This window comes from Mirounga leonina, unplaced genomic scaffold (genome assembly GCF_011800145.1).
Source record: "Mirounga leonina isolate KUSES-001 unplaced genomic scaffold, KU_Mleo_1.0 Mir_166, whole genome shotgun sequence".
NCBI lineage: Eukaryota > Metazoa > Chordata > Mammalia > Carnivora > Phocidae > Mirounga > Mirounga leonina.
In genome coordinates this window covers 12,028,405-12,604,690 of record NW_023270418.1, presented here as the reverse complement: position 1 = coordinate 12,604,690, position 576,286 = coordinate 12,028,405, and the positions used below count along the sequence as shown (strand labels likewise).

The 576,286-nt window shown below is 38.1% G+C and overlaps 8 protein-coding genes, 1 non-coding gene and 2 pseudogenes across 15 annotated transcripts; 4 read left to right on the top strand and 7 right to left on the bottom strand.

Moving 5' to 3' along the window:
• The first annotated feature begins 12,677 nt into the window (after nucleotides 1-12,677).
• LOC118016373 lies at nucleotides 12,678-12,784 on the top strand. The gene has a single exon (XR_004680794.1). It is a non-coding gene; the product is annotated as a U6 spliceosomal RNA (small nuclear RNA).
• Nucleotides 12,785-41,876: 29,092 nt separating this feature from the next.
• On the bottom strand, nucleotides 41,877-42,305 carry LOC118015558 (annotated as a pseudogene).
• A 14,075-nt stretch (nucleotides 42,306-56,380) lies between these two features.
• Nucleotides 56,381-125,846, top strand: CSTF3 (cleavage stimulation factor subunit 3). Of its 2 annotated transcripts, XM_035012533.1 has the most exons (21): nucleotides 56,382-56,594; nucleotides 71,608-71,709; nucleotides 71,832-71,927; nucleotides 106,395-106,427; nucleotides 106,815-106,912; nucleotides 108,207-108,273; nucleotides 108,358-108,392; nucleotides 108,481-108,607; nucleotides 109,968-110,045; nucleotides 110,807-110,969; nucleotides 113,293-113,402; nucleotides 113,768-113,884; nucleotides 114,143-114,217; nucleotides 116,089-116,232; nucleotides 116,584-116,686; nucleotides 119,731-119,800; nucleotides 121,236-121,431; nucleotides 123,570-123,723; nucleotides 124,387-124,481; nucleotides 124,627-124,687; nucleotides 125,146-125,846. In XM_035012533.1, the coding sequence occupies exons 1-21, from the start codon at nucleotides 56,568-56,570 to the stop codon at nucleotides 125,346-125,348; spliced, it is 2,154 nt and encodes a 717-aa protein (XP_034868424.1). In that variant the 5' UTR covers nucleotides 56,382-56,567; the 3' UTR covers nucleotides 125,349-125,846. The 2 variants fall into 2 exon arrangements, with proteins under 2 accessions (XP_034868425.1, XP_034868424.1); XM_035012534.1 differs by lacking the exons at nucleotides 108,207-108,273; nucleotides 108,358-108,392 and having other exon boundaries at nucleotides 56,381-56,594.
• A 3,159-nt stretch (nucleotides 125,847-129,005) lies between these two features.
• On the bottom strand, nucleotides 129,006-167,113 carry TCP11L1 (t-complex 11 like 1). 3 transcript variants are annotated; one of them, XR_004680692.1, is made up of 11 exons: nucleotides 166,939-167,113; nucleotides 163,827-164,013; nucleotides 151,208-151,340; nucleotides 149,802-149,922; nucleotides 148,316-148,536; nucleotides 143,828-143,964; nucleotides 141,623-141,819; nucleotides 138,207-138,388; nucleotides 136,369-136,541; nucleotides 131,235-132,987; nucleotides 129,006-130,778 (listed from the first exon to the last, which is right to left on the bottom strand). XR_004680692.1 is itself a non-coding variant. In XM_035012530.1 (10 exons), the coding sequence occupies exons 2-10, from the start codon at nucleotides 163,987-163,989 to the stop codon at nucleotides 132,785-132,787; spliced, it is 1,530 nt and encodes a 509-aa protein (XP_034868421.1). In that variant the 5' UTR covers nucleotides 163,990-164,013; nucleotides 166,269-166,482; the 3' UTR covers nucleotides 131,741-132,784. The 3 variants fall into 3 exon arrangements, 2 of the variants coding, with proteins under 2 accessions (XP_034868421.1, XP_034868422.1); XM_035012530.1 differs by lacking the exons at nucleotides 129,006-130,778; nucleotides 166,939-167,113 and adding an exon at nucleotides 166,269-166,482 and having other exon boundaries at nucleotides 131,741-132,987; XM_035012531.1 differs by lacking the exons at nucleotides 129,006-130,778; nucleotides 166,939-167,113 and having other exon boundaries at nucleotides 131,741-132,987; nucleotides 151,208-151,336; nucleotides 163,827-163,919.
• Nucleotides 161,390-161,595, top strand: LOC118015742 (40S ribosomal protein S29-like). The gene has a single exon (XM_035012532.1). The coding sequence runs from the start codon at nucleotides 161,422-161,424 to the stop codon at nucleotides 161,593-161,595; it is 174 nt and encodes a 57-aa protein (XP_034868423.1). The 5' UTR covers nucleotides 161,390-161,421.
• Nucleotides 167,114-172,175: 5,062 nt separating the features above from the next.
• Nucleotides 172,176-192,945, bottom strand: DEPDC7 (DEP domain containing 7). Its single transcript, XM_035012529.1, has 9 exons — nucleotides 192,830-192,945; nucleotides 181,285-181,675; nucleotides 178,871-178,998; nucleotides 177,875-178,064; nucleotides 174,466-174,677; nucleotides 173,362-173,504; nucleotides 173,049-173,174; nucleotides 172,870-172,948; nucleotides 172,176-172,563 (listed from the first exon to the last, which is right to left on the bottom strand). Exons 1-9 carry the CDS (start codon nucleotides 192,900-192,902, stop codon nucleotides 172,370-172,372), a joined length of 1,536 nt encoding a protein of 511 aa, XP_034868420.1. The 5' UTR covers nucleotides 192,903-192,945; the 3' UTR covers nucleotides 172,176-172,369.
• A 23,443-nt stretch (nucleotides 192,946-216,388) lies between these two features.
• On the bottom strand, nucleotides 216,389-294,262 carry QSER1 (glutamine and serine rich 1). 3 transcript variants are annotated; one of them, XM_035012522.1, is made up of 13 exons: nucleotides 294,015-294,260; nucleotides 259,612-259,724; nucleotides 259,076-259,237; nucleotides 251,702-255,388; nucleotides 237,993-238,324; nucleotides 236,728-236,844; nucleotides 236,010-236,143; nucleotides 234,554-234,771; nucleotides 227,386-227,523; nucleotides 224,518-224,615; nucleotides 220,577-220,729; nucleotides 218,402-218,497; nucleotides 216,389-217,377 (listed from the first exon to the last, which is right to left on the bottom strand). In XM_035012522.1, the coding sequence occupies exons 1-13, from the start codon at nucleotides 294,203-294,205 to the stop codon at nucleotides 217,237-217,239; spliced, it is 5,580 nt and encodes a 1,859-aa protein (XP_034868413.1). In that variant the 5' UTR covers nucleotides 294,206-294,260; the 3' UTR covers nucleotides 216,389-217,236. The 3 variants fall into 3 exon arrangements, with proteins under 3 accessions (XP_034868413.1, XP_034868414.1, XP_034868415.1); XM_035012523.1 differs by lacking the exon at nucleotides 294,015-294,260 and adding an exon at nucleotides 292,157-292,219; XM_035012524.1 differs by lacking the exons at nucleotides 216,389-217,377; nucleotides 218,402-218,497; nucleotides 220,577-220,729; ... (1 more) ...; nucleotides 227,386-227,523; nucleotides 234,554-234,771 and adding an exon at nucleotides 235,870-235,908 and having other exon boundaries at nucleotides 294,015-294,262.
• Nucleotides 294,263-294,584: 322 nt separating this feature from the next.
• CCDC73 (coiled-coil domain containing 73) lies at nucleotides 294,585-507,517 on the top strand. Its single transcript, XM_035012528.1, has 16 exons — nucleotides 294,585-295,221; nucleotides 296,077-296,134; nucleotides 309,972-310,263; nucleotides 397,078-397,230; nucleotides 423,001-423,072; nucleotides 452,353-452,488; nucleotides 452,720-452,799; nucleotides 476,131-476,259; nucleotides 476,759-476,818; nucleotides 477,959-478,063; nucleotides 486,259-486,369; nucleotides 491,439-491,573; nucleotides 498,558-498,738; nucleotides 500,262-501,764; nucleotides 503,733-503,866; nucleotides 507,154-507,517. Exons 3-16 carry the CDS (start codon nucleotides 310,138-310,140, stop codon nucleotides 507,373-507,375), a joined length of 3,147 nt encoding a protein of 1,048 aa, XP_034868419.1. The 5' UTR covers nucleotides 294,585-295,221; nucleotides 296,077-296,134; nucleotides 309,972-310,137; the 3' UTR covers nucleotides 507,376-507,517.
• PRRG4 (proline rich and Gla domain 4) lies at nucleotides 318,840-332,793 on the bottom strand. Its single transcript, XM_035013694.1, has 6 exons — nucleotides 332,105-332,793; nucleotides 331,898-332,022; nucleotides 327,209-327,372; nucleotides 325,760-325,808; nucleotides 324,255-324,387; nucleotides 318,840-319,401 (listed from the first exon to the last, which is right to left on the bottom strand). The coding sequence occupies exons 1-6, from the start codon at nucleotides 332,791-332,793 to the stop codon at nucleotides 319,167-319,169; spliced, it is 1,395 nt and encodes a 464-aa protein (XP_034869585.1). The 3' UTR covers nucleotides 318,840-319,166.
• On the bottom strand, nucleotides 440,232-441,115 carry LOC118015738 (annotated as a pseudogene).
• Nucleotides 507,394-531,881, bottom strand: EIF3M (eukaryotic translation initiation factor 3 subunit M). 2 transcript variants are annotated; one of them, XM_035012525.1, is made up of 11 exons: nucleotides 531,735-531,881; nucleotides 529,177-529,309; nucleotides 528,070-528,208; nucleotides 527,670-527,793; nucleotides 527,420-527,514; nucleotides 515,510-515,593; nucleotides 514,458-514,557; nucleotides 513,759-513,840; nucleotides 509,498-509,641; nucleotides 508,379-508,439; nucleotides 507,394-507,921 (listed from the first exon to the last, which is right to left on the bottom strand). In XM_035012525.1, the coding sequence occupies exons 1-11, from the start codon at nucleotides 531,774-531,776 to the stop codon at nucleotides 507,801-507,803; spliced, it is 1,125 nt and encodes a 374-aa protein (XP_034868416.1). In that variant the 5' UTR covers nucleotides 531,777-531,881; the 3' UTR covers nucleotides 507,394-507,800. The 2 variants fall into 2 exon arrangements, with proteins under 2 accessions (XP_034868416.1, XP_034868418.1); XM_035012527.1 differs by having other exon boundaries at nucleotides 508,379-508,436.
• Between the last annotated feature and the right edge of the window lie 44,405 nt (nucleotides 531,882-576,286).

Sequence of the window (576,286 nt, the reverse complement as noted above, 5' to 3'; positions counted from 1 at the left end):
TCTTTCTTTCTTTCTTTCTTTCTTTCTTTCTTTCTTTCTTTCTTTCTTTCTTTCTTTCTTTCTTTCTTCTTTTTCGAAGATTTTATTTATTTATCTGACAGAGCACAAGCTGGTAGAGCAGCCTGCAGAGGGAGAGGGAGAAGCAGACTCCCACTGAGCAGGGAGCCCGACATGGGGCTCGATCCCAGGACCCCAGGATCATGACCTGAGTCAAAGGCAGACACTTAACCGACTGAGACCCCAGGTGCCCCTACATCCATATGTATTTAGATACCTATCTATATTTATTGAAATCCATGAATTTATACTGATACTGCCAATTCCAGAAATTTCATCTTAGTTTTCTCCCTTTCCATATTTGTATTTTCTTTTTCTTTTTTTAAATTTTTTAAGAGAGAGCATGCAACATGTGGCAGGGGGAGGGGCACAGGGAGAAAGACAGAGAGAATCTTTTTTTTTTTTTTTTAAGATTTTATTTATTTATTTGACAGAGAGAGACACAGTACGAGAGGGAACACAAGCAGGGGGAGTGGGAGAGGGAGAAGCAGGCTTCCCGCAGAGGAGAAAGCCCGATGTGGGGCTCGATCCCAGGACCCTGGGACCATGACCTGAGCCGAAGGCAGTTGCTTAACAACTGAGCCACCCAGGCGCCCATAAGACAGAGAGAATCTTAAGCAGGCTCCACACCCAGCACAGAGCCCAACACAGGGCTCCATCTCACGACCCTGAGATCATGACCTGAGTCCAAACTAAGAGTCCAACACTTAACTGACTAAGCCACACAGGCGCCCATGTAATTTCCTTTCTGACACCGAGAAACCTGGCTCACATTATCCTTAATACATTTACTTATCTGATAAAGTTTCCTTTTACACAGCCAATCTTCCATCACTGCTGCTAGCCTTTCCCTGTGTGGATACCCTCCATACCCTACTTTACCCCCCCGAAACCCCCTTCTGGGTCACCCACATGCATGGACGCCCTCTTCACTCAGCTTAATCTCTGACACCTGGGCAGATGTCCTGCTCCTCTTACCTTACTGTTTTCTACTTGTATTTTTTTTTCTTTTTCTGCTTTCTATGGTTCTAATGGAACATTTTATATAATTCCATTTTATCTTCTGTCATAATGTATCAATTTACTCTTCAAAAATAATGTTAGTGGTTGCCCTAAAGATTACAATACACATTTTTAACTAATATAAGTACACTTTCAAATCACCCTACTCACTTTCACATATAGTACAGATACCTTATAACAGAATATTCCCAATTCTTCCCTCTTGTCCCTTGCAATATTTCTGTCATTCATTTCACTTGTCTATATGCTCTAACCACTCAATACATTGTTACTATCATTGTTTTAAACAAATAGTTATCTTTTAGAATCAGTTAAGACTAGGGGTGCCTGGGTGCCTCTGCCTTCGGCTCAGGTCATGATCCCAGGGTCCTAGGATCGAGCTCCGCATTGGGTTCCCTGCTCCATGGGAAGCCTGCTTCTCCCTCTCCCACTCCCCCTGCTTGTGTTCCCTCTCTCACTGTGTGTCTCTCTCTGTCAAATAAATAAACTAAATCTTTTTAAAAAATGTAAAAAAAAAATTTTTTTTAAATCAGTTAAGACTAAGAAATATAGGGATGCCTGGGTCGCTCAGTTGGTTGAATGACCAACTCTTGATTTTGGCTCAGAGATCATAATATCAGAGTCGTGAGATCCAGCCCCAAGTCAGGCTCTGGGCTGGGCATGGAGCCTGCTTAGGATTCTCTCATTCTCCTTCTCCCTCTGCCTCCTGTCCCTCCCCCTTCCTTAAAAAAATTTTTTTTGAAAAGACTACAAAAAAGAAAAGATTTTATTTTACTGTCATGTATTCCTTCTCCGATGCTCTTCCCTTCTTTATGGAAATTAAATTTTTGACCAATATAATTTTCCTTTTGCCTAAAATTTTCTTTTAACATTTCTTGTAAAGTAGTTCTGCTTGCAATGAATTCCCTCGGTTTTTGTTTGTTTGTGAAAAACTTTATGTCTCCATCACTTTTCAAGGATAATTTCACTGGAAATTATCACTATATTATTCACCATATTCATTAGGTTCGTAGGGGTTTTTTTTTTTTCTTTCAACATTTTAAATATTTCACTCCATTCTATTCTTGCTTACATAGTTTCTGATGACATATCCCCTGTAATTTTTTGGTAAGATGGTTTTTTTGCCCTCTGGCTCCTTCAAGATTTTCTTTGTCTTTGGTTTTTGGCAGTTTGTATACAAAATGCCTAGGCATAATTGTTCCTTCTCCTATTTAGCTCTGACGCCCTCCTCTCCTTGTAGAAACTTTGCTTAAGCTCTGACACCTCGGTCTAGGCCCCTCCTAAACACAGAAGCTCTCCTCACCGGTTCAGGCCCTGCCTCCCCACACCCCCTGCATGGACAACCACCTCAGCCCACTTGGGCTCCAAAATCCCCTTTCAGGCCAGTTCTCTCTACTTTTCTTGGGCTCTGATGCCCCAAACCAGGCCACCCCCATAAGACAATGCTCTCCTTGCCCAGTTGGGGCATCGGGCCCTCCTCTGTGGAGATGAATTCTTCACCACACTTGGATTTTGATACTCCCTACCAGGCCTACTTCCATTCATAGGCTCCCCTCCCCTTTTGGCAGGAACATCACAGAGATGATGCTGTTTTTTTCCTACTTCATCTTGTTCAGTGGCACCTGACTTCAATTTGTCTCATTACCAATGATGTTCACTTAATACTTGATTAAAGTGGTGTCTGCCAAGCTTCTCCACTATAAACTTTTCCATTTGTCCAAATAATCAGTAAATATTTTGTGGATACTCTGTAAATGCCCTATTCCTCATCAAACTTTTAGTTTAATCAATGATTTATGTCGTATAGATGTATGATTTTGTATTTTATTTGAGAGACCGTAATCTGTTACTTTCATTGTTTATTTTGATGCTCAAATTCTTCCAGATTTGGTTAATGGGGGCCCCATCAAGCTGGTTCTGCATCTTTTTTTTTTTTTAATTTATTTGTTAGAGAGAGAGAGATAAAGAGGCAGGCAGAGGGAGAAGCAGGATCCCCACTGAGCAAGGAGTCTGATATGGGACTCGATTCCAGGACCCTGGGATCATGACCTGAGCCAAAGGCAGACGCTTAACCAACTGAGCCACTCAGGCATCCCCGGTTCTGCATCTTTTGACTACTTCCAGCATTCTTTGACTACTTCCTTACTTTCTGACACAGTAAGATATCCCGAGATCATCTTGTCCTTTTCTTGTGCCAGACCTAGAAACTACCATTCTTTGAAGCAGTCCTGATTCTTTTTAATAGAGAATATTTAAAAATCAGAATCTTGTCACTGGGCATCCTCATTACTATTGGGGTGTCACTGCTTTGGTTCTTTCAGTGGGCAGAGCTGGGAAATGTGCGTGTATGTATGTATATATGCACACACATTTACATCTATTATTTTTCTCTCTCATTTGCCTAATAATATATACACATGCATTTTTTATTGAGATATAATACATATAACATGAAATTCACCATTTTAAAGTATACAATTCAGTGGCTTTTAGTATATCCATTATGTTGTGCAACCATTACCACTATCTCATCTAATTCTAGAATAGATATGTATATAATAGTATTATTCCATAAAATATATATATAACTGAATAGAATTCATTCCAGTATATAAAATATATACAATATATTGAAAACCGTGAGTTCAACTTGATACTTCCCACTCCAATCCAGGAGCACAGGATTAATTCTAGTTTTCTTCCTTTCTGTATTTGTGCCTCTTTTTTCCAATAGCAACAAGCCATTCTCCCATTACCCTCAATATAATTATTTTATGAACCCTTCTGTATGTAGCCAATCCCCCATCTCTGCCACCTCCCCCTCCCCCATGCAGATGTTCTCTGACCCTACTCAGGTTTTGACTCCTCAATGAGGCCACACCCCAAGCAGACACCTTCTTTACCCTATTCAAGCTCCAGCACTCACCTTGGTCAGAGCCTGCTCTAGCAGCCGGAGCTCCCCCCTACTCAGCCAGACATACATGTTACCTTGCTCAGCCCTACCTAACAGCTTCAGGACCAAATTATTCAGGCAAGGAAGAAAAGGGAAAATCAGAAATGATTGGAGATTTAACCACCGAGTTTTGGTGTGGTTTGTGGCCCAAACAAAGTGATAATACTAGCTTTTACTGCTCCTGCCCTTATAGTGTGATCTTGACGGCATAACCAACCCAGTCTGAACCAGCTTGCCTGGTTTTTACTGCAGTATTCCCCACCTGCTTCTCTTCACCCTTTAAGAGGAAGGGCATTAGCTATTCAGCTAATCACCAAGGCCAGTTAATTCTGCCTCTTAAATGTCTCTGAATAGCTAACCTAAACCAGGGCAGTGGGGGTGGGGCCAGATTAAATCATTGATTATCCCCTGCTGCGTTAAAAGAGCTGGAGTCAGACATAAAACTAGAACATTTAAATAAGGGAGTAAGGATATAAAGAGGAAAATATGAGTCATTAATTATAAAATTATTTTGAAAGTCAATTCTCAGTATAAGTAACAAAAAGATTATATCAGAGCATTCACCATACCTAGCAGCAAGCAAGTCCTAACTCAGGCTAAAATTTAAGTGTAACATAGAGACCAAGGAGGCTAGAAAAATGAGCTGAGGTTGTGTAGCCTGGCTAAAAACATGTATGGGTAGACTTCCGTTAAAATGGAATTAGGAAATCTGTTTTATAAATGACTCTAGTTTCATGTGTTTTATTTTAGTTTCTTTTTTCTTATGAAAGAATTCCAGCCTTTGCCATTTGTAAATTGGGTACAACCCTTTCACAATTTGGCATTATATATTGAGAGTTATAAAAATGTTCATACCCTTTGACCCGGTAATTCCGCTCTTGGCAATATATCCTAGGAGGAAAAAAACTGTAAATGCATGAGATTGCAGCTCTAATTATAAGACTGCTAGATTAACAAACAAACCTGAAGTAACCAGGATACATATGTATATATACACTATGATTCAACTGTTTTAAATTGTTTTCAAAGAGACGAAAGACAAACACATGGAAAAATAACAACAGTATAGTTAGATAGTGAGATTATGAGGCTTTTATTTCTTTTTAAATTTTGTTCTAATGTTGGAGTATTTTGTGCTATAAATAAAAATCAAGATGGAATAGTGGAAAACCCAACTTTATTTCAGCTGAATTAAAGGTATAAGGTGGCTAAGTTGGGAGTCAGCAATGCCCTCAGGGGTGAGTGATGAAAATTATCATTATCATTGTTGTTAACATTATTGAGTATTTACCACTGTCCAGGCATTGAATTAAAGGCTTTGACATACAATGTATCCCAAGTCAAGACCTATCTATAAGACTATAGGATCGGGGCTCCTGGGTGGGCTCAGTTTAAGCGTCTGCCTTTGGCTCGGGTCATGATCCCAGGAGCCTGGGATGGAGCCACGCATCAGGCTCCCTGCTCCGAGGGAAGCAGGGCTTCCTGGAGCCCCAGTCATTTAGTTCCCATGCTGTCCTCCTTCTGAAGTTCTTATTGAATCCAGTTGATTATAAAGATCATAAAAAATGGAAGTGGAGCATGACAAAGTAAGAGAATAAAAAGCACTAAGTCATTGGAACGTTTGTGTTTTCCAGAACAAAATGCAGTACTATGCCTTCATTGGAACATTCGTCTTTTCTTGACTAGAGGACAATCTTTCACTTCAGTTAGATCTGAAGACATTAAAATACAAGTGCCATTCACTATGACCACCAAGGCTGCCCCCTTTTATAAAAGCCCCAGGTACCAGATATCACTCTCCCCTTCTCCTCTCTAGGTAGGGATGACATAGGCAAGTACCCAATCCTGGTTATGGGACTGGCTGGGAAGTCAGAGGGATCTCTGATAAAGATTTATTCTCCTTTTAAAATGGGACCCATGAAAAAAATTGCCCTTTTCTTGCCTATGGACGCAGTTGTTTAAGAGCATTAGTCCTGGAGCTGAGGCAACCATTTGTTACCATGAGAAGCTAGCCTGAGGGCGAGAAATCAACATTGTAGATAGCAGAGTTCAATAAGATGGAAAGATCCTGGGTTCTTCATAACATCTTTGAGCTACTGCATCAACCTTAGAACCACCATGTCTCAAGCTTCTTGCTTAATGACAATAATAAATGTCCTCATCTTTGAAGCTAGCAGTCCTCAGTCAGAAGCTGTACTGCACAAGGATTTGGAAATGTGGGGGTGGCGGTGGGGTGGGCAATTTTGCTTTAATTAATGACTGGGTGGAGGTAGTAGCATTTGGTGCTAGAGATAAAGGGTGCTAAACATCCTCCCATGGGTGGGACAGTCTTGCCCAAATGCCAATAGGGTACTTAGGAGCACTGTTTTAAGTAAACTTTAGTTAGGTTATTTGCAGCTGAAAGTATCCAAACTGATATAAATGCAAACCATTAAAACTTTATCACATTTTTATAGAAGAACATGTATCTTAAGTACTAAATATTAGGTGGCTGATACTTAGTGCCGTCAACTTCATGATCACTAAAAACTTTTGTATGTTGAAATGGCTGAGAAAACAGTGTGGACTGATGAGAATTATAGTAAGTGGATTATTATATTATCAGACTTTTTCGTCTTCAGAACTCTGACTTTAGACAAGATTATTGCTTTAGGGGTACCTGGCTGGCTCCCTCGGAAGAGCGCGCAGCTCTTGATCTCAGGGTCCTGGGTTCCCGCCCCACATTGGGTGTAGAGATTACTTAAATAAATAAATAAATAAATACACTTAAAAAAAAGATTAATTGATTTTAAAAAATCTAATCTTCCCTCCTAAAACCAATTGCTTTCTTTGATTTAAAAAACATCTTTATTACCTAAAATGTTTTTGTCTTTACTTATTGATAAAAATATCTTTCCACAAATATTACATGAACACATTCTCATTGTAAGTGCAAACAATAGAGAAATATACAGAACAAAATACAAAAATCACTCTTCATCTACCTTCAAATCCCTCTTTCCTCTCCAGAGAAAACCTCTTTAAACAGTTTGGTTTGAATGCTATGTATGTACTTGTATACATATACACATTCAAACTTTTTTTCTTTTTAAAGGTTTTTTAAAAATTTATTTATTGGAGAGAGAGCAAGAACAAGAGGGAGAGGCAGACTCCTGGCTGAGCAGGAAGCCCGATGTGGGGCTTGATCCCAGGACCCTGGGATCATGACCTGAGCCAAACGAAGCTGCTTAACTGAGCAACCCAGGTGCCCCAAATATTTTTTTCTTTTATAATGATTTTCTTTCCCTTATGTCTTCAAGATTCTCTGCAGGTTAATACATAGAGACCTAATAGATTCATTTGTAACTACAGGATACTATTACACAGTACAAATTACCATAATTTATTAACTCATTTATAGACATTTAGATTATTTCTAGGTTTTTTGTTATTCCAAAATGCTAAAGTAATGAGTATACACACACACTTCTTTGTGAATATGAGAGCACTTCTTTAGAATGGATTCTTAGAAATAAAACTGTTTGGTCAAAGTACATGTGAATTTTAAAATTTGATACATAAATGCCTCTTTGATTTCCAAAAATGCTTGGCCATTGTGCAGGCCCACCAATAGAGTAGAACAGTATCCTTATTTTTGAATATTCACTAAGAGTTGATGTTATCCATTGTTTTAATTTTTGCCACTCAGATTGATTAAGATATTTTATTGCTATAGTTTATATTTCCTTGGTTGCTAATGACAATAAGCCTCTATTTATACACTGTTTTTACATATTTTCTTCTGTGAATTGATTATTTATAGGCAAAAGGCCTGTATTTCTTTCAGGAAGTTTTTTTTTATTGATTTGTCATAGCCTTTTATATTTTGTGGATATTAATCCTTTCATGAATGTTTCTAATATATTTTCCTTATCTTTACTAGTTTTACCTGTTTAAAAAAGTTACCATGGGTTTTACCAAACAAGTGTTTGATTTTTTAAATTTTATTTTATTATGTTAATCACCATACATTACATCATTAGTTTTTGATGTAGTGTTCCATGATTCATTGTTTGCATATAACACTCAGTGCCCCAAGATCAAGACCTGAGCTCAGATCAAGAGTTGGATGCTTAACCGACTGAGTCACCCAGGTGATCAAGAGTACTATTTCTATTCTTAAATATTTTTCTGATTTAAAAGATATATTGGATATATTCATTGTAAGAAGTTGAAAAATACAGAGCAAGTACGAGGGAAATAGGAATCGTTCTTATTTCAACTGACCCACAGAGAATCACAGCTAAAATTTGGGGTATTTATTTTCATTTTTTTTCCTCTGTATCTCTCTATATAGTAATACATAATATATATGTTCTCTCTATATAGTCATATATTTGTTCATCTATATTTTCACGTATTTTTAAAATGAAATAATTCCATATATATACAATTTATCTTTTCATTTTTTATGTTTAAATTTTCATTAAAAATTTAATTTGGGGCACCTGTGTGGCTCAGAAGTGTAAGCGTCTGCCTGCGGCTCAGGTCAAGGTCCAGGGTCCTGGGATTGAGTCCCGCATTGGGCTCCCTGCTCGGTGGGGAGTCTGCTTCCCCCTCTGCCTCTCTTCTCCCCTACCACCTACCCCCTGTGCTCTCTCTCTCTCACTCACTCTCTCTCAAATAAATAAATAAAATATTTTAAAAATTTTATTTTAATTGTGATAAAATGTTTTATATATATAAAATTTACCATCCTAATTATTTTTGAGTGTATAGTTCAGTAATGATAAGTATATTCACATTACTGTGCAACCAACCTCCAGAACTCTTTTCAAATTGCAAATCTGATTCATTAAACAATAACTTCCCATACTTCTCTCCCCTCAGGCCCTGGCAACCACCATTGTACCCTATGAATTTGACTATTCTGTGTACCTTTATACATGGAATCATACAATATTTGTCCTTTTTGTGACTGACATAGCTCACTTATTACAATGTCCTAAAGAGTCATCCATGTTGTAGCATATGTCAGAATTGTCTTCCTTTTAAGGTTGAATAATATTTCATTGTATGTATATACCACGTTTTCTTTCTTTTTTTTTTTTTTAAGATTTTTAAAATTTATTTGAGAGAGACAGAGAGCATGGGGGCGGGTAGCAGAGGGAGAAGCAGACTCCCCACTGAGCAGGGAGCCCAATGAGGGGCTTGATCCCATGACCTGAGATCATGACCTGAGCCAAAGGCAGATGCTTAACCAACTGAGCCACCCAGGCACCCCCATCATATTGTTTTTTATAGCAGTTGCACCATTTTACATTTCCACCAGCCATGGACAAGTGTTCCAATTTCACCACATCCCACCAGTGCTTGTTTTCTTTCTTTTTTCTTTCTTTCTTTCTTTCTTTCTTTCTTTCTTTCTTTCTTTCTTTCTTTCTTTCTTTCTTTCTTCTTTCTTTCTTTCTTTCTTTCTGCTTTGTAGTAAGTTTTGAAATCAGAAGTGTGAGACCTCCAACTTTGTTCTTTATTCAAATTGCTTTAGCTATTTGGTGTCCCTTGAGATTCTGTATGAATTGTAGGGTGATTTTTCTATTTCTGCAAAAAATGTCACTGACATTTTGATGGGATCATATTAAATCTCTATCAACTTTGGTCGTATTGACATTTTAACAATATTATATGTTCCAATCCATGAACACAAGATGTTTTCCTATTCATTTGTGCCTTTTAAATTTTCTTTCAGCAATGTTTTGTAGCTCCTATATTTTTCATACATTATGGAATCTTTTCCTATGTCATTAAATGTTCTTCAAACATATTATTTTACAATTCTATAATAACCCATTGTGTGGATGTGCTATAATTAATTTAACCAGTACCATATTTTATATACTGTTTCCAAGTTCTCTCATTATAAATAATGATACCATTAACACATTTTTTAACATTTATCTAATCATTTCTCTAGGATAAATTATTGACTCATGAGCATGAAAACGTTATTGGTACATGTTGTCAAACTGCCCCTCAGCAGTGCGGTACAAATGTAGTCTTACTATGAATATCAGCCTGCTGTTCTTTCTCCCAACCCGGGGCTGCTGAGTGCTGTAGAGTGCCTACAGAGTACTGTACCTGGGACACCTGCCTCTACCATACTAATACTGTATTTTTTAAAAATTTTATTTATTTATTTGACAGAGAGAGACACAGTGAGAGAGGGAACACAAGCAGAGGGAGAGGGAGAGGCAGAGGGAGAAGCAGGCTTCCTGCAGAGCAGGGAGCCCGACGCAGTGCTCAATCCCAGGACTCTGGGATCATGACCTGCGCCAAAGGCAGACACTTAAGGACTGAGCCACCCAGGTGCCCTACTAATACTGTATTTTATCCTCTCAAAATTATTTGCCAAACAAAATGGTGGTAGTAGATATCCCTTATTTTAATTTGTGTTTAATTAATGGTAAGGTAGAGCTTTCCATTCCAGACCTCAAAAGAGTGAGAATTTCATTTATTCATTCATTCATACATTTGTTTACCTAATATTTATGGAGCACGTACTAAGTGCCAGCACTGTATTTGATACCGGTATCATATAAATAGGAAATAAGGTCAGACCCCGCCCCGAGGTTCAGAGCAAGTCACCCTAGAATGAGTGGAAAAGCAAGGCATTGTCTGAGAACACATGTTTGGGGTGGGAATGAAGGTTGGGGGAGATCAGTAGATTGTTACCATCAACACCTGATTAACATATAGAAGATGTGCTGCTCTAGCTTTTATCCCTGAAACAGGGAAGTAAATGTACAGTTTTGATAGTCTGAGGATGGGATGGAGAAGGGGAGAGGAAGGGAAAAGGAGAGAGAACATACAGAATACCCAGGAGCTAGGAATCTCTCTAAGTCATGAGCTTTATCCCAAATACTCATGAATATTTTGTATTCTATTCCACATGAGGTTAATATTAGGAAACCATTGCTGAGGTCCCCCTAAGGAGCAGCTGAAAAATGCCCCCCTTTTTAAGTTCCCATACAAACAACTGAAACAAGGGTTCACTTGGAGAGGAAAGCATGGTTGGTATAGGGTAGGGAAGGACATTATTAAGTAAGGGGTGGCAGAGAGCCTTCCAGGCCAGCCCCAAGTGCCCACATCAGACTCCCAGGGAGAGTGGCCTGGAATAAAGACCAAATCAAATCAGTTACTGCCCCCTTGAAACTCTTCAGGAAACTGGAACTGGGCTTTCTGACCTAGTAACAGAAGGTGGGAAAGGGGAGGACCCTTCTGCCACCTCGGCCAGGCTACCCTGGGGAAGACCTGAAGAGAAGCTAGTGGCCGTGGAAATGAGGCAGGGAGGGTGGCGACCGGGGCAGATGCCTTCAGAGAGGGTCTGAGGAAAGGCAAATTGCACCAGCAAGGCAACTCAGTAGAGTCCCGAGAACCAGAACTTACGGGGTTTCCAGGAGATGGAGGTGAGCAATCTCGCTGTTGAGCCCTGGGTCAGAGACCCTACAGTTTCCCAGTGGTAGTGAGCAGGGTTGGGTAAGGCCAACCAGGGACAAGTGGCTTAATCTCTATGAGCTTGTTTCCTCATTTGTAAAATGGTGATACATGGTGTAAAATAATGATTATATTGAAGAAAAAATTTCTGGGAAGTTTTGAGTGCCAGTGCCCTGGTATAATAAAACCATACATAATAATGACATTTTCTTTAAGGCTGTGGTTCTCAAAGCAGGTGGAACTTCTCCGGGGGCATTTTGGCTTCTGAGGGAGAATCTTCACATGTGATAATGATTAGAAGCCCTGCTGGGATTTAAGGGACAGTTGCCAAGGATGCTGTCCACTCCAAAGAATTATTCTGGTCCCTCACAACTTTTGAGGTCTCTCCAGATATATCAGTGAACAACCTGTTCATAATTACCTGCGCCTACAACCTACCTTCATTTTTCATATAAATACAGTGTCCCCTCAATTCTAATACACACTGAACTTTCTAGAAACACACCTTGCAGATAAAGGAAAAGAAGGCTGTATTTTGGTTTGTTTGAAATTTTGCAGCAAATTTTTCATCATTTCAGAAAAAATGAATCACTGATAGTCACAGTTTTCTCAACATTCAAATCACCATTTCAACACAACTCTAGCCGTCTGCGTTTATAGCTACTAATGACATGCATGTTTCTATGCACAGCTGCAAACCTCCAACTGACTCTTGGCCCCATAATGTAGTCATGCCTGAGCACTGATATAGTGAAATATATATATTGTTAAAGATTTTATTTATTAAAAAAAAAGATTTTATTTATTCATTTGAGAGACAGAGAGTGGGGGAGGAGCAGAGGGAAAGGGAGAAGCAGACTGTGCTGAGCACAGAACCTGACATGGGGCTTGATCCTATGACCCTGAGATCATGACCTGAGCTAAAATCAAGAGTCAGATGCTCAACTGACTGAACCACCCAGGTGCCCCTGAAATACACATTTTATTATAAAATACATTCCCTTCATTTCTCTTTTATGTTGAAGTTGGGGCCTTCATTGTTTATTATATGTGTAAACGATTTATTGTACTAATGAATTTTATCTCAGGATAATAAAGGAGATGTTATAAAGTATTTGTATTTGTAAAAGAGGGATAACCCTATTAGAACTACTGCCTTCAAAGAAAAACTGTCGTGCTCGCTTTGGCAGTACACATACTAAAACTGGAACGATATAGAGAAGATTAGCATGGCCCCTGCGCAAGGATGACATGCAAATTCGTGAAGCGTTCCATATTTTTAATAAACCACAAATTAAAAACAACAACAACAAAGAAAAACTGTCTTCCTGATCACATGGTGTTAATGATACCTCAGGCACGAATGAACGGTCCTCCATTTTATGTAATTATGTATGCGGTTGTGTCTACGTATTGAATAACTATGAGATGCAAGGAAATGCCTCTATGGTGTGTACCAGGGCAAATCACAGTGTTCTTTCCATTTGCTGGTCAACACTTTGAGCTTGAGTAAGCAGATTAAAATGAACTCTCAGGAATCAAATTTCCCAGTCTGAATGAGAAGCCAAAGCTGAGGATAAAGCAAGGCAAAGAAAGATGTTAGATCTCCAGAAGCCAGGCAGAAATAATGATAAGGCCAATTAGGGGCGCCTGGGTGGCTCAGTTATTAAGCGTCTGCCTTTGGCTCAGGTCATGGTCCCAGGGTTCTGGGATCGAGCCCCACATCAGGCTCTCTGCTAGGCAGGAAACCTGCTTCTCCTTCTCCCACTGCCCCCTGCTTGTGTTCCCTCTCTTGCTGTCTCTCTCTCTGTCAAATAAATAAATAAAATCTTTAAAAAAAAATGATAAGGCCAGTTAACATTATTGAAGCTTATGTCCTAGGGTTTTATCTTACATATTAAATATTATGTCATTTAATCTTTACATAAACTCCATGAAACAGGTACTATTGTTATTATTCGTAGGTACATGTGAAGAAACCAAAACTCAAAGAATGTGAATGATCTCCTCAATGACACACTGCTGAGAAGTGGCAGAGACTCAGGTCTGTCTGACACCATAGCGTAAGCTCAAAACTACTACATCGGATGGAGAACACAACCTTAACTGGAGAATAGGAAAACCTTTACCCACAACTGGGGAAATGGAAAGAAGGTGAATGAAAAGAGCACTGACTTGGCATTCAGGAAACCCAAGATCAGGCTCCGTTTTTGCCACTGAATTGAACTTGGATATGTCCATTTCTTCCAGATTGCCCAATTTGTTGGCATATACTTTTTCATAATATTCTCTTATAATTGTTTGTATTTCTGTGGTGTTGGTTGTGATCTCTCCTCTTTCATTGTGATTTTATATATTTGGGTCCTTTCTCTTTTCTTTGTGATAAGTCTGGCTAAGGGTTTATCAATTTTATTAATTCTTTCAAAGAACCAGCTCTTAGTTTCATGGGTTTATTCTACTGTTGTTTTGTTGTTATTGTTTGTTTCTATATAATTTATTTCCACTCTAATCTTTATTATTTCCCTTCTTCCATTGGCTTTAGGCTTTATTTGCTGCTTTTCTAACTCCTTTAGGAGTAACATTAGGTTGTATATTTGAGACTTTTCTTGCTTCTTAAGGTTTGCCTTTATTGCTATGTACTTCCCTCTGCATCCCAAAGGTTCTGGACCATTGTGTTTTCATTTTCATTTGCTTCCATGTAATTTTTATTTCTTCTTTAAATTATTTCTTCTTTAATTAACCCATTCATTCTTTAATAGGATGTTCTTTAACCTCCGTGTATTTGTGGTCTTTCCAAATTTTTTCTTGTGGTTGACTTCATAGTGTTACGGTCTGAAAATATGCATGGTATGATCTCAATCTTTTTGTACTTGTTGAGGCCTGATTTGTGACCCAGTATGTGATCTATCCTGGAGAATTTTCCATGTGCACTCGAAAAGAATGTGTATTTTCTGCTTTAGGATGAAATGTTCTGAATATATCTATTAAGTCCATCTGGTCCAGTGTGTCATTCAAAGCCATTGTTTCCTTGTTGATTTTCTGCTTAGATGACCTGTCCTTTGCTAGAAGCGGGGTGTTAAAGTCCCCTACCATTATTGTATTATTATCAGTGAGTTTCTTTATGTTTGTTATTAATTGATTTATATATTTGGGTGCTCCCAAGTTGGGGGCATAAAAATTTACAATTTCTAGATTTTCTTGTTGGATAGACATCTTTATTATGATATAGTGCCTTTTTTTTAATCTCTTGTTACAGTCTTTGTTTTAAAATTTGGTTTGTCTGATATAAGTATGGCTACCCTGGCTTTCTTTTGACATCCATTAGCATAGATAAATGGTTCTCCATCGCTTCATTTTCAATCTACAGGTGAGTTTAGGTCTAAAATGAATCTCTTGTGCGCAGCATATAGATAGGTCTTGTTTTTTTTATCCATTCTGATACCCTATGTCTTTTGATTGGAGCATTTAGTCCACTTACATTCAGGGTGATTACTGTTAGATATGAATTTAGTGATATTGTATTACCTGTAAAGTTGTTATTTTTGGAGATTTTCTCTGTTCCTTTCTAGTCTTTGTTGCTTTTGGCCTTTCTTTCCCACTCAAAGAGCCCCCTTTAATATTTCTTGCAGGCCTGGTTTAGTGGTCATGAGCTCTTTTAGTTTTTGTTAGTCTGGGAAACTCTTTATCTCTCCTATTCTGAATGACAGCCTTGCTTGTTAAAGTATTCTTGGCTACATATTTTTCCCACTGAATAGATATTTTTCCAAAGAATACATGCAGATAGCCAATAGATACATGAAAAGATACTCAACATCACTAATCATCAGGGAAATGCAAATCAAAACCACATGAAATATTACCTTATATATCAGAATAGCTAAAAATCAAAAACACAAGAAATAGCAAGTGTTGGTGAGGATGTGGAGGAAAAGGAATGCTAGTGCACTGGCTGGTGAGAATACAAGTTGGTGCAGCCACTGTGAAAAACAGTATGGAGGCTCCTCAAAAAATTAAAAGTTGGGGTGCCTGGCTGGCTCAGTTGGAGGAGCATGCAACTGTTGATCTTGGGGTTCTGAATTCAAGCCCTTTGTGGGGTAAAGAGATTACATAAATAAAAAAAACCCAGTTTTTAAAAATTAAAAATAAAGGGGCACCTGGGTGGCTCAGTCAGTTAAGCATCCAACTCTTGGTTTTGGCTCAGGTCATGATCTCATAGGTCGTGAGATGGAGCACCAGGTTAGGCTCCATGCTCAGCAGGGAGTCTGCTTGAAGATTCTCTCCCTCTGCCCCTTCCCCCACTCTTGTGCTCTCTCCCTCTCTCAAATGAATAAATAAATCTTTTTAAAAATAATTTTTTAAAAGACTTTATTTATTCATTTGAGAGAGAGAGAGACAGAGAGCGCACAAACGGAAGGAGACGCAGAGGGAGAGGGAGAAGCAGACTCCCTGCTGAGCTGGGAGCCCGACATGGTATTTGATCCCAGGACCCTGAGATCATGACCTGAGCTGAAGGTAGATGCTTAAGTACTGAGCCACCCTGGCACCCCATAAATAAATCTTTAAAAAAAATTAAAAATAAAAATACCATATGATCCAGTAATTCCACTACTGGGTATTTACCCAAAGAAAATGGAGACACTAATTCAAATGCAGCATTTTTACAATAGCCGAGATATGGAAGTGATGCAGACTGGCTGGTTCCAAGGACCCAGAGGGAGGCCTGCAAGACACGCTAAGAGGATTCTTGGCTTTCGGCAAGATAGAAATCAAATGCAAACTGAGAGGAAGTGAGAGCAGAATCTATTGAAGACATAGAGTAAAGATACAGACAGCATCAGGAGACGTGAAAAGGAAAGAAGAGTGAGTCTTCTTCTTGGTTGGAGTCTAGGGTTTTTATTGAGGATTGTGGTCCAGTGCAAGTATCTTCTCAGTCACCCAGGAACAAAGACGAGTGTTTAGCTGTCCTTCATAAGTCACTCATGCAATGAAGCCAGGGGTCTTGGTGAGTCAGTGGTCTTGGAAAATGTTCAGGATCACCCTACCTGGTCACTGCTTAGGTATTACCTATTGTGCTGAAAGAATCCACAGAAATCATTAATTCCAAGGAGGATATACATTATCTGTTCTATAAGGCATGTGTAAGGTGAAGGTGTAGGTCCTAGCAAGAATAGAAGAAAAAAAGCAATTTTTCATGGAGTCCCTTTAGTTTTCTTGTATCAGAAGCCAATATTTACCATAGATCAGTGGATAAAGAAGATGTGGTATATATACACAATGGAATATTACTTAACCATAAAAAAAGAATGAAATCTTGCCATTTGCAACAACATGGACGGATCTAGAGAGTATAATGCTAAGTGAGATTAAGTCAATCAGAGAAAGACTAATATCATATGACTTTACTCATATGTGGAATTTAAGAAACAAAACAAATGAATAAAGGAAAAAGAGACAAACAAAAAAGCCAGACTCTTAAATACAGAAAATAAACTGGTGGTTGCCAGAGGGGAGTTGGGTGGGGGCATGGGTGAAATAGATAAAAAAGATTAAGAGTAGTACATTTATCTTGATGAGCACTAAGTGAAGTATAGAATTGTTGAATCATTATATTGTACACCTGAAATAATATACCACTGTATATTAATTATACTTCAGTTTTTTACACTTGATCTTAACCAAAAGACTGAGAAGCGATATATACTTCAATTTTTTTAAAGGGAAAAATAAGGGGCCTTATAAGGCCAACAATCTCTATCATTAACCCTAGAATGTGATATCTTTTTATTTACTATTTTGGCTGGTAGTTTAAGAGGCATGGCCTCCCCTATTATGATAGTTCTTATCCTTAGGCCAAGGATACCAAATGAGGACATGCTGGGGAGTATTCATGAGATCAACCCCAGGGGGGAGTAGAGGAAGCAGAATTAGGCAGAGGAAAAAGTATAACTGTGATACAGTCACAAAAACCCCAGGGAAGGGGCGCCTAGGTGGCTCAGTTGGTTGAGCGACTGCCTTCGGCTCAGGTCATGATCCTGGAGTCCCTGGATCGAGTCCCGCATCGGGCTCCCTGCTTGGCGGGGAGTCTGCTTCTCCCTCTGACCCTCCCCCCTCTCATGTACTCACTCTCTCTCTCAAATAAATAAATAAAATCTTTAAAAAAAAAAACAAAAAAAACCCCAGGGAAGCTTTGTAGTTGGAATGACTTTTCTGAGTTGTTTCAAATTGGGGCAAGGGGGCTGGTACTCGCCTTGACTCCTGAATTCATTGATTATAAGATGGCTGACCCTAGAAAGACTTTGGTTAAGTTATCTCACCCAAATTCTCACCCAGAATTGCCAAGGGCAATTTCTGGAAAGGGGCTGAGCTAAGGCTGACGTATGCAAATACTGTTAGCAGCTGAGGAAATGAGTGTTTTAGTCCTACAGGAGGGGAATTGAGCAGTATGCCCCAAAACACAGTGGCTTAAATAAATTAGAAGGTTTTTTCTCTCTCTCTTAACAGTCCACAAGTAGGTGGGTCTGGAAGAAAATGGAATGGTGGTTGCCAGGAGCTGGGGGAAGGAGGGAATGGGGAGGTGTGATTTAATGAGTACAGAGTTTCAGTTTTGCAAGATCAAAAGGGTTCTGGGGATGGATGATGATGATGGTTGCACAACAATACAATGTACTTAACACCACCGCACTGTACACTCAAAAATAGTTAAGAGAGTAAATTTTATGTTGTGCATTTTTTTACCACCAAAAAAAGAGGCCAATGGGCGGGGCAGAACATTGGTGGCTTTCAGGGTAGTTCAGTTCCTGACAATCAGGAACCCTGATTCCTTCCGTCTCATGGCTCCACTGTCTTCTAAGTAGTTCTTCCCAGACTTTAATATAAATGTAATCACCTGGGCATCTCATGCAGACTCTGATGAGGGGCCTATTCCAACAAGTTGAGGCTTGATGCTACTAGCCCATGGGCCACACTTAGAGTAATATGATGCTAGGGCGGTGGCTTTGTCTGAATGGTCTGAGTTGTGTCGCTGTCAAGCCTGATTTCTGGCTCAACAGACAGGGAAAGAGAGGAAGGGAAGAACAAGCAAATTCCTTTTTTTTTTTTTTTAAGATTTTATTCATTTATTTGAGAAAGAGAGAGTGAGAGAGAACACAAGAGGGGGGAGGGTCAGAGGAAGAAGCAGACTCCCCGCTGAGCAGGGAGCCCCATCTGGGGCTCGATCCTGGGACTCCGGGATCATGACCCCAGCCAAAGGCAGCCACTTAACCGACTGAGCCACCCAGGTGCCCAGAACAAGCAAATTCCTTTTAAGCAAGTGGTTTGGAAGCTGCACAAGGCAACTCTGTTTCCATTCCATTGGTGACAGTTTAGTCACGAGGCCACGCCAAGCTATAAATCCATCACTATGGATAATGGGCAAACAGATTTTGGATGATAACTAACAATCTTGCATGCATCTTGTTCTAGGTCAGTTTCTTCATCTTTTAAGTTGAGGTCTTTATTCGTCTAATTGTCTGGGGTTCTGTGACACCAAATGTCCTTAATGATATAAATCTGGATTCAATGTTTACTTACGGCTGCTTTCCTGAATTGGAGAGGAAAAGAAATTGTTTTGAGACAAAGAAGATTTAAACATGTTGTTTACTACTTGCTTGCTTCTAATGGAAGTGCATTATTAGCCAAACAGGATTTCAGGTGTGAAGATGCAAAAATGAAGAAACCAGAAACAAGTTGAATTGCTCTCTGGGAGAAAAAAAGAGAGATTTAGGAGTTCAGAGGGAAAATCCCAGGGGCTGTACAGCTAATTGTAACCAGGTGCGGCCTTACAAGTCTGCCTGAGAAAAAAAGGCTAGAAGGGAGAAAAGATAACTGGTGTCTGGCAATGAACTTGGGGAGAGAACAGAGCTGGTTAATGGGGATTTTTATTAAATTTTATTGTGTGCTATATGATGTAATCCTCCAATCCATCTTCTCTACAAAATTTTCCCTCTAGTGCCTTGTAGAATGGATTTTCTTTTGAGATATAATGAGAAGTACTGAGTCCTACCCTAAGGATAGCACGTGGCAGGAACAGTGGCTGGCACTGGGTTATAGAATGCAGTGATACTGTCATTTATCTTCAACAATTGCTTTAAAATAAAAAAGAAGAAAACAAAACACACATGCATGTGCGTGCGCACACACACACGACGAAGAACAGGCAGGCTTCCGCGCATTCCAGGAGGTTAACTGGAAGATGTGTTTGCTCTGATGACATACTATGAGGGACTCAGTGTCTTCATCCAACACCTGAGGAACAGCTGAATACTTTTTAAGTTTCCTTCCAACTTGACTCTTCTGTGACTCAAAATCAAATGTGAAACAGAATTTAAGTAAAAACTGAATCAACCATAATTTATCAGTTTGGTGGTACCAAGAAGGCAGACAAAAGCAATGAAGAATTGAGATAATGTAATTTAGTCCAAACAAAACAAAACAAAACACAGAACTAAAATGCATGGAGGATTAAAGATAAAGTGCCTTTCTTGACTTGGAAATCTTTATAATTACATCAATTCTTCACTTGGCGCCTTGAGTTATACTTTTGCTTTTAAAAAAACAAACATCATTCTTCAGTGTGTTTTTGCTCTGACTTTACAAGAGGAAGCATCTTGGGATGAGATTATTACATATACAGAATAGGTAACACATGCACATGGTACAAAAGTTAAAAGGCAACAGGCGGTATACAGGGAAATGTCTCCCTTCGTATCTCTCTCCTCCGGCCCTTCCATCCCCTGGAGGCAAGCACCTGTTTCTTGGGTATCCTTGAAGAGATGTTCTCCGGATACATAATAAATAGGAGGCTATAATGAGATCCTTTCTGTCTTAGTTTCAGCTGTATCCTCAAAGGTTAAGAGAAAACAGTAGCTTATCACATACACTCACATTCCAAGGAGAGTGCCTACCTTCCAAACAGGACTTACAAAGGCAAGAATCAAAAACTGGCTTTGCAAACCTTGGCCACTCTTCAGGGTATAAAGTCCTGAAGCTGAAGTGGCCAGAGAGGGGGATTTCCTTGGAAAGGACTGTGTTATTCTTGTGTGTTTTTCCTTATGCCCATGGGGGTCAGGAGGATGGTGTTTTCCCTTACACCAAAAAGAAGCCTTCAGGGGCACCAGGGTGAAGGGTGGCTCAGTCGGTTGAGTGTCTGCCTTTCACTCAGGTCATGGTCTTGGGGTCCTGGGATTGAGCCCCACATCTGGCTCCCTGCTCAGCGGGGAGTCTGTTTCTCCCTCTGCACCCTCCCAACCCCCCCACCCCCGCCTCAAGCTTGCTCACGTGCTCTCTCTCTCTCTAATAAATAAATAAATAAAATCTTAAAAAAAAAAAAGAAGCCTTCAAAGGGACCACTTCTAGGGCTGGGCTAGATAGTATCCCTCAGAGTTTGGGACCTTAATCTATTCCATATGATGGAATGGTATCTGGTGTGTAGCTGGGAGATTTAATGTGAGAAGCTATGGCTGTAGGCCCAAAGAGCCCGAGAATGGAGAGGCTAAGCTTTCCTGGGAGTGAGCTGCATTGACATGAGGATTAAGTGGATTCAGGGGCAAAAAACAGGTTGAAATTGGCTTAAAAACATTGCCCAATTGGGCTGCCTGGAGGGATATGAGACCCCGAGAGAGAGAGACAGACAGAGACAGAGAGAGTGTGTCATCCTCAGCCATCCATGGGCCGAGGGTTAGAGGTTTAAGCGGTGTGGCAGAGAAAAGCATGAACCGCACCTCAGGAACTGCAGTTGGAGGTTGCTAGTTGGGGGATCTCTGAGAAAACCATAGAAGAGATCAAGAATCGGAACCAGAATCTGCTATTCCTAAAAGGCCCCAACTAGAATTACTTTCCCCATCTTTTACTTTTCCCTCTTCAGCTAGAGGAGTTTAGAGAAGCAGGGGAGAGGCAGTGGAAGACCAAGGCTGAGAAACCAAGAAGCTACCCAGCCTGCCTCTTTCCTCAGGCTCAAAGCAGAGCTGAACTCTAATTTACTGAGGCTTGGAATTTCAGTTATTTCACTGGAGTGGCCAACTTAATTACAGAAATGAAACTGTAATGGGAAATTAAAGTGCTCAGGGGACTTTTAATTTTTTTTCCTAAGGATGACCAAAAGGGTTATAACCTTCCATAAGATTTCCTCCAAGTTTATTTTTATTTTTTTAAATATTTTATTTATTTATTTGAGAGAGAAGGAAAGAGAGCACAAGCTGAGGGAAGAGGCAGGGCAGAGGGAGAAGCAGGCTTCCCACTGAGCAGGGAGCCCAACGCGGGGCTCGATCCCAGGACCTTGGGACCGCAACCTGAGCCGAAGGCAGATGCTTAACGACTGAGCCACCCAGGTGCCCCAGATTTCCTCCACGTTTAAAGGGATAGTGAAGGGAAAGAATGAAGTTGCTTTTTATTTGTACCTTATTCTGAGCTAACGTTACAAAACCATGTATGTGCATACCATATGTTCTACGCTTTCCTTTTTTATCAAAATATAGCTGGGTGCCTGTTCCATATTAGTATATACAGATTTACTGCATTCTTCTAAACAGCTGCATAGTAGACCATTTAAAGGATGTACCATGATTTGTTTTAAATCATTCCCTTTTTGGGTGTTGTCAATATATTAGTAAGTCTTAATCCATAAAGAAAAAATGTACAAAAAAATTTAAAACACTTTGTTTTGACTATATTTAAATAAACACACTTTTTAAATATTTTATGTGAAAGATATTTCCATTTTAGAGAAACTTTGTAAAAAAGAAGAAAGACCCTCATTGTTAAGTTTTAGAGCAATACACATCACACTTAGTTATCCACTAGATGATTGTCATTAGTGATTGAAAGCTGAAACTGAAAACATTCAATATTAAGCAAAGCAATTACAATTAAATTCATTCTGGAACTTGGCTGAGCCACATAAAAACATTTTCCACCTGTTCCAACTGATAATATTTCAATACTACCTAGGAGGGTAGAAGTAGATCAATTATTTATTTTAAAAATCTCTTTTTGGGGCGCCTAGGTGGCTCAGTCGGTTAAGTGTCTGCCTTGCGCTCAAGTCATGATCCCAGGGTCCTGGGATCGAGTCCTGCATGGGGCTCCCTGCTCAGGGGGAGCCTGCTTCTCCCTCTGCCTGCTCTGCTTGCCACTCCCCTTGCTTGTGCGTGCTCTCTCTCTCTCTTTGATGAATAAATAAATAAAATCTTTTTTTAAAAATCTCTTTTTGTCTGATTAATAAATAATTTTGTGCTTGGAATGTGTTAGACACTGTTCTAAGTTCATTACTAGTGTTAACTCACTTAATCATCGTAACAACCCTAGGAAGTAAGTATTGTCATTACACCCAGGTTACAGGTGAGGAAACCGAGGCCTAGAGAAGCCAAGTAATTTGGCCAAGGGTACATAGCTAGACAGTGACAGAACAAGGATTTGAATACAGGAAGTCTGGCTCCAGAGTTCTTGATCATGGGCACTACACCATGCTGTCCTCTTGAAGGCTGATTCTAAGTCTATCACATCACTGCAAGGATAAAGACTTATGAAGTGCTCTTTTATTTTTTCACTTTTTAAAAAAATTCAAGTATAAGTAACATACAGTGTTAGGTTAGTTCCAGGTGTACTATATAATGATCCAACAATTCCGTACATTTCTCAGTGCCCATTATATGGAATGCTTTCGTAAAGCAGAACTAGTTATCAAAGCCATAATCTTCCACACTCTCATCATTAAAGAAAATTGATGGGGGCGCCTGGGTGGCTCAGTCATTAAGCAACTGCCTTCGGCTCAGGTCATGGTCCCAGGGTCCTGGGATCGAGTCCCACATCGGGCTCCCTGCTCCGCGGGAAGCCTGCTTCTCCCTCTCCCACTCCCCCCTGCTTGTGTTCCCTCTCTCGCTATATCTCTCTCTGTCAAATAAATAAATAAAATCTTAAAAAAAAAAAAAAAAACTTTCTTAAAAAAAAAAAGAAAATTGATGATGAGTGCACACACTACCCAGAGGACACCATTCTGGCATTGTGGGTAAGAGAGATACAACATGCCCCCTGCTCTTGGAGGGAGTTAATCTAATTCGCCTGTTGGGTCCAAGGAAATTGCCAGAGGCAGGATTCTATGGAGTTAGCAGGTCAGTTCCCAGGAAAAAATTAGGAAACCTGATCATTAAATCCAAATGCAGAAAGATAAGAGAAAGCCAGAAAGCAAATTCAATTAGCTTGGGACTGGAGGAAAGCTAATATGTGAGATGTGCAAAGCAGACTAAAGGAAAGAGATCTTGAATCCTTACCTGAGTGAAGAGTTCAGGTGGTGGCCACAGTTACCAGTGGTCTCTGGTGTGGGTGTGAGTGTGGTGAGAAGAGTCAAAGAGTTGAAAAGTTAAACCCGTGTGGAGAGGGTCATGTTTACCCAACTTATATTTGGGAAATCAAGGCTCCAACCTACTCCAGAGAGTACTTTTTTAAATAGTACACTCTAGAAATTTATAGGCATGACTGGCTGATCTTGATAAGCACGCAGCCAAGAAAAACCTAAGGCGGGAAGGGAAGACTGAGATGCCTAGAGAGGCCAGGCTGGTGACCCTAAATGACTGTAACGGGTCCTGGGCAGCCAAGTGAAGGGTGCTTCTTCCCCTCTGATGCCAGTCACAGCCCCTCTGGGGGCAGCAGTCCATGATTTTGTCGTGGAACTATTTCATGCCAACAGTCCTTGCGTACTCAGAAAGCAGCCCCTGCAGGGAAAAGCGGTACTCGCTGAAAGGCAAAATAGCTGAAAGAGAAGTTACAGAAACACACTGGTTCTTTTCTTTATAGATTCTAAGGGGAAGTCGGCCACGTGAGGGTTGACGGGTCTCCCACAAAGGATGTGTTTATGACAAAGGCAGAGACAGCTGGATTGTAGGTTCCTCCAAGTACTTTGTTCCCTGAGGGTGTAAACAGGCCTCATACTTATTTTCAGAGACAGAAAGGAAGGAGGGTAGCTAAAGAAAGTGGGTCAGACCACAACCAGTTTTAGGTGGGATGGGGTGGGGGAGGAACCCCAGGAAATAGAGCAGGCGGCGACAGCTGTGAGGAGTAGAGGAAGGAGAGCCGAATCCCTAGGGAGCCTGCTGGACGCAGGAAAGAGACTCTGAGGGAGGTGGCCTAGAAATGGGAATGGAGCCTTTTGACAGCCTTGCCCCTGGGCTTCTGGGATAGGGCCCAATGATAACATTTTGAAAGCAACCGCTTGGGAGAAAATGTGAAACTCTGCCTGACCGAATAAAATTAGTTAAATAAAAATCATGATAGTGTAGCTGGTGTGAGTGTTTAGGTTATTTGGTTTGATTTGCCCAAGTTGATTCTCCAAAGGCTGCCACCATTTGGCATGAAATCATATTCCACTTTTCTTCAGCGGGTAATACTTGCAGCCAAGTAAGAAATTGCACTAGAATAGCTTCATTTGTTTTCTCTATTTAAGAGGCAGTTTGTCCTAAATTGATTTTCTTCCTCTGCTATGTATCTAAATTTTGGCCTTCATCTTATTATGCCCAAAATAAGCTTCTAAAAATAAAGTAATGAAAAGTTCTAAAGAGGAAAAGAAAGTGACAAAATGTGTTAGCTCTACAAGTAAGAGATCTTGAGACCTGTAATCTAAAAAGTTTAGACTTTTACATTCAATGCTTTATTCCTACTTCATTGGGTTTTGTCTGTTTCAAAAACTCTATACACAAATTTCAGGAATATAAGAGTATACGCCCACCATAGTGATTTTATTCCATATACAGCAATTTGGAGAAACAACAGTTTTATTATTTCAGAGGCAGCCAAGAAAGAACTCTGGGCAGTGAATGATGTCAGAAACATAGTTCTTGATTTTGGAAATGTATTAATTTCCTCTATCATGCATCTAACAAATGATAGAGGCCCAAACTAGACTAAAAATTTCTAGTAAGAAAGAAGGTATTTGCAGGTTTTATCAGTGAGAAGAATACACTGGACCTCTAGGTAATGATTAATTATATTTAAGAGGTTTGCCTAGTAAATCCTCTGCCTCAGAATTATCCAGAAGGTTTTATCCAAACTCCTTGTTAGGTCACTTCAAGGCACAGTGCAGTTTATTAAGTAATGCTAGTTTTCTAAAAAGAAGTTGAATACATTGTAATGGACTACCAAATTACTTAATATATGTGGAGCTGTCTTTTAAAAATGATCCTGTTGAAAGGGGCCGTGCATTGTTACCAAAAGCCCCTCCAACTATAATTAAAAATAAAACTTTAAAAGATCATTGTTGAAATAAATAATTTGGTAATTCCCTTCTGAAAATAAGTTTAATCAATGCCTTTTTACTTGCTTAGCAAAATCATTATTACAAATAAATTATGCTCAAAATAAGCATATCGTATTAAAATGTAGACTATTTCTTAAGGATCTTTTTTTTTTCTTGGATAAATTTACCCTCTCTGACAAAAAGATTCCAGAATGTGGCAGGTGGGTGGTGCATATAGTCTTACAGCCTAAGCAAAGCAAACTTAGGAACAGATTTTAAAAAATAGATTAAGTGTTTTCTAAGCTACTGCTTGCCTACACTAGCCAGCTGAAGGCTTTAAATAATTTAATCCCTACGACAACTGTGAGCTCCAACTGGAAGCCTTAAACAAGGACTGGATTCACTGAGGACTCCAACAGGTGCAGTCTAATAGTGCTTCCCTAAATCTGCTATTGATCTATGTCTGGGCACGTGCAGGACACTATATTCTTAAATTCTACAGGACACTCATTAAATTAATCCAAATGCCTCTTGTTTTGTCCCATCTTCCACTATCATATTACCTAAGACATTCATCTATTTTTTTTCCAAAGAGATACTTAGCACATGAGTTTGTTTTCAATGTTGCTTTTCTAAGCAAAGACCTCTTAACACAGGGGAAGCAAATTAACTATAAATTACTTTCTTCCTATTATTGTTCTTTCTTTCCAACTAAATTTCTGTATTAGCATTTACTGAGTGCTGTTAGAATTACTCAGATTTTTTCCTTTTACACATTTATAAGATGTATAGTAATGTATTTGTTTCTTATATATTCAAATATATTTACAGAGAAAATTCACACATTCCCTTTATATAATCAAACTGAGATAACTCTTCCTATCAAGTTAAACTGAAAAACCAAAAAAGAAAAGACCACTATCATGCCCTCAGTAAGCGACATATTATGACATTATAATAAGATCTTTGCCAGGCATTCAGTAAAAAGAATTTTAAAAGCCAAGAGTTATCTGGATATCCACGTGCAAAATAATGAAGTTGGATTCTATACCGATACCATATGTAAAAATTAACTCAAAATGGATTCAAGACCTAAATGTAAGACCTGAAACTACAAATCTTCTAGGAGAAAACAAAGGGGAAAAACTTCAGGATATTGGATTTGGCAATGATTTCTTGGATATGATACCAAAGCATAGGCTACAAAGCAAATATAGACAAATGGGACTACATCAAACTGTGCAACTTCCGTGCATCAAAGGAATCAATAAACAGAGTGAAAAGCAACCTATAGAGAGGGAGAAAATATTTGCAAATCATGTATCTTATAAGAGGTTAATATCCAGAATATATAAGGAACTGTTTTGTTTTGTTTTTTTTAGATTTTATTTATTTATTCATAAGAGAGAGAGAGAGGCAGGCTCCCCGCCGAGCAGGGAGCCCGATGCAGGACTCGATCCCAGGACCCTGGGATCATGACCCGAGCCGAAGGCAGACGCCCAACCATCTAAGCCACCCAGGCACCCTATAAGGAACTGTTACAACTCAAAAACCAAAAAAACCCAGATAATCTGATTAAAAATGGGCAAAGGATTTGAATAGAGATTTCTCCAAAAAAGATATACAAATAGCCAGCAAATATTCGAACAGATACTTAACATTACTAATCCTAAGAGTCATGCAAATCAAAACCACAGTGGGATATGGCCACTATCAAAACAAAAAATAACAAGTGTTGGTGAGAATGTGGAGAAATTGGAAGCCTGTGCACTGTTGATTGGAATGTAAAATGGTGTAGTCACAGTATGGAGATTCCTTAATAAATCAAAAATAGAATTACCAAGGGGCGCCTGGGTGGCTCAGTTGCTTAAGCATCCGGCTCTTGATCTCAGCTCAGTTCTTGATCTTGGGGTCGTGAGTTCAAGCCCTGCAGTGGGCTCCACCCTCTGCATTAAGAGGGCCTAAACTCTCTTAAAAAAAAAAAAAAAAAAAGAATTACCATATGACCCAGCAATACCACTTCTGGGAATTCACAAGAATCCAAAGCAGGATCTCAAGGTGATACTTGCACACTCACCTTCAGTGAAGCATTATTCACAGTAGCCAAGAGGTGGAAGCAACCCAAATGTCCATCAATGGATAAATGGATAAAGAAAATGTGATATATACACACAACAGAATATTACACAGCTTTAAATAAGAAGAAGGAAATTCTGTGATATACTACAACGTGGATGAACCTCAAGGACATTATACCAGTGAAATAAGCCAGTCACAAAAGGACAAATGTTTTATGATTCCACTTATAAGAGGTACCTAAGGTATTCAAAATCTAACAGCAGGAAGTAGAACAGTGGTTATCAAGGGCTGGGGAAAAAGAAAGGGAGCAATTAGGGTTTAATGGGTGTCATGTTTCAGTTTTGCAAGATGAAAAGCTGTAGATCTGTTGCATAACAATGTGAATATATTTAACTTAAAATATATATTTTAAATATATATTTAGAATATACACTTAAAAATGGTTGAGGTGGGGGAGGGGGGCGCCTGGCTGTCTCAGTTGGTGGAGCGTGTGACTCTTGGTCTCGGGGTTGTGAGTTCAAGCCCCAATGCTGGGTGTAGAGATTAATTAAAATTAAATCTTTAAAAAATGGTAGAGGTGGTACATTTAATTTACTATATTTTTTGCCACAATAAAATAAATAAATAAATATAAAGGTAGGGAAACCCAATAGCTCAAAATTCTTCCTCTAACACTTTTCTCCTCTCCCACTCCAAGGTTAATAGAATTATTTTTCCCAACTTTTTATTTTGTAAAATTTAAAAACCGGAGGGGTGCCTGGCTGGTTCAGTCAATGGAGCATGTGACTGACTCTTGATCTCGGGGTTGTAAGTTCGAAATCCATGTTGGGTGTAGAGATTACTTAAAAATAAAATCTTTTTAAAAAATTTAAAAACCAGGGGCGCCTGGGTGGCTCAGTCGTTGGGCGTCTGCCTTCGGCTCAGGTCATGATCTCAGGGTCCTGGGATCGAGCCCCGCATCCGGCTCCCTGCTCCGCGGGAAGCCTGCTTCTCCCTCTCCCACTCCCCCTGCTTGTGTTCCCTCTCTCGCTGTGTCTCTCTCTGTCAAATAAATAAATAAAATTAAAAAAAAAAAATTTAAAAACCAGAAAACTTATAAGAATTGTAAATATGAATACTCATCCTAGATTCATTTAATTGTCGACATTTTGCCAAATATGCTCTCTCTCTCTCTGTGTCTCTCTCTTCCCACATATACACATATATATAACACATACACACACATCTATACATACACACATATGCAGATATAAGTATTTGCTAAATTATTTACAGGTTAGTGGCAGACTTCATGACACTTCTAAATATTTCACCCTGTATCTCCTAAGAACAATCTTCTTCATAATCATAATATAATTATTACACTTGTTAAAGAAAAAATTATTCATGGGGCGCCTGGGTGGCTCAGTCAGTTAAGTGGCTGCCTTCCGCTCGGGTCGTGATCTCAGGGTCCTGGGATCGAGCCCCGCATCCGGCTCCCTGCTCAGCGGGAAGCCTGTTTCTCCCTCTGCCTGCTACTTCCCCTGCTTGTGCTCTCTCTCTCTCTCTGTCAAATAAATAAATAAAATATTATTTAAAAAAAGAAAAAATTATTCATGACACCTGTTCAAGATGATAAGGCAGAACTACTACAGTGGGATTTTGTGATATGGGAGAGGGATTGAGCTCAACTCCAACTCCAACAAAGACAAATGGGAATTTATAAGGAAGAATCAGGGTGAATGTCAGTTGATGGAAAATTGTTAAAATGAAACAACAGAGAGATTGTGGCTAAACCCAATGATGGGGGTACCTGACTGGCTCAGCTGGTAGAAAATGCAACCCTTGATCTCAGGGTCATAAGTCTGAGCCCCATGTTGGGTATAGAGATTACTTAATAAAATATAAATAAAATAAATAAACTTAATAATGGGATTCTTGTTGAAGGCAGGCCAGGGTGATAAGATATGGAAAGTAAGGGATGACGAATTTAATCAGAAATCAAGAGTGGCCAGACGGATGGGAGATTTTCCATATACTGACCCAGCAGGACTCTTGCTAAAACTATACGTGATGTGCCAAGGACAGAGCCCAAGGTCAGGGGCATAGTCAGAAAGAGGACTCAGAGGAGCCTGACTCAAGTTCAGTCAAAAGAGAATCTTTGTCATATTTGGGAAATTTAACATGGATGCAATATTATTATCTACCATACAGTCTATATTCAAATGTCCCAAATTGTCCCAATAATGTCTTATATTTTGTTTTGTTTTGATCAAGGGCATCCTAATTAAGGATCACATATTGTATTTAGTTGTGACATCTCTTTGGTCTCTCTTTTTTTTAAGATTTTATCTATTTATTTGAGGTGTGGGGGAGAGAGTGCTTGCCTGAAGGAGAGCACAAGTCGGGGAGGGGGAAGGAGAGGCAGAGGGAGAGGCCGACTCCCCGCTGAGCAGGGAGCCCACTGCTGGGCTCAATCCCAGGATCCCGAGATCATGACCTGAGCCAAAGTCAGACGCTTAACGGCTTAAACAATTGAGCCACCCAAGTGCCCCTCTTTGGTCTCTTTTAATCTAGAATAGCATCCCATCTTTTTTTTTCTTTTCCTTTTTTTGTCTTTCATAACATTGACATTTATTAAGAGTCAGGACAATTGTTTTGTCAAACATCAATCAATCTGGATTTCTTGATGGTTTTCTCACGACCAGATCTAGGTTAAAAATTTGGCAAGATACTACATTGTTGATTTGTGCCCTTTTCCTATCAGGTGGTATGCCATAAAGGGTTAAATCAGCAGGCTTGGTTGCTCAGACTCTGCACATTCCAAAGCAAGGATTGGACCTTGACCAGCTCTGAAGAGATAACCTCTGAGCCCTTGGAATATCCTGCCTGAAAAAAAGTGTTTTTGTATGCCTTGGGCCTTGGGCCATCCTGTATCAGTTTGACCAGATAATTTATGCTAGTAATTTGATTTATGGTGAATACCTGTTTTCATTTGCCTCAGGCCCTGGTCTATGCTGCATCAGTTTGACCTCTGGAATCTGGTGACTAGGTATCTAAGGTCAGTCACATGGTGATACATGCCTCTGTAACTGGAGCCCAATAAAACCCAGAACACCAAGGCATGGGTCAGCTTCTTTGGTTGCCAACATTTCATACATATGGTTACACATGGTTGCTGGGAGAATTGAGTGCTATCCGTGTGACCCCACAGAGAAAGGACAACTAGAAGCTTATTCCTAGTTTTTCCCAGACTTTGCCCCATGCTCCTTTTCACTTTGCTGATGTTAATCTATATCCTTTTGCTATCATAAACTGTACCCGTGAGAATAACAGCTTTTTAAAGTTTTCTGAGTCCTTCCAGTAAATCATCAAATGTTTGCTTCATCACTGGTGTTAACTTGGTTCGTTTTGTTAAGGTCCTCCTGAATTTCTCTGGTAGAAAGATGTCTTTTCCCTTTGTGATTAGGAAGTATTCTGTAGAGTGATACTTTGAGACTGTATGAATATCATGTTCCCCATCAGTCTTTCACATAATAGTCTTATTATTTATTGATGATTCTTTTATGAATCAATTATTACAGGGTCTATAAAATGGTGATTTTTTTTTTCTATAATAACAGGGACTCATAGCTTCCCTTTTGTCAATCAATGAGTTATAACCCATTCCTATTATTATTTACTTTGTTGCTCAAACTCACCAGTATTTGACCTGCGGGATCCCCTTCAAGCTGGTTCCTATGTTCCCCTTAGTTTTTCGGCACTTCCTTACTTTCTGGTACAATAAGATATTCTCAACTCATCTTGTCTTTCCCTGCCCTAGCCTTGGAATCGACCATTTCTCCAAGTAGCCCTTGTTCCTTTTACTTTCCTGGTGCATTAATTCCAGGAAGAGTCATCCATATCCTCCAGGAGTGACAAATTGAAAACAGAGTCAGTCAGATTGCTTAGTAGGAGACTAGGAGAGAAATCCCAATCTACTTACAACCTTAAGAGTCCCTGGTCGTAGACGAATCTTTGGGTACGTCTTCAAGAAAACCTCAAGCATGCACTCTTTCCTCATTCTCTCTTTGGAAAAGTAAGCGTGCTGTACGTTGATACAGTCCCCTCTATATCCTGACACCTAACACTCTGAGAAGGTGGTCCTAATATATCACAGGATTCAAGAGAAGTCAACTGTACTTTTTCTAAGAAGCCAACATCTGACTTTGCAACTGTTACCAAATCTGCTCAGAGCACACTACCAGGTCAGACTGCCCCATATCTGTCCCAAACGTTTCACTTTAGAAGTTGAGGACCTATTGATCTTGCCTCTATATAGTAGTATAGGTAGCCCATGTTTGGAGTTTGGTTTAATTCTGAATTAGATGGGAAGCGATTAAAAGGTTTTGGGCAGTAGAGTGAAATGATCCAGCTATATTTTAGCAGGATCACTCGGACAACTGTATAGAGAATAGACTGAAGGGGATATGGTAGCGACTGGAAAACACTCTCAATGGCTTCCTGCATAATTGACTGAGGGCCACAGCTGTGGCGTTTTAAGGCCATGCTTTGCACTGACTGCTCTCAGCCAATGACTGAGCGTAGCTGGGATACTAAGGCAGGCCCCCTCCCAAGAATCACAGGACTCCTCTGACAGATGACTTTGACACAAGGACTTTTCTTAACTGCACAGCAGCCTAAGACTGTTGCCCCCCTCCCACCTTCCTTCTCTCCATCTGGACCCAAACTTACATCACAGTCTGACAGTTCTTCTACCCCCTCCTAACTCCCTCCTCATTTTCTTCCACATGGGTTTCCCATTTATACATTTAATCATGTCTTGGCATCTGTTTCTCAGAGAACTAACATAGGGGTCAAGGGCAGAAGTGGGGGGACCAGTTAGAAGGCAATCACAGTAACCCAGGTGAGACATGATCATGGCCTGCAGCAAAGTGGGGGCAGTAGAGGTGGAGAAAAGTGCTCAGATTTTATTTTTTCTGTTGTTGTAGTTGTTGTTGTTGTTTGGAAGATAGAATTTACTAGAATTGCTGCTAGGATAGGGTGCAAGAGAAAGAGAGAGGTCAAGGATGACTGAACTGTTTTTGGCCTAAACAATTGGATAGATGCAGTTGCCATTCTCTGACATGGTAAAGCCTAGGAGAAGACAGGGTTTGTGGAATAAAATCAGAAGCTCTGTTTTGGACATGTTAAGTTTGAGGTACTATTAGATTCCCAAGTGGAAATGTCACATAGGCAGTTGATTTAATAAGTCTGGAGGGCAGAACAGAGGTATTGCCTGAATTTGGGAGTTAGCAGATAGCTGGTATTTGAAGCTATGGAACTGAATGTGATCACCAAAGAAAAGACTGTGATAGAAAAGTTCCAGGAACTGAGGCCCAGAGCATTCTAGATTTGGGAGATAAGGAGTATTCAGCAAAAGAGACAGAGAAGGAAGATCGTACAAGTTTCGAATTTTCACAACGGCCTGGTGAAATTAACTGCCAATCACCAATCTGGTCTCCACCCATGTAGTTTTTCCTTTTCCAGAATGTCACCTAAATGCAATTAATCATCATGTGGTCTTTTTGAGTCTGTCTTCTTTCACTAAGCATAATGTATTTGAGATTCTATTCTGTATATCAATCTTTGTTCCTTTTTAGTTGCCGAATAGCATTTCTTTAATATAAATGCACTACAGTTCCTTTATTCCACACCAACTGATGGACATTTGGTTTGTTTCCAGACTTTTGAGATGATGAATAAAGTTGCTATAAACATTTATATGGCTTTGCTCTGAGGGTAATTGTTATTTACCTTGGGGAAAACTCTTCTGAGTGGGATTGTTGGGTCATATGGTAAGTATACATATTTAGCTTTATAAAAGATTGCCAAACTGTTTTAGGAAGTGTCTGGACCATTTTACATTTCCACCAGCCATGTATTAGAGCGCCAGGGGCTTTGCATCCTCATCAGCACTTGGTTATTACCAGGTGCTGTTGTTTTGCTGTTCAGTAGGGTTCGCAGCCATAGCCAATCATGGTTTCAATTTGCCTTTCCTTAATGACTAATGAAATGGAGCGTCTTTCCATGTGTTTATTTGCCATCTGTTTATGCCCTTTGGTCAAGTGGCTGTTCAAATCTTTAGCTCACTTTTTAAATTGGTCAAGAGTTCTTTATACATTCTGGATACAGCTCTTCTGTCGGATATGTGATTTGTAAATATTTCCCCCCAGTTTGTGGTTTGTCTTTTTATTGCCTTAATGGGTGTCTTCCAAAAAGAAAATCTTTTTAATTTTGACAAAGTCCAATTTATCAATATTTTCCTCTATGGATTAAATATGCTTTGGGCATCGTATCTAAAAATTCTTTGCCTAATCCAAGGTAAAAAAAAAAATTCTCTTTTGTTTTTTCGAAAAGTTTTATAGTTTTATTTAGAAGTCTGTGATCCATTCTGAGTTAATTTTGTATAAGGTGTAAAGTATAGGCTGAGATTTAGTTTTCTGCACATAGATGTCCAATTGTTCTAATACCATATGCTGAAAAGTCTATCCTTTCTCCATTGAATTATCTTTGGTCCAAAATTGTATGAATTTATTTCTGGACTCTGTTTTGTTCCATTGGTGTATGTCTGTGTTTTTGTCAATATCAGACTTTTTTTTTTTTTTAAGAATTTATTTATTTATTTGACAGAGAGACACACAGCGAGAGAAGGACCACAAGCAGGGGGAGCGGGAGAGGGCAAGGAGCCCTACGCGGGGCTCAATCCCAGGACCCTGGGATCGTGACCCGAGCTGAAGGCAGATGTTTAACCAACTGAGCCACCCTGGCATCCGTCATAGTTGCATTCTAATGTTTAAATACTTTTATTAAAGTGAAGTCTAGAATTTGTTTATACTTTAAGGGAATTTAGTAATTACACATTTAAATCAATATTGAGTTTCTGGAAGGCAGTGACTATATACTATTTATCTGTGAATCACAGTACACAGAAGATTGAAAGTACAGAAAAATACCTCAATAAAGGTTTGGGGATTAAATACTTAAATATGAGACTTTTAAACAATTCTGATATCTTCAGACATAGTGAGGGATTGAGCATACGGAAATTCCATGATGCAAGAGGAAGAAGGAACCACTTCTCCTTTCTAAAAAGAGCCATAGGATTGGTCCCTGATGCAATAGGAGTAAGAGGACAGAAGAAGCTGTCCCCAAAATGTTCATCCATCGTAAGACTTAGATTCCGAAAATGTCAAGGCGAATTATTTTATAGGTGAGACTCAGATAGTGACACGTTGTACCGAGCTTCTTGTATGTCAATATACAATTACACAAAAATTTGATTCCAAAATGAGAAACTTCTGCTAGAACTGGTTGGGTTTGTTTGTCATTTATAAAAATTGTGCACTTTTTAAATTAGCCCCCATAGTGGATTTCTTTTTTTAGTTAATTAATTTATTTAGAGGAGGGGGAGGGGTAGAGGTAGAAAGAATCCTGAAGCAGACTCCCTGCTGAGCGGAGCCTGAGACAAGCTTGATCACAGGACCCCGAAATCCTGACCTGAGCCAAAACCAAGTCCTATGAGCCACCCAGGTGCCCCAAGGCATTTCTTTTTAAGATTTCACTTTACTGGAGAAAATGTACTGGTATTTCATGAATTCATACTTAATTCATGATCAAGTATCTTACTAACAACCCCACACTTTGGCTTATGGTTGAATAACACTACAGCAATCATTATTAACCCTATTTTCACATAGCTGGAGTTCAACGACAGGTGTAAGGAATATGGCTTGTCCTTTCTGATATTCAGATAGTATCAAATTACTTTACCATTAATTATGTGACTAAGGTAGCCAAAGGAGTGATAATCATCACTTTTTTTTTCTGCTACTGTTGATTTGGTGTGCTTCTAACAAATGATTTCTTTCATAGGGTATAGGGGCTTTTTTTTTTACCATATTTATTTTATTTATTATTATTATTATTTTTTTAAAGATTTTATTTATTTATTTGAGAGAGAGGATGAGAGGAGAGAGAGAGCACATGAGAGGGGGGAGGGTCCGAGGGAGAAGCAGACTCCCCGCCGAGCAGGGAGCCCGATGTGGGACTCGATCCCAGGACTCCAGGATCATGACCTGATCCTAAGGCAGTCGCTTAACCAACTGAGCCACCCAGGCGCCCCTATTATTATTATTTTTTAAGTAATCTTTACACCCAACATGGGACTTGAATTCATGACCCCAAACTCACAACCCCGAGAGCAAGAGTCACGCGCTCTACCGACTGATCCAAACAGGTGCCCCTCAAACAAATGATTCTGATGTAAAACTAGAATGCTCAGATTTTTAATCTTTTAAAACCCTTTGTTTCCTTCATTTTATTAAGACTCTATTGGCAACAAAAGCAAAAATAAGCAATGGGACTACATCAAACTAAAAAGCTTCTAGACAGCAATGGAAACCATCAGCAAAATGAAAAGGCAACCTACAGAATGGGAGAAGATATTTGAAAATGATATATCTGATAAAGGGTTAATATCCAAAATATATAAAGAACTCATACAACTCAATGGCCAAAAACAAACAATCTGCTTTTAAAATGGGCAAAATAGATAAATAAAATAAAATAGGCAGAGGATCCGAACAGACATTTTTCCAAAAAAGGCATACAGATGGCCAATAGGTACATGAAAAGGTGTCCAACATCACTCATTGTTAGGAAAATGCAAATCAAAACCACAATGATATTATCACACCTGTTAGAATGGTTATTATCAAAAAGACAAGAAATAATAAGTTTTGGCAAGGATGTGGAGAAAAGGAAAGTTTTGTACGCTATTGATGGGAATGTAAATTGGTACAGCCACTATGGAAAACAGTATGGAGGTTCCAAAAAAATAGAAAATGGAACTACCATATGATGCAGCAATTCCACTTCTGGGTATTTATTTGAAGCAAACAAAAACACTAATTTGAAAAGATATCTGCAACCCCATGTACATTGTGGCATTATTTACAATAGCCAAAACATGAAAACAACCTAAATGTCCAATGATGGATGAATGGATAAAGAAGATGTGATAGATATAAATATAAAAAACATAGAATAGGGGCGCCTGGGTGGCTCAGTCGTTAAGCGTCTGCCTTCGGCTCAGGTCATGATCCCGGGGTCCTGGGATCGAGCCCCACATCGGGCTCCCTGCTCTGCAGGAGGCCTGCTTCTCCCTCTCCCACTCCCCCTGCTTGTGTTCCCTCTCTCGCTGTCTCTCTCTCTGTCAAAATAAATAAATAAAATCTTTTAAAAAAATAGAATATATAAATGTATATATGTAACTGTAATATATAAATATTTTATATAAATATATTATAAAATATATATAAATGTGGCTAAATTTTATACATACATATAAAATATATAAGTATATATTGTGCATATATATTGTATATATTGTATGTATATATTTATAAAATTCAGCCATATAAAAGAAGGAAATCCTGCCATTTGTGACAACATGAATGGAACTTGAAGGCATATCCTAAATGAAATAAGTCAGACACAGAAAGACAAATGACATATCTCAAGGGTCATAAGTACGAACTTCCAATTATAAAATTTAAAAAGTGATACTCTATCTATACACTGACACACAATGAAACACACTTGGGAAATCCCATCACTATTAAGATGGGATTGTACACTGTTGGTGGGAATGTAAATTGGTACAGTCACTATGGAAAATAGTATGGAGGTTCCAAAAAAATAAAAAATGCAACTACCATATGATGCAGCAATTCCACTTCTGGGTATTATGCAGAATTATATATATTACATTTATTTATATTTATAGTTTGTATATAAATATATAGAAACATTTATATATTCTGTTGTGCAGATTCAATTAATTGTTCATCTAGATCATTTAGGAATTGTTCGTGTATATATAAGCAGTGCCTTTCTATACAACTATTGATGTCTAGATGAAAATGATTAACTATTAATCCATTGTCAGTTGGACAAGAATTTTAAATTATTTCTTCAGTTATAGTGGTGGAGTTGCACAAATTATTTTATTCTCTTAACAGGCCCCCCTTTGGGCCAAGAAGAGACATTGTCAAGCAGTTGGCTGGGGCTACGGGTGCATGTCATGATTAAGGGTGCGAGGAAAGACAAATGAGCCACATTGGGATTAAAACCATGATCTCATTGACCAAGAGTTCCAACTAACCATCACAGAGATAATAAATATATACTTCTTGGAACTTTGCTCTTTTCCACAAGTGTTTTCTCTGTAGTCACTGAAGTATGGAGACATTTTATTCTCTCTAAACTTCCAACAGAACTCTTCATGCCAGGGATAGCACATTCCATCCTTCTGTGTACTATTACCAGTAAACAATGAAATGACCATCATAGAGTTGAAAGTATGTGTTGCCTCATAAAAAGAATTTAGAAGAGTCTTTGGATGAAAAGCAGAGTATAGTGGTAGTATTGTACTATTGTGCAGAATATTATTTCACCAAAGATTATGAGGCATACATATTTTACTGAGAGTCTTTTGTGGGCTAAATTCATGTCCTGAAAACATGGCATTTTAGATAACATAAATTTATGGAGATTGTGGATTTTTCTCCCAGAAAATGAATACATCTTTTATACAATTTTCAGGATCGGGGAAAATAATGAAACTGTGGAAGCAAAGTTCTAAAATATTCTTTATTTTTATGCAATAGCAAGTTGTTTTCAGAGTTGATAAGATCCGTTTTTAAAAATTATTTCTATTTCAAATGAATCATTTGCTGAACAAGCTCCCATGAAAGGCGAGGAAACAGAATAAGAAGGGGAAAGAGGACACGAATCAATAATTTATCAAAATGTGGTTGGGTCATACTCTAGTTTACAAAGAACAGAAGTTCATTCAGTTTTAAGGGAAAAGGGGGTTAGCTGTTAAGGGCATGTGTGGTTTAAAATTATTAAGCCATTTCATAACCGAGACAGTTCAAGGACTGGTTATACCAGAGTCCACATGGTCTTTCTCTCCTGGTATCTCTCTACTTTCTCCAACCTTTCAAGTAGGGTACATGTGATTGGATTTCTTAATTCATTAGTGGAGAGTCTATCTACAGGGTAGATTCTGACTTCGATGCCCATCCCTGACAAAAGTGTTTAGCTTCTCTTAAAAGGCAATTCGAGGGGCGCCTGGGTGGCTCAGTCAGTTGACCATTGCCTTCTGCTCAGGTCATGATCCCAGGGTCCTGGGAATCAGGCCGGCGCTGGGCTCCCTGCTCGGCAGGGAGCCTACTTCTCCCTCTCCCTCTGCCCGCCGCGCCCCCTGCTTGTGCTCTCTCTCTGTGTCAAATGAATAAATAAAATCTTAAGGAAAAAAAAGGCAATTAGAGTCAGTATAAAGTCTATGCCATACTTAGCATCAGCCCCCGATTTTTTTCTTAAAGATTTTATTTTTAAGTATTCTCTATACCCAACGTGGGGCTGGAACCCAAACCCCAAGACCAAGAGTCTCATGCTCCACTGACTAAGCCAGCCAGATACCCTCTGGCCCCACATTTTTAAAAACAAAAAAACAGCTCTTCACAGAAATCAAAATTGTATATATCAAATGTTTTCTACGATGGGAAAAATGTGTACATATGACTGAATACAAAAAGGGACTATGTGAAATAAAAACTGTTTTTCGAAGTAGTGAGATTATAATTGGCTTTTTTTTCTCCTCTCGGTTTTTGCCAATATTGTTGTTCTAGTTCTTGACTAATTTAAGAACGTTTTTTCAATATTTAGAACAATGAATATAATTTTAACAATGCCCAGATGGTTTTTAACTGATTATCTCTCTCTCTCTCTCTCTCTCTATATATATATTTTTTTGCTTTTCAAATCATTTTAAAAGCCAGCAGTAGAGTCAGATTAAATTTAGGAAATATGTAAGAGATGTGTTTAATTAACAATTCAAGATGAGTCAATAGTCTTTCCAGTCTTTTTCATCATGTACATAGAGAATTCATTACTTGGTAGTGTTATTGATACTTTAAAAAATAAAGCCCCATTATATTTGTGTCCTTCTCACACAAGCCTTCAAACTATTTGCCCACCCCTCTGCCTATCTGTGGTCATGCTACTTTCTTATAAAATACATCAAAACATCAAAAGCAGACTCAAACATTAGAAAAACAGCTGTGAGTGTGAGGAGGTGGGGTACGCTTTATGTATTTATAGCAAGTGGGTAAATTATATCAAGTATAACAGGCACCCAGCCCTTTAGGGACAATTTTGACTGACAAGAATTTAAAATTAATAATAATGGTAGAAATCTCTAAAGAATTTAGAGATTTAAAAACCCAGTTAGTTGGCTAACAGAGCTTTTGCTTTATTATCAGTGATGCTTAATTGATTTTTTTCAGATCCTTAAGGACCAGTATTAACTTTCCTACCCAGCAGATACACTTCTAAATGTTTAGGATGGTGGATCAGGTGGATATATATTTACCAAAGTGCCTAATTACAATGATTGCTCAGCAATTTAACAAATGCCATTTATGTTTCTAATGAACTTCTAATGTAAATTATAAGAAATTTGTTCCATAATCATATGGTAAGTATACTTGGCCTGTATTCTAGAATTCTGATTAGTATTTCTAATTGATAATCAATAAGAAAGTAACATTCTTACCATGCCATGTTAGTTTAATCAAGTGGAAATTGTATTTGTCTGCCACCTGGGGGATTCATGGGAACACTGCAAGTGGTGAAATTCATAGTAATAGTAATAAATATATTAAATATTAATATATATTATATATTATAATTATATATATTAAGCATATTAATATATTAAGCATATTGATATACACTAGATATATTAAATAAATATAGTAATAAAATATTATAATATATGTGTTAATAGCATTGGTCTTATGAATGATGTTGGCTGATATGTTATATATATATATGAATAATATATAATATATATTATATAGAGAGACACACATATATATGTGTGTGTATATACGTAATTTTGGCCAATGAGGTATTGGCAAAACCAAGATATGAGTATATATGTATCTTGGAGGTAAAGTGATGAAAATGTTTCCAAAAGAAAGGAGTGATATGCTTTGTCAAATATTACTGGTAGATCAAATAAGACTGACCACAGCCTTAGGTAATTGGGAGTTCATAGATGGCCAGAAAAGGAACTGTTTTGGGATGTTTTATGGTTTTTATTGCTATCATGAGTATATTTTATCATTTATAACATTTTTCGAATCCATTACTGATGGAGTATAGGGAACTCTTAATTTCTGTAAGTTGATCTTCTATTTGACCACCTTACTGGATTTTATTGTTATTTCTAATAGTTCATCAATTGACTTACTTGTACCTTCTAGGTAGAAAATCATATTGCTTGAAAATATTGACAGATCTGTCTCACTTTTCAACATTTATACTTCGTTTGGCATTAACTGGGACCTCCAGTGCAGCATTGAGCAGACGTGAAAGTGACCATTACTGTAATTTAAAATGACCTGCTGTAGATTTCTGGGAAATAGTCTTTATCAAGCAGGGAAGTTTCCTTCTGTTCCTAGTTTTTAAAGATTCCCTTTTCTTTTTTCTTTTCTCTTTTTTTCGCTTTTTAAAAAACTGAAAATCTTTAAAAAAAGATTTTATTCATTTATTTGTCAGAGAGGAAGAGAGAGAGAGAGAGAGCACAAGCAGGGAGAGTGGCAGGCAGAGGGACAAGCAGACTCCCTGCTGAGCAGGGAGCCCGATGTGGGGCTCGATTCTAGGACCCTGGGATCATGACCTGAGCCAAAGGCAGACACTTAACCAACTGAGCCACCCAGGCGCCCTTCTTTTTTCACCTTTTTAAACTGCTTTATGAACTTCACAATATATAATGAGCATCTTGCCATACAATAGGGTAAAACTCCCCCACTGACAGAATCTTACAGATTGGGTCAAAATACAACATTCAATTAGAAGCTGGCCATTGGAAACCCACAAGAGACATCTACCACCGAAAGGTTTACAACAAAGGTACATGGAGAACATGCAAGTTTAGGAAGCAGATGAGTCTTCCTATTAACTTGAGGGAAAATATCAGGATTCAAGTCATAAGGCAAAACACAACATGATGGTCATGGTAAGGAAGGTCAGTGCTAATCACCTGCAGACTATGATTGAATTACTTTTCCCTCAGCTTTTCCATCTGCTGTCTCACCACCTCCCCAATCCTTTCCATATTCTCTTCTCTCATCCTTGCCTGCAGCTCTCCAAGTCTCTGAATCATGTCCCACCTACACTGCAGGATGGGCTGCCTAACATGCATCCACCTATGATTTACTCTAGGCACACAATATTCACCAGCTTCCAAAGGGAGGACCAAGGACTCTCCTTTATTAGCAACTTGCTCCTATTCGTCCTTTTTTCTGTTTTCCTGGCTGGCATTTTCCATGTTGAGATTTTTTTTACTGCTTGCTCCTCTTTGGACGCCATTGCACCTGCACCTATCCTTGAAGGGTCCTACTCTGGATTCTGGCTGAGAGTGCTTAGCAGTGACACTTAGGCCCCTCCCCCCCCCACGCCTCCTACTCTTTGGGGCCATCCCTGGCCCACACACCCTCTGAGACTTCCCTGTTCCTAAATCCTAAATAGGTGTGGAATTTTATCAAATACTTTTAAACAAATATCAAATGATAATGATTTTCTTTTTTGTTATTATGACAATATATTTAATAGATTTCCAAATGTTAATCCATCCTTATGCACATATCTAACTGTCCTGTATTTTATATTTTCTTTTAAGCTCAGCAATATTTTCAATTTGCTAATTTTAACTTCAGATTCTTCCAGTTTTGTTCATAAGTAAAACTGGCCTTGGAATTTGTTAGGAAGGGCCAACCTTGCACAATTTGAGTATTGGAATTATTTTCAGCTCTAAAATGTTGTTAGGAATTAATGAAAAGAATGAACTAAATAAATTCTAAAAAATGTTGAATAGGAGAGTGTCTAAGATGGAGGAGGAGTAGGAGACCTAAATTTCGTCTGGTCCCAGGAATTCAGCTAGATAGTTATCAAACCATTCTGAACACCTGCGAACTCAACCAGAGATCAAAGAAAAGAATAGCAGCAACTCTGAACAGAAAAGCGACCATTTTCTGGAAGGTAGGATATGTGGCGTGATTCTGAGGAGATATTCGGGAGGATAGACGGCGGGGGAGGGGGCCGCTTCTGGCAAGTGACAGCTTTGGAGCACAAAATCGGAAATTTTAGAAGTTGGCTCTGCTGAGGGATGTCTCTCCAGTGGCTAAGCGGGGGTGGAACTCTCGCGGGACAGTGTGGTCTCAGGACCCTCGGGGTCACAGAAAGACCAGGGTGCCTGAGTGCGGCAGAGCTCCCAGGTATCGGAGCGGGGAAGCCGGCTGCAGAGACGGAGCTGAGGTGTGGGCTCTCAGCTCGGGGTTGCCATAAACCGTGATCCGCGGCACAGTTGGGCCACTGCTCCTCCAGCAGGGACCCAAAAAGCGGCAGATCCTGGGGAGACTCCCCTTCCTCCCTCAGGAGGAGCAGCGCGGGAGCGCACCACAGGGATCTGCTGGGTTTGGAGACTCCACCCGGGGTCGGGGGCCAGAGATAGAAATGCTCAGTCACAGGCCGGGTGAGCACGGAGTGCGGCCGGAGACCAGGGAGACGGGAGTGACTGACGGCTTTTCTCTGGGGGCTCACTGAGCAGTGGGGCCCTGAGTTCTCGGCTCCTCCAGGACGGAGATTGGGAGGCCGCCATTTTCACTCTCGGCCTCCAAAGCTGTACGGAAAGCTTGCAGGGAAAAACAGCTCCCAAGAGCAAACTGGAGCAGATTACTCAGCCCGGACCAGGCAAGGGCGGGGCAATTCCGCCTCCAGCAAAGACATTTGGGAACCACGGCAATGGGCCCCTCCCCCAGAAGATCAGTGAGAACAGCCAGCCAAGACCAAGTTTACCGATCAATGAGAATGGCAGAACTCCAGCGCTAGGGGAATAATGCACATAGAATCCATGGCTTTTTCCCCATGATGCTTTAGTCTTTCAAAGTTAATTTTTTTAATTTTCGTTATTTTTTCTTTTTTAAAAAATTTTTCTTCTTTCCTTTTTCAACCAACTTATCAATTCCTTTTTGAAAATCTTTTTTAATTTTCATTTTTACAGTCATATTCTATCCCTTCATTGTATTTAAGCTTATTTTTGTATATATATGTTATTCTTTCTTTAAAATTTTGGGATGCAATTTCTTCTAACAGACCAAAATACACCCAAAATCTAGTGTATGGCTCTGTTCTATTCACCCACCTGATCATATTCTCCCCTCCCCCGCCAAAGTTTCCGGTCTCTTCTTTTTTTTTTTTTTTTAGTTTCCGGTCTCTTCTAAGTTGGTTTAGTATTTATTTCTCTGGGGTCGTTGTTGCCTTTTGTTGTCTTATTCATCTATTCCTCTCTGGACAAAATCACAAAATGGAAAAACTCACCTCAAAAAAGAGAACAAGAGGCAGTACTGACTGCCAGGGACCTAATCAATATGGACATTAGTAAGATGTTGGAATTAGAGTTCAGAATAACAATTATAAAGATACTAGCTGGGCTTGAAAAAAGCATAGAAGGAACTAGAGAATCACTTTCTGGAGAAATAAAAGAACTAAAATCTAACCAAGTCAAAATCAAAAAGGCTATTAATGAGATGCAATAAAAAATGGAGGCTCTAACTGCTAGGATAAATGAGGCAGAAGAGAGAATTAGTGATATAGAAGACCAGATGATGGACATAAAGAAGCTGAGAAAAAGAGAGACAAACAACTACTAGATCATGAGGGGAGAATTCAAGAGATAAGTGATACCATAAAACGGAACAATATTAGAATAATTGGGACCCCAGATGAAGAGGAACGGGGGGGCAGAAGGTATATTGGAGCAAATTATAGTGGAGACCTTCTCTAATTTAGGGAAGGAAACAGGCATCAAAATCCAGGAGGCACAAAGAGCCCCCCTCAAAATCCATAAAAAAGGGCCAACACCCTGACATCTAATAGTAAAACTTACAAGTCTCAGACACAAAGAGAAAATCCTGAAAGTAGCTCGGGACAAGAGGTCTGTAACCTACAGTGGCAATGGTAGAAACATTAGATCGGCAGGAGGCCTATCCACAGAGACCTAGGAGGCCAGAAAGGACTGGCATGATACATTCCAGGTACTAAATGAGAAAAATATGCAGCCAAGAATACTTTAACCAGCTAGGCTGTCATTGAAAACAGGAGTGATAAAAACAGCTTCCAGGACAAACAGAAACTAAAAGAATTTGTGATCACCAAGCCACCCCTGCAAGAAATATTGAAATGGGTCCTTTAAGCAAAGGGAGAGCCCAAAAGTAACTAGATCAGAAAGGAACAGAGACAATATACAGTAACAGTCACCTTATAGGCAATACAATGGCCCTAAATTCATATCTTTCATTAGTTATGCTGAATGTAAATTGGCTAAATGCCGCAATCAAAAGACACAGAGTATCAGATAAAAAAGCAAGACCCATCGATATGCTGTCTGCAAGAGACTCATTTTAGTCCCAAAGACACCCCCAGATTTAAAGTGAGGGGCTGGAAAACCATTTACCATGCTAATGGACATCAAAAGAAAGCTAGGGTGTCAATCCTTATATCAGACAAATTAGATTTTAAACCAAAGACTGTAATAAGAGATGAGGAAGGACACTATATTATAATTAAAGGATCTATCCAACAAGATCTAACAATTGTAAATATCTATGCCCCTAACATGGGAGCAGCCAATTATATAAGCCAATTAATGACAAAATCAAAGAAATGCATTGACAATAATACAATAATAGTAGGGGACTTTAACAACCCCCTCACTAAAATGGACAGATCATCCAAGCAAAAGATCAACAAGGAAATAAAGGCTTTAAATGACACACTGGACCAAATGGACTTCACAGATATATTCAGAACATTCTATCCCAAAGCAACAGAATACACATTCTTCTCTAGTGCCCATGGAACATTCTACAGAATAGATCACATCCTGGGTCACAAATCAGGTCTCAACTGGTACCAAAAGATTGGGATCATTCCCTGCATATTTTCGGACCACAATGCTTTTGACCACTCAATCACAAGAGGAAAGTTGGAAAGAACTCAGATATATGGAGGCTAAAGAGCATCCTACTAAAGAATGAATGGGTCAACCAGGAAATTAAAGAAGAATTTAAAAATTCATGGAAACAAATGAAAATGAAAACACAACTGTTCAAAATCTTTGGGATGCAGCAAAGTCAGTCCTAAGAGGAAAGTATATAGTAATACAAGCCTTTCTCAAGAAACAAGAAAGGTCTCAAATATACAACCTAACCCTACACCTAAAGGAGCTGGAGAAAGAACAGCAAATAAAGCCTAAACCCAGCAGGAGAAGAGAAATAATAAAGATCAGAGCAGAAATCAATGAAATAGAAACCAAAGGAACAGTAGAACAGATCAACGAAACTAGGAGCTAGTTCTTTGAAAGAATTAATAAGATTGATAAACCCTTGGCCAGACTTATCAAAAAGAAAAGAGAAAGAACCCAAATAAATAAAATCATGAATGAAAGAGGAGAGATCACAACCAATACCAAAGAAATACAAACAATAATAAGAACATTTTATGAGCAACTATATGCCAGCAAATTAGATAATCTGGAAGAAATGGATGCATTCCTAGAGATGTATAAACTACCAAAACTGAACCAGGAAGAAATAGAAAACATGAACAGGCCCATAACCAGCAAAGAAACTGAAGCAGTAATCAAATCTCCCAACAAACAAGAGCCCAGGGCCAGATGGCTTCCCAGGGGAATTCTACCAAACATTTAAGAAGAATTAATACCTATTCTTCTGAAACTCTTCCAAAAAATAGAAATGGAATGAAAACTTCCAAACTCTTTTTATGAGGCTAACATTACCTTGATCCCAAAACCATACAAGGACCCCACCAAAAAGAACTACAGACCAATATCCCTGATGAACACAGATGCAAAATTTCTCACCAAAATACTAGCCAATGGGATCTAACAGTACATTAAAAGGATTATTCACCACGACCAAGTGGGATTTATTCCTGGGCTGCATGGTTGGTTCAACATCCACAAATCAATCACTCTGATACAATACATCAATAAAAGAAGGGACAAGAACCATATGATCCTCTCAATAGATGCAGAAAAAGCATTTGACAAAGTGCAGCATCCTTTTTTGATTAAAACTCTTAACAGTGTAGGGATAGAGGATACGTACCTCAATATCATAAAATCCATCTATGAAAAACCTACAGTGAATATCATTCTCAATGGGGAAAAACTGAGAGCTTTCCCCCTACTGAGCCACCCGGGCGCCCTACAAATGGTTAAACATATTAACATATTAAAATTTTCTCAACTTCACTTAGGACAGAAGAAATGCAAAATGAATTTTTATTGTGCTACCACTTCTCACTTATCAGACTGGCAAATATCTGAAAGTTTGACAACATATTCTATGGCAGGCCTGTGGGGAAAGAAGCACTCTCAGACATTGGTGGTAAGAGAGGAAAATGACACAAGCTAACAAAATTAGAAATATCTAATACCTACCAAAATAAGAAATGCATTCACCTTTTAACTCAACAATCCCATTTCTTAGAACCTATCCTGAAGATAGCTCCAGAAATAGAAACAACATATGCATATTGTTATCCATTGTGGTATTATTTGTAATAGCAAAACATTGGAACAACCTACCTATCAATAGGGAAGGAGTTGAAGAAACTATGGTATATCCTTACAATGGAGCCCTATGCAATTGTAAAAATGAATGAAGATCTCTGTGTATGAATGTGGAAAGATCTTTATCTGTGATAAAATTGATAAAACCAAAGTACAGAACCATGAAGGGAGGGATAAGAACAAACGCACAGGGTGCCTGGGTGGCTCAGTTGGTTAAGCGACTGCCTTCGGCTCAGGTCATGATCCTGGAGTCCCGGGATCGAGTCCCGCATCGGGCTCCCTGCTCAGCAGGGAGTCTGCTTCTCCCTCTGACCCTCCCCCCTCTCATGTGCTCTCTCTCTCCTCTCATCCTCTCTCTCAAATAAATAAATAAAATCTTTAAAAAAAAAAAAAAGAACAAACGCACATATACACACTTCTGCTACAATGCAATATACACTTTCCTTGACCTGCAAAATTGCATGCTTAATGTAGGACTTGCATGGGAAAAAATGGGTTAAGAGAAGATCATTAAAAAACCATGCCAGGGCATCTGGGTAGCTCAGTCAGTTAAGCGTCATCTGATTCTTGCTTTTGGCTCAGTTCATGATCTCAGGGTTGTGAGATTGAGCCCCACATTGTCAGGCTCTGGGCTTGGCCTCAGCAAGGAGTCTGCTTGAGACACTCTCTCTCCTTTCCCTTTCCCCCTCACCCCGCTTGTGCTCTCTCTCTAAAATAAATAAATAAAATCTTTTTAAAAAAATAAAAATCTATGCCACTTTGTAATCAAGCACTTATAAAAGTAATAATTCATACTTTGAAAGATAACTTAGACCACTCAGACAGGCAGTCTGAAGTGTTTGGAGGGTGCCAGGATTGATACTTAAAATATGTAAAAATAAGGTAGGGGGATGGTGTAACTGGCTGATGGGCATTAAGGAGGGCACTTGATGTAATGAGCACTGGGTGTTATACGCAACTGATGAATCACTAAATTCTACCCCCGAAACTAATAATACAATATATGTTAACTAAATTGAATTTATTTTTTTTAAAGGTTTTATTTATTTATTTGACAGAGAGAGAGCACAAGCAGGTGAAGCAATAGAGGGACAGGGAGAAGCAGACTCCCCGCCGAGTGGGGAGCCTGATGTGGGGCTCAATCCCAGGACCTCAGGATCATAACCCAAGCTGAAGTCAGATGCCCAACCAACTGAGCCACCCAGGTGCCCCAATTAAATTGAATTTAAAGAAAGAATTGTTTTAAATATGTAAAAACAATATAGTAAAAATACCAGCAACATTTTAATTAAATCAGGGCTGGTGTATACTGAAACTATCCATGTTGGTGGGGAGCTCCAAGTGATTGGGACTTAAATTAAGATAGGCCTAGAAGGTACTATGTCTTGCTGTATGGGACTGTGCAGATCTTTCGAGGTAACCACAAGATCAAAATATATCATAATAATGTTTGTCAGCTTTCACTCTCATTCTCTCATGAGTGTACAGGAGAGTTTTCCAGAGGCTTCATGACATGGGAACATATTGGATGCTGAAGGAGTATGAGAATCCAGCTGTTTCTATTAAACCAGATATTAAAGAGGTTTGTAAAATGCCACTGTTCTCACTAATTATTTTTTGTTTGGGGAAATACAGTTATTTTGTATAAACATATATATGTTAACTTGTAATATTACCATTATTTTTTATTGATTTAATAAATAAATATTTTAACATTTTCTCAGTTTTAATTTCTGTATAGTCCCCAATAATGTTTAAGAGTTTACAATGATCTGAATAGACACTTTTCCAAAGAAGACATCCAGATGGCTAACAGACACATGAAAAGATGCTCAACATCACTCGGCATCAGGGAAATACAAATCAAAACCCCCATGAGATACCACCTCACACCAGTCAGAATGGCTAAAATTAACAACACAAGAAACAACATGTGTTGACAAGGATGCGGAGAAAGGGGAACCCTCCTACACTGTTGGTGGGAATGCAAGCTGGTGCAGCCACTCTGGAAAACAGTATGGGGGTTCCTCAAAAGTTGAAAATAGAGCTACCCTATGACCCAGCAATTGCACTAAGTATTTACCCAAAGGTTACAAAAATACAGGTTTGAAGGGGTACATGCACCCCGATATTTATAGCAACATTATAAACAATAGCCAAACTATGGAGAGAGCCCAAATATCCATTGACTAATGAGACAGATGAATGGATAAAGATGCAGTATATGTATACATAATGGAATGTTACTCATCCATCAAAAAGAATGAAATCTTGCCATTTGTAAAGTCATGGATGGAGCAGAGTGTATTGTGCTAAGTGAATTAAGTCAGTCAGAGAAAGACAAATACCATATGATCTCGCTCATATGTGGAATTTAAGACAGAAAACAGATCAACATATGGGAAAGGGGAAAAGAAAAAAAGGAGAGAGGAAAACAAGCCATAAGAGACTCTTAATGATAGAGAACAAACTGAGGGTTGATGGAGGGAAGTAGAGGGGGGATGGGCTAGATGGGGGATGGGTATTAAAGAGCACACTTGGGATGAGCACTGGATGTTGTGTGTAAGTGATGAATCACTGAATTCTACTCCAGAAACCAATATTACACTGCATGTTAACTAAAATTTAAATTAAAAAAAGGGTTTATAATGATCTTGAGACCAAAAAGTCTAAGAACCTCTGCTACAGAGAAACCTTAGACTTCCTTCATCAGTGTGATTGATGGTAGAATTATTGTTATTAGTATTTGGAAATATTCTCCTTACCTTTCTCAAAGATTTTAGTTCCTGGCTTGTGGTTTCTCCCCTCAGTACTACTCTTCATTCTTGTTAATTTCAGTTTACATCTAGACAAACCCTCAATACCCACATTGTTCAATTTCTTGAATTCACCTCCACTGGTCTTGTCCTCCAACCTACCTCAGCCACTCACCTCTATAGTCATAACCTTGATTTTGTCATTATCGGTAAGTACAGATCCTCTGTGATCTCATCTTTCTGCATTCCATTCTCTAATCTCTACCTCCTATCTTTTCGGCTTATTCCTTCTAGAGATCTTTAATGCCACCATTGGTCCTCAAATCTGGTGACACTACTGTCCCCCACCCTTTGGTGTCCTCATTTCCCCTCCTTACCCAGTTTCAATTCCATGGTCAGTCATTATAAACACTCCCTTCCATACATTTTTTTTTTTTTAAGATTTTATTTATTTATTTGACAGCGAGAGAGGGAACACAAGCAGGGGGAGTGGGAGAGGGAGAAGCAGGCTTCCTGCCTGAGCAGGGAGCCCAACGCGGGGCTCGATCCCAGGACCCTGGGATCATGACCTGAGCCGAAGGCAGATGCTTAACGACTGGAGCCACCCAGGCGCGCCTCCCTTCCATACATTTTGACTCATGTTTCTCCCTTTTGTTTCTTCATGGTCATTTGACAAAACCACACCTCTGGTTAAATGCAGCTGTCTTCCCTTAACCCACATATGTATTTGATTTGTGTGGCTGAACTGTGGCTGGAGCAAAACACAAAAGCAGGCTGGTCCATTCTAAATTCCTGGCCAGACATCTCAGGTGGACCCTATAGATTGCCAGGCAATCTTACTATATGTCCCTAGTCAACTCACCCTCACCCCTCCCGTGTTAGCTTTTCATCTTTCTTTCTTCTGAACCTCCAAATCCTCACTTCCAAAACCTATTCTTAGCTGGTGATCATGCTTCCTACTTCACCAGAAAATGGAAGTAATCACAAGAGAACTTCCAAAGACTCTCACCAACACACCTAACCATGTCTCAGCATCCACACTCACACACTCAACTTTTCCATCTGTTGAGTTATTTATGCTTCTTCTATCTCAAACAGTCCTTCCTCCATTTATGCACAACATTAAAATTCCCTTCACCTCTCTTACTCCAGAACTCTCCTTTTTATCTCTTAGGTTTTACTTGCTGCTGTATCATTCTCACCAGTACCCAATTTTGCTGTTAACTCTCCAACTTTAACAACAGACAAATATTACTCTTGGTATAAACTTCCAGTTATAAGATAAATCCCAGGGAAGTAATGTACAGTATGGCAACTATAGTTAACAATACTATATTGTAGGGCGCCTGGGTGGCTCAGTTGGTTAAGCGACTGCCTTCAGCTCAGGTCATGATCCTGGAGTCCCGGGATCGAGTCCCGCATCGGGCTCCCTGCTCAGCAGGGAGTCTGCTTCTCCCTCTGACCCTCCCCCTCTCATGCTCTCTCTCTCTCTCTCTCTCTCATTCTCTATCTCAAATAAATAAATAAAATCTTTAAAAAAAATACTATATTGTATATTTGAAAGTTGCTAAGAGAGTAGATTTTAAAAGTTCTCATTGCAGGAAAAAAAATTGTAATTATGTGTGTTGATGGATATTAACTAGACTTATTGTGGTAATCATTTCACAATACATACACATAGCCATCATTATGTCTTATGCCTAAAACTAATACAATGTAATCTGTGAATTATATTTCAGTATATTTAAAAAAAAAAAGAAGCATCTGGAAGAAATGCACTTTTGGCAGGGCTTTAAAAGAAGGACAAGTGGTTACTAATGGAACGGCAGTGACAAAGAAAATAAGGTGGCTAGAAGTAGTCTCTTGGGGGGGAAGCCTGTTGAGACTGCTGACAGAAATTGATTTTTTAAAAAATTCGTACGGACTTTTGGGGCACCTGCGTGGCTCGGTCGTAAAGTGTCTGCCTTCCACTCAGCTCATGATCCGGGGTCCGGGATCGAGCCCCGCATCGGGCTCCCTGCTCAGCGGGAACCCTGCTTCTTCCTCTCCCACTCCCCCTGCTTGTGTTCCCTCTCTCACTGTGTCTCTCTCTGTGTCAAATAAATAAAATCTTAAAAAAAAATAAAAATAAATAAATAAATAAATAAAATTGCAGCTAAAAAGAGCAAACAGTAAAATTGAAACCAAATGAAACAGTTGAACTTAACTGTATATCAAGTTGCTCCCATAAACTCAGAGAAACAAGAATTATTTCAAGTGACTTTTGTACTAGGCACCCTGACTGAGCATCCTTACTATGACACAGCCTAAGGACAAAAAGATTTTTAAAGAAGACTTAAACATCACTTGCTTGATGTATTGATACTGGTATTTTAGTATTTGTATTTGAATCTAGAAACTTTTAATTTTTTGTTTTTTAGTGATCAGCAATTTTATATATTACTCAGTGCTCATCAAGATAAGTATACTCTTAATTCCTTTCACCTATTTCATCCATCCCACCATCCACCTCCCCTCTTGTAACCATGTGTTTGTTCTCTATAATTAAGTCTCTTTTTTATGTTGTTTCTTTTTTTTTCCTTTGTTCATTTATTTTCTTTCTTAAATTCCACATGAGTGAAATCATATGGTATTTGTCTTTCTCTGACTATTTTGTTTAGCATTATACTCTCTAGATCCATCCATGTTGTTGCAAATGGCCAGATTTCATTCTTTTTTATGGTTGAGTAATATTCCATAGTGTGTGTGTGTGTGTACCACATCTTCTTTATCCATTCATCTATCAATAAATACTTGGGCTGCTTCCATAATTTGGCCATTGTAAATAATGCTGCAATAAATATGGGGATGCATATATCCTTTAGAATTAGTGTTTTCATAAATACCAAATAGTGGAATTACTAGATCTTATGGTGATTCTGTTTTGAAAATTTCGAGGAACCTCCATACTGTTTTCACAGGTGGCTGCATCAGTTTGCATTCCCACTAACAGTGCATGAAGGTTCCTTTTTCTCTACATCCTCATCAACACTTGTTGTTTCCTGTGTTCTTGATTTTATCCATTCTGACAGGTGTGAGGTGATATCTCATTGTGGTTTTGATAGGCATTTCTTTGATGATGAGGGATGTTGAGCATCTTTTTATGTGTCTGTTGGACATCTGTGTGTCTTTGGAGAAATGTCTGTTCATGTCTTCTGCCCATTTTTTAATTGGATTATTTGTTTTTTTGGTGTTGAGTTGTATAAGTTCTGTATATATTTTGGATACTAACCCTTTATCAGATATGTCATTTGCAAATATCTTCTATTCAGTAGGTTGTCTTTTAGTTTTGTTGATAGTTTGCTGTGCAGAAGCTTTTCATTTTGATGTAATCTAAAAACTTTTTAATATATTTTGAAAGGAGCAAGAGTAAGAGAAATGAGATACAAATGTAGAATCAATACAGAAAAAAGACAATCTGTTAAATTTGAATTGGAAATCAATATATGAACTCATAATTTAAAAAATACATTTCCTATCTCTGAACACTAGAAAGGCCTAGAAACAATGACACCCAGTAGCAAAGAACATCTATTGCCCACATTTTGTTTCTATTACTATTTCCAAACTGAAGGAACCAAGGTACCTTGGAAAAATGAGTGAGTCTAGGTCTGTGACAGGGAGTGTACAATTCTATAAGAGGGAAGATACATAAGTGAGTCTAAGACATTTTGTGCAAGTAAGTCAGGAAGTTTTCCAAAACTAATGGCATCATGTCAAAAAGACATGGGACCCAGTCACCCAGTATAAAGGGGCTTATACTGGATCCAAAAGAATAATGATTACAATTGATTGAAACAACTTAAGTCTTAAAAAACTCATGAAACCACAATGATACTCAAAGAAAAAAAGCCAGAAAAAAACTCATTTTCTACTAATTGAAGGAGATGTTAAATCAAAACCTTTGCTTTGAAAATTTATCATTAAAGGGAAAAAATTAAGCAGTTACCCTGCTTTTAAAAATTAAGCAGTTACCCTGCTTTTATGTATTAATGAGGAAGAGTTCTTTTTCACAGAAGAACTTTCTATTAATGCAGAAGGAATAATAGAATTAAAAAAATTTTATTTAATCACCAAGTATTTCACTATTAATTCAGGAAAGATTTATTGATGGGTGACCAAACTGTGGTGAAAATTTGTTGGGGAACAGGAAATTAGCACTGTGCCAATGCCTTACTCTGCAATTACCTGCTCATTAACTACAAAGGGTAAAATATACCTAAAGGAGAGAATGGATAGTCACCACCCAAACAAGTGATCAAACGCAGCATCAAATTAGTAATTTGATGTATCTCCTGACATAATACAAAATGAAGTACATAGCTATACCTGTGACATATTCTTGCCAAAAAAAAATTTTTTTTAAGATTTTCTTTATTTATTAGAGAGAGAGCACGGAGAGAGGAGAGTGAGAAGCAGACTCCCTGGGGCTCCATCCCAGGATCCTGAGATCATGACCCAAGCCAAAGGCAACCACTTAACCGACTGAGCCACCCAGGCACCCCTTTTTGCCAAAATGTTTAACCTGAATCTTATCACTTCTTTAGAGCACACTTTTGGATATATCCAGAATATGGGACATTCCTGGAGAAAACCAGCCTGCTTCTCCCTCTCCCTCTGCCTACCACTCCTCCGGCTTGTGCTCTTGCTCTCTATCAAATGGATGAATAAAATCTTAAAAAATATATATTAGGAAAAACCAGCATTTGAGTCCAACTTTGAAGAATAGAACATGAATGCTATTCTTTTGTGTGCGAATACTATTCTTAAAGAGTTATTCTTACATTAATCATAGACAAAGAAAACAGATAAAAAGCAAACTATGTGACACCAAATCTGGAGATAACTACTTTTAATCTTTTAATATTTTAAATGTGTGTGTGTGTGTGTATCTCCTATATAATGTGCACTATTTTTGCATTCTTTTTCAGGTAACAGTATCATGGATATCTGTCAGTCATTGTACATTAGCATCAGTTTACTGGCCCCATAACATTCCATTGTAGAGATGTTTTGTAATATATTTAATGTCCTCTATTGTTGGATGGTGCAATAAACATTTACATCTTTGTGTTAACATATGTCTTTTGTTCATGTGTCTGATTACTTGGAAGGGTAAGAATTCAGGCTGTGGAAAGGGTGGTGGAAATAGAAGCAGAGGCACGGAGACTGAAAAGAATAAGGTGTGTACGGGAAAAGTTGAAGTTTACTTTGGCATGTAAGCCGCCATCAGCGAGGATAAAAGGACACACGGTAAGATGATCTTTAACTGGAAATTAGTTTGAGAAGAGACCTGTTCTCACTTAATCTTGGGCTATGACAGACCTGCTCTGAGCACTTTTACAGTTACACCTTATTTAAATTGCGAGTACTACTGTTATGCCTATCTATAGGCAAGGAAACTGAAGCATGTTACCCATCAAGTGAGGGATGAAGCCAGGATTCAAACAAATGGAGTCTGGCTCCAGAGCCTGAGTGCTATTATCTCTCTACTTTGCATACGAGGAATCACGGTGAGATGCTGAGCTTAAACCCGGGCCTTACAGACGTTAAAACCTTAGACAAACAGTAGGAGACAGTGGCGGTATAAATTAATATGGGCTCGATCTGTTCCTCTCATCTCTAAGAAGCATATAAAACCTCGATATATTCCTTATCTCCAAAGTATAGAAGGCATTTAAACTTAGCATTGCTCCCTAAGATGGCCAGTTTGCCTGAACTAAACTGATTGGCAGTCAGGCTTCAACGGTGGAGAACCAGGTTCCACAGCTTGATAATAAAATTCCAAAAGGCGCGCGAGCCTCCGGGCTAAACTGTTTCCCGCCTCCCAGCCGGTCCTAGCCAGCTCATCAACAGCTCCCTTACCCCAGGGTCGTGACGTCAGCACACGCATTGGGCCCACCTCTGGGTTCTCTCTGCATCTGCGCGGCCGAGTAACTGGCGAGTTGGGATCTTAGCTCCGCCCACTGCCCCGGAAGTTAATGCAGAAGCCACACCTCTCTCCTCGTCCGGCAGGGGCGCAGCCATTTTAATTCATATCTGAGTGGGCGGTGGCGATTCGTCTTGGCGGTCTGGCTCCGCTGGGCAGGGGGTAACTTTACTGGTTTGGGTGGTTTTTAGTTTAATTTTTCTTTTCTAGCTTCGCATCGCGGGCCAGTTCTCCCTTTCTAATCAGCTGAGGCCATGTCAGGAGACGGCGCCCCGGAGCAGGTGAGGAAAGAGAGTGGTGGGGCCTCGTGGCGACCTCTTCTCTCCACGTCTGTGTTCGTCCGACTACTCCAGCCATGTTCGCCTGAGGAAGGAATCGGGGTCTAATGGATCCGGAGGACCGGGTATAGAAGAATGGTGGAACGGGGAGCAAGAGCTGAGAGTTGAAATTATTTTTTGGCTTCTCTGTCTTAGGCGTTAATATGAACAAATATTTGATTTAGACAATAGTCAGGAAGCTGCTTCGTCCTGTTTAGGTTCATGAGACTACTCCTGTGGGATGCCTTGCTTTGATACCATATTGTTTTGATATTAGGGTGCGTAGGAATTGATGACTTCAACGTGTAGTCGCTGTTTTAGAAAAACTTGACAGTGTTTCCTCTGCCCCCTGTCCAGTAAACCCAGAAATAGGTTACCAGTTTGAGAAATAATCGGAGATGAAATTCATCTGGAGAAATAGTCTCTTGCCAGTGCGAATGAAGAAGGAAGTAGTGTAGGAGAAGAGCATGGTTATGCCGAGATTTGGGAATTGTGTGGCTTTCTCCTGCTTCCTTTTTCTCTTCTGTCCGCATTCCATTTTCGTTTTTCAAGCGACACAAATATTGCAGAATTTGATAAATCGGAAATGAGAAGTCTGTTTTGGCCACTGTAAATAAAAGCATATGCTTTAGTGCTGGATGTAAGTGACCTATAGATATTTTAAAAATCAGATATTTAGTAAAATGATTTGCTTCTTTTGCTCTTTATTCAGAATTTTGGTAAATACTACCTTTTAGTTTGAAAGAGGAAACATACCTTATGAAAGATGTCATTCAGTTTGTTTTTCGATTTAAGTCCTGGTACTTTTAGGTAAATAGTTTTTAAAATGGAGGCTAGCTAGCTTGCAGAGTCTCAATTTCCTGAAATTTCCCGTTGCCATGGTAACGAACTACACTTAGGTTTTTGTTTTTTAAGTCCCCAGCTTAGAAGGTAGAGGCTGTTCTTGGAGGTTGACAGAGATGAGGCAAAGTTGCGGTTCCTCTTGAATAGTCTGGGTGATTGTAAATGTCATTATGTCGGGAAAGCTTGCTAAACTGAATTTTGTGTTTGCTCGTTGACTGATTTCAGTACTGAAATCTTCTGTTTACGTTTTACATGCTGTCACAATGCCCAAGAATGCAAAGTCTCAAGTCTCAAAATCATATCAAATCTGTTTATGTATAACTACCATTTTTCTGAGATGGGCTCATATTTTGTCACTTGAAAGCTGAGGAGTAGTAATGTCCTAAGGTTTCATTGAAAGTTTCCAGAACTTGTTAATTATTAAATTTATCTAAAATTATAGACACCAAAATGTCATGACCTTGAATACTTCAGAACTGTGATGTTTTAAATGGAAGAGATGGTGGTGAAAATTTACGAGAAAAATTAACCTAAAAGTTTTACCGTGCAAAGTTTAGTACATAGAAAAAAGTTGAAAGAGCATGAACACCTGCAATACAGTTCTTCACCTAGAATCAACAATTGTTAACCGTTTTTCCTTGCTTGTTTTATCTCTGCATACTTATTTATTTGAAAGTAAGTGGACACATATTTCAGCCCCTTATATTTCATCATTCTTTTATATAAGGACATTGATGCAGTTATATAACGAATCCATTTTCTCGCCTAAGAAAATTAATAGTAATACTATCATTTCTGAAGCCCAGTTCCTGTTCACATTTCCCCAGTTGTCCCAAGAGTATGATTCATAGGATTTCTTTCTTTCTTTCTTTTTCTCTTATTTTACTTTATCAGAATCTAATCTGGGTTTACATCATTTAGTTACGTCTCTTGAATAATCCCCCCCCCCCCCCCCCCCCGCCCCTTCTCCTAGGGATACTGTTTGAAGAATCCAAGACAATTTTCTAGTAAAACTCATTTTCTGGGTTGATTTGATGTTTGTGTATGTGTGGTATCATTTAACTTGTCCCTTCATCTTTTGTTATTTCCTGAAAATTTTGTGGTTGGTTAGGTCTAAACTGAGAGCTTTGATAATATTTGGCTTAAATATTTTTGAGTAGAACGGTATAATGTTACATCAAAAGGCACTTCATGCCAGGTTGTTAGGTTATTCCACTATTAGTGATGGTTGTTTGATTATTTGGGTAGGGTGATGACTGCTGGGTTTCTTCATTGTGAAGGATTAGTTTTCTCCTTTGCAGTTAGTAATTTGCGGGTTGATTTTGTGTTCCTCAACCTTTTAACTAGTTATTTGTCAATTGATAATTTTTTATTATGTTTGTCAGTTGATAATTCTTGAATAAATCAGTTATTATTGGAGGTGGCAAATGGTGGTGTTTTAAAAATTCTGTTCTTTCTGACTGGCTCATATTTCTCTATAAAGAATTTTTTTTTCTTTCTCCTTTTTTTTTTTTTTAAGATTTTATTTTGGAGAGAGAGAGCACCTGCAAGCATGCAAGTGGGGGTGGGGGAAGGAGCGGAGAAAGAATCTCAAGCTGACTCTGCCCTGAGCGTGGAGCCCCGTGCGGGGCTCAGTCTCAGGACACTGAGCTGAAACCAAGAGTCAGATGCTTAACCGGCTGAGCCATCCAGGCGCCCCATTTTTCTTTCTCCTTTTTCAAGGATGTTACTGTGTATTCATGGGTTTCTCTGTATTTAGTGTTAAAAAAATAAGCGATAGTTATTTTTCTTTTGGATGCTCAACTTGTCCCAACCTTTATGGTGGCTCCTGTATCTTTCTTCCATCAACCTAAAAGACAATTCTTGACATCTGATTATCAACGTCATCTTCATATAATCTTTTCTTTAACTTTGTAATGATTTCAAACATGCAAAAAAAAGAATAAAAAAAGTATAATGTATGATGTTCCTATCATAGAGCTTTAACTGATGGCTAATCTTGTTTTTCCCATACTTTCACTTGCTCTCCCCATCCTCATTACTTTCCAGCAAATCCCAGATACTGTATTATTCAGCTTTAACTGAAATGAAAAATTATACCTGCAAGAGTCACCTTAAAAATATGAATCAACTAGTTTGCTTTGGGTAGGGTGATGACTGCTGGGTTTCTTCACTGGGAAGGATTATTTTTCCCTTTGCAGTTAGTATTCTTTCGGTTTATGATGTGTTCCTCGATGACCTTTTAACTAGTTGGTGAATATTTAAAGGAAAGAGCACCTAAAATGAGCTGAAATGTTAGACAAGAAAAAGAGGCTAAATAAAACTGAAGAATAGTAAAAAAAAATCAAAGCCATTCTGAATGGTATGTTTGCTTTGGAAAGATGCCGAGGGATGTGATGGACAAAGAATATGGCAAGATAGGTGTAGATTTCTTTTATAGCCTTATAGCATTGAAGCTCAGAAAGAAGTTGGTTGAATAAACCTGATAGTATCTTAAATTTGTTATTCAAAAATATGGGTGGTCATTACTTTCTTGGTACTGAATCTATAGATTTGTGCCCTTTGAAAGGGGGAAGTGATTGTAAACAAGCAGGATCGCTTGCTAAGGTTTATGGTAGTCTTTTTTTTTTAACTGTTGTGAGGAAGTTCCATTTTGCATAGAGACCTATTTTAATTACCTTGGCATTTTTCATCGGTATTTTTGATTACTGTTTTTGCCAGTTCAGTGGTGACAAAACTATGTGCTTGTAGTTTCTCCCCACTTCCCTAATGAAAACACATCTGGTTAGTGTGTGGAATTACAGATATATGTTGTCTTCTGTGTGTGTATATATACATACATACATTAGTGCTTGGTTCAACTTTTGATCTCATTCTTTTTTAGCTCCATTTTACCTTGTGCAGTACCCCTACAGCATTTAGCTGTCGTCTAGAGTTCTTCCCCGGGGTTTGGACCTGAGTTGAAGGGATTGCCTTATTTATTCATCCTTGCATCTAGGAATCTGGGAATCTGTTTTGATACTTAAAGGTGTTCAGTAAATGAATGGATGAATTTTGCATTTAGGCTGTATGTGATACATTACAAATTCCTATAGAATTTAATTTTGGGAGGACAAGTGCATAAATATGAAAAAATAAATTGGGCATAAGAGTGGGGGGGTTGCACCTTTAAATCCCTAAAATTCTGTTTCTGCACTCATCTTTTAGAAATAAGGCTACTTCTTTTTTTTTTTTTTTTTTTTAAAGATTTATTTATTTGACAGAGAGAGCGCGTAAGTAGGCATGGAGGCAGGGAGAGGGAGAAGCAGGCTCCCTGCTAAGCAGGGAGCCTGATGTGGGGCTCGATCCCAGGACCCTGGGATCATGATCCGAGCTGAAGGCAGCCGCTTAACCAACTGAGCCACCCACGTGCCCCAGTAAGACTTCATTTTTAAAACAATCTATAACCTACCTAGGATTAGGAAGGCTTATAATATAAACAAAATGATCCTCACTTTGGAAAATTTACATGACTTGAAGCAGCATAATTATCAGTAGTTCTTAAAGAGGGGAACTTGGGGCCATAAATCATTGTTGTCTTTTGGTGAAAAATAAGTTTGGGACAATATAGAAAATAATGAAAACTGTTCCCTGCTATATGCTTATTAAGATGAAAGATGAAACATACAGTGTTGAAACCTGAAACCTGGCTTACGGTTTTGTTGGGTAACCATTAATACTATCAGTTAAAAGATAATGGTGTTGTCAAAACAATTTTAAAGCCAAAGTGGAGGGGCACCTGGGTGGCTCAGATGATTGTCTGCCTTCAGCTCAGGTCATGATCTCCAGGTCCTGGGATCCAGCCCCATGTCAGGTGGGGAGTCTGCTTCTCCCTCTCCCTCTGCCTCTCCTCCTGCTTGGGCTCTCTCTGTCTCTCTCTCTCAAATGAATAAATAAAATCTTAAAAATAAAGCCAAAGTGGATTGGGGGGGGGGTAGGAGTCTGGAGGGGAAAGGGCCAAGTGTGTATATTAGATGACGTGTTCTTTGGGCCCAGTTAGTTTTATCTGTTTTTAACAATCTTTCTGTAATAGCCTTTCCCACTTTTCCTCCTCCTGTTGTGATACTTGGTATAACAGTTTGGGGCAGCCAGAATTGAGTTCATCTTTGTTGTTAATATTTTGACCAGGTAGAATACTCTAGTTGGCAATAATTGTTCCTAAGAGAGATTGATCTGTATTTATATGTAAGTATTGGTTTTTCTTAGAAATACAATAGAAAGGTGCTGTGTTAAGAGATAATGCATTAAATTGCATTCCTTCAGCATTAAGAATATAGGAGTTCAGGAATCCAGCTTACATCCCAGGTAGACTTTCCAGAATTGCAAAATCTTTGTTGAGATGTTTGTACCTATTAAGTGGATAATTGCCGAAAACAGTTCCTAGTTTTAAGCTTTTCTGCCATTATCTCTAAATCTTTTCTCTTTAGACAAGACCTAGCTGTGAATTTGAGTCGTCTTATTTTGTTTCGTTTTGCTGTGCCGTTGGTAATGGTGTGAGAATTGATGTAAAAAGGGATTTGAGTTAGCAAATTTTTAGATTCATGGATAGTTTAAAATCAGTAAATACTGAATAAAGCCAGGAGGACAAAATTATGTCCTGATGATTTTTAGGTTTTACTTAGTTTATCTAGTGAATTAATAATACCTTGGCTACTTTTGGTCTAAAGCCACATTTTTTGAATTCTAAAAGATTCAAATTTTTATTTGTAGTTTGCAGCTGTTTGTTTCCTGGGGAATGAATAAGCAGATTTAATAAGCAAATATGATAAGTATCATTATTTGGACCAAAAATCTTTAGCCTGTTTTTTCTTAAGTTTTGAATTGTTTACATGTTTAGTAGATTTTTATTTTTATTTTTTATTTTTTTAATTTTAATTTTTTTTTAAAGATTTTATTTATTTATTTGAGAGAGAGAATGAGATAGAGCATGAGAGGGGGAGGGTCAGAGGGAGAAGCAGACTCCCTGCTGAGCAGGGAGCCCGATGCGGGACTCGATCCTGGGACTCCAGGATCGTGACCTGAGCCGAAGGCAGTCGCCCAACCAACTGAGCCACCCAGGCGCCCATGTTTAGTAGATTTTTAGTCTCTGGAAGGGCTGAAGGGATTATATGCAGGATACATACTCAGATTCATTTACCAAAAAAAAATCTGGTAGAGTTCTGTTGCACTGGTAAAGGAACAAACACAGGACTAAGCTGGCATTCAGTCCTAATGTCACCTGGCACATAAACTGCTTTATTCTCTAGGCATATGAATCATCTCAGTTACTACTTGCAGATAGTCTTGCAAAGTGCTACTCTAGTCTATTTTTAATTTTGAATAAAGGTTAACTACCAAGGGAGATTAAAGACTTCACACAGATAGTATAATTTATGCAGCTTTATTAATGTTTTAGGGAAAAAATGGAATGACTTAGATCTGATGCTACTTTATTTTTAAAGAAACAACGTTTGGAAAAATGTATTTTCAGAACAGATAGATTAGGTAGTGTTCCTCCAAATGGTGTCCATGGTCCATTGCATCATAATCACTTTATACTATACTTTATATAAGTATAGGTACATACACCTTAATTTCAGACTTATAACAGATTCTGTGAGACTTGAGAATCTTCATTTGAAACAAGTACCACGGGTGATTTTTATGTAGATGAAAGCTTGCAAACCACATAAGAGTTGAAGATATCTGAACCTTAAAAGTTGTTTTTGAATACATTCTTGATAAAATAAGTGGAGAAAAGACTGCAGATTATTTGAGGATGGTTAGGCTTCTGATAGTATTTTATGGTTTTCCTCCCTGTAGTATATTTAGTCAGTCATTACCCTTAATAGTGGAAAATACTCATTACAAAACCATGTTAGAGACTCATTCTCTAGTTCTGTTCTCCATGGTCAAGAACTATTTATATAGGTTTAAATCTTTTTTTTTTTTTTTAAGATTTTGTCAGAGAGAGAGCACAAGCAGGGAGAGTGGCAGGGAGAGGGAGAAGCAGGCTCCCTGCTGAGCCAGGAGCACGATGTGGGACCCCATCCCAGGACCCTGGGATCATGACCTGAGCCGAAGGCAGGCCCTTAACTGACTGAGCCACCCAGGCGTCCCTAGGTTTAAATCTTTTAACTTACCATCTTCTCCTGTATACTTTTGATGTTTATCCCTTGGGTTAAATTTTCACTGATTTTATTTTAATTTAATTTCGGTATGACCTCTAGCATCACACCCTCCCCATTTACCAAAAAAACAGCTATTTGGAGGAGAACTACTTTTTTTTTCTGTGAAAGTTGTACTTCCCTGGTGGGAATGGGAAAAATAGATTATTTTATTCTTTCAATCATTAATCGTGTTTGTCATTTTCCCCCTACCACCTCCAATTAACCAATCCCTTAATATTAGTTAAGCTGCCATATAGAAACTGGTTTACAGTTTCAGTAAAGCTTAACTTAGAGTTTTTCAGAGGCGACATGAGCTATCTACAATTATATGAAAAGGCTATTAAAAGTGCTTTTCCCTTTCCCAACTACATATGTAGTCATGTATTTCATAACTGTAGTTACATAGTCATACTTCATTCAAAACAATATATTGCAATAGATTGAAAGCTGAAGCAGATAATGTCTTCTATTCAGCCGCACATTAAAGAATCACAAAAACATAAAACTGCTGTTGTTTTCACTAATTATTTTTTCGTTTTGGAAAATATTTTTAAAATTATTTTAAAATGAACTAAAAACTTTCTCAATTTTAATTTCTAGTATGATAATATTCATATAGCCCACATTTTAAAAAAAATTTTGGTTCTTCAGTTTTTAAGAATATAGAATGATTCTTTACAAAAAGTTTGAGAACCGTTGACATAGTGCACAGTGCCTGTGAGGCCCTTGTCAAATTCTGTGTCTCTGGGTTGGCTTCACATAACAAAAGGTTAAACATGGAAAGTGAAAAAACCCTCCTAATGGGAGAAACTTTTTGTAAATCTGATGTCTAATAAGGGACTTGTATCTATAATACAAAAGACTCTTGCAATTCAGCAATAAAAAGATAACCCAATTAAAAATGGGCAAAGAATCTGAAAAGACATTTCTCCAAAGACAAATGGCCTATAAGAACATCAAAAAATGCTGAAGTTCATGAGCGATCAGAGAAATGTAGATCAAAACTACAATGAGTTACCACTTTATACCCAGTAGGATGGTCATAATCATCAAAAGACAAGTGTTGGTGAGGATGTGGAGAAATTGGAACCTTCTTCTTTTTTTTTTTTTTTAAAGATTTTATTTATTTATTTATTTGAGAGAGAGAGACACAGCGAGAGAGGGAACACAAGCAGGGGGAGTGGGAGAGGGAGAAGCAGGCTTCCCGACGAGCAGGGAGCCCGATGCGGGGCTCGATCCCAGGACCCTGGGATCATGACATGAGCCGAAGGCAGACGCTTAACGACTGAGCCACCCAGGCGCCCCAAATTGGAACCTTCTTAACACTGTTAGTTGGAATGTAAACTGGTTCAATCACTTTGGAAATCAGTCTGGCAGTTCTTCAAAATGTTAAAAATAGAATTACCATATGACCTAGCAGTTTCACCTGTAGGGGTGTGTGTGTGTGTGTGTGTGTTTGAAAAAAAACAAAACTCCACTCAAAAACTGGAAACAATCCAAATTGCCATCAACAGATAAATAAAATGTGGAATTTGTGGGATTATCTATACAATGGAACTTTACTTGGTATTAGGAAAATACTGATACATGATGAAACATGAACCTTGGAAACATGCAAAGTAAAAGCTAGAAACAACACATATTGTATGATACCATTTACATGAAATACCTGCACATCTATGGAGACCGAAAGTAGTTGGTGGTTTCCCAGGGCTAGGGGTTTGGGAAAGGTAATGGCTATTAGTATGGTTCTTGTTAGGTGATAAGAGGTTTTTTTGTTTTTAAGATTTTATTTATTTATTTGACAGAGATACAGAGCAAGAGAGGGAACACAAGCAGCGGGAGTGGGAGAGGGAGAAGCAGGCTTCCCGCTGAGCAGGAAGCCCGATGTGGGCTCGATCCCAGGGCCCTGGGATCATGACCTGAGCTGAAGGCAGATGCTTAAAGACTGAGCCACCCAGGCGCCCTGTGTGATAAGATGTTTTTAAAAACTTTGTTGGGAATTGTATACTTTAAATGAGTGACTTGTATATGATTATGCCTAAAAAAAAAAAGCCATTATTAAAAAGAACATTTAAAAAGGTCAGCATGTAATGGATTTACCATTTACCATCCTTCACGCTTTTAGCCAGTTGTACACTTGTTATTATTCACAGAGAAAATAAATTAGTTGTCATGTTAGCAATACCCTACTACTAGAAAAACAATTCATAGAACAGATGCTAGAGAGTTCCTGAGTAACATTTTGTCCCTACCAAAAAAAAAAAAAGTACATTATCTAGTTGACAATTTTTCTTGGTTTTGTACCCATTTGAAATAGTGTATGTTGGTGTGTATCTCTCTATACGCCATACAGTTGTGTTATTTTTCTGGTTTTTAAAATCATGCAAGTCAAAGACATTCCCAAAGTCCTACTGATACCATTGGTAATGCATGCCATGGGAACTAGTCCAGCTTTTGTTCTGCTCATTTGATTTGGGGTTCCATCCTGCTCCCCATTAACATTCCCTAAAGAGTGATAATGGGATTATAGTTTATTCCAAAGGCAAAAGCTGGATTTTTTATAGAATTTCTTATTGAAGGGGTGCCTCAGTCTTTAAGCACCTGTCTTCAGCTCAGGTCATGATCCCAGGTCCTGGGATCAAGCCCCACATTGAGCTCCCTGCTCATCGGGAGTCCTGCTTCTCCCTCTCCCACTCCCCCTGCTTGTGTTCCCTCTCTCTCTGTCTCTTTCTGTCAAATAAATAAATAAAATCTAAAAAAAAAAAAAAAAGAATCTTAATTGTAGTAAGTTTTGGGGACGTGTAACCATGGGACAGCTGTTCTTTCCCTCTACTAAGCAGAGTTCTAACCTCTTTCCATTTCAAATGAGCACTGGAAACTTGTCCTAGATTTTCTTAAACTGACCTATTCCTCTGATCCAGCAGATTTAGGAAATAGTAATACAATTCCATTTCTTATGGAGGTCCAGTCCCCTTGTGTGGAATACTAGAAAACTGTTCAAGTTTCCTTTGCCCTATAAAAATGTGCCCAGGCAAGAGAACAAAAGTGTTATGCTGTTGGCTACCCAACTGGTTCATGATGATAAATGACTTTTTGTTGTAAGAATTAAATGTGGCCATAACTACCAGAGTATATTCTTGGCCATTTCGGTTAGCTTCCTTGTTTATTAATGCACTTGATTGAGGATTATCTATGTAGATTATTTTATGAACATTTAATTACATCTTTGACAAGAGGAAAATATTGGGGAGTATAAGGGATTCTGAAAAGAGCTGAGCCATGATTCTTTGAGATTCTAACTGGACTTTGGATTTATGTAATTTAATTATATTTCTTATTATGAAATGGGATTACTATTTAACAAGGAGTGATTAATGCATTTTTTTAACATCTGCTCTCCCAGCATCCTTTACATGGGTTCTTAAGTCCATTGTAACCCCATCCTCCAGGTGTCTGGTTAGAATTTTAGGGGTTCTGTGAAGTTGGATGGGGAAAATAAAAGTCTTTATTTTTACTAATCTCTAACTGAAATTGAACCTTTCCTTCTATTATGAATGTAGGCAAGAAACCACACTAGTAGTGTTAGCAACAACTGTAACTGGACATAAATATTCCAAATATTGTCCTCATCACTAGACTCATTACTAGATCCTGTTATTTAATGCATTATCTATTACTGCGTAAAACTTTGTTTAAAGATATTTCAGTAATTATATTTCAATATAATTGCTTTACTTTGAAGTCTCTTCATAGTTCATTTTGTGTATTTAAGAACATTATTCTGAGAGGGGTACCTGGCTGGCCCAGTCAGTAGAGCATGTGACTCTTGATCTTGGGATTGTGAGTTCAAGTTCCACATTGGATGTAGAGCCTACTTAAAAAAAAAAAAAAGAACATTATTCTGAGAAAGAGCCCATAGGCTTCAGTAGACTATTGGAAAGTTCTGGGGCACCAAAAAGGGTTAGGAAACCCTTGGAGAGCTATGGTTTTCACCTGAGGCTACACATTAGCACCATCTGGGGAGTTTAAAAAAATAAAAGTGGTGATGGTTCAGGCTTGTTCTCAGAGATTCTGATTTAATCTATACAGTGGGGCTTGAGCATCTATTTTTTTAATTTTATTTTTTTTAAATTTTATTTATTTATTTATTTTTAAAGATTTTATTTATTTGACAGAGAGAGACACAGTGAGAGAGGGAACACAGCAGGGGGAGTGGGAGAGGGAGAAGCAGGCTTCCTGCCAAGCAGGGAGCCCGATGCGGGGCTCGATCCCAGGACCTTGGGATCATGACCTGAGATGAAGGCAGGTGCTTAACGACTGAGCCACTCAGGTGCCCCTTGAGCATCTTTTTTAAAATCCCTTTTCCCCCAGGTGATTCTAATGTGCTGCCAGGGTTGAGAATCACTAAAGGGAATGGCTTATTTAGCAAGGAGACATTTATACTTTTTGCTGTGATTTTTGCTGGTTGAATATTAGACACTATCTTTTGAGTTTTCTCTGTTCTTTTACAGATTATGGTATACGTTATCTAATTTGGTAGGTTAATTTTCAGCAGGTGGATCTTGAGTGAATAGACCTCCCATTAGACTGCTTTGAAACACTAGTTGTTAGCATTGATTAACTAAAGCAATTCAAGTATAGCTTAGCTGTTTTTTTAGTTCCTGATTTAAATTTCCTGTATCACACTTCTTATTTTCTCAGTAACGTTTCATAGTTGGTATCTTATAAACTAAGTTCCTAGTTTTATTTTAAAATATTTTCTTAAGTTTGTTTTTTCAAGAAGTAAGTAAACTCTGAATGGAGAAGTCTTTATTATGTTGTATCCCGAAGTGTCCCTTCAACAATGTGTGGCACATACTAAGCACTGAGCAAATATTTCTCAGGTGAATAGTGAAAATTCAAACAGTAGAAGAGTATATACATTATAAAGTGAGTGTTTCTGCGAGTCTGTCTCTGTCTCTCCCCAGCTCACCTCCCAATTTTTTTTACACCCAGTATTATGGAGATAGTTCCATCTTGCTGTCTATAGATCTGCACTGCTCTGTTCTTTTTAGTGACTACAAATTCCTTCATTAATTTAGTTCTTTTATATGTGATTATTTTAATTATTTTTAGTTTTATGCAACAGCAAACAGCCAAGTAGTTGACTGTTCTTCAGTATACATCTTTGTGCATGTGTACGATAGGAGAAGTTGCCAGAAGTGGAATTCAGGGTCAGACATTCATGTTCAATTTTGATCACATTACTACTTGCCCCCTGCCAACAATGTGAGAATGTCTGTTTTTACATACCCTTGCCAGTGCAATGCTAATTATAAAACACTTTGGATCTCTGTCTTATGGTTTACATTTGTATTTCTTTTTCTGTGAACTGTTGAAATGCATTGCCCATTTTCTTTGTGAGTTGCTGGTCTTTTATTGACTGTACATGAATAAATTTAGATATTTTTAGGTTTGTCTTTTGACTTTGATTATACTACTTGTTCATGCACAATTTAAATGGAATTAAGTGTGCTCTTTTCAAAGCCTTCTGAAAAGCCTTTTCTATGCAAAGGTCCATTTCAGTATGTTTTCCTCTAGTTCTTTTTTGTTGGTGTTTAAATCTTTGATCTATCTGAAATTTACTTTGGTAGAAAGGGTTAAATAGGAATTCAGCTTTATTTTGATAAAGTTGACTGCCATTATTCTAATAGATGATTATACAGTTATTCTAACATCATACATTGAATAAGCCACTATTCTGATTTGAAATAACACCTTTATTTGTTCATTTTCCATATATCATTCTCTTTCTCAACTATCATGGACCAGTGATGCATGAACCATTACCAAACCATTTTGCTGTGTTTTAATTTGTGTTTTAATATGTGGTTGGGCCAGTAGTCCTCCTTTATTAAACTTGTCCAGTTTTAGTTTCTTGAGCTAGCTTATAGAGCTCTTACATATTAGTAAAATATGTTTCATACAAAATTACATAGGTCTTTTAAAACATGTTTTTCTTTCTAAATAAACGTACACTTATCAGTGGTAGACAATAATTTATTCCAAAGAAGAGTGTATTTCTTCCAGGTATATTTTTTTCTCTAAACCCATGACTGAAATTTTTTTCCCAGCTGGAGTTTTGACATTATTTTTCTATGAGATGTGAATTGCCACTGAAAAAAAGAAAGCTGTTAGGGGCAGTGCTTCCCTCTCTATTGCCTGTTGAGTATTGCCATATTATAGATTTCAAGAAGTCCTGGAAAAAAGACAAAACAGAACTTCTATAAATTAACATTTATCTGACTTACTTATCACTTTTTGTGGCACATAGTGGAATTCTGAACAATTTGAGACGTAATACTTGTATTTTTGCTTCAGGTGCTGGCTATTTTAGGCATTACCTTTTTTAAGATTATATTTTTATAATAAAAATAAAACTACCGCCGGGGCACCTGGGTGGCCTTCAGCTCAGGTTATGATCCCAGGGTTCTGGGATTGAGCCCCGCATCGGGCTCCCTGCTCGGCGGGAGGCCTGCTTCTCCCTCTCCCACTCCCCCTGCTTGTGTTGCTGCTCTCCCTATCTCTCTCTGTCAAGTAAATTAATAAAATCTTTAAAAAAAAATAAAATAAAACTACCACCCATTACCCACGGTGACCACTAAACATTTTAGTACAATCTTATAAATCTCTTAATGCAAATTTCTTTTTAATAGTTTTAGTGATGCTGTATATACAATTTGTGAATCATTTTTAAAAGCTTTACATCAAAATACAATTTCCATGTCATTTCATGCTTTCTCTTTTGTGGCTCAGGATGAATGCTCTATAGCAGTGTTTCTCAGAATTGTTCCAGGGACCCTGGAGGTTCCTAAGACAGGATCTGTGAGTTCATAGTTTCAAAATTTAAGACACTTTTTTTTGCCCTTTCACTTTTTTTTTTAAGATTTATTCATTTGAGACAGAGATACAGAGAGAGACAGCGTGAGTAGGGGAAGAGGCAGAGGGAGAGGGAGAAGCAGGCTCTCCCCTGCTGAGCAGGGAGCCCGATGCGGGGCTCGATCCCAGGACCCTGGGATCATGACCTGAGCCGAAGGCAGATGCTTAACCATCTGAGCCACCCAGGCGCCCCTGCCCTTTCACTCTTAATCTCTCATGAGAGTACAGTGGAATTTTTAAATGATGTGTTATCACAGCAGATTGAATGCAGAAGCAGATAGGAAAATCCAGCTACATTTTTTAAAATATCAGACCCATGGGGCGCCTGGGTGGCTCAGTCGTTAAGCGTCTGCCTTCGGCTCAGGTCATGATCCCAGGGTCCTGGGATCGAGCCCCGCATTGGGCTCCCTGCTCCGCCGGAAGCCTGCTTCTCCCTCTCCCACTCCCGCTGCTTGTGTTCCCTCTCTCGCTGTGTCTTTCCCTGTCAAATAAATAAATAAAATCTTAAAAAAAAAAAAAAAAAAACAGACCCTAAACCGATTTGCAAATATATAAAATAAGGATATTCTCACTGAATTTTTAAATTTATTTTGCATAAAAGTATTATGTTAACATAATTTTTTATTGTACGTGGGTAAATATTTAACATTTTTGTCAGTTTTAATTTCTAATGTAAATATTGAAGTAATCACATAGACAAAAGTTCTTTGGCATACTCAATAATTTTTAAGAATATAAAAGGGGTCCTGAGACCACAGAGTTTGAGAATGGCTGCTTTATATTTAATGTAAAAGATGGGTTTGTTTAAATTTAATAATGACTTTTAAAAGTATGTGATCACTAAATTTTGTTTTTATGCAGGTGACTTATGATAGCATAGTATATATAGATTGTAGAAAATGCAGTCCTCTTTTGTAAGAGGACATTTTTATGCTTTGTATTGGGGACAATAACTGTGCTTGGATTAAATTAGGTATGAAACTTTTAAAACAATAACATCAGTTCCTTATTTTTCTTTCCCCCAGGCAGCTGAGTATGTCCCAGAGAAGGTGAAGAAAGCCGAAAAGAAATTAGAAGAGAATCCATATGACCTTGACGCTTGGAGCATTCTCATTCGAGAGGCACAGGTTTAGTGATATAGGATTACATTTCCTTCTCTATGGGTCCAATCACACTACTTGGTTCTGCAGTAAATAATATTTTCATAATCCTAACATTGTAAATGCTGTTTATTGGTTTTCAATTTTAGAATCAACCTATAGACAAAGCACGGAAGACTTATGAACGCCTTGTTGCCCAGTTCCCCAGTTCTGGCAGATTCTGGAAACTATACATTGAAGCAGAGGTTAATATTTTATTTTATTTTTTCTTATATAGCATCTGATGGGAATTGCAGCATACACTAGAGTGATAGAAAACAAGTTAGGAACATAGATAGCACAACTAGGACAAGGAGGATTTAAATGTCTCTTGCCTTTATTTTGTAAAATAGGTTTGAAGGAGTAATTAAAATGAATTTTTGAAATTTGGGTCTTTACAAGCTGATGATTGTTGCATTTTGGAGTTGCAACAACATTAAAACAGTTTCAATGGTATTGGAGTGCTTTAGCCTTTTATTTACTTGTCATGTGTCAATTTATTGCCTCCTGTGTCATTTATTTAGAACTCATTTTCTGTTTATTCCTACTTACAAACTAATATGAATGGTATTATAAGAAAATACAGAAATGTTAACTTAGTTTCATAGGGTATATTGAGTGGTGAAATGAAACATGTTAGGTGAAAAATTATTTCAGGTTTTAATTTTGTGAAAATGCATGGTTTGTCAATAAATGTAAGCATTTTGATAATTTAAAGATAAGGTTTTTAATAGGATAAAGTTTACATTATTCAGGAATAAGCTAATGTGATTCAAATTTGTGTAATCCTAATTTACCCAATGGTACTTTTTTCTTTTTCTTGCTTTCTAACTATCTTGAAATTTTAAGTCAGGCATGTTTATTTTAAAGAGTAAGGGCCTCATTCTTGATTATGATTAGAAGGTAAATGTTCATTTTTGACAACTGGAATTAGCTGTCAAGATGATAATAAAGCGTTAATGTATTGATACCAGTGGCACCAAGTAATCATCTTTCAGGTTATAATTTAATGGGATGGAAGGGGTGAGATGGGAATAAGTGTGCACATTACAGTGAAAATTCTATCCATTTCTTTTTATAACTTATACTATGAGGTATTCTTATTTTGAATGTTAATTTTGTAATATCCATTCTCAACATAATCAAATACACTGCAGCCTCATAACATTTTCCATAATGACTAAAATTTGATAATATATGGGTCTGTTTTGGACCTATTCCGAGGGCTTTAGTCATCAGTAGTACTAAACAGACTTCACAACACAGTGCCACCTGTGATGTGTTTCTCATAACGGATGCAACCAACAGCCAGTTTAAATTGAGGCTACAGTGTACTTAGTGTATTTGTGCTATAGTTTATAGTATATTACTTTGGGAGTGGGAGGGAATTACTGGACAATAACAGGAACATTGTGCGTGCGTGTGTTAAATTTTTTGTGTGTGGTTGTGTATGTGGTATGTGTGTTTGTATGTGTGAGAGATTGTACCTTACATGGAGTTTGGTTGTGGTTTTGGCCCAAGATCATATCCTTAAGGTTTCATCACTTATCCTTTGGGACCATTTCTTTCCTTAATATATTTAATCATCAGAGTAGACTGGCGTGGAATTCACCAGGTGAGTGAGTAGGCCTGTCTGAAGTATGCTGAACCCAGTGCTGCTTTGTAATACTCATTAAAGCGAGGAACCTGGATCACCTGTACTTGGTCTGCATTCCAGTTTGATTTCACAAACACATTAGCTTATATGCAAACTCATCAGAAATGAACATAATTGATACATAATAGTTTTGTGTAATGAAGTAGTACCTTCTTTAGTTTTAGAAATTTCTCAAATATTCAGGTATTTATTCATGCATTTTATTATAGCGTAAGTTGAACTGAAATTGGCAGTTAGATAGTCCATTCTGTGAATATGAACACAGTGAGTCTGTTTCTCCCATTTCCTAGCTATAAATTCCAACTGCATTCTAAAAAAGAATCCTAAGACCAGATGTTATTTCAAGGGGCTGAAAATTGTCTAAATAACAAGCTCATTTCATTTAATATTTCAGAGCTGCTAGCAGTTGCCCAATTTATTTAATTGGTAATATTTGCAGTTATTTCACACACATACAGACACAAATATGAATGTATGTATAAAACATCTTTTGAGAAAAATGGTGAAGATTATATGTGTATTTTGTAAAATTGACATTTTTGGTTTAGGAATTAAAATGTTAAATTGCTGATTCAGAAATGCATATCCTGACCTGTGTTTTTCTCTTTCCTGATTTGCTCTTTATTTTTTTATTTTCACATTTTGTACTTTGTTTAGCCTGTAAGAGGCTAAAGTTTTCTTTGGTCATATCACCCAGTGTGGCCTTTAATGTTTCTGGAGGAGACACATGACCTATTTATAATACATTAAAAAAATGTCTTCACATTAAAGATAATACTAACAGTGTTTACATAACATTTTGTATGCACTCTCAAGAAAATAAAGTTTTTTTAATACATTTGTTGTAACTCAGTACTTCGTGGCGGGAAAAATATGTTTCATTTATTTATGGTCAGCCAAACCAGTGCGTGTGAGTCCAGATATATTTAGTTCTTTTCAAATGAAAATACATACATCATTGATTACAGATAATTTTGCTTCCCCAGAGAAATTTGTAAATCCTACTTCAGAACAAAGTAGCAAAAAGTGGTTTTTGGGGTTTTTTTGCTTTTAAATTTGAAACATCAACATCAGTTGCAAATGAGAGTATAATATAAATAATTTTTATTAAAGAAGTTAGTGACACTAATCTGATATTTTTCATATTTGCCAGTATATCCTTTTCTCGTCAGTGGCATCTGCAGTACCAGCTAGGTAAAATTAAAAGGATAGCTTTATTAAACTATCATCCTTAATTCATTACCCACTTTTAGTTTTTTGCTAAACCATAGAAATTGTTGGAGATAAAATTCTCTGGTTCTAATGAAAGGGCATTTAGGACCAACATCTGTGTATTTATTATAATTATATAAGTTCAGAATTAGACCAGATTACTTTGTGTTGCATATGTTAATTCTATAGAAACATAAGAGTTAAGTGACCCAGTCAGAGCCTCAGTGCTTTTTTAAGAACCACTTTTTAGAGTGGTCAGAAGGGTTACTAAATATCACAAAATTGAGAACATTTATGGTTTTGCCATATTCTTTTTTAAGTTCTTTTTTCCCCTTGTGGTTTCTGTAGCTTTTCTTGTAGCTAGGTAATCAATGTGACAGCACGTAAGCTACAGTATCTTACTGGTAGAAGTAATTTGTTTTGAATTGGGCCACATTCGTAAGAAATTTTCCTACGAAAGGATGATGATTTTTATTGATAGCTGAAGGAGAAATGAAGAAGATAATGCTACTGGTAATAGCAACAATGTATTTTGCCATCTGTGAAAGCTGTAATTCTTTAATAAAAGTATGTAGAGAATTGATTGCTTTTTATTCAAAAAATTTTAAAAACGTGAATCCTTATAAAATGGGTTGTAAAGTATACATCTCAGTTTTTCAAAATAACCTTTCTACTTGGTAAAAATGGCTCTTAAAAAATACCTTTCTTCTTGGAAAATGGAAGTGAACTCAGGATGGAACATGAGTGACCTAAATTGAAATAAACTTCTCCACTGTCAATACTGTTTTAATTCCTCTAAGTAGCAGTTCAAACTACTGTTATAATGCTTTGTATATACTGAGCAATGTGATTTTTTAAAATGCAGATAAAATAATTGCATTATCATATAGATTATAATTTCTATACTTCAGCTTGCAATCTCTTTTTTAAAAAATCTGTACTCTTTTCTTATAGATCTGCTCTTTTCCTGTTTGTAATAAATGTTGGTCCATGTCTGTGTGATTATTCAGATTGTACTCTAAAACACAACATGATCTTTAACCTATAGTTTCTTAAATGCATGTATAAATGTAGTGTAGGGGTATGAAAGAAAACAGGAGTGATTTGCAAACACAGAACTGAGTACTCCTATATCCGAAAGTGCTTTGAATAATTACATACTCTTTCTAAAAACAAAGATATTTGTGTGTTTACTATTAAAAGTAGCAAACTTTTATTTCAGGTTTTATTGAAATATCTTATCCTGTCCATATTCCCTTCCATTATTGTAGCATAGATGTTTAGGTCTTGTCACTGATACTAACTTGATCTATATGTTTTTCTTCTCTTGAGGCCTTTTCTCTTTACCCAGGCAATGTATAATAAAACTATTTTGCAAAAGGACATAGTTAATTTAGATAACATTTTTAAAAATCTTATTTTCTATTGTCTTCTAGATAATTTAGTATTTTATGTGAAATGTAGTGATTTATTTTCAAGCAAAACCTTGTACTAATCAACCTAATTGCTTGTATGTTTCTGTTTCTCCACTTTATAAAGCAAAATTATTATCTTTGCAGTCACTGATAAATATTGAAAAAGCAAGCTCATCTTTTTTCCTCTGCAAAAGACTCGAATTTTTAACCCAGCTTCTTTATATTCTACTTTACTGTGTGTAATAAGATTTATGGTATATTCTGAAAATGTGGAAAAGACATCTCTAACCAGATTTTAATAAAAAATACACATATTCTAAAATTTGTTATGGAACAAAAAGGGCTGTTTGGTCATACAGTTGGTAGTTTCCCTGTGGGTAATGCTGTAGCCTAAATTTCTTGGGCATTTATGGAATAACAATACTTAATATATAATACCTAATAGTGTTTTTTTGTTTTTTTTTTTTTAATTGTGGGGCATCATAACAAGATCGTAGGGGACTATTTTGGTATACAACCCACTTCCCCTCTTCCAAGAGGTTTTAATTAAAATTATGCTGCAGCATGGCATCCATGAATAAACACAAAACACATAAGCCCTTCCTAATATTGTGGAGTAGAACCTCCATAATTGGAAATACAACTAATCCTAACAGAAAAGCCTTTTGAGGGTGCTCTGCATTTTTAGTTCTAACTTGAGTATAAGGGAACCAGGTGGCAATTAATTGACTTTCTCTTAAAAAACAAGCAAAAAGACCTCTTAAAGGCTCAAATATTTTGTAATGGATTTGTTGTTTTTGTTTAGTGTGTGCTTTCAACTTGGAAACAGCTGTTCCTTTTTGAATGAATCTGGTTCAAGGCACTTCCAAGAAATGAAGATGTCTAAAATACACTGGTGATGTCTATTAAAAAGCTGTATTTCGAAATGTGGACAAGAATGCATTTATCTGCTTGTAAATAATTTTACTTTTTAAACTTTAATTTTTATTAAACAGTTGTGCTCTTAGCAACTTTGGAACAGAAAACAGTTGGTTAAATAATGGCATAAATTGAAGTCTGTATAAATTTTTTCCCCCACATATTCAGAATCCACAGCAATTTCAACAAAATTGTGAATATTTGCTTTGAATACAACTTGTTGAGAAACTAAACGGCTTTTCTAAGGCTCAGGGAAGCATAACCTGGGGTAAGTTTTATCATTTTGTATGCTAGGAGACAGACCCACCTGACCCCCATCACCCCCACAAGGAAAAATTTTCAATTTGGTAATGTTAAGTGATAGTTCTAAAAACAAAAATCTAATGTCAAAGACAGGGTTGAAATGTAGTTTTGAAATAATACTTTGAAATGTAATAAGGCCAATAAAATAGTCCCAAAGCTTTTTATAAGCTTTCTAATACTTTTATTTATGTGATAGAACCTGTTCAATTATGACCTTTTCTTTTGATACAAAATTTTAGTTGTAGCATATAGAGGTAACATTATTGTAAGTCTTTACATATTTCTATATGGGAAATAGTCTTTTTTCTCTTCCAGTGGTGTGGAGATATAATTGACATATAACACTGCATAAGTTTAAGGTGTGCAACGTAAAGATTCGATACATACATATATTGTAAAATGATACCCACAATATTTAGTCATCATCCATCACCTCACATAGTGATAAGGGAAAAGCTTTGTTAATGGTGACTTTCTGTAACTTTTTCATGTTGAATTTTAAAAAAGGAGTGTTGACCATTTTGTGATTATGATTTTCTCAAAAAATTTTTTTTTATCCAAACCGAATATGCAAGTATTGTATATTTTAAACCCCAAGAGGACATTAAGTTTAAATCCAAAATTCAGAGCTGGAAGATAAGATGAATTAGTTTAGCCAACTCATATGTGAGTGAAATAAATCAAGATACTATCCTTTAGAATCAAAGTTTAGAAACTACAGTGCTATAGGATCGCCTGGCAATTAGGCATACCATTAATGCTGACTCCATCTCCACTGGATGGGCAGGTGGAACCTCAGGTGTTTCTGGCATCTAGTTTGGGGAATTGAGGCTTAAAAAGGCAGTAATTCAATCTCATTTGCTGTGAGTGTATTTCCTACCTCACAGAATACTACCTGTATTTGGACTATAAAGTAATTAGTCTCCTCGCTTGCTCTTTTGACTATGCTGTGATCGATCACTCAATATGTAATCAATCTAGGAGTAATCTTAGAAATGTCTGTTGTATGCTTGGTAGTATTCCTGACAGTGTGGTGACTGTTTTTTTAGAGGCAATCAGGGTTGTGGTTGTGTTACTGAACTTCGACAGTTTTGTAGTTTCTGACTTTATTCCTGGGTTTGAAACCCAATTTTCTAGCTCTGTAAACTTGTTTTTTTAAACAATATAAGTGACAAATTCTAGGAGTCCCGTGTGTTCAGGGAGGACCACTTAAGCTGGAGAGAGTGGCTTAAAAATCACTGTAGCTTTTTTTGATAAGCCTTAACCCTTGAGAGAGTCTTTAAACTTATGAACACCACCATATATTCATATTTTCAGATTATTAGCCAAAATCTATTCAATTAGTACTTGAGTATATATAAATACTACTCATTTCTTTTGGGGGATGGGAAATGGACTGTTCTAACAACTGGTCGTCATTTCTAGCTCTCTTGTAGTCAGGTTTCTGAATTCTTCACACAGAGGAGTGCATTTTTTCTCAACCATTTTTAACGTTTCCTTATATTAAAAAAATTTTTCCCTTAGTGCCTTTTGGTAACTTTTAAATCAAATAAGACTTATAAACAGTAATTTTATTATTTCCAGTTAATATCTGTCCTTAGGAGAGTTGGCTCTTTCCATCTTACAACTGAGAATTTTTGCATCAGTGATATTTGTAGGAGAACTGGAGTAATATCTAAATTTCATAAAACTTAAATGTCAAAATCTCATTACCTTAACGAAATATGAAAGTGTAAGACAGTATTATTGTAGGAGGGAGCTTAAAAGTATTTGGGGGAAGATTGTCAAACAAAAAACTTCCTGCACTTATCTGTACATTTATTTTGACTCATCTACCATTTTTTAAATTATTCGTTTAACTTTGATAGGTGATTTCTTGGGGTTTTGTGGTTCTCTTAATTAGGATATGTTAGTAGATGAGAAAATGTGTAAAACATCACTATTTAGATTATCATTATTTAGAGTGGAAGATTCAAATTGTATGCCAGTCACTGGGGATTACATGGTTTAATCTGCTTTATTATGGATTGAATAGCAAACAGTTATAAACTGCCATTTTTGCTTTTTTAACTTGTTTTTTGAAAATATTTTAAACTTACAGGAGAGTTGTAAGAACAATTCAAGAACTCTCATATACACTTTGCCCTGATTGGCCAGTTTTTAACATTTAACATATGCTTTATCAATATGTTTTTCTCTGAACCCTATGAGATTGGGTTGCATACATTAGAACCTTTAATACAGTGTATTTTCTTTTTTTTTTTCTTACCCCCCTTCCCCCCCCCCCTTTTTTTTAAGAGGCAGGGAGGGGCAGAAGGAGAGAGAATCTTAAGGAGGCTCCATGCTGGGCCTGATGTGGGGCTTCATCTCAGGACCGTAAGATAATGACCTGAGCCAAAATCAAGAGTTGGATGCTTAACCCACTGAACCACCCAGACGCCCCATTTCAGTGTATTTTCTAATAACAGATCTTCTCATACATAAACACTTAGGAAATTCTGGAAACTTACCATTAATAAAACTTGAATATAGTCCTTGTCTAGTCATGCCCTTTATAGCAATTTTCTAATAAAATCAGCATCTTATTCAAAGTTACTATATATAGTTGTCCTTCCTCTTTAGTCTTTCTTTTTTTTTTTAAAGATTTTATTTACTTATTTGAGACAGAGAGAATGAGAGACAGAGAGCATGAGAGGGAGGAGGGTCAGAGGGAGAAGCAGACTCCCTGCCGAGCAGGGAGCCCGATGCAGGACTCGATCCCGGGACTCCAGGATCATGACCTGAGCCGAAGGCAGTCGCTTAACCAACTGAACCACCCAGGCGCCCCACTCTTTAGTCTCTTGATGTTGAACTGTTCTTCAACTTTAGGTTTGGTATTTTCTCATTAGATTCAGTTTATATATGCTGTAGCTGAGAAGCTGCAGATAATTGTGTGTCCTCACTATCTCATCCAGAGGCACATGATGTTCATTTACCCCTTACTGGTGATGTCCGTGCTGACCATCTTCTCCATTGTGTAGTCACTATTTCTCCTTTTGTAATTAGTAAAATAATGGGGAGATACTTTACAACTGTAAAAATCCTATTTACATTCAGCAACCACCCACTTCATTTTGAAATTGTTAACAGTTTTGTTAGAAATCATTGATGTTTTTCTTCTGATAGATCTAATTTTTTCCCTGTTTATTGTTGAGTGTAAATATGTACTCTATTCATGACTCAAACTTCAAGCTTACTTACATTTGAAAACTATTGGAAAGGACTAGCTTTTCTTCCACATTTTTTTCTTTCCTTTTTAATAGTAACAGGTTTTTTTTTTTTTTAAGATTTTATTTATTATTTATTTGAGAGAGAGACACATGAGCTGGCAGATGGAGAGGAAGAAACAGGCTCCCTACTGAGCAGGGAGCCTGATGCGGGGCTGGATCCCAGGACCCTGGGATCTGAGCCAAAGGCAGACGCTTAACTGACTGAGTCACCCAGGCACCCCTCCACATTTTTTTCTTTTAAACAATAGTGTAGTTAGAAAAGTGATGATTGGGCGCCTGGGTGGCTCAGTTGGTTAAGCGACTGCCTTCAGCTCAGGTCATGATCCTGGAGTCCCGGGATCGAGTCCCACATCGGGCTCCTTGCTCGGCAGGGAGTCTGCTTCTCCCTCTGACCCTCCCCCCTCTCATGCTCTCTGTCTCTCATTCTCTCGCAAATAAATAAAATCTTAAAAAAAAAAAAAAAAGAAAAGTGATGATTTACAGGATTTCAGTGGTTTATGATTGTAGCAAGTTTTCCAAATCATATACTCTTATCAGTAATGCCTTTAAATTCTGTCATAAATCACGTGGGGAAGATAACATTTGCTCCTCGACTCATTAGGTTTATAAAAACTAGTTTTATTTTTTAATGAGAACCACTGTAGGCCACAGAAAATGAGTATCTTACTGATTGTTGGTTGGCCACATGGCAAGTTACTTCAAATAAGAATTTTTTTTTTAATTGTCAGGTCTTTGGCTTTAAAACAGGTAAGAAAGTGAGTAAAAAAATTACCTAATACTTCATTGTGTTTGCAAATGCTGTATTTTTAAAGTACTTATTTAAATAATTTCTTTGCTTGAGGCACAAATTAGAAAACTAACACTTCAAAGGAAATAATTTCTCTGTTAGCAATTAAAGATTGCTTTAATTTTCCTAAAAGCTGGCTGTTTGATTGTAAATTTGAATTTCCTGAGTTCACAGAATAGTGAGATTTACATTTAAAGAACTGACATTCCAAGTTAAAAGAACTGATTTATATACAGGTGTCTGTAATCTAGTCCTTTAATTGTGGGGGTGGTTATTTGCTTTGTGTCTCAACTACAGTAGTAGGATTATCCCTGATTATCTGTTACTGCAACAATGGCATCGTCAACTTTTGGTAGTGCAGAAAAGATGTTTGAAGAATTGGTAGTTTCTTGAAAGAAATGTGGGAAATTTGCAGGTTATAAAGGGTAGTATGGAGGAATAGAAATGGCACAGAATTTGAAATCTGGTGACCTAGGATTTTGTATTTTAAGCTCTTCCATTGAATTCCTGTCATCTTAGGCAAGCCATTTATTTATTTAGTAAGTAAGTAGGTTCCATGCCCAATGTGGGACTCGACCTCCTTGGGACTTGATCCCAAGATCAAGAGTTGACTGAACCAGCCAGGCACCCACCCCTTTTCAGATTTTTATTATGAAAATTCTAAAATAAAGTTGAAAGAATAGCATGAATATTAAATACCTATATACCTTCTACCTTGACTGAATGTTATGTTTTGCCATACACTATCTTTCTCTATATAAAGAATATTTTAGTACATAACCACAATACCATTATCACACTGAAAATGAACAGTGGTGTTCTAATATGACTTAATATGCAGCTCATGTTTAGATTTTTCAACTATCCCAGATTTTGTTTTTTCTAAAATTCCTGGTTCTGTGATGGATGACATTATTTGAATTTTATGCCCTTATATGTAGTGTTCCAGTTTTTAAACTTTTTTTTTTTTCTTAAGGAAGAGCATGTACCTGAGCAGGGGGTGTGGGGACAGAGAGAGAGAGAATCTCAAGCAGGCACCATGCTCATCGTGGAGTTGATGTGGGGCTTGTTCTCACAACCCTTGAGATCATGACCTGAACTGAAATCAAGAGTCGGTTCTTCAACCGACTGAGCCACCCAGCCACCCCCATAATGGTCCTTTTTTCCTGTGTCTTGTGTTTAAGTAAAATTTACCACACAGATTTTCTGTTTCTCACTTTTTCCTTCCCTATCTGAATAGGAAAAACAAATGTGAATTCAAGTGTTGTTTCCAATAATCTGTATAAAAATGGAAAAGTCCCATTAACTATTCTAGACAAGAGTTGCCTTTAGAACTGTTGTAATGCTAGGGAATGAGGTGGGAATTTTTTATATTTTTACTAAGAGGCAACTTTTTTTTTTTTTAAGATTTTATTTGACAGACACAGCGAGAGAGGGAACACAAGTAGGGGGAGTGGGAGAGGGAGAAGCAGGCTTCCCATGGAGCAGGGAACCCAATGCGGGGCTCGATACCAGAACCCTGGACCATGACCTGAGCCGAAGGCAGAGGCTTAACTGAGCCACCCAGGTGCCCCGAGGCAACTTATTTTCTAAATTTAAATACATTGGCAGTAACTTAAAAGTTTTTGTAGTTCTTACCTAAAATATGCATGGAATTGAACTGGAGTTCTTAAATGTAAGCAAATGTTTTTCTATTATATTTTCATCTACAAAACTAGTGAATTTTATGGAAAACAAAAATCTATGTGGACATTACATAAGGGAAAAACATGAGGAAGGTATTTTTGGAGGTGAAAGATTTTTCTACAACAGATTCTTAGAAGTAAAGAGTTCAAGTTACATTTTAAAAATTCATAGTTGATTTTCAGTTGTATCATATGATTTTTCTTTATTCTGATTACTGGTCTCAACAGTAATAGCTCAGATTTATTGGTCCTTTAATCTGGCACTGTGTTTAGTACTTTATATGGGATATCTGATTAATCACAGTTTACCTTTTGAGGTAAAATATGTATTTTATGAGGTAGGTATGTATTCCTCATTTTTTGAGGTAGGTATGATCCCTCTTTTTTTTTCAGATCAGCTTTTCTGAGATTTAGATTATTTAAACAACTTTGTTAGCATCAACAAAACTCCTGTTTAAATAAGTGGGAAAGAGGTTTGTAGTCAAGTGTTCTAATTCCTGGGTCTGGGCATCTAGTCCTTTGAAAAAAAGTAGATTATGTATAGCCACTCACAACCACATACAATTATTAAAAATGTTTTATGAGGCGCCTGGGTGGCTCAGTCATTAAGCGTCTGCCTTCGGCTCAGGTCATGGTCCCAGGGTCCGGGGATCGAGCGCTACATTGGGCTCCCTGCTTGGCGGGAAGCCTGCTTCTCCCTCTCGCACTCCCCTTGCTTGTGTTCCCTCTCTCACTGTCTCTCTGTCAAATAAATAAAATCTTTTAAAAAAAATCTTAAAAAAGTTTTAGAAGTTGGCATGGTACAGTATCTTATGGTTTGTAAAATCTTCTAAAATTTTACTTTGTTATTCTATGTATTTTTACACTTCACAGTTTTAAAAAATTTTAGCCTTATGTATTTCGATTTTAAAAAATAACAGGAATTCTGAACACAAATCTTACTAATTCTGGACTTTTACTTTGTAAGAACTCATTCTTTAAAACTATTCAGCATTAATGTAAGAACAGTACATTTTACCTTCTATTTCTTAATGAACAGTTGTGAGTTTTATTAGGATGGAATTTTCTTAAATCAAGGCCAGAATTCAGGATTTAGTGAAGAATATTAGCCTTTGAATATCTGCTTACTAAACAGTTAACTTTTCTTTCTATAGAAGTGTGGAAGTCTTGCAAAATAAGTCTTTCTGATAGGATAGACTATTTAGTGTGTGTGTGTGTGTGTGTGGTTTTTTTGGAGGGGAAATCTTTAAGATACTTGAAATTATGAAAAAAAAACTTCATGAAAAAGTAAAAACGAAAAATTGAAGTCAGAGGGGCACAGCAATATTTAATGCTCTTTTTAAAAGTTGTGAAAGAGGGTCTTAACTTCTATAGTAAATGGGACAGTCATAGTTACTGGACCGACATTTCCAGTTATTGGTAATTTATAGTTTATCAGACTTAGAAGGTTAAGAAATGTTTTTGTTTTTGTTTTTTTTTATAAAGATTTTATTTATTTGACAGAGCACAAGCAGAGGGAGAGAGAGGGAGAAGCAGGCTCCCTGCTGAGCAGGGCTCCGATGTGGGACTCGATCCCAGGACCCTGGGATCATGACCCGGGCCGAAGGCAGCCGCTTAACCAACTGAGCCACCCAGGCATCCCAGAAGTGTTTTAGAGTGCATCTCCAATCTATGTCACTGAGTACTGAAATATCTTTATTCATCTTCCTGATACTGCTCAATTGATCCTAAATAAACCTTGATGAAATGTAAAAATTCAAATTATTTGCCTATAAAACAGTGTTGCAGTTTTAAGTTTCTCATAATTGAAGAACTGTAGAAATTCACTTCAGTGTATTTAGTGATATTTATTCTAATCCTATTTGAATTGGGAGAAACATAACTGTAGCTTTTAGGAGATTCTGTGCAGATTAAATTATGCAGGATTTTATTAGCAAACCCTTTTGGCAAGTATTTTTATATGTGCAGTTTTTAAAAGTACCCTGGAACAGTGGATGTTAACTAGAATGAAGACCTAACAGATGTCTGTTGATGTATTTGCCTGGGTTATATTCATTAAAATTGCCCAAAGTGTTATACTATATTTCTGTAGTACAACTTACTGTTGAATTTATATAGATTCTCAAAATCATTGGGTACATTTTCAGGCCCTACACCATCTGTATATTTTCATAGGTTTTTATGTGGCTACAGGCAAAATACATGAAAATGTGTTGTTTCAGGTCTTGCTTTCACTTAATATATCAGGAGAAGATGGGGGAATTAACTTTCAAGTATCTACTGAATAAATGCATGCTAGACACCAAGATGCTATGAACATCTCAGGGAACAAGTTTACAGTAGAGAAATTACAATATGGCTGATAGGTGCTATGATAGAGAAAACAGTATAAAACAGTATGTGAGGTTGGTCCAGGGAATCTAGAACAGCAAGACTTCTAAACAGGCCTGAAATTTGTGAATCCCTTGCAAAGGGAACCGCTAGTGCTGAGGCCTCAATGGAGGCAAGAAAAAAAAAAACAGCTTTATTTGAGCAGTTGAAACAGCTTGATAGTTGGTAAGCTGCATTTTGCTTCCCACTATTTCAAACAGATGATTTATGACTATTACATGAAATATTTCTTAGTTACAAAAACATATGACCTCGATAGTTAATAATTGCACCCAAGCTGTTAGAAAATAGAACTGGAGAAAAAGCCTAAATATCTGAAACTTTATAATGACTAAAATAGTAAGGTGAATGTAATTTTGCTGTAGGAAAATAGCAAATTGAGAGAACATAAATCTGGGCTCTTGTTTTAAGTCATGCCTACATAAATCTAGATGTTAACTGAGTGGAAGTTTCCTTTTCACTTTTCAAAGAAAGATACGTGTTGGTTAGAAATTCTCTTTTGGTTTCATTAATTTTTACTTGGCATTTCAGTCTTAAGAAACTTAAGAGAATTAAGAAGCTATGAGACCTTTTATTTCCTAAAATAGTTTTCAAATAGCTTGAGGAAAATGTAACAATTGGCCAGAGTGTTGTTTTGGGGGAGAAAAAAGCCTTTTCAAAGGTAGAAACTAGTTATTTTTTTTATAGGTAGATAAAGCCTGAGCGGTTGCTTTAGACAATTTGGTTCCTAGAAAAGTTTTCACCGTAAGTAATATCTGTTTTTACTAAATGCCAGTCCTAGGACACCACATACAAGTGTCTAGCTTATTTAGTAACATAGAGTTTCCAGATTGACTTATGCACAGAAAAAAAGATTGGTCATTTGTTGTATGAATCCTATTAAAAAAATTTATGGGACTTTACTACCTCAATTTGGTTAAACATAGAGGTTAATGTGCAAGTGTGGCACTAAAAGGGACAGTTGTACCAAAGGGACAATTAACCAAAATTTTTATTTTTTTATTATTATTTTTTAAGATTTTATTTATTTATTTGAGAGAGAGAGAACGAGAGACAGCAGGAGAGGGAGGAGGGTCAGAGGAAGGAGAAGCAGGCTCCCCGCCGAGCAGGGAGCCCGATGCGGGACTCGATCCCGGGACTCCAGGATCATGACCTGAGCCGAAGGCAGACGCTTAACCATCTGAGCCACCCAGGCGCCCCTTAACCAAAATTTTTAAATGTCACTTATACTTTTATTTATTATCAAAGATTGAAACTTAGTTTTGAGGAAAATCCTGGAACTCATGTCCTGATGTCCTGTGAATATTTTTGGAATACATAGACTGGCTAAAATTAAGATAAAAGCACAAGAGCTGGTTTTCAAAAATACTTTTTGGTAAATCTATGCCAGTTTCTAAGTTTTCAAATTTTTGTAAAGTCCAAAAATCTATTAAGATGGGAGTATTGTCTACTTACAGCAGTATGTTAATAAGGGAAGTATTAATAATTAATATTGATGCAATAACGAGGATTTATGTTTTTAGAAAGAATGGTATTACATGAAATAGTGTTTTTATGTAAGTAATTGAGGATTATACTGGAACTTTGATCACTGAATTAGTTCTGGTTCTTGATTGGGTTTGGCTACTTTCTGGAACCTTCAAAACTATTACAGTAACCAGGATTCTCTTCCAAGTGGAAATTGGTATAGTTATAACAAAATTCATACATTTTAACTGAGTTTATATCTGTAAATTTTATATGTTTAAACATCAGTTATTAGTCAAATTCAGATAGGTTGATTAGTTTTTAATTAGTTTATGTGAGGAGTAAATACTGGGATACCAGATTAAGTATAAAAATTTGTGCTTGATATCTGTATGGTAGATAATTCACATAGTAAAGTCTCTTCAGTCACACGGCCTCCTTAAATATTCTAGACGTATTCCCACCTCCAGGCTTTTCTTTACAAATTAGCTCTTTGTCTGCTCTAAAGGTATTTATCCACACAGCTGCTTAAGTAAATCTTTTGCTTTCTTCAAATCTTCAAGAACAAGTGTTGTCTTCACCATGAGATCGGCTATGGCTACTGAATTAAAACTTTGCCACCCCATTCCCAACTCGTCAAAACTCACTCTTTCCTCTATTATTTCACCTGTAATACTTAGTCATCTCCTAATATCCTGAATGGTTTACTTACTATGTTTATTAATTTTGTCTTTTGTACTCTGTTAGTTTTCAGGCACTGAGAACAATGCTTGACATAAAGTGGTACTCTAATATTTGTTGGATGAAAAATTGCAGTGGGAAGTAAAATTGAGATTATCATATTGTTTTACAACTTAAATTTCAATTTTTTAAAAAAGATTTTATTTATTAGAGCGAGAACGAGTTTGGGGGTAGGGGCAGAGAGAGAGGGAGAAGCAGACTCCTGAGCAGGGAGCCCAGCCCAATCCCAGGACTCCGGGATCATGACCTGAGCTGAAGGCAGACCTTTTAACCAACTGAGCCACCCAGGCGCCCCTTGAATTTTAATTTCTGGGAATTAGAGTGTGGTACCAATTTATGAAAAAATGTATTCTTTTTTAATAAAATTAAATGTCTAATAGCTTTAAAAAGAAAGTATTTTTGTCTGATATCCCCAGATGTTTAGGTATCATAGAATAAGCTTCATTGACATTTAGAATTATCTTGATGTATGACACAAAGTGTTTTTAAAGAATTACTCAATTTAAAGGGTATTACTAATTTACCTACCATTTTGAAGTAACTTTTAAAAAAATTGCTTGTGATTCTGAAATAGTTGCAGATAAAACTTCAAAACTTGGTATAAGATAAATGCCTGGCTAGTTATAATAAAGTTTTAGCAGTATTATGTTGGAGTGAAATTTCTGAGACATATGTGTATGTATATATGAGATTAAAACTTGAGTTTTCACATGTTGATTTATCAGATTTCACTTTTGTCAAATTAGTAAAGCATAGACATTCTAATTCTTACCCCACCCCCTTTCACAACTTTGACTAAAGTATATGTACACAGTGCCAACATCTGATTGATGGGTGGGAATTCTTTTGCAAATATTAAAATATTAAATTATATTAAAATATTAAATACTAAAACACACAAATGCCTGTTTTAACCCATAAACTTAACTTTATATAGATTTATTTTTAAAAACAGATATAAAAGGTGAATTACTCTAGCTTTCATCTTTAAAAAAAAAAAACTGTAGAATTCTGTGTTAAATATTATCATTTTACTTTTTGTTCTTATGATTTTCACCCTAGCTTCACTTACTTGGGCATAGCAAACATTAAACTCGAATTGCTGGGTTTGGAAAGTGTTTCAGAGAACTGAATTACACTAACTTGGGAATTCTATAATATAGGAAATATATTTGGTTTAATTCTATATTTTTTTTAACCTTTGGGATTTAGTGTTTCAATGAACATTGGATTTTAAAAGTTTTAAGTTACTTTTCAAGATAGCTTGCATACAATTTTTCCCCAAGTTTTTTGAAAGCTAGTTGGTAATAAAATATATTGGAGAAGATTTGGGTAGTGTGGTGAGCTTGGTTACTCAGATCAACTCTCTCACTGAAAGCAACTAAGACTGCTGGGCTGAATTTGAAAAACATCTTAAAAGCCTGATTGAAGAACTGATAGTAAGGAATTGCCAGGCCAAAAACTAATTGGAAAACAAACAGAAAAGCAAAAATAGGAACACTGGGAGATAAGCAGAGTACCTCAGTTGTTTTTACCTGGAGAGTCTTTGCCACATTGGGAGAATGCAAGCTGCAATTGTTAATGCTTCTAAGAGCTCAGGCAATAAATATCGAAGCCCAAGTCCTGCTGAACGAGACATTCTTCCTCTTTAAAACTGTGTAGGCAATACTCAGAGTGACAGTGAACCAGAAAAAATCTATACTATCTTCCTAACCTTAGGAGACTAAGGACATTTGCTGTGATCCTGAGCAGAGTGGAATGGGGAAGTCCTGGTATGTTACAACACAGTTGGCCCTTGCATGGATTTGTGGTCAAAATAAATAGCACTTGGGTGGTTCAAAAAGAAAACAAAAAACCATGAATGCAAGGTGGATTAAACCTGAGTTTAGGCTCTTTAACCAATAAGCTTACTCAAACTCTGGAAGAATGTACCTTCATCAAAAGCCTTAAAAAAAAAAAAAGCTCCCCAAATATTTTTCCAATGAGAAGGATTTCAATTATTAAAAACTAAGCATGTAAGGAAACCGCATATAGCAGAAACAGATCTGCAGAGACTTCAGTTAAGTTTGAATTGAGTTAAAACATTAGACACAGTGAAGAGAGAATTGAAGAAATCCAGATTAGATCTTAAAGAGACCATGAGATAGAAAATATGAAAGAGGATTAAGAGCCACAAAGCATAGAGTGAAAATGTGTCTAATTGAAGTTTCAGAAGTAGAAGAGAGATTGGCAGAAGCACAATTTGAAGAGCTAAATACTAATTTTCCAGAATTCAGGATGCTCAATGGATCCCAAATAAGATTAAAAAAAAAAAAATTCCCACCTAGATACATGAAAGTGCAACCATAGAAAACAAGACCAAAAAATCATAGAAGCAGCTATATACAAAAAGACGAATGACCAAAGGATTGGCAGGTTGATCAACAACTTCCCAACAGCAGCAATGGAAGCCAGAAGACATTGGAATTGCCACTTCAATTTGCTGAGAGAAAATAGCTGTCAAAGTTTTATATCCAGAAAAGAAATCTTTATGGAGATGAAAAAAAAATTCTAGGCAAGATTAATAAAGCAACTTTGGCATCGTCAAAGATACACATATATTTTTGGACATTTCCAATTATATATAGAGTTTTCTCAAGCTTAAAAAAATATATACGTTAAGGGATCTTAAGTATCCATCAGGTTACCCTGAATATTTGTTTTCATAATAAGTTTTCTCACCCAAATTCATCCTGTTCTAATGAACGTTCTCATAAGTGAGTGGGCCTTTATTAGAATTGTAATTAATGGTATATTTTTAGTTTCATTTTTTAAGAAGAAAGTAATTATGAATTTTATTTTTGTTTATAAAATAAATTTGGTAAATCTTATTTGATTGCTTTAGTGCCAGAAGCTTATAAAGTTTATGTTGAACAGTTTAAGTGTTGACTTTCAGTCATATTTTTACCCATGTATAATCATTTCAATAATAGTTAAGTGTTATTAATACCTTATAAAACACTTTAAATAATCTTGAGTTATACCAGTATTTTAATTTTATTTGAAAATTATCTGAGTTAAATATAAGGTAGTACTTCTATACTTTATCAGTTTGATTTTTTTTTTAAATGCTTAAATTCTTTTAGGTGTTTAGAAGTTGCAAAAGTAATCCTTTGCCTTAGAATATGTTGTTAGTTAAATAGTTTAACAATTCTATACATCTAAAACAATAAAATAAAATAAAAAACAGTATTATACATCTAATTTCTGCCTGGCTGGTTCAGTTGGTAGAGCATCCGACTCATGTTCTCAGGTCATGAGTTCAAGCCCCAATGTTGGGTGTAGAGCTTACTTAAAAAAAAAAAATGAAATAGGGAGATTGTAATTTCTCTGTGCATAATACATATCCCATGTCTTTTGTGCATTTTTAGAGTATTTGGAGGGTTTGTTTAGAGTTTTAAAATACATATTTTTTTAAAATACGGTTCAAAAATCTGAGATACCAAAGAGACCTACAGTGAAGTTTTTCATCTCCTTGTCCTTGAGCCACCCATCTTCTCAGTGACAAATGTTCAGCCTATGTCTTTTTCCTCTACTTTTACATGAATAATTGCCTCTTATGTTTTGCACTTTGCTTTTTTTCTTTATTACTTAAACAAGTGAATTTTAAAAGTCATTATTTTTTCTTACAAGTACTTTATTGTTTAACCTATCTTCTACTGAGGGATATTTAGGTTCTTCCCAGACTTGTAATACAAACATTATTGCATTGAATGTTGAATGTCTTTCTACATGTCATTTCCATTCGTGTGAATATGTTGTAGATTAAGTTTCTAGATGAGGAGGTGTTGGATCAAAATGTATGTGGGATTTTTTGAATTTTCTATATCCAAATTCCCTCCGCAGAGGTGGTAACAATTTAAAATCCCATTGATAATCCTTGAAAAACCTCACTTCCTCATATCCTTGTAATGCAATATGTTATTGCATATTGCATATAAAAACACTTTAAAACTTTTGCCAGTATTTATAGGTAAATAATCTCTATCGTTTTAATTTGCATTTCTCTTATGAATGAGATTGAGCATGTTTGCATGTTTAAAGACTGGATTTATTTTTCTGAGCCCTGATACCACATTTTTCTGTTTTGCTTTTTCTTATTTGCAGAAACGTTATATATTAGGGGAGTTAAGGAATGCTTCACAATTTGCTATTTAGAAGTTGAAGTAATTTTGATATAACATTTAAATAGTATGTTCTCTTTATTGCTTATGTTCTTCTCAGTGTCAGATTGGAAAAAATGATAAATACGCTCTGAGATGAAAAACCAATTATTTTTCTTTGTTATTTTGGTGTTCTTGACTTGCTCTCAATACTTTTCTTTCAAATACATGTTTTGTGCCTAGTTTTTCATTTAGTTGGTCAACCCTATAATTTCCCATTTAAATCTTATATTTGCAACTTATTTTTCTCACATATGTCTTGAACTTTCTTTATTCTTGCAACTCAACATTAGAAAGAAGACTCAAATATCCATATGTAATAATAGTTTTAAGTGGATTTTGTTAAGGGTATACTTCTTTTGCTAGTTACTTACTTTTTTCCCTTAAATTGATTTGACTATAAAATATTTGTGAAGAACAGTCTTGATTCACAGTATAAATTTTCTTGAGCTTTTAATTAAAAATAGGCATGAAAACCATGAAGGCACTTTTAAGAATTATAGAAATCCCTTTGAAGTGGATTTTGCATTATATGGGTTATATTTGTACTCTTGAACATGAAACTTTTATTCATTGATTTATTTAACATTAAACATTTTTAAATTAGTTTTCCCAGTTGTTGAGGTAATTAAACACTTATAAAATCTGGGTTTCCAATATGCATCCCCTCCCATCCAACAGTGTATCTCAAATGTAGCAATTTGGAAGTCCGTTCCCTACATTATTTTATGCCTTGTTTGTGTGCATATTGTTTAATGAGGGGATGGGGTGGGGCAGCACTGGTCTTGTCTCTGGCTTCTGTCCTCTCTTAGGTTTAGGTAGTGGTTAGAGAAGGGCTGTCAGCTCAGCTTCTTAGAGAAACTGGGCAGTAGCAAACTTATTTTCCTATTACTTTTTACATGTCACAGATTTTGATAAACTGACAGTCGCACTAACCTGTTACGTAAAGCCTGGACAAAATTAGACCTGTATATTAGAATCCACTGGGAAAAATGGCCATCTGTTTATTAGAAGACAGGAGCCTCCAGACTTCATATATAAGCTAAAATATTATCTTGATCCAAAGCTTGCTATTCAGCTTTTTTCCCCTTCAGCTTTCTTTACATTTAAGTGAAAGCCCAGTGAGGGTCTGTTTTATATAGCAGGAATACCAGTATAATCCTTTGTTCTTGTCTATTGAAACCTTAATGGCAGTGTTCCATATAGAACTTGAGCTTAATTCTTTACTTTTGGTAGTATCACTTTGGAAAATATCCTCTCAAACATATATTTGGAGGAGATAAAATGTAAAATACAAGCCAAACATTTCAAACTATAAAGATTGCAGAGAAAACAGGGCATGCTTTTGTTAAGCCTTTATAGGCTTGCTTGGAGAAAGGCACTTAGGAACTTATGAAGTAAGGAAAAAAGTTTTTAAATTTAAGTACCTATTATTTTATAAACATTTTGGAGATAATAAATACTTAAAATTTTAAAGTAGGACCTAACTCATAAAAATAGAACCAGAATTTGAATTTGGAACATATCCATCATAGAGGAAGAAGATTCAAGTCTCATTCTTATTTCTTGATAATTTGTTAGCCTCACTTCGGATCCCCAATCACCTCTTTCACATGGTTATTTGAAGCAGTGTTACATGGGAAATAAAAACTTTTAAGAGAATTAAAGAAAAAATTGATTTGGGTATTTGCATGGAATTGTCTAAGCCATGTGAAAATCTACTTTCAAAATCCATATTAGCATTTTAATCAGTCCTTAATCTATTTTATAAAATTATTCTTCTAAATTGACAGTATAATACTCCTTTTTTGGGGGGGGGGATTTTATTTATTTATTTGATACAGGCACAGCGAGAGAGGGAACACAAGCAGGGGGAGTGGGAGAGGGAGAAGCAGGCCTCCCCCTGAGCAGGGAGCCCGATGCGGGGCTCGATCCCAGGACCCTGGGATCATGACCTGAGCCGAAGGCAGATGCTTAATGACTGAGCCACCCAGGTGCCCCAGACAGTATAATACTCTTTCTAAACCATCTTATGGAGGTGGGCTTTTTCAGTTCAAATTTTAACAAGAATTACAGAACTCATAGGTTTTTATAAAAGGTACACTTTTACATTTCCATAGATATTTCAGTTAGTGTAATATTAATTCCCCAAGATTGATTTAGCAACTGTTTATTGAATGTTCTATGTTGGGCACTATTCTAGGTGCTGTGAAATAAACTGATGAAAGTCAGTGCCTTTGTGGGATTTTTTTAATGATATTGACTCACTTGTTTTCAAATGAGCCAATGGAATACTGAAAAAATACAGTTCGTATAGCAGGCTTTCATACACAGTTGTCACAAAAGCTAAATATGTGGGTGAATAAAAATTTTGGAATTAAATGGTTCAATTTTAAAAGGCAAGCATAATGAAGTGGCATCAAATGAATGGAAGTTAGGAGAAAAGACTAAAGGAAAAGTGAGTTTGTCATTATTTAAAAGGGAAAATAAAGCTTATTTTTTTCTTTTTTAAAAGGGTAACACAATACATGTTTATTGCAGAAAAGCTAGAAAAGTTTAAAGGGGGAAAATCGTATTCCCACTACTTTCCACCACTGTTGGGTTCTCTAGGTGTTGCTATCTATAAAATCTTAAGACTTTTTGTAACTTAGGTTTTCCACATGTGTTACTTATACCAAATTGCTTTTAAGCCAAAGTAGTCCATTCTAGATAATGTGCTATTTAACCAGTCCTTTATTGTTGTACATTATATTGTTTCTAATTTTTTGCTTTATAAGAAACTTAACAAATATGATTTTACTTAAATACCTTTACACATTTATAATAATTTCTTCAGATTGACTATTTAGAATCGGTATTTCACTATCAAAGTTTGCTGCCATGATCTTTCAAATGAGCCAGGTAAGGGCCTTTTAAATTGCTTCCAAATTTCAGTAAAAATGGCCACTGTATAGTTTGCCCAGGAATAGAGAGGAAAAGACTAAATAAATGTACAGACTTGGCGGAAAAGATGATTAGGAGATTATTTGGTGAGCATATTTTTAAATGCAACATGGAATTAGGTCATTTTATTAACTGCATGTAGGATTGAGAAAGCTAGAATTGAGTCATAATACCAATGATGATTCTGGATTGGTGTTTTTTTTTTTTTTTTTTGGATAAAATGACAAGGGTATGAAGGGCAGAGTTGCAGAATTATAATTTCTGATCTAAAATTAAGAGTATTTGAATAGAAGCACTGATTTTTAAAGTGTAATATTTTAATCTGAGGCATGCAGTGTAAGTTTTGTAGAATGAGAAAATGGATTTTTTTCCACATTCATGAATCTGTGTTGATAAGGAAATTGAAGAGTAGGCAAGTTGCTCCAAAAGTAGAGAAATGTAATCCACTAAATTTGTATCCACTTCATTATGGAAGCATCTTGTTTTTCCAGAAGTGATTTTAAGTCCAGATGAAGTGTTACTCATGATACTACATATCTAGTATCAATGTTATACTTGATTTAGCAATGTAAAAGTATATATAGAATTAGTGTCAAGGAAATGAATAGAAAAAATTATGATGCCATTGAAAATTGGCAAGCGAAATGGTATTCTGATACGAGTTTATCAAAATGAGAAGGAAATTGATTAGTGAAACTAGAATGATTCACAGTAGAGGAGTGACTAAAATATGGCTTTTGTCCAATATAATTATTAATTTTTAAAATAGCAATTCTCAATTTGTGAAATTGCAGATGTACTGAGAAGTATAGTAAGAGAAGAAACAATTGTAAAGAGTTTTAAGTAAATGATTTCCCACTTCAAAAATTTTCCCCTCCAGGGGCACCTGACTTGGTCGGAAGAGCATGTGATTTTGATCTCTGAGTTTGAGCCCCATGTTGGGTGTAGAGATTACTGGGGGAAAAAAAAACTCCACACGTTTAAAAAAAAGTAGGACTATACTCATGGAAGATTAACTCAGCAAATGAGTAGAGTGAGATACTTTCTAAGGTGATACATAAAGTTTTTGTGATAATCTTAGAGAAATTATATACTGAATAGTATTTTAAGTTTGCCTGAAAGGGTTTTCATTTTTTTAAGAGGACAACTCATAAAAGCTGAAAATTAAGGTAGCATAGAAAACGGTATCAATGGATTGGAAAGAAACTGTTAGACCTTTGAGGGAAGTGAATCAATACATCTGCTTAAGCATTACTCAAGGTGCACATTGGTACTGTTTTGAGATCAGTAGCTTATAAAGCTGTTTTTTTGACATTCCTACTAGCTCAAAGATCTCAAATGATTGTACATATTTCTCATTTCTCATTCTCAATTTTAATGTACAGGGATTTTGGGGGGGTGGGAAGCAAGAGTGAGTAGGGGAGGGCCCGAGGGAAGGGGAGAGAGAGAATCTTAAGCAGGTTTCACACCCAGCATGGAGTCCAACACAGGGCTTAATCTCACAACCCTGAAATCATGACCTGAGCAGAAATCAAGAGTCAATGCTTAATCGACTGAGCCACCCAGGTGCCCCTAATGTAAGAATTTCAGTGCTGCCACAGGGCAATTTTGAGGAAATGATGGGGAGGTGGCATAATAGTGCTAGAGTGGCAAAACCAGTTGAGCCCATTGATGATTGGTGACTTTTGATACTTAAGACCAAATTACTTTTCTCAAAAAGGAAGATATTCTCTATTTTCCTTATCAAAATTTGAAGGATATCCTAGAAAAATAACGTTTGGCATAGTGTTGACAAAATGTTTTTACTGGGAGCAAAGAATTTAGACATTAAGTAAAACAGGCTGTGTCTATAGATGTCAAGTGGTGGTTGTTGACAGATGTCCTGTAAATTGGGGCAGAATCAAATTTAGATGAAAGTTTACCTTAATGGTTTTGGTTGAAATCAATTTTGCCTGATTTACCTATCAATTATTTAACTTTTTTATTTAGCTTTGTAGGCCTGGCTGAGAATTTCAGAGCATTTAAAAATGAATCTAAAATGGAGATGTTTATAACCAGAGAAAAATACCAGTGAATTACTCAGAAGAATTTACTGCCCCAAATCAACTATGATTTTCTCTTTTAAAAAACCCATCTCTCTTTACTGCAATAAAATTTGTTATAGGAAATGTGTTATGGAAATACGTAACTGAGACAAATCTCAATTCTCCCGGTGATAATAGTTTTGGTAGCAGTTTTATGTGCATTTCTCCTTAGTTTATGTCTCTTGCACTCTAGACTGGGGAGGGTGAGGGGGATAAGTAGATGGGTAAACATACCAAATGTGTAGATATTTTTATTTAGTATATAAATCTACATCATTGCGTTTGAAGTTTTATGTATATATGTATACCCTGTTCCATTGTTTAGACAAAGCATAATTTACTTAGTCATTCTGCCTTTGGTCGTTTAAGTTTCCAAATTTCTGTATTAGAAGCAATCTTTCAGTGAACATTCTCATACATATACCTTGCCAAAGAGCAGTATAGAGTGCAGTCGTTAAGAACTCAGTTGTGCAATCATGGGCAAGTTTCTAAACTTCCTATGCCTCAGTTTTCTCATCTTTAAGTAATAAAAATAGTACTTTATTTACTTGAGTGGTGTTCTAGGATTAAATGAGTTAATACATATATATACTCTTATTAGAGTAGTGCTTAACATTAAGTATTTAATAAATGCTGCTAGTATTAACAGTATTTTGTATTGATTTCAACTTCTAGGAAGTTGAATTGTTTCCAACTTTTAAATTTAAATTTGTAGTAGATAAGCTGTAACTTTTATTACCAGACCCACTGATCTTTTTTACTCCCACATTCCTTTTGACCTGTGGCATATCCTACCGTTCACTAGTTCTCTTTCTTACAGTGTTCTTTAACTACTTAGATGTGATTTTGTCCTTTTTCTCTCATCTTATGTACTCATTAGGGTTCTGTTCTTTTTCTCTGCCTGGTAATGCATGTTTTCTTGAAATTAGTCTTTGTGTATATTCTCTGCTTTAGGGAATATACCTAATGTCTTAGGCATTATATACTCTGGTATATATATAAATTCTTTTAAAACAAATGACTAGAATACAGATTCCTTATCCCCAGTCTAATCTGAAAACAAATACCTTATCTCCTAACTTTAAACTGTTTCTAGTTACGTACCATTGTATGGCCATCTCATATAAATCTAATAAAAAGTAAACTTTACAACAACTACCATAACATTTCTAATTTTTGTTCTCATGAAAAAATATGTCTGTTGCTCTTCCCTCTATATTACTGGTTTTCTCTTCCTGTTTCCCCTCCCCCAAGTTCAGGGTACTGTTATCCCACTTAAGGATGACAGCAGCAGCCTCTTAGCTATTATTCTGTCAGCTAGTGCCTACTTGCTTCATCCCATGGTACCAAGGCCACCTCAGTCTTCCTCATCTGCACCTCCCACCCTACTACTGATGAGCCATAGTTTCTGTACATTCGTTATTGGTGACATCCAATTTTTTGTGCATCAGATTTAAACTCTGCTTAGCTTTTTAGGCCCTTTGTAGTGGACCTCTACCACAATTAGCCAACCTGCTTTCCTAATACCTGTTCTCATGTGGATGTTTTCACTGTTCCACAGAAAATTCCAGAAACTCATGTCATTGATTTATTACACAAACCTTTTTTTCTCATTAATGGCCTGGATTCCACCTGCTCAGTGAAACTTCCCTTGGTAACTACAATTTGCATAGAATTCATTTTCCTCCAGATTTTATAGGACATGGAACATATACAAAATAAAGTTAGTCCTGTGTTCTTTCCAATAATTACTTTATGCGTCCAAGTAGATTACAAGTTCCTTAACAGAGTTCAGTTTCATATTCTTATATCCACTTGGTAAATCCTATGCACACACTGGGTACTTTTTTTTTTTTTTTTAAGGTTTTATTTATTTACTTGAGAGAGAAAGTGAGAGAGCGCATGAGCAGGTGAGGGGGAGAGGGAGAAGAAGAAGCAGGCTCCCTGCTGAGCAGATCCCAGGATTCTGGGATCATGACCTGAGCTGAAGGCAGATGCTTAACCGACTGAGCTACCCAGGTGTCCCAAGGATACTGTTCAGAAAAGTGGAAGGTCAATTAATACTAATTTGGTTAGTATGAAGTATTGAAATGAATGTAAACTTAATCTAGAACTGAAGATAATCATATTTTTGCTTAGCATATATATATTTTTAAGATTTTATTCATTTATTTGACAGAGCACAAGCAGCAGAGCTGCAGTCAGAAGGAGAGGGAGAAGCAGGCTCCCCTCTGAGCAGAGAGCCCAATGCGGGGCTCGATCCCAGGACTCTGGGATCATGACCTGAGCCGAAGACAGACGCTTAACCGACTGAGCCACCCAGCTGCCCCTGCTTAGCACATTTTAATTTCAGTCCTAATGAGACTGTAACAGTGGTCTATACGTTCCACTCATATTTAACAATATATTATTTCTGTGACACATTTTAAGTGCTTGGAGAACTGAAATTTATGGGACATAAACACGTTTATCTAAATCTGTATGTGTATATGTAGGCATACATTTGTAACTACATTTACAAGAAAGGTTTATTTACATAGAAATTTACATAGAAAAGTTATGTTATAGAAATAATACCATATAATGTAGGAAAAAATAGGAAGTACAGATGAACAAAAATTTTAAAACTGCCTAGTTTCTTTATTTACCTGACTCCCTCACTAAAATAGAACTCCATGAGTTATAAAACTTAGTTTAACCCACCACTATCTCCAGTGCTAGAAAAGAGCCTACCACATAGGCACGCAATTATTTGTTAAATAAAAATGAATTTGTTTGCAGACAGTCCTTCGCTGATATTGGGACTGGGTGGTGGAAAGGAGAATGTTCTGGAGCTACTCCAGCAACTTGAAAACTGTTGGTCTGTCTTAAAGTGTCATTCTTCAGTATCTCCCAAATTCCTTAAAAACTACTTACATTCTGTAATCTTCCAAGACTTTTTCTCAAGATAGAATATTGGACAGCATTGGGAAAGAATAAAGGAATGGAAGATAGGGTTTATAATTAGGATAACATTTCCTTTCAGCTTTCAAGTTTGGGGCGAAACTTTTTGGATAATTAAGACAAGCAGGATGAGGCAACTTCTGTAGCTCAAACTCAATTTAAATTGTCTTAAGTTCCACAAAAGTGCATGTGCTTTAACTTTGGAAAAGATGTAGGGAACAAATTAGGAATGCAGGTTTACAACTAATTCGTTTATTCATCACATTTACTATAAGCAACCGCTGTGTCAATTCACTTGAGATGCCCCTGCTGGGTAGCTGCGTAGTATCTTCACACACAAGCACTGGGGCGCCCGGCTGGCTTAGGCGCTGGAGCGTGCCACTCTTGATCTGAGGGTTGTAAGTTTGAGCCCCACGTTGGGTGTGGAGATTACTTAAAAAAGTTAAATCTTAAAAAACAAAACCATAAGCACTGACTTCTTAATTGCTTACTATATAAAAACCTAAACAAAGTATATAGAGATGCACTTTTTCTTTTAGATTGTTTTGCTTGTTCATAGTTACCCTGTCATTTGGGTTTATTTGTCAAGTATGTTTTTGAACTATTTAAAATACAATTATTAATGATTATTTTAATTGACAATTTTGCAAATAGTGTTTTTGTTAGAATTCTGATGTTATGGGATCTGTTTTCTTTTCCCAAGGTTTAAGAAAAATAATTGAATTTGAAGAAATAGGCCAAAATGCTGTTGACACATACAGGTTTATTTGATAGGAAAAATGTTAGTTCAGTGAAATATGAAAAATGTTCCAACATCAGAACTAATTTAATTTTGAACAGCTAAATATTGGGGCTCCTTTAGATTTCCATATAAAAATGTTCCAGGTAAGGGCATAGTTAATCTAAACTGTTAAAAATGGATGTTACCACCATTAGTCAAAGGTTTATTAAAACTTTTTTTCTCTTCTGACCCAGTTTATATTTTACAAAATTAAATAATCTGCTGTAAGTCATCATAACTTCCAATAATTACCCAGAGGATAATTTTAGTTCCAGAAGTTGAATGTTCCAACGTTCAATGAGTGCTTGGGAAATAACTGTGGAAATTAAGAAATGACTAGAAATAGGAAATGTTCAAAAGTGTTAGGGATGGGGGCGCCTGAGTGGCATAGTTGGTTGGGCGACTGCCTTTGGCTCAGGTCATGATCCTGGAGTCCCAGGATCAAGTCCCGCATCAGGCTCCCTGGTCAGCAGGGAGTCTGCTTCTCCCTCTGACCCTCCCCCGTCTCGTGTGCTCTTTCTCTCTCTCTCTCATGTTCTCTCTCTCAAATAAATAAAATCTTTAAAAAAAAAAAGTGTTAGGGATAGATCTATGTTTATTCAGTGTTATACTTGTTTTACCCTGCCCCAAATAACCAGTAACCCAAATAACCCCAACTTCAATTAAATTTAAAGTTTAATGAATCTTGATAGTATTCCACGTATCTCCCCCCTTTATAAAATAAAAATAATTCCTAGGAAGTTGATACTTAGAAAATTTTTATTCCTGGGACACCTGGGTGGCTCAGTTGGTTAAGCTTCTGCCTTCGGCTTGGGTCATGATCCCAGAGTCCTGGGATTGAGTCTCACATCGGGCTCCTTGCTCAGCAGGGAGCCTGCTTCACCTTCTGCCTGCCACTTCCCCTGCTTGTGCTTTCTCTTTCTCTGTCAAAATCTTAAAAAAAAAAGAAAGAAAGAAAGAAAATTTTTATTCCTTTCCCTCCACAGCAACTTTTCATGTCTTGATAAACTTCAAATGATTTATCAAAAAAGTAATATTGTAATTGTATGACAAATTCTTATGAAAAACAGAAGAATCAGTATTAAAAATTATCCTTAATTTTTTCTTATAATGATGTTTTAAATTATAATATAACCACATTAGAAATTTTGAAAAAACAGTCATTCCATCGCACTAACACAAGTTATTCATATTTTGGTATAAATCCATCTGCTTTAAAAAAATCTGCATTAGGATAAGTTGGGATTCCTGTTAAAAAAACGTATAAGTCCACACTTCCTTTTTTTTTTTTTTTTTTTTATTTGAGAGATCAAGAGCACATGCAGGGGGTGGGTTAGAGGGAGAGGGAGAAGCAGATTCCCCACTGGGCAGGGAGCCCAGGGAGGGGCTGTATCCCAGGACCCCAGGATCATGATCTGAGTAGAAGGCAGACACTTAACCGACTGAGCCACCCAGGCGCCCGCAGAAGTTCACACTACTCGGGTGATTGCACATTAAAGTTTGAGAGCTGGAGACGAAAGATAATTTTTTTAAAGAGCCCCTGTTATTTTCATTTCAAAATTACATAACGTACTTTTATTATTTATTTTTAAGTAAACTCTACACCCCCAATGTGGGGCTGAAACTCATGACCCCAAGATCAAGAGTTGCATGCTCTACCAACTGAGCCAGCCAGGTGCCCCCATAACATTACTTTTAATAGATTAAGTTATGAGCAAGTTCTAGTAAGCTTTGTAAAATTTATGTGTATGTATATAATGGGCTTATTAAATGGAGGCATTTTCCATTGGTTAATGACAGATCCAGGAATCTCTGATGTCTAAGTTCAAGTTAAATTATTTTAATTTATTTTTTTATTTTTTCTTTTTTTTTCATTATTTAAAAAATTTAAACCAAGCTTTTGTTATCAGGTAGATTCCTGTACAAGCCTATATAACTGCTAAATATTAAGAATATTTAACTTCTAGTAAGATGTTTTCATATAAGTACTAGTCAATAACACCTAGGATAATAACGTTTTAAAGAAGAAAAATGGACCAGTAGGGTGACCAAAAGCAGGATGTTCACATGTTCTTGTGCTGGTTATTCACCAATGTGGAATTTTTCACCAAAATGGAATTTGAGTATGATCTGCAGCATAACTTTTGCTTTTCTCCCAAATGGGGCCAATTATAACAACATTGCTTTTTTTGGTTATTTAGCTCTGTTTAGAGACTATGTAATGAAAAGTTTATACTCCTTTAGTTCATAATTTTGTTAATTGGTATGATTTATACATCCGGAATGTCTAAATGCTTTATTTTCTTTTCAGTCCTTGGAAACTGTTATAGTAAATGTTCTTATCATTCCTGTTTTATAAGTGGGAACACTGATGCTGAGAGAAATTCAGTATATGATACAAGGTGATCAAATTCTTTTCATTTTTATCACACTGCTTTACCAAAGCAGGTTGACATTTTAAAATTTGAATGTTTAAAAAGTAATGAGATGATAGCTGCAATGTTAATGCTATCAGTATAGCCTCTAGAGAGGGGCTGTTGAATATTTATTGGTTGAATTAATGAATAACCATCAGTGACCAGGTATTCAAGACCAGAGAATTCTGTAGTTTTTCTCCATACATGTATTGAATGTAATACCAATTGAAGCAATAAATAATGAATCCAAGATAGAGGACCAATTCATGTAGGAAAAAACCCAGATTTTTTGGTTTCTATTTCTTACACAAAAATAGATTTTTTTAACTTAAATGCATAAATGAAATCATGTATGTACAGTCTCTTTTTTCTTGTCTCTATTCTTCTACCCTTAGAACTCTGCCTGCTATAACTGTATTATCAACTTTGTGTGTATATCATATTTTCTTCATGCTCATAAAATCATCTACAAACATAGATATGTACAAATAAGATTTATTTTTGATTGTTTTATAAAAATGAATTATACACATTTTAATCTTTTTTTCATTCAATAAAATCATGTGAAACTCTCCCAACTTACCCTTTATATATAGCTTTAATTCATTTTATATGGATATATAATATTCCATGATGTGGATGTACCATAATTTATTAAACCATTTCCTTGTTGGTGGACATTTACTTTGTTAACTGTTTTTGCTGCTACAAAGTTAGCAGTAAATAACTTTGTACAACACCTTTGTATCCTGATGCTTTTGTTTCTGTGGAGTAGATCTGAGAGCAGAATTGCTAGGTCAAAAGGCATATTTTTTTATTTGAATAGATTTTGCCAATGGCTTTCCATAAAGGTCATAACAATTCATATTTCCTTGAGCAGTGTATGAACTCCCTTTCCTCATACCACTTCAGTAGTTGTTAATACCTTTTTTAAGCTTTTACCATACTGACTGGTATAAAGTGGTATCTATTATTTTGTTTTTCCCATTTTGGAAGTTCGTATGTATTGCCACATTATTTTTAACCGTTTGCATTCTCTCTTCTGGGAATTGCCTATTCATATTCTTAGCCAGTTTTCTCTATGAGTGTTGGTTTTGCTGGCCAGTTGTGAAAACTGTATATAATTTGTACTCTGCATTTGGGAAGCTGGTGACTTGAACTTACTTCACTCCCACTTTCAACTCAAGCTATTTACCTCTACTGACCAAGCAGGGGAATGCAAGGAAACCTCAGGTTTTATGGCAGCCTCAAAGAAGAGGGCTGGTGGAGAACTTAAGGCAAAAAGTAAGAAACTGACCTATAAAAATACTTGGAACGCCTCAACTGCCTTTCTACCCCTAGAGGAATGTTGACATCAGCGTGGCTTCAGGAAACGAAAAAGGATCAGAACCAGCAGGCTGAATCCTCCCTACTCTTGAGCAAAGATTTCTTTCTGGTTCTATGTCCAAGGACTATGACCAGCCTATTTGCTGTCTACACCTGCTACATAGGTTTGATGGTAGAGAAAGGGTCAACTACCTAGGTCTGCCAACACTGAGCTTCAGTGAATAGACAGAAAAAACAGCTGCATCTCTAAGGATCCAGCAACAAGAAAGGACTGCTAACTAAAACTATCGGGACAGGCCCCTAACAAAATAGAGGAGAGAGACAGTAACTTTAACAAAATAATATGAACCACAGCAATATCGAAAGTACAGTATTTTTAAAAAAACAAGACAAAAACCCATTATTTTTGAACTAACTATAGCAGTAAGTCAAATGAAAGAGAATGGTAACATGGAGACCTAAATTTTTGGCCTGGAAAATCTAGTGGAAGAAATAGTTTTAAACCTGGACCAAAATTCAAAGACAGGGTAAAAATAATAGATTTTGAAGATAGAGCAAGGAGATCTAATGTGCATAATCTGAGTTGTAAAGGAAAAAAAGAACAGGGGCGCCTGGGTGGCTCAGTCGGTTAAGCGTCTGCCTTCGGCTCAGGTCATGATCCTAGGGTGCTGGGATCGAGCCCCGCATCGGGCTCCCTGCTCCGCGGGAAGCCTGCTTCTCCCTCTCCCACTCCCCCTGCTTGTGTTCCCTCTCTCGCTGTCTCTCTCTGTCAAATAAATAAATAAAATCTTTAAAAAAAAAAAAAAAGAAAAGAAAAAAAGAACAGATGGAAGAGAGGCAGTAATTCTTAAAAAAATTCTTGAGCTGAAAGATCCCTGTATCTGTAACTTCAAAGGGCATGCTGAATTTGTGCTAATGGAATAATAAATGGCAATTACTCTGTTCACTTTGCCAGGCAGTGTTCTAGTGGCTTCACATTAACTCGCTGAGTCCTTATTAACAGCCTTAGAAAATAGGTACTATCATCCCCATTATTCAGATAAGGAAAAAAGAGGTTAAGTGGATAGTCCATGTAAACCCAAGAGGTCTGACTCCAGAGCCTGACTGAGCTACCTCAAAGCTGCTGCAAAACTTACATATAGCCTCTTAAAATGTATGAACTCTGAAGATCAAGAGGAAATCTTACAAGTTCCAGAGAGAAAGAGCAAGTTATCAGCAAAAGAAAAAAAAGTCTGTGCTCAAAATTCTCATCTGCATCACCTTAAGCTCATCTGCATTTCTATAAAATAGAAAATTTATATATACTAACTGAGAGAAAAGGACCACAAGCCAAGATTTCTCGAACCAAATTAATCACCTACCATCTGATGAAGATACTCAGAGAAAGGGATATCTAATAACATTTAACCTTGGTCTTCGCACATGTTATTCCTCCTGCTTGGAATAACTCCTCCCTTTCTTTACCAGCCTAACACCTCATCCTTAACATCTTCACTTTTTCCAGGAAATTTTTTGCAAGTCCCCAAGTCTGAGTTTTATGCTCCCCCTAAGTGTACCCATAGCACCCTCTATTTCCCCCATTTTGGCACAACTTTTCCCCATAAAATGTCAAGTCCTCTGAGGACACAGGCAGACACCATGCATGTTTTGTTCGCTGTGGTAGCCACAGTTGCTGCCTAGAATATAGTAGGTTGACTGGGTGACTAAAATGTAATTGTAGTCAAAGTTAGCAAATCTTTTTGCTACCATACTCAGATTGTTCTAGTAGTAGCTATTCTGGGAAAACAAAGCTTTAAGTAAAGTTTGTCTTCAGTAGATACATAAAGCTTTATTCAAGTATGCCTTCTATATATTTCTGTATCTACCTTGTGACTATAATTTTACAAAATTTGAAATTTATAAAATTTCAACATAAATGTATGAAAAGCTGTATGTGTAGAATCAGTTCACATAAGGCACATTTATAATGCATAATTATCTAGGTCATGCTCAAAATTCTGTTATGTGTAAAGCAGAATTAGTTCGAAAGTGTAGGGATGAATTTGCAAGGTTAGTCAAAAAAGTCTGGCATGGTATTTTAATACTCTAAAAACAATAATGTTAATTCTGTATTTTTCTCTGTTTCTCTTCAGATAAAAGCTAAAAATTATGACAAGGTTGAAAAGGTGAGTCCTCATAAACATATTTTGAATTTTATGCTGAAGTTTAACTTAGGACTTAACAAACATAGGCAAATATAGTAAAATGGTAACAAGTGTTGAATCTAGGTAGTGATTATATAGGAGTTCCCTGTACTTATTCATTTTTTTTGTGTGCTTGAAAATGTTCATAATAAAAATTTTGAAAAAGTATTTATACTCCACTGACCAAAATCATCAGAATGATTTTGATTAACCTGAAAATAGGAGGGATTTGTTAAATTTGCCATTTATCTGTAAGAAGATAAATTCATGAAAAGAGCTGACTTTGTTTTTTTTAATATTTCATTTTGCCCATGTACATGTGGAATTTATTTAACTGTGGGTTCTGATAATATTTTCTTGTACTTATAGCTATTTCAGAGATGCCTTATGAAGGTTTTGCACATTGATTTATGGAAGTGTTATCTTTCATATGTTCGAGAAACCAAGGGTAAACTGCCAAGTTACAAGTAAGTTAAAACAAGATCTTAAGAATACAAGTCATCTCCAGGCACACAGTCCATCCCACATAAACTCACACCTTCTCTTAACTCTGGGGAGAAGAGACTTAGGAATTTGGAAATTCAGGGTTACCTGAGAAGTCAGTAAAACTCACAACAAGGGCTTCAAAGAAAGTTATTCTGGAGAATTGAATCACCCACGCCCTTCTGTGTTGAAACATTACATTTGCAACACCAGATCACTTTGTTGGTAGGCTAGTTGTCAAACTTCATAAAAAGCATCTATTACTTGTCCTAGCACTACTCTTGGCAGCTTACAGTGCAGCGTGCTGCCTACATATTCGAAGGCGTCTTTGACAGTTCTCTCGGAGTATAACTCCCCGCTATGGCTTACACCCACCTCTCCATCCTCACAGAAACTCAATAATGGATCTTCTCAAATAGCTATTCTTGTGTATAACAAACAAGCTATTTCTATAACTAGAATTCTGTATTTCCTTTTCTTCATTTCCTTCCTCTTATATTGAAGAGGAAGTTCTTTCTTCTTAAATTTTACTTCAGAGCTAATACATCTTCAGACATAACTTAACTCCTTAATCAGAGAACCAAATATTTCCACATTCGAATCTGCTACATGTAAGATTAGGCAATTTAAAGGATATAAGGATAAGTGAAACATGGGCTTTATCTTTGATGAGCACACAAACAGTAGGTAAAAGAAAGTATATAAATTAATGACCTTGACAAACTAAACACAAAAGAACTATTTTCTCTATGTACTTGCAAAGATATCTTCACATTTTTGCTTATTCAAAGGTTCAAATGCTGTTTTGATCATATGATGAGAAGTTAATAATTGTTTTTTTTTAAAGGTTTTATTTTTAAGTGCTCTCTACATCCAACGTGGGTCTTAAACTCACCATCCCAAGATCAAGGGTCACATGCTCCACCAACTGAGCCAGCCAGGCACCCCATATGTTTTAGCTGTAGATATATTTTAATAACAAATACTTGTTTTTAAAAAAACATGTCTTTCAGGGTGCCTGGCTGGTTCAGTCAGCAGAGCATATGACTCTTGATCTTGGGGTTATAAGTTTGAGATCCGCGATGGATATAGAGATTACTTTAAAATAAAATCTTTAAGAGGGTGGCTGGCTGGCTCAGTGGGTAGAGCATGTGACTTTTGATCTTGGGGTTGTGAGTTCATGCCCCACGTTGAGTGTAGAGATTGCTTAAAAATAAAATCTTAAAAAAATAATAAAATCTTAAAAATAAGCAAACATGTCTTTCATATTTATTTCAGAGAAAAAATGGCTCAAGCATATGACTTTGCACTAGATAAAATTGGAATGGAAATTATGTCTTATCAGGTAGAGTTAAGTTTTTTCCATATATACACTTAATAAATTTGAAAATATAAAGAAAAGATACTGACATTTTATTTTATTTCTTAGATTTGGGTGGATTACATCAATTTCTTAAAAGGCGTGTAAGTTACTTTTATAGTTTTTTTTTCCCATGTGAACAGTTGCTTTAGCTATAATATAATTGATGGCATTTTTTTAATCCAACGCCAGGGAAGCTGTTGGATCTTACGCAGAAAATCAGAGAATAACAGCTGTCCGAAGAGTTTATCAACGAGGTTGTGTTAATCCAATGATCAACATTGAACAACTCTGGAGAGACTATAACAAGTATGAAGAGGTAAATTAGGCTAGAGTAGTTCATTATTATAACTAAGCCATTTTTAATTTTGTTTGTTTTTAATTTTTATGTACTTGGACTTATGGATTCTAACCTCTGTAGTAGCTGCTAGATTCTAGCCTGCTACACAGGTCTGTTTTTATATTGATTGTAATCAGAGAACTACTCCTAATGTTTTTGTAAGGTTTTGAGAGTCTCCTAATATTACTGAGTTATTTTTTAGAGAATACCCTGGGAGAAATTAAAATTCTTACAAAACCACTTATATTCAGTGCTAAACCATATACATACACATTGTCATTCATCTCTTATGAAATGGGACCTTAATTAGCATTGTTTCCAGTAGTATGATCAGTTGCATTACAAGTCTTTCATGTAGTTACGGTGCTGTGATTTATTGGCTTGCAGTGGGGCTGCAGTCCAAGATCTTTGTCTCACTGGCATATTTTTTAACCAGCTGAGCTAATCAGCTCATATATGTAAACATACAGCCACAGCAGCTGTATCGTTAAAAGAAAGTTTCTCATATATCCATTGTGATGGGGAAGAACTATGTAGGGTGTTGAAACTGTTCTCTCGGGATCCCTGGGTGGCTCAGCCCATTGGGCGTCTGCCTTCAGCTTAGGTCGTGATCGCAGGGTCCTGAGACTGAGCCCCATATTGGGGGGGGGGTCCCTGCTCAGCGGGGAGTCTACTTCTCCCTCTCCCTCTGCTTCTCGCCCTCACACATGCTCTCTCTCAAATAAATAAAATCTTAAAAAAAAAAAAAAGTACGGAGACCTAGTTAGAAAAGGGCTTTAAAAGCAAAGTGCTGGTGGGGCTCCTGGGTGGCTCAGTCATTAAGCGTCTGCCTTTGGCTCAGGTCGTGATCCCAGGGTCCTGGGATTGAGCCCCGCATCAGGCTCCCTGCTCCGCGGGAAGCCTGCTTCTCCCTCTCCCATTCCTCCTGCTTGTGTTCCCTCTCTCGCTGTCTCTCTCTGTCAAATAAATAAATAAATAAAATCTTAAAAAAATAAAATAAATAAAGCAAAGTGCTGGCTATTCATGCTGATGAATCTGTATAGCATTTTTTTATTAATAGAATTTTATATGAAATAATAGAACCTTTCCAAATCATTCCTTATCTTTAGAAATTCCTGACATGGAGACTTACTACCAGCTCCTAACAGATATGAGCAGATCCTCCTTGATCCCTGAAGCATGTAATGTGATTGAACTTTATTAACAAAATCTTTTAAAATATAGAATTGAAAATGACTTAGTAAATGCACAAATTAACTGTATTATGCTAATATTAAAACATACTATTAAAACATACTTAATTTTAAAATAATATACATTTCTCTTTGTTTTTTCCTAGGGTATCAATATTCATTTAGCTAAAAAAATGATTGAAGATCGGAGTCGAGATTACATGAATGCTAGGCGTGTAGCAAAGGTATGGAATTCCAGCAGGTCACTTCTTTTGATGAGTATGTTGTTTATATAAGAGCTTTCCCTGTTGGGTGTTCCTCTTGACATTTTCAGTTATTGGCAATCTTAACCAATGACATTTTCATCGTCTGAGCAGATATATTTGAAATGAAATGCCTCTTTACACACGTTGAAGGACAAATATAGAATAAACCATGTTTGGAAGAAATTTTTTGAAATACTTGAGAAGGACATGGAGACAAGTTTCTACCTACGATTGATGAATTAGTTCTTATGCTTTCCTCATATCTGCTCACACATGCTTGAATATCGTACTACTTTGTGGTCTTATAGCTCTCAGGGCCAGATTTTTGTCTTATGTGCATACCTTTCCGTTCGTTGACACTGTTAGAAGTAGGGAAGATAGCCTAGTAATACAAACTATTGAAATTTTAAGACAGTTTCTCCAAAGATGGCAGTAATGATGCCACCAGATCATCAGTCATGTTGATCTGTCAGCTCCTCTGTCCTGGAGAGTGACCTCCTAGATCACTTACAGAGAGGGCCCAGGGGTGTTCTGTTCACTCAGGCCTGGGAACCTGTTTTTGGGTAAGTCATCCTCTGTTATCTTTCTCCCTGCTCTTCAATAGTTTTTAGATTATATTAACAAAGTGGTATTTGGGGAAAATAGGCATTTTGAACAAAGTATTCCAAACTGATCAACTCCGTTCCATATATCTGAGTTGTTTCTAGGCTCACCACGAATTCTAAATGCTTGTTATCTAGGAATATGAGACAGTAATGAAAGGTTTGGACCGCAATGCTCCCTCAGTGCCTCCTCAGAATACTCCCCAAGAAGCCCAGCAGGTGGATATGTGGAAGAAATACATACAGTGGGAAAAGAGCAACCCTCTTCGTACAGAAGATCAGACGCTTATCACAAAAAGAGGTAATAAGATTAACCCTCCTGGAACTCCAGTTACATATATGTTCAGTCACTTGATATTATCCCATAGGCTATTTTTTACCTCCAGTCTTTTTTTCTCTTATGTTCTTCAGATTCAGTAAGTTCTATAGCTCTATCTCCATCCATGTTCACTGACCTTTGTTTAACATATCCAATCTGCTGTTAAACCCATCCAGTGAATTCCAGATATTATACTTTTTGGTTCTATAAATTTCCATTCTGGAAATTTTGGGGAGTGCATGGGTGGCTCAGTAGGTTAAGTGTCCACCTTGATCTCAGCTCAGGTCTTGATCTCAGGGTCATGAGTTCAAACCCCGCATTGGGCTCCATACTGGGCGTGGTGCCTATTTTAAAAAAGGAGGGGGGCCTGGATGGCTCAGTTGGTTAAGCGTCCAGATCTTGATCTCAGGGTCATGAGTTCAAGCCCCGTGTTGGGCTCCACACCCAACATGGAGTCTACTTAAAAAAATATATTGTATCTTTTTATAGTTTCTTTTTTATAGTTTCCATTTCTCTGTTGAGATTCTGTGTTTATTACCATCTTTTTCTTTATATCCTTGAACATATTTATAAGAGTAGTTCCAAAGTCCTCGTATGCTGATTTCCAACATGTGGGCCATTATGGAATTGGTTCCTTTTTCTCTTGACTGTGGGTCACATCTTCCTGTTTTGTCAAGAGTCTAGACATTTAAAATTTTTCTTTTGGGGGCGCCTGGGTGGCTCAGTCATTAAGCATCTGCCTTTGGCTCAGGTCATGATCCCAGGGTCCTGGGATCGAGCCCCGCATCGGGCTCCCTGCTCTGCAGGAAGCCTGCTTTCCCTCTCTCACTCCCCCTGCTTGTGTTCCCTCTCTCACTGTCTCTCTCTCTGTCAAATAAATAAATAAATAAAAGAAAAAAAAATAGTAAAATTTTTCTTTTGGACATTATACAGATGTACAAATGCTACATTGTAAAGACTGGGTTCTGTCATCTTCCTCTGAAAAATGTTGAATTTTATTTTAGCCGGGGGTTAAATTACTGACAGATCACCTGGACCTTGTTAGGATGGATCTGTTTTAGTTTTGCCTTTAATTTCACGGTAAATCTCTTTGTCCTGGGACAAAGTCTTTATTCCTTAAACAGAATGGGAAGTTCAAGGTGTTTGCCCAGACTCTCTAACTTGATGGGACTCAAATTCTAAACTTGGTCTCCATTACAATGGGCAACTGCTGAGAAACCTATTCAGCTCTTTCAGCCTTCCAGCTTTGCTTTCCACTTGAGCTCTTTGTATTCTTCCCTGTGTAAGTATATTTTAGAGGCCAGCTAAAGATTTGAGGGCATTTATGCTCAGATATTCAGGCGCCATCCTCTATGGCTCTCTCTTTGGGGGGGGATTTTCCCCCTTAATTTTCTACCTATTCTCATAGCTCAGAATGCCATGTTACTTTCCTCAAGCCAGTAAGACTTCAGTATTTGACTTGAGATCTAGCTATCCCAGAACTGTACATAAAGGGATGTGTCCCTGAGGGGAAAAGTCGTATTAAATATGGATCTTACCCTGTGTGGTTCTGATTTTTTAAGGTCTCAATGTTCTTTGGTTTCTGTCTTGGCCATTGGTTTCTTTTGATCAGTCTCCCATGCCTTTAGGTTTTTGTTTTTTGGGTTTTTTTTGGTTTATGATTTTTATTTTCAGGAGAGTTAGTCTTATAGAAACAACTCTGCTATTGTCAGAACTAGAATTTGGAACTTGAAACAATTCCTCAGTCTTGTCACTCTTATCTGTAAGCTTTTGCAGATAGTTTTCTTTGACTACACCATGTTCCCTCTTCCTTCCTGAGCTCCACTTACTCTCTCATCTGACCAGATTCTATTACTTCTTCAGGTTTTGCTTTAGATGTTAGTTCCTTAGGGAAGCCTTTCTTGAGTCCCTAAACTATGCTAAGTTCTGCTGCTGCAAGTTCAAGAGTACACGTACTTTCCTCATCATAATAGTTATTACTTTTTATAATTGCCTTTGTAATATCTTCCCAAAACAGGGCAGACTCCTTAAGTATAGGAAGTCTTAGTCACTCATACAGTCAGGAACTCTCACATTCCCTAGCATATAGTTTGTGCTAAATAAATACTAATTTGATAAATGATGGATGGATGGATGGATGGGGCTTGGGTGCATAATGGTGCCAGAAATCACTACAGCTTTTATTTCTAATTATCATTCATTATTGATGGCCCTGTTTTAGCCTACTAAGTTTGTTGTGATGCTTGTACTGATAGTTTCATAAATAATATTTATTTTATTTGAATGTTGTGAATGTCTTCCCTAGTTATGTTTGCTTATGAACAGTGCCTGCTTGTACTGGGCCATCACCCTGATATTTGGTATGAAGCCGCCCAGTATCTTGAACAGTCAAGTAAACTGCTTGCGGAAAAGGGGGTAAGTATTCCTCTCCCCACCTTTGGCCTTTTCATGGTTTTAATAGAGCAATAATTTGATAAAAATAATAATACTGAATTTTGGTAATGAAGTATGGGTGTTGAAATGTTAATTTTATGTCAATATAAAGCTTAGTGACACTGTTATATGTGGCTACCTTAGTCAGAATTAAAATATAGGGGCTGTTTTTTAATCTATTAAAATGATGAACCATTTAGAATACTTGTATGATTCTTCTGTATGTTAAATCTTTGGAATTTTTTTAGAATCCAGAAATGCATATGTGTCCATATGTATATATGTCTATTTCATTCTCTTTCAGCTGTATGAAAATTATTAAAGACTGAACTTTTTTTTTCTCCTAGGATATGAATAATGCCAAATTATTTAGTGATGAAGCTGCTAATATATATGAAAGAGCCATAAGCACTTTATTAAAGAAGAATATGCTTCTTTATTTTGCATATGCAGATTATGAAGAGGTCAGTAACAATATTTAGAACTTTCTTATAATTGGATTTTTTTACTGCAGGACTAAATTTTTTTCTGGCTGCTTCTTTGCCAGGCATACTGCTTTTAGTAGAGATGATACAAAATGAACAGTTATTAGTCCTCAGCTCATTATATATTTATGCTCAAAGCAGGTGCCATTGTGGGGTGCAGCCTCTGGATTCCTCAGAGCTCAAATCCTGCTTGTTTATGAATGTATATTTATATCCACTTCTTCTCTACCACCTTAGAGTCGCATGAAATATGAGAAAGTTCACAGTATATATAACAGACTTCTGGCAATTGAGGATATTGACCCCACCTTGGTGAGTAACATTACGTTTCCTTACCATCTTTGTAGTCAGCTTTAACAAAAATTTTTAATTTACATAAATTAAAATTCACTGGTTGTTTTGGTATAGTTTGAATCTTGACCAATAACATTGAGTCATGGGGCCAGCATCACAATTAAGATACAAAACACTTTAATCACCTCACAGAAATTCCCTCATGTGACCCCTTCGTAGTCAATTACTGATCTGTTCTCGTTTCTTTCTTTTCTTACTATTTTATTTATTTTAAGTAGACTGCACACCCAGTGTGAGGCTTGAACTCACAACCCTGAGATCAAGATTTGCATGCTTTACCAACTGAGCCAGCCAGGCGCCCCCTCAATTTTTTTTTTTAAATACAACAGTATGGGGGCACCGGGGTGGCTCAGATGGTTAAGCGTCTGCCTTCAGCTCAAGTCATGATCTCAGTGTCCTGGGATCGAGCCCCGCGTCAGGCTCCGTGCTCAGCGGAGAGCCTGCTTCTCCCTCTCCCTCTGCCTGCCACTCTGCCTACTTGTGCTCTCTCTGTCTCTCTGTCAAATAAATAAATAAAATCTTAAAAAAATAAAAACAAATAAATAAATAAATGCAGCAGTATGAAGCAGTGGTGCTTTTTTTTTTTTTTAAAGATTTTTATTTATTTATTTATTTATTTGACAGATAGCACAAGTAGGCCACCCAGGCGCCCCGGTTTCTTTTAACATCTTCCTCGTGATCATGGATTAAAGCCATTTATGCCACATAATTGTTGCCTCATAAATATTTCTTTTTAAATAAATGGAAACAAGAGAAGCCAATATTCTGGGAAGGAATTGGATGGGCACTTGCTTTATCCTGAATTCTGCTCCATAATCGTGGTTTTCAAAGCCCTTAGTCTCTACTAAAATGCAATGAAGCTCTCTCATCCAGGGGGGAAGGGGACAGGCGAGTGTCTGCAGCTCTAGAGCCTCTGCTTCAAGTCAAACCTATAGTGCTTTTTTGTTGGTTTGTGTTGGGATTCCACTGTTCTGATTGCTTGCATTTCTTCATCATTTTAAAATTCATTTAGCAAACTTCTCTGTGCACCATGCTAGATTCCAGAAGTATAATGACAAATTAGAGAAAATCCCTTTCCTCAAGGAACTCAGTTCATTCATCCATTCATCCATCCGTCAAAACTGGGTAGCAGTTTGACGTCATCAAAACTGGGCAAATCAGGACTCTACACTTAGTCCAGAAACATTTGTCTATTGAACTAATATTACATGCTTATCATGTATTGCACACTCTGTGATGCTGAGGATAAAATGGCTCATTAATAGTTTATCAGTAAAAGATACATTATATGGTCTTTGGAAAAACAGAGTTAGTGGGCTTTTAAAGCAATAAACCAAGAAAATGTAAAGTTAAACATATATTATTAAATATGCTTGTGTTAGATTAAATCTTGAGTTTCTAGGTGTTAGCATTTATTAATGGAATGTTTTCTAGTAGTTTTACTTTTATTCCCTCCTTAAAACTTAATTGTATATTCTGGAATTAGATAGTGATGATTGTACATCCTCATGCATATACTAAAAACCATTAAATTGTACACTTTAAAGGGTGAATTTTGTGGTATGTGAATTATGTATCAATTTTTAAAAATTTATTTGCATTAAAAAAATTAATTTGCATGCATCTTTACTACCAAAAAAATTTGCTTGTGGAGTTAAATAGAGCACTATCTATAAGCTTACTTTCTGGTATCTTGGGTATTCAAGATTGTTTTCTTATACAGGAAACATACTAGTGTAGGAATAAGGTGAGACTGTTTTGGATGCTACAGGAATCACATTCTACCTAATCTGTAGAGAAGAAATGCTTTTTTTTTTTTTTTTGCATAGGTATATATCCAATATATGAAATTTGCAAGAAGAGCAGAAGGTATCAAATCTGGAAGAATGATATTTAAAAAAGCAAGAGAAGATACCAGAACCCGCCACCATGTCTATGTTACTGCAGCACTCATGGAGTATTACTGTAGTAAGGTAAGTGCTGAAATAAAATATAAAGGTAAAATAGCTTCTTTCATCTGAGATACATTAATTAAAAGAAAGGTAGTCCTAGTTTCTGTCCTTAAGTTTTAATTGCTCTGTATCATAAAAGAAGTCTAAGTGTATCTGTGTAAAATTATATGGCGCATCATCCAAATCCCCACTGCCTGCTAATTTATGCTTTATTAAACACCTTGGTCTTTAACTCAGCAGTTTTTACTTAATATGATTTTAATTTCCATTTTAATACTTAATGTAACTTGCTTAGGTGTCATAGTTTTAGTATTGTTTTGAGTATCTTGTCTGACATTTCATAGAAACCAGTACATTCCTCTCTACTTCTAGGACAAATCTGTTGCCTTTAAGATTTTTGAGCTGGGTCTAAAGAAATATGGAGACATTCCAGAATATGTCTTGGCCTATATTGACTATCTTTCTCACCTCAATGGTAAGTCAATTATAGATCTATAATGGTTATGTTAATACTAAATTAATACTAAACCATCAGTATCATTCTCTGAAAATATGTTGCTGGGTTTCTTTCTTTCTCAGATGTATTCTAATTCTGTTGTCACACTGGAACCAGGCACTTAATAGGCACTCAAGAAATATTTGTGGCCTAACAACCATGAATTTGTATTTGAGTAATAGTAGATGCTTTTGACTCTGCAGGATGGTCTTTAATGCCTCATCAGTGAAGTTCCATCACAAGTAGGATAAAGCCACAAATTCAGACTTGGGAAAAAGAGTTGTTCATGCTCATCTCTGACGACTCTGCGCAAATCATCTCGTTTCCTGGGTGGGGGGTGGAGGAACAGACAACAGATATCTAGCCACCAAAATTCAAAGATGCCCAAGTAGTAAAGTGAAATGCTTGGAGGCTGCTGGGGAAGAGATTTCCAAAAGAAACGGTCTGTTTATTACCATCTTTATTTCTCTATCCTGTTGTAATAATAATGGCCATCCTTTACTAAGATCTGACCTTACACTGGGCACAGAGCTGGGGGATTTATATAATGTATATATATATATATATATATGTCTCATTTAGTCTAGTTACCCACAGTCCAGTACATGTAATTTCTTGACTAGAAATGATCTGGTATAAAAGTTGGTTTAAGAAAGAAATGTACAGGGGCGCCTGGGTGGCTCAGTTGGTTAAGCTACTGCCTTCAACTCAGGTCATGATCCTGGAGTCCCGGGATCGAGTCCCACATCGGGCTCCCTGCTCAGCAGGGGGTCTGCTTCTCCCTCTGCCCTCTTCCCTCTCGTGCTCTCTGTCTCTCAAATAAATAAATAAAATCTTTAAAAAAAAAAAAAAAAGAAAGAAAGAAAGAAAGAAATGTACAGGGGAAATCGGAGGGGTAGATGAACCATGAGAGACGATAGACTCTGAAAAACAAACTGAGGGTTCTAGAGGGGAGGGGGGTGGGAGGATGGGTTAGCCTGGTGATGGGTATTGAGGAGGGCACGTTCTGCATGGAGCACTGGGTGTTATGCACAAACAATGAATCATGGAACACTACATCTAAAACTAATGATGTAATGTATGGGGATTAACATAACAATAAAAAAATTTTTAAAAAAAGAAATGTACAATTATGTGCCATGTAAATGAGTTAGATATCACAGCTATATATCAATGATTTGAATGATATTTTTTAAAAATACAGCATTCTTGGGGCGCCTGGGTGGCTCAGTTGGTTAAGCAGCTGCCTTCGGCTCTGAAATGGGGCTAGGCCAAAATGAGATGTGGTGTAAGTGTAAACTACATACCAGATTTCAAAGAGTCAGTACAAAAAATAAAAAAAATTTAAAAAAAGTAAAATACCCTAATTTTCATATTAATTTTTCATATTAATTACATGCCAAAATAATTTAGATATCTTGAGTTAAATAAAATATATTAAAATTAATTTCACCTGTTTTTACTCTTTTAAATGTGGCTAGCGGAAAATTTAAATTATATATGTAGCTTGCATTATATGTCTGTTGGACAGTGCTGTTCTAGAGGCAACATGAGATGGGTCTTGAAGGATGAACAGTAGTTAGCCAGGAAAAGATAGAGGAAAATGCATTATTCCAGGTAGAGAAGATGGCATGTAAAGCAGTGGGAAAGTTATGTGGAATGGTAGAAAGTGTGTATGCAGCAAGGCCTGGGTTAAAACAAAAAGAATAAAATACAAGATTTACTTATTTTTTGAAGTACAGTATCTTAAGTTTAAGATGAAAGCCATGAATATGGTGCCATCTTCTTAGGTTCAACACATTTAATCTCTTGGTTTTACTTTGTGTATGGACATGTAGTAAACACTGAATAACTACCCTGAGGCAATAAAAACCAACACTCTGCTGGATTTTTAAAAAACTTTATTGAGGTATAGTTCATATACCATAAATGCCCCCATTTAAAATATACAGTTCAATGATTGTTAGTAAATGTATTGCAGGATTCTTAAATTTTAATAGATCCCTTAGGAAGAAGTGTTATTTTCCCACTTCCAGCTACAGGGGAACTCCCAAGACTTAAATTTTAATTGTACCTATACAAGAATTTAAAGTAGTTATATAGAGAGTAGTCCTGGTGCTGCAAAATAAGAAAATCGCCTATATGGGCGCCTGGGTGGCTCAGTTGGTTAAGAAAATCGCCTATATATATATTTGAGCTTGCCATCCATCACATTCCAGGTATTTAAAAAATATCAATTGTGACACAATGTAAGCAGATATATAATTTTTATTATATTTTAAAGGCCAGTGGGGGGCGCCTGGGTGGCTCAGTCGGTTAAGAGACTGCCTTCGGCTCAGGCCATGATCCCGGGGTCCTAGGATCGAGCCCCGCATTGGGCTCCCTGCTCAGTGGGAGTCTGCTTCTCCCTCTGCCCCTCACCCCGCTCATGCTCTCTTTCTCTCTCAAATAAATAAATAAAACCTTAAAAAAAAAAGATCAAAAAGGCCAGTGGATACCTCGCTCAGATATCAGTTATAAATGGCCTTGACATAAATGCAGTATATGTAGGAGGAGGGCTGAACTACAGGTAAAAAAACCTGGCTTCTAGTTCCAGCTGTTACTCAGTAACAGTGAGCCAGATCAACTCAATCATTTTTTGTCTGGTTTTGTTGTTGTTGTTGTTTTGGGTTATTTAAGATTTTATTTATTTGTCAGAGAGATCGAAAGAGCACAAGCAGGGGGAGCAGCAGAGGGAGAGGGAGAAGCAGACTCCCTGCAGAGCAGGGAGCCCCATGCGGGGCTCAATCCCAGGACCCTGGGATCATGACCTGAGCCGAAGGCAGACACTTAATGGACTGAGCCACACAGCGTCCCCAACTCAATTGTTTTGAACCCCAGGTTAACTCATCTATAAAAATTGGGGAAACAGTTACCTTCTTGCAGAGGATTTTTGTGAGAATTAAACGAGATGATACATATGTAAATACAGTTGATTGTAAAATATAATTTTTCAATATTTAAAATCTTTTTATATATCCTAGAGGACAATAATACCCGAGTTTTGTTTGAACGAGTCTTAACTTCTGGAAGCCTTCCTCCTGAGAAGTCTGGGTAAGCTATTGGGAAAACTTGTTGGTTGGGTTCCGATGGCAGCTTTAACACTTGAATTGTGATCTGTGGATGAACGTTTGTTTAGAAGTTTCAGGAGAGGGCGTCTGGGTGGCTCAGTTGGTTAAGCGACTGCCTTCGGCTCAGGTCATGATCCTGGAGTCCCGGGATCGAGTCCCGCATCGGGCTCCCTGCTCGGCGGGGAGCCTGCTTCTCCCTCTGACCCTCCCCCCTCTCATGTGCTCTCTGTCTCTCTCATTCTCTCTGTCTCAAATAAATAAATAAAATCTTTAGAAAAAAAAAAAAAAGTTTCAGAAGAAATTTCCCTTCTCTCTTGAAGCTTAATTTACAAATACCTGCCTGTTTAAGATTTTTTAAAAAAATGTTTGTATACTGAGAATTGTTTTGAGAGATGTTAGGCATTTATTATTAAATATTTTAATATATCTTCCTAGTTTACCATGCCCTAGAAATTGATACGAACAAATACAAGTTCTGAAAATTTTACCTTACTCAAGGGCAAAAACTCTTACATATTCAAAGTTTGTTTGATATATTACATCCCTGGTTTATGCTTTTGGCTCTGTCAGTTTTATCAAACAAAGGAACATGGTATAGTGGTAGAGTGGAAATAGTAAGGCTTTGGAGTCTTGGGTTCAATTTCCAGCTCAGCTGATTATACCCTGGATACATTTCATAACCTTCCCAAACCTTCTCTCATCTACTAATAGTAATATCTGCCAATGTAGGCTTTTTGTGATAGTCCTATTCCTGGTATGCAGTCGGCATTCTGTGTGTTACTTTAATACAAAGGTGTTTAGTGACATTTAAGTAGAGTCTCAGAGAATTAATTCTGGCTGTTACAACAGTTCTGAGGCACAAATATGTCCTAAATAATCCATGTTAATGAGGGGAAAAAAAGCAATCATGTTAGGTTTTAGAATATATTTTTATTCATACATTGAGTGAAGAATGTATTCCACAAAATAATTCATGCCACTAAACAAAATGGTGAAGCCACATTATTCAGGAGAAATTGGAAGTCTGGGTATGTTCCTTTTCAGCTCTTCCACCTAGAGTTTACCTAACTGTGTCTCTTACTGACCACAAGGGGATAGGAAGGTGCGCTGAATAAATAAAATCTCAAAAAGAGGCTTAAATACACAGGAGTGCAGGGTGAAGTGTTATAACTTACTTTCAAATACTTAAGCAAAAGCAAGATGAAGCAAATATGGCAAAATATTAACAATGATTAAATCTAGGTGATGATGATGACCCACAGGTATTTGTTATACTGTCCTGTAGTTTGGAAATCTTAATTAAAAAAAGAGCTTTTTCTAACTAAAAAAAGGGAGGAGGGAACTTCAGGCTTTTTTTTTGTAAATGGACTCCCTCTTCCAAACCCAGAATAATTAAGTACTGATTGTATTTATTACAGAGAAATCTGGGCCCGATTTCTAGCTTTCGAAAGTAACATTGGTGATCTAGCTAGCATACTCAAAGTGGAGAAAAGACGGTTTACAGCATTCAAAGAAGAGTATGAAGGCAAAGAAACAGCTTTACTGGTGGACAGATATAAGTTCATGGACTTATATCCTTGCTCGGCGAGTGAACTAAAAGCGCTTGGTTATAAGGTATGTACTTAGGATCAAGAGGTGTGTAGTGTCCCTACTTTTCCCGTGTTTTAGAATAGTTTATGGAAACACATCCCTCTAAAGGAAATTCTGAAATAGAAATTAGTTTTAGATTTTCAGAAAACAGGAAAAAAGTTCAGGGATTTTCCTTGGGTTTATGAAACACTGAGTATCAAAAGTACTGAACAAAATGCGAGAGTGAGATTTAACACTTTCAGCCTTCCCCTGTAATTGCCAGTGCCCTGTATCTTGTCTGGTGGGCACATGAAGGTATTGTGGAAGGAAGAAAAAATGTCATTTTAGGTGCTGTTTTTTCTAATAGTTCTTAAAACTCATGAACGTGTTTTGACAGATCCTAAACCAAATGTAGCTCCTGTAGGTATAATGAAGAAACCTCACAGCTTGTTAAGAAGTCCATAAAGTTCCTGAAGGGATTTGTATCTTAACACAGTACTTCAGGGGGCTCTTGAGGAAATGAGCTTATCTGGGAATTGAACTCCTCTATATAGACAACTGAGTCCTAAGAAATCTGGCCCCTCAACCTGTTTAGGCCCGGGGGAAAGGTTAATGTTCATGCAGCTCCAGAAATAGCCCTTGCTGAGAAAAACATTGTTCTGTCATTTCTTGATTTTTTTTTTTTCCTGTGTCATGAAAACAAAGACCAAGATAGAAATCCAAAGGGAAGCGATACCCACAAGATCCTAGATTGGGTCCCTTTAAGCCAACCAGCATTAGGATGCTCTTGACCATCATTCTCTTCAGCAGCCTCTTTGGGCCTGTGTCTTGCTCGTCTGGTGTGTGAACCAGATTTACATGTTTGGGGAAAATGACCCATAATTGACCTTCAGACCTTTTCACTGATGGAAGCCCCAGTTCCGTGCCAGTCCCATCTTCCTATTCTGTAACTAGGGGTGACTGCTCAGGGGTCAGGAAGGTCAGCTCCTAGTTTAACTTCTCAAGGAAAAGCAAAAGACCTTTAAGACCACTATGTGAAGTTAGCAAGGACTATTTCAACTTCGTCAAGGTGAAAATGGAAATTAATGAAAATAGAGCTCTTACTATTTCCAAGTTGAACTACTTCTTCAATATGAATTCTCCATCTTCTATTTCTATTTCAACTCTTTCATTTTGGGAGAGAAGGATTAAATATACTCCCATGTGTACATAATGTGGGAGGGGAAGAGAAAAAAGCCGTTCCCAATGGGCCTGCTCACCGAGATCTGCCACCAACTGTGCATATGAGCAAGTGTTGAGAAAGTGAAATGTTCTTCTGCGTCGATGATGGCGAAAGGGGCTCTTTTGGTTCCGGGCAGGCAGGCTGACAGCAGCGCCTGCAGCAGAGGAACTTCTCTGGGGCGGGGCCCCGCTGCTAGGTGGCCATACTGTCCCTTTTAACCGGTCTTGGAGAACTGTTCTCAGCCCTGGTGGGGCACTGCTGATAAACTAAAAAGAGGATGGTGGGTGGGTTTGTGGTCAGAGGCCAGTGCTCCCAGTCCTTTCTCTACTTCTTAGCTCTAAGACCTTGGAAATATTAGAACCTCTTTGAGCTTCAGTTCCTTCTATAAAATGGAGAGGTTACTATTTGCCTCATCAAAGAGGGAATAAATGGTGAAAACTGGACAAAGGGTGGCTGCTCAATATCGGTCCCTTCTTCCCTGTAACTATGTTAGGAATAATTTTTTATTTCATTAACAAAATTGTATTAATTAGTTTAAGTGATTATTTTAGCTTTCATGAAGTAGGGCTTCACTTAAATTGGTATTGTTCAATTCTAGTGGAAGGGAAGGGTCAGAAAAATATCTAAAATTGTAGATTTTTCTCACAAATTGCCCCACTCTCTTCCTGGTGCCCAGTCAGGTGTTTACTCAAAAAAGCTTGCAGATGTCCTACCCAGCAGCACTGAGTCAAACAATTCCTGACCAGGGTTAGGGCAAGGTTATCAAACACCACATCTCTAAAGCCTTGTAGCTTTCCTTGTTGAGTGTTTAATAGTCTTTACCGTCACATTCTAACTTGTCCCTCTCAGTTCTCTGTGGTTTTAACCCAGGTATTCAGTGTATCCTCAAGATTGTAGAATTGCACAATGATACTTCAAGTCCCTTTTTCAGGTTTAGGATTCTTGTGTTCTGCATTTTCAGGATGTCTCCCGTGCTAAGCTAGCAGCTATAATTCCAGACCCAGTTGTAGCTCCTTCCATAGTGCCTGTTCTGAAAGATGAAGTGGATAGAAAACCAGAGTACCCCAAACCAGACACTCAGCAGATGATTCCATTTCAGCCACGACATTTAGCACGTAAGCCATGACTTTAGATCCAGTACTGAGACCTCTGTTTGTTGATTTAAATCCAGAGGTGGGGGGGAGTGATGTGACCTTTCCCTTGCAGGTTAATTATTAGACTCAGGGTCACTATGACAAGTGACTTGGCTGTAATCTTTGAAGCAAGAGGAGTTAAGAATGTCTTTAAAAACGAAAATACCCTCAACGATCCAGATTTTAGTAACCTGTGTGGGCAGAAATGCTGCTCCATACAAATTACCTGCACAACTGCACACTCACTTCGGTGACGCTGTTTGGTGTTATTTACACTTACTAATGGGTAGCGGCCCTTCTAGATCCTATTTGAACAAGGCCCTTATGATTAAACATGCCGTTGAGTAACTGACTTTAAAAAGGATTGCTGAACACATGATTTATGAGGCTTAGAAATGGTCTTTGACAAAAACTGAAGTTCTGCCACTGGGTTGTTTACTCTTCTGCCTCCCAGCGGCCATGGGGGTGAGACGGCCCTGTCTCCTCCACTGTAGTTGCCCGAACACGTATAGCAGTAAAAGCAATTTGAAATGTCCAGAACAAAGCAATACTTAGAACCCTCTATATAAATTACTTCTGATTTATTTTAGCTCTGTCTAGAAATTCTTCCATCCTGTCTGATCCCCCCTTCCCCTTGTGTCACAGCACCCGGCTTACACCCTGTTCCCGGGGGCGTGTTCCCAGTGCCGCCTGCAGCCGTCGTTCTAATGAAACTTCTCCCTCCTCCCATCTGCTTCCAGGTTTGTTTACTCTTATTTTCTTGATAATACTTGCTCTGTGGGTTATAATAATCATGTGCTTTTTCGCCTCTCACGGAAAATGTAAAGTAGTGCGATTTTAACTTGTCAGATTGTTGGAGATTAAAATTTATTTGTGTCAAAATAGGGTCCTTTTGTACAAGTGGATGAACTGATGGAAATTTTCCGAAGATGCAAGATACCAAATAGTAAGTGACGAAAGCCCCGCTTTAGGGCCAAATTCACATGGTCTCCTAGGCAGGCGATTGTTATTCTTTGGCACTGAAGTTCCCAACTCCAGCTAGCCATCTTGCAGTACAGTGAAACCTCAGAGCAGTCAAACCCTCTTCGGTACAGAGAGGCTCGTTCACATTCTAATGCCACTGAGTAAAACATCACAAAAGCAGATCTTTTCTGTCGTGGGAACACGAACTAGGACACTGGGCTTCTGAAAGTCATTTTAAGAGCCACTTTGGTCTTTTCCTTTAATTATTTATGTAGTATCACTCGTGCCCTCCCTTGCTCTGCCAATAGTAGGCTCTGCAGGCAACCATGAAGTGTCCCAAGTAGCGCGTGCAGTCTCTCTCCCCGGGGCGGACTCTGCAGCATCCCCCGCCCAGGCCTCCCCACCCCCCAACAGTCCTTCCTTTCCGGGTGGTTTGCGCAGCTGTTGAGGAAGCTGTTCGGATCATCACGGGCGGCGCCCCGGAGCTGGCCGTCGAGGGGAACGGCCCGGTGGAGAGCAACGCCGTACTCACCAAGGCGGTCAAGAGGCCCAACGAGGATTCCGATGACGATGAAGAAAAGGGAGCTGTCGTCCCCCCTGTTCATGACATCTACCGAGCGCGGCAGCAGAAGCGAATTCGGTGAAGCGGGCCCCAGCCGGGCTCTGCAAGAAAACTCCAGGATTCCGTTCTTGCCTCTTAAGTCGTATGTTTAAAAGAGACAATGCTTTGTTACAAGGTTCTTGGAAACAAAGTCGTATGTCATTGGTGCCTCTATCATATGGTTCTTGGGAAGAAAAACCACCAACCAACCTGTGTGAATTTTAGAACATGGAACAGACCTGTGCTCTAAGCAAAACTAGGTTTTCAAAAATGTGAGAACAGCACAAAATGGCAGAACCACATTTTGTTCCCTCTTCAAGGGGGTCTTGTATGTGCCGCTTGAAGATTTGTGAGTTTTCAACAGTTTTATTTTAAAAACTGGATGGCTTATGATTGTAAAGCATTTTACCACATTTTCTGAAAACAGTTCTCAGTTTGCTTATGTAGAGTCTGCCTTATTGTTTGTTTTTATTTATGGCAGAATGTATGGGATCAGTTTTGTAGTTTAAAATTTTAAAACAATCCTTTAAAAAAAATAAAAGGATCTCAAAAATGTCATGCCTCCTGCTGCTTCCATTCAGAATTTATTTAAAATAGCTACTTACTTTATTCAGCCAATACCATTTAAAAATAAATGCCAATCCAAAGAAAAGTCATCTTGTATTTATGTATACTTACCTACCTGTCCTCTCCTGGTCTCAGTATTAACTGAAAACAGAGGGATCTAATTTTAAGAGGCAAATTAAACATTTTAGAAATCCTCAAATATGAATGTACTTTCCCCCAATTAATCTGAGGCAGATATATTACCTTTCGTGTCTCTTAAAAAGCAAAGTGTGGGAATTCCTTTAACCACCCACTGTCTTGCTCTCACAAATATATTTCAGAAGGTACTCAGTGCTCAAGAGCTACACACAGATAGCATTAAATTATAAGTCCCAAGAATTCGGTTTCGCTCTTCGTTAGCAACATTATGTCCTCTTGACTCATTTCTAGAAAAACTACTAGACAGAAAACTAGTTGAGCCTAAGGGTTGTGATTCAGAATAAAAGCTAAAAGGAAGGTGGGGCGGGGGGGGGGGGGGGGGGAGGAAGTATCACAGTTATAAAGAAACTCTTACATATTGGGTATGCAGTTTAGAGTTTGAATTCAAACGTAACTAAATACATTTTAAAACCAGCTTCAGATATTTCTATAAAACTCTTGCTTGTAATGGAAAAAACGTTATCTTGATATTTACATAATTCACAAACATGTGTCTCCCGTATTTTCCCATTAAAGCTAAAATAGCCTATAAACAAAGTCAGCTGGCTCTAATTCAGATTTTGTTATCCTCTTAAGTATTATTTTTAAGCTGTATAGTTTTTCTTAATATGGTTATCATCAAAACGATCTGAAAGGCACAAGTAGGACTAAATAGCTTCCCGGGCGTTAAAATACAGAGGGGCAGAATCTCTCCTGAACTGCTATCTTTGGGTAGTGTTTGGTTTTTTTCCCCCATTTATTATTAACATATGCTGTATTATCTGCTTCAGGGGTACAGGTCTGTGACTCATCAGTCTTACACAGTTCACAGCGCTCACCGTAGCACGTGCCCTCCCCAGTGTCCCTCACCCAGCCACCTTGGGTAGTGTTTTAAAGACAAATGGCTTCAAATGCCTGTAATGATCTGTAATAACGTCTACGTGGACGACAAAACAAAGCTACGTGAATGCATGAACAATGACTTTTTTAGCCTTGTAATAAAGAGAAAACACGCGGGCGCCTGGGTGGCTCAGATGGTTAAGCGTCTGCCTTCGGCTCAGGTCATGATCTCAGGGTCCTGGGATCGAGTCCCGCGTCAGGCTCCCTGCTCCTTGGGAGCCTGCTTCTCCCTCGGCCTCTCTCTCCCTCTGCCTCTCTCTCTGTCTCTCATGAATAAGTGGATAGAATCTTTAAAAAAAAAAAAAGAAAGAAAACACGCGCGCACCCACCTTGATGAGAAGTGCCACTGAGTAGCCATTGTGTATTGTAACTGTTCCTACTGCATTTATTTCTAAGATGTTTTTCCCCTGAATGTTATTTGATTTTTAAACACAAAAAGGAATGTTAGGAGAAACCATTTTCTAATGTTCTGCTATAGATACTTTATGAATTTTTAGATTTTAACATGATTATTTGATCATTCCTTTTGTAGACACAGTTGATCAAGTCGCATGATGTTAGAAATCCGCACGCACTTTTGGAACTCTAATGTGCAGACGTCTGCTCATACAGCCGGTCCCACTTGTCCAGGAACTCTCCTATATCCGTAGTGCTAGACCCAGAAATTTTCAGAAGATATCCATATTTTTCCTTCTTATAAAAGCAATGACATTTTCTAGAGAACTCTAGAACCAGGTAAGATGTAAGGACTCTAAGTCCTTCCTGAACAACATCAAACTCTAGCCTTTAGCACTGAATTTCAAGTAAGAAGTTTGATCTGTGCTGCCACGTCCAGTAAAGTAAAAGGTTGTAGCGACCTAGTAAATGTAAAACTCAACAACCAAATTTGTACCATTAGAAAAGAATGAAAAAATACACTTTTGTCAGCATATTAACCTTGGTCAATAATTATGAATTTATTTGGTAATTTTATAACCCTCTATTGGCCTACGCTTAGCATGTAAAACCAAGAGTTCATTTATATGACAGTAAAAACGTATTTACCATATTCATAAGTTTGTTTTTTACATTTCAGTTCCCAAAGCAAACTTCATTAATGTCGGTAGTCCTCTCACCTGACACTCAGCAAATGAAGTTCTATTTATTATTATTTTTTTAAGTGAAGTTCTATTTGATAAAAAATTCAGAAGTCCTAACAGATCATTTATATGAAGTAACAAAACAGATAACCATGTTCCTGACCTAAGTAAAATCTTACATATTCAACAAAAGGGTCAGCTTACCAAGCTTTGGGAATAAAAGTCAAGAAAAACAATTCATCCATTTTCTAAATTTTCCTCCCTGAGCCCTGACCAGAGTTCTGCTTTTAGCACAACGAAGACAACTTCAGAAAGCAGAGGCGGCAGGAATGAAAACGACAGAAATGAAGGAGCTTCTTCAATTCTGGGGTTGCTCTTAAAGTCAGAAGTTAATCTTATACCCTTCTCGGTGTTTAGTTCAGATAAAACGTAAAAATGGTGAAATGTGACTAGTGCTACTAACTCCAGACACATGTGATTTCAAACCTAAACCAGGCCTACACATGAGTCCTGGTTCTTAGGTTCTGAAGGCGATATAAACAGAAACCCCCAGCAGGGCCAGGTGCAACGAAATCCTGCCCGTTTAGGCTCCAGACATTTATTTCCGGGGCTCTATTTCAGAAAGGATCAGTGAGCATTTGACAGATTAAAAGAGCTTATTGAGCTTACAGAGTATCTCCTCCGTTCCATGAAGTTGTTTTGAGCGCTACGAACAAAACAGTTACAGAATACAAAATCCAGGGCGCCCGGGTGGCTCAGTCGGTTAAGCGACTGCCTTCGGCTCAGGTCGTGATCCTGGAGTCCCGGGATCGAGTCCCGCATCGGGCTCCCTGCTCAGCGGGGGGGGGGGGGGGGTCTGCTTCTCCCTCTGCCCTCTTCCCTCTCGTGCTCTCTGTCTCTCATTCTCTCTCTCTCAAATAAATAAATAAAATCTTTAAAAAAAAAAAAAGAATACAAAATCCAATATAAAGACACAATTGCAAACATCATTGTGGTTCTTTATTTAGATTATGTTTTCAATGAGATAAGTGCCCTTAAATAGGAGTTTCATAGCCCATCATCTGCCGTCCTTCATTTGTTCACTCATGAATTCATTTGGTTCAAATAATACAGAGGTGAGGTGGGGAGGAATCAGTGGGGTGGCGGTGGAAGCAGGGAGAGGAGCAAAGGGAAGATTGCAGCTTTAGTACAGAAGAGATGACAGAAGAAAGTACGAGTCCCAGGACAGGAGGAAACCCTTCCGTCCAGCCCGCAGAATACGCTGACTGAAGGGAGGCTGGGCACAGACACAGGTACACCTACGGGGAGACGGTTATATGCTCTCCTCCTATTTATAGTCCTTTCCCATGTACAAAGCATTCTAATATCCATTATCAAATGTAATCCTCACAGCAAGTGTCAATGAGTCGTTTCCCCGTTTTACAGATGAAAATGCTGGGGCCCGAGGGACAATGACTGGCCCAATATCACACAGCCAGTAAGAAGGCAAGAGAGGAAGGACTCCAACCCAGGCCGCCCTCTAAATCAGGAGCTCTGTGCACGATCCTACTGCAGTGTACTTACGTTACTCAAATGAGACACATCACAGAATGTCAGGATTGGAAAGCAGTTCAAAGATCCAGTCTAGTCCTTTCATGTTACATGTGCTGGAAATAGGTCCTGATTTGCCCCAGTTAGTACGTAACAGAAATGGGGTCAGAACTCTGGTTTCCTGACAGCTCCCAGTCTTTCCACTCTACCACCCGGCCTCAAAATGAAAATTAATACAAACATTCTACACAGAAACCAGAGCATGCCAAAAGTCACTGGAAATCAAACAGCAAACACCTATTCATTCCCTTTGCAACTCAGCAGGAATGGTGGTGTGGCAACACCTCTTTATTCCCAGGAATCTTAGGGTTTTAGAGAGATGAACATAAGCACCTCCACAAAAACAGAACTGCTAAATAACCCATTAATCGTCAGCCAGCGTGTGCACATTATATCCCTGCTGTGTCAGACTTACTCATAACTTTTCTTCAGAGAAAAAAACTCTGAGGCACCTGCCTACTGCATTTAATCGGTAAGCCGTCCTTACCTGAAGTATATTTATAGTCGGGTTATATGGTTACATAAACAATCGCATGGTACAGCTTGCTTTAAACGTAATGAGATTTTCAAAAAACTTCTAGGCTGAGAATCCATCCACCCCACCGAGAGCTGACAAAGTAGCAGTTCCTGCTCTGGACATTCATTCATTCGTGAGGCCATCAGATAAATCGAACACACCTGCTATGATGGACCCAACTCTCAAGGCGCTCAGTTCTATCCACAGTAAAGTACTACCACCAAATAAACCTAGCACTCCCCTAAAAGACGCTTGTTTCCACAAACCCGTTAGATAGAAAATCATGGCAAATCCAATCAGAATGCATTACATAGAACCAGGTCAATTCTGAAGGATAATTTCTGCTCCAAAGGATACATATCTTGGAGGGAGAACTGCAGGTTGGGGAAGGGGGGAGATTACAAGGAGATGCTCAGCAAACATTTCCTGAGTGACTAAATGAATTTTCCTGGCCTTTAGTGATAATCCTATGAGATTCCAAGAAGAAAGTAGCTCACTTATCTTCAAAGAACAACAACACAATTCAATATGAATATTGTGATTCTGAACTTTGCCTCCTTCATTCTTGGCTTTGCCACTTGGAGAACTCCACCAGTGGACACGGTGGCGGGGGGGGGGGTGGCATGAGAGTCTGTGTGAGTCCCTGTAAAATATGCATCAAGATTTCAGATGGTACAAACTTAACTCTGAATTTAGGACCCCATGAGGGGCAAAAAAAAAAAAAAAAAAGTCAAATCTTGTAAAAAGCTAACCCTTAGAAAAGAAAACAAAAAAAAGAATTAAAATTTAGAAAGAGTGACTACAGGAAGTGCTGATCCACCCTGTGTATTAGGGGGTAAAGCTCTTCCCCTTCATCCTTGGCGGAAGCGGCACTAAACCCCAAACACTTTCGGAGGCTGAGGCAGGCAAAAGAGTGCTTGGGGGGGCGGGGGCAGGTGGCTGGAGGCTGGGTCAGAGAGCATGTGACTCCCGATCCTGGGGTTGTGAGTTCAAGGCCCGTGTTGGGCATGGTGCTCACTTAGAGTGCTCGGGCTTCTCAGCCTGGGGGGAGAGGGGTACCACATGACCAACAAGCACAGCTGCCACAGAGCAACCTTACCTCCAGAAACAATTCCAGAAGTGACCTCATTTGAAGACACTATAAAAGATGTGATTTTGTTCTTTAAAAGTTCTACTTATTGAACTTTTATTCCCTTCCAATGAAACCAGGGAAGATCTGTCCTTGAGTATAAAGTTTAATAATAGGACTTCAGACCACATAATGCAGCATACATTTCTGACTGCAAGTAGAAAACACCATTAGAACACAGTTTGTAGCATGTATTTGGAGAAATCACAGTCCCCCCAACATAAGCGTACCCTCTCCTGAAGCTTGGTATGACTCGATAGTCTACGGAGCGAACGTTCCTCCAGTAGGCTGCCACCACGCCTGCCATCACGCCTGCCTCCCGCCCCACCATAGCCCTCACCGCTTTAAGGGATTCCTTGCATTATTTTGCCTTGTGCTGTTCCCGCACTTGGAGTTCACTCCCAACTTCATGGCTGTGCTTCTAATATAATGTCCCTGTCTGAAACACGCACGCACATACGCACGCAGGCCTTTACTTTTTTTTTTTTAACAGAGTAGGTCATCTGTGAGACTCCAGCTACCCTTTCAGCCACAGGATATGTCAGGAATTCTGGTCACTAAGTTCCTCAAAAAAATACTGCTCTAAAACCAGGGATTTTCTAAGACTTCCTTATCCAAGAAATAAGTGAGCTTACACTATACACTATTTTATCTGAAAACACTTAAATCTATTTCTGAAATTCAAATCCAATCAATACATCTGTGCATTGTATCAGTGAATTTTTCAGTAAAAACTCCAGACATCTGTCTTTTAAATTACACCAACGTATATACTGTTTAAAAAAATATTTCCTCCTTAACTTTCAAAGCTTAAAAGTCAAAGAATTTCCTTTCTCTAGATCCCAGAAGTCATAACTGCTATCATCCAGACTCAGGAATGATTCTGTATAAAAGAATAAGCTTTTTAAAATCAATTAACTCCCCTCTAGAACAAAAGGGCTCTGGCGCTCAGGGGCTCTGGCTAGGCCAGGCAGGGAGAACGCCATCACTGGGGTTGGGGGCAGGCAGTAAGACTAGGGATAGCCCTTCTAACACAAAATAGCTGGAGGGAAGAGTGAGGGTCGGTGCCAGGGAGGGGCATGAGTCTCAACACGGACATGGCTTGGTCACTCTTTCTTGGGTGGCTGGCAGATCCTCTCGGGTGTCTGAAAGGAAAACTACCCAGATGGCAGAAAAGAGGCCCCAGCCCCGTGGGGAAGACAAGGCAGCTCGAATCAGGACAGAGTCAGTGGAGACACACGGCAGTCTACCGTTTAAAAGCGGAGTGCTACCTCAAACTTAAGAGAACAAGAAGCTTCTTGATTTGTAAACTTGCACTCATAAATACAAACCTTCAAACTAGAATTCAGTGCCTTTTTCAACAACTCTTTTCAACAGTGATACACAGTGTTCTTCCTTTTGGAATCAGGGCTGTTATATAGAAATGTACTAAATAGCCATTTTCCAAAGCAGCACTAGAGTTGAGAATAGGTATTCTGTACCAAGAAGCTAATACTACTGCGGCCTAGAGCGCACACGTGTTAGGATCGGACAAGGATCTTACTGAGGATGGCATCGTAGTAGGGACTGAAGACCATCTTGTTATAGTTGACCAGGCGGACAAATTTAATAGCAACTTCTTCCAGCTCTTTCTGAACTGGACCCAATCCCCCAGGGACCGTGAGCAATGGCTTCTGATGACCCGAGGCAAGGTAGCTTTCTAAGAAGATCAGGATTCGGGAATCTGTGATAGGAAAGAAAGCAGTTGTTTCTTGTTCAGGGTGAATCTGCAAACTTCTGATTATGCTTCAGTTTTTAGCTTAAACATCCTTTTTCCCGGGAAGTCCTCCCTGCCCACCCCCTAGACCAGGTACCCACAGCACTGTGCACTTCGAACATTCAGTCCATTTAGAACACTTCCTCTCCAGCTCTAGATGGTTAGTTTCACGAGGGTAGAAGCACGCTTATCCTGTTTGTCATCCCCCCCCGCCCCAGCACTCAGCCCATGGCCTGGCAGGAGACCTGGCCCCAGGAGAAGCTCAAAATACATTTGGAAAGGAAGAATAAATGTGTGAATCAATACAAGGAGACTGAAGTGTTGACAGGTCCTGCTCTGAGGAGAAAGACACACTGAGACCACCATGAACCATTGCTGAAGAGCACATAAAAAACGGGGCCCGGGGTGGGGGGGAGGGGAGATGGGGGGTAAAGCAGGAATTATAAGTTCAGAAATGGAAAAAGAAGATTCTAGCATTGTGAGTCTGTGAGCTTTTCCCACCAAGCCCACATGTAAGCAGCGTGAACATCCTTCTTTAACGCCGCCACGGAGGTGTGGCCACCTGCCAACTTGTACTATTGAGGAATAATTCAGGTTGCGCTGCTTTTTAAGCCATTCCTCTCTAGGACGCTTTTGCATGGTCCTCATCAACCCTTACAGATTTTCTTAACAAAAGCAATAGGGGCATTTATATTCACCGAGTTCTTTCAAACTGCACGCCTGTGGGACCCTCTCGGGTGCAAATGACCTACGCCCTTCAGACCCCAATACACAGTGACAAAGCAACTGCTGACCAGATGGGTCCCATTACCCCTGTTGCCAAGTTAGTTTGGTTTTCTAAGGTTCTCAGAGTTGGAAGCCCCACGCGGAACTGGAGATCCTTGGATCATTCCTACCCCAGGGCTGGGTTTTTAGCTCCAGGTCTATGACCACCTGTTACTCAGCACCCAACATGGCAGGACGTGGAGCAGCTTGTTAGCCGGCAGTCTATTTACGGCACGTTCCTGCATCTCTACCAAAGTCACTAATATTAATCTTGATGGTCCTTCTATCTGCAAGAGGCTCCTCCTGAGTGACCCACAGACAACATCGTGACCAATGCAGGGCTGGGATGAAGTCATTTTGAAAAACTGTCAATCCCTGTAACTTTTTCCATCAAATATTACTTAAGGATAAAAAGGAAGTCATAGTGTTAGAAGCCGGCTCAGGTCACTGGTTCAGCCTCTACTCCAACCGGAAATCTGATAACCACAGGTCATTCAGCTTTTGCTTGAAGCCTGCTAACTATTCATTATTTCTATGTTGAACACCTATTTAGTTTCATAAAGAAGCTAAAGAATGACTTCAAAATTAAATACACTAAAGAGAAATAGAGGAGTTTTAAAAATTAGATGAAAAAATGTTCTAAAGATTTATTTGAGAGAGCGAGTGAGCGAACAAGTCCAAGTTGCGGGGGAGATGCAGAGGGAGAGGAGAGACAGAATCTCAAGCAGACTCCCTGCTAAGTGTGGGGCCCACCTCCGGGCTCGATCCCCCAACCTTCAGATCATGGCCTGAGCCGAAATCAACAGTCGGACGCTTAACCAACTGAGCCACCCAGGAGCCCCTAGATGAAAAAAATTTTTTAAAGATTTTATTTTTAAGTAATCTCTATACCCAACGTGGGGCTTGAACTTACAACCCCGAGATCGAGAGTCACGTGCTCTGACTGAGCCAGCCAGGTGCCCCCAAATTAGATGACCACTGTATTCCTCGATCAACCAGCAACAGCAAACAGAATGTTCCACAGTGCTATGGCTGGGATGATGAAGAGTAACAGCTAACACAGTAATCTTTTTAATAATAGCTCCTCTCTAGCAAGTACTTGCAATGGGCTACGGATATTCTGATAAGCACTTTATGGACCTCATGCCCTGTGGTCTTCCCAGCAACTGTATAGGGTTGTCAGTATTATCCCTTTTATTATTTTTTTTAAAGATTTCATTTATTTATTTGACAGGGAGAGACATAGTGAGAGAGGGAACACAAGCAGGGGGAATGGGAGAGGGAGAAGCAGGCTTCCCGCGGAGCAGGGAGCCTGATGCGGGGCTCGATCCCAGGACCCTGGGATCATGACCTGAGCTGAAAGCAGACGCTTAACGACTGAGCCACGCAGGCGCCCCGGTATTATCCCTTTTAGAAATGAGGAACCTGGAGCATCCGGTCACCTGCTCAAGCCACACAGCAGGTGCTTGTGAAGAAAACCCCGGATCCTCCTTCATTCTCACCACACATCCCAAACACGCCTGTAACAGATGTGGGCGAGGGCAGGGGCTTCCCACACCAAGCGATTCTCTGCAACACCAGCAGGGTGTCCTACTATTGTACTCCATTCTGACACTACCTGGAGGGAGTTTCACATCCCACAGGCCAGGGGCTCAGTCCCACGAGGCTGCCCCCCCACCCCCATTTCAGAAGCCAACTGCAAGTAGTAGGTCCCCAGGACGCCCACAGCTTCCGTCTGATTTGGCTACAAACTGGAGGGTCCCATGACCTCCTCGCCCCTGGATTTTGATTATTGGCTAGAACAGCTCACAGAACTCAGGGAAACACGTATGTTTACTAGCTTATTACATAATAAAGGATTTGGATACAGATGAAAACCAGAACAAAAGACACATAGGGTGAGGTCTGGGAGAGTCCTGAGGGCAGGAGCTTTGGTGGAGTTGGGGCCCATCACCCTCCCATTACATGAATAACCCAGACGCTCCCGGAACCCTGTACTTCTGGAATATTTATGGCGGCTTCATCATAGGCATTTCCAGCCCCCCTCCCCTTTCTTGGGGAATGGGGGGGGGGGGGGCGGGGCTGAAAATTCCAGCCTTCTAATCATGGCCTGGTCTTTCAGAGCCCACCCAGAGTTGCCTCATTAGAACAAAAGACACTCCTATCACCCAGGAAATTCCAAAGGATTTAAGAGCTCTGTGTCAGGATCCAGGTCAAAGACCAATCTTAGAACAAAAGATGCGCTTAGTGCTCTTATCACTTAGGAAATTACAAGAATTTTAGGAGCCCTGTGCTGGGAACAGGGGCAGAGACCAATACTTATATTTTCTATTACCTCACAGTGCTGGAGCAGGGTTCTGAACAAAGCCTGTGATTCCAAAGTCAGAGCCCTCAGAACAATGACAGCTGCCTGGTCACTTGTCCAGACCTTTGGGTCATGCTCATTGGTGGTGATTACTCACTCTCTCCTCACTCATCAGCACTCATAACCTATCAAAGCCTTCTAGATTTCTTCAGAGGGGCTGGTCTGCCAGCCCCTCCAAGGGCACATCCCTGCTGCCCATCTTTCCCCCCAAAACGTACCCATGATCCTGCGGATGGGGTCGTCGGGACTGGCTACAGCCTGGATCTGGCCCTTGAGCACGGCCTCCTTTTCCGTGGTGAAGGGGGTGAGCCCACACAGGGCAAGGCAGCTGCTCACCTCCAGGCAGACTTTCTCCCCAATGGTAGTCAGGGCGTCCTTCAGATGGAAGGAGCTAGAGTACAGAAGGGAAAGGAGAAGGCAGGGAGGAAAGAGCCCATAAGCAAAGTGCACATCCACCCAGCTCAAGCCAAGTTAAGAGCCCAAGCCCTGATAAGAGTCACAATCTGAGTCAGTTCATAGACTGACATGTTCAAAGAGAAAGTCTAGGACTCTCTTCCCTGCCCCCAACCTTCCAGGCTGTGGACACCTGACTCAGGAGACCCTCTCTCTCTCTCTCTCTCTCTCTCCTAGAAAGGACAGTGGGAAGGGAAGGGCTGAGACTATACCAGCGCTAACAACCCCAAACCCAACTTCTTGCTAGCATCTGTGTGCTGAAATAAGCCTGAAATCTTGAATGCCACTGAGTAATACGCAAGAATCCAGAATCAGGGAGCTGTGGGACAGGAGTGGGAGAGAAACTTTTCATTGGATACCCTTCGGTCCCTTTCGATTTGTGAAACATGGGAACATATTAACTACTTTAAAAAAGTAACATTGAAATCCTGAAGTTAAAAAAAATGAGCACCTTGATTTTTCAGAGCGCTCAGGCTCTCCTGGAGTATCGGTGGGGAGCCCTCCTGCTGGTGGGTTTCCTGTAAGGCCTTTGTTCTGGGCCTAAACCCTTGGTACAGCAGGAGTTGTGGGAGCAAACGTGCAAGCCCTGGGACTCCCTGCTAGTACCAACTCTGTGCCAACCCGAGAGCCAGGGTGGATACTGCAGCGCAGGGCGGGACCCCCCCTGAAGAAGTGCCAGACAGGGCCCCTCACCGGTAGCTTTAAGCAGTAGACAACCGGTCTGCCAGGGGGCGGGAGGACCTCGGTGACAGCCCAGGGCTGCCCCCGTGCCAGGGCCTCAGCTCAGCAAACCCCTCCCGGCCTAACCCAGCATGTGCACACACCCCTCACCACACCGAGCACGGGCACGCTTTGTGCAAACTCGGCAGGAAAATGCCCCCGTCTCGTAAGGATGAGAAAGTCTGGGGACATTCTCCTCCAGGAATCCTCTGAACTGGGCCCTGTCAGAGGCCGTGTTTACTTCTGACCAGTAGAGAATATCCTGTAGGCTGGGAACCACACGGACCCGAGCGGACGTCTCCGCAGGGGTGGCCTCGTGCTGCCCGATGAACTGAGGCATTTACACGCAGCACTGGGGGCCGCGAGGAGCAGGCAAGGGCACAGAACTGCTCACGGCCCAGCGACTCGGGGGGGACGCCGCCTGCTTCTTAGAGGACTTTTCCCAGGGCCGTGCCGCCCAAACTGTTAGGGGCTTGTGAGAGCATTTCAGTGGGCAGCAACCAGTATTTTTTTATTTTTTTTTAATGTTATAAGAATTTGTGTTAAGCATGGTTCAGATTAAATTTCACTTTGTGAAGTTTTTATTTCAGTTACATGTGTGCTTGAAGTGTGTACTAGGTCACAGCGGAAAATGAATTTCTTACTGTGGGTCCTGGGCCTAAACATGTGAAAGCCACTCTCCTAGAGCCTTGTGGACCCTAGAATTGACTCTAACGCCGTTTGTATGAACCCGGATCAGTTCTGCTGGGGTGAAAAAACCAGGGAGCAAGGTTTCCTCTCAGTTCCTAGAGAGCGGCCCCGGGGCGTCCCCACACCGGGAGACCCCCCTGCAGCCGCTCTCGGCCACCCGCTGCCTCCCAGCTGTCCCACAGGGGCCACTTACGGCAGATGCGCATCTGTCAGCAGAACCTTCACGATCATCTTGAGTTTCTCAGCAAAGTCGGCCTGGCTGGCAATTCCTGGGGCTGCCATGCTGAACGTGACCAGCAACACGGCTCCCAGAATGGTGAGCTGCTCCAGCTGGAGCTGGAGCTCTTGGAAGCGAGCCTGGTCCATCAAAACGGTCTGTAATGGAGACGACAGAAATCATCCCTGAGCGGGAGATGCAGGCTGGCCAGCAGGGGGCGGTGGGGCTATAGCCCCACACAGGCCTCCACAGGTGCCCTCAGAATTTTCTAGTCATTTCAGAGCTGAGGGAGTCATGCGTGAATCATCCTTCCCCCTCAGAGCCCCTTGCTCCTTAGGAAGACTGCCAGAGAGCACTCTCACTAAGAACAGGAGGCAGATGGCCACGGAAACGCAGTATAACCTCACACCAAGTTCTCCAACCCTCGGAGCCCTGTGCAAAACGGATTCCTGCTTCACGGGGCTGGCCATGGATCTAAAGTGGGCTGGCAGAGCCAACACTCAGTAACTGGGAGTTCTGTCATGAGACAGGAAAAGAGTAATGAGATATGGAGCTAGAGTGACCAACTCATCCCAGTTTGTCCAGGGCTGTCCTCGCTTTAAAACTGGAACTCCCAAGTCCTGCGAACAGCAGCACCCCCCGCCCCCCGTCCAGAGCAAACCGGGCAGCCAGGCTCTCCAGCCAGAGCCCCCAGAGGGAAGGAGAGGAGAAGCTGCTTGAAGGGAGAGCCTACGTGATTCACCTTGGTGTCCCCCTCACTAGCACAAAGGAGGCCCTCAAGAATCGGTGAGTGAATAAAGAAAATGAAAAAGAAACAGTAAGTAGAAAAGAGGGATGACAGAAAACAATCCAAAGCCACCCTGAAAGCAGTGAGTGGATTTCCCTGACTGCATTCCCCCATGCATCCTACCAGGCCAAAGTGCCCTGCGTGGGATGCAGGAAAGAACACTGGAAGGGCTGACGAATACACCTTCCGATGGGAGTTTTTACAGGTGAACCAAATAAATGTTAAGGACTAGTCTTGCTATAAGAGACTGACACACCAAATCAAGACATTTAACAATTTAGGGTCTTAGCCTAGAATTCTTCTCAAGCAGTGAAAACTATCTTTGAAGATTCAGGACCCTCTGTTGTTAAACAGAAATGCTTCCACAGACCCAGCCTCTTCCTTGACTTCACTCGGTGACACAGCAGCATCCCAGCTTTGTACAGGACTTGGGTTTAGGATACAAAAGATTTCCAACAATCAACCCTCAGGATAGACATCGGTGTCCAATGAGAAACACCATCTTCCCCACAGCGGTATTTTTAAAAGAAATGTCAGGCTGCGAACTGCCCTCCGGGAGAGAATGTGCCACTATTCAGAACAGAGCCTCCCCTACCTGTTCACCCTCTTTATTTAGAGCCTCCTTTGGTGCGAAACAGGGAACTCAGAGCCAAGAGTGAATGAAGCCTTAGGCTTACAGCGTCTTGAAAGGAAAAATAGGAACTCAGAGGAGAAAGATTTAGAGAAGTAGCAGGTTCTGAGGCTAGAGATAAAAAGCCTGAGTGCCCTCAAAAATGAGGCAGTCTACACACCAAACCAGCAGGTTACAGACAAAATGGGGGAAATCCTTGTCGGTCTTCTTAAAGGACCACTGCAGTTAGAAGTACTTATTGTGAAAAACTTTTATTTATTTTCTTATGCTCCACATGGAATGGGAAGCAGTATTTTTTAGATAAAACTGAAAAGCAACATCACTGTTACGGTTGTAAGCAGGTTGTGTAAAAACAGGAGAGCGGCTCAGCAGTACACACCGGGAGGCCCACACGCTGCTGGGGGACGGGAAAGGGAGGTGGCTGCTCAGGAAAACAGCCTGGCAGTTCCTCCAAGAGAAACTCCGAGTCACCGTGTGACCCAGCAATTCTCAGCCTAAGTATTCACCCAAGAGAACTGCAAACATGTGCCCCCACCAAAACCTGTACACAAACGTTCAGAGCGGCACAATTCACAATAGCCAAAAAGTGGAAGCAACCCAAATGTCTATCAACTGATGAACGACTCAACAAAATGTGGGACAACCACTGGAATATCGTTCAGCCTTAAAAAGAAAACGCTGACACACACCATGACATGGATGAACCTTGAAGACAAGCCGCTGAGTGAAATAAACCAGACACAAAAGGACAAATACTGTTAAGATTCTATTCAGATGACGCACCTAGAGTCATCAGATCCAGAGACACAAAGGAGAATGGGGGTTGCCAGGGGCAAGGGGGAGGGAGGCATGAGTTGTGTTTAAAGGTATTTTAAGAGTTTGAATTTGTGAAGATGGAAAAGTTCTGGAGAAGGATGGTGGTGATGGTGGCCCAACCATGAGAAAGTTCGTAATGCCCTGAACTGCACACATAAAGACAGTGAATTTTGGGGCACCTGGCTGGCTCAGTCGGTGGACTATGCAACTCCTGATCCAGGGGTTGGGAGTTTGAGCCCCACGCTGGGTGTAGCACTTACTTAAAAAAAATTTTTTTTAAGATTTTTTTTTTTTTTTTGGTATTTAATTTTGTACTATGCATATTCTAGAGTAAAAAAAATACAACTTAAAAAAAAATGAAGTACTGGGGTGTCTGGGTGGCTCAGTTGGTTAAGCGTCTGCCTTCAGCTCAGGTCATGATCTCAGGGTCCTGGGATTGAGCCCGAGTCGGCCTCCCTGCTCAGCGGGGAGTCTGCTTCTCCCTCTCCCTGCCACTCCCCCTGCTTGTGCTGGCAAATGAATAAAATCTTTTTTTTTTTTTTAAAGACTTTATTTATTTATTTGAGAGAAAGAGAGAGAGACAGAGAAACAGCATGAGAGGGGAGAGGGTCAGAGGGAGAAGCAGGCTCCCCGCTGAGCCGGGAGCCCGAAGTGGGACTCGATCCCAGGACTCCGGGATCATGACCTGAGCTGAAGGCAGTCGCTTAACCAACTGAGCCACCCAGGCGCCCCAAATGAATAAAATCTTAAAAAAATAAAATGAAGTACTGGTACATCCTACAACCTGGAGGAACGTTATGCTTAGTCAAAGAAGCCAGACACAAAAGGCCAATATTGCAGGATCCCATTTATACGAAATGTCCAGAATAGGCAAATCATAGAGACAGGAAGTAGATTAGTGGCTGCCTAGGGGTATGGGAGGGGGGAAAGGGTAGTGACCGCTAATGGGCACAGGGTCTTTTTTGGGTGATGAAAATGTTTTGACATGAAATCGTGGTAATGGTCCTCTAACTGTAAATAAACTAAAAACCACCGAATTGTTCAATTTAAAAGGGGAAATTTTCTGGTAAGAGAATTGTATCATCACAAAACTATTATTTTTTAAAAGTTCTGCAGCACAAAAAGAAATGAGCAGTTAGACTGCTCTGGAGCACCTACTTCCGGGAAAGGTCTCTGGAGGTGGTCCCATTTCAGAAGCTTCAGGTATGCATAATTCTGGACAGCCACAGGATTTGGCATGGGACCGTCCCCAGAGCCAGCGGCCCCTCCCCCAGCTGGCAGAGCATTTTTATACTTCTGATTCATAAGGTCATCTGCGGCTTCTTCCAGCCACTGGGTGACAAAGTCCAGGGAATCTGTGAAAAACAAGGCTGCGAACATTACTATGACACTCAGGAAGGATGCTTCTCGGAATGACTTTAGGGAAGATCATCCTGAAGGTGTGGTATATATAGAGTACAGACTTTGGAATCAAATAAAACTCGGTTTAAATCACAGTATTGCAAATTACTAGCTAAGAATGATCAGATTCCTAATATAAAGAGATGGATAATACCACCTTGTAGGCAGTTCCGAGGACTAGACAAGATCGTGCATACAAAGCACATGGTGGGCCTCGCCACCTACAGATGTTCAACAAACACACGGGCTTCACTCCCACCCCGACCACGGCAGGAGACAAGGCTGGGGGCTCTGATCACTCCAGCTCAGTGAGATGCAAAAATTCTTGCCCAGAGACAGGAGGAGACACAGGAGAGAGTTTCCCAGTGTAAAGTATCCTCCACACTGAAAATGAGGCCTTTTCCTTGTCTAGATCTGAGTCTCCCATCAAGCTCGGTTGCTTTCAGCCTCATGGGAGGGGAGCTCTGCCACCCCGAGGACGCTGCTTCTGCTGCATCTGGAACAGGAAGTCCCTCTGACGGCTCCTGGAACGTGCTGTGGCTCTGCCCGGGAAGGTCACCTTCAAGACAAGTGGGCGGCCAAGGACACGGCTGCAGGATGCCCCTGTGCCAACGCCGCAGCCTGCTGCAGGCGGCACACTCCGTAGCCCGGCAGCTTGTACATGTGAGGAGGGAGGGGGAGCCTGGCCGGCTCAGCACCTGCAGCGGTGGCTCCTTCACTGGGCCCTTGGCTGCCGGCACCCGACTCTCACACTAAGACTCTTCGGCCTGGAAGACGGTCAGCCTGGAGGCCTCCCGAGGGGCAGTACAACCCTGGCTGAGAAAGTGAACTGGGTGGTCAATCATTCTGGTCAAAAATTTCTCAAAATTGATGTCCACATTTGTAAAGAGGGGTTAAAAAAAAATAGTGCGCCCCTTGTAGGCTTATGGTGCGAGGATTATACTAATCATGGACCTGCCCTGGGCACACGCCGTGTGTGTGTGCTGGGAACAGCATCCAGTCTTCTCTTGGTATCGTTTCTTCTGCTCTGCTCTTTCCTGACCCCTCCTTCTCTGTCTGCGGCTGGATGGACACCTGCTCCGGGCGCTGCATGAACTATTCTGGTCAGGCGACACAATCTAGCCAGAGACTGCCATTTTCTTCTTTAACCACCCAAGTTAGGGGCTAAATGGAACTCATAATAAATGAGGATTTCGCAGCCATCCAGGGGCGCCTGGGTGGCTGAGTCAGTTGGTTGATCATCTGCCTTCGGCTCAGGTCATTATCTCAGGGTCCTGGGATCGAGCCTCGCATCGGGCTCCCTGCTCCGCGGACAGCCTGCTTCTCCCTCTCCCTCTGCTCCACCCCCCGCTCGTGCTCTCTCTTGCTCTCAAATAAAATCTTAAATAAATAAAAAAATTGGATCTGAAGGCTGTAATTTACCAGGAACATCAGCTGTCGATGCAGAACCCCCACCCCGAAAAAAAGCACCCTAGAAATGCAACACAGTTTTGGATTCTATAGTCCTCTGTTCTCCTGCTATCGTTGGAGAGGCTTATGGAAATGAGACTTTTTCTGGGTATCCAGGAAGAAAATCCAGTAAGATTTTCTGCATATAGAACGGAGGCAAAGTAAAATTTCTTCATGTACCTCCAAGAGAGGGGAAAGTGAGTTAAATAGTCACAAGAAGTCGGTCGTGTTTTAAAAATCAAGGCCAAGCATACAATTTACCCCAAACTGGTGTTCTCATTAAAAACCTATTAATTTAGGACTTCTTTGTTCTTTTAAATTTTTCTTATATTCTACTTCTGTTTCTCTTGCTTGTCAATTGTCAAGTTCAAAGTCTTGTGCTTTTCGGTCTTGAAATCAGAACACTCCCATACAAAATTTTAGTTTTATTTTGTAAACAGTATCATTGTGCAACCTGCTACAGCCCTGAAATGGAAGAACAGAGTGCAGGACACCAGAAAGCATTAGACGTACTTGGCTGCTTCTCCAAAAGCTGTTGAAACTTCTTCCTTTCGTAGTCCACGGACTGCTGCATGAGATGCGGCCTAATGCTAGTGACAGCAAAGTTCGCCATGTCTACTTTCATGAGGTCCAACATGGAAAAAATTGCCCTGAGAGAAGGGGAGAAAAGCATTTAGAACTGGGCATGTGTCAAGGAAGCACGGTCTTAGAGGAAAGAGGGGAGCAGATTTGAGAGAGGCTTTTCATCTCAAAAAGGGCAGCAAGTTGGAAAATCAAGAGCGTGTAGATTAAAAAAAACAGACTTAAGGGGCGCCTGGCTGGCTCAGCTGGTAGAGCATGGGACTCTTGACCCTGGGGTTGTGAGTTTGAGTCCCATATTGGGCATAAAGATTACTTAATAAAAAACCAGTAACAAATAACCATAAAAAAAAAAAAACAAGAAAAATTTAGAAAACACAAAAATTTAAATAACAGATTAAAAAGACTGCAAATTTTTAAGCTGCTTTCTGTCCCTGCTCCTCCACACCCTACCTCCAAGCAAACACAGCTCTCCCACTGCCTGTCTAGGCTAGAACTCGTTCCTTGGCACGGGGTCAGCCCTCCTGGCAGCCACAGAGAAGGACAACCAGGATCCAAGGTCAAGGGCAGAGAGCGGACCACCCGGTCCCCACTCTCCCACAGGCTAATTCACTTTCCTAGGGAAGAAAGAATAAGAACTCTCCTCTCTCCCCTCCTCTTCCCCCAGGCTCTTAGTTTTGGGCCCGTTTTCTGTTCTAGTTTTGTGGCAGAACCGCAAGCTCACACTCCGAATGTGCCCGACGGGCAGACCTGACCCGACGCTCAGGATGCCTTCCAATCCTGCCTGTCACATACCATCACCTCGTCTCCAGAGGCTGGGAGCTGCTAAGTGACCTACTTGCAGGAGGTGGCTGAGAACCCAAGGTACAGGCTTGGGTGTGGCCCCACAGGGAAGGAAGAACAGGGTCAAATGTCCTCTGAGTCCCCTGACGCCCTCTGGGACAGATTGAACGCTGTATGATACAATGACCTTACGTGTGGGTAAGTTTATTATGGAAAAGACACACAGTCTGAGAACAATTCATGGCCTCTCTGCTGACATCCTGTCCACCTCCCAAGTACGTGGGACAGCCCCACTTCTCCAGGGACATTCTGCCTCTCCTCTGAACGCTCCTTAGCAATTCCCCACATCCACCTACTGCAGACCAGTGACTGCTGGAAACTGCCCGCCAACAGCCGCTGACTAGAGTAGCCCACGAATACGTTCGTGCTCACAGAGTGTTTTTCAAGACCTCCATTTCCAGGCTCTCCTGAGAAATCAGAGGGTCTGACAACGTGGGCCATATTCCTTCATCTCCCCTTCAACAATGTCCGTACTCCCACTTCGCTGGGTTCCCCAGGCCCGTCTCCTCCCAGTAGGAATTGAGTTTAGGTTGAGTTTGCTGCAAGCTCTCTCCCCAGGGGACTCACTTCCTAGGAACTCCTCACTTGGCCTTATTAGGAGCTCTTACTATTTCTAACATCTAGCACCATGCCCAGCACATAAGAGATGCTCAGTAAGAGCTTGTTGCATGAATGAACTCCATTTTTAAGAGGTTTGTTTTTGTTTAAGATTTTTTGTTTGTTTAAGATTTTATTTATTTGACAGAGAGAGACACAGCTAAAGAGGAAACACAAGCAGGGGTTGTGGGAGAGGGAGAAGCAGGCTTCCTGCAGAGCAGGGAGCCCAATGCGGGGCTCGATCCCAAGACCCTGGGATCATGACCTGAGCCGAAGGCAGATGCTTAATGACTGAGCCACCCAGGCACCCCTTTTTAAGATTTTTAAGTAATCTCCACACCCAACATGGGGTTTGAACTCATGACCCTAAGCTTAAGAGTAACACGCTCTACGGACTGAACCAGCCAGGTGCCCCTTTTTGGGAGGTCTTTTCTTTTTTTTTTTTTTAAAGATTATTTACTTATTTATTTATTAGAGAGTGAGCAGGAGAGAAACAGCATGAGAGGGGAGAGGGTCAGAGGGAGAAGCAGGCTCCCCGCTGAGCCAGGAGCCCGATGTGGGACTCGATCCCAGGACCCTGGGATCATGACCTGAGCTGAAGGCAGTCGCTTAACCAACTGAGCCACCCAGGCGCCCTGGGAGGTCTTTTCAATGCTTTCTAAACCCGGAGGTTAACTTCACAATGCAGAACATTTTTATATATACCAAATACTTATATAATGATATCAAGAAAGCTGAAAATAAGAGGCACCTGGGTGGCTCAGTCGGTTAAGCATCTGCCTTTGGCTCAGGTCATGATCCCAGTGTCCTGGGATCGAGCCCCGAGTAGGGTTCCCTGCTCAGCGGGGAGCCTGCTTCTCCCTCTACCTCGGTCCCTCCTCCTGCAACTTGTGCCAGCTCTTTCTTGCTCTCAAATAAATAAAATCTTAAAAAAAAAAAAAAAAAGCTGAAAATGAAAGGAGCTTTTGGGAAAGCAACTTGGTAACATGCAATGAGAGTCTTAAAACTGTTCCTATCCTCTGACATAGTAATCCTACTTAAGAACTTATATTTAGGGGTGCCTGTGTGGCTCAGTCGTTAAGTGACTGCCTTTGGCTCAGGTCATGATCCTGGAGTCCTAGGATCGAGTCCCGCATCGGGCTCCCAGCTCAGCGGCGAGCCTGCTTCTCCCTCTGACCCTCCCCCCTCTCATGCTCGCTCTATCTCATTCTCTCTCTCAAATAAATAAATAAAATCTTTAAAAAAAATAAATAAATAATCTAAGTTGGTCATAAAAGGGATCCTATGGGGTTGGTACTGCCCAGGACCTTGAATGTAGTGGTGAATACACAAACTTACATAGGGGATACAATTATATAAAAATTAACATACATACACACAAAACACATTCAAGTAAAACTGGAAATCTAAGTGAGGTCACTGGATTGTATCAATGTCAATATTCTAGTTGCGATACACTACAGGTTTGCAAAATGTTAGCTTTGGGGGAAACTGGATAAAGTGTACTATGTTATTTCTTACAACTCCACATGAATATACAATTATATCAATGACACTTTCAATTAAAAAAAAAAAGTGAAATGATTAAGGGTATAACGTTTCTAGAAAAAGTCAGGCCTGCAATGCCCACCAGGAGGACCTCTTCGAGTCAACTGAACACTTGGGCTCATGAGACAACCGTAAGCCCCGGGTCTGGCATCATCTAGTCACACAGCCGGCCAACAAGGCAGCACTAACCATTCCTCTTCAGCAAGTTCCAGTAACAGCCAAGAGCAGAGAGATGCATGGGAACCACCTGGCTTACAAGCCTCATGTGCTAATATATTTTGTAATAATTCTATGGCACGGCTTCTAGTGTCTCCACTAGGGGCATGACCTGTTATAAAAGCTACTCCCCTAAAGGACATCCAACGTGTGGTGTCCCATCCAGTATTTATAGTTCATTATCATTTCTTTTAGTCCAGATGCAATTTACCAATCCGAGGTCACTTTTCCCATAAGCAATGTTGCATGGTAGCATTTTGAGGCCTAACACCTTTATCTGTTTACAGGAAAAATAGAGCTAAGCAGTTAACCAAAAGTCAAATTATCAGGCAGCATCGTGTCAATCCTTTGTCAATAATATCATAAAAATTATATAAATTTAGGGCACCTGGCTGGCTCAGTCGGTACAGCATGCAACTCTTGATCTTGGGGTCATGAGTACAAGCCCCACGCTAGGTGTGGAGCCTACTTTAAAAAAAAAACTATATAAATTTGATTACGATTAGGTTTAAAAATAAACACCCAAAAGACCAAAGGAAGTTAATATTATTATTAATATGACACCTACTGAAACATTTAAGGCTAAAATGTCATAATGTCTGGAAGCTCCTGGGTGGCTCAGTCAATTAGACATCTGACTCTTGATTTTGGCTCAGGTCATGATCTCAGGGTTGTGAGACTGAGTCCCGCGTTGGGCTCCGAGCTCTCTCCCTCTCCACCACACTCCCTTTCTCTCTTTCAAATAAATAAATCTTTAAAACAAACAAACAAAAAACCTGGGAGAGCTGTATAAAGGACATGAGTGTTCACTGCACGGGTTTTTTGTTTTTGGGTTTTCTTTTTTACAACTTTTTTGTAAGTTTGGAATTTTTCAAAATAAAATGTTGAGGGAGAAAAAATATCAACATGATTAACAGTGATTTTGCCTTTAGATGGTAAAATTATGGGTGATTGTTTTTCCTTCTTTCTACTTTTCTATATTTTACAAAATGTTTGCTTTTTAATTTTTTTTTTTTTTAATTTATGAGTATCTACACTTGAAGTCCAAATCTGAAAATAGGCTCTGATTGAGCCTGGTGTCCACGCTCAGCAGGGAGTCTATTTGAGACTCTCTCCCTCTCCCCCTCCCCCCACTCTAAGATGAATAAATCTAAAAAGAACAAGAGAAAAGGCTCTGTATTTTAAGCACCCTGAAGGTGATTAACATGATTCCCATACCTGAAAAGGGGCACTATTTCCTTAATGTCCTTTAGTTTCCTGACTTCCTCATCTCGAGCAGGTGCACACAGGGTCCCCATCATGCCAATAATGAATTCTGCCAGCTTGGAAATGTCTAAGGCTCCATTCTCTGCTTCTTGCTTTATCAGATCCAGATCCAAGACTTCTGTTATCTGGTTTCTCAGTCTAGTGTGACCAGGCAGCAAGAAAGATAAGAGAGTCTACAAGAGAGCACAGCCAAGTTTAATCAAAGTTTCTTAGTCAGACATCATTTTTTATTATATGCAAAGGAATTTATAATTACCCAAATAAGGGCTTATCCATTGTTACTGTAATACAGTTGCTACTATGATACATATTTTAATCTCTTAACAGTCTATAGAAAACATGCTTACAAATCATTTATTTTTTATTTTTTTAAGATTTTATTTATTTATTTGACAGAGAGAGACACAGCGAGAACGGGAACACAAGCAGGGGGAGTGGGAGGGGGAGAAGCAGGCTTCCCGCAGGGCAGGGAGCCCGATGCGGGGCTCGATCCCAGGACCCTGGGATCATGACCTGAGCCGAAGGCAGACGCTTAATGACTGAGCCACCCAGGCGCCCCTCATTTATTTATTTTTAAAGTAGGCTCTATGCCCCACATGGGGCTCGAACTCATAACCCTGAGATCAAGAGTCGCACACTCTACTGACTGAGCCAGCCAGCTGCCTGTTTGCAAATCATTTAGAGTAGCTATTTAAGCTTCCATTTAAGGTTTATGTAGCAGTCAACCAGATAAAAGATAAACTGTTAAAAGTGAGAAAAAACATAATTAATGTGAGCCTCTGAGCCAACCATAGATGCCAATTTTCACGGATGCATTTCTTCTTTGATACGACCGCTAAAGGCACTTGCAGAAAGAGTCTTAACTTCTACTTAACGCCTTCTCTATCCCACAGACTGAATCACTTTTTGTCCATTATAAATTGAACACATCCACACCTATTAAAATTTTTATAAATCACCTATATTGTAAAATAACCTTTGTTTTCTCTAAATAATTCTGTTTCTAAAAATATAAACCTTCAGGAGCACCTGGGTGGCTCAGTCAGTTAAGTGTCCAACTCCTGGTTTCAGCTCAGGTCACGAATTCAGGGTCATTTGGGTCGTGAGATTGAGCCCCATGTTGGGCTCCACACTCAGTGCAGAGTCTGCCTGGATTCTTTCTTCCCTCCCTCTGACCCTGACCCTGCATGTGTGCTCTCTCTCTCTAAATAAATAAATCTTTAAATATATACCTTCATTTACAAACATAAAACCTTCAGGTTATCATAGCTTGTTTCAAATTTTTAAAAGGGCATTGAGCCAAAAATAGTCTTAATCCACATTTCAGCAAGTACTTTAGCTTATCCTTCTATTTCTTTAGTCTTCTGGTGCAGTAACACAGAGAGGTTAAATACTCCTAACACGCCAGAAAAGCACCACAATTTGCTCTCTGCCTCACCTCTTTGATTTCTCCAACAAGTTTGATGGCATGGTCATATGTCGGGGGCTCTTCACTTAGCTGGATGCTCAAGCAATCCCAAAAAGCTTTATGTACAATCTCCTTTACTCTCTTCTCCAAGCTGGAAACAAATGAAAAAAGAAAAATAAATAAATAAAATATTTGAGCCTCAAATCACTCTCAAAAGCACAAATTCTATAGGTTTAGGGTGAGAAATTTTAAAAATAATTTGGATGAAGAAAAGACTTCCCAGATATACCTTATTTTAAGTTTAGTGATTTATTTCAATAAATACCTCATTGGACAGAATAATTTTCAACTCATTGGACAGATGACATTGGGCCAATTAATAGCATATAACAGTGCCATATGATTAAAAGCATATTGAAAAGTTCAGAGCTGTTTTCTTAATTTTCTTAAGATATTAAGTTTCTTAAGATATTTATGATTAAGTAGTTTAAGATAACAACTCAGCATGTATATAGGCTGAAGGACTTTTTTCCAGAAAATATCCTATTCCTATGTGATCTATGAGACACTTGCTTAATTAGGTACCAAACTGTAAAACTAACATGTAACATCTCACTAAAACCAGTCTTTAGGGGTGCCTGGCTGGCTTCGTCAGTAGAGCATGATATCAGGGTTAAGAGTTTGAGCCCCACGTTGGGTGTAGAAACTACTTACAAATAAAAATCTTAAAAAAAAAAAAAAAAGTATATTGTGAGAGCAAAAAAAGTAGGTCTTCATGATTAATGTGAAAAAGTACTGTCTTTGCAGAACATAGAAGAAATGTCCGTAAAGTCATAGAAGGCTCATGTGGGCGACTCTATAGGTTGGCAACCCAGCAGCCATTCCTCCTCCTTGGCTAACAGACTCCCAGTGTTTATCACGGCACTTTTACAATTGTAACGGGCAATGATTTTTCTTTCTTATGACAATACATTTTAAAAGGTACACTTTACAATCAAGAGTTTTAGATTTAATAGGATATGTGCCAGGTGCTATGGACATAGAAAATAACACATAATCTTCGTTTTTGTAGAGTTTACACTCTGGTGAAGAACATAGTAAACCAACAACCATAGTACGATGTGATAGTTACAAGAAATGAATGAAACAATACAACGAAAACACAAGATAGGACAGCTAAGTCCTATGCAGTAAGGAGAAGCTGACATGAAAGATGTCCACAGGAGACTTCCTAGACCTTTTATTTATGATCAGTGGTCCTGAGATCCATTTCCAAGAGTGATTCCAAGTATAGACGTACTGTGGGGTTTTTCTGAGCACCAACATACAAAAGGAAAAAATACATTTGAATATACTGACATCAAGCGGAGAAGACCTTTCCAGAACTGGTAAATGGCAGAGTTCCACTAAACAAGGTAACTCAGTAACCGCCTTACCTGTCTTCTGGTAATTCAACCGGTTTAATCCGAAAGTCTCCATTTACTACAATTTCATGGGCTAGAGCCATGTTAGTGACTCCTTTCGCTGTCTCTAGAAGTTCTTCTACTGTCACAAATCGAGGAGGACTAGCTGTAACAAAACCCAGGGTAAGAGATTTGCTTCTCTAGATAAAAATTTCCATTAAAGTGAGGAGAAGGCAGTGGTTCTGGTACCAGCTAATGATTTTGGTTATGCCTCTGTTTATGAAAATACTCCAGCAATTTCAAACAACAGAATTGTACTTGTTTCATTTTTATTTTAATCTAGAATCCTAAAAACAGAGACCACTTCCAATATTCAAAATATCTGTTTTTTTACTCAAGGCTGGTCCGTGGAAATGATTAAATTAAACTGAGACTTAGGTAAACTTTTTAAGTCACAGAGTATCAAATTTTCCAAGAAGCAGAGGGTTGTTTTCTAATCTCTTTGCTTTTTGTCTATCCTAAATTTAAGAAAGGAGACCGCAGATTTAGGATTTTCTCATTTGCTCCCATCAGCAGTTTACATTTTGCACCACCATTAATACTGTGCCAGGAATGAATCTCCCCAAATTAAAATCTCATCAAGTAGTTTAGGGCACCAGGTGCTATTCAAAAAACTCTAAAGCTACTACATTGTATATGATACTAAAAATGTTTTGAAACCATAATTTGAAAAGCACTGATCTAGAAGATCATTAAGAAGATATATTAATTTTATGTGAGGGGGATAAGATCTAGGCTTAAAATGAAATAAATAATGTCACTGGTTTGCACGGGTTTAACAGTTATAAAGATCTTCTTAGGTTAGTCAAAAATTATTTACCTTCCTCTTTTACTTTTTTCTTTTGCTCACCAAAAAAGGGAACCAAATCTAAGAGCTGGTCCTATCCTGTCTGGTAAAAATCTTTATTCAGTCACATAAGGGGAAGTTGGAAACAACATAAATTCTTCTCAATGTTTCTACAGAATATTAATGAAAATACTAAATAAATAAATAAATAAATCTTGCTTCATGGATATTAGTAAAATATAATGAACATCCAAAAATCAAAGCCCAGATAAAAATTTTCAATATTATTATTATTATTTTTATTTTTTTAAAGATTTTATTTGACAGAGAGAGACACAGTGAGAGAGGGAACACAAGCGGGGGGAGTGGGAGAGGGAGAAGCAGGCTTCCTGCGGAGCAGGGAGCCCGATGCGGGGCTCGATCCCAGGACCCTGTGATCATGACCTGGGCCGAAGGCAGACGCTTAACGACTGAGCCACCCAGGCGCCCCAAAATTTTCAATATTATTAAGATGTCAATTTCTGCCAAATTAATCTATTGATAAAATGCAATCCCAGTAAAAATTCCAGCAAGCTTTTTTGTTGAAAATGCCAAACTGGGGGTACCTGGGTGGCTCAGTCAGTTGAGTGTCTGCCTTTGGCTCAGGTCATGATCTCGGGGTCCTGGGATCGAGCCCCGCATCGGGCTCCCTGCTCAGCAGGGAGCCTGCTTCTCCTCTCCCTCTGTGTTCTCTCTCTCAAATGAATAAATAAAATCTTTAAAAAAAAAAGTACCAAACTGATTTTAAAATTTACATGGAAATGCACAGGACCTACAGAAATGAAAACTATTGTGGAAGAAAATAAAGTTGAAAGACTTTAACTGATTTCAAGAGTTACTTTAAAGCTACAACAATCAAGACAGTGTATTTTTGGCATGAAGATCGATCAAGTGAACAGAAGAGAGGACCCAGAAACAGACTGATACACACATACATACACATACATGTGGTCAATGAGGCAAGATCAGTTTAACTAAATAGTGCTGGAACAATTGGTTCTCTGTATATAAAAGAATGACCCTCGGGCGCCTGGGTGGCTCAGTTGGTTAAGCGACTGCCTTCGGCTCAGGTCATGATCCTGGAGTCCCAGGATCGAGTCCCGCATGGGGCTCCCTGCTCGGCAGGGAGCCTGCTTCTCCCTCTGACCCTCCCCCCTCTCATGTGCTCTCTGTCTCTCTCATTCTCTCTCTCAAATAAATAAATAAAATCTTAAAAAAAAAAAAAAAAAAAAAAGAATGACCCTCAACCCTTACCTTATATAAATAAAAAGGAACTCAAAATGGACCACAGACCTGGGGCGCCTGGGTGGCTCAGTTGGTTAAGCAACTGCCTTCGGCTCAGGTCATGATCCTGGAGTCCCGGGATCAAGTCCCGCATCGGGCTCCCTGCTCGGCAGGGGGTCTGCTTCTCCCTCTGACCCTCCTCCCTCTCATGCTCTCTGTCTCTCATTCTCTCTCTCTCAAATAAATAAATAAAATCTTTAAAAAAAAAAAAATGGACCACAGACCTAAATATAAGAGCTAAAACTATAGAACTCCTATGAGAAAAGACAGGTGAAATCTTTACCTTGAATTAGGTAAAATTTCTTAGAGTAAGATAAAAAAAAAACTCAACATATAAGAGAAAAAAGATGATAAATTATGCTTTATCAAAATTTAAAACTTTTGGGTGCCTGGGTGGCTCAGTCGTTAAGCGCCTGCCTTCAGCTCAGGTCATTATCCCAGAGTCCTGGGATGGAGCCCTGCATCAGGCTCCCTCCTCAGCAGGAAGCCTGCTTCTCCCTCTCCCCACTCCCCCTGCTTGTGTTTCCTCTCTCGCTGTCTCTCTCTGTCAAATAAAATAAAATCTTAAAAAAAAAAAAAATTAAAACTTTTATTCTGTGAAAGACTCCTATCAAGAAAATGAAAAGGCATGCCAGATAGGACAGAATATATGCAAAACACATATGTGATAAAGGACTTGTCCGGAATTAGAAAGAACTCTTATAACTCAAAAATAGACGACAACCAGTAAAAAACGGGCAAAAGATCTGAACAGACATTTCTCCAAAGTAGATACACAAGTGGCCAGTAGGCCATGAACAGCTACTCAACATCATTAATCATCAGTGTGAAATAACAGAAAATATGTATTTTGGTTTCTGCCCCTCTGTTCCTGGCACAAGACTCCTAAAATCCTTCTAATTTCCTAAGTGATAAGAACATTAGGAGCATCTAGTTTTAATATTTGGTTTTTGACCGGGCTCATTAACACCAGGCTCCTAAAACCCTTGTTAATTCCTAAGTGATAAGCACAAGCAGCATGTTTTGTTCTGTTGTGACTCTGAATGAGCTCCTGGATGGCTTCTGGATGGGGCTGGTCACCAGAAAGACCAAGCCATGATTAGAAGGCTGGATTTTTCAGTCCTGTTCTCCAGAGAGGGTAGAAGGGCTGGAAATGGAGTTAATAATTAATCATGCCTACATGAGGAAGCCTCTGTAAAGTCCCAATAGTAGGGGGTTCAGAGATCTCCCAGGTTGTCCAACACATCCATACTGGGAGGGTGATACACCCCAACTCCATAGGGACAGAAGCTCCTGCACTTAGGACCCTCCCAGACTTCACCCTATGTAGCTCTTCATCTAGCGGTTCATCTGTATTTACCTTTTAATAAACCGGTGAACAGTGTTGCCCTGAGTTCTGTGAGCCACTCTAGCAAATTAATAGAATCCAAGGAGGGGTCACTAGAATCTCCAGTCTATAGCTGACCGGTCAGAAGCAGAGACGACAACCTAGACTTGTGACTGGTGTCCAAATCAGAGGGATGGGGGGAGGGGGGTATTCCTGTGGGACTAAGTCCTTCACCTGTAATATCTGATGCTATCTCTGGGTAAATAGTGTCAGAATTTAGTTGAAGTGTAAATAGTGTCAGTTGAAGTGTAAGACACCCAGCTGGTGTCACAGAAAATTGATTGGGGGTGGGGAGCCCCACACATTTGGTAACTAGAAGAGCTATACTCTGTGTGAGTAGTAAAAGACACCCAGGAGAAAAACAGAGGAGGAAGGACTGGGTTTTGCCCCACGCAGGTAGAAAACTGTAGGTTTTTCCTTTTAGAATCAGGGAAATGCAAATTAAAACCACGCTGAGATACCAATAGATACCTACCGGAATGGCCAAAATGAAAGAGACTGATCATACCAAGTCTTGACATAGATGTGGAGCATCTGGAACTCTCGTACATAAACAATGGGAATGAAAAATGGAACCATCACTTTGGAAAACCAGCTCTTGTAAAAGTAAAACATAAACTTAACCACATGACCCAGCAACCCCACTCCTAGGTCTTTACCCAAGAAAACTGAAAACATATGGCCATGTTAAGACCTGTCTTCAAATGTTAATAGCAGCATTCTTCCTAACAATCAAAACCTAGAACTAATCCAAATGTGGATCATCTGCAGAATGGATAAACAAATTGTAACCATTCAACAGAAGACTACCCAGCAATAACAAAGAAATAAACTGATACATGCAAAGACATAGATGAATCTTAAAAGCATTATCTCAAGTTAAGAGTCAGATACAAAAGACTATATACAGTATGATTCCATTTATTTGAAATCATAAAAAGGGCAAAATTATAGTGACAGAAAGCAAGTAAGTGGTTGCCAAAGGCCAGAATTCATTATATGAGGCCACCATTACCCTGATACCAAAACCAGACACTACAGGGAAAGAAAAGTACAGGTCAACATCCCTGAAGAACATAGATGCAAAGATCCTCGACAAAATATAGCAAACCAGATTGAACAATACATTAAATGGATCATACACGATGATCAAATGGTGGGAAAGATTCACTGTGCAGGGGCATGGGAATTCAGGGAGGTGATGAAAATGTTCTAGCAGCTCATGATTGTGGTAGTAGTGACACAACTGTAAATGCATTTGTCAAAACTCAAATATGTACTTAAAATTCAATTTTATTATGTATAAATTATACCTCAAAATTGATTAAAAATTCAAAGGCACTGAGCAGGAATTTGCTACATGCATACTGATTATTAAATTTATTCAAGCTAATATATATATATATACTTTTTAAAGATTTTTATTTATTTATTTGTCAGAGAGAGAGAGAGAGCATAAGCAGGGGGAGCAGCAGAGGGAGAGGGAGAAGCAGGCTCCCCACTGAGCAGGGAGCCTGATGTGGGACTCGATCACAGGACCCCGGGATCATGACCTGAGCCGAAGGCAGACGCTTAACAACTGAGCCACCCAGGCGTCCCTATATATATATATTTTAAAGATTATATTTATTTATTTGACGGAGAAAGACACAGCGAGAGAGGGAACACAAGCAGGGGGAGTGGGAGAGGGAGAAGCAGGCTTCCCACTGAGCAGGGAGCCCAACGCGGGGCTCGATCCCAGGACCCTGGGATCATGACCCGAGCCAAAGACAGACACTTAACAACTGAGTCACCCAGCTAATATTTTCTGTTGCCATTTATCAGAAAATGGAACTTCCATTGTGGTATATCAATAGTGAGGATCAGAAGTTAAAGTTATTAAATTCCATCGGGCTCTTATCTTTTTTAAGATTTTTTTTTTAAAGTAATCTTGGGGCGCCTGGGTGGCTTAGTCATTAAGCGTCTGCCTTCGGCTCAGGTCATGATCCCAGGGTCCTGGGATCGAGCCCCACATCGGGCTCCCTGCTCGGCAGGAAGCCTGCTTCTCCCTCTCCCACTCCCCCTGCTTGTGTTCCTGCTCTCGCTGTGTCTCTCTGTCAAATAAATAAATAAAATCTTTAACAAAAAAAGAAAAGTAATCTCTACACCCAATGTGGGGCTCAAACTCACAACCCCGAGATCAAGAGCCACACGCTCTAATGACTTAGCCAGACAGGCACGCCAAGTTTTTCTCTCCTAAAGAGATTCAGGATTGTCACCAGGGCTTCCAAGTTATGTTTTAGCCTTGGTTTTGCAAAAATCTTCAAATGTCTAATCATCTTAAACTTCTGAAAATAAAAGAAACACTTTTCACAGTAAATTTACCATTTTTCACCAATTTGGGGCATTTCGGTGATGAGAAATAGACCCTGTTTGCATGCCACCTAGTCATGAAACACAATGGAAAGAGCACGTCAGGAAGAAATTCAGTTCCCTCTAACCAAGACTCTTGAATGTGACCTTCAACAAGTCATTTAAATCTTCCAGGGCCAGAGGCGCCTGGCTGGCTCAGTCAGTTAAGCATCTGACTCTTAGTTTCAGCTTCGGTTGTGATCTCAGGGTCGTGGGGTTGAACCCTTGGAGGAGCCGCTTGGGATTCTCTCTCTCTTCATCTCCCTCTGCCCCTAAATCTTTAAATCTTCCAGGGCTATTATTTCCTAATATGCAAAAAGAAGATAACCGAAAGAATGTTCTATGAAAGAAGAAACTCTTCCAAATTATAGGTAAGTGTGTTCTCAGGGTTTTGGGTACCCTTGGGACAAAACAGTTTGTACCGAGTGCTGAGAACATCAGACACCAGCTTACAGGAGCTGTCCAACTTAGAGACTACTTAAAATCAAACTTATTAATGAAGGGTACCTGAGAAAAAGAGATAAAAGCTATAATTCTAAGATATCAGGATACGTTACAGATCTACACACACAGGAATTGTTCACTGCATACTAATTACAGGGTTGTGGGATGGGATTGTTTTGTATTTGAGAATTCTCAAATGGCAAATGTCACCCAAAACTACTCTAGAGTACAGTGAAGCAAGAGTAAAGTTTATCCACAGAACTTACTGCACTGTGTAGAAATTGCTTGTTGCTTTGTCTTCCTCACTAGACGGCAAGCTCCATGAACAAAGAGATTATGAGGGCCTGCTGGCTCACTACTGGATTCCTGATACACAGTATGCACTTAATAAATATTGGCTGATTGACTGAACACAGAGACACCATAATTCAAAGTCTAGTCATGAGCTTTAAAAGTGTAAGAACTTAGGGGTGCCTGGCTGGCTCAGCTGGAAGAGCTTGCAACTCAATCTCGGGGTTGTGAGTTCAAGCCCCACACTGGGTGTGGAGATTACTGAAATAAATAAACAAATCAAAATGTAAGAATTTAGTGCCATCCATTTATCTAAGGATGCCTGGGATGTACTAATTAAATTCATGGGGTGGGGGGTGCCTGGCTGGCTCAGTCAGTAGAGCATGTGATTCTCATCTCAGGGTTGTAAATTTGAGCCCCATGTTGGGTGTAGGGATTACTTAAAAATAAAATCTTTAGGGGCACCTGGGTGGCTCAGTCGGTTGAGCGTCTGACTCTTGGTTTCAGCTCAGGTCATGATCTCAGGATTTTGAGATGGAGCCCTGTGTTGGGCTCTGTGCTCAGCATGGAGTCTGCTTAAGTCTCTCTCTCTCCTCCCCCTTGTAACCCCCCGTCCCCTGCTCATGTGCACGTGTGCCCCCTCTCTCTCCAAAATAAATAAATCTTTAAAAAAATAAATAAAAATCTTTTTTTAAATGCAAGAACTTAGTGTCATCCATTTATCTAAGGATGACTGGGATCTACTAATTAAACTCACAAAGACCTGATTTAATAAATCAAAATGCTAAATGGAAAATATTAACTGGAATAACAATTGATGTTTTTCATCTGAATACAGCATCTCTTACTGGTCAACAGGTGATTAAACACCAGAACAGAAGGCGCCCTGTGAGCAGAGAAGCATGTGGTAGTAGAGTATCTCAGAGGAGAAGTTATAGCGGACTGATCCTTACTCTGAGGAGCTCTATGTTGAAAGAACAGATCATCTTTTAGAATCAAATCACCACCTCAGATTAGTGCCAACCAATTCTCACAAGCCAGCCATTTTTTCTTTTTCAACATTGTCTGTCACTAACATTCTCTATCATTCTGCACCGAAATTCCAACGTGTGCGGGGGCAAGCAGCTGTCACACACCAGCCATTCAATTTTGACACTATCTACCTGCAGGTAGCATCAGATCTCACAAGTTAGGGGCTGGGTTCTATAAAACGGCCCCAGTCGCAAGTCCACATTGTCACCTGTGCTATAGATCAGAGGTTCCAACGACTCCCGCCTCTTGATTAATTTTTTTTTAAAGATTTTATTTATTTATTTGAGAGAGAGAGAATGAGAGACAGAGAGCACGAGAGGGAAGAGGGTCAGAGGGAGAAGCAGACCGCAGACCCCCGCCCCCCCCCCCCCCCCCCCCCCCCCCCCGCTGAGCAGGGAGCCCGATGCGGGACTCCATCCCCGGACTCCAGGATCATGACCTGAGCCGAAGGCAGTCGCTTAACCAACTGAGCCACCCAGGCGCCCTTGTTTGATTAATTTGCTACAGCGGCCCATAGAACTCAGAGAAACACTTTACTTACCAGATCCCTGGTCTAGTATAAAAGGATGTAACTCCGGAGCAGCCAGATGAGAAGATGCGTGGGGCAAGGTACGGGAAAGGGGGCGGAGCTTCCATGCTCGGAGCACCCACTCTCCCAGCACCACCACGTGTTCACCAACCCGGAAGCTCTCCCGAAACAGTCCTCTTGGATTTTTATGGAGGCTTCATTATATAGGCATGATTGATTAAATCACTGGCCATTGGCCGGGCACCTGGGTCGCTCAGTCCGTTAGGCAGCCAACTCTTGATTTCAGCTCAGGTCATGATCTCAGGGTCCTAGGCTAGAACCCTGGCGCGGCTCCCTACCGGCTCCATGTTTGGTGGGGAGTCTGCTTTAGGATTCTCTCTCCGCCCCTCCCCCCACGTGCCTGTGCATGTGCAGGCACGTGCTCTTTCCCTCTCTCAAATCTTCAAAAAACAAAAAAAGAAAGAAAGAAAGAAATCACTGGCCATTGGCAATTGATTCAACCTCCAGCCCCTCTTCCTACTCTGGAGGTTGGGGGATGGGACTGAAAGTTCCAACCCTCTAATCACATGACTGGGTCCCCTGGCAACCAGCCCCCATCCTTCAGAGACCTAGGTGGTTTCCGGTCGCCTCATTAACATAACAAAAGACACCTTTCTAGGGCTCATCACTTAGGAAATTCCAAAGGAGCTCTTTGCCAGGACTGGACAAAGACCAAATATAGTTCTTATTTTATAAATCACAGTATCACAGGTACCAATAGCAATTCTGCCTTTAAAATACTACTCTATTATAATTTGCAGGGCTAAAGGTTATTTTTTGCTATTTACATTTTAACTTGTAGCATTCCAGAAGTGATTTTAGAGTTACTGTAAACTCAAATGTCTGCAGTTAATTTCATATTTTATAAATTCTTATTTATGATCTATGTGATCAGTGATGCTTCCTGATGTGGTCCTCAGATTACGGGGTCTGAGCTTTACCACAGAGGCCCACTGCCCTGTGCCTACCTACTATTATAAGGAGTGAGAGCAAGGAAGCCAGAGGAATATTTTAGGGCACTGACTTTATACCTCATTTTGGTATAGACTTCTAAAAGAATTTAATGAAATATTCCATGACTTTCTTCCTAAAAAAATGCATATGCACACAAATGTTGATATACTTTTCTGGCTGTTCCTAGGACCCCCTAACACTTAATCATGGGTCCCAGGTAAGTACTCTTGCCTTAAGGATATAACTACACACAATCTCGGATAATATAGTCTAGTGTTGGCATGACATTAATTTGGAGTCATGCCAGTAGACTGACAGGATGCCAAAGGCATGGCCATCAATCAAAGAATGACTAAAGATCTATACCACTGGTCCTCCTTATCAGAAACTGTAGGTGATAAAACCATCATGTTGGCCATATACATCCAAATTACAGCAATCAGTCCTGGTATCTTTATTTATTTATTTTTAAAGGTTTTATTTATTTATTTGACAGAGAGAGACACAGTGAGAGAGGGAACACAAGCAGGGGGAGTGGGAGAGGGAGAAGCAGGCTTCCCACGGAGCAGGGAGCCCGATGCGGGGCTCGATCCCAGGACCCTGGGATCATGACCTGAGCTGAAGGCAGACACTTAACGACTGAGCCACCCAGGCGCCCCTGGTCCTGGTATCTTTAAATGCAACAGATGACATGCCAGTAGTATTAACAATTAATATTTATTGAGCATTTATTAGGTGCCACGCATTACTCTAAATGCTTTACATGAATTCATTTAATCTTTACAACCATCCTAAGAGATAAGTGTATTTTCCTCATTTTAAAAATGAGAAAACAGGGGCGCCTGTCTGGCTCAAGTCGGTAGAGCATATGATTCTTGATCTCGGGGTTGCGACTTCAAGCCCCACATTCGGCATGGAGCCTACTTTAAAAAAAATAAAAATAAAAAAAATAGGGGTGGCTTTTTTTTTTTTTTTTTTTTTTTTTGCCTCGTTGCATCCGAGAGAGCAAGATGGGTCACCAGCAGCTGTACCGGAGCCATCCGAGGAAATTTGGCCAGGGTTCTCGTTCCTGCCGCATCTGCTCAAACTGGCACAGTCTAATCCGGAAATACGGCCTCAATATGTGCCGCCAGTGTTTCCGTCAGTACGCAAAGTATGATATAGGCTTCATTAAATTGGATTAAGTGAACTTCCTTGAATTGGTCATCCAAGATAACCTACCTTAACTGCAGATATCCAAGACACCTACTTTAATGCTAACTCATTGTACATAAAATAAAAATACTCCAATTAAAAAAAAAAAAAAGGGCAGCCTGGCTGTCTCAGTTAGTACAGCATGCGACTCAATCTCAGGGTTGTGAATTCGAGCCCCAGGTTGGGTATAGATTACATAAAATTAAAATCTTAAAAAATAAATAGAAATGAGAAAACAGAAGCTTTCTAACTATACGTATTAGAGATCAATATGACCAAAGTCATATTTGCTTACAGTGAGTTCTTTGTACTCTGGCTGCTGGGAGAACCCTACTTTTTTCTGCAAAAATAATTTTTTCTGCAAGGCCTAACGCATGCATGATAGACTTATCAACAGCATGTTTCCCTGAACTTATTGGTGTACCTATCAAAATCTATGTGATACTAAATCACAATAAAATGGGGCCCATAATGTTCGCTATAAGAATACTATATTGTGGGGCACCTGGGTGGTTAAGCATCGGTTAAGCATCTGCCTTTGGCTCAGGTCCCGATCTTAGGGTCCTGGGATTGGGCCCTGTGTTGGGCTCTCTGCTCATCAGGAAGTCTGCTTCTCCCTCTCCCCTGGCAACCTCCCCACTCCACCCCAAGCTCTCTCTCGCTCTCAAATAAAATCTAAAAAGGAAAAAAAAAAATACTATGTTGAGGGGCGCCTGACTGGCTCAGTCAGTAAAGCATGCAACTCTTCCTCTCAGAGTCCTGAGTTCAAGCCCCACACTGGGCATAAAGCCTCCTTAATTTAAAAAAAAGGGGAGGGGGCGCCTGCGTGGCTCACCCATTAAGCGTCTGCCTTTGGCTCAGGTCATGGTCCCAGGGTCCTGGGATGGAGCCCCACATCGGGTTCCCTGCTTGGCAAGAAGCCTGCTTCTTCCTCCCCACTCCCCCTGCTGTGTTCCCGCTCTCGCTGTGTCTCTGTCAAATAAATAAATAAAATCTTTAAAAAGAAAAGAATACTGTGTGGACTAATAAATTACCTGGGAAGAGCTTTGATCATTTTAAAAGAAACACACCTGAAACCCCAAAAATGTTCATATTTCTTTCAAATATGAAGAACTACTGATCATCTACACTTTAAAGAGATAACATCAGCACCGACATTTTTAGACTATGACACTCCCTCTTAAAACTTTCATTTTTGGACTCACTTCAAAAAGCTTAAGTATTCTTAATAAAAGACATGAGTTGGGGCGACTGCTGGGAATACTTGCGGAAATTACCACCCTTTCATCCTTGAGGCCCTGCTCCCTGCCAGGGAACTGAAATGACTTCACCACACATTCAGCAAACTGAATCCCCTCAACCTTGTGGGAACTAAGCCCCCAGGCAATGGAGTTAGGGTGTGGTGACCTCACTCACATTCAAAACCTATTTCTTTTTTAATCTGCACAAGCACAGTCCTGGCTGGAACCTGCCTCACACTTTTCAGATGTTTTTTAAATTAAAGCTACAATTTGCACTCCACCCTATTTCTCAGAGCACTTCAGAGAAAGTGGAATGCCACAGAGACTGCAGGAAGATAGGAATATTCTGGACATGATCCTAAAATTTTAATTTCTCAAGCAATTGAAAACCCACAAGTGGGGACGCCCGGGGGGCTCAGTCATTTAAGCATCTGCCTTCCGCTCAGGTCAGGATCTCTGGGTCCTGGGATCAGCCCTGCAGGGCTTCCTGCTCAGCAGGGCGTCTCCTCTCTCCCTCTCTCTCTGCCACTCCCCACCATGTGCTTTTTCTCTCTCTCTCTGTCAAATAAATAAAATCTTAAAAACAAAAAAAAAGAAAGTCCACAAGTGAATAGGCTGCCAGTTGAGAAACTTGGCTATTCTTTTTTTTTTTTTTTTTTAATTTTATTTATTTATTTGAGAGAGAGAATGAGAGAGAGCATGAGAGGGGGAGGGTCAGAGGGAGAAGCAGACTCCCTGCCGAGCAGGGGAGTCCGATGCGGGACTCAATCCCGGGACTCCAGGATCATGACCTGAGCCGAAGGCAGTTGCTTAACCAACTGAGCCACCCAGGCACCCGAAACTTGACTATTCTTAAATACTAGTTATCGGCAATGTTATCATATTAGAACCCAGCTCAGGGCCACAGGTACAAGGAAGCCTAATCAAAATATCATCTGAAAACAATAATATGGCTTCTAACCAAAGTCAAATTTGCTTACAGTGAGGTCTTTGCACTCTTTGGGTGCTGGGAGAAACCGACTTTATTGTTTTCTGTAGAGCTTCATCAGAACCTTCCACAGCATCTTCAAGGTCTTGCTCAGAATCATTCGATTTTGATTTTCCGGCTTCATTTATATTGGGCTGGCCAGGGTTTTCGGACATTCTCAATTAAGTTTATTTACTTTCCTAGGAAAGAAAAAAAAAAGTGAACCAAATGTTCTGGCTCTGTCACTAACTAGCAGTAGGACTCTTGGCAAATCATTTATTTTCTTTGGGTTTCAATTTTCTCACCTGTAAGAATGAATGGGCTTGCGAAGATCTTATCCAGCTATCATATTCTACCTCAATGATTAAACAGATACATGTAAAATGACACTTATGATTTATCAAATTTATGGACCTGTACCTCAGAGAGCGACGAGTTTGAATATTTTTGTCCCACTCCTAAGTACCATGTCAAAACAGGACCTTACATTGTCGGAAGATAATACTATCAGCTGCCTGCTTCTATTTTAATCAAAAAGTGATTCAATTCTTCCATTCTTTACTTTCATTCCTGAGAGTGGATATGAAAAGTTGTTGGAAATCATGCTTTTTTAACTTCGCTTCCAAATGAAGACACTGGGCTGAGGAGCTGGTTCTCTGATTCTGTTGTGTGAATAACTAGGGATGACACATAGAAGATAGAATCTTACAAAGCATGTAAGAATATGTGGGGCAAATATTTTTATTAACTTCTTGCCAGTCAGCAGGAAAAGATGGTAAGGAGGACGTTGCAAACAACCACAATGTATGGGGTTGGGTGGGGTTTTAATTTTTTAAGTTGCTGGTTAGAACAGTAATAATACTTAACACATTGGTTTGGGCCAGTTAAAAAAAAGGGGGGGGAACTTGCAATTGTAGCCTCTTTTTACTGTAAAAGTTTTTCTCAAGTTTTTTACCCCCGAGTTTTTTCTAGAGTTCTCTCTTCCTAAGGTGTTTCTAATTAAGGGAGAAGACAGACACAATGTTTCTGCATTCACAATACTGCAAATAATTAGCATTTGTACCATCAGCACTTGGAGATCACAAAACATTGTCATAAATACTAATTAGCTTTTATTATATACCTTGGAGGGTAATCCAGGGATGAAAAGAAATGCTGACTGCTTCCAAAAGGTCTGGCAGACTCTCTTTTGCACATTAGACAGAGACGAATCATTTGATATAATTATCTGAACTTTCAGAATCCTCCATTAAGTAGAATGAAGTTACTGGAATTGACATTTTCAGGCCTGTATTTTTTTTCCAGGGCTGTATTATTTTTTTAAGATTTTATTTATTTATTTGACAGAGAGAGAGAGACAGCGAGAGAGGGAACACAAGCAGGGGGAGTGGGAGAGGGAGAAGCAGGCTCCCCGTTGAGCGGGGAGCCTGATATGGGGCTCAATCCCGGGATCATGACCTGAGCCAAAGGCAGACACTTAATGACTGAGCCACCCAGGCGCCCCTCCAGGCCTGTATTATTAATATGAAGGTTGCTTTAATGCAGTTCCCCTTACCTTCCAACATCCCACTCCAGACACCCATTTCCTCTGTCCTAAATCCTATTAGGCTCTGGATATGCTCCAAGATCCAAAAGGTAACATTGCCAGCATATTCTATGAGAAAGGACAAATACACACTTCTAATTTTATCCTCTTCACATGCTGAGAATGACCTCAGAAAGGATGAAGTAACTCTTAACTGCGCAGTTAGGAGGAAGGCATGCTTTTCTCTAACGCTCAGTTTAATAAACTAACCCCATCTTTTAAGATTCAGCTCGAGTCCTACTCCTCCCAGGACACTTCCCCACAGTGTCTGCACCTTTCTCTGAACTCCGTCGGGCTAGTTACTGCACATCTGGCATGCATCATTGCCTTAGATCCAATTCAACATACACTTATTTAAATAGGCCTGGAGAGGGAAACATGCTCACAAGGAAACGGAGTGAAGCTTAAGCTTTGGTGGCATGATGAAACCACTAAAGGAACATAGTGGAGGGATTAAGGAATTCCGCCTGGAAGGAGGCTGGGATAACCTTCCCGGAAAAGGGGACATTGGAGCCGTTCTTTTGAAAAGAGCAGGATTTCACGCAATTAAAAAATGTCTAGAGTGAGAGAAGAGGTGGAAAGGGGGGCATTTCACCCAGAGGGCACATGAAAATGAGAAAACTAGTGGCAGGTGATGAAGAGGGAAAGGTGGGTTGGGGGAGCCCCTAAAATTGCTAGTTTTATTAAAAATAACTCTTCACCTAGATTTTTAACTTCTTCATGCCCAACACCAACCATATTTCCCACATATGCTCCATCCGTGTAAGTCTATGTTCCAAACAGATGCCCACTAAGTATTTGGTGACAGCGGTGTCATCTCTGTTGATGTCAGCGTGTGGGCAAAGGAGGGGCGTTGGTCTCAGGACGTACCTGGGTTCCAATTTTGGCTCTTTACTAGCTGGGGAACTTCAGTTTCCTCATCTGTAAAATGCAGCTGCCTACTTCTTCGATTTGGGGGTAAGATGAGACGACAGAATGTGCAGCTGGTACACTACAGGCTTTCCACAAAGGGGAGCTATAATTCCTGGAACTGGTAGCTACAGGAACCCCGGATTGCTTACAGCGTGCTCATTCAACAGTCACCAACTCCTCCGCCCGGAAAGGGAACCAGGGGTAGCAGGATCCTCGCACGGGTCCTAAAGACCTTCTACCCGAGCTACACGCCGGGCCCTAAAGCCGCCACCAGAGACTCCCCAGCAGAAAAGGTCTCTGAGCAAAGGAAAGGCGCCCTGTCTACAGTCGCCGGGAGCCGCTCCCTCCTGCACCCAGCGCCACTCAAGCTCAGCGCCCGGATTCCGTTGTAAACAACTGTTCCGGCCGGCGAGGGAGTGGCGGGCCGGCAGCCAGCGATGGCAGAGGGGCGCGCTGGGAGCACGGCCTCGAGGGCTGGGACAAAGGCCACCCCGCCGCCGTCCCTGCCTCCACCCGACAGCACGGGGCCCGACCTGCCCGAGGAGGCGAAGAAATGCCTGTGACTTCCACCTGGCGCCTCCCGTGCGGGCCCCGCAGGGCTGCCAGCCTCTGCGTCCGCTTCCCTCACCTGCCGCGGAGTTCTTCCTCCTGCCGCTCGGGCGGGGAATGAGACGGGCGGCGGAGGCGCGGAGCGACGCGCGGCGAGCACGGGACACTTCAGCCTCTGCCCTTCCGAGGCCGCATCCCTCGCCGCGCTGCGGGCCGTCCTCCCCGCCCGGCTCCGGTGGGTAGCGGCCAGTGCGGCCGCTCCTCAAACGTCGGGAAGGAGGAGGCAGCCCTTTAGCCGGGAGGTGCCCGCCCCTCGTAGGGCGGCGCCATGTTTCCGTACGGAAAGGCGGGAGGCGCGGTCCCGTACGCGCGGAGTTTGCTCAATGGGCGGGAGCTCGAGCCGGGCGGCGCCATGTTTCCGTACGGAGATGCGAGAGGCGGGCTCCGAGTCGGCCGACAAGGCTCAGTGGGCGGTGGCTCGGAGCCCGGTGGTGCCCGCTCCACTCAGGGCGGCGCCATGTTTCCGTACGGAAAGGTGGGCGCTGTTGGGAGAGTGTGAGGCGGGCGAGGAACACGTGGTAGAGCCGGCGCGGAGTCTGTCGAATGAAAGAAAAAGGCCGCTTATTCGCAACCTCATTCAAAGCCTTCCCCGCCCGGGTTTTCGAACTTCAATATTACATGTTTCGTCACCGCACATAGTTTATTATTCTACCTAATCTGGGCGGTTAAAAAAAAAAAAAAGCCATGCTTACCACCTGGATAGCCAAGCCTCACTTTAATGGCACAGATTCATTGTGGTTTGGGGATCCTCTCTTACCTAAGTGGTTGCTACACTTTGTCGATAGAAAGAGCGAGACTTCAGCCCGGAAGAGACGCGGGGCAAGGGGACGAACGGTTCCCATGAGGGTTCAGCTCGGTGTAGGTACGTAAACAACAGTGAGGACTTGGAGCATTTTATGACTGTGTTCTAGAAGGGGAAAATATGCTAAGACAAGCCCGTTTTGGAGCCTCATCTGCTCTATCACAGGAAGTGGGGGCCGTGATGATCTCGGCACTGGACTAGTGGCTGCCCCCAAAACACCATGCTTTTCTCACCTTTTAGCAGTAGGATAGCGAACTACGTGAACAGAGTTTTTGTACCTAATCTTAAAATGTAAAAGCTATCTGAGGCGTCTGGGTGGCTCAGTCGTTAAGCGTCTGCCTTCGGCTCAGGTCATGATCCCAGGGTCCTGGGATCGAGACCCGCATCGGGCTCCCTGCTCTGTGGGGGGCCTGCTTCTCCCTCTCCCCCTCCCCCTGCTTGTGTTCCCTCTCTCGCTGTCCCTCTCTCTGTCAAATAAATAAAATTTTTAGAAAAAAAATTAAAAGCTATGTGATTAACTGTTCATTTTGTAGAGATGCTATAAGACTTAGCATAAGTCATGTATGCCTTAATTAAACAAAATAAGGGAAATAATCTAGTCTCCTACCCGTAGCTTATAAAACTTGTTAAATTTAAATAACTAGAAAAGCAAGATGAAGTGAAACGAGTGCTTTCAAACACTACTAAATAGATCACATTAAGAATCAAACCATTCACTAACTAGCACATTAGGTATTTTTTCTTAAATACACAAGCACATCAAAATCCTCAATGAGGATTCACTTTAGGAGAGAAAAAAACAAAACCCTTAAGATACTCAACCACCTGGAATAGAGATTCACCAAGAAAACATTAAGCTCTCACTGTGGAGTCCAGACTAATATACCATACAGTCTCTAGATTAGTGGTTCTCAAACTACACCCTAAAATTGTCTGGGGTGTGGGCATTCTAAAACGATCATCTGAAACTCTGGGGGTGATGCTGGGGGAAAAACTGTTAAGCTTTCCAGGTGATTCAAATATGCAGCTAGGCAAGAACCACCTCCCCAGAGAGATCCACCCTTGCCCCCGCCACATCTACACCCCTAGTGAGAGTTCACTACCTTCCTTGAAGGATTAATATAAACAATTTTCACTTGTGGAGGGGACACTGTTACAGTATTAAAACCATTGATTTGACTTGTAATGGTTACTTTTTATCTTCTGATATACTTGGAATTGTTTCAAATATTAAAAACATATGGACACCTTGTTTGATTTTTTTGGCTTCAAGCACTGGAAACTCAAACTACTTCAAAATAAAGGGAGTTCACAGCAAGGCTCCCTAGGGTTTGGAAGGAGAAAGCCAGCAGCTGTTCTAGAGAGCAGTACTGTTTTATCATCTCCCCAAGACACACAGGATGGCTCTCATCACATCTCTACTCCTTGCTGCAATCCCCAGCACCCCTCTGAATCACAGACTGGTTTCTCTATTTTCTTAGTTGTTGCTTCCTCCTAATTTGGATTTTTCTATATAGAATTTCCTTGAGCAAGCTGATTTTTGTGCAAAATCAGTCATTTGCCTATAGGTAAGCTGTTCTTGGATCAGTGCTTAGCCCTGGTCTACTTAGCTAGAGTGGTGGCAAGGCTCATAGTCACCTAGGCATCAGGTGTCTAAGTGGGGCCGGGTCCCCAAGGGGATATCATGGATGAGGGCACACAGCAAGCAGCTGGCAGTTTTAGTGATACAGGAGGGGTGCCCACAGCATTCATGGTAGCACAGGACCCGCACTTTAAAACGTTGACCATGCTTGCGGCGCCTGGGTGGCTCAGCCAGTTAAGCAGCTGCCTTCGGCTCAGGTCATGATCCCAGGGTCCTGGGACTGAGCCCAGCATCGGGCTCCCTGCTCAGTGGGGAGCCTGCTTCTCCCTCTCCCTCTGCCTGCCTCTCTGCCTACTTGTTCTCTCCCTCTGTCAAATAAATAAAATCTTAAAAAAAATAAAAAATAAAACTTTGACCATGCTTGCAGTGAACAGGACCAATTTTTCTTAAACTTTATTCTTGCTTAGGAAGTTTGAGGTAAACTGATCTTGCTAGAATTTTCCATGAAATGAATGCCGCTGCTTCTAGGAACATGAATATAATAACTAGGCAGGGGCACCTGGGTGGCTCAATTGGTTGGGCGACTGCCTTGGGCTCAGGTCATGATCCTGGAGTCCCGGGATCGAGTCCCGCATCGGGCTCCCTGCTTGGCAGGGAGTCTGCTTCTCCCTCTGACCCTCCTCCCTCTCATGCTCTCTGTCTCTCATTCTCTCTCTCTCAAATAAATAAATAAAATCTTAAAAAAACAAAACAAAACTAGGCAGTTAGTTTGCTTCCCCTGAAGAAGTGTTAGGTTTTGTTTGCCAAATAATCATTCAATTATGTGCAAAGTAAAGGTCGCAAGTCAGATAGTACACACAGTTGCTCTATACTAATGTATAGTCTCGAGATTAGTGGTTCTCAACCCTAACTACATCTTGGACTCTCCAGGGGCAGGAGGGGGGGCAGGAGTTCTAAAAGGATCATCTGAGACTCCAGGGGTGATGCCAGGGAAGAACTAAGCTTCCCAAGTGTTTCGAGTTTGCAGCCAGGCAAGAACCACCTCCACACCCAAAGTATGGTCTCACCACACTTTCAGTAGTTTCTGAAAACTTCCTCACATTTAAATCACGAACGATCTTGTCTTCTCTTTTTCACACAGTAAAGACAGCTGCCTTCCCTTGTCTATGAAAACAAAACGAAAAACAAAAAACCTGACAAAGTTATTCCCTGCTTTATTAGGAGAACTGGGATCACAGATATATTATAGAGTTCTCAACGTTCTCCCACTGAAAGACTGTTGGTATCAGATGTTAGAAAATAAAAGATTGACATGCTAGCATTTTGGTGCATCTCAGTTTTCCCTACTGCTCTTTTAGGGTTTGTTTGTTTTAAGCAATCTCTATACCCAAACGTGGAACTCAAATTCACAGACCCAAGATCAAGAGTCACATGCTCTACGGACTGAGCGAGCCAGGTGCCCCCTCCCAACCTTTCTTTAAAAGTTTAAGTAGAAAAATTGTTTCCTTTTAATCTTTTGATTATTGGATGAACAGTTTCAAATTGTAATTGTATTATATTGCTTGTCTATTTACCAAATATATCCTGACAGTGCAGTTCCAAAATGATCATGACCTTGGATGAAAAGTTGAAGATTTTAGGGGCACCTGGGTGGCTCAGGTCTTGATCCCGGGACTCCGGGATCAGGATCCAGTCCTGCGTCAGGTTCCCGGCTCAGCGGGGAGTCTGCTTCTCCCTCTGACCCTCCCCCCTCTTATGCTCTGTCTCAAATAAGTAAAATCTTAAAAAAAAAAAAAAAGTTGAAGATTTTAGTGCTAATGACCAGTTCACAAGAAGTACAGGATATGAGAGGAACATGATAAAAGTTAGTACAGGTTTGCAATCAGCAAAATCCAGACTGTGGAGAAACTCAGGAACTAACCAGGTTTATTCAATGACAGAGGCAGAGCGAGAAAAGGAGGAGGAGGAGAAGGAAGGAGGAGTTAAAAGAAGAACATATAGATTAAGAGAGACTTTTTTTAAAAAAAGATTTTACTTGACACAGAGAGAGAGGGAACACAAGCAGCAGGAGCAGGAGAGGGAGAAGCAGGCTTCCGGCGGAGCGAGGAGCCTGATGCGCGGCTCGATCCCAGGACTCTGGGAATCATGACGTGACCCAAAGGCAGATGCTTAACAACTGAGCCACCCAGGCACCCCAGATTAAAAGAGACTTAAGAAGCACATTAACCAATTGTAATTTATGGACCTTAATGGATCCCTATTTGAGTAAACTGTCAAAATCATTTGGGATCAGAAAATGTGACTACTGACTGCATATTTGATGGTATTAAGGAATTGTGGGTTTGTGTGTATGTAATGATGATATTGTGGTTATTTTTTTTATGTCCTTATCTTTTAGCCATGCATTCTGAAATTTAATAGATTAAGTGATATGATGTCTGACGCTTGCTGGGGTGGGAGCAAGGAATGCATGGGGGTATAGATTAAATGAGATTGGCCATGAGTTGCCAATTGTTGAAAGTGGATAATAGGTACATGGAAGTTATTCTTTTATTCTGTTCTCGCTCATTTTTAAATGTTTGAATTTTTCCCCAATAAACTTAAAAGATGTTGAAGTTTTCAAAATCATCAGGACAGTTCAATTTCTGACTTGTCTACTGTTTATGGTAATTAGCAAATTCACTTTATCATAGCCTGAGTTTCTCTCTTGTATCTTTAAGGAGTACCTCTTAAGGTAAAAACCACACTCCTATTAACTTGTAATTATAGACTTCCTTACTATTTAATACTTTGTTATGTAAACACTGCAATGTCATATCATTAAATTTCTATGATGTTCTATAAAGTACTGGGCACAGTACTTATAAATCAGCTCACCCTAAAGAGGTTAATATCTAACAGCAATACACCATCTAATACTCAGTTTCAGACACAGAAGTTTATACAAAAAATGTTTTATTAAGTACAATTTCATATTTAGAACATCTAAGATTACAAATGTGATTAGATATTTAGGATACATAATTTATTATTAAAATACATAAGTTATATACAGACATTAAAAACTCAGTCTCCAAAATACTCAATAAAGATGTCTGGATGACACTTATAGAACTGACCTAGCAATTTTTTCTTCTCTTTGGCAGATAGTTTTGAATCCTCATCAATAGTCTTTAGTAAATTCATTAGTTCATCCTTGGTTGTCTTCTGTGTATGGTCAGAATAATCACTTTGATCAATTCTCTGGCAATATATATATCCTTTATGTTTAAAAGTAAAAAGTTCAGTTAATGAATCTATTCCTCAGATTTAACTAAAAAAAATAAGCAATATTTTTACATTTATATTCTTATTCCCCAGTTTATAAAATGCATTGAAGATGCTAAGCACTGCTGACTGTCTAAATTTGGTCAAGTTACTTTTTGACATAAGGAGGCTCTCTGCTAAGTCTAGATAACCCTGAGGAATTTAAAGTTTAATGGAAATTAAAGTGCAACAAAATACTTTCAAATAAACACTAGGAATTTATCTTTGGAAGATCATGAAAATTATATTTCTCAGATTACCTGTGTCTCTATTTGGATCTCTTCCTTTCTGAATGGCCATGAGCTTAACACTAACAATTTTATGTAGAGTTCCTGGAATCTTAAAAAAAAAAAAAAAAAGAGGGACACAGATTATTCAAATGCATTTTAATCCAGTGATCTATTACATAAGCTCAACTTAACTACTTTCAGAATTTTACCTTAAAAACATCTTTTTGATGATCCATTAAAAAGAGTACGAGAAGATCAGTTTTGCCTTTAGATAAATTTTTATTGTCAACAATCGCTTTTGAGAATATCCTTTTCACAACCATTCGGTTGTCGCTCTATAAAAATAAAACACACCCAATAGTGTATATTTAAAAGAATGAGTTTATATAGAAGGCAATGTTGAATATTAATAGTCATTAGTCATTTCAGCATATTTGATGCCGATGTGAAATAATCTGATTTGTGGGTCCTGTAAGAACTAAGGCTGCTCGAATACAATTCACATTTAGACAAAAGACTTACTTCTTTCTGTAATTTAAATTCAGAAGGATGTGCTGCAACAGCCATGAAATACAGTAGTCTTCTAAATTCTTCTCTATTTTGGGAGTCCAGAAGCTTTAGAAAGAGCTGAGTGGCTTCTAATGCTATTTCAGTCTTCCCGTTCACTTCATCCGAAAGAAAAAACTGCTTTTAATTTTGACCAAATAGGATTATCAAAGGGAACAAAATTCAATGTAAAGCTGAAGCTAAACACTAAACTTACTCAAAACTTTTTTTTTTAAGATTTTATTTATTTGACAGAGAGAGAGAGAGAGATCACAAGTAGGCAGATAGGCAGGCAGGCGGAAGGAGAGGGAGAAGCAGGCTCCCCACTGAGCATGGAACCCGATGCGGGGCTCGATCCCAGGATGCTGGGACCATGACCCGAGCAGAAGGCAGACGCTTAACCGACTGAGCCACTCAGGGGCCTCTCAAAACTATTTTCAAAAGCAAAACAAAACAACTAGGAATTACAATAAATGACCAATACCAACCATCAAGGCAGCCTATTCTCAAATTGGCAACTGATACCCTAAATCCTTGTCATAATCATCTTAGGATGTTAAATTAAACTCTTGGCTTTGTAAATAAATTCTCAGCCTGCTTTTCATTAATTCAACACATTTTAAGGGTACACTATGTGTAAAGTACTGATGTATCCAACTCTACCTGAGAAAAATAGGATTCTCTGAAATCCACAATTTGTTTTCAACAAACCATGTCGAACAGTCTGGCTCATTGGTAGAGGGATTGAGTGTCTGCCATTTTGAAGACAATGAAGCGGGGGAGAGTGGTGGTATTGGTATTGGTGGTATTGTAAAGAAGAGAACTGCCACACTATACCTATTAAACTTACAGTGAATTAGGGCAGCATTCTCCTGTGCCAACCAGAAGTTCCTGCATAACTTTAGAACTTACTAAAGCCTCCTTCCAAATGAACCCTAGAAGTTTGGAATAAACATACTTTCCATGGATTTATCCAGATCCACTTCGAGCCTGAAGCAATTTGGTTCATTCTGAGGATAATTAACTTTTTCCTGTTTCCTCCAAAAGACAAATTCCAGTATCCAGTAAGATCTTACTTACCTAAGAGCTCTGCAATGCCATTATGAACATCAGATAAGTGATTTAACAGAGGTTCCCTACTACTGTAATATTTGCCAATGGCATCAAAGAGAAGTTCTTTCACTAAGTCTATCCTATCTGGTTGCTCAGGAAAGTTTCTGCTTATGTCCACCACCATCTGGTCTGGAAGGTATTCTAAGCAATCAGTTGCTGCAGAGAGCCATTCATCTTCCCTATGGGGGAAAAAAGAATTATTTTCAAAAAAATTTTTTTAAGTATTTTAAAAAGCAAGTAACAAATATACACATAGTACCTAATTTACTACCTCTTTCAAGTTTGCCATGAGGATAAATTTCTATACACTTAGATATAGATATGTGTAATTCTTTTTAAAATATAGCTAGATCATGTATCACAGACAAAAAGTTTGGCTTCATATGTCTTCTTTTTCTTTTCGAAGTGAAAACAGAAGCTATCCACTACAATGTAAACTGAAAAGGATATCAAAATTCAAACTCTAATATTAAATTTACAACAGAGGTCCAGAAACTCTAAGTTACTTGCTCAGGGTCCCAGTTAGGACTAGATCCCAGATCTGACTCCTAGGCCAGTATTTTTCTAATATGATGTTGTGTACTTCAGAGCTCTGTGATCTATCATCTCTCACTCTGGCTAGGAGACAACAGAGGAAGATAAGGTAGGGTTTCAAAAACAATTAAATATTAGTTTCCATTTCTAATAAAATGCCACCTGGGTAAATCAGAAAAATGTTACATTTCAAGAAACAGAATTCTAGAATAACTTTTAATATTCAACTTGCCGGGCGCCTGGGTGGCTCAGTTGGTTAAGCAACTGCCTTCGGCTCAGGTCATGATCCTGGAGTCCCGGGATCGAGTCCCGCATTGGGCTCCCTGCTTGGCAGGGAGTCTGCTTCTCCCTCTGACCCTCCCGACCCTCCGCCCTCTCATGCTCTCTCTCTCTCAGTCTCTCTCTCAAATAAATAAATAAAATCTTTAAAAAAAAAAATATTCAACTTGCTAATATACATGACATATATATTTTTTAAAGATTTTATTTATTTATTTATTTGACAGAGAGAGAGACAGCGAGAGCACACGCAGGGGGAGTGGGAGAGGGAGAAGCAGGCTTCCCGCTGAGCAGGGAGCCCGATGTGGGACTCGATCCCAGGACCCTGGGATCATGACCTGAGCCGAAGGCAGACGCTTAAAGACTGAGCCACCCAGGCGCCCTATACATGATATATTTTATATGTATTTTATATGTAGTTTAAAAAAGAACAACCATGTGCTCTACTGCTATGAACTCAGGACAACTAATTCTGCCACCACCCAAGAGCATTATATCGGGCAGGTCATGCCACCTTTCTGTGCATCAGCTTCATCAAGTTCATAGTAAGATGCAGCAAGATGATCTTCAAGGTCACTTCTAGCACAATTTCTAATTCTGTATTTAAAATGTAAGGTAATTATAAAATGTTTTCATGTTACTTTAGATCGTAGAAATATGGGGCACAGTCGGTGGAGCATGCAACTCTTGATCTTGGGGTTGTGAGTTCAAGCCCCATGATAGGTATAGAGATTACTTAAAAATAAAATCTTAGGGGCGCCTGGGTGGCTCAGTTGGTTGGGCAACTGCCTTCGGCTCAGGTCATGATCCTGGAGTCCCGGGATCGAGTCCCGCATCGGGCTCCCTGCTCGGCAGGGAGTCTGCTTCTCCCTCTGACCCTCCTCCCTCTCATGCTCTCTGTCTCTCATTCTCTCTGTCTCAAATAAATAAATAAAATTAAAAAATAAATAAATAAATAAATAAAATCTTAAAAAAAAACTAGATTATAGAAATAGGATTTAAATTCATTTTTTTTTTAAAGAATTATAGGTGTGTGGGGCACCTGGGAGGCTCAGTCAGTTAAATGTCTGACTCTTGATTTCAGCTAAAGGTCACGATCTCAGGGCCCTGAGATGGAGCCTCACCTTGGGCTCCATACTGGAGGTGGAGCCTGCTTAAGATTCTCTCTAGCCCTCTGCCCCTCCCCCACCTTAAAAAAAAAAGAATTAGAGGTGTGATTTATTCAATTTTATTTATCTTTTTTTCCCTCAGTGCTCATCATAATGATTTAAATTCTTGTTGAATAATAATCGTCCTATTATACACACAGAGTTCAGTTAACTAGTATGTTAGGATTAACTTTTTTTGTGTGTAAGATTTTATTTATTTATTTAAGATTTTATTTATTTATTTGACATAGAGAGAGAGACAGCAAGAGAGGTAACACAAGCAGGGGGAGTGGGAGAGGGAGGAGCAGGCTTCCCGCTGAGCAAGGAGCCCGATGTGGGGCTTAATCCCAGGACCCTGGGATCATGACCTGAGCCGAAGGCACATGCTTAACGACTGAGCCACCCAGGCACCCCTTGCATAAGGTTTTAAACTATCTTTTGGTATTTAACTATTAATAGTTCACTGGACTGTGGAACTTGTGAAGAAGTACTGAGAAATGTAAGTTGCATTCCTTTTAAACATTCCCATCTCCCTAACTACTGAACACGATCTGCTGAGGCAAAGTAATTAAAAATTAAACAAGCTAGAAAATACAAGATTTTAACCTTTAATAATTTTACTTAAGAAAAGAATTTCAAAGTTATAAGGAATATAGAACTCTTCCTTAACGGAAAAAAAAAAAAATCATACTTCCTTTAGCACCTGAAGTTAAGCCTTCACAATTTAAGATTTATATTCAGAAGAATGATAGTCAGATATGAGAGCAAGAGTTACTTTCATTCTCTCTTCAATAACACTAGTTAATTAAAAAATACATATTCAAGGAGCGCCTGGGTGGCTCAGTCGTTAAGCATGTGCCTTCGGCTCAGGTCATGATCCCAGGGTCCTGGGATTAAGCCCCATGTCGGGCTCCCTGCTCAGTGGGAAGCCTGCTCCTCCCTCTCCCACTCCCCCTGCTTGTGTTCCCTCTCTCGCTATGTCTCTCTCTGTCAAATAAATAAATAAAATCTTTAAAAAAAATACATATTCAAGATATTTTGGTGAAGCATAAAAGTATAGGTAGTCAAACGAGTCTAAGAATTTGTCAAATCTGTTAATTTTGTTCCGGGTCCCTTTGAAGACCAGAGAGCCCTACATTTTAACAAAGATAAGAAGAATCATTTTCTTCACTTGATGTGTAAGTAGGTTATGTGAGAAGCAAAAATAAATATAAAAAAATAATGAAAATTATATCTCTTTCTAATTTTGACCAAGGTAATTTTGTTCTTCACTTTCCCAAGTCCTGATAATTATCAACTGCTAATGCATATCTGATCCCGTGGACGGAAGAATTCAGGAGATTATCTTAAAACCATTATCTACGATTTTCCTACAAACACACTCAAATTATTGAGATAGATGTATTTCCACATACTGAGAGTCACTGTAAGCCTTGAGAATCCCTCGATCCAGATAGTTACTGCTGTTGACCAAATCAGGTCGCCTCTTAGGCTGAGGAACTTTAGATACAACCTCTTGCTGTTTGAGTAAGGAGTCAAGAAGTGGAAGGTCTACGAGCTGCAGTAGACGTCCAATTGTTTCTTCTTGCCATACTTCATTAATAACTGCACAGGAAAATGACAAAGTGAAAAGTAAAAATATTTACTAAATACCACGATATTTGTCTAGGCAAGTCTAAGGTATAAATTTTGGCAAAAAAAAAGAGAAAAGAGAAAAAAAAGTCAACCTTATTTATAAAGTGGTTTCTTATGACAAAGTAAAACAATTCAAGATTTGTTTAAAGTGTAGGAGAACAGACTTTAGACAGCAGGAATTCTTTTCATTCTTTTACTGTAAAAGCAATATGGCAGAGATAAGAGATCAAGTCATGTAACATGTTAATAAGGACTTTGAAAGAAAGAATGATTCATTATTCAATCTGAAAACTGGTCTGAAACTATTGGCTGCAGATTATTCCACTCAGGGTTTCCACAACTGGGATGGGGGAGGGAAGGTGGAAATCAGTCATTAATCTGCATTCCATTGCCATAGACAAGGAAGAACATAAGAGTTCTGTTAATGTTCTAATGTAATTTTCAAAATTTTATTTAACCTCATAAGATGTTAGAGAAAAAGATATCTGAGAGCATATTTAAAATAAATAAAAATCTGCACGCAAAACACTGCAGCTTGAACCTCTGCCAGCTGATAGGACAAAAGTCAGTGTTCAAGAATTGCAACACTGATCTATTTGTTGAAGATAATAGACCTCTGTTAAAACTTAATATAAACAACTTTAATACACAGTGTACTCTTTCTTTGTGCTCTGAATATTTAAATTCTAATAAAGGTTAAGATTGAAAAGTTTTAAATAACTAATTTTATCTGAAGTTGGTCTTCTAAATTTCTTACTTGCAACATCTTTACTTACCTTGTGGAGACAAGGTTGCAGAGATGTTTACAGGAGGAGAGTTAGTAGGCTTTAAACTCAGATTTTCCCACAGATCCTCTAAACTTGCTGATTTGATATCAGATGACTTAAATAATACATCGGAATACCTAAAATGAATTTATTTATTTTAGTATTGTTTATTAATTATTAATTTATTTTAGTAAGCCCAGAGAAATACTTTACCATCAAAGAGCTGAGTTTCTACAAAGCTTATGTATTTCAGAGCAAAAACAACAAATGCAAATTCTAAGAGTAGAATACAAAAACATCCACCTTCACTCTCGAGCCCAAATATACATACTCTAAATTTTTCTTTGAATATTTAGATTTAAGCAATTCGATGACTAAAATTTTGATCTCCAATTTTAAAACATAACCAAACTTCATTATGCTTACTGTTTTTATCACTTATCTCTATTTCTGGGGCATTCTTTGGTGGATAGTGCTCATCATTTTCCAAATACAGACCTACAAATATTTACCCACAATTCTGAAACCCCAAAGGCTGTGAGAAATCTAAAGTTTATTCAGAACTCATATAGTGACAAAACCTGTCCTCACTTTACTGGGGCCGGGGGGGTGGGGAAACCTGTCCTGCATAGTCTTTACTTATCCCAGTTAATATGAGTATTTTGTTTACTGCAGAAATATTAATGCATTTCATTACCAGATGCTCTCCCAGGTCCCTCTAGGAGTGTTATCTAATATATGTTCTATCTACAAAATTATCTTTTTAAAACCTCCAAAGTTCCAAATTTCTAAATGCATGTGGCCCCAAAGGTTTCACATAAAGAATGTGGACTTGCATTTGGAAAGCAGTGATTTTGCCCTATCTTACCCTCATATATCTTTCCTAAACAGAGAGGTAAATGTTACCATCTTTTAAATAGAGAGTCTTGAAAGTTAAGACATTAAGATATTTGATACAGGGGTGCCTGGATGTCTCAGTTGTTAAGCGTCTGCCTTCGGCTCAGGTCATGATCCCAGGGTCCTGGGATCGAGCCCGGCATCGGGCTCCCTGCTCAGTGGGAAGCCTGCTTCTCCCTCTCCCACTCCCCCTACTTGGGTTCCTTCTCTCGCTGTATCTCTCTCTGTCAAATAAATAAAAATCTTTAAAAAAAGATATTTGATACACTAAATACACTAAAAATACACAATTTTTGATATACTATACATTAAAAACAATTGAAAGGGGCGCCCGGGTGGCCCAGTTGGTTAAGCATCTGCCTTCAGGTTAGGTCATGATCTCAGGGTCCTGGGATCGAGCCCCACGTTGGGCTCCCTGTTCGGTGGGGAGCCTGCTTCTCCCTCTCCCTCCACCCCTCCCCCTGCTTGTTCTTGCTCTCTCTCTCAAATAAATAAAACTTAAAAAAAAAAAAAATTGAAAGTCGGTAACACTAAAACTCTTTGGGTCAGATCTGAATTATAAGAGCTTCAGTTACACAGTCACTTCTATACAGTTTCGCTGAAGAAAATAAAAGAGAAACGTCTTGGGCGCCTGGGTGGCTCAGTTGGTTAAGCGACTGCCTTCGGCTCAGGTCATGATCCTGGAGTCCCGGGATCGAGTCCCGCATCGGGCTCCCTGCTCAGCAGGGAGTCTGCTTCTCCCTCTCCCGCTCCCCCCTCTTGTGCTCTTTCTCTCTCTCAAATAAATCAATAAAATCTTTAAAAAAAAAAAAAGAGAGAGAGAGAAACGTCTTATTTCATGACAAATAACCAAGTTAATTATGTACTCATCACATACATCCATTTCAAGCACTGGGTTCTACAATTCTGTCCCCCAGTCTCCCTTGACATGATTCCTTCTTCACCACTGCTGCTCACTTCACCCTCATCTGTAGACTGCAATAGTGCAATAGATTCCTAACTGGCTCTCCCAGTTAGGCTGTCCGTATGGCTGCCAGGATGACCTTTCTAAGATTCAATGTCATTTTCTGTGGCCTCCCCAACATCTGTATGATTGATTGCAAACTCTTTATGTTGTATGTCATATAAAATCCTCTGCATTCTGGGTCCCACATGCTTTTCATACTTAACATCTACCATGTCCTAGATTCTAGTGATAACCCACCAGCCTCCCTTCACCTTTTCTGTTCTCATATCACTTTGTGTATAAACTCTCTAACATATTTTTATACTATGATTGTAAATTGATGCAGAAAGAAAATCAAAGTTTGTTGATTATTTCTGCTAAATATAATATATGAGTAAGTAGGAATTCCAGGAGATACCAAATAAATAGAAATTCACTGTATTTTATCAAATTTCCCCACAGACCCAGATGTTAGCCTAATTTACAATTTCTAAAATAACATAAAGCCAGTCAGCCTCTCGCCAAAAAGTCGATGAAATCCTGCCAATATCCCCAGGATAATCTAACATTATATACCAACCTGGAAGGTGAATATCGCTTATTCTCTTTGCCTAACTGACTGTCTTGATTAGGTATGGTTGTGAATCTGTAAAGGCTGCAACTACTATCTTCAAATGTAGGTTTTTTGTCTTTTCCAAAGACTTTGGTTGGAACTGCTTCAAATACTTTGTAGTCCATAAGTGCTTGACACACTCTCACCACTTTGGCCCGAGGAATATCCACATCACCGAAATATTTGTTCTGAATTAGGTGAGAAAAAATGACATCCACAGCTTCTGAACCAACAAAGCAGTCATTGTGTCTTTTTAAATGGTGTCTTCGCTTTTTCACCTGCACCTGTGTTTGAAGCGTGTTTATAATGCTGCTCCACACATATGTGGCTCCGAACGGTTTCTGGGCCACACTGAAACCTGCACGGGAAAAACGCAGAGTAACCTTGTTCATTTATCATCAGGCCTAAGCAATCCTTGAGCAAAAAGTGGCAATTTCCACAGTCATTAATGAGGAACAATTATGAGGTCAGCTTGTTATTGAACTTTTAATCAGCAGCAGCTCATCAAAAATGCAGTGCCTACTATATGCTGAACACTGTTCTATGGGCTTAGATACATCGGTGAGCAAAACAGAGTCCCTGTTCTCACAGACTTCTACTTTGTGGGAAGATACACACAATATGTATGTGTTAGGTGAGTGCTTAGGAGAAAAATAAAGCCTGGTGAAGAGGAGAACACTATTTTAGGGGGGATGTCTGGAAAGATCTGACAAGGTGATATCTGAGCAGAAGCCTGAGTAAAACCAGGAAGCAAGCTGTGCAGATATTTGGGGAAAGGGCAGAGAGAACAGAAAGAACAAAGGCCCGAGAAGCGAGTGTGCTTGGCCAAGAGAGGAGGAACAAGGCCAGCATGGCCTGAGAGGGTGACCAGGGAGAGAACAGTAGGAAGGGAGACCAGAGGGGAGTGGAAATGGTCTTTGGGGTGGGGGAGTGCAGATCAAGCAGGTCCTTGTGGCAGCTACTAATCATGTGCACGGAACTCTACTAAGTGCCTCACATTTAGGTCATTAGCAGCCCCATGAGGTAGACATAATCTCTACTTGAGAAATGGAGAATAGATTCACAGAGGTTAAGTGTAACTTCCAGACATTATGTTGTAAGAGGCGCTACTAGAATTTGGTTCATGGTCTGTATCATTTAGACACACACACACACAGGAGTTGGAATAAACTACTATTTTTAAAGCTTCCTATTATGCAGTTTATAAGTTAAGTACTTTGTAACAGGGAAAACTGGTTCCTGCCCAATAGGAGCTCACAGCCTACCACAAAGATAGGAAAAGCATAGAAACTGAGCAAGATTTTAGCAAAACAGAAATGAAAGAAAACATGCTTTCAAAGATTTATCACATTTTTCCTCATTGTAATAAACGGATATTTGGCAAAACTACAAAGAAAAGGAGAAACAATTAAAAGGAAAAAAAAATGGACCTTAGTTTTAATAAGCTGATGGAACAGAGTCTAGCTAATCATCAGCTTGTTGGCTGGCTGGCCGGCTGGCTGGCTCTTTTTACATAAACAGAGTATGCCTTTTTATGTGTTACACTTTTCAATGATCCTCTGAATATTCAGTGGTTCTAATTTTTAAGTCCCCAGTTTTGTTAGGTGTCTTACTCCCTTTATTTTTAGGATACTCTAACAGAGAAGTTGAAACTTACTACTTCCCTTAAGGTTGTGTAAAAAGGAAAACTATGCATCAGTAAAACTGTAAGGAACAAGGGGAGACATAACTAAAGAAACTGCTACCTGAAATTACCTTCCTGCCTTTTTAGATAAATAGAATGTATGAGATGAAGGCAAAGATAAGTTCCTGAAGGACATTAAAACTCCACTTAATGTACTAGGGTCATAAATTTTAAGTGGGTCATTTGGAATTCATCTTTTGTATTATAATAAATAAAAGAATCATAGTGAACCATCACACTGTATTCACTTACAGTGTCATTCTGTGCTACTAGAACTTTTAACATCTTCACCAGGAAAATTACTAACATACACACATGCACACACATAAAGCCCTTTACTGTTTATTCGTATACTTCCCAGACCAAAAATAGATGGGTAGTTTAACTATCTACCAATTATTATGTTAGTTTAAAATAATCAGCAAGACTGTTTTTATATTTTAAAATTCAAGATACTGGGTGCCTGGGTCACTCAGTCTGTTGGGCGTCTGCCTTCAGCTCAGGTCACGATCCCAGGGTCCTGGGATCGAGTCCTGCACTGGGCTCCCTGCTCAGCGGGGAGTCTGCTTCTCCCTCTACCCTTCCCCCCTGCTCATGATCTCTCTCTCTCTCTCAAATAAATAAATAAAATCTTAAAAAAGTAATAAAAAAATAAAATTGCTAGTATTAGTTTAAAAAAATAAAAATAAAATAAAATTCAAGATACTTCATAATCCAGTACTAAACAAAGAAGGTAGTAATTGATGCCAGTTTTCCAAATATCATGTAGGCAGTTTTAAGGACTGAATTATAGGAGAATCAACTAGATAAACTAGTAAAACTATTTCCAAGGTGGAAATAGATTTACTACTGGCACAGTATTTAATATCTACTGAATAGAGCCAGAATGGAGCATTTAAGGAAATCTCAAAATCTGTCCAGGTCATTCCTGGTATCTAGAACCCAGGAGTAGCTACGCTGTTTCCAGACACAGTAACTAATTAAAAGGAGTGTTCAAAGTTAATATTCTTAGCTTCTTAAAATATTAGAGATTATAGCTGGATTTAAATGAACTTAATGAAAAAAAATAAATGAACTTAATGTCTGCTCTTTAGTCTTTTTTCAAATCTTCATATTATTACTAATAACTAATATTTGAGTACTTAAATATGACAAGCTCTGTCTTCTCTTGCTTAATCCTGATAAACTTCTCTGAAATACTTATTAATAATCTTACTTTGAGGAAATTGAGGTTCATGAGTTAAACAAACCCAGTTTCACAAGCAGTAAACATACTTCTTCTAGGATTCAAATATAAATACATTAAGTCACCAGTTTTAGCATCAACTTTTCACTGAAGACTTGGATTAAGTGAAAGAGCTTTAAGCGAGCCAATGAGATTAGAACAAAACAACTTTAAGATTTGTGAGCCCTAAAAAATAAAAAAAACATTGTGAACCCTTAGCAAAGTTATTTAAAAACAGCAGTCATGTGTGCCCGGCTGGCTCAGTCGGTTAAGCGTCTGCCTTCAGCTTGGGTCATGATCTCAGGGTCCTGGGATTGAGCCCCACGATGGCCTCCTTGCTCAGCAGGGAGTCTGCTTCTCCCTCTCCCTTTGCCCCTCTCCCCTGCTCATGCTCTAGTATATAAATAAAACCTTAAAAAAAAAAGCAGTCATTAAATAAACCAATAAATAAATAAATAAAAACAGTAGCCATTAGTCCTAAAATAAAGTAGGATACCATAAATTCTATAATATATACTAGTCACAGTACACAGGAGTAGGAGAGGAGAGGAAAGTAAGATTCAAACTTGTAGAGATCAGAGGGCCTTTTAAGTGGCAGTGAAATATACTTCTGGGCTGATAATGATATTAAATTTGATACATCTCAGTCATAACAGTTGAGCTACAAGTAGGTAGGTATACAAATCTTAAAAATTAAGGCTGAGGGGCGCCTGGGTGGCTCAGTTGGTTAAGCGACTGCCTTCGGCTCAGGTCATGATCCTGGAGTCCCGGGATCGAGTCCCGCATCGGGCTCCCTGCTCGGCGGGGAGTCTGCTTCTCCCTCTGACCCTCCTCCCTCTCATGCTCTCTGTCTCTCATTCTCTCTGTCTCAAATAAATAAATAAAATCTTTAAAAAAAAAAAAAAATTAAGGCTGAGTCACTTACTAATTGGAGATCAATAAGACAACAGAAGGGGTGGGAGGGAAGGGATACACAGCTTCAGTGACATGGAAAAGGCTAGTTTTCAGAGGGGAAGTAAGAAGAATAAATTTCCACATATTAACTTGCTGCTTAAATATGGGAAAATCAGGAAGTTCTGCAGGTTGGATAACATGGTATAAAAGATTAAAGAACAGGTTAGAGCAGGATAGTAGGCACCTATGAGCCATGCAAAGTTTCCAGAGTCCTCCAGGCATGATACAATTCAGCCCTTTCAGGTCCCCTCTGTTCTCACTGACCATTAATTCCCAACATTGCATCCTGGGATATTTCCCCTCAAGCATCACCACCCACAGACCCAAACTAGCTCATGTTCATACAGATACTTTAATACATAATATACCCTGCACTTGACAAGTACATGTGCCAAAACCCACACCAGGATAACCTGTTTTTTTAATGCTGACTTCACCAGTTGAACACAGATCCCCCACATGCTGGTTTGAAATTTATTTATCATCATCTAAGAGTTGAAATGAATATGGGTATAGCAGACCATGGCACAGTGAGACAAATTACTGTGACTTCTAAACAGGATTCAAGAGACCAGAAGTAGACAAAGAGTGCTTTGTAAGTCTAGCATCAGAATTTCAGCTTCAGCTTGTCCTCAGCTCTCACTTGCATATGAGCTAGACATTTCTTTAAAATTCATCACTATCTAATTATTAGTGATGCTCACCTTATTAACCCGGGTGCCCCAGTCAGTTAAGTGTCCGACTCTTGATTTTGGCTCAGGTCACGATCTCAGGGTCGTGAGATGGAGCCACACATCGGGCTCTGTGCTGGGGGTGTGGAGCCTGCTTGAGATTCTCTCTCTCCCTCTCCCTCTGCTCCTGCCCCAACCCCCTCTCTCCTCTCTCTAAAATTAATTAATTAAAATTCATCACTATTTGCATCTTGATGCTTCCTTATTTACATTTGGTCAAGAATGTTCTAAAAGCATCATGATGAAAGGATCAAAGAATCTAGAGATTAGCTGTGATAACCTGGGATAAGAGAATTAACCTCTATAGGTTGGTTTCTTCATTTACTGATACAAGAGCTGAACACTGTGTTTAAGGTTGGTTTCAGGTCTAAACATCTGATTATAGGATTTTATTTTATTTTTAAAGATTTTATTTATTTATTTGACAGAGACAGAGATAGCAAAAGCAGGAACACAAGCAGAGGGAGTGAGAGAGGGAGAAGCAGGCTTCCCGCCCAGCAGGGAGCCCGATGCGGGGCTCGATTCCAGGACCCTGGGATCATGACCTGAGCCGAAGGCAGACGCTTAACAACTGAGCCACCCAGGTGCCCCTGATTATAGGATCTGAGAGACTGAAATTCTACCCATCTCCATTTAGAATGGACATTGACCACCACATAAAATATGGTAAGAAATGAGGTATAGAAACAAATGTGACCTTCTCAGATAAAAAGCTTTTTCGGAAGGTGGCCTAACAAGAGGCTCAGAGATTGTTTTAAACTAGATCTATAACATACTATATATGCTCGTAAGCACTATATAAGCCTAGGCTAGTTAACATTCATTTTTCAAGCACTCATCTTTATTCGCTTGAAAGCAATAGTTATTTTCAAAAGCAAGACCTGTCCTTTGCATGTATTTGAAATCTACCCAAAAAAGTTTACCAACAATAAAAAAGTTAAATTTCTAATGTTGAACTCTTATATATGTGATGCTAATAATTATTTTCCCTTCTATAAATACACACTAAATAATCACATTATAATAATTCCCTAAAAATCAAGTCATAAAGCAGATGTGTCAAGAAATTACATTTATTCAAAAGTTACAAAAGGATAATCAGCTTCACCTATGATCTGTGTAACACATCTACTACGGCCCTGCTGGTGAAACCTACTTACGGGCAAAAACAATTCTATGATCACTTCAAATCAGTAGGATTATTCACCTCCTTAGAAGATCATATACACATTATAAAAGTGGATCCCAATGCAAGGTAAACACACAAAGAATTATGAAAAAAAATGCTACTTCTAAATGAACATGTTAACAATTCCTTTTCATTCTCGGGCATTACACTGTCCTCACCTCACAGGGGAAAAAAAAAAGAATTCAGCTAGCTCATGTTAGGCAATTTTCCACAAAACCTGAACAGTGAGCTAGTGCCTTTTTTTTTCAAATGTCCTTATAGTTTGCAAAAGTTCAAATTATTTAATTGCCTTACAGACTGCCTCACATAATACATTTGGTTATTTGACACTTGTGGGTTGTAGATGATTGCCAACTACTAAAAATTTTTTAAAGGAAGGTTAATGCAGTGGTTCTTAGTGGATGATTTTACTCCCAACTAGATATTTGGCAGTGTCTGGAGACATTCTTGATCGTCACAAGCTGAGGAAGGGGAAGTGCTCCCGGCATTTAGTGAGTAGAGGGCCTAGGGACACTGCTGAAGTGTCAGCCCCCACGACAAAGAAAATGTCAACAGTGCCCAGAGTTCAGAAACTGTGGGTTAACTGAATAAATTAGGACACGAAAACATGTGTTAATGCAGCAGGCACAGGGCTAGTTTCTGTGGATACAAAGAGTAAGACAAAAGCATGCAGTCTGGAGTCCCAGATCCCTGGGTTCTATTCTTGGCTCCATCATTTACTAGTAATGCAATCTTGGGCAAACAGTGTAACTTTTCTGTTGCAAAACAGAGCCGGGTCCACTTCTCTCAGTTACTGGGAGGATCACAGGAGACAATATAGGTAAGGTAGCATCAGTACCCAGCAATGAACAGATGTACAACTCAAAACAAAGTGGGAAACTGTCACAATCTAGGAGAGCCTAAGGACTGGATGTAATGTAATATCCTGAACGGGATCCTGGAACAGAAAAAGAACATTAGGCAAAAATTAAGGAAATCTTGGGGCGCCTGGGTGGCTCAGTAGGTTAAGTCAGCTCAGGTCATGATCCTGGAGTCCTGGGATTGAGTCCCGCATCGGGCTCCCTGCTCAGCAGGGAGTCTGCTTCTCCCTCTGACCCTCCCCCCTCTCATGCTCTCTCTCTCTCAAATAAATAAAAAATCTTTAAAAAAAAATTAAGGAAATCTGAATAAAGTATGGACTTCAGTTAATAATTATGTGTTAACATTGGTTCATTAATTGTGACAAATGTACTATACTAATGTAAGATGTTAATAATAAGGGAAAATGAGTAAAGGACATGTGGGTGGGAAATCTATATACAAACTTCATGACTTTTTTGTAAACCTAAATCTATTCTAAAATTCTAAGTTTGGGGCGCCTGATTGGCTCAGTCATTAGGCATCTGTCTTCAGCTCAGGTGATGATCACGGGGTCCTGGGATCGAGCCCAGCATCAGGATCCCTGCTCAGCGGGAAGCCTGCTTCTCCCTCTCACACTCCCCCTTCTTGTCTTCCCTCTCTCGCTGTCTCTCTGTCAAATAAATAAAATCTTAAAAACAAAAAGAAAAAAAAGAAAATTCTAAAAGTTTATTTAAAAAGTAAAAAGGGGCACCTGGGTGGCTTAGTCGGTTAAGCGTCCGCCTTTGGCTTAGGTCATGATCCCGGAGTCCGGGCATTGAGTCGCACATCGGGCTCCCCGCTCAGTAGGGAGTCTTCTTCTCCCTCTGCCCTTCACCTTGCTTGTGCTCTCTCTCACTTGCTCTCTCAAATAAATATTTTTTTAAAAATTAAAAATAAAAAAATAAAAAGTGAAAAGGAAAGGTATTTTACTTCTTCTTCCTTCCTCTGACCTAAGGGGACAGAGTCCCTACCTTCAAAGAGTTTATCCTTTAACTATTCGTACCACCTGATGATGTCAAGCTTTAAACAGAATTCAGTAAATAAAGACTGCTAGCAGATAAGACCAAGATGTGTCACATACCAGAAGATTTAACTCTTCATCAGAAAATAATATATAAATCCTAAGTCATTTAGGGGCACCTGGGTGGCTCAGTCGTTAAGCATCTGCCTTCGGCTCAGGTCATGATCCCAGCGTCCTGGGATCAAGCCCCGCATCGAGCCCCACATCGGGCTCCCTGCTCGGCGGGAAGCCTGCTTCTCCCTCTCACACTCCCCCTGCTTGTCTTCCCTCTCTCTCTGTGTCTCTGTCAAATAAATAAAATCTTAAAAAAATAATAATCTATATAAAAAAAAATCCTAAGTCATTTAGTGGCTCAGTCAGTTGAGTGCCTGCCTTCAGCTCCAGTCATGATCTTGGGGTCCTGGGATTGGTCCTGCTCAGCGGGAGGCCTGCTTCTCCCACTCCCTCTGCTCCTCCCTCCATTCATGTGTGCTCTCTCTGCTCTCTCTCAAATGAATAAAATCTTTTTTTTTTTAAAGATTTTATTTATTTGACAGAGAGAGACACAGCTAGAGAGGGAACACAAGCAGGGGGAGTGGGAGAGGGAGAAGCAGGCTTCCTGTGGAGCAGGGAGCCCGAGGGAGGGCTTGATCCCAGGACCCTGGGATCATGACCTGAGCCGAAGGCAGACACTTAACGACTGAGCCACCCAGGCACCCCAAATAAATAAATAAAATCTTTAAAAAATTAAAAAACATCTTAAGTCATTTAGGATTAAAGATAATTTTTTTTTAAGATTTTATTTATTTATTTGAGACAGAATGAGAGAGAGAGAGAGAGCACATGAGAAGGGGGAGGGTCAGAGGGAGAAGCAGGCTCCCTGCCGAGCAGGGAGCCCGATGCGGGACTCGATCCAGGGACTCCAGGATCATGACCTGAGCCGAAGGCAGTCGCTTAACCAACTGAGCCACCCAGGCGCCCCAAAGAGAATTTTTTTTAAATTTTATTTTATTCTGTTATGTTAATCACCATACATCATTGGTTTTTGATGTAGTGTTCCATGATTCATTGTTTGCGTATAACGCCCAGCACTCCATTCAATACGTGCCCTCTTTAATACTCATCACCAGGCTAACCCATCCCCCCACCCCCCTCCCCTCTAGAACCCTCAGTTTGTTTCTCAGAGTCCATTGTCTCTCATGGTTCGTCTCTCCCTCCGATTTCCCCCCCTTCATTCTTCCCTTCCTACTATCTTCTTCTTTTTTTTTTTAACATATAATGTATTATTTGTTTCAGAATTTTAGAATTTTTTTCAAGAGGTTTTAAAATGTTACAGAATTGTCAAGACCAACAAAAAGAACTACATCGATTGGATATTAACCAAAACCTTATGAAAATACATAAATGTAAAGAACTGAGTTTTGGGTATTCAAATAGGCAGCTGTGACTGAGTGGCAAAAACTTGCTATACAATCATACCAATATGCAATGCTTTTACTGCATATTGGTTTTAGTAGTCCAAAGTTTGTTTTCCTCTTACATGGTATTAGACATGTCAGGCTGAAGCCTGAGACTGCCTCTAAAAAGAAGGCTGCAAGTAGGTAAAATATGTAAAAGAAATCTCTTCTAATAAGAACAACTTTAGGGGCGCCTGGGTGGCTCAGTCGTTAAGTGTCTGCCTTCAGCTCAGGTCATGATCCCAGGGTCCTGGGATCGAGCCCCTCATCGGGCTCCCTGCTCGGCAGGAAGCCTGCTTCTCCCTCTCCCACATCCCTGCTTGTGTTCCCTCTCTCGCTGTGTCTCTCTCTGTCAAATAAATAAATAAAATCTTAAAAAAAAAAAAAAAAGAACAACTTTAAAACAGATTAAGAGAAGTATCCACAAAAGTAGGCATTGGCCCCCACTTTACTGCATACAGATTAATGAGACAGCATATGGGAAGTACTTTGAGCTCTCTGGAAAAGTGATACCAGGTGAATTCAAAGAATTAGGTTACAGTATGAAGGGATAACAGGGTAACACACCACTTTCTTGTTCGTCTATATTAAAAGGCAAATATCTTCGAAGTAAGTGCCGAAGTTTAGCTTATAGCATTCATATCTTCTACCTAAATCAGGTCCCTGGTCATTACAGCCCCTTTAGGGCGTGGAAGAGTAACTATTCAGTAGAGAACGAAGTGTACAAAGCTGCTTGCCAGAGCACAAAGAAAGCCAATAGCAAGGAACCAAGAAGCACGGGCTCCTATTACTGTGCTCCCTGGGACTGTGACAGGGAACTAAAGGGTGGAAGAGGGATTAACAAATGCTAACAGGTAGGGTTCCAACCCTAGCAAGCAAAACAAATGAAAAAAAGGCAGTGGGCCCTTCTCTGCCCACTGCACCTGCCGAGCAGGAAACTGGTCTTTTCCTTGGGTTCAAATCTGCTAACCAGCACTTCAGCTCTTCCCTCTGACAGTCACCTACTTAATTTTGAATACATATTCCCTTATGCCATCTAAGAACCTGTTCACAAAAGCCCAAAGCTCAGAACTGGTATTTCAGCTGTTAGAGAAGACAGGGTGCTATGGTTCTAATCACACAAAAGTTGGCAATTTCACTCAGACAGTAAGCCTAAAGATTTCCCAAGACTGTTTCCAATTTTGAATTCTCAAATGATGAATGAATCCCTCCTCTTCAAAATGCAAAACAAAGAGAAATTCTGAATGTAGCCATCATATGCTTATCTGAATCCTTCAAATTGGGGCAGAAGAAGGTCAATATTATGATTGTTCCTAGAAAAGTAGTTTTTTATCACAATTTATCATTAGTATTTTGAAGATCAAAAGGAACATTAGTAATTATAAGTCAACACAAGACTGGAGCCATTGAGATGCACCCAAATGACCTAAGTCACTGACTACTGTCATCTTGAGGAAGGAGTCAGTTTCACTGGTTGGTATTTTCCAAAGGAAAAGTTTCTGTCAGATAGGGAACCTATAACACCCCACGCAGCAGATACAGAAAGGGGGAAAGGTTTAACTTATCTAGAAAGAAAAAGGAGAAAAAAAAAAAAAAAAAAAAAAAAAAAAAAAAAAAAAAAAGCTGTGTTGTCTGAATATCTTTATTTACTGAGTTGTAATATGCTAGGAACAGAATTTTAGAACTGATCATCCATTCCGTTCATTTGTTTGGATATTCAAAGAAAGCAAAAGGCTAAGCAAACTACCCCCAAGGATATGATTAAGCTGGTGGCAGAATTCACCAACGTCTCTCCTAATGTCATATAACCACTAAAAAAAAAAAAAAAAGTTCAAAACTTCTATTCACTGAAATACTGCTCATCCAGAAAATTTAACGAACAAATACTTTTTACGCCAGGTTCCTTCCCGTCGAACAAAAACCACTCATCACCCCCAGGATGTCTGGAGAACAGAGGGGGCAAGAGAGGCGCTGGTTCCCTGGCCATATTGTGGAGTCGAGGTTTGCGGAGGAGACGCAAGGCAAAGAGCCACCCAAGTCCAGATACGCGCGCTACGAGTAACGACGTGGAGCGTGTCTGGAGACCTAGTGAGAGCGCCTGGCACGCAGCGGGCCACTGACGAGCGCGCGGCGAAGTTCAAGTTGGGGAACTAAGTAAAGAGCTGGGCTGAGAGGGCGGCGGAGTCTGCCGGCCGAAGCCCACCCACGGGAGAGGGACCCAATTCGCCGCCACGACGAGGTGCTGGCCTGAGTGGCTACAGACGCGCCGAGCCCGCGGGACCCGGCGGGGTCCCGGTCCCGCGCGAGAACCGCAGCCTGAGCGCCACCCCGCCCCCGCCCCCGGCCCGCCCCGGGACCCCCACACGCCCCCGACAGCGGTCCTCAGCCCCTACCCGGAGGCCTCTGCGCCGGGCTGTGGCGAGCCGAGAGGTTCAGCGCCGCCGCCTTCTCCCGCACCGTGGCCATTACCGCGCCCGCCAGGTCACCACCTCCACCGACCGCGGCACCGCGGAGTGGGCGCCCGCCCCTCGGCGGCCGGTTAACTGGCCCGGGACGGGGCGGGGCTCCCGTCAGGCCCCGCCCCCGGCCCGCCCAGGGCGCCGCGCGCCACACTCCACGGGTCACGTGCCTGCCGGGGCGGTGTGTAACCTGCAGCCCCGCGGGCCGGGAAAAGGTGCGGCCCACGCCCTCCTGGGCTGCGCTGTGCGGTCGTGACGTGGGCGGTAGCCAAGGAGGGAGCGTTTCCGTGTGGGCCGCAGGACCGGCGCCAGCACCTACGCGGCCCGCTTCCCACCGTTGCTCGGCGTCTCCCCGGCGCTGGCGGCAGTTAGCGCCCCGCAGGCTCAGCCCACCTGGGTGCCTACCATGTCCCACCGTGGATTAGCTCTGGGACTCGGCAAGTGGCTTAACTGCTCTGTGCCTCAGTGCCCTACCTGTGGCGTGGAGTTTGGGTTTTGTTTGTTCTTTGTGTTTAAGTAGGCTCCACACCCAGCGTGGACCGCGACGGGGCTTGAACTCAGGACCCTGCGATCAAGACCTGAGCTGAGACTGAGTCCGAAGCTTACCGACTGAGCCACCCCGGTCGCCCCTGGTGTGGAGTTTTTTGTTGTTGATGTTGGGGTTTTTGTTTTTGTTTTGGAAGATTTTATTTATTTATTTGAGAGAGATAGAGAGCAGGGTTTGGAGCAGAGGGAGAGGGAGATAATCTCTAGCAGATTCTGGGCTGGGTGCAGAGCCCATCCCACGACCCCAAGAATATGACCTGAGCAGAAATGAAGAGTCCGAAACTTAACCAGTTGAGCCACCGGGGTACCCCTGGTGTGGAGTTTTTTAATGAAGATTACACAAGCTAATTCATGCTCAGAATTTTAGTAGTTGGTTCTGAAAGGTTAGTGCTTAAAATTATGTCATGATGACAAATGCACTGAGTTTTTCACGCATCCCTCCCTGTAAAAAAACAAATCTTTATCTGGCCCAGGAGAGCAATGTCTAGAGGTCATGGTTAGGAGGGCAGCTGGCTGGCCATGGGGCTGACTGCCAAGGAAATCGGTGTCGTCTCCAAAGTAACTCTGGGTCAGGAGAGTAGGGACAGAGTTTGCTATGCAAAGAGAGTGAAGGCTAGGACAGACGGAAGGAAGGGTTGTGAACGGGAATTTGAAGCTAGGGAATCCAGGGGTTCACTGCTGGGGTACTTCTGAAAGGCTGAATGATCTAAGGGACCAGTAATTCAACTGCCGGATACTTGCCCAATTTTTCAAATTTGGGTATTTTGTAATGATTTTAAACCTTTGGTACATATAATGTTTGGTTAGAAGGAGGATGCCTGTGTGATCAGGTTGTAAATTAGAATATTTTAAGGTGGGAATTCATTAGCTTATTGGAAGAAGCTCCTACATGTGGTTCAAAGAATACAACACTAAAAATACATACATGTGGTTGTTTCAAAGAATACAAACTTTAGAAGCTGTGACCCTAGAACCCCAGTTTAGTGCCTGGGACTCCGGCAATTGCTGTTCTGAAGATTCAGAAAAGGTTGCCAACTGGTTAGTCCTTTTTTAATATGCTCTCTCCCCCTGGTGGTTGTAAAACCTGGCCTCACTTCTTTTTTTTTTTTTTTTTTTTTAAAGATTTTATTTATTTATTTGACAGAGAGAGACACAGCGAGAGAGGGAACACAAGCAGGGGGAGGGGGAGAGGGAGAAGCAGGCTTCCCGCGGAGCAGGGAGCCCGATGCGGGGCTCCATCCCAGGACCCTGAGATCATGACCTGAACCGAAGGCAGATGCTTAACGACTGAGCCACCCAGGCGCCCCCTGGCCTCACTTCTGTTCAAGGAATTTCCTCTGTAATTTCTTAGTTGGTTCCTGCTTGCAGGAATAAGATACAATTTAGGACCAGTTTCAGGCATTCAATAGACCAGATAGTTAACTTTAGTCATCCCAGGCTGCATAATTGAATAAAAACACGTGTTCATCCTCACTGCTTGGGAGAGAAAAAAACCCCTACCAAACTCTGAAAACAAGTCTTAACAAACACTAGTATTGAGTCTTTTGAAAAAGACAGGTGACCTTAATGACCATTTTGACAATTTATATACCATTTCAAATAATTTTTACCAGCTTGTGCTATATTTGTTTATCTCACCTGAAATGCTGTATTTCCTCTTCTCTACCTAACCACAGTCTGTGCACCTTGGAGGCCTAACTCAAAACCCACCTTGTTCACTAGACAGGTTGTACTCTGATATATTCCCTCTCTGACCACCGAAGGCACTTACCAAGTACATTACTATTTAGTGCACCCTCCTCCAGCTTGTACAGATATTACCTAATGCTTTCAACACACACATGTTGATTGCCTAACAAAATTGGAAAATTGTACAGGGCAGAGAGCATACTTTAATTTTCCAGATTTCTTTTAGTAGCTAATGTTAGGCATATAATAATAGATATCTTAATTATTCTTATATCAAAATACAGAGTTTAAAGAAATAACAGCTTTACAACCTAAGTGTCCATCAATAGATGATAAAGAGGAAGTAGTATATATATATATATAGTATATATGCTTACTTAAAAGAGAAAGAGAGAGAGAAAATAAATATCACAGTCTAAAATAAAATTTTCTAGGGGCGCCTGGGTGGCTCAGTTGTTAAGCGTCTGCCTTCGGCTCGGGTCATGATCCCAGACTCCTGGGATGGAGCCCCACGTCGGGCTCCCTGCTCAGCAGGAAGCCTGCTTTTCCCTCTCCCACTCCCTCTCTCGCTGTGTCTCTGTCAAATAAATAAAAATCTTAAAAAATAAAATAAAATTTTCTACTCATAATGGTTTCTACCATTATACTTTAAAAAAAAATGCAGATTCCTGCCCCCACCCCACTTTTTGATTTCCTGCTTCTAGTATGATGTTCCTGACAATCTCCATAATTTTTTAGATTATGGTAAAAATACACAAATCTTCATCATATTTAACATGCACCACTGATACTTATAATGCAAAATGTCAGTGAAATACTACTCTAAAATCTTAGTTTCCTTTTTCCTGATAGAACTTTTTTCATAGAATGTAAATTCCAAGACCACAGAAATTTTTGTCTTTTCACTACTGTATTCTCAGCACTTAGTTCAGAAGCTAGTTTGTAGTTAGTTATCAACAATTTTTGTGAATGCCTGAAAAAAAAATATTTCAGATGCAGTAACTATCAAGCAAAAAAATCCATCCAAAATGTATAATTTTCTCTATACATAGAATACTTGATATAATGGTATTATCCTAAGTTTTTAAAATTTTTATTTATTATTATTTTTGAAAGATTTTAAGTAATCTCTACACCCAATGTGGGGCTTGAACTGACAACCCCTGAGATCAAGAGTCACAAGCTTTACCCACTGAGCCAGCCAGGCAACCCCTAAGTTTTTTGTTGTTGTTTTTTTAAGATTTTATTTATTTATTTGACAGAGAGAGAGCGAGAGAGGGAACACAAGCGGGGGAGTGGGAGAGGGAGAAGCAGGCTTCCCACCCAGCAGGGAGGCCGACTCGGGGCTTGATCCCAGGACCCTGGGATCATGACCTGAGCCGAAGGCTGATGCTTAAGGACCAAGCCACCCAGGCACCCCAGTTTTGTTTTGTTTTTTAAAGAAGCATAAAATTTTAATGTAAACTTCTGTACAATTTTACTTGGATATTTAAATTATAGAAGATTGAGGAATAAATTAGTAGCCCTTCATGCGAATTCAAATACAGGACTTTCTAAGTTTTCTTATTAGTTGAAAGCTATGGATGCTATGAAAGAATTATAATAAACTATGCTTACCATAAGTATTTTGTAGAAATATTCCAGTTATCCACAGTCCATCTCCTTTGTTCTTTATATAGACTATAAATCAACAATGACCCTTCTCATGGAACAGTGAAATACACTAAACAGTTGTTTTACTTTTTTTGTTCTATACAAGTTTCAATTAATTAATCAATTAATTAAAAGCTAATATATATCCTGACTAATATTTAGAACACAATAATGTCTCTAGCAAAGTTGTGTGACTACTTTGGGCTGGTACGCTAATAAATAGAGATAAACTATGACCATCATTGCCATGATTTTATTAAGGCCCCAGAATTTGGCTTAGATCAACCATTTTCTCTTTCACAAATGGTGTTTCTCCCCGTTCCCCCCCCCCCAAAATGGATATAGCTTCATTTTTCTTCCAAAGCAATACGTGCAAAGTCTAAAAAATTACCACTGGCTATTTAAAGCTACAAAACTTTTTAGATTCATAAGCATTTAATTTCTCTAATTAAAAAGGAATTCAAGGGGCACCTGGGTGGCTCAGTCGGTTAAGCGTCTGCCTTTGGCTCAGGTCATGATCCCTGGGTCCTGGGATGGAGCCCCACATCAGACTTCCTGCTCAGTGGGAAGTTTGCTTCTCTCTCTCCCACTCCCGCTGCTTGTGTTCCCTCTCTCACTGTGTCTCTCTCTGTCAAATAAATAGGTAAAATCCTTTAAAAAAAAAAAAAAAGGGAATTCAAGATACTGTTCATATATTACCCAAGGGTCAACATCAGTCAAGAATAGCCTTTGCTGGGGCACCTGGGTGGCTCGGTCGGTCGTTAAGTGGTCTGCCTTTGGCTCAGGTCATGCTCCCGGGGTCCTGGGATCGAACCCCGCATCGGGCTCCCTGCTCAGCGGGAAGCCTGCTTCTCCCTCTCCCCCTCCCCCTGCTTGTGTTCCTGCTCTCGCTATCTCTCTCTATCTGTCAAAAAAAAAAAAAAAGAATAGCCTTTGCTCCTCAAACGATCTTTAACATCCTAAAACTAAAATGGTAAGAATAGCCTTTGCCGATAGCGTAAACACAAAGCTGAGTACTCTGAATATTCCTCCTGTCTCACTGGTTGTTATTCTTCTGTCTCCTTTCCTCTGATAGCTCTTCTCCCTGCCTACTAATGTTCAAGTGTCCCAGGGCTCGGTCCTCTGTTCTTTCCTTTTCTTTTTTTTTTTTTTTTAGTAAGTGGTGGGAGCCAGGGAGTAGCTCCTATGACTTCTTTTTTTTTTTTTTTTTTTTTAAGATTCCACTTATTTATTTGACAGAGAGAGAGAAAGAGCACATGCAGGGGGAGTGGCAGAGGCAGAGAGAGAGGGAGAAGCAGGCTCCCCGAGGAGCGGGGAGCCCGATGTGGGGCTCGATCCCAGGACCCCTGGGATCACGACCCGAGCCGAAGGCAGTCGCTCAACCGAGCCACCCAGACAGCCCTGTCCTCTTCTCTATTACTCACGCCCTCATCCAATCTCATGTTTGTAAAAACCTCTTGAAACTTCCAAAATTATACCTCTAAGTATTTCCTTAACACTCCAGCCCCATATGTGCTGCCAGCTCTGCATCTCCACTCGGAGGTCCAGTAGACATCCCACACTTAACATGTCCAAAACCAAACTCCAAGTCTTCCCCCTCTAAATCTGTTCCACCCCGACTTTCTCCAGCTCAGCTGATGGCAGTGCCGACTCTCTAGTAGCTTAGGCCAAAAGTCCTGGAGTCATCCTTTTCTTTTCCCTTTCTCTCACCCCCTACACCCAATTCATGAGAAAACCTGTTGGTTCCATTTTCCAAATATATCCAAAATCTGACCATGTCCCACTACCTCCCTTCCTATTACTCTGGCCTGAGTCTCTGTTGTCTCTTGCCTGGACTGATGCAGTAGCTTCCTCATTGACCTTGCTTTTTCTCTTTGTCCCCACCCTTCTCGGTCTTTTAAAAAGGCTGCTAGAGTAGTCCTTGAACCGTAAGTCAGATTATGCCACAGATTAAGCCTCTGCACACTCTACCTTTCCATCTTTCCATTCCAGCCACACTAGCATTCACCTGTTCCATTAACATATCAGGCACATGCCTGCCTCAGGACCTCTGCACAGCTGCTCAGTTTGCCTGCCGTGCTCTGTGCCCAAATAAACACATGCTTGCTTCTCTCCTGGTTTAAATGTTACTTTCTGGGGCGCCTGGGTGGCTCAATCTCGTCTCATTGAACACTCCGCTTAGCAGAATTTTTTTTAAGTTTGGAGCATTTGGATTATATCGACTTGTTGATGCAGATTTTTTCCTTGTTTTTAAGTTCCTCTGGCCTTTTCAGTTGTAGTTTGTCAGGAGCCAAATATAAATTGGTGCTTGGAAGTCCAAAGAGTATATAATTTAATAATTACCAGGAGGGTGTGTACAAAATCTTCCATCTCTTTTGCACTTGGAAATAAGCTTGCTAAATGATTTCAGGATGCAGCTAAATTTGGGGACTGCTGGAACAGATGATCAGTGAGGGTTCTCTTCAGGATTTAGATGAAAGGCAAAATCTTGTGCTGATTATAAATGTACCTGAGAGCCCTTAAGCAGCACCCTCAATTGGTTACCACTTAGCTGCTTTTTTTGTTTCAGTTCTTTTTTTTTTTCCAAAACCAAAAGGCAGGGGTGCCTGGGTGGCTCAGTAGGCTGAGTGTCTGTGTTCAGCTCAGGTCATGATCCCAGTGTCCTGGGATGGAGCCCCACATCGGGCTCCCTGCTAAGTGGAGAGTCTGCTTCTCCTTCTCCTCCCCACTCGTGCTCTTTCTCACTATTTCTGTCTTTCTCTCTCAAATAAATATATAAAATAAAAAAAATTCAAAACAAAACAAAAACAAAACCAAAAAGCATTAATCAGAATATCCAGTTAGCATCACTGCTTGAGGGGTGTTTCCAATTAGATTTTTTTTCTTGTAATTTTCCCATAGTTGAGTGACACCATTCCTTGTAGGATTCAATGTTAAATACCATAATTATGGGATCAAGTCATTTACCCATTTAAAAATATTTATTGATTTCTTATCATGTGCCAATACCAGAGGTGGATCCAGTTTGGCTTGAAACTTATTGCAAATCTGTGGGCCCTCTTTTAAAAAATAAAAGGAGAAGGAAGAGAAGGAGGAAAAAGAGGGGGAGGGGGAGAAGGAGAATAATACAAAATTATAAATCCCAGGAAGATGGACTAGAAGTATATTTCCCCATTCCTCCTAGTAAGTACAACCCAAACCCCTAGATACTATGTATAAAACCCTTTTCTGAAGGGTGTAGAAAAGAAGTCAGACTGGCTAGGGGCCTTGGGACCCAAGAATGACATGGTGATGAGTTTTCTTTTTGCCTCAGATATTCCAGACTTAGAGATAAAGAAGCCAGGAACCTGGGTAGGCCAATGAGCACAGACAAAAAAAAGCCCCTGGAACAGCCTGCTCCCTCTAGCCAGAGAAGGACGAAGACTTGAAGGTAGGAGGACTTGTTTCTAGTCAAGGCTCTGCTGTTAACACTGTGTCTTGGTAAACACTCCCTCTCCTGCTCTCCATTGTCAGCCGGTAGCTAAGTCCAGCATTTTAATTCCAAGTTGGAAGAGGAAAGGAGTTGTGGGGTTTTTTTTTTTTATTTTTTTTTATTAATTTATTTGAGAGAGAATGAGATAGAGAGAGCATGAGATGGGGGTGGGTCAGAGGGAGAAGCAGACTTCCTGCTCAGCAGGGAGCCCGACTCGGGACTCAGTCCTGGGACTCCAGGATCATGACCTGAGCCGAAGGCAGTCACTTAACCAACTGAGCCACCCAGGCGCCCTGTTTTTTGTTTTTGTTTTTTTTTTTTAAAGATTTTATTTATTTATTTGAGAGAGAGAATGAGAAAGAGAGAGCACGAGAGGGGGAAGGTCAGAGGGAGAAGCAGACTCCCCGCTGAGCAGGGAGTCCGATGCGGGACTCGATTCCGGGACTCCAGGATCATGACCTGAGCCGAAGGCAGTTGCTTAACCAACTGAGCCACCCAGGCACCCTGTTTTTTTTTTTAATTAAAGATTTTATTTATTTATTTGACACAGAGAGAGAGTGAGAGGGAACACAAGCAGGGGGAGCGGCAGGCAGAGGGAGAAGCAGGCTTCCCGCTGAGCAAGGAGCCCCATGGCGCCCCACTGAGCCACCCAGGCGCCCCAAAGAGTTGTGTTTTAAGCAAAGTTTACTTTTCACTGCTTAGAATAGAAGTAATTGTACACTGTAGAACACTTCCAGCTTGAGAAATGTATTAAAAAAAATCTCACCATCCAGAAGAAATCACTGGGATCCAGCCCCGCATCAGGCTCCCTGCTCAGCCGGGGAGCCTGCTTCTCCTTCTCCGAGCTCTGCCTGCTCCTTCTCCTGCTTGTACTCTCTCTCTCTCTCAAATAAATAAATAAATCTTTAAAAATAAATAAATCTTTAGGGGTGCCTGGGTAACTGAAATGGTTAATCGTCTGCCTTTGGCTCAGGTCATTCTCTCAGGGTCCTGGGATTGAGACCCACATCAGGCTCCCAGCTCCGCTTCTCCTTCTCCCTCTGTCTCTCCCGCTGCTTATGTGCTCTCTGTCTCTCTCTCTCTCAAATGAATAAATAAAATCTTTTAAAAAAATCTTTAAAAATAAAAAAAAATAAAAGGACCCAGGATGAATGGCCCAAGTATCCAGAAGAAATAATTTCTGTTTTCACTACTAGTTAATAAATCTTAGCTTATCTTCATCTTAATTTTTACTGCTGTGTAAATCTCAAAAGCAAAGTACCTCATACAGAATGGGTGCTTAGTAAATTAGGTAATGAATTATAAATATTGTTTTCCAGTTAGCCAAAAATGATGTTGTTTACAATGAATGGGATTTGAGAGCTAATGTCTTTATAGGCAGTGAATTAATAGTAAATTACACCCACTAAGCTAATCATCTACTTTCTTTAATAAAACACATATACACAGAGCACTTAGGGCATGGACCATAACAGCATACATAGCAAGATAAACAATGAGTGGGATGTCAGGTTATGACTTCAAAGTTCAGAAGAAGCAGTTCTAAGTCCACTGACAAAACCTTTCTTTTAAAGAACTGGATACAGTGTAGTTAGTAAATCACTCTCCTATAGTCACAATGTATAATAAAAACCTAATCATGCCAACTAGTGTATTTGGAGTAATGCTTAATTCCCAATTGAAGGAAGGAGGTTTGATGTTCTCTGATTTAGAAAAAAACAGACCCTGCTTCTATTAAGATTAATATTTATAAATACTACATATAATAATAAAAAAAATGGAACACGAAGAAGAGGACTAAGGGACAACAAAAGGTAAAAGAAAATATATTCCCTAATATTTTATGCATATAATACCTTCAAAAAACCTAATCTGAATTTTAAAAATCATTTTTATTACATATATGTTATATATTATTTATATATAAATATATATATACTTTTTAAAAGATTTTTTAAGATTTTATTTTTAGCAATCTCTACACCCAACATAGGGCTTGAACCTACAACACCGAGATCAAGAATCCCATGCTCTACCGACTGAGCCAGCTAGGCACCCCTTATTATTTTAAGTATATTACAATTATATATAATTATTATTTTTATCACATGCAAACATGATACAAAAACTCCTATACCAAATATAGACCATTGAATTTTTTGTGTTATATACTTAAAAATTTTTAACAGCTGGAGATTGACATCTGGCATGATAGTGCGAGGAGTTTCCACTGACCTACTCACCAATGAATCTGTAAAAATTATTTTCAAAAACCAATCATTTAGAAGTGTCTGGTTGGCTCACTGAGTGAACATGCTGCTCTTGATCTCAGGGTTGTAGGTTTGAGCCATGTTGGGTGTAGAGATTACTCAAAAATAAGATCTTAAAAAAAAAAGGCATTTAAAGCCTCTAGAAATGGCCCTAAGTATAAACAAAACATGAAGAAACATCTATTCAAGAAAATGTGTGAAAATTGGGTAAGAAGGGCAAGAGTCTTTAGTACTGAATGAACCAAGACAACCCCCTCACTTTTCCCCAGTTCAGCAAGGCAGAGACTGTAGGGTTTCTTATTCCCCCAGGTCCGAGTGGGAGGACTTTCTTTCTGGGAGGAGCAGAACATCAGCTTTTCTCATCCTTCCCCCATCCACTTGTTTTGAGGCTAAGTCCTGAGTAAGTATGGTTGAGAAGTGGGACTCCTTTCTTCTGTCCAGCTCCCACTCATGAAATGGAGGCTCTACTATGGGTGTAACATGCTGAGAATACCGAGACTGTGATCATCCTTGCCCTGGCTCATAAAGTAGTGGGTCCATGCCAAGAGAAGCAAGCCAAGAAGACCCCATAGGGCTGCACTGTGCACCCCCCACCCCAACAACAAGCACTTGGCTCCTAGAGTGGGCATGTTATTCAGAGAGAAGCTTGCCTTCCCTGGCTTTAGAACCCTTGCTCAGAGATTTTGCCTGGTAGGAGAAGCATATCATAAAAAAGATAACTTTACTAATCTCTTCCCAAAAGAACTGACTTCATTTGCAACAGAGCATGGAGATGATCAAGTCTAAGAGTACCCACAACCAAAGTGCAGGTTATAATGAAAGGCAATCGAGAGGAGATCTCTGACACAAGCTAAACTATAGGCTGGTTTTTATAAGAGAACTGGAAATGACAGCTGAGGTCAGAAAAAATATCAAACACTGAACTCAGAAACTCTTCCTTCAAGTGAACCTTGACTGGAGTAATTTGTAGACCAATTTATGCCCAGGCGCAAACTTAAAAATAGAGCAATCAGCTGGAAATTAGTGATGTTTAACAGCTGGGTGTGGTCTCAAGGAACGAGAGGAAGACAGCTCTACCAAAACCACTGTCATTTCAGTGTAATTGTGGGCATACCCAAAACTGCCCTTTTTCTGAGGAGCAACACCAGAGGCTTACCACCATGCAAGGGCATAGTAAGGAGGGGAGATGTCATTGAAATAATCCAGCCAGGCCCTAAATAAATAAGCATGTAACAAGTCCCAGAAAGCAGTGAGGACCAATACTCAGAGTTACTACAAGCTACAATATATTGTCTGAAACATCCAGTTTCCAACAAAAACTATGACAAATGCAAAGAAACAGAATAGTTTGACCATACCCCAGGAAAAAGCAGGCAGCAGAACTTGTCTAAGAGAGTGACCAGATATCAGATTTATCAGAAAAAGACATCAAAGAAGCTATTATGAACATGTTCACAGAAATAAAGGAAGCCATAATTAAAGAAGTAAAGGTAGGTATAATGACAATGTTCCTTCAAATATCAATAAAGATGTAGAAATCATAAAAAAAAAGGAAACTATGAAGTTGAAAATTAAAATGAATGGAAATTTAAAACTCATGAGAGGGGCTCAACAGTACATTTGAACTGGCAGAAGAAGGAATAAGTAAACTTGAAGATAGGTCAATAGAGGTTATGCAAACTGAAGAACAAAGAGAACAAAAGGAATGAAGAGAGATGAGCCTCAGAGAAATGTGGGACACATTTCATAAAAACATACATATTGGGAGTATCAGAAGAGAGGAGAGAGAGAAAAGAGCAGATAAAAATATTTGAAGAAATAAGAAATGTTCTCAAATTTACTGAAAAACAATGATCAAAGCTAGACAAAGACATGACAAGAAAAAACATACTGTGGGCTAATATCTCTTAGGAGTATGGGTGCAAAAAATCTTCAACAAGGTACTAACAAACTGAACCCAGTAACCTAAAAAAAAGAATTACAGGGCACCTGGGTGGCTGAGTGGGTTGTGTCTGACTCTTGATCTCAGCTCAGGTCTTGATCTCAAGTCTTGAGTTCAAGTCCAGTATTGGGCTCCGCATTCAGTGTGGAGCCTACTTAAAAAAAAAAAAAAAAAAAATTATACACCATGACCAAGATTTACCTGAAAAATGCAAGGTTGGTTTAACATATGAAAACCAATTAAGAAATCATAACAACAGGGGTGCCTGGGTGGCTCAGTTGTTAAGCGTCTGCCTTCGGCTCAGGTCATGATCCTGGGGTCCTGGGATCGAGCCCCGCATCGGGCTCCCTGCTCAGCGGGAAGCCTGCTTTTCCCTCTCCCACTCCCCCTGCTTGTGTTCCTTCTCTCACTGTCTCTCTCTCTGTCAAATAAATAAATAAAATCTTAAAAAAAAAAAAAGAAATCATAACAACAGAGTAAAAAACAAAAATCAAATGATCAATCTCAATATATGTAGAAAAAGCGCTTGGTAAATTCCAATACTACACTTTCATGATAAAAACCCCTCAACAAGGGGCACCAATGTGGCTCAGTCAGTTAAGCAGCTGCCTTCAGCTCAGGTCATGATCCCAGGGTCCTGGGATGAAGCCCTGCATCAGGCTCCTGCTAAACTTCTTCCTCTCCCTCTTCCCTTCCCGCCACTTGTGTGCTCTCTCTCTCTCTCTCTCCCCCCCCCAATCAAATAAATAAATAAAATCTTAAAAAAAAAAAAAAAGCCCTTGGGGCACCTGGGTGGCTCAGTCGGTTGAGTGGCTGCCTTTGGCTCAGGTCATGATCTCAGGGTCTTGGGATCGGGCCCCAAATTGGGCTCCTTGCTCAGCGGGAGCCTGCTTCTCCCTCTCCCTCTGCTTGTCACTCCCCCTGCTTGTTTTCTCTCTGTGTGTCAAATAAATAAATAAAATCTTTAAAAGAAAAAAAAAAACCCTCAACAAGCTAGGAAAAGAAAAGATTTTTCCAACCTGATAAAGGACATCTGCAGAAAACCCACAGCTAACATCATACTTAATGGTGAAAACTGGATGCTGTCCCCTAAGATCAAAAACAAGACAAGGAAGTCTGCTTCTTTTCAACATTGTGTTAGGTGTTCTAATCAGAGCAATTAGGCAACAAAATGGAATAAAAGCATCCAGATTGTAAAGGAAAAGCAAAACTATCTCCATTTGTGCACGAAGTGATCTTGTATATAGAAAATCTCAAGGAATCCATGAAAAAGAAACTATTAGAACAATAAAAAAGTTCATCAAGTTTACAGGGTACAAACCAATATACAAAACTGAATTCAAGTTATCAGGTTATCTAGCTCTGATAGTTTCTGTTCAAGGAATGTGTTCGTTTGCTCTAAGTTGTCAAATTTATTGGTATGAAATTATGATAATTTCCTTATTATCTTTTTAATGTCTATAGGCTCTGTAATATTACCTTCACTCTCATTCCTAATATTGGTAATCTCTTTCTCTCTTTTTCCTTTGATTACTCTAGTCCTCATTGTTACATCATTAGTTTTTTTTACTCTTAGAGCACCTAGCTGACTCAGTTGCAAGAGCATGTGACTCTTGATCTTGGGGTCATTAATTCAAGCCCCACATTGGGTGTAGAGCTTATTTAAAAAATTTTTTTGGAAAAAAAAATTTGGGGGGGGGTCTTTTTTCTGTTTCATTTTGAATAGTTTCTATTGCAGCATCTTCAAATTCAATAATAATTTCTTCTAAAATATCTAATTTGATGTTAATCCCATCTAGTATATTTTTCATGTCAGAAATTATAGTCTTGAGATCTAAAAGTTCAATATATGTCCTTTTTTATCTTATATGTCTCTCCTTCTTGAACAACTAGAGCATATTTATTTATTTATTTTTTTTTTACATTTTTTTTTTTTAAAGATTTTTTATTTATTTATTTGACAGAGAAAGAGACAGCGAGAGAGGGAACACAAGCAGGGGGAGTGGAAGAGGGAGAAGCAGGCCTCCCGCTGAGCAGGGAGCCCGATGTGGGACTTGATCCCAGGACCCTGGGATCATGACCTGAGCTGAAGGCAGACGCTTAACGACTGAGCCACCCAGGCGCCCCTAGAGCATATTTATAATAGCTGTTTTATAATCATTGTCTGCTAATTGTATCATTTTTCTCTTTTCTGGGTCAGTTTCTATAAATTGATCTTTCTTCTCATATGAGTTGTATTTTTAATTTTAAACAATTTTTAACTGAAGTATAGTTGACATATATTAGTTTCAGGTGTACAACATAATGATTCACTAATTATATACATTATGAAATGCTCACCACAATGAGTGTAGTTACCTTCTGTCACCAAAGTTATTACAATATTATTGATTGTATTCCCTATGCTGTTCTTTTATCCCTGACTTTATTTTATAACTCGAAGTTTGTATCTCTTAATCCTCTTCATCTATTTCACCCATCCTCCCGCCTACCTCTAGCAACCACTAGTTTATCCTCTGTATTTATAAACTGTTTCTCTTTGTCATTGTTTGCTGGTTTTGTTTTTTAGATTCCACATATAAGTGAAATCATATGGTATTTGTTTTTCTCTGTCTGACTTATTTCACTTAGCATAATACCTTCTAGATCCATCCATGTTGTCACAAATGGCAAGATTTCATTCTTTTTTAAATGGCAAAGTAATATTTCATTGTGTATAAATACCACATGTTCTTTATCCATTCATCTATTTTTTCTTAAGATTTTATTTATTTATTTGACAGAGAAAGACACAGCGAGAGAGGGAACACAAGCAGGGGGAGTGGGAGAGGGAGAGGGAGAGGGAGGAGCAGGCTTCCCACAGAGCAGGGAGCCCGATGCGGGGCTCGATCCCAGGACTCTGGGATCATGACCTGAGCCAAAGGTTTAATAACTGAGCCACCCAATTTTAAAGTAAATTCCATATTGTTTTTCAGAGTGGCTGTACCAATTTACTTTTCTACCAACAGTGCACAAATCTTCACCAGAGTTGTATTTTCTTGCTTTTTGCATTCCTGGTTATTTTTGATTTGATGACAATGTGAATTTTACATTGTTGGGTGTTGGATTTTTAAAAAATTCCTTTATATATTTTTGGGCTTTGTTCTGGGATTCAATTAAGTGAACTTGGAAACAATTTAATCTTTTTAAAGCTAGCTTTTTTGTTAGATGGGTCCAGAACAGCCTTTAGTCTAGGTCAATTCTGTTGCACTAGTGAGATAATTTTCTGAGAACTCTGCTGATGTTCTGTGTTAGGAAGTCTTTCCAATCTGACTGGTGGGAACAAGAAGCCTGCTAGTTCCTGAGTGAGCTCAGAGGATTGTTCTACTTGACTTTCTGGTGGTCATTTTTTTGGCCTTGGTAGCTTCCTCCTACATGTGAGCTGGTATTAGTTGGAATCAGTACTAGCTGGAACCCTCTGCGTATCTCCAGAATTCAGTCTTCGTCAACTCTCTTCTCTCAGGTCTTCTACACTGCAAATTCCAGCTGCCTCAGCCTCCCCAAAGACTGAAGTTTGCTTCCTTAATTTAAGAAGACATACAGGCTCCATTTGGATTCACTCTTCCTGTACTGTGGCCTAGAAACTCTCTCTAGGCAGTAGCCAGGACAATTGTAGAGCTCATCTCCCTGCTCTAGGGATTACTGTCTGTCCCAGGCTGCCTATTATTTAATGTTTGAAAACCATTTTCGCAATTTTGTCCTCCTTTTTTTAAAAGATTTTATTTATTTATTTGACAGAGAGAGAGTTAGCGAGAGCAGGAACAGAAGCAGGGGGAGTGGGAGAGGGAGAAACAGGCTTCCCGCCGAGCAGGCGGCCCGATGTGGGGCTCGATCCCAGGGCCCTGGGATCAAGACCTGAGCCGAAGGCAGACTCTTAACGGCTGAGCCACCCAGGCACCCCTGTCCTCCTTTTTAAGGCAGAAAGCTTTATCTAGTCCCTGTTACTGGGACTAGATGGAAGTTGCCATTCTGGCCCTTATTCTTTCTTTTTTTTTAATTTCAGTATAATTAACATACAGTGTTATATTAGTTTCAGGTGTAAATTTTGGTCTTTCTTCTAAGAGCAATAGACTGCATTGAAGGGTTTCAATGGGGAGCCACATGACCAGTTGTTTAAAATAACTGAGTGCTGGGCGCCTGGGTGGCTCAATCGTTAAGTGTCTGCCTCGGCTCAGGTCATGATCCCAGGGTCCTGGGATTGAGCCCTGCATCGGGCTCTCTGCTCGGTAGGGAGTCTGCTTCTCCCTCTCCCACTCTCCCTGCTTGTATTCCCTCTCTCGCTGTGTCTCTCTCTGTCAAATAAATAAATAAAATCTTAAAAAAAAATAAAATAAAATCACTGAGTGCTGTGTGGAGAATGGATGGAAGGAAAGCAAGACAGGAAGTGGGGAGACAACAATTCAGAGGTTACCTTATCCTGACAGTTGATGGTGGCTTGGACCAAGAAAATGACAGTGGAAGCGAGGGAAAGGTAAGGTTTATTTACGAACTGACAGTATATTACTGCCTATGTGAAGTTCAAAGTGGCAAGTCTTTGACCTCTATGCTAAGGGAGTTTCATTGTGACCCTCTGAAGAGAGGGGTTGTATAAGAACTACGTTCTTGCTTCTGGATTTTAAGCCAATCAGGGATGACTATTTATTTGCCGGGCAGGCTTTCAACTTGCCATAGTTGACACCTCAGTTACTGTTATGGACTGGATGATTTTGGCCCCTGCCCCTAATTCATATGTTGAAGCCCTAACCCTCAATGTGATGGCATTTGGAGATGAAGCCTTTGAAAGGTAATTAGGGTTAAATGAGGTCATAAGTGTGGGGTGCTCATGTTGGGATTAATGCCCTTATAAGACACCAGAGAACTTGCTCTCTGTCACATGAGGACACAGCAAGGAGGTAGCTATCTGCAAGCTAGGAAGAGAGCCCTCAGCATAAACTGATTTCTGGACCTTGATCTGGGACTTAGAGCATCCAGAACTGTGGGGAATAAGTTTCTGTTGTTTAAACTACCTAAGTCTATGGTATTTTGTGATAGCAGCCCAAGAAAGGGAATATAGTGGTGCTCAGCTACCAGTCAGTGATGACTTCCCTCATTTGGATGGCACAGTGTTGTTCATGGGCTTGGGCATTCTTTAAAATGGTAAATTTTTGCTTTGCAATGCTTTGTGAATGGTGCTTTAATACATAATCTTTTTGATAGTGAATTGTTTGCAAACTCCTGTGATAATGTTAATGCATTTGCATTAGCATCACCTGTAAAAAACCTTGACTTCCTGACTTTTACTTAAGTCAAATATCGTTATCTTATAATTAGCTCAGTGGAGAACTGGTATTGAAAAGACCTTCTACTGATTGGCCCATTAACAGTTTTTAAGTCATTGATAAAAGAGTAGGTAAACAAGGCTAATTTAAAACATTCAGTCTGAAACCTGGTTCTTTCAGTTAAGCTGTTGCTAGTGTTTTGAATTCTCTTGCTTGGCTGCTTAAAGACAGCTACTCTCAGATGATAGCCCATTCACTTCCAAAGATTAGGTGGAAGTTAAATATAAGAATTAAGAGAATGGACTTTGGTCTGTTGAGAAGCAAGCACAGTAAGAACGAGGAGCATGACTTGTATATGAGAGCTCACACTCAATGTGAGTATAATGAGAGCTCACACTCAATGTGAGTGGGTATAATGAGAGCTCACACTCAATGTGAGTATAATGAGAGCTCACACTCAATGTGAGTGGGTATAATGAGAGCTCACACTCAATGTGAGCTCGAACTCACAACCCTGAGATCTAGAGTTACATGCTTTTCTAAATGAGCCAGCCAGGCGACTGAGAGATGTTTTCTTTTTAACATAGAAAGAGAAAGGGAACGGACCACTGACAATAATGGCATTTTGAACTATTTACAGGCTGGCTTGAAAACACTTTAGACTGATTCTAAACGACCACTCATGTACATACCACCCATCTGTTCAACACACACACACCTGTTAGGTGCCTGTTGTGTAAAAGACTTTATGCTATTGGAGCTACAAAGATGAAGACAATGTAGATATGACCTTAAGTACTTCACAACGGACTGCTGATAGCAGACATGTTTCTAATTAATCGTATACTATTGTCACAAGATAAACTAAGTGCTGCCGCGGTGTGTGTGTGTATAAACTACCTGCTTATTAGTCATTTTGATCTAAGCCTTGAAAGTTAGTAAAAGCTTGGAAATAATGTAGTAAAATCATTTTCCCCGTTTGCCAAACCTCCCTTTTGGTGCTGCCACTGAACAACTTGGCATTTCTCTCAACATTACAGTCTCCCTGGAATCAAAGAATATTAATAGCTTTAGAATCACTCTCAGGATGAGAAAATAGATCCAGATTAGGCTTCACATGACATGCCTGAGGACAGAGCTAGCTTAGTGGCAAACAGAAACCATTCTCCTGAATACAAACTAAGTATTATGCCTTTTTCTTCATCCAGCTATGTGTAAAATTCTTCCCAACCTTTGAGACTTGGCTTAATCATTACTACTTCCATGAAGCCCTGCCTGACACTCCCCAAGTAGATAAACTCTCCCTCTTCAGAGTATTTTGCTCACAGTGACTACTTTTAACAGAAACATTCACTTACTTTTACTGGGACTTTGTTCCCTAGTTATTCCAGCTGGAGCCTCGAGCCCAAAGGACAGAGGAATGTGAAATCATGGTCCCTGGGTTCTCTGCAGATGAGGACAAAATATGAAAAATCATGGCCACTACATTTCACTTTTTCAGAAAATACCAGTAATTTTTCTATTATACGAACTCTTGGTATTGTCACTTTCTTCCGATGTTGCAACTACTTACTGCTCACTAAGGTCATTAATGTCTTTATTGCAAAATCCAATGAATACTGTCCTGTTTTTAGCTTTTTAATGTTCCCTGTGACTTTTCTTTCATATATCTAGTTATTTGTTAAATATTTAATGAGATCAGATATTGCACTAGATGCTGGGAATGCAATGGTGAGCAAAACACACATAGGTCCCATCATATGGTAACACTAGAAAGACCACTAATCAAGCAACCTTAAAAAAGTGTAGTAAATGCTACATTAGAGGAATCATGGGGCACATAATCTGATTCAGAGACTTAAAACCTAGTCTGATCCAAAAGAAGTGATGTTAAGGTGAAATCTGGAGAATTAGGAGATGAAGGAAGCCTAGTTCAGCAAAGGGAACATGAAGGACTGGAGGCAAGAAAAAACGCACATTGGAGGAATTTAAAGATGTTCCTTAAGCCTGGGTCACAAATGGGGAAAAAAGGGCAGGAGAGGTAAGGAAGGACCATTTCATTTCATAAAGTGCTTTTAAACTGTGATAAGAGTCTGGGTTAAAGGCAATGAAAAGCCATGGAAAGATTGTGAAGAGCAGAAGGACAAGAGAAAGCGCATTCTTGCTGCAATTTAGGAAAAACATTTCTACAATGTCCATTATTTTTTATTCTAGGTTTTAAGTGATTTTCACTGTTGCCTCATTCTAAATACTGTGAAAGGAGCTAAATTAAAAGAAAATCTTTGATTTGGGTGAAAATATCTCCCCATGCATCACAGATAAATTATATGTAAAACAAATTATTCTTGCAAAGCAATTTCTTGACTCCTGATTAACATCAGAAAATAGATAAGGTTTAACAATAGACTAGTAGGTAATTGTATCCTCCTTTTATTTGAAACCAGTCAGCTCTAAATTATTCATGCTATCTGAAGAACAGATATATATATACATAACCTAAAATGATCAATAATCCGGATAGTTTCTATTTCACTTTGCAATGTGTCTTTATCTTCATTTAAACACAAGTCTCTGAAATCTAGGAATTTACTTAAAAGCCACACCAGATTGCTGGAGGGGAGGTGGGTGAGGGGATGGGGTAACCAAGTGATGGGCATTAAGGAAGGCACCTGATGTAATGAGCACTGGGTGTTATATGCAATTGATGAATAACTGAACTCTATCTACATCTGAAACTAATGATACTGTATGTTAATTGAATTTAAAATAACATTTAAAAAAAGAGCCACACCACAAAAATGGCCAATCCATAATACTAATTTTGTGATCCATCCTAAATTGGGAATTGAAAGCATGTTTTAGGCTGATGTCAAGAGTTAAGAAAGTGGTTTATACCTTTTTCTTTACACTTTCATATTTTTTGACTTTTTTTTAAACAGTTAAGTATGTCGCTTTATTATTTTTCTGGTAATAAAAACATTTCCGTATGGAAAACAAAGAGAGGTATCCTCTTTCACATCTTCCTTGAGAAGGTCGGGTTAAATAATTGATTTTAGAGAGCTTCCCTGAGATACAAAATTCATTTTAAAAAACACTAATAAAAAGAACCAGAGAGTAACAGGACATGAACAAAGCAGGGTAGAAGTGCTATCATTTAGGTTTGCAATATGGATAATTTTAATAATGACTATTTTCTAAGATATTTGAATGACTATTTTCTAAATGAACACAATTTTAGCAAACAATAGGGAATAAAACAGCGATGTTACAGAATTTTAAAAACTTTTTTGATAGAGATCATTGATTAGATTTAGTTTTGAACAACATAAAATAAGTCAAGGAATGAAAAGTGCTTTTATGATCAAAACTAACTGGGGCGCCTGGCTGGCTCAGTCAGTGGAGTGTGCAACTCTTGATCTCAGGTCGTGAGTTTGAGCCCCATGCTGGGTGTAGAGATTTATTTTTTAAAGATTTTATTTATTTGAGAGAGAGAAAGCAGGAGCAGGGGGAGAGGCAGAGGGAGAGGGAAGAGACTCCGTGCCAAGCAGGGAGCCTGATGCGGGGCTCGATCCCAGGACCCCATGATCATGACCTGAGCCGAAGGCAGATGCTTAAGCGACTGAGCCACCCAGACACCCCTAGAGATTACTTAAAAAAAAAAAAAAATTAAAACACAGCAAATATGCTGAATATGTATTTACTTGAAATACTGTTTTTAAAAATCATATGAAGGTAAAGGCAGGATCTTAATCTGAAAATTATGGAATCAGGATAAACTCGTTTTTACGTACTCAATAGCTTATATAGATTTGTTCCTAATAACTTCGTTTAGGACTTTATAACATACTATGTGTGGTGTGAAGAATTTATAATGTGATGATGCTTTTGGATAATAGAATACCTCAGTTTTCAGTTCTTAAAAAAAAAACCTCAAAACATTCTGATTTTGTTGTTTAAAAAATTGTTTTCATTTTAATGATCTGAGTTAGTAACAAACAAATATACAAAATTGTCTTTCACATTTCCATACATTGTATTATGGACCACTTAAAACTCTGGGCTACAAATGCAGGTTTCTTTGTATCCTTAACTTCAATTATTGTCACTTATAAATAAAGGTGATTTTCGAAAACATGCATTTGTGAACATAGATGCCAAAAGTTGTACATGTAAGTTAATGCACAACCAATAGTGTACATTGTTCATTTGTGCAGTTATGTGTCAAATGCAATTGACACAGGTAGAAGCAGTTGGCCTGGGACAGTTTACTCTATCTGGAAAGCATTTCTGAGAAGCAGATGGAACTACAGTTTAAAACAAAAATTGTATTCTACAAATACAGTAAAATTCACAACTTGCACATCTGAAGCAACTTTTGGGACCCAAAGCTGATTCAATAACCTTGCTGCTATATTGGTTTTATGGGTATAACTCCAAAATCATAGACTGGAAAACAGCTGTTTCAACAAAAATAAATATATATATTAAAAGGAGACTTTAAAAAATGCGAGGAAAGCTCTGAAAAGAGTAGTAAGGTATGAATCACCTGTAATTTTCACTTTTAAAAGTTTTAGAAATTTAAAGAAATTTAGAAACTTAAAGGTAATCTGAACATTTTCTAAGCTGTTTTAAATTAGGATTTTTCCATCCCACCAATGTTTTCTATTTGATAGTATAATAGAAATATGGACGGTTTCTATTGTTGACTTACCATGATAATTCATAAGTCATGATAAATTTGTGACTTCATTAGAGGATCAAAAAGTGGAAACTGGGTTATCATGAAAATGGGAACAAGGAAGCCCCTTCTATAACCACTAATCTGAACTACAAATAAACACCAACACAAAATGATTTTTTATATTAAATTATTTCCAGGTATCTGTAGGGAGGAAAATCCAATCTTAAAAATGTTTTCCTGGGTGGTGGCAATATGTGCTTTACCTCTTTAACTCTATCTACAACCTAAAATTATTTCTATATTATAAATTTCAAACTCCCTGGCAAGGAATGTGAATGCTAACCAGCTAGGTATTTATTCAACTTCATACAAAGAAAGGACTCATGAATGGACATCATAATAAGAGTCCCACTTTTTGCTAAGGCCCAAGTCTGATGTCCTTGCCTATAATATATGATCAAATGAGAGAAGACCGTGCAAAACAACTGGGTCTCCTTCAGGCAGTTATCAAAGACTTGGCCTCTGATATTATGAAAACACTTGTTTTACTACAATGAATACAATTGCCAACATTTTGAGGGGCAACTGCAGTTGAAAAGGAAATGGATTATTTTCTATAGGAAACATAAGATCAACTTTAAGAAAATGTCCCTGTTTTCCATGGGCCTTACGAAGGAGATGTGGCTAGTGATTTCAAACATGTACTTCAAGTGTTACCTAAATGCATGACAGCTTAACTTAAAAATGTTTAACCATCAATGATTCAGGAAAGTAAGCTGGGGGGAGTAAAGACATGTACGTGTAACACTACATTAGGAGATGTAGTTATCTACTCTGCACTTCATAAATGAAAGAAACCAATTCTGTCCAGAATCAATATCAGAAAGAAATATGGCTGCTTCCTACTCTTCTCCACTTGGCAAAATCAATTTTATGATGCTCTCACTGCTGATAAGTCTCATTTGAGTTAGGCAAAATTAATCTAATAGGTTACTTTTGTTTTCAAAATAAACTGTTTAAACTGGTCTTTTTAAAAGCTTTCAGAAATGGAATATTTAACCACTGAGAGAAACTTCTATTATTACCTTGTCTAATGGCAGGTAAAATGATTGTTTGATTAAGGATTATTGCTTTTAATAAGATAACCATCAGAAATAAATATGTAAGCTTAACTCAAACACTCATTTTCTACTCAATGCTACAATGTTTCATTCTCAAATCAAGTCACATGTTATCTTTAATTTTTTGCCAGTTTACCAAGGTTTTAAGTATAAGAAGTTGGCCTGTTAACTCAAAATCAAGACAACAGCAATGTCCACATAAGCACGTCTTATTTGGGCATTGAGCAGGAACACTGCTTTCTTGATAGGACTTAAGGCACTAAATGGTGGTAAAATAAACAAAAAGTATGATGATTAACAACTTCTTTAGAATCCTAAAAAAGGAGATCGTTTAGAAGGACACTAGTAAATCTTTTCTCAAACAAATAAGGCATCCTGTTGGCAAACACAAATAAAACAAAAGGTCATGTTGAACCTAATACATTCACTGTCTCAGCTAAACTACTTGAAACACTAGCTATCAAACTAAAGAAAGCTACAACAGTGTGTATAAAAGTTGGAAAGGCACCAAAAGGAGAGTTCTACCACTTCCAGTTCTAAGAGTTAGGTAAGCTGTGTTTAACACTGCATGTCGCTTAATTATAAATTTTATTCTTCCAAATGTATAATGGTGGTTAATTCTGATTTTGACAAATCGGTTAATCAAGTACTAGTAAGGAGTCGATTTTCATGAATTAGAAAATGACTGCAGTGTCTAACACAACTCCACTTATAAAGCTACACTAATTCTAGTACTGAATGCATATTCTGGATAACACTGAAGCAAATCCATATAAACAAAAATGGTTACCTCAAGATAGAATTCACAATAGAAATTCAATATATAACTAAATAAGATTTACTGGAAATAATGAAAAGTGTAGTACAGATACAACAAACATAATTATAACCACATTTTCCTTGTGAAAAATACAACTATTAGTGAAATAAAATGTACAATTGAAAAATTTTTCCAAAGGAAAAAACAGTATAAAGGAAAATACTTTTCTTTGAGATAGGGAAAATAGTATGTCATTGTTTTTTTCATCACAATATAATTTGACACAAAAAGCAGTCCTAGAATTGCACCAATTCCACATCCAGTTTCCTGAACATGTTAAGAGTAAAAGGAGTTCGTAAAGCAGAATGCAGTTTCTGAATTTCGTATTTTAAATTGAGGATATTCTCATACAAACTGTCACATCGCACCAGCTCTGTTTACATAACGTACAACACTTTCCATTTTGTGGCCAGACACAAATATAAACAGGCGTTTGGTGCCACCTCTCTTTCGTTCTGGTGTTTAGTCAGAGTCAGGAAAAAAATCATCAAGTTACTGAAGTGTTCTCTCTCTAGCAATAAAGAAAAATTGTATTTAGTGCATGCTTCATCATTTGTCAAAAAACATTTCTGAAAATAAAACTCAGTTACCCAATGGTTTACAAAATAGAAAAATCATTCATTAGGATAAAAACGTGGTGGGATTTTAGGTCCATTTCCAAAGGCCTGACTTCCTGGGCAGCACCACTGTCCTTCAGCAGAGGTCACCAGGAAGTTCTAAGAGCAAAGCAGGTGTGCCCGCAGGAGACCACCGCTTCACGCTCACGTATCTGAGGCCCCACACCCCCTGTGGCCCCCCATCTCTGCCAGTTCATTAGTGCTATAACACAGACGGAACTTCCGTGGAAATGTTAGGAACATTTTTGCTGTACATGATTTAGAAGTTCTCCGAATTTTTCAAATAGGTCTTCCACCCATTTTACATTTTTCATACAAAGTTGAACAATTTCTTCCTGTCCTAAGTCTTCATTTCTTTTCTGCACAGAAGAAATCTAAAATAAAGAGAATGACCACATTAGCTTATACTTATCACATTATGAGCTCTTCATAAGGGTTTATGGTTTCTGTATCTTGAATGAAAAGGATTTTATGAATACACCTACAAATATGGATTAAAAAAAATGCCATCCGTGGAGAATGATTATTTCATATAAATTTGGGTGAAGCCTAATCCTATCATTTTTAGCTCCATGAGGGCAAAGAGGAAGGCTAGAAAAAAATAAACGGTTCAAACTTCTGAATTCCTTCCAATTGTGTTAAAAGCTAAGTGACAAATTTTGGGGTGAATTCTGCAATTCAGAGCAATGTAAAAATAGTCATCATATTTTGCATGACAATCTTTATTTTCTCCTTTGCTAGATTAGATTTATGAACATCTTTCCATCTATTATCATCAAATACATCAAGTGTAGCCTCAATCCACAACTTAACTCTTTAACAGCTGGTAGTGCTGATAAAAAAGTCTAGTCCACAGCCATTTAAGCTTTGAGGAACTTGATCATTCTATCCCACCCACAAAGTGGTATTATTGTCATATATAACTTCTGAGCAACTTAAATTATGATACGTAAAAGTTACAATTAAATTTTAACTATCATTTCTTCCTGACCATGTACAAAAACCCCTTTCTCAGCAATTAAGTGGGAGAAGGCCATTTTAGTGATAAGGAAGACAGCAGGATATCAAAGCAGTGACTGAAGTGAATTAAGGCAGGATCATGATGGATTATGAGGGAAGAAAATGAAATCAAGTACCATTTATTATGGCAATGTAAAGCAAGCATAAAACATAAAGTTAAGCAAACAGTTTAAAAACATTACCACTTACAGCTCTGGAAGAGCCTCAGATTAATATGAGCACAACACATAACAGAGAGACTCAGAATAACATTACTTACAAGACAATTATAGACACATGTATTTTTTAACAATTCTAAGACATTAAAAAAATACTATAGCTATAGTCTCCTTAAAGTTCAGAAAAACATTTCTTTTTTAAATAAATGAAAAAAATTACCTCATCTTTACATATCAGATAAACATGATATTTATAATGATGGAGTGAATGATACAAAGAATACAGCTGTATTTTCTCTGGGTCAACAGCAAACTCCTATAAAAAGAAAAGAGTTTATAGTCATATTTATTTCATGGGTTATTTGAACTGTGAATGCTTTTACAAAAATACTAGACCAGAAGTCTTAATGGAAATCTTAAAAATAAATGACTAATATGGCTAGATATAGGCTTAAATATGGACAAGAGGTTTATTCAAAATAAGAATTTAAATTGTAGGGGCGCCTGGGTGGCTCAGTCATTGAGTGTCTGTCTGCCTTCAGCTCAGGTCATGATCCCGGGGTCCTGGGATCGAGCCCCGCATCAGGCTCCCTGCTCCGCGGGAAGCCTGCTTCTCCCTCTCCCACTCCCCCTGCTTGTGTTCCTTCTCTTGCTTTGTCTCTCTCTGTCAAATAAATAAATAAAATCTTTTTTTAAAAAAAGAATTTAAATTGTATTTTAGAATCTTCACTCTTTTTTTCTGAATATAAACACACAATATTTCAAAAAATTTAAACATAGAAAAATTTAAACAGTAAACATGTAAGATGACTTATAAAGTAAAAGAATCCTATAATCTCTTGCTTCAGAGATAAACAAGGTCAAAAGCGGGGTATATATTTTTCCATATTTTTCCATGTATAACATGTATTAATGACACGAATTCTGTAATGGGAAGGAAATCCTACTACACATATTGTTCTGCAGCTTTATTTTTTTTTTAATTTTTTAAAAAAGATTTTATTTATTTATTTGACAGAGAGAGACACAGCGAGAGAGGGAATACAAGCAGGGGGAGTGGGAGAGGGAGAAGCAAGCTTCCCGCCGAGCAGGGAGCCCAATGTGGGGCTCGATCCCAGGACCTGGAATCATGACCTGAGCCGAAGGCAGACGCTTAACGACTGAGCCACCCAGGCGCCCCTGCAACTTTATTTTTTATAACTTGTTTTTAACCTAACTAAAACTTGCCTCTATTTATTTATTTATTTATTTATTTATTTATTTTAAAGATTTTATTTATTTGACAGAGAGAGACACAGCGAGAGAGGGAACACAAGCAGCGGGAGAGGGAGAAGCAGGCTTCCCGCGGGAGCAGGGAGCCTGATGCGGGGCTCGATCCCAGGACCCTGGGATCATGACCTGAGCCGAAGGCAGACGCTTAACAACTGAGCCACCCAGGCGCCCCATAACTTGCCTCTATTTATTACATATAACCCCCTACTGCTATAAATTACATGAGGGCAGGGAATTTTGACCATTTTTCACAGTTCTATTCCTAGTGCTTAGAACTGTATTCACACAACAGGCACTCAAAAAATTTTACTGAAAGAATGAATGAGTCTTTTTAAAAATTACATAGTATTACATTATCTGGATGGCTCTTTATCCAGTTTCCCACTGGTGATGCATAACTGGATTGCTCTTATAATTAGGCAATGAGCAAAAGCATACATTTTTATGCATTTGTGAATGTGTTTCTACAAAATATATTTTTGACGTGAAATTGATGTTGCTAAACTGATTTCTAAAAAGGCAATAGTTTAGACTATGTTTGAAAATGAGTGAATTCCAATTTCAATAATTTTGCAGATATGGAATATTGAATCTTATGGAACATGTGCATACTTACCTATATGCATTTATATCTAATGACAAAAAAATATACAGAAAATATAAATATAGGTATCAGGTAATTCCTTGCCTATTCATCTATTTTAAAAATCTGCAAGCACTGGGTGCTTGGGTGTCTCAGTCAGTTAAGCATCTGCTTTTAGCTCAGGTCATGACCCCAGGGTCCTGGGATGGAGCCCCGCATCCAGCTTGCTGCTCAGCAGAGTCTGCTTTTCCCTCTGCCCCTCCTCCCACTTGTTCTTTCAGTCTCTCTCTCAAATAAAATAAATAAAATCTTAAAAAAACCCAAAACTGCAAGCACTAACTACATGCAGATACTGTGCTGGACAATGGAGAAAAACAAAATAAGACCGAGTATCTGTTCTTTGAGCTGGACGGAGCTGCTCATTCCTACCTGAAAAGACTTCACAGTTAATAACAATAAAGTATTTGCTTGTTTCAATATTTTAAAGAGGAATTATATTAACTGGAAAAGGCATAATTATATCAAACCATATATACTTACTTGTGCAGATTTGGTGGTTGTTTTAGAAGTCCTTAGAGTTTTCTTATTATAAGTTTTGCCATTCATTTTGATTTTAGAAATAGTAGAACCCCCACTTTTTGCTTTAGAGTCTCGAGTAATTATTGTTAGTTCGGGAAAGCTTTCCAAAGCATTCTTTAAAATAAAGCAAAAATAACTGACATCAGAAGAAAACTAATCCAAACTACTTCCAGCTATTTGAAAAATACAGAAATATATACATACATTTATATATAATACACACATGTATATAGATGGGGTATGGTAAATAATATACAATATAGAAATACACGTGGGTATTAAACAGAGCCACAAATTCTTTGTAGCTCCTCCATCACCATGTGGAACCTACTTCCTCATCCCTTGAATCTGGGTGAACCTTACCTTATGACCTGCTTTATGCCAATAGCACATGGCACTGTAGGGACTCCTTAACAAGCCAGAGAGTTCTAGAAATGCCTCTCTGTGGCTTCAGAGTAGGAGAAAGAGGGACACAGGTTTCTTCAAAGCTCTACCAATTCAACCACTGTCAACACCTGACTCTTGGCCAAGCCCTGCTATAAAGAACGCATCTGATCCCAGATGAATGGGATCTCTCCCTGATGAGAAGAGTGAAAACAAGTAGCATTGTAATACTTCTCTGGCTTCACCACGTCTCTGCTTCTTTTGACCTCAGTTGTATGAAGAGTCTAAAACAGACCTTGATGCATTTTCTGGCCACAATGACACAGTAGTTACTCACTGATAACTTAGTGGCCATGTGGCCAAACCAATTCTAGGCCACTCATTAAAAGTCACTGGCATATTTTGCCCTGAACTACTTGGCAAATCATCTGGACATGAAAAACTACAAATAATAACTGAATGATATTTGTAGCTAAATTTAACTAGTTTTAGTATTGTTTTAAGGGGCACCCGGCTGGCTCAGTTGGCCATAGAGTTTACTTAAAAAAAAAAAAAAAAAAAGTTGTTTTAAAAGATTAAACTGAGTTCACACAATCATTTATTATTTTGACACTAAAAGGGTTCAAGTGCTCCCATTATATTTATCATTCAGAAGGAAGTTCCCATTTGATAAGCTACAGTTTTATAAACAGTTACAACCTTTAAGGCCAACTCTCTTCCAGACTCTTGAGTTCCCAAGCACCTTTCATGATAAGACGCTAAAGATGATTGGAAGCACATGGATTTCAGAGGAAAACAGAACATGATTAACTTCAAAAGGCTTTCGGATTCCCAAAATGACTGAGATCATCATGTTAATGGTGTTAATCATTTCTAATGAACAGAAAATCTTTTAATCTTTTATAATTTACTATTTGTTGTATTTTACTATTTTAAAATCATATTGTAATACTGTGGATATATTTTGGCTTTGAAATGCAAGTTGCTATAAATGAAAATAATAAAAATAACTAATTTTAAAATTAGAAATTCTGTGGTTTTTTTCTTTGAAAATAAGAATATGAAAACTAATTTTTCAGTTGTTCATCATAAACTATTGCATAAGCCTTAAATACCTACTGAATCTACTAAATTCCAAGTGGTGATACAAGTTATTAGAGAACTGGTTTAACATTTCTAAATGGCTAGCCAATGGGTGGCCTGGCTGGCTTAGTCAGTGGAGCACGTGACTCTTGATCTTGAGGGTATAAATTTGAGCCCCACTTTGGGTGTAGAGATTACTTAAAAAAAATAAAATCTTTAAAAATAAAATGGGTAGGGCGCCTGGGTGGCTCAGTTGGTTGAGGGACTGCCTTCGGCTCAGGTCATGATCCTGGAGTCCCGGGATCGAGTCCCACATCGGGCTCCCTGCTCAGCGGGGAGTCTGCTTCTCCCTCTGACCCTCCTCCCTCTCATGCTCTCTGTCTCTCATTCTCTCTCTCGCAAATAAATAAAATCTTAAAAAAATAAAATAAAATAAAATAAAATGGGTAGCCCAAACTGGTCATTTTAAAGATTTAGTAAATTTTTAGAAAACACACATATAACAGCATTCTCTTCTCTGCAGAAAATATGGCATTTTCCAAATTTCATTTGATGACAGCAGTTAAGCAGAAAATACTGGACTAGGAGTCGGTAGACCAGATTCTTAGTACTGGGTTTCATACTACCCTTTGACTTTTTTTTTCTTTGCAAGTGCATGTCAGTGAAGAATATAGGACTATTAGTAGTTTGGTGTCATTTAACTTTGTTTTTTTTAAAAGAAAACTCTGCACCCAATGCAGGGCTCAAACTTACAACCCCCAGATCAAGAGTCACATGCTCTGTTGACTGAGCCAGCCAGGCACCTCTGGTGAGATTTAATTTTGAACTCAGTCTCAGAGCTTTAATTTTCACCTAGCTAAAATGAAGTCAACTTTCACTTTTACGTGGAGTTCAGATAAAACAGGGATGTGAAAAAGCTATACAAATTACCCGAATGAGTTGAAAACTTATATCCACACAAAAACCTGCACACAAATGTTTACATAGTAGCTTTATTGATAATTGCCAAGGTAAGGAAGCAACCAGGATGTCCTTCAGTACATGGATAGATAAACTGTGGTATATTCAGACAATGGAACATTATTCACTGGTAAAAAGAAATGAGCTGTCAAGCCATAAAAAGACAAGTTAGAAAAAAATTCTTTTTTTTTTTTAAACAAATGATTTTTTAGATCTTTATTTTTTTTTAAAAAGCAAGCTCTATGCCCAACATGGGGCTTGAACTCACAACCCTGATATCAAGAGTCATATGCTCTACTGATTGAGTCAGCCAGGTGCCCCAGAACCTTAAATTCTTATTAGTATTTGAAAGAAGCCAATCTGAAAAGGTTACATATGATACGGTTTTCAACTATAGGACGTTCTGGAAAAGGTAAAACTATAGAGACAGTAAAGAGATCAGTGGTTGCCAGAGGTTAGGTGGGGAAGGAGGGAAGGATAAATAGAGCACAGAGTATTTTCAGGGCAATGAAACTATTCTGTATGACACCTTAATAGTAGGTAACATGTCATTATACTTTTCTTCCTCAAAGCAACAGAATGTATACCACCATGAGTGAGCCATGCAAACGATGGACTTCAGGTTAGAAGGATGAGTCAATGTAGGTTCAACAATTATGACAAATGTACCACTCTGGTGGGACATGCTGATAATGGGGGAGGTTGTTCATGTGTGGTAGATGGGAACTCTCTGTACTTTCTGCTCAATTTTGCTGTAAACCTAAAACTACTATAAAAATAAAGTCTCTTGATAAAAATAAAAAGCTATACAAATGCATAAAAAAACTTCTCCCAAGGTAGGTATGATCAAATGATTCTAAATGTTGTATGTTACATTTTTAATAAGAAAAGCTGGAAATTTTTGACTACGAAGTAACTTCTATGATAAATTTTCTGTGTTTAGATTAGCTTTTTGTTGTTCTATATTTCTGATAACACCAAAACCAACTTAGAGTTCCAAGCTATATTAACAGATATAGCTATATATATCTGCCATTATGTTAGGATCAGTTTTTCCTCAGATACTGAGTAAATCAGGTATGTAAGGGAATTTTGATAACTATGCTAAGAAAAGGCCAATTCTAATTATAGATGAAATATGAAAATTTTGAAAAGGTTTAAAAGAAAAATGACTGCAATTTGGTAGTTTAAAGGAAGTACTTTTGAAAACATCTGGAAATTACGTAGAAGGAATTCTAGATGCATATAAAAGCCTAAAAAATGAATTTAAGCAGTGAAAAGCAAATGATTAACACTAAGAATGGGCTTAATAAAATAAAAAGACAAGCTGAACAGACTCATAATGAATAAAAATCAAATTTTCATTGGGTGAAAAATTGTATAAAACTGAGAATGACTTTCATAAATTTCCTGCCTATTATACTTAAGACTATGATTGCCAGTGAGTTTGCTAATAAATCATCTGAAGGAAATACCTTGAATGACTGATCCAAATGAAGATTCAAAAGAAGTCTCTTTCGGTTATCATTCAGCATGCTATCTATTTTTTTCATATGAGGCAAAAGTAGCTCATCTAAAACAAGATAAAAATTTATTTTAACAGGATAAACTATCAACACAAAAACTTGTAAAAAATCCAACTTTTCCTCAAAGTTAAAACATTAAATTCATGGGTATATATAAATATTACTTTTAAAATACTGGACATGTAGCTTTCTGAACAAAAGCTAACTTGAAAAATAGGTCTGCAATAGCCGAGTGAGAAAAAAGCAGCATAGAGGATGACAGGATCAGAAGTCATGGGTTTTAACCTTGTCTCTGCCACTAGAACTGACTGATGACAGCTAAGTGACCAGTAAACAAATTGCCTAATTTCTCTAGACTTCATTTATCATCCAAACAATAATCGTATTACAAAATATAGATTTACCTGACATTATAAAATTCTGTAAAATACCAAATATGAATTTTTTTTTTAGATTTTATTTATTTGACAGAGAGAGAGAGAGAGAGAAAATGAGTGCACAAGCAGGGGGAACAGCAGAGGGAGATGAAGAAGCAGACTCCCTGCTGAGTAGGGAGCCTGATGAGGGGCTTGATCCCAGGACCCTGGGATCATGACCTGAGACAAAGGAAGACACTTAACTGACTGAGCCACCCAGCGCTCTCCCAAGTATGATATTCTTAATTTAACTGTAGTTTGGGCCAAAGAAAAAGTAAGGGAAGAAAAAATGATCAAAATCCAGTTTCAAAAACACAAGAGCCAAAGAGTTATTTCAGAAAAGGGGAGAGTAAAAGTAGATAAAGATTCCTAACTAAAACTTTTCACTTTCTTTTCTTTTTTTTTTTTTTTTAAAGATTTTATTTATTTATTTGAGAGAGAGACTGAGAGAGAGAGAGCATGAGAAGCGGGAAGGTCGGGACTCGATCCAGGGACTCCAGGATCATGACCTGAGCCGAAGGCAGTCGCTTAACCAACTGAGCCACCCAGACGCCCCCCCTTCACTTTCTTTTCTTTTTTGCTCAGCGCAAAGCCTGCTTCTCCCTCTCCACTCCCCTTGCTTGTGTTCCCTCTCTCGCTGTGTCTGTCAAATAAATAAATAAAATCTTAAAAAAAAAAGAAAAAAAAAAAGAAAAGCACTTTCATCAGACTATTAATTACTTTTGGTGCTGTATTAAATATTTTAGGTTACTAGATTATTTCTTAATTTATCAGCATAATAATGTATTTCATAACACTAATCACCTTTAATAACCTTTCTGAAAATGTATATATAATCCTCAGAATCTGGCTACTAATTTTGTAGCTGGATAAAATGATTCTTTATATTTGGAATACAAACATAAGAACAGTGACCAGCAAAAGAACACTTCTTCTAATTGAAGAAAAAGTCCTTAGTGAGGAATACGTTCGAAGGTCACTATACCACACCTTGATAGTTTTCTTTTACCTTTCTAGCAGTGATTAAATCATTTCAAAAACTGTAAGGATTTACATTTCACAAAACAAAGTTTTAAACATTTGTGGATTATTTTTAAAATAGAACAATTAATGTCCTTCTCCCTTATAGCAAATGGAGAAAAATCATAAAACAATGATAAGCAATAGAAAAAAAATCAATTAAAATACAACTACCCAGGAATGACCAGTACTAAGAGATGTGTATTCTATGATGCAAAGAGTTTTGATTGAGTGAAAAAAACATTTAATGGCAAAAATGCCAACCTGGGGAATTAACTATTGGGTTTTAATTGTGGTTATTCTACCATTAGCTTGTTCTATAACTCTATGAAATACATTTAATCTCTTTGAACCTTAGTCTATAAAATAAGTGTTTTAGACTAGGTAATCTGTAACGTCTCTTCCAGCTCTACATGATTCTAAACTGACTGATGTACAGATTACTGCCTCTGATTTTATGGTCAAAAAAATGATGGACCAGAAATTAGACCTTGGATTTTAATCCTTTCTTGGCTACCTGGAAATTGTGGGCTCTTAAGCAAGTCACTTAACTTCTATGAGCCTCACTGTCTTCATCTACAAAATGGCTGTCTGAATTGTTTTGGGATTAAAACAGAACAATGTGTATCAAAGTATGTGGAAATAAAATATGTATTATAAAGCACTGCTGTTGAAGTATATTGTTAGTGATTTTTCTTTGTTACTATCTTTTGATCATACATGCATACAATTCATTTTGATAGAAGGGTAATGGAAACTGGCTCATTAATCCTTTTGTTCCTTTTTTTTAGTTGTCCTTGGAGAATGCCATAGTAGCTGAGGGGTAAATATTAGTGAGCAACATTAAATAAATGAATCACCAGTTTATTTCAGATATTAATTTCATCTCTTTTACTATAAGAAAGTTATTAAAGGAAGAGTATAAAGGACTAATATTAATGAATATTACACAATGCATGCATTGTTTTACTATTAATTGATTAGAAAATAATTATTCTGTGATGTATCTTTTACTAGACACAAATATATGATTTTAATCTTTATACCACTATTATCCAGTTCATCTTTCCAATTATCAGAAAGTAGAATATATTGACATCTGGACCTTGCGTGTAATACAGACACTTAGTGAAGACTTGTGGATAGTTATATAATTTTTCCATGTGTAGAAATCAATAAAAATACATTCAGTATAAAGTTGTTCAAGTATTGACAATTCATGAATTATAGGATTACTTTATAGAATGAATATCATGTATTTGTGAACTGACAATGTACAGATATCTATTACAAAATCCATATATTAAACACGTAACTAACAGACAAGAATAAAGAAGATCCATGAAGTACTACCAAGAAAGTACTACTTAGCAGACTGTACCATTGCTCTTCTCTAAGGCTTGCATTGTGTCAGGGTCCAAAGCAATGCTAACAAGCAATTCCATGTAGCTCTTAAAGGTTTCCTTCATCGCTCTTGTGTTCAAAAAACGAGTGACAAAGGGAGCTGGAGGATCAAATTCTGGGAGAGTAAAAAGATGAAATATTAAATATCCTTCCTGATAACTTTAAAAACACTTTTATTTATAACAAGAACCTAGAAGCAGAAAAAAGGTTGTAGGTAAAATTTCTTCAAATTCAAGTTTTGCCCATTTGGCTTTTAAAAACCCACCCTGGGTTAGAGATTCTCAAAGCTGGTTTGTACATCACAATCACTAGAAAGCTTTTAAAACAAAACAAAACAAAGAACCCAGATTGCTGGACTTACTAAAACAGAATCTTTTGGTGGGGGTAGGGGGGTAGGGGGTGGTAGCAGTAGTAATGAAGCTTAAATATTATACTTCTAAAGATTCCCAGGTGACTCTGAAGCCCAATTCCAGCCCAGCATTTGTAAACGTCAGCCCCATAGGAAACTGTTTCTTTTCCCCTGGCCCCACCACAGCCATTTGCCATCAGCTTGTGCTACTCCAGAACTCACGGTTTCCCTAGATAAAAGAAATCTTAAGACATCTAACGTGTAAGTTAATATACAGTTATCTCTTCTTTTTTACTTCTACACTTAAATTATGTAAAAGTCTGGTTTAGAGCCAAGGCTTATACGACATTTTTAAAAAAAAATATTTTATTTATTTTTTGACAGAGAGAGAGACAGCGAGAGAGGGAACACAAGCAAAGGGAGTGGGAGAGGGAGAAGCAGGCTTCCCGCTGGGCAGGGAGCCGGACGCGGAGCTTGATCCCAGGACCCTGGGATCATGACCTGAGCTGAAGGCAGACACTTAATGACTGAGCCACCCAGGTGTCCCGAAATTAAAAAAAATATATAAAATAGCCCATGCAGAGAGAAAATTTCACTGAAATTCAATGGAAAAAACTGCAAGATTAGAACTATCTCAATTTTTACTTTTTTCATTCAAATACATGACTTGTAAAAAAAAACAAACCACAGGTCCAAAATGGTGTCACCTTAAGTTAAGGCCCCAAGTCAGTACACCACCAAGACTTAATAACACCTAACTGTAGTTTCAAGCCCCCAGAAATGTAACCATTAACCAGTCAGCACTAGCAAATTTACTGGTCAGCACTAGGAAATTTAGTTAGACCCCTTTCATTTCACCTTAGGAGGGCGATCTTGCCTAAAACAATGGATTCTTTGCTAATTTAATTTTTTCCACTCTCTACCTTTAAAAACCCTTCCTTTTCTGTAGCCTTTTTGAGGTCCCTCTCCTTGCTAGATGGGATGCTGCCTGATCCATGAATCGAAGAATAAAGCCAATTAATCTTTTAAAATTTACTCGGTTGCATTTGTTGTTATTAACAAACTATTACCATAGCCTGTAATAGCAGTTCTTAAAGTATGGTCCCAGGACCTTTTGGGGTTTCCCTCCAAGATCCTTTTTCTGATGTTAAAATTGTTTTCATAAAAGTGTAAAATGTTATATATCTTTTTCACTCTGTTCACATTTATAAAAATGATGGGTAGAACTACTGGTGCCTTAGTTATTAGTTAGCATGAATTGAGGCAGTGACACCAAATTGTACTAGTAGCCATATACTTTGCCATCTCACTGCCATGCATTTTAAGGGTGGCGGGGGGAGCCAGTTTCACTTAAAAATAGTCCTGGGGGCACGTGGCTGGCTCATTTGATGGAGCATGCAACTCTTGAGATTGAGGTTGTGTGCTTGACCCCCATGTTGGGTAGAGATTATTTAAAAGAAATTAAAAAATAAAAAAAAAGAATAGTCCTTGGTGAAGCAGTAAAAATTATTTGTATTAAGTCCTTACTATTGAGTAAATGTCTTAACATTCTGTGTGATGAAATGAGAGGTACACAAGCACTTCTGTTATGAAGTATGATGGTTATCTCTCGGAAGAACATCTATGCAATTGTTTTAGTTACAAGGTGAACTAGCCACTTTTCTCCCCATGGGACACCATTTTCATTTAAAAGGATGACTGACACACACATTATGCCTATTCAGACTTGGGTATTTGGCAGACTTGGTATTCTTTTTTTTTTTTTTTTTAAAGATTTTATTTATTTATTTGAGACAGAGAGAATGAGAGAGAGAGAGCACATGAGAGGGGGGAGGGTCAGAGGCAGAAGCAGGCTCCCTGCCGAGGAGGGAGCCCGATGCGGGACTCGATCCCGGGAATCCAGGATCATGACCTGAGCCGAAGGCAGTCGCTTAACCAACTGAGCCACCCAGGCGCCCCAGACTTGGTATTCTTAAAAATTAATGAAGTGAACCTGCCATTCAACGAAAACAATTGACAGCATTTGCTGCCAATGATAAAATTTGAGGTTTCAAATGAAAATTAGAAATTTGGAAAATGTGTATCTACCACTATGAGCTTGACAACATCCCACTATTTAAGGAGTTCACTGATGAGATCAGTGGTAGTATTAATAAGTGTTATTTTTTGATACTGTAAAAATGTATGACCTAAATGTAAGAGCTAAAATCATGAAACTCTTACAAGAAAATATAGGGGTAAATCTTCATGACCTTGTATTTGGCAATGGATTCTAAATATGACACCAAAAGTCTAAGCAACAGAAGAAAAAAACATAAATTTGGCTTCATTAGAATTTCAAATTTTTGTGCATCAATGGACATTATCAAAAGTGAAATGTCAACCTACAGAATAGGATAAAATATTTTCAAATCATGTATCTGATAAGGGTTTAATATCTAGTTTATATAAAGAACTCCCACAACTCAAGAACAAAAGGAGAAATGACCCAATTAAAAAATGTGCAAAAGATCTGAATAGACATTTCTCCAAAGAAGATAAGGAAATGGCCAGTAAGCACTTGAAAAGATGCTCAACATCATTAGTCGTTAGGGAAATACAAATCAAAACTTCAATGAGATACCACTTTACACCTACTAGGATGGCTACAATAAACAACAACACACCAAAACCAAAATATAACAAGTATTGGTGAGGATATGAAGAAACTGGAATCCTATGCATTGCTGGTGGGAATGTAAAATGGTGCAACCACTGTGGAAAATAGTTTGGTGGTTCCTCAAAAAGCTAAACATATAATTATCATATGACTCAGAAATTCTACTCCTAGATGTATTGAAAAAAAGATACAAACAGATATTTGTATGCCAATGTTCACTGCAGCATTATTTACAATAGTCAAAAGGCGGAAACAACTGTGTCCATCAATAGATGAAAAGATAAACAAAATGAACATACAATGGATAAGCTTATAATGGAACAGTATTCAGCCATAAAAAGCAGTAATTGTGAAAACATGCTGTAACACGGATGAACCTTGAAAACATGTTAAGTGAAATAAGACAGGCATGTTTATATTAGATATTTAGAACAGGCAAATTCATAGAAACAGAAAGTAGACTAAAGATTACTAGCAACTGGGGGAAAGGGAATGAGGAGTTACTGCTTAATGGTTACAAAGTTTCTTTTTGGTGTGATGAAAATGTCCTGGAAATAGGGCGCCTGGGTGGCTCAGTTGGTTAAGCGACTGCCTTCAGCTCAGGTCATGATCCTAGAGTCCCTGGATCGAGTCCCGCATCGGGCTCCCTGCTCGTCAGGGAGTCTGCTTCTCCCTCTTCCACCCCCCGTTTGTGTTCCCTCTGTCGCTGTGTCTTTCTCTGTCAAATAAATAAATAAAATCTTAAAAAAAAAAAAAAAAAAAGAAAATGTCCTGGAAATAGATAGTTGTGATAGTTGCACAACAGTGTGAATATAGGGGCGCCTGGGTGGCTCAGTCGTTAGGTGTCTGCCTTCGGCTCAGGTCATGAGCCCAGGGTCCTGGGATCGAGCCCCGCGTCAGGCTCCCTGCTCTGTGGGAAGCCTGCTTCTCCCTTTCCCACCCCCCACCCCCGCTTGTGTTCCCGCTCTCGCTGTGTCTCTCTCTGTCAAATAAATAAATAAAATCTTAAAAAATAATAATAAATTTTAAAAAAATTAAAAAAAAAAACCAACAGTGTGAATATAATTAATGCTACTGAATTGTACACTTAAAAATGGCTGTAACAGCAAATTTTGTTATATTTTACCACAATTTTAAAATGTTGAAAAAAGTGAAACAGAATATATACATTAATGAGCTAACATATTTTCACATGACCAATGGATAATGTTACAAAATCATTCATGGATTAAAGATACATTCGGGGATAAGACAAACCAATAGATTTTTAACGTAACAAGCATGAAACGAAGAAACTACTACTTGTTAAGTTTATAAAACAAAAAACTTCTGAGTATCAAATAAAAATACTCATACTTATCTGAAAATTAATTAAAATATTCCTCCCTTTCCCAACTACAAAGCTACACAAAGCTGGGTTTTCCTTTTTCTTGCTTTTTTTTAAAAAAGACTTTTTATTTATTTATTTATTTATTTGAGAGAGAGAGTGTGAGAGCACGAGCAGGGGGAGAGGCAGAGAGAGAGGAAGAAGCAGACTCCCCGGTGGGCAGGGAGTCTGATGCAGGGCTCAATCCCAGGAACCCAGGATCATGACCTGAGCCCAAGCAGATTTTTTTTTTTTTTTTAAAGATTTTATTTATTTATTTGACAGAGAGAGACACAGCGAGAGAGGGAACACAAGCAGGGGGAGTGGGAGAGGGAGAAGCAGGCCTCCCGATGAGCAGGGAGCCCGATGCGGAACTCGATCCCAGGACCCTGAGATCATGACCCGAGCCGAAGGCAGACGCTCAACGACTGACCTACCCAGGTGCCCCCAAGCAGATGCTTAACTGAGCTACCCAGGAGCCCCAAGGCTGGGTTTTCTTTATATACTTTAGCCGAAATAATAAATGTAGAAGCAAATATGAAAATGTTACCCTTCTAAAACTACTGTTTAGGAAAATACAGTTGTTAAAATATTAACATGCAATGGGTTTATTTTATTTATTTAATTTTAAAGATTTTATTTATTTGACAGATAGACAGAGAGAGCACAAGTAGGCAGAGTGGCAGGCAGAGGGAGAGGGAGAAGCAGGCTCTCGGCTGAGCAGGGAGCCAGACGTGGGGCTCGATCCCAGGACCCCAGGATCATGACCTGAGCCGAAGGCTGACGCTTAACCAACTGAGCCACCCAGGTGCCCCTGTAATGGGTTTATTTTAAATAAATATTTTAAAAATTTATTTTAATTGATATTTGGTAGATATAAATACATAAAGCCCACAAAAACACAAATGTTTTAGAATCTTCAATAAATCTGAAGATTATAAGGAAGTCGTGAAACAAATAATTTTGAAAACCACCAGCCTATAAATCTATGTTTATTATCAATATTTGCCTTTTTAAGAAGCACTAAAAAGCTTACCTATTAGTGACACCTAGTGGCCACAACTTGAGTTACCAATAAAGAAAAATTTTATCTTGAATGTCCTTTGAGGAAGTGGTACAGTTGTGTGCACATTCAGAACCCAAAGCATTCTAAACAGTAAGGAGGAATGCTAACTGCAAAGACTACATATATTGCCTTCCACACATACTCAAAGCACTGAGTTTCTTTATAAATTCTGATGTGCACATTTTCTAAGTAGCTTTTAAAAAACAACACAAAGTAGACTTCTGCACTGAAGATGACTTTTTGTTACAATTCTATTTCTATATAAATAAGCTTTAAGATGCGCTCCCAAGCAATGACACTTGTAATGTCAGAAGCCAACCTGGCCATCAACCTCAATAGCACCCCCAATCCCAATTCATCATTCACGTTCAGCCTGAATTTCTTATGCGTCCCCCTCTTCCACCCCTACTGCCGCAACTTAGGTTCAGACTTTCAATTTATACCTGAACTATCACATCTTATAATTCAAATTCCAATTTCACCCTGTTTGCTCCCTACTTAAATCCCTCCAAGGACTCTCCTGGGCTTATAGGATCCCAGGCTTTTTAGCTTTAGCTTGGCACACGCAGCCTTCCAACAACCTTTCATCTTTTCCTGCCCACCTCCAACTTTATGCTCCAGAAGAAGGGTCACCAATTTTTTTCTGGAAAGGGCCAGGGGCAAATATTTGAGGCTTTAATGGTCATATGCTCTCTGTAGCAACGACTCAAATCTGCCACCATAGTAGAAAAGCAACTATCTGAAAATATGTAAATGAATTCATGTTCCATTTAAAACTTTTACAAGAATAGGCTGCCGGTCAGATTTGGCCCACTGGCCAGTTTGCCAACCTCTGCCCTAGACTGAACTTCTTGATGTTTCTTGCATATATTACACACCAAACTTGATGACTAATGGAATGTGTGCTGGTGTATTCTTGTGTTTTACAACTATCTAAGGTTTTAGTTTCTAATAAAGTAAATACATCTATATCTACATCCAGCCTACAAAAATGCTCTTTGGTGTCTTCAACAGTTTTAAGCGTATAAAAAAGTGTTCTATAGTCAAAAAGTTTGATAACTGCTGACCTATTTCAATCTTTTCATTTTATAAAAGAGAAACTAAGGCACACAGAGGTTACCTAGCTTAGTCAAGGGCAGCCGGTTTGCTAGGGGCAGATACCCTGCAGTATGCATGATATTATATAATTAATAAACATATTCCATGTATACGTAACTACACATTATTATATATATATTACTATACTTTACTAACTACAGTTTCAAGAGTTGCTGCTTCCTAGACTCATTTTACTCTTTTCTTCTGACATAAATATGGACTCAGACGTTGAGAACAGGACTCTTAGTATAAATTATCTGATCTAATCCCCATCCTATCCAAAGAGGTGAGATAACTGGCATTAGTATGGTTAGAACTCAAAACAGTCTTCTTTCAGTTCACTGCTTTTTCTACTTTACAAGGTTGTATGTGTGGGCAAACTGTGCTTTCAATTAGTGTTCAGGGAACGTGAATTTGTGTTTGTATGTACATATATATGTAAGTATGTATGTATTTTTAAAATTTATTTTTATAAAAGCCTAGGCTGAACTTAATTAGGTAAATCCCCTGAAAAATAAAACAATTTTGAATTGTGAGCATTACTCCTTCTCTCTGTTCATGTAGACAATCTAAAGTTATCAAGGTATTCATTTCATGGAGAACTTACCCTCATCATCACTACTACTAGAATGGATCTCAGGAGAGGAGTCAGATTGGGATGATGAAAACTCTTCTTTCCATTTCTTCCGTTTCTTTGGTGGTGGCTCAGCCTTTACTTTCAGCTGTTTAACTTTGGGTTTCACGGAAGGGGCTTTTGTAGTTGTAGTTTTTGGTGTTGGAGGATCAGAAGTTTTACTGCTACTACTTGGCTTAGCCTGAACAGTTCTGCAATGTTACAGACAAACTTCATTAACACACTGAATTGTCAAATTAAATGAATTAGACCAAAAATGAGTAACGCTAGTGAAGAAAAGTGTATTACTTCACCAACACCTCCAAAATGAAGTCCAAGTTCTACATATCTCCAATGATGATTCCCCCTCCAAATTCTCCTGAAATACACTCTTAGCCACTGACATTCAATATTCAGTTATTAAAGGACTCTTAATTCAATCTCTGTTTCTCTCTCTTCACTCCTTCTCTCCCTTTATGAACTCATTTTCCTGCAGATGAGGCTGTACAGCCAGTGATCAAAGGCTTTGGGAGGTAATGCACGATACACCCTTGATAGTCACATCTAACTCTGACCATCTGAAACCCTCACAGGCTCTGGTGGAGCCAGGTTTTGATGTGGAGACCCAACTATGTCTGTCCTAGAGCCCCTCAAGATTTTGTGTTAGTTCTGGAGGTTCAAGTGGATAAAATGTCACCATAAAAATAAGGTGTGCTGCCTTCCATAAGCTGGACTCTTAATCAAACTAGACCTTCCGAGCACTAGATTGAGAATATCTAGGCTCATATCCCCTTGTCCCCTACAGATCACAGGAATGTGGCTAGGTCATTTGTCTTCCAGATAACCCAGAATCACGATAACTAATATATGATGATAATTCTATTGTATACTTGCTTAGTAATGTATGGGTTTTACGATTTTTTCCTCAAAATTCATTTCAGTTAAAATCTGACACTTCATTATAATTTTCATTTTATGGATAAAAAAAGGGGCTTCAAAAATGTTGTGTTGCTCTAGGTCACAGAAAGCTGGACTCAACTCTTTTGACTCACCCATTTCCCCCCCCTACATTAGGGTGACACCAAAAGGACTCTGGGAAAGAAAAGAGTACCCATCCTACCATAGATAAGTCAATCCTTCAAAAGGAATCACTTATTACAGTGGGCACTGCATTTTCAGACTTGTATATAATGAAAAAACCAAACCAAACCAAACCAAACCAGGCTCTTTAACTGATGTAATTATTTATATAAAACACTGCCAGGGTGCCTGGCTGGCTTGATCAGAGGAATGTGCGACTCTTGATCTTGGGGTCGTGGGTTCAAGCCCCACACTGGGTATAGAGATTACTAAAAAAAACCAAACAAACAGAAAACTTAAAAAATTACTTTGCCAAAAATAAGTCTTCCAATAATTGCTCTATAAATATATTACATACAAAAATAAATACCTGATAGTTTGTGAAGGCTTACTTCTTGGCTTTTTGGAACACACCCTGACATACTCCTTTTTGTTTGTGTTTTCAATGAACTTCACATATATCTTTTTGTATTTACTCTTTGCATCTCCAAAATACCCAAGGTACTAAGGAAAGAAACACTCTGAATTACATACTTATACACTCTGTACATATTTGCTGGCTTGACTATCACATTGCCATCCTTTAAGTTTTTCAAATGCAGGTCTGGCCAGGCTACTTTTCACCCTCAATAAAAATGACCTCAGGCGTATTCTTACCTGCAAGCCTATACATAGAAGCAATCTCATTTGGCTAATTACCAGATGCTTACTTATTCAATGCTATTAAGTAACTACATAAGTACAAAAGAATCATTTCTATAAGTCTTCTGGTAAATCAGGATGTTTGACTGGCAGAAAAATTAATATAGCCTCTGAGTCCATATGAACTCTTCATAGACTAATAACAATTTAAAAAGAAGTCTACATATTAGTATAAAGTGATTTAATTTTCAAAAGCTGGTATTTACATACTGATTTTATTTTAAAATCAGACTATCAGAGTATCATATATCAAATTTTATGCTATTTTATATCAGAAATGTTCAATATAAATTACATTTAAATTTAAATCATTCTGTATTTTCCCCAGGATCTCTATTTTGTCAAAAAAAACCAGGAAGACTAATGGAAAGCAGCATTTTACTTACACTATTGGTAGCAGCAAATTCTCTTTGTCCATCTCGAATTTCAGGAACGAATTTCTGTAATAAAGCTTTTTGTACTTTCCAAATAGCTGGAGGTTCTTTTCCTGTTTTTAAAGCCTCCTGTAATATGTGGAATTAATTACATTTATAAAAACTAACAACAAATTCTAGACTTATAGACTCTTAGAGCTGAAAGGAAAATTAAAGACCTATCTAGCTAAACTTCTGTTTTTTACCTACCTAAACTTTTGCAACAATTCTTATAAGCTGGCTATTCAGTCTCTGCTAAAATTCTTCCAGAAATATGCACAGTAGCCCATTACCCTTCTGTGTAACTATTGGAAAGTTTTCCTCTAATAATACTGTCATACATTATTGACACAATTTTATAAGAGTATGTATGTATTAAAAAAGACCAGAAACATACATGCTAAAATATTAACAGTAGTTAATTGTGAATGGAAGGCATATAGATAATTTGAAGGTTATGTTCCTCATTATACTTTTTAATGCCATTCCTCTCTGCCCCAATTAAAAAATCAAAAGCAAGCAAACAAAACCCCAAATATAGGTTTTCTTAAACCTACTTTTTAAGAACAGCTAAACTTTTCCAGTACGAAATTTGACATTCTATGTATGGTTCTACAATTTGCAATTATGAAAATAATTCTATGTTTACATCATATTCCTGTTATTTTCTTTAAACTGTTAAATTAAAAAATCATTTTCTCGGGGCGCCTGGGTGGCTCAGTTGCTGCCTTCGGCTCAAGTCATGATCCCAGGGTCCTGGGATCGAGTTGTGCATCGGGCTCCCTGCTCAGTAGGGAGTCTGCTTCTCCCTCTCCCTCTGCCTGCCTCTCTGCCTACTTGTGCTCTCTATCTCTGTCAAATAAATAAATAAAAATCTTAAAAAAAAAAAAAAAATCATTTTCTCCAAACTCCTAATGATACAATGAGTTGGGAGCCTTGAAAAAAATTAACATTTCAAAACAGCTCTAATTACTAGTACCTAAATGCAACATAGTGACTAGTCAGAAATACATAAAACTCAGATATAAGTCAAAATTATTTTAGACTGTTTTCTTTTTCAAAATATCTGACACCTGCTGGTTTGATTTTATTATTTAACAATTATAACTTAGAATAACTATCAAAATGTAACTTTTTGCAATTCAAGCTAGATCATACTATTAAAATCATTATGAAGGCTTATTACAGGGCACGCCCACTAAACTATGACCTTTAAAACCTGTGAACATTCAAATCACCTTAAAAGTCTCTATGTCTTCTATCTTGACCACAAATTCATCACGCTCTCTGTATTGGCCTTCTCCTCCACTTTCTGTGTTTTCCTCATCTGTAAAACCTTCTATGGCAACAGTGTCCTGTCCTTTTGCAAACTGGTCTGAAGGAAGACCATCAGGTTCGCAGGGTTTTGGGGGTTCTGTAGAATTTGTATTTTCCAGGATATGTACTGCAGATGAAGTAGAGGAGGGAGGTTCTTGCTTAACTGCACCCACAGTGGTGGAGGACGGAGTAGCAGTACCAGTAGTAGTATTGGCAGTTGGGCTAGTAGTTGCCACCCGTAGGGCTTCTGAAACTACATCAAGCAAATGCAAATCAGTAAGACAAAGAAACATTCATTTGCTCTGAGTAAAATCTGAACAGTTTCAAAAGAAAGACTTGATTATTTTTACCATCAAATTGTTTGAAACAATGAATACTACAATAAGAAATTAAAGAATGGTTGTTGATTTCCAAGAATCAAAGTGATGGAATTACATCTGAATGACAATCAGACTGAGCCTCCATCAATCTACACTTACACCTAAGACCATTAAGCAGCAACAAAGATATTTTAAGTAGAGACACAAAAGTGATGCAAGATAAGAAAGGGTCAGCTGACCAAAGCTGTGAAGAATTCCTAGAAGAAAAGCCGATTTGATGTGGGAAGGGAAAACAACACCCCCAAAATACTTTGAAAAAGCTTTAAGAGCTACAGAAATAAAAAGGATTATAAAATAATATAAAAAATTGTATGCTAACAAACAACTTAGATGAAATGGACAAATTCCTAGAAAGATGAAAACCACTGAAAAGGACTCAAGAAGAAAAAGAACCTCTGAATAGACCAACAAGTACCGAGAATAAAAGAAATTAAAAAGTATCCCACAGGGCGCCTGGGTGGCTCAGTCGTCAAGCATCTGCCTTGGGCTCAGATCATGGTCCCGGGGTCCTGGGATAGAGCCCCACGTTGAGCCCCACATGGGGCTCCCTGCTCCACAGGAAGCCTGCTTCTCCCTCTCCCACTCCCCCTGCTTGTGTTCCCTCTCTTGCTGTGTCTCTGTCAAATCAATAAATAAAATCTTAAAAAAAAAAAAAAAAGTATCCCACAAAGATAAGCACAGGCCCAAATGAGTTCATGAGTAAGACTCTACCAACAGTTAAATAAGAATGAATACCAATCCATCATAAACTTGAAAAATAGGAAGAAGCACTCACTTTATAGGACTAATATCATTCCAATACCTAAACCAGACAAAAACATCATGAAAAACCAGAGGACCATTATCCCTCATGAATATAATCAAAAATATGAGCAAATCAACCAGTATATAAAAAGAACTACACATCATGACCAAGTGGGTTTTATCCTAGGAATGCATACCTAAACAGCAATCAATCACCATATTATGAACAAAGGACAAAAACCACAGGACCATCTCATTAGATGCAGAAAAAGCATTTGGCAAAATTCAACATCATGAATTTAAACACTTGTGATAAAAACACTCAACAAGCTAAAAACAGAAGGGAACTTCTTTAACCTGATAAAGGGCATCTACAAAAAAACCTGACATCATACTTAATGGTAAAAAAACTAGATGCTTTCCCCTAAGAAAGATGTCTGAAGAAATAAAAAATCTTTATTTGCAGATGACATGGTCTTGTATACAGAAAAGCCTAAGGAATCTCCTAAAAAACTATTAGAATTAATAAGTAAATTCAGCAAGTTTTCAGGGTATAAGATCAATACATAAAAATCAATTGTATTTTTTTTAAGTAAGCTCTACACCCAACCTGGCTTGAATTCACAACCCCAAGATCAAGAGTCGCATGTTCTACCTACTGAGCCAGTCAGATGCCCCCAACTGCATTTCTATATACCTGCAATGAACTATCCAGAAATTAATTTAGGAACACAATTCCATTAATAATACCATCAAAAGGAAGAAAATATTTTAGAAAAGAGGTGCAAAGCTTACAGTCTGAAAACTACACACATTGTTGAAAGAGTTCTAGTGTTCAAAAGCCTCATTATCCAGGAGAGTAGATTATTAACAGATTTTGAGAAGCTGAAAACACCGTAATTCCTATTATAACCAGGAAAAGAACAGAAATATTTCATCAAAATAATCAGAGGTTGGGAGAGTAGATGAAGATAGGAATGAAACAAGAATGTGCACGTATCAGTGATTATTAAAACTGAGTGATACATAAATTGGTTTAATTACACCAATCTTTTTGTTCATATTTGAAATGTCCATAATAAAAAGCTAAGCAAATATATTTTTAAAAAGAATGTATAACTTTGGAATCAGTAGAGGAAAAATGTATCAATACTATATAATGCCCTTTTTATGAAGCTTTAAAACAAGCCAAAAAGTACAGTGTTCAGGTATAGTATGGCATAGTATAGAATAATATAGTATATAGATATAGAGGTTATTAGGAGGTACAAATTCCAGTTACAAAATAAGTAACAGAGATGAAAAGTACTGCAGAGGGAATACAGTCAATAATATTGTAACAAAGTCATATGGTGACAGATTGAGAAGTATATGGAATTGTTGAATCAATAAGTTGTACCCTGGAAACTAATATAATATTGTATGTCAACTATACTTAAAAAAAAAAAAGTATAGATAGTGTTTAGGGATGTATACACGGGTGGTAAAATTATAAAAGAAAAGCAGGGAAGTGATTACTATCTCCAACTCAGATGGTGGTTAGTTCTAGAGGTTATAAGTTGGGTTTAATTTACTATTCAATTTATTTTCGGATTTTCTTGTTCTCTAGCAAGTAGCATTTAACGCTATAAATTTTCTTCTTTGTTCTACACTTTTGGCACATCCCATTGGTTTTGAAATGTAAATGTTCCACTGCCCTTTCTAAGTGGTTTATCATTTCAGTTTTGTTTTCCTTTTAAATCCTTGAGTTATTTTGGATAAGTTATTTAGAAGTTTTAAAAATAAAAACTTACTATTTCTTTGTCCCTTTCTTTTATTCTTTCAACTATTATTTTATAAAATTGCTGTATTGTGGTCAAGGAATATGGCTTAAGTAATGTCTGCATTTTCACATTTATAGGAATTTTATGTGTTTTTCTTACATGTTTTATATTTCCATATGTGAGTTGTATTTCACAAGAAAAAATGTTCTGAAGGAAAGAAAAGAGAGATATGGAAAAAGATACCAAAACAATAACAAAATTAGTATGGTAATATTAAAAACAGAAATTGGAAATTAAATTAGAAAAAGAAATTTTATGAAAAGGAAATTTAACTTAGTAAAATTTTATGTACCTAATCATGTGGGTTCATAACATATCAAGTACACAGTATTAGAAAAACAATCAAACATAGTTGGAAACTTTAACACACCTTTTTCAGGAATCAACAGATCAAGCAATCTAAAAACAAATAAGGATAGGGAGGATTTTAAAAACTGTTTATTATTAATAATTTCAAACATACATAAAAGTAGAGAATACAAATCCTCAAATACTATAACCCAGCCATAACAACTATGAACATTTGGTATACTTCTTTCATCTGTCCATCAGCCCCTTTTATATTTGCTGGGATAGTTTAAGGCAAATTCTAGACCGGTCATTTACCTCCAACATATACATATACATTTTCTTATATAACCTAATGTCATTTATTACATTAAACAAAAACCAAAAAGATATAAAGGATATGAACAGCATTACCAAATAAAATCTATTAGCACTTGGTATTCATGGAATATCTATAAAAATTGACCATTTACCAAGCCACTAAAAAAAATTTTTTTTAAAAAAGATTTTATTTATTTATCTGACACAGAGAGAGAGACAGCAAAAGAGGGAACACAAGCAGGGGGAGTGGGAGAAGGAGAAGCAGGCTTTCCACCGAGCAGGGAGCCCGATGTGGGGCTCGATCCCAGGACCTGGGATCATGACCTGAGCCGAAGGCAGAGGCTTAACGACTGAGCCACCCAGGCGCCCCGCCACTAAAAAATTTTCATAAATTTCCAAAAGCAGGCATTATTTAAGCATTCCCTTGACCAAAATACAGTAGGGTCATAAATTATTAATAAAGGAATACCACTACCACCACCACCAAAAACAGAAACCTACTAGGAAATAGGCAAAATCCTACTTTTTCTTAATAACTCTTGTGTTAAAAAGGAAATCAAAACTGAAATGACAAACCATTTAGAAAGGACAGTGAGAGAATTACAAATTGAAACCAGAGGCATAGATAAAGCCAGATACAATGAAGTAAACTTACACTTTAATACCATTCATGAAAAAGCAGGATATATAAAAATAAACTTAAGTATTAAGCTCAAGAAGTCAGAGAGAGAACATTAAATTGAACCCAGGGAAGATCGGGAAAAAGAATTGATTAAAGAAATTAAGAAAAAGTGAGAAAAAAATGAAAATAGGAGTTAAAAAAGAAAAGTACACTGGTTCTTTGAAAAGAACCACTAAATAGACAAACTTTTCACAGAATAGTAAGGAAAAAGATTCAAACACATTTGGAGCAAGAAAGAGAACATAACGGGGCGCCTGGGTGGCTCAGATGGTTAAGCCTCTGCCTTTGGCTCAGGTCATGATCCCGGGGTCCTGGGATCGAGCCCCACATCGGGCTCCCTGCTCCGCGGGAAGCCTGCTTCTCCCCCTCCTTCCTGCTCGAGCTCTCTATCACTATCTCTGTCTCTCTCAAATAAATAAATAAAATATTTAAAAAAAAAAAGAAAAAAGAAAGAGAACATAACTACAGAAAAAGAGGAGACTAAAAACTTAGAATGCTATGTACAACTTTATAACAATGGATTGAAAAATTTAAATGAAAGGGATGATTTTACTAGAAAATATACCTTTTTAAAAATTGATCCAGATAGATTAAACTACCTCAGGAAAAAACTGGAAAGTCCCATATATTCTTAGAAAGTTCTACTAAATCCCTATTATATGTGGTAAACTTTTTCACAGCTTAGACAAATATAAAAATTTTCCTAATTCAATGTATAAGACCAGCATATTCCTGAATATAAAAGTAAACAAGATTAAGACCAAAAAACAAAAACAAAAAACTACAACAAAAAGATTAAGACAAAAATCACTATAAACAATAATCTCATTTATGAATCTAGGTGTAAAACTCTCAAATAAAACAGTAGCAACCTAAATCTTGCAATGGATTAAAATAATTAATCATGACCAAGCAGGGTTCATGGTAGAGTTTTCTTAAAAAGGTTCAACACTAAGAAATCAAATAATAGATTGGGGTGCATGGGTGGTTCAATCACTTAAGACAGACTCTTGGTTTTGGCTCAGGTCCTTATCTCTGGGTTGTGAGATCGCACCCCTCTCGTTGGGCTCTGTGCTCAACGTGGAGTCTGCTTGAGAGTCTCTCTCTCCCTCTCCTTCTGCCCCTCCCCCTGCTTGCACGCAGGTGCTCTCTCTCTTGAAAATAGGTAAATCACAAAATTCAATACCCACCGTTAATTTAGAAATATTTTTTAAGAACCTCAAAACAGGTTCAGCATTAGGAAATCAAGTAACAGGATAATGTGGAGAAAAAAGGAGATTTATTAGAGGGTCAAAAAGGCATCTGACAAAATTCAATACCCACTGTTAATTTTTTTAAAAAGTGAGAACCTCAAAACAGAAGGAAATTTTCTTAAAGAGTATATAGTACTAGAAACTGACAACAAATAGATTTCATAGTCAAACACTACATATTCTGTTTAATACCAAGGAGGAGGTCAGGATGCTTGCTCTCATTGCTACTACTAAACAGAGGCTGAGCCAGTAAGTTAAATTACAAGAAAAAAAAAAAAAAAGAAGAGAGAAAGATAAAACTCTCATTATTTTTACAAGACCCCATAACTGTCTACCTAAAAATGCAAGAAAGGCAGGTGGAAACACTGTTAAAATAAAAATCCAACAAAAATGCCAAAGCCAAAATGGAGATACAAAAATCAGTAATTGCCATACACCACCATCAGTAACCAATAAGAAGTCAAAATGGAGAAAACTGTAGTTAAAAAACTCCAGAAACTATAATATCTATGTAGAGAAAAATGACATAATATGAAAATATATAAGATCTGAATAAGTAGAAAAACAATATATTCTATAAGTGGATGAGAAGACAATACTGTAAAGATAGATTTTCCCTTAAAATTAATTTATGAATTCAATGTAATCACAATAAAAATACCAAAACATTGAAGAGACTCCTACTTGCCCATTCCAGGATAATTTGAGCATCAGAAATCATGACTGTAAATTGATAAAACAATAAATTTTTTTAAAAAGTCATGGCTTCTGGTGCCAAGCAAGATGAAGTAAGCCCACTAGAGCCTATTATCACCCATGTATTACAAATAAACACTCCGGAGAAAATATAAAATGCAACTATCTGAAGACTCTGAAAAGTTAATAAAGCAGGTAGATTGGAGAGGTAAGTGCAAATTTAAATAACAATCTTTATATGGAGATGTTTCTTATTTCTTTCCTCTCTTATCACCTAGCACTGACCAGAGGGTGACCCCGATGAAGAACTGCACAGGGCACAGAAAACAAAAACTCCAAGAAAATCTGTTTTTCCAGACAGAAGAGTAAAGAAAAGAGCCCCATGCAAGGTGAAGAATGTGGGGGGCAAATGCCTTTTCTTTCTTCTCTTTTCTCTCTCCCAGCCCTGCCCCAAGGGCAACCCAAGTCACAAAGCTGCAATGCTGCAGTGGCGAACCAGACATCTTCAGCCATGACCGAATGCCTGTCTTTTGGGCATTCCAGAGGAACCTGGCAACAGGGCCACTATGGCATGAAGAGTGCAGGGAATGTTACAGGACATATATAATATATATATAGTTACACAGTCAACTATATCTCAGTAAAGCTGGGGGAGGAAGTCTAGCAGGATTCCCTATTTTTTGTCTTCTACTGCTATATTGCCTTAGGCCCCAGTTGCAGATAATTGTGTCAAAGCACCAGCAGCTAAAACTCCAAGAAAAATTCCAGTTTTCTAGCCAAATGCCTAAGGAAAGGGAACCCAGGGAGCTGGGTAGTATGGGAAATTCCCAGGGAGGAAACAGCTGGAGAATGGTATCCACTAATTCTGTGTATGAACACATACAAATCTCAGTTTCATGCTTAAACTGCACTTATGCAGAGTAGATCCAAACTATCATAATGAAGCCTTCGAGATCTAAACTATAACAAAGGCTACCCTTCATCCAAGTTCTGGACTAAGCACTGAAATAGATCCAAAGCAGCAGAGCAAAGACTTTGAAAACTGAACCAACAACGGAACCACCACTCAAAGATGAGACAGAATTTGTAGTCTGACTGCCTGCTAAAACAACACAAATCAACATTTTCCAGAGGATTTTAATAGAACCCAGAGTCTTACAGTATAGTACTCAAAATGTCCAAGATACAATCCAAAATTGCTAAATATACAAAGAACCAGAAAAGTGTGACCAATTCTCAAAGGGAAACTAGATGCCACTCTTAACATGAGTCCGATGTTGGAATTATCAGTCTTGAAAGCAGCTATTATAACCATGCTCCATGAAGTAAGGTAGACATACTTTTATTTTTTTTATTTTTACTTTTTAAAAAAGATTTTTATTTATTTATTTGACAGAGAGAGACACAGTGAGAGAGGGAACACAAGCAGGGGGAGTGGGAGAGGGAGAAGCAGGCCTCCCGCAGAGCAGGGAGCCCGATGCGGGGCTCGATCCCAGGACCCTGGGATCATGACCTGAGCTGAAGGCAGATGCTTAACTACTGAGCCACCCAGGGGCCCAGTAGACATATTTTTAAAATGAATGGAAGTATGTAAATTCTCAGTAGAGAAAAGAGAAACTAGCGGCGCCTGGGTGGCTCAGTTGGTTAAGCGACTGCCTTCAGCTCAGGTCATGATCCTGGAGTCCCGGGATCAAGTCCCGCATCGGGCTCCCTGCTCGGCGGGGAGTCTGCTTCTCCCTCTCCCGCTCCCCCCTCTTGTGCTCGCTCTCTCTCTCACTCTCTCTCTCAAATAAATAAAATCTTAAAAAAAAAAAAAAGAGAAACTAGAAAAAAGAACCAAAGACAAATTTTATAATTGAAAATATATCTGAAATAAAAAATTCACTGGATGGGACCATAATAACAGAATTGAGAAGGCTGAAAAATCAATGAACTTTTAACATAGGCCAATAAGAATTATACATCTGAAGAACAGAGGGGAAAAGATTGGAAAAAAAATGAACAGAGCTTCAGGAACAATATCAAAAAGTTTACATTTGTGTCACTGGAGTCCCATAAGAAGAGAAAGATTGGTACAGAAAAAATAATGTCCCCAAACTTCTCAAATTTGATAAAAGACATACATTTTACAGATTCAAGAAACTCTATGAACTCCAAGCAGGATAAGCCCTACCCAGATAAACAATTACAATGCTGAAAACCAAAGAAAAAGAAAAAGCCTTAGAAAAGGAAAAGTTTTTCAGGCTGATGGGAAATGATGCCAGAGGGACACTTGGAACATCAGGAATAAAGGAACTGCAACAGAAATTATAGATACCTAGGTAAATATAATAGGCTTTTTTCTTCCTCTTAAGTTCCTGAAAGCATATTTTTGACTGTTTTTCTTTTTTTTTTTAAGATTTTATTTTATTTTATTTTATTTATTTATTTTTTTTTAAATTTTATTTATTTATTTGAGACAGAGAGAATGAGAGACAGAGAGCATGAGAGGGAGGAGGGTCAGAGGGAGAAGCAGACTCCCTGCCGAGCTGGGAGCCCGATGCGGGACTCGATCCCGGGACTCCAGGATCATGACCTGAGCCGAAGGCAGTCGCTTAACCAACTGAGCCACCCAGGCGCCCCTTAAGATTTTATTTTTTGACAGAGAGAGATAGCGAGAGAGGGAACACAAGCAGGGGGAGTGGGAGAGAGAGAAGCAGGCTTCCCGCTGAGCAGGGAGCCCTATGCAGGACCGATCCCAGGACCCTGGGATCATGACCTGAGCCGAAGGCAGACGCGTTTAATGACTAAGCCACCCAGGCGCCCCCGAAAGTATATTTGACTGTTGAAAGCAAAAATTACACCTTTAGGGACGCCTAGGTGGCTCAGTCGGTTAAGCGTCTGCCTTCGGCCCAGGTCATGATCCCAGGGTCCTGGGATCGAGTCCCACATCGGGCTCCTTGCTCAGCAGGGAACCTGCTTCTCTCTCTCTCTCTTCCTCTGCTTGTGCTCTCTCTGTCAAATAAATAAAATCTTAAAAAAAAAATTACACCTTTATTAGGGGTTTCAATATATGTAGATAGATATACATAGGACAAAATATGTCTAACATAAGGGCAAGGTTAACATAAAGGGACCTGTATGGTTGTTAGGCTATGACATTTTACTTAAAATCATAAAAATATTAATTCTAAGTGGATGGTAATCACTAGGCCAACCACTAGAAGCATAATACAAAAAGATACAGCCAGAAAAAGCAGAGATAAATTTAGAAATGAAATACTAAAAGTTCAAATAATGTGTTTTAGAAAGACAGGAAAGAGGAAACAAAAAAAAGGAGAAAACCAGCAAACAAAAAAGGGAGAAAACCAGAAAACAATAAAATGGAAGATCTAGCTATATCAATAATTACATTAAATGTAATCAATACCAGCAGAATATACATTCTTTTAAAGTACATATGGAACATTAATCAATATCAAGCATATTCTGGGCCATAAACCTAACCTTAACAAATTTAAGAGAACTGAAATTATACAAAGTAGAAATCAATAAAGGAAAGGTATCTCAAAAATACCCAACTATTTGAAAATTAAATAACTCATGGATCAAAGAGGAAGCATCAAAGAGTACTGAAAGAAAATAAAAATAATAATAAAAATAAAATTTGTGGGACACAGCTAAAGCAAGGTTTAGAGAGAGGTTTATAACATTAAATGCTTATAGCAGAAAAGAAGAGGGGTCTCATATTAACAAGTTAGGCTTCTACCACAAGAAACTAGAAAAATAGAGCATAATAAACCTAAATCCAGCAGGAAAAAGGAAATAATGAGAACAGCAAAAATCAATGAAATTGCCAACGAAGGAGAAAAAGAATCAATAAAAATCAAAAAACTTCTATCCAGACTGACCACAAGAAAGAGAAGACACAAATCACCAACATGAGGAAATGCTACCAACAACTCTATACCCATAAATTTGACAACTCAGATAAAATAGACCAATTCCTTCAAAGATGCAAACTACCAAACACAGTCAAGAATAAACAGACAAAGCGAATAGTTCCATATCAAAGAAACTGAATTCACAGCAAAAAACTTTCTGACAAAGAAAACTCCAGGTCCAGATGGTTTCACTAACAAATTCAATCAAACATTTGTGGAAGAAATAGTATTACCCAATCTCTTGCAGAAAAGAGAAAAGAAGGGGACAGTCCCCAATTCATTTATGAGGTCAGCAATAACCAGACACCAAAATCTAACAAAGGCATTACAAAAGGAAAACTACACGCCAATATCCACTGCAAAGACGGATGCAAAAAATTTAGAGAATTGAATTCATCAATGTATAAAAAAGAATAATATATCACAGTTGTTGGGGTTTATCTCCTGGGAATGCAAGGCCATGAATATATTTGAAAATCAGTTAATGTAATTCACCATATTGAAAGACTAAGAAAACTACACAATCATTTCAACAGATGAAGAAAAAGCATTTGGCAAAATTCAACCTCTGTTCATTATAAAAACCGTTAGCAAACTATGAAATGTAAAGAATTTCTTTAATGTGATAAGAAATCTACAAAACCCCTACAGTTAACATCATACTCAATGGCAAAAGGTTGATTTCTTTCCTCCAAAGATCAAGAACATGCTCAGGATGTCAACACTCAACACTTTCACTAAACACTGTATAGGAATGTTATTCCTGTGTGTTAAGACAGGAATGAAAAAGTATAAGATTGAAAAAGAAAAAATAAAACTATCCTTATTTGCAGATGACATAATTTCCTACATTAAAAAATCCTAAGGAATCTTAAAAAAGCCCCCTAGAATAAATAAACTGCATAGATTTGAAGGATTTAATATCAACATATTTAAAAAATCATCTGTATTTTTATAATCTACCAATAAATAATTGGAATTTGAAAATTCTTTTTTTATATTTATTTTTTTTATTCTTATGTTAATCCCCATACATTACTGGAATTTGAAAACTCTTAAAAGTATCATTTACAATAAATAGCACCAAAAATATTTAGCATCTATATCTCTAACTATAGATCACATGCAGGCTCTATTTGCCCCAAACTATAAAAGACTAGTGAAAGTCATGAATTATTAAAACTCAGTACATTGTTAACAGTTCAGATTTCCTCAAATTGCTATATATTCAAGGAAATCAAAGTCATAATTTCAGTGGGATTTTTTTTCTTTTCTGGTAAATACCACTGATTTGAAAATTTATATGGAAAAGGAAAGGAATTAGAATAGCAAAACAGTTTTGAAAAAGAACAAATTTGGAGGACTCACAACTACCCTTTTGTAAGACTTACTGTAAAGCGACAGCAATTAAAACAGTGTGGTATTTCTGAAAGCATAAACACATAGATCCAATGTAAAGAACTGAGAGTTCAAAAACAGATTCATACAAATATGGTCCACTGATTTTTTGACAAAGATGCAAAGGCAATAAAAGGAGAAAGGATTCTTTTCAACAAATGGTGCTGGAAAAACTGGACTTCTATATGCCAAAAAATTAACTTCAACCCATACCTCACCTTACACAAAAATAAAATAAAAATGGATCAGACTTGGGGCGCCTGACTGGCTCAGTCAGTAGAGGATGCTACTCTTGATCTCGGAGTTGTGAGTTCAAGCCCCATGTTGGGTGCAGAGCTTACTTTAAAAAGGTGGGGGGTGGAGATCAAAGACCTAAATGTAAAATGCAAAAGTTAAAAACTTCTAGAAGAAAACAGAACATTTTTGTGATCATAGGTTAGGCAAAGATTTCTTAGGACACAAGCACAAATCATAAAAGGAAAAGGGATAAATTAGACCTCATTGCAATTTAAATTTAAATTTATCTTTCAGAGATACTTGAGGGCTGTGGGAATTCAGAGGATATAAGCACGAATTCTGCCTGGAGTAACTTCCACAAAGTGATTTGGAAGCTAAGTCTTCATAGGTAACAAAGTGTCTGTTGGGTTGAAAAAAATGGAGGGGCCATTCTAGCTAGAGAAGAACTTGTCCAAAGATGATTGTGAACTGGGCTTACAGGTGCCAGGAACAATGAGGAATTCAGTCATTATAGAAGAGGAAAAGTGGAAAGAATGGAACCAGAAAGTAAAATATGGAAAGGGAGAATTTTTACATACTATTTTAATGTTTTTCCCCAGAAGCACTAAGAAGTATTCTACCGGTGTGAGGGATTCTAATCAGAAGCAAGAGATGAGTTCTTCCACAGGAGGCAGTGGGGATGGTAGCAAGAGAACTTCGAAGACCTAATACTAAGAACTGGGTTGATGGTGATGATTAAAAGTACAAATGAAGCAATAACACTTGTCTGGAAGAAACTAGTCTTAGATTCGTATTTTAGAACAGAAATTACAAAAGCTTTGTTCTACAAGTGGAAAGAGGAAATAATGATTGCAAAGTGCCCTGAATTGGGGAAAAAGGAGTATAAAACCTTACTAGGATTAGCCACATCCATAATGTCTTTGATTCTAACATTGACTTCCCATTATACTAATTTCCCTGTACAACAAAATGAGAATTTTTTAGAAATGTATTAACAGATATCTGGGGGATACCAGTGTCTTGAGTCCAGAGAGAAGCTAGGAAGTACATCACAAAACAAGGTTTAACTCTGAAAGCACCACTTTATTTATACAAAAGCAGTAGGCAGGAATATAGGCTCTACCACCAGACAAACCTGAGTGCAGACTCCAGCTGTGTCACTTACTAGTTGTAGGGACCTGCACAATTCATTTACTCTTGGCTATACCATCTATATATTGGAGATAACAGTGCATATCTCACAACATTGCTACTAGGTCCTAGCACAGAGGTGGTGGCTATTTTATTGTTATAAGTGTTTTCCCTTACCATATTCCTTAAAATAGTTGACATGAGGCAGTGCTTCTTAAAATAGTTCCTCTAAATGTTCTCTTAACTACAGAGTAGAGTGAAACACACACCCAAAGATTTGGCGACATAGTCTGGAGCCTACACAAAATTTTTAAATTTTATCTTAATTATATTCATGTGCATGCTACACATAATATAACCATGTTTAATAGTAAAATATTAATCTTCAGGTAAAACTGACATACCAAGAAAATATGCCAGTTTATACTACAAAAGAGCCCCCAATACAATGCCTCATATCCATAAAGCCACCTCAAGATGTCTCAGATTAGAGAAGTCTGGATACAAACTATGTAAATTATGTGTCATGTGGTAGAAAGTAAAAAAAAAAAAAAATAGAAGTTTTCAACCTAAACCCCAAAACTTTCCTACAGGGAAGGAGCATTAAAAAAAATAGGTATCTAAAATACCCACCTATGCATTTGTCCTGAAAATTTATCTAGACCTGCTTCAAGCTAAGAAAACTTCAAACCCAGTCTATTAGCATAAAAATAGTGGAAAGCCCTAATTATGAATCTAAAATTGAAAACTTTACCTGTTTTCTTCTTTTTATCAGAAGTAGCATCCAATGTATTTAAGGTCGTAGAGGCGCTTTTATAAATATCATGACTGCATACTCCAGAATCTTCTTCATCAGAAGAAAATGAAGATAAATGGTCCAAGTTTTTAAGTTCATTATCGACTTTTTCTGATGGACTGTTACCCCCAGTTTCAGACACTAATGGTGTGGGTGTTGTAGAAGAAGTCTTTGGAAGCGGTGGGGGACAAAGTGTACGAACAGTCTGGGTCCCTGGTCGTCTAGTCCTGTTGGGCATTCGGACGGCAAGAGTGGAAAACTGCTGCTTGGGCCCGGATTTCAGAAAATCTAAGAAAGAGGCAATAAATCCTGTTTTGACTTCTGGCTGTTTTTCCTCTACTTCTTTGATCTTCTGTCTCATTTTTTCCTGGTGCTGATAACCATCGTGGCAGCTTTCTGAGGAAGGAGGGGTGTATGGCAAATACATATCTGTTCCCCTTGGATTCTGGCGTTTGCCCTGGGCAGTTCTTTTTGACTGTTTCTGATTACTGTTGTCTTCCTCTTTCATTTGCCCCTTTCCGGGTTTTTTCTTCTGCAGGTTAAAATGCATTAAATCTTGGTTTTCCTCTTCAATCTTGACACCAACGGCCTCCCCAGGTTGGGCCATGGCCAACAGTGCAAGTGCACTTCTAGTTGGGTTCACCGACACACCACTGTCATCACCCCCTAAGGTGAGCTCACTCTCCGATGCAGCACTCTCTCCACTTATACTTCTACTAGAAATAAACTCCTGGTTTCTGTTATTATTTAATGTATTATCAATAGGAACTTCGCTATCCTCTTCCGATTCATGATTGGTGGCAGACTGTTTCTTGAATGAGCCAGAACTTTGCTCCTGGGCTTCATGACTTGGTCCAACCACTGGTGAAATTACTTTAGATGCTTTATTTTGACCATTTTCAATATGCTGTTGATCAAGAGTCATTTTTGACTGGAGGGTAGGTACTGGTGAAAGGTTTACAGTGACTTGATTTCCATTTAAGGAAATATCATTTATATTCTGTGGCTTTCCTACTGCAGTTGTTATGGAGTTAAAATCTGAAGTCACATGTCCAACATCTAATGACTGTTGAAAATGAGATTTAGAATCACCATCTTCAACTGCTGTAATGGTTTCATTTGAAGTTGACTTGGAAAAATCAGAAGGAGTAACCCCACAAGCTGCTGCTGTAGCTGCTAAGATATCATCTACATTTGATAAAATATTTCTCTCATCACTGAGAAGCATTGCCTCTGGGAAACATATTGATCCAAGAGAAACAAAATGATTCTTCGAATCATGTTGATTTGTTTCACTAAAATGGCCCTTTGTTGTTAGGTGTTGTTGTAATGGTTTTGAAGACTCAGAGAGGTCCATTTTCATCATTTCAGAAGTCTGAGGATGGAGGTGCTGCTGAGAATGATCACCATTGGTCTGAATAATATGACCATCCATTTGAAGGAAAGGATGTACAATTTGTTGAGGACTTTGAACACGCTGTACTTGTAAAGATGCCTTTACTTGTCCTAAACCTGCCTGCAGTATTGACTGCTGAAGAATTTGTAGATCACAGGTAGAATCTAAAAGAACCTGTGTATTAGGAAGAGAAGCCTGATGGCCATGCCCTAAAGAATGATTTGGAATTTGAATCTGAGATGAAGCATTGATTATTTGATCATGTTGCTCCTGGACCTTGGCTTCATGTACCTTGTGTATAAGGGCATGCTGCTGGGTGAGGTCTTTAGCATTCAATCTTATTTGTGGTGTTTGCATTAAATTAGTTGCCTTCTTAATATCAAGGGTTGCTGCACTGACTTGGCCAATTTGTTGGGTAAGTTGTGTCACTGAACCAACCATGCTTTCTTCTTTTTTTGACCCTTGTAGGGCAATCCCAACAACCTGATCCTCAAGACGAGAATTACTTCTGATCACACTCTGAGAATATCTGTCCTCTGCCTTTGACACCTTATAAGCTGATTCTTGAACATTAATTTCTCCATCAGATAGCCTTTGGGTTGATGACTCATGAGATACTTGTGGCTGTAATACCTGTAACTCCTGCATTGGAAAATCCTCTTCTTGCTTTGAAGATGTATACACATTTGAGTCAAGTTTTCTTTCAGCATAAGACTTTGGATCAGGGGAAGGTATGTTGTTCTGTAATGTCTGACAGTGGGTAGAGGATGCAAAAGATGATGACTGGACAGCAGGCAAAAACTTTTGGGACTGGGGAGATGATGACCCTTGAGTCTGAGCATTTTGGGAAGAATGCATAGAAATATAATTCTGGTTTGGACTAGAATCTGACAGATTCTGAGCCCGAGAGGCGGAAGAGTAAGAGAGAGAAGGGGCTGTTAATGTTAGGGACTGCCCTGAAGCATAGCTTTCTGAGGGACTAACAACTGACAATACTTGTGACTGAGATGAATAACTAACCTGTGTCTGGCTAACTGGTGATAAACCCTGAGAATGACTAGATGAATAACTTTGAGACTGACTAACTGAAGATAGATCTCTCGTTTGAGCAGGGTAGTTCTCATTTGTAACTGAAGATAATACTTCCTGTTGATTAGAGGAATAATTAAGGGTCTGATTTTCAGAAGTTATAGTCTGAGATGATCCAGAAAAAGTCAATGTTTTATATAAGGATGGCAACTTCTCGACTTTGTTGGACCTATACACCTGTGAATGAACAATAGATGGCACATTATGTGGCTGTCCTAAACCGTAATTCTGGGACTGACTGACTGATAAAAGGCTTGGTAGCTGCGCTGTAGAATAAATCTGTGCTTGGCCCGATATTACAGAACTTGGATTATGTAAAGGTTTGGAATAGCTTAATGTTTGCACAGGAGGAATTATACTTTGAGGTTTGGGGGTCTTAGTTGACGTTAGTGGTTGTTTCGTAGAACAGCTTTTTACTTTTGTGGTAGAAGGAGGAAACCCTGATGATGGAATTGCAGATGAGTAAGACTGAGCAAGATCCACTGACACCTGGGAGGTCTTCTGTTGTAATCCTCCATTGCTCACCTGAGTAGAATCTCCGATTGGGCTACAGGATAAAGATGACTGCCTGCTTGTTTCCTGAAAATTAACTACACTTGCATTTGATAGATAGCTATGTAAGGAATGCTGTGAACCAGTCAGTTGTGCCTGAATAGACTGGGTACCTGAAGGCCGCTGATGGTGTTTAATAACACTACATTCTCGAAGAAGAGCTCTTTCAATGGAAGCAGTAGAACTAGTAAAGAGAGTTGAACTGTAGGCTTGAGGAGTTTGCTGGGCTCCCCCAAGTGCTGAAGGCAACAAACTAAATTGAGGTTGTAAAAGATGGGGTGCAGACTCTTGAGCTGAGCGGTATGTTGAAGACTGAGGTGGTATGCTGTTACTTAACGCAGAACTGCCCAGGCGCTCAAATGCCAAAGCAGTTGGAACAGTTCCCTGGGAAGTCTTGATTTGTAGCAAAGGGTCGTGAGGATTTAAAATTCCATTTGATGTAGTGTTAAAAGATGAATCCTGAAGCACCAAAGGTGAGGTGGTAGCAAAGTTTCTATTGCTGAAGGTGGTGGGATGCTGATAAGCAGAGAGGGCAGAGGGTGGAAGTGTTCCAGTGGTTGGCAAAGGTCCAGTAACAAACAGCTCAGTTGCTGCTGAGGAATGCATACCTAGGAAGAGAAAACAAAAAAATTTATGCAATTACAGCACAAATACACACACACATCTTCATAGTAGAGACTTAACATAACCTTTAACCCATTAAAATCTCCAAGACTGAAAAGCCTGACAAATTAGTTGTGTGTGTAAATTTCAAAAATTACATTTCAAAAACAGCTAGCTTTCTTTTTTAATTTTTACTTCTGAGAGAGTGGGTGTGCGTGTGGGTGAGGGGGGGCAGAGGGGAAGAATCTTTTTTTAAGATTTATTTATTTATTTTAGAGAAAGCAAGTGAGCACAGGGCACAGGGGCAGAGGGAGAGAGGGAGTCTCAAGCAGACTCCACCTTAAGCATGGAATACAATGCGGAACTTGATCTCATGACCTAAGCTGAAACCAAGAGTTGGTTGCTTAACTGACTGAGCCACCCAGGTGCCTTAAAACAGCTAGCTTTCTTAAAGCAAAAACAAAATTACAAAGGTATTAGTAATTCCTATCTATATAAATGAATTTATATATGTTAGATAAGGTCACCTGAAAATTAAAATAAAAATGTGGCTGGGTGATAGACATTGGGGAGGGTATGTGCTATGGTGAGCACTGTGAATTATGTTAAGACTGATGAATCACAGACCTGTACCTCTGAAACAAATAATACATTATATGTTAAAAAAAGAGAGACAGAGAAGATAGTAGGAAGGGAAAATTGAAGGGGGGGGAATAGGAGGGGGAGACGAACCATGAGAGACTATGGACTCTGAGAAACAAACTGAGGGTTCTAGAGGGGAGGGGGGTGGGAGGATGGGTTAGCCTGGTGATGGGTATTAAAGAGGGCACGTACTGCATGGAGCACTGGGTGTTACACGCAAACAGTGAATCATGGAACACTACATCAAAAACTGATGATGTAATGTGTGGTGATTAACGTAACATAATAAAATTTAAAAAAATGTATACATAATCTCTAGTGATTAATTTATCCTGAAATCTCAATGCAATAGCATCAGACAAGCTAAAATATTCATAACATTAAAATTAAACCCAAACTGCCTACATTTAACATGATAAATAAATCTAAAAATAAACAGTGAAGTTAATACTGCAAAGTTTCTTTTATCAAAATATATACATTTTGGGGGCACCTGGGTGGCTCAGTCAGTTAGGCGTCTGACTGGATTTTGGCTAAGGTCATGATCTCAGGGTCGTGGAATTGAGCCCCGCAATGGGATCCTCACTCAGTGAAAGTCAGCTGGAGATTCTCTCTCTCCTTCTGCCTCCCCCTCCATACACTCTCTCTCTCTCTAATAAGTAAATAAACCTTAAAACACATACATATATATGTATATATACATATATACACACTTAAAAATATCTTGGATTTCAACTTTCGGCTTCCTGTGAACAAATTCCCAAGATAATAGATGCATGCTTATCATAAAAGGCTGATCAGAAATTAGTATTGTCAAGGAGATTTATTACCATTTCAGGAAAGCATTCTAGCCACATATAGCAAAAGTTAACATATACTCTTATGATCTCAAAGTTCTGCTTTTAGAAATCTATTTTATGGAAATAAGTGGACAAAAACATTTGTACAAGATACTCTTTATAGTTATTGTGTATGCTGATAAGTAGAAACAACCCATATGTCCATCAACACAGGATTGATCAAATAATTATGGCATAACTGATTAATACTATTGCTGTAAACACTGATTAAGTGGATATATATGTCTTGACATACAAAGGTATCAAAAAAGAGTAAATATCAAACTGTTAACTCTTCTCTACAAAAGTGGGACTGTAGTAAGGAACTATCACTTTCCCTTTTGTAGACCTTATTATTGTTTACATGTTTTTTAGTGAACTGCCATTAAAATTTTTTTAGTTAGGGCACCTGGGTGGCTCAGTTGTTAAGTGTCTGCCTTGGGCTCAGGTCATGATCCCAGGCCCAGGGTCCTGGGATCGAGTCCCGCATCGGGCTCCTTGCTCCGTGGGAAGTCTGTTCTCCCTCTCCCACTCCCCCTGCTTGTGTTCCCTCTCTCACTGTCTCTCTCTCTGTCAAATAAAGTAAAAAAAAACTTTAAATTAAAAAATAATTTTTTGGGGCGCCTGGGTGGCTCAGTTGGTTAAGCGACTGCCTTCAGCTCAGGTCACGATCCTGGAGTCCCGGGATCGAGTCCCACATCGGACTCCCTGCTGAGCAGGAAGTCTGCTTCTCCCTCTGACCCTCCTCCCTGTCATGCTCTCTGTCTCTCATTCTCTAAAAAAAATAAAATAAAATAAAAATAAATAAATAATTTTTTTATTTAGAAAAATAGGGGAAAAAAGATTCTTTGGCCCTTTCAAAAACCTTCTCTCACTTCTTCCCATTAAAGGTCAAAAAAGTATTAGTACTATGAAGACAGAAAATAATATAGTTGCACTGAAAAGAATGAATAACACTTAAAATTTATGTTTAAAATAATACAATTATAGAAACTGGAACAGAAAATCTAAGGGGCGCCTGGGTGGCTCGGTCGTTAAGCGTCTGCCTTCAGCTCAGGTCATGGTCCCAGGGTCCTGGGATCAAGCCCTCCCTCGGGCTCCCTGCTCCACGGAAAGCCTGCTTCTCCCTCTCCCACTCCCCCTGCCTGTGTTCCCGCTCTCGCTGTGTCTATTTTTGTCAAATAAATAAATAAAATCTTAAAAAAAAAAAGAAAATCTAACTAAATATATATAATGTACAATTATTCCAGGAAGCAAAAAATGAAACTACTTTGTTTTATAATATTCTCTTTTATGTCACACTAAAACATTATCTCCTTGGAGCATATTGAAAAGCTCTATTAATGGAATTAATTCATGTAATATAAATTCATGTAACGGAATTTAGAGCAGAATGATAAAGTATTATTTCCTACCGCTACTACTTTAAAATATCTCCTCAAATATGCTATGACATTTCTTATTCTTTAGAACAAAACCTTAAAAAACCACCTAAATTTCCTGTCACCCTGAAAAAGGTAAAAACATATACAAATAACTTTGGGGGAGAAACAGTTGAAAAATGGAATGTATATATAAATAGGGAAAATACAATAGTATCAGCCTATACTGGCCTTTACTAAATAGTGATGGGATCTGTTCAATTCTGGATAATGTTACATAACTCTAATGATGAAATCAGTCCCAAGATTTTTTTTTACTATACTACCTACTCAGCCTAAAATCACGAAGATAAATTAATTTAATTGTTCACCAAAAAAAAAAAAAAAAGATAAATATGTGAGGTGATGGATTAACCAGATGGAGGGGGAATTTTCACAAGGTAAAGCACAGCAAATCACCACAATGTACACTTTAAACATCTGACAGTTTTATATGTCAATTAGATCTCAATAAAGCTGAAATGGAAAAATAAAAGAAACTGAATGTTTGCTTCTATTAAGTAGACAAGTAACCTTAACTTAAATTGCCAGATAAGAACTTTATATCTAGGGTTTATATTTAATAATTACCTTCTTCAACTTGTTAGTTTTCATCAGAGTGATAAATTTGAATTCTGTCCCATGTAAAATTGTGAAAAATTCCAGGTTTTAAAGTTCGCTGAAAAGTCAGCAATTACTCTCAGCCACACTACATAATGACAAGGCCATAAAAAGTGTATTTTTATCAGTATTTCATCTGGACTTAAAAATTCTGAAAACAAAGAATCACCTGTCTGCCAGGATGGAGCCCTGAATTGTGGTAAAAGAGTAGTTCCTGAAGAAGCAGCCTGAGCAGTTCGGGATTCAACAGCAGACAGAAAGTTCATCACTGAAGATTCTTTAGTGTTAGTGCTGGCGCTGTTCACACTAGTATCAAATATTCCAGAAAGACCTACATTTGAAGATAAAATAGATCATCAAGTAAAAATATGTATTAATATAAAATTGTTATTTTAAAAAGGAATCTCTGAAATTTGAGGCCAAAAGCTCTACAACCCTATACTGTTTTGAAATAGCAAACAGATACTAGTTTGACCAAGTATAGTTACAATTTAAAATCCCCAAAGATCTATGAAAAAAGATCTCCTCACCAATTATATAGATATTCTCTATCAGTAAAAGACAAAGCTTTTGATTTCATTTTCATTTTCACTTTTCCCACGGCTCCATTACGTCCTGCCCACATTCATAGCCCAATATGTGAAAACTGATTTTTCTTCTTAATCACTAAATGTAGCCAGATTCGTTTCATAAGAGCATTTTTACCAGTTGCCTGAGGTGTGGTAGCGTATCCAGGAAGCTGATGAGAGGCTGCAAAAGTCTGTCTCTGAAGGAGATCTGTTTCAGAGTGTGAGGAATGTCCTTCTTCATAGCTTAAACTAAAGGATAATAAAAAACAAGTGACCAAAAACACATAGCTCAAACAACAGGATCAAAACATCTCTAGGAGAGCAATTATCAAAAGTAGCAGAAGTCTTTGACTAAATTCCTGACCTACACATCAATAGATCAAACACGGTATGACAACACTGTCAAAATGGGGAAAATATACTGATGATACACTAGGAAGAAAAATTATGATGCATAGTATTTTCCTTAATTCAACTTGACTGCCTTTTACTGGGAGAGAAGTGACAGGGTATAGTAGGAAGAGCAATATCCTGAAAAACGGGACAGCTCAGTTCATTGTCCGAGTTCTACCTCTGGCTTACAGTGTGATTTCAGTAAGGGACTTAATTAATGTCAGACTAAATTTCTCATCTGTGTGAATGAAGGACTAGACAAAATAATCTCTTAAGACCCTCTAATTCTAACATTCTATGGAATATCAGATAATTCATATTAATTGATAATTAAAATAACTCACCTAGAAAATTTCAAGTTTGGACATTTTGAGAGTAATTCAGAACAAGATATTTTTTCTCCCCTTGATTTTTACTTTGACTATTTTAAACCCACAGAAAAATTGAAATAGTACAATGAAAAACTTATACCCGTTACTTAAGACTCAGTCATTGTTAACATTTTACCTTTGTTTTATTTTTCTTTATACACAGATATAAACACACACACACTTTTTTTATTAAACCACTTGAAAATAACTTGCAGACATGACACTACATCTTTAAATACTTCAGCTGTATCTCCTAGGAATCAGGCATTCTTCTGTACAGCCAATTATTATTATTAGACTTGAAGAAATTTAACTTTAAGTCAGTAATAGTATGTAATAGAGGTCATATTCCAATTTCCCAATTGTTGCCCAAATGTTTGGGATTTTTAAAGCTCGCTCTTTTTTTTTTTTAAGATTTTATTTATTATTTGACAGAGACACAGCAAGAGAGGGAACACAAGCAGGGGGACTGGGAGAGGGAGAAGCAGGCCTCCTGCTGAGCAGGGAGCCCGATGCAGGGCTTGATCCCAGGACCCTTGATCCCAGGACCCTGAGATCATGACCTGAGCCCAAGGCAGATGCTTAACGACTGAGCCACCCAGGTGCCCCTTAAGGCTCTTTCTATGTAGAACCCAATCAAGTCCAGAATTCCACTTGGTTATGTCTCTTTAAATTGAGAACAGTGCCTCTAATCCCAGATCCCTTTTGTCTTGATTTCATGGCACAGACTTGTTGTTGTTGAGGAATCCAAGTCAGCTGAATGTAGACTATCCCAAATTCTGGCTCTGTCTGATTGATTCCTCATGAGAAGTACGTAAGTGATATTTTGTACTTCTTATTGCATCAAATGAGGATGCACATGTCTGTCTGTCTCATTATTGGTGATGCTAAACTTGAAGTGGTTAAGGGACATCTGTCAGGTCTCTCCATGTAGTTGCTTTTTCTCCTTTGGAATGCAATTGTGAGGTGTTACTTTAAGATTGTAAATATCTTATGCCCAACAGCCAAAGGTTTCAGACACCATCCACTAATGATCTTTAATTCAATTATCACACTGGAGACTGGAATTGGTAGCTTTCTAATTACATCATTCTTTTAATATTTAAAAGGCAGTCTTCTTCTATAAAATAAAAATGAGCTTGCCCCCCTTTTCTCCCTCTCATGTACATGATATATATACTTGTATTTTCATATTTTTCAAAAGTGCATACATCTTACACTTCAAAAATGTATCATTGTAGACTTTTAAAAACTGAAGTATAGTTGACATATGAGTTTCAGGTGTACAACACAGTGATTCAACAATTATACACATTATGAAATGCTTACCATGACACATGTAGTTACCATCTGTCACCACACGTTATTACAATATTATTGACTATATTCCCTGCTAGGAACATTTGTATACAAGTCTCTCATGGACATATGTTTTCATTTCTCTTAAGTTAAATATCTAGGAGTGGAATTACAGGGTCATAAAATAGGTGCATGTACCTTTTTACATTACCATCAGTAATGAATCAACATTCCATTTTTGTTTTACATTCTGGTCATGACATGATGTTTTCAGTCTTCCTTTTTGAAAAGATTTATTTATTTATTTATTTGAGAGAGAGAGAGAGAGAGAGAGAGTATGAGTGGGAGGGGCTGAGAGAGGGGGAGAATCTCAAGCTGACTCTGTGCTTAGCGTGGAGTCTGACGCAGGGCTCAATCCCATGACCCTGAGATCATGATCTGAGCCGAAACCAAGAGTCAGCCACTTAACCAACTGCACCACCCAGGCACCCCATCAGTCTTTTTAATTTTAGCCATTCTAGGTAGGTACAGTAGTATCTCATCGTGGTTTAATTTGCATGTTCTTATAGGCTGATAGGCTATTCTTTCAGCTCCTCTTGTCAAGTTTGTTCCATTTTTTTGCCTTTAAAAAAAACGGGTTTAGTTAGCTCTCCTATTGGGTTTTAAGAGTTTTTCTTATATTCTGGATCCACATTTTTTGTCAGATGTATGTACTGTGAATGTTTTCTTCCAATTGAATGGCTCGCCTTTTTATTTTTTAGTGTCTTTAAATAAAAAGCTTTCATCAGTTAGTTTTATTGTGGTAAGAGCATTTACCATGAGATCTCTCCACTTAACAAAGCACGTGATACCTGCACTACATCCTACAGCAGAGCTCTAGAGCTTATTCATCTTGAACAACTGAAACTTTATAACCTTTGAACAACTCTCATTTCCCCGTTCCCCTAGCCTCTGGCAACCACCATCCCACTCTCTGCTTCTGAGTTTGACTAACAAGGTTTTAATTTTTGATTAACCTGATTATATTTTTTTTCTATAAAGTCACTGATATATTTACCTACATTTTCTTCAAGTTTTAATGTTTTAACTTTTATGTTTAGATCTATAAATTTTTTGAGATAAGGGTAAAGATTAACTTTTACATTTAGATCTATAAATTTTTTGAGATAAGGGTAAAGATTCATTTTTTAAACTTCAAAAATTAAGGTATAATTTGCATACAATAAAATTCACCCTTTCTAGTGTACAGGTCAGTGAGTTTGAATAAGTACATAAATACTGCAAAAACTAAGGGAGAGAACAGTCCCATCATTACAAAAGATTCCCCCTGCCCCTCGGTAGTGAACTCTTCCCACCATCTCCCAAGGATCTATTCTCTGTCCTTATTGTTTTGCCTTTTCCAAAATGTCGAATGAATAGTATCATTTAATATGTAGCCTTTTGTGTCTGGATAGTTTCAATTAGCTTAATGTCTTTGAGATTCATCCATGTTTTTATTTTATCAGTAATTCATTACATTTTATAGCTGAGCAGCATTCTGTTATATGGACGCATCAGAGGTTAGTGCTTTTATGAAACCCATTAAAAAGTTTAAGGACCGGGGCGCCTGGGTGGCTCAGTCGTTAAGCGTCTGCCTTCGGCTCGGGTCATGATCCCAGAGTCCTGGGATCGAGCCCCGCATCAGGCTCCCTGCTCAGCAGGAGGCCTGCTTCTCCCTCTCCCACTCCCCCTGCTTGTGTTCCCTCTCTCGCTGTCTCTCTATCAAATAAATAAATAAAATCTTAAAAAAAAAAAAGTTTAAGGACCTTTGGGTTCTTTCCTGTTTTTAGCAATTCTGAATAAAGGTGCCATAAACCTGTGCATAAGTTTCTGTGTGAAAATAAGGTTTCATTTCACTTGACTAAATACCTACGGGGGGATGGCTTAGTTACATGGTAATGTTGAACTTTAGAGAAACTGCCTATTTTCCAAAGTGGCTATCCTTTTTGCATTCCTCCAGTAATGTATGTGGTCTGACTCTGCATCCTCACTGGCACTAACTATTATCAATTTGTAAATTGTTTCTTTTCTTTTTAAAAATTTTAACCCTTCTAACTGGTGTGCAATGGTACGTCATTGTGTTTTTTTTTTTTTTTAAACATTTATTTGAGGGGGGAGGGACAGAGAGAGGGAGAGTGAGTCCTAAGCAGACTCCATGCTGAATGCAGGGCCCCATGTGGGGCTCAATCTCACAACCCTGAGATCATGACCTGAGCTGAAAACAAGAGTCAGCTGCTTAGCTGACTGTGCCACCCACGCGCCTCCTTCACTGTGGTTTTATTTTTATTTTTTTAAAAGATTTTATTTATTTATTTGACAGAGAGAGACAGCGAGAGAGGGAACACAAGCAGGCTGAGGGGGAGAACGAGAAGCAGGCTTCCCGCCGAGCAGGGAGCCCAATGCGGGGCTCGATCCCAGGACCCTGGGATCATGACCTGAGCCGAAGGCAGACGCTTAATGACTGAGCCACGCAGGCGCCCCTTCACTGTGGTTTTAATCTGTATTTCCTTAATAACTAAGAATGAAGAGCATCATTTGCTCGTCTACCATGCAGAAATCTTTGGTAAAATACCTACTCAAATCTTTTGCCTACTTTTTATTGGGTTGTTTGTTTTCTTATTATTGAGTTTCAGATTTTGCCTATTTGTTCTAGAATCAAATCCTTGGTGAGATATATGTTTTCCAAATATTTTCTCCCACTCTGTGGCTTTCATCCTTATAACAATGTAGTCAGAACAGAACCATTAAAAAAAAAATTTTTTTTAAGATTTTATTTATTTATTTGACAGAGAGAGACACAGCGAGAGAGGGAACACAAGCAAGGGGAGTGGGAGAGGGAGAAGCAGGCTTTCCGTGGAGCAGGGAGCCCGATGCGGGGCTCGATCCCAGGACTCTGGGATCATGACCTGAGCCGAAGGCAGACCCTTAACGACTGAGCCACCCAGGCCCCCTAGAACCATTTTTTTTTTAAGATTTTATTTTTAAGTAATCTCTACACCCAACCCAGGGCTCGAACTTAACAACCCCAAGATCAAGAGTCGCATGCTCCACTGACTGAGCTAGCCAGGCGCCCCTATGAATTGTATTTTTGCTGTTGTTGCTGAGAGATCTTTGCCTACTCCAATAGCTCAAAGATTTTCTCTTCTGATTCCTTCTGGAAGTTTTATAGTATTACTTTTTCCATTTAGGTCTATGATTCATTTGGAATTAATTTTTTGTACATGGTGTGAGGTAAGTCTTGGGATTCATTTTTTAAAAATTTGGGTATGCAATTGTCCCAGTACTCTATATTGAAAAAACTATCTTTTACCTATTGAATTGCCATGGCATCTCTTAAAAAAAAATCAACTAACCATATATTTGTGGTTCTCTTCTTAACTATTTTGCTATATCAATATGTTTGTTCTTAGGCCAATAACACACAGCCTGGTAAATGATTCATTCAGGTTGTACAAAATTCCAATCTTGTTCTTCAAAATTACTTTGGCCATGCCAGGTATTCTCATACAAATTTTAAAGTCAGCTTGTCAATTTCTACAAAAAAAATTTCACTGAATCTATATATACATCACAATTTGGGGAAAACTACCATTTTAAAAGTACTGAGTGTTCTAACCCATGAGTATATTTTATTTAGGTCTTTAATTTCTCTCAGCAGTCTTTTGTGGTGTTTAGTGCAAAATTCTTGCAAGTATTTTGTTAAATTTATCCCTAAGTTTCTCATTTTTCTTTTTGTTCTAAATTTTTAAAAAAATTACAGCTTTATTAATATGTAATTCACATACCTTAAAGGTCATCCTTTTAAAGTTTACAAATCAGTGCATTTTTAGAATATTCAAGTTATGCAACCAGAACCATAATCTAATTTTAGAGCATTCTCATTGCCTCAAAAATAAACCGGTACCCATTAGTATCACTCTGCATATCCCCCTCCATCCAACCCCTGGCAATCCCTCAACTACTTTCTGTCTCTATGTATTTGCCTACTCAAAACATTTCACAAAAATGGAATCATATTATGTGGGCCTTCTGTGACTTTGTTCACTTAGTAGAATGTTTTCAAGGTTCATCTATGTTACAAAATGGATATAACAGTAGTTCATTCCATTTTATGGCTGAACAATATCCCATTGTATAGACATACATTTTGTTTAGCTATTTATAAGTTGATGGACATTTGGGTTGTTTCCACTGTTTGGCTATTATGAGTTATGCTGCTATGAACAATCGTGAACAAGTTTTTGTGTGGATGTATGTTTTCTCTTGGGTATATACCTAGGAGTGGAATTTTTTAATCATATGACAACTCAAACATGTTCAACATTTTAAAGAATGGCCAACCAAAATGGCTGTACCATTTTACATTCCCACCAGCAATGGTTAAGGATTACAATTTCTCAACATCTTTGCTGATACTTCTTACAGCCTGTGTTGTTATTATAACAGCCATCCTAATAGGTGTGAAATGGTACCTCATTGTGGCTTTGATCTGCATTTACCTAATGATGTTGAACATCTTTTTTTTTTTTTTTTTTAAGACTTATTTATTTGTGGGGGCGCCTGCGTGGCTCAGTTGGTTAAGAATCTATCTTTGGCTCAGGTCATGATCCCAGGGTCCTGGGATTGAGTCCCGCATCAGGCTCCTTGCTCAGTGGGGAGCTTGCTTCTCCCTCTCCCTGCCATTCCCCGCTTGTGCTCTATCAAATAAATAAATAAATAAAATCTTAAAAAAAAAGATTTGAGAGAGAGAGAGCATGCAAGGGACAGCAGGAGAGAATCCTCAAGCAGACCCCTGCCGAATGGGGAGCCCAATGCAGGGCTCAATACCATGACCCTGAGATCATGACCTGAGCGATATCAACAGTCGGATGTTTAACTGATTGAGCCACCCAGATACCCCCATTTTGAATTAATTTTTGTACATAGTGTAAGGTAGGAGTCTAACTTTATTCTTTTGCTATTCATTTTGAATATAATTTGAAATTCTTTAATAATAAACAACTAAATAGCCAGCTGTTATTTTCAAAATATTCTTACCATTTTATCTGCTTTTCAAATCATCATAGCAATCATGCTTTATATTAAAACAATCTAGGGGTGCCTGGTTGGCTCAGTTGGTTAAGCATCTGCCTTGGGCTCAGGTTGTGATCCTGGGGTCCTGGGACCGAGCCCTGTGTTGGGGCTCCCTGCTCAGCAGGTAGTCTGCTTCCCTCTCTCTCTCTGCCCCTCCCCCCTGTTTGTGTGCACTCTCTCTCTCTCAAATAAAATCTTTTTATTTTTATTTTTTTTATTTTTTATTTTAAAAAAGATTTTATTTATTTATTTGACAGACACAGTGAGAGAGGGAACACAAGCAGGGGGAGTGGGAGAGGGAGAAGCAGACTTCCCGCAAAGCAGGGAGCCCGATGTGGGGCTCGATCCCAGGACCCTGGGATCATGACCTGAGCCGAAGACAGATGCTTAACGACTGAGCCACCCAGGCGCCCCTCAAATAAAATCTTTTTAAAAAATTAAAAAATAAAACAATCTACACACATATATTTCCTTGTCCTGTCAGCTGATGGAGCCTAGAAATGAAGACTCCCCAATTGCAAAGAGCATACTTCTTACCCAGATAATGGCTCCTAATACCATACTTCAAGAAAAAGGAACCAGTGCTCCTTGAAGAAATGGTTGGGTCATTCTAGTACTGGGACAGGAAATATAAAAGATATGAATCTGGAGCATCTTATAGTACCACAAAATAAGAAGGGGCTCAGGAAAAAAAAAAAGAAAGAAGGATGGGGGAAAACCCCTACATTTACAAGGGCATGTTAAGGGGTAAAAAAATAAATAAATAAAAACAACAATGGCATGTCAAGGGGACAGAGAAGCCAATTAGAAGAGCTCCTAATGGCAAAAGCTGGAAGATTTTAACCCTTATAAAAATCTGATGTGAAGTCACTAAGGTTTGTTGACATTGATTATTTAAAAAAAAATTTTTTTTTAAAGATTTTATTTATTTATTTGAGAGAGAGAATGAGACAGAGAGAGAGAGCATGAGATGGAGGATCAGAGGGAGAAGCAGACTCCCTGCCGAGCAGGGAGCCCGATGTGGGACTCGATCCCGGGACTCCAGGATCATGACCCGAGCCGAAGGCAGTCGCTCAACCAACTGAGCCACCCAGGCGCCCTATTTTAAAATTTTTTTAACAAGTTTATGGTTTTGGATTTTTTTTTCAATACTAATCTCTACACCCAACATGGGGCTAGAACTCATGACCCCAAGATTAAGAGTCACATGCTCAGGGTACCTGAGTGGCTCAGTAGGTTGAGCATCTAAGTCTTGATTTCAGCTCAGGTCATGATCTCAGGGTCCAGGGATTGAGCCCAGTGGTGGGCTCTGTGCCTTGGCAGGGAGTCTGCTTGTGGATTCTCTCCCTCTGGCCCTCCACCACTCATGTTCACACTATATCTCTCTAAAAAATGAATAAATAATCTTAAAAATAAAAAAAGTCACACGCTCTTCCAACTGAGCCAGCCAGGCGCCATGACGTTGTTTATTGCTTTAAACAAAAGCCAGATTTTTAAAGTTTTTAAAAGATTTTTTTTTTTGAGAATTTTAAGTAATCTCTATGCCCAATGTGGGCCTTGAATGCATGACTCCGAGATCAAGAGTCACATGCTCTATTGACTCAACCAGCCAGGAGTCCCACAAAAGCCAAATTTAAAAAAAAAAAAAGATCATCCTGGAAAAAAAAAAACCATATCTCAAAACATGGTCAACAAATTCCCGTATTTGAGCCAATGTAAGATCTCTTTTGAATACATGTTCATTTATTTAATATAGGACTTAACCTGCTATAGTCCTTCCTCACCTCCAAGGCCTGGATGGGTAGTAGGGAGAAAGAGAGAACTTATACTATCCCCATACATACTCTAAAAATTACAGGAGCTAAGGCCTAGAGAAGAGGAAGGAGCCGAGAGACAAGAGTCACAATTGTTTTAATCTTCACACTCCCAGACCAGCATGAAACTTCAATCTTCTATCCCCTCTCCACACACTCAAACTAGGGGAGATTCAGTGTTGATGATAAGAAGGATCAGAATTTTGCAGGTGGTAGTATCATCTTCCTTCAGTTGCTGTCACTTAAATGCCAAATTAAAAACTGATATTTTCCTAAAAATTAAAATGAACCAAGATTAGTTATTCAGTTACTACCCTCTACCTTAAATCTGAACATTTTTTCCCTAAGCTTCTTAATTTAATTAATTAATTTTTTTGAGAGGAGGAGAGAGATGGTGGGGGGGGGGAGAGGCAGAGGGAGAAAGAATCCCAAGTAGGCTCCACGCCCAGCGCCAAGCCTCCTTCTCACGACCCTGAGATCATGGCCTGAGCCAAAATCAAGAGTCAGATGCTTAACTGACTAAGCCACCCACATGCCCCTATACTTCTTAATTTTAATTTGTTTAGCAAGAAAATTAAGTCTTGGGGCGCCTGGGTGGCTCAGTCGTTAAACGTCTGCCTTCGGCTCCGGTCATGATCCCAGGGTCCTGGGATCGAGCCCCGCATCAGGCTCCTTGCTCAACAGGAAGCCTGCTTCTCCCTCTTCCACTCCCCGCTGCTTGTGTTCCCTTTCTCGCTGTGTCTCTCTGTCAAATAAATAAATAAAATCTTAAAAAAAAAAAAAAAAAAGAAAATTAAGTCTTAAGGCAGATGAGAAACCGGAGACAAAAAATCTCATCTAAATGACAGTTTGTGCAGTGATGATATAGGATCGTAAGAAAAAAAGGTTTTTGAATGTGTTACTGAGAATAAGCTATCTTATGGTTTATATCCTGATAGTCATAACATACAAATCTACTCCTTGGGTAGCATACTCTTATGTCCATAGTAGCTAAGAAACACATTCCAAGTTTTAAAATCAATTAGCAAAAGTTCCATGAAATATGTTAAATCCCAGGGAAACAAGCCAGGACTTGCACACAAGTAATAAATTACTTAAGCACTGAATGAATGATTTTGCCTTATGTAGTCCTATTTAGTTTTTAAAGATTTATTTATTTATTTTAGAGAGAGAGAGAGAGAGAGAGCAAGGCAGGGAGCGGCAGAAGGAGGGGGGGAGAGAGTCTCAAGCAAATTCTGCGCTGAGCAGGGAGCCCAACACAGGGCTCGATCCCATGACCCTGAGATCATGACCTGAGCCAAACCATGAGTCAGACACTCAATGGATTGTACCACCCAGGCACCCCACCTTAAGTAGCCCTATATTACTCTCTTCTCAGTGTTAAAAGAGTTTGGCCACTGAAGCTATAGATATTCTGGTATAATAAGAACAAAATTCTCTTTAAGCTTTGAAAATATGGTTTTAAACTTTTCATAGTTGAGAAAGATAAAAACCCTGGATTGGAAATTAGGAGGCCCCAATTTCAGTCCTGATTCTGCAAACAACACTAGAAGACTTTCAGCAAAACATGTAATCTTGTAGAATCTTCATTTTCCTATTTATGAAACCTAATGCTCTTTGTATTAACTCATATTCTGAGTCAAGCTAAATATTTTTACTTCATCTATCATACAGTATTTATGCTTTAGTATAAAATCTGTCTTCAAAATTGAGTACAGAGATAAATCACACAGAGTTCATGTAATTAACTTTCCTTGTGGAACTCTACCATGCCTGTCCCACTCATACCTAAGTGTCAAGTATTTTATGTTAGCTAATCATAGTCTGAGAATTAAGAACAAAAACCTGAAATATAAGAATAATCAGCCCCTGGGTGGCTCAGTCAGTTAGGCATCCGACTCTTGATCTTAGCTTAGGTCTTTTTTTTTCTTTGAGAGAACGTGTGCACGTGTGTGGAGGGGGTGGACAAGGATGTGGAGAAACTAGAACCCTCATATGTTGCTGGTGGGAATGTAAAATGGTGCAGCCACTTTGGAAAACAATTTAGTAGTTCTTCAAAACGTTTAACACAGAATTACCATAAAGACCCAACAATTCCATTACTAGGTATCTACCCAAGGAAAACGAAACATATGTTCAAATATTTTTATGCAAATGTTCACAGCAGCATTATTTGCAAAAGCCAAAAAGTGAAAACAACCAAATATACATCAACTAGTGAATGGATAAACAAAATGAGCTACATCTATGCAATGGAATATTATTCTGCTATTAAGTACTTATAGTATTGATACATGCTACAACATGGATGAATCTCTAAAATATTATGCTTAGTCACAAAATCCAAACACAAAAGAACATGTATTTTATTATTTCATTTATATGAAATGCCCAGAAAAGACAAATCTAAACAGACAGAAAATGGATTAATGCCTAGGGCTAGGGGTGAGAATGAGGAGTGATTATAAATGGGCACAAGGTTTCTTTTTAGGGTAATGAAAAGGTAGGAAGATTAGACTGTGATGATGTAAATATACTAGAAATCACTATATATGATATAGGAGAATTTTACGGTGTGTAAATTAAATCTCAATAAAGCTGTTAATTTAAAAAAAGAAAGATGGAAGAATCTGGCTTAGATTCACTATCTCTAAGGAAATGGGCAATGTATAGCTTGAGACTTCATTTGCTCATTTGTAAATGAGCACAGGTAACTCCTATTCACTGTATCACGTAGGCTCTTTAGGGCCATTAGAAGTGGGTTCTGTAGAATATCAGCAGGCATAAAAGAGGAGTCTGAGTCTTATTTGCCCAATCTCTCCATCCCAACCATGATTCCAGCCAAGCCGCATCCCTCTACAACTATAGCTCCTTCTGGGCTCCAATAACTTGTAGCCCCACCCCTTCATGGGCCTAGATGTGGCTTCACACAGCTACAACTCATTCAAAGTCTCATTAACCTTTTTTGGTTCCCTTAACCCTGCCCCCAACTGTAAAACTGAGCCCCTCATTAACATGAATCAAAGGAATAAAATTATGTTTCAGGTAGGGCCCTTAACTGATAATTAGTGTAAAGGAAGTACAATTGGTACTTTGTACCAACAAATTATTGTTTTTTTTTTTTTTAAAGATTTTATTTATTTGTCAGAGACACGGTGAGAGAAGGAACACAAGCAGGGGGAGTGGGAGAGGGAGAAGCAGGCTTCCTGCCAAGCAGGGAGCCCGATGTGGGACTCGATCCCAGGACCCTGGGATCATGACCTGATCCGAAGGCAGACGCTTAATGACTGAGCCACCCAGGCACCCCACCAATGAGTTATTGTTAAAACAAGTATGATTTGTTGAGATAAGTAAATTTAACTGTTCCATACATCTTTAATGATCTTTACCAAAACAATCTTATTTCATTTTGTACAAATGATACACTAAGGTTGGTTAAACAGGTGTTTTTCTTTTCACTAAGAAGGTGAAATGAAGACTAGTATGGTATTTCCTGCCTAGTGGTGTGGTAGAGCATATTCAAAACTCAGTCTATCAGTTCCAAATATCATTCACACAAAGAGAGACAGATTTTGGCATTTGTAACAGATGCCCAAGAGAAACGATGCCAAAGTCAAGGCTATGAAGAGTTTCCGTCTGTTGTTCTGTCAGGAAATAAATGAAATGTGATGGTGATGTGGCATATGCTTGGCTATGTTCATAACAAGAGACACCACAGCCTGGGCTGGACACTATTCCAAAATTCCATTTCATCATCTTCCTTTTTCATTTCTTTCATCACCTGCATTACTGACCTTTCCTTTGAACAAAGACAAAATTTTCAGACCCAACTTTTCCCATCTCCAGTATTTTTCTGGAACACTTTTCTTTTAGAAGAAATACATCTGTATGGCTACATGCAGAAGAATGAAACTGGACCAGTTTCTCAGGCCATACATAAAAATAAACTCAAATCTATTAAAGACCTAAACATTAAGACACGAAACCATAAAACTCCTGAAAGAAAACATAGGCAGTAAACTTCTAGACATCAGCCTTAGCAATATTCTTCTGGATTGGTCTCCTTAGGCAAGGGAAACAAAAGCAAAACTAAACAACTGGGACTATATCAAACTAGTAAGCTTTTGCACAGCAAAGGAAACCATCCACAAAACAAAAGAGCAATCTACTGACTTATGAGAAGATATCTGCAAATGACATATCCAATAAGGAGTTAATATCCAAAATATATAAAGAACTCATACAAGACCAAAAAATCAAACAATCCAGCTAAAAAATAAACAGAGGACCCAAATAGACATTTTCCCAAAGAAGACATATAGATGGCCAACAGACACATGAAAAGATGCTCAACATCACTAATCATCAGGGAAATGCATATCAAAGTCACAATGAGATTATCACCTCACACCAGTCAGAACGGCTAGAATTAAATAGACAAGAAATACACAATGTTGGCAAGGATGTGGAGAAAAGGGACTGTTGGTAGGAATGTAAACTGGTGCAGCCACTGTGGAAAACAGTATGGAGGTTCCTCAAGAAATTAAAAATATCATACAGTCTAGTAATGACAGTTACTAGTCTAGTCATGACAATCTATTGACAAGAAATACACAATTTAATAATTCTACTTCTGGGTATTTACCCAAAGAAAACTAAAACACTAATTCAAAAAGATATATGCACCCCCATGTTTACTGCAGCATTATTTACAAAAGTCAAGATATGGAAGTAACCTAAATGTCCCTCCATAGATGAATGGAAAAAGATGCGGTATGTGTATTTACACAATAAAATATTCAGCCATAAAAATGAAATCTTCCCATTTGCAACAACATGGATGGACCAAGAGGATATTATACTAAGTGAAATGTTAGAGAAAGACAAATACCATATTTTACTTATATGTGACATCTAAAAACAAAACAATCAAAAAATAGAAATTAGGCCATAAATACAGAGAACTGGTAGTTGCCAAAGGGGAGGGCGGTTGGGAAAGGGGCAAAATAGGTGAAGGGGATTAAGAAGCACAAACTTCCAGGGGCACCTGGGTGGCTCAGTTGGTTAGCCATCCAACTCTTGCTTTTGGCTCAGGTCATGGTCTCTGGGTCCTGGGACCCAGCCCCGGGATGGGCTTGTGCTGGGTGTGGAGCCTGCTTGGGATTCTCTCTTCCACTCCCTCTGCCCTGCCCCCCCCCACACGGTCTTTCTCTCTCTCTCAAAAAATAAAATACATAAAATAAATAAGTCACAGGGATGACTAGAACAGCATAGGGAATACAGTCAGTAATACTGCAATAACTTTGTATAGGGACAGATGGTAACTACACTTATCATGGTAAACGTTTCAAAATGTACATAAATGTCAAATCACTATGTTGTACACCTGAAACTCATATAATACTGTATGTCAACTATACTTGAATTAAAAAAAATTTAAAAAGAAAACCAGGGGGGAAAAACCCAAATACATCTGTCAAAGCAAATTATTTTGTGATTCAAATTGTTGCAATGTATTAACCACTACTAATGTCCAGACATTAACATATTCATTTAAGAGGTAGACAAAAATGGTCATGTGGGCCCTGCATGATTATATCTCGTTTCAGGCTCTGAAGAAATTACTAGAAATGAACAAGCATGCAGCTGGTTATTTCTCACAACACATAACATAGTTCAAATTTCCAGGATTCAAATGTGTAGGTGCCATGAAATGTTTTTTATTTTATTTTATTTATTTTTAAAGATTTTATTTATTTATTTGACATAGAGAGACACAGCGAGAGAGGGAACACAAGCAGGGGGAGTGGGAGAGGGATAAGCAGGCTTCCCCCTGAGCAGGGAGCTGGATGCGGGGTTCGATCCCAGAACCCTGGGATCATGACCTGAGCCAAAGGCAGATGCTTAACAACTGAGCCACCCAGGCGCCCTAAATGTTTTTTATTTTAGCTTCTTCACTGTATTTTTTTGTTTGTGGCCTAGTTCCCTTACCAAATTAAATCTCTTCCTTTTATGAGAAACTAGTACAGCTGAATTTTTACTGTACCACAATTTTGTTCACTATTGACATGGTCTAGGATTTCTGGCATTAGGTAAGTCAAGTCTGTCTAAAGATACACATTTATCATAACAATTCACATTTATATACCTTTGATTTCTAGACAAACATTTATACACCTTTGATTTAATCTAAGAACCTAATAATATTTTATAGAGTAGAGAAAAAGATTTTCAGGTGAATCAAAATCCAAAGTTACAATATTCACTTTGATACTCAATATACTATTTTTTCTTCTCTACAAATTTTAATAAAAATTAACTGAAAATTTTCTATAAGCTCAAAAGTTTTGCTACTTCTGTTTCCTTAAGGATATTTCCAGAAATTTGTAAGCCCATTAACCAAAGACTTATAAAACCACTACTATTTTATATCATTGTAATTGCATTATATTATTTATACTATCTTAAGACTGATTTAGATACCAAAGCAGGTAGAATGCTTAGGCTGCCTTAAAATATCCTACATATTATAGTTATGTTAAAAAAAATTTTTTAAGTGTATCTTTCAGAGACATACTATGGTTGAAAGAGATACACACATAGCCTGAAATTTGCTTTGAAATAATACAAAATAAATACAAAGTAGGGAGAGAAAGTAGGTGGGGGTATATATGAAACAAGATTGAGCATGTGTTGAAGTTTTTAAAGCTGGCTAATGAATAAGTAGGGGTCATTGTATCATTCTCTCTAAATGTGTTTGGTTGGAAATTTTCCTTAATAAAACTGTTATTGTCTGTAGTAGAAAAAATAAACTTCCAAGTGGCTAATTCACATTCTGGACTACTGGTTCACAAAAATGATTAATGCAAAGGAAGAAAGTATAATAAACATTAAAGGAAAGGCATACCCCATATTTTGAAACAATAGGTAAAAACAATTTTATAATTTATAAGATTACTATCTTAAAAATTTTTATAAACATGTCTGTTAAGTGTGAATAACATTCATACTCACTCCAAAGCATACTTTATGAGGATGATGCTAAAATGACCATAAGGTGCACAACAGATCAAGGTTAATTAGCTAATATACCAGATTAGCTTTTAATAGCACGTTTGAAACCATCATCTCCTATGCTATATTAAAACATAATTTATAAGTCTTAGAAACAATTAATCATTGCATGTTACAAAGGATCAGACTGAGCCCAAACTTGCTCTTGTTAAAAAAAAAAAAAGGTAATACAGAGATATTAAACAATGACAAAACACCATCTCCAGTTTTGTTTTCTGTGTAGCCACAGTTCTACTTATATCCTATCCTTCCAAATTGTTCACACTTTTATTTTTGGCATTTTTCTACTAGACCCTTTGTGGCTCTGGGCAAATCAAACTTTGACTTAGTCTAATGTCTATTTAAGTGAAAATACTACCAGTTGCTTTACCAGAGTAATATTCATTTTCCAGTTTGCTCAATATGAGAAATGTTTTAAAATGTTAAGCCATTTAATTTAAGCAGATCCAAGCAAAAGTATTTTAGCTTATCCACATTTTTGTGTTTGTCATGCTTCATTGGGTTAGACAAATCTGGTCTCAAGTTATTTAAATAGGATCAGTCATCACACAGTAATGAGAATGATGAAGTCATATGAAAATTTCATTATTTTATGCTTAGTTATACCCCATAAATGCCTACAGGCCTACCAACATAGGACAAGCTACATGGTCAGAATTCCTAAAGAACTTTAAACTTACGGAAGCCAAGTTTAAATCTGAATATGAGATAACAAGTCAAAGCAGAATATATGCCAGCATTAAATATATTCTTTTTAAAAAAGATTTATTTATTTTAGAGAGAGGGAGAGTATGCATGTGCACAAGTGGGGGAAGGGGCAGAGGGAGAGAATCTTCAAGCCGACTCCCTGCTGAGCATGGAGCCCAAAGCAGGGCCGGATCTCACGACCCATGAGATCATGACCTGAGCCAAGACTTATTGAAGTACCCTGCTTCTCACTGTAAAATATTTCTTCTCTTTTCAAAAGATTACTGCCTTCAAGAGTTGGATGCTTAAGCGACTGAGCCACCCACGGTGTCCCAGAATTAATTATTCATTAGTAAATCATTATTTACAAGGTTACTATATGATGGATACATAGCAGGAAAAACCCCAACTGCTCAAGGTAGACTGTCAAGAAACACCCAAGTTGGTGAAGATGGACCAACAATAAAAAAGCACAGAGAAATATTTAATATCAAGGATTGATGAGTGCTATGAAGAAACTTAAAGCAGGGTATAGGCTACACAGTGATGGGGGGTGTATACACTTTCCATTGAGGGTACTAAGGACAGACCTCTCTAACAATGTGACATTTTGAACTGAATGAAGTGATGGGAGAAAGCCCATGTCGATTATCAGAGGGAAGAGTGCTCCTAGCTGAGGAAACAGCCCAAAGACCCCAAGATAAGAGCGTTCCTACTGTAGCTGTCCAAGGAACAATGAAAAATGTGTGTTTCATACAGAGATAAAAGAGACTGAGGGCAAGGGAGAATCTGTGGTCATATTCTACAAAAAAATGAAAGGAAAACAAGCCTGTGTCCTCCCATTTACCCCTTCATATTACGCAATATGTCCACACATATTAGCATACAGCTAGCACACTGGTTAACAAATGCTTACTATTGACCAAACGAAAAGAGAACGGACTGCAATTGCAAAGGCCTAGACTGGAAAGGCCGAGCTAGACGGGCCTGAGCAAAAATTAGGAAACTGATCGCAGCAGCCTGGTCACATGAAGTCATCTAGCCCATTGCTAAAATTGAAAACAGCAGCAGCGGCAACAAAGGCTAAATACATAACAAAGAAAAGATTTTTTTGTAAGCAAAATTTAGCAAAGGAGTAGGCAATTTTTTTAAAACAAAACTTGTAGTCTCATTTGAATCGGTGGCCAAAAGAACAAAACAAAAACACCCTTATTGAAGTACCCTGCTTCTCACTGTAAAATATTTTTTCTCTTTTCAGAAGATTACCACCTTCAAGTCCTTGTTCACATATCACTATTGCAATTAGCCTGCCCAGTCCAAACTATTTAATCTGCACTGCCCCTAACCCACCTTTCATTCCTCCTTACCCTGTTTTCTTTTTCTCCTATCACCTCCAAACATACTAGATAATTTACAGTTATATTTATTTATCATCTGTCTCACACTCCACATACCCCAGTGAAATTACAGGACAGGGATCTTGGTTTTGTTCACTGATGTATCCCAAGCTCCCGAGTATTTAATATAGGAGACGTGCTTGGTAAACATCTTGGTAATTCCCTTATCTTATGTCAACCATTCATTCAATCTGAGATAAACTCATATATCCACATTTCTTCCAATGCTTCATGAAAATATGTAGGAAAATAAGTCTAACTTTTGAAGTAACTGAGAAAGGATAACCTTCCAGCATACAGGTTAACTCCCAAGAAACTTAACATTCTTCTTAAAAGTCTCCCATCACTAATGGCTCTGACTTCTTTTCCATTTGCAACTCTACTTCATCCTGAACTCCCACCCCTCAAAAGTTTTCTCTGAGAGCCAGAACACCTCGTGATTAACAGCACAGTCTCTGAAGTCACACTTCATGGTTTAAATCCTGCCTCTGCCACTGACTAGCAGTGTGATTCTGAACAAGTTAATTAACAGCTCTTTGCTTTAGTTTCTCTAAAATGGGCTAACAATAGTACCTATCTCACAGACTTGTGAGAATTAAATGAGGCAACATAAGTATCAGAACAGTGCCAGGCACATGGTAGGTATTCAATAAATGCTAGTTATCATCAACAGCTAACTTCAGTTCTCAGCTACCTACTCTTCATGCTCAGAAACCTTAACCTCTGAGTTTCTACTATTGTCTTCTATACAAATGTTTATTCAGACTCCCATATTCACCTCTCTGGTCTTGTCAAATGAGGACAAATACTTTAAGCAGAGATAAGAATGTCAAGAAGGCAAGGATGATAAGATAACAAACAGCATTAGCATCGCATAGAAAATTACTGGGCTTCACCCCAAACCTGCAAATTCAGAAATTCTGGGTCTAGGCCCAGCAACCTGTGTTTCAACAAGCCCTACAGGTGATCTGAAGGACTCTTAAATTGGACAACACTGATCTAGGGTAAGATCATGTCAGGGAAGGGAATTACCAGACCTGTTTCTGCCTTAGGACATTTGTACATGCTCTTTCCTCAGATCTCAGGGAAATGCTAATTCCACAAGCAGAAAATTTTCTTGTTTATTTGCTTGCCTGATCTCCCATCCCACATCAAGAACAGATTTTGTCTTTTTTTTAAAAAAGATTTTATTTATTTATTTGAGAGACAGAGATAGCGACAGAGATAGCGAGAGGGCCCATGAGCTGGGAGGAAAGGGAGTAGCAGACTCCCTGCTGAGCAGGGAGCCGATCCCAGAACCCCAGGATCATAACCCAAGTTGAAGGCACATGCTTAACTGACTGAGCCCCCCAGGTGCCACCAGATTTTGTCTTAATTGCCACTGAACTTCCAATGCCTAGAAGAGGTGCATGGCATATCTGTTGACCAAAATGAATTAACATTTCTACTTTTCTTTACTGTACCATTCTTTTTCTAGTCACCAGAAAAAGGTCAGTACTTCCCTTTTTCTTACCTTTTAACATGTACCCTTTCAACAACCTCAACCAATTTTCTTTAAGGTCTCTTACATCCATCTCATCCTTTCTATACCAATATTACTACCAATCTCCTATCCCCTCTGTGAGGGTTAATTTTATGTGTCAACTGGACTGGCCATAGGGTACCCAAATTAAACATTATTTCTGGGGGTGTCTGTAAGACTATTTCTGGGTGAGATCAGCATTTGAATCAGTGGACTCAGTAAAAGCAGATGACCCTTCCCAATGTGGGTGAGCATCATCCAACCCATTGAGAGCCTGAATACTACAAAAGGTGGAGGAAGGAGGAATTTGTGCCTTTTTCCCTGCCTCACCTACTTGAGCTGGGACATCTCATTTCCTCCTGCCCTTGAAGTGGGATTGACACCATGGGCTCCCCTGGTTCCCAGGCCTCATGACTCAGACTGAATTATACCACCACCAGCTCTCCTGGTTCTCCAGACTGCAAACAGCAGATATAAGACTTTCCAGCCTCCATAAGCACATGAATCAATTGCTCACGATAAAATTCCATTATATTTATATAAATTTCCATTTATATATGTGTGTTTGTATACATGTATTTATCCATTCTATTGGTTCTGTTTCTCTGGAAAACACTAACCAATACAGATTCTGGTATCAAGAGTGGTTCTAGAGGAACAGAATTTTAAGGATGAGTTTTCTGAAATGGTTCTGGGGTTTCTGCAATTGGCTCTGTAATCTGATTAGATTTAACAATGTGAATGATTCTTTCCAGAAGTAAAGAGCACTGATGGTCCATGGCATGAACTTAGAGGTCTCCAAAATACCTGCACTGGATACTCCCCTTATAAGCAGCAAGGAGCTAAATGACTCGGTATATACTTTCAAACATTTTTGGAAAACTAATGAATATAATGACATTGGTTGGTTGTTCCTAATGTCACTGGACAAAGTGGTGAAAAAAAGGGATGAGCTCAGGGATTTGAATTCCCAGCTCTAGGGCAGCATAAATGACCTAAGAGCTTCTAGGTATTCCTGAAGGAGAGAGAGCCTTACCTCCTGTAAGTGCTGAAAATCAGTGCAGAACCTCATCCTGTGACTGGCTGAATGACAACGCAAGTTGAACTCTCAGCCTCACACAGTGCCTACTGTTAAAATGAGGGCACTGATTGGGAAAAGATGAGATCCTAGAAGTTGGGATGAGGAGGTATGGGAAGAGAGATGAAGCTGGGGACACTGGGCCTCTAAATTCTTACCAGTCTTCTTTACCAGGGGAAGAGGTTTTCCCACCCCCAGGGGAGGCATCCTTTCTCCCTCCATCTGAAGGGATGAACCATGCACTGCCTGATGAAACTGTAATGACTTCCCCCTGAGGACGAGCTATGTAAGATAATGCTGATTCTCCTCAGGACCCACCCCTACCCACCTCTCTTTGCTTTTAGACCTATAACTAGACTCAAGTCTTAGCAGGTCCCTAAAGGTGAAGTACAGTATGTTAGGTTCATGACAAAGTGTGTTACAGTCTAAAAGACCTACTTGGATTTCTATTTTATACAGACAGAAATCTGAGGACCATGTATGGGAATGGGTATGTGTGTAGATCTAACGGTGGAAGAAACATAGTTTGATCAGGCCAAATTTATTGACATGAGCTCACTAAGCAGAGATTCTGCATTTAACGCTGCAGCTTAGGGAGTCAGAAAAGGCTCTAGCAGTTTGGTTGGTTAGCTGAAGAATGGACTAAAAGGTGGCCACCATGAGTGAACTGGAAGTGCCAACATGCCTTGGTTTAATGTAGAGGAAGGGATTCAAAGGCTTATGGAAATTGGAATGTTCCCGTAGATTTGTCAAGACCCACTTCCCCACACTGGGAAGGTCCAGAAGACATACCTTCCACCAATACTGTGAAGAATAAATTTGCGAGAGAAGTCCTGGCATCCTTGAAGAGCTCTATGACCACCTGTCTCTGTGTCTCTGTGGGCCAAATCTTACCATAGAAACTGCAGTCAATTAATTGGGAAACCTAAACACAATGAGAGTCATTAGACTCCAGGATGGCTAGGCCAAAAGTCACTCAACCACCAAAAGCAAGGCAGACATGATTACCATAATGGAGAGCAGAGTCCATTACTGAAAACATATACTGTTAATCTTTCTCCCAGCCTTCCCCAAAGGGACCTACATATGGCCTTTTGCCAAGGTAACTGTGTATCAGAGAAAAGGAAATAATGTCAGACCTTTCAGGAACTACTGGATATGGGCTATAACCTGACACTAATTTCAGGAGACCCGAAATATCACTGTAGCCCACTAGTCAAGAGTGGAGGCTTATGGAGGTCAGGTTCAAGTCCATCTCACAGTGGGTCTAGTGGGTCCTTGAACCTGTTCTATGGTTATTTTCCCTAGTTTGAGAATGCATAATTGGAATGACAAACTTAACAGCTCAGAGAATCCCTACACTGATTCCCTGACCTGTGGAGTGAGGGTTATTATGGAGGGTAAGGCCAAGTGGATGCCATTAGAACTCCCTCTACCTCAAAAAATATTAAACCCAAAACAATACCAAATTCCTAGAGGGACTGCAGAGATTGGTGGCACCATCAAGGACTTGAAAGATGCAGGGGTGGTGATTTCCACCATATCCCCATTCATTTCTATTTGGCCTATGCAGAAGATGGATGGGTCTTGGAAAATGACAGCAGATTACTGTTATGTTTAACCAGGTGGCAAATCCCATTGGAGCTTCTCTATCAGATGTGGTTTCTTTGCTCGAACAAATTATAACACATTCCCTTGTATCTGGTATGCAGCTATGGATCTGGCAAATTCCTTTTTCTCCATACCTGCCCATAAGCAGTTTGCTTTCAGCTGGCAAGGCCAGCAATACACTTTTACTGTCTTACCTCAGGTTTATGTTTACTCTCTACCTCTAAGTCATAATTTAGTTCACACAGATCCTGATCACCTTTCCCTTCCACAAGATATCACACAGGCCTATTACATTGATAATATTAATGCTGATTGGACATAATGAGCAAGAAGCAGCAACTACTCTAGACTTATTGGTAGGATATTTGCATATTACAGGGTGGGAAATAAATCAGACTAAAATTCAGGGGCATTCTACTTCAGTGAAATTCTAGGGGTCCAGTGGTATGGGATATGTTGAAATACACTTACTAAGATGAAGGATAGATAAATTGTTGTCTCTGGCCTTCGTACAACCAAGAAAGATGCACAAGATGCACCTAGTGGGACTTTTTGGAGTTTGGAGGCAATATATTCCCCACTTGGGTGTGTTACTCTGGCCCATCTACCAAATGACCTGAAAAGCTGTTAGTTTTGAGTGACAAGAAAGGCTGTTTAACAGGTCCAGGCTGCTGTGCCAACTGTTCTGCCACTTGGGCCATATGGTCCAACAGATCCATCGGTCCTTCAAGTGTCAGCAACAGATAGGGATGATGTTTAGAGCTTTTGGCAGGCCCCTATAGGTGGATCACAACCACAGACCTTTAGGATTTGGAGTAGGACCCTGCCATCATATATAGATAACTACTCTTTTTTTGAAAAACCTCCCTTGACCTGTTACTGGGCCTCAATAGAAACTGAATGTTTAACCATGGGCCCCCAAGTTACCATGGGACCCAAGATACCCATCATGAACTGGGTGTTATCTGATCCAACAAGCCATAAAGATGGGCATGCACAGCAACACTCCATCATCAAATGGAAATGGTATATACATGACTGGGCCCAAGCAGGCCCTGAAGACACAAGTTATATTAAGATGTGGCCCAGGGACACTTGGCTGGCTCAGTCAGTACAGCATGCTACTCTTGATCTCAGGGTTGTAGGTTTGAGCCCCACATTGTGTGTAGAGATTACTTAAAAATAAAATCTTAAAAAAAAAAAAGTGGCCCAAATGCCCGTGGTCCCCATTCCTGCTACACTGCCTTCTTTCTTCCAGCCCGTACCCTTACAAGTACCCTTACAATCAGTTGACAGAGGAAGAAAAGACTTGGGCCCAGTTTACAAGTAGTCTTGCAAGATACGTTAAGTACCACCTAACATAGATAGCTGCAGCACCACAGCCCCTTTCTGGGATATCTTTGAAGAACAGTGGTAAAGGGAAATCCTCCCAGTGGGCAGAACATCAAGCAGTGTACCTGGATGTCCATTTTGCTTGAAAAGAGAAATGACCAGATGAGCAATTATATACTGATACATGTGCTGCAGCCAATGGTTTGGCTGGATGGCCAGGCTTGGAAGGAACATAACTGGAAAATTGGTAACAAAGAAAGGTATATGGATACATGTCTGAATGGGTAAAAAATATTGAAGATATTTGCTTTCTATGTGAATGCTTACCAAAGAGTGACCTCAGCAGAGGAAAGTTTTAATCAAGTGGATAGAATGACCTGGTCTGTGGATACCAGAGCCTCCTTCCTCAGCAAACCCTGGGCTAATGAACAAAGTGGCCATGGTGGCAGGGATGGATGTTATGCAGGGGCTCCACAACATGCACTTCCCCACGCTAAGGCTGATGTGCATATGGCCACTGCTGAGTACCCAATCTGCCAGCAACAGGTACCAACACTGAGCCCCTGATATGGCACCATTTCCCAGGTTGATTAGACAGCTACCTGGTGACAGGCTGACTACACTGAACAGCTTCCCTCATGGAAGGGGCAAGACTTTGTTCTTACTTGAATAGATACTCTGGATATGGATTTCCCTTCCCTGTTTTCAGTGATTCTGCCAAAACTATCATCTGTGGACTTATGGAATGCCAACCCCTGCTCCATTATGGTATTCCAACACAGCTTTGCTTCTGATCAAGGAATTCACTTCACAGCAAAAGAAGTACAACAGTGGGCCCATTCCTATGGAATTCACTGGTTTTACCATGTTCCTCAACAACCTGAAGCAGCTGGCTTGAAAGAGTGGTGGAATGGCCTTTTGAAGACTTTTTTTAGTACCAGCTAGGTGGCAATACCTTAAGTACAAGGGCAAGGTTCTCTACAAGCCTATATATGCTCTGAATCAGCATCCCATCGCCTAGTACTGTTTCTCTGATACCTAGGCTTCCTGGGCCTGAGAATCAAGGGGTAGATTGGGACTGTCACCACTCGTTAACATCCCTAGTGAACCACTAGCCAAATTTTTACTTCCTGTTCCAGTGGCTTACTGCTCTGCTGGCCTAGAGGTCTAATGTCCAGCAGGAAGACTGCTTCATCAGAAGATCCAATGATGATTCTATTGGACTGGAAGTTAAGATTGCCATCTGGCTACTCTGGGTTCCTCATGCTACTGAACCAACAGGCAAAGAAGGGAGTCATAGTGTTGGATGGGCTGAATGATCCGGACTATCAAGGGGAAACTGAAATACTCCACAATGGAAATAAGGATGAGTATGTCTGGAATACAGAAGGTCCCTTAAGGTGACTCTCAAGTATTACCAAGCCCTGTGACTAAAGTCAATGGAAAACTACAACAACTAAATCCAAGCAGGACTAATAATTGTAAAGACCCTTTAGAAATGAAGGTTGGGTCACCCCACCAGGTAAAGAACCACAACCAACTGAGATAGATACTTGCTGAAGGCAAACAGAATGGGTAGTAGAAGAGCTTGTTATTAGTACCAGCTATGAGCATGTAGCCAGTTAAAGAAATAAGGACTGTAATTGTCTTGAGTATTTCCTCCTTATTTTTCTCATGTTTTGGTATGTCTGTGTGTAAATTTTTTTCTTTCCTCTTATTTCCTTATTGTGTGACGTAAGATGTACTGATTTTCTATCATAGTACTTAAAGTATTGTTAATTTTACATCCTAGTATTTAAGTTATGGGATAGCAAGGAGAAGAGTAAACATTACCAAAGGACTTAATCCGCTCTCCTGAGGAAGGGACTGGCATGTTTTCAGTTGTACACAAGATAGTTGTATCATGTTAGAAGAAATTATGATCTTGTTACCTTTATTTGGAGATTAAGAAAAGTTTAAAGAGATGCCTATAGGCGTAGGGGCACCTGGGTGGTGCAGTCAGTTGAGCATCTGACTCTTGGTTTCAGCTCAGGTCGTGATATTAGGGTTGTGAGATTGAGCCCCACATGGGGTTGCATGCTCAGCATGGAGTCTGCTTAAGAGTCTCTTTTCCTCTGCCCTTCCCCCTGCCCTCTACCTAAAATAAATTAATAAATCTTTAAAAAAAAAAAAGAGATGCCTATAGGTGTAAAGTTGATAAGGGGTGGATATCTGATAGTTCATTTTATTTGTCACCTTCACTGGCCACAGGATACCCAGATTAAGCACTGTTTTTGCCTCCTTTTCCCCAGAACAAATCTGCCCTCTGTGACCTGCCTCACTGTTTGAGCTGGGACATCTCAGCTCATTTTCTCCAGCCCTCAGAAATACATCATGGGCTCCCCTGTTTCTCAAACCTTAGGACTCAGACTGAATTACACAACAGGCTTTCCCGGTCTCCAGACTGCAAAGAGCAGAGCATGGAATTTCTCAGACTCCATAATTGTGTGAGCCAATTCCTCATAATAAATCATAGATAAATAGATAGATATCACAGTTATCATATATATCTCCATCCATATCCACAACAAATCATGTATTTCTCTGGAGAACCTTGACTAATACAACCTCTCTCCTGTCTGGTCTGATGAATTGCCTCTCATTTGGTATCCTGTTTTCTCCCTCTGCCAATTCTAATACATTATGTACTTAACTGCCAAAATAATCTTTTTTTAAAAAAAGATTTATTTATTTATTTATTTGAGAGAGAGAGAGAGAGCATGAGAGGGGGGAGGGTCAGAGGGAGAAGCAGACTCCCCGCTGAGCAGGGAGCCCGATATGGGACTCGATCCCAGGACTCCAGGATCATGACCTGAGCCGAAGGCAGATGCTCAACTGACCGAGCCACCCAGGCGCCCCTGCCAAAATAATCTTATTACAACACTTTATTTTTTGCTCATATCATCATCATCATCCTTCCCAAAAACCTTTCAAAGCTTCCTATTGAGATGTAGAGGTTACACTCCATGGGCTGTCATCAAAGCCCTCTCAAATCTAGCACTAACACACTGTGGTAGTATTATCCTGATGACCTCCCCAATGAAACACACCTTTGTACAGTCTCTCCCCCATTACTCTGCACTGGGCCCAGGACTGCTTTGACCAGTAGACTGTGGAAGAAGTAAGGCTATGCCAGTTCAAAGATGAGTCTTTAACTGCTCTAGAAGATTCCACTTCCTCCCTCTTTGTAACACTTGCTCTTGGAAGCTCCCTCTTCATGTTAATCCCTTATTACACTCATGCAGCATTAACAATAATTCAGATCAGCTGTATGCAATTACCTGACAAATGCTTCTACAATCTCCTTGAACTTTATATAATTCTTCCTTCTAAGTTTCCAAAGCATTTCTGTAACTTTTTTTTTTTTTAAAGATTTTATTTATTTGACACAGAGAGAGAGAAAACACAAGCAGGGGGAGTGGCAGGCAGAGGGAGAAGCAGGCTCCCCGCTGAGCAAGGAGCCCGATGTGGGGCTGGAACCCAGGACCCTGGGATCATGACCTGAGCTGAAGGCAGATGCTTAACGACTGAGCCACCCAGGCACCCCAAAATTTTTGTAACTCTTATAAAGAAACAAATATTCTGCCTACTAGTACAGTTATTTAATTCATTTGCTGATGTTTACTAGGCACTTACAATGTGCCAGACACTGTTCTAAGTGCTGACAATAAAGCTAATATCCTATATGCTATTCTATATACTACAGAATGTGGCTACCATTCTAAACACTTTTCTGAGTTATCTCATTGAATTTTCAAGAACTCTACAAAATATCCTCATTTAATACAAGAACCGCAGGCACAGAGAGAATAAGAAACTTATTTAAGAGCGCACTGCAAGTGGAGTCAAAATATAATCCCAAAAATTCTGACTTCAGAGTTTATGCTATCAACCCCTACTCTGTACTGCCTTCTACAGATGTGAACAAGATAGACAGGATCCCTGTTCTCATGGAACATGCATTCTATTCATGGCAGTGGGATGAGGAAAGGTAGTAATAAAGAATACATACAAATCTACAAAATTACTTCAGAAAGTGATAATGCTACCAAGAATATAATGTTCTATGATATGATGCATTGATGAAAAGTTACTTTAGATGGGGCAGTCAGAGAAGGTCTTGTGAGGCAGTACCATCTGGGAAAAGACCTGGAAGTCCAGAAGAAGCGGCAAAGCAAAGATCTGTGAAGACAATACCTAATGAAGAGAACAGCCAGTGCAAAAGTCCTAGGACACAAATAATCTTAATCTTAGCATGTTTTAGGAACAGACATAAAACCAGTGAGGCTGAAAGATGGTAGAGAGAGTAGAATGATGAGGTTGGAGAATTAAGCTAAGGCTCAGATCACATAGGGCCTTGTAGGCCATGATAAAGACTTTGGATTTTCCTCTGAGTAACACTGGAAGGTTTTAAGCAGGGTGACATTATCTGATTTATATTTTGCAATGTTAACTGGATGTTGCACGTTTAAGGGCTAGAAGGGCTAAAGTGGAGGCAAGGAAAACAACAGGAGGCAACTGCAATAGTCCATGTGGGAAATTATGGATATGGAGATCAAACGAGCAGGATTTGCTGAGGGAATGAATATGGGACGAAAGAAACAAATCACAGATGGCTCCAATCTTCTGGGCCTGCCCTACTAAGCAAATGGTGGCATTATTTACTGAGGTCAGGGAAGGTTAAAGGTGGACCAGGTTGGGGGGTTAAGGTTGGACATATTATGCTTGAAATATCTACTCAATATCCAAGTGGAGATGACAGGGAGGCAGCTAGCTAGATACAAATATAGAGGTATCAATTTGAAACTTACTTGATATAAGTGGCAATTTATCCAGGGCGAGTGAGGAGAGAAGGAAAAAGGATGGAACTCCAAGCCCCTGGGCACTTCCACATTTAGAAGCCCAGTAGAGAGGCAGCAAGTGTTTACCCTGTCACCCCTCTGGATCACAAGTTCTTTGAAAGGCAGGATAGTGTCTTTTTCATTTTTTTTGGTACCCCACAGAACTTAGCTCAGTAACAGAAACTCAAAGATGCTCACTATAAGCTAATGAATTAATGAATGTCATCTGATTTCTCAAGCTTTCACTACAGAAATATAATACTTGAGGATAAAGGCAACCGTGTCTCACATATTGTGGGCACTCAGATATCTGTTTAATGAATGAAAAAAAAACTTGGACTAGGTTTTGCTAGATACATTTTAGTATTCATTGTTCCAGAGAGCACAGCAAGGAAAGGTAGGAAGCAAGCAGCAGCCTACATCTTCACACTTTGTTTTTAAAGATTTTATTTATTTATTTGAGAGACAGAGAGTGAGCAAGCGAGCGAGCGAGAGAGCACAAGCTGGAGGAGGGGCAGAGGGAGAGGGAGAAGCAGGCTTCCCGCTGAGCAGAGAGCCTGATGTGGAGCTTGATTCCAGGACCCTGGGATCATGACTTGAGCCGAAGGCAGATGCTTAACCAACTGAGCCACCCAGGAGCCCCCATCTTCACATTTCTAACCAATGATGATCATGAACGCCTTAACCCCTTCATCTTGGTTCCCATTACAGGGTGGATGGGGAGAAGATGGGGAATGGCAGTAGAGGCTGCAGCAGCAAGAAAAGGGCTTCCAATTCCCACAGTAACTCAAGAGTTCAGGCCATCATGTCATAAACATGTATTAAGCACCAACTATATGCCAGGCACCAAAGTAAGTACCAGGTATGCAGCAGTAAGCAAAACAAACAGTGTCCCTCAAAGAGCTTCCATTCTAAAGAGGAAGATATCTATTACATAGATGGCGTATAGGTATATAATTGTATTTCTAAGAATTATATGAAAGTACAGTAAAATGTACTGTGAAAACATCCATACCATTTCATAAAACAATACGGGATGGAGGTTGGAAGGCAGTGGGGTTCTGACATGAGATACCTTAAGAAGTCAGGTTAAGAGGTGGGGAAAGGGTGAGTTACCTAGGTGGAGGTAACAGCATGAATGAAAGCTTTAAGGTAGGAAGGGATTTAGAATGGCCCAACTATGAGAAGAATTAGTTGAGGGAAGGAAAGAAAAGGTTCAAGATTATTTAGTTTGGAGGCTACTGCAGATATGGTAAAAAATCATGGTGGCTTGGATCAGGGTGGAGCAGTGGAAACAGAAAGAAGTAGACAATTTCAAGATATACTTAAGAGATAAAAAAGCAGTAGGGCTTGGTGACCAAGCACACACAACTCCCAGGTTCTGACCTGAGCAACTAGATGGACAAAGGTGTGACTTACTGAGACACCTCCCTAGACAAGCAGATATGGAACAGGTGCGGAGAGCATGAGTTCATCACAAAATGGCTGTTATATACCCAAGTAAATGCTCAGAGAGGTTATGTGATTAGGTGATCAGAACATGTTTGGGCCTTAGACATATACATAGGCATCTCCAGAGAAGATATTTAAAGTCATAGGCATGGATGTAATTATCCTCAGGAGAAAGCACAAGAAATTCTATCAATCCAAAGCACTGGAAAAAATGACAGTATGTAGAGATCAGAAGAGTAAGAGCTATTGAAGAACAAGGAAAAGCAGTTAGCCAGGAAGGTACAAGGAAAACTAGAAAAGTACACTGCTATGGAAGTGAAAGAAAGCACATTTCCATCGGGGAAAAAAAAAAAGTCAACAGTGACATGAATACTGAAATATGGATACTAATGATACCCGGTCAGCCATAAAAGCTCATTTAACCCATAACATAGTCAGATTGCATTATTAGACTATCTTACTACGAAGTAGTGCAGTATAGTAATTAAATGTGCAGGCTCCAGATCCACAATGTCCAGGTTTAAATCCCAGCTCCCCTACTTACTAGCTAAATGACTGTAAGTATATTACATTTAGTTATACTTTGACTTAGTATATACTTAATGTCTCTATGCCTTAGTTTCCTCATTCATAAAAAGGAAAGTAAAAATAATACCTACCTCGGGGTGTCTGGGTGGCTCAGCCAGTTAAGCGTCTGCCTTCAGCTCAGGTCATGATCCCAGGGTCCTGGGATCGAGCCCTGCCAGGCTCCCTACTCCCCGGAGAGCCTGCTTCTCCCTCTCCCTCTGCCTGCCACTCTGCCTATCTGTACTCTCTCTCTGTCAAATAAATAAAATCTTTTAAAAAAGAAATCCCTACCTCATAGAATTAATATTAAGTGTGTGTGTATGCATATGCTCATCACAGCGCCTAGCAAAAATTAGTTCAGTAAATGATAGCTGTTATTACTCACAACATTGTTTCTATGGGGAAATACTTTCTGAACAAAAGAAGTTTATTTGAAATAACCTTTCACTAATTTGGGACTGTCCCTACTCCCCATAAACTGTGATCTTACAAGGTCTTTTTCCAAAAGCCTTGAGGGAGACTCTAGATTTAAAACTTATGAAAGAGTCCTTAATATAGAAGCTGACCAGTTTTTTTTGTTTTTGTTTTTAAGAGAGAGAACGCACCCAGGGCAGGGGGATAGGCAAAGGGAGAGAATCTTAAGCAGCCTCCACACCCAGTTGGAGCCTGGCTCAGGGCTCCATCTCATGATCCTGAGATCACGACCTGAGCTGAAATCAAGAGTTGGATGCTTAACTGACTGAGCCAGCCAGTCGCCCCAGTAGCTGACCAGTTTTAGAGAAGGTAATAATTTTTTTTGGAGGGGTACCTATCCCACTCATTACACATTCATACTATGATCAGAAAAAATTTATGTATTAGGAAATTTGAAAAACTGGTAGCAAAAAAATTGACAATTTCAAGTGACAAAGTTACAAAAACAGATATAAATCTACTTTAAACAAAGTATTTTTATTTAGTCACTTTCTGGTGCATATTCGAATACAAACACATCTATCATCACTATGATGAAAGAGCCTCTCGATGTTCAGTGCACGATATAAATAACAGGTAGAGGAAAGGAAACAGATGTGCAGCTTCCTGATAATCACCTTATTTCCAAAAGTATACAAAGGTATTAATGGTATCTCAGACAGCCCCACCAAAAGTATTTCCAACTGCATTGTGATAGGCAATGATATGCTCATTCAGTCCCTAAAACTAACTGAGAAGAACACAAATAAATGGAGATTTACGAGACCAATTTTTATCCCTGTATTTCCCACTGACCTAGCAAGTACTATTTCAGAAATATTCAGAAAACTCTATAAACCCTAAGGTAAAATGTTGAGAGTTTCCCCTTAGCTCTTTGCTTTTTAATTGTTAAAACAACAGAAATACCTAATACCTGATGGAGCTGTTATACCAAAAAAGTACTATTTCAAAGTAATGAGAAATTGTTTATCATGTTCTTTCCCCATCAACTGATGAAAACGCTCCATTTCAGGATCAAGCAAAGACACAAAGTAGGGACATGTCAGTAACCACTGAATGTCATTACCATCTGTTAGCTTCTGAATAGGTTACTGGAAACAAGGTGACAGACAGGCTAATTCTTTATGGATAAGTATCCATATCACATCATCACAACTAGTACTCATTTGCACCTTTAAGAAGAAACTGCCACAAAGGGGAACAAAAACATTCAACTTATATATGAATTATGAAAAAGCTTTCTAAAATGTTATAAAAATATGAATAGGCTTCTGAAAATGCAGAATACTTAAAGATTTACAGGCCATATTTCAGATTCAGTATTTTCTATACAACTGAAATGAAAGAGGACATTACACAATTTGAAGAATAAAATAAGGTACAATTAAGAAGTGTGTGTAGCCCTGTACAGATGGCCTGATCCTAACACAAGATGTTAACAAAGCAAGTTGGTGGGGGAGGGGGAAAGCCTGCATTTTCTATGCTAAAATTTAGTTGACTCCACCCCCAAAATACATATTTTTAAAGGGGGGGTGCTTAGCATTTAAGAATCAATAACTTCCAAAAAAACAGAAAATAAACCTCTTTTAGATTATGTGTTCCAAATGAATCTACTTACTGTTTTCAAATGTGTTTGGGAAGTCATTCTTTGTTACTTTGATTAATAACATTTGGAAAATATGACAAGTAGATTTTAGTTTCTTGCCTCAGAAGTATTCTGCTAAAAGAAATAACAGAAACAACTGGGTAGAATTTGTTCCATTTACCTAATAAAATACTTTTCATTTAAAACATTAAAAATGCTGCACAAATACCTATCGTTATTGTTCACTGAAAAGAAAGCAATGTAATTTGTAGATTATTGCACTTGATGCAAAAGCTACTTGAAAAACGATAGTCGAATTAGCACCAAAAAAATATTAATGGGAGAAGTGCCAAACATCTTTCAGAAAACTCCTTAAAATGTCTTAATAGTATATAATACAAAGTTATGACTATTTCTGAAAAGTTTCAGCAATTAATTAGCTCCAAATTGGCACATCCCATTATTATTCTTTTTTAAATCCCAGCTCTTTTAAACAAAGGACCTAAAATTTTCTGAGAAAGCTTATTTCCCTTTTCTTGAATCCAATTTTTCTCATTCTCTCTCAATCATCCCAAGGTATTATTTAAGACAAAGACCAACTACTCTTCACACATTATTTTCCCAATCATGAAGGTGGAACTTCCATAAAAACAAAGAAGATAACCTACAACACTGTAACATATAAAGTAAAAAAAAAAAAGTTCACTTCTGTCGTGACAATAGTGAAGAAATCTGATGAGATCACAAAGCCACGAAGCTTCCTGTTGGTAGCTGAGGATGAAGTCATTAGCAACCCAGGATTCCCTGGTCCTTGTAATCAGAAGCTGCACCTACCAGATTCTGCATTGTTCGGCAGAGGTAGCTTTAAAACACCCCGCTCCCGAATCGTCCAAAGCAGACCACGCCTTCCAGTTATCATTCAAATGGACCATTTCACAGTGTGGCACTACTACACATTTCCCGCGAGCTTAAATATCTAGTAAAAGTCAACATTTTAGATTCCCTTGGACATGATGAAGCAAAGATGAACTCTTGAACCCCGCGCTACATAATGAACCGGGGTTTCAGAAGCCGAGATGGAGAAGCATGCTTCTGTTCTTCAACCTTTATGGCCTTCACTGACCACCCCCCACAATTTCTTCCCAACTCTTAGTCACCCCAAGGCATAGAAGGCAAAAAAGATTCCTTACTTCCTGCTGTTGTTAAAAGGGGAGGAAACCCAAGAGTAACTTTGAACGCGTGGAAGAGAAATAGCTTAATCTTGGCCACCACTGCAAACATATGTCACCCAGCCCCGTCGCAGCTTTCGCGCCCCTCCAGGCCCCCTCCCGGGCCCCACGCCCCAGGGGTTCTCCCGCAGCCCAGCCCTCCCCGGTCCCCCAATGCCAGGGACGCTGCTCAGCGCCTCTTCCTCTCGCGCCTCCCCCACCCTCACATTGCCGGGGTCCCCAAGACCACATTGTCCGTTCCAATACAATGGAATGTCACTGCCCGGAACCCTCCGGGGGCCCCCCACCCCCCCACCCCCCCCGGAGCCAGTCCCGGGTCTCCCTGATCGCCCAGTTCAGGCACGAACCCAAAACTTCACCATGTGAGAGAGCCCAAAACCCGCGAGGTGACGGAGACCCACGACTCCCGCCCAGCCCTCCCTTTTACTCACAGTCCCCTACCAGCCCTAAGCGCTAATCCTGCACTGGGCGCCCCCACCCACCCCAAGACCACCTCACAGGAGTCATCACCCGCCTCTCCCCGCGCGGGCAAGGGCGAGGAGAAGAGTGGAGGGCTCCCCGCCCGGCCAGGACCCCTGGGCGGCGCTGCACAGGGGCGAAGGCCCCAAACGCATCCCCGGCCTTTCCTGGCCCACGACGACCCCGGCGCCCACCCTCCCTACCTGGCCTTGAGGCTGGGGCTGCTGCCGCTGCTGCAGCTGCTGCTGGCGGCGGCGGCCGCCGCGGCTCGGGGTTCGTAGGCCCAGGCGGGGGCGGGGGGTGGTGCAGCGGCACTGGCGGTGGCGGGGGCGGCGGGGGGCGCGGGCGGCGGCGGCGGGTCCGCGAAGCCGGAGGTCGCGTAGTTCCTGTCCATCGTGGGGGTTGCGCAGGGAGGGAGGGCAGCAGTGGGGGCTCCTCTAGGGCCCTGTGTATGGGGGGCGGGAGGGGAGGGAGGGGGCGGGGGGAGGAAGAAGAAGAGGAGGTGGCGGCGGAGGGAGCTGCCCCCTCACATGGCCCCGGCGGGCGGACGGGCGGAGGGCGCGCTGGCCGTTCTCTGCCGGGGGAACCCAGGCCGCGGCGCGCGGCGAGGCCCCAGCCGGGCGTCAGGGAAGCGGCGGCATCCGCGGCCGGGACTCACCGCGGCGGCGGCGGCCGCTTCGCCCCATGTTGGTGGATTTCCCAGGATGCACCTCCCGCCCCCCTCCGCCCGCGGCCTCGCCCCGCCTCCCCTCGGCGCCCCGCGTTCGCGGCTCCCGGGCCAGGCGGGCGGCCCGCGAGGCCTCTGCCGCTACCGGCCGCCTCTCTCAGGCCAGCAGGGCCGAGAAGGTTCGAGGCCTGCCGGCCCAGCCGGCTCCGGGCATCCGGAGAGGTGCCCGCCAGCGGTAGCCACCGGGCCGCGGACTTCCCGCCCTCGGCTGCTCCAAGGGGAGCTGTCCACGCTCGCCGCGCCCCGCGTGGGAAGGGGCCGCGCCCGCAGTTCGCCCCGCGCGAGGGAGGGGAAATTGAGAGGAAACCCAGCGTAGGTGCTGCAAAGGGGGAGGCTTGTCAACGCTTTGCCTGGAGTTCGTTATTTGACCCTTCGAGTTATTTTGAGTGTCTCAGATACTCAGTTCCCACATCGCGATTTCTTTCTCCGAGCCCAGTCCCAAACCAGAAACAGCTGAGCGGGCTGTTTTACAGTTCCGTTTACTCCCTTCCTGCACAAAGCTTGCTGGGCTAGAGGACCCTTTTCCTGCTGTTAGGGGAGATTTATATTCAAAGAGATTCAAATTCAAACGTGTTATTTTCCAATCCTCGTTGAAAGGACCTTTCCCAGGGGCTCTTATTAACTGTCCCCACCCCCACCTTGGGGATTTTCTCATTCTGGATTTCAGAATCTTCTATCCCAAGGTAAATACTGCCTCTTCATTGATTAATCCAACTACCATCTGGATGACTTTAATGACAATACATTTAAACTTACTATGCACACTTTGTGTTGGAGTTTTTTGTTTGGGACTTCAGGACTTTACCCAAACATTTCCCATGTGACCTCCACGCAGTTTGGCGGGGGTTAATTTAATGATTATTTTGAGGATCTTCTGTTGCATATCAGAGCTCTGTTTCTTCTATAATCATGAGTAGTGAAACTTAGAGTTCATGGAAATCATCGTTTGGCTCTTAAGGCATAAAGTAAAAGTTAAAACAGTGAAGTTTATATTTGACCAGCCCCCTTAAAAAAATCAATACTGGTTTAACACCTATTATGTGCTTAGCACAGAAATCTGCCCCTCAAGATAAGCTTAAAGGTTTAAACAAGCCAGACAGGCATAGTAGAAGACCTGATAAAGTTGATACACTATCACTGATCACCATTTAAAAGCCAGTTTAAATTTCCGTAATACCTGATACTGAATCTGCTATTCCGTGTGAGATTATTTTTGTTCTGGGAGATTCTTTTTCCCTCCTGGCGCCAACGTCCTTTTGTTCCTATTCCTTCCTTTTTGTAAGTCTTTCGGCACCTGTGATGCTTAAGAGTCTGGTCCCGGGGTGGGGAAGCAAGGAAGTAAGTAGTCGTTATTTACAAATGAATTCAAACGTGTAGACACAAGTGATCTTGCCAATTTTATGCTAATTTCAGTATGCATTTACCCAGGATATCTTTGAAAAGTAGTTTTCCGTGGGGAAGGAATTTGCCAGATAATTTGAGATCCTGCAGAGAAGTAACATAAATCTTCCTTACAATCTTTATTTTTCTTACTGCAGACTGGAGATCTGTAATCTAAATAAAAGAAAGAAGTTCTCACTACCAACTATTACACTTGTAAGTATTTTTGTGAGCACTAAAGCTTTGTCTTTACGGAAAGTGTAGGAAGTGGAGTGGCAGGCTATAAATGTTTTATGGCACTTAGTTTGAGATACCCACAACTGGTACTCAGAGTGAGTTACGTAGGCAATACCAAAGAAGTGGCAATAAGCCTTTATAGTCCCTCACACCATAATGTAGTTTATTTATGTCACATAAATCAGAGAAAAGATATTAAGGGAAATTTTGGGTATTTAAAAAATAGTATTACTCTGTCACCATGTGCAATGTTCTTTTGCCCACTATTTCTATCTCAATTCTAAAATTGGGGGACAAGTTTTGAAAATCGATGACATCAAAGGCAGTTTGGTTGCAAGATGAATTGAAATCTTACACTTAAGAAGGAGTCTTTCTTCATCCCCACTTCCATCTTCACTTCCTTCTGAGTTTATTATCCAGGAGTTAGTAATGCCTCAGAATATATCCATGCACCGTCTCCTCACATTTCCCGGCTTTCCTCCCATGCCATTAGAAAATCACCAAATGTTTCAACTGGTAGGAAGCTTGGAGTTAGACTGAGTAGTTCATCACCCTTATTTTGTTGAGGAAACAGAGGCCTAGCATTCAGCAACTTGTTTAAGGTGATGGAGGCAATCATTTGGAGGAGGGAACAGTGGAACCTCATCTCCACTGAGGCAGCCTTGTTTGTTTGGAAAGGCAGAATTTGGGCTTGCCTGACTGGAAATGTAGTCAATAAGTTCATATATTCCAGTGTTACAAAGAGACCACCTATTAATTGGAAAGATCCAAGAAGGTCAAGTTTGTGGGTTTTTTTTTTTTTTAATTTTTATTTACTTATGAGAAAGAGAGAGAGAACGCACGTGCACGGGTGGGGGGGGGGGGGGGGGGGTTGGGCAGAAGGAGAAGCAGACTTCCTGCCGAGTAGGGAGCGTGATGCAGGGCTTGATCCCAGGACCCAGGGATCGTGACCTGAGCTGAGGGCAGACGCTTAACCGACTGAGCCACCCAGGTGCCCCCAAGTTTGTGGTTTTACCGAGAATATCAGGAGTATGTTTGTGGGAAGTGGGTTGATGAGGGGAGGGGGCTTAGTTAGTTTTCCATTTTTCCTTTCTCTTCTGGCATTGAGGAGAACTTATAAGCCCCGTCTTTGCAGGGCAGCCCTGATTTCAGTCCCTGAAGTCAGCATCAGAAATTAAAACATCAGAAATGCAATTAAGTCCCACTATCATTTTTCTCTGTCTCAGGGGCTTGACCCTATCACAGTCATCTTTTACTGCTCCCCATTGCCTGTCATATCCCCCAGGGAGATAGCTCTGGAGTCAGAAGAGCCTACTTTTTGGAAGCCACAGCCTTACTCAGAGGTGTCACTGAAAGACAGTGATGAGGCACATTCCTCCCAGTGAACAGAACTTCAAGAAGCATACTCGATCATCAATTTTGTATGTATAGGAAGTGGCCTGAGCTATGGATATGGATGGACTCAGCCTCTAGTGAATGGCTTAGCTGATCAAGGGTCTGGAAGAATGAAGGTTGAATGATTGGAGACCAAGAGACTGAGGATGAAGAAAGATAGTTGTGCGGCCTGATGATGAAATCTTTCATTGAGTGTATCTTTTATCTCCTTGAGTAGATTACAGGAAATTTAAACCTCATTCTGTAGATGATAGTATTCTCATCAGAATAACCAATAAATAGGGGCACCTGCCTGGCTGAGTCAGTAGAGTACGTGACTCTTGATTTCAGGGTTGTGAGTTTGAGCCCCACGTTGGGTGTAGAGATTACTTAAAAATAAAATCTTAGAGGTGCCTGGTGGCTCAGTTGGTTAAGTGCCTACCTTTGGCTCAGGTCATGATCTCAGGGTCCTAGGATTGAGACCCGTATCATCAGGCTCCCTGATCAGCGGGGAGTCTGCTTCTCTCTCTCCCTCTGCCTCTCCCCCTGCTCGTTCTCTCTCTCTCTTTCTCTCTCAAATAAATAAATAAATAAATAAAATCTTAAAAAAAATTTTTTTAAATCTTAAAAAAAGAATAACCAATAAATATCGAATATATATGTCCTAAGTTCTGTGCTTTGGGCTTTAAATGGATTGTTTCATTTAATCCTCAAAATAGCCTTCACATGCGGGTATTGGTTTTTATTATTTCCTTTTTTTTTTTTTTTTAAGATTTTATTTATTTATTTGACAGAGAGAGTTAGCAAGAGCAGGAACACAAGCGGGGGAGTGGGAGAGGGAGAAGCAGGCTTCCCTCCGAGCAGGAAGCCCAATGCGGGGCTCGATCCCGGGACCCTGGGATCACGACCTGAGCTGAAGGCAGACGCTTAACGACTGAGCCACCCAGGCGCCCCTATTATTTCCATTTTATAGGAAATTGAGCTCTAATGAAGTTAAGTAAGTCCCCAAACCATGCAAACTCCTACAAATTGATGATGGTGCAAGTGAAGGCCAGCTATGTTTGGCTCCAAAACTCAATAAGCTTGGTTCAAGAGCTCCTGCCAGGTTTCTCCACTGAAGAGTTAACTGTATTTTCCTTTATAATTAATGCATATTTTGTGGATACTTTAAGACTATGTAAATTCCTGAGGCATCATTCTTTCACCACTGGTTTTAGCATCTGTATTAGTTTCCTGTGGCTGCAAATTATCACAAGCTAAGTGGTTTAAAATAACAGAAATTTATTGCCTCACAATTCCGAAATCTGAAACCAAGATGTCTGCAGGGCTGTGTGCTCCCTGGGAAGGTTCTAGGGGAGAATCCTTCCATTCCCCTTCCAGCTTCTGGTGGCATTCCGTGGTGTGTGGCCACAACCCTCCCATCTCTGCCTCAGTCTTTATAAGGCCTTCTCCTCTGTACATCTGTCTTCTTTTATGTTTTTGGTTTTTTTCTTTTCTTTTTTTAGTAATCTCTACATCCAATGTGGGGCTCGAAGTCATGACCCGGAGATCAAGAGTCTCATGCTCTTCTGACTGAGCCATGCACCACTTCTCTTATGTCTTTTACAAAAGCACTTGTCGTTGGCTTGGGGGCATCCAGGATGATCTCATTTCAAGATCCTTAATTTAATTACATCTGTAAAGACCCTTTTACCAAATAAGGTCACATTCACATGTTCTGAGGATTAGGACATGGACACATCTTTTGGGGGGTCAACAATCAACTCACTGTGGCATCCACTAATGATTCTTGTGTGAAACAACTATTATAATGGTTACCAAATAGTAATTTTTCTAACTCCATCATTCATTCCCTAATCATTAATTTCCATTCTTCTACAGAAAGGAATTTTCCATCTATTATCTGTCTATCTATCTATCTATCTATCTATCTATCTATCTATCTATCTATCTATCTCAGTACAGACTCATGAATTCTTATTTTAATCAATGGATTTGTGTAGTAAAGGATTAACTAAGCAGGTCCATGTTGTCCAAACACTGTATATTGCAAAGAAAGATTTAGCCCTTGCTAGGCTCCATAGTGATAACTTCTAAGCACTTGAAATATCCTTTTCACCCACTTCAGATCCTTAAGAGTATCTTTGTTTAGGGATACCTGGGTGGCTCAGTTGGTTAAGTGTTTGCCTTTGGCTCAGGTCATGATCCCAGGGTCCTGGGATCTAGTCCTGCATTGGGCTCCTTGCTCAGGGGGGAGCCTGCTTCTCCCTCTGCCTGCTGCTTCCCCTGCTTGTGCTTTCTCTTTCTCTCTCTACATATAAATAAAATCTTAAAAAAAAAAAAAAGAGCATCTTCATTTACCTGAGGCCTTGGGCCATATAAGATATGCTAATGATGTGACTTCTGGTGGGGTCTTTGGACTACACAGTATCAGCTTGACCTCTGGAGGGACTGGAAAATTAAGGATGGCCACCAGGGCAGTCAGCTATGCTTATGTGACCTACTCTCAATAAAAACTCTGCACACCAAGGCTCAGATGAGCTTCGCTGGTTGGCTATAATTCACTGATTAATGCCCACAGGACTCTACTGGGCAGGACACTGCAAGCTTGCACCTGGTCTCCCTTATAATCTGCACTATGTGCCTTTTGCCATTGCTGATTTTAATCTGTATCCTTTCACTATAATAGACTCTAACCATCAGTATAACAACTTCTCTGACTTTTGCGTTCTTGTAATAAATCACTGGACATGAGGGTGTTCTTGGGGAAGTCATAATCTGTTATCATATTTATTTATTTAAAACACAGGATTTTAATCGTGGATCACTACATCAAAAACTGATGATATATTGTATGTGACTAACATAACATAATAAAATTTAAAAAAGAAAAAACAGGATTTGGGGTGCCTGGATGGATCAGTTATTAAGCGTCTGCCTTTGGCTCAGGTCATGATCCCAGGGTCTTGGGATCAAGCCCCACATCGGGCTCCCTGCTCTGCAGGAGGCCTGCTTCTCCCTCTCCCACTCCCCCTGCTTGTGTTCTCTCTCTCTGTCAAATAAATAAAATCTTAAAAAATAAAAACAAAACACAGGATTTATAATCTCTTACCATACTTCTTTATTTTGCATGTGAGGGTGGTCTTGGGGGTCCTGGAACAGAGGATTAGAATCTGATACCATATTTATTTTTATGTTCATTAATCCCATATTTGGCCCAATACCCAAACATTTAATTACTTTAGTATACTTCCTCACATTAAGGACCCATGGGGACCCTTTAAGCTGATTTCAAAACCATGGAAAACACTCCCTTGCCCTTCCTAATGTCCCACTCTGGTCTACATCTTCAGGCTAGATGGAACATTGGTGTACCAACACAAGAAGCACAGTCCCTTCATAGATTTACATGTGTACACACACCACCACCACTACTACCAACAACAACAAGAAAAGAAAAAACATGTCACTACTTAGGACAGTCCCACTAGCCTCCTGTTGTCCTAGTTATTTGCAAATACAACTTGAGGCACAAACTTTCCAGGGGTTTTGCTGCTGAAGGACTGAATTTCAACCAACAGTGGTAGAGCATGTGTTCTCAGGTCTCCAGATTCTTCAGCTAGAGCCTAAGCATAAGACACTAACACACACTCTGCCTGAGCAGAAAGTCACCTGCAAAGCTGCTTTATACCCGCTCCCTTCTCTTGTTACTTCTCTGTCCCCTTTGTCCCAAAGCTCTAGATATGGTGGTGGTAAAGGAAGCTTATTGGGAGTGGTCTAGACTTCACCGAATTATCATGCATGTTAATGTTAGCATATAGATACCAACAACTAATATCTCATTGCTTGGTATTAGGTTTAATTAAGATTCAGATATGGTAGGCTCAAATATCTTGTGGAAGTCCAAAGCCTCTCCCAAATTTCTGCAAATTCTGGGGAAACTTATAGTCTCTTGTTCAATATGTCTTCAAGTTTCTTCTGCTTCTATTGAGTGATTGCTCTGTTCAAGGTAGAAACTGAAACACAGTCTCTTCATAGTCACAGGAGCACATATGTGCGCATGCACACACATGAGTCCACTCATAGAGATCATTTATGAAAGTAACAAAGGAAGCACAGGACTATTCATTATACCAATTTTATATTTCTGTCATTTATGTGTATGAACTCATTTTTCTGCTGCTCATGTAATATGGCTGCTTGCTTACAACTTTAAAAACTCAGAGGAAGCATTGCTCATGACATGTTGTAGCAGACCTCTCTGGTGCCCACATCCCATCCCCTGGCTCACCTCTGAGACAATTCTGACCTACCTCATGCTCACAGCATCCTATCCCAAGACCCTGTCATCTGTCTTTCTGTATTCTGCTTTTTATGACACCACTGGAGCTCTCTGGAAGGTAGAGAAGTTTGCATCTCCCCATCAGGAGAAACCCTTAATCAATGGAGAACAGAAGTCAATGGATCAGCCTTCCGGCTTCCAGGTGGGCTGCCATGGGAGGCATTCTGTGCCCTTCTCAGGGGTCCTCATGGAAGGGAGCTCTTGTTGCTAACAGCGGCAACTTTGATAATAATGCCCTTTGGCTCGTCCTCCTGTCCAGTCTCACTCCCTGCTCTGTCATTCTTGCTGCCTCCCAATTAACTACCCGCATTCAAATAATTTCTCAGGTTCTGTTTTTGGGGAAACATGTCTTATACTATTATTTGATATAACTACTTAATGTTAGTGTTTTAAATTTTTATGTATGTCTTTTCGTAAGTGTCCCCAAGCCAAAGTAGTTATTGAATCTTCTCCTGTCAGGTAGGGATTGGCTTAGGGGACAAAGTGGAGTGAAGGAGTGTTGTGAAAAGTGCTAAAAGCTACATTCTAAAAGCATCTTCAGGGGCACCTGGGTGGCTCAGTTGGTTAAGCAACTGCCTTCAGCTCAGGTCATGATCCTGGAGTTCCAGGATCAAGTCCCGCATTGGGCTCCCTGCAAGCAGGGAATCTGCTTCTCCCTCTGACCCTCTCCCCTCTCATACTCTCTCTCAAATAAATAAATCAAAATAAATAAAATAAATCAATAAAATCTTAAAAATAAATAAATAAATAAATGAATGAATAAGTAAATAAATAAAAACATCTTCAGGAGGTCAGAACAGGGACAAACAATCCCAAAAAGGTTATTAATATAAAGTGTGAAACAAGTGAGCTTAGGTCTTTTTTTATTTTTATTTATTTTATTTTATTTTTTTTAAAGATTTTTTTATCTGACAGAGAGACCGTGAGAGCAGGAACACAAGCAGGGGGAGTGGGAGAGGGAGAAGCAGGCTTCCCAGCGAGCAGGGAGCCCGATGTGGGGCTCAATCCCAGGACCCTGGGATCATGACCTGAGCCGAAGGCAGACGCCTCACGACTGAGCCACCCAGGCGCCCCTTAGATCTTTTTTTAAAAAACACTGTAGTTCTTCAAACAAAAGCTTACATGCTCCCTTAGTATATAATACTGATAAGAAGGGAATCTTGAGTCTTGCTGGCCCTCTCCCTTGCTCCCCATGCCCAACTACTAACACACCTTATAAAACTCTGAGGCCTGGGTGCCTGGCTGGCAGATGGTTAAGCGTCTGCCTTTGGCTTAGGTCATGATCCCAGGGTCCTGGGATCGAGTCCCGCATCAGGCTCCCTGCTCAGCAGGGAGCCTGCTTCTTCCTCTGCCTCTCTCTCTCTCTGTCTCTTATGAATAAATAAATAAAATCTTTGAAAAAAAAAACAACAAAATAAACTCTGAGGACTCTAGGAAGATGGTTTCCAAACTCCGGGACTACACAAGTAGCTAGAGCCCAGGTAGAAAGTAAAAACAGGATCCAAAAGTAAGAGTTGCTGATATTCAGGAAATGCGAAGGTGGCTGGTTAACTCTTGGTGCTAAAATTTTATCTATAATAGTTTTCTGATTTTGTTAAAGTTCCAATAGCTACATCATGGTCTGCTATATTGGAATGCCATAATTCAACTAAGTCTTCATCTGTTGTTGGACATTCATTTCCAATTTTTTAGTTTTTACACTATAATGAGCAACTTTCTAAAAATATGTAATCCCTTTGATGTTTTAAGGGACATTCCTCTAAGTGAACTTTCTTTGTCATGGAACACAAATGCTCCTCAATGCTCCTTCATGTCCTTGATGCATATTGTCAAATTATTTTCCAGAAAAAGTGTATCAATTATTTGTCTTTCACCCACAGTCCATGAGAACACTATGTTGTGTGTACCCACGTCAGCATGAATGCATGGATCCTTTTACCTTGTTGAAACTAAGGTCACAGCAACCACACTTGTGCAGTTTGCTTTATAATATTGAGGACCTTAGAATCACAACTGGGCCCTTTTCTCTTTACAGGTAGTTTTAGACCTAAGTCCCTTTGCCCCAAGCCCTATCTGAGGCATCCTTGTGACCTGAGCATCCTCATCGTCTGTGCCATCTTGATTAGAGATGCCTACCAACTACCAAAAATTGCCTACCAATTTTTTCAGACACTTACCTATCGAAGTCAATAAAGTTCAGTAGTTCTTCTCCAGCTGTCCTGATTTATAACGAATAAACAAACAAAACAAAAACCTGAGGTTAAGAGGAATTCCAGTTAAGAAACTTAACCTAATAGAAATGAAGTAAGTTAGAGGGGCTGACATGATGAGAGTACCTATGAATGTCTTTGTAAACAAAACAAAAACTAAAGAGGTACTCTTTGGAGAGACAGAACAGCAGAGAGGTTAAGAGCATAGACTCTGGAGCTAGGCTTCTTTGATTCGAATACTGCTTCTGCTGCTTACTGTGTGACGTTGGGTAAGCTACTTAAACTTTCTGTGTCTCAGTTTCCTCTTTTGTAAAACTGGGTAGTAATAGCTGCTTCACAGAAGTGTTGAGAGGATTAAATAATTTCATACATACTTAGAGTAGTGCTTGGCACATAGTTTTGGGGTTTTCCTTAAACTTTTTATTTTGACATAAAGAAGGTCAAAGAATAATATGAAGAATACCTTTATATCATTCATTAACATTTCATAAATGTTAACACTTGCTACATTTTCTTTCACTCTCTCTTTCTTCCATACACCATTTTATTTAACCTTGCACAAGAGGTTTAGCCAGTGCAATAAGGTGAGGAAAATATAAATAAAAACGTAAAATTCTCTTTGGGAATGTCATGATTATGTCATAGAAAATCCTATGGAATTTACTTATAAAAAGTAGAATAATTGAATTTAGCAAGATCACAGGATACAAGGTCAATAAATTTTTAAAAATTATATTTCTATATAGTAACAATAAACAATTGGAAAAGGAGATTTTTAAAAATTGAGACATAATTCTCAAACATAAAATTCACCATTTTAAAGTATATAGTTCAGTGGGTTTTAGTATATTCATAAGATTGTGCAGCCATCACCACTATCTCATTCTAGAACATTTATTTCCCTCCCCAAAAATCCCTCAGATCCATCGGCAAACACTCCCCAGGCCCTCTTTCCTCTAGCCCCTGATAGCTTCTAATCTGCTGTCTCTTTGGATTTGCCTATTCTGGACATTTCACATAAATGGAATCATATACTATGTGTGGCCTTTTTGCTTGTTTGTTTCAAGTTTTTATTTAAATTCTAGTTAGTCAACATATAAGGTTATATTGGCTCCAGGAGAAGAATTTAGTGATTCATCACTAAATAACACCAGTGTTCATCACAACGAGTGCCCTCCTTAATGCCCATCACCCACTAGCCCATCCTCCGTCCACCTCCCTCCATCAACTCTCAGTTCGTTCTCTATAGTTAAGAGATTCTTATGGTTTATTTCCCTCTCTTTTTTTCCCCTTCCCCTATGTTCATCTGTTTTCTTTCTTAAATTCCACATGAGTGGAATCATACAGTATTTGTTTTTCTCTGACTGACTTATTTCACTTAGCATAATGTACTGTAGCATTATCCATGTCGTTGCAAATGGCAAGATTTCATTCTTTTTGATGGCTGAGTGATATTCCATTGTTTATGGAAACCACATCTTCTTTATCCATTCATCAGTTCATGGACATTTGGACTCTTCCATAGTTTGGCTATTGTTGATAGTGCTGCTATAAACATTGGGGTGTGTGTGCCCCTTTGAACCAGTATTTTTGTATCCTTTGGATAAATACCTAGTAGTGCAATTGCTGGGTCATAGGGTAGTTCTATTTTTTTTTTTTTTAGGAACCTCCATACTGTTTTCAAGAGTGGCGGCCCCTGCTATGTGTGGCCTTTTTGTGTCTAACTTCTTCCACTTAGCATAATGTTTTCAAGGTTCATCCATGTTGTAGCATATATCCATGTTTTGTGCCTTTTTACCACTGAATAATATTCCATGGCATGGACACACCACGTTTGTGTATTCATTCATAAGTTGATGGACATTTGGGTGTTTCCACTTTTTGATTATTATGAATAATGCTGCTATGAATATTTGTACACAAGTTTTTGTGTGAGTGTATATTTTTAATTCTCTTGGGTATATACCCAGGAGTTGGAAATTAAATTTTTAAAATACCATTTGGAATAGTATAAAAATACATGAACTACTTAAAGATGAATTTAATAAAATATATGCAACACTTATACACTGGGACTTATGAACATTGCTAAGAGAAATTTATAAGGCCTCAATATCTTGAAAAATATATTATGTACTGGAGGACTCACCATCATTAAGAGGTTGATTCTCTTTAAATTTTTCTATAAATTTAATGCAATCCCAGTAAAATTCCCAGAAGTATTTTGATTTAGAAGTTGACAACCTGATTCTAAAATATATATGGAAATGCAAAGTACCTTGAATAGCCAAGGTAATTCAGGGAAAGAATAAAGTTGGAGGACTTATACTACTTATTTTCAAGACTTATTACAAAGCTACAGCAAGCAAAACAGTATGGTATTGGCATAAGGATAGACAGAGACCAATGGAACAAAACAGAGAACCCCAAATATATCATCAATTGATTTTCAACAAAGTCTCTGAGATAATTTAGATAATTTGGTGGGGGAAAAGATAACCTTTTAAATAAATCCTGCTAAAACAACTGCATAGTTCAATGCGGGGGGAAAAGGAATCTTGATCCTAACTTCATATACACAAAAAATTAGACCTACATATAAAAGCTGAAACTATAAAATGTCTAGAAGAAAATATGGAAGGAAATCTTTACAACTGTGGGGCAGATAATAATTTCTTGGCAAGATACACAAACATAAAAAACAATGAACATTAAAAGAAAAGCTGATAATTGGACTCTTCTACTCTTTGAAAGACACTGTTAAGAAAATGAAAAGGCAAGCCATGACCTAAGAGAAAATATTTGCTAAGCACATACCTGATAAAGGACTTATATCCAGAATATATAGAGAACCCTTTAACTCAAAAGTAAGAAGATAAACAAGCCAATTTAAAAAATGGCCACAGATTTGAACAAATACTTAATAAAATAAGTTACATGAATGGCTAATAAGCATATAACAAGATACTCAATATCATCAGTCATCAGGAAAATGCAAATTAAAACTACAATGAAATACCACAGCACACCTACCAGAGTGCATAAAATTAAAAGACTGGTAATAGCAAGCATTAGCAAGGATGTGGATCCATCGGAACCTTCATACATTCCTGCTGGGAGTGTAAAATGGTTCCACCACTTTGAAAAACAATTTGGTAGTTTCTTATAAAGTTAAACATACACCCGCCTATTACCAGCAATTCTTCTCCTAGGTATTTGCCCCAAAGAATTGGAAGTATAAGTCCACACCAAGACTCATATATGAATGTTCATAGTAGCTTTATTCGCAAATGCTCATCAGCAAGTGAATAAATAAATATCAATGCAATAAAATACTATTCGACAATAAAGAGAAACAAACTACTAATATATGCAACAATATTCTGCCGAATGAAAGAAACCAGACACTAGAGAATACATGTCATATGATTTGATTTATGTAAAATACTAGTATAGGTGGAACTAATCTATACTAATAGAAAGTAGATCACAGGTAGCCTGAGGCTGGAGAGTCAGGAAACTGACAGTAAAGGGACAGATGGGCAATTTCTGCAGTTGGGATGATTGTTACATTGGTGTCTACATTTGTTAAAATTTGTGGAACTGCTCACCGAAGATGGCTTCATTTTATGGCATGTAAATTATACACCAGTAAAGTTGTTATAAATGTAAAAAAAATCAGAGAATAAAAGAATGCTCTTGGAAACTGAAAACAATGACAATCTAAAAAAGTTAGAATTTGGGGTACCTGGCTGGCTCAGTCAGTAGAGCATGTGACTCTTGACCTCAGGGTTGTGAGTTCAAGCCCCATATTGGGAATAGAGATTACATAGAAAAATAAAATCTTTAAAAAGTTAGGTGCATCTGGGTGGCACAGTTGGTTAAGTGTCCAACTCTTGGCTTCAGCTAAGGTCCTGATCTCAGGGTTGTGGGATTGAGCCCCTTGTGGGGCTCCACGCTCAGCCAAAATCTGCTTGAGATTCTCTTTCCTTCTTCCTCAGCCTGCCCCGCCCCGCTCATGCTCTCTCTCTCTCTCAAATAAATAAATGTCTTAAAAAAAATCTTTAAAAAGTTAAAATTTAATAGAGTTGAAAATTAAAGTATAAGAACTTATGCAGAAAGTAGAATAATTGGATAAATAAATGGAAAAAAAGTGGATCAATTAAGGAAGTCCAATATTCAACCATTAGGAATCACACAAAAAGTAGAAGAAGCAAGTAGAAGAAAGTTGCCAAAAATTACACATGAAGATTTTCTAGATTTGGGGGGTGGGGGGAGACACAGATTTCTATTTTGAAAGGAGGCATTAGATGCCATGAACAATAAAAACATATCAAGGCTCACAATTGTGAATTGATCACCAGGGGTAAAAAAATTTGAAAAGTTTCCAGAGGATGGAAACTAGACTTTAGGAGACAAGAACAAAAACAGGGAGACCAGTGTTATGGGCTGAATTATATCTTCCCAAAATTGAGATGTTGAAGCCCTGACCCTCAGTACCTAAGTATATGGCTAGATTTGAAGATCGGGTCTTTACAGAGGTAGTTAAGGAAACATGAGGGCAGGCTGGGCCCTTATCCAATATGACTGGTGTCCTTCTAAGAAGAGGAGATTAAGACCCAGACATACACCAAGGGAAGGCCACATATAAATGTGGAGAGAAGAGGGCCATCTACAGGCCAAGTAGAGAGGCCTCAGAGGAAATCAACTTGCTGATCTTGTTCTCAAGGCTTCTATCCTCCAGAATTGTAAGAAAATAAATTTTCATTGTTTAAGGGGAAAAGAAGGTTCTATTGGAAATAAAAGGTCATATGTAAAAGAATTGAATCAGAATGCTATTAGAATTCTTTTTTTTTTTTTTTTTAGATTTCATTTTTAAGTAATCTCTACACCCAACACGGGGCTCAAACTCATGACATTGAGATGAGATCATGAGTTGCATGCTCCACCGACTAAACTAGCCAGATAGGCCAAGAAAGCTATTAGAATTCTTAATGGCAATCAGATGCTAGAAGATATTAGAGCAATATCTGTAATATGCCAAGGAAAATGATTTTTTTTTTTAAAGATTTTATTTATTTGACAGAGAGAGACACAGCGAGAGAGGGAACACAAGCAGGTGGAATGGGAGAGGGAGAAGCAGGCTTCCCGCCGAGCCGGGAGCCTGATGTGGGGCTCAATCCCAGGACCCTGGGATCATGACCTGAGCCGAAGGCAGACGCTTACTGAGCCACCCAGGCGCCCCAGGAAAATGATTTTTAACCTAGAATACTACAGACAGCCAAATTATAAATTAAATGTGAGAGTAAAGAAGACATTCAGAGGCATGCAAGGACAGAGTTTAACCCACTCTTTTTTAGTTCCTTTTCCTTTGGGTATGCCTTGGCTAAGGAATAGGACCAATTTCCCGAAATTGTTCTCAATGTTATTGTCTTTGATATAAGCACTTTAACCTGTTCAAGACTATTTCATGTTAGGAATTGTAGGAAAATGAACAAGATGAATGAAAATGGTAAATAATGAGACATTACAAAGTTTTCAAGAAACATAATATTAGTATTAGGTGTTAACTCACATTTAATAACACTTTATAACTGAAAGACTTTTTGACATGCTTATATGAACTGAAAGATCATAGAGAAAGTATTTGGCCTAGGAACTGGCACATGATAGATACTAATGATATACAGACCCTAAGGTGATCCTTTCTCCATATCAAGGGATATGGAGAAAGATTCCTCACTTCTGGTATTCACACTTTTGTAACTCTCCTCCCCTTGCGTGCTGGTGGAACTTGTGACTTTGTTCTAACCAATAGAAGATAGCAAAGGAAATGGGATATCACTGTTAGGATTGTGTTACATGACATAAGGCTTCCTTTTGCTAACAGACACACTCCAGAGATCTCTTTGCCGGCTTGATAAAGTGGCCATGTTGATGAATCCTATGTGGAGGGAGCTGCATGCAGCTTCTAGAAACTGCAAGTAGACTCTGGAGCTGAGGTTGGCCTTTTGCTTCCAGCCTATAAGGGCCTTCGGTCCTACAGAGGCAAGGAAATGAATTCTGTCAACAACCTGAGTGAGCCTGAAAGTGGATTCTTCTGCATGGAAGCCTGCAGAGGAGACTGCAGCCTGCACAACGCCTTGTCTGCATTCTTGTCAGACCCAGAGAGGAGGACCTTGGTAAGCTGTGCCTACACTCTTGACTCATAGTTACTGTGGGATGATAAATGTGTGTTGTTTGAAGGCACTAAATTCGTGGTACTTTGTTATGCAGCAAAAGAAAACCACTACAGTGCTCAACAAGTGTTAATGGGTTTGAAATGTAAATGAGGTTAGGGCTACCGTCCACTAACCTTCTTTCTGACCGTCCTCTTGGTTTTGGACTGGTTAGCCCCTGCCCCACCTCATCTGGTTTGGTACAAGAAATTCTGATTGGTCTTGCCACCTGTCTTAGGATGATTTTCAATGTGTGATGTAGAGAGCTGCTGGTTTTCCTGCTCAACATCTATTTGCCCCTGATTTAGTAACAGCATCAACATCTTTTGGGGAACTGTCTCTCCCCAACTTCCAGTCGTAATATGCTGCACTCTGGATCCAAGTTGGGCACATGAACCAGACCTGCTCATGAATTGGACCAGGTGAGGTCCTATGACCCACACTTGGCCAATTATTTAATATGCGGGCTTTGGGTGAGAGAGAATCTCTTCTCTGCCGCCACTGAGCAGGTATGATATAAGCCTGTGGCTGTACCCTTCCCTTGATATGGAGAAAGTCTGTGTGCAATAAGAAAGTATTAACACAGACAAGCTTAGTTTAGAAGAACTTGAGATATCAAGTCCCTGAGGACTGTTCTTACCCCAGACTTCCCAGTTTTATAGGCCAATTTGAATCAAGTTTTTGTGACTTTCTTTTTTCCTTTTTTTTTTTTTTAAAGATTTTATTTATTTATTTGACAGAGAGAGAGACAGCGGGAGAGGGAACACAAGCAGGGGGAGTGGGAGAGGGAGAAGCAGGCCTCCCGCGGAGCAGGGAGCCCGATGTGGGACTCAATCCCAGGACCCTGGGATCATGACCTGAGCCGAAGGCAGATGCTTAATGACTGAGCCACCCAGGTGCCCCCCTTTTTTTTCTTTTTTTAAGTAAACTCTATGCCCAACATGGGGCTCAAACTCACAACCTCAAGATCAAGAGTCTACATACTCTTAAGTCAGCCAGGCATGCCACGTTTTTGTGACTTTCTAGAGTTCAGCCAGGCACCTCAAGTTTTTGTGACTGAACTAGAGTTCAGGCTTCTATCTTTTAAAGATTTTATTTATTTGAGAGAGAGAGAAAGAAAGAGAGTGAGCTTGCGTGGGGTGGAGGCAGGACCAGAGGGAGAGGGATAAGCAGACTCCTTACTGAGTAGGGAGCCCAACACGGGGCTAGATCCCAGGACCCTGGGATCATGACCTGAGCCGAAGTCAGACACTTAAACAACTAAACCACCCAGGCACCCCCAGGCTTCTGTCTTTTAGACCTGACTCTTAACCAATTTAACAATGACCCCTACATCATTTCTTCCAGTCCCTGAATGAGAAAAATATGCTTGGAGTCAGCAATGGATTGTAGATAATACTGCGTTAACTTTGTAAGGGTGTCTCTAATCAACCCCACCTCTGAAATCTTTATGGTTTTAGTCCCCAAAGTTCTCCTTCTCCAAATCAGTGTCTCTTGGAAACATATTCACTGAACTGTTTGGACAGGTTCTTCCTTTAGATAGATGATTGGCTATTCCAAGTAGTTTTTAAAAGTTTGTGTTTCTTTCACAATCTTTTCACAGGAATCAAAATCTAGGATATATTTTTGAACCCCTTGACATTTCACTTATAGGCTTTGCCTAGTAAAATATTACACAAAAATAATTACTAAACTAATTCATTCTTTTTTCCCTAATCTTCAAGAGCATATAAAAAAATATTTAAAAAACTTTCAATTGGCCCTAGGAAAACTTTTTGTCTTAAAATTATTTTTTTCTATTAATAAACTTTACTTTTTAGAGCAGTTTTAGGTTCAGAGCAAAATCAATTGGAAAGTAGAGAGAGTTCCTAATACCCTCTGTCCCTCATCCATGAACGATATCCCCCACTATCAACATCCTACACCACAGTGGTACATTTGTTTTAATAGATGAACCTACAATGACACATCATTATCACCCAAAGTCTACAGTTTACCTTACAGTTCACTCTTGGTGTTGTGCAACTTATGGATTTGGACAAACATGCAATGAAATGTATTCACCATTATAGTATCCTACAGAGTAGTTTAATTGTCCTTAAAATACCCTCTGCTCCAAATATGCACCCCCATCCCTGACAACCACTGATCTTTGTACTATTCCTGTAGTTTTGCCTTTCCAGAATATCATATAATTGGAATCATACAGTATGTAGACTTTTCAGATTGGCTTCTTTCACTTAGTAACATGCATTTAAGTTTCCATCATGTCTTTTCATGGCTTGATAGCTCATTGTTTTTTTAGCATTGAATAATATTCCATTATCTTAAAGTACCATGGTTTATTTGCCTATTGAAGGACATCTTTGCTATTTCCAAGTTTTGGCAATTATAAGTAAAGCCGCTATAAACATCTATTTGCAGGTTTTTGTGTGGATGTAAGTTTTCAACTCATTTGGGTAAAAACCAAGGAGCATGATTGCTGGATCAAATGGTAAGAATATTTAGTTTTCTAAGAAACTGCTGAACTGTCTGAAAGTGTACCATTTTGTATTTCAACCAGCAATAAATGAGAGTTCCTGCTGCTCCACATCCACACCAACATTTAGTATTTGTGCTATAGATTTTGACCATTTTAATAGTTGTGTAATGGTAACTCTTTGTTGATTTCATTTGCAATTCTCTAATGACATACGATGTTGACCTCCTTACGTGTCATCCATACATCTTCTTTGGTGAGGTGTCTGTTCAGGTCTTTTGCCCATTTTAAAAATCTGATTGTTAGTTTTCTTATTGTTGAATTTTAAGAGTTCTTTGTATAATTTGGACAACAATCTTTTTTTTTTTTAAGATTTTATTTATTTGAGAGAAAGAGAGAGAGAGCGGGGGGAGGAGCAGAGGGGAGACAGACAAGCAGACTCCGCACTGAGCACGGAGCCTGACGCAGGGCTCGATCCCATGACTCTGAGATTATGACTTGAGCCAAAATCAAGAGTCAGACATTTAACTGACTGAGCCACCCAGGGGTCTCTGGACAGCAGTCCTTTATCAGATGTATCTTTTGCAAATTTTTCTCCTAGTAACTAGCTTGTCTTCTCATTCCCTTTAAGGAGTATAAATATTAACATTTGTGTATAACTCAATTGGATCTAAAAAAATTTAAGGTGGTTTAAGTGTTTAACATGAAGTAATATTTAATAATAACCAGAGTTTATTTACGTGCATGATACTTAGTATTACTTTTTTAAAATATTTTATTTTATTTTTAAAAATATTTTATTTATTTATTTGTCAGAGAGAGAGTGAGTGAGCAAGTGAGTACAAGCAGGGGGAGGCGGCAGGCAGAGGGAGAAGTAGGCTCCCTGCTGAGCAAGGAATCCGATGTGAGACTCGATCCCAGGACCCTGTATGTATGTAAGAAGAATGTTTAATTGAAACAAGCAATAGAGGGGCTTGGCTGGCTCAGTCGTTGTGTCTGCCTTCAGCTTAGGTCATGATCCCGGGACCCTGGTATCGAGCTCCGTGTCGGGCTCCCTGTTCAATGGAGAGGTTGCTTCTCCTTCTGCCATTCTCCCTGCTCATACTCTCTCTCTCAAATAAATAAATAAAATTAAAAAAAAAAGAAACAAGCAACAGATTGTTATTTAGTATAAAGTTTATTCACATGTATTAAAGTGTCTTTAATAGGAAATCCATTAAAACCAAAATATGATGGCTATAGGAAAATGTGCATTCAAAAAAAGTGGGTTGCTTTTTTCAGATAATGAAAATACTGATATATTGTATTGGATTGCCTTAAACTCTTAAACTGTTAGGTAAACATTTTTATTTTTATTTATTTATTTATTTCTAAAAAAGATTTTATTTATTTATTTGAGAGAGAGAGAATGAGAGACAGAGAGCACGAGAGGGAAGAGGGTCAGAGGGAGAAGCAGACCCCCCGCTGAGCAGGGAGCCCGATGTGGGACTCGATCCCGGGACTCCAGGATCATGACCTGAGCCGAAGGCAGTCGCTTAACCAACTGAGCCACCCAGGCGCCCAGATTTTATTTATTTATTTGACAGAGAGAGACACAGCAAGAGAGGGAACACAAGCAAGGGGAGTGGGAGAGGGAGAAGCAGGCTCCCTGCAGAGCCCGATGTGGGGCTTGATGTGGGGCTCGATCCCAGGACGTTGGGATCATGACGAGCTGAAGGCAGACGCTTAACGATTGAGCCACCCAGGTGCCCCTCAAAATAGAATTAATGGTTAACACTAATCAGTTGCTTGGGGAAGAAGCACAAACAAAACAGAGCAAACAAAAAAATCCACTACCAAAAGTACAACAGGAATGCAGAACGGTGAATGAGACAGAAATAAATACATGTCAATAACTTTATATTAAGATATTTTCCTTTCAATCATTATAAGCATTTACCAGTTATGGAATTAACATACAATGTTATATTAGTTTCAGGTATACACATTGGTTCAACAATTCTATACATTACTCGCTGCTCACTGTGATAACTGTAGTAACCATCTGTCACCAATGTTATTAAATATTACTGACTATATTTCCTATGCTGTACTTTTCATCCTTGTGACTTATTTATTTTATAACTAGAAGTTTATCCTTTTAATCCTTTTTATCTAGTTTGCCCATTCCCTGCACCCACATCCCCTCTGGCAACCATCAATTTGTTCTCTGCATTTAAGAGTCTGTTTCTTAGATTCTACCTGTAAGTGAAATCATATGGTATTTGTCTTTCTCCTTCTGACTTATTTCACTGAGCATAATACCCTCAGTCCATACATGTTGTCATAAATGGTAAGATCTCAACCTTTTTTTTATGGTTGAGTGATACTCCATTATATATACACCACATCTTTATCCATCTGTCAATAGACACCTGTGTTGCTCCCATGTCTTGGCTATTACAAATAATGCTGCAATAAACATAGGGGTGCATGTATCTTTTTGAATTAGTGTTTTCATTTTCTTTGGGTAAATACCCAGTAGTGGAATTACTGGATCGTTTGGTATTTCTATTTTTAATTTTTTGAGGAACCTCTGTAGTCTTTTCCACAGTGACTACACTAATTTACATTCCCCACCAACAGAGCACAAGGTTCCTTTTACTCCACAGCCTTAACACTTGTTATTTCTTGTCTTTTTGATACTAGCCATCATGACAAGTATAAGGTGATATCTCATTGTGGTTGTGATTTGCATTTCTCTGATGATAAGTGATGTTGAGCATCTTTTCATGTGTCTATTGGCCATCTGTATGTCCTTTGGAAAAGTGTCTATTCAATTCCTCTGTCCATTTTTTTTTCTTAATTTATTTTTTGACAGAGAAAGAGACAGCGAGAGAGGGAACACAAGCAGGGGGAGTGGGAGAGGGAGAAGCAGGCTTCCCGCAAAGCAGGGAGCCCAATGCGGGGCTTGATCCCAGGATCCTGGGATCATGACCTGAGCCGAAGGCAGACACTTAACGACTGAACCACCCAGGCGCTCCCCTCTGTCCATTTTTAAATTTGATTGTTCAGTGTTGAGTTGTATAAACTCTTTATGTATTTTGGATATTCACTCCTTATTGGAGTATCATTTGCAAACACCTCCCATTCAGTAGGTTGTCTTTTTGTTTTGTTCATGGTTTCCTTTGCTGTATAGAGGCTTTTTATTTTGGTATAGTCTCATATCACATTTTCCTTTGTGTAAAGTATTATGAGCTCGACATAGATGTTCTACAAACACCAGTGATTTCACAATCTTAATGATGAATTCTAGATTAATTCAAGTTAGAGCAACAGTTTTATGCTAAGTGATGGCATTTAACAAATCTAGGCTACTGCTGGGAGAGGGGTTGTTATAGGTTCTAAGGCTAGCTTTGCAATTAGACTCTTATGAGTCAGTGGTAGTAACCAAGTTCAAGGAATATTTCAAATTATGATTCAATAAGAGATTCATCCTGTCTTATATTTCTTTAAGTAACCTGTACATTCAATGTGGGGCTTGAACTTAGGACCCCGAGATCAAGAATCGCATACTCCTCCAACTGAGCCAGCCAAGTGCCCCTGTCTTATATTTCTATTCATCCTAAGAAATACATGTATGTGAGAATACATGTACATATACATATATATGTAATATAAACCTATATACATTTACGTATAAATGACAGATGGTCATAAATTTCTCATACAGACCTAGAATTAATAAGATCCCTGTTCTTCATAATTTTTTTAAAAAATATTTTATTTATTTATTTGACAGAGAAACAGCGAGAGAGGGAACACAAATAAGGGGAGTGGGAGAGGGAGAAGCAGGCTTCCCGTGGAGCAGGGAGCCCAATGCGGGGCTCGATCCCAGGATCCTGGGATCATGACCTGAGCTGAAGGCAGATGCTTAATAACTGAGCCACCCAGGCGCCCCCCTGTTCTTCATAATTTGAGATAGCATAATTCTATAGGTATGAGATGGGCCTGGAAAAGTGTGCTTGCTTCTTCTAAACCTAGCTCTCACCAAGATGTTAGATTTAGGGCAAGTTATACTTTTATGCCTTAGTCTGATTGCTACAAAGTGAGGAAAGTAGAGTTTGCCTCTGACCTTTTTTTTTTTAAGATTTAATTTATTTATTTGAGAGCGAGAGTGGAGCCAAAGAGAGAGAGCATGAGTTGGGGCGGGGTGGGGGGGGTTGCTGAGGGAGAGGAAGTAGGCTCCTCACTGAGCAGGAAGCCTGAAGCGGGGCTCGATCCAGGACCCTGGGATCACGACCTGAGCCGAAGGCAGACGCTTAACCGACTAAGCCACCCAGGCACCCCCTGCCTCTGACCTCTTAAAGAGAATTAAAATAAGGGCAGAGTGTAAAGTTACATGAGAAAATAGTCCTTATGTAAAGTCAAGGTATGATTAGTGGTAATTTTTTTTTTTAAAGGAATCTCTACACCCCAAGTGGGGCTTGAACTCATGACCTCAAGATTAAGAGTTGTATGCTCCATCAACTGAGCCAGCCAGGTGCCCCATAGTGGTAAAATTTTTATAGGTAATGTAGGTGGCTTTAAAAAGACTTTTCCTGGGGCGCCTGGCTGGCTCAGTCAGTGGAACATGTGACTCAGGGTTTTGAGTTCAAGCTCCACGCTTAAAAATCTTTTAAAAAAATAAAAAGACCACTTTCCTAATTATATCTAAATGTTGCTAGATGATTTCTTTGTGATAAGCAACTGAAGAGACCCCAAAATCTAGAAGGATAAAATGTTTGGCTGTCTGTAATGATTAAGGTATTGCTTATATCTGCCTTAAGATAATGTTGTCTTAAGGGGCGCCTGGGTGGCTCAGTCATTAAGCGTCTGCCTTCGGCTCAGGTCATGATCCCAGGGTCCTGGGATTGAGCCCCGCATCAGGCTCCCTGCTCCGCGGGAAGCCCGCTTCTCCCTCTCCCACTCCCTCTGCTTGTGTTCCCTCTTTTGCTGTGTCTCTCTGTCAAATAAATAAAATCTTAAAAAAAAAAAAAGATAATCTTGTCTTAAAAGAGAGACATAAACACTCACACACACATTGTAATGATTTATACTTTCTAAGCATTTAATTGGAAGGAATTAACAAATATATGTGGGTTTTAGTCTCAGTTCTGTAAAAATTATAAAACAAAATACAATTTTACAAATGGTCTTAAATAATAGGAAAATGCAATGCCTAGCAAAACAACAAGAACAGAATTTTTTCTTTTATTTCTCAGGAGTATGTTATTTCTTGAGTTCCTGCAAAGAGAAAATAAATTCACATCTACATCCATACCCACTCACGTAAATGTGTGCAAACACACTCCTCCAGAGGTTTATAGCTTATATTCTACTACATTCTTAAGGAAGACTGGTCATATATACAATTAAAAGAAGAGACAAAGTATAGGTTAAAATGATTCCTTATGGTGTTTTGGGTCCAGACATTAAGAGATACAAGGGGTTGCTGGTAACTTTAGTTGGTATTATTTTAATAGCAGGAAAGTAAATTAATTTTTCTAGGTTCTCGAACTATTATTTATAAACTTCAACATATTTTCAAGATAAAAAATTACATGTAGTTATATATAGATAATTTAGCAATGAAAATGGATGTGTCTACTCATCAGTAGCATGGGCAACTTTTTCAAGTTCTAGTCACTCCTAGATTTGAAGCCTATATATTTGATAGTATAACAACCCTTGCAAATCCTTGCCATTGCAACTCTGTACCCTCTGAAGAACTCACTCCCTAGCAAGTGACTTTTAAATTACTTACTCCACTCCCATAACAAAACATGACTGATAGCAATTGTTAACAACTAAAACCTACAAAATACGGTGAATGCTATGCAATAATTTAAAATGTAAAACGAAGTGATTATATTAAGGCCACCAGTTTATACTGAAGTGTCCAATTTTGTGACAGATTTCCAACCACAAAGAAATCCTAATAAAGAGTGGGTCTAATATTCTGACTTCGGATAATCTAATGATCAGAAACTCTTTTTTTTTTTTTTAATATTCAACACAAGAAATCTACAAACTTTATCTGTACAAAAGACAGTTCACCAGTTCTAGCTATGACATCCATAACACAGATTTTCTGAACCGTTAAACAAAAAAGTGCTCTCTTCTTTACTGCAAAGCTATGGAGTCCAAGTTTCTTATCAAACTGGTAATGGTGAGTTTCTTACCAGGCTGATAATGATCAAGTTCAGGTCCAAGATGCCAACAGAACTGCTGTGGTGTCATATACACATGCTTATTCTTTCTTTGCTCCTTGCAGTTTGTCATAAAGGGGCTGAAGTAACATGTCTCTTTGGTTTGGGGAAAAGGAACCATTCAAATAACAGGAATCTCCGATACCACCATGGCGGGCCTAGTGAGATGGGAGCGACATAGACTTTTTAAATACTCGAAGCCCTTTTGCTGGCCCAGGATATGGTGGTGGCGGGGAAACATTGTGCTTTCTGGTCAGTGCCACTGCCTGTTCATAAGAAGGTAATCCTGTGTCCTCCACCGCAAGAGGTGACGGGGTCAAGGCAGCCTCCTCAGGTCTTCTGAAAATGATGGAGGGAGTGTGCCTCCCCCTTCTTACATAGGTGGCTGAAGAACTAAACAGAGAGACAGCATTTAGGTCTAGAAAGGCAGCATTTTTAGGTTAAAATGGCAATATTAGAAAACCCAACTGACGATTTTGATAAAAGTTGAACCCAATTTATTTATTTATGTTATTTATTTATTTTTTAAGATTTTATTTATTTGAGAGAGAGAGAGTGAGACAGAGAGCTCCAGCAGGGCAGAAGGAGAGGGAGAAGCAGAATCCAGCGGAGCAAGGAGCCTGAAGCAGGGCTCGATCCCAGGATCCTGGGAACGTGACCTGAGCTGAAGTCAGACACTTAACTGACTGAGCCACCCAGGCGCCCCTGAACCCAATTTATTAATATAACCACAGTTTTATTTTACCCATATACTCTGAAAGAGTCTTGGTATAGGGGAAAGAACGAGAGCTTTGGAGTCAGTCATGGATCTGAAACTGGATCCTCTCATTTCATAGCTATGTGGCCAAAGCAAGTTATCTGTTCCCTTTGAAGTAAAATGGGGACAATAATAGCTACCTCAACAGAGTTGTTTTGTGTGGATTCAGAAAAAATGTTATATGTAAAGCATCTAAGTAGTGTCTGCAACACTATAATAAGGACTCAAAACATGCTAATTCCCTTTTTCTCCCACTCCTAAATGAGAACTTTCTCAAAATATGATGTGAAACCAAACCCTTTCTTGTTGAAAGGCAGCATTACTCCAAGCCAAGGATCCCGATGTCACAGAGATAATCACGACAGGTGATGCCTGTCTCTCTCCTCTGCAGTCCTGTTGCCTGGTCCATCCCTCCTAAATAGCACTTCTGTCATATCCCTCTTCTCTGCAAATGTCTAACCTGCAGCCTACTTTCCACTGAGTCAAGTTCAACTCCCATGCCTCCTTTTTAAAGCCTCCCTTATTCTGGCTTCACCTTATTTTTCACAGCTCTCTGCTCTTGCAAGGTACCCCCTTTACACTCTTCTGTATGTGCAATAAATTCTCTGTCCTGCTTCTGTGCTTTCACTGCTGTTGTTTGCTTTCTCAGGTTATTGTCTTTTCCCCACTCTGTTGACCTAAGGCCAATAATTAAAAAAATATATGGCCTTGCTCAAGTCCCACCATTTCCACAAAACTCTGTCAGCTACACCAGCCAGTGAAAATTGAAATGCAATAGGGGTCTGGTGTTTTGAGCCTGTGTTTTCCCTTCTCACTATTGAATTATGAATTATAATTTAAACATTAGTAAATCGATCTGTTTAGACTGTAAAGTTGGCTGTCTATGAAGCACTTATGCATAAATTAAGTTCCTAGAACTATGGCTAATTAAAGATAATTAAAATTCATAGGTAATCCCCAACTTCTCATCAATATTTCAATATTCTTCCCAACAAGAGACAGTTAAGTCGACTCAAAATACTGTAAACTTTCCAAACTAAGGCAGTCAATTTGTACTTAGAACAACTCTTCCTTGGAGGTAATCATGAGATATGAAACTGGAGGAAAGGAGAGAGGATGATTGCAGAGAGAGAAGTGAAGAAGATCTGTGTAAATCTAGGAACTGGATAGTCAGCTCTTCAATAGTTGGGGGGTGACTGAGAGCATCCATCACAAGTTTACTTAGACGGCTCAACACAATTCCTCCCCCGTCAGAAATCTGGAACAGATTCCTCGTAGGCTAGTCACTTGCCACATTCATTAACTTATGACGAAAAGTTTTATTTGTTTGCTTATAGGGAACAGGAGAGACAGATGTTTTAGTGGAACAAATAAGCTCTTCCATGTAGACTTCCAAATATAAGATATAGAAACAATATCATAATTACATCAAAGTTATTAAATAATCTAGTGATTTCTTACACACATCTTAAATGATTGATATCAGAAAGTATACACGAATAACAACTCAAATAAACTAACAACATCATAGTATGCCTATTTTCCTCCATAAAATATAGGAACTAAGAAATGAAAAGATCTTGTTTCCCATTTTTTGACATGTTTTGACAGAGGAATGAGGCAAACTTTTTTGACAATGACCTTATTTTTTACTCTTTTCTTTCTCAAATATTTCCTCACCCTTCCTCCACTTCCAGAGTTGCAAAATACAGAAAGAGAACAAATAACTCTGCTAGAAGAATTTCTTGGAATAATAGATGAAAAGTACTTTAGTAAGTTTTTAAAAGTCAGTCCCCAAATAAAAGGATGTCTTATAAACCTAGTGTTCAATGTCCTCTCAAGTCAAAGGGTGGCTCTGAGGATCAAAGTGAAACAATACATGTAAAAATATCTGTGAGCTGTATAGCATTATACTGTACTAACATTAAGTATAACTAATCTTGCTTTTATTTATTTATTTTTTAAAAAGATTTTTATTTATTTATTTGACAGAGAGAGAGACAGCGAGAGAGGAAACACAAGCAGGGGGAGTGGGAGAGGGAGAAGCAGGCTTCCCGCCGAGCAGGGAGCCTGATGTGGGGCTTGATCCCAGGACCCTGGAATCATGACCTGAGCTGAAGGCAGACTCTTAACGACTGAGCTACCCAGGAGCCCCCTAATCTTGCTTTTAAAATAAGAGCTATTCAGGGGCGCCTGGGTGGCTCAGTTGGTTAAGTGTCCCACTCTTGGTTTTGGCTCAGGTCATGATCTCAGGGTCATGAGATCAACCCCTGCGTTGGGCTCTGCACTCAGTGTGGAGTCTACTTAAGATTCTCTTTCTCCTTCTGCCCCCCACCCCCCATAAATAACTAAAATCTTAAAACAAAATAAAATAAGAGATATTCAGGGTTTTTAAATTTTACAATAACATACACAGAAAACATACGTAATAATGGCATTACTTTGCCATTTGAATTGTGCATTTGAATTCTGCTTCTAACCTACAGCAGGGAAGAAGCTAGAAGGTTTCACAGAAAAAAGGCCTAAGGTAAGAAGATGGAGTGGTGCAGAAAAGTAGAAAAGTGAGGCAAAGCACAGAGAAGAGAGAAGAAAATACCATGCATGAGGACACTGAATAATGGCTGTGTTATCACAGGCCCTGAGCACAGTTATTAAGCATGAGGGTATACATGAACTTTTTTGGAGAGACATTATGAATGGGGAGGAAAAGAGAGATAAAGGCAAGAAGAGTCTCTAAAGACAACTTTTGCCTAGATCTTCATTAGTCTGAGAGTTTCCAGGACTTCCTCCCTGACTTGTAGAGAAAGCCACACTGAATAAAATTTTACTCAAAAGTCCCAGAAAATGGAAAGGCCTTGCTTATTTCCTACCTGTTAAATAAGAGAAGTTAATAAAACCAGCTTAAAAGATGGTGGCTTAAGAACAATTAGGCAAGTTCTTCCTCATTTCTCTCATTTCTCAGATTTTTACAGGATTTACAGAGGTCCCTGACAAGCTCCTTTGTCCATGCCCACAGGTCATGTTAATGCCTCAGGGAGCTGTTCAGGAATTCCAGCTTGGGGATAGAATTACAATTTATGTTGCCCCGGTCCTCTGCCCTCATTCTGGCATGTCTTCTTTCTGCACCTTTGCTATGAGTACCCTTTAAGGCTCTGTCCTTTTCCATCTGTCCTTTCATTACACTCTGAGAACTTGCCTACTCTTGCGGCTTCAGTTTTTTTTTTTTTTTTAAGTAATCTTTACACCCAACGTGGGGTTCGAACTCACAACCCTGAGATCAAGGGTCGCATGCTCTAGTGACTGAGCCAGCCAGGCACCCCATGGTTTTAGTTTTATCTTCCAATAGATGAATCTAATTCCACGTCTGTTGCCCTAAACTCTTACCATAAAGAAAAAATTTTATAGTGGTAAAATATATATCACATAAAATTGCCATTTTAACCATTTTCAAGTGTGTGACTCAGTGGTATAAATTAAATTCACAATGTTGTGCCACCATCACCACTGTTTCCATAACCCTTTCGTCACCTGGTTACAATCATGAGCTTTTCCCAGAATTTGAAAGTGTGACTAGGGATATGTAAGCATCAATTTCGAATACCCTGTTTAGCACCTGGTATTTTTTTTTTGAATAAGGTTATTTTTACACTTACTCACCTACACTTACTGAGAAGATAATAGAGATAATAGGGAATAACTTTTTATTTTAATGAGGATGTTGAGGTTCTATTGTCCAAACAATTATGGCTTTTATGAATTTTTATCAAGCTTTATTAATGGGTTATTATCTTCAAGTGGCAACCATTTTATTTCATTGATTTTTATTTAATTTAAAGTATCAGTAAACATGGTTGAATTTAAAAGCTAATAACACTGTTTCTATTTGGGTTGCCACATCACTGGATCTGTTAATGATGTGACTTAGAGGAAGTGATGGGACTTCTTAACCTCTGGAAACAATGTGGGGACACTGGTATCTACTTCCTGCTTAAGAAGGAAATATTAAAAAATCAAGCTGACACTTGTGAATCCTCTCGTATTCTTTTGAAGGATCTTAAAAATAGCATCATTTCATTGTTTATGTAAGTGTTAAATTATGCAACCAAACAACGGTCACAGACCAGAGGAGACTGGAGAGACAATGACAACTAAATGCAATGCGATATCTTAACTGGGTCCTGGAGCAGAAGGAGGACATGAATGACAAAATTGGTGAAATCTGAATAAGGTCTGGAGTTTAGTTAATAGTAATGTACCAGTGTTGGCTGGTTTGTTTTACAAATGTACTATGGGAATGTGAGATGTTCACAATGAGGGAAACTGGTTGAAGGATGGGAACTCTCTGTGTGATCTTTGCAACTTTCCTGTATATCTAAAATTATTCCAGAGTGAAATGTTTATTTAAAAAATAGACAGCCATTTTTATCCATTTTAAAATAACAATATAGAATGTATAATAGTGAATTCAATATTTTTACTTGGTACTTACCTGGGATATTGTTGCCTGTTACACTTGGTGATATGAAGATAGTAACCAAGTAATCCAAAAATAACCAAAAATACTCCAGCAGCAATTAATCCAGTCAGAAGGCCCATGACATCAACTTTCTCTCTGTTAACATCTTAAGAGAAATCAATAAAATAATGTAGATATAACAACTGAAAAGCACTGCCTATGATTTCAATAAATTTAACACTGGATCTACGCATACTATTAAGAATCTAATAATATTGACTTCTTTAAAAAGTCTTTGTGCTAGTGACAAAAATTTATAAATGACACTTCCTAAAAGCCCTAGTTATGATTTCATTTATTTTATTTTATTTTTTTAAGATTTTATTTAGGGGCGCCTGGGTGGCTCAGTTGGTTAGGCATCTGCCTTCCACTCAGGTCATGATCCCAGGGTCCTGGGATTGAGCCCCACATCAGGCTCCCTGCTCAGAGGGAGTCTGCTGCTCTCTCTCCCTCTGCCTGCCACTCCCCCTGCTTGTGCTCTCTCTCAGTCTCTGTCAAATAAATAAATAAAAAAAAAATTTTTTTTAAAGAAAGAGAGCGAGAGAGAGCATAAGCGGGCGGGGGAGGGGAGGGAGAAACAGACTTTCCTGCTGAGCAGGAAGCCCCATGTGGGGCTCGATCCCAGAGTCCTGGGATCATGACCTGAGCTGAAGGCAGATGCTTAACCGACAGAGCCCCCCAGGGACCCCCAAGTTTCATTTACTTTAAATAGGTCATATTAAATGGATAGTATTCAAGACTAAACATATTCTGGGATGCCTGGGTTGGTTTAGTCAGAACGGCATGCAACGTGATCGCAGGGTCATGAGTTCGAGCCCCATGATGGGGGTAGAGATACTAAAAAAATAAATAACCTTAAAAAAAAAGACTAAGCATAATATATTCTTTGTTCAACTAGGCACATTTTGGTATTAAATACACAGATAACTGTACTAAGCAACACTAGCCTAGCAATGTAATAAAGTCTCCTCGTAGCTGGGGCTCTACCTGATGGGAATGAAGGAAGATCTGACAAAAAAAGACCTGATAAAAAGCAGCTAGAGATGATAATACAGATAAGTAAAGATCTCCCCTCTATAGAACTTACTTAATTCTAACACTCTTAATTTACCTAGTAGCAGAAGTATTCCATTTACTTGTAATGGTAAAAAAGAAAAAATAATTAAAATAGCTTACTACTTGGAACTAATGGAGTCCTACTTTTATTCTGTGCAAGTCTTGACTTAGCTGAGTGGTTTAAAACACCTTTAAGCCTATTATCTCATTTCCCTAGTATCTCACCAAACTTGATTTTCAGTGTGTAAAGATGAATGTGGCTTCCTCTGTTTTAGATAGCCTAGTGTATAATTGAGAAATCATCCCTGGATTTACAAGGCATGTATGTTGAGCAACAACCAAACTCAAACAATGAAACTAAGATGTATTTAGAATAGAGAGAGGGTGGGAAGAAGATTAAATTTCATCCATTCTTGCCTTACCTGATTTTGTGGTTGGTCCTTTGATGGAATAGTCCTGCCAGAACGCCATCTAAGAGAAAGGTAAAATTTCCAAGTTTATTTCATTGTTTTGTTATCATTTCATGTGATCCCAGTGACCCGGACTGGGGTGGTAAATTCTTGGCATGTGCCACAGAGGATACTAGTTTATTCAAGCTGGAGGGCGTGCACTCTAATTTAAGCACTGCCACCCACCACTGTTTCTCCTGACTCTGGAATTGGTCAGGGGATGACTGCCAGTGCCAGGTCTCTACTACTGTCCCCTGCCACTCTCCCTTCACCTGCTCAGAGTCCCCGCTCAGACATACAGTGAAACCATCATATTAGTCGGTGACAACACCAAAGGCGGAGGCTAAAGCAGTGGACCCATTACCAAGTTTGAAAAGGACTCTGAATTTTTCTACGCTCGGTGCGCCCTCGGTTTGCTAGGAGATTGTACTGAAAGGGATTGATCTGGGGAAAGACATCCCTGAGATTCTTTAAGTTCAATGTTACTTGAGAGAATGAAGCAGATTTTAAGGAACCATGATAAAATCATAAAATGCGTTTGCAAAAAAACAGAATAAAATTTCAACGGGCACAGCTACAAAGTATAGACCTTGTTTTCCTTCTCCAGCAGATGTGGCAGATATTAGCAGGGAATGAGAAGCTGGGCGCAATTTTGGGAGAAAAAAGAACTAAGTTCCATTAATGCCTGTATTTGAAGGATACCTAGAGTTCCTTGGTCTTATTGACCAAAGAGTAAAGTGGAACTCTTGAGGAAGGGGAAAAGGAGCTGTGCTTATTTAATTTACAAAAGTAAAGAATTTGAGTCACTCAGTATTCTTTAAGAATATGCCAGATTATAGCAGGGACCGTGTTGTCTGTTTGTTTTGTACTGTTCCAAGATTAATGGGCAGGATTTAATTACATTTCAAAGGAGAACTTCTAAAAGTTTCTCCCTTAAATTACACTGATATACCAAACAATAAACTCTTGAATGCAGAGACTGTATATTTTATATCCTCAGTCTCTGGCAGGGGACTTGGCACATAATAGATTGTCAATAAATACAGTAATCAGAAAAGATAAGGTCACTGGTAGGAAAAATTGCTCTGAGTCTAGAATGATTGAAGCCTGAGTCAGAGAACTAACTCAATTAGTATCCTAAAATGTAATTCATTCCACTTCATGATTGTTTTTAAATATAATAAACATCACACACACAAAATCACAACACAATCAATAATTTGCCAATTACTCTAAGTCCATTTAATTAAGTATAAAGCCAAGTCTAAATAGGTTTGTTAGCATTTTAAGGAAGTAGAAAGGGATAACAGGTATAAAATCTCGATTCTATTTAAAGCATAAAATCTCTGATGACTTAATGTGCCATTTTCTTAAGTATGATTTAATAAATTTCCAGCCAATTAACATTGTCAACCAAATTACCGTTTTATCTTCATCCACAAAGATTTCTCTGGCTTCTTCATAATTACAAATTTCTTCTCTGCACTCTCTTTCTAGGTCACCGGGAGTGAAGAGCTCCAAATCAAATCTATTATATAGCAGGTGTCTATGTATGAAAAGGTTTGCTTCTTCTTTTGCTGTGAAGACTAATAAAGAAGTAGAAAGATTTCAAAGGTTGATAAAAATAGGGCAGAGCATTCCTGTTTTAATTGTGGAAGAACTGAATAATTCTCTTGATGTAAAATTATGCCAAACTTTTTTTGTATGGTTTTAAATTCTTTTTTTTTTTTTTTTTAAGATTTTACTTATTTATTTGAGGGAGAGAGAGAGACAGAGCACAAGTGGGGGAGGGGCACAGGGAGAAGCAGTCTCCTGGCTGAGCAGGGAGCAGGCTTCGGGGCTCAATCCCAGAACCCTTGAAGGCAGCTGAAGGCACCCACTTATCTGACTGAGCCACCCAGGCTTCCCTGTATGATTTTAAATTCTGACAAAAAGAAATGTCATCAGTAAAAATAACATCTGTTAAATATGACATACAAATATTAGCATAAGCCCAGAAAATACTTGAGTTGGTTATGTCCAAAGTTATTAGCATAAATGAAAATTATTTAAATATCACTTTTCCCTCTAGACAGTATTTCCAAGAAGTGACAGGTCAGACTCTTCTACTTCTAAAGGGTTGGCTCTCTATTATCTTGACTGAGAAAAATTAGTCTGGTGTAAAGGATAGAGTATTGGTCTAAGAGAAGACAGAGATTCTTGGTTGTGATTTGGCTTGGATATTGATGGTTTATCTGGGATAAATCACTTATATCTCTGTGTTGCCATTTCCTGATTTGTAAAATTGATAAATGAACTAAAGAATTACTAAGATCTCTTTATGTTTTAAAATTATTGATTTATGTTAAAAATTTTAGAGCAAGTTTATACTAAAAACTTATAAAATTTTAAACTTCTAAGTTAATAAAATTATAAGGTAATTATAAGGTTAATTAACAGACATTCAGCCCCTCCTAAACAAGTAGCTGCCTCTCTCTCCCCATCCCCTAAAGATGTGTCTACAATGCTTCATAAGACTCCCTCTACCTTTTCTGGGAAGGTGAATGGTAAACACAATAGAGTTAAGCACAGGGTAACACAAAACCAAAATATCCCACCATGGCAGTATTTTCAAAACCCACAAACTTTAAACTCATTCTGGTATCACACAAAGAATGCTTAAGAAATCTTGCTCCAGATCACATTACCAAGACTGGAATTCAGAAACTCTCTGAAAACTACATCAAATGCTTAAAAGAATTTGGTGTTTTGCACTGTTAACCATTACTATAAAGGAAGAATATATTAGAGTGGGCAATTGAAAGACAGTTCAGGACTGATGAGAGAGCATGGCCTGAAAGACTAATTCTGATTTGTGAATGACCTCAGCTTGGCCATTTATTCTTAGCCCCACGAGAACAGTCACACCTTGTCCAAGATATTTTTTTCCACTAGTCAATCACTTTTCCAAACAGGTCGGTCTGAATCTTATAGAGCTGTTTTGTTCAATATGGTAGCCACTAGGCACATATTGCTATTGAGCACTTGAACTGTGGCTAGTCTGAACTGAGACGTGCTAGAAATGTAAAATATACACTGGATTTGAAGATTTAATTAAAAAGTAAAATATCTTAATGTTTCATATTGCTTGTATTTGGAAATGATATTTTGGATATAATGGGTTAGGTTAAATATATAAATATATATATATAATTTTACCAATTCTTTTTACCTTTTTTTAAGGATTTATTTATTTATTTTAGAGAGAGAGAGAACACATGCACACAGGGGGGAGGGCAGAGGGCACTTTGTCACCAAAAGGAGACAAAATGAACAATTTTCCAAGTTACCTTCACCTCTCATTGGGATTCTCATCATGGCCCTCTGAGGGGTTGCCTTGCTCCCCTACAGTCTGTTTTTAACATTGTGCTGTTAAAAACACTTCCAGTGCACCTGGTTCTCTCCTGCCTTTGTACTGGCTGTTTCCCCTGAATAGAACTTTCTTCTTTCACCTCCTTTAGGATTTTGGTCAATGTTACCTTGAAACCTCATCCCCACCCACCCACCTCTGGTGCTCCCTGTCCCTACTACACTTGGTTTCTCTCCATAGCGTGCACCACCATCTGGTGTGTTCTGCATGTGTTACCACTTACTTGTGACCACTCTGTTCCCCTCACTAGAAGAAAAATTCCACTAAAGTACACACACACGTGGTGCCTGACACATATGAGGTGCTCAAAAAATGATTTACTAAATGAGTAAATGAACTCCCATTTTTCTACATTGGAAAGAAATTCTTGGACCTAAATTCTACCAGTTAAAGCAATTCATAGGTATAGTCTGGTATTACTCATTTTGTTGTAGGTTTAAAATACTAAACCAGTGATGAAGTAACTCATGGCCTGCCTAACTTAGCTATATTTACTACATGGAATCGAATTTCAGAAGAAGAATTAGAAATCTGCTTCTGTATTGCTACTTTTCAGATACGGCCAGATCTTTACATTTTATTGGCTAAGAAAGTTGTGCCAAATTTCTCATTGTTGGTCTTCCCTTCAAGTAGGTTATGTGAGTTATAAAAATACTCTGTGCCCTCCAGATGGGACTCAATAGAACTACTTTCAACTTGAAAGGAAAAGAAGAATGAGAGAATCATAAACATTTTTATTGTTCCTGAAATGATACTTATGCCAGTAAAAGTCTTCACCCATGAATTAAATGTGCCCTCCAGGAGCTACTGTGTATCACTTCCCTGAGTGTGAAAGTTCTGATTCAGTCAGGGGTTGACTTTAGGCCTTCGGTGCTTTATGAAATTTTTCCCTGCCTCCCTTTTGATCTTAGGAGAAATACTGTCCTTTGTTACTGGGATCCTAAGTAACTCTGAATTTGTTTGTTATCCAAAAAAGCAAACCTCCTTGTCCTGGGAGCATCCTGAACTTCCAGTGAGAAGTCTTATTTTCCCTCTCGCCCCTGATGGAGGATACACTGTCTTTAGTCCTTTTATATGTGCCTCCTCAAGTTCTCTTCCCATTTCTATTTCTCCCATTTTAGGCCATCCTAAGAGGCTGTCTGTGCATCCTGCTATTTCAAACCCACCAACTGACCCTCCATTCTCTTCAGGGCAGGGATTATAGACTTTCATTGCTATATCCACAGTACTTAGATGAGGGCCTGGCATATAGTATGTGTTAATAAAGTGATTACTAACTGAGCAAGTCAGCTTTTAAAATAGATAGGATTCCTCATTTACATTTCCCACAGATATTTCCAGCCATCTGCACTCAAGTATGATCTCTGAATTCCTTCCATAATTTGTGATGTCCTTGGGAATGTCTTTTATGTCTGCATTATGTGAATCAATGAATATACTCACCAGCATACTGGGGATCAGCATCTGGTCCCACTGAGTATGGACCTTCAGTTTTATATATGAGTGGACTTACATATGTGGTGGAACTTGGGAGGTAACAAGAAGGCTCTCCTTCCAAAATCTCTCCCTATTCTCATTAGCTAGCTTATCCAGTTGCCTAGAATTCTACCATCAGGGTTTGGTTCCTTTGGGTTAAGATTTCCCATCTTAAAACACACACATGCACAAACACACACACACCCTCCTGGAAGGTTTAATACACCAAGCTGTATTAATCATTAATAAGTTACCCAGGAATATTAGTGTAACAGATCCTTCCTAAATGAAAATGAGCTGAGAGTAGATCTGATGAAAAGGATTAAGGGACAGGAATGTGGGGATAGGGAAGCACAATGACCAGGCAGGGAGAAGAATGCTGAAGCCAAAGCCATTTTTTTTTTCTTTTCTGGTTCTGATTTCTAGGTTAGACTTTTATTTTATTTTATTTTATTTTTAAGATTTTATTTATTTATTTGACAGAGAGAGACACAGCGAGAGAGGGAACACAAGCAGGGGGAGTGGGACAGGGAGAAGCAGGCTCCCCGCAGAGCAGGGAGCCGGATGCGGGGCTCGATCCCAGGACCCTGGGATCATGACCTGAGCCGAAGGCAGACGCTTAACCGACTGAGCCACCCAGGCTCAGGAACCAGTCTGTTTATGACCTGGAACCCACAGGTATGAAATTCTAGGTTACCAAACCTAATCTTTCATAAGCATCTGACTTTATCCAGATAACCAGACAATTTGATGTCAAAAAGGACCTCAGGGATCGTTCCACTCCCCACCCCCATCATTTTACAGAGGAAGAAATTCAAGCAAAAAGGGGTTAAGTAACTTGCCCTGGGGTCTCATAACAAGTCCAGACTAGATCCTGGATTCACTGTCCATCTTTCCAGAAAAATTATATTTACCACATAGCTTCATCTAGAAAAACGGTGCTCACTGTTTTTCGGAAGTTGAAATAGGTGTTCCATTCAGTGAACCACAAACCAGGTCTTAAATATATATTTATCAAAAATAACTCACAGAAAGAAATTTGTATAAATTGTACCTAACATAACCACAACATTGCCAAGCAGACCACAAGTTAAACTAGAGGATATTGTAACGCTTCTTTGATTGATGGGGGCATGTCATTTCAAAGACTACACTTTCTCCTTTGAGATTTGTAATACCTGGCTCGGCTTTTCAGGGAGGTTTCTCGAGACCGCAGCCATGCTTACCTTCTTCTCGAGCATGCCTGGGCTCCTTCGGACTCCTTGTGCAATGAGGAAACGCGAAGGTAACTATGGGCAGTTGGCTGAGTAGAACCAGCAGTGTAATCATAGTCTGGTAACTGTCAAACAAACTAAGACAAACAAAGTAACAAAAGGAAAAAGTCAAAAAAGCCCCTGGCTCAGCACTTTGAGTTCCCGGGGGTACTGAGTCACCGACCTGCCGCTCTCTTAACAACAGCCCGACTGCGCCCGGCTCGCGGGTTTCGGTCGCCCGTCCCGACCCGCGCCCGGAGCGCCCGAGAGTGCCTAGGGACAAATGCCGCGCCCCGGGACTCTGCCGACGGCTGAGCGGGCACCTGTCGCCGCGGGCGGCCCTCTGCCTTCCGTTCTAGTCGGGCCGCGTCCGCCGAGGTGGTCCCCTCCGAGGAACCCATTCCCCGCCCGAGCCAAGCCTCCGGGCCCCGCACCTGCGGCTCCGGGCGCATGTTCCAGCAGCTCCCGGGCCGGAGCCCCGTCGTTGGGTAGTCCCTCCGGCCGCCGGACCCTCCGTCTCGGCGCCCCCCAAATCTCCGCGACAATCCCGGGAGGCCGGGGAGGCTCCCGCGCTGGGGCGGAGGAAGCGCCTGGGGTCCGTGGAGAGGCGCCTGGTCCACGCGAGGACGCGCGCGGTAAGTTCCTACGGTGATCCCGGGAGGCCGCGGCCCAGAGCGGGGCGAGAGGGCGGAGGCGGCTACCTGGGGAGCACCTGGCCGCGCTCCTCCCCCCGGGGGCCGGCCTACCTGCGGCGGGCGGGCAGTGCGCAGGTGGTTCCAGAGCCGCCGCAGCTTCCGCCCTGAGCCTCGGGCGAGTCCGGCCGCGGCAGCCCGTTCTGGCCCCGCCTTGGCGGCAGGTTTTGGACTCATTTCTGCGCCCGGCGCTGCTTGAGGATTCGGGGGGCATTTTCAGTTCTCAGTGCTAAGCGCAGCGCCCTGGGCGCATCCCGCGGGCTTTTCGCTTCGGGTTTCACTGGGCTACGGGGTCTGTCTTGTGGTTACCTTAGGTCAGCGGTTCTCAAAGGGTGGTTCGGGAATGAGAACAAAATATTCATCAGAGAAAATACACTTTATTAGTAAGAAGAAACGGGAAGTGACTTTAGAATTAATCGCTTACATTAGTTCTCAAATTGTGGCCCGCCAGGTCTTGGGACGTCTCCAAGATCCTGGGAAGGGGTCTCCTAGGTCAAAACTATTTCCATTAGGGTAATAAGACATGATTTGCCTTTTTCGGTTTCATTGTCTCATGACTGTCGGGTGGAAATTTCCAGAGGCCGATCTGACGTGAATGATGTCATCACTCTACTAACAGAATGGGTATTCTTCTGTTTTCTAGTATGTTCTATGGTAGTAGGCTTAAAGTTTCAATATGTACATTTTTATAGAGATTAATAAAATTTATATGTTCTCATTACTTCTGTAATTAGCTCTCTTTGATCACTCCTGTCAGGATAGCTATAACCTCATTATTTTCAAATAAATAGTTATCTTGAAATCTTGAACTTTTCTTAGAGTTTATGTGGAAACACAACAAAAAAGTACACTTTGTTGTCTTGATTTGAGACATTTTGAAAATATCTCTGTAATAATACATGATATGATGAATACCGTTAGATAGAATTCAAATAAGTGAAGACTCCTTAGGGCCCTTGATAGCCTTGAAGAGTGTAAGGAGGTCCCGAGATCCAAGAGTTTGGGAATTGTTGCCTCAATAATGAAGGCAGCAGGCAGACAGAGGATCTATGCTAGGTAACATTCACATCCTTCTTTGTCCAAATAACATGGTAACATGCTTTGAAACATTGTTTAAGATTCCATGCTTTGACCAAAGTGGCTTGGCACTTGCAGGAAATCAGAGGAAACACCCCCCCCTTTCTAGTGTTTAATTCAGTTTCCACCCAATTCATTTTTCTCCCCACAAAGGCTATTGCCTATTTTATATTCTAATTATTTAGAATTAAGTGCATTTTTCCTAAGCTTTCTGCAGAAATTTTGTCTTCATTGATTCCTTCGAGATAGTGCTCTTTCTTTTCCCTTCTCCCAATCTCTTCCTCCTTGGTTTCCATTTGTCCACCTTGTCTTTAGCTTGTTTCTATGATAGATCCTTCTTCTCCCCTTCAATCCTTTTGTTGTTTTTAAGCAACTGGGATCAGAGGGAGAAAAGACTAGAAATGATTTCTTGTGTTTGACATCCTAGAACAGGAAACATCTTTTAGAACACCCATTCTTCTGCTTATTCATTCATTTAGCCAAACTACATCACTAAGCACTGAGGACACAAAGATAAACACCACGATCTCTGTTTTGGGAGGAGAATTTAATCTAAATCTATATCTAAGAATGTGGGCCTATAAAGTTCTCATAAGGGCAAGAACTGATTTATTCATCTTTACATCCTCCATGGTACCTAGCAAAGCGCCTTTTATGTTGTTCATGCTCAATACATTTTTTTGGATGGAAGCAATTTACTTTCATGTAGGAAAAGCGCTTCACACTATATTGAGATAGGCAAATGGTCAGATGCCTCATGTTGTGGAATAAGCAGATGTGAACTTTGGTGACATTCCTTGGGAGAATGCATCCACCCACATATCTGGCTATTTGGACCAAAACAAATGAGGCTTTGTGCTCTCATCAAATATCAGAGTTTATAGTCTGAGAGGGGAGTCAGATACAGAAATGAAAGTGTTTCTCAGTGGTGAATTCCATCCCTGTATGTTTCCCTGTAATATTGAATCCTAAAGAATATTACAGCATTTGGCAGTATGCATACAAACTTCAGCCACGATAGAATTACAAGATATTTTGAGACTAGATAACAAGAAAGAAAAGAGAATACTAGTAACAACATTGCCCACAACTGACAATTTCTTCTGTTGTTTACTTGCTGTGTTCATTTTCTTATTTTTTGCCATTTACTTTTTAAAGTCACAATATTCTTATGCTTTTCTTCCAAAGAATTTTAAGTGCTTTTAATCTGGCCATCTGTGGAATTGGGCCAGATATTATCATTCTCATTTTGCAGAGGGATACTGAAGCATGAAGAAGTAAAAGGTCTTGAACAGTCATTGGCCAAGTCGTCGCCTGGTTCTTGACTCTTACCAGAGTGCTTTTCTGAGTTATCAACAAGCAATGGAGGGCAGAGGGTAAAGCATTTTTTTATTTGAAAAGAGATAAGAAAAAAAAAGTCAGAGCAATGAGATGAATGGACTCGGATTAATGTGATAATGCATCTCTGAGTTTGAGCATATACCCACCCATTTACCTGCGTGAACTCAAGAATGAAATGGAAACTCACTTTACTGTGGGGGCTTGAGGATTGACTCAAGGACTGTGACAGGAAATGTGAAGGTTGCGGCCATGCAGCTTTGCAATGTAAGGTCACATCCACATCCTTAAAGACACACTGATGATTGTGTCAGCCTACTCCGAGCAGGAGCTACAACTTCACTGAACTTGATGTTTCTGTGACATTTTAGCCTTGACATTTCAATAGCAATTGTTTGCTGTTTTAATTTGTCCCAGTAAAATCAGTAGGTGGAAAATGAAAGACTCCTCCTGTTCAAAGTTGATTATATATCCAAGTGCAGGTATGTTCAGATTCAACAAATAGGCAAAAGGACTAAGGATTTAATCTTAAGCATTTATTTAAAACCCTCTAAAGGAACTTTTGACTACAGCTCACATTTAACTCTATCATTTAAGAACAATGATTAATAACAAAATTAAATAAAAATCAAGAGCAGCGTGAAAGGTAATCCAATTTCATGGTCATCTGGTTCTGCGTCATGCTGTGGGTAGTAATCAGAGCTGTATGTCATGCTAGTAATTCTTTTTTTTTTTTTTTTTAAGATTTTTTATTTATTTATCTGAGAGAGAGAATGGGAGACAGAGAGCATGAGAGGGGGAGGATCAGAGGGAGAAGCAGACTCCCCGCCGTGCAGGGAGCCCGATGCGGGACTCGATCCCGGGACCCCAGGATCATGACCTGAGCCGAAGGCAGTTGCTTAACCAACTGAGCCACCCAGGTGCCCCCATGCTAGTAATTCTTATAGTCCTAACAGGGCATAGCCAAACGGGAATCAGTGTGCCTCCAAGCTGCCCTCAGGTGCCTGTGACGGGGGTCTGTGTCACAGCTGGTCACAAAACTCACTCTTTCTTGTTCAGACTTCAGCATTTTTACAATTAAAATTCTTTCACTTGTCAGACTCAGTTTATCATCATAATCTTACTTTCTGACTGATAAACAATTTTTTCTGCCTCTTTTTTTTTTAAACCCCTGTTCAGATAATCATGATGTTCTAACTAAATGCAGATTGTTTCACACACAAGGTTTTAGTTTTTGAAGATTTTTATTTATTTATTTATTTATTTATTTATTTATTTATTTATTTATTTATTTGAGAGAGAGAGAGAGAGAGAGTGCACACAAGCAGGTGGAGTGGCAGGCAGAGGGAGAGGGAGAAGCAGGCTCCCTGTTGAGTAGAGAGCCCGATGCCCAGGACCCTGGATCATGACCTGAGCCGAAGGCAGATGCTTAACCGACTGAGCCACCCAGGCGTCCCTACACACAAGGTTATGACATCAGTTGCAAAACCATACTTTCCATGCACATGTGTGCAAAGGGAGTTCAAACAAATCATGTATTTTTAGCTATACAATTGATAATGTTTAAGTATCTTTCATTTATTCTGCCCCAACGAAGGATCAATAACACAGTGTTGGTGTTGCTGGTACTGATGAAAGACACAAGATCACCAGGCTAACCCATCCCCCCACCTCCTCCCCTCTAAAACCCTCAGTTTGTTTCTCAGAGTCCATAGTCTCTTATGGTTCATCTCTCCCTCCGATTTACCCCCCTTCATTTTTCCCTTCCTTCTCCTAATGTCCTCCATGCTATTCCTTATGTTCCACAAATAAATGAAACCATATGATAATTGACTTTCTCTGCTTGACTCATTTCACTTAGCATAATCTCCTCTAGTCCCATCCGTGTTGATGTAACAGTTGGGTATTCATCCTTTCTGATGGTTGAGTAATATTCCATCGTATATATGGACCACGTCTTCTTTATTCATTCATCTGTTGAAGGGCATCTCGGCTCTTTCCACAGTTTGGATATTGCGAACATTGCTGCTATGAACATTGGGGTGCATATGGCCCTTCTTTTCACTACATCTGTGTCTTTGGAGTAAATAATGAGTAGTGCAATTGCTGGGTCATAGGGTAGCTCTATTTTTAATTTTTTGAGGCACCTCCACACTGTTTTCCAAAGTGGCTGTACCAACTTGCATTCCCACCAACAGTGTAAGAGGGTTCCCCTTTCTCCACAACCTCTCCAACATTTGTTGCTTCTTGCCTTGTCAATTTTTGCCATTCTAACTGGCATAAGGTGGTATCTCAATGTGGTTTTGATTTGAATTTCCCTGATGGCTAATGATGATGAACATTTTTTCATGTGTCTGTTAGCCATTTGTGTGTCTTCTTTGGAGAGGTGTCTGTTCATGTCTTCTGCCCATTTTTTCACTTGATTATTTGTTTTTGGGGTGTTGAGTTTGAGTTCTTTATAGATCTTTGATACCAGCCCTTTATCTGTAGTGTCATTTGCAAATATCTTCTCCCATTCTGTGGGTTGCCTCATTGTTTTGTTGACTGTTTCCTTTGCTGTGCAGAAGCCTTTTATCTTGATGAAGTCCTAAAAGTTCATTTTTGCTTTTGTTTCACTAGCCTTTGGAGATGTATCTTGAAAGAAGTTGCTGTGGCTGGTGTCAAAGAGGTTGCTGCCTATGTTCTCCTCTAGGATTTTGATGGATTGCTGTCTCACATTGAAGTCTTTCATCCATTTTGAGTTTATCCTTGTGTATGGTGTTACCGTTCTCTTCTGTTTTTGTCTATATGTTCCCTTTTCCCATTCTCCAGTGATACCTTTTTCCTTTCATTCTCTCTTATTTCTTCTAAGTTGTTATTGTGGAAAAAATTTGTTTTTCTCATAATTTTCAAATCTCTTATTTTTTTCCCCTCTTGAAGGAATTTCTGTAACTTTCTCAGGTTGAACCATATGAAATTGCCATTGTTGTGAATAAAAAATATGCTTGAGGGCGCCTGGGTGGCTTAGTTGGTTGAGCGACTGCCTCCGGCTCAGGTCATGATCCTGGAGTCCCAGGATCGAGTCCCGCATCAGGCTCCCTGCTTGGCAGGGGGTCTGCTTCTCCCCTTGGCCCTCCCCCCTCTCATGTGCTCTCTCTCATTCTCTCTCTTGCAAATAAAAAAAAATATGCTTGAATATCAGCAATTTCATCTGGTTCAACCTAATAGTTTTCCTCAGTGCGTAGCATAGTGCCTGGCAGATGCTCAATTAATATTTGTTGAATGCAGTAATAAATAAATCCTCCTTTCCATTGGTTTTTCTGGGGGCCTAGATAACATTAGGCAGAGAGCTCTTTACCAATTGTGGACTCAGAAGTCTCTAATCATCTTACCAGATTTGCTCATTGCCTGATTTTATTAGTTCTTTTCATCAACATGCTAAAGATAAACTTGAAGATATGCTTGTGAGCAAGCATGTGGTTACCTACATCTGTATTATTATACATAAATTTGCATGAATGTTAGTAAACATAAATTTATGGTGTATACATCTGTTTATGAGCATTTGTTTGTGTATATATATATGATTGGCACCTCAAAAAGCTGAAATATGTTAAAAGAGAAGTAGAAGAAATTGAAAAGAAGGTTAGGTTTCTTGAAATACAATATTATTTCAGTCTCATCATCAGTAACATGAAGTGTCTATTATTCCCAAAATGTTCACCTCTGATAATCCATCGCCTTCAATGGCCTCTGAGAATTTATGCACACTTTGTTATGCATAATAGCTGAGCCCTTGAGAGAAGACTTATTAATTAAGGGAACATTTTAGGCTTCCTGAGTTCCTGGGTGACTAGAATTGTTAACACTGTCCATGAAGATTTTTACTTCAAGTTCCCTTTAGTACTTTAATAAGCTCGTCTTTTTTGACAACTAAGATCTTTGTTTAATGAGTTGGCAAACAGGTACAGAAATTTTAAGAAATTTGTCTAAAGAAATTTAGTAAGTGAATCCAGGGGAGCACTGAAACTAGGATATCTGGTTTCTACCCAGTAGGATTTCCACTTCACCTCACTGGTATTAGAATTTCACTTAATCTTCTAGCACTTATGATTCACGCCCTATGAATCATGAAGAGTTTCTTTTGTTCTTTTAGTCACCAAAAAGGTGAAGTTCAAGATCTGACTCTGACATATGGCACCAAACTCTCATGCAATGAAGAAAATCAATTTCCATATATTTAACAGCAAAGCAATACATATCCTTTGTAAAACATCCAAGTAATATAGAAGTTAATTAGTAAAAAGACACCTTTTCCAAAAGAACACTGTTAAAATAAGTTTCTACAGAACCTAGTCCTTTTTAAATGAACTCTGAAGAACTGTTTAAATGCTTATGTCGCGGGAAATTTTGTTGTATTAAAAATGTTTTTTTTTTTTTTTTAAGATTTATTTATTTGAGAGAGCGAGAGAGTACATGAGATGGGGGAGGGTTAGAGGGAAAAGCAGGCTCCTCGCCGAGCAAGGAGCCCAATGCGGGACTCCATCCAGGGACTCCAGGATCATGACCTGAGCCGAAGGCAGTCGCTCAACCAACTGAGCCACCCAGGCGCCCTTAAAAATGTGTTTTTAAGAGTTAGTTGCCTCTCTCACATCTTACTCCCAAATAAACTCCGGATGGCTTTAAGAATAAAATGAAAAAAATTGCCCCATAAAAGAATTAGAAGAACATGTAGGTGGATAACATCTACTTGTAGAGTTGAAAAGGACTCTCTCTTTTTAAAGATTATATTTACTTATTTGACAGAGAGAGAGAGAGAGAGAGAGAGAGAGAGAATGAGTATAAGTGGGGGGGGGGGCAGAGGGAGAAGCAGACATCCCACTTAGCAGGGAACCCTGATGCGGGACTCAATCCCAGGACCCGAGGATCATGACCTGAGCGGAAGGCAGACACTTAACCAACTGAGCCACCCAGGCGCCCCTGAGAAGGACTCTTTAAGAATAAAAGCAAAGCAAAAATAAGAAAGAAAAAAATTAATATATTTGACCTCATAAAAATCAAATATTTTTACACATTATAAGACACCATTAAAGTTGAAAGGAAATGACAAACTGGGAAAAATATTTAAAACATATATGCCAGATAAAGAGTTAAGATCTTTACTTTTTAAAATATAACAAATGAACAAGGAAAAAGATTACCTAAAAAACATACAACACATGAATAGACAATATCCCAAAGAAGAAATATGAATAGCCAATAAATAAGCCTTAGAAAACATTCAGTTTCACTAATAATCAAAGAGATGGGAAGTAAAATGAGACTCATTTTTTTTGCTGGTTACATCAGTACTGAGAAGGGTGTGGTAAGGGCATTCTCTGCTCACTAGTGGAATGACCATTTTAGAAGGCAATTTAGCAATTCATTTCAATAAGTGTAGAGATTCTGTCCTTAAACATCACAAGAGATTATTGACTCATCCATTTTCATTGACCTAACTATTACACTTTTGCGTTGCTGATTAGTAAAGATAATATCTCATGAATCATTCTCTAATTGCCGATCTAATGTCTCCTCAGTGATTTCTATATTTTACCTATTTATCATTTTCTAGATATATCAGTAACAAATTCATTAAAGTTCTAGTTTATTCATAAAAGTTTTAAAAAATTAAGCTGGCTTCAACAAAGTAAACTGGTTAAGAAATACTTTTATTATTTTCTATTACAAAAGCAATACTTACATTTATTGTAGAAGAATGTAGGGGATAAGGACAAGGGGGGAAAATCCCTAATTTTACTTCCAAGTGTAATACTTGGGGTACATTATTCTAGACCTTTTTCTAGCTGTAAATATATGTCTATATTATACATGTTGTCAAATTAATCTCTAGAAAAGGTTAAAAATGTATATGCTCATCTACATCTACATATACATAATGGGAAATGACAAGCCAGACCATAATTTCCCGTTGTGGGCGGTAGATATTAACATTTAGAAAATGGTTTAAAATAGCCTTTTGTTTTAACCTTTTTTTTTAATATACTCAATTTTTTTTATAGTTCTTCTTTTTTGAGTTCCCTATTAATATTTTTTGTTAGATTGTATTTTAGCCAAGTGTAATCCCAAGATTGTTAGAACTGTTTTGTTTTAGTTTGACCTAATCTACTGGAATTTCTATAGAGCAATAAATTACCATTTACCTACGGTTTGTTCTGCATGCAAATTGCAGTCACTATACTTTATAGAAGTTACTCGTATCGTTTCATCTTTGCATTTAAGGCCATATTAAATATCTTTTCCTTTGAAAGAAAATAATTTTCTTTTTTTTAAAGAAAATAATTTTCTTTTTTTTAAAGAAAATAATTTTCTTAATGATATTTCCTTAGGCACTCTATGGGATACAAAGTTGAGTAGTAATATAAATAACACTTTTTTAATGAGATAAAATTCACATAACATAAAATTTAAAAATGTACACAAAATGAATCATTTTAACCATTTAAAAATGTACAATTCAATGAGTTTTAGTATATTTACAATACTGGGCAAACAAACCCTCACCACTATCTGATTGTGGACCATTTTCGTCATTCCAAAAAGCAGCCCCATACCCGCTAGCCGTTATTCCCTATTTCCCCTTTCCTCACCCCTGGCAACCACTAATCTACTTCTGTCTTCATAGATTTGCTTCTTCTGGACATTTAATATAAATGGAACCATACAGTATATGGTCTTTTAAAAAAAATTTATTGGAGAGAGAGGGAGAGAGTGCATACGCGTGTGAGCTGGAGACAGGGCAGAGGTAGTGGGAGAGGGAGAGAGAATCTCAAGCAGACTCCATGCTGAGTGCGAAGCCCGACTTGGGGCTCCATCTAATGACCCTGAGATCACAAACCTGAGCTGAAACCAACAGTCAGACGCCCCAATATGTGGTCTTTCATGACTGACTTTTCACTTAACATTATGTTTTCATGTATCAGCACTTTTTATGGCTGAGTAATATCCCATTACGCAGATATACCACATTTCGTTTATTCATCAGTTGATGGAAATTTGGGTCATTTCCATTTTTTGACTATTGTGAATAATGCTGCTATGAACATTCATATACGTGTGTTCATGTGTGAACACATGTTTCCAATTCTCTTGGGTCTGCATCTAGGAGTAGAATTGCTAAGTCATTTGGTTTACCTTTTTGAGAAGTATGTAACATTTCTGAAAGCTTAATATGGTGGGCCACTTAGCTAAGCATGTGACTTACACTATCTCCTTGAATTCTCACAGCTTTCTTCAGTAGGTCCAAATATTATGTCCATTTTACAGATGAGGGCACTGCAACTTGAAGATGCTAAACAACTTGCTCAAGTGTTCAAGCTGGTTGGGACAGATCCAGGATTTGAACTCAGACAGTCTGGCTCTAGAACCTGAACTCTTTACGTATTGTCTTAAGACACAGATGGTTCAAAATGGGTAGAAAACAGCACACGAGTAACAAAACAAGGTGGAATGAAGTAAGACATACGAGAGCCATGTAATGTGCCTAGAGAATTGGAGGTGGAGAGTGGAATCAAGAAAGGCTTTGCAGGAGAGGAAACATTTGGAGTGAACTTTAATATATGGCAACCAATTCAAGAAGAACTGGGGTGAAGGCCAGCTAGGTGAAAGGACCATTAGAGGGATGGCGAGTTAGCTGTACCTCACGTGCCAATTCCAGTTCAAGGTAGCAGTTGTCTGCAGCACTGTACTGAGACATCGCGTCCCAGCTCAGTGGGAAAGAGCGTGATGATTCATTAGCAGGATCTGCTAAAGGCAGGGGAGGGGAGATTTGAAGCATTCATCGTCAGAGTCTTCATCACTGGACCATTATGACATGGAGATGAGAAATTATGGGTCATGTTCTGGAGAACAATGACTACTATATGGTTTTAACTGGATTGTAGGGTATGTGCAGGAGACTGGAGGATAGAATAAGATTGGAGATAATGTGACGAGGCCATATTGCAATGGGTCTTAAATGACAGACTGAAGAGTTTGTGTTTGCTTCAGTAGATAGTGAGGAGTCATTGAAGATTTTTGAACAGGGAACAGTGTCATAGGAACCCTAGTATAAGAAGGATAATCTAGCAGTGACATAGAGAATGAACTGATGTGGAAAAAAATTAGAAACAAGGAGACCACTTAGGGTCATATTAAAAAATTTAATGGGTCAGGATGGTGCCATATTAAAACAAGGAGCTACCACTTTTTCTGATTAATTTGAGAAAGATTAGGTGAGAGGAAATGAACACTCTAATATTATGTTGGTGATACATTAGTTCAACTTCTCTGGAGGATAGTCTGGCAACGTATACAAAAAAGCCTTAAAAAAAAAGCCTTAGGGGCGCCTGGGTGGCTCAGTCGTTAAGCGCCTGCCTTGGGCTCAGGTCATGATCCCAGGATTCTGGGATGCCTACTGTCTGACTTTAATAACTTAACAGATGACACTGCTGTTTTTCAAGTTTGGAAAGACCAGGGTGGGGGAAGACCAAGGTTAACATGGTAAACTTTTTAAGATTTTATTTATTTATTTGACAGAGAGAGAGACAGCGAGAGAGGGAACACAAGCAGGGGGAGTGGGAGAGGGAGAGGGAGAAGCAGGCTTCCCACTGAGCAGGGAGCCCGATGCGGGGCTCGATCCCAGAATCCTGGGATCATGACCTGAGCCCAAGGCAGGCGCTTAACGACTGAGCCACCCAGGCGCCCCTAAATAAATAAAATCTTAAAAAAAAAAGCCTTAAAAAATGGTCCATTCTTTTTAATCCAGTATCTAGAATTATGCCAAAAAAATAATCCTGAGCATATGCAAAGATGTAGTTCTAAAAGTGTTCACTGCATTGCCATTTAAAAAACAAAAACAAATGTAACCCAGATACTGGCTGTACCGTTTCTCCTCTTGAAATCATCCCACCCGAGGCAGGACTCAGCATTTAATTCACTGTAGAGAACTCAGTGCATTTAGTTAGCTTTGTTGAAGTTTACTAAAGATTATGTAGGCAAGATGAAAGAGTGTTTTTGTTTGTTTGTTTGTTTTTTTAAAGATTTTATTTATTTATTCATGAGAGACAGAGAGAGAGAGAGAGAGAGAGAGGCAGAGGGAGAAGCAGGCTCCCAAGGAGCAGGGAGCCCGATGCGGGACTCGATCCCAGGACTCTGGGATCATGACCTGAGCCGAAGGCAGACGCTTAACCATCTGAGCCACCCAGGCGCCCTTGTTTGTTTTTGTTAATTGATAAATGCTCAGCAAACTTGGTAGATTACTCTTAGACATTTCTACCTCCTCTGCAGTGCTGGGCAAGAATTCTCATCTCTCCAACTCTTGTCCACACAGCACTTAGCCTTGACACCCCCCCTTCCCTTCTTCCTTCTTTTACTGTTCAGACTTATTTCTTCTGCTTTGACTTTGGGTCTCAAAACCTATTCCGAGTTAGGCTTTTTTTTGAAAAGCTGGTTTCTATTAGAAAAAAATTGTTGTAAATATTTGTGGAAGATATAAAAATTACTCATGAGTTACACAAAACATTAGGAACACATATGTCAAAAAAAAAAAAAAAAAGAAAGGGGATTTGTTAAATAAATTATGGTACAACCTGTTCCTAACTAATACTTATTGAGCATTCTTTGGATATAGTTCCTCCCTAGGTGATTGTGTTCATTTCCATGGTTTTAAATATTGTTTATGTGCCGACAACCCCCAGATTTATACCTCCTGGCACAAATCTTTCCTTTGTGCTCCAGATACATATTATCTCACTCCAGACGACTATCTATACTTGATCCACTTGATGTCCCATAGCTCCAGTTTACCATGTTAACCTTGGTCTTCCCCCACCCTGGTCTTTCCAAACTTGAAAAACAGCAGTGTCATCTGTTAAGTTATTAAAGTCAGACAGTAGGCATCCTTGATTCTTTTCTTCTTTGCTACTCCATATCGAATTCATTAACAAGTCTGTTTGGAACTGCCTTCAAGATATAGTCATCAATCCCTTTTCATATCCATTGCCACCCCCACTCCAGAAGGAGTTTCCATGCAGAGAGCACATGATGTGTAAAAGTAGAGACCTAAGAGGGCTGGATTGTCCAAGGAAACTACAGATGTATCCGGGGGATGGGGGGCGTGTAGGTCCATGTGTTTTTAAGAAGATGAGGCGGTGGAGAGGTGGGAAATGATGGGTTTCAGAGCAAAGGCAGTAAGTTCTGTAGGGAGCCCAACCAGGAACTGGAGGGAAACACACAGGCCATTTATTTATTTATTTATTTATAAGATTTTATTTATTTATTTGAGAGAGAGAGAGAGAACACAAGCAGGGGGAGCAGCAGAGGGAGAGGGAGAAGCAGGTTCCCCACTGAGCAGGGAGCCCCATGTGGGACTCGATCCCAAGACCCCGGGACCATGACCTGAGGTGAAGGCGGACGCTTCACCGACTGAGCCACCCAGGCACCCCGGGCCATCTCCTTTTAGAAATACTAGTGAAGTGGGACGCCTGAGTGGCTCAGTCATTAAGCGTCTGCCTTCAGGTCAGGTCATGATCCCAGAGTCCTGGGATCAAGTCCCATATCGGGCTCCCTGCTCAGCGGGGAGCCCGTTTCTCTCTCTGCCTGCCGCTCCCCCTGCTTGTGCTCTCTCTCTGACAAATAAATAAAATCTAAAAAAAAAAAAAAAAAAAAAGAAATACTAGTAAAGAAAAAATAATCATACCAACACAGGGTAATAGCACAAGTCACAGTCTTTTAATAAACAAGGAGATGTTAGAAAACTTTTTCCATCCCATCTGGAAGAATAGGTCTTGCTAAAGGTACAATATCAAAGGGGTGACTATTAAGAGCAGTGGTTAGAAAAGGGAAAATAATAGAAACACAATGTTCATGTTTAGCTATGGGTGAATTTATTTAATCTCAAAGTCAGAACTAGCTTTATGTTGGCAGATTATAACTTTGGAGGAAAGCCCAATATATACTTACTTTCCTTTCTCTCTCTGTCTCTCTTTTTAAAGGAGGCTCCATCTGCATGTGGAGCCCAACACAGGGCTTATAGTCCTGACCCCGAGGCAAGACCTGAGCTGAGATCAAGGGTTGGACGCTTAACCAACTGAGCCACCCAGGCTCCCCTCTTTTCTTTTTTTCTTTCTTTCTTTCTTTCTTTCTTTCTTTCTTTCTTTCTTTCTTTCTTTCTTTCTTTCTTTCTTTCTTTCTTTCTTCTTTCTTTTTGTGTTAAAACATTTGAAATTAAGATATAATTTATAAACCACAAAATTCACCCTTTTAACATGTGCAGTTCAATGTTTTCAGTATTTTCACAAGGTTAAAAAACCATCCCAACTATTTCATTCTGGAACATTTTTTACCACCCCCCAAATAAACCCCATACCATTAACAGTTACTCCCCAATTTCCCTCTCTCCAGCCCCTGAAAATTACTAATCTACTTTCTGTCTCTATGAGTTTAACTATTCTGGATATTTCATATAAATAAAATCATACAGTATGTAGCCCTCTGTGACTGGCTTCTTTCACTTAGAATAATGTTGTCAAGACTCGTCCATGTTGTAGCACATATCAGTACATACTTCATCTCTTTATATGGCCAAATAATATTCCCCTGTGTAGATATGCCATATTTTATCTATCCATTCATCATTTGATGGACATTTGGGTTGTTTCCACTTTTTAAACTTTTGTGACCAATGTTGCAATAAACATTTGTTTATAAGTTTTTTTTTGTTTTTGTTTTTGTTTATAAGTTTTTATGTGGACTGTGTTTCCACTTTTTCAGGACATATATCTAGAAGTGGACTTGCTGGGTGATATGGTAACTCTGTTTAACTTTTTTCCGCTAGCTTTCTTTTTTTTATTGAATTATGTTTGACATATAACATTATGTAAATTTAAGGTGTACAACATTTTGATTTGATGCATTTATATATTGTAATATGATTCCCATTGGAGCAATAGTTAGGACCTCTACCACATCACATAATTATCACTTCTTTTTTGAGGTAGGAATAACCAAGATCTGGTGTCTTATCAAGTTTGATAATTACAATGCAATATTATTGTTCATAGTTTATGTTTAACTTTTTGTGGAATTACCAAAGTGTATTCCAAACTGGCTACACCACTTTACATTCCTACTAGCAATGGATTCCAATTTTTCTACATTTTTGCTAACACTCGTTATTGCTTGTCTTTTTTAATTATAGCCACTATCGTGGCTTGCTTTCCTTTCTGCTCTCACTTGCTGACTGAAACCTGTTATTTCACTCATCGTTCTTTATTTTAAGTCATCTGAAGATGATTGAAACTGGTAGCCCACGCAATGTTTTAAAAATCAGGAAATTTCTAGCAAGCCTGGAATATTTGGAAGTTCTGGTAATATTGGGCAACAATTAGTCATAGTGGAGTAGGGACCCTATAATTTTCATCATCTTCTAAAGTCTTATACTTTGGTCTGGTTTCCACATTGATTTTTTTTTTTTTTTAACCTGGCTCCATAGATAATTGAATTTGCAGTTCCTGGTTAAAGGCATTTGGCATAACTTAATTTTGTATGTTGACTTTCAGAGCAAAATATAATGTATTCCATATAGAAGTAGATTCAGAAATAAATCTAACTAAGGAGGTACATAAACTTTATGGGGAAAATTATAAAATGTTATTGAGAGAAATCAGAGAAGACCTAAATAAATAAAGAGAAATAATATATTCAAGGTTAGAAAGATTCAGTTCTCCCTAATAGAATCTAATTCAGTACAATACAATAAGAATTCCAACATGATTATTTATGGATACTTGACAAAATAATTCTAAAATTGATTTGGAAAAGCAGAGGCCCAAGAATAACCAAGATACATCTCAAGGAGAATATGGTAGAAGGAAAGTTGCTCTACCAGATTATCACATGACTTATAAAGCTATAGTGATCAAGATCTATTAAACTAGGGGCGCCTGGGTGGCTCAGTCGTTAGTCGTCTGCCTTCGGCTCAGGTCATGATCCCAGGGTGCTGGGATCTAGCCCCGCATCGGGCTCCCCGCTCTGCGGGAGGCCTGCTTCTCCCTCTCCCGCTCCTCCTGCTTGTGTTCCCTCTCTGGCTGTCTTTCTCTCTGTCAAATAAATAAAACCTTTAAAAAATAAAAGATCTATTAAACTAATAGATCAATGGAACAGAATCTAGAGGCCAGCAACAGAAACATGAGAAATTTATTTTTTTATTTTTTTATTTTTTTAAAGATTTTATTTATTTATTTGAAAGCGAGAGAGATAGCGAGAGAGGGAACACAAGCAGGGGGAGTGGGAGAGGGAGAAGCAGGCTTTCTGCCGAGCAGGGAGCCCGATGCGGGGCTCAATCCCAGGACCCTGGGATCATTACCTGAGCCGAAGGCAGATGCTTAACGACTGAGCCATCCAGGCGCCCCAGAAGCATGGGAAATTTATGACTTAATATAGGAATAGATACATCATTGCAAATCATAAGGATAAAAAGGACTCTTCAATAAATGGTACTGGGGCAATTTGTTATCCATATGAAGAAAAAATTCAGTCTCATATGATACGTGAAAATAAACTTTAAGCTGTTTGAAGATTTACACATAAAAACCAAAGTTTAAAACATTGAGAAATACATGTAGAAGAATATCAAGGAACATATCATCATCATCACATCAAGGAAGGGAAGGATTTCTTAAGCAAGACACAAAAAAACACATCCTCAGAGAAGAATATTGATAAATGAAATAAAATGTTTTCAGCAAAAGACATAATGAAAAATTTTGAAAAGACAACTCACAAGAAGAAGTATTTTCAAAATAGATAATTGACCAGCAATTGGTATTTTAATAATTTTTCAAATCAGTAAGACAAGGACAAACAACCCAATAAAAATGTTCAGAGGAGGTCAGAATGGCCAATAAATCTATGACAACATGCTCAATATTATTAATCAGAGAAACATAAAATAAAACTACTATCTGATTGGAAGCCATGAAAAAAAATCTTACACTTCCAAGTTCCAAGCAAGATCTATGGGAACTCATGATCACTGTTAGGAAGAGCAAAATCAGTAAAAATAAATCCAGAAGACAATTTGGCAATATCTCAAATTTGAAGATGCTTATAACTTTCCCACTCAGTGGTTCCACTACTGGAGTACCCTTGTCTCCATGCAACAGGATAGAGGTACAAGAATATTCTTGGCGGTTTTGTTTGTAATAGTAAAAAAATTGAGTTGGTCATGAACAGAAGAATGGATAAATACATTTTGGTATGTTCATCTAATGCCATACAATACAGCACTGAAAAGAGATACAGTTGACCGTTGAACAACACAGAGTTGGGGTGACACCCCCCTCTCCCCTGTAGTAAAAAATCTACATATAACTTTGGACTCTCCAAAAACTTAACTCCTAATAGCCTACTGTTGACCAGAAGCCTGAATAATACATAAACAGTCAATTAATACATATTTTGTATGTTCTATGTATTACATACCTAAAGTAAGCTAGAGAAAGGAAAAATGTTATTTAGAAAATCATAAGAGAAAATACATTTACAGTACTCTACTGTATTTATAAAAAAAAGTCTGCATATAAGAAGACCTACACAGTTCAAACTCATGTTGTTTAAAGGTCAACTGTACATTAAGGTAACATAAAACAATTTTTTTTTTTAAGATTTTATTTATTTATTTATTTATTTGAGACAGAGAGAGAGACAGAGAGCATGAGAGGGAGGAGGGTCAGAGGGAGAAGCAGACTCCCTGCCGAGCAGGGAGCCCGACGCGGAACTCGATCCCGGGACTCCAGGATCACGACCTGAGCCGAAGGCAGTCGCTTAACCAACTGAGCCACCCAGGCGCCCCATAAAACAATTTTTAACAAATGAAATGTTGAATGAAAAAAAAGTTATAAGAACATTATGTTTATGCAAATTACATAAAATTTAAAAGCATGTACAAACTAGACAATGTACTGCATAAGGGTACAGTCACATGTAGGAAAACTGTAAAGAAAACCAAAGAAATGAGAGAAAAGGAAGAAATGGCGGGAGACTGGTAGGTTACTTCTGCTCATGGGTAAGAATATGAATTAAAGGAAGGATAAAGAAGAGGTGATACACCAATGGTATGCTTTATTTCCTAAAATAAGTAGTGGGTGCATCCAGGTGGGTGCACGGGTGTGTATCAAACACACTGTTTATGTATGAAATAGTGTAGTAAAATTTCGGAGAGGTTTTCATGAAGAAAGACAGTGGGGATGGGAAAGAGTTAATTGGGAACCTGGTTTGTGGAGGAGTATCAAATGGAGAAGAGAGGGATCAAAGAAAGACCGGACTTCAGAGTTTTGCCCAAGGTTGGCCTTTTCAAGATAGGGGTTGTATTTCTTTCCATATGAACCTCACAAAAAGAAAATTGGGAAAAGGTACATATTTTCTTTGGATATTTTGCACAGGAGATTACTACTCCTTGGGGCATAAGGAACTGAAAACATTACATACACTAACAATGTGAAAAGGCATAGTAAAGGAATTTTCTTTTCTTCTCCTTTAAGTGGCTTGATGAATTTGGAAGAGCACTGGATTAAGAGTCAGAGACCCAAGTGTCTAGTTTTGCTCTGTCCTTAATTAGTTGTGTGACCTTCGGTTACTAATTTAGTCTCACTGGATCTCAGTTTCCTTAACAAGATGATTTCTAAGGTTCAGCTTTAAGTTCAGTCATTCTATGAGTTAGAGAGCCTCTCAACCAAAAGGTAAGTGGGCATGTACATTCATCATTTTAATAAAGATATATTCTATTAATTTGGAAAAGCCGAAGTGAATATTAATTTTCCTCCCACAGTCTTAATGAAGAAATAAAGAAACTAATTTTCCATTACCATTCAAGGGACAATCCACTCCTTCACAGATTGTGAAATTAATGTAACAGATCCAACCAACTGAACAGTCTTTGCATCTTTCTTCCCCTCTCCAATCCCAAGCCCTAGAACTGTATTATATATAAACAAAGTTTAAAAGGTTAACTAAAAATTAGTACAGTTTTAAAATTTAGTTTATATATAGTAATGTAGTTAGAGCAAAATGCCTGCGACACCTTCCAGTATCTTTGACTTTGTACCATTTATTGAGTGTTATCAATGTCTGAAACACAGCAGATATTATGAACTCTGCTAATTATAGTTTTGCTAATTAAAATCACTTGTATCTATAATGCATTCTTTTCCTAAGGTGTTCAGGATAGTTAGCAGATATTAAATCATTTATCTTTACAACATATTAATGAAGCTAGTAGGAACAAATATTACTCTCATAATTTAGAGGAGAATATGAAAAGTCAAAGAGTAGGTCATGATCATATAGCCATTTTTTGTCATGAATTTTAAGACTAGATCTCTCTCTCTCTCTCTATATATATATACACACGCAATATTTCATATATTATGTATATATATTATATTCTCTTCCTCTCATATATTCCTCCCCCATCCACTTCTTATTGAGGGGCAATTCCCTATTGTGTGTAACCCTAGTGGGATGCAAAGGCCTGCCTTCCAAAAGAGGGATGATCTTCCCTTTCCCAAGCTTGGGGCAGCCAGGGTAAGGACACTTTATCTAAGATCCAGAATTTGGCACTTCAGCTCAGGGGTTTGAATCCTGAGGGAGTAACACACAGATGCAGAAACAATTTAGGAGGGGCGCCTGGGTGGCTCAGTCGTTAAGCATCTGCCTTCGGCTCAGACCATGATCCCAGGGTCCTGGGATCGAGCCCTCCATCGGGCTCCCTGCTCAGCGGGATGCTTGCTTCTCCCTCTCCCACTCCCCCTGCTTGTATTCCCTCTCTCGCTGTGTCTCTCTCTGTCAAATAAATAAATAAAAATCTTAAAAAAAAAAAAGAAACAATTTTGGAATTACTTGTAATAGCAAAGACGACAAGAGTCTACAATGGTGTTAAGTGTCTGATGTCAGTTGAGTCTGTGGTGTGACTCTTCTCGGCATCCTAAGTAACCTGCTCCTCTGATTTTGTCTGGGTTGTGGCTCCTGCTGTTCAGGCTTCCTTGGTGTCTGTCCCTTTTTTGAATCTCCTCCAGGCTTCTCATCAATTTTGTGAGCTGCTCAATTCCCTTCCAACAAATTCTTTTCCTGCTTATGTTAGCCAGAGTTGATTTCAATCGCTTGCACCCAAGAGCATAGATTTCCTTAATCTTCCTTCTGTTCAAGACACCTTATTTTAATCATTGAGTTGTCCTATGCACTTAAGATATTTAAGTTTTGTATTAAATTAAAATTTTTTTCTACCATATTAGTTGAAGCCTAGTTGCGAAATCCTAAGAATTCTGTGTGTATGGCCTTTAGAATAATGCCAAACACATATTTTCTACTGGACCTTTATTTAATCAATAAAATTAAAATGGAATCATAGATTGAAAATATTTCCATTATAGCAAGCAAGGAAAGGCAAGATGTAAAGCAGTATGTATAAAATGATCTTAATTTTGTAAACATATATCTGGGTAGAAAAAAGCATTAAAAGGATAGACAATGAAAATACTAATGGGGTAACATCTGGGTCATGGGATTATAGGTTAGATTTCTTCTTTGTGCTTTATTTTGACAATTAAAAAATCAACATGTATTTATCATAATTATTAAAAACTCACAGTAACTTAAAATTCTGTTTCTTATGGAAATTTACAAAATTTCCAAAAATGGAAAAAAATAGTTCTTATCCTACAAACATAGAAAGAACAGTATTTGGGGTGCCTGGGTGGCTCAGTCGATTGGGCATCTGCCTTGGCTGGGGTTATGATCTCAGGGTCCTAGGACCCTTACCATTAGCAGGGAGCCTGCTTCTCCCTCTCCCCTGCCCTCCCTCTAAAATCTTTAAAAAAAGAAAAAGAAAAAGAAGGAAAAGTAGTCATTACTCAGCTTCAACAAGTTATTGGCACATATCTGGTTTCACCTGATATGTGCCCTACTCCCCACTAATGTTATATTATCAACTCAGAAAGATGTTTTTCATTTCATTGATTATTCCTTCTCTCCCATATGTTACCTTTCCTTTTAGGAATTTTTATTCAATATCTCTGTCTTCCATGCGTGTATTCCTTATTCTAATATTTTTCTTTCCTTTATCCTTTGTCTCTTTATTTTGGTTAAATTTCTAAGTTTGCTTCCTACTTTACGAATTCTGCTTCCAACTTTTGTTGTGTCCTGCTTTCAGTGCAGTTTTAAATTTGGTGATCATGTTTTAAATCCCATCTTTTCTATTCTCAAATTGTTTCATTTTTAAGAATGCCTATTTTGATCTCATAAATGCAATGTAGTCTTGGACCTTATTGGGAATAAAAATCAGAAAATTTTCTAAACTTTTCTCTTGTTTTTGAGGCGAATTTAGAGTGAGCCATCTCTCTGACGATTCTAGGTCAAGGGTGGGCAAACTACAGCTCTCAGGGGCCGGTTTTTGTAAATAAAATGTTATTGTAACACAGCCACTTTGATTTCCATAGCATCTCTGGCTGCTTTTGCAGTATAGAGGTTATAATAGCTGCTTTCCTACTACATGCAATGCAGCACTCTCTTGTTGCCATAGACTATATGGCTTGGAAAACCTAAGATTTCTATGATTTGGCCCTTTATGGAAAAAGTTGACCCCCTTTTCTATGGTGGCTTCTTACTTTTGAATTTCAGAATATTTTCATAGGTCCAGAGATTTTTCTTTATTTGCATATCCAGAAGTACTGAGAACAAAGGGTTAGTTCCAGAATCAAATGGGTGGGGGGAGGGGCTTTTCAAATTTTACCAGCTTTCAGCCCCACATCAGACCTACCAAATCAGAGCTCTCTGTTGTACCTTCTTTCTTCCTCATGCTGCTCTGGCTCTACCATTCATACTGTCCTGAAGATGTCCCAACCATTCTGCCTCGATGTCCAGTTCTGTGATTCGAACCTGGGGAGTGGGGCTGGGTGAGGGCTCCTGCCTGGAAAAAGTCTACTCGGAAGACTAGCTTTTTTTGCTCCATGCTTTTGCTGATTTCTCCTCTATGTTAATACAAACCAATAGGAATTAAAATGTTATCTTAAGCTCTTTTGGCTTGACATAAATAGCTACCATCGGTAAGTGAAATAAACTTGAATTTTTAACCTGTAACTGGTTTTCGGTTCACAGCATAAATTATATACATATTAGGAAGTTCACATAGGGCAATGTGAATTACACATTTCATTATCTTGGGTCAAAGTAGTTTACTATTTCATAACAAGAAAAGAAGATTTTCCAAAAATGAGTCAGACCCTGAGTAGGCCACAGAATGAACCACAGATTTGGAATTAATATTAGCTTATGTGACTTTGGGAAAATTATTTGAATTTTCTGGCCTTACCATCAGAATTATAGTTGAAATTGAGGATTTTCTTTCCTTCTGGCCCTAAAATTCTTTAATGGTACTCTTGAGCAGTCTTAGAGCCTGCGTAATAGTGGTCAGCTCCAGTGGGTCTCTACAGAGCAGCCTGCAGTGGCTCAGGGCGGGGTGGGGGGAAGGTGAGGGGTAGAGGGGTAAAGGCCTCAAGATGTAGAAATTAACTGAAAAATAGTACAATTTTTTCCCCCCCAGGACTGGTTCATGTCTCTCTTGCTAGGTCTTGTGAAATTGTTCCTACCTGACTTAACAAGGATGTTTCAAGCCACATTTGGCCAGAACACAAATTTATTTTTTATTTTTTATTTTTTATTTTTAAAGATTTTATTTATTTATTTGAGAGAGAGAGAATGAGAGAGCACATGAGAGGGGGGAGGGTCAGAGGGAGAAGCAGACTCCCTGCCGAGCAGGGAGCCCGATGCGGGACTCGATCCTGGGACTCCAGGATCATGACCTGAGCTGAAGGCAGTCGCCTAACCAACTGAGCCACCCAGGTGCCCCAGTAGAGTAATTCCCTTTCTTTTTTTTTAATTTTTTTTTTTTTAAAGATTTCTATTTATTTTTTAGAGAGCGAGCGAGAAACAGCATGAGAGGGGAGAGGGTCAGAGGGAGAAGCAGGCTCCCCACTGAGCCGGGAGCCCGATGTGGGACTCGATCCCAGGACCCTGGGATCACGACCTGAGCAGAAGGCAGACACTTTACCATCTGAGCCACCCAGGCGCCCAAGAACACAAATTTCTATGTTAGATAAATTTTATGTGAAGAATTTTTTTCAGAAAATTACTTCAAGTTGGCCTTGTGCTTTATTTTGTTATTTAACTCAGATCCATGTTTTGGATGCAGTTTAATACACTTGATTTGACTTACTGAACTCTATGACTAAAGGGGCCCAACAAGCATTTTAGTGTATTTTATAGCAGTATATGTTTTAAGAGCTCTTTCATCCTTTTCCTACTTATGTGGAATTCCTATAAATGTCATGAAGTTTTACTGCGATTGAAATGAAGGAAGTCTATGTCCTTGAAAAGTCTGTAAGCAGTCTATAGGTATATAAATGGTATTACCTATTTATGAACATCATATAAAAGTTTAAATAGCATTAACATGAACGGAATAAAATAAGATGTTGAAAATACATCTACATTAGCAACTGAAGCGAATTGGAGGGAAAATTGAATTAATTATCTGGGTAACTGCCTCATTGTTTCACTTTAAGCTTGGGACAGAGTATTGGGAGAAGCCTGCTGTTCAGGTTGGGTGATGGAAATGCCTTCTTTCAGAAAAAAGTTTCTTTAAGTTTGAGTTGGTATATCCAGGGTTGCAAGAACAGAACTACTTTTTCCTGATTAAAATTTTTTTCTGTCCTCTTAAGATGGTTTGTTTCTGCATCTACTGCCTTATCTCACAGTTTGAGTGAGGGAAAAACAGGTAGATGTCTTATCTATATTCTACAATTAGTTCTGGAGGAAGAAGGGGGGTGGGCAGAGATTAACATTCCACAGCATTATTTAGCAAAAATGGGGATCTTTTTTTTTTTTTTTTTAAATCTCAATGTGAAAACTCAGTGAAGAATATCCCTACTTCATGCATCAAAGGTATTCAACACAGATAGGGCTTAAGTAAACCTTTGTTTTGAAGTTATGGATTAAATCTTCAACCACAGTATGAAAGAAGAGGGAAGAAAGTATGGAAGGCTCAGAGAAACTCATATACACCATTTCTGGGAAAATACTTGGCTTAGAGAAGAGAGGAATAGTTTTAGTATTTGAAGCCCTAGGCAAAAGGTAACTCCATTCTGGGTCAATTGACTGTCATTGTGAATATGAAGCTGATTCAAATCCCCTGCTCCTTTTTGGTGTTATCAGCAGCCCTAGTTAGTGAATTTACGACCTTGAAGAGAAGAGATACCAGAAATGATATCTTCAATTTGACAAGAATACTGTATCTAGTGAATTACCCATAAAATGGTCACATAATGGACTTTTAGGTCATACTTGAATTAAAGAGGGTCAGTCATAACTAGAAGCTAATCTACAAATATAAAGATAAATCTATAGCATTATGTCACATTATAATATCTAGTAGAATCAATTAATGGATACTATTTGGGTCATGGCAACACAGGATAGCCATAATCTAATGGCAAATTACAAAATTCAATGTCTAGTTCTTTTTTTTTTTTTTAAGATTATTTATTTATTTATTTATTAGAGAGTGAGCAGGAGAGAAACAGCATGAGAGGGGAGAGGGTCAGAGGGAGAAGCAGGCTCCCCGCTGAGCTGGGAGCCCAATGTGGGACTCGATCCCAGGACCCTGGGATCATGACCTGAGCTGAAGGCAGTTGCTTAACCAACTGAGCCACCCAGGCGCCCCAATGTCTAGTTCTTAAATGTGTAAAAATTCAGCTTTATCTGTTTTCTCATGAAACTGATTTGACTAAAGAATCGTATGAACCTAATTAATAAGTGATCATTAATATTCAATACGAGGTTCATGTGGTTTAGTGTATTAGTCTACTGGTGAAGACAAAGTAGGATCAGAAGTTGTTATGGTAAATAAAGTTTCAGAAAAAAGGGATGATCTGAAGCTGTGATAGGCACAAGAGTAGTTATTACAGCAGTAATCATTATAGAGTGGCTCACAAACTTTAGCACACTAATCACTAGGAATTGTTTGTTAGAAAAACTTTATAAAGTAGAGTGAATTTTTGTTAGGAAGAATTCTGTATATATGTAGGCCTAGTAAATATTATTGATGTTTGTCACTTGTTTTTATATTTTGGTATAAAACATTCTCCTTGATCTTCTATAACTTCTTCATAGTGATAACAATGTCATGTCACACTAACCAATATCATCACAGTTACACCAATAATATCACCGGTGATATTAATGAAGACTCTGAGAGATATCAAGATGATGACAAACATTTTGACTCATTTTTTTTAAAAGATTTTATTTATTTATTTGACAGAGAGAGACACAGCGAGAGAGGGAACACAAGCAGGGGGAGCAGGAGAGGGAGAAGCAGGCTTCCCACGGAGCAGGGAGCCCGACGTGGGGCTCAATCCCAGGACCCTGGGATCACGACCTGAGCTGAAGGCAGACGCTTAACGACTGAGCTACTCAGGCGCCCCCATTTTGACTCATTAAACAAGATTAAATTATGGTTGATGTGTCCTGTTATTAAGCACATTTTATTGTGCTTGAAAACTCATTGTGCATTTATGATATTAGTAACTGTTTATAAACAGAATATTGGAATAGGTCCCATATAGCAATCATACCAGAGGAAGAGAGAACAATAAATGTTAGTATAGTAGGCAATTATCCATGAACTGTGATATTTGGGAGGCCTCCCTAATGGAAAATATCTTTCTATTGTGGTGTTACTGTGGTTCAAATGTGGTCATCAGAGATATTGGTTAACATATGTGATTAAAGATACTGGGTATTTGCTATGCATCCAGAGCTTTATGCTTATTATCTCAACTGACTCTCAGAATCACCCAAAAAAGTAGGTAATATTATTATTTTTTGTTTGTTTGTTTTTTGTTTTTTTAATTTTATTATGTTAATCACCATACATTACATCATTAGTTTTTGATGTAGTGTTCCATGATTCATTGTTTGCGTATAACACCCAGTGCTCCATTCAATATGTGCCCTCTTTATTTTATTTTTTCTTTTTTTTTTAAAGATTTCATTTATTTATTTGACAGATAGAGACACAGTGAGAGAAGGAACACAAGCAGGGGGAGTGGGAGAGGGAGAAGCAGGCTTCCCACTGAGCAGGAAGCCTGATGCGGGGCTTGATCCCAGGATCCTGGGACCATGACCTGAGCCAAAGGCAGATGCTTAACGACTGAGCCACCCAGGCGCCCCAATACGTGCCCTCTTTAATACCCATCACCAGGCTAACTCATCCCCCCACTCCCCTCCCCTCTAGACCCTCAGTTTTTTTCTCAGAGTCCACAGTCTCTCATGGTTCGTGTCCCCCTCCAATTTCCCCCCCTCGGTTTTCCCTTCCTACTATCTTCTTTTTTTTTTTTAAACATATAATATATTATTTGTTTTAGGGGTACAGGTCTGTGATTCATCAGTCTTACACAATTCACAGAGCTCACCATAACACATACCCTCCCCAATGTCTATCACCCAGCCACCCCATCCCTCCTACCCCCCACCATTCCAGTAACCCTCAGTTTGTTTCCTGAGATTAAGAATTCTTCATATCAGTGAGATCATATGTTACATGTCTTTCTCTGATTGACTTATTTCGCTTAGCATAATGCCCTCTAGTTCCATCCATGTCGTTGCAAATGGAAAGATTTCATTCCTTTTGATGGCTACATAATATTCCATTATATATACATATATATATCTTTCATTCATGATTTTATTTTGGTCATTTCTCTTTTTGATAAGTCTGGCCAGGGGTTTATCAATCTTATTAATTCTTTCAAAGAACCAGCTCCTAGTTTCATTGATCTGTTCTACTGTTCTTTTGGTTTCTATTTCATTGATTTCTACTCTGATCTTTATTATTTCTCTTCTCCTGCTGGGTTTAGGCTTTATTTGCTGTTCTTTCTCCAGCTCCTTTAGGTGTAGGGTTAGGTTGTGTATTTGAGACCTTTCTTGTTTCTTGAGAAAGGCTTGCATTGCTATATACTTTCCTATTAGGACCGCCTTTGCTGCATCCCAAAGATTTTGAACAGTTGTGTTTTCATTTTCATTTGTTTTCATGAATTTTTAAAATTCTTCTTTAATTTCCTGGTTGACCCACTCATTCTTTAGTAGTATGCTCTTTAGCTTCCATGTATTTGAGTTCTTTCCGACTTTTCTCTTGTGATTGAGTTCTAGTTTCAAAGCATTGTGGTCTGAAAATATGCAGGGAATAATCCCAATCTTTGGTACCTGTTGAGACCTGATTTGTGACCTAGGATGTGAGCTATTCTGGAGAATGTTCCATGGGCACTAGAGAAGAATGTGTATTCTGTTGCTTTGGGATAGAATGTTCTGAATATACCTGTGAAGTCCATTTGGTCCAGTGTGTCATTTAAAGTCTTTATTTCCTTGTTGATCTTTTGCTTAGATGATCTGTCCATTTCAGTGAGGGGCGTGTTAAAGTCCCCTACTATTATTGTATTGTTGTTGATGTGTTTCTTTGATTTTGTTATTAATTGGCTTATATAATTGGCTGCTCCCATGTTAGGACATAGATATTTACAATTGTTAGATCTTCTTGTTGGATAGACCCTTTAAGTATGATATAGTGTCCTTCCTCATCTCTTATTATAGTCTTTGGGTTAAAATCTAATTTGTCTGATATAAGGATTGCCACCCAGCTTTCTTTTGATGTCCATTAGCATGGTAAATTGTTTTCCACCCCCTTGCTTTCAATCTGGAGGTGTCTTTGGATCTAAAATGAGTCTCTTGCAGACAGCATATCGATGGGTCTTGTTTTTTTATCTGATACCCTGTGTCTTTTGATTGGGGCATTTTGCCCATTTACATTCAGGGTAACTATTGAAAGATATTAATTTAGGGCCATTGTATTGCCTGTAAGGTGACTGTTACTGTATATTGTCTGTGTTCCTTTCTGGTCTATGTTACTTTTAGGCTCTGTCTTTGCTTAGAGGACCCTTTTCAACATTTCTTGTAGGGCTGGTTTCGTGTTTGCAAATTCTTTTAGTTTTTGTTTGTCCTGGAAGCTTTCTGTCTCTCCTATTTTCAACGACAGCCTAGCTGCATATAGTATTCTTGGCTGCATATTTTCTCGTTTAGTGCTCTGAATATATCATGCCAGTCCTTTCTGGCCTGCCAGGTCTCTGTGGATAGGTCTGTTGTCAATCTAATGTTTCTACCATTGTAGGTTACAGACCTCTTGTCTCGAGCTGCTTTCATGATTTTCTCTTTGTCTCTGAGACTTGTAAGTTTTATTATTAGATGTCGGGGTGTTGACCTATTTTTATTGATATTGGGGGGGGTTCTCTGTGCCTCCTGGATTTTGATGCCTGTTTCCTTCCCCAAATTAGGAAGTTCTCTGCTATAATTTGCTCCAAAATACTTTCTGCCCCCCTCTCTCTTTCTTCTTCTTCTGGGATCCCAATTGTTCTAATATTGTTTCATCTTATGGTATCACTTATCTCTCAAATTCTGCCCTCGTGATCCAGTAGTTGTTTATTTCTCTTTTTCTCAGCTTCTTTATTCTCTATCATTTGGTCTTCTATATCATTAATTCTCTCTTCTGCCTCATTTACCTTAGCAGTTAGAGCCTCCATTTTTGATTGCACCTCATTAATAGCCTTTTTGATTTCAACTTGGTTAGATTTTAGTTCTTTTATTTCTCCAGAAAGGGCTTCACTAGTATCTTCCATGCTTTTTTCAAGCCCAGCTAGTATCTTTATAATCGTCATTCTGAACTCTAGTTCTGACATCTTACTAATGTCTGTATTGATTAGGTCCCTGGCAGTCGGTACTGCCTCTTGTTCTTTTTTTTGAGATGAGTTTTTCCGTCTTGTCAATTTTTTCCAGAGGAGAATAGATGAATGAGATAACAAAATGGTAACAGGGTAACAACAGCCCTAGAAAATACATGATAAACAAGTCAGAAGAGACCTGAAACCGGGGGAAAAGAAAGGGAAAGAAAGAAAAGAGAAAAAAAAAAAAAGAAAGAAAAAGTAAAAGAAAAAAAAAGAACAAAAAAGATATGATCAAATATGATCAGGCTGGTGAATAGATCAGTGCCACACACTAGATTTTGGGCATAGTTTGGTCTGTTAAAAGAAACTCCCTCCCAAAATTTTAAAGAAGGAAAAACTTATATATGTATAAAAATAAAGGTAAATATGATGAAGGGATGGAATATGACTATAAAAATGAAAATTATAAAAGATTTTATAAAAGGAATTGATAAGTTGGTTGAAAAAAGAAAGAAGAGAAATTAAAAAAAAAAGGGAGAGAATGTGATCAGGCAGGAGACTAGAACAATGCCATACACTAGAGATTGGGGGTATATTTTCATCTGTTAGAAGAAACTGTATCCCGAAATTTTAAAGAGAGAACAACTATATATACTTACCAAAAATAAGGTTAACTACAATGAAGGGATAGAATATGACTCTAAAAATGAAAAATAAAAAAGATTTTTTAAAAAAGGGATTGATAAGATGTTGGTTGAAAAAGGGAAAAATAAAAATTAAAAAAAAATAGAAAAAGAAAAAAAAATTAAAAAAATTAACTTTGAAAGACTAAAGAATCATGGGGAAAAAGCCATGAATTCTATGTGCAGTATTCCCCTAGTGCTGGAGTTCTGCCTTTCTCATTGATCAGTAAACTTGGTCTTGGCTGGCTGTTCTTGCTGATCTTCTGGGGGAGGGGCCTGTTGCTGTGGTTCTCAAATGTCTTTGCCGGAGGTGGAATTGCCCCACCCTTGCTGGTCTGGGCTAAGAAATCTGCTCGGGTTTGCTCTCCAGAGCTTTTGTTCCCTGCAAGCTTTCCGTACAGGTTTGGAGGAGGAGAGTGAAAATGGCAGCCTCCCAATCTCCGCCCTGGAGGAGCCGAGAACTTGGGGCCCCACTCCTCAGTGCACCCCTAGAGAAAAGCAGTCAATCACACCCATCTCCCCGGTCTCTGGACGCACTCCGTGCTCACCTGGCCTGTGACCGAGCATTTCTATCTCTAGCACATGACCCCGTGTGAAGTCTCCAAACCCAGCAGATCCCTGCAGTGCACTCCCGCGCCGCTCCTCCCAGGGGAGGAAGGGGAGTCTCCCCAGATCTCCCGCTTGTTGCATCCCTGCTGGAAGAGCAGTGGCCCGACTGTACCTCGGATCACGGTTTATGGCAACCCCAAGCTGAGAGCCCATTCCTTGGCTCCGTCTCTTCAGCCGGCTTCCCCACTCCGATACCTGGGAGCTCTGCCGCACTCAGGCACCCCCGGTCTTTCTGTGACCCCAAGGGTCCTGAGACCACACTGTCCCAGTGAGGGTTCCACCCCATGCTTAGCCACTGGAGCGACGTCCCTCAGCGGGGCAGACTTCTAAAAGTTCCGATTTTGTGCTCCGCAGCTCTATCACTTGCCAGAAGCGGCAGCCGGAGGCCCCCTCCCTCCCCCGCCGTCTATCCTCCCGAATATTGCCTCGGATTCACTTTTCCACACATCCTACCTTCCAGAAAGTGGTTGCTTTTCTGTTCAGAGAGGTGCTGCTATTCTTTTCTTCGATCTCCTGTTGAGTTTGTAGGTGTTCAGAATGGTTTGATAACTATCTAGCTGAATCCCTGGGACCAGATGAAATTTAGGTCTCCCACCAAGTATACTCAGTTTTTATAAATTTTCTGTTATCTTGATGTGGTTTTGGAATATAGATGACATTTGGTGGGGTGAAGGCTGTAGCCGAAAGAATTCTTGAGAAGTCTTTGGTGCAAAATGGTGGTTTCATTAAAGCACAGGGGGACAGGACCCATGGGCAGAAAGAGCTGCTGCTGGTAGGTAATATTATTATCTTTGTTTTAGAGATGACCAAACTGAGGCCCTCTTCTCTATACTCTGGGTGATCTAATCTATTCCCTAGGATTAAATACTTTATACTGTTGATTCCCAGATTTATATCTCCAACCAAGATCCTTATCTGAGCATCTGACTCATATTTTCAGTGGCCTTCTTGATTTTTTCATGTGGATGTCTCACAGATATCTTAAACTTAATTTTTACAAAAACAGAATCATTGGTTGTAGCTGATGCTATCCTTTTTTCTTATTGTTAGAGTCTTGATTTTGTTGGGTCTTCTATACCCCTCCTCACCATGTGGCTCAGGGGAAGATGACCCTGTTCCCAGTTCTAGCAGATCTTAATTGATCTAAGCTAATCATGATTATTTCATTTCTCACATCAATGATAGGTTTAAGATAAGCATGTGAGTTTGAGCCAATGAGAGATGTCTGCTGGCAGGATTTTTCTCCCTTCCAAGTAGTTCCTAGACAATATGTCCTTTTTCTTCCTCCTTATATTGTTGTCCCTGGATATGATGCTCAGAACTGAAAGCTATCTTGCTACCACTGTGAGAATGGAGCCAACACCAGAGGAAGCCAAAACAGAGAGAACCACTGGAAAGTAGAGCAGAAGACTTAGCAAATCAAATCTGGAGTCCTCCTTCTCTTGACTTTCTATTATCTGACATTAACTTCCTGATATCTGTTGATTGGCTCAATTGGAGTTGAAGTTGGTTTTTTTTTAATTATTATTTTTAAAAGATTTTATTTACTATACACACAGAGAGAGCACAAGCAGGGGGAGTGGCAGAGGGAGAGGGAGAATCAGGCTCCCAGCTGAGCAGGGAGCTGATGCGGGACTCAATCCCAGGACCCTGAGATCATGACTGGAGCTGAAGGCAGATGCTTAACCGACTGAGCCACCCAGGTTCCCCAAAGTACTTAATTATTTACAGCCAGGGCTATCCTGATAACAATTTTCACCCCTAAAGTGTTGACCTCCTTTCTTCTCCATTTCACTAAATGGCCACAAGATCTACCTAGTAGCTGAAGTGGAAATTCTGGGATTCATTATTTTACTTCCCTTCACCTACTTCATCCAAAATCCATCAGTAAGTACTGCAACTTGGAGAAGAGGAGTAAGAGAGAGGGAAAGAGTAGAATACTATTGCTCTGAAATTTATATCCTGTTTAACTGGGAGAATGGTGAAATGATAACAGTATGACAAAAGTAAAGGGGTCAGGAAGAGGATCTGGTTGAGGGGGCAGAGAAGATAAATTTCATAAACTTGTTGACTTTGTCTCATTGCTTTTCATTATGATTTGAATTAGAAGTTAAAAGAGGGGGCGCCTGGGTGGCTCAGTCATTAAGCATCTGCCTTCGGCTCAGGTCATGATTCCAGGGTCCTGGGATTGAGCCCCGCATTGGGCTCCCTGCTCGCTGGGAAGCCTGCTTCTCCCTCTCCCACCACCCCCATGTTCCCTCTCTTGCTGTGTCTCTCTTTGTCAAATAAATAAATAAAATCTTAAAAAAAAAAAAAAGAAGTTAAAAGAAAAACCCAGTATATTGGGAGGGGGGGAAGTTAGTCTTGGGGAGAATATGTTTAACTAGAGAATGCAAATTTTCTAATATAAATAACTTGTAATTTTTTTCTCCTATGTAGTGTATATATAAAGTTAAATAAAATCAACAAATCGTAAGCTCATAATAAACTTCTCCCACAGTGTATGTAATACATGTACTACATCTTGTGGTTGATTAATCCATCATCCTGATATTGACAACTAAAATTCAACAACTAATGGACATGTTACATTCTTATACATTGTCAAGCGAAAAGCCAGAGTGAAAACCCATATATCCAGCAAATTTTAGAGAGGTTTCTTTTTTTTAAGAGAGATTTCTATCACAATTTATGGCACTACCAACTATTATATGAAATTCTTTGAGCTATATGCAACTTTGGCTTTAAATTTTAGTATATATCCACAAACATTCATTACATGTGTGTCATGGGCCAAGCACTGTGCTGAGGTTGCAGATACAAAGATGAATAAGATACAATCCCTTCCTACAAGCATGGAAACAAATAACTATAATGAAATGTAGCTGTAACAAGTTATAAGTACTTGTTTTCACTATAGCTTTACTACCGTAGGCTGTAGAAACCTGTTCATTTACTCTGTGCATGTAACATTATTCTCTGATGCAGTATTACCTCCTGTTATTCTCCCAGGGAGTCATTGTGCTTATTCATGACAAATTCTAAGTAGCTCCAGGCCTATTAATATAAGATATGAAAATTCTGATTATAGAGAACCTAGTTTGGGAGACATGTAAATATATTCACTCCCTTTGCTATATCAAGTAAAAATGACATGTTCACTCTCTGACAATTACAGTTAGGGTTGGATTAGAGGCCTTAATCTATGTCAAATGTAAAGATTATTCTACATTATAATAAAGATTCACATTCTATTCATAAAAAAGAACACAGATTTTGTAGTGAGGAAAGCTTTTACTTTTCATAATATGTAAAGTTACATCAGATTGAATGAGAGGAGGAAATGAGGACCAAGAGCTAAAAGGCAAAAATGCGGGGTGCCTGGGTGGCTCAGTCAGTTAAGTGGCTGACTTGAGTTTGGCTCAGGTCATGATCTCAGGGTTTTGAGATGGAGCCCTGTGTCGGGTTCTGCACTGGGCTCTGTGCTGGCTGTGGAGTCTGCTTAGGATTCTCTCTCTCCCTCTCCTTCTTCCCCTCTCCCCCATCCTCCCTCCTTGCTCACACTCTTTCTCAAAAAAAAAAAAATAAATAAATAAATAAAATAAAATAAAAGGCAAAAAGGAAAGAGTACAGAAGAAAGAGGAAGATCTTACCACCAACTGGGCTTGGATTTAGATTCTCGATAGCCACCCAAAATACAGCTCACTCGTTCATTAGTTCATTCAATCAATATTTACTGAGTTCTTAGAAACAATAGTCATGATAATAATAGTAGTAAAAATATAATAATAATAATAATGATAACAGTCAACACTTACTGAATGCTTACTACTTGCCAGAAATTGTATGATGCTCTTTACGCACCTTATCTATCATATTTACACCTCAGGGGTAGGTATTATCCCTTTAAAAAAAAAAAAAGATTTATTTATTTATTTGAGAGAGAGAGAGAGAGCGCACATGAGGAGGGGCAGAGGGAGAGGGAGAGAGAATCTTAAGCAGACTCCACGCTGAGCGTAGAGCACGATGTGGGCCTTGATCTCATGACCCCGAGATCACAACCTGAGCTGAAACCAGGAGCCGGACACTGAACCAATTGTGCCACTGAGGCGCCCCAGGAGGTATTATCCTTATCCCCATTTTACTGATGTGGATTTTGAGGCACAGAGAGATCAAGGGCTTTGCCCAAGGTCATGAGTAGTAATGGCAGAGTTACAATTTATATCAAGCCATTTGCTCTTTTTTTTTTTTTTAAAGATTTTATTTATTTATTTGACAGAGACAGAGACAGCGAGAGCTGGAACACAAGCAGGGGGAGTGGGAGAGGGAGAAGCAGGCTTCCCGCTGAGCAAGGGAGCCCGATGTGGGGCTCGATCCTAGGACCCTGGGATCATGACCTGAGCCGAAGGCAGCCGCTTAATGACTGAGCCACCCAGGCGACCCAAGCCATTTGCTCTTAACCACTATGTATGTGCCATTCACTGTGCTAGCCTTTAAGAAATTTAAAAGTAAATATGATCAGAGTCCCTGTTCTCAAGGAGTTCACAGTCTGTTAGGAGAAAGAAAGTGCAAATAATTGCAGTGCAGTGTGATAAATACTACAATAAAGATATGTAGAATGCAGTGATTGTACCAAGGAGGGGATGATTAATTCTGCTTAGATGGGAGTGGAGGGTTGATGAAATTTCAAAGAGGAGACTTGTGAGCTAGGATTTAAAGAATAAGGTGTTTTTAGGCAGGCAGAGTGATTAAAAAGGTAGAGGGAGCAGCATGTGCAAACACTAAGAGAACTTCAGGGTGGGGTGAGGTAGTGGGGGCGGGGGTGGCGAGAGCCAGGAGGAGGACTACAAGGATATGCCAGGCAAGTGGCAGAAGTATGTGGAATTCTTTGAGGAACCACAGGGTGGTCATTTCATGGCTTCTCTTACTGTGTGTAAGAGAAAATTTCTATTACAGCTTAAAGCAAGTCTACATAGTTGTAACTTGAAATAATAAGCCTTTAGAATTTATCAAGTTTTGTTAAGTACTTAGCAATTGAAAAAATAATTCCATGAATTTAAATGATGAGTTACATTGTGCTAAAGTTTTCTCTGATCCTTCTCAGAATTCACAGATATATTTACAGCTTTAATTCTTGTACCTATTGCTGGGTTCTGTCTTTTACACTTGAGTTCTCTTATATTTTTGTACATTGAAATCTAGTTTTTATAGGTTATGAAGGATTTGAATGTACTGATATACCATGTAGTTTTTAAAAATATCCAGCAATTTCAGAATTATTATTTCAAAATTTTCACTACTATAAATAGCTCGGCTATAAACACCTTTGTAAAAATTGTTGTTCTTCCTTCTCCTGTCTCTAGTTGATTATTCCCCTTGGAATGTGGGATTACTGGGTCAAAAGATACACTTAGTACTATTGTTCTTGTTAACATAATGATGAGGTTATTTTTAAGTGATTAACTAAACTCTTATTTTAAAATAGGCACTTCAGTTGAAACCTGGGTATTTTCCATTGAACTAGACATACATATAATGAATATTTTAGTAAAAGAGATATAACAAAAAATTCTAAAACTTATTTTAAATCTCTCTTCTAGGAACAAGTTACATTTTATACTTACCAGTCATTGGAAAATTTGCATTGAATTAGAAGGGGATCAGAGGTCATTAAGTTAAACTCCTTAACCTCTCTACACCTTTGTTGCCTAATGCACAAAAAGTACAATAATATAATAATATTATATATAATATGATAATAGGGTTGTTGTGGATACTAAAAGGAGATAATATATGTAAAACACTTAGCTCATTATCTGGCACATAGTAAATTATCAGTAAATATTAGTCATTGTTGGAGTATAGCTGTTATAGTTAGCATACACCAAATTGAAAGGTTATATTTACTGGCATTTATATGCCAGGCACTGTGCTAGAATTTTGTATGCAAAGTTGAACAAAAGTAGTTTCTGTTTCACGGAGCTTATGTTCTAGAATATAGGCAATAAACAGATATACTATGTTAGATGGTGATTGTGCTAAAGAGAACAAAGCAGGGGGGGTTCGAGTATGTTGTATGGGTGTTACTTCTTTATATAGAGTGTTTGGGGAAGTCCTCCTAATATGGTGACATCTGGATGAAGATCTGAAGGAAGGGAGTCAGGAAAAACAGTTCCAGACAGATTTGTATTTGGATATATGGTTAAATTTTTGAGGACAGGGATCATTTCTTTCAGATTTCGATAGCACAGCAAAAACTATGCAGGAGGCCTGAAATATACTCCATTCTGTATTAGGTGCCGGAGTAGGTGTAATCATCAGTATGATTGTTTATTTATTTTGATCATCAGTTTTTCTCTTAATTATTTCACTTGAAAAAATCAACATTTAATTTTTTGCACGCTAACACTTTCACATGATTCAACATAAAAAAGTAGAGGTCTTCCAGTCTTCCCTGTGCCCATCCACACAGTTCCCATTGCTCCCAAAAGGTAACACATTAGATTTTTCATTATTCTTACAAAGATTTTTTAAAAAAAATACAGATAGATAAGCCAATACATATTTTACTTAAAGTAAACGAAGAAAAACCTTGAACAATCAGAGAAACTTTCCAGAAGCTTTTTTTTTTTTTTAATCAATCACACTTTGTCCCAGGTGCATCTGCGGCCAGGTTCTGGCCTGGAAACAGGAAGTTCCCCAGGGTGGGAAAGGTGAACCGGAAGCTGGGTGAGTGAGAGGCCGGGGGTAGTGAGAGGCGGACGGCTGAGGTAACACAGAGCGGCTTCTAGTTTGCAGGTGGGCTTTTCAGAAGCAGTTCTCATCTTTTCAGCCAGCGCCATTTAAGGGTTTAAACTGCATTTCTGGCCGCCTCACCTATCCTTCTTCTCTGGCCGCCCAGGGGTTTTCCCCGGAAGTCTCCTGACTTGGGTTGGTGGTGTCTAGAATCTTCCACGCACTCGACCAGGGAGAGGCCTTCACCCTTGGACCTCGCTGTTCTGCTTGGGCTTCTCAGGACTTTTCCCGAAGCGGTATCAAGGCTGCCGGTTAGTAACGTGAGTCTTGTCTGTTCGTGATAGGGACGCGCAGGAGCATCCTGTACGTGTGTTTTAGGTTTTGTTTCTTTTTAAACCTCATGTTTGCATTATGAATAAATGTAATAATGTTGATCATTGTTGTGAAAATTCTTCAAAAAAGTCTGGTGCTTAAAGTTTGCAACATTTTTTTTTTTAAAGATTTTATTTATTTATTTGAGAGAGAGAATGAGAGAGAGAGCATGAGAAGGGGGAGGGTCAGAGGGAGAAGCAGACCCCCCGCTGAGCAGGGAGCCCGATGCGGGACTCGATCCCGGGACTCCAGGATCATGACCTGAGCTGAAGGCAGTCGCTTAACCAACTGAGCCACCCAGGCGCCCAAAGTTTGCAACATTTTGAACTGTTGGAAGTGAATCTCGATTTTGTTTGGTGGATGTCACTTTGCAGAATGTTTGAAGCGTGGTGCAAAATTCTGCCGCAGTAAGCAGTTGCCGAAGTGTGTAAATCCCCAAGGAAAATTTCGCCAGTTTTCTTTATTCTTACAGTAACGTTATTCCTTCTGAAGTGCCTTGCACAAGCAAACTGAAACGGAATTTCCCTGGGAATAAAATGACTGGCCTGCCAATCCCCATAATGCTGAATTATAGATTTACATTATTCATGTTATTGTTTTATCTTCCATTTACCTTTGCTTTTGGAAATAATTAGTGATAACTCTCAAGGCATTTATGGGAACCTTTATAATCAGTACACTCATTTAGAAAGAAAACGTGAAGGTTCCATTAAGACTTTTCCACTTAAGGGCGCCTGAGTGGCTCAGTCGTTAAGCGTCTGCCTTGGGCTCAGGTCGTGATCCCAGAGTCCTGGAATCGAGCCCCGCGTCAGGCTCCCTGCTCTGCGGGAAGCCTGCTTCTCCCTCTCCCTCTCCCACTCCCCCTGCTTGTGTTCCCGCTCTCGCTCGCTCTCTCTGTCAAATAAATAAAATCTTAAAAAAAAAAAGACTCTTCCACTTAGAATAATGAGATCCTTTTACTTTTGGTTATTTGCTATTTTGCCTTGGTTGTGATAAATGCCTATGGCTGTCTTTGTTTTGTACCTTGAAGGAAAAACCCTTATGAGATATTCCAACCTGAAAATCAGCAAACATACAGTCCCTCACAATGATCTTTTCCAGCCATTTCTTAAGCCAATTTTTGTGTTCAAACCCTCCTTGGTTTCAGGGTTGACTTGAAGTAGTTCTTGAATTCCTTTTTTTTTTTTTTAAGGATTTATTTATTTATTTATTAGAGAGAGAGAGAGTGCGAGAGGGGGGAGGGGCAGAGGGACAGAATCTCAAGCCGACTCCACACTGAGGCAGAGCCCTACCAGGGCTTGATCCTGGGACCCTGAGGTCATGACCTGAGCCAAAATCAAGAGTTGGGTGCTCAACCGACTGAGCCACCCAGGCGCCTCAGTAGTTCTTGAATTCTTTTTTTTTTTTTTTAATTTATTTATTTGTCAGAGAGAGAGCGTGCGTGAGTACAAGCAGGGGGAGCGGCAGGCAGAGGGAGAAGCAGGCTCCCCGCCGAGCAGGGAGCCCGATGCGGGACTGATCCCAGGACTCTGGTATCATGACCCGAACAGAAGGCAGACGCTTAACCAACTGGGCCACCCAGGCGTCCCAGTTCTTGAATGCTTATGAATTATGTTCCCCAATCGATGATTTATCAAGTGTGCTAATGTAAGTTGAGAGAGTATTTTTTTATACTGCTTCATACCATAGTATCAGGAAGGAACCTGGTTATCAGTTTTTATATTACAGTGCCCACTGGGTGGCAGCATAGCGTTTTTAGTTACCTTAGCTTTGACTATGGATTTCATAACTACTGGTGCTGTAATAGTGTTTTTCTGATAGTAATAGACATCCTTCATATGTTGAAAGTTTATTGCATGCCAGGCACTGGACTAAATGCTTTATGAGCATTATCTGATTTAAAACTAAAAAAAATCCCAATTCCACACTTGGTGACCTAAGTGTTTTCATTAGTCACCTTATACCATATGAGGAAGCTGTGGGAAAGTGATTAAATAATAATACAAGCCTGATAACTACACAGTAAGTGACACACAGGTGCTTCACTACTACTTCATGTAAATCAAATTAAGGTTATTGTTATGTTTGACCAAATAGTGTAGAACTTGGAGTTAAGATGAGAAATCTGTGGATATTATGAAAGAGGTAAGAACTGAATATCAGTTTTATATAATGTGCCTCAAGACAGCTGGGGTGCATGGTTTCCAACAAGAAGTTTTCCTAAATTGTGTTCTGAGGAACACTAGTCCTGTGAGATGCTTCAGTAAAAAGTTTCCTGTAGCCAGAAATACTCTTAGAGATTTATTAAAGGCTCTCAAAAGTCCTGCAATAAAGCAGTCTGTTTAACCCAACTCACAGCATTTTTGGAACTCATAGCATTCTTTTTTTTTTTTTTTTAAAGATGTATTTATTTATTTGAGAGAGCGAGAATGAGAGAGAGAGAGTACATGAGGGGGGAGGGTTAGAGGGAGAAGCAGTCTCCTTGCTGAGCAGGGAGCCCGATGCGGGACTCGATCCAGGGACTCCAGGATCATGACCTGAGCCGAAGGCAGTCGCTTAACCAACTGAACCACCCAGGTGCCCCTGGAACTCATAGCATTCTTAAACTTTCTGATTATAGCCTATATTAAGAAATACATTTTACATGCAGGCTGGTATTAATGTGTGTATACACCTGAAACACTGCATAAGACAGACAAAACAATTACTTACCTTTAGTATGAGCAACTTACTTTTTCTCTGTTTTATTTTTTTCCAGTCTATTTTTAAATGATAAATATCTTTGTTGAAGTTAATATTCTTTTATTTATTTATTTATAAAAAAGATTTTATTTATTTGACAGAGAGAGACACAGCGAGAGAGGAAACACAAGCAGGGGGAGCGGGAGAGGGAGAAGCAGGCCTCCTGCCGAGCAGGGAGCCTGATGCAGGACTCAATCCCAGGACCCTGGGATCATGACCTGAGCCGAAGGCAGACGCTTAACGACTGAGCCACCCTGGCGCCCCGAAGATAATATTCTTTGATCAGTCCTGGCAGCACATTTCTTATTGGGAAATTTTCCTTTATAAGCAATCAAGCCACTAGCAAAGTAAGAACATAGAATAATTTCATGTGAGAATTGTTAGAATTTCCCAAAATACATTCTTTGGGACACATGTTCCCCAGAATATTAGTTTGCATTTTGAGTTATCAAAAAAAAAAAAAGTGTTCCATGGTTAAGATAAACTTGGGAAGTTGGGGTTAAACTTAAACCGGTTCTAACTATGCTAATGGTAATCTCTAAGATGGGGAGTTAGTATGCAGTATTTCCCAGATTTATTTGATAGTGGAACCTATTTTTAGAGATGTATTTTGTGGACCTCGTGCCCTCTAGACTTTAGAAAATGATCATGTAGATAATTAAGGAAAGATGTTTTTGTTGTATGTATTTCGGGTGAGAATTTTTACTATAAGTTATTCATGTAATTTTCATAATTTATTTATTTTGCTTGCTAATATGGATGTGACAGAAGTATGTCAGGAAGCTGTTCAGCTTTCTTAGTTTTTTTATGAACCATGGAAACTTTCTGTTAATAATAAGAAAAGCCTTTATGAAAAATCTCTGGCACTGATTAATATAAACTAAAACTTTTATTTTCAGTTTAAAATCAATAAGCATAAATTTCCAGGTGTGTTAGAATCCCTCTTATTAGGATATTTTGGAAATTTACTCTTGTTTTTTCCTATTTGGAAAAATTTGAAGTTTAGTATAATTAAAGATTTTAAGTGGTTAAGAAATACTTAAAGGATTTTCTTATATTTTATGTATAAGGTGACTAAAATTAGTGTTTATGTATTTGATACAAAGATCTCTGTTGTATTGCTTTAGATTAGTTGAATTTATAGTACTTTTATTTTTTTAATTAAAAAAAAGATTGTGTTTATGAGAGAGAGTGAGCACGAGCACTTGAGCGTGAGAGAGCAAGAGCACAGTGGGGGGAGGGAGAAGCAGGCTCCCCACTGAGCAAGGAGCCGGATGTGGGGCTCGATCCCAGGACCCTGGGATCATGACCTGAACTGTGAATGCGGATGCTTAACCGACTGAGCCACTCAGGCACCCCAAATTTATAGTGCTTTTAATAATATATTTCATGTTGGTTTCATATAATGATCCTTATGGAGAGAATTTCCAATTCTCTCATTTCCTTCATACATTTCAGAGCATTCATTTTTAGAATTTAAATATTAAATGAAATCCCTACTCCTTTTCTTAAAACAAGGAGAAATTTGCAAAGATTTTACTGGGAATAGAGAATATTTTACTCATAATAGTGTAAAATATTTTCTTTCAAGAAACTCAGAGTGCTGGGGCGCCTGGGTGGCTCAGTCGTTAAGCGTCTGCCTGCCTTCGGCTCAGGTCATGATCCCAGGGTCCTGGGATCGAGCCCTGCATCGGGCTCCCTGCTCTGCGGGAAGCCTGCTTCTCCCCCTCCCCTCCCCCTGCTTGTGTTCCCTCTCTCACTCTGTCTCTGTCAAATAAATAAATAAAATCTTTTAAAAAAAAAAACTCAGAGTGCTTTAATAATTGTACATGATTTATAGTAATATAAGAAATTATTTGTCAGGTGTCCCCCAAGTGCATTTCCATATGGAGCTTAATAAATCCTTAATGAAAAAATAACATTTATGGCAGCATTATAAGTTGTCATAACAAAGTACAAAATTATGTGGAACAGACAATAAGAATGGGGCAATAAATACAATAATCATATGATACAGGCAACAAGTACAGTTCAGTAAAGGAGAGATGGTGTAAACTGGATTCATAAGAAAAGTTTCACAGAGGAGATGAAATTCAGTCTGATTTTTAAATTGTATTTAAACAGAAAAGATAGAGGAAGGCATCCTTTATGAGAGAGCAGAATGTGTGAAGGTATTAGTTCAAGCTCCTTAACATGGAACAAAAGACCTAAGACCTGTGTGCATCTCTTCTTCCAGCCTTACATGGTAAATTCTAACCTTAACCTATTTTTAGGTCCTCATTTAAAATGATGTTGTGTCCATCTGTGCCTTTGCTTATGCTGTTTTTCTCCTCTAAAACAGTTTTACCTCATTTTTCACTTTGCTAACTTAACTTTTAAGATTTTTAAGCCTCAGTCCAGAGGTCATCGCCCCCAGGAAGTCTTAGACCTTTTCCATTCTTCCTTGATTTTTCCCTTGCTGGATTAGAAGCCCCTTCTTTCTGCTGTTATAGCACTTTCTAAGGATCTCTACCATTGCACATGACCATATCATGTTATAATTATTTTCATACATCTGTATCTTGCTACCAGAGTTTCTTCAGGACAAGGGCTCTGCATTATTTATTTATTTATTTTTCAAGATTTTATTTGTTTATTAGAGAGAGAGACACAGTGAGAGAGGGAACACAAGCAGGGGGAGTGGGAGAGGGAGAAGCAGGCTTCCCATGGAGCAGGGAGCCCGATGTGGGGCTTGATCCCAGGACCCTGGGATCATGACCTGAGCCGAAGGCAGGCGCTTAACGACTGAGCCACCCAGGCGCCCCTGCATTTTTTTTTTTTTAAATACTTACATTTTGAATATAGAAGGGGCTGAATAAATGTTGAATGAATGAATTTTTTCCTTTTATTTGTTTACATTAGTATTTTCAGGCTTCAGGATTCTCTGTAGGTTCTGGCATTTTGAAATTCATTTAATAACATCAGGTTTACGCCTGATTTTATAATGTCCTGTTCCTTTCTGGAACCTCAGTAATTTTTGTATCTTGGCCCTTTCACTTTATTCTTCACTTTGCTTTATAAGAAAGAAAGAAATGTTGTCCTTCACCCACCCAACCAAGGCTAATCATTCATCAGTGTATTTCACCTCTACTCAATACTCAACTCCTAGACGTCACTTCTTCAATTATCCCCTCTTCTCATTTAATTCCTTGATCTTTACTGACTTCTTTCTGTAAAATGCAAAATGTTCCAATTTCTCTCCTTTCCCTACCTTTCCTTGATTACTTATGACCTTAAACTCTCTTATATCTCACTTCCCACCTTAGTTTGTGAAAACTGTTCAATGACTTCTACTTTCTAAATCAGTTTGTGTCAGTAAGAACTACCCTCCTATCCTTCAGCCATATTTGATTTTCCTTTGCTCGGGGTCTGTATCAAAATCCTTTTTTGAGAACTATTTCTTGAATTCCTCAATAGCTTAAAATCTCTTCTCCATAGATTAATTAAATCAGATTTTTACTGCTAGAAGTGTTGCTAGACATCATGTACTCTAATTTGCTATTGTACTTATAACTATTTTGGTAATGAGACATATTTATAAATTAACAAATAAAAATTAAACTTAGTTTAGCATCTTTATTTTATAGGTGAAGTAATTGAGACTTGGGCACTATGTGCTTTGAATTCTTTCAAGACTTAGAGCACCCTTTTTTTCCTGTCATGTTTTATATCATGCCTAGTATTATCATGTCTGGGCTTACCCTTATTTGAATGAATGCTTTATCTACCTTTCTAGACTTTGAAGGTAAAGACCATTCACTCAAATTCGTACCATTTGCATTTTCTTAAACAGATGTGTTAAAGTATATCAGTCTTGGTTCTTTATTGTCTCTATATAATAAGTCTAATTTAAAAAAATCCAACTGTGGACACTTTTCCATCTTCCTCCATTACACAATTATTCTTCCATAGGTTTTTCTAGGATTCTGATATATTTCTTTTAAAGTTTATTGGGGTTAACAGGGCACACTGATTGTACATCCTACCTTGTTTGACTCATGGTTTCCAAATATTATCCTCTTCACCTTTTCCAAAGGGTAGGAGTTATCTAGTCAATTCATTGCAACATGCAATGCAACAAATATTGAGTGCCTGACTTTTGTAAATTATTGTATTTGTCAATGTGAGGACACAGAAATGAGAGAGACTTGGCCACTAGTCAAGGAACTTACAATATAAGGGCTAACATAACTATTGCTAGTACAAGATAGAATATGAGTGCAAATGTACTCAGTTCCTATTTGGCACTGTCTTGTACGTAAAAGACTCTTTGGTCCTTCACTTCTAGAGGGGATACACTTTAGGAAATGTAATATTTATGATAGTATTATATAATAAAGCATCTTGATGGAGTTAAGGTGGTTTCCCATTGAGTGTTCCCAATCCAAGATCAGATAATTAAATAATGTTTATATATTTTTAGATCATGTTATGGCATTTTTTTCTGAATCTTTTCCAACCTACACACACACCAGCATGTGTATAATTAATGAATACAGTTTTTCATGCAGACATTCACTTTTTGCGACATGTCATCCAAAATTTACATTTAAATATTAATAATTACTTATGAAGGAGATAGGCTTATGAGACTGATTTAGCATTCAGTTCAAGTCATAGGAGTGTTCCTAAGAATAAAAGGCAATATGATAAAACCAATTTAAGTGCTATTTAAGGAAGAAAAGGAAACTTGGAAGTTCTAGCTCTTTAACAAAGAATTTGGTGGGGGGGATTCTTTCCATTTAGTTACTGAGAAATCAAATTGTTTTTTGTATTTGTAAAGCTGTTGTTGATGATTTTGCTTATATTCTTTGAATGTTTTAGCTAATGTCAAATCCTACCAATTGTTATTATGTGAAATGATAGTGTGAAATTGATGCTGTTATAGTATAACAATAAGGACGTGACTCATGTATTTTATGTACACATGCATTCAACTGTAGTGACAAATGGCTTCATGCTGTGTGATTAAATGCATATTAGCGTTTGCCCTAGGCATTTGATTATTACCATCTTTACTTCATTACATTACCACACTGTATGGCCATATAATTTATAAGATAATACACACATCACTTTGTTGCTGATAGGAATTATTCTGTTTTATGGATGGTGTCCTTTAATTTTGCCTTTCATGGATTATAAAATTGGTTAATATCTGCTGAAGTGAATCACTGGAGAAGCAAATAAAGATGTTGGCCTCAGGTCACAGTGTCATTTGTGATACTGGCAAAATCTTACAGGCTCATTTATCCCTGTACATGATTGATAACAGCATGGGTTAAATGGAGAAAGCTTTGCTTCTATTAAAGGATCATCATGAATAAAGACCTCCCACTTAAAAGTCAGGCATGATGAGAAGACAAGAGACTATCTACAGGTCAAATTAAATAACTTAAATAATTTAAGTAGAATGACAGTGTAATTTGTCCATTTTGTGTTATTACCCTGACCCCTATCAGGATTATAGGCTAACTTCCTTTCCCCTGTAGAGTATTTAAGATGTAATTTTTAATAAATACTTTCAAAGATATAAAAGCCTTTAGAACTCCTAAGTTGTGGTAAAATATAGATTTTTATTATGTAGTTTTGAAAAAACTCCTTTTAAAAAAATGGCAGTACTTCCAAAATATAAAATCAGTGATGTGGCGAATGCTGAGGTAACGTTTCAAACATTTTATAATACTGGCTTTATTTTTTAAGACTTTTAAATAATGAAATTATAAATATATTTATTATAAATATTTACAAATATGATAAATAATAAACTTATATAAAGTACTATAAATAAATGAACTATTTGTAAGAGTTTGTTATTAACACTTTGGAGCCAAATGTTAGAAATAAAGATAGAGTCAGCATCCTTTAATGATTTCTTTCCTATATAGAATCACTATTTGAGTTTATTCAAATTGTGTTTCAAAATAGGGAAAAGCATATGCATTTTTGGAGATTGCTGTAATAAAATCAGTATTGAAATGTGAGAGTATTTTGATCTATAGAGTGAGAAGTAAATGAGATCTCAAATTAAATATTTCATATCTCCTTTAAATGACCAAATAGGCGTGTTTTGTCCATACTAGCATCCTCATTTCTTGTTCACTAGCTGTTGAACTGCTATATGCCAGGACTTTAATACATTACCTCCTTTAATCCTCATACCCTGTAAAGTATCATTATCACTGTTGTATAAATAAGGAAACTGAAATGCAACAAGGTCACACAGCTAGTAAGAGAAGGCAGAATTTGAATCCACATCTGTTGTGGATTCTTACAGGAATTGACAAAATTGCATATGTCTTTTTCAAAAGCACACAATAAAAATCTATATTTTTGCACAAAATTTCAAAACTCTTGTTTCTCACTTTATCAAGCTGTCTATAATAGTATTGTAAAAACTATTTTGGGGGGTACCTGGGTGGCACAGTTGGTTAAGCATCCAGCACTTGGTTTTGGCTCAGGTCATGATCTCTGGGTTGTGAGATCGAGCCCTGTGTCACGTTCCACGTTCAGCGGAGAGTCTGCTTGGGATTCTCTCTCTTCCTCTGCCCTCCCACTCATGGTCTCTCTCTCTCTAAAATAAATAAATCATTAGAAAACAAAACAAAACTATTTTTGGATTCTGGTCCCCAGTAAGAAATATATTTCACATTGTGATCTAGTACACATGCATGTATTTACATTTATATATAATTAATATGAAAGTTTAATGAAACTTACTACATGTGAAGATTGCAGATAAAGTCTAATCTAGGGGCACCTGGGTGGCTCAGTTAGTCTTGGTTTCGGCTCAGATCATGATCTCAGGGGTCGTGGGACTGAGCCCACGTTGTTGGACTCTGCTCAGTGGGGAGTCTGCTTGGGAATGTCTCCCTCTGCCCCCCCACTCTCTCTTGTGCACTCTCTCTCTCAAATAAATAAATATTAAAGAAGTCTAATCTATTCTGTTCTTTTTTCTTCTCTTTCATAAAAATGCTGCTTGCAACTAAACTGATTTCATATATCTCTCTGAGGGTTCTCAACTGAAGTAATTCTGTAACAACTTAAAACATAATAAATTTTTTTCTCTCCATTATATATACTCTTTATAGAAAGCAGAATGGGGAAAATATCACTTGTGCTTTGATCACTGAAAGATAACTACAGTTATCATATTTATGTATTCCCTTTCAATATTTTTTGATGACATTTATATGGGTATGGTTTTAATCATGATGCTTATGTAATTTTGAGTCCCTTTTTTTTTTTTTTTTTTAAGTAGGCTCCATGCTGGGCGTGGAACTGGGGCTTGGAACTCACAACCCTGAGATCAAGGGTCAGACCCTTAGCTGACAGAGCTACCCAGGCGCGCCTTGAATCTTAAAAAATTTAGTATGTATTTCATCAGTTACATGTGTACATAATGTAAATAATTAAAATTTTTGACAAGGTTTGTTCAGAAAAACAGTAATTTACCCTGGCATTTTCTTTTCTCCAGAGCAACTACTTTAAACTCTTTTAGCTTATTCTTTAGCCATTTACTTCCACATGTCTAAATATGTGGGATGTGGAACTCCATCCCAGGAGCCTGGGAGCATGACCTGAGCCAAAGGCAGATGCTTAACCGACTGAGCCACCCAGGTGCCCAACAGTTTGTCATGATTTATTCTCTAATTTCTCTATATGCTTTTTAGGAACTTCCAGGGTATAGTTATTGGACCTTCTGAATTAATCCTCTAATTTTTCTTCAATTCTGTATTTCTTTGGCTTTTTGCTCTTCTTTTTGTAAGATTTCTTCAATTTTGTCTTTGTTTCTACTAAATTAAAAAAAACTTTATTTCTGAGAATCTTCCTTTTATCATAGCATCTTCCTTTTTTCATAAATGCAATATATGGTCTTATCTTTTAATGAGAATATTAAAGATATTTCTTTTGAAAGTGTTCCCTCTGCTTAATCTTTGCTTCCTCTAAATTGCACTTAAAATTTTTTCATTTGTTTTGGTCTCTGTGTTTGAAATTAGACACTTACCCTCAAAAGTCCATTGGTCTTTAGCTCTCTGCTGTAGTTTAAGGATGAGGCACTAGAAAAGTGGGTTGGAAGCTCTAAACGTATAGGTACAGCTTATGGACTGTGGTCTTTAAGGTAATCCAACTAAAATATTTTGTGCGAAAGCTCCCAGTGTCATATTATTTATGTCTTTTCTCTTGGCCCAAATTCCCTTGAAAACACACTTCCAGTCTCCTGCTTAGAGAGCTGTCTAGCTCTCAGCCGCTGTGGGAGCCCCGTAGAGGAAGAAGGCTGGTCAGGCAGGGCTGTTTCAACATTTGGTATGTACACTTTTCAGTATAGTAGGTCCCCCCAACCCCTGAGCTGTTACCCCTTATTGTAGAGACTCTCTGCTTTTATCACCTTTAGAACAACTTCTGATCTGTCCAGATGAGGGAAGGGTAGTCATCTGGCTAACCAGAAAGAGAAAGGGAATCTGGGGTCTAACCTCTTCTTAAGTAGACTTCCAAGAAATTGTCCTGTTTTTGGACACATTTGCCTTCACCTTTAGAGGTTCTGGTATCACTAGACCTTTGCAGGGGTGAGGAGGGAGGGACCAGGGAAGGGGCATAGGGAAGGGGGGTGAGTGATGTAAGTCAGATTGCTTCCCAGTTTTCCGTATTACTGGCTTTGCTTTCTCAGGTCTTGTAAATACTACTACTCCTCTATCTGCCTGCCAAAAAACAGTGTTTTTTGTTTTTGTCGCATTTCTCATTTGCTTTACCCAAGGTTTATGCCTTAAATTGCCTGCTGTTATTTTAGTGGGGCTGAACTAAGTACTTGTGTCAACCTACTATCTTATTTAAAAATATTTTTTATTGATTTATTTGAGAGAGAGTATGCACGAGCAGGGGGGAGGGTCAGAGGGAGAGGGAGATGTAGACTCCCTGCTGAGCAGGGAGCCCGATGCGGGGCTTGATCGAAGGACCCTGGGATCATGACCTGAGGCAGACCCGAAGGCAGATGCTTAACCGACTGAGCCACTGAGGCGTCCCCCCAACCCACAGTCGTGAACTGGGTTCTGTTTTTGTTGTTGATTGTTTGCTTTTTATAAAACATAAACATTTTGTTGTTATAAACTACACAAACACAATATTGAGAGGCAATATAATGTAGTGGTTAAGAATACAAGCCCGGAAGCAGATTATTGGGTTTAGATCTTGGTTCCATCCCTTATGTGTAACCTTGGGCAAATTACTTAATCTCTTTATGCCTCAGTTTTTTCATTTCTGAAATGGAAATAGTAACAGTAAATATCTCATAGAGTTGTTTGGAGAAGTAAATATAGTGTTAAGAGTGTCTTGCATAGGGGTGCCTGGGTGGCTCATTTGGTTTAGTGTCTGCCTTCGGCTCAGGTCATGATCCCAGGGTCCTGGGATCGAACCCTGCATCGGGCTCCCTGCTTAGCAGGGGGCCTGCTTCTCCCTCTCCCTCTGCCTGCCTCTCTCTCTCTGCTGTGCTCTCTCTCTTGCTCTCTGATAAATAAATAAAATCTTTAAAAAAAGAGAGTGTCTTGCATATATTAAGTGTTCAACAAATATGAGCTATTTTCGTTTTAAGTGGCTGCATATATTGCACCAGGTAGTGATAACGTAATTGATTATTTTCTTTTCTTATTTAGGTTGTTTCCAATTATTTCTTGTTTTTATTAATAAGTAGTAGTAAATATCTGTTAGTGTGGAAATTTTTCTACATTTAGGATTTTTTCTTTTGGATAGATTCTCAAAAGTAAAGTGAGTATACATCTGTATAGTTTATGACTCTTGAGACGTTGTTTTTCAAAGGATTGTTTCTACTTCTTTTTCTACCAGAATTGATTGAATGCCGGTTTCACCATCCCTTTACTGGTACTAGATAGTATTTTTTAAAGATTTATTTATTTATTTTTAGGGAGAGGGAAGGAGAGAGCATGTGCGTGAGAGGGCAGAGCAGGGGCAGAGGGACAGGGAAAGGGAGAGAATCTCAAGCAGACTCCCTGCTGAACATGGAGCCCGCTGTGGGGCTTGATCCCAGGGCCCCGAGATCATGACCTGAGCTGAAATCAAGAGTCAGATGCTTAATCGACTGAGCCACCCAGGTGCCCTTAGATAGTAATTAAAAAAAAAAAAATCTGTGCTAATTTGATAAGAAAAAATGTTATTTTAATATAGGTTTTTTTTTTTTTTTTTTGATTACTAATATGGCATTGCCTTTAACCCAAAGAAAAAAAGAAGTGGGTTTACTCTTGTATTTTAACCCATTTAGAGACGTGTGGTAAGCTATTATGGAAAGCTGTTTTTATTGACCCCCATACATTCTTCCTTTTCCCTGCTAATAGTACCTGACATTTCCCTAAATAGTCCTTACTTTCTTAGGCATAGTGATATTGGTGAGATTAACCTGATTGACTTCACCTGCAGCTCCAGAGGTTGAGCTTGTTGAGCTGTGCTTCTATCAGTCCTGAGTTCAGTAATTGGTTCAGGGTTGGAGAGGTAACCTGTGCAGCCCCAACTAGGTAACCTTAGGACTTTTATCAGGTTGCAGACTCTCTTTTACTTGTGGGAAGAAGGAGCAAGGAAGTATGTAGCTCTGGTAACTGCCTGCAGCCATTTTGTCATTATAAAAATGATAGCCTATTGAGAATGTAGCCAGTATCAAGGTCACATAGGCAAAAATTAAAAGATTAACAGTCCAGGTGCTGGTTACATTGCTTGCCTGAAGTCAAGCTTGATTCAAGACTTGAAGTCAGACAAGCCATACATTTCCTTTTCTGTTTAAAGCCAGTTTGAGTTGTGTTTTCTGTAACTGCAACTCTTATTCTGCCTACTGAGTTAGCAGAAATGGTTGGAAGAGGGCTCCCTACTTTTTTCAGCTCACGTCATGGCACAGTTGGAACATGATAACACAGTATTTGTAGAGTGCAGAGGGGCATGCGGACAAAGTTAATCCTGGCCAATTGCAACCAGTTCTGGGTCGAAACCAGAATTGGATGTTTAACTGACGAAGCCACTTAGGTGCCCCAAAGTGTTTCCCAGGCTGGGCCCAGCCTTTTGTACAACTGAGAGGAATAATAATTACTCTCTAAACCGGTAACTTATTCATAGCACACTGTCCTACCACACCAGTTGGAAATCTCTGGGTTAGGACAGAATATTTATAAACTTAAGACCCTGGGATTGATTCTCATATGCTTTGCTTATTTTGCTTCTTCTACAACACTCCTGACTCTGATCATAAATTTTAAGAGTGTACTGAATGGGGAAACAAATCCTCTTAATCATATGCCCTGGTTTAGATTTTGGGAATACTTGCAAATTTGGGGTATTTAGCATTAATTTTCTCCGATTCTTTATACAAAAGATTAGAGTTGTCACCAAGTTTCTCATTTTCATTTTTGAGGCCTGATTAGAGCACTTATCATTTTATATAGTCCTTTAAATCAGCATTTGGTAAATTAAAACAAGGAAGCAAAAAAATCTTTTCCTGGACAGGACTGAAATTTCCTATATATTTAGAAAATATTTAGTGACATGGTGTGCCTGCATGGCTCAGTCGTTAAGCGTCTGCCTTCGGCTCAGGTTATGGTCCCAGGGTCCTGGGATCGAGTCCCGCATTGGACTCCCTGCTCTGCGGGAAGCCTGCTTCTCTCTCTCCCACCCCCTCTCCTTGTGTTTCCTCTCTCGCTGTGTCTCTCTCTTTTCAAATAAATAAATGAAATCTTTAAAAAAAAAAAAGAAAAAATATTTAGTGATCAAGTAATTATGGCATGCTCAGGTTAATTTGTATCAGTGGTTTTCACACTTCAGTGGACTTGTTGAAGCAGAATTGTTGGGCCCCATCTGCAGTTCTTGATTCAGTAGACCTGAGGCCCTGGAATTTGTATTTTCTTTTCTTTTTTTTTTTTTTTAAAGATTTTATTTATTTATTTGACAGAGAGACACAGCGAGAGAGGGAACACAAGCAGGGGGAGTGGGAGAGGGAGAAGCAGGCTTCCCGCAGAGCAGGGAGCCCGATGCGGGGCTCCATCCCAGGACCCTGGGATCATGACCTGAGCCGAAGGCAGACACTTAACAACTGAGCCACCCAGGCGCCCCTGGAATTTGTAGTTTTAAAAGTCCTTTAAGTGTTACTGATATTGTTGATCCAGGAACCACACTTTGAGAACCACTGATTTGTTTCATTGCTTTTGTGGTTTGTTTAACACTGTTGATTATTAAACAGGTAATATAATTTTCTGCTTTTAACATAGAGATATTATTCCCAAATTTGTAAATATTTGCATAATTATTTTGAACTTTTGAGTATTTAAGATAAGTAACATTATGGGGTGCCTGGGTGGCTCAGTTGGTTAAGCATCCGACCCTTGATCTCAGCTCAGGTCATGATCTCAGGGTCATGGGATTGAGCCCCACATGGGGCTCTGCACTGGTCGTGGAACATGCTTGGGATTCTCTCTCTCTCCCTCTGCCCTTCCCCCAACCTGCCCCCCCCTCCTGCATGTGCACTTCTGCGCTCTCTCTCGCTCGCTCTAAAAAAAAAGTAATGTTACCTGTAGCAAGAAACAAATACTGAGTCACTAAATAAATGTACTTCAAGTGTATTTTTAATTTTTTTTTAAAGATTTATTTATTTATTTGAGAGAGAGAATGTGTGTACATGAGTGGGAGGGGCAGAAAGAGAGGGAGAGGGAATCTTAGGCAGACTCAGCCCTGAGCACGGAGCCCCACAGGGAGCTTGATCTCATGACCCTGAGATCACGACTTGAGCCAAAATCAAGAGTTGGACTCTATCCGACTGCGCCACTCAGGTGCCCCAAAGTGTATTTCTGATAAATGAATAACATTTTGACATTGACTCCCCATATAAAATAGAGCATTCTGATGGAAATAAATTAATAAAAATGAAAATGTAGCAAGTGTCTTAAATCAGTACCTTAAATCTCTTTTGAGATATGTTTGGAAGTAAGTAATAAGTAAGATCTATTTAAAGAAGTACAGCTTTCTGGTAAAACAGTAATAATACTTAAAACATTCGTAATATTATGTATAATATTTTTTAGTTTCAATAGTGTAGAAATTGAATTCAGACATAGCTATAGATTTTTCCTACATTCTCTTCACATTTATTAATTTTACTGATTGGGGTTGTTAATCCACCTAAAAATATGTTTCAAGCTTTCAGCAGTGCTGATCTCTTAAGATATGAGCCTCTTTTTGGAAATTTGAAATTTATTATCAGATTAGGAAACTGGGTCTCAGAAAAATTAGTCTTTTACCCCAAGGTTTCACAGTTGTCAGAGTAGTCAAGTTTTTTTTTTTAAGATTTTATTTATTTATTTATTTTTAAAGATTTTATTTATTTAGTTGACAGAGAGAGACACAGCGAGAGAGGGAACACAAGCAGGGGGAGTGGGAGAGGGAGAAGCAGGCTTCCCGCAGAGCAGGGAGCCCGATGCGGGGCTCGATCCCAGACCCTGGGATCATGACCTGAGCCAAAGGCAGACGCTTAATGACTAAACCACCCAGGCGCCCCTAAGATTTTATTTATTTATTTGAGAGAGAGAGAGAAAAAACATGAGGTGGGAGGAGGGGCAGAGGGACAAGCTGACTCCCTGCTGAGTGGGGAACTGACTTGGGGCTCGATCCCAGGACCCCAAGATCATGACCTGAGCTGAAGTCAGACACTTAACTGACTGAGTCACCCTGGCACCCCAGAGCAGTCCAGTTTTTACGAAAGTGTGGGCCTGAACACATCAGAGAAGCAACTTAAGGATCAAGTGGAAAATATAGTTGAAATTGCTTTGTAATATGTAAGAAGTTGCATAAAAATAAACTCTTCTAGGGCACCTGGCTGGCTCAGTTGATGGAGTGTCTGACTCTTAATCCTGGGTCATGAGTTTGAGCCCCATGTTGGGTGTGGAGCCTACTTAAAAAACAAATAGAAAAACCTCTTTTAATTGCCATTTAATTCACTGAGTTCTTACTTTGTGCCTAGAACTGTATTAAATGCTGCAGGATTGTAAATGAAATAAGTGTAGAATACTTCTTGCACTTAAAAAATATCCCATTCAAAGAGGCAGATTGAACACAAATAGAAAAACTGGGAAATTATTATTAAATCTTGTGTTGAATTTAAACATACAACACACATTTAGAGAATAGAGGGGTCAGAATGGGATAAGGTGGTCAGGGAAGGATTCTTGGAGGAAAGGGGCCTTGAATTGGGCATGAAACATGGATAGAATTTAGATGAGGGGGAGTTGAAAATTTATTCTAGGTATAGAGATGGGAATGAGCATGGATTAGGTAGGAGACAGGAAATTAGAGTAGAGGACATCTTGGTCCTTTGTTGGGATCTCTACTGTGTACAGAAGATGAAAATTGAAAAGGAGGATGAAACTAGAAAATGGGGAACCCTTAAAAGTCAGGCAGTTGCATTTGGGCTTGGTTTGTAGATAAGAGGAGCCCTCTTGAATTTGGAGATTGATGAGATTTAAGTGGTATTTTGAAAAATAATTTTGGAGAAATATGCAGATTAGATTGAAGTTGGGGAGAAGACTAAAGGGATAACAGGAAAAGGTGATTATAACTCATGTCTGAGGTAATGAGGATCTGACTCGATTGATAGCAGTAGGAGTAGTGATGCAGAATGAATCTAAGGGCCGATTAGAAGGAAGAACAAACAGGTCTATTTAGATATTAGATTTAGGGGATGAAGGGGAGTAAAAGAGGGAGAGAGAGAAAGACAAAGATCAAAGATTTTGTGAGTGTTCATCTTGGAGATTTAAATAAAATATGTGGCACTACTGACAACTGGAGTTTAAAAGATTTGAGGGTGAAAAAGTGCAAATTTTGATTTGTTAAATTGGAGGTTAAGGGGTGCCTGGGTGGCTCAGTCGGTTAAGTGTCTGCCTTTGGCTCAGGTCATGATCCCAGGGTCCTGGGTTCCAGTCCTGCATCAGGCTCCAGGCTCAGCGGAGAGCCTGCTTCTCCCTCTCCCTCTGCCTGCTGCTCTGCCTACTTGTGCTCTCTCTGTCAAATAAATAAATAAAATCTTAAAAAAAAATAAATTGGAGGTTAAAAAAATGTGAGTACTTTTGAGGGGTGCCTGGGTGGTTCAGTCCTTAAGCGTCTGCCTTTGGCTCAGGTCATGATCCCAGGGTCCTGGGATCCAGCCCTTCATGGGGCTCCCTGCTCAGCGGGAAGCCTGCTTCTCCCTCTTCCATGCCCCTTGCTGGTGTTCCCTCTCTCGCTGTGTCTCTCTCGGTCAAATAAATAAAATCTTAAAAAAAAAAAGTGAGTACTTTTGAGATAGTCATCTGAAAATGCATTGGGAATTGTTCACATAGTAGTCACTAGATAGAACTTTTAGCTGGAAGTAAATTTAGAGATAAAGTAAGAAAGTAGATCCAGAAAAGTCAAGCATTTTGTCTGCAATCATGTGACTACCTATTAATAGATTTGTTAATATCAACTGCTTCTCAATCTTCTGTTGCTTTTTGAATGATTATGTGCCTATAGCAAGAGTTAATAACTAATACCTTCGAGGACTAGGGAAATGAAGTAAATTCATTCAGTATTCAACAAATATTTATGTAATCTTGGATGTTATTCTATGATCAGGCCCTGTCCTAGGTGCTGAAGACATAGCATGGCCAGTATAGATGAGATTGTACTCTCACAAAGCTTATTTTTAAAAGATTTTATTTATCTGAGAGAGAGGGAGGGAGAGAGAGGGAGACAGCACGTGTGTGTGTGTGTGTGTGTATGTGTATGTGTATGCGTGGGGGGAGGGGCAGAGGGAGAGGAAGAGGTAGAGAATCTCAAGCAGATTCTGCAGAGAGCATGGAGTCCACTGCAGGGCTCAATCCTATGACCTTGAGATCATGACCTGAGCCAAAACCAAAAGTGGGATGCCCAACCAACTGAGCCACCCAGGCATCCCCTCAAAGCTTACTTTTTAAAGGAGGAGATATAATGAAGTTAATAGATAATTAACAGATAATTACTGAAGAGTAATGGGGTTTGGTGCATATTGAAGAGCTAACATTTTTTTAAAGGTTTATTTATTTATTAGAGAGAGAGAGTGTGCAAGTGGGATGAGGGGCAGAGGGAGAGAGAGGATCTCAAGTGGACTCTGCACTGAATGTGGAGCCCGATGCAGGACTTGATCTCACAACCCTGAGATCATTAAAGGCATTAAAGCTGGAATAAATTTACTATGTTCAAAACATAGTAAACTGTTGGAAGTGAACTGATGGAAGATTTATTTAGTACCATGATGTGCCAGACGTAATGCTAGGTTCTGGGGAACAAGAATGAATAAAATAGCAATACTGGCTCTCACAACTGAGTGGCACATCATCTAGATTTGCAGTATCTGGTACACATTTCTATTGGTAAATTGATAAACAGTGTAAACATATAGTTATCATCTTGCTTGTTATTTTCCCCCATCGTCTTTGCCAGACTAATATTTAAGGTCTAGCACAGATGCTATCTTTTCTGTAACATTCTTTGTAAGTCCTGTTGATAGAATCAATTGCTTTCTTATCTGTATTTTCATAGGTATTTTGTATATGCTTCTCTTTTCACCCTGTTAGTTTCTGTGTCTATCTTTCCAGCCAGGTTGTGAGTTCATATCCTGAGAAACTTGCATAGTGCTCTACAGTATGCTAGGAACCTAACTATAAATTTTCTTTAATCATCTACTCTGTGTAATTCATCATGTATTTTTTTTAGGACTAACATTGTTCAATGTGTCGTTTTATGCACAGCAGAATTTATATAGTTATATTGGAGGTTGGCTTTGAAATCCTGTTTGAGACTTCTAAACATGGTGGATTAACCACATACATTTGTTTTTCTCACTGTCATTAAAATGCATAAAAAGAGACAAGGAGAGACAAGGGATTGTGGGTGTCTGTCAGAAAGCAAATAGAGGAGTGGTGATTGACTTCAAAGTTTGGAAGTATGCTTAGCACTTGGAAATACCAAATAACCTGAAAGGCAGGAATAAGGTTTGGGCATAAAAAGGAAGATTTGTTGAAAATCTGTGTGTAGAATACTTGAACCTCCCCAGGTCTCCTTCCCCACAGAAGATGGGAAATTTAAAAATTTCTGAAAAACATTGAACCATTGCAGTTCCAGTCAGGAGTATACAAGACATAGTGGACAAAAAAATACTGAGTAAAAATCTACCCACTGAACTGTGGAATCCTTACCTTTTATCTGTCATACTTCTATCAGAATGGATGTGCCAGATAAAATCCTCTGGCCTCTTCTCTTGCACTCCAAGATAGGAGAATGGAGAGTTTTTCTCTGGAGAAAATGAAAGATCTGAGAGAAAAGATATCTACATATTGATGTTGGGGAGGCAGTCCCCTAATGAAAAGATTGTCTTGCCATTTGATCACACAGTAGTGAAGGCTATTAGTCAGTAAGCCCTCCCCCAGAGCCTGCATTCAGCTTTCTAGCATATTATTCCATTTTGAAAAGTAATAGCTTTATGAAGATGTAGTTCACATACCATACAATTCTTTCATTCAAAATGTATAATTCAGTGGTTTTTAGTGTATTCAGAATTGTGCAACCATCACCCCAATCAATTTTAGAATATTTTCATCACCTGAAAAAAGAACCCCACATTTATTAGCAGTAACTCCCCATTCCTCTCCAATTTTCCTAACCCACAGCCCTAAGCAACCACCAATCTGTTTTCTGTTTCTACGGATTTGCCTGTTCTGGGCATTTCATATAAATGGAATAATACAATATGTGACCTTTTGTGACTGGCTTCTTTCACTTAATATAATGTTTTCAAGGTTCATCCATACTGTAGCATGTATCAATACTTCATTCTTTTTTATTGCTGACTGACATACATTTTATGGATATACCACATTTTGTTTATCCATTCATCAGTTAATGGACATTTTGATTATTTCTCCTTTTTGACTATTATGAATAATGCTCCTATGAACATTAATGTATCTCTTGAATATCTAGAAGTGGAGTTGCTGGGTCATATGGTAACTGCTGGGGGTTATGTGGTAACTTTTCAGGAACTGCCTGACTGTTTTCCAAAATGGCTGTACTGTTTTGTATTCCCACCAGGAGAGTTTATGAGAATTCCAGTTTCTCACATTCTTGCCAACACTTGTTATTATCTGTCTTTTTGATTAAAGAATCATTCCTAATGATTCCTAATATTTTATCTTGACAAATTTCAAACTTTAGGAGAGTTCAAATAACAGAACGCTCAACACTTTTATACCTTTTACCTAGATTCACCAGTTATTGAAAATTTGCTACAAAAGCTGTATCTTCATCTCTACATACTTCTCTTTTCTGAAGCAGTTGAAAGTAATTTTCAAGCATCATGATACTTTGAAATGCTTAGCATATATCTCCTTAAAAACAAGAACAAGGACACTCTTTGACAGCTATCCAAGAAATCTGTTATTGACCTAGGGATGTTATCTGTTACACTCAACATTCCAATTTCCCCAGTTGTCCCCCAGATGCCCTTTTTACAGCTATTCTGTTTTTCACTTTAGGAACCAAAGTTCACACACTGTGTTTGGCAGTCTTTTTGTTGTCCTTTAATCTAGAGCAGTCTCCCTATGTTTTTCTTTTATGATTCTGACTAATGTAATACTTTTATTTTTATTAAAAATTTGCATTACTTTAAACTATTTATTTATTTATTTTTAAGTTGGCTCCACACCCAGCATGGAGCCCAACGTGGAGACTGAACTCATGATCCTGAGATTAAGACCTGAGCTGAAATTAAGAGTTGGATGCTTAACCCACTGAGCCACCAGGTGCCCCAGAAATTTGCATTACTTTTAGGTACAAACAGATAGCCAGGGATCAGCAGACATTTGAGAACAACATGGAAGAGATGAAAACCAAATAGAAAAAAGGAACTTGCAGAAAGAGACAATGCAGAATTAAAATGTTAAAACAAGAAATTTTGAATATATGGTTGCATAGCAAACTTAATGGCTTAAAATGGATTATTTCTCATAATTTTGCAGGTTTGATGGGATTTTTATTTTATAATTAATTAATTAATTTTTTGCTGGTCTTGCCTAGGCTTACTCTTACAGCTGCATTCAGCTTGTAGATTGGTGGAGGGCTGGGCCTCTCCCTCTCCATTTAGTTTTGTGCTTCTTCATGATATGATAAGGCAGGCAAGACAGGTTCAGAGCAGCATTCTGAGAGAGCAAAGAGATCAAAGGGAATCCTAAGGCAATCCCTTGTGGGGAAATAGATTCTGCCTCTGGAAGGGAGAAGTGACCATATCACATTTAATGGGCATCATGGGAAGAATTTGTGGCCATTAAGCAATTTAACACAGTTTACCTGTTTTATATTTTACATAAGCAAAATATGCACAACCCCTTCCAAGACCTCCAAAATCTCACTCCAAAACAGTATCAGGCTCAATATCCAGAATCACTTGATCTTTACCAGGTATAAATGTGGTTGAGTCTCCTGGGCTGCAGCTTCTCTTGATCCAGGAACCTGCCAAGTAAAAAACAAATCATCTGCTTCCCAATCCAATATACAGTGATGAGACAGGGACAGGATAACCACAATAGACACTTTCATTTAAAAAGAGGATAAAGGACATTTAGTAGTCATTAGTACGTAGTAACTCTGAAATGCAGGTGGGCACATGTTATCATGGGCATGACATGTTCCCCAATTAGGTCTTTGTGATATTGTGGTTTATAATAAGAATGTATTGATGAAATTTGGTCTTCATATATTATTTCTGGCACAGAACTCCTAAAACCTTTCAAATTTTCTAAGCAATAAGAACAGTGGGAACATCTTTTGTTGGTATTTGGTCTTTTGTCTTCTGTTCCTGAAAATAGCTCTAGAGCTATAAAGGTGAAAGAAATGTCATTATTCATAACAAGCCCTTTCACCCACATCTGAGTTTATGTTAATGAAGTGACTTTTGGAAAGCTTCTAAGGATGGGGGCTGCTTGCCAGGGGAACCAACCATGTGATGAGAAGGTTGGAACTTTCAGGTTTCCCCTCCCCACCAGACCTAGTCTAAGAGGGGAGAGGGATTAGAGATAGACTTGGTCACTAATGGCCAATGATATAATCAGTATGTCTATGTAATGAAACCTCCATAAAAATCCCTGAACTCCAGGGGTTTGCAGAGCTTCTGAGTTGGTGAACAAGAATGCACCTCTGGAGGCGCCTGAGTGGCTCAGTCAGTTAGGCGTCCAGCTGTTGATTTTGGCTCAGGTTCTGATCTCAGGGTTGTGAGATTGAGCCCTATGATGGGCTCCAGGCTGGGCATGGAGCCTGCTTAAGATTCTCTCTCTCCCTCTTTTGGTGGGGGCACCAAAAGAAAGCATCTCTGAGCCAAGAGGATGATGTACTCCAGACTGTATAAGAACAGAAGCTCCTGTGCTTAGAATCCTTCTAGGTTTCTCCCTATGTATCTCTTCATCTGGCTGTTTATTTGTAACTTTTAATATCCTTTGTAATAAACTGGTTATCTAATAAGTAAACTGTTTTTCTGAATTTTGTGAGCTGCTCTAGCCTGAGGAGGATGGGGTCATGGAAACCTCTAATTTGTAGCCAGTCGGTCAGAAGTATAGGTGGCAATCTGGACGTGGAATTGGCATTTGAGATGGTGATAGGGGCAAGTCTTATAGGACTGAACCCTTAACCTCTGGGATCTGATCTGATGTTATCTCCAGGTAGGTAGGGGTCAGAATTGAGTTAAATTGTAGTTTACCCAGCCAATGTCACAGAAATGTTTGGGGTAGATTTATCCCCCATTTATTTGGTGACCAGAAGTATCAGAAATGAAGTATTGTGCATAGTGTAAAGGAAGACAGTAGAAGTGTTCTTTACAGTCTCCATTCTGTTCCCTGTGGGTGTTCCTTCCAGTCCAATAGTAAATCATGAGCAGTTGTGTATTTTCAGATGCTTTTTTCTTTATGATCATGTAATTGTTTTTCTTTTACCATCATAATGCAGAGAATTACAGTAATTGGTTTTTAAATGTTAAACTTTAGATTTCTGTGATAAATCCAGCTTGGTTATGATATATCATTTTTATCTATTGCCAGTTTCAGTATGCTATTATTTCATTTAGAATTAGGATCTACTTTCATGAACTATATTGGCCTGTAATTTTTCATTGCCATATTTTGATTCTTTGTTTTGGTAGTATCTTTGTATGCTTTAAGTATGCTTTAAGTCCTTTGAGATTTAGTTGTGTTCTTTTAAGATTTTTTCATATTTTTCCTGTGAGATCTGTAGATATGGATTTTTAAAATCCATTTTGCTTTCACTGCAATTCTTTTTATTTTATTTATTTATTTTAGAGTGAGGTAGAGAGAGCACGTGCATGCATGGGAAAGAGACAGAGGGAGAGGGAAACTCAAGCAGACTCCCCGCTGAGTGCAGAGCCAGTCTCACAACCCTGAGATCATGACTGAGCTGAAACCAAGAATCGGACACTTAACCAACTAAAACACCCAGGCACCCCTGCAATTCTTTTTTTTTTTTTTTTCTGTATAGCATAATAGAATTTCTGTGAATTAAATGTACACACACACAATACTATGTATGTTAAACTATAGATTCAAGAATGTATATCAAAAGTATTAGGGGTGGTCTGTCACGATTGGGAATGGAACTAGAAAACAAGTACTAAAAAGAATAAAACAGTATTAAAGGGTGGAGAGTGCATGGACCAAAGATATTTGTAAGCCATGAACTAAGTACAATTAATTCAACATGAAATTAAAACAAAAAATTAACTCCTTTCTCTTCAGTTTCTCAATGCAACCCACATGTTTGTTTCTTTTCAGTCAGAATTAAATCAAAGGCAGTATTTTTGGGTTCACTGGACTTCTTGATCTGAATCTTGGTGTTTTCTTCAGTTCTGGAAAATTCTCAGCTGTTATTTCTTCAGAATATAGTTTATGTCTCTTTATTTCTTTCTTCTTCTTTCTGGAACTGGTATAGCCTCTCACTTTATATTCCATCTTTCTTAACCTTTCTTCTGTACTTTCCATTTTTATATTTCCTTGCTGCATTCTTGATATATGTACCTAATCTGTTTTCTAGTACACTAAATCTCTCTTCAGCTATGTCTTGTCTTTGCCAAACATATTGAGTTATCAGTTGATTATATATACTCTCCCTATCTAGAAATTATCCTGGGATCTTTTAAAAATCTCCTTTGCAGATTGTTTCCATTATCTATTTTTTTTTTTTCTGCTTGTTCTCATAAGGTACTGTTGTGTTCCATGCCTGATTATCTTTATGCTTTACTCATTGTCCTTGAAAAATAATTTGTGAAGATTTTTTGAGTACCTACAATACAGTTACATTTCTCTGGAAAGAATTTTTATTTGTTTCTGCCAGGTTCTTATGGGCACTACCAGTCTAGAAACATTTGAAATCCTATTCATAAGTTGAGGTTTCTTTCACCATCCTGTGAAACAGTCTTTGTTAACAAATTCATCTGAAATTAAGTCGTTTACAGCTTTCTGGGATGTGACATTTTTTATTTTCTCCCTCCTTGTCTCTTGTTTGCTTTCTTCTTCTTTATGTTTCATCTGCTTGGCACCTAGGCAGTTATCATATAGAAGGTAGGTTATTTTTGCTTCAACCTTTCCTGAGTTTAACTCTTCTGAATTCTACTTAATAGGTCTCTTATTGGACTTCCTACTTTGGCAGGCCCTAGGTTTGCAGTACCTATTTCTCAAACCAGAGGTCATCAGTGCTGTTATTTAATTTTATTCGGTTTGGCAAGTGCCCACAGGGTAAAGATGGCTTTCTGTGTTCAGTTTGTTTTTTGGCTCATGGTCTTTTTGGAATTTAGAATTTGGCTTCATGATTTTTTTTTCTTAGTATCTTGCTAGGTCTTTGATGCTTTTAAGAAAGTTTAAAAATATTTTATTCAAAATTATTAGTTGTTTTTAGTTGGAGGCTTCATCCAGATAACATAGCCCATCATTTTCAGGAATGGAAGTTTCCCTTTTAGAAAGTTTCTTGTATACACATCTGTGATGGTTAATTTTATGGGTCAAGTTGGCCAGGCTATGAAGGGTAAACTCATTTTAAAAAATATAAAAAAAATATACCGACCAAATGTATTTGGCCAAATACCTGTCTAGATACTGCTGTGAAGGTAATTTTTAAATGAGAATAACATTTAAATCAGTAGATTTTGAATAAAGCAGATTACCCTCCATAATGTGGGTGGTCCTCATCCAAACAGTTGAAGGCCTTAGGAGGAAAAGACTAAAGTTCCCCAAGGAAGAAGGAATTCTGCTTCTGGATTGCTTTGGTCAACCCTTCATTGAGTGTCCATCCTGCTGGCCTGCCCTGAACATTTCAGGTTTGCCAGACTCCCAATCATATGAGCCAATTCCTTAAAATAAATTTATCTCTCTCTCTACATATACATCCTATTGGCTCTGTTTCTCTGGGTAATGCTTACTAAAATAATACTATCAGAATGGCTAGAATAAAAAGTAGTGATAACATTGAATGTTGGTGGGGATTTGGAGAAGCTGGATCACTCATACATTGCCAGTGAGAATGGAAAGTGGTATTTCCATTCTGGAAAATAGTTTGGCAGTTTTTTTCACAACCAAAAGTGGACTTTATTTATTCAGCCCAGTAGTTGTACTCTTGGACATTTATCTTTAAGAAATGAAAACTTACATCATGTAGAAACTTGGATATGAATGTTCATTCATGGCAGCTTTATTCATAAAAGCCAAAACTGAAAACAACTCAGATGTCCTTCAGTGAGTGAGTGCATGGTAAACAAACCATAATATGTCCATACCATAGACATATCTCAGCAATAGAAAGGAATGAACTGTTGGTACAACAGCTTAGATGAACTTCAAGGTGATTATTATGTGTGAAAAAAAAATCCAATCTTTTTTTATTAGGGGAGATTAATTAATTAATTAAGTGATCTCAATACCCAGCATGGGGCTCGAACTCACAACCCTGAGATCAAGAGTCACATGCCCTACCGACTGAGCCAGCCAGGCACCCCTGAAAAAAATCCAGTTAATAGGTTACATGATGTAGGATTCCATTTATATAACACTGTTGAAATAACAATTATAGAAATAGAGAATGGATTAGTGTAGTAGTGGGTATGGAAACAAAGAAGCTGGGAACCATGGTTGATGCTACAATTCTGTATTTTGATTGTAATGGTAGTTACATGAAGCTATAGATATAATCTTGCAAAGAATTATACACACACCCACACACAAATGAGTGAATGTATAACTGGTAGAATTATTATAAATTCTGTGGATTGTACCAATGTCAGACATACAGTTTTTATATTGTACTATTATTCTGCAAGATATTAACATTGGGAGAGGCTGAGTGAATGGTGTATAGGACTCCCTGTACATTTCTTTCCAACTGTCTATGAATTGATAATTATTATTACGAAAAGTTGAAAAGAGAAGTTTCTTGCAGCCTGAATCATACATTATCTGGGTTGAGAAAGATATATAAGTGCCTTGAGTTTTAATAAAAGTTCTCCTCTTTCAACTTTGTAGGGTTTAAAGATTGCATTACTGTTAGTATTCATACCATCCTTACAGAATGCTGTATATCAAAGCAAAGTTAGGAAGCACGGTGTCTGGCAGCCTCGGTACGAAGCAATTACTGAAGGGTCAAGCCTTGCCTGCAACTTTAGGAATCTAGCTTTTAGGACATGGCATTTAGGGGCATGTCAAAAATTTAGTCCCTGCAGATACTAAAGTAACAGAAAAAGCCTCAGCCACAGAGAAACTGTAGATGGATCATCATTGCTCAGTGTTTTGTGTATCAAGATCAGAATAGGAGTGATGACAAAACTGTTATTCAGTGTTAAACCTAGAGGATTATGGGATACAGGTTGTTACATTTCTATGGTAACTGCACTTGTACTTTAAAAACTTAGATAAATGATTTTTTTCAGTTAAAACCTTTTTATGTTACAGGAAATAAATGTTAATATGGAGAATGATTTTAAGACTGATTCGTCATCCTCTACCTTTGCTCTTCAAAGTTCTTCGGAGACAATGTTTTCTATTCAGCTATTAGATTTCAAAACAAGTTTACTGGAGGCATTAGAAGAGTTACGTATGAGAAGGGTAAGCTCATTTTTAAAATGCTTTTTTTAATCAAGGAACTTGATTTTATTCAGCCATTTGGCTTAAGGGGGGAAAAAAAGGCCTAACAAAATAACTTCTTATTTTGAAAGAAGAAATATGGTCCAGATAATGAAGTAAAAGAGAAAAAAACAGATATAGTCGATATCACAGAAGGAAAAAGAAGAATTTATAAAGCAAAAAGTAAAATGGATTTTCAGATTGTTAAATACTTGGTAAGTCAGTTAGTATTTACCTCCAAGTGCCTGGGAGTGCATAGGTAGCACGTAGTTAGACACTATGGCTGATAAAAAGGAGCTGCTCTTCAAGAAATTACATTTTTGTTAAAGGCTATGAGATAGGTGCCTATGAATGATTAAGTAATGAAAGAGCAATACATTTTTGAGTGACAAAATAAATGTATGTAGTAAGTATTCTGATTCAAAGAATAAGTATGTCCTTATTTTTTAAAGTGATAACTCTTGAGGTATTTATTTAGAAAGGAAATATCTACTTAAAATTGGTTTTCTTAAAGTTTATTTTAAATTTATTTGAGAGAGAGAGAGAGAAGAGGGAGAGAGAGCAAATGAGCAGGGGAGGAGCAGAGGGAGAGAGAGAGGGACAAGCAGGGAGACCAACATGGGGCTTCATCCCACGATCCTGACATCATGACCTGAGCTGAAATCAAGAGTCAGATGCTTAACCAACTAAGCCACCCAGGCGCCCCTGTATAAAATTGTAAAAGTTGTTTGGTTTCAGCAGATCTGTATTGTTCAAAACCCCTTAAAAGCCTTTCATTTCTGAGACTCTGTGGGTCTAAATTTGAAGCGTGTGTTTTCAGTTTTCTTTTTCTTTCTTTCTTTCCTTTTCTTTTCTTTCTTTCTTTCAAGATTTTATTTATTTATTTGACAGAGACATAGCGAGAGAGGGAACACAAGCAGAGGGACTGGTAGAGGGAGAAGCAGGCTTCCTGCAGAGCAGGGAGCCCGATTCGGGGATTGATCCCAGGACCCTGGGATCATGACCTGAGCCGAAGGCGGATGCTTAATGACTGAGCCACCCAGGCACCTCTGTTGTCAGTTTTCTGTAAGATAGATGGGAGTTGGTACAATTTTGGAGAGAAGAAAATAGACTATAAAACTACTGTAATAATGAACTAGGAATTGGGGTCATTAGGATTTATATATAACTGTGAAAATAGAACAGAAGAGACAGGAAGGAGGGCACCTGGGTGGCTCAGTCGTTAAGCATCTGCCTTTGGCTCAGGTCATGATTCCAGGGTCCTGGGGATCAAGCCTTACTTCAGGCTCTCTGCTCAGCGGGGAGCCTGAGTTCTCCCTCTCCCTCTGCTGCTCCCCCTGCTTGTGCTCTCTCAGTCAAATAAATGAATAAAATCTTAAAAAAAAAGAAGAGATAGGAAGGAGAATCAATAGAATTTGGTGATTTCCTGAAAATGAGCTGTGAGAAAAAAGATCTGAAACAACATTTTTATTATGTGATTCTTGTTCTAGGATTTAAAAATATTGAAACTTGTTATCATACCACAATGTTCATCCTATATAAAGGTACTTATTATCTGTATAATTAAAGCCTATTTTAATAAAGAAGAAATCCTGCTAAAAAAGGATATGTTGGGTAAGCAGTAAAAAATTATTTTTGTAAGAATAGCTTAAAGTGGTGTTTTTTCTAAGTTAAAACAACTTTAGGTAACTGTTTAGAACTTCATATTCTGTTTTACTGTGTTTCAAGCATTATATTTGGTCTGTTTATATTTCCAACTTAAAAAATAAGCTTCCTATAAAAATCTTTTGATAGTTTCAGGGTAGCAACAGGAACCGTGTTTTCAATAACTAAGTGCAGGAGTATATGCTACTTTTAATAATATTCTTCATTGAAAGAAGAGCTTTATTCTTAAGAAGGGGAAAAATTCCTCCCTTTTATTGGAAAAAGAGACGTATTGATTTTCACATTTACCATGATGGTAACACTTTATCCCTATTGTGGAATTTTAATTTTTCTCCCATATTTTATTAGGAATATTAAAAAAATACACAATAGTTGAAAGAATTTCACAGTAAACACCCATATACCCACCGGGGTAGGTAGAATAAAGGCATCCCAATGATGTCCACATCCTAATCCTCAGAAACTTTGAATATGTTACCTTACATGGCAAAAGGAATTTTGCAGGGGTGCCTGAGGACTCAGTTGGTTGAGCCTCCAACTCTTGGTTTCAGCTCAGGTCATGATCTCAGGGTTGTGGGATCAAGCTCCACATCGGGCTCTACACTGGCCATGGAGCCTTCTTGGGATTCTCTCTCTTTCCCTCTGTCTTTCCCCCATTCTCTTTCTCTCTCTCTCTCTGTCAAATAAATAAAACTTTAAAAAAAGGATTTTGCAGATGTGATAAAGTTATGAATTTTGAGATGGAGGGATTTTGCTGGATTATTCAGGTGGGCCCAATGTCACAGGGTTTAGAATCAGAAGGAAGCAGGATAATATCAGAAAAAAAGATGTGATGACAGAAGTAGGGGGCGTGGTCAGAGAGAGATTTGAAGATGTTGTGCTGCTGCCTTTGAAGATGTGGAAGCAAATCATGAGTCAAGGAATGCAGGTGGAAGCTGGAAGAGGCAAGGAATTTTTCTGTGGAGACTTCAGAAGGTATGTGGACAACATTTTGATTTTAGTTAAGAACATTTCAGGTTTCTGACCTCCCAAACTGTAATAGAATAAATTTGAGTTCTTTTAAGCCAACAAATTTGTTGTAATTTGTTAGAGCAGCCCTGGGAATCTAATACACCTACCACCCAGATTCTACACCTGATCTCCTGTATATATCCATCTGTCATTGGTCTTATTTTTTTGATGCACTTCCATGGAAGTTTGAAATTAGTATACTTCAGTATGCATATCATTAACTGAAGTTCAATATTTATGTATTTTTCTTTTAATATAAAATGTATATACAGTTGACCCTTGAGCAACATGGGCTTGAACTGCACAAGTACACCTTATATGCAGATTTTTTGGATAAATATACTTCTATACTGTAAAGATATTTTCTTTTTTCTTTTTTTAAAGATTTTATTTATTTATTTGACAGAGAGAGACACAACAAGAGTAGGAACACAAGCAGGGGGAGTGGGAGAGGGAGAAGCAGGCTTCCCGCTGAGCAGGGAGCCTTGATGCGGGGCTTGATCCCAAGACCCTGGGACCATGACCTGAGCCGAAGGCAGATGCTTAATGACTGAGCCACCCAGGCGCCCCAAAGATATTTTCTCTTACGATTTTCTTAACATTTTCTTTTCTCTAGCTAATTTTATTGTAAGAATATAGTATATAATACATATAACATACAAAATATGTGTTAATCAACTGTTTATGTTACTGGTAAGGCTTCTGGTCAAGAGTAGGCTATTAGTACTTAAGTTTTTGAGGAATCAAAGTTATATATACAGACTTTTGACTGTGCTGGGAGTTGGTGCCCCTAACCTCCAAGTTGTTCACAGGTCAACTGTACAATGAAATGTATAGTTCTTAAGTGAACCATTTCATGAGTTGTAACAAATGCGTATAACTGTCTCATCCAAATCCTTGTCAAGATACAGATCATTACTAACTCCCCCAGAGAGTTCCTTCATGTCCTTTTTCACTTACTCCTCATCCTTATCCATCAGACGCAACCATTGTTCCATTATTTTCCACCAGGGATTAGTTTATTGCTGTTCTAGAAATTCATATAAATGGAATCATTACAGCATATATTCTTTTATATAAATTTTCTTTTACTCAGCATCATATTTTTGAGATTAATTTGTTATTGTAAATATCAGTAGTTTTTTTCCTTTTTATAGTTGAGTACTATTCTACTATATAAATATAATACAGTTTGTTCATCTGTTGATGGACATCTCGGTGGTTTTCAGTTGGTGGCTCTTATGAATAAGGCTACATGAATATTTTTGTACAAAATGTTGGGCAGGCATGCATGATACAGCTAAGCAAGAAAAGACCTTATTTGGGAACTATTTATGAGATGTTGATTACCTCACATGCCCTCCCTGCTCTCCTGAATCTTCATTGAAAAATTTTAATATTTCCCCTTGGTAGTCTGTGAAGAGATATTTTTATTTAGCATTTTAAAAAGAAAGCAAAAAAGAATGAGATCTGATCAAAAGTGATAATTATATTTAATTTGTAAAGCTAAAAAATGTAGAACTAAAATACTGAACTATAATTATTGACATGCTTGGGTAGAATTGATTCTTAGGTCCTTGTATTGTTCAGGAGGTAAGATATTGACCAACTATAGACTTTGTTTAGTTATGAAGGCATATTAAAAATTTCAGGTTAATCAAGTGAATAGGGTTTGTATCATCCCAAATAGTAGAGAGAAAATATGCAATCATGACTAAGTATCTTTGATTTGATGTTGGAAATAGCCATAATTTTAGGTTTTAGCTGTCTCCGAAGCTTCATCCTGGTTAAAAATACTGATGCTGTTTTCTATATATTCCAGAAACTGGCCCAGCTAATCTACATTTTTTTCTAATTAGTTTTAATACTGTAAGGTCTGTTAGTGGTAAAATAAAGGCTTTCTCTTCTCTTTTCTTTCTCCCCTCCCTTTGCCTTGCCAGAAAATGTCTTTATTTTGCCATAGATTTGTAGATTGCCATTTATGTTGTCAGTATTTTGAAGAGATTTTGTTGAATTCTTTTGTTGCATTTGAGAAGTTTGATGTTCATTTAATTGTCCTTCTATAGGTAATCCATTATTTCTTTCTATTTGTTCGTTGGAGCTTCTTTTTATCTTTAATGGTCTGCAGTTTTAATGAGTCTATGTGAGAATTTTTTTTTTTTTAAGATTTTATTTATTTATTTGACAGAGAGAGACACAGTGAGAGCAAGATCACAAGCAGGGGGAGAGGGAGAGGGAGAGGGAGAAACAGGCTTCCTGTGGAGCAGGGAGCCCGATGCGGGGCTCCATCCCAGGACACTGGGATCATGACCTGAACCGAAGGCAGACGCTTAACGACTGAGCCACCCAGGCGCCCCATGTGAGAATTTCTTTACATTTCTTGGGACTCATTTTGGTTCCTGAGTCTTAGGAAATTTTTCAGCCATGATCTTTTTGAGTATTGCCTCTCCCTTATTTTTTCTGTTATCTTCTTCTAGAACTCCCATTAGGTAACATATTGGACCATGTCATTTTATCTTCTATGATTCTTAACTCTTATATTTTTCATATATTTGCCTCTCTGCTGCATTCTGGGTGTTTCATTTTGTTGTTTCCTAATTGTCTCTTCAGATGTTTTTACTTGCTAGCTAACTTAGAGTTTTACATTTCAGTGATTATGTTTTTCATTTCTGTGTTCCTTCAAAGAATCTGCTATGGTCTGAATATTTGTGTCCCTCCAAAATTTAAATGTTGAAACCTAATGTCCAGTGTGATGGTATTAAGAAGTAGGGTCTTTGGGAGGTGATTAAGGTATGAGGGATAGAGCCCTCATAGATGGGATTAGTATTCTAACAGAGCTCCCTAGCCCCATATACAATGTGAGGTTATGAACTGGAGAGCGTCTGTCACCAGAAATAGAATCTGATCTTAGACTTCCAGTCTCCAGAACTGTGAGAAATTAGTTTCTGTTGCTTATAAGCACCCAGTCTCTGGTATTTTGTTATAGAAGACTGAACAGATTAAGACAGCATCTAAAAATTTAATGTAATGTCAATCAAAACCCAGGGGGATGTTTTTCAGAATTTGGCAGGATGATTCTAAAGTTATATCTATAAGAAAATATATGGATATATACATATATCAAATCATTATGCTGTACCTTAAGCTAATACATTATTATATATGTCAATTTTATCTCAACAAAACTGGAAAAAAATTATGAGCATAGACATTATATATGTCAATTTTATCTCAACAAAACTGGAAAAAAATTATGAGCATAGACAAGTAAGAATGAAGTGCTACATGCTTTATCAGATATTAAAACATGCTCTAATCCTATAATAATTAAAAATGTGATACTGTTTTAGGAATAAGCAAATCAGTAAAAGAATAAATCAATCCTGTGGGGAAAATAAGGACAGTCAGTCAATAAATGGCTTTGGATGATTCATAATACCTCATACACAAAAATAAATTTTAGGAGAAAAAAATAAAATGCAAAGAAAAAATATATATGTATGTTAGAAAATATGAGACTTAATTTTTATAGTCTCAGGAATAGAGATTACCCCACCTAAGAGAAAAGATGGCTAGGGGCGCCTGGGTGGCTCAGTTGTGAAGCATCTCCCTTTGGCTCAGGTCATGATCCTGGGGGTCCTGGGATTGAGTCCCATGTCAGACTCCCTGCTCGGCAGGAAGCATGCTTCTCCCTCTCCCACTCCCCTGCTTGTATTCCCTTTCTCGCTCTGTCTCTCTCTGTCAAATAAATAAATAAAATCTTAAAAAAAAAAAAGAAAAGATGGCTAGATATGATGACATACAAATTATTAGCTTATATGGGGTAAAAGCTGCCACAAACAAAGTCTAAAAACCAGTGGCTGAGAGAAAATATTTGCCTCATGAAAAATGGAAGAAAGGATCAAAACATTTTTTTATCTTATTTACAAAACATTTATACAAATCAAAAGACAACACAATAGAAAAAAGAAAAACTATTAATAATCATAAAATATACAAAAATATGCTTTATTACTAATTAAATAAATGCAAATTATTGAAAAAATAAATGCAAATTACTGAAAAAATATCAATAACCAGTGTTGGCAAGGTTTTTCAGGAATGAGTATTGTTATATCCTTTCCTTATTGATGTGAATTAGTACATATGATAAATAGAAATTGACTTCTATGTCTCTAAATGTAAAATGTAGAATTTCCTATCACTAAGTATGAATAATTTACGCTTTAAGATAATTTCTTGTGTGGGCTTAATTGAGTAAATAATTTTTACAGTGATATATCCTGTAATGTTATAATGGGAAAAATTATAAACAATATAAGTGTCTATCAACAGAGGGTAAACAAGTGATACTGTTACATTAGTAGCTTTAAATAAACCATACTTCTTGGTATTCATACCCTTGAGTAGATTACTTCCTTATTAGCTTAGCCCTGGTTGTGTGACTTGCTTTGGCAAGGACACTGAAAGCATGATACGAAGCAGGGGCTTGGAAGTCAGCTGCCATGCCATAAGCTTAGAATAGATTATTTAATTATTTAATGATGAGAAGCTACATGAGGAGAGACACTGGAGTGAGAGAACATTATGGTAATTGCAGCCTCAGCCAAGCTAGCAAGTGAATGCATCTGCATGAGTAACCTTATCCATAGCCTGTGAAGCAGAAGAACTGCCCAACTGAGCTTAGTCAATGTATAGAATTGTGAGGCTTAATAAATTGTATTTTAAATCGCTAAGTTTTAGGGTAGTTTCATATGCAGAATTAGTGACTGCATCAGATACGTAGAATATTTAATGTAGCTCTTAAAAAGAATAAGGTAGGTACATACGTACTAACATGGGAGATGTAGATGGTATATGGTGGTGTAGGACCATAAAAATGACCCTGCAAGCTGAAAACAAGGAAAAGGATCTTAATAGTAAATTATAAAAGTTGTGATTGTTCTGCGACTTAAAAATATTTGTGAAAACATTACATACTCTCTCACTTCCATTATAAATGTAAAGGAAAATGAAAAAATATTTAGTATACTATAATTTAAGCATTTTATTTACTTATTTATTTAGAGAGAGCACACGGGGGGAGGGGCAGAGAGAGAGACAGGGAGAGAGAATCTTTAGCAGGCTTCACACCCAGAGTGGAGCCCGGCACAGGGCTTGATCGCATGATGCTGAGATCATGACCTGAGCCGAAATCAAGAGTTGGACACTTAACTGATTGAGCCACCCAGGTACCCCTTACTATATACTATAATTTAAAACGTTAGATACATTTCTTTGTGAAACACTTACTCAGATAATTTGAACAGTGCTTGCCTTATTCTTGTGTAACAGTATGGAGTTTAACATTATTTCTCTGCCTTTGCAAATTATAATACTCCTGTTTAAGTTTGGATTAGCTTCCCATCTTTTATCCTTTGCATTTTCAATGTTGTCAGATACCTTTGAGAACTTCTTCAGTGTGCTATTTTTGCTGGCATTACTAATTCTGGGACATCTTCATCCTTTTTCATCACAATCACTTTCCTTCCACAGTCACTTTTTGTTTATGTTGGTATGTTTATCTTCTCTCTGTTCTTCTGGCCGCATTTCTAGGGTCTCTCAAATGGCAGTAGTGTTAACATTCCTATGGTCAGCTATTCTTCTTCTTCCTTTTTCTTTATAACAATCTGATTTTTATTCCAATATTTAGAAAATTGCTATATACTTTGAAAGGATGTATAATGATGTATGAAATAATTATAAAAAAAAGCTCTCTAGAGAAACACATTGAAGCTTAAGAAAAATTCCACAAATTGTTGACACATTTTCTACATTTAAATTTGGAAATTTTTTCACATGAAATAAGTATAATTAATCATACAGTGAAATATAAAAGCACAAAAATGGAAATAAGCTCAGGTACCAGGTAGTCTTTATCAATAAGACTCAAGTCAAAATAAAAAATAGGTATATGATCATACTGAATTTTGTGTCTGCTAAAATTAAAGGAGCATGAAAATATCTATTGCAAACTGGCCAATTGACCAGAGGAATTTTCTAAAGAAATCTCTCCATGGTGAACTAAAAGATAAATAAAATGTTAATTTTTAAAAGGTTTAAAACTGTTTTCTTTTGGAGAATAAATACGACATTAATTTAAATTTTTATTTTATGAACTGGATTGACAGATCTAATTTTATTTTGAAAAATTATTGAGAAACAAACATCCACAGCCCAAATGAAAAGTAATAAGAATAAACTATATGAAAAATAAGTAGTCCTACATAACCAAAGGCTAATACTTAATATATAAGATATCACGGCCGTCAGAATTGACTTACATATATTTTCTCACTTCTGCTTCATCATTTTCTTTCAAAGTATTCTCTTTCTATTGGAAGTATTAAATGTATATTTTACAATATCTTTTAAAAATCCAAAGCACAGAGACAGTATTATTATATGTGTATTCAAACTATAAAAAACTTAGAGGGTCATATAAATCACATTCATTTATTAAACATATAACTATATTGTAATTATTTCAGATTTCATTATCCCATTAATGGACTAACAGTATAGCTGTTTCTTCTATAACTCCATTTATATTTTATTTGAATTTCACTTCCAATGTTATTCTCTTTTTTCTTTTTCTGCATTTTCTTTTTTTTTTTTTTTAGATTTTTAAAAAATTTATGTATTTGACAGAGAGAGACACAGTGAGAGAGAGAGCACAAGCAGGGGGAGTGGGAGAGGGAGAAGCAGGCTTCCTGCTGAGCAGGGAGCCTGATGTGGGGCTCGATCGCAGGACCCTGGGATCATGACCTGAGCCGAAGGCAGACACTTAACGACTGAGCCACCCAGGCGCCCCTGCACTTTCATCTTTGTTGGCCAATTCCCTTTTTGGATTATCTGTTTTTGTAAAATGTTACATGGATTTATCACTAGGAGACAAGAAAGGAAAACACCTTGCACGCTTTACTGTCTTGGAATATACTGAATAACAGATACACATGACCTGTCATTGACAGACTGTGAAATAAGTGACATGATTGATACTGATCATGATCTGTTATTTAGAAATGATTTGTGGCTTGAAGAGTTAGCAGTGAAGTTTGTGCAATTACTCAGGATATTGTACCATGGTAACTGAAATTTGAACCATGTTGTTACGAAACTGAGGGTGTTTAACTAAAACAAGGTAACTGAAGTTCATGTTTATTGAAATTGTGAGGGCTGCTTGTATATCGTTAAATGAAAAATGCAGGTTGTTATTTAAAGAATTAAAATAAATGTCTAGCCAAAAAAAAAAAGTTCTGGAAGGATATATATTAAACTATTAACTATGGTTATTTCAGAAGAGTAAAGTTCTTTGTAGTGTTCTTGTACCTGTTCTGTAAATTTGAGGCTGTTTTACAATAAAAGATTTAACATAATATAAAGTGTTTGGCCTGCCAAGAAGTATTTACTATATGATCAACACCAATATAAAAACCAGAAAATATCAAAAAGGGGAATTTTAAATAGAAAAGGAAATTTAATATTGTAATTAATACATTGAAGAAATTAGAAAATTGAGAAAATAGGGGAAGAGATGGAAAATTTTGCCTGAGACTTGAAATCTTAAAAAAAATAATCAAATGGAAATTCTGGAAGTAAAATATACAGTACCCCAAATTAAGAACTCCCTCGATTAACAGATGCTTGGATAGCAGAAGATATGATTAGAGATTCGAATAACAGAAGAAAATATCCAAATGATAAAGTGCCACCTACAGATTTAGGAAACTCTGCAAAACCCAAGTGTGATGAATACTAAGAAAATCACACTCAGATGCATCATAGAAGGACTGTAACCAAATGGAAAAAAAAATTTTTTAAGGTTTTATTTATTTATTAGAGAGAGAGATCACAAGCAGGGGGGAAGGGCAGAGGGAGAAGCAGGCTTCCTGCTGAGCAGGGAGCCCGACGCGGGGCTTGATCTCAGGACCCCGGGATCACTACCCGAGCCGAAGGCAGACACCCAACCGACTGAGCCACCCAGGCGCCCCCCGCAAATGGAAAATCTTAAGAGCAGCCAGAAGTAGAAAAGACCCCTTATTTTCAAAGGCACAATAATACAATTGGTAATGGACTTCTCAGTAATAATTATTCAGCTCCAAAGACAATGTAGTGACAGTTTAAAGTACTGAAAGAATAACTACCAACCTAGAATTCTGTTCTCCTAAAATATCCTCAAAAATGAAGGCATGAACCTTAAGTTAATTACATTTTATTTAATTAATTAATTTATTTTAAAGCTTTTATTCATTTATTTGACAGAGACACAGCGAGAGAGGGAACACAAGCAGGGGGAGTGGGAGAGGGAGAAGCAGGCTTCCCGCCGAGCAGGGAGCCCAATGTGGGGCTCCATCCCAGGACCCTGGGATCATGACCTGAGCTGAAGGCAGACGCTTTAACAACTGAGCCACCCAGGTGCCCCAAGTTAATTAAATTTTAAATGAATTTTTCTAAGCAAAAGAAGCCAGATCCAAGAGGCTGTGCAATATCCAGTGCATTTATATGACATTTGGGGGAGACAAACCTACAGGGATGGAAAACAAATCAGTGATTGCCAGGCATTCACTGGCAGTCAGTGAATAGTGAACACAAATCAATTGATAGGCATTGACTATAAATGGAATGCCTAGGAGAATTTTGGGGAGTGATAGATCATTCTGAATGGTAAAGTAGTAGTGGAAGCATTACTCCACATGTCTGTCAAAACCCATAAAAGTACGCCACAAGCTGAACTATACAGTATGTGAAAATTCAGTCAGGATTCAGGAGAATTCCAAGATGGAATGCAGACTGTGAAAATATATGTAACTGTTTCACTAATCAAATGAGGTTACTTTAGTGAAAGAAATGGGTGGGAAGAGAAGCCGACTTAAGTAACTTTGGAAGAGAGTATTTGACTAGATGCTGTAAGGATAACACCAAAAAGGTGCATAAACACTCTCTCTAGTTGGTAAATTTGTTTCTCACAGGAGTAAGACTGAAACTACAGGTATGCCAGGGTTGAACAAATAAGCAAAAATTGTAGATAATGAGAGCTAGGTAGAATGTGTTTCTCTGTTGAAGGAAGAAGTTACAAACAAGCTAGACTGAGCTCTGTGGTGCTAGATTGGAGTTGGAGATACCAGTATGAGCTCATGACTTCATAATATACAGAAAAAAAGATACAGATATGTATGTACATGAATTAGTATATTCTAGCTCTGCTGAAAAGGCCTAGAAATAGTGACACCCCAGTATCAGCAGCCATATATAGGGCCCAGGTCTTGGTTCTAAATATCATTATCTAATAAAAGAAACCAGGACTTCTTGGAGAAATGGCTTATTCCAGGGATGGACATCTCGTAATGCTGGAAGAAAGAAACAACGTGTCGAAAGGATACAGAAGTCAACCAGAAAGAGCTCGTCATGGACAAAGCTGGAACAATTTGAGCAACAAAATAAGTAATGATAGTATTGAATAATAATCCAAAGAATAAAGTAAATATCCATTATTTCCTACTGATAGAAATAAATGATTGAATAAATAAATGGGGGAGACAGAACAAATCTTCTTTACAGGAGATTCCAGTTAATAAATGTAGAAGGAAGGAGAGAAATAGAAAATTTCCCTTAGAACATTATAGTAATAATTGCTATAGGCAAGATCCATTGATGAATGCTAAAATTAGTGGATGAAACTTATAGGTGAAGTAGAATAGTTGCATAGCAGTATCTTCTCCAAATTATTGGTAAGTTACTGTGATTTTTTTAATTGAAGTATAATTAACATACAGTGTTATGTTTCAAGTATACAACATATTGATTCAACAATCTTAATATATTACTCAGTGCTCACCACAATCAATGTAGTCCCCATTTGTCACCATACTATGTTATAATATTATTGACTATCTTCCTCATGCTGTAATTTTCATGTGATGACTTATTTTATAATTGGAAGTTTAATACTTCTTAATTCCCTTCATCTATTTCACCCATCCCTCCACCCACTTCCCCTCTGGCAAACACCAGTTTGTTCTGTGTGTTTAAGAGTCTGTTCGTTTGTTTCTTTGTTCATTTGTTTTCAGATCCCACATGTAAGTGAAATTCTATGGTATTTGCCTTTTTGTATCTGAATTATTTAACTTAGCATAATACCCTCAAGTCCATCCGCATTGTCCCAAATCTCATTTTTTTAAAAGATTTTATTTATTTGTTTACCAGAGAGAGAGAGAAAGGGGGAGAGAGAGAGAGCACAAGAGTACAAGCAGGGGAGGCGGCAGGCAGAGGGAGAAGCAGGCTCCTTGCTGAGCAGGGAGCCCGATGTGGGACTCCATCCCAGGACCCTAGGATCATGACCTGAGCCAAAGGCAGATGCTTAACCAACTGAGCCACCCAGGTGTCCCAAGATCTCATTCTTTTTTATGGCTGAGTAATATTCCATTGTAAACACATACCACATCTTCATTATCCACCTATTAGTGGGGACTTGGGTTGCTTCTATATCTTGGCTATTGTGAATAATGCTGCAATAAACATAGTGGTGCATCTATCTTTTTGAATTAGTGTTTTTGTTTTCTTTGGGTAAATACCCAGTAGTGGAATTACTAGATCTTACAGTACCACAATTTTTAATTTTTTGAGGAATCTCCTTACTGTTTCCTGTAGTGTCTGCACCAGTTTACATTCCCACCAACAGTGCACAAGAGTTCCTTTTTCTCTACATCCTCACCAACACTTGTTATTTCTTGTCTTTTTGATTCTAGGCATTCTGAGAAGTGTAAGGTGATAATCTCATTGTGGTTTTGGTTTGCATTTCTCTGATGATTAATGATGTTGAGCATCTTTTCCTGTGTCTGTTGGTCATATCCATGTCTTCTTTGGAAAAATGTCTGTTCACGTCTTCTGCCCATCTTCAATTTAATTATTTTTTTGGCATTGAGTTGTATACATTCTTCTTCTTCTTTTTTTTTAAATTGAAGCATAGTTGACACACAATGTTTCATTAGTTTCAGGTGTACCACATAGTGATTTGACAAGTTTACCTTATGCTGTGCTCACCACAAGTGTAGCTCCCATCTGTCACCATATAACACTGTGTAAGTTCTTTATATATTTTGGATATTAACCCTTTTTCAGATATATCATTTGCAGATACCTTCTCTCATTCAGTAGGTTGCCTTTTAGTATTGTTGATGGTTTCATTCACTATGCAAAAGCTTTTTATTTTATTGTAGTCCCAATAGTTTATTTTACTTTTTTCCCTTGCCTGAGGAGACATATCTAGAAAATGTTGCTAAGGCCAAAATCAAAGGCCAATTACTGCCTGTGTTTTCTTCTAGGACTTTTATGGTTTCAGGTCTCAGGTTTAGGTCTTTAATGCATTTTAAGTTTATTTTTCTGTATGGTGTTAGAAAGTGGTCCAGTTTCATTCTTTTGCATATAGCTGTCCAGTTTTCCCAACACTGTTTGTTGAAGAGACTGTCTTTTCCCCATTGTATATTCTTGCCTCCCTTGTTGTAGATTAATTGACCATATATCCATGGGTTTATTTCTAGGCTCTCTTTCCTTTCTTTCTTTCTTTCTTTCTTTCTTTCTTTCTTTCTTTCTTTCTTTCTTTCTTTCTTTCTTTCCTTTCTTTCTTTCTTTCCTTTCTTTCCTTTCTTTCTTTTTCTTTCGAGAGAAATCATGAGCAGGGGGGAAGGGTAGAGGGAGAAGCAGACTCCCTGCTAAGCAGGGAGTCTGATATGGGACTCAATCTCAGGACCCTGGGATCATGACCTGAGCCGAAGGCAGATGCTTAACTGACTGAGCCATCCAGGTGCCCTAGGCTTTCTATTCTATTCTGTTGGACTATGTATCTGTTTTTGTGCCGGTACCAAACTATTTTGATATTTGATTTGATATTTTGATTTTGATATTTGACTATTTGATTCTTACAGCTTTGTAGTATATCTTGAAATCTGGGATTGTGATACCTCCAGCTTTGTTTTTTCTCAAGATTGCTTTGGCTATTCAGGGTCTTTTGTGGTTCCATAAAAATTTTAGCATTATTTGTTCTAGTTCTGTGAAAAATGCTGTTGGTATTTTGATAGGGATTGCATTGGATCTGTAGATTCCTTTGAGTAGTATGGACATTTTAACAATTTTAATTCTTCCAGTCCATGAGCAAGCACTGAGTATCTTTCCATTTGTTTTTGTTGTCTTCAATTTTTTCATTAATATTTTGTAGTTTTCTGGTTAAATTTATTTTAAGGTATTTTATGATTTTTGGTGCAATTGTAAATGGGATTGTTTTCTTAATTTCTCTTTCTGCTGTTTCATTATTAGTATACAGAAATGCAATGGATTTCTGTAGATTGATTTTGTATCTTTCAGCTTTACTGAACTCATGTAACAGTTCTAGTAGTTTTTTTGGTGGAGTCTTTCAGGTTTTCTGTATATAGTATCATGTCATCTGTAAATAATGAGCGTTTTGCTTCTTCTTTACCAATTTGGATGCCTTTTATTCCTTTTTCTTGTCTGATTGCTGTGGCTAGGACTTCCAGTACTATGTAGAATAAAAGTGGTGAGAGTGGACATCTTTGTCTTATTCCCGATCTTAGAGGAAAAGCTCTCAGTTTTTCACCATTGAATATGATGTTAGCTGGGGGTTTTTCATATATGGCCTTTATTATGTTGAGGTATGTTCTTTCTAAATTCACTTTGTTGAGAATTTTTATTATGAATGGATGTTATATGTTGTCACATGCTTTGTTTGCATTTGTTGAGATGATTGTGTGGTTTTTATCCTTTCTCTTGTTAATATGATGTATCATATTGATTGATTTGGAATATTGAACCACCTTTGCATCTCTGGAATAAATCCCACTTGATCATGGTGAATGATTTTTTTAATGTCTTGTTGGATTTGGTTTGTTAATATCTTGTTGAGGATTTTTTTGCATCTATATTCATCAGAGATATTAGCCTCTAGTTTTCTTTTCGTGTAGTGTCTTTGTCTGGCTTTGGTATCTGGGTAATGCTGACCTCGTAGCATGAATTTAGAAGTTTTCCCTCCTCTTCTATTTCTTGGAATAGTTAGAGAAAAATAGGTATTAACTATTTTTTTTAAAAGATTTATTTCTTTATTTTAGAGAGAGAGCACGAATATGAGGGACCGAGAGAGAGGGAGAGAGAATCCTAAGCAGACTCCATGCTGATCATGGAGCCCGATGCAGGGCTCGATCTCACAACCCTGAGATTAAGACCTGAGCCGAAACCAAGAGCTGGACGCTCACCCGAGTGCACCACCCAGGTGCCCTGGTATTAATTTTTTTTCATACAATTGGTAGAATTCACTTTTCCTGTCCATGTGGTCCTGGACTTTTATTTGTTTGAAGTTTTTGATTACTGATTCAATTTTTTTAGTAGTAATCAGTCTGCAAATTTTCTATTTCTTCTTGATTCAGTTTTGGACGATTATATGTTTCTGGGGATTTATCCATTTCTTCTAGGTTGTCCAATTTGTTGGCATATAATTTTTCAAAATATTCTCCTATAATCTTTTGTATTTCTGTGTTGTTATTTCTCCTCCTTCATTTCTGATTTTATTTGAATCCTGTTTTTTTCTTGATGTGTCTGGCTAAATGTTTGTCAGTTTTATCTTTTTAAATCAACTCCTGGTTTCATTAATCTTTTCAATTTTTTTTCATCTCTATTTCATTGTTTTCTGCTCTAATCTCTATTATTTACTTCCTTTTACTAGCTTTGGATTTTGTTCTTTTTCTGGCTCCTTTGATAGTAAGGTTAGGTTGTTTATTTGAGATTTTTCTTGTTTCTTGAGGTAGGCCTGTATTGCTATAAACTTTCCTCTTAGAACTGTTTGCTGCATCCCAAAGATATTGGACCATTGTGTTTTCAATTTTCATTGTCTCCATGTATTTTTTGAATTTTTCTTTGGTTTCTTGGTGGACCCATTCATTATTTAGTAGCATGTTGTTTAGCTTCCATGTATTTGTGTTCTTTCAAGATCTTTTCTTATAATTGATTTCTAGTTTCATAGTATTGTACTCAGAAAAGATACTTGATAAGTATACCTTCTGTATATACCTGTTAGTTGCATCTGGTCTAATGTGTCATTCAAAGCTACTGTTTCCTTGTTGATTTTCTGTCTGGATGACCTATCCATTGATGTAAGTGAGACGTTAATGTCCCCTACTATTATTGTATTACTGTCAATTTCTTCCTTTATGTCTGTTAATAATTGCTTTATATGGTTAAGTGCTCCTATGTTGGGTGCATAGATATTTACAATTGTTATATTTTTTTGTTGGATTGTTCCCTTCATCATTACATAGTGCCTTTCTTTGTCTCTTGCTCTACAGTCTTTGTTTTAAAGTCTATTTTCGGCACACCTGGGTGGTTCAGTTGGTTAAGCGTCTGACTCTTGACTTCAGCTCAGGTCATGATCTCAAGGTTGTGAGATCAAGCCCTGTGTTGGGCTACACCCTGGGCATGGACCCTGCTTGGGATTCTCTCCTTCCCTCTCTCCTTCTCTCAAAAACAAACAAACAAAGAAAACACCAAAAAAAGAAAGAAAGCGAAAAGAAAAAAATACTGAGAAACTATCATTGACAAGAGAAGCCTAAGGAGACATGATGACTAAATGTAACATGGTGTCCCAGATTGGATCCTGGAACTAATATTGGTGGAAAACCTAGTGAAATCTGAATAAACTCTGTAGTCTAATTAATGGTATTGTAACAATGTTATTTTCTTAACTTTTGTAAATGTGCTTATGTAAGATTTTAATGTTAGGGAAGCTGGGTATAGGGTATACATGAACTCTACTATATTTGCAAGTCTTCTGCAAACCTAAAATTATTTCAAAATAAAAAGTTTGTAAAAAAAATTAGGACTTTGAAACAGTGAAAACTCAAGGAATAGTATAGTACAAATTGATTTTTTTAAAATTTTTAGAGATATTAGGCATGCAAGACTGTATTTGGTCATTAACATTTAATGTGCATTTACTCTGCCATGTTTTAGAGATTATAATACTTTATAACAAAGGAGTGTACAATATACTATGAAAGATGGATAAGGATATGGCTAGCTTTACTAGGGGGTTAGTGAGGGAGGCTTCATGGAAGGAATAACTCATGCAGAGACATTATGAATGAGTAGGAATTTTGGGTCAGTCTTTCTAAGGGTTTATCAATTGTCTTAGTCTTTTTAAGGAATTAAATTTTAGCATTGTTGATTCTTTCTATTGCATATTTGTTTTATATTAATACCTGCTCTTTATTTCCTTTTTAAATTTGCTGTTCTTTTTGTTTTGAACTTTTGGAGATGGATATTTAGTTTATTAATTTAAACTTTTTTTCTAATATAAAACATTTAAGGCTATAAACTTTCTCTTGGCATGGCTTTAGCTAGATCCCACAATTTTTTATATATTTTATCTTCATTATCATTCAGTTCAAATTATTTTCTAATTTTCACTGTAATTTCTTCTTTGGTTCATGAGTTATTTAGAAGTATATTACTTCTTTTAAAAATATTTTACTTTTTGTTAACTTTAAACAATTGATTTTAAGTGTAATTTTATTATATCGATAATATGTTCTTTATATAGTTTCAATAATTTAGTACTTATGGAGTTTTGCTTTGTAGTCAAGCATATAATCAATTTTGGTAAATATGCCAACATAAATGAACTTGAAATAATACATATTCTTTATTTCTTGCATGCAGTATTCTATGAATTTGAATTTGGGCAACTTTGTCAATCTTGTTCAAGTCTCCTATATCATTATTGAGCTTTTTGTCTATATTTTCCTTTTTCCTTTTCTGCCCATGTTTCAATCTGGTTATTTTCTTCTGTCAGTTTACTGATCTCTTTAATTTATTTAATTTGCTGATAAAGTCCATCTATTGAGTTCTTAATTTCACATCTTGTGTTTTTCAGTTCTGAAATTTCCATTTGGTTTTTCTTTTATAATTTTCAGTCCTCTGCTGAAATTAATTTTGTCATATAATTTATTGAGCATATCAGTTTTATATATTTTAAAGTCTGTGTATACTCCAATATCTGGACCTCTTATGGATCCATTTCTATTGTCTTTTTTTTTCCCTCTCGGTTTTGGTCATTTAACTTGCCTCCCAGGATATAGGGTAAGTTTTGATTGATTGCGTTTGTGCATGAAAAGTTGCAAAGCAAATTTGAGGCTTTAGATGATGTCATCTTCATCTAGAGAGTTTCATTTTTGGTTTTGGAAGTTAGGATGGGGCAGATCATCTTACCCATCAAAGATTGAGCTTATTGGAGGCTGAATTTCCTTGTGAGGGCTAGTTTATTTCCATCCTCCACTCTAAGAGTATAGCTTCTTGGCCTTTCATCTAAAATCCTAAGGTGTTTTCCAGAATCCCTCCTTCTTTTTTTTTTTTTTTTAAAGATTTTATTTATTTATTTGACAGAGAAAGAGACAGCGAGAGAGGGAACACAAGCAGGGGGAGTGGAAGAGGGAGAAGCAGGCTTCCTGCCGAGCAGGGAGCCTGATGCAGGGCTCGATACGGGGCTCGATACGGGGCTCGATACGGGGCTCGATACAGGGCTCGATCCCAGGACCCTGGGATCATGACCTGAGCTGAAGGCAGACGCTTAACAACTGAGCCACCCAGGCGCCCCTGGAATCCCTCCTTCTTGGTGTATCCTGAACACTAAGTCAATCCCCATGACTGCTAGTGACCCTAGTGATCTGACAAATGGTAATTGTCAGGATCATCTTTCTGTACTTCCTTCTTTCTATGATCTTGGAGATGTATTTTTTAAAAAGATTTTTATTTAAGAGAGAGAGAGAGAGAGAGAGCCTGAGTGGGGGGAGGGGCAGAGAGACAAGCAGACTCCCCATTGAGCGCAGACCCTGATGCAGGGCTTGATCCCAGGACCCTCAGATCATGACATGAGCCGAAGTGAGACACTTAAGAGACTGAGCCACCCAGGCACTCCAGAGATGTATTCTTTTTTTTTTTTTTTTTTTTTTTTGAGAGATAGAATGAGAGACAGCATGAGAGGGAGGACTGTCAGAGGGAGAAGCAGACTCCCTGCCGAGCAGGGAGCCCGATGCGGGACTCGATCCAGGGACTCCAGGATCATGACCTGAGCTGAAGGCAGTCGCTTAACCAACTGAGCCACCCAGGTGCCCCAGAGATGTATTCTTAATGATTAGTCTTTTTTTCAGGATCATGAAATTGTAGAATTTTAGAGGTGAAAGTAACTTGAGATAACTTGTATTCCAACCTAAAGCCCAGAGCTTTTAAGAGACTAGTGCTCTGATCTCTCTACTCCTTGTCTAAAGCTCTTCCATTAATATATATAATAAATTAACTGGACTGACTAATGCAGTTAACATAAAATTGGGCCATACTATAAAGGGTTAGATAGTAAAGTTTCTTTAAAGAAGCAAAACACAATAGACAATAAAAGTCAAAGAAAGAGACTTTCTTACTCCACTAAACTGTATTTAAGTACCTAACTATGCTGTAATTAACAAAGTTACTAATTTTTTTTCATATTGACCTAAATTGGTGATGATATTTTTAAAAATTTGAATGTTTTAATGATCTTTAATAAACAATCTGAGTCAACAGATAAGTTTACATTGAATCCATAATGTATGTTTTTTAGAAGTTAGACAACATTTCTGGTGATCCCTTATCAGATTACATAATAACTGATGAGTGGGGATGAACCAATGGCAGAGGGGTCACGAATTCAGTTTTCTTCAGGATTCAGATAGTTGGTTGGCATGTGATATGAATAGGGTAGGAATTGTGTTGAAATGGAGAGCCTTTGTCTTCAGTTCAACTTATATTTGCCATTCAGCTCCAAAAACTTGTTGCCATATAGAATAATGGGCTTTGTATTATCAGTTCTTCCAATTACCGAAGAGAAACTAGAAATCCAGACTTTAATAGGAAATCTTTTAGAATGTAAAAATAGGAAGTGGGTTGAAAGTTTTTACACAAACTATATTTCTCAGCCAAATCATCTATACAGTGGAGATAAAAGAGCTCTACCATATAACTTTCACTTTTAAAATATGCATTCATTTGATAACTTTTGAAAAACCATTACTCAATCTTGCCCTAAGAGAATTTGAAATTTAATCATCACCTAATACCATGCAAATTAATTACTATATTCTCACATAGTATATATTATGTCTGATAATAGAATTATGAAGAAAGTAGTATGGGAATTCAGAGAAAGGACACATTAAATTCATTAAATATGTGAACAGAAGGAAATCTTAGAATTTCAAATTAGCAATAAATAAAAGCCAAAGGAAATTTGGGTATTCTAAAATAGCAATGATTTGCTAAGGAAATTGTGAAGGAAAACTGGGTATAATTAATGGTATAATATGTGGTAAATAACCTTAAGCAGCATTTCAGTGCACCATAAAATTAGTTATGCTCTGAGTAGAATCATACCCTTTTATAATTACAATGATTTATAGAATGTATATCTCTGTACCACATGGAAAACTGATAAAATGGGTGTTATCTACAATGCTGAAAGGTAACATTATGATACACTTTTGCTATATTAGGATTTTAATTTAGCTATATGCTTTATATTAAACATTATTTTTTTATTGGAACTTTTCATTTTTATATTTCATTAGTTCTTCAAGCAGCTTTCAAAAGTTATTAATAAAAATCCTTGCTGTCAATGAGAAAAATCTATTCAATTTGGTAAGAAAATCGCATCTGTAACTTCAATAAAGTATCCAAGAATATAGAACCTTAGAAGTGTTTATTTTTTATTGGCTGCCTTAGGACTACAAGGATTTAAGTGTTTTTATAAAAACAATAAAAGAAGAGTAATTTGATGGCTTATTTACTCTTTATAACCTTTAGAAAGTGTCATGCTTTTTTTAAAATGCTTGCTTCAGGCTGTAGTTTTACAAGATGTGCTGTGTATTGGTCAGGCCTCTTCAGTTCTTGACCCTGAACAGATTTAGGGACATAGTACATACAGCAAGCACATGTCCAAGCAGCCAAAACTGTGACTGGGTACTTTTATTCTCCTTTTCAAACTCATAATCCACCTCCTACGAAATTGCCCAATTCAGTTTCTCATGTTGTCTAATAAAATACTAATCATTCTTTCAGATAGTTTCTTAGTTTGATTAGCTACAAAGTATTCAAGATAAATATCACTAATATGCATGGAATAGCCTAAAAGTTCATATTTTAAAGAACCTCTTTCCTCATTAGTATTTAAGTTACTGTTTTCATATTGTTCAACTTAGTCTATTACGAAGATTTCTGAAATAGAAAAATATTCTAAGAACATTTGTAGGAATTCTTAATGCTTTTGTTTTTCTATTCAACAAATATTTCTAATTGTTATTTTGAAATGTTCTACCGAATATCAGAATGTACTTGTATATTTAAACTAAGTAATATGATTTTGAATGTCTTTCTATCTTCTGTGGTTTATGAAGATTAGATTCTGAGGTTTTTGAAGGAAAGGAGTGTATCATAACAATCCATATTGTCCCACAGCACTCACAATTTCTTACAGGTAATAAAATGGCATGTTTAAGAGGCTCTGGAGACAGATCATCTAAGTTCAAATACCAGCTCTGCTGTTTTGCTGCTATGCGCATTTAGGGGAGTTACTTATTCTCTTGCTAACCTAGTTTCCTCATCTATAAAATGGTGATAATAAGAGTACTTACCTCGAAAAATTATACCTATGATTAAATTAATACATAAAAAGTGCTTAGAACAATATCTAAATCACAGTAAGATCTCAGAACCCATTTAAAAGAGAAGTGTATAGCCAGGCCCACATGAAGAAAGCAGTATCTTGCACATTTTCAATCCAACTTCTTTGGGATTTGATAAGATGCATACATCTTATCAAGATATAAAATGTTTCTGTCTACCCAGGCCAGTTCTACCCCTACTTCCTCCCCAAGAGGCAACCACTCTTTTGATTATTTTCCACTGTCAATTGGTTTTATTTTTTCTGACACTTCATATAAATGGAATCATACATATGTACTCTTTTAGGTAAGGCTTCTTTCACTCAGCATGATGTTTTAAATTCATCCATATTGTGTCTATCAGCATACAGATCCATGTTTGTTAAGTGTACACTTACGTATTTCATTTTTTCTGGAGTGATTATAAATTATGTTGTATTTTTAATTTTGTTTTCAATAGTGTATAGAAACATGATATTTTGGGTGTTGATCTTTATCCTGAGACCCTGTTGAACTCAGTTATTAATTCTGGGAGATTTTTTTTATAGATTCCTTGGGGTTTTCCATGTATACAATCATGTCATGTACAAATAGAGACAGTTTACTTCTGTCTGATTTGTTTCCTTTTTTTCTCTCCTCTCTTTCTCTCTCTTTCCTTTTTTCCCTTTCCTTGTCTATCCATCCATCCAGTCTTTTATCATTAAATATGATGTTAAGTATAGTGTTTATGAATGCTGTTTATGAAATTGAGATAATTCTCTCTATTCCAAACTGGCTGAGAGTTTTTATTATAAATGAGTGTTGGGTTTTGTCAGTTGTCTTTTCTGTCAATTGTTATGGTCATGTGACTTTTCTTCTTTAGCATGTTGATATGGTGAGATATATCAACTTAATATTGTTGAATCAGCCTAATATATCTGGAATAAATTCTACTTGGTGATGGTGTATACATTGTTGGATTCCATTAGCTAATATGTTGTTGAGGATTTTTCCATCAAAATTTGTGAGAGGTATTCGTTTTAGTTTTCTTTTTTTGTACTGTCTTTGTCTAGTTTTGCTGTCACAGTACATAGGCCTTATAAAATGAGTTGGGATGTGTTTCCTTCCTCTTTTATTTTTCTGGAAGAAACTGTAAAAATGGTGTTAATTCTTCATATGTTTGGTAGAATTCTCTAAAGATGAAACCATGTGGGCCTGGACAAGTATTTTCTTGGGAGCTTTTTAACTAGTGTTTATAGGGCTATTTAGATTATCTATATCACCTTGGATCAGGTCTGGTAGTTTGGGATTTTGAAGAATTGGTCCATTTCTGTAAGTTGTCAAATTTATGAGCATAAACTTGTTTGTAGCTTTCCCTTACTAACTTTTTTTTTTTTTTTTTAAAGATTTTATTTATTTTTCAGAGAGCCAGCGAGAGAGAAACAGCATGAGAGGGGAGAGGGTCAGAGGGAGAAGCAGGCTCCCCGCTGAGCCGGGAGCCCGATGTGGGACTCGATCCCAGGACCCCGGGATCATGACCTGAGCCGAAGGCAGACGCTTAACCATCTGAGCCACCCAGGCGCCCCCCTTACTAACTTTTTAATGGTTGCAGAATCTGTACATGGTTTCTTTCAGCTCTTAGAGCATATTTAAATTGTTGATGTAAAGTCTTTGTCTAGTAAGTCCATTGTCTGTACTTGCTCGGAGACAGTTCTTTTTAACTTTTTTTTTTTTTGCCTGTGTATGGATCACACTTTCTTGTTTCTTTGTATGTTTTGTATTTTTTGTTGAGAACTGGACATGGACATTTTGAATATGTGGCTACTCTGGAAATCAGATAATTTTCCTTACCAGGGTTGCTGTTTGTTGTCATTGTTTGTTTAGTGGCTTTTCTGAAAAAATTTTGTGAAGTCTGCTGTTTCTGTCATGTGTGGCCACTGAAGTCATTGTGCTCTTAATTTAATGATCAGCTAGTGCTTTGTTTGGCAGAGATTTCCTTAAATACCTGGAGCCAAAACAACAACAACAACAAAAAACTCCCAGGTTTTGTAGAAGGGCTCTCTCTATGTGTGTTGGGGCATACCTTCAACACTGTATACAGGCACTTTTCAAGTCTACCTGTTGAATTTTTCAACAGAAGAATCAAATTTCTTTAGTGATACCTTATGTTTATGGTATAGGCTAATTCAGGAGTGTTACATGATTTTAAACATAATCAGGATATTTCTAAGTAACTGCTTCCTGCTTGGCTTTGGGCCTTCTTCCTTGACTTTGGGACTTTTGTGCTGCCTCCCAGAGAGAGTCTGTCTTTGCATCCCTCCCAGCTGATCTCCCTGTTCTTTTTATTTGATGCTTCTTTGTCAGGTCGTGGCTGCAGGTGGGGGAATACGGGCATTGTCTGACTTTATTAAGCTTCAGTTCTTAGGTGAAATTGGGTCTCAGGGTGAGGTCTTCACAAGAGTTCTGATCCTTCTTTTGTTCTTAATGCTGGGCCTACTGTATTCCTATATTCTTGCTGTTTTTCTGCTCCTCCTGCCATGATAGAGCTGTTATTTTATTATCCTAGCCTGCTTCTAGCTGCAGTGGCTTTTCACTGGAGCTCTCATGCTGTCATTTTGATTGCCCCTCCCCCTGCAGATTAGGCTCTTGTTCCTTAGGGGAGATGAGGAAGACTGGTCTGTCTAGGTGGAGTTTTCAGTGGTGGACCTTGGTCCCCTTTTCCAGCTGTAGAGGGTTTCCACTAGTGTTCTTAAGTATAGTTTTTGTTGCCCTTTCCCTTACAGATTAAGATTCTTGGTCTGTAGGAGAAATAGGGAAGATGGGTTGTGACTACTCTTCTCTTCCCCAGCCAGTACCACAGGGGAGAGCTTCTCAGATTGTTGGATTCTTCCCATCTTTCCCTCGAAGCACTTGGTGGGCTTCCTGGAGGAATAACCTTGTAAAATATATAAAACCTCCTTATTTCTGGGGCCCCTGGGAATTCACATTCTTACACTAGTCCATGTTCTGCCTTTACCAATTTATTAAGAACTTTCAGCTGAGTTTTCTTATTAGCACTCAGTGGTTTATGTCCCAGGTAAGCAAATGCTGTGGTTCTCTTCTTCCTGCTGGAGAGAGTTATCTAGAGTTTTGGTTAATTGAATCATCTGGGACCTCAGTTCTTTGATGGGTTTGTCTATCTAATTTGCAATTTGTCCAGATTTTTTACTTGTTGTAAGCATGAGAGGATGCTCTTTTTATCTTTCTACAAAGAGCTGAAATGTAAAATTTTAAAGTCCTAATTTTCCTAGCATTTTTCTTTTTTATTTAGGAAGCAGAAACTCAATATGAAGAGCAGATTGGTAAAATTATTGTGGAGACACAAGAACTTAAATGGCAAAAGGTGAGTTTTTGTTGTTGTTGTTTTGTTTTGTTTTTTTAAGATTTACCCCAGAGAGAGTGAGCACGCACGTGAGTGGTGGGGCAGGGGTAGAGGGGAGAGAAACTCAAGCAGACTCCTCTGAGCATGGAGCTGATGTGGGGCTCAGTCTCACCATCCTGAGATCATGACCTAAGCTGAAATCAAGAGTTGGATGCTTAATGAACTGAGCTACCCAGGTACCCCAAAAGTGAGTATTTTAAATTTTTATTTCAGATTAGTCTTTTTAGCCTCTACTGAAAGAGCTATTCTAATCCTTAATTGCAGTTGGAATTTTTAAATTTCCTAAACATATTTGGAGATTGTGCATCATTTTAAACAAAGTCTCAAGAGAATTCTGACTAAAATTGTTTTTAATAACATCTGGGCCTCCAGAACACTGAGAATGAAATTTTTTTCCAGGCTTTCTGATAATAATGCTGAAAACTACTATGATCTATTTAATGTCTGAGAAACACATTGTGTATTATAAGAGAGTCAAAATATTTTTTAAGAAGTGAAACCTCTTCATTTTCCCAGGCTGTTATTACATACTGTAAGCAAATATTAAAAAAAACCCGGTGTCAGAGGGACACATGGTTGGTTTTGTCGGTAGAGCATGTGACTCTTGATCCCAGGGTCATGGTTCAAGCCCCATGTTGTGTGTGGACCCTGCTTAAAACAAAAACAAAAACAAAAAACAACCGCCAGTATCATCAGATCTGATTCTCTCTCTAGACTTACTTATACGGAAGCCCTTTTGATAGTGCTTCTCATGCCTCTCCACCAAAGTAATCTTAATAGCTAAAAATTGAAATCTTAATTATGGCCCCCTTCTTTTCACTCTTTGGCAATATTGAAATAGGAAGTTGGAGGTAACATATCAGAATCAGAATTCAAGTGACAGAGGATAGCTCAAACTAGAAGTGATGGGAATTTTGAGACCAGACAGGCCCACAAGGTTGTGTAGAATATGGGAGTAAAACTAGAGTTGGGTTTTATGAGGTCCAAGGTATCGAACCTCTCTGCAGAAAGAAAAAACAGATAAACACTAAGTATAAACTGAAACTCCACGCAGATTTCAAAATGTAAAGTCCTATCTTATTTTTGGATAGAGAGAGTCAACAGTATAAAGTTATCCAAATCCTTAAGTTAATCAGTATGTTTAATACAATCCAATACCAGGAGTGTGTTTGCTGTTCTTAAGCTGTTCTAAGGTTTATGTGGAAATAAACGTACAAGAGTGTCTGGGAAATTTTTGAAAAAGCACAGGACGAAATAATCACACTAGATTCTTAAATATATTATTATAAACTGTAGTAATTAAGGTAGCTTGGTGTAGCATACATGGATAGGTATTCCTCCGAACGTAATAGAGTCTAGAAGTAGATTCAAATCATAAGATAAATTAGTGAATGATAAAGGTGGCATTTTTTATTCTGACAAAATTCTAAACTTTCTTTGGAATTTTCATGTCCTTTTTGAGCTAAAGCAGTAAGCAGTTAAATGGAGTCAGTGTTAGAGCTCTCCTCATCTTTAGAACAACAAAGACTTGCCCATGTATTGTAGAAGAGTGGAGTTACAGAGAAATTTAAGTTCCTTAAGGTTCCTCAGTAAACCCCTGAGGCATAGCTATCCAGGTAAATTGTTGACTTTCCCAGGACAAAACAAACAGGTCACACTATCTTGATCTAAAGGAACACTATAGAAAGCAGAACGTATATTTACAGTGGTAAAATATGTAGAGTCAGATAGCACTGAAGGTAAAATAGTATTTGGGCTCAGTACTACAAAGAATTGGGGCCACGGTTATTTTATTTATTTTTCTTGAACAGATCTTTATCTTCACCCATTGGGTTTCTTGACTGGGAAACAACAGTGTTCAAAGACTGGTATAAAATGTGATTGATCCTTTCTCTATTAGGCTTTTAGACTATTGGCTTTAATTCTTAACTTCTGGTTTTAGAGATTATGTAAAGTTAAGTAGAGGTTTGCTGCTGATATCAGTACGACATTTTGCCCACAAAGAGTACCACTTCAAAGAAGTCTTAATTTGGTTTGATCATACACAGAGGTATCAGGAAGTCAGTATCTGATTGATTAGCTGTGATCTGATTACAATAGAAAAATCCTCAGGGATCTAAAAAAAAAAAAAAAATCAGGGAAGAATTTAATTTTGCAGTTCTGTTTACATAGTAGATTCCTTTCTCTTATGCTAATGGGTGTGGTGTCAAAAAGGAGAAAATAATATGTCTCACTTGAGGATCCAGGGATAACAGTTGGAAACTGAAACAGTGGGGAGTATCTCTGGATTATTAGAGATATTCACTATCTGAGTAGCTCATGGACTCTGAGGAAGAGGTTATGTGATGATGGCAGGATTAATGGTATGACTAAAAAAATTTGCAAAGTTTCTTTTAATATTTAGAGAAATTTCTTTTTGCAAGTTTGAGGATAAAATGGGAAGTTGGGTGCATGATTTGCCTTCAGAGCAGTATCATTGATTTGCCCACTTGATGTTTTTCACCTTCATTTTCTTAGCTAGTTCAGGAAGGTTTTTCCCCAGTGCCCTTTCTGTTTATAATAAGTATCTACAAGTGCCTTTACCAAGAGGCTCACTCCTTCAGTGCTTGATGACTGGAGTGGGAACATTAAGTTGTTTTATCTGTAAGGCCTCCAGTTTATTCTGCTTTTGTCAAAGGCTTTTTGAATCTGGATTTGAGATCTAGTAATGGGGCCATTTCCCATTCCAGTTTTTGTTGCATATTAAATCTCCTATTTCCAGGTTTAAGGCTGGTCACAAAAAGTAAGGAGAAGCTAGAGGTCACATTTACTTGAGAATGTACTCCTCAGAGAACCTATCCCCTGAGGTCCTCAATAAATTCTTTCCTTGTTTGCAGGAGTGGATTAGAATCTAATCTATTTTCATGGAAAACTGGATAATAGCCTCTGAAAGATATTGTCCAACATCTACACCTTTTCTAAATCTGTCTGGTTTCTTGTGCATTTTGTGATTCCCTGTCATTCTTGGGGTCTCCTCACTTTGCTTTTTCCATTCTTCTTCTTCTTTTTTTTTTTTCATTTGAGAGTATGAACCATTGGTACAGATCTGGGAACTGGTAGTACTATTTTTTAAAATTAGCTGTAAGAATTGAAATATTTTTTAAAGTTTATTTTATTTATTTTTTTTTAGTAATCTCTATGCCCAGAACAGGGCTCAAACTCATGCCCAGAGACCAAGAATCATATGCTCTTCAGACTGAGCCAGCCAGGCGCCCCAAGAAGTAAAATATTTTAAAGTAATTGCTAACTTCAGAAAAAAACAAAAAGCTCTGTTAGATAGAATTGTAATTATGGTATATTATATGGCTGAGCCTTGAGTAAAAATTGCATAGTCATGATAGTACAAATACTGAAGATTGATTTAAGTCACAGTTTTTATGTAACTCTGTTGGAAGAATAGAGGGAGCAGATGTTAGGTAATGGTTGTACAAGAAAGCCAAACTCCCAACTATCATAATAGAAATCAGATAAAATTTTTAAGTTGGTAAATCAACATATATTTAGAAACACGGAGTCAAATAACAAACACTCGAAGATCTAATTTTTTTTTTAAGTGTGAGAATTATTCACTAAACATAGAAAAAAAGTTTGAAGTCATCTTGAATCTGAAGAACAGAACACACAACTTCTATCAAAAGTGGGGGAGAGAAGAAAAAAAAAGAAATGGAATCATATATGTGGATTTAAAAAAAATGCCCCATGGTGGTTTTGATTTTATAAAAAAAATTACTTTGGTGAATTTAGAGAATTGTGTCCTCATGTGAACATTTGTGCTTAGATAATAAAATGGGTTTCTTTGGGAACTCTAAAAGACTATATATAGTCTTGTGTACTAAGACTACTAATTTTAATAACTTTTGGTAAAATATTTTCTTCAAGAAAGCTTTGGAGTGAGCCATGTTTAGAGTGTGTGTGTGTGTGTGTGTGTGTGTTTTAAAGATTTATTTATTTGAGAGAGAGAGAGCATGTGCATGCATGCGAGCAGGGTGGGGGGAGAGGCAGAGAGAGAATCTCAGGTCAACTCAGCATGACCCTGAGATCATGACCTGAGCCTGTTATCAAGAGTTGGACGCTCAACTGACTGAGCCATCCAGGCACCCTGAGTCGTGTTTAGAGTTTAAAATTTTATTTATTTATTTATTTAAGATTTTATTTATTTATTTGAGAGAGAGAGAGCATGGGAAAGGGGAGTGTCAGAGGGAGAGGGAGAAGCAGACTCCCCAGCGAATCAGGGAGCCCGATGCGGGACTTGATCCGGGACTCCAGCGTCGTGACCTGAGCCGAAGGCAGTCGCTTAACCAACTGAGCCACCCAGGCATCCTAGAGTTTAAAATTTTAAAGAAATGCATTTTATCATGAAGAAGCAACTGAAAGAATAATTATTGTATGCTGATCCATGACAGGTAAAAAAAAATCATAGAATTGGTTTGAAGTGCATTTCAAGAGCATACAATAATATGTGCAATAAGTGTTTAACTTTTATTTAAATTATGAACCTAATTAAAAGTTAAAACTGAAAGTTGCTCAAATTTATGTTTTAACTTTTCATAATTTTTAAAATAGGAAACGCTTCAGAATCAAAAGGAAACATTAGCAAAGCAACACAGAGAAGCAATGGCAGCTTTTAAAAAGCAGGTAATTTCATAAGGATAGGCAAAAACTACAGTTTCAAATATTTCACCTCCCTCCTGTCCCCATATGAGTATTATGGCGTACTCACTGAAGACAAAAAGAGTATTAATGGAAGCAGGAGATAAAGTTATTTTGAATCACAACTGACATGTAGTAGAACGAGTTAGTTAAGGGGAGAAATTGGGAAAACTGTTTTCTTGGAGATGTATTTTCATCTGTCCTAAATAAATTAGGTTAGTGATGTGTGTGCTCTTGTTCTTTCTCTCCCTTTCCCCTTTATCCCTTGGATTAGAGTATCCTAGGGTCTTACCTTTTCTGCTGTCTTCCTTTACCCAAGCCAGAAGTAGAATGCTGATGAAAAGCTGAGGTGGAAGGAGGGAGATGTGAAGGATGAGATGTGATTATCATGCACTGAGCCCTTCATAAATACTATCAGCAACTAAGAGCAGAGAAAAACATATATATATATATATATATATATATATGATTTAAAAAAATGAATAGCAACTCCTTCAGTTAAATTTTGAGTTCTATAGCTCTTCTTTACTACCTCAAATTGCTCTTCAGTCCCTCATTAGAAAATATAAGTGTAAGAAATGTGCTCATGAAAAATATTCTCAAGAAATTTTTTTCTTATAGTCATTCCAGCATCGCCATTGTTTTCTTCCTTTTTCCTTCCCTCTTTTGTCTTTTTCTCCATACAAGTGTGTATGTTTAGAAAGAGAAATGCATAAAAAGAAATATACCTATATAAGGTAAATCACTAGTTGGTTGAGGTTATTTGTAGTTCACACTGTAGTGTGGATTTGTTTAAGCAGATGATAAACTTTCTTCCTTTTAGTCTGAGATTAGCCTCACCAAAGTTATGGGAGTTTTAAATGAAGACTAAGGAAGCAGAAGCCAAATATACCACATAGTATTCTCTAGGAGAGGGCAAGTCTAGGTCTCTTGTCACAAGGTACTTTCGGCAAAATAAGAATATCTGGGTATCTGAAGAGTAATGGAGAAAATGCTCTTGGGCTCTTTTTTTTTTTTCTTGTTTTTGTTTGTTTCTTTTCCTCCCTTCCCCTCCCCTCCCCACTCCTCTCCTCTTCCTGATTCTTGAATGTAAATGAGGGATGTGGAAAATGAGATGGAGAAGTTCCGAAGAAAAATTTTATTTCTTGGTAATTTTACCTAGTATTCTTGTGTTGCTTAGAATATTCTATTAGTTTTCTTTGGCATGTTGACCCTAGTTACTCTGTTTTAAAATATCAATATTTATTTATGAGACAGCTACATGCATCTTTTTAAAAAAGTTTCAGAAAATACTGTCAATGCTAATACAAATGATACTGATTTCATAAAAGTGTGCCTTCAGAAAACATTACATATTATTTAAGAGTAGATGACAAATATTGAAACATTGAAAAAAAACCCGTGGAAGGAAAAACTAAATTTTCAGGGACCATTGGTATCCCTAATCATGTGATTAAATTGTTCATTTCTTTTGGTGACTGGCTTTTTGCCACCTTCTATGCCTTTTATTATTTTATTTTCTCAGTGTAAAGGCGGCACATTCACATTGTATTACATGTAAAATATTTTTATAGTCTCACTGACCAGTGTAAATCACTGCTAACAGTTTACTTACCTGTATTTTAACTCTTAAAATTATTTATCAGTTGCAAATGAAGATGTGTGCCTTGGAAGAAGAAAAGGTATTTATTAATTTTTTAATAATTTAAAGCATAGTTAAGTGCATTTGATTATCAGTTGTTCACCACAATGAAAAGGAGTATTAGCAATAGATTAATGGAGACTGTTAATTGCTTAAAATCTTAGAAATTGAAAAGAGCCAAGGAAATCATGTTACCTCTGTCATTTTACAGTTGGTAGTACTGAAGCCTAGCAAGATTAAATGACTTGCTGAAGCTGAAGCTCTCATTCTGAAGTGGCGAAGTTGGGACTAGAACTCAGCTCTCTCTTCAGCCCCCAAATTAATGTTTTTTCTGTTCTACTGTAATGTTTTTATTAAGTATATTTTTAGTGCTTTTTCAATTACCTGTTTAAATAAACATTAAAATGATTTGCATCTGGATGTACACCAATTAGGAAAGAAGATACAACTCTGAACTAGAAATTCACCTAGCATTAAATATTTTCTCTAATTATTTGTTAATACATGTTTTTATTATGAATGAGCATACTATTTACAAAGGCCTTTTAAAAAATTCTCCCATATCTTTATAAGACAAATATACTTGTAACTTATTAATTAGAATATATTTATTCTAGCTGTGTGAATTAAATAATTATATAGTGTCCATAAATTCTCAGGAAGGCTCTCCTGATAAAATGATTATCATGCACTGAAGCCTCCATAAATATTTGTTATAATATTACACTGATAAAATGATTTGTTATAATTTTCATTTCATGATATTTATAATCTTATAAAGGCCTTATTGTAAGTTCATGATATTTTGAAGTCATTAGGAAGGTAAGTTGTGGTGCAGATCCAAGTTTAAAGATGTGAAGTGTTAGTTTTAAAGTAGAGGTTTTGGTTCTTGAGCTTTTGTATTTTCCCCATTAATAATATCATTTACATTGGAAAGTACTGAATTATAGTTTTTTCCTTAAAGGGAAAATATCAGCTTGCTACAGAAATAAAAGAAAAAGAAATAGAAGGATTGAAGGAAACATTAAAAGCATTACAGGTAAAGTAACTTAGTATTGCTTAAAAAAATAATTTGGTATTTTAGCATTGTATTACTAAAATGTCCACTAAACATGTAAGTTAGCCAAACAAAGCTGACAAAAATTCATATATCATAAAACTTAGTAACTTTTTCCTGAAAGCCTCGAATTTCAAATTAGTAGGATTTTCCTCATCTTTTATTTTAAAAAGAAATCTTAAAATAGCTTCATTATTTCTTACTGTAATATAATTAAATAAATATGTTATTTTTAACACTTTGTAAATAAAAAAAACCAAGTCAGGCCTATGTATTAGAACTGATTACCTGTGGTCGTTAAAAGTGAAAATAGAATAGCATTAAGCAAGTCATGATTATTTGTTAAGTACTGTGCTTATTTTCTGCAAATACAGAGATGACAAAAACATCACATTTGCCTTTAGGTTGTTCGCAGTCTCGTATAGAATACAGAGGCATACAGCTAATGATGATTCGTTAAATATATTTATTGAGGTCTACAGTGTGCCAAGCACTGTTCTAACCACTGGAGATATAGCAATGAATAAAAAGAACAAAAATCTTTACTTTTATGGAGCTTCCATTCAAGGTGGGGGAAAACAAGCAATAAAATGAGATACAAAGTAAAATAAAGGTTGTTAGGAGAGAAATACATGATTTTGAAGTTATCACCCTATAGATAACAATAATTACAAAGACCAAAATATATTTTTACAATGGAAGAATCCTGACGGTCACTTAATCAGGTAATTCACATCATAGTGTGGATTTGTTTAAGCATCTGATAAACTTTCTTTAGTTGATTAAGGTAGTAAGAAGATTCCCTTTTCTTCATATCCTCACCAATCTTGTTATCTCTTGTCTTTTTGGTCATAGCCATTCTAAAAGGTGTAGGGTGATACCTCTTTGGGTTTGATTTGCATTTCCCTGATGATTAGTGATGTTGAATGCCTTTTCATATACCTGTTGGCCATTTGTATGTCTTTCTAGAAAAGTCTATTCTGGTCCTCAGCCCATTTTTATATTGGTTTTGTTTTGTTGCTATGGAGTGTACGAGCTTCTAATATATTTTGGATATTAACCCCAATCAGATACATGGTTTGCAAATGTTTCTCCCATTATAGGTTGCCTTTTCACTCCATTGATTATTTCCTTTGTTTGCAGAAGCTTTTTAGTTTTATGTAGTTCTAGTAGACTATTTTTGCTTTTATTGCCTGTGCTTTTAGTGTCCTATCCAAAAAATCACTGCTTGTGCTAATGTGAAGGAGCTTTTCCCCTGTGTTTTTTCTTCTGGTAGTTTTATGGTTTCAGGTCTTATGTTTAAGTCTTTAATTCATTTTGAGTTGATTTTTGTATATAGTATGAGATTTTGTATATGGTGTGAGATAAGGATCTGATTTGTCTTCTGCATGAGGGTATTCCAATTTTTCTAACACCCGTTATTGAGGATTATCTTTTCCCCATTGTGTATTCTTGGTACCCTTGTTAAAGATCAGTTAGCTGTAGTTGCATGGATTTCTGGTCTCTCTATTCTGATCCATTTAACCAGTATGTCTGTTTATACCAGTAACATACTGTTTTGATCACTGTAACTTTGAAATATATTTTGAAATCTGGAGGCCTGATGCCTCTAGCTTTGTTCATCTTGCTCAAGTTTGCTTTAGCTATTATTTTCTGATTTTAGGGGCTTTCGTGGTTCTGTATGAATTTTAGGATTTTTTTTTTTGTTTCTGTAGAGATTAACATTGTGATTTTGATAGATTGCATTGAATTGGTAGATCACTTTGGATAATATGGACATTTTCACAATATCCTTCTATCCATGAACACAGGATGTCTTTCCACTTAATCTGTCTTTTAAAATTTCCTTAGAAATTTTTTTTTTGTTCTTTTAAAAATGATTTCTATTTCTGTATTGAATTTATTTTTATACATGTATTTTCCTGATTTTGTTGCGTTTTCTATCTATAGGTTTTAAGTAAACTGTTTTTTCCTATTAATGACTTATTACATGATCCTGTGGTAAGACACTTTGTCTTCCTGAGCCTCAATTTTCCTTCAGGTGAAAGGAAGAAATTAAAAACATCAGAATTTCCCAAACAAACAAACAAACAAAAAAAGAATTTCCTAAACAAGATCATTTCATGAACCAGTAATGTATCTACATTACTCTGGATGTCAGGAGTAAGGAATTTGGGGAGAGGTCTTCATTCACCCACCCAGAAGCGGCATGAATAAGAGAGCATAGATGGAAGGTGGTAAAAGTTGGATTATGAGTAATGACCTGTCAGATTTTAAGCTCTGTAGTTTTATGATGTCATGTTATTTCACTAAATTTTAAACTTACTGAATTTATAAATTAAGATAGTAATTACTCCTACAGAACTGAGGGTGTATTTAATACATAATGTATTGTTTGTACCATTGAAACACAATTTTATTAGGCCTTACTTAGCCACAGTGACAAAGGGAATTAAATTGCTGTAGTGTGTACATTTATCCATGAGGAATTGTTAGACATTTGAATACTTCTATAGTTTAGAGAATCATAAACTTACAGAGATGTTGGAAATACAATATAAAGAACTTATTTTTTCCTGAATGATTTAAGAGTGGTATGCCAGTCTGATACTCTACTACCCCCAAAACTATAGTTTATCTTTCCTACAATCAAGGACATTCTCCTACCATCAAAATCAGTAAGTTAACATTGACACATAATTATAATCTAATTCTCATGCCCCAATAAGGTTTTACTAGTTATCTTAATAAGGTGTTTTATAGCCAAAAGATCCAGTTTGAAACCCTGTGTTGCATTTATTTGTCTTCTTTAATTTCTTTTATCTAGACTAGTTCCTCAATCTTTGAGTAATTTTTGTGACTTTGACACTCTTAAAGATTACATACAGTTATTTTGTAGAATGTCTCTCACTGTCTGTTTATAATGATGTTTCCTCATGATTAGAATTCGTTGTATATCTTTGGCAGTAATATTACAGAAGAAAGGTCTTGTTCTTATAATCAAATCCTATCAGATAGTTCATGATTTCATTTTCACTATTGGTGATGTTCAGTTTGATCATTTGTAAGGTAGTATCAGACAGATTTCTCCATTGTAAAGGTACTCTTTTCCCCTTTGTAATCAGTATTTTTTAAGGAGATACTTTGAAATTATGTAAATATTTCTCACCAAACTTTTACTATATTCGTTTATTTTTTTATATCAGTGTAGACTTACAGATTTTTTCAGTGGATTAAAATCTATGACTATCATTTATTTTGTTGCTCAAATTATCCTTGATTTGGCTAGTGGAAGTCCATAAAACTGATTACTGAGTCCTTTAGATATGTCTTCATTCTTTCAGCATTTTCCTGCTTTTAGATAAAAGCAAAATGTGCCAGAATCATTTTGTAATTTACTTGACCTTGCACTGGAATGAATCCCATGTTGCCCTGGTTCCTTTTAGTGGAAAATGGTATGTAGAAGCAAAGATCTGGGCACTATTGTACTAATTACTATTGATAAATCACTGCTCTCAGACTTTCTTGGTGGACAGAGATCTACGTATGTATTTATATACACACAAATATAATTTATGTTTATTTATAATTTATAATGTTTATTTCCCTAACAACCTATGTATATCAAAAACCATGAATTCACATTACCTCCAATTTTAATACAAAACCACAAGGTTAATTTTAGTTTATTTCCTTTCTGTATTTATACAGTTCTTTCCTCTTACAGTGAGAAATGCGCCATTCTTTATCCTTAATATATTTACTTCTTTGATAAACTACCCTGTATTCAACCAGTTTACCATTTTGCCATGCCTTCCTTCCTAATATAGATGCCCTCTTTTCCCTGCTTAGACTCTGACACCATGAACTGCGTTGCCCTTTTTCAGGGTTGCCCTCCTCACCTTACTCAGCTTCTTTTTAAATTTTATTTTAATTCCAGTATAGTTAACATACAGTGTTATATTAGTTTCGGGTGTACAACATGGTGATTCAGCAATTCCATACATCACTCAGTGCTCCCCTTAATCACCATACATGACAGATGCACCCCTTAATCACCATCACCTATTTCACTCATCCCCCCACCCACCTTCCCTCTGGTAACCATCAGTTTATTCTCTATAGTTAACAGTCTTTTTCGTGGTTTGCCTCTCTCTCTTTCTCTTTAAACTTTGCTTGTTTGTTTTGTTTCTTAAATTTCACATGCAAGTGAGATGATATGGTATTTGTCTTTCCCTGACTGAATTATTCTGCGTAGCATTGTACAGTCTAGCTCCAACTATGTCGTTGCAAATGACAAGATTTCATTCTTTTTTATAGCTGAATAATATTCCATTATATATATATACCACATCTTCTTTACCCATTCATCAGTCAATGGACACTTGGGCTGCTTCCATAGTTTGGCTATTGTAACATAGCTATAAACATTGGGGTGCATATATCCCTTTGAACTAGTGTTTTTGTATTTTTGGGGTAAATACCCAATAATGTGATTTCTAAATCATAGGGTAGTTCTCTTTTTAATTTTTGAGGAACCTCCATACTGTTTTCCATAGTGGCTGCACCAGTTTGTGTTCCCACCAACAGTGCATGAGTGTTCTCTTTTCTCCACACCCTCCCCAACACTTGTTGTTACTTGTGTTTTTGATTTTAGCTGTTTTCACAGGTGTGAGGTGATATCTCATTGTAGTTTTGATTGGCCTTTCCTTGATAATAGTGCTGTTGAGCATCTTTTCATGTGTCTGTTGGCCATCTGTATGACTTCTTTGGAGAAATGTCTTTCATGTCTTCTGCCCATTTTTTAATTGGATTATTTGTTTTGGGGGTGTTGAGTTTTAGAAGTTCTTTTTTTTTTTTTTTAAGATTTTATTTATTTATTTGACAGAGACACAGCGAGAGAAGGAACACAAGCAGGGGGAGTGGGAGACGGAGAAGCAGGCTTCCTGCAGAGCAGGGAGCCCGATGCAGGGCTCTATTCCAGGACCCTGGGATCATGACCTGAGCTGAAGGCAGACGCTTAATGACTGAGCCACCCAGGTGCCCTAAAATTAAAAATTGTAATGGCCGTTCACTAAAAACATGTAAACAATAACAAGGTCTACAAAAGGGAAACTGATAGTTCCTTACTACAGTCCCAAATAATATAAAGCCAGTTAATAGAAAATTAATGGGAAAATAAGGTTTGCTGTAAAGAAATGTATTTTATAGTCAGCTTTTTATAAAATTTTTCATAAAGTGAGGGATAACTATAATAGGGAGACATTTGTACTTTATCTTTGAAATTGTCTTCTATACTTAATAAATTAATTAGTGTCAGTATAGTTTTGTTTCTGTATTGGAAAGATGCTTGTATCTTATACTATAATCCACTTCTATGTAATTTTAGAATGAAAAAAAGTCATTATATATAATAGCTTCCATAAAAAGATTTCATGTGAGTCTAGTTATATTACTTTCAAATTCTATTTCTGTTTCATAGGAATGTAACTATGTTGTAGCTTTTTAAGGTGGGAAATGCTCTAGAGATGTTGATAAAATGTAGCTGTGAATCATGATTCAGAAAGAATTAAATGCAGAGGTGTTAATATGTGAAGAACAGTGACTTGAAAGAATTTTGTAAATTTGCTCTAGATGTATGAGTTTTACCTTTGGCAAATGGTAGCTATGTTAGTGAAGGTTCTTCAGTGAAACAGAATCAATAGTATATACATATAGGAAGAGATTTATTATGAGGGATTGGGTTACCCAACTATGGAAGCAGAGAAGTGCCACAATCTACTTTACTGATTCCACTGCCTCAGATGCTGATGTCACCCAGAAACACCCTCACAGACACACCCAGAAATGTTTAATCTGGGCACCTTTTGTTCCAGTCAAGTAGCCACATAAAATTAAATATTACATTAGCAAATAATAAATTCAGGATTAGAGTGAAAGTGTTCTGAAGTTTGTTTTCCTCTTTTTTTTTTTTTTTCTAGATGACTTCTACCCTTTTACTTTTCTTTTGTCTGTATGCTTCAAAAAATACTCTGATCTAGGGACGCCTGGGTGGCTCAGTCATTTAAGTGTCTGCCTTTGGCTCAGGTCATGATCCCAGGGTCCCGGGTTGAGCCCCACGTCAGGCTCCCTGCTCGGCGGGAAGCCTGCTTCTCCCTCTCCCCGTCCCCCTGCTTGTGTTCCTGCTCTTGCTGTCTCTCTCTGTCAAATAAATAATAAATAAATAAATAAACTTAAAAAAATACTCTGATCTCATACCATCTCATGTCTTTCAGTTGGGATCTATGTGCAAAGGACTTTCAAATATATATCTCCAGCCCCAAATCCCACCTGGATTGACATGAAATTTGATATATTCAAAACCATGAACATGATTTTTTTGTTTTAGAAAATATCTCCCTCCTGAAAACTTCTTTGTCTTTTCTTTCCTCATTAATTATGGTTCCCTTTTTTTCCTGTTGCAAATTTTTTCAGCATTCCCCTCAGAGTATATCCAGAATCTGACCACTTCTCACTATATGCATTATTGAAACTCTAGTCCTCTTCATTATCCTTTCATCTGGATTATGACAATAGCTTATTAAGTGGTTTTCCTGCTTCCACCTGTGTCCCCTGTTAGTGTCAACAGAGTGACCCTTTAAAAAAGCAAGTCAGGGTATGTTATACTTGTGCTTGGAACTTTTCAATGTCTTCCTGTCTCAGTCAGTGTAAAAACCTAAATCTATATCATGCATTGCAAGACCGACAATGAATTGCCCCCCTTGCCTCCTACTTTTCTCTGAACTCCTCTATTGCTGTTCTTCCCCTTGCTTGTTCCCTTCCAGCTATATTGGCTTTCTTGTTTTTCTTTTGTGTGTGTGTGTACACATTTAATTTTATTGTAACAGAGCAACTTGTACACTTTTAATGTTTAAAACTGAGCATCACCTTTCCTTTCCAGAGAAACAAGAAGAAATTTAAAAATAAACAGGAACAAAATTATGGTAGAGAATGTCAATTCCAAATAAGATCCTACAGGTTCTGCTCATTCTCCCATTGAGTGGCAGGACTCAAGTCATCATTAGGAGAGAATTTTATTTTAAAAGTGTCAACTTAAACTGCAGGGTGTCGTTAAACATCACAATTAAACATGCCAAAGGAGAAGACAATGTTGTCAAAATCCCCACTTAACCTACCTAACCATCTCAAACTTACCTTTTGCTGACGTTCTGTAACCCCATTTTTAAAGTTTTTTTCTTTTTTTTTTTTTTAACAACAGAAAGTAGATACATGTTGGTAAGTGCTAACTGTCCATATTTACATAGAGACACAGTGTAATCTCTGAGCCCAATATACAGAGAAAGGAGGAAAAGTTAGAATTCTATGCACTACTACACAGGGCTAAGGGAGCAGAAGATTTTTCTTTTTTCCCACAGAGCACAGGGGTCTTGATTCCATAAAATTTTGTTGTGACAGGAAGGGATAAAAATGAATTTGGACGGAAGAAAGAGAAATTAAAGAGTCGATCCCATTTACAAATACACCCAAAACCATAAGATACCTAGGAATAAATCTAATCAAAGAGGCAAAGAATCTGTACTCAAAAAACTATAAAATACTCATGAAAGAAATTGAGGAAGACACAAAGAAGTGGAAAAATGTTCCATGCTCATGGATTGGAAGAACAAATATTGTGAAGATGTCAATGCTACCTAGAGCAGTCTACACATTCAAAGCAATCCCTATCAAAATACCATCCACTTTTTTCAAAGAAATGGAACAAATAATCCTAAAATTTGTGCGGAACCAGAAAAGACCCCAAATAGCCAGAGGAATGTTGAAAAAGAAAAGCAAAGCTGGTGGCATCACAATTCTGGACTTCCAGCTCTATTACAAAGCTGTCATCATCAAGACAGTATGGTACTGGCACAAAAACAGAGACATAGATCAATGGAACAGAATAGAGAGCCCAGAAATGGACCCTCAACTCTACGGTCAACTAATCTTCGAGAAAGCAGGAAAGAATGTCCAATGGAAAAAGGACAGTCTGTTCAACAAATGGTGTTGGGAAAATTGGACAGCCACATGCAGAAGAATGAAACTGGACCATTTCCTTACACCACGCAGAGAAATAGACTCAAAATGGTTGTAAGACTTAAATGTGAGACAGGAGTCCATCAAAATCCTAGAGGAGAACACAGGCAGCAACCTCTTCGACCTCAGCTGCAGCAAGTTCTTCCTAGAAACATTGCTAAAGGCAAGGGAAGCAAGGGCAAAAATGAACTATTGGGACTTCATCAAGATAAAAAGCTTTTGCACACCAGAGGAAACAGTCAACAAAACCAAAAGACAACTGACAGAATGGGAGAAGATATTTGCAAATGACATATCAGATAAAGGGCTAGTATCCAAAATCTATAAAGAACTTATCAAACTCAACACCCAAAGAACAAATAATCCAATCAAGAAATGAGCAGAAGACATGAATAGACATTTTTCCAAAGAAGACATCCAAATGGCCAACAGACACATGAAAAAGTGCTCCACATCGCTCAGCATCAGGGAAATCCAAATCAAAACCTCAATGAGATACCACCTCACACCAGTCAGAATGGGTAAAATTAACAAGTCAGGAAACGACTGATGTTGGCAGGGATGTAGAGAAAGGGGAACCCTCCTACACTGTTGGTGGGAATGCAAGCTGGTGCAGCCACTCTGGAAAACAGTATGGAGGTTCCTCAAAAAGTTGAAAATAGAGCTACCATATGACCCAGCAATTGCACTACTGGGTATTTACCCCAAAGATACAAATGTAGTGATCTGAAGGGGTACGTGCACCCCGATGTTTATAGCAGCAATGTCCACAATAGCCTAACTATGGAAAGAGCCAAGATGTCCATCGACAGATGAATGGATAAAGAAGATGTGGTATATATATACAATGGAATATTATGCAGCCATCAAAAGGAATGAAATCTTGCCATTTGCAATGACGTGGATGGAACAGGAGGGTATTATGCTAAGTGAAATAAGTCAATCAGAGAAAGACATGTATCATATGACCTCACTGATATGAGGAATTCTTAATCTCAGGAAACAAACTGAGGGTTGCTGGAGTGGTGGGGGGTGGGAAGGATGGGGTGGCTGGGTGATAGACACTGGGGAGGTTATGTGCTCTGGTAAGCGCTGTGAATTGTGTAAGACTGTTGAATCACAGACCTGTACCTCTGAAACATAATACATTATATGTTAAAAAACAGAAGAAGATAGTAGGAAGGGAAAAATGAAGGGGGGTAAATCACAGGGGGAGATGAACCATGAGAGACTATGGACTCTGAGAAACAAACTGAGGGTTCTAGAGGGGAGGGGGGTGGGGGATGGGTTAGCCTGGTGATGGGTATTAAAGAGGGCATGTATTGAATGGAGCACTGGGTGTTACATGCAAATAATGAATCATGGAACACTACATCAAAAGCTAATGATGTAATGTATGGTGATTATAACATAATAAAATTAAAAAAAGAATGATAAAAAAATGAATTTGGAATCGAAAGGGGGAGAGATTCTTTTCCCAGTGTATTCTGCTCAAGGTATTTCCCTCCAAAATAAGTTGAGAACCATGGTATAAAGAGAGAGAAGAGACTTCAAAAAACAGGGCAAATAAGCACAAGAGGAGGGGGGAGAAAGACTGCAGCTTGCTCCCAGGGACTAGAGAAAATTCAAAAAGGAAGGTTGGAATCCATCAGTGTTTCATTAGTCATCTTCTCCTTCATCATCTTTTTCTTCCCCCTCATCATCATCTTCATCTTCTTCACCTTCATCCTCATCTCCTTCATCAATATCTTCCAATCCTTCATCATCATTGTCTTCTCCTCCTTCCCCTTCTTCATCATCCATATCAGGAACCAAATAGTACTGTAATGGATTTGGCCAAATATCATCTTCGATGACCTCTCCTAACTCATCTGCACCTTCATCAGAATGGTCAGTAAACCAGATGCACAAGCTCTCTGGTTTCTCAGGCTGTCTCTTCCTGCTGGCTTTATTCTGTGTTTGACTTGAACGTCTCATCAGATCCTTTCCAGATTTCAATTTGATTTCAGTGGACTTTGAAGATGGATCACCACTCTCATGCAGATGAAATTCTTTGGAGAGAACTTTATTTTCAAAGTAAGGGTTTTCATCAAAATAAAAATTTATTCTGTAACCTGATTTAGTATCTTCAAATTATGTCACTTTAACTCTTGTCAAATAATGCAGTGCCTCTTCATCTTCCTTCCAAACAGTACAGATACTTGTGGATCATTGACAAATGTTGTTAGCCCCAAATTTGGGATTTTGGCAATCAATTCCAATCTCTGAAAAAATCGTTGGTGGAGTTTGTTATATTTCTGTTCTACTTTCAAAATCTCCTCACTGGCTTGTTCATTAAGTCTGTCTATTTCATCTTGTACTTCATCAATATGTTCAATTGCTTCTTGCTGTTCTGTTTCTCCCTTCAGCAAGTGATGAGAGATCAATGTCACCTCTGGCTTGGGGGCAGGAGGTAGTCTCAGTTTCTTTGTTTGAGGCAGGATCAAAGACTGGTGTTTGGGGGTCATGCTGTGCAGAAAGCCCATGAAACAAGGGCAGACACATGTCTGCAAGAAGCTCCAGTTACTCTTTCTTGTTGTTCTACAAACACTCCAAATGTTGTCCTACCTTAGGGCCTTTGCAGTTGCTGAAATTGTCTTCCTCACTCCTATCAAGTCTTGACTCAAGAGATGCCATCTCGGAAAGGATTTTTTTGGGCATCTTACGTAATCTCCTTCCTTGATTTATTTTTCTTTAGTGCTTATCAATATTTAATAGATCATGTATTTAAACTTATTTTTATTGGTTATTTTCTACAATCAGAAAAGCAGAGTTTAATCTGGACAGGATTTTTTTTGGTTCAGTATTGTACCCCCATTGTGTATATTAATGCTTTACTTATAGTATGCATTCAATATTTGTTGAAGAAATAAATCACCTATGACCTATTCCACAAAATGAAATAAAATTATCAGCTTATTCAAGGCAGAAGGCTAGATTGATTTCAGAATAGGAAATGTGAAGTAATTATTTTTGCTTAAAATTTAACAAATATAAACAGTTTAAGAAAATGAGCATTCATCCACAGCTGTTTGGAGTTTAACTTGGTCACCCATTCTAGAGGACTATGTAAGAATTGTTAAAAGTCTATGAAAAGGAACAAATACTAGGAATTCTGCTTCTTGGAATTTATTCTGCTAAAATGAGTAACTATAGTTCTTGGTACAAGCATGTTTATTTCACAATAGTGTCATAAAACTGCAAACTGGGTAAACCTACAAAAATGAGAGTGATTTGGTAAACTATGGTATTAAGTTAAACAGTGGAATACTATGTAATCATTAAAAAGTTGCATTGTAGATTAATTTGTCATAAAAAGGTGCTTGTCATATATTAAGTAAAAATGGGTCACAAAATAGTACATATATTATTATTCCCTCCCCACTGGATCTCTTTTAAAGTATAAATGCATAGAAAAATAACTGGAAGTATCAAAGTATTAATGATTGTTATTTCTGGGTTGTGAGATGGTTTGTTTAAAACTTTTTACCCTATGCTTTTTCATTTTATCAAATTTTCTTCAGTGAAGAGCTGATACTAAGTAACAAACTCTCCTGGACTGCTCTTGCTATTCTGCTTGCTTTATTTTCCTTCGTAGTAGTTGTCACTCTCTAACCTTTGTACTTTTTACCTATATTTTATTGTCTGTCTACCAGTACCCCCACGAGACAGAAAGCTTCTAAAGGTCAGGGATTTGTTTAGTTCAGTGCTGTATCCCAGAGTCCTAAGGAAAGTGACTGGTATATATAGTAGGTGCTCCATAAATATGTGTTGAATAATTAGTGAATATATTGTTTCTGTTATACAGAAGAAAGTTATGGTAAATAACATCTTGAAAAAAATGTCCCAAGGAAAAAATAGTGCATAGGAAATAAACACCACATTTTATAGCATACAATTTTAATATCAGGAGGATAACAGATAAGTGCAGAATTATAATGAATTTTCTCTTTGTTTTTTCAAGGTTTCTAAATATTCTTTACAGAAGAAAGTAAGTGAAATGGTAAGGAGATTACAAAATATACACCCGCTCCCCAGATTAGCACATAATGTTGTAGTGTCTTTGTCAATATAAATGTGGCATTTATATTAAAATAAGTTGAAACTGGGTATTAATATTCCCTTTAAAGGACTGAATTACAGTTTCAAGTATAGCTTAAATGAATTTACTTCACAAATTTATTTCTGGATTACATAGTGTTTACATATTACAAAATAAATTTAACCCAGTTCCCATTATTGGTAGAGGGCTTATTTTAATATCAAAGAACAAGGAAATAAGAACAACAAAACCTATTATTTTATTATCTTTTCTAGGTATTTATGCAAACATGTAGTTATTAATGATTGCCTGAAAATTTAAAATAATACAAAGTTGCATTTGAATATGACACTTGGGATATGTATGGTACTCATTCTTTGTCATTCAACAAGTGTTTGTTGTGCCTTCCTCTTCTATAGTATATTAAAAACTAATATTTACATTTTTATAGCATAATATGGAATATTTACTTTGATATTCTCTCTTCCTATCCCTATTTGATTCAGAAGGATTTTTTTCTGTATTTTTGATTGAGCACAATTCTCCCATATCCACTTAAATCTTCTGAGGGCCTTTTGGATGGACTTATGCTATTTCAGTCTTCCTTCTTTGGAGCAGACTGTAAGACAAGTAAAAGTAATTTTTGAGTGAAGTTTATATATTGTATGTATGAGAAGTAAGAAATGAGAGATCACTTCTCATTAAATACAGAAAAATAAAGTAACTGTTTTGCTTCGTGAAATTGTTTTTGATGTGTTAGAAAATAAAAGAGGCTTAGAAAGATTGCTAAGCTTGATTAAATAAAAGATGCGAAAATTCTGTTGCTGTTCAACTGGAAAGAATAAAGATAATATTGTCAGACTATTTTAAACTATGATTTTAATTAAGCTGAAAAACTAGATTCTGGTTTAGCTTTAAGTACCATGACATTTGTACTGAAAGTCATCTTCAACGCTACAGTGGTTTTACACAAAATATAGTGAAATTGAATAATGTGCCCTCTGACCTGGGAGATAAGGCTACAAGTTAAAGATCAAAGGCAACATAAAATGTGTTCTATTTTATTCCACTTTAAAATTTCATCAAACAGATACTTAGAGTCTTAGAAAAAATGAAAACAAGTTTTTAGTCATTTCTGAGTATTTTGTTAATGTGAATGACAACCTCTTAAAAACCTTCTAAAATGATATTTTATAGTGACAGTGTTTTTTCTGACAATTCAAAGCATTAAATTTGGCATTAAAATAATTGTATATATTGATATGTACAATTGATATTTTATATCCATTCTGACAGAATATTAAATGTGTTTTAGATAATTGATTTAAGTTTTAAAAATAATCTTTTTTCTAAACATTCTTACATTATTTCTATGTATTTCAAATGACCTTTATTCAAAGTACTATATTCAGTAATTAAGTTAATCTTATTTTATTAAAATCATTTTTCTTTTATGTAACTTAATTCTATGGGCAAGACAGGAAACAAAATGGTCACTGTGTCAAGGCAGGATTTTGGGAAGCAACTGATTAAGTTAAGTGTCCAAAAAGAAATAATTTTTAAAACAGTATTAAGAAAATTGTAAAGAAGTTCATGATCTCCTCTAGGTGAGCCCTTAATTACTAGTAAATTTCTGTGTTTTGGGAATTCAGTAAGCTGATTTTTGTGTGGAGGTGGTAATATGTCTCTAGATAAATTAACACAATTATGAATTGAAGGATTCACCTAGCTCTAAAAGTACCCTAACCTTCTATTGAACAAATGATCACATTGATCATTACCAATAGAAAGAATGCAAAAAAATAATAATAAAAATAAACTATAGAAGGGGCGCCTGGGTGGCTCAGTAGTTAAGCATCTGCCTTCGGCTCAGGTTATGATCTCAGGGTCCTGGGATCGAGCCCCGCATCGGGCTCCCTGCTCAGCGGGAAGCCTGCTTCTCCCTCTCCCACTCCCTCTGCTTGTGTTCCCTCTCTCGCTATATCTCTCTCTGTCAAATAAATAAATAAAATCTTTATTAAAAAAAAACTATAGAACATCACATTAACTATTACTGTGATTTGGTGATTGATGAAAATCTTTCCTGTCGTGTTCTCATCATTACTGTATCAGGTGACTATGTTTTGTAATGAGTAGCTGATAAGACTTAATAAATGAAGTAAAAACATATCCAACCATTTCTTAGTTATGTTTTATGTTTTTGTATATCACTTTCCTCTAAAGCAAAGACTTACAGAAAGATTTATTTTTCTTTATTAAATTAAAGTTTGAATACTGAAGGTTTCATATGATTTAAAATTACCACATTTTTTCCTTTCATAGTAGATTGTTTTTAGAATGAAGACTTGTCTGGAAATAATCTTCATAATTATAAATATAATTTGTATCTGTACACACAAACTATTAGTGTAACTTTAAGTTAGTTTTTTAAGTATTATATACCTTATCTTTGTGACTAAAAAAGGTAAAAATATCTTAAGAAAGCTGCCATAGGTTTTTTAAAAAGTGAGTTTTATAACCCCATTGATTTATTTTGGGGTCATAGTGAAGAAATTGAAAGGTAAGTTGCAAAATAGATTTGAAGAATGTATGAAGTTTCTTGAGTTTTTATCTTTTTCTCTAAAATTTAATGAATTAATTATTTTAAGGGAAATTAATTTTATTCTCAAAGGTTTTCAAATTGGTCTCCATAAGGAAATAAGAAGGAAGTGAGCAGCTATACCTTTTATTAGTAAATGTAATTATAAAAAGTTGTGTGTAAATACTATTTTTCAATTATTCCTATTTTAAATGCCTCGAAGTTTTAATGTAATCTTTGAGACCACACACATGTACCTGTACACTTCACTCTTAATTATGCAGATACTGTCTTCTTTTCCTCTAATCTTGTTTTTCGTGGATTAAGTTTGTTAAAATTTAAGTTTGTATTTGGAAAGCAATGAATCCTAACATTTTCTGTGCATAAAGTTTTTGCATTTAGTAATAAAATTCTGTAAAAGAAGAAAATAGCTTGAACCAATTCACAGAGGTAAAAAGAACAAAAACAGTATGTCCTTAACTATTTCTTAGTCATCTTAATAAAGTTATCTTTACCATGATATAGTATGTAAGATTAAAGTTTTAATAATAACGCTGTAAAGTTATTTATATTATTCTTTAAAATGTTCTTGGCTTTCTCAGGCAAGTGATACCAATCTGTTTTTGTTGTTGCTTCCCAAAGAATTTAAGCTATTCGCTGACATGCGATTAGCAGCAAACCTGACAGCTGGCCTCTTCATTCTCATTATCAAAACTGAACAGAGCAGCCAAGTGGGTTCATATATGAACAGCCCCATATGGGCCTGTATGGGCTAATGAGCTATGTGTGCCCATGTAATTTGAAAGTCTTTATAATATCATGGCCATTGAATTGGTTAATGTATTTGAAAATCAGAATTATGTCATGCAAACAAATAAAACTTCATTTTAATTGAATACTTTGGCTTTAAGCAAAGGATGTTGGAATAATAGAGTATATCACAAATTATTCTAATGTGTATAGAGCTCTATGTATGTAGAGAAAACCAATTAAATCACTTTAATCTTTACTGCAGGTTTAGTTATCAGGATTATTAATCTTTACAGGCATTAACAGCCTATTTACCATTTTTTTAATGGGAGGTTAAAGAAGCCTATATTAATATGTAGTGGACAATATTCTCATAACACTACATAAAAATTGATCAAAGCTGAAAAATTGAAAAATTCCTTGACCACAATGAAACTAGAAGTCAACCACAAGAAAAAAATCTGGAGACCACAAATATATGGAGGTTAAATACCATGGTACTAAACAATGAATGGGTCAACCAGGAAATAAAAAAAGAAATAAAAAAGTACATGGGAACAAATGAAAATGAAAACACAACAGCGCAAAAGCTTTGGGTGCAGCAAAAGCACTTCTAATAGGGAAGTGTTTAGCAATATAGGACTACTAAGAAAAATCGCAAACAACCTAACCTTACACCTAAAGGAACTAGAAAAAGAACAATGACAAAACCTAAAACCAGCAGAATGAAGGAAAAAATAAAGATTAGAGCAGAAATAAATGATCTAGAAACTAAAAAAACATGGTAGAACAGATGAACGAAACCAGGAACTGGTTCTGTTGATACACCTCTAGCTAGACTTATCAGGAAAAAAAGAGAAAAGACTCAAATAAAATCACAAATGACAGAGGAGAAATAACCAATACCACAGAAATACAAACAATTAGAATATTATGGAAAACTATATGCCAACAAATTGTACAACCTAGAAGAAATGGATAAATTCCTAGAAACATATAACCTACCAAAACTAAAGCAGGAAGAAATAGAAATTTGAACAGAGTGATCACCAGCAAAGAAATTGAATAAGTAATAAAAAAACTCCCAAGAAACTAAAGTCCAGCACCAACTGGCTTCACAGGCAAATTCTACCAAACTTTTAAGGAAGAGTTAATAGCTATTCTTCTCACACTATTCCAAAAAATAGAAAAGGAAGGAGAACTTCCAAATTCTTTCTATGAGGCCAGCATTATCCTGATGCCAAAACTGGATAAAGACACCACTAAAAAAGAGAACGACTGGCCAGTATCCCTGATGAACATAGATGCAAAATATCCTCGGTAAGTTACTAGCAAACCAAAGTCAACAATACATTAAAAAAATCATTTGCCACGATCAAGTGGGATTTATTCCAGGGATACAAGGGTGGTTCAATATTTGCAAATCAATCAACATGATACATCACATCAATAAGAAAGAATAAGGACCATATGATCACTTCAATAGATGCAGAAAAAGCATTTTACAAAGTACAATATCCATTCATGATAAAAAACGCTCTTAACAAAGTAGGTTTAAAGGAAACATACCTCAACATAATAAAAGTCTTATATGAAAACCCCACAGCTAACATCATCCTCAATGGGGAAAAATTGAGAGCTTTTCCCCTGAGGTCAGGAACTAGACAAGGATGTTCACTCTCACCACTTTTATTCAACATAGTACTGGAAGTACTAGCCACAGCAATTAGACAACAAAACGAAATAAAAGGCATCCAAAACGGTAAGGAAGAAGTAAAACTTTCACTATTTGCAGATGACATGATACTCTATAATGAAAACCTGAAAGACTCAGCCAAGAACTACTAGAACTGATAAACTAATTCAGTAAAATCATAGGATACAAAATCAATGTACAGGAATCTGTTGAATTTCTACACACCAATAATGAAATAGCAGAAAGAGAAATTAAGAAAGCAATCCCATTTACAATTGCACAAAAAGTAATAAGATGCCTAGGAACAAACCTAACCAAAAAGGTTGAAGACCTATACTCTGAAAACTATAGAACACAGAATGGAATTGAAGATGACACAAAGAAATAGACACGTCCTGTTCATGGATTGAAAGAACAAATATTATTAAAATGTCTGTGCTACCCAAAGCAATCTACACGTTTAATACGATCCCTATCAAAATACCAACAGCATTTTTCACAGAGCTAGAACCAACAATTCTAAAATCTGTATGGAACCACAAAAGACCATGAATAGCCAAAGCAATTTTGAAAAAGAAAAGCAAATTGCTGGAGGCATCACAATTCTGAACTTCAAGTTATATTACAAAGCTGTAGTAATGAAAGCAGTGTGGTACTGGCATAAAAATAGACACACAGATCAGTGGAACAGAATAGAAAACCCAGAAATAAACCCATGGCTATGTCAATCTTCAACAAAGCAGGAAAGAATATCCAACTGTTGGCAATCTCTTCAACAAATGGTGTTGGGAAAACCGGACCACTTTCTTGCACCATATACAAAGATAAACTTAAAATGGATTAAAGACCTAAATGTGAGACCTGAAACCATAAAAATCCTAGAAGAGACCACAGGCAGTAATGTCTCTGACATCAGCTGTAGCAATATTTTTCTAGATACGTCCTCCAAGGCAAGGGAAATAAACGCAAAAATAAACTATTGAGACTACATCAAAATAAAAAACTTCCGCACAGCAAAGGAAACAACAAAACTAAAAGACAATCTATGGAATAAGAGAAGATATTTGCAAATGGCATATCCAATAAAGGGTTAGTTTCTAAAATATATAAAGAACTTATAAAACTCAACACCCCCCAAACAAATAATCCAATTAAAAAATGGGCAGAAGACATGAAAGACATTTCTCCAAAGAAGTCATACAGGTGGCCAATAGGCACATGAAAAGATGCTCAACATCACTCATCATCAGGAAATGCCAATCAAAACTACAATGAGATAGCGCCTCACACCTGTTAGAATGGCTAAAATCAAAAACACAAGAAACAACAAGGGTTGGGGAGGATGTGGAAAAAAGAGAACACTCATGGACTGTTGATGAGGATGCAAACTGGTACAGCCACTGTGGAAAACAGTATAGAGTTTCCTCAAAAATTAAAAAGAACTGTATGATCCAGCAATCACACTATTGGGTATTTACCCCCAAAATACAAAAACATTAATTCAAAGGGATACATGCACCCCTGTGTTTATAGCAGCATTATTTACAGTAGTCAAGCTATGGAAGCAGCCCGTGTCCATCAATAGATGAATGGATAAAGAAGATGTGTGAGATATAAAAGTATTCCACATAATATGGAATATTATTCAACTATAAAAAAGAATGAAATCTTGCCATTTGCAATGACATGGATGGAGCTAGAAGGTATAATGCTAAGCAAAATAAGTCAGTCAGAGAAAGACAAATACTGTGTCATCTCACTCATGTGGTATTTAAGAAAACAAATGAGTAAAGTTAAAAAAGAGACAAACCAAGAAACAGACTTTTAAATGTAGAGAACTGATGGTTACCAGAGGGAAGGTGGGTGGGGGGATGAGTGAAATAGGTGATGAGGATTAAGGAGTGTACTTGTCATGATGAGCATCAGATGATGTGTGGAATTGTTGAATCACTATATTGTACACCTTAAACTAATATTAGACTGTATGTTAGCTAACTGAAATTAAAATAAAAACTTAAAAAAAATTCCTTGGATTGGGGTGCCTGCGTGGCTCAGTCGTTAAGTGTCTGCCTTCGGCTCAGGTCATGATCCCAGGGTCCTGCTCAGCGGGGGGCCTGCTTCTCCCTCTCCCACTCACCCTGCTTGTGTTTCCTCTCTCTGTCTAATAAATAAAATCTTTAAAAAAAATTCCTTGGATTGAAGTAATGCCTTTAGACTAATTTTAGTGAAATTGTGTTAGGTTTTTGCGCATCTGCTGAAAGCAAGTATAATTCTCTAGATTAAAGAATTAAGTAGTATTGTAGAGGAATGGAATATGGTTCATCATTTTTCATTGTTTAGTTATTGAAAATAGTGACTACCCAGGTAGGCATAAGATCTTCAGGGTAAGTACACTTGTCAGCTTGTTTGTGTTTATAACTTACATGATTAATTCAAATGACTGAGTAGTGAATTTGAAAAGCCCATAGAAGTATATGGGAAACTTTCAATTCATCCATCGTGATCATTACTAACGATATTATCACTTCGCTTAAAATCATTAAAAACTCTCTTTGAAAAAGTTAAGACTATTGGGGCGCCTGGGTGGCTCAGTCATTAAGCATCTGCCTTCGGCTTAGGTCATGATCCCAGCATCCTGGGATCGCGTGTTGGGCTCCTTGCCCAGTGGGAAGCCTGCTTCTCCCTCTTCTACTCCCCCTGCTTGTGTTCCTCTCTCGCTGTCTCTCTGTCAAATAAATAAATAAAATCTTTTAAAAAAAAGAAAAAGGAAAAGTTAAGACTATCATCAAATTTGCCAAGAGAATATAGTTAGGTACAATTTAAGTTGTAATGTGTATTCTTTATTAATATTAGGGCTATTCTTACTCTAAATAAAATTAGTTAAAACTACTGAAGGTACTTTTATCACTTAAGGAATAATAACAAAACATATTGTGCTTATTCTGTGGCAGGCATCTGTTCTTTGTGTTTTATATGTATTAATTCATTTTATCCTCAGAGCAACCCTATAAGGGAGATACTTTTAGAATCTTTGTTTTAAAGATAGGGTGGATAATTTTCCCAAGGTCACACCGTAACTAAATTACAAAGGGAGTATGTAAACACAGGCAGATTCATTTTTGACTACTTTGCTATACTGCCTGTACTTTGGTTTTAAGCAGTAGGAACTGGCTCTGTTTAATTTATGCAAAAGGAAATTTAGTGGAGGCACTCAGAATCAATTTGAGTGAAGAATGGGTTTGAGAATGAACAGAGACCAGGGTAATTCCAGAGTTTGTGAAGCAGGTTGAAGGAACCCAGGACAGAAGTCTCATCAGTCTGGATAGGATCACTATTGAACTTATTTCGTTTCATAGTCATTTTGCTCAAGTTTCAAATTCCAAAAAGGTAGAAATCAGTTGGTTTACTTTGAGTAATATGTCCTTCACTTGACTAGGGGAGAATAGAGCATGTGAATTTCAATTCTTCTAGATTGTAATGAGGAAAAAATGCTAAAAGTAAATACTTGAAATTGTGATAATACTGGATAAGGGAAACAGATACAGGCCAGGTAAATCTAACAAATTTACACTGTTGCAACTCCACAGAAAAACAATTCATTCAGAAAACAATTACTGAGTACCAGCCGATAGACTCACACTGTTCTTTATCAATCACTGATAGACGCACACTGTTCTTTATCACTGCTCATCATGGGTGCTGAAGCATGTGGCAAAAATGAATGAAAGTTGTGAAACCAATCAGTGATTCTACCAATGCCAAGTCAAGGTCAAAACCTTTAAAAAAATGTTATTGATTTTATTAACATAAGATTTCTTTTTAAAATTGAAAGTCACATTTCTAAGTATGACAAAACAAGTTGTTTTAGCCAAAAGCAGTGAAAGCCCATATTAAAATATACTTTGGGTCCAATTTTTACCAATTATGTTTCTCAGCCTAAGTAGACTTTCTACTATACTGTATTGCCTCCCTGTCTCTGATAGATATTATCCTCATAATTCAATTTTTAATGCAATGAGAAGGGGCTATACTCATTAAAATCAGACAAATTACTTGAGTTTCAATACTGCACTCGTAATTGCACCCCCAAATTTAGAGAAAAGAATTCCTTTCCTAAATTATCAAGAGTATTGCTTTAATAGTCTTGTGATTTTGCTTAGTGCTGGCTTGGACTAATTAACGTTTCTATAAATGAAACTAGTTGATTTTTTAAAAAAGATTTTATTTATTTATTTGCCAGAGAGAGAGAGAGACAGAGCATGAGAGTACAAGCAGGGGGAGCGGCAGGCAGAGGGAGAAGCAGGCTCCCCACTGAGCAAAGAGCCCAATGTGATGAGGACTCTATCCTGACCTGAGCTGAAGGCAGATGCTTAACTGACTGAGCCACCCAGGAGCCTCTGAAACTAGTTGGTTTTTGAAAAAGAAATTCTAAATAAGGGCAGTATAAGTTTAAATGACTATTTTGTTACAAGACAAAAAAGGCTTTAATTTTACATAGGTTTAGAAGTATCTCCTTAACATTTCCTCCCTATGGTGTACTCAGCACTTTTTCATGGCCTATTTTGTAACAAAAGTTATTAAAAACAATTTTTATGTATGTTTAAATATATGTGTGCATATATGTTGTATATATGTGTTTTATATATTTATAACATTTTAAATAACTTCAAAATAGGAACAAAAAGTCCAGTTACATCTTCTGGCTAAAGAAGATCATCAGAAGCAACTGAATGAAATTGAGAAATATTATGGCACGATAACAGGTCAATTTGGACTGGTAAAAGAGAATCATGAAAAGTTAGAACAAAATGGTAGGTACTATCTTATTTAAACTTATATATTTAATAGGGAGTGATTAAGTGAGCTTATTTATAATAAATTGAACTTATCTGCTACTGGTAATATTAAATGGCATTTTAATATTTAAATTCAATAATCATTACATACATTGCGTTGAGGCTCTTTTCCCTGTCCATTTTAATGATACTTTCCTTAAATTGATGTTGAATATAATATTTTTCTAAATGTTTTTCACGTTGCAGTACAGGAAGCAATACAGCTAAACAAAAGACTTTCAGCTTTAAATAAAAAACAAGAATCTGAAATATGCAGTTTAAAGAAGGTATGATTGATACAGTTTTATAGTATTAGGTAAAATTATAGTCTAATTAGTTTTATGAAATAGTATTGGAAAAAGTTGGGTAGATATTTTTTGGTATAAAGACAAATACGTTTTAAATACAGATTCACAAACTGTGAGTTATGATTCCAATAAATGTAATGAATGAATTTGTTCTAACCCATTCAAAATATTCTGTCACCAGTGGCATGCCTTTTTATGGTGACATGAATAGCTGATATTTATGTATGTCAATCTCAGCACCATTTATTCATTCATTCTTTTTTTTTTTTTTAAGATTTTATTTATTTGACAGAGAGAGACACAGCGAGAGAGGGAACACAAGCAGGGGGAGTGGGAGAGGGAGAAGCAGGCTTCCCGCTGAGCAGGGAGCCCGACGCGGGGCTTGATCCCAGGACCCTGGGATCATTACCTGATCCGAAGGCAGACGCTTAATGACTGAGCCACCCAGGTGCCCCTATTCATTCGTTCTTCATTCATTCAATACTTGAATGACTGTATGTGTCAGGTACTATGTGGCACTAAGGATACAGGTCTGAAGAAAATAAAACATTTTCCTGCTTTTTTGAAGTTTATAGTCCAATGGAGGAGTTAGACACAAAATACACAATCACACAGACCAAATAATTTAAAACTGTTGTAAATGATATGAAGAAAAAGGTTGTGATGACATTATAATAGGTGAATTTATTACATTGGAGGTAAAGGGATAGGGAGGGAAGAGAATAATGTTTCAGACAATAGAGATGTCCCCATACTGGACCCCCAAAACAGCAAGAAGATAAGTTACTGGAACCCAGAAAGGGAGCATCACATAGAGTAGGTAATACTCTGGCAAGGAGAACAGCATGTGCAAAAGGTAGGAGAGAATTTTAGTAATCACTTCTCAGACTTTTGGCTAAGATTAAGTGTAGGCGGGAGTTTGGTATATGTGAGGGACTGGAGAAAGTCTGGTATGGCTGGAGCATCATGAGTGAAGGACTACATTGGACATTGAGATCTAGATTGGCAGAAGGCCATAAACATTTTATTCCTCATGTCACAGTCATTGGCTCGGAAGTAGAAAAATGGCCTTAGTGGTTATAAACCCGAAAGAATATAACCCCCACCGTGGTTGTCAGTCATTTACAAAAATTACACCCCAAACCTCAACAAGTCATTTTGGCAATACATATTTTGGATTCAATAAATAAATGAATATGGATGATAGTGTTCATATATATCATAACTTTTGAGGAAAATTTAAATTTGGGATCAATGTTTTCATCTTGGTTTTAAATGAAGCCTGCTTTTAAAAGGGAAGAAAAAACACTCCAAGCATTTACAGCTATATGTATACGTTGAATTTCACTGTTTTTGTTTTATTTAAATTAATAAACTTTATTTTTTAGAGCATTTTTAGCTTTGCAGCAAAATTGGATGGCAAGTATAGAGCGTTCCTATGTACTACCTAACCCACACATGTGCAGTCTCTCCCACTGCCAACATCCTGCACCACCTTGACACATCAGTATCCTCCAAATTCCATTGTTTACATTACGGTTCACTCTTGGTTTTGTACTTTATCTGAGTTTGGGCAAATGTTTGGTGACATGTGTCCGCCATTATAATATCATACAAAATAGTCTTACTGCTCTGAAAATCCTCTGTGCTCTGCCTTTTCATCTGTCCCTTCCCCCCAACCCTTGGAAACTACTTCTCTTTCTACTATTTCCACAGTTTTGGAACATTTTCCAAAAGGTTACAGAGTTGGAATCATATAGAATGTAGCCTTTTCAGATGGGCTTTTTCAGTAATATGCATTAAGCTTTGTCTAATGTCTTTTCATGGCTTGGTAGCTTTTTTCTTTTTTTTTTTAAGTACTGAATAATATTCCATTGCCTGGATGTACCACAAACTATCCATTCTACTGAAGGACATTTTGGTTGCTTGCAAGTTTTGGCAGTTATGAATAAAGCTACTATAAATATCTATGTACAAGGTTTTGTGTGCACATAAATTTTCAGCTTTTTTGGATAAATACCAAGGAGCATGATTGTTTTGATTGTATGGTAAGAGTATGTTTCATTTTGTAGAAACTGCCAAACTGCTTTCCAAAGTGGCTGTATCATTTTGCATGCCCACCAGCCATGAATGAGAGTTCTTGTTGCTCGATATCCTCACCAGCATTTGGGGTTGTCAGTGTTTTGGATTTTGCACATTCGTAATAGGTGTGTATGGTATCTGTTGTTGTGATTTGTAGTTCCCTAATGACATATGAAGTTGAACACCCTTTCATATGTTTACTTGCGATCTGTTTATCTTCTTTGGTGAGGTGTCTGTTCAGATCTCTTATCCATTTTTTAATTGGGTTATTTGTTTTCTTACTGTTGACTTTTAAGAGTTCTATGTATAATTTGGATAACAGTATCTTTATCGGATAGAGCTTTTAAAAATATTTTCTCCCAGTCTGTGATTTGACTTCTCATTCTCTTGATACTGTCTTTTGCAGAGCAGAAGTTTTTAATTTTAATGAAGTGCAAATTATCAAATTTTTGTGTGTGTGCATTATAACTTTGGCATTGTACCTAAAAGGTCATTGCCTTACACAGGGTCAGCTAGATTTTCTCCTGTATTATCTTCTGGAGTTTTATAGTTTTGTATTTTACATTTAGGTCTGTGATCCATTTGAGTTAATTTTTATGAAGAGTCTAAGGTCTTGGTCTAGATCCCCCCCCGCTTTTTTTGCATGTGAATGTCCAGTTGTCCCATCACCATTTGTTGAAAACATTAGTTTTGTTCCTCTGTCAAATATCAGTTGACTATATTTATGTGGGTCTGTTTCTCGGCTCTCATTTCTGTTCCATTGCTCTGATTGTCCATTCTTTCACCAATACCACACTGACTTGATTACTGTAGTTTTATAATAAGTGCTAAAGTTGGGTAGTATGAGTCCTCCAACTTTGTTCTTCTCCTTCAATATTAAGTTAGGTATTCTGGGCCTTTTCCCTCTCCATAGAATTAGTTTGCTAATATCCACAAAATAACTTGCTGAGATTTTGATTGGGATTGTAATGAATCTATAGATCAAGTTGGGAAAAACTGACATCTTGAAGATATTGGGTCTTCCTATTCATGAATACGGAATATCTCTCCATTTGTTTAGTTCTTTGATATCTTTCATTAGAATTTTATAGTTCTTCTGATGTGGATCTTATATATAGGTTGTTAGATTTTTTTACCTAAGCATTTAATTTTTGCTTAAAAATTACAGCAAAAATTAAAAGTATGAGATCATAGAAAATATCTGCCCCCATTTTCTATCACTTGTAATTTCCTAAGTGATAAAAGCACTAAGAATATCTCTTGGTCTAATATCTGGTCTTTCACCCTGGCCCTGACGCTGGGCTCCTAAAACCCTTATAAATTCCTAAGTGATAAGAGCACTAGGAGCATCTTTTGTTTTAATAATGTGACTCTGGGTGGGGTCCTGGATGGCTCCTGGATGGGGGTTGGTCACCAGAAAGAGCAAGTCATGATTAAAAGCTTAACATTTTTAGCCCTGCTTCTCCCCTACCTCCCTCTACTCCACAGGAAAAGGGCCTGGAAATGGAGTTAATAATTGATCATGCCTACATGAGGAAGTCTCCATAAAATCCCAATGGTATCATTTCAGAGGGAGGGTTGATACACTCCACCAGGACAGAATCCCCTGTGCTCAGGACCCTCCCAGATATTGCCCTTTGTATATCTTCATCAGGCTGTTGATCTGTATCCTTTACTGTATCTGTTAAAAAACTAATAAACTTGTGTTTTGCAGAGTTCTGTGAGCTGTTCTGGCAAATTAATGGAACCTAAGAGGGGGATCATAGGAACCTCTATTTATAGCCGATCAGTCAGAAACATCTGGACTTGTGATTGGCATCTGAAGTGGGATGGGAGCAGTCTTATGGGACTGAGCCCTTAACCTTTGGGATTTGGTCCTGCCTTCAAGTAGATAGTGTCAGAAGTGAGTTAAATTGTGGGGACATTCAACTGGTGTTGCAGAGAATTGCTTGGTGGGGGGAAAACCTCCACATATTTGGTGACCAGAAGTGTCAGAAGTGTTCTGTGTAAAGGAGACACACAGGGAAAAAAACACAGGAGGAAGAACTGGATTTTTCCTTATACAAGAGGGAAGAACTGTAGGTTTTTCTAGTACAGAAAGTGATTGACTTTTGTATATTAATAGTATATTCTACAACCTTGTTATAATCACTTATTAGTTCCAGGAGGTCTTTGTTGATTTTTTTAGATTTTCTACATAGTCAATCATGTCATCTGTGAACAAAGCCAGTTTTATTTCTTCCTTCCCAAACCTGTATATCTTTTTGTTTTGTTTTGTTTTATTTCCTATTCTTGTCTTGTTACATTAGCTAGGGCTTCCAGTATGGTATTGAAAATTTGGTGAGAGGGGACATCCTTGGCTTGTTCCTGATTTTAGAGGGAAATTGTGAAGTTTCTCACCATTAAGTTTGATGTTAGCTGTATGTTTTCTTTCTAGATGCTCTTTATCAAGCTGAGGAAGTTTCTCTCTATTCCTAGTTTGCTAAGAATTTTTATCATAAATAGGTGTTGGATTTTGTCAAATGCTTTTTCTGCATCTTTTGATATGATTGTGTGATTTTTTTTTTTTTTTTTTTTTTTGCCTGTTGATGTAATGGATTACATTAATTTTTGAATGTTGAACCAGCCTTGCATAAGTGGGATAAATCCCATTTGGTCATGGTGTATAATTATTTTTATACATTGTTAGATTCAATTTGCTGTTATTTTGTTGAGGATTTTTGTATCTACACTCATGAAAAATACTGGTCTGTAGTTTTCTTGTAATGTCTTTGTCTTGTTTTGCTATTAGGATAATGTTGGCCTTATAGAATGAATTCAAAGTATTCCCTCTGCATCTGTCTTCTGAAAGAGATTATACAGAATTGGTATCATTTCTTTTAATGTTTCATAGAATTCACCAGTAAACCCATTTGGGCATGGTGCTTTCTGTTGTTAGATTATTAGTTATTGATTCAATTTCTTTAATGGATATAGGCCTATTTAGATTGTCTATTTCTTCTTGTGTGCATTTTGGCATATTATGTCAAGGAATTGGTCCATTTCATCTAGGCTATCAAACTTGTGGGCATAGAGTTGTTCATAGCATTTTTAAAATTTTCCATTTAATGTCCATAGGATCTAAGGTTATATCCACTTTTTCATTTCTGATATTAGTAATTTGTGTCCCTTCTTTTTTTTTTTTTCCTTAGCCTGGCTAGAGGCTTATCAATTTTATTGATTGTTTCAAAGAATCAGCTTTTTGGTTTCCTTGATTTTCTCTATTGATTTATTGTTTTCATTTTCATTGATTTATGCTCTAATTTTTATTATTTCTTTTCTTCTGCTTACTTTGAATTTACTTTGGTCTTTTTCTAGTTTCCTAAGTTTGAAGTTTAGGTATTTGATTTAAAATTTTTTTCTTTTTAATTTTTTAATTGAAGTGTAGTTGACACAAAATGTTACATTAGTTTCGGGTATACAACATAGTGATTTGGTAAGTCTGTGCATTATGCTAGGGTCACTGTGACTCTAACTACTGTCTGTCACCATACAATGCTACTACGCTACTACTGCCTATATTCCCTATGCTGTATCTTTTATCCCTGTGACTTACTTGTTCCGTAACTGGAAGCCTGTATCTCCTACTCCCCTTCATCTATTTTGCCTGTATCCCCACCCCCCGCCCCTCTGGTGACCATTAGTTCTCTGTATTTATGGGTCTGTTTCTTCTTTCTGTTTGTTTTGTGTTTTAGATTCCACATATAAGTGAAATCTTATGTATTTGTCTTTCTCTGACTTATTTCTCTTAGCACAATCCTCTAGGTCCATTGTGTTTTTGCACATGGCAAGATCTTACCCTTTTTTTTATGGCTGACTGATATTCCATTGTGTATATATACCACATCTTTCTTATCCATTCACCTATCATTGGATACTTGGGTTGCTTCTATATTTTGGCCTTTTTTCTTTTCTGACACTTACATTCAATGCTGTACATTCCCCTGTAAGCATTGTTTTCACTGCATCCTACAGATTTTGAAAAGTTGTATTTTTGGGGTGCCTGGGTGGCTCAGATGGTTGGACGTCTGCCTTTGGCTCAGGTCATGATCCCAGGGTCCTGGGATTGAGCCCCATATTGGGCTCCTGGCTTAGTGGGGAGCCTGCTTCTCCCTCTGCCTCTCTCCCTGCTCATTTTTTTCTCTCTCTCTCGAATGAATAAATAAAATCTTTAAAACCTTTCCATAGTATTTTTTTAAAGGAAAAGTTATATTTTCATTTAGCTCAAAGTATTTTAAAATTTCTCCTGAGATTTCTTCTTTGACCCATGTGTTATTTAGAAGTGTGCTGTTTAATCTCTGAGTATTTTGGTTTCTTCAAGCTACCTTTTATTGATTTCTAGTTTAATTTTATTGTGGTCTGAGGACAGAAATTGTGTCACTTTTTATTCTTTTAAATTTGTTAAGGTGTGTTTTCTGGTCCAGAATGTGGTCTATCTTGGTGAATGTTCTATGTGAGCTTGAGAAGAATTTGTAATCTGTTTTTGCTGAAGTAGTCTATACACCACTTGATTGATGGTGCTAAGTTCAACTTTGACCCTTCTGATTTTCTGCCTGCTGGATCTGTCGATTTCTGATGGACGTATATTAAAGTCTCCAAATAGAATAGTAGATTCTCTATTTCTTTTTGCAGTTGTTAGTTTCTGCCTCCTGTATTTTGGTCCTCTCTATGCATATACACATTAAGACATTGTTATGTCTTCTTGGAGTATTCACTCCTTTATCATTATGTATACCCCCTTTTGTCCTTAATAAATTTCCTTGCTCTGAAATCTACTCTGGTTGAAATTAATATATCGATTCCTACTTTATTTTGATTAGTGTTAGCATGGTATATCCTTCTCCATCCCTTTACTCTCAATCAATATGTGTTTTTATATTTAAAGTGGGTTTTTTTGTAGACAACATATAATTGGGTCTTGTTTTTGGATCTACTCTGATAATCCATCTTTTAATTGTTGTATTTTAGACTCCTGACATTTGAGGTGATTATTGATAAAATTGGGATTAATATGTACCATATTTTTTTGCTGTTTTCAATTTATTGCCCTTGTTTGTTCCTCTTTTTTGTCTTCCACTCTTTTTCTGCTATTTGTGGTTTTAATTGAGCATTGTATGATTCCATTTTCTCTCCTTTCTTAGCATTTCAATCATACTTTTTAAAAAACTTTTTTAGTGCTAGCCTTAGAGTTCACAGTGTATCTGCAATAAACCAAGTTTACTTTCAAATAACATACCACTTCATGGGTAGTGCATGTACCTTATAACAATGAACCAGTCCTGATTCTTCTCTCCTGTCACTTGTATCATTGCTGTCATTCATTTTACTAATACCTAAGCATACATAATCAAATACATTGTTGCTATTTTTATTTTAAACAAATGGTTATTTTATCAATTTAGAATAAGAAATAAAATATTTCATTTGCTATCACTTATTCCTTCTCTGATGCTCTTCCTTTTATTAGGTACTTCAGAGTTTCTGACCTATATCACTTTCCTTTTCTCAGAAAAACTTTTTTTAACATTTCTTGCAAGCCACGTCTACTGGCAACAAATTTGCTCAATTTTTGTCTTCAAAAGTCTTTATTTCTCCTTCACTCTTTAAAAAACATTTTATTTATTTGTCTCAGAGAGAGAGAGAGCGCGCAAGCGCACAAGCAGGGGGAGTGGCAGGCAGAGGGAGAAGCAGGCTCCCCACTGAGCAAGGAGCCTGATGCAGGACTCAATCCCAGGACCCCGGGATCATGACCTGAGCCTAAGGCAGATGCTTAACCAACTGAGCCACCCAGTCATCTCTCTCCTTCACTTTTGAAGGATAATTTCAGAAGGTACAGAATTCTAGGTTAGTAGTTTTTTTCTCTCAACACTTTAAATATTTCATGTCACTCTCGTTGCTTGTATGGTTTTTGAGAAGTCAGATGTAATCCTTTGCTTTTCTGTACATAAGGTGTTCTTTTCCTTCTGGCTTCTTTCAGTATTTTTTTTTTTTTTTTTACTACTGATTTTCTGAATTTTGAATATGATATGCCTAGGTATAAATTTTTTGGTCACTCATCCTTCTTGGTGTTCTCTGAGCTTCCTAGATCTGTGGTTTGGTGCCTGACATTGTTTTAGGGAAATTCTCAGTCACTACTGCTTCAAATATTGCTTCTCTTCCTTGTTCTCTTTCTTTTCCTTCTGGTATTTCCATTATGCATATGTTACATTTTGTGTAGCTGTCCCACAGTTGGTGGATATTCTGTTCTGCTTTCCTTAGTTTTTTTTCTTTGTTTTCAGTTTTTGAATTTTTGCCATCATATCAAGTTCATTGATATTCCTCAATCTTGTCCATACTACTATTGAGCCCCTCAGAGGCATTCTTCATTTCCATTGCAGTGTTTGTGATCTAAAGCATTTCTCTTTGATTCTTAGAATTTCCATCTCTCTACTTACATTATCTATTTGTTCTCCTATTTTTTGTCTACTTTTTCCATTAAAACATTTAGCATATTAGTTTTTTTAAATTCCAGATTTGATAATTCTAATATTTCTGCCATATCTGACACGGGTTCTGATGCTTGTTCAGCTTCTTCAAGTTGTGTTTCTTGCCTTTTAGTATGCCTTGTAATTTTTTGTTGAAAGATGGACATGATATACATGTGAAAGGATCTGCAGTAAATAGCCTTTAGTAATGTAATGGTAAGGTTCAGGGTGGGGGGTTGTGAAGTGTCCTATGATTAGATCTCAGTCTCTTGGTGAGCCTGTATCACTGGACTGTGAACTTCACAGTACTTCTCAGTTTTTTCCCTCTCTTGGGTGGTACAGCATGGTTGAAGGGGGCTAGATTTGAGTATTACCCTTTCCCCAGGTAGTTTAGGCTCAGGTCCAATAATTTCTCCTGAGGTCAGGCCTTGTTAAGAAGAACAGAATGCCCTGGTATATTTCAAAATGGTTCCTTTTCTTCTCATCCTCCTGGAAGTAGGAGGGATTTTTTTTCTGATACTGTGAGAGGAGTTGGAAGTGAAATTCACAAAAGTGTGTGGGGGGGGCCCCCCCATGACTGTGCCTCCCCCCCTTTTTTTTTAAACTGTCAGAGTTTTCTACACTGAGCCTCTGGTAATTAGTCAATCACAGTTCAGGCTTTCCTGGCACTATTTCCTGCAGAGGTTTCTGTTTGTGGGTTTCTCTTCTGGTAATTTATAATTCTCTATATTCGCCAGTCTCTCTCTCCAATTATTGAGGTAGCTATTTGCCTTATGACCTCATTTCCCTGACAGATCTAAGGGGAGTTGTTGATTTTCAGTTTGTTCAGCTTTTACTTATCAGGACAAAGTACTGTCAGGACAAAGTTTAAGCTCCTTACTTGCTAGACTGGAAATAAGTCCCCCTGTTTTTATATTTAACTATAATTTTACTGAAATTAAAATTTTATTGAAAATCTAGAGTAACAGATTTAAGTTTTGAACAGGAGTGTTTTGTGCTGTGAGATAAATAACATATACTTTTATGCATAATTCAAGAAATCAGGAAATTTTACTATCTGTTTTAGCATCATTTCGAGGAAAGGGGGATTACTTAGGATAAAGATTTAAGTGGCTTCTAAATGCTAAGCCAGAGTCCAAAGGCCATTAATATTTGTAACACTATTCTATTTAATTCTTTTGTCTTATAACTGCCAATAAGTTGGTTTTATTTTCTGAAGGATCAGAAAGGAAGAGCATAGGAGTAGCTCAGTATAAAACAGAAGGGGGTAATAAGCATATGTTCCTATCCCTTAAAAGTCTTAAGTCTGTCTAGCAAACTAGACAGTTTTTATGTAGAAAGCATTTATTTTCAGTCACATCCTAGAATACTAAAGACGGCTTTTTTTTTAATATTAAAAGAAAAGCTGTAATTTAAAATTTTGCCTGTAGTCTCAAATCAGAGGATTATTAAAAGGACCATTCATTTTTATCAATGTAAACTTCAAATGCAAATATAAATAACTAAATACTGAGACTGAATAGTTGTGAATAAGCACATTTTCAGTGATGTCTCTTTGATTTGTTTATTTTTTAATATTTTTATCCATGACTTAACTGATTAATCATATTAATTTAGTGGTTATATTAAAATTTTCATACGCTTTTATTCAGTTAGTTTTTGCATGATTTTTTTTAAGATTTTTATTTATTTATTTGACAGAGAGAGACACAGCGAGAGAGGGAACACAAGCAGGGGGAGTGGGAGAGGGAGACGCAGGCCCCCTGCGGAGCAGGGAGCCCCATGCGGGGCTCGATCCCAGGACCCTGGGATCATGACCTGAGCCGAAGGCAGACGCTTAACGACTAAGCCACCCAGCCGCCCCTAGTTTTTGCATTATTATAAAAAGATTGTACCTCTTAAGTTTCTGTACTAAGTTATGTGGTTTTTTTCATTAAATAAGGACAAATGTTTCATCATAATATTATATTTCTAATGTATCGTTTAAGACTGACCTGTAGATGGAGATGAGGCTCATGTAAATCCATGGACAGGCAACATTAGTAGATTAGGGTAAAAAGAATGTGTCTTTCTTTGCACAAGTGGAATAGTGTTGCTCAGGAACACACTTACCCCTTTTTCCTCAGGTCTTGGAGCCCTGCCAGGGCTAACTAAATGTACTGATATGTCATGCAGTGGTGGCCTGTCTCTCTAGAGAGCATTACAGTCAGTGACTATGCTACCAAACAGTTCTTGGAAGAGTGTATGAAAGGGTAAAGCGAGAGAATTTTATTACTTTGAGATTTCCAAGTCCAAGTGGCTAAAAGAGTGAAAAATTTAAAATATATTTTAACAGCCATTTTTAATATTTCAGACATTCTAGGTATAAGTTTTTTGTATTTGGTATGTAGTCTTAATTTTCAACTTTAAGAAAGCTTTATCATTTTTTATTGTCTTTTTTAGAAGCTAATCAAGTCTAGTAACATTGGTTATACCACTCATTTAAAACTTTTAATCATTAATTTTCCCAAAGATAATTTTTATTTTTCTCTTACTCTGTTTTATGATTTTGTTCAGAACAGTTAAGCTATTGGTTTGTGATAAGGTGGATTTTTTTTTTTTTTTTTTTTGAGCAAAGTTAAACAGACCAAACTTAGCTGTTAGATTAAACTGGATATTACAGTTCTGAATGCTGGGTTCACCATTATGGCAATCATGAGGAATTCCTGATACTATCTGTGAGCAGCATTCATAACCTCTGCTATTTGTCTGAGTAAACGTCACAGCACTCAAGGAGATAGTGATATTTAACAGACTACCCTGTACCAGAAAAGGAGGGGTAAAGGAAAAAAGAGCACAATATTTATGACTCTAGGAACTATAAGTTGTAATTTAATGAGATCAAAGCATGTGCTGTTTACTTGCTGCACTAACAGCTTTGAATAAAGTGGTTAGAAAACAATGTACTAAAAGTTCAGGATATTTAAAAGCTATAAGGGCTATAAAATCAAAAGCATATTTTCAGTGGAAAATCATTTCGTGGAGGTCTCTGATTTTATTATGCTCTTAAGATTAATATATAAGAGAAAAAGAAAGACATAAGAAATGATTAGTTTTTACTTTTGTCAGCCATATACTGAGTTTTCACTCTTACCCTCCCCTTTCCCACTTCCTTGTTTCATTACAATTTTTGTAATAGGAATTGATGCATTTTAGAGTATCTCCTAGAAAACTTAGCTGATTACAACAGCTTCATATTTTCAGTTGTTGGGAAGTGTAGAAGGCTGTAGAAGTTTGTTGCACTTTGTTACCTTGACAGAAAAAATAACTTTTAGAAAAACGAATCCTTTTTTACTAATTCAGAGAATTATAAGCCATTTGATATAAATATGTTTTAGCAATATATGCTTCAGTTTAATTGTACTTTTATCAGAACATTGCATTTTAGGATTGAACTTAGAATAGTTCACAAGTATAAAACTAGTATAAAAGGCATCTAATAATTTCTAACTAGTTTGAATGTTTATTTGTTACAGGTGTATCTTGCTTTAGGAAAACCCAATATAAAAAAATTAAAAGTTCAAAGTCACAAGTTTTAAAACTACCATTTTAGTACACAAAAAAAGCAGCTTGAAAGCAAGTTTTTGGAAACACCATTGTGTAAAGAAAGATGTACATTATTTTAAGCCCGGTATTCTTGGTGGCTTTTTAAAAAAGTAGAATCAATTGAGCACAAAAGATTTGTTTTTAATACTCAGATGATATTTGACTAAATACTGAATAACAATATAAAAATTAGCTAAACATCCCATAAATCTGAGTTGAGATTAAAACTTTGAGGTCCTCTAACAGATATTTTTCTTTTGAATTAATCTCCTAAATTTTTAAGAAGTTAAATTAATTGCTGAAATTACTAGGTTTTTTTTTTTTTTTTTAAATATCCTTCAGTATCCATAGTGAATTTGACTACCATCCATGTTTTCAAATGTTTATCCAGGGTGGAAATAATAAGGTCAGTACGTCCTTTTGTTCAATAAATTAAAGTCAAAGACCCTCTAGTTCTAGAGTAATGTTTTATTATACTATCTTATTTCTGTAATTGTTGTTTTCTAGCATATTCTTGGATCTGTACTTAAAATGAAGAATTAACCTATTTTAAATTCACAAATTTCAGGCTGTCGATTACAATAGTCAGGGTTATTTTCTAGCCAAAAAATATGCTGTTCTTTTAAAGTTAACAATGCTAGTGACTCACTATCTACTAAGCTTTATTTTTCTATTATTGTACTGGTCTGTTCACATTTAAACCAGGAACATCTGTCTATATAACATGGTGATCTGTAGGGCTGTGGTTGTTACATTGAATGGAGTGAAACCAGCTGGTTCAATCAGTGATTAAACCCTCAGCACCATACTTATACACCTACCACTTTCTATTCATTCTTGCAAATTGACTGTGAACTATTGTGTCATTAATAATACTCTGTCTGGCTGACACCTACTGCTCTCACCAAATATTTTTATTGCCATTTTTTAAATCCTGAATAAATCAATCTTTGCTTTCATCAGATCTTATTTTAGGTAAAGATAAGTCACATTTTTTTCATAATCATGTTACTTTTCTTCTTATAGTCGATAAATGTTTAGGTCCTTTTAAATTCCTTGAATGTATTAAGCTGCTATGGGATAAGTATAAAACATGGCACCTTTCCTTGAGGAGCTCATGGTCTACAGGAAAATTCTTACTGTTTTTAGCTTTGAAAGAATGAATCTTAATTCCTTAAATAAATAAAAGGATATTTAATTATACCATTATTAAGACTTTAGTCTATTTTTAAAGTAGAAAAAATAATCCTAGGATCCCTTGGATTCACCTTAGTAGTAGTAATAGGTAACAGTGCCTGACACATAGTAGATGCTCAACAAATACTTGTTGCATGGAGTATTACATGCCACACAGTTTGTTTTTAAAAAATTGTATTTCTGATTTACAGATTAGGAACTTGAGACAGAAGGAAGTTAAATAAGTTACCTAAAGTTAAATAACAAGGAAAATAAAGCCAGGACTGGAACCTAGACAAATTTTGACTCCAGAACCTACAGTCTTAACCTTTCTAATAATGATAGCAACATAAGCAATTTATCCACATAAGTTTCTTCTCTTTCTTATTCCCCATTAGAAAGCATATATTTATCAGAAAGGGAAATTGTTAACTATTCACACTCCTGAAATATCAGCTCCTTATACGCCTCAAGTCTAAAGATCTATAGACTACTTGACTCTAAAGATACAGAGTCAAGACCTAGACTACTGTGTCCCTCCCTTGAAATTTTATCATTAAACACTGCTGCTTTTGGGCTCTCTCATTCGGCCCTCCTCTTTCTCCAGCCAGAGCATCCTTTTCTATCATCTGTACCATTACACTCTCAAATCTGTTCCTTCTGCCTCTAGTCCTTCAGTCCCCACTACTTCACCCAGTCCTTTAGTCTCTTCCTGCTGACATATAATTCCCTGCATAATATTTCTCATTTATTCTGTTTATCTTAATTCATCACTTTACCTTTTTCTTTAAAACTAAACCTTTCAACTCTAGTCATCTCAAAGAGGTGCTTGACCCAGACCTATATGAGTGTTGCTTTTCTCTTTTCCCCTTTTGTTTTCTTGTTTTTGTTTTGTTTTTTTTTTTTTTAAGATTTTATTTATTTATTTGACAGAGAGAGAGATAGCGAGAGCAGGAACAGAAGCAGGGGGAGTGGGAGAGGGAGAAGCAGGCTTCCCATGGAGCAGGGAGCCCGATGTGGGACTCAATCCCAGGACCCTGGGACCATGACCTTAGCCAAAGGCAGATGCTTAACGACTGAGCCACCCAGGCGCCCTGTTTTCTTGTTTTTAATATGAGTAGAATGATCCCTGCCTTTCTTGTTTTATATATGTGTAATAAATATAAAACAATAAATGCATGGAAAAGCACTTCAGAAAGTTAAACATGCCATAGAAATTTATGGGATTATTGTTACTTGCAAGTAAAATTAGGTTAAGATTAGGATTAAGGCAGTTTTGTTAGAGTCAGCTTTTCTGCACCACAGACTGTAGGTGGTTTATATGTATAGTCTTTCAAGACAACTGAAACAGACTCATTTGTCTTTAAATTCCTTTATCAGATAGGAAAGTCTGAAACTCCTTCTGACTCATCAACTGCTCTTTCTCCCTTCATGCTTGAACTGTTTTCTATTTCTACATCTGGTTCTCTCCAAACTATCTTCTTCAGATCATCTCTAAATTTCATAGAATCATGGGGATCATCTAATCTTGTTTTTGTCTTTCTTTGAGCTGCAGAACCCTCAGTTCAAGATGTGGAAGCTCAGTATTAAAATGAATAAGGTAGAGCTGCTTTTGCTGGAAGGGAGGCTTGGAGGAACACTGGAGCTATACCTAAGGGCTCTTTCTTCTCTATTAGCAGCTATGAATGGTCTCCATGGAACGTCTAGGACTTTTCAGAGCACAATTTAAAAACCATTAACTGGATCCAACCTCTCCTTTTTTTGTAAGGGGAACCAAAACCTGAAGAGAGTAGGTGAGGGGTGCCTGGTGGCTCATTTGGTTAAGTGAGTCTTGGTTTCAGCTCAGGTCTGATCTCTCAGTCATGGGATTGAGCCCCCACTTTGGGCTCTGCGCTCAGTGCAGCGTCTGCTTCGGATTCTTTTTCCCCTCTCCCTTTGCCCCTCCTTGCTTGCTCGCCTCTCTCAAATAAAGAAATAAATATCTTAAAAAAAAAAAAGTAGGTGAACTACTCATTGTCAGTCAGCTTGTAAAAAACATTCTCCATTTATCTTCTATTATACTATATAATATTTGTAGTCAGTAATATCCTAAACAACCTGTGTATTTTATAATGTTAGCTGAAATTTTTCTTGTAGTGGACATTGTGATAATTTCCCCAATATTCAGTCCACTTTATATGATCAGTCTGTCTCTAAGATAGTTAATATAATCTCCATTTTCATGCCAGTGTTTGGTTCAGGAATGAGCCTGTGATCTGGTTCTGGCCAGCAGGAAATGGTTCAAAGAAAAATTTTCTTACTCTTTTAGAAGGAGTTCCAGGGAGAGACAGTTGCTATGCAGTACCTAAATTGGCCTCTTGTTATAGTCCCAACAATGGAAGAAAGAGGACAGTCTCAAGAATGGAAAGTGGAGAAATGAAAATATCCTAGTCTTTGATAATACCTAGTCTTTATTAAATATCCTCATTGAGTGCCTGAATCAACCAACACAAGAACCTGTCCAACTTTTTGTTCGTTTTTTAAAATTTTATTAAGTTTTATTTTTTTAGGTTTTTTAAGTTTTATTTTATTAAGTTTTTTTTTTTTTTTTGATGGTGGAAATCTATTTATTGAACTTGGCAACATGTCTCATTGCTGCAAAAAAAGTTCATAGACTTTAACTCTTCCTCTCTCGGGAATATTATCTTCAAACAATAACAAAACAAGTCCAGGATGTCCAGCACAGCAATGTTTACAAACATTGTTGTAATGTGAAGCTCTACTAATTGAGATTGGTTAAATACATTAGGAGGTGGCATATCATGTAGGTATTAAAATTATGCTCTCCATTGATCTTTGCCGCATAGAAAGCTAACTGTAATATTAAGTGGAAAAAACATTTCCAAAATAGTAATTATTGTGTAATTTCATCTTAGTAGAAGTAAAAATATCTATAGAAAAAAAGCGTGTGTGCCTGCATGCACATGCACACACCTACCCACACACAATCTTAAATGTGCAATAGTAGTTATTTCCGGGTTGGATGTTTAACAATCTTTTATCTATGTTTATTTTTTTCACTTTCTTTTTATTATGTTAATCACCATACATTACATCATTAGTTTTTGATGTAGTGTTCCATGATTCACTGTTTGCGTATAACACCCAGTGCTCCATACAGTATGTGCCCTCTTTAATACTCATCACCAGGCTAACCCATCCCCCCACCCCCTCCCCTCTAGAACCCTCAGTTTGTTTCTCAGAGTCCATAGTCTCTCATGGTTCGTCTCCCCCCCGCCCCGATTCCCCCCCCTTCATTTTCCCCTTCCTGCTATCTTCTTCTTCTTCTTTTTTTTTTTAAACATATAATGTATTATTTGTTTCAGAGGTACAGGTCTGTGATTCAACAGTCTTACACAATTCATAGCACTCACCATAGCACATACCCTCCCCAATGTCTATCACCCAGCCACCTCACCCCTCCCACCCCCCATCACTCCAGCAACCCTCAGTTTGTTTCCTGAGATTAAGAATTCCTCATATCAGTGAGGTCATATGATACATGTCTTTCTCTGATTGACTTATTTCACTCAGCATAATATCCTCCAGTTCCATCCACGTCGTTGCAAATGGCAAGATTTCATTCCTTTTGATGGCTACATAATATTTTTTATTAAGTTTTTAATTGCAGTATAGTTAATATACAGTGTTATATTAGTTTCAGGTGTACAATATAGTGATTGAACAATTCTATACATTACTCAGGGCTCATCATGATAAGTGCACTCATAATCCCCTTCACCTATTTCACCCATCCCCCTCACCCAACTCCCTTGTGGTAATCATCAGTTACCTCGGTTTGTCTCTCTTTCTGTCTTTCTTATTTTGCCTTAAAGTCCACATATGAGTGAAGTCATATGGTATTTGTCTTTCTATGACTCATTTTGCTTAGCATTATATTCTCTAGCTCCATCCATGTCATTGCAAATGGCAAGATTTCATTCTTTTCTATGGCTGAATAATATTCCATTGTGTATGTATGTACACACACACACACACACACACACACCCCACCTCTTCCTTATCCATTCATCTATCAATGGCACTTGGGCTGCTTCCATATCTTGACTCTTGTAAATAATGCTGCTTATAATGACAGGGGTGCATGTATCCCTTTCCCTTTGAATTGGTGTTTTTGTACTTTTTAGGTAAATACCCAGTAGTGCAATTACTGGATCATAGGGTAGTTCTCTTTTTAACTTTTGAGGAGCCTCCATACTGTTTTCCACAGTAGCTGCACCACTTTGCATTCCTACCAACAGTGCACGAATGTTCCATTTTCTTTACACCCTTGCCAATACTTTGTTGTTTCTTGAGTTTTTTATTTTAGCCATTCTAACAGGTGTGAGGTAACAACAGCTCATTGTAGTTTTGATTGGCATTTCACTGATAATGAGTGATGTTGAGCATCTTGTCATGTGTCTGTTGGCCATCTGTATGTTGTCTTTGGAGACATGTCTGTTCATGTCTTTGCCCATTTTTTAATTGGATTATTTATCTTTGAAGTGTTGAGTTTTATAAGTTCTTTATATATTTTGGATACCAACCCTTTATTGGATATGTCATTTGCAAATATCTCCCATTCCATAGGTTGCTTTATAGTTTTGTTGATTGTTTCCTTTGCTGTGCAGAAGCTTTTTATTTTGATATAGTTCTAATAGTTTATTTTTGCTTTTATTTCCCTTGCCTTGGGAGACATATCTAGAAAAATGTTGCTATGGCTGATGTCAGAGACATTACTGCCTTTGGTCTCTTCTAGGATTTTTATGTTTTCAGGTCTCACATTTAGGTCTTTAATCCTTTTTGAGTTTATTTTTGCGTATGGTATAAGAAAGTGGTCCAGTTTCACTGTTATGCATGTAGTTGTTCAGATTTCCCAACACCATTTGTTGAAGAGACTGTCCTTTTCCCATTGCATATTCTTTCTTGCTTTGTCAAAGATTAATTGACCATATAATTGTGGGTTTATTTCTGGGTTTTCTATTCTGTTCCATTGATCTGTGTCTATTTTTATACCAGTAGCATACTGTTTCGATTACACAGCATTATAATATAACTTGAAATCTGGAATTGTGACACTTCCAGTTTTGTTTTTCTTTTTCAAGATTGCTTTAGCTATTCGAGTCTTTGTGATTCCATATAAATTTTAGAATTGTTCTCGTTCTGTGAAAAATGCTGTTGGTATTTTGATAGGGATTGCATTAAGTGTGTAGATTGCTTTGAGTATTATAGACAGTTTAACAATATTTGTTCTTCCTACCCATGAGCGTGGGATGTCTTTCCATTTCTTTGTGTCCTCTTCAGTTTCTTTCATCAGTGTTTTATAGTTTTCAGAGTACAGGTCTTTCACCTCTTTGGTTAAGTTTATTCCTAGTAATTTTATTGTTTTCATAATTTCACTTTCTGCTGCTTCATTATTAGTGTATAGGAATGCAACAGATTTCTGTACACTGATTTTGTATCCTGTGACTTTCTGAATTCATTTATCAGTTCCAGTGGTTTTTGGTGGGGTCTTTCAGGTTTTCTATCTATAGTATCATGTCATCTACAAACAGTGAAAGTTTTATTTCTTTCTTACTGATTTGGATGCCTTTTATTTCTTTTTGTTGTCTGATTGCTGGAGCTAGGTCTTCTGGTACTGTGTTAAATAAAAGTGGAGAACCTACCCAACTTTGGACTTTCTCTTATGTGGAAGAATAAATGTCCTTATTATTTGTATGGTTTTCTAATACTAGTAACCAAAGCATCCTGATACTGATGCTTTGTTTTTTTAATTACAGAATAATATGTTTTGTACAAAATAATAGATGTTTAAAATATAAAATGTGTTCATTTTATAACATCTGTATGATAGCTCACTTTTTGAGGGTCTTTTGGTACAAATTCCTTTGGCTCCCTGATTATCCTTTTTCTTCCATTCCTCCAAAGCTCTATCCTAAGGTCTCTTTCAATGAGCTCTCATATTCTGTGATTCAGTCATTCACTTCATGCAGATGACTTTATATTTCCAGCCTCACATTTCCCTTAATCTCAGTTCTATTTTTTCAACTGCCTGCAGGTCATCTCCTTTTATGACTTACTGTAATTTCAGGGTCAGCAGGGCACACATTGGATTAATTCTTCATTCTTCATATCCCTCCTTTCTCCCTCCACATCCCCCAAAATTCATGCAACCCTTCTTTCAAAGGAAATCCTCTTGCTGACTGTGAAGATGAACCATTGCTGGGACATTGAAACCTCATTTGAGGGAATTCATCACATATAGCCTTTTATAATTTGAAAAAATATGAATGAAGGACTTTTTTTTTAAATAAAACAACAACCTGTGGCTCAGGCATAATGATTTGGGATTTTTTGGCTTTCTTAACAGTCTCAACATTGTTCATCTCTTGTTTCTTGTTGTCTTAATACATTTTCATCTGTTTCATCAGTGAAGCAGACTTCCCATTTCCTTTCCATTGTCATGCTTTCTCTTCCACATTTCATGGTTTTTCTTTTCATTTCTTTTAGCTTCACCTAGACACTCTGGAATAATCTTTTTCCTTCATTCCCTTTGTCTACTCAATTATATCTTCCTTTAGAAGATCTCATATTTGCCCTTCTTCATTTCTTAATAGTATAGACATTTATCATCTCATCCCTGGATTAATAAAATAGCCCCTTAGCCAGTGTTCTTTTTTCTGGTTTTTACTCATTCTTTAAAAAAAAAAAGATGTTATTTATTTATTTGAGAGAGTGAGCAAGAGAGAGTGCACATGAGCATGAGCAGGGGGAGAGGGAGAGGAAAGGGAGCAGCAGACTCTCTGCTGAGCAGGGAGCCTGATGTGGGGCTGGATCCCGGGGCCCTGGGATCATGACCCGACCTGAAGGCATACACTTAACTGACTGAAGCACCCAGGTGCCCTTGGTTTTTCTTCATTCTTGTTGCCAAAATGACTTTACTGGGTTACTAGTTTGATGCATTGCTTCTATGTGCCTGACATGCTAGATACTTAATATATATAGAAGGAATGGGGTAGATTGAATAGTTCTCTTTTGCCTACCAAATCAAGTCCCAAATTTCTTTCCAGCTTTATTGAGATATCATTGACATATAACATTGTGTAAGTTTAGGTGTACAACATATTGATTTAGTCCCATACTTCTTTAATTGGCTTTTCAGAGCTTCCATGGTCTGGCCCCATTCTATATCTTCAACATCATTTCCTACTGCTTCTTAAGCATCTTCTGTTCTATTTCATGCAAAGTCTTTGTTGCAATCATCGTAATTCTTCATTATTCCTTCCTTTTTGCCTTTGCTCTCCTCCATATCCCCTCCCCACACTTTAATTCAACTTACTTGAATTAAACAGGATTGAGTCAGGAAATAGATGGCACCTTGGAATGGGTAAAAGGAAAGTTTGATGAAGAAGCTGTTTACAAAGTTAAGGGCAGGGTTCAGGGAAACCAGGAGGAGCATTGAAGCACCACAGGGATAGAAGCGGTGGGGGGATGATTATACCACGTAAACCTGAGGGGGCAAGGGAAGGAAGCAGATACTGGGAACCTGGAGAGAGCTGTAGGTGCAGTGATCTTTGGTAAAGGTAGAGAGCTATTGTCATTTTGTGTCCATGTAGGGAGGAAACAGGGAAATACCTCAGTCTGTCTTCCCAGCATACTGATTTGCTGGTGCCCTCCAGAGATTGAACCCAACCAGGAGCCAGAGGGCAAGAAAAATTGTTTGCTATATCCACAGATATCAGCACACAGGGGACAGAGCAGTGTGAAGAAAGGGTGGAGAGTGAGTCAGGACAGATAAATGGAGGATATCTGCTATACTATTCATTCTTCAAGGCATACCTCCTTTGTTCAGACTTCTTTCATTATTCAGTACATGTTGATTGTTGTCTTTGTACCGGCCATTAATTTGTCTGCCTGCTTTTCTAAGAGTCGAGTCCTATCTCTTGATCCATGTGCAGTTACTTTAGCAGTCGTTTTATGCAATGCACATATCTGAAAGGGACATGTGAACTAAAACCATTAATCCTTCTTCCTGGATTTTGAACTAGGTATTGAGTGGTTTTTATGTGGCATCTGAAGCTAGAACATGTAGAACTCTGGACGTATTGAAGCCCTATTTTCTGCTGCTCCTTTTTCAGCTACCTGAGTATTACACTTTTGATTTTCCACCTACCTCAGTTGACTGTACTTCTCAGCTTTCTATATTAGCTTCTTCTGTAATCCATGAGTGTTGGAGTTCTTTAGGACCCAGTCATTTGCCATCTTCTTTCTTCTAACTGATAACTCTAAGTGATTGCCCCTGTTTCCATAGCTTAATATACTATTATATACTACACTATATATATATAGTATATATTGTATATAGGATATATATGTATATATCCTATACACTGATACTTAAGAAATACGTGTTTACTTTAGAAGAAAGAGAAAATACTAATCAGTACAATGAAGAAAATAACAATTTCCTGTAATCTATCACCCTAATGAATGAACTTTTTTCTACAAAAGAGTTTTTTGTTATTATTATTTATTCAGTTCTTACATACAATCTTTGAAAAACTAAAGTAATTAGTACACTGTAGGTTGTACTGTCACTGTTGACTGTAGTGGATGCCGCTCCTACCATTGTTGTCCATGGAAATGTGTTGTTACTAGCATTGCCCCTAAAGCCTACAACAGAAGGGTTTGCAACAGTTCTTGTTCTTTGTGACACTGCTTCCTGATCCAATATCTGGGACAGGTGCATCTGATTAGCAGAATCTGGCCTCATGCTTATAAAACTAGTATCTGGCATTTCTGGCTCCTCTATGGACAGTGGACTTTTATAATGTAGAATTCCTCCAAAATTCAAAGGGAGTCCAGATACTGTGTAGTCAAGAACGTGAAAATCGGATTCTTGAGTATTTAATATAGTCAGTATACACAGAACAGCAGAAAAATAAAGTACACACCAATTTAGAAGTTGGTATTTTAGAATTATAATGTGTTTGGATGATATCTGTTAAGCTAAGTGAACATGTAACTTCACAAATGAAGACTTCTTTTGTATCTTCCTCAATTCTAATAATCTGTAATGATGCTAGAGTTATTTTTCTGAATTACAAATTTTATGTCTTTCTCCTACTCAAAATCCTTCAATTATTAATTCCTCATTGCCTATACGATAAAATTAAAGCTCTTTTTAGCTTGGCCTACAAATCCCTTTCAATATTTGAATCCTGTCAGATTTCTAGCCACAAACATGAATACTCTACTCCTCCCCCTCATCCATTACATAGTAGCTCCGGCCATAATCTATTCTGTTTCCCTGAAAAGTGCCATACTCTTTCGTGTTTCTGCACGTTTGTGCACGTACAGTCTTTTTGTCTAGAATGTCTACATTTTTGTCCTCTTTGCAAGTTTATCTTTAAAGACTCAATTCAGAAACCACTTTTCTTAATAATGCCTTCTTGATGCCCTCCACCAATCTCTTTATTTATGCTTCTATACATTCCTGTAATATAGCACTCATCACATTAGATTATGATTATTTCTCACACAAATTTTTCTTATTAGATGCTAATGAACTTGGAAATTGATAATCTTTTATTATTTTTTTTATCTCAAGATTTTTGTTAAATAAGTTGAAAACACCCTACTTCTGGTTGGTTAGTTCATTTGGTTAGTATCTTTTTAAGGGAAATTAGCTCTTTTTAAGGGAAAAAAATCATGCATTCTATCCCTGTAGCATTCCCACCTTGGCTAATTATCTTGCAAGGGAACTAGGGGAAATAGACCTTGATGGACCAGTAGTATTATCTTGATATGTGAAATACAGTAAATTATAATGATAGGTTTAAAATGGACTTTAAAACTGTCAGAAAATACCTTGCTTTGATGAAATGTTTATACTGAACTTACTGTTTATATTTCTTATGTTAAGGAACTAAAACAAGTTACGTCAGACTTGATAAAGTCCAAGGTCACATGTCAACATAAGATGGGAGAAGAAAACATCCATTTAACAATTAAAGAACAAAAATTTCAAGAACTTCAAGAAAGACTCAACATGGTATTTAATTAAATGTATTCATGTTTATATAATTGTTTTCATAAAATGAGAATTCCAGGCTTATAATACAAAAATGTTCCTTCTTTGTAAAGTTAATATACATAGTAAAAAAAGATATTGTGAATTATTTTTTGTTATTAGGTAATTTTTGCCATTATCGGCAGGAATTTAAGACAAAATTTGTCTATAACCATTTTGTTTCCACTTTAATATAATGTCAGGTAATCTGTGGTACAGAGGTGTCTCCAGAAAAGCTTTTGGAGATGAGGAATTTTGTAATTTTTTAACGTGAATATTTATAAATTTGCACAGCAGCTGGTGCTGGGTGTCTCGTACCACCTTCATTTCACTAGGAGCCACTGCTTCACCAGCAAATGAATGTTGGTACTCTGGGGTAGGAGAAGGGTTCCTGACTCTCCTAAACGTATTGAGCACTGAATGAAATATAGAAATTGCTGAATTTTATATCATAACTTTAAAATTACTCAATTTTTTAAAGGAGTTGGAATTAAATAAGAAGATTAATGAAGAGATCACACATATTCAAGGAGAAAAAAAGGCAAGCAATCATAAGACATTTTGAGAGCCAGTAAATATTTTTAAAAGCAGGTATAATGTGGGAAATAAAGAAGTTAAGTTAAATAACAAATGGAATCATGTCTAGGTCAGTTCCTGGCACATAGTAAGTACTCAGTTAGGGCCTATTGAATGGATACAAGTGTACCTTTTTAATCGGGTCTCACATATGCTCCATTAAAAAATAAATCCAAGGAATGGGGAGATGTTCATCCAAGGGTACAAACTTCAGGTATAAGATGAGTAAGTTCCGGGAGTTTAATGAACAGCATGATGGTTTTAGTTAACAAAACTGTGTTATATATTTGAAAGTTGTTAAGAGAGTAGATCATAAATAATCTCATCACACACAAAACTGGTAATTATGTGAAGTGATAGAGATGTTAATTAATCTTATTAGGGTAATCATTTAGCACTATATATATGTATCAAATCATGTACAACTTGAGTTTATAGAATATGTCAATTATATCTTAATAAAGTTGGAAAATATTACATTAAAATATTTAATGAATAAATAGAATAAAAATAAATCAGTTTTTTCCTTGATAGTTTAGACTATTGGTACCCTAGCAGATAATTATTGAAATATATGTATGCTTAGAGCATGCATTTATAGGATGTTATACCCTCATTTGAATTTATTTGATATTTATAATTCTTCTATTTAAAAAAGGTCTGTGAAAGAAAAGTTCTCCTGTGTCTTTTTTTTTTTCTGCTTTTCCTCCATTTCATTCTGAATACAATACTATGACATCCTAGCTCATTAGCAATATGACATTTCAGGAGTGATACATTTTCTGTTTTTAAGACAAGCCAACAAAAGTTTTGGTTTTAAATTCTTTACACTTTCCAGTAGTGTCTCATGATTTAAAAAAACTGTTAGTTATTTGAAAAACTCTTGGATATAGTACTTTGTAAGAAATCATATAATGTAATTATTTTGTATATTAAGTTAGTAAAATGTGGTACTAGTTTATTTCACTGTCTTATTATGGTGTTAAAATTAAACTATAAAGGTAAGTTATGAAATTAGAAAATATAGTTTAAGAATTAATTTAGAAACATACCTACAATCTTAAAATTCTTCCAACTGATATATCATATTTATACTTTTTTAAAGGATATCATCATTTCTTTCCAGCATATGCAACAGTTACTTCAGCATCAAACTCAAGTTAGTACTGAACTGGAAGCAAAGTTGAAGGTGTTAAAAGAAAATAATCAGGTTGTATATAGTGATATAGATAGTATATTTCCATTTAAGAGCTTTACCTGTCTAGTTGCATTTATCTGCCCAACTTTATCTGAGATCATTTTGAATTTTAGGGATAAGATATGGCCTTCATCAACTTGGTATCAATGTCTAAAGTAATGAACGTATTTTTTTTTAACATTTAAGTTACTATTTAAATGTTCAATTTTATCAAGTATCTGACTTAATTTTGTAAAAGATTGGATGGGATTTTTTTTTTCTTTGTCTTAGAATTGTGACCAAGACCAAAACTGAAAATAGAAAAGAGTAGTTAGTGAATTTCCAGAAATTAAGGGCAGGTCCAAAAAAATGATTGGAGGGGGGAAGAAGTTATCGTCACTGATGTCTTGGGAGTGGGAGTTCAATAAGGGAGGCTTTTCTATTACATCCCTAGTTGGGAGGGGGAGTACATTTTCCTTCATAAGCTAAATGAAGGAGTCTATGTGAAAATCATGTAAAGACTGGGGTACAAAAAGGGGAAAGTGCCATCTTGTTTTGTAGATGGATGCTTGAGATGCTGTAGAAACTAAAAGGTCCACTCTGGTGTTGCCAATAGAGTAAAATGTGGTAAGTTCATGTGGAAGAACTTGGCATATGTTTCTTGAAGTTTGGAATTATACCAAGAACATATAGACTAGTGCACAGTTATGGTCCAGAGATGTTAAGGACAAAAGTTTTTGGATTGATATGTACCAATGGGGCTTGAAGTGTATTATCCTTGTTCTGATACTCTATGGCCCAGGAAAGGTGCAGAAGAGAGAACTTTGGTGGTTTCTAGGCTCCACATGAAGGAACATGGAGGTTAGTGGAAGGACAGAAATTGTCCTGTGTGCCACTGGCCAAGTGATGGGATGTCCAATTCAAGAGAAGGAGCTGGGCACGTGTTCCACTGGGGTGACTAGTGGAAGATATTTGTGCTCCTCTGAAGGGATTCTTGGTAATGAAGGTGAAGCTGAACATTTCTCAAGAAAACTACAGTCGCCTCCCATGTAAAGACCACTATCAGTGGAGGTCAAGGCTAACTTCCTGGGTATGTAATCAGTGCAGTTGCATGGGGACCCATACTCAGAAGGGCTTTGTGCTTCAGGCTTAACATTCTGTGTTCACTCTCTTGAAATTTTTATTAATTTTTTTTAAAGATTTTATTTATTTATTTGACAAAGAGACACAGCAAGACAGGGAACACAAGCAGGGAGAGTGGGAGAGGGAGAAGCAGGCCTCCCGTGGAGCAGGGAGCCCAACGTGGGGCTCGATCCCAGGACCCTGGGATCATGACCTGAGCTGAAGGCAGACGCTTAACGACTGAGCCACCCAGGCGTCCCGAAATTTTTATTAATTTTTGTCTCTGAATTTATGTTTTGTAAATTAAGTCTGATGGGAAAATGGAGCATGCATTAGGGGCTTAGAGCCTAAACTTTCTCTGTCTCCTGCTGCCTCGTAGGACCAGTTTTTGACTGCTGGCTTTGTTATCCTGGGCCCTGCCTGGCCTCATCCTCTTTGCATCTGCCCCACCACTGTTGTGGTCACATTGGTGGGGAAAGGTCTGTGTTCTACTGTTGTTCCTTACTTTTGGTGGAGGCCTAAATATAACAGGGAGGGTCTGGGTCCATTGCATGTGCCCTACAACATCCTGTCTCAGGTTGGCAGTGTGTTGGCACATTAGGTAGATGACTTGGCAGGGAGTCAGTCCTCAATCCAGATACTGAGGTATATCCCTGCCTGGCAGTTGCTGTGGGTTGGGGGTTACCCATCTGCCATGGATTGGGGCAGAGGTCCCATGGGAAAGAAAGATTGACTTCCCCACCTCCAGCCAGGGCATAGTACATGGGTCTAGTAGCTTGCAGGAGGTAGAACCCCATAGCTGGTGGATCTTGCTTGTTCTGAGTTGTGTGATGAGGCCCTTAGGCATCTGTGAGGATCTGCATTTGCCCTGTGAATATCCCCCTGCCCAGGGATCCATGACATTAAATAGAAAATAAAAAACACCATGATAAGTTGACAGGGAGAGAAAGAAGGAGGGGGGGTGTGTGGTAACCATGAAGGAAGGAAAAGGTTTTGTATTTTAGTACCTTTTTTTTTTTTTTTAAAGATTTTATTTATTTATTTGAGAGAGAGAGAATGAGAGAGAGAGAGCACATGAGAGAGGGGAGGGTCAGAGGGAGAAGCAGGCTCCCTGCCGAGCAGGGAGCCCGATGCGGGACTCGATCCTGGGACTCCAGGATCATGACCTGAGCCGAAGGCAGTCGCTTAACCAACTGAGCCACCCAGGCGCCCTTTTAGTACCTTTAATAGTGCGTTTTCCCTGCTTTTTTCATCTTGCATTGGGCCCCACAAATTATGCTGACTTCATCATCATTGAATGGAACCACACTTAACCTGAACAATGCAAGATTTGTCTCCTCACCATTGATGTTCTTTGACTAATCATGTAAAGAGAGTTTTGCCCTCTTCATTTCTCTTGCCTGGCCCCAATACTGTAAAACTTAGACCTGGGAGAGGGACGAAGCATTTTGGCATCAAACTCTTCCTTCCTTTTCCCCTTTTCCCCTCCTCCAGTAAGACTAGTGAAAAAATTTCTCTGAAAGTCCAGATATAAGCAAGTATCCCCCCACATCCTTTACCCACCCTACAGATAGATGAGTGGGACTTTCTCTAATACTTTGAACCTTCTCCCAAGAAACATAGAATAGAATTTACCCAAATTCTTTATGGAGTAGCAGTTATCAGGATTGTTTTCTTGTCCATTTAAAGGAGTTGAAACAGATTTTTTAGGATGAACAAAATGTTAGTGAACAGCCAATCCCATCATTTCATTTCATGGTGAACTAGAGATCCAAAAAGTGTAAACGATATAGTTCAAGGCTTCCTAATTAGTGGCAAACCCCAAATTAATTTTTTTTTTAGGATTTTATTTATTTATTTGAGAGAGAGCGAGCGAGAGAGGGAACACAAGCGGGGCAGTGTGAGAGGGAGAAGCAGGCTTCCCGCCGAGCAGGGAGCCTGATGTGGGGCTTGATCCGAGGACTCTGGGATCATGACCTGAGCTGAAGGCAGATGCTTAATGACTGAGCCATCCAGGCACCCCCCAGAATTAAATTTTTGACCTGATTCTACTCTAACACCGTTTCTACAACACTACAATGTTATTGTATTCTTCCTAGATTGGTGAGACTGCCACCTTTGTTAGATCACTTATTCTAAAACCACGACTTTTAAATTACCCTTCACGAGCTCTAAATGCAATGTTTATGTGTTGTTGAATTCTGTGGAGTGTGTAGTAGTCACAGAGACATACAGTCACGTGTTTCTTTGAGTTAACGAAGACTCTAACTATGGTCCCAGGATCTTTTACCTCTAAGTGCCAATATCTTAGATAATCCAGATGCCTATTTAACTAGCACCATTATTATTTGAGCCTTGATAGTACATAGAGGAACTAGATTTCATATGGAAATTTCGTGCAAAGTATTGACAAGAACAAGATAGAATTGTCAGCTTTTTATTTTGATAAGTAAGGACATTAAAAATAAGCAACACCATCTGTCCTCACTTTTATTTTATAAAAAAGAATATTTTAATGCCACATATTAAGGGTATAATCTCTGAATAGATACAGTCCTTTACAAGAAAAGACATTTGGTGACTTGTATAGACTTTGTTTGCCATTAACTAGTGAAATTTTGTCATGGATCAGTACTTGTTTATAGACTGGTGTTGGAGAACCACTGATATATAGTATAACAAAATATTAGTGTTGAACTGTTGCTGAAGATTATGCTGCGTAGATATCTCAGGTGTTTTTCTTGAGGAGCATTCTAATTCTACCTGTATTAAAAGGGATCATTACTCTTCATAATGGCCTACTTTTTTTCAGTGCTCTGCAATCATGCTGTCATCTGTCTCGTTTTTTTAATAGTACAGTTTGGAGCATAGAGACCTGAATTCCCATGAGAGAGAATATTTTCTACTATGATTTAATTATAGTTTAGTCTAAATGTAGTGTAGTTCTGCTGCTGTAGTCATAGTGTTTAACCAGAATAATTTACTTAGTTTGCTCCTGTAGTAATAGTATTAGCCAGGGTTAAATTACTTCGTTTTTGGTATATTAAAACATTAACAGATGATTTTATTTTGACTTGCTGCAATATTCATTTTTTTCAGAATGGTTTTTGGGTTTGTTAATCCAGATACAAATAATTTTCTGATAAAGTCTAAATTCCACGAGAACAGTAACAGTTTCATGCATGTAGCATTAAGAGCCTAAAAGAGTATCTGGCACACAGTAGGAGCTCATTAAATTTTATTAAATTAATGAATGATTAAAAATGAATAAATTCAGAATCTTTGTAAGTTCAGATATTGCCAGATCTGGGCTTCTGGTTAAACATGTTGAATTGAACCTACACATTAACTTCTATTTCCTTCTGAAACTGTAATAAAATGACATTAATAAATCCACAAGGACAAGTAAATAAAGAGAAGAAACAATAAAAATTAAGTTTTAAGTGGGGACAAAATGGAAAATTAGTAATTTACTTAGCAAATGAAAGAAAGTAGAAACTCCAGTCAAAGCTGCAGGAATGCTCAGGAATTGCAGCATCATGTGTCTCTAGAAGTGGATGTGCAGTGGAAGCCAAGAGCTAGAAGGTCTATATAAAAAGCTAGAAGCTATCTTACCTCCCAATTCTCTTCCCTACCCTGCACAAAAAGGCACTGCCTATCTTCTACTTGGCAGAAGATTGGAAATTTATGTTGGAGAGTTTGAGGGACAACTGAGGTTGGGAAATCCAGTAGTATTCTTGAGACAGCTTATACCAGGGAGAGCTGTTTGTTAAAGCTGTTGTCATTTTGTGAGCTGGTTGTAAAACTAGTGGTGGCTTGAAATTGCCCTTGGTTGGAATGTTTAAAATGGACAAATGCTGGAAAAAAAATTTTTAGAGCCAATTTACCGATATGTTACTGAGAGAATTATATTGAAAACAGGGTGGAAATCTAAATACTGAAATCTGAGACCTTCCTGCTCTGTTTCCCCATTTAGAGGACAGCTAGCTTTACCACTTCCAGACAGGAGAATGAAATTTCCTCTCTGGGGAACTAACTTGCTCAGGCTGTTCCAGTGAAGTGCTCCCGGTGAAATTGCTCAACCAGATCAACCTACAGTGAAGCCCATCATTTGACAAAACTTTCAACCAGCTTTTTAATACTTCATTCTGAATATGAACATGCAGTTAAGGATCACTGGGCACTTGAAGAAAGTCTCTGCCATGCAAATCAGACAAAATGAACAGGGTAATGAAAAAAAAATTTAGAGAAACTAAGAAAATACACACTATTAAGAGAAATATATTTATTAATCCATAAAAACAAGAATTAGGAGTCTTTAGATAAAGAAACACTCAGAATTAAAGAGAAACTTTAAAATAAATATTTTAGCAGACATAAAAAGTACAGTGAAAAGTATGGAGGGTAATATTGAGATAGTCTTCTAGAAAGTAGAATCAAAAGACAAGAAGATGGAAAACAGAAGGGAAAGAATATTAGGGATTCAGTCCAAGAAGTCTAATGAGTTTCAGAGAGAACAGGGAAAATGGAAGGAGAGGAGATGACCAAAGAAATAATATGAGAATGTAACCTAGAACTGAAGAATTTGAGTTTGTTTTGCTCAAAACCAATGTATATCATTATGAAATTTTATACTAAAAGAGAAAAGATTCTAAAACTCTGTGGAAAAAAGAATTAGGTCACATATAAAGGATTAAGAATAAGAACGGCAACATAATGGCTTCAGGCTTCTCACTGGTAGTGCTGGAAGATAGAAGATAATAGAACCATGCCTTCAGTGGTTGGAGAGACATTGATTTTTTTTTTTAACATTTTGTTTATTTATCTGAGAGACAGAGAAGGAGGGGGAGTAGAGGGGGAGGAAGAGGAACAAGGATACTCCTCGCTGAGTGTGGAGCCCTACATGGGGCTCAGTCTCATGACCCTGAGATCATGACCTGAGCCAAAATCAAGATTTGGAAGCTCAACTGACCGAGCCACCCAGACACCCCCAAGAAATTGATTTCTAAAGCAAAATTGTACTGTATTCAGCCAAATGAATTGTTATGTGTTGGTAGAAAAAAGATATTTTCAGACATGGAGGGCCTCAAAAAATGTGCCATCTGTGCCTCCTTTATCAAGAAGTAATGGAAGGTTTGCTTTACCAAGACAAGGGAATAAACCAGGAAAGAGGAAACAATAGGATTTAGGAACCAAGAGACCAACTGCAGAAGAGGGAAGGAAATCCTCAGAGGTCACCTGATCAGTGTAGCAAACTGAAAGAGCAATAGGTCCAAATTATAATGGCAGGATGGAAAGTCTCCAAAATGTGGAAACAGAGTATCTGAGGGGTGCCTGGGTGGCTCAGTCATTAAGCGTCTGCCTTCAGCTTGGGTCATGATCCCGGGGTCCTGGGATGGAGCCCCGCATTGGGCTCTCTGGTCAGTGGGAAGCCTGCTTCTCCCTCTCCCACTACCCCCTGCTTGTGTTCCCTCTCTTGCTGTGTCCCTCTGTCAAATAAATAAATAAAATTTTTTTTTTTAAATGAGAGTATCTGATATAGGCAGTTTCTTTTAGATGAGGGTATGGGTCTGGACAGGAAATGATTGACATATCTAATATGTTTAAGAACATAATACTCTTGGTTATTTATTATTATTAAATAGATATGGTAGTATATTCTCTCACATCTCCTCTAAACTTTGATTTGTATATCTTCCAAAATATGGTGTTATCAGTATAGATACTGAATTAGTTAAAATGTTAAAATAGTAAGCATCTATTAAATAAACACATTGTAAATATTTAGAAACTGCTCTATTATTTGCCTATAAATTAAGAAGAACACATGACTTCTATAAAAATATTTACATTATCTCGAAGTAAAGGCAGGCAAAATAGGTATTCATTGCAGGCTATCAAAGTGCAATAATGTTCTTTATGTGCTAGAGGAGAATTTTAATGTTAAAACTGTAAAATGCTTTTTACTAGGTATTTCCATAATTTTACATAATTACGTCATTACGTATTGGTATTCTAGATATAATTGAGAACTCTTTAAATAGATGGAATACTATGAAGCCTTTAAAATGAGATAGATCTGTACTTCATGGTATGGAAAGTAAGGAAGAACTACTCTTTTTTTTTTTTTTTTTAAGAAAAAACAGATTGCAGAAGAACATGATATGTATGGTATGGTCTCATCTGTATTTAAAAAGATATATTTTATATACTTGTATGCTTAGAGACAATTTCTGGAAGGCTACGCAAGAAACTGTTAGAATGGTTACCTCTGGGGGAGGAGAACTGGAGAGCTGATAGAAGGACATGTTACCTTTCTTTCTGTATCCTTTGTGTGGCTTGAAATGTTTACCCTGAATGTAAATAACTTTAATAATGATAAACAAGTGAACTTAATTCCAGATGTATTAGACATGTAGGTAGAGTTCTTAACTATTTATCTTTTTACAGAAGTTTACTTGGATTATCAGCAGACATTGAAGAAACCTAGTAATATTGGTGACAATAATTTAATAACTTTAAAACCCTTGTCTTAGAAAACAGTATTTTTACTTTTAAAGGTTTTTTTGGGGGGGAGGGTGGTGTAGTGGTGATTATATTATGTTAATTTATGAAGTAATAAGTTAATATGGTAAATATTGAAGCTGTACTAAAAAAGTGTTAATTTGAAATTAAAAATTAAAATTGTATTTAAGGGTTTTCTAGCCAGTTAATTTCTAAAATAAACAGATATGGAAAAAATATTCTGTGGTAGTTAAAATTTTGTAGTAGAGTTAGGCTGGATTATGCTACATTTCATATTTTTCAATGCTGTACTTTATATTACTTTTTCAGGACATTAAAACTTATGCAGTGAAACTGAATAATGGCAATGTTTTTATACCCTTTTATAGCCATTTCTTTTTCATAACCTCCCCCTATTTCCTGTTAACTAAACTATAAGCACCTTTCTGTTAATTTATGAAAATTATTGTTGAGATAGCACATTATCACTGATCTGTATGGCACTTTCAGCATGTTAGAAGCAAAGGTCCAAGCAACATAAAACACATCAAAATTCATTAATGTGGTATTGATTATTTTTTGGATAATTAATTTTATTGCAGACCCTTGAAAGAGATAATGAGCTGCAAAGGGAGAAGGTAAAAGAAAATGAAGAAAAGTTCCTTAATCTTCAAAATGAGCATGAGAAAGCACTGGGAACTTGGAAAAAGCATGTAGGTTTATTAAATAATAAAATATTAAAATAATTTAAGTAGTTGTAGACATTTAAAATAACTATTAAATGCTAAGAAAATATTGCAAAAATAATATAGGAATAAAGTCAGACACATATTCTTCTTGAACTTGTATTTCCAAGAAGTAAATGCTGTTGAAAAGCTAAATTTAATAAAACTGTCTATAATGCTTTCATGCATGAAAAATCACACATTTGCATGTGTGTATATTTATAATAATATAAATATTGATATATATAATTTGAATGACTTCCCATATGTGACAAAAAAATTTATCTTTTCATAGAACAATTACATAGTATTTTAGAAAATGATTAAAATAATTATAGAGGTACTATTACCTGATCTAATTAGCTTTCCTCAACAGTTTTGTTGAGCTGTATTAAAGCCATGTTTAGAACATGTATACAGTAGTTGAGTTCTATGGTATTAACATTTTATCATAAAGAATTGATATGTTATAAACATAGCTGTTTCCTTAAGCCACATCCATTTATTTTACACTAAATTTTCATTTTAGTAGATAATAAAAGTATGAAATGGTATAAATTAAAGTTGTAAAATATAAAGGTTCACTTTAAAGATTGGTAGACCCCAAAATTGATTATTCTATTTTAATATGTATTTTCATTTCCTTTCAATTCTTTTAAAAGAATTAATACAGTAGAAAGTCACTATGAGTTTATGAAAACTATATTTTGGGAAAGATGATATTTTGGACTATTATACTAATTATGCTATATTTTTCCTAATACTATAATAATGTAACATATTTTATACTAATATATATCCAAATACTAGTTTGATAAACATTTTCTTGTAGACAATTTTGATATAAATTGTTATATAAGTAACTCTTGAGTTTTCACTTCATTCCCAGCTAACATGTTCCCTTAATTTGTATTTTGGAGAGATCAAGTCTTCACTGATGAATTTAGTTAAGATTTGTCCAAATCTCAAAAAGTATTTTGTAGTTACTTGCATCAGAATACTAAAAAATGCTTACTCTATAGTTTACTATTAAGCAACACGCATAGTAATATTCATTTTAGCTTCAGCAAATTCACATTGCATCCTAACACTTCCTTCTCAATCCCGATGTTTAAAAACCATGGAAATGGTACTGTCAGGATAAGGAAAACTGTAAAGTGAAAAGAGAATATACTGAAATATGTCAACCATGCCAAAAAGAGATTAGTTGCACTCAGAAAATTAAAATTCATTTTTCCCTGAGACCATAGCCATGCCCCTCCCACAAGGAAAAAATCAATTGAATGAAGAAAAATATGCATTCAGTTTCACTGGTGAGGCCTCAGTCTATAAATTTGTATGATATTGGTTTTGTCTTAGGATTTTTTAGCTTCTACAGTCATTTCACTTCAATATGCTTTAGCACTAAAGAGAATATAGTTAAGTAAGAAAAAGCTGAGGGTGCCTGGGTGGCTCAGTCGGTTAATAAGCGTCTGCCTTCAGCTCAGGTCATGATCCCAGGGTCCTGGGATTGAGTCCATCAGGCTCCCTGCTCAGTGGGGAGTCTGCTTCTCCCTCTCCCCTTGCCCCTCCCCCCTGCTCATGCTCTCTCTCTTACACACGCTCTCTCAAATAATCTTTTTTTTTTTTTTTAAAGAAAAAGCTGCTATGGTTATATGTAAGAGTTTTCTTGAATGGGAGGTCAGATCTACTCTTTAATTGTATTTCTATCTCTATGTAAGTTTTTCACCATTCTTGAGTGAAGAACAGTAAAAGTATTCCTACTGAGTTTGGATTAAGATGGGTTTTTAAAACTTAAAAAGATACAGACAAAAATAAGATGGAATCATACAAATGGCTATTTCCCCAAAAAACAGTGAAAGAGATACTGTACAAATAAAATTTTGTGAATATTTTTAGAGAGTATAGTTAAAATTCATTTAAATATTACAAAACAGTGTATGTGTATCTGTTTTCATTTGACTAGTTCTATAGTAATGGGTATATATAGACAAAAAGACAATAAATGAGAATGTTCAGAAATTATTTAGAGGAGAGGGCAGGTCACAAAAGGAATTTAATTCACACCATTTATTGAGCATCTACTGTGTGTTAGGCATTATTCTAGGTACTGGATTTTGAGAGATGCCTAAGATACAAAGATCAATAAAGGGCTCACATTCAAATGGACAGATAACTATGAAATTGACTGCAATAGCATGGAGTGGTTTTAGTAGTATTAACAAATTACTGTGAAAGAACAAAATAAATCTTATCATTTAGCTAAGTTGGAGAAAGTTTTAGGGAAAAGATGACACTAGTTTGGCCCCGAAAGATAAATAAGGTTTCACCAACAATATGTGCCCATTTCCTATACTTCTCTTTCCATCTTGTTGGCATTCCATTTAGTAAAGAATGGGAAAAATCATGGAGGCGTGAAACTGCATTTTCAAGGGTGATGAGCAGTCTGATTTGAATAAAGCATAGGATATGTGGAATGTGACATTGGAAAATAGGTTGAGATCATCTTCCAAAAGGCTCCTTACTAAGGAAGTTGAATTTTATTTTATAAGTAATGGAAAGCCACTGAGAATATTAAAGCAGAGAAGTGACATAGTCAGATCTGAGTTTTAGAAAAATAACTCTTACAACAGTATGGAGGATGGCCTTATGGAGAGAGACCAGCAAGAATACTGTAAATAATCTAACCTTGAACCCATGAGGGTGTGAATTAGGGTAGTAGTAGTGAGAACAGAGAAGAGGAATAGATGTAAAAAACATTTAAAAGTAGAATTGTCAGGATAGTGATATTTTTTATTTGTTTATTTATTTATTTTAAAAGATTTTATTTATTTATATGACAGAGAGAGACAGCGAGAACAGGAACACAAGCAGGGGGAATGGGAGAGGGAGAAGCAGGCTTCCCGCGGAGCAGGGAGCCCGATGTGGGACTCGATCCCAGGACCCTGGGATCATGACCTGAGCCGAAGGCAGACGCTTAACGACTGAGCCACCCAGGCGCCCAGGATAGTGATATTTTTTATATAATAAAGATTAGAAGGAGAAAGGAGTCAAACATGACTCTGAGATTAGTATAACTAGTAGAATGATAATGTCATTAACTGACATAAGAAATGTGAAAGGAGAAGCAGATTTGGGAGATGAAAATAATGTGTTTAATTTGGAAGCTGTTGAATGTATAGTGCCTGCAGGACATCTAGCCTGAAATGCATACTATGCATTTGGAAATAAGAATCTAATCTTAGGAGAGAAGTTGGGAGATGAGATACAGATTTAAGGTTTATTAGCATAAAGATAAAATTTCAAGGTATAGTTATAATCATCTATTGAAGGAGTGGAGAACTATAGAAGAAGGCTAAAAAAAGAAAGAGTAGGGTGTGTGTGTGTGTTGGGGCAGGGTGGGAGGGGGAGCCTGGTAAGAACAGTGAGAAAGGTAGGAGGATAAAGGAAGAGTAATACCATGAAAACAAAGAAAAGAGGCTGTTCCAAGAACAAGTAGTCAGTATAGTCATGCTACAGAGCTGTTAAATGATATGAAACTTGGGAAAAATCCTTTTGCTAATTTGCAGGTTAAATCTGTGGGGTGGGGGGGAAATCTGTAGAACAGTGAGGGCACGAGTCAGGTTGTTAAGGAGTGATGGGAAGTTAGAATTTGAAAGTAGTCAAGTGTGGACTTTTATATTAAGGAAGTGGGAGGGGCGCCTGGTGGCTCAGTTCGTTAAGTGTCCAACTCTTGGTATCAGCTCAGTTCATGATCTCAGGGTTGTGAGATTGAGCCCCGCGTCATGCAACACTCTCAGTGGGGATTCTGCTCGAAGATTCTCTCCTTCTGCCCCTCCCCCAACCTATGGACACTCTCTCCTCTCTCTAAAATAAATCTTAAAAAAAAAAAAGGAGAGAGACAGTAATTGGGTCAAGGAGAAAAATGAGTTAAGGCTGTCAGAAGAGCATATTCTTTTTGTAAGGTTTGTTTGTTCTAGTTCTATTTGTAAGACTGAAGAGAACATGCTGGTATAGTGGGAAGGATTGTGAATAAGCAACAGAGAAAAGATTAGTGCTAGAACTAGGCCTTGAGGGGGATAGGAAAGGATGGGATAAAAAAACTCATGGAGAGTTGAGCCTTGGAAAAGAAGGACCTTGCACAGGTAGATCTTTAAAAGGTTAAAAATAGATGAGATGAAGGGAAAGTAATAGGTGAGTTCATGTCTGTTAGCCTCTACAGGGACTCGGTGGCACTTAACTTTGTCTTATATTTGAGGTTCCCAAGAAAGAGTACTCCCCCAAGAAAAAGATTATGAGATTTTAAATAGCCAGTGAAAGCCCCATTTATAGACGTAAATATTAGGCTGAAGTGTCAGTTATTTTTGCACTACTTAGTGCTCAATACTCGTCAGTCAGTTGAGTTAAGATCTGTATGTCTGATTTGCAACAAGAAAATAAAACTTCAAGAAAGTAATGAAGGTGTAACTTTTAGAGAATTTTAAAAATAATAATTTTTCATTTGTAACAAGAGGTCGGTTAATGTAGTAGTTAAGAATACAACCCATATATTTAGCTTTGGGTTTGGATCCCGACTATATCCACCTGATCTTGGCAAATTACTTAAACATATGTGAGCCTCACCTTTCTCACCTGTAAATTGGGGATTTTTATGAGTATGAAATTATACTTATTAAGTACTCAGCCCAATTCAATAAATGGTAGCTCTCAATATTAGTAATTACTTTGGGATCATTTTTATTTTTTTACTATTTCTAAAAGCTTGTATTAATAAAATATCTTCATACAAAACATTTTTTTAAAAGATAGATTTATTTATTTGAGAGAGAGAGAGCACGAGAGCAGCGGGGGGGGGGGGGCGGGCAGAGGGAAAGGGAGAGAATCTCAAGCTGACTCCCTGCTGAGTGCAGAGGCTAACCCAGGGCTTAATCTCATGACTCTGAGATCATGACCTGAGCTGAAACCAAGAGTCTGATGCTCAACTGACTGAACCACCTAGGCGCCCCCATACAAAACACATTTACATAACTGTTCATTTTGGTTAAATTTTATGTTAGGTTGACGAACTTAATGGAGAAATTAATGAAATTAAAAATGAGTTATCATCACTTAAAGAAACTCATATTAAGTTACAAGAACATTACAATGAATTATGTCATCAGAAGAAGTTTGAGGAAGACAAGAAGTTCCAGGTAAAGTTCAAGTGTTTGGGGGGTAGAAAATTTAAAGAAATTAGGACTATTATTGATGATTTTCTCTCTGCTTTGTATTTTCAGTGTCTCAACTTCTAAAAAATGAGTATAGCATGTAGTCTGTGATACATTTTCAGTTAATTTTTGTGTACAGTATGATATAAAGATTGAGGGTCATTTTTTGGACATGGATTTCCAGTTGTTCCAATACACACATTTTTTTAAAAAGACCTTTTTTCTCTCATTGCACCTTGGTATGTTCTTTGAAAATTAGTTGATCTAATATATGTGTGGATCTATTTCTGAATTCTTTTATTATGTTCCATTGATTATATGTTTATCATTAAGTCAGTATACAACACTGTGTTTATTACTGTAGCTTTGTAAGAAGGCTTAAAATGTGGTAGTGCAAGTCCTTGAATTTTTTTTTTTTCTTTTTCAAAATTGTTTTGGCTATTCTAAGTCCTTTGCATTTCCAGATAATTTTTAGAATCAGTTTGTCAATTTCTAAAAGACAGGTCTGTGGGATTTTGGGTTGTGTTGAATCTGTAGATTAATTTCTGAAGAATTGACATCTTAATATTGAGTCCTCCAATTCATGAACATGGTATATCTTTACATTTATTTAGACATTCTTTAGTATCTTTCTCAGAAATGTTTTGTAATTTTGATCGTGTAAGTCTTTAAAATGTTTTGTGAAATTTATCCCTGAATATTTCATGTTTTAGAATCCTATTATAAACAGTATTTTAAAAGTTAATTTTTCTAATTGTTTCTTGCTAGTATATAGAAGTAAAATTTGATTTTTATACATTGACCTTGTATCCTGTTACCTTTTAAAATTTATTGTAATGGTAGGCGTTTTTTTCCCCCTAATTTTTGGGTTTTCTGTGTACATTATCATGTCATCTGTGAATTTAAGGAAGTTTTATTTCCTTCTGCTTGTATGAATTTAACTTTTTTCTCAATTTAGTACAGTAGCTAAGACCCTCTAGTACAATGTCGAATGAAAGTTGTGACAGTGGACTTGCTTGCCTTATTCCTCCATTTCAGATGGAGAATTTTTAGTCTTTTACCATTTCATATGATGTTAACTATAGGTTTTTTGTATATGTTTTCAGATTGAGGAAGTTTCCTTCTGTTCCTAGTTTGCTGAGTTTTTATCATGAAAGGGTATTAAGTTTTGTGAAATGGTTTTTCTGTATTAATTGAGATAATTTTTTTCTTTATTCCTTTTAATATGTGGTTATTAACCAATTAATTACAGTAACTGATTTACAAATTTAAAATAACCTTGCATTCCTGAAATATGTATTTTCTTTTTTATAAATGGCTGGATGTAATTTGCTAATGCTATGTTAAGGATTTTGCATTGATTAGGAATACTGATCTGTAGGTTTTGTTTGTTCTTTCTTTGTATTCTTTTGGTCTGGTTTTCATATCAGAGTAATAATGACTTCATAAGATGAGTTAGAATGTGTTCCCTCCTCCTGAAAGAGTATTGTGTAGAATTGGTATTCTTTACTAAATATTAGATAGAATTTGCCAGTGAAGCTATCTATGCTTTTTCTTTGTGGGAATATTTTTAATAACAAATTCAGTATTATTTATAGGGCAGCTCACTCTATTTCTTCCTGTGTTGGTGTGCAGAAGAAAATAATTAACAGAGAGGCCTGTGAATGCTCTCCTTAGAAAGGCCTGCTTATAAAGTTGGCCCTTGACTGATACCTGGAAACTTGGATCTGGAGAAGGTTCCCCATCATTACCTAACTGCCAGGAGTGGCTCACTGTGCCTAAACTGTTAGTCAAACATTGTGGTTTATCTGAACATCTGTTTTCTTACTGGGAGTCTGGAGTTCTAGTGCATGCTAGGCAGATAGTGCCTGAATGACCAGCACCCAAAAAACCCTTGAGCACTGAATCTCTGATGAGCTTACCTGGTGGATGAAAATTCACGCTTTTTGTCACAATTCACTGCTGCAGGAATTAAGCATTTCCTGTGTGATTCCACTGGGATGGGACTCTTGAAAGTTTGCACCTGGGTTGCTGCAGACTCCACCCTGATATGCATTTTCCCTGTGCTGTTTTTGCTTTGTATTCTTTTGCTGTAATAAATCTTAGTCATTAGTACAACTGTATACTGAGTCCTTTGACCTTCCTAGCAAGTCACGGAACCAGGGGGTAGTCTTAGAGACTTACACCACAGTCATTTTTGGTAATTTTTGTCTCTCCGGGAACTTGTCCTTTTCATCTGAGTTGTCAGAGAGTTGCTCGTGATATTCCTTTATTATTACATTCCTCTCTAGGATCTGTATTGATTTCTTCTTTTTCATTTGTATTGTCCTGTCTTTCTTCTTCCCACTCCTCTTCCTCCTTTTTCTTCTTCCTCTCTCTCTCTCTCATTAATTTAGCTAGATTTTCAATTTTATTGGTCTTTTCACAGAACCAGGTTTTGACTTCATTGATTTCCTTCTCATTTTTGTTAATTTACTATTTCACTGGCTTTTGCTATTAACTTATTTCCTTCATCATACTTTGGATTTGATATGCTTTTTTCTAGCTGCTTAATTTGGAAACTTAGATCATTGATTATTGGTCTTTCTTTTCTAATATAAGCATATAAAGCTATAAATTTTCCTCAAAGCATTGTTATAGCTTCATTCCACAAATTCTGATATGTAGTGTTTCCATCCTTATTCATATTTTAGAATTCCTTTTGTAAGGTTTTCCTTGATCCATTGGTATGGGCATAAACCATATGGGTATCATCTATAACTGTTGTTTAATTTCCAAGTATTTGAGAATTTTCCAAATATCTTTCTGTTAGTGATTTCCAATATAATTTAGTTGTGGTCAGAGAACATTTTCTATAAGACTTTATTCCTTTTAAATATAAATATATCCTTTTAAATATAAATATCCTTTTAAAAAAGACTTGTTTTTTAGCCAAGCCCATTATCTATCTTGGTGAATATTTCTTTTTTTTTCTTTTTTAAAAAGATTTTATTTATTTATTTAAGAGAGAGAGAATGCACACAAGTGGGGGGAGGGGCAGAGGCAGAAGGGAGAAGCAGACTCCCTGCTAAACGGGGAGCCTAAGAGAGACACAGGACTCATCCCAGAGATGCAGGACTCGATCCCTGAGATCATGACCTGAGCTGCAGGCAGACGTTTAGCTGACTGAGCCACCCAGGCGCCCCTGTCTTGGTGAATATTTCATGTGCCCTTGAAAAGAATGTGTATTCTGTTATTGGTTGGTTGAATGTTTTATAAATGTCAGATCAGGTTGGTTGATAATGTTGTTCAAGTCTTTTCTATCCCTACTGAATTTTTTGTATACTTGTTCTATCAATTAGTGGGAGAAGACTATTGAAATCTTTAATTATAACTGTGAATTTATCTTTCTTTTTTCAGTTCTCTCAGTTTTTGCCTCATGTGTTTTTAAGCTCTGTTATTAGGTGTATATACATTTATGATTGTTATGACTTCCTGATTAATTGATCCTTTTATCATTATGAAATATCTTTATTTTTCCTAGTAATATTTCTTGTCTTGAAATCTATTTTGTATAATATTAATACAGCTATTCCATCTTTTATGATTAGTGCTTACATTACATGTCCTTTTCAATCCTGTGACTTTTTCTAATGGGAATATTCATAATTCCTTTATGTTGAGTAATGACATGAAGAAGTCTTTTATTTTCTCTTTGAGAACTGTTTCTTGCATTTTTTTTTTTTTCTGGTAAAATATACGTAAAATTCACTACTTAAACTATTTTTATGTGTGCAGTTCAGTGGCATTTATGAATTATTCATTCATAAATGGGCATGGTTGTGTACCAATAAAAGTATATTTCCGAAAACAGTAGGCTGGAGTTGGCCCACTGGCCATAGTTTGCCAAGTGCTTTTCTAGAGTAATTGATCATAGTCTGCTTTTAAATAATATTATGTCAAATTCTCTGATTAGTAAGAAGCTTACAATACTATATTCTCATTTTCTGCTTCCTGATTTTTGTGGTATTTTTATAATACACTTTACTTTTACATATGTTATCAACTCCACCATATATTGTTATTTATTTTATTTTAAATTGTTAATTACCTGGTTAAGAAAATGAAGAATTAGAGAAAACGTCTTTTACATTCACTCATATTTGCCATTTCAGGCACTCTTTATTTGCTTGTGTAGATCCAGGTTTCTAGCTGGTATCCTATTACTTCAGCTTGAAGAATTTCCTTTATTTGTGCATGTGTGTGTAAGCGTGCACATGTGTGTGGACATCTGGTGAGGAATTCTTCAGCTTTTGTCTGGAAAAGTGGTTATTTCTCCTTAATTTTTAAAGGGTATTTTCACTGGATATAAAATTCTAGATGGCCAGTTTTTTCTTTAATTCATTTAAAGATGCTGTTCCATTGTTGCTTGCATTGCATATTTTGCTTAGGATTTATTGAATGATTTGTGAATCTGTGGAATGATAGTTTTCATCAAATTTGGTGAATTTTTGGTCATTACTTCTTCAAAGATTTTTTTTCTGTCTCATTCCTCTCCTTTTATGGGACTTCAACTACACATACATTAAACTGCTTGATAGTGTCCCCCAGGTTATCAGGTGCTGCACATTGTTTTCAGTCTTTTTTCTCTGTCTTCTCCTATTGGGATTTTCTATTGTTCTGTGCCCTGAAGTCCAATGATCTTTTGTTTTAATATGTTTAATCTTGCTGTTAAGCCTATACAGTGTTTTAAGTATTGTAGGCAGACTCTAAGACAGCCCCAAGTGATTCCTACTCCATTTATTAGTGTTCTTTTGTAATCTTCTCCCCGAGTCTGAGCTGAATTTAGTGACTTGTTTCTAATTAATAAAATACAGCAAAAGTGGTATGATATCACTTCTGAGATTAGGTTTTAAGATGACTGTTGTTTCTGTCTTAGATGCACCACTTAGAGACACCACTCAGTCTTTCTGTGCCTCTTTCTCTGAGCCCATGCAAGGTCCAGGCTATTTGCTAGAGATGCCACATTGTGAAGAGAGGCCCTAGGGGAAGAAAGGCCACATAGAAGAGAACTTAGGCACCCCACCCAACAGCCAGCACCAACTGCCAGCCATTGAGTGAGCTTTTTAGAAGCAGACCCTCCAGCCCCAGTTAAGGCTTCCAGTAATGATAGCTTGCCTAGAACCTCATGAGGGACCCTGAGTCATCAAGCCAAGTCATTAATGAATTCCTGATTCATTGAAACTATGGCATAATAAATATTTGCTGTTTCATACCACTAAGTTTGGGTAATTTGTTACACAGCAATAGGTAACTAATATCTTCTTCTAAGATTTCACACTTAGTAAGTACTGAAACCAGGATTTGAACCCGTATTTATCCAAGACTACAAAGCTCCTGGTAACTACCATACTGTTTTTGTCATTCTCCTTTGCAGATTTTTCCTTTGCAAGTTTCTCTTTTTCTGCCTCATCTGTGGATTTCATTAGCATTTTATCCTTTACCCTCTTTTTTCCCACAAAATATACTCTCACTAGTCTCATCAGCTTGAACATCTTCAGTTGCCATCTGTCTACCAATGATTTTCAAATTTACATTTCCAGGTAAATTTTCTCATAAGCTCCGGATTCATAAATCTGGATGTTCATTAGACATCTCCACCTTATTATCTTACTAACTTTTCACACTAAGCAGGTTCAAACAACCCATGACATTTTCATCCACACCTGCTACTACTCCTGTTTTCTAGTTGAGTAAATAACATCCACCAGTCACCTACATACCTAACCTGAAGTCTGTGAATCAATCTTGACTCTCTTTCACATCCTATCATTCATCAAGTCCTGTTTATTAGCTCATAAATAATTCGTGTATCTATTCAGTTCTTCATCTCTAATGGTATCGCCTTGACTATGGCACTATGACACTCTTCTGATGCATCTCTCTGCCTCGTGCTGTCTCCCTTTAATTCAGTATTTTTCAGACTTCTAGGTGCAGCCTATTAGTGGTTCATGGAAATTAGTTTAGTGGTCTGTGACCAGCATTCTTTAAAAAATGAAATAAAGTAGCACAGAAAACAATGTAATCTCATTAAGAGTAGATATTTGGTGTGCTGTGTTGTAGAACATTTATTTCTCATTGCAGGTTTTAATCAATGAAGTTTAGAAAACATTAATCTATTCTTGATGCTGCAGCCAGAATGGTCTTTCCAATCAGATCATGTTTATTACCTTGTCTAAAACCCTTCAGTGACTTCTCATGGTATTCTTGGAACTCCTCCACATGCTGTATTTGGCCCTTAATGACCTGGGCGTAGCTTACCTCAAGCATCATCTCTCTCCATTCTCCCAGGAATGTAAGCTCTAGCTGAAATAAATCCTTAGTAGTTCCATGGAAAGACTATAATCTTGCTTGCATTTAGCATCTGTATATGCCATTTGTTTTCCCTGGAGTGCCTCCTTATCCTCATCTAGATTCTTTTCCTATCTTCCTCCTGGATTGTTTTTTGATGCTAGGGTCTGTAGGTTGCTCATCATTGTATCCGAAAGCTTAGTGCAGTGTTTCCATGGAGTATGTGCTGAATATGTATAGGGAATAAAAGGATGTTGAATTGATTCACTATTTTAAAGATACATAAAAATACCAAATACTTAAAACAATTCGCTAGCCACGACTACCTTGCTTTTAATAAAAGAGTGGTATTTTATTACATATAATGTGTGAGATTACATAATAATGTGGAATGCATGTTGAAAACCTCAAAGGGTCTCAATTTTGTTTAAATATGATAAACTATACAAAATGAGGTTAAAGTGATCTTGTTACAAAGAGTAGTATATTAAATTTAGCAAGTCATTTGGCTTTCAAATAGAAATTGCTGAATGGTTGACCTGAAACACAGATTCTTTCATCAGCAGAATTTGTTCAGATGTCTTGTACTACTTAACAATATGTTTTACATTAAAGGTATTTTTTTCCATTTTACATTAGAATATTCCAGAAGTAAATACTAAAAACAGTGAAATGTCAATGGAAAAATCAGAAAACATCATCATACAGAAATACAATTCTGGGCAAGGAATAAAGAAAGATACTTTGAGTTTTTGTTCAGATACTAACTACAGAGAAAAGGAGAAGAAAGAAGGTCCATTTATAGAAGTCATTAGAGAAGGTAACCAGCTTATTGCTATTTTCTAATTTTATATATTGAGCACCCCCCCGCCCAAAATAAAGGATCTGTCAAAGTGCTGTGCTAGGCCATCTATGGAATTTAGGGGAATATCAGTTACAGTCTTTGCTTTGAGAATCCTGTACTATATTTGAAGAAACACTTTTTCATTTGTATATGTCTTAAGACAGGCCTCTTTTGAGCTATTCTTTACAGTCAGTATTTTTGGGGAAAATTCTGTTTCTGTCTTATCATTTACTCCATGGCTTTTTGCACTGTTTTCTGCATTCACTGCTTTGTGGAGTGTGTTCTCTGGGATACGAATAACCTTCTGGTATCAGACCTAGAGCACTTTTCTTAGTTCAGATGGCCTTTCTGTAACCATTGAAATAATTTACTAATTTGTCCATCTTGAAAAAGAATTGTTTATAAACACCATAAACTTAATTGTATGAAAGTTTTCAAACCTAGGCTGAACAACCACTTGGTGGAGACGTTGTAGAGAGAATGAATGGACTAAAGCCCTTCAAGTCCTGAATTTTGTATTCTAAATTTTAACCGTATGGAAATTTTGAAATCTATGGTTAAAACCCAGATGAATAAAATATGTGTCTTAAGTATTTTATACATTTGCCCAAAAGTATCCCCAAACTTTAAAATACTTAGAAGGTAATGAATAAAAAGTGATGATTGTCTTGAAGAAACAGCTAGCAATTCTGGATCCTGTAGTTTAAAAAGAAAACCACAGGCCTAAAATGGAGTCTCTCGTGTTAAGAACCTCATGTCAGCAAACCAAAACTTAATACCTAACCAAACTGCAGCTTCAACCCCAGGAATGTAACCTTTAATCAGTCAACCTGGAATTTCCTGGTCGGCAATAAGAAATCCATTGATAGACCTCTTCCTTTCCCCTTAGGAGGGCGACCTTGCCTAAAACAATGTATTCTTTGCTAATAATTTCCTTTTTCCACTCATTCACTACCTTTAAAAACCTTTCCTTTTTTTCTGTAGCTCGTTGGGGATCTTTTCTCTTTGCTAGATAGGATGCTGATTCAATGAATCATTTAATAAAACCAATTAGATCTTCAGATTTCCTTGGTTAAATATTTGTTTGACAGTAGTAATAGAAATTAGAGTCTAACTTGTTAGGATAAATTCATTTTTATTTACTCGACTGTGTGTTTACATGGAATTGTACTGCATGCTCAAAAGGAAGTGTAACAGACTAGAAAACTAAAAACCATTTCCTAATACCCTCAACTTACTTCCCTCTTTTTAAACCAAAAATACTTTTGCTGTTATGAAATAAAAATTTAATAGGAGTAGAGCCAAATATTTAGCACGCTAAATATATATTATGACCAAGGGAACTCAGTATTTCGTAAAATTGGTATCATAATGTTTGTGTAATGGCCAATGAAATATTTAAGGCTAAATATGTTTTTACATAAATAGGTAATACATTATGTCTTATAAAAGCAGGTTTTAGTGTATAATATAAAAATACTGTGTTCTCATCATGACAGATTTACAGCTTTTTGAAAAAAGCTCAAAGAATGAAACTGATCCTGCTATATCTCAGGATAAAAATCAGAGTGAAATCTCCCTAAGCAAAACCCTTGGCACAGAAAAAGAACTAATTAGTCAAGGACAAACCTTGAATGTTACTGACTTTAGAAAAGCAGTTACTTCAGAAATAAAAGACAAGGTGGGTTCGGGAAAAGACAATGGATGTACAGAATTTAAGTCACCAAACAATTCTTTTTTAGTGGTAGATAGATCAATAGAAACAGAAAAGATACGCCTAGAAAGAACTGAAGGATTCGATCTTCACCATGCAGATGTCCATCTGGAGGTTGAAAATAACAGATCATCTAACAGTATATTAAGTGAGATGATGGCTCACCATACAAATCAAAAGAAAGATGTTTCTGAAGATGAACCATTCATACAATTCAGATTGCTTCCAGGGATTCAAGAAAATGCCACAGAGAAGGAACTTACAAATAGTGACCAAACCAAAGCAGATCTGGATTCATCTCTCAACGTAAAAAAGAATGCTGTTCAGTGTCAGAAATACAGTTTACAGGAGTCAAGTAATGTTATGTTAGATGATAAACAATGTAAAATAAACCAGATGCAACTGTTAAATAAAAAAAGTGAGTGCAGTGTATTGCCATTTAAACAAACTTCAGTTTTTCAGCAGATCTGTAGTAATACTTCAGAGAAACCTGAACTAACTATTCCCTCTGATACAGCAACTAACCACCCTATTTCATCGGCTGCTTTCAGTGAGAATTTGAAAGTACTTAAGAATTCAGATAAAAATGTTAATATTATGCCTATGTTGGTGAAACCCAACTCCAGCCCTAGTGAAAGAACTATATGGAAAAATCTGAATGAGATGCACACTAGTCAACTGAAGAACTGTTTGGGATATTTAGGAAACAGTGCAACCACTTCCCATCTTCAAGTTAAAAATGAGAATATACATACATCACAAGCAAAAGACATGAAAACTGCTGTTCCTACGCAAACTTCCACAGAAATACAGTTTTCTAATAAAGAGAGTCAGATTGATGAGAATCAGGTAACTGACGCCACAAAAAATGACTTCTTCCTTTTTGTGAATGTCAATGAAAGACAGCATTCATTGTTAGATAATACAGAGAAAACAGAGTCATTAAATGACATCGTTTCAGGAAAAATTTACAGTGAAGGACAGCTGGAAGAATCATGTTCATTTCACATAAAGCCATCTGGAGATTTAGTAAACAGAAGTGGAAGGTCAGCCTTTGATCTTTCAACTTCAGATAAAAAAACTGAGAAAATTCCAGTATATGTGAATTTCTTAGACCCTAGTCCTTGGTCAAAAGTAAATCAAACTAAAAGTCAAACACTGAGCACTTCAACTTCTAGCATTCCTTTGTTGAAGGAGAGACCAGTAGGCCCATCAGAAAACAAAAATATGGTTTCAATGACACTTTGTAAAAACGATGATGATGATATCAAGAAGGATATTGGACCAGGTAAGAAAACAATGTTTATGTTTTCTTTTAAAATTTGAATTTCTACTCCTTATTCCTGATAAAGGGGCTGTTTATGTTTAAAATGAAACCATTTAAAATGTATTTTTTTTTTACCTAAACCTAAGATACTCTATACATGTATATATGTAAAAGTAGGAAAGGTTTTATTTAAATGAGGGGATTTCTTTTCGCCTAAATCTGAGCCGCTAATAGCAACACGTGCAAATGCATACTGGAAATTTAAAAAAATTTCACCAAGAAACTGGAAATAGCAGAAACAACCACAGGTCTAGGTCATTAATTTTAAATTAGCAACTATCTAATTGGAGTCTCGCAGTTGTTAAGGCTTCTGCCGGTGGGCACGTTTATTCCTTTTCATTCTATACTGAAAAACTTCCCTTATTTTCTTCTCCCAATTTTCTCCCTCTTTCCTTGATTTGTCTACTTCTAGCTTCCCTTCACCAGCACTAGAATCCAGCTTTCTTCATTTTATAAGCACTGTTGAGGTGTAACATTAATACATTTCATATCATTGATATTTGTAACTCAAACACTTTAAACGGGATCCCTTAGTTATGTACCAACATTAAAACATTCAGATATCCAACATTTCAGAGAATAGTGTATTCTAACCACCACATGAAATAAGTGTCCAAAGTTTTGCTTTATAAAAATATTCTAGAGTAAAAAATAGGGGGAGAGGTAAATGGATGAATACATAGGACTTAACATTGATGGGTGTTTAAGCTGGGTGATGGTCCTAAGTTCATACTCTATTTTTGTGTTTGAAATTTTTCCCACCAAAAATATTTGGAAATAGAAATATACTACGTATCACATACAAATGCTGTACAGATGTAACTTGAACAATGAACAACAGTTTAAGATTATCATGAAAAAAGTTTGCTCTACTAAAAGCAATCTCATAGTGAAAGTTATTGAGGTTATTAAAGATATTCTTAGATTTTAAAGGAACTTTAACAGTGTGCTTTTAGACCCACTAAAGAAATGCAGATTACAAGAAAGCTCTGAATAGCCCTCAGAGCTACCGGATTCTTTAAAAAAAGGCAATTGATAGAACTTTGAAGAGAAAAATTGGGAATTAAAAGCAAAATAAGCATATCAGGTTTACTAGCATAAATGGAGAGGTAATGCAGGGAAAAATAGAAACCACCAAAATACTGTAAAACCTCATTTTGCACACTATAATTTTCCTAATAAAATAAAATGTATTAACTTCAGAGTGCATTCATCTTGAACCTGTTGAATGCTGCAGTGAGGCAAGTGCTGTTAAGGTACTGGTCTCGTGTTTACCGTTTTCTCACAAGGCCTTTCTTGTAAGTTAAATCTCAATGATATAAATAAGTAAGGATGGAAGGGGAGATCTAAAATTCTGTAGAAATTCAACTTGTAAAATATCCACTCATAAAAGATACAAGTATCTTTTAACCTTCAAAGCTGACATGTTTCTCTAAATCATTTTTATCTACTTATTAAGTTCCAGTGACCCCTACTAGTCAGCCCGTTTGTTGTGTGTCTTACTGTGGCCGGTTTTATATTTTATAAATCTTGTAGTTGGTTCAGACTTTTTCCCGTCAATCTTAACTGTTAAGATGGCTCACTTAGTATGTTTACATCTGTGGCAATGCAATAACCAGGGGAATTAAGGTAACACTTTATGGAAGTTATTCTGTTTTAGAAGATATTTATACCATTTCACTCATTTTAGTGTGGAACCAGCACGTTTTAGAAAGTAGCAATAAAATTATGTTTTCTGAAATGAAATGCCTAATGTATATTGAGCAAAGTCAACGAAGACTACAAAATGTTCAAAGTAAAAACAAAATAGAAATTGTTGCTTTTTAAATAGAAAAGCATAGATAGGATCAGAGAAAAACAAGTTCAGTCACTAAAATGAGTGCCTGGAGAATAAAATTCAGTTGTTGCCATTTCCTCTTTGTCAACCAGATACTACCAGCATTAACAGAGTTGCTGACACTTTGAATAACTCGAGTATCCATCCAGATCCCAAGGGAGAGCCCAGTGAAGAGAGGAATGCAACTGCAAAGACTTTTTACGATTCTTCTTTTCCCACAGAACACGTAAGTCAATTAAAAATATTGCCGAGCAGACCTTAGTGAGCTAATTCTACAGATATGTGTAGAACTGTATGCATCTGGATGCTTTAAGACCTCACTGATCTCCAAAATAATATCAAGAGGGCAACATGGCACCATTTTTCACAATTAAGGTTGATGGGAAACAGCAGGAAAAAGTCCCAGTGTATAAATCAAATAGATATAACCCAGCCTGTTTTGGGAAGGACAGCGTGAGGTAGTGTGTTATGTATGTACTTCTATTTTTTAGTCACCCAAACTTAGGAGTAGTGGCATTTGGGCATTTAAAATTTTATCTTAATAAAAGATGCCTCAAAATAATGCAATCAATTAAGTTCCATTGTTCTTGATAGTGCTTTTAAGTAATTACATCATTTTGGGAAACTACTGCAAAGAAAGAAATTTAAATTATTTCCATAGTTAGAACACAGTATGCGAAGGAATCAAATATCCTTAATATATGTGATATCAAGTATGGAGGTATATATATTTTAAGCAAAGTATTTGTAGAGATTACATGGCTCCACAAGTCCATTTGTCATATGACAAGCAACTAACTACAGCTGACCAGTTTTTTGGCAAAATTTACAAGTTATTTTTATCTCAGAGTGCAAAACTTGAGCATGAAAAAGCCTGTATTGTTCAAAATCTTAAAAACAGGCAATTACAGGTGTTAACTGCTAAAAGGTATAACCTAAAAAGGTTAGGAAAGATTACTTACAGAAAAAAACCAAGTGCACAGTGACAAATTTTAAAGTCACTGTGTATTTTTTAAATTTTAGAGGTACACAAACTTTCCCTTAGGACCTATAAAACAAAAATTACAGCACTAACACAGCCTTAAATACCAGCTTTTAACAATGTATTTTATTTTCGTTTTTAAATTAAGTTCATTTAAGTTTTAAAATGCACCCCAGGCTGATATAAAGAAGACTGGTCACCTGGCTGGGGGAAATTTTACGCCAAAGAGTAGATCTTTTAGGCAGAAAGAGGAGATACAGCGGTAATGAAGTGATTTTTAAAAGGAAGTGATAGGAAAGGAAGGAGCAAAGATATGTAGGGACATGTCTGGAACGAGAATTACTGCTGTAGGCTGCAAAACCTCAATTAAGCCAAATATGACAAGTTGTTACGTGTAAACTTTAACACTACATCTTGTTTCTCCAGCCAATCCCTGCTCCTGCCCCTCCCACCAAGTAGGTAGTTAAGGGGAAAGAAGCTAAAGCAGGTATGTGTAAATGTCTCTTGTCTCTCCATCATCAAGATAAAGAAGTCAAGGATTCTGGAAAATTAGTAATTTGAACCTGATATCAAATGCACCAAAATGCATCAAGCATTGTGAGAGACCCCATTAAATCATAAGACCATCAGTCAGTTTACCTCAAAATCGGCAACCTAAAGTTAGATTTGATATATTTCTCTAGATCTAGTCTCTATATTGCATGATGACTTACTTTCATTTTGGCCCTGTGAGCTAAATGATGTATGTTGGGTACTTACATGCCATACATTATCAGAAATACACATTTATGCCCATTTTTATCCATTACCAGTTACTCTACAACAGCATTTTGCAGCTAAACAGTGCTGATACTTTCGTTTTCATCTGTTACTTCATAAGAACATAGGCAATCAACTATGAACACAGCATCACCACAAGGATCAGAGGCTAAGAGTTCAAGGGGACTGTGGCTGACTGTAGAATTTTCAGGAGCCAAGCAGACCCATCCAAAAGGAGCAACCCTTAGGGAACTGAGGTTAAATGTAAACATTTAAGCTCACTGAAATATTATTACTATATAATCTCACTTTGAAAACAATGTTCTGCATGTGCCACCTTTTCCAGTCTAATGGGGAAATTTTAATGTAAGATAATACTCGAAGATCTTCACAAAGATCTGTAAACAAAATATATTCATTATAGCTTAATTTACAACAGTAAGCATTTCCCAGCAACTTAATGTTCAACATATTACATTATGGAATATGGAATATAATGGAGCCATGTTCTTAGACTTTTAAGAACAGAGGAAAATGCTATAAATGTTCTAAACACAGAATAGAAAATATAATTATGATCCAGATTTTAAAAGTATACACACATGAAGAGACCAGAATATTTACATCAAAATGTTTAATGGTAGTTGAGATTTTAGGTAATTTTAATGTAATTCTTACTAAAATATATAATAACCTTTTACCAGATTTTATCTGGAATCAGAGAAGACCATTGAAGATTTTTTTTTTAAAGAAATTTTGTGCAGCCACTGACAATGGTTTATGAGAAATTTTAAAGAACTACGAAACAGCCCACAGAGGGAAAAACCAGGACATAAAATTTCTATAGAATGATCAAATATGCTAAAAATAGAAAAAAAGACTAGTAGCAAATAATACTAAAATGTTGACCATTCTCTCTGGATAGATTACTAGTGATTTTAGTTTCTTTATTGGAAGTTTAGATAATAGAGGAAAAAGTATAATTATTATCAGAAAAAAAATCTTAAAATGAAAAACTTACAATACTGTGTTAAAAAATATGACCCAATGCAGTGCCTTGGAAACATGCCAACTTCCAAATACCTCACTGCTCTTTCCTGTCTGTCCAACAGTGGTGCTCTGAAGCAGGAGAGGAAACAAAGTAAAAGGCAGTTTCTATATGGCAGTCTACCTCCGTTAGCATTTTGTTTTTTAAAGATTTTTATTTATTTATTTGACAGAGCTAGATAGCACAAGCAGGGGGGACAGTAGAGGGAGAGGGAGAAGCAGGCTCCCCGCCAAGCAGGGAGCCCGATGCGGGGCTCGATCGCAGGCCCCGGGGATCATGACCTGAGCCGAAGGCAGATGCTTAACCATCTGAGCCACCCAGGCGCCCTCCTCCATTAACATTTTTAATTTTCCCCTGGCTTTGATAGAAGATACCAAACATAGACATGTTTGGGAGGGGAAGAGGAAGGAGTAGCAGACAAAACAGATTTTGATCTGCAATAGTTTTAAATATCTTTTCTTTCAGTGTAGGCCCAAGACCTTTTAGAAAATGTTCATGGTATCCCTGGACTTTACTAGGGATCTTAAGGATCTACTACACAGGCATGAGCCTCCAGGTGCACATTTTATTGTTTTATGCCAAAATAAGTTGAAAATTAGTCAAGAAAAATGATGGCTTTATCACATACTCATAATTGCAGGATTTTCTTTTAACTCTTATTGATGATTTAAAAAAAAAAACGAGCAATTTCAATGGTAAGGAAAACAAGTTTGGTCTTTTCTAGGTGAAAATAAAGCCTCTGAAATCAGTTCTGCTCCAAAGCCATTTTCAGGCAACCAAGATTAAAGATCCTGCCGATGTGGCTGCACCTTCTACTGTTGAAGATGACTGGCAGAGCCTAGTAACAAATCAAATTAACGAAATCGAAAACTTCCTAAGCTTAGAAAATGACAACCAACCTAAGAAAAGAAAAGCAGAAGAGATGTTGGAAAAAATGACAGATTAAAAGAATGTTGATAAATGCTTTCAGTGGTGAACAGAGATTTAATTGAAATATCAATAAGGTTTTGACTAGAACAAAATGTTGCACCTAAAGCCTTACAGTTATACTCTTCCAATTTCTTTTGATGTGGTGAAATTATACTATTATCCAATTCCCCCTAAATTAAATGTGCTTTCCTCCATATATCCCTTCATCAAAGCTATTTGCTGCACCCTGAACCCCCTTCCTTGCGAACACAACTTATGAAATATACAAGATAGATAGTGACCCTTTGCAACTGATTACTTTGTATCCTCTGAAACTTGTGACTTTTTACATTTCTTTAAACTTAAGACAATAATGTCCAGACTGTAGTCAAATTTCAGTTTGTTTTACTGTGATTTAGATTTTTTCCAAAAAGAACAAAATTTTATATGTAGCATAAAAATTCATGTATCAGAAAGACTCAAAAGGCTGTTTTTCACTTTGTTCAAGTTTTGTTTCCAGGCATTTAGTGTGTCATACAGCTGTTGCCACTGCTGTTTTCCAAATGTCCGATGTGTACTATGACTAAAAATTGAAAAATTAAAAACAAAGTTATTGTCAACTTTATATCCTTTTGGCATTCTTTTACAATACTACACACTTATATCTAGTTAAAAACCAGGTTAAATATACATGAAAGACCTAAGCTTCTAATTCTTACCATTCTAAATTATTTTTTAAAAATCTTTATCATATTGATCCTAAACCTTCTATTTTCCTGAACTACATAAACCAGACACAAAAGTCATTAGTATTCTAGCCAATGCTGAGCCATTAAATGAAATGTGCTGGAAAATAGGACTCTTTCATTAAATAAGCTAATCACATTCAGTCTGAACTTTAATAAAATTATGATAAATAGCAACTATTTAACTACAGTCAACTGATAAGAACACTACCTCGGTTCTCTAAACATTTAAGTGAAATAATCGGAACAAACTAAATTGTTCTACAAAATGCTGCAAAGTCTTAAGTGTCTTACCTGACAACTACTTTCCTCTGGGTCTGATCAATTTTGCAGTAGACCATTTTAGTTCTTACTGCTGAAAAAAGACGTTTTACAGGGTACGTTATATGGAAAATTCCCAAGAAAAACAGCTAAGATATAAAACTAAACCACAATAAACTTTACAATTTTCAAACATTATTTTATAAACCAGCTCTCTGAATCTAGTAACAAGCACAGCAGTGTGATGGAACCAAGAGGAAGGTCGTGCATTTGTCCTATGGTTGCTGGGTGAATCTATACTAAATATCACATACAGTTTTTATTAAGAATTCTAAGTGTTCTCCCCTACAATTGCATATGGGGGAAAACACTAATTTCCTAATAAGGTATTACTCCTTTATAGGACAGTTTGAGACTTAGAGCATTAAAAAGAAACCATGTCAATAACTCTGTACATTTTATTAATCCTGACTGGGCAATTCCCCCAACTTTCAAACTTAAAAAGCCCAGAAAAAAAATCTGAGTAACAATTAAATCATATTATAATGTAATTGTTGGGAAAGGTCCTGTTTCTAGCCAATGATAAAAAAAATGATAATGATTAATATTTACAGATCATTTACTATGTGCCAGGCACTGGGCTAAATAAATAAAGTGCTTTACCTGCATTACTTCATTTAATCCTCACAACCATGTATTAACTCCTACATTCCTGTTTCAGAGGAAGACCTGGTCCTCAAATCCAGATCTGATACTAAAATCAAGGTTCTTAACCACTACGGTATACTGCCTAAAGGCCATTATTCTGTATGATTTCGAGGAACAGAACACCAAAAACCAAAGAGCAAGTTGTATTTCCACTGAATTTTCACTCTACTACAAATATAATCTGCAAGTCAAAACATTCATACCTGCTACAAGAGAACCTAGCTTTGTTAGAATACGACTCAGTTTCAAGATACAAAATCTTTTTTTATTGTTTTCTTAAGCAGGCTCCATGCTGAACATGGGGCTTGACCTCATGACCCCGAGATCAGGAGTGGCATGCTCTACGGACTGAGCAAGCCAGGCACCCCAAGATATAAAATCTTATATTCCAAAAGATAAAAGAGAAATTCTAGGAAAAAAATGAAAATATTCTAATTGCCTTACCGTCAATAACAAATGCTTCAACATCATCGGCTCCAATCTGAAGTTCTTGCTGCATTGTGTCAAAAGAAATTTCTTTATTTTCCACTGCCATTCCCATAAAAGTAAGCAGTCTCATTTTTGCCATATTCTGTTCATGTAATAGACCTGAATAACACAGTGGTTAAAGCTGGATGAACATCCGTACTAGTTAAAGATCTGCACAATTACAACTCTTGTGTCAAAAGTCACTGAGCAGGGTGCCTGGGTGGCTCAGTTGGTTAAGCGACTGCCTTCGGCTCAGGTCATGATCCTGGAGTCCCAGGATCGAGTCCCGCATCGGGCTCCCCGCTCGGCAGGGAGTCTGCTTCTCCCTCTGACCCCCCCCCCTCCTGCTCGCTCTCTCTCATTCTCTCAAATAAATAAATAAAATCTTAAAAAAAAAAAAAAAAAAGTCACTGAGCATTTACAGAGCAGTTGTGACAAAGCTGCTTATATTTGCAAACCATAAACTGACCCCATAATTAAACTATGGAATATTAACAGTTATTCTTCTAGAACTACGTTTCTTTACTGCTACAGTGCCACAGGTCATAGGTTCAAAGTAAGAATGGGCTATAAAATGGTATTTTTTAAGCCCTAGAACTTCTGCACATTTTACGTTTTTTATAGTTACAGATTTTAGGAGATAAAACGTACAAAGTTTATTTCATAAGAACATTTTTATTTAATTACTTAAGCTTATTTTTACTATTTGCTGTCCATTTAAACACAAGATTCCTTACCTTTTGTTGTGTGTCAGTATTACTAGTAAACATGAAGCCTTAAAATATTTTCATATACATTCTGTTATGAAAACATTCCATTTCCCAGGTGACTTTGGATTTAATAATTAAGTCAAAAGGGTGTTCATCACTTAACAATTACAGGCTACACTGATTAGTACTAGATAAAATTAAATAGTACCATTAACAGTGATACCTGAAGTAGAAAACTGTACAAATAATTCAAATTTTGCCTTTTAACTTCTAGTGAAACATGCGGTTACAATTTTTCAGATCACAAACAATTGTGAGAGCCAAAAGGAAACTTTACAAATTACCCAGTCCTGATTCTTTCATTTTAAAAAATAAGAAAACTGAAGAGCAGATTAAATGACTTAGTCAAAGTGGTGTAGTAGGCCTAAAAGATATATTTGCTTATAAAATAAATGACTAGTAATACATATATTTATAAATCCTGAATATCTAAATTATTACCAGTTCCTAAATGGAAATGGAATTATAACACAATATCATATATACTTGATTTGATGCTAACTTATTACAAAAACAAGTTTCTAAAATTAATCTAAAATTACACGTTCGTTTTCTCTGAAGTTTCAAATTATGAAACTGAGCAAATGATCATGTACCCTCTAATAATTAAGAGCCTCAAGTTTCCACTGTTAAAAAAGTTCTAAGCACTCCATAAATAAATTTGAAATTTATAACATATATTAGCAGAAGACAAGGGAAGCCCATTAATACAGGACATAATCATCTGTTAATTAGCTGTAATTATGATGCAGGCCTTCTATTTGGCACAGATTCAACAAAAACATGATCATCATAACTCAAATGAATGAGGTATCCAAGTAAGTACTGCTAACCGGGTTTAATGGAAATCTACAAGCATCAAAAAATCAATTAGTGCACATTAACCCTAATTAACAAATTCAAATTAGATGCTGATTAACTTTCTGAAGCAAGAAGGTAGCAACTGTATAACACCAGATTACATGTAGACATGTTAGGGCAATTCAGCTGACACAGGATAATGCTTACTATTGGCCCAAGTTGTCACTGTTAATAAAGTGTTTTTGATAAAGTGATGCCACCTGTAGAATCTAGACATTTGTAACCAGACTTTGAGTTGTAATAAACGTTAGCAATACATGTAAAACCAAAAATACGCACACTTATTAAGATATTTTGCCGAAAGCATCTTTTACAAATGTCTAATAAAAGATAGCTTATTTGCATACATGTTCAAGAAACTGAAGGCAAAACAGGGAACTGGACTTCCGGTTGGCACCATAAATTAGAAATGTTACGTTTTTCCTATCACAGAAAACAACTACTAAAGATTTTTCTCAATATTTTCAAATACAAGAAAATTCCTTAACATCCCCAGTTCTCTGGGCATATACACTTCTCTTTCAGTATGATAAAATGATATTCCTAAAGTTTCTAAGATATAATTAAAATACTATTTTACTGCTACTCTTTGTGTAGTTACAAGCTTACATAAATTTAAGAATTTATCAGAGAAATGAAGATTATTTCTAAAGTGCATTATGTAAAACCATTATCTATCTTACATGTGGAAACCTGTGTGTTAGAACTCGTTCTCAAAACCAAAACTATTAAGCCAGTGAAGTATGAGTTAAAGACTTGTAGAAAGCTGTGCTTTGTTTCATGAAACTAGAACATTACCGTCAAAGAGGAAGTCACAGTGTTCTGTGTCATATTTCAATTTTAAAGTTATAAAAAAATCTAATTTTATGGAAACATTTATTCATTACTAATATGTCAAAACCTTAATGCAGTAATAAAAAAATGTGCATCATTGAGCAATTTCTGCATTGTCACTGACCCCTGTCTTAAAATGCTGCAATATAGAAAACGTAATTTTAATGCATGCAATAGCTTATGAACCAGTGCTCCTTTGAAACAGTCAATTACACATCAATGGGGGAGTGTCAAAGTGTTAATTACTACTCCTTTTTCCTTGGTGCGTAAATAAAGAGGTTGCTGACATTAACATTCCATCACATAGCTTCATGCCACAAAACAAATTAACTGGGACAGAATGTGGTTTTTCTGGGTCTAGTGCACCTGGCAAAGCATTCTACACAAACACACTTGCATCTACTTTATCCTGGTATATTTCAAATGCCTTATTATGTTCAGAATAATTCAATCTTCCCCAATTCCATGGCTGCACAAAATATACATGTGATAGGAATTAATGATGGCCAAATTGAGGACTAATAACAGTATAATCAAAATAGACTATAAATGAGTTCTTCATCTATATCTCAAACCACGAGACTAACAACTTAATATTAACATGGGAAATATAACCAACCTCTAAGGTGTTTTGATTATTGCCTAGTAGAAAAACAAAGCACCTCGGTTTCACAGTTGACTTCATTCTCAAAAAAACTGGTAGTTTTAGAACAATTTAAATCTGTTCAACTACAGATTTTCTAATTTTTCTCTTTGTAACTTTAGTATGTTCAAAACATGCTCCAGAAAGAAATTACTGAATATATATAGAATTTGCTCAATGGGGATAAGGTTAAATTCAGTTTGGCAAACAGAGCTTTGATGCTCTAGAAAGAAAATTCGAAAATTAAAATCATATAAAGCTAAGACTATGCTGTCTTCAACAAATTGTAGTAAAGAAAGTTTCCTTGTAAAAGAAAAAGAAAAAAAAAAAAAAGTAAAAAAAAAGAGAAAGTTTCCCCCATCATGTAATTCCATTTCTAATTCCATCTACAGCTTCACTTAGATCTGCTTTAACAATACATACACTTCTAGAATTTGTTAATTTTGGGGGGGGGTGTGCACCAAGAATAAAATATATTACAGGGGGAAAAAACCCCATTTGTTTCAATTATGTAACTATGGCTTCTTTTTTAAAAATCACCAAAAATATAAGGAGTAAGGGTCTGTTACAAACATAATTTTGTTTTAAATAATAAAGTAGCTTTTAGTCATCAAATTTTGTCAGCTGTTAAAATGAGTACTTCTAAAAGTCGCCATTATGATCAAAGTAATGATGATCCTTTAAGTTGCTTTTCTGCTCTATCCTCCATTCCACAATTTAAAAACACATGTAACAATGGAATTATTTCTATCCGAATCTGCTCTAACACCTGCTTCTTGCTAGAACTGTACCTCAAAGAAGCATGGTCTAGTACACCCGGCAGGAGGGCCTAAATTCCAACAAACTCTTATAGAGAGAAATAAAGGCTTAGGTTTTCTGACTCCTAGTTTCATTGCTCTTTCCACCACAAATGCTACCTCCTACATCTTCTTCTGATTCCCAATTCATTCTGAATAATCTTTTAAACTGTCCACCTGTTTGCTGCTGTTCTATCATACACCACTGATTAGGGTAATCTAAACAAAAGGCCACAGTCATATTTGCTGGATTTTACAGTACATGAGAGTTCTAGAAGAGCATGTTCCCATCTTTCTTTATAGCCCAACAAAGAATAAACTCCAAAACTTACCAAGTGAATCAATGAAGTCTTTATTATTCTGATAAAACTTGACATATGATGCCAATTTAGCACTCACAAAAATGGTTAAAAGCTACAGATAGAAAATAAAGATATAATATTCAATACAGAATCAAGATTTATACTCAAGATATTTTTAAGACATTAACTCTCAGCAATAAAACTCTCAATGCTTCCTTTAGTGCAGAATAGCAATCTGTTTGATCAAATTACTATCTAAACCATTTGCTTTCGTTAAGACTCATTTAGATGAACAATCAGTAAATACAGCTCTAAGTGAGCTACCCTGAAAGACGGTGGGAACAGCATAATACAAATGGAAACTAATCCAAAATGTATTTATACTTACACTTGAAAAGAGTGTTCATTTGTTTTTAAATATCAGATTTATCTTCCTAATTGGGGCTACCTGACACTACATATAAAAAGAAATTCCTATTATTTATGTTCATAACAGCCAGACAAGTACGGAGATGAGGGAAAGGGAGAAAGAACAGGAACAGGTATGTTCAGTGATTGGAAAAAAAAGGCTGGTCTTAAATTTCATTCTGTTCTTGGTGTTAAAAAAAACAAACAGTTCTGTTTCCCGATCTAATAGTCATGTTCATGAATACAAAGAAAAAGAGTTCTGCTTCAATATGTTACATTTAGGAAAAGAGAACATTTTCCACATTAAAGATAAATACTTACGTCATGAATAAGCTCGCCTTCCAAAAATTTGACTGGTTTTAAAGTGAGAAGATGGTCAAAAAGAAATGCATTTGGATCTTTCAATGCTCGTACAATACACCTTTATTAAAAAACAAAAATACAAGCTCAGAGTCCTGAGATTCAGGAACTTTCCACCGACGTTTACAGATTGCAAAATATATTTAATTCAGTAAAATATCTAAGATTTCAATTTACACAGCATAAAAAAAGCTACAGGACTGAGATTAAAACAGGCCAATAAATCTACTTATCAGGTGTATCTGTTTTAAAAACATAACAAAGTAGTTGTAGACAAAAACATGGAGCAAAAGCACGACTGAAATAATCAAAGAAAAATTAAAACAGCAGAAGCATCTTCCCATATGTGAGACACTGAGTTAAGTGCTTTACGTGCATTACAACACCCTGATATACAGTATTATCGTGCCTGTTATCAAAGATGAAACAGGCCCAGAAAGAACTTGCCCAGTAAGTGCTAATTAAGTGGTGGAGTATTTGAATGCAGGCAGTCTAACCTCAGAGTTAAAGATCTTTCCCACAAACTACACTTTCTAGCAACACCTAGGTCCCTGTGAAGCCGTACCGTACAGAGAAGTTATTATTTCCATTTAATAGATTTAAAAAACTGATTCCATTATTATTGCTACTAAGTAGACCAAGGATTGTTTGAAGCCCTTATTCTCATTAGCAATGGGCTAACTTTTAGCATGCCACCAACTTTTCCTCATCTACATACCTTACCATTAAGATAAAATCAACCCGATATTAGGCTCTACTTCTCAATTTGGGATCATCACACCCAACCCAGCAATACCCTAAACAGAAAATATCATGTGACTCTTCCACCTACAATCTATGGTCATTCCAATACCAAGCCCTGGATTTTAGTATCTACACCGGATCACCACAGAGCACACAGTATCAAATGGCTCTGGATCACGGGGCTGGGAGATGCAAACGTAATTTCTGCTACAGCTCAACCTCCAAGCTGCGGGTAGCCCCCATCAGAAAGACAACGCGTTCAACAGTACCTGTGGGCATCAACTCGAGCCTGGGAAGCATTGTCCTCTGTGTAACTTCCTAGCAATTCCACCATGACTTTTGAAGCAGCATCACTAGAAAGAAATGTTGCTTTAGGAATTTCAGGATATCATTACTGCCATTCATTCACTCAAAACTATTAAGTGCCAAGTACTATACTGATGACACATACAATGGTGACCAAGAGACACAGCCCTACTCTATGGGAAGAATCACGGAACTTTCCGGGGCGCCTGGGTGGCTCAGTCGTTAAGTGTCTGCCTTCGGCTCGGGTCACGGTCCCGGGGTACTGGGATCGAGTCCCGCATCGGGCTCCCTGCTCCGTGGGAAGCCTGCTTTTCCCTCTCCCACTTCCCCTGCTTGTGTTCTCTCTCTTGCTGTCTCTCTGTCAAATGAATAAATAAAAAAATCTTTAAAAAAAAAAAAAATGGAACTTTCCTCCTAGTAGGAAAGACCGATGACTAAGGAAAAATAAGAACTAACAAGTGCCATGATGGTAGCCAGAAACGAAAAACCAGTAACAGATATGCAAAGAATAAAGAGAATGGAATCCAAGTATATCACTAAAAGCCAACCAACCATGAAAGGAAGCAAGAGAAGGATCAGAGAAAATCTACAGAAACAACCACAAAATAAGTAACAAATTGGCAGTAAATACATATCTGTCAATAAGTACTCTGAATGGTAAATAGACTAAACATTCCAATGAAAAGACAAGAGGGTGACTGAGTGTATTAAAAACAAGACCCAACTATATGCTGCCTACAAGAGACTCATTTCAGACCAGAAGATGCCTGCAGACTGAAAGTGAGGGGATGGAGAAACATTTAACATGGAAATGGATGTTAAAAGAAAGCCTAGGTAGCAATACTTATACTGGACAAAACAGACTTAAAAACTAACAAGAGACCAAGAGGGACACTATATAATCATAAATGGGACAATCCAACAAGAGGATATAACAGTTGTAAATATTTATGCACCTAACATGGGAGTTCCCAAATACACAAAACAGTCAATAACAAACAAACAAAAAATCAATAGTAATATAATAATAGTAGGGGATGTCAACACCCCACTTACATCGATGGACAGATCATCCAAACAGAAAATCAATAAGGAAAACAGTGGCTTTGAATGACACACTGGAACGCATGGATTTAACAGCTATATTCAGAACATTCCATCCTAAAACAGAATACACATTCAAGTGCACAAAAAACATTCTCCAGAATAGATCACAGAATAGGCCACAAAACAAGTCTCAGCAAATTAAAACAAAACAAAACAAAACCCCCCAAAACCAAAGTCATACCATGCATTTTTTCTGACCACAATGCTATGAAACTAGAAATCAACCATAAGAAAAAATCTGAGAAACACACAAGTACATGGAGGTTAAATAACATGCTCCTAAGCAATGAATCAGTCAACCAAGAAACCAAAGAAATAAAAAATTACATGGAAACAAGTGAAAATGAAAACACAATGGTCCAAAATCTTTGCGATGCAGCAAAAGTGGTAATAAAAGGGAAGTTTATAGCAATACAGACCTATCGCTCAAGAAGCAAGTAAATCGCAAATAAACAACCTAACCTTATACCTAAAGGAGGAAGGAAAACAGAAGGGATTCTAAAACGCTTCAGAGCACCAAAAATTATGGATCTCCTTCTGTACAAGCTGACCTCACTTGGGGGACATGGAGATTCTACAAGGGAAATGGAAGCATCTAGCAGCTCTGTTCTTGATCTTTCCAAATGTCTCCAGTGATCATTTGTTTGAAGAGAGAAGCTTAAAATAGGGCAGAGTATCTTTCCATTAGGAAAATGCCAACAGTTCAGAATCCTTCTTAGCCTTTCTGACATTTCCCAGAGAACCTGCAAGTCCTTCACTGTGATTTGGAAGGCAGCTATGCTCACCACTATACCACCAACGCCTTCACTGTGATTTGGAAATAATGAAGGACATTACACATCTTGTAGTGGAAATAATACAGATTAGAGCAGAAATAAATGATATAAAAACTAAAAAAACAGAACAATGAAATCAGCTCGTTCTCTGAAAAGATATACAAAACTGATAAACCTTTAGCAAGATACATTAAAAAAAAAAAAGGACCCGAATAAAATCACTAAGAGGAAAATTAACAACCAACACCACAGAAATAAACAATTATAACAGAATATTATGAAAACCTATATGCAAACAAGTTGGACAACTCAGAAGAAATAGGTAAATTCCTAGAAACATATAACCTACCAAAACTAAAGCAGGAAGAAATAGAAAATTTGAACAGACCAATTACCAGCAATGAAATTGAACAAGTAATTTAAAAACTCCCAAAAAACTAAGTCCAGGATCAGACGGCTTTGCAGGCGAATTCAACAGAACATTTAAAGAGTTAATACCTATTTTTCTGAACAGAAAATGAAAACTTCCAAATTCACTCTATAAGGCCTAATACCAAAACCACATAAAGACATCACAAAAAAGGAGAACTACAGGCCAATATCTCTCATGAATATAGATACAAAAATCCTCAACAAAATATTAGCAAACCAAATCCAACAATACATTAAAAAAATCATACTCTGTGATCAAATGGGATTTATTCCAGGGATGCAAGGTTGGTTCAATATTCACCCATCAATCAGTGTGATACAACACACCATTAAGAGAAAGGATTAGGACCATATGATCATTTCAATAGATGCAGAAAAAGCATTTGACAAAGTACAACAGCCATTTGTGATAAAACCCTCTGCAAAGCAGATCTAGAGGGAACATACCTGAACATAAACAAGGCCTTATACGAAAAACCCACAGCCAACAAAACACTCAATGGTGGAAAACTGAGAGCTTTTCCCCTAAGGCCAGGAACAAGAAAGGGATGTCTACTCTCACCACGTTTATTCAACATAGTACTGGAAGTGCTAGACAGCAATTTGACAACATAAAACAATAAAAGACATCCAAATTGGTAAGGAAGAAGTAAAACTCTCATTGTTTGCAGATGACACTATATACAGAAAACCCGGAAGACTCTACCAAAAAACTACTAGAACTGATAATGAATTCAGTAAATCCACAGGATACAAAATTAATGTACAAAAATGTGCTGCATTCCTATGTGATAATAATGATGTAACAAAAAGAGAAATTAAGAAAACAATCTCATTTGCAATCACACAAAAAACAAAATAACTAGGAATAAATTCAACCAAAGAGGTGAAAAACCTCTACTCTGAAATATAAAACACCGATAAAAGAAATTCAAGAAGACGCAAAGAAATGGAAAGACATTATATGCTCATGGGTTGGAAGAACAAACACTGTTAAAATGTCTATGCTACCCAAAGGAACCTACACATTTAATGCAATCCCTATCAAAATACTAACAGCATTTTTCACAGAACTAGAACAAACAATTCTAAAACTTGTACGGAACCACAAAAAAACCTCAAAACAGCCAAAGCAATCTTGAAAAAGAAAAAACTGGAAGTGTCACAATTCCAGATTTCAAGTTATATTATGAAGAGATAGTTAAAACAGTATGGTACCGAATAGACACATCGCTCAATGGAACAGAACAGAAAGCCCAGAAATAAACCCACAATTACATGGTGGATTAATCTTTGACAAAGGAGGAAAGAATATCCAATGGGGAAAAACAAATGGTGCTGGAAAAACTGGACAGCTACATGCAAAAGAATGAAACTGGACCATAAACAAAAATAAACTCAAAATGGATTAAAGATCTAAATGTGCGACCTGAAACCATAAAAATCCTAGAAAGGACCACAGGCAGTAATTTCTCTGACATCAGCTATAGCAACATTTTTTTTAGATATGTCTCCCAAAGCAAGGGAAACAAAAACAAAAATGAACTATTGGAACTACATCATAAAAAGTTTCTGCACAGCAAAGGAAACAATTAACAAAACTAAAGGCAATCCACAGAATGGGAGAAGATATTTGCAAGTAAAGGACATATCCGATAAAGGGATAGTATCCAAAATATATAAAGAACTGATACAACTTGAACACCCTAAAAACAAATAATCCAAATAATCCAATTAAAAAATGGGTGATGTCCAACAGACACATGAAAAGATGCTCAACATCACTCATCGTCACAGAAATGCAAATCAAAATTACAATGAGATGCTACCTCACACCTGTCAGAATGACTAAAATCAAAAACACAAGAAAACCAGTGTTGGCAAGGACGTGGAGAAAAAGGAACCCTTGTGCACTGTTGGTGGGAATGCAAACTGGTGCAGCCACTGTGGAAAACAGCATGGAGGTCCCTCAAAAATTTAAAAAGAACAACTCTATGATCCAGCAATCACAGTACTGGGTATTTACCCAAAGAATACAAAAACACCAATTCAAAGGTATACACGCACTCCTATGTTTACAGCAGCATTATTTACAATAGCCAAACTATGGAAGCAGCCCAAGTGTCCATGAATAGATGAATGGATAAAGATGTGTGTGTGTCTACACCTACACACACACACACACACCCACCAGAATATTATTCAGCCATAAAAAAAGAAAAAAAAACACTTGCCATTTGCAACAACATGCATAGAGCTAGATAATACTAAAGTAAGTCAGAGAAAGACGTACTGTATGATCTCACTCATATGTGGAATTTAAGAAACAAAATGAAGGGGGGAAAAAAAGAGAGAGAGGGAGACAAACCAAGAAACAGACTCTTAACCACAGAGAATAAACTGACGGTTACCAGAGAGGGGTGGGTGGTGGGATGGGTGAAACAGGGCATGGGGATTAAAGTACACTTATGATGATGGAAAAAAAAATAATAAAGTGATTAAAAAAAAAAACCACCACAAATAAGTATCATGAAGGAAAAAAAAAATGGTGATGTAAAAGAGTAATGCAAGCAGAGACAGGGAAGTACATAAGGAAAGTCTCTCTTCGAAGGAATGACATATAAGATGAAATCTAAGGATGTAAAGTAACTGGCCATGAAAAGTGTTGGAGGTGAAGGCTGGATAACTTTCCGGACAAAGGGGAAGACCAAGTACAGAGGGCTTAGGTAGGAAAAAAGTTTTGTGTTCTAGAAATTATTAGAACAGCATGGCTGAAAGGCGCCTGGGTGGCTCAGATGGTTAAGCGTCTGCCTTTGGCTCAGGTCATGATCCCAGGGTCCTGGGATCGAGTCCCGCATCAGGGTCCCTGCTCCTTGGGAGCCTGCTTCTCCCTCGGCCAATCTCTCTCTCTCTCTGTCTCTCATGAATAAATAAATAAAATCTTTAAAAAAAAAAAAAAAAAGAACAGCATGGCTGAAGTTGAGCCGACACCATATATTTAAATAACTCTACTAAATGTATCCTTCCAATTAAATTATCCTTAAAATTATGCAGATGATAGATTTTAGTTGCAGTGAAAAGCACAAAATGTATTCATTCAATTTGAAGTCTTAGAAAATGTTTATTTTCACCCTTTATTTCTTCCTTTAAACTGATGAATCGTTGGACAGTTATAGAAAACTTAGTGAATTATGAAAAATCATTTTTTTCTTTGTTTTCTAAAAACACTCCCCCCACCCAACATCTTGATTCAACTTGGGTAAAATCAGTAGGAGCTGTATCATTGATTTTAAAAAGTTAAATCGTATTTTAAAACTTCCTAAAAACCGAAGGTTTATTAAAATATACAAATGTAGGGGCATCTTGGTGGCGCAATCAGTTGAGTGTCTGACTCTTGGTTTCGGTTCAGGTTGTGATCTCGGGATCATGGGATCGAGACCCATGACTGGCTCCGTGCTCAGTGAGGAGTCAGCCTGGGATTCTCTCTCCCTCTCTGCTTCCCCCACTCTCTCTCTAAAATAAATAAATCTTTAAAAATATATATACACAAATGTAAATATAGGAGTGGTTAAGTGGTAACCAGCATCTTATATATAGTGATAGAACTGTAAGAATTTTTTTTTTTTAAGATTTTATTTATTTGACAGAGAGAGACACAGTGAGAGAGGGAACACAGCAGGGGGAGTGGGAGAGGGAGAAGCAGGCTTTCTGCTGAGCAGGGAGCCCGATGAGGGGCTCGATCCCAGGACTCTGGGATCATGACCTGAGCCAAAGGCAGACGCTTAAACAACTGAGCCATCCAGGTGTCCCAAACTGTAAGAATTTGAAGAAAATTTTAATGAAAACCTGTTTTACTCATTGTTATCTTGTGATACTCTACAAGCACATGTGCATTTCATTTTCCAGTTTTAGCAGCCACAATATACTTCAACCTAATATATCTTATCAAGAAATCTGAATTCACAAATACCAGATAAAAGAATCCATTTAAAGTGCACAGTATCTGACATACAATCAGCTCAAGAAAATGTTACATGATTTGTACTCATCAACCACCAATGTAAGTAAAATAATGAAGGAGAGAACCCATAGATATAAGCATTCTTACTAAAAGGGCAAAGTGAACCTCAGAATTCTAATTCAGAAGCAGCAAAGAAAATTACATTTTATGTGTACTGAGCAAAAACCAAATCTTAGAATTTAAATCAGCAGTGTGACAGAAACTTGTATTTAAATAAAACAGCCATCCTCTTCTACCTTCCTTAGGGAGGGTAGCATTTATCCACCCAGGGCCCATAATGTGCCAAACACCCTGGGCATACACAATGGTTGACAGACAGATTCCTGGCCTTCATGAGCGTACAGCCTCACAAACCGCTAAGGCTGTCACACCCTATGATAAAAGTAGAGGGTGCTGTCAGAGAGGGGCATTTAACCTAAACGTAAGAGTAGTGCTTTAGGCAGAGAAATGAAGTCGAGCATAGGTCGCCTAGACCAAGGGTAGGCAAACTTTCTGTGAAAAGCCAGACAGTTAAGTATTTTAGGCTTTGTAGGCCATATGGTCTCTGCTGCAACTACTCTAGTCTTGGCAAAAGCAGCCGTAGACAATACATAAATGAGTAAGTAGGGCTGTGTTCCAATAAAATTTTATTGACACTGAAATTTGAATTTCATATAATGATCATATGTCATGAAATATTATTCTCACTTTTTCTTAACCATTTAAAATAGTAAAAACCATTTTTAGCCTGTGGACCATACAAAAAGGTGCCAGCCCCTGGTCTAGACTGGGAAAGAGCAGGGTGCTCTTACAGCTGACACAGGCTTAGTATGTCTCGGATGTGATAACCAAGAGGAAAGGCTTGTGTGTTGGGGGAAAATGGAGGGAGGGAATATCCATTACACATTGTAGTCTGTCAACACACCATACAAAAATGGCATGATTATCATCACATTCACCAAGCCTCAGTAGGTAACCTAGAAGCCCGTGTCAGAAAGGTCTTACATGCTATGAGTTTTGTAATATATCCTAAAGAAAAATTTGCGGAAACTTCTATTTCACAAAATCATTATGGTTGCAGATTGGAGAAAATAGATTGCACTTTAAGATGTCTCACTTAGGAACAAAGAGACTAACTGAGTGAGAAAACAACAAATTCATTTTGGTCACACTGAGTTTGAGGCAGCTATGTGCCACATCTGAGTGGAAACATGCAGAAAAGGGTAGAAAGTAGTTGAATACAAAGATCCAAGGCACAGAAGAGAAGACTGTGTTAAAGACATGGATGTCAGGGCACCTGGGTGGCTCAGTCAGTTAAGTGGCTGCTTTAGTTCAGGTCATGATCCCGGGATCCTGGGATCGAGCCCCATGTCGGGCTCTCTGCTCAGTGGGGAGCCTGTTTCTCCCTCTGCCTGCTGCCCTGTTTGCGTGCGCGCACACTCTGTCAAATAAAAAAAACCTTTAAAAAAAACAAAAACAAAAACAAAAACATGGATGTCCATTCAGTAGATGACAGAAGCCATGGGAATAGATGAGATGACCCAGGCGGAGTGAAAAAAGGGTCCTCCGACAAAATCTTGAGTAATAGTAGTATTTAATGGGACAGAGAAAGAATAATTCACAAAGGTGTCTGAGAATGAACTGCCAAAGAGGTTGGACAAAAAAAAGGAGAAGTGTCACCTAAGTCAAGAGAAGTTTCTATGAGGGAAGGAATATCATGGTCACATGGTGCTGAGAGGTGGAGGAAAACAGGGACTGTAGAGTGACCACTGGACTGCATCTATTCTTAGAAATGAAGGAACCAACACTCAAATACTGCAAGCTAATTACTGTAACATCAGAAATAGGGGAAAAAGCCAGGGATCTTATACTTGCAAGGTGTTTTGACATTTTTTAATCTAAAAGCCCTCAGGAAGGGCATGTACTCTAGTTCCATAAACCACCACTTCATGTGCTTTTGTACATCTCTGCTTTTGCAACATATTTCGTAAACAGTCATTCATTTAACAAATATAGAGTGCCTACCACGTGTCAGACACTGTTTGAGTAATGAATGAAGTTCCTGCCCTCATGAACTTACATTCTAGCGGGGACAGATAATAAACATTATAATAAGTCTGTTACTAAGAAGTGCAAGGGGGAAATGATGAAATAGGGATGAGAGAAACAAAAACAATGCAAGGGTGTAGAGGAGATCTTGTTATACACAGACAGCCAGAGAAGACCTTTCTGATGAAATAATAAGGGAACAGATCTGAAGAAGGGAGGGAGCCATGTGGCTACCTGGGAAAAAAGTGCTCCAGGCAGAAGGGCCAGTACTAAGAATCTGGAGCTGGCTTGGCCTTTTACTCCCAAAGAAGCACTGGAGGGTTCTGAATAGAGGGGAAACATAATCTGATCATATTAAACAGAACTTTCTGGAAGCTGTATTAATCTGTATTAAGAACAGGCTGTAGGGGGACAAGACCCAAACAAGGACCATTTAAGAGGCTACTTCAAAAATCTAAATAAGAAATAATGGTAGCTTAGACCACAAGGTAGACTTTAGATTTATCAGAGCTGACAGGATTTGGTATTGGATTAGATACAGAGTGGAAGACAAAAAAGGAACCGTAAAGGAATCCCAATTTTGGGTTTTGGACAACCAGAAGACAGAAATGGCATTTCCTGAGTTGGAGAAAGTAAAAAGAACAGATTTAGAAGGAAAAAAGGTTCATTTTTGCAGCTGTTGTATGAGAGGTCTTTTGAGTATCTAAAGAGAGATGTTAAACAGGAATAGATATTTGGAGTTCAGAAGAGAAATACAGGAGATAAACATGTGAAAATCACTAGCATATAAATAGTATTTAAAGGCATGTGACTGAATGAGAGCACTTAGGCAGCAGTGGCTCTTAACCAGGTGCCCTCCAGAGCATTTGCAAGTGCATGGGAGCATTGCAGCTCTTCTAATGCCTGGGAAGCACCAATGGCATTTTAGTAGGTGAGGACAGGGATGTGAAGTATCTCGTACTGAACTTTAACAACTTAGCAATACAGAAAACTGTCCTGCATTTGGTACTCGGCCTCACCCAAAATCACAGCAAAAAAAATACAAACAACATGCACAGGGAATAAATGTAACTGAGCAGAAAAAGTCCCAGGAATAAGTTATCCTAATGTTGAGAGAAGGAACCCATAAACAAGTGGTGAACAAAGAGAAGAACTGGGCGCCTGGGTGGCTCAGATGGTTAAGCGTCTGCCTTCAGCTCAGGTCATGATCCCAGAGTCCTGGGACTGAGTCCCGCATTGGGCTCCCTGCTCCACGGGAAGTCTGCTTCTCCCTCTGCCTCTCTCTGTCTCTCATGAATAAATAAATAAAATCTTTAAAAAAAAAAAAAAAAAGAGAAGAATTGATGGGCGCCTGGGTGGCTCAGTTGGTTAAGATTCTCACTCTTGATTTTGGCTCAGGTCATGATCTCATGGGTCTTGAGATGGAGCCACGCAACAGGCTCTGCACTCAGCAGGGAGTCTGCTTGAAGATTCTCTCCCTTTGCCCACCCCCACTCTCACTCATGTGTACACTCTCTCTCAAATAAATCTTAAAAAAGAGAGAGAGAGAAGAACCGAGAGAGATGAGCCCCTTGGGGATAAATGTAGAATCATGATGTTGTACACCTGAAATTAATACACTGTAAGTCGACTACACTTCAATAAATGAGGGGGGTGTGAGGAGGCCCCAAAAACCAACTGAAGAAAGTGTTTCAAGGAAAAAGTGATCATCTATGCCAAATACTGCAAAGGTTTAACATTAGGACATGTCTAGTAGGGGCACCTGGGTGGCTCAGTCGGTTAAGCATCTGCCTTCAGCTCAGGTCATGGTCCCAGGGTCCTGGGATCGAGTCCCACATCGGGCTCCCTGCTCAGTGGGGGGTCTGCTTCTCCCTCTCCTTCTGCCCCTTTCCCTGCTCATCCTCTCTCTCTCTCATAAATAAATAAAATCTTAAAAAAAAAAAAAAAAAAGACATGTCTAGTAGAGCATAGATGGGTACTGATGTCCTATTTCAATTTCTCTGAAAATTAAATTTGGAATTCCTTAGAACATTGGTCACTTCCATTCTACATATAACAGACTAAGGACCTACTAAACAGCAATTAGAGAATCATCCAGTGAGTAGTCATCATCTCTGCTAAGCACTAGACATTCAGAGGGAAACCATAACACTCATCATTTTAAATTACTCTACCAGAAAAAAGACTAACTTCTTAAAGGTGAGCTTGAAAAATGAAAAGGATAGTAAGAATATCTAACTTTTATGGAGTGCTGTCCCAATAATGAAGCCACTATGTTAAAAAGTATATGAATATTGTTATCTTGTTTTTCAGCAGCCCTATGAGGTATTACTATTTTTTCCACTCTAAATTAGAAATTCCATTCAATTGGAAACTGAGTTACAGAGATGGTAATTTATTTAGTCATACAACAAGCAGGAAAGCCAAGACTTGAATCCCAGTAGTCTGGATGCAGTCTGCCCATCTGAAGTGTGCATGAAAATAAGGATTCTTTCTCTAACAGCTTTTAATGCTCTCTCCATTTGAAATGGTCTTTGTTATAATCTATTTACTCTTAACACTTTACTGACTACTGGCTAGAATGCTGTCATATGTCTGCCAACATACAATAGGTAGTAGCCACGAATGAAACAGGCTGTTAGCGCAGTATCCCCTGCTTCTCTTCTTTTATGATAAAGCGTTCCAACTTTTGTAACAAAAGTTTCCTTTTATATTGTTAAATTTAAATAGTTGCAAAAAGTTTACATTACTTAACAGAAACACATTAACCTTACTGACCCTCTCTAATACATTAAATACCCAGCACTAAAAGCCAGTATAAAAATTGTGCAATAAAAAAACTAAAGGGAAGACTGGTTTACTTTTTCTAAAAGTATTTAACCATTATGTGAAAAGAAATTGAAAAGCTAGGTCAAAAAGGTAAGATTATCTTTTAACACTAGTTCTGAAAACTGAGCCAAACCTATAAGCTGGGTATATAGAGTAAGTATTTTGGGCATGAAGTTTGCTAGGCTGAATTACATACCTTAGAAACCCAAGACCTTGCAGAAGCCCAACAAGTACTCTTTTAGTAGAGTCTATTGCAAAATTTGATCTTGGGGGCACTTTTTATATAAGAGACTGACTGTGGAAACTTTGATTGGTAAACCCTATCACTAAACAAAAGTGGTAGCACTGCCCCACACTAAGACATCAAAGCATCATTAAATAACTTAGTCTAAAGTTACATATAGCTTTCGGATTAACAGTTGTACCATTTTTAGAACAAAAGCAAGTTTTGCTTTTAAAAATGTTTAAAGATGGGGAAAACTATTTTAAACTTTGTAGTTATGTTTAACTTAGTAGGTGAAATTTACAGAAATACATTTACAGCAACTCTGTGGAGAACAAAACAGAGCGAAATCACTTACCCTATTTGTTTTTAAAAACAGCCTCAACTGTTTGTTGCCTGTGAGGTTTTAAGTTAAATTGCCTGTGAAGTTTTAAGCTAGTACATTAATTCTGAATACCTTTTCTTACAATCCACAAGTGCCTCATAGAGGAGCCTTAACAGGGTGTGTTTTTTTTCAGTGGTGAGGTTCCAATCAGAAATCCATTTTCTAACCTACAGGATTGACAAAAGGAGGAAATTTAGTGACACAGCTGAACACAGTTTCATCATTTAAAAGGTAACATTTAGAACATACATATTTGCTATTTTAGTTATAATATATTCTACATTTCTTATAAGCAGAACAAGTATTCCACATAGTAACTCACTTGATCCAGCTCAGTTGGAATATACTGGATGGCCCCACAAGATGCTGCCACTTTAATGAGGCTGCAATACACTGTATATCTTACAGGAGTATTCTTATCCATCCCATGGAAAAGGTTGCTCAGCCTGGTTAACAAATAATAAAAGTGTTTGAGATCAGTAACTATGATGATTAAGTTGAGATTATCTGCTCTCACAACAAACCTGAGACACCATTAATAACTTCACATCACAAGGAGGGAAATGGGGCACAGAAAGGTTAAACGACTTGTCCAAGGTCATACAACTAGTAAGAGCCACAGCTGACAGTCAAGTTCCATAATTCTTGCTTTTAACCATTAAATGAGAGCGACATCAAAAGAACCTCTTGAAAAACTGAGCCTCTTTCAGTTCTTAACTTACAATTGCAGTCTCAGAGATGGGCGTTCGCCTTCCCGAAATTTGACCAGCTTTTCACACAGGCTTTCAATCAGAGCTTCCTGCTTGTCCGGTTCCAAGATCAACAGGAGGGAAACCACGCTGTTCATCACACTTTCAACATCTACACATGCATGGATAACACAACAGCAATACTATCATACTTAATGTGTCTAATTAAGTATGTATTTCCAGTGTTTTAATATATAGAAGACCATTAAACATAAAACACTTTAGGAAGATGTAATCTGGCTACTGTAAAACAGTTCCACCAGAGGACACTTCTCCTTCAAGGGTGTGCATTATGCTAAAAATATATTATACATGAATTCAAATGAAACCAGTTCTGCTTACAGCTAACAACCAGAAAGCACTATGTACATTTTATTAAAGAAAAAGGAAATTATTACCTAAGATTTGGTTTTCAACCTGTAAAACAGAAGACTGATATATATGTCTATATACATGGTTTCAATTTTTACTGGCAAGATATTCAATCATTTGGAAGTTACTGGTTCGGTCTTAAGTTAGAATGCTTTCTCAAGTGAAGAAAACTTTTATATATAAATAGGAAATTATTGAGAAATGGAAGCGGTCAACTTCCTGGCTGGGTCATTGCTTTCTGACTGTAAGATATTAACTACAAGCCAAATTTAATCTCAAACCTTAACTAAAGATTACAGGACTCCCAATTTTCAAAATTTCCCATTTTATGTCAATAAACAGGGAATCAGCCAAATAATTAAATATCTTTTAGATATTGATATTGAAATTATATCCCATTTGATATTAATGGAAACCTATCAAAAGGAAAGAAGAGCTTCACTTTTCCTCAGTTCATTCTCAAATTATCAGTATTGAGTGTATGCACTTAACACTCAAAAAACATGACCTATTAAAAAAGATGTCTTCTCAAAATAGACTTACTTCACAGGTATAACAGATTAGAATAACCTGAAAGTATGTGTAAAGGTAAGATTAAAAAAACAACAGGGCTTAACAGTTCTAAGACAAATATAATTTACAAGAAAAATTTAAAAAGTAGATCCTTTCTGATTAGTAAGAAATATTACAAAAAAATTAAAAACAAACCTTTATCATCTTCCTTCAGACATACATCACAGGCCTCAATAATTTGAGCTAAATCTACATGAAGTCCACCTTCTGAGTTCTCTTCTGAAATTTCAGCTCCTTTAGATTTCAGATAAGCTCGAAGCTCAGCAGCCTGTTGAATCAAGTTAAGATTGCTATACATCTCTAAAAGTGACAATGCCAAAATTCAAGATCTCAAACCATTCTTTTTTGAAAAAATAAGAAGTAAATACTTAATGACTTTAAATTACTATGCTGAAGTGCCTCTCCCCCACCTCAGTCCCCATCACAACCCCACAGGAGCCACAGGTTTTCCTCTACAAAACCAAGTGGCTACACAAACCCACTATGACCCACATGGATCATCTTCAGAATTTCTCTATCACCTATATGCTGCTGAACTTCCAGTACATAGCCAAAACTTCTAATATACACCAAAGCGTTTATGAGGGGTTGTGTGTGGACAATTAATCTGACCTGGTAAATTCAACTTGTTTTAAAGAAACGAAATTTTATTGCTCTCAAGTGTATATAATATAGCTACTTTAAAAAGTTACAGACATTTGCCATTACCTTGGCAAGAAGGTAATCATTTGTTAATAAAATGTTTGAGAACCTATATGAGACAAGCATTTTGGGAAACACAAAGATAAAAAGATGCTTTGAATGTTGTTTTGAATTTATAGTACTTTTCAAATTGGATCTACTTTATTCATTTTTTAGAATGCAAAATACATATCTGTATCAGAAAGCACCCTGGGACCTGTAACTACAGTACCACATCCAGGTATTCAGACATTTTATACTCTAAAGCATATATATAATATTTAGTAAGATGCTCTTTTGAGGACTTGGTATTTATGTCAGCCAAACATGAATGTAGATGGTATTTAAGATAACAAAATGAAAAACTTAAGCAGGAAGATGAAAGGATACCATTAGTAAATGCCCAGGTATCACATTTTCTGAACCCACAAACATGTTTGGCTACCTACAAAAGGTACGTTAAATTTGTAGATCTGATGGCGCTACCCTTTCAGGTAACAACACAGTATCTTCACTTATGAGTTGGTATTATAAACTAGATTTTATAAAACGGTCACCATATCAAAGAGCATAAAAACACTAGTGGGGAATGTGTTTTCCTATGAAGGAAGTGTAATATGGTAAAAAAAAAAAAACACAAAAAAAGTTTTTCAGCTTCTGCTTTGTAGATACAAAGCAAACTTTTTCTAAGAACCATTCAATCAACAGTTTATTGTTTTTATCTGTCATCCTCACTGGCTACAAGTAGTTGTGGAGTAGGACAAGTAAAGGAAAAGACAAAATTCTGAACTCCATTTCCTACCCTACTCAAACACAGAATTTGTCCAAAGTTGAACTTCTGAAGCAATCACATCTACCTGAAAGGAATGGCTGGTGTCAAACTCATGTATTACAAAAGTGGCATAACCTAACTAGAAATGACTCTTTAAAACTAACATAAGACCACGACAAGAACTTCCTCCATCTACAAATTCTTTCCTATGTTAAAATCAAATACTTTTTTGGGGTAATCTAATAGCAATTTGTTGATAACATGATTCCATTAATATGCTTTTTTCCTTGTTTTCCACATTTTCCTTTCTAATGTGCTCAACTCCTTCCCTAGCCTTATCTCCTCCCTTAGCGCCCCCCACCCCCCCCTTTCATTTCCCCTTCTTACTCGGTTCTTCAGGGCTGAGGGTCTGCACTTCTACCATGGGGGTAAAAATCAACATCTGTAATTCTAAGAATTATCTTAGAATAGTAATGGTGTTTTCCTCTATGGAAACCAAATTTCCATGTTAGTGGAGTAGCAAAAATTATAAAACAACACCTACTTCACAGAATATGGTTTTCAGTTCTATAAAATTAACTTAGAGAAAATAAATTCAGGTTTTACTCCCATCAACTATCAGCCATGCATACAAAAGACCAAGCATGATATAAAAAATTTAAAAATATTACGATGGTTCACCAGGTGTATGCCTCAAAACATGAGGGTGAAACTGTTCTATTTTCAGGTTCCAGAACTCTCACTCTTGCACAAGTAAGAATATAAAATACGGCCTCCGTTTAAAATAGGGTCACCTTTGCCTCTGTGATCACAAAATAAAACCATTTTCAGCTTTTGTACAAAATAATTTTTCCTCGACTGCTTACGTCGTTTAAAGATTCGCTACCTCCCACTCCGGATGTGGCTGCATTTGGGAGACGGAAGCAGACACCATTCCCAGTCAAAAAGTAGTGTCGTCAGAAGTGACACGGACTGCAAGGTTCCCGACGCCAACCAGGAAGCTGGCTGTAAAGCCTCGGGCCAAGCGCTGGAACCGACGGTCGGCGGGCCAACTCAACTCCTGGTCAAAAATTAGCGCCTCGCCTCACGGCCTCCCTACTCCCGTGTGTGGGGAGTGAGCTGCGGCTCTAAGCCCCGGGGCGGGCTCCGCGGGGCGGTGTCCCGACCGCCTGGTTTCCTGGCTCAGCCCTTCATACCCTCCCAACCCCATCCTGGAGGCACTCGCGGCCTGGGAGCACACCTGATCTTCCTCACTGATGTCGATGAAGGCCGGGACGCTCATGTTGAAAGACCGGGTACGGCCGTCGCTCCACTCGCAAAAACCACGCCGACCGGAAAGAGAGCTACCGCGCACAGGCGGGGGGGTGGGTGTGTGTGTGTGCGCCACACAACTGCTTCCGGGTTACCCTGCGGGGCGGGGCCAGGGGGGCCGATCCCATCGGGCGCTGGGGGCGGAGCCACGCGCTTGGGCCGGTGTCGCGGGCGCGCTCTACGGGGCCAGGTCCTGGCACCGCCTCTCCCTTCTAATCTTTAGAATGATGTCGCCGATTATCCTTCGCGTGAACTCACGTCTTGCGCCTTACCTCACCTCCTCTCTGAAATCTTAAGCCAGTTCGGCCAACGAAAATGGTGCTCAAAATAGTTGTTCTTTTTGCAGCCACACCCCCTCGGCCAGCCAGTCTCTCAGGCTGCAGTGCACGGCGCCTCTGTTGTTGCTCCCCCCAGCCACCGCGCCTTGGCTCTTGGCAGTACCAAAAGAGCCTTCAGGGCTTGCTTTTTTTGCTGATCCCGACAATTTTTTTCGAGTTAAAATTTATCCCACTTTTCAGCATTTATTGAGGGACCTGCTGACAGGCAGTGTTCTCTGCGCCGGGGATAACCGTAGTTTCCAAGAGAAGCTCCCACTTGCAGCTTACATTCCAGCGGGCGCACAGAACACAAACATTTCAAAGTAGTTAGAAAGGCAGTCCTGAATGGCGTGTTTTACAGCTTGGCCTCCAGAGTAGAATTCCTAGGGATGGAATCCCCGCTGTACCATTTGATGGACGTGTGATTTGGGGCAATTGCTTAATATCCGTGTATCGGCTTCCTCTTGGAAAAATAAGAATAATGAAGTGCTTACCTCGGTGGTGTTGTGAGAATTAAGTAAATTAATATATAAAGCACTTAAAACATGGTGAACACTGAATGTATTAGCTATTAGTAAAGAATTACTGTATGCAACATGTTAACTAGCTCTACCAAAAAGGTGAAAGCAGAAGGGGGGCGGGGGAGAAAAACAGAGAGAAAGGGTGGCTGTGTATAAGTTTGTGTGCATGCCTTTTTAGGTAGGGTGATGGAAGAAAATTGCTCAATTCATATTGAGAACTGAAGAAAATAAGGAAAGTATGAATTAAGAAACCTGCAGGAAAGCATTTCATTCATAAGAACAGCAAGATAGGGATGCAAGGTAGGGGCAAGCAGGCCTGTGGGCCAGATCTAAGTAGAGGAAAGAAAAAATGAAAATAGCCATGGCCAGCCAGATCATGGTCTGCTAGGCCATAACAAGAATTTTGGCTTTGACTCTTAATGAATTGGCAAGCCTCTGACATGTTTTGAGCAGAAGAGTGAGGAGATCAAATTTAACTTTTTTTTTTTTTGCAAAGGATCACTCTGGCAGCTGTATTACAATTTGAGGTAAGTTGGGCCAGGGTCAAAGTAGTGACACCAGTTAGGAAGTTATTACAGAAGGCAGAGTGAGAGAAGATGGTGGAGTGGTGGTGAGAAACTGAATTCTGGATGTTTTAGTGGTAAAGCTGTTAAGATTTTTTTTTTTTTTTAAAGATTTTATTCATTTATTTGACAGAGACAGACACAGTGAGAGAGGGAACACAAGCAGGGGGAATGGGAGAGGGAGAAGCAGGCTTCCTGCAGAGCATGGAGCCCGATGTGGGGCTCGATCCCAGGACCCTGGGACCATGACCTGAGCCGAAGGCAGACGCTTAACGACTGAGCCACCCAGGCGCCCCAAAGCTGTTAAGATTTAATGAGAGATCAGATGTGGGGTGTGAGAAAAAGAGAAAGGCAGAGTGACTCCAAAGTTTTGTCCTGAACTCAAGCCAATGCCTTCTAATATTCTGGGGCAAACTACTTATGGTAATTACTGGCTTGCCTCTTACTTGAAAATGCAAGAAAACACAACAAGAAGGCCATGATACATACCTGAGATGGTTATTTTTTAGGAAACAAGGGAAAATTAAATTTTTTTAAATGGTGGGAGAATCAATAAGAAAAAGAACAACCCAATTTTAATGCAAATTAAAAACATGATGAGATACCACTACACATTTACTGTAATAGCTAATTAAAAGAAAAAACTGACAATACCAAGTGCTGTAAGGATGTAGAACGACTAGAACTGTAATAAATTGCTGATAGGAATGCAGAATGTTAATAGCAATCAAGACAGACAAGTAGATGAAAGGAAAAGAATAGAGAGAATGGAAACAGACTCACACATGGTCAACTGACTTTTGACCGAGATGCTAAGGCAATTTAGTCTTTTAAGCAAACGGTGCTGGAACAGTTGCCCTTGGCAACTGCTACTCTATTTTCTGTCTCTACGAATTTGTCTATTTTGGACATTTCATATAAATAGAATCATACAATATATGGCCTTCTGTGTCTGGCTTCTTTTAGCATAATGCTTTCAAAGTTGTAGTATATATCAGTCATCCATTCCTTTTCATTGCTTAATAGGATTTCATTGTTATGAACATACCACATTTTATTTATCCATTCATCAGGGGATGCATATATAGGTTGTTTCCATTTTTTTTGGCTATTATGAATAATGCTTCTATGAACATTCATGCACAAGAATCTGTGTGAACATAGGTTTATATCTCTCTTGGGCAAATACTTAGGAGTGGAATGCTGGGTTATATGGTACTTATGTTTTAGCTTTTGAGGAACTAGTTTCCAAAAAGGCAGTAGCTTTATATGTAATAGCCACAAATGGGAAACAAACCAAATATTCCACAACAGCTGAATAGATAAAAAAAAAAATTGTCATATATCCATGGGATAGAATACTACTCTGCAATTAAAAAAGATGAGCCTTTGATATATGCAACATGGATGAATCTCAAAATAATTTTGCTGCATGAAAGAAGCCAGACATACTGTAAGATTCCATTTATATAAAATTCTAGATAATACAAACTAACCTAAAGTAGCGGCACTGCAGATTGTTACTACGTGGGTGCGAGAGACTAGGCAAGGAGAGGGAGCGATGGATTACCAACGGGCATAAAAGGAAGCTGGGGGGGGGTATAAATATGTTCATTATCTTGATTGCAGTGATTGTGTCATGGTTGTAGGCATATATAAGATTTATCAAGTTGTACACTTAAAAATGTATAGTTTGTTGATATCATGATTATATCTCAATATAAAAAATGGCAGGCAGGTAAAGGGGGAAAAAAGGAGGACTGGGAAGTACAGAACCATCTGGCTAGACCAAACTTAAAAGGATTGAATCTTGCATGGAATACCCTTGATGATGTAGAAACTAAACCCGAGGGCAGGGAACTTAGGTGTCATGTTTACACTGCATTCCTTGCTCCTACCCTCAGTGCCCCAGCACCCAGCAGGTAGTCCATAGGTATCTGTTGGTCCTAAAGGAATAATCCCTGAGTTCTTCCTCCAAGACACCTTATTATGGCAAAGTCCTAAGAATACCAACTAAGTTCTAAGAATACAAAATATACATGTACCATTTCATCAAACATTTTGAAGTCTTATCCTTTTTACCACTTTTCTTCATTCTGTGGTTCTTGGGAAGTAAAAGAACATCCTTTTAAGGGAAGTTCTTGAGAGGGAGATGGTGGAATGATACGGGGAAAATCATTTGAAACTTTAACCTTTCACTCATTCATACATATTTATCTTTATTATGTACTAGGTACTGCTTAGTTATGTGGGATACCAGAAAGAAAAAATTAAAGGATGCATCTTGAATAGGGCTAGGAAGCTTATGTGCCTCAGCTTGAAATCAATTTTTCTAAACTTTCCTCCTAATTTTCAAAACAGGGAATTGGGTTCCATTCCTAATAGCTCCTGGGTAGGAGAACCACTTTCAAGTGAGTGATAAGGACCAACCTCATGAGAAAAAGTTTATGTTGTATATTCCTATGGCTTATAGTCATTTAAAAATGGGGCACCTGGGTGGCTCAGTTGGTTAGATGGCTGACTCTTGATCTCAGCGTCCTGAGTTCAAGCCCTGCATTGGGCTCCACGCCCAACGTGGAGCCTACTTAAAAAAAAAAAAAAAAAAACAGCATCTCAAGTCGAATTGATTTTTAAAGGAATGGAAAGATTTTTAGCTTTATTTTTGCTAAATAAAATAAGTGTTCTGTGGTTTTTTCTTTTTCACTTAAGTCTCCTTAACTTAGACAAGTGATATAAGAAATATTATCTGTTTTTCTATATATGGCATGTTCCAAATGTTCCAAATATTTAAGATAAAGAAATTTGGAGCCAGTTGAAATCGGAGCTGGCTGATTTCAACTTGATCCTATGCCTGAAATAAAATACAGGTCACTAGTGTGTTAAAGGCAATAAAATAAGAGTTGTCATTTATACCACCACAAAAACAACCTGTTATCATATTCTTCAGAGTTTCTTAAAAACATACCTAGAAACTTTCAAAAAATGAATTGCCAAGAAGTTGAATAATCTTCTGCAAGACAATATTCTCTTAGCTGATTTTTTACCTGAAAAATACTAACAAATATTTATAGTTTTTTTATTGTTTAATTTATCTGCTTTTCCTCTAGTGCTATTTCTTCGTTTTTTCTGATCAAGCATTCTGGAAAACGTGGATTTAGTTATATTTTTAATTATTCTATTTGCAAGGGCCATATTAATATATTCACTTGAAATTTTATTATTGGACCAAAACTATAATTTTTCTATAAGGAGAATGCTTTGCATATTGATATCTAAAATTTATCTTCAAGTCTATATCAGGCATCTCAACACTATGGAACTATTCATCTGATAAGGGAAGGTATATTTTTATGTTAAAATAGTAAATGTAGTTGATTACCTAATAGTAATGCTATATTATCAAGGATAACCCATTCGAAATGGGCATCATTTAAATTAATAATCATTATCCTTTTACTGAATCAATGTCCACTGACCTCTAAGAAGGTGAGATGTGTTCATTCTTGCATCTCTTCACTTATCAAAGTGTCAGACACAAAGAAAATTCAATAAATAGTTATTATATTAGTGATACTTTAAAAGTTAACTAAACTGATTTGTAATAAATCTCTGATAATTGCCTCAAATTTTAATTGTGAATGAAAAATAGATGGTTATAATATTTTAGAAAGACATAAAAAAGAGTTAAAAAAAGTGTGGCAGAGACTACCACTTGTCAACCTGCTACCCATCTTCTTACTCCTTGGTAGCAAAGCCCTCCCTATAGCATAGGTGTGGCAATGTACCCTTCTGTGCAACTAAGTTTATCAGGCTTATTATGGGGAAGGATAGCCAATGAGATGTAAGTGGGGATTTTGAGAGTACCTTTTCGGAAAGCTCTAATAAAGGAACAGACTTGGCCTGGAAGCTGATTCTTTTGCCCTTACCCCTTTCTCCTTCTTGCTGCCTAAAACATAAACTTGATGGTGGGAGTTGTAGCAACCGAACTAAAACCAAGATGTGGCCATAATGGTCAAAGCCATGATGATGAAGAGGAAAGATGGAAGGAGTCCATGTCCCCGATAACATCAGGAAGATGCAGTGCCTGCTCATGACTGCCTACCTCTGGACTTATTTTACTTAAGAGAAAAATAAACCTTCAACTTCTTTAATCCACCATTATGTTGGATTTCTCTTTATGCAGCTGAACCTAATCCTGACTGCCACAAAGAGAAAAACCTAAAATCTAAAGTCATAATTTTGTAAATAAAAAGTTTACTTAAGTATAAATTCATGAATTTTTGTAATGTGTATTTGTGGTGGGAATCTTGGAATCTCTTTTAGTGCTATTGTGGTGTAACACTGCATTTACAAAGCAACTATCATCTTGGGATCTCAGAGATTTACAGCTAATAATTAAATTTTATGCTAGTGATGCAACGTATGATTATAGTGACTTTATAGATGAAACAACCTTTTAAGCCAGTTGATTGGTGACTCACTGGAACATATTGCACCTGAGCTGTAGATTGAGCAGTAGATTGAGCAGTAAAACTAATACTGTGCCTTAAATCTCAAACACATTGACCATTAGAAAACCTTAATCTTCCCATTAGTCTTTGTAGTAAGAGAATATTCATAAGGTTAACTTCTTCACTTCACATGACATAACCAATCATTGAAACATTAATAAATCTGTTGAATCTAAGAAAGACACATTCATCATTTATGTTTTTTAATGACTGCAGAAAGGCATGTCTATGCCAGAGGGGGAAAATGCACTCACTAGTCAAGAGGCTTATCAGCTGCAAACAATGCAAATGCAAGACGAGCTTTATGAGCTAATAAGTTCTATGTTTTTAGAAAAACCTCATTATTTTGAGCTCCTACATGAGTCACACTAACCACAGTCCTGTGAAGTATTATTAATTACATAAAAAAATTGTATTTAAAGATGAAGCAACAGAGGATCAGAAGAGTTAGGGAGCTTTGCCACCAGGAAACACAGAGCATGGATTCCTACCCAAGTCTGTCTCACTTTAAAGCCACTGCTCTTATCTCTTCTTTTTTGTTAGTTGGTAATGATTTCATTTTTAAAATAGGATATAAGAAGTCTTTTCCTGGGCGCCTAGGTGACTCAGATGGTTAAGCATCTGCCTTTGGCTCAGGTCATGATCCCGGGGTCCTGGGATCCCATCCCACATTGGGCTCCCTGCTCAGCAGAGAGCCTGCTTCTCCCTTTGCCTCTGCCTCTCTCTCTTTTTCTGTCTCTCATGAATAAATAAATTTTTAAAAATCTTAAAAAAAAAGTCTTTTCCTGATGTGGAATATATACTTTTAAATAAACTTTTGTACTGAAATATAATATGTTCAGAAAAATGCACCAATCATAAGTGCACACTTTGATGAATTATCATGGTGAACACACACATGTAACCAGCATCCAGGTCAACGAAAGACTGTTCATTAGCCGCCTGGTAAATGCAAATCAAAACCAAACAGATACCCTTGTACATCCGCTAGAATGGCTAGGATAAAAAAAGATATTAACAAGTGTTGAGGATGTAGAGAATGTGGAGCCCTCATACACTGAGGATGAGAATGTAAAGTGGTGCATCCACTTTGAAAAATAGACTGGCAGTTTCTTTAAAAAGGCTAAACGTACAGTTATGTGACCCACCAATTCCACTCCCAGGTATATATCCAGAGAACTGAAAACGTATGTCCATACAAAAACATGTCCACAAATGTTCATAGCAGCATTATTCATAATAGCCAAATGATCATCAGCTCATGAATGGATAAACCAAACGTGGTATATGTATACAATGGCAGTAAAAAGGAATAGAGGACTGATACATGCTCCAACATGAATGAAAGTGGAAAATCTTATGCTAAGTGAAAGAAGCCAGAAACCAGAAACAGCGCATATTGTACGATTCCATGGTGGGGGGCAAGGGGGGCAGAATGGGGAGTGATAACTAGAAGGTGAGAGGTTTCTTTGTGGGGTGATGGAAATGTTCCCCAAATCACTGTGGTACTGGCTACACAACTCTGAGTATATGTACTAAAATCCATTGAAATACAGACTTGAAATGGGTGCATTGTATGGTATGTGAATTATATCAACAGAGTTGTTTAAAAGGAAATAAAGAATGCACAGGAGAGGCAGATGGGGGACAAAATAGCATCCTCATTACTGATAGAGGTAGGTCATATGGCTTTTGACCTCTTAACTAGATACACTGGGTAAACCTCAACTCCAGAATTAGGCAGATTTTTACCTACCTGGCCCCAGGCAAGGCTGGATAGGGAGGCCTCAGACATGGTAAGACTTACACCACGGAGGAGCACTGAACTTATGCTCTCCCTGGCCAGCTTGCCCAAGAGGAAAAAGAGGCAGTAACAGACTGGGTCCCCACTATGCGGGGCTAGTGGAGAAAGACACCTCCAGTTTCCTAGCACAAGGATGCATGCCACTGCTCCATGGATGTGAAATGAGCCTCATTGTTCTTCCCACACGCACTGATCAGAGAAATCACTCCACTGCCCATTGGGCAAAGGCACAGAAAAATAGGCAGAGACCAGAGGGATACTTTGTAGAGCTCTCTTCACTTGGAAGGAAACATCGAGCATAGGGAGAGACCATATCCCCCAATTCTGAACAGCTTTTCTTTTTTCTTTTTTAGATTTTATTTATTTATCAGAGACAGAGAGCACAAGCAGAAGGAGAAGCAGGCTTCCTGCCGAGCAAGGAGCCCGATGTGGGACCCGATCCCAGAACCCTGGGATCATGACCTGAGCCGAAGGCAGACGCTTAACCGACTAAGCCACCCAGGTGTCCCCTGAACAGCTTTTCTATCCTTTTTATTTACATTTCTATTCAGACCCTCATTATTTCTTGTCTAGATTATTGCAGGCATCTCCTATCTGATCTCCCTATATCCACTTTCACTGTCTTGCCACTGATTCTCTGAGATTGTACTCAGAGAACTTGCAGAACAGATATAGCTGAAAGATCTATTTTGTCCCATATAGCATTAAAATTTTTTTAAAATCAGTTGCTGTGGTGGACACTGCTGGTAACTTATCCAATACATGTTTTCTCTGTTTACTTTTACTAGCAGAACACTGCTTTTGTTCAGGGTGGCATCATGGCCACGTAAAGAATTAAGTATTCCAGCCTCTATTTGCAGCTGGGGGTGGGGATGTGACCTCTTTTGAATGATAAGATGAAAAGAAAGTTACTGGGGTGCCTGGGTGGCTCAGTCATTAAGCGTCTGCCTTCTGCTCAGGTCATGATCCCAGGGTCCTGGGATTGAGCCCCACATCGGGCTCCCTGCTCAGCGGGAAGCTTGCTTCTCCCTCTCACACTGCCCCGCTTGTGTTCCCTCTCTCGCTGTGTCTCTGTCAAATAAGTAAATAAAATCTTTTAAAAAAAAGAAAAGAAAGTTATTATGTGGGGCTTTCTCAAAAGTCATTTAAATGGAGGCATACCTAACTGGCAGGAGCCCTTACTTATCCTTTTGCCTTTCCCCTTCTTGCTACCTTGGATGTAGACACGCGGCTGAAGTTGGGGCAACCACTTTGCAACCCCACGCTAATAAGCTGAGGATGAACTCCACATGCTAACAGGACTGGATAAGGCAGCTAGAAGGAACCTAGGATCTGGTTCATTATGGAACCACCTTTTCAGCCCTGGGAAAATTACCTCTAGATTTCTAGTTTTGTGAATGAAGTTCACACCTTATTTGTCTAAGCCACTGTATGGCAGTTTTATTTTATTACTTGGAGCCAATCTAACTGAACAAATTTGGTACCAGAAGTAGAGTGCTTTAATTAAGAGAATCTAAAATATGGCAACAGCTTACAGAAAGAAGGCTTTGACAGTGAGGACACAGATTTTGCAGGCTAGAAAAAGCACGGCCCTTGTATGATATCAGAGCATTCCCCATGGAAAACTGTCTATTTCTTGGGACATAAGCCCTGGTGTTATAGGTTGTTGTTAGAGGAAAAGAGTAGATATAATTCATGTTGACATATGCTGGTGACTTCTTGCCACTCTCTGCAAAGATCCAAACGATAGGGGTGAATTCAGACTACGTGGATGGGCCCAGAAGTGTGTCTGATGTGCCCGTCACAGGAAAGGAACCCCAAGCTTAGGAAACCCAAATATTTTATAAGGGACTGTAAGCATGATTGACCTTTGTTGTGGAAGGAAACACTATTGTTATCTTCCACGGGGCTGTCTTCTACAGAAACATCCTTGAAAAGATAGTTGGAAACTAAAGGTTCTATCAGTGCTTCGGCGCCTAAGCCACGTACAGATGTAAGAAGCCCAAGGAAAACTGTCTCACAACAGTATATCGTCAAAGAAACTCCAGACCTGTCTGGAAACAGCCACTAATTGTTCAACCCGTAAGGCCACCCCAGGACCCTAAACTCACACCTATGAGATAGGAGTGGGCTATGAAGTTCTGTGAGGCTCCCAGGAAAAGGCATCCTTCCCAAAGCTCTTCTCATAGGATGCCATGGAGGATAATGGGCTAGGAGGATTTCCCCAGAAGGCAGAACCAGAAGCTATCAGATGGGCTAACCAAGATCTTATACCATCACCAAGGCAAGAAGTCCTCAATCCTGCTACCAGAACCCCGTGTTTGGTGTTTGCTCTGACTGCCATGTTTCCCATTCTCTTTCCTGAATTGAAGTTGTTACTGAAATCCTGATCTTTCCCTATTGCACATTCAGTGCACTGGAGGTAGTCACCATGTCTTTGTGCTAAGGTCACAGGGCCATCTGGAACTGCACATCATCCAGGGCTAAGATTCTGAACTGTACACAGTACTTAGATGAACATTTTTTTCCCCTTCAAGATGGTCTCCCTTTTGGACAAGAGAGGTAGCATGTTTAGTTGTCTGAGAGATATTTGCATTATGTTCCTTCGGAGAATTTTAGTGTGATTGCTCATGCATTATTATTAAGTATAGAACAAAGACATATCGATATTAAACAGCTTGCTCATATTTTTTGGCTATTTATCATTTTTTGGACACCCTTGTTATGATTTCCAGCCTTCTGATGGCTGTCTCCCCTGAGGGGGATTCAGGAAACAAATTCCCCAACATTTGACCTTAGGCTCCATCAGTTAGAGAGACCCACTTGAATCTACTGTTTGTGAACTGGCAATTTGAAGAAGAAAACTCGATGCATGATCTGCTTGGCCAAGGTGGCTTTCAGGGGCTTTCAGGGGCTACAGTGCTGGTGGCTTGTCCTCGTAGGTCCCCTCGGGCAGCACTGGCTGTAACAGCTTTTGTAGGCCAGATGGGCCATGTCGTTTGGGGTGTTGTTTTAAGAACAGCCTCAAGCCTACTTGTCCAGCTCACCCAACGTTTCTGCGAGTCACCCCAGATATTCCTTTTATTTTTTTTTACCTTTTTATTGAAACACAATATGCATACAGAAAAGCACACACATTTGGCAGCATACCAAGGGTGGGGTCGTGGGAGGGGTCCACCCCCAGGTACAAACAGTAAGTAAGTACATTGTCTGTAGATCATTTAAAAACAATAACAAAGCTGATCCTGCTTTTTACTACCACCCTGCACAACTCCTTCTAAATAATGTGAAGGACAGAATAGTCCTCCCTGAAAAAATCTTTTGAAGGTTATGTTTTAAGTAATCAGTGCAGTTACTATTGAATTAAACAGATATATTTTATATAGCTTAAGAATATATAAAATATACTTACATATTATATATATTAACTTGTGGAATCTGATGCTATCTTATATACTTATATTAATTTATATGTAAGTACATTAATATATTATTCTGATGCTATTATATATATCTTATATATAAGAATCAAATTAACACACTTTTATTTCTTATTTTTTTAGTAAGCATTATATTCTATAAGGAATTTAATTTGGAGGACATCCAGTTATATAGCTGGGCCCTGACACATGTGGGCTCAGCTACGTGGGTACATCTCAAGAGTAACTCTTAAAGGTCTAAATCTTTTGAGCTGCATTTCCACACGGATTGTGTTTCTGACCCCTGTGGTCCTACATATTTCTGTGTTTAAGTAAGGGGTTCAAAATAGACAACTGATAGTGTGGTGAATGTAAAGACAAAGAAAAAGAACTTAAATTACTTCAATTCTGTCAATCTATGACGACTTTTAAGTTTTATTTTGTATTCAAAATTTGAACAGTGAAACCGAGGGGACTGCAAGATACTTCCGTAAAAATTTTTACTTTCCAAATTTTACTTCATATGTAGTGTATTTTACTGAATTTGAATAATGTCTTTAACATGAAATTTCTTTTTTTTTTTTTTAAAGATTTTATTTATTTGACAGAGAGAGAGAGATAGCAAGAGAGGGAACACAAGCAGGGGGAGAGGGAGAAGCAGGCCTCCCTCTGAGCAGGAAGCTTGATGTGGGGCTCGATCCCAGGACCCTGGGATCATGACCCAAGCTGAAGGCGGAAGCTTAACCAACTGAGCTACCTAGCCGCCCCATGATTCTGATATCAATTTCCAGTGTGTGTGTGTGTGTCTGTATGTGTCTGTGTGTGTAGGGGGTGGTTTCCCAGACCAGCAAGCAATTCCTGGATATCAACCACTACCCACCCAGAGGCAGCATCAGTTTTCACAGGTTAAGAACTCGGTCCCATAGGACTGCCCCCTACGCCCATCCTCCACGCCAATTCCAGGTCCAGGTGACTTGTCACCTGCGCTTCTGTTGAACCAGCTATAGATTGGAGTTTACAGCGACCAACTCCTCAGCTTTGATTAATTTGCTACAGCAGCTCACAGAACTCAAAAATATTTTACTTACCAGATCCCTGGTCTAGTATAAAAGGATGTAACTCCGGAGCAGCCAGATGAGAAGATGCGTGGGGCAAGGTACGGGAAAGGGGGCGGAGCTTCCATGCTCGGAGCACCCCTCTCCCAGCACCACCACGTGTTCACCAACCCTCTCCCAAAGCTCTCCCAAAACAGTCCTCTTCGGTTTTTATGGAGGCTTCATTACAAAGGCATGATTAGCCATTGGTGATTGAACTCAATCTTCAGCCCCTCTCTCCTCCCGGAGAGGAGCGGGGTGGGAGGACTGAAAGTTTCAATCTTCTAATCATTTGGTTGGCTCTCCAAGCAACCAGCCCTAGCCAGTAGGTCACTTGATTAACATAACGAGACACCTTTATCCCCGGGATCACAGGAAATTGCAAGGGTTTTAAGAGCTCTGTGCCAGAAAGGGGGATGAAGACCAAAACATATATTTCTTATTATAAATCACAATATTACAATTATTTAAAACCTTATATATAACATGTATGTGTGGATACACCCATATACCCATACACACACACACAAACACACACGTAAAATTTAACTTAAAAAGATTTCATGGTCTACATTTCTTTTATAGCTATTATTATTTTAGTTTTATTTCATGACTATTATTGAAAATTATTTTGTCATGTAGAGGAGGAAGGTGTTTAAAAATAAATACACTAATGGGGGCGCCTGGGTGGCTCAGTTGTTTGAGCTTCCAGATCTTAGTTTCAGCTCAGGTCATGATCTCAGGGTTGTGGGATCGAGTTCTACATCAGGCTCTGCGCTTAGCTGAGAAGTCTACTGGAGATTCTCTCTCTCCCTCTGCCTCTGCCCATGTCCCCCATCCCCGTTGGTGCTCCCTAAATAAATAAATAAATAAATAAATAAATAAATAAATAAATTCTTTAAACAAATAAATAAATACACTAGGGACACCCCTGCACATATCATGAATGTATGGCCAAATAAATCTTCACAAACAGAACATACCAATGTATCCAGAACAGATAAAGAGACAATATTTTCACAACCTCAAAACAACCTATTGCGTTCTCTCCAATCACAATACTCCTTCCCAAGGGTAACCACTATTCTGATCTCAGCATGGATTAGTTTTGCCTGTTTTTGTGTTAAACATAAATGGAATCACACAGTATGTACTCTTTGGTTTCCGGCTTCTTTTCCTTAACATTATGTTTGTAAGAATTATCCATATCGCTGCATGTAGTTGTAGATCATTCATTCTCATTATACATAGTATTCCAGTGTGTAAACATATTATGCTATATTATCCTTTTAGTGTTGATGGGCATTTGAGTAATTTCCATCTTTCAATAGCTCTGTGAATATCTTAGTATGTGTCTTCTGGGGAACACACCTACACATTTCACTTAAGTATATATCTAGGGAAGAGGTTGTAGGAACACAAGGTATATACATGTTTGCCAAACAATTTTCCAAAGTGGCTTTACTGTATTTAATATCTTCTTCAAAAAATATATTTTCTCAGGGCACCTGGGTGGCTCAGGCGGTGAAGTGTCCCATTCTTGATCTCAGCTCAGGTCTTGATCTCAGGGTCATGGGTTCAAGCCCTGTGTTGGGCTCCACGCTGGGCATGGAGCCTACTTAAAAAATGTTTTCTGCTTTATCATCTAGAATGACTTTCTACTCCGTATAGCTAGCTCCCTACCTTACTGACATAGTTGCCATTTAAACACTAGAGAATTTTATATTAAAATATAGATGATCCAGTTTATTTTGAAAAGTGAACAGTCTGACAGCTCTGGGTTAAAATCCCTGCTTGTCAACAATTGACTGAAATTGCACAATGGCTGTTCCTTTAGCCAAGGCTTATGCTTCTGGGTTTGCCGCCGGGCCTACTACTCCCTGTTGTTACACCTGGCCTGCTTGAGTCATTGACCTCACTCACATGCCTAGCCCATGTAAGCTCCTGTGTTTAGGATCTTTCATGATACTACTTACAAAAAACAAAAACAAAAAACTTTGTAAATCTGATTGGGGCGCCTGGGTGGCTCAGTCGGTAAGTGTCTGCCTTCAGCTTGGTTCATGATCCCAGGGTCCTGGGATCGAGTCCCGCGTCAGGCTCCCTGCTCAGTGGGGAGCCTGCTTCTCCCTCTCCCTCTGCCACTCCCCCTGCTTGTGCTCTCTTGATCTTTGTCAAATAAATAAATACAATCTTTAAAGAAAAAAAAAGTAAATCTGATTGCCCTCTGTTTATAATATTTGAATGTCTCCCGTTGTGACATATGAAATGAGAATGAATGATGAGAATGAATGATACATTGCTGCATTGGTATAATAGCAGTCCGCAAACTTTATTTTATGTTGGAATCGCCTAGAGAGCTTTGCAGATTCTTGGTCTTTCCAACTTCACCCATCATTCTTCTTGAGATTCTGAATCCTAAGAGCCCAGGGATCTGCATTTTAATGAGGAAGCTCTAGAAAAGTCTGAGACAGGTGTTCCTTGGATCACAGTTTGAGAAACACTGGCCTATCAAATGAAATCCCAACTCCTTAGCACGGCATATAAAGAGTCATATGCCCCATTGCCTACACACATTCACAGGCACACAGAGCCCAGGTTCAGACATTTTGAACTATTTATACTTTCCTGAATTCACCAGCCTGTTTCATATCCTCAAGCCTTTGCTTATGCTTCTCCATTTACCTTGAATGTCCATTGTCCAACGTCCGCTGACAAACACACACTAACTTTCAAGACTCTGATCAAGCCTCATCTCTTTTGGGAAAACTTGTACACCCACTTCCCCCTCGCTCTCTCTCTAGAGAAATAAAGCACTCTTTTCTTTGTCTGTCTTCTGTATCCCATGCAAACTTCCATATTTGATCTCTACAGCATTGTATGTCTGCCTATCCCTACCAGTCTGTGAGCCTCTGAAAAGCCATGACTCTATGTTATTAGTCTTTGTAGCAAAAGGGCTAGCACAGTGCTTGATACTCATTAGATGTTTTAAAACAGAGAGCTACTCAAAGAATAAAAATATTACTCTCCTGAAATTAAGCCAAGTATCACAACTCATCTCTAACTAGATATACTCTAGCTACAAAAATTCTTTTCAAACTCTGAAAGGGCAAAAGAAAAGGCTTAATAAGGAAAAACATATGAAACTTCTGCTGATCCAGAAGCTCCATGGAAGAGCAGGATTAATATTTCAAATTATGTACTCTAGAATTTTCTTCTAGAGTCTCAAGAGATCAAGGTGAAATGCCCAGACTTCGGACTGTTTTCCTCTCTAAACTATTAACATCAGAATTAATAATGTCTAGCAGTTTTTCATTGCAGAAAAAGGGTGTTCTGAAGCATAGTTGTTTGGGATGTATAAACAACCTAGATGCATTTGAATCTGAGGCAAAGACGTGGTTCTTTATGTTGGAGAGCTCTGTGTCTCTCCTCCAGTTATTAGTTCTCTGGCCTTATATCATACCCCCATACACACCCTAAGATCAAGCTATAAAAAGTGACTTGTAATTTCTCAAATGCAAAGATTCTCCCCCACCTCCTTCTGACCTTGGTGAACTTGCTTGTGGCTGTCAAGGCTCTCTTTCTGTATCACCCACTGGATGGAGCCTAAGCCTTTCCTGTCTGCAGCTTTCGTCTACACCTGCCAGGCTCCTGCCTCACTGGCTGCCCCTTATCTGTGTTCTCATCTCACCCCGCATGTACACCATCACTACACTCCCCAACCCTGTGTGCCGGAATGCTGGAGTTCACTTCCCTTTCTCCTCGCCCAGGGACTGTGTTTCAACTCTGTAGCCTCAGTGTCAGAACCATGGCCCCTCAACTAACGCTTTCTGAATCTCCCGCACACTTACCATGTGTCAGATTCTGTCCTGGGTGCTTGGGATACAGAATGGTGAAGAAAATCAGCAAAGGTCCCGCCCTAGAGGACGGGACATTCTAGCAGAGGGAGACAGATAGGAAGCCTTAATAAATAAGCAAATCACGTGGGAGGGGAAGAATGAAGCAGGGGAAATCGGAGGGGTAGACGAACCATGAGAGACGATGGACTCTGAAAAACAAACAGGGTTCTAGAGGGGAGGGGGGTGGGAGGATGGGTTAGCCTGGTGGTGGGTATTGAGGAGGGCACGTATTGCATGGAGCACTGGGGGTTATGCACAAACAATGAATCATGGAACACTTCATCTAAAACTAATGATGTAATGTATGGGGATTAACATAAGAATAAAAAAAAATAAGCAAATCACATAGTATGTTAGAAGGTAACAAGTTCTATGGGGATAAAAAGAAAAAATAGAGCAGGGTAAAGGGGAGCAACCAGGTAGGAGCTGGTGGCTTGTAAAGAGTGGTCAATTTACCCAATAGAAAGGAAGCCAGAAGCAAGATTATAAAGGAGGTTTCATGTGACTTACATGTGGGGGACTGAATAGGGATTTCAGGTGGTAGCGAGAGGTTTAAACCCGAAAGGGCATTCTAGGGAGCAGAAGCTACACATCCAAAGGCATGCAGTCTTGAGTGCTAATGATGTGTATGTGTAGGGGGGGGCAGTTGTGGGTGGCTGGGGGAGTGTGGGGTGCCTGGCCCAAGTAGTGGAAGATGAAGCTGGTGAGGAGCATGGGGCTGGGATGTGAAGGGACTTGCATGCCCCGCTAAGGAGTTTGCACTTTACCCTGTAGACAGCCGGGGTCCTGTTGATGATTTTATGCAGGGGAATGTCATGTTTATATTTATTTTTAAAAAGATAATTCTGGCAGATGTACTGGAGTGGTGAGAGTCTGGGCAAGTCACTTAACCTCCCTCTTCCTCTGTTTTACCATCTATCAAATGAGATGGGCCATATCTGCTCTACTTACCTCCTAGGATTTGGGTGAGAAATAGATAAGAGACATGGAAGCACTTGGCAAAGTATATGGTATCGTAAAAAGGCAAGCTGGTGCTGTTGTTATTTCAGCTGTGCTGTGTTTGGAAATGTGGTTTTAGAGAAGCCCAAAGAATGACCCCACTTCTGTTTCCCTAAAAGAATAAAATCCAATAAGGCTCTAATTTGTTGACTGCCTATTTCAGCACTCCACCACAAATTGCTAAGGGGGTTTACAGAATATAAAGAAAACCAACCCTGGAGAGCATAGAGTCTACCTGGAGAAGCATGATCCTTCTAGGAAATGAAAACAATTACATGAAATTATAATCCAATCCAAAAGGAAAATGCTGGAAGGGGGCAGAGATTGAAGGAGTTGAGATTCCCTACAAGAAAAGACACTTAAAAGAAAAGAAAATAATTACCAAAAGTCCTTCCCCCTGAGATACTCATGAAATTTGTCCTAATGGAGATGACAATTTGCTAGTAACAGCACATCTGTCATTCCACTCCCTCTTATGAGGCTGAATGGGTAGGAACCAGGAAAATATTTCACCAGGTAGAAAATTTTATTTCATATTTGGTGGCAGCATGCAATCTAGTCTTCTAAAAGTAACACCAATAAACAAACTATGACATTTTGACATTTTAAAAATTATGAATTACTTGGTAGCCAACATGAGAAAGCCTCATTACAGAAATATCTTGGGTCAGTCTCCCAAATGCTATTCCCTTTTCAGGTATTTGTTGGGTAAAAACAGATTGCAGGCATATTAAATTATTTCTTTAGGTTCCTTCTTGAATGCAAGTTTGAGTTGTTTTCACCCATTTTGAATGGTATCTTTTTATCTCCAGCTAGCCCCCATTGCTCTGTAAATATATAGCATTTAAAATTTGTATGTCCAAAAAAATTAAATTTAATTTAAAAAATAAAATTTTTATGTCCATCTGTACTTTCTTTTGTAGATTACAATGACAACATGTATATCTTTGTAAGACTGGCAGAACCCTTAGCGTTTGGGAAAGACTGAGAAAGGATGATATAATAAATAGTTTAATAAGGGATACATTAGCTTCTTTTTGGCTTCTGTAGAAATATTATTTCATTTATTAAACATTTCCCAGGTTGGTAAATTATCATTTTACTCAAGGTTTTTAGTTAGGAATTACATAGTCTTTGAGATCTTATTTTGATAAAGCAAGCTTTCAACTGAAATGAAGTTCTTAGTCTATGAATTCTTAGTATGTATTTAGTATGTGCTTAGCACATGATCATCATCTTCTGAAACCAGTGATCTGATTAGGGAGACAAGATTTATACATAAGAAACAATTAGCAAAAATACAGTATAAAATGTGCAAAATGATGAGCTAAAAGAGTTGTGGGAGTGAATTAGCTTGGCTAGAAACAATTTTTCAGTTTCAATGCCAATGTGTCAATATTGGTAATTGATAATTGCCAATTGCCAATGTCAATTACAACTACTAGTGAACATAAATACGACAAGTTCTTGCCAAGGGCATGGTGTGATGGAAAGAGCATGGCTTTGGCATCCAGCTGACCTGGGTCCTAATCCAGGCTCTCATACCTTTCAGTGTTGTATGACTGTGGGCAAATTACTTAACCCCATCTATGAAATGCAGCTATTAATAGTAACAATTAGGACTCCCGTAAATAAATAACAGCAATTCCTAGAAAGAAGATAAACATGCCAACATCCTTGTATTTAGTTCTTCTTCTAACCATCTACCCAAGAAAGAATTTTTAGCCATTGTTGGGTATTTTCCTGTGAGCCCTCAGAAACAGGGAAAAGGCAGTCATTTTCCTGCTGAAAGGTAGGATTCTATCCTTGGGCGATGAGAGGGTGCAGTGGGGAATATGATGAGGTGGTTAGGGTGGGATGAATTATGGAGAAAGGTGAAAATGTGGCAGAGTTAAGAGGGCTTGAGGAAAAAGTAGGAGGAAGCCGCTGTTAGGTCTTGAGCAGGGGAGAGAGTCCAGATAAAAGTGACAGACCATGGAGCTGGTGGGGACAATGGAAATGGAAAGGAAAAACCAGATATGAGACATTTAAAATACCATCTTGTCCTCTTATGCCAAATGTAATACATGCATTGTAGCAAGCTGGGAAGTATACAAATATAAAGGAGAAAATAATTACCAAAAGTCCTTCCCCCTAAGATACTCATTGCTTATGTTTTGCCATATTTCTTCTGAGTCCCTCCACATTCATTACCCAAATAGACATTTGGGGAGAATATTGAAATAAGAATGAATCAAAGCTTACAGGTCACCTCTTCCAGGAAGCCTTCTTGGATTTCCATGCCGGATTCATCCTCTGTGCTTATAATATTTTATACATATGCAGAATTCTTCTTTAAGGGAAGATGGCTTGTGTATCTGTAAGGAAAGCAACTTATAATGTTCCTCTTGAGTAAAAGGAAATCCTACTTTGGGGTAGAGCAGTTCAGGGTGAGTTGCTGAGTTACTTTGCCGAACAACGTGTAAAAGACAGTCTTGCTGTGAGCAGAGAGCATTTCTATAGAAATTATTATTTAAACAGGGCTATCACTTGCTGGGGCCAAGGGAGAGATGTTGGGGTGCTTGACTTGGGTGGGGGCTGAGGACAGGCTGTAGAGGTTTAAGAGCTGGCTACCGCAATGCAACGGTGGGCTGAAGGCTGAGCAGAGAGATGTATTGTAAGTGGCTTCCCAGAAAGAGGCGTCATCAATGGACCCTAGGTCTGGCAGTGTTCTCATAAACACTAGGCTATTTATTAGCAGCGCTTTGTGGAATTAAGGGAAGCAATTGCGACTTCTGGAAGGGCTATGGATGGGTGGGAAAACAGGAGTCTGAAGCACTGGATAAGACACTTAAACGGATAAGGTCCTTATTACACCAGGTACTATGCTGAGACCTCTATAGGCATGAAGTCCTTTAATCCTTGCAACAGCCTTATTACCCCCTGCTTATGAATGAGGAAACAGGGGCACAGAGAAATTTAATACTTCCAAAACATCTAGGAAGTAATGGAGCCACGATTCAAGCCCAGGTAGTTTGGCGAGCCGAGTCTCTGCTCTTAACTATTGAACTCTGATGTCTCTTGGACCGTGCCATCTACAGTCACAGAGGATGCTGGTTCAGACAAGGTCCTTTGGGAATGGAAGGGAAAGAGGACACACAAAAGCTGGAGAACTTGAAGACTTCCATAGAGCCCTGACCAGATATGTTCATTCATGTTCATTCTCTCCCATCCACCAGATTGATTTCCTCCTGCGCAGGAATGTGTTGTATATTCCCTGTATCCTCAGCACCAAGCATGATGCCCTGCACGTAGCAGCCACTCAAAAATAGTGACCCCAAAGAGCACACGGGACACATCAGTGATGACTCCAAGGTGTTGAGTCTGGTTTACCGAGAATCGTGTAGCTCTGGAGAGATAGCTAACTTTTTAGTTGGACGATCCTTACAGATTAATAACCATGCTATTATTTTTTTACGATTTTTTAAAGAAGATTTTATTTATTTATTTGACAGAGAGAGACACAGTGAGAGAGGGAACACAAGCAGGGGGAGAGGGAGAGGGAGAAGCAGGCTTCCCGCCTAGCAGGGAGCCTGATGTGGGGCTCGATCCCAGGACCCTGGGATCATGACCTGAGCCGAAGGCAGACGCTTAACGACTGAGCCACCCAGGCGCCCCCATGCTATTATTTTTTTTTAATGTGTATATTTCTCAGCCTTTCTTCCCAGAAAAGTCTGCCTAAGGAGATGGGCTGAATTTTGCTTGTAATTTTCTCTCCAGTGGCAAGGTGCACTAGGGCAGAAAGCAATCTGAGATTTACAGCCTTGAATATTATCAAGATATTTGAGAACAGGTAATAAGAGCAATCTATGAACTTGGTAGGATTTATAGCATGTTTAAATCTTGTGTCTAGCCTTGATATATAACAAAACACAGTGGGACATTCAAGAAAAAATCATGTAGGATGCAAGGTGTGTAGAATAGCTAGCTAGGGCCCCGGTGCCTGAACTTGGAACTTATGTTCCCTACTAACAAGTCCATGGGGAGTTTTGGACTACTAAGGAACTGTAGCTAAAGACATTTAACTGTGTTTAACTTAAAATAAAATACCCTAAATAATCTGTGTTTGGTATTATTGCTATTGATATTGTTAAGTTAAAGCCAAAAGCAAAAGCAAGATTTTATTGCAAAACCAAAAGGCTATTGTGAAAATAATTCAAACCCACACAAAAGGGGAGAGAAGAGTATAATGAATTCTTAGGCACCCGTCATTCAATTTCAATAGTTATTAATTTGTGGCCAATCTTGTTTCATCCATTGATCCTTACTCTACTCCAGATTATTTCGAAGCAAATCCCGTTTCTCATTTGGCTATAAATATTTCAGTATACAGCTCTAAATGAGAAGAACTTCTTTTTTAAACTGATCACACCTAAAATATTAATCCTAATTCTTTAACATCATCAAATATCTAGTCAGAGTTCAAGCTTCCCTTATTATTGTTTGATTTTTTGTAGTTTGCTTGAATAAAGATGCAACTAGATTCTATACCTTGTGATTGACTGACATGGCAATTTATTTACAGGCTTAATTTACAGGTTTCCCCACCATCTTTTTTTTTTTCCTTGCAATTTTGGTTTTATAGAGTACCTCACATGTAGATTTTACAAATTGCATCTAACCTAGTATTGTTTAATATGTTTCTTTTGTCTTTCCATTTCCTGTGAATTGGTTATTAGATCTAGAATTTTGATTAGATTCATTTTGGCAGGATGTTTTATAAGCAGTGGTTTATGAGTATCAGCATTGTGGTACTAGCAACCATGGATCATCGTTACATAGATCCATTAATTCACTGGGGTTGCACGATTCACTAATTCATTAGGGGTTACCTTGATTTTCCTAATTCTAGAGTTCCTTCATTATTTATCAGCTGAAATAATCCTATAAAGAGACACTTTCTCTGTTCAACTATTTGATTACCCTAGGATATAGCCCATATAAGAAAAGCAGGACAAATGCTTGATTCTTTCCTTTTATTTACCAGATTTTAAACTAGTAAGTTGATTCCCTAGCATCCTCCAAAGATGACAAGCGAGATACTTTTTAAATATCAGTTAAAACTCATGGACTTATATATATTTGATATATTTCAATCCATTGTGATTATTGGCCAGTGGGAGCTTTGGCAAATTGTCCCCTGACTCCTTTTAAGAGACTTCAGGAGTCTTTTCTAGCTTTTATCTGAAATGTTTCAGGCTCATCTAGTAGATTTCCTCCCCTACTCCTGGCATCAACTATTTATCCAAGGAGCTCTGAGTCATTTTGGAGCAAAATGGCATTTAGAAACCATAATCTGAGAACTATGGAGAATAGGACTTCTTTGGATTAAAAAAAAAAAAAAAGCAAAACCCAAAAAACAAAAACTAAAAAACTTTGTAGATCCAGATATCAAAAACTTTGGATATATAGAGAACCACTCATTTAAAGCAGCTCACAAGATTCCTAAAGATTTTTCCCCTGGAAGAGTTACTACTTTGATAAAGCACTGTATTCTTTGAACATCTAAATTTAAAAAGAAAACATACTACCTAGAAGCAAATAACAACAATATCGTTAACTCACACTTGAGGCCTATGGTAGGCTGAATGTGTGTGCTCCCCGAAAGATGCCCACATCCTAATCCCCGGAACCTGCGCATATTACCGTCTATGACAAAAGCAACTTTGTTGCTGCGATTAAAGATCTGGAGATGGGAAGATTATCCTGGATTATCCAGGTAGGCCCTAAATATCATCCCAAGTGTCCTTAGAGAGGGAGACAAAGGAAGATTTGACTACAGAGGAGAAGAAGGTGATCTGACCACCCAAGTGAAATGGGAATGATGTGGCCATAAGCCAAAGAACACCAACAGCCACCAGAAGCTGGAAAAGGCAAGTAATAGATTCTCCTCTGGAGCCTCCAGAAAGAACTGGATCGGCTGATGTTGATTTTTAGCTCCAGAGGACTTATTTTGGATTTTTGTCTTCCAGAATCATAAGAGAAAAAATTTTCTGTGTTTTAAGCCACTACATTTGCAGTAATTTGTTAGAGCGACAAAAGGAAACACAGAGACTCATCCTCAAAGGAGAGAGAGGAAGCAGGGCCATGTATCTGGGAGTGTAACAGAAAATCAGAAAAGCTGCAAGCCTTAGGAGGCTTCTCAGATCTGGGGAAGGGCTCGTGTTTAGATGAAAGTAAAAGGACTAGTTAACAGGGTAGGTGTTAAGCTTCACCTTCCATGGCTGTTTGAGCCTCTCAGACTTCGACTGGAGCAGCTCTGGAGAGAAGGTGTTTGGAGACTCTGGGCCAGGAGGTCTGAATGCAGCTAGCCACAGCCAGGTTTAAGGAACGCGTGCAACTCACAGGAACAATGAGGTGCCGAGGTGATGGGATCTGGCAAACCCATGGTGTTACTTGGGGCGGGCAGCAGGATGGGAGGCGGGAAGAGCAAAGGCTTTCCGACGCACTGTGCTTGGTAAGAACAATGACTGTCAGCAAGTAATAAGAGAGCTTTTCATCACCCATCAGCAGTGGAATAATTCAAAACATATTTTTGTGAGGAAAGAAGAGGTAATAGGATTGTGCACTAGTAGGAACTAAGGAGCTGAAACTATTGCTTTTTTAATAGGGGTTCAGAGGCTGCTGTGTGTGTGGTTTACACGAGAAAGTGGGAATCACCCTGCTGACCAAACGCTTCGTAAACTCTTCCCTCTGACTTATGGTTCCTGGGACGGACACTGGCGGCATTTTGCTTCATGCTTCAAAAGTTTAAATAAATAATCCTTCACTTCAATTCAGCAGCTATCAGGGAAAATGATATTGTTTTTACTCACCCTGGTGAGGGGAGGCACTTGTGAAATGCCCACGCTTTCAAGCAGAAACAGAGCATTTCCGCCAATGAAGCGTGCAGCGAGGTCCCGAGTCACCAGCCTAACTTTTTATCGCAAAGGAAAGATGAATGCCCCCATCTAAACTTCGGCTGCCTGCTATTTTTCCTGTATATGGTCAGTGGTTTCCATAGCATCGAGGATGAGAAAGGCTTTTGATAATGATGTTTTCTTCTCTTGGCTGACGGAAAGTTTTTGCTATTTAGGTGAAAAAGTCAGAACATTTTGTGGGGTGGGTTGTGAAATTCATGAAAAAAGCAGCAGATTCACGCTGGTGTTGAGTAGCCTCAAGGGGCCATGACAAGGTTACTGTACTTAGGAAGAAGGGAAATGGATGTCCTTTTAAAATTCCACAAAGTCTCTTTCATAAAAGTGTATCAATCCCCATTAAAAAACACAACTTGATGTGTTTGACTTGATGACTTTGACTTCTTTGGCAAAATAACCATGAGAGTTTGCCATGAACGGGACATCAAAGAACCAATAAACTTAATGAGTAGTTTCCAACACTCCAGACTCACTAGCTAGTATGTTTCACTGCTACCATGTCCACATTTAAAACAAAAAACAAAAGAATCTCAATCCTAATGGACATACCTCTGAAGCTTTAATACAGAGACTGTGCTCAAGACCTATTGTCTGAACAGGTAAAATAGTGATGTAAAGGCTTTGGCCCAGTATAGGCCTCATGGTGCCTAGAATACTGTCATTAAAGATGAACTGCTTTCCGTTAAAAAGTCTTCTCTAGAGTCTCTTCTCTGCAAATGCAAAGGATGCAATGCTGAGTCATACACGGTCAGATTAATTTTCTCTGGGAAAACAGGAAGCAAGTTGGGAAGCCTTGGGAACTAGGGGTAAAGTGAGGCTGATAGATGGGGAAAGGTCTGGAAAGGGGCAATGAGGTTGGCCAAAAGGACAAGCTCCATCCTGTTCACAGGATTTCAGAGGATTGCCCCGAATCTTTCCATTATCTCAGGAGTTGCAAACTCCGATGTCAGGGCAGCATCTTAAATTACAAGGTAACCTAAGTGAGTGGTGAAGACCATGGCAAATTGGATAACAGGTCTGTGTAAAGAAGCCGGCATCTTCTTAGCTGCAGCCCATCATCACCACGCACGTTGCCAGATGCAAATAAGGGCTTAGTCTTGCTAGAGATTCTGATTTTTTTAAAAAAGCCGGAAATCCATATTTTTATATGTAATCTTCGGATTTTGAAATATAAACAACTAATTCCAGTACCCTTAAAACACTGTGCAGACTAAACAAAATGTGTCTGTGGGAGGAATCAGGCCCTGGGGCCACCACTTTACATCTTTTGCATTAGCTTAGAACAAATTTTGCATTTTTGAGAATATGTAGGTTATTTATGAAGAAAGGCCAGGATTCTCTTACATCTTCTATACAGAATGTCCCAGGTAAGAATGAAGAAGGAAAATAATCACTTAAAAGGGAATTTGAAGTGATATTTTTTAAAAAGGCCTTTTGGCCTTTAATCTTACAGACTACTAATTTCCAAAGTTACTGGGGTCAGCATGTTTCTCCCCCGCTCCTTCGGGGAGGTTGTCTCATACAATTGTAATGGAGTTGATAATTTTGTCACATTCTCCAGGAGGATCCCCTAGCCCCCTAAATGAATTTTTAAAAATTTGCAAACATTAGGGTTCACTCTTTGTACTGTGAAGTTCTATGGGTTTTGGAAAATGTATTGCATCATTTAACACCACTAGTATATCATCCAGACTAGTTCACTGCCCTAAAAAAAAAAAAAAGCCTTGTGCTTCACTGTTCAAATGACTTTGTGGTCTAGTCACCATGAGCCAGACATAAGAGATAGTATGGGGCTCAATCTAAATGATACTATTTTAAGTAATCATATTTTCTTTTCAAAAAATGTGTAGGAATGTATTGGCCAAACAGGAATGAATTGGCAGGGTTTAGTTGCCTAAGTTGATATTTGAAACAGAAAGTGATTTTATATAAGGTTATAGGTTGGACACCCAGAACTACTCCCAGAACCACCACCAAAGAGCTGACCCACCAGGAGTACTGTTACCTCTGCCTCAATTAGGAAGGTGGAAATCACCTTCCTTCTTGTTGCCGTCAAGAACACAGGGCTCTAGTTACATGTTAGAGATCAGGAAGCCATTGCACAAGAACTGCCCTTGATCTGCACAAATGTAAAGGCTATCCCCTACTAACTTGTTGCAGTAAATCCCAAGATCTTCATAATTGTGACTACCAACAGCTTCAGCCAAGGAAGTGAAAGGATGGCCCCCTCCTCATTTCTGCATTCCAACTTTTACACGATACATCTAATGGACATAACCTAGTTCACCTCCAGAAACTCCAGCGTAATGGAATGGTGGCTCTCCCAAAGATATGTCCACCTAGAACCTGAGGATGTGACATTATTTGGAAAAAGGGTTTTTGCAGAAATAATTATGTTAAGAATCTCGAGATGAGATTATCCTGGATTATCTGGATGGGCTGGAAACCCAATGACGTGTCCTTATAAGAGACAGAGAGGAGAAGACACCGAGAAAAGAGAAGGCCACTTGAAGATGAAAGCAGAGATAGGAGTGAGTGATGCAACCACAAACCAAGGAATGCCCCGAGCCATCGGAAGCTGGAAGAGGGGTTCTGTCCTAAGCATCAAGGGAGCACAGCCCTGCCAACACCTTGATTTTGGACTTCTGGCCTCCAGAACTATGAGAAATACATTTCCTTGTTTTAAGCCATCTAATTTGAGGTAATTTGTTATGGCAACCCTAGGAAATAATATACCCAGCTTCAAGTGACTCTAGGAAGTGTCCTCCTCCTCAGCTTTCCAGCCTCTGCCATATAAGAACATTTGTACAAGGAGGGTGGATGGATGCCTAGTGCTAATCTATACCATGTTTACCACTTGGAAATAGAAATTACATGGATCACGGGAAAACAAAGATTTCTTCTGAGCATGTCTGTTTGGTGATAGTTAAACTCAAACCAGTTTATTTACATTTAAAAGTCTACAGATCCAGCCTTCACGTCATGCCCTTAAATGAATCCACAGCAACTGAACACACCTAACGTAGAATGCCAATAGCAATGTCCTTCTTTTTTTTAAGAACGATGTTGCCTGTGTAAATTGGCCAAATTTATCTTAATTTATGAAGCATCAGAAGGTAGCTTATTTTTGTAAAAAAAAACAAACAAACTTGGGTATTCTTTATTTCACCTGCTATATGCACAGCGACCTTTGATGGCACATGATAGTATGCCTCCTGAAGTTAAATGTAAGGCACCGAATACCATGCTGTGGAATATACATTCTATTTAAGATACACAAGAATATGTCCTGTTTCTAGCATCATCTAAGGTTGGTTAAATGAGATTTGTAGTCTTACAAAATAAAAGAATCATTTTCTCATGTTGTCTCAACAAAACTGAATCTAAGTAAGCCATTCTATAACAAATTATTATCTTATATAGCAGTTACTAGTGTTGAGGTATGAATTCTACCACCCCTTTCCTGGGAGGATGAGCTGGTCCCTGTCAGATTCTGTGCAGGTGGAGGTTCTCCTCTGAAACTAAGTGGGATACCAAAACTGGGAGAGGGAGCAGAGTCTAGAATCTGGTGAGAATCCAAAGTTCAAAAAGCCTGAAGAGAATATAGTGTGTCTTCAAAAAGAAGGGGGAGTGAGGGTGAAGTAAGGGTATGGAGCCAGGGATCTGAGACTGTAGAAAAATAACACAGTGATGAGAGAATCTGGGGAAAGGTCCTCATGGGTTCCAGGAGGCATCTGCTGTTTGTGTGTTCTTTTTAGGAAGAGCTAGGCTGTGGTGCCTGGTGGGATAAGCAATTTAAAGGGTCAGAGTAGAGGGCACCCCCTGGGACAATTAACCTCCTATTGTAATGATAAGCTTCTGATAAACATAGAAACTCACTGGAGTGAGTGATCCACATTTTCTCAGTCATAAAGATTGTGAACATACAATAATAAGCAATTCAGCATTAAAGATGCAAATTTCAGCCTCTATTCAGAAATTTAGAAGTCTTATATGTTTAATAACATTATAGAGTAGATAGCAGCTGTATGATGTAATGTCTGCATGGATGGATGGATGGATGGATGGATGGATGGATGGATGGATGAGAAACTTCTATCTCCCAAAAAACGTCCCTCCCACTTAACATTCTACCATTTCCTTGGGCCAAAGCATTACCACAAACAGCCTCCGTTAACATGCAAATACATCATACTGAGTTACAATAACAAAGGCCTTTTCTATAGAGCTGTGAAGTTTTCAAAGCATCACCTTGTAAATATTCCATATCATTTTTCTAACATTTATGAGGAGAGATCGGGGAGGAAATAGGAGCTTTGATGGAGAGATATGGGAGGACTAATTTGGGAGCAGAGGGCATGGTCAGAGAGGACAGCTTGAGTGGAGAGACACACATCAGAGGGCTGCAGGCGTCACAAGGACACTCTGAGGCCAACAGGGGCCTGAGAAGCCCAGGAGACAGGGCACAGCCAAGGAGAGCGTGCTCTAGATGACTTCATTGCTTGAGTGTCTTGCACCCCACAGCTCAGAGGGAGGTGTTTGCTGGCAATTTCCAGAGGCAAATCCATCATATAATTGATCTCCAGGGGCAAAAATCTGGGACAATATTTTTATTGCAGTAGAATATGGTGGGGACTATTGAATTACAGCTACAACCCTAGTATTTGGTAACTTCGTGCAAGAACTTTTCTTTACCAATTTATGCCTGAAATTTAAAAGACATTTTGTGTGTAATATCTCACTACTTTAGTACCACTGTCATAACCTTTAAGTACTAGTTATTGGCAAGCATTTTTGTGGCCTTTTCTTGGAAAAAAAAGGTCAACTAAAAACTGTATTTTTAATATAGTATGAGCCTGAATAAGGGATAAAACCAATTAAGTGGAGAAAAGACAAAAAAAGAAGCTGTCCATATTAAACAAACACACACTAATAACCATAAGTAGCAATTTTCAGTTTGGTGGGAGTCTTTTGGTGCTTTGGCTTCCACTGAGCTACAAAGTAAACCTTACTTTGAATAGTTGATCAAATGGAATGAGTTTACGTATTGATTTGGTAGCCCTCATAGTCTTGTTAGAGCCAGGCTGAAAAGGTTGGGTCACATTCCTTCCATGACATTTTAATGAGCAGTTTAGGGAGTGTGGCTGGTGTGGTGATAGTAAGTGGGGACAAGTGGCAAAGATTAACTCACTGTTCATCTTGCCTCCTGCAGAATTTAATACCCCACTGTGGCTATCAACACAATGATAGAAAATATAAATTAGATTAGGCTCTACAACATCTTGTATACAATAACTTCACTTGCTAATTAAAGTAGTTTTTTAAGGTTTTCAGTTGTTACTAATATTCCTTTCCCTAACTTTTCTATAAGGATCATACATTTATAGCAGTATACATTTTTGTTGAAATACAATGCACATATCATAAAATTCATCATTTTACAATGTACAGCTCAGTGGGGGTTTTTTTTGCCCAAAAAGTTTGTGAAACCGTCACCAGTACCCATTACCAGCCATTCCCGAAGTGTATTTATATTTAATTGACTTACAAATAAAAAGAGAGGTTGTTTAGGAATACATCATCCATGAGAATCAGGGGCTTAAGACATACTTTTAAGCTGGTGTGAGGGTGCCACTTTCTCTGATAAGTCAGCTTGCGCCAGTCCCTTGATCTTTCAGATTCTTGCCGATTTAACTTTTTTTAACTGCATGCAAATTTCAGCTGTGGCCAGAACAGAGAAAAAGCATTATGTGAGATAATGAGTGGTTTACAAAAAGTTCTACGTATCATTTTATATCATTCCCTTTCATAAAAAAAAAAAAATCTTCCCTGGATTTTATTTATTTTACTAGCTACGACTACTGATAAAACTTCAATAACCTACTTACACATTTGTGGGCAGGAGTTTGGAAATCGTAGGTCAATGATCTAAGTATCTGGCACAAAGCTGCGAAACAGCTGTTAACCTTAAAAAATAAAACTGCCAATTATTTTACCAGCAAAAATGGGTTTATGTGGGACTCGCACATAATTGCAGTCCCAGATAAGCAAGCCACAACAAAATCCTAGGTAAAGTCTGCGGAGCAAGGAAGAGGACCGCTCTTTTATAGAGGAAAATGGGAGGGGTTCTTATAAACAAGGAGTCCATTGCAATAACCTGCGAGCTCAAAGTATAACGGCTTCTCATTGGCTGATTGTGACCGCCTCTCAGTGGCTGGGCTGTTGTCGTGGGGGAGGGGAGACTTTCTTCCAGAACCAGGTAAGGGGTCTGCAACTGATGACGAATGGTGGGGTGTGAGAGCTCCCCTTGTCAGCCTCCCATTCTAAACAAAGTTTCCTTTTATACATTTTCGCATTACTAACAAAAATAATTTGTGTCCCCATGTAATATTTAATTCATAGCTATCAAAAGATTTTATCATAATGTATTGACTTATCAAATCACTATGTTGTATACCGGAAACTAATGTAACACGGTATGTCAACTATACTTCAGTTAAAAAAAAAAAAGACTCTGCAAACCATTCTTCATCTATTTTTCAGGAGAATTGAGTAAAATCCTAACATGAAAAATACCTTATAATACACTGACTGTATGTTATTGGCAAGAGCTACAATTTATTGTCTTGTAGTTGACAATGGATACCAATATCTGAATGTTTTACAAAGTAGATGGTAATAGAATACAATACCAGTAAAGGGTAATGTAAAAACTAGTAACTGATGGGGCGCCTGGCTGGCTCAGTCGGTAGAGTGTGTGACTCTTGATCTTGGGGTTGTGAGTCGGAGCCCCATGCTGGGTATAGAGATTACTTAAAAATGAAATCTTTTTAAAAAGTAGTAACTGAGTTATTGTCAAAATGAGTAATAAAATTTTAGAAGATTGACTTCAGGGGCACCTGGGTGGCTCAGTCGGTTAAGCATCTGCCTTTGGCTCAGGTCATGATCCCAAGGTTCTGGGATCGAGCCCCACATTGTGGGGAGCCTGCTTCTCCCTCCCCTGCTCCCCCTGCTTGTGTGTTGTCTCTCTCTCTGTCAAATAAAATCTTAAAAAAAAAAAAAGACTGACTTCATACATCTGAATATAATGTGAATAGGAGATGCAGCTTTCCTTTCAAATACATCCTTTTATACATGCACAAGAAAAAGAAGGCACATTTGTTTAAGTTTCCATTCACTACAGTAGCCAGTAGTTAAATACTGATGTCTACCATTTCTAGAAGTATTTCATGGGTTTGAGGGTGGAGCAGTTTTTAAAGAGGGTCACCAAATTTTTAACACTTCTCCCTTCAAGAGTTAGGGTTTATGCTCCCTTCCTTTGGAAGTAGTAGGCAGTCTTATGACTGCTTCAACAAAAAGAGTACAGAGAAGTAATATGTGTGATCTCCAAACCAAGTCATAAAAGACCATGCAGATTCCACCTTGTTCACTGGCACACTGGCTCTTGTAAGAAGTCTGACCCCTCAGGCTGCCACACTGGAGAAGCCTCATGAAGTCATTCTGGTTGACAATCCCAGCTGAGCCTAGCCTTACAGCCATCTCTATCGGTCACCAGACCTGGGGGTGAAGCCATCTTGGATCCTACAGATGAGACCATCCACTAGATGAATACCCCCAAGTGGTACACCGCATGGAACAGTCAAGCCTTTCTCAAAAACCTAACCCACAAAATTACAAGATACAATAAGAAGAGCTATTGTTTTAAGCCACTAAATTTCAGGACATTTGTTACACAGCAATAATTGGAATTGAGGGTCATCCGTCTGCATCATCTGCTCTACTGTTGATCCCTTGGATTGGTTATATTGGCTAAGCTGATACTCCCTTCCTCCCTCCCAGCTCTAAATGTTCTTCAAAAAGAAACCTTCCCAGGGAGAGATAGTCTTTTCAGTTCGGGCCTGCTCTTCTCTTCCTATCCCTTGCCCCATCCTCCATCGTTTTGTTTGCTTTGCCCTTTTGCTGAAAGCCTTTGAATTTATGTCAGACCTCAGTTGTTTTGGTCTCTGAATAGTTCAAGCGATCTGACCTAAGGCCTATCATACACAAATACATTTGGAAATTTTACAAAAAGTAATTTCTTGAGTGATTTAAAAATTCTTTCCACTTACATTTATCCAGTATAACATGACTGTTCTTGAAGTCTTTTCTTTCATTAAATTGGATATTCATGTACAAAGCGAAGTGGAAAATTGAAGTCATCTCCCTTGATCTATAATTTTTTAAAATACAGAAAAGAGAAACAAAGAGAAAACAGAGATGCCAGTTTTCCACATTTCTAAATGAGTATATCTCTTCCTCTAAAGAGAAAAGAAGAAAAATCCATGAAATCCAGTCCACAACAATAGATTCTAAGTTGGTCAATGACTTTTTAAGTTTGGGGTGAGTTTTGACTTATATCTTGGCTGAAAATTTAAGAATCATCCATCTCTAGCTACATATACAGTGTAAATGATATAGGAATGAACTGGTATTGGAGAAAGAAGTCTCTTGAATTAGTGGCTAAAGCCTCAGGATATCTTAGGAGCATATATGATGAATCCACATTTCCTCCCATCCTTCCCTGAGAATACAACTATGCTTTGAGTAAATTTGTGTACATCTTATCAGAGGCATATCTTGGTATCTTCTTTTCTTTTAACAGTACAGCTGTGAGTTTCTGGCTGATGGTTAATGAATGAAAGCAAAATTTATGTAAGTACAGGAGCTACCCAACTGAATGTATGTGTGGGAGAGAGGTCAAGGTTGTTGGAAGGAAAGAGAGAGAGGAAGAGACAAAAGTCGCATTAAAAAAAAAAGTAGCATGAGAATGAATAAAATAATTTTCTCTTGACCCAAGACAAAGATATGTTCAACATCACGCTTGCTGCTAATCAGCTAGTGTTAGGTTTACTTTTATTCTCCTCGTTGAATTTCTTGAAGAAAGGCAATATATGTGGCTTTCAAATTTTTCAAAATTTTCTGATCAGGATTTTGGGACATTTCATAGACTCTTCAGTGACCCCACAGGAACCCCACTGGACCCCCAGTGGGGGTCCAGATACCAAACCAGAACAAGATACCAAAGTGATTTGTGTGTACGCTAAGCATAAGAGACATGAATTTAGTCCCTATCCTACCCCATATAAGAACCAAATGGAGTGAATGTTGGCATATCCTAAGATGATGAAATTACCATTATAATGACAGGTAAAGAGAGTTCAGACTTCCGCTTTTAAGTAGGAAAACAACAAAATTTTGAGCCCAAATCAACCAATCAAACAAAACCAACAAAGTGGTGGAAAATCAAAGAAGATGAATGTAATGTATGACTTTAATGGGAAGAATTAAGACTGGCATCAAGATAACACCAAACCAAACCAAACAAAACGAAACCAAACACAGCCGGGTGGTGGGGGCCATGATATAGGACAGATTGGAACCATTAGTCCAAGGGAGCAGGGTGACCTAGGGATTACTCTATGCAATTAGTAAACAGAAGACACTTCTCTGATGGTTTTCAAATGACCCTGGCCTTGTGGATTTGCTTGTGGAAATTCCTAACCTGTAATAGACCAGCAAGTCTAAAAAAGAAGTCCTTAGTACTGAAGTATTTGTTTATTTGTTTGTTTTAGCACAATTTTGTTTGAAGCAAGTAACCCGTGTTTTAGGACTGTCTTAGCAGGTGTTTTTCTTAATCTTTTTTTTTTTTTTTAAAGGAGAACTGCTGAGTTCAGAGGAAATGAGCACTCTTTTATTTAAATTTCCTGAGATTAGAAGAAGAACATATTGCCAAACAATGCCTCTTCACTTCAAAACCTCTCCCCATAAATTATTTGAGGATATCTTATTAAAAGTCTGTAAAATTTCCTATTAAGAACGGTTGATTGCAGTCCAGACCATCATAGCTTTGGTGCTTTCCCTGAAATACCACAGCTGTCGGGAAGAAATATATTTTGAGACAAAAGGTTTTGTTTCCCCAGCAATAAATTATTTTAGTGATATCTCAAGATAGATAAAACTTTCACTTATGTTTGAGTGAAGGAAGATTCTACTGATAACTTGTTAAAAATCTATAAAAAGAATATGAGAATGTAGATGTAGATAGCAAATTAAAATCAGACTTCCTTTAAGTTTAGCAAAGCAATTACTTGTAAAGCCGGTGAAGATGATTATTATGGATAATGAAGTGATTTACTGGAAAATGTGGAAATGACATTCAATATGGCCACATCTCTGCACAACCTCAAGATGGTATTTTCAACTTTAACCTTGGAGCCATTAAGAAAAAAAAAAAAAAAAGCAAGTTACCTCTAGTAATATTCTATGTAAATTGTTAACCCCAAACCCAACTTATAGTGATATGAGTCCTGAATAAGGTAAGAAATGGCTTATTTGAGACTCTTAACTATAGAGAACAAACTGATGCTTCCCAGAGGGGAGGTGGGTGGGGGGATGGGGGGAAGAGGGGATGGGGATTAAAGGGGGCAGCTCTTGTGATGAGCATTGGGTGTTGTATGGAAGTGTTGAATCACTAAATTCTACGCCTAGAACCAATATTACATTGTATGTTAGCTAGTTGGAATTTAAATAAAAAATTAAAAGAAATGTCTTGTTTGTAGTGCTGATGTAATAATCCATTGATTTCATGGTAGATGATATCTTTAAAACATAGTTGCTCCCCCTAACCCTAATAGGGTAACCCTCTCACCCTCCTTTATCTTTATCTCTAAACAAGGAGGATCTTTCTTACTGTAGTCATAAGAAAATGTATTTTATCAAACACATTCATTTCAGAATTGCACATATCTTGTTACCCACTGGAAGTAATGATGTATACCGAGCAAGCTGCTAAAGACTTCCAATTTTATTTATTTCCTATGAATCTTTTCAGGGAACATTGGGTTCATAAAACACTTTGTAGCCCAGAAGAACTTTTTTTTTTTTTTGCCTTTGTTTTCAGTTTTGGTGTACAGCCAGTGAGAAAAATTTGTTATGTCTTCACTATTTCCAGAGTGATGTTAATTAAGAAAGATCCAGTCCATTTTTCATCGAGTCCCTGAAAGTGAGTTCTACTGACGTCTGGCAAACTCAGATCTTTGATATTTAAGTGATGGATATTAACAGTGGGATAGAGTTGAGGGGTTTGAGACTTCAGATAGCTCGGTAATGATATAACTCACCAACTTTGATGATAACAGCAGAGTGGCACAAAATGCTACTGAATGTTGATAAAACAAAAATATTTTTAAATGTGTGATAAAATAATCTTATCTGTCCACTCACTTTTAGTTTGGGGATGACGAATACATTGTGTCAACACTTTTGGGGGGTGGGAATTAAAAAACGGAGAGGACCTTTGTAACTTTTTAAAATAAAAAACATGCATCACAAAAATACAATACTGGCCTTTGGTAGGGCAATGGAAGTAAAAAATGATGCAACTCCCTGCGTACTAGAGTGCACTTTGTGAGCAGGTTTATGTTTGAACAACTCGATTTTGCCTCAAGTAAAGAATCTGTACAGAGTCAGCATAGGCTGCCTCCTGCAGCCTGCAGTTGTTAAAAGAACATTAATCATTTAAACAAGGTCACAAGCAACAAAGGCCAATGAGGGTTCAGAGTTTACAGGTCCTGGCATTTATCAGGTAGAAATGAGCTACATTTCAATATTTCATAAAATATCCTTTTATGAAAAAGCTATCCATCATCGTAGAGCCTGGCAAAACTCTGGTTATTCCAGTGAGCAAAATGAATGATGACACTGAATCGAGAACCCCTATATGGGTTTATATTTTTGTAAGACCACCATGGCTGGAACATACGTTTTCAATTTCTATAAGGATGTGATTATTATGTGGGAATGTCTTCCTCCCTCTGGCTAAAGCAAAAGATATATCAACATTGTCTCCGCTTCTGATAGGCAGATTAGGATCAATTGGTTAAGGAAATCACAGAGCTGGTATCGCTAAATACCATGCAAATCATGGTTTTCCACTGACTTTTGTGATAACTTAAATTATTTTTATGGGAGAGGTTTAAAGTTGAGTGCTTTTGTTGATATTTAGCTTGCCTAATTGCATCAACTTTGTCATCCACCATTTGATGGTGTCTTAGAGCTTAGTCTAGATGTATTGCACTTCTGATCTACGTTTTAGATTGGGTATTTTCCCCATTTGTTGGTGGCTTCAGATACACCTTTTCCCATTTGTTTGAAATCTTCAGGTACCTCAAACCTTTCAATACTCCACTTCCCAATGTGTGTGACCTTTCATCTAATCAGAGAAGAGCGCTTTTGTATCTAAGTTTATTTTTTAACAGCTTTATTGAGCTATAATTCACATACCTTACAACTCGCCCATTTACAGTGGCCAGTTCAATGGTTTTTGGTATATTCACTGAGTTGTGTAACCAGCACCACAATCCATTTTAAAACACTTTACCACTCCAAAAGGAAACTGTATCCATTAGTGGTCAATCCCCATTTTCTCCCCAAACACCCCTCAGCCTTAGGCAACCATTACTCTACCTTCGGTCTCTATAAATTTGTCTATCCTGGATGTTTCATATAAACGGAATTGTACAATAGGTGGTCTTTTGTGACTGGTTTCTTTCACTTAGCATAATGTTTTCCAGGTTCATCCATGTTGTGGTATGCATCAATATATTATTCCTTTCTATGGGTGAATAGTATGCCATTCTGTGGATATACTATATTTTATCTAGCCATTCATCAGTTTCCATTCAGATGGAAATTTGGACTGTTCCCTATTTGGGCTATGATGAGCCTGCTATTAACATTTGTGCACAAGTCTTTGTGTGGACATATGTTTTAATTTCTCGTAGGTGTATATATACCTAGGAGTAGAATTTCTGGATCATATTGTAACGCCACATTTAACATTTTGAGGAACTGCCAAACTGTTTTCCAAAACGGCTGCACCACTTTACATTCCCACAAGCAATGTTGGAGAGTTTTGATTGCTCCATATACTTTCTAAAACTTGCTATTACCGAGTTTTTGATCAGAGCCTGTCTGCATTTATTTGTACTGTTGTTACAGTGCCAGAATTAGACACTGAAAAAGTATTTGGCTAGAAAAGTGTGTACTTAGTAGAAAAAGTACTTAATTATTTAATTAGACTAGGAAAAGTATTTAACAGAGATATAACACTGAAATTTATGTAGCACTTTAACTTTTCAAGAGTTTTCCCATCTTTCAGTATACTATAAAGAATTAAAACCCCGCTTCTGGAGTTACATAACTATACCCCCATCTTCATGAGTCACATTGGAACTCAAAAGTTTTCTGTGGTGGTCATGGTTAAGAGGCTACAGGATGGAGTAGACAATGCAATAATTGGTAAGTGGAAACATCATAGAGGGACTTATATAAGATTTCACCAGCCTCAGTCAATATTGTGGCAACATGTGTCAAAAATATAAATTAAATCATTTTTAAAATTAGCTGTATAAGATGCCTAGATTCTAAGAAAGCAAAATCTCATTGGCTGCACAATATTCCTTCATACAAATAGACCATAATTTATTAAAACATTTCCTAATTTTTGAGCACGTTTCCAAACTTCACTATGATAAATACTGTTGCAATAGTCAATATAGCAATTTCTCCCATGCCAAATAAAGAGCTGATAGACTGAATTTCCTATTGTTGGCTTTGGCTTCATGAGATCCAGTCTTAGATTATCTTGAGATTGTGTAAAGTTGATGCAAAGCAGACTGAGCTTCACTTAGCAAGGGGCTCATCCAAAAGACCCCTGCAAGCCCACTAAACAGGGGCATTCCAAGAACTCAACTTATCTGTCTTAAAAGGTTAAGCTATCCTGTTGACCCTGCCAAGAGTCAAACCTGTGCACCCAAGACGGCTATGTAGTTTCAGGCTGCTGTTGGCCTGAAGTAGCCATTCCCTTCAGCTATACCAGTGTGATTTCTTTATCCCTACAACTAGAAGGCAAAGACTCCGTGATCCAAAGAAATTTCTCTTGCCCTTTGAGGCGATGCAATGTAGATCTCTCGCTTACTTCCACAGACATAGATTTCACTATAGCCGAAAGAATTTGAAAAAACACATAGGCTATAGCAGAAAAAGTATGTTACACTTCAACATGTAAATCAAATGCGAGAAGTTGCATACTAAGGAAAGCTTGAGTCAAGTTCTCATCCTGTTTCTTACTAGCTGTGTGACCTTGGATGAGTTACTAAGCTTCTCTGAGCATGTTTCTTTTCTTTTCTTTCTTTTTTTTTTTTTTTTGATATTTTATTTATTTATTTGAGAGAGAGAGAATGAAAAAGAGAGAGCATGAGAGAGGGGAGGGTCAGAGGGAGAAGCAGACTCCCTGCTGAGCAGGGAGCCCAATGATGGACTCGATCCTGGGACTCTAGGATCATGAGATCCTGGGACTCTAAGATGATGACCTGATCCAAAGGCAGTCGCTTACCCAACTGAGCCACCCAGGCGCCCCATCTGGGCACGTTTCTTCTAAACAAAATCAGAGTTTGCAAAGATAATCATTATGGACGTTTCCAGCTCCAAAGTTCTAAGCTCTCCAAAACAAAAATATTACTGGACTAACAAGTGCATAGAATTTTCACCAGTGGAGTTTGTGTATGTGAGCCAGTTCTAATTTGCATGTTTGTTATGGGTGTTACATTGTATTATTTGTTTGGTTTTTTACAGTTTATGAAAGAGTTACATACATTTTGTTATTTGCTTATACCACAATTCTTTTTTCCCCCCACAATTCTTACTATTCCCCATTTTATAAATTAGAAACTTGTGCCTTGGAGATTCGAAGGACTTCGGTGTCGAGAGTCCATCGTCTCCGCCTGCCCCCCGCATCAACTATTTTATAGTTCAGGCACATTGAGAAACTATCATAGATGGAATTAAAGAGCAGATTCTTATGTTCATGGGAGAGAGGGGAAACACTGAATGTGTATAGAAGGTTCCATTGGTGACACCCTCTCTTAATCCAGTCACTCTGGTTACCACCTCTCTCACTCTGTCCTATCACGGCCAAGTTCTTCAAAGCCACTTTCTCATTTCCCATTCACTCCTTGAGCACTGCAGTCTGACTTCTGTTCCCACGACTTCTCCTACCGAGGCAATCTGTGGTAGACCCCCGCGGGGGGTGGCTCCCCGCTCACAGTGGTTCCTGCTTCTCTAACTCAGCCCCAGCACAGGAATAGCCCCCCATCAGCCATTCTGTGCTACGTTATCATACCCCATGGCCGTGGCTGATTATGCAAGAGGAGACACCTCCCCTGAGCTGGGCCAATCTCCTAGACGTTTGAATAGAAACCCAGAGACGGGAGTGACTGGGGCGAGCTGGTTCGTGGCTTCCCCCGAGGAGTCCTGCTGGTGCTCCAGGTGAAGCTCCTCCAGCTGCCTTGGTTCCTGCTTGGGCGTTCAACTCTGGCTGACTTTCCACACTACCCCGTTTCCCAGCCATGCTCCCCAGAGACCCCTAACTAACACATTCACCAGCAAACCCTTTACCTTTAAATTCAATGGACCCTGTTGTCAATTCCCTTTTTTGAAACTTTTTCCCCCAGTTGGCTTTCAAGATACCCACTCCCCATTCTCTTCCCACTTTTTGGATCATACCTTTTTAGCATCCTCAGGGGTTCCTCTCGAACTCTTCTGTCCCCGAAGCTCCACCCTTACCCTCCGCTGCTCGGCTTATTCTAACTTTTCAGCTGGATGATTTGTCTACCCCTGTGGCTTCAGCTACTGGCCCGGTGCCTCACTCCAGCTAAACTAAAACACTTCTCTTCACTATGTCAGTCTTTCTGTCCAGTCTCCCAGCTTTTGCTCCTGCCCTGCAAAAGCTGCCAGTCCCCAGTCCTAGGCTCCTGGAGAGTTCTTCATCCTTTTGGTTCAGTGTGGACATCGTGTTTGCAGACAGGGAGATCCACAGGGATCGTCCAGTGTTTTTGCTTTTATACATACCAACTCTATTTTGAAAACCTATGCATCCTCTTGCACAAATTATGTTGACTATCAAAAGGTGTTATCGTGGGGCGCCTGGGTGGCACAGTGGGTTAAGTGTCTAGCTCAGGTTGTGATCTCAGAATCGTGAGGTGGAGCCCCAAGCCGGGCTCTGCACTTAGTGCAGAGTCTGCTTAAGGCTCTTTCTCCTTCTCCCTCTGTCCCTCCCCGCTGCTCTCTCTCTCTTTCTCTCTCTCCCTCTTAACCAATCAATCAATCTTTTAAAAAGGTGTTATCATAAATTTAGAAAGTTGCAAATGAAGTAATTTCTGGTTCATTGTAAACGTTGACATTTTAAAATAAAACCGGACTTTAAAGACGTTAAGTACGTCAGTGATTTGAAGTCCTTACTTGCCCTTTTAAAGATTACACAAATCCACTCTTTTAATAGTTAGTACTTTAGGGGCGCCTGGGTGGCTCAGTCGTTAAGCGTCTGCCTTCAGCTCAGGTCATGATCCCAGGGTCCTGGGATCGAGTCCCACATCGGGCTCCCTGCTCTGCGGGAAGCCTGCTTCTCCCTCTCCCACTCCCCCTGCTTGTGTTCCCTCTCTCGCTGTGTCTCTCTCTCTCTGTCAAATAAATAAACAAAATCTTTTAAAAAAAATAGTCAGTATTTTATATCATTTCTCTTTCCTCTTGAATTTATATTTTCATTCTACTTCCACCAAACAATTTCACCCTCATGTAAATTGTTTTAATCTTGACAGACTTTTATTGATGACTCCCTCACAGTTCTCTGCCACTAAAATATGTAAATAAATTGAAATTTTAAAAAATGCTCCATGATCATAAACCTCCAAGAGAGGAGTTGTTTTTCTCTGGGTTGAGTTTTCAATTACAATTATACAGTACATGGCAATTACCCACCTAAGCAAAAGATCATAAAATATGTTACAAATTTTGATAAACAACTATTGACCCCAAAAAGCAAATGATTATTGAGACAGATGGGCTTTTAAAAATGGATTTATATATCTATCATAGATATTACTTATTACTAGAACAAAATAGCATTTTTGCGTCAATTCTATTCCAATCTATCTTTTATATGTAAGCATTGAGAAACCTCACTCATAAATAGAAGGTAAGTTTTATTAGGACAGTGTCATTCAATTCTTTGAGCTCCTTTCAAAATGTGCATTAAAAATAACATAATTTTCTAGCATACAAATTATTTTTAATTTTCTGTTGACTACCAACTATATTATACCCTCCTTTAATGTTGTAAAAGGATTTGTGGTTCAGCTATTAGAATAATTTGCTTTCTAAATTGCTGGGACATAAACCCAAAGTTTTTACCAAAACTTACTAAATGACTATTAGTTATATCTATTAGTTTTTCATTTTGATGTATCTTATTTAACCCATTATATTCAAAAAGTTTTGAGAGTATCAATTTTTTTAATTGATGCTTTGTTGGTGCTTTTTTTTGGCTAAAATTATTTTATATTGCCACATGCTTTAAATGTATTTTTTAAATCAAATCCTGGGAGCTTCTGATTATACTTGTTCCATTGATGGAAAGTATCTAATATATAACTTAATTGGCACACGTAATCCCCACTCTTAAGATAGATGAGTTTGGTCTTTCTATGTGGAAAGGAATCAACTGTTTTATGGTCTATTTGGCTTCTGCTTATGTGAGTGTGTGTTTTATTTAATGACATCATAATTGACTCAGCTGTTCGGTTCATGTTCACATTTCTCTGACTTTACAGCTTCTTGTGTCTTGCTGGCATTTCTGAAGGGCAATTATTGTCTGGAAATTGAATATCAGAATGAATTCATTTAATCTACAAACTATTTTAAAAGCTATTTTCTTCATAAATTTTTATTATATGGTTTATCTGAGTCCGCTGAGACTGGTTAAAGAATTGGGAGCAACAATAGAATTGTTATGATCATATGTTGGTGTGATTAAATGATATTGATTACATGACAGGCAGCCTCAAATAATGAGAAAGCTACAGTGACCACGTGCTGAACAAATGCTTTGCTGAATCAATGAATAATGAATGGGAAAATCCCAAACAGACATCTCAAAAGTTGCTTGACAATTTTTCAGTAAATTCTGTCTACTTCTGAAATTTCTTCTGTTTCTAATTCTCCCTAAAAGAAAATGAATACCAGCATCGTACATTTATTAAGTCTTTACCAGGTCTCAGGCACTGTTCTAAGTGCTTTGCATGTGGTAATTAATTTAGTTATCACAATGCCATGGGTTCCTATAAAGATTTAAGGTGTGTAAAGTTCTTTTTTTTTTTTTTTTTAAGATTTTATTCATTTGAGAGAGAGAGTGCAGGGGAGGAGCAGGAGAGGGAAAAGGCATGGGAGGGGGAAAGAATCTCAAGCAGACTCTGCCCAATTTGGGGCTCAATCTCACGACCCTGAGGTCATGACCTGAGCCAAAACCAAGAATTGGAGGCTCAACCGACCTAGCCACCCAGGCGCCCCCCTAAAGTGTATGAAATTCTAACACACGCATAGAAATTTGTATCTTATACTAGGTTAAAAGATTTAGTTGACATCTTTCTAAATTTAATTTAACCGGAAAATGACTTTATTCCCCAATCTTTCAAGAGTAAAAGTTAGGAATTTCTACAGTTGCTACAGAGGCCTCTGATTTTAAATAACCAACTGGAATCCTTAGTGGAGAGGCTCAGAACCTGTGTTGATAAAAAAACTCTGCTTGATTTTTTGGCCCTTTGAAATATTTACTTTTTTCCTAACATAAATAGAATGCAACCAGGCACATTTAAACTGTTCAGTTAAATCTGCCTTATCTAAAATGGTCATTTTACAAATCTAACCCTCTGATTCTGCTCACACTGGCCATGGATGCCATCATCTTAAACCTGCATTGGAGGAAATTTTCACATGGACAAATCACAGAAACTCTGGAAATTGGCTGTTGACTCTTGGCAGTTTGCTTTTATTGTTATTCATCATTAAGACTTTGGTTATCTTACATCCTGTATGGATAGAGATCTCTACCCACAGAATATTTATCAAGACCATGCTTTTGGGTTATCACTAACTTCTGTGACATCTCCCAAGGGCATATTATAGAATGGAGAATTTTAGTTTTCTTCTGAGCTATTTTGGTTCTATTGGTATTGCCGAAGGGCACTCCTGCATCCATTCAAGGTTGTAGGGTGTGAGAGAATGTTCTTGAGCACACAGCCTCATTGTCATTCTGTTACCTATAAATGAGGGCGACCGTGTGTGTTGGTTTACCCCAGAAAATGAGTTGGTGCCTGTTTTCCCAACTCTCATCCAGCATTTGTACCACCATGTGTGTTTCATTTTTAATGGGATATTTTTATTAACAGTGGAATGAGAAGCTGGGAGGATTTTGACAGACCTCCACTCTGAACATCCAGGTTCTGTCATGATCTCCATTGCACGTGAAATGGTTGTGTAATGGATGGAATTCTCACTTTAACACATGGTTTGATCTGAGACTAAGCCTCCTCTCTTTACTGGACCCTTTCAAGGTGCAAAGCAATTGACACCTTCCTTTCAAGGACAGTGTGCAGAGTGCTCGTTGATAAAAACCAAAGTGCCATCAGATAGGCTCAGGCATGACAGCTAATTCCTTCTATCTCCAGAGATGGTGGGAGAGACAGTCAATGAGGCTGCTTCTGCTGGTCTCTTGGTACACCTGCCAGACCATTAGTGGGCTGGGTCACAGAGAATTGGGGAAATTATGGGTTAGCTCTACATGCAGTGTGTGCAGGAGATATAGGCTGAGCAGTCCTACTGAAAAATGAATAGAGGATAGCCTCAACACTCTTAGTACAGAAGTTTTATTATTTATTGCATGATGAAAATAGCATTTATTTCATTGTTTAGTAATGCTTTTTAAAATGAAACCCTTTCAACAGCTGTCTTAGACTGGATTTTTGAGGAATAGACTCTGAAATAGAGGTTTGCCTCCAGGGGGTTTATTAGGAACAACACCTGTGATGGAACAGAGCAAGGGAAGCAGGATTGGGTGGTAGGAAAATTGATTTGTGATGCAGGTGCAGCAGAAGCTTCATCTGATCCCATGGGAGTTCTGGAACTGCATGATCTATCAAGGTTGTTCTGAAGTGAGGCAAGCGGGCCACTTCTTTATATTTCACCACCACCTTCCATCCCCCTGCCATTTATCAATTTTATAGGGGGTTGGAGGCTGCCCCTCCCCAGGAGAAAGAACATGACATAAGGCAGCACATTTCAGCCAAGGGCAATTCCTGAATATGGAATTAATTGTGAGCTGTCAACAGCCAGCTTTCCCAGCAGCTGGGAGAAACTTGCCACAGTCCTGCAGGGGGAATCTGGGCAGCACACCACAGTATTCACTACAGCAGCAATGAAAAGGATGAGGAGGAAGGAAGGAAGGAAGGAAGGAAGGAAGGAAGGAAGGAAG

Bases quoted from the DNA above. Each gene is read 5' to 3' on its own strand.
- CSTF3 (XM_035012533.1), top strand. From the start codon at position 56,568: ATGTCAGGAGACGGCGCCCCGGAGCAG. The intron at 119,801-121,235 runs GTAAGCTATTGG...TATTTATTACAG, and splicing joins CTTCCTCCTGAGAAGTCTGG to AGAAATCTGGGCCCGATTTC. The intron at 121,432-123,569 runs GTATGTACTTAG...CTGCATTTTCAG, and splicing joins TAAAAGCGCTTGGTTATAAG to GATGTCTCCCGTGCTAAGCT.
- LOC118015742 (XM_035012532.1), top strand. From the start codon at position 161,422: ATGGGTCACCAGCAGCTGTACCGGAGCCATCCGAGGAAATTTGGCCAG.
- TCP11L1 (XM_035012530.1), bottom strand. From the start codon at position 163,989: ATGTCCGAAAACCCTGGCCAGCCCAATATAAATGAAGCCGGAAAATCA. The intron at 143,965-148,315 runs GTATGGGAATCA...CCCTTCTCTCAG, and splicing joins GAAATAGTGCCCCTTTTCAG to GGCAATTTTTTCCATGTTGG. The intron at 141,820-143,827 runs GTACGTCTAATG...TGTTTTTCACAG, and splicing joins GCTTTTGGAGAAGCAGCCAA to ATTCCCTGGACTTTGTCACC.
- DEPDC7 (XM_035012529.1), bottom strand. From the start codon at position 192,902: ATGGCCACGGTGCGGGAGAAGGCGGCGGCGCTGAACCTCTCGGCTCGC. The intron at 181,676-192,829 runs GTAGGGGCTGAG...TTTCCCGTGCAG, and splicing joins CCCGGCGCAGAGGCCTCCGG to GTTTCAGTGTGGCCCAGAAA. The intron at 173,175-173,361 runs GTAAGTCTTTTG...TTATTTTTATAG, and splicing joins AATTTAAATTACAGAAAGAA to AGCGACAACCGAATGGTTGT.
- QSER1 (XM_035012522.1), bottom strand. From the start codon at position 294,205: ATGGACAGGAACTACGCGACCTCCGGCTTCGCGGACCCGCCGCCGCCG. The intron at 236,845-237,992 runs GTGATTTGAATG...CACATATTACAG, and splicing joins AAGACATAGAGACTTTTAAG to GAGGCTTTAAAAACAGGAAA. The intron at 218,498-220,576 runs GTAAGTATATAT...TTCTTTTTATAG, and splicing joins CAACCACCAAATCTGCACAA to GAGTTTGCTGTTGACCCAGA.
- CCDC73 (XM_035012528.1), top strand. From the start codon at position 310,138: ATGAATTCTGTCAACAACCTGAGTGAGCCTGAAAGTGGATTCTTCTGC. The intron at 478,064-486,258 runs GTTGTATATAGT...ATTTTATTGCAG, and splicing joins TGTTAAAAGAAAATAATCAG to ACCCTTGAAAGAGATAATGA. The intron at 503,867-507,153 runs GTAAGTCAATTA...GGTCTTTTCTAG, and splicing joins CTTCTTTTCCCACAGAACAC to GTGAAAATAAAGCCTCTGAA.
- PRRG4 (XM_035013694.1), bottom strand. From the start codon at position 332,793: ATGAGTCCAAAACCTGCCGCCAAGGCGGGGCCAGAACGGGCTGCCGCG. The intron at 324,388-325,759 runs GTAAGGCAAGAA...ATTTCTCTTAAG, and splicing joins AGGACCAACCACAAAATCAG to ATGTTAACAGAGAGAAAGTT. The intron at 319,402-324,254 runs GTAAGTACCAAG...CTCTCTGTTTAG, and splicing joins AACAGGCAACAATATCCCAG to TTCTTCAGCCACCTATGTAA.
- EIF3M (XM_035012525.1), bottom strand. From the start codon at position 531,776: ATGAGCGTCCCGGCCTTCATCGACATCAGTGAGGAAGATCAG. The intron at 527,515-527,669 runs GTGAGTTACTAT...TCAATCCTGTAG, and splicing joins TTCCAACTGAGCTGGATCAA to GTTAGAAAATGGATTTCTGA. The intron at 509,642-513,758 runs GTAAGTTTTGGA...TGTGTTATTCAG, and splicing joins AGACTTCATTGATTCACTTG to GTCTATTACATGAACAGAAT.